The following is a 576,716-nucleotide window of genomic DNA, read 5'->3' as shown; positions in this document are numbered from 1 at the left end:
TTCCAGGTGAGGGGCATGATTTAACAGGACAAGTTCTAAGTGCCGTAGGGGGCGAGATAGAACATAGAACATAGAACGATACAGCGCAGTACAGGCCCTTCGGCCCTCGATGTTGCACCGACATCGAAAAAAAACTAAAGGCCATCTAACCTACACTATGCCCTTATCATCCATATGCTTATCCAATAAATTTTTAAATGCCCTCAATGTTGGCGAGTTCACTACTGTTGCAGGTAGGGCATTCCACGGCCTCACCACTCTTTGCGTAAAAAACCCACCTCTGACCTCTGTCCTATATCTATTACCCCTCAATTTAAGGCTATGTCCCCTCGTGCTAGCCACCTCCATCCGCGGGAGAAGGCTCTCGCTGTCCACCCTATCTAACCCTCTGATCATTTTGTATGCCTCTATTAAGTCACCTCTTAACCTTCTTCTCTCTAACGAAAACAACCTCAAGTCCATCAGCCTTTCCTCATAAGATTTTCCCTCCATACCAGGCAACATCCTGGTAAATCTCCTCTGCACCCGTTCCAAAGCTTCCACGTCCTTCCTATAATGAGGCGACCAGAACTGTACGCAATACTCCAAATGCGGCCGTACTAGAGTTTTGTACAACTGCAACATGACCTCATGGCTCCGGAACACAATCCCTCTACCAATAAAGGCCAACACACCATAGGCCTTCTTCACAACCCTATCAACCTGGGTGGCAACTTTCAGGGATCTATGTACATGGACACCGAGATCCCTCTGCTCATCCACACTACCAAGAATTTTACCATTAGCCAAATATTCCGCATTCCTGTTATTCTTTCCAAAGTGAATCACCTCACACTTCTCCACATTAAACTCCATTTGCCACCTCTCAGCCCAGCTCTGCAGCTTATCTATGTCCCTCTGTAACCTGCAACATCCTTCCGCACTGTCTACAACTCCACCGACTTTAGTGTCGTCTGCAAATTTACTCACCCATCCTTCTGCGCCCTCCTCTAGGTCATTTATAAAAATGACAAACAGCAACGGCCCCAGAACAGATCCTTGTGGTACGCCACTCGTAACTGAACTCCATTCTGAACATTTCCCATCAACTACCACTCTCTGTCTTCTTTCAACTAGCCAATTTCTGATCCACATCTCTAAATCACCCTCAATCCCCAGCCTCCATATTTTCTGCAATAGCCGACCGTGGGGAACCTTATCAAACGCTTTACTGAAATCCATATACACCACATCAACTGCTCTACCCTCGTCTACCTGTTCAGTCACCTTCTCAAAGAACTCGATAAGGTTTGTGAGGCATGACCTACCCTTCACAAAACCATGCTGACTGTCCCTAATCATATTATTCCTATCTAGATGATTATAAATCGTATCTTTTATAATCCTCTCCAAGACTTTACCCACCACAGACGTTAGGCTCACCGGCCTATAGTTACCGGGGTTATCTCTACTCCCCTTCTTGAACAAAGGGACCACATTTGCTATCCTCCAGTCCTCTGGCACTATTCCTGTAGCCAATGATGACCTAAAAATCAAAGCCAAAGGCTCAGCAATCTCTTCCCTGGCTTCCCAGAGAATCCTAGGATAAATCCCATCCGGCCCCGGGGACTTATCTATTTTCACCTTGTCCAGAATTGCCAACACTTCTTCCCTACGCACCTCAATGCCATCTATTCTAATAACCTGGGTCTCAGCATTCTCCTCCACAATATTATCTTTTTCTTGAGTGAATACTGACGAAAAGTATTCATTTAGTATCTCGCTTATCTCCTCAGCCTCCACACACAACTTCCCACCACTGCCCTTGACTGGCCCTACTCTTACCCTAGTCATTCTTTTATTCCTGACATACCTATAGAAAGCTTTTGGGTTTTCCTTGATCCTACCTGCCAAAGACTTCTCATGTCCCCTCCTTGCTCGTCTCAGCTCTCTCTTTAGATCCTTCCTCGCTTCCTTGTAAATATCAAGCGCCCCAACTGAAACTTCACGCCTCATCTTCACATAGGCCTCCTTCTTCCTCTTAACAAGAGATTCCACTTCTTTGGTAAACCACGGTTCCCTCGCTCGACCCCTTCCTCCCTGCCTGACTGGTACGTACTTATCAAGAACATGCAATAGCTGTTCCTTGAACAAGCTCCACATATCCAGTGTGCCCAACCCTTGCAGCCTACTTCTCCAACCAACACATCCTAAGTCATGTCTAATGGCGTCATAATTGCCCTTCCCCCAGCTATAACTCTTGCCCTGCGGGGTATACTTATCCCTTTCCATCACTAACGTAAAGGTCACCGAATTGTGGTCACTGTTTCCAAAGTGCTCACCTACCTCCAGATCTAACACCTGGCCTGGTTCATTACCCAAAACCAAATCCAATGTGGCCTCGCCTCTTGTTGGCCTGTCAATATATTGTGTCAGGAAACCCTCCTGCACACATTGTACAAAGAACGACCCATCTAATGTACTCGAACTATATCTTTTCCAGTCAATATTTGGAAAGTTAAAGTCTCCCATAACAACTACCCTGTTACTTTCGCTCTTTTCCAGAATCATCTTCGCCATCCTTTCCTCTACATCCCTAGAACTATTAGGTGGCCAATAGAAAACTCCCAAAAGGGTGACCTCTCCTTTCCTGTTTCTAACCTCAGCCCATATTACCTCAGAAGAAGAGTCCCCATCTAGCATCCTTTCCGCCACCGTAATACTGTCCTTGACTAGCAGCGCCACACCTCCCCCTCTTTTGCCCCCTTCTCTGAGCTTACTAAAACACCTAAACCCCGGAACCTGCAACAACCATTCCTGTCCCTGCTCTATCCATGACTCTGAAATGGCCACAACGTCGAAGTCCCAGGTACCAACCCATGCTGCCAGTTCCCCTACCTTATTTCGTATACTCCTGGCATTGAAGTAGACACACTTCAAACCACCTACCTGAACACTGGCACCCTCCTGCGAAGTCAAATCTGTGCTCCTGACCTCTATACTCTCAATCTCCCGTACCCCAAAACTACAATCCAGGTTCCCATGCCCCTGCTGAATTAGTTTAAACCCCCCCAAAGAGCACTAACAAATCTCCCCCCCAGGATATTGGTGCCCCTCAGGTTCAGATGTAGACCATCCTGTCTATAGAGGTCCCACCTTCCCCAGAAAGAGCCCCAGTTATCCAGAAATCTGAATCCCTCCCGCCTGCACCATCCCTGTAGCCACGTGTTTAATTGCTCTCTCTCCCTATTCCTCATCTCACTATCACGTGGCACGGGCAACAACCCAGAGATAACAACTCTGTTTGTTCTCGCTCTGAGCTTCCATCCTAGCTCCCTAAAGGCCTGCCTGACATCCTTGTCCCCTTTCCTACCTATGTCGTTAGTGCCAATGTGGACTACGACTTGGGGCTGCTCCCCCTCCCCCTTAAGGACCCGGAAAACACGATCCGAGACATCACTTACCCTTGCACCTGGGAGGCAACATACCAAACGTGAGTCTCTCTCGCTCCCACAAAATCTCCTATCTGTGCCCCTGACTATTGAGTCCCCAATTACTAATGTTCTACTCCTTTGCCCCCTTCCCTTCTGAGCAACAGGGACAGACTCCGTGCCAGAGGCCCGTACCCCATGGCTTACCCCTGGTAAGTCGTCCCCCCCACAAGTATCCAAAACGGTATACTTGTTACTCAGGGGAACGGCCGCAGGGGGTCCCTGCACTGACTGCTTCTTCCCAGTCCCTCTTACAGTTACCCATCTATTTCCCGCAAGCTTTTCGACGGCCACGTTGGCAAGCTCTTGACCGCTATCAAACGACACTTAGTCATGTTTTGGGCCCTTGCGAGTTCCTCTCCGGGCGAACCCACACTTAGAATTATTTTCATCACTGGGGAGCAGAGCTTGCTGGCCAGACCGGCTCTACAGAGATTGGGCCGCCATTTTGAAGGGGTGCTCTAAGTGAGCACCGATCTCTAAGTGAGCTTGTGGGTCCCTCACACCCCCCACACACATGGGCAGTACCTCATACCCCCAAGTGAGGACACCCTGCTATGGGGTCGCTGAGGCCCCCCCCCCCTCACCTTTTCAGGCGATCCCACACCCCCTTTCGGGCCCCCCATTCTGGCAACCCCCCTTCACCCACCAACATTCTGGAAGCCTCTTCAGACCCCCCTCTTGCCCTTACCTTCCCTCTATCCTCCTATTATGGGCATCACTCCCCTGAGAACCTGACCCATGGCAGTGTCACACTGACGCCCAAGCCCCTGTGCACTGCCACTCTGGCAGTACTCCTACCAGTCTGGCAGTGCCAAGGTGTACAGGTGCCAGGAGAACCAGAGTACCACCTTGCCCTGTCCTTGACCATCCAGGGGCCTCCAATGTGTGGGACACCCATGAGGTGCTGTTCCACCTGGTCCTCTTTTGTGTATTAATCGTCGCTCGCAGGACCTCTCGCCAAAGAGCCTGTTAAATCCCAGGAGGTCGTTAGGGCGATCATCTCGTTAAAGAGATGGCGTTTGGCCTTGATTGGTGATTATTGGTTTCTCGCGAATTTAGCAGAATTCCTTAATCTGCCAAAGGGAGCAAGCCGGTTACAATGCAAACCACTTGGCACCTGGCGAGGTTCCCAATTTAGGCCACTCCCCGATTTAACCAGCATGCGTGGATTCTCGGCAGGCACGAAGAGGCTGTTAAATCGTGTCCGAGAAGTAAACTTGTGACTCCATCTTGCTGTTAATGATGGATCTAAAGAGTTATGTCACTGTTCAAAGAACAAGGGGGACTTTTGCCAATATTTACCTCTCAGCCAACATGATCAAAATAGACCAGTTAGTCATTTATCACTTTGTTGCTTGTGATATGCTGCTGAGTGCAAATGGGCCACCACATACACTTCAAAAGTAATCCATTGCCTGTGAAACATTGTGGGACAGCCTGAGAATATAAAAGATGCTATATAAATTCAAGCTCTTTTTACGGATTATTCCTAATACATGGGTATCATAGAATCGAACCGTCCAGAAGGCCATTCAGTCCATCGTACCTATGACAATTCTTTTAAGCAGCTATCCAATTTTTCCCACTATTTTCTTCCTTTTTAAGTAAATATCCTTTTGAAAGGTACTATTGTATCTGCCTTCAACCCCCCTGTCGCTCCAAGAGATGAGATTTATGAATATATCATCTTCTGTGGGAGTTTAAAAAGTGTCATAGTTCTATTGTCAATTACTTTAAATCTGTGACCTGTGGTTACCCACCTTCCTGCATGGATGCTGTTTGTTCTTATTTTTCTATTGTTCCCTTATTTTTTAACACTTCCATTAAATTTCCACTACTTTCACTGCTCTAGGGAAACCAATCGCAGCTTCTCTAGTCTGTCCACTTAGCTGAAGTCTCTCATCCCTGATACCATTTTAAGAAATCTTCTCTACCCTCTCACAAAGATCTTGAAGTCCTTCTGAAATGTGGTGTCCAGAATTGGATCCTTCTCCACCTGAGGCCTGATCAAAGATTTTTTTAAAGGTTTAACATAAATTTTTGATTATGTCCTCTAGGACTCGACTTATAAAGTCATATTTACTTAACATGAAGAAATTTAGGATGTTCTAAGGATATAAATGATGTATAAATGCATGTTATTTCTTTCCTTGTTAATGACTGCAGCTGACTTACATGGAACATAAAGGAAGACAACGCCATTTTATATGATGAGATTATTTAAGTGCTTGTATAGCTAATATTGAGTCAATTCAAGTAACGTTATCTGATGAAGGGCAAAATGGAAATTGTGGTGACAGAATCTGAATAAGTAGAAATTACATTTAAAAGCAGATTTAAAACAAAATCATATTCCAAGAATGATTATTTACTAATTAATCATCGGTGATGATTAATTATTAGTTATGAATCTCTCTGCAGTGAATCAACAAATCTATGGGGAGTTCAAGATGCTTTTGCATGCCAGGCTGAGTTGAAATATTGAAGGGAAGATCTTAATGGGTTAAATCACCTTTACTCACCCTTGACTTTTTTCCTTATAATTGCAAGGAATCAACCTATTATTAATCTTTGATCCTCTCAAAGTCTCCCCATGGTAACTCAATTCCACTCCAGGCATTCATTATTTTAGGCACAATGTGTTGGCAAAGCTCTGAATGGCATCTGTGGCATTGGACTTGAAGGGGTGGAACAGATTTCTGGCTGTGCCTCTGCGGAAAGTTAAATGGAAGGGAATGAAATGTGTCTAGGGCATAGTCACAGGGGATGGATTTTTCTACATTTTAATTTGAAAAGTGCTGGAGACAATGATTAGTAGCCTTATATAACATGTCACACTAATCTTGAGAAGGCAAACTCCAGGTTGGATACATTTACTTATATCCTCTACCTATACCCATCAAATCTTGGCACATAAAGTTCACTTTCCTCTAATTCAAACTGTTTACATGCTGGTTCCTATTAAGTGACTGAAATCTCAAACAATAGGATGGGGTTTGAGACAGTTTTTCAATAAGTGTCTTAAAAATCCTATTAAATTTCCATTTCCAAAATAAGTATTTCTATCATGAATATCAATGTTTGAATGTTTTGGCAATGACAGTGCAATAGGAACAATTCTGTTGATTCTCAACTATATTTTCTCTTTCCCTACACCCTTCCAAATTAAAATGGAGGTTATGCTGCAAAGCACATGATAACATTTCTTAAACATGACTTGACTAATTGCAGTAGCAATACAGTCCAGTGAATGGACTTCACTTATGGGCCATGAGATATTAAATGTGAGATAAATATCATTATTGTTCTAAGGAACTTGTTTCCTTGTTATTTAATTTTGGATTAATTCTAATGAGAACTGTTAAGAGAGTGGAATGCTTTTCTATGTTCATTTGATCACCTAGCTACTTCTCTGCAAAAGGCCAAACTGGTATCTTAAAACTCTCTTTTTCCATATATTCAACAAACACCATATGTTGTATTCTCTATTGTGCTTTAACTGGATGGCTTGGATGCAGGATGTTGAATAAAGAACACAAAGCTTTGTTAACAAACACAACTATAAATTTATTACACTACTAAGATTCGTTCACATTTCTAAAGTAGGTTGTTGTATATAACTATGCTATCTCTACCTTACAGAACTCTCAAGTGTACAACTGCTCTCTGTGCCTGACACTCTTCCAGTTGTGTCCTAACTCTAACTCATAATCTTCTAATCCCAGAATCCCCTCATCACATGATATATATGACCGTTCTGTGGCTCCCTCTAGTGGTAAGAAGCATTATCATCAACTTATTGTGAAAGAAATGCTGGGTAATCTCAGCAAGTCTGGCAATGTCAGGAGAAACAACAACTTTATACTGTATGAGAAAAGATTGGTTGGCAAGTGGACTCTGATTGGTAGAGGCATTGCTATGGAGGATGCACCAATTGTGACTGATAGTTAACTGGCAAGCATTCTTTAAAGTTTAAATCAGGCAGCGTAATTCTGATTGGTCAAATCATTGCCCTTGGGAATGCTATCACTTTTTTGTTTTGTTGTAGCAGGCACAATGTATGTACATTCTTTCTGTCTTCAAAGAACAGGGTCCTGTGTATTAATATGTAGCTTCCAGTACATGCTAATGCACCACACTGCAAGCCTGACCAACAATCTCGAATTGGTTGTCAGCGCAATTGTTAGCACACAAGATTATTTAGTAAATGTCCAATCGCAGAATCATCCCTAATGTTGGACACGGTTTTGAGATTTGCAAGCATGGGTTAGTTGGATATGGTGTGCATCTTACCCATTGGAAGGAACATGCTGATTGATACAAGCAGTCTTTGGGACACACCTAGCATCACAGTCGTACTGAAATTTAGATACCACATTACTCATTTGTGTGATAGGCAGAACGTCCTTCTGGCTTGATAGCAGCATCCTGGCAGTGGTGAATACCATTCACGTTGCTACTGCATAGTAGCAGTGTGAAACAGCTAGCTTCACCTATTGCTCAAATTTCTAAAATACCTTAGGAGGTAGACTGGGCACTTTTCGGAACGAAAAACGATGGTCTTAGGCCCATTCATGAGTTTGTGTGACATACAAGCAAAATAATCTGATCAGGGTAACCATGATCCTGCAGATACTGTAAGCTAACAGATGTCTAACTGGATGGTGGATGCAGTGATCAGGTTGTGGTGTAGTTACTGGGAAGTATGCATGATCTTTCCTTAACCACGTATGCCAAATCATTAAATATTTTAAGGCACTGAAGTCATGCCCTGGACAATAGTGTTCCTGGCTCTGAATTCATCCCACATCTCTCATCCACTGTATATTCTCCATCAGGACTACCATTGAGAACCTGTAAGCCTCTTCCCACTACGTGCTGTTGCCTGTCAGCCAGTGCACTCTTTAAGAAGTCTTACAACACCAGGTTAAACTCCAACAAGGTTTGTTTCAAACACGAGCTTTCGGAGTGCAGCTCCTTCCCGAGGAAGGAGCTGCGCTCCGAAAGCTTGTGTTTGAAACAAACCTGTTGGACTTTAACCTGGTGTTGTAAGACTTCTTACTGTGCTCACCCCAGTCCAACGCCGGCATCTCCACATCAGTGCACTCTTTAGCAGAGGTTCTTGAATGGAGATTAACCACAAACATTGCTCCTGAACAGCACTTGCAGGCTAAATCAGACTTCTAAAGATATGTAACAAAAACAGAAAATGCTGGAAAATCTCAGGTCTGACAGCATTTGTGGAGAGAGAACTCTCGCCAAGTGCTGGCAGACCTGCTGAGATTTCCCAGCACTTTCTGTTTTTGTTTTAGGTTCCAACATCTGCAGCAATTTGCTTTTAGTCTAAACATCTGTGCATTTTTAGCAGGGCACCCATTCAGCGCCTGTTTTCACCCTTGACCCGAAAGAGCGGCCTTAAACACCAGCACCAGCCCGAAAAACAGTTTGGTGCCCCCAAACCGTGGCTATTTACACACTGTCCTAATGCTTTCTGCTTTAGGAAAATTAAGTGTGTTACGTGGGGAAAAAAGTATGCATACTGCATCCATCAACTGGAAAATCTATTCATGTGATTCCAGTGCTGTCCTGGTTTGGAGTCTTGTTGGGTATCCATAGCTTTAAAAAGACAAGGGGCTGGATTCTCCATCGGCTGACACTGGAATTGGGAAACACGATTGGGTGGAGAATTGGTTTTGACGCCAAAATCATGGCAGGAGCCTGTTTCACGTCAAATCACAATTCTTTTTGCCTTGACAGCAGCGTCAATGCGTTCCAGAATGCACGTACAGTAAACACCGTTGGCATATCATTAGTGGGCCTGACCCGTTATTTTCCAGGGCTTCCGCAGTGCTCCGTCTCCACTGGGACGAATTCTTGACGGCGAGGTTCACTTGTACTTTTAAAAATCGTGAAACAGGTGCTGTGGCTGCTAAGGGAGAGGGAGGAGGTATGGAAAGTGTCCAATGTCGCCCTATTTTGCTGACAGTGGTACCGCTGGCTGGGGAGGTTTCTGCCGGGGGTGGGCTGTTGGATCAGGGTGGACGGACATGGAGCACCATTGCCGCGGCCTGCAAGGCAGATATGCAGCTGCACACGCCACTGTGAACTTAGGGCCACAGGAATATGGATGTCCACCTCTGGCCCCAGGCTACCCATCAGCAGGATGGGCACAATCCAGTGCCATCCTGTTGGCTGGGATGAGTGTGTGTGGGGAGTGTAACGTTCATTTGCGGCTGCAGCTTGTCAGCCTCATGTGTGTCAATCACGGACCGGGTGAATCCTGCACTGTTTTTCATTAGAATCGATTGTTGCTACCACGTTGCTACCCCCTCTACTGTCGCTGAATTGTCCTGGCGCGGCATCAGTTTTGCTGTCGTGGAAGTCCACAAATCCTGCCCCGGCATCAAGACTTTGTTCCTACAGAGAGCCCACCAAAGAAGAAATTGAATACGAGTAAAAAAGTGTTTGAACCTTACAGGCAAACTGAGAGAAATACAGAAGAGACAAGAAGCAACAGAAAAAAGGGAGAATGAAATAGAGACAACAGTGAGAAAAATATCAGAGCCATAATCCAGGAGTGCAAGAAAGAACAAAAGGCAAACAAAGATAGAAAACAACAGAAAGAATGGAAGAGTTGAAAAGAATAAATAGATTACAGTGATCAAAAGTTAATTCTGCTTTGTTTTCCTTCAGAAGCATCAGCCTAGGAAATCAAGTTTAGAAACAATATATTGTACCTTAAATGGTATAACACCTTTTGTTCTAAACAGTATATTTTCCAACTTCACATGAGCAACACCACCAAATACTGTCCACTAACTTTCAGTGTGTAACACCAAGAACTATTTATCAAAGTCATAGAAAAATTGGGCTCGGAAATAAATAACTCAGAAGTAGAAAACAAATATTTTTTTAATACATAATTCAATGTATACAGGCGAGTAATCAACAATGATATTTCTAATTACAACCAAATCATTATCATCAGTTTCAAGAGCTATAGTAACTACACAACTTTTCATCAGTTGGTTTTAAGATTTTCTTTTCAGACAGGTTCACTATCCAACCAGGAGCAAGACCAAAGAAGATTTGTCGAGGATCCTTACGCATTGTTAACATGCTGTACACCTCATCTTTGGTAATGTCCGGTAGAATGTAGCCATATTTCCTGGCAAGTCCCATCCGTGCTCCTTGAATTTTTGTTGGGTCTGCTAAATAACCACGATTTTGAGCATCTGTATAATAAGGAACTAGTTCTTCCGGTGGAAGCATGCGCTTTGGGATAGGTTGTCCTCTTAGAAAAAAAGGCACCGGTTTACACAAAATATCTGTTTGAATGTAGAAACATTGTTAAATGATTAATCATGCTGATGTAGTAAGATTGTTAAAATTATTCTACACTGGTTTGTTGCATACTAGTTTATATATTTAAATCCACGTTAAGTTTATTGATCAAGTCCATTAATGCCTGAATAATTCACACATGTTACAACCCTTTCATTCTATGTGAGGGCTAACTAGCATTTTCTGTTCATCGGGAATGACAAAAACTACTGTCGCGCACTTACCTGTTTTGTTCATCACTCAAGTCAATTTAATGACAATTGGTGAACAGTTTTGTGCTGTAGACATATACCCACTATTAACAGGATTGCAGCTAGCCGTAATCTTACACAGGACACTTGCACAATATTAGACTTTTGCTAATTATTTGTACTGGCTGTATTCAGGGTAACCCAAGTTTGCACAGGGAACCTCAAACAAGCATTAGGCATTGTTTACCTATGCAAGAAATCTAGTAATTTCTCTAAGCATGCTTCTGGGCTGCATTTTGGAGGCTTAGAAATGTGCGTATATCCTGAAAATTAAACACAGGATCATAGAATTTAGTGCAGGAGGCCATTTGGCCCATCGAGTCTGCACCGGCCTTAGAAAGAGCACCCCACTTAAGCCCACCTCCACCCTACGCCCGTAATCCCACCCAACCTCATTTGGGCACGAAGGGCAATTTAGCATGGCCAATCCACCTAACGTGCACATCTTTGGACTGTGGGAGGAAAGCAGAGCACCCAAAGGAAACCCACGCAGACATGGGGAGAACATGCAGACTCTGACAAACAGTGACCCAAGTAGGGAATCGAAGCAGAAACCCTGGAGCTGTGAAGCAACAGTTCTAGCCACTGTGCTGCCGTGCCACATGAAGCTAGCAAATTATTAATCTACAGAATCACCATAAAAAAGTTAATGAGGATTTAATTTTGGATAGTTCTCAAGGGACTCAATAAAAGGTACTGCCTTGTTTTCACAAAATCTATGCACAAATCATTAGAACAGAACTGTACTTACCCAGAGTCCGTGGATCATAGAATCCAGTTGTTATAATTCCGCCATTCCTTTCAATCGCAGCTATAGCAAGCTCTGATGCTAACTGAACTTCAATGTTTACTTTTGCTGCAAAGCTGTCAGCACCCTAAAAAAATGAAGCGAGAACTGTAGTGGGTTGCAATTAATTATTAGCTCATATCTGTGGTTATATTTAACAGTAATCTATATGAAAATTAATGCTAATTGTTATGGTGGCCACAAAGGACATGTGGATCATTAACAGATCTCTCTGTCGGCTTTGTTGAATATAAATTCTCCCTATTAAGTGGACAGGAGCTCGCCCAATGGGGAATGAGCAGCGGGAACTTAAAACCCGCTGCTTCAACCCAGGCCATCATTCTGTAGGACCCCAGGCTAGGATTCATGTTCTGTAAGCTGCAGCAGCGGCCTTTTTGTTGCTTTAATAAAAGGGTATGTTGCTGGAAGACTTGCCTTGGTGAGGTTATTACATTAACAAATGCCTTAGTACATACATGAACATGATTTCTCAGTTTCTAATGTCCTTGATAAATACAAAACTGCATAACAGGATTGTCTACACATTCAGCAACTGTGTGCCTTTGCTTCCATCTAATGGCAGCAAGAAAAACAACCGCCTAAATTAACTGCAACTGGCTCGCTTTGTATCAGTTTGTTCATTGGATTAGGTACACAAGTTACTTGGGGTAAAACAACAAAGAAGCTGATAAAGAAGTCAGCTGATTTTTTAAAAATCTAAAAAGAGAATTGCAGCAACTCCTACTACAACGTTCACTTTGAATACATAACCCATCTCTGCCAGAAAAACAATCCATCTGCTGCTGAAACTCTCATCCATATTTTTTTCATTTGCAGACACAATTGTTTTAATGTTCTCCTGGATAGCTTCCCATCTTCCACTCTCACTAAACTTACAGATCATCTAAAGCTCTGTTGCCCCTATCCTATCTGGCACCACGTCCCACTCACTTATCATTCTTGTTCTTCCTGATATGTATTAACTCTTGGTCCCCCAATTAGTTCAAATTTAAAATATTATATTAATATTCATGTATCACACCTCCATATATTCACCAAAACGTCCCCAAGCATACAACCCCAGAACTCTCCATTCCTCTGGTGCATCCCATTCTCCTTTTGCCCACCATTGGTGCCCTTGCCTTCAGCCATTTAGGTCCAATGTTCTGAAATTTCATCTCTAAACTCTCCGCCTTTCTCACCTCTCAATCCAGCTCTTTGACCAAGCTTTTGGTACACCAATATTCTTTTGGCTGAGTGTCCATTTTGGCTGATTATATCTCAGAGAAATGTTCCATGGTACTTCAAAGTTAGTAAATGTTAGTTGCTGATGTAACTTTTAAGTCATGAGCAAGGAAGTAAAAAACAAGAAGAAAAGGTTCAGTTGACTGATTGCTGGAATGAAGGGCTTATCTTATGAGGAAAGGTTGGCCTGTATCCAGCGGAGTTTAGGAGAACGAGAGGTGATCGTAAAATCATAGAATTTACAGTGCAGGAGGCCATTCGACTCATCGAGTTTGCACTGGCCCTTGGAAAGATCACCCAAGCCCTCGCCTCCACCCTATCCCCTTAACCCAGTAACTCCATGTAACCATTTTGGACACTAAGGGCAATTTATCATGTCCAATCCAATCCTAGGGGTGCACATCACCAAAATTCTGTCCTGGTCCACTCACGTCGACACTATCACCAAGAAAGCACAACAGCGCCTATACTAAGGAAATTCGGCATGTCCACATTAACCCTTACCAACTTTTACAGATGCACTATAGAAAGCATCCTATCGGCTGCATCACAGCCTGGTATGGCAACTGCTCGGCCCAGGACCGCAAGGAACATCAGAGAGTCGTGAATACCGCCCAGGCCATCACACGAACCTGCCTCCCATCCGTGGACTCCATCTACACCCGCTGCTGGGGGAAAGCGGGCAGCATAATCAAGGATCCCTCCCACCCGGCTTACTCACTTTTCCAACTTCTTCCATCGGGCAGGAGATTCAGAAGTCTGAGAACACGCACGAACAGACTCAAAAACAGCTTCTTCCCCACTGTCACCAGACTCCTAAATGACCCTCTTATTGACTGACCTCATTAACACTACACCCTGTATGCTTCAACCGATGCCAATGCTTATGTAGTTACATTGTATATCTTGTGTTGCCCTATTATGTATTCTCACGTATTTTCTTGAATTTTGTTTAATTCCCTTTTCTTCCATGTACTGAATGATCCTTTGAGCTGCTTGCAGAAAAATACTTTTCACTGTACCTCGGTACACGTGACAATAAACAAATCCAATCCAATCCAATCCACCTAACCTGCACATCTTTGGACGGTGGGAGGAAACCAGAGCACCCGGAGGAAACCCACGCAGACGCGGGGAGAACGTGCAGACTCCGCACAGACAGTGACCCAAGCTGGGAATCGAACCTGGGACCCTGAAGCTGTGAAGCAACTGTTCTAACCACTCTATCGTGCTGCCCTAATCTTAGTGAAACATGTAAGATCTGGAGGGGACTCGACTGGGTGGGATGCTGAAAGAGTGTTTTCCCTTGTGAGACAGACTAGAACTAGGGTACACAGTTAAAAATAAGGTGTCTTCCATTTAAGACAGATAGGAGCAAAAATGATTTTCTTTCAAAGTCGTTAAGAGTGCAGAATTTCCTCCCCCACAGAGCAGTGGAGACAGGGTCATTGAATATTTTTAAGGTCGAGTTAGATTCTGAAGTTTGCTACATCTTTGTTGCAATCTCTTCCAATTAAGTTTGGTAGCTAAGATTTTCTCCATCTCTCTATTCTGAAGAAGAGCCAAATGGACTTGAAACGTTAACTCTGTTCTCTCTCTGTACAAATGCTGCCATACTTGCTGAGTGTATCTGTTTGTTTCAGATTCCAGCATCTGCAGTATTTTTCTTATTATTGATTGATTCCCTTGTCAATCAAGAATCGAAGTGTATAGAAGCTAGAGTTGAAGCTACAATCAGATCAGCCATTATCTTATTAAATGGCAGAGAAGGCTCAAAGGGCCAAATGGCCCACTCTTGCTCTTAATTCATATTTTTGTATCTAAGTGAGGGAAGTGGGAGAGAAGAGAAAGGGACTGGGAGATTAGAGTGGAAGTGCAAAGGTTAGCAGCACATCAAGGGAAAGAAGGGGAAGGAGGGGACAGTTAACAGAAGAAAGTAGAAGAGGAGACAGAACAGGAGCAGAGGAAAGAAGGGGTGAGGCTAGAAGAGAGATCAGACACAAAAAATAACAGGGACAGAAAGTGTGAGAAGAGGAGGAAGAGTGGAGGACAAAGAGAAAGTGGAGAACTGGAACATTGGTCTCCTATTGCTGGGACCATTTGAAGCAGGGTTTGCACCTTCCAACTCAGGGGAGGGAATGCCACTACTGAGCCAAAGGTTTACCACTAGTGGTTAATGACCTTGTTCATTAAACAATATGGAGAAATTTATAGCCATTTGTATTTGAGGCGGAATTTCTGGAACCCTTGAGACAAACAGTAAATATCTCAATGAAATGCTTCTGAATAGCTGTTATACTTTTGCCACTCAGAATTCAAAAACACAGGCAGATTTATTTCCCATTATCTGCACATAAAGATAGTTAGATAGATTTCTGGAAATAACAAAGAGAAGACTGGAAAATTGGTGACCCTACTTGATAAATAGAGCTGTGACTTTGCGCCATTAACACAGAATAATGCCTGGTTTGTATTACCTCCTCTACTAGCTGGATTCCATAGTCTCGTTTGAGTGGTTGGACTGTAACTCCTCTTGCATTCACTAATTGGGTCAGATCAACAGGTTGATTGGGATCCACTCTGCCCAGATCAATCAAATACTGAAGCCGGTTCAGACTTAGTGGTTGGTATTGCCGCCTATAACTGAGAGAAGAAATTTAAAAGAATATTTGTTTTTCTTAACCATAAGAATATCACATTTTTAAATTCCGCCGAAGAAATGACCATCCCACCGCAGATCATCTGTTCTTCAGTTCAGTACTTGTATGTCGATACACTGCCATACATGTAATACATGTAGTAAAATACATGGAAATTGCCATACACACAGATATAGAAAGACTTGCATTACTGTCAAGCAATTGACAATCTCAGAACATCTATAAGTGCTTTGCAGCCAATTAAGTACTTCTGAAGTGCAGGCACTATTGTAATGCAGAAAATACGACAATTTGTATACAAGATCCAAAAACAGCAGCACAATAACGGCACTTCCGTTCATATTCACGTACACACACACAATCATTCATGCATGTCTGCACACATACATGCAGGCATACAAGCGCCTGCATGCAGCCAGATATGCATTCCGATGAAAACAGGAAGGCATATAGACAAATGTACATATATATGAGATACATGTGCATGCAGACTTGCATGCAGAATCACACTATACACCCAAGTATACATACGTGCATGCATAAAGATACGAGCAACAATTGAGTGCATCCAGGCACCACACACATTCTTGCATACGCACACAACATATGGTCCACATGCACATGTGTGAATGTAAGGCATAGGAGCAGAAATCGAGTCTGCTCCGTTATTTAATGAGATCATGGTTGATCTATGATAATTCTTATGTATTTCTAAATGCTCTACTATATTCTTTATAATGGACTCGAACATTTTCCCAATGACAGGTGTTACTCTAACTGGTCTATAGTTACCCGATTTTTGTCTCCCTCCTTTTTTGAATAATGGTGTTACTTGCCAGTTTTCCAATCCAGAATTTAAAGATTTTTGGAAGATTGCTACCAGTGCATCCACTATCTCTGTAGCTCCTTCCTTTAATATCCTGGATATAAAACATCAGGCCCAGGAGACTTATCGGCCTTTAGCCCCCTCAGTTTCCCTAACACTTTTTCTCTAGTGATAGTTATTGTAATTATTTCTCCCCTATTTTCCCCAGGATTATTCAGTATTTTTGAAATGTTATTGCTGTTCTCTACCATGAAGACTGACATAAAGTAGGAGTCTTGACGTTCAGGAGAAAGAAGCTACTCTTTCTTGCCCTTGTGTTTTCTCCAGAAAAAGCTGTATAGCTGTACACAGAATCTGCAGCGAAAACCTGGAACTGAAAGCCTAGATTGAAGGAAGGTGTGCTACAAGACAACCATCTGAAACAAAGTTTTATCCATTTTACTTATTATTTTACCCCCCTATGTTTCTCTGTCTTGTGTGTGTATATACATATAGGGTGGGCTGTGTTTTAGTGGGGTTTAGGAATTGGATAATGATTAACCAGTTGCATTTGCTGCAGATTTGATTATAGTTATTGTTATTAATAAACTTAATTGTATGTATATTTACAAACCCGATGACTGCATTCAGACAAGGACCAAAGACTTTTTCTAAGAATTCTGAATTAATTTCAATTGTGTTGTGACTCCGGGTCAAGTGGGGTTAGAATTGACCATGCACCAGCCCAGGGGTCATGACAATGTGCAAAACGAAGGAATATAGAAATAGGAGTAGGTCATTTGATCCCTTGAGCCTGCACCCCCAGTCAATAAGATCATGCTACTGTACCCCTTAATTCTAGATTTCAAGAGGGGAAACATCCCCTCAGCATCTACCCTGTCGAGCTCTCCCTCATTTTTCCATGAAAGGCTAGATATGCAGTTTATAAAGTGGCTGACTATGACATAGTCAATGGAGTCATTCATTCACCAACCTGTGCCCCTCATTGTATCCATATTTTGGAATAACAATATAAAATGGAGTCTGTCCACCTTCGAATCCTAATCGTGGCCGGTTTCCACGTTGCGTCTGACCTTTGTGACCTCTACCACTTTTTTTCCCTCCATGGATGCCCCTGCCACGTCTTTTTTCCTAGAAATTAAGCATTATTTATTTGTTAACTGTCTACAACAGATTTTTATTCATTGTCGTGCCAGTTGAACCCAAAACAGAATGACAAAGATGTTTGTTGTGGAACATTAGCCTTTATACATCCTTACTGAAAAAATCTAAACAGAATAATAGCTATTTCAGAAATCACAAAAATGCTGTATTTTGGGCTTGCTCACATTTGAAAATATAGCTGAGAAATACTCCTAATTTGGCCAAGGCATTCTTGATACGACCTTGAGTAACATTTTAAAACTATTTGCAAAAGACACACGGTGTCAGCATTAGTTTGAGTTAACCACCTTAAGCATGACAGAATTATTTCCCTCCTACATCAAAGCTTCCAGACCCCATCCTTTGCCCCTTCATTGGTAGCTACATTTTGAGCTGCCTAGGCCCCAAGCGCTGGAAATCCTTTATAGTCTTTAGTTCACACACACCCTTTCCCTTAAAACTTAACTCTTGAACCAAGCGTTTAATCACTTCCCTCAATATTTCCCCCTTTGTCTGAGCATCTCTCTCCATTCCATTCTCCGGACAGGTGCTGGAATGTGGCGACTAGGGGCTTTTCACAGTAACTTCATTGAAGCCTACTCGTGACAATAAGCGATTTTCATTTTCATTTCATTTTTCATTCCTGTCTCTGAAACGTTGTGAAATTTTTCACTATGTGACAGCAGCTTTATAACTGCAGGTTGTTGCCTTCGAGACTGGTGAAACCTAATGGGTGACGATGAGCAAATTAAGACCATAAGATGTGGGAGCATGATGGACCATCAATTCACACGAGTCGAGTTGTAGGAGAGAATAGTGGTTTTAATAAGCTAAGCAGTATGCCAGCCTGCTGCTGCTCCCGCACTGAGAGCTGGCCACAGGTCTGCCAATTATATACCTCCTCCAAGGGCCAGAGCCAACAGAAACATCAACACAACAAAAGTAACAGTGAATAAGAACAGTGAACATATATACAGTAGTGGATAACAGTAGGACAAATAACGAACAGTAAATATATATATAGTAGCAATACGTGGTTCACCATAGAGCAGAAGTAGCCATGCAGCCCCACCGAGTCTGCTCCACCATTCATGAGATTATCTGATATGATAATTCTCAACTCTACTTTCCAATTTATCCCCCTAACCCGATTCTCTTACTGATGAAAAATCTGTCCAGCTCAGCCTCGAACATTTAACGACCCAGACTGCAGCCCACTGCAGAAAGAATTCCACCGATTCACTGCCCATAGGTTCTGAGAATTGGATGATTGCATGAATAAAAATAATTCACAGGGCTACTGGGAAAGGGTTAGGACCAGATGAGAACCAGCACCCACAGGACGGCCGAATAGCTGCCTCCGTGTGTCCGTATTCATTCTGCAAAAGCCCCCATCTCCAGGCTGACATCCAATACTGAGGGAGTACCACACAGATATCAATCTCTGATTGAGGCTTCAGAGCACCTCTATTTTGGGGGAGGGGAGGGGAGTGTTTCCAGTCACCCTCAGCGTCAACTGACATTCAAGTTCCCTCAAAGAAACAAGTGCTCTATAGAACAATTAACAAATCAGTACAGAAACAGGCCTTTCGGCCCTCCAAGCCTGTACCAGCCATGATACTAACCTTGGCCAAAACCCCAGAACATCCTTGTGCGGTATCCCTCTATACCCATCCTCTCTATGTATTTGTCAGGATGCCTTTTGAACGCCGTTAATGTATCTGGGATCTTACTATACAGTGACAAGTGTATTAGTCCTCAAGATACCAGGCCCTCTTGTCACTCAGGAACACAATGCACGGATGGCCATGACTGGCCCCGGCCTTCGTGATAAGAGCGGAACCGGTGAACTGACCTTGCTCTTGGCGCCGGGGTTCGGCCTCAGGTTGGCGAGTGAGACCCGCGGCAGGCGCCGCAGCAGCTCGATTCCAGACGAGCCACCCCCGCGCGCCGCCATCTTCCCCGACCGCCAGCAGCCACAACTTACGGCTGACGTAAGGCCCAGACCTACGCTGCTTTACGACAGGCGCGGGGAACGGCGAATCCCAGCCAGGGAGTGACCGGTTTGTCCTCTGATTTGATTTTTTATGCGTATGAATCTCAGCCTCCTTCTCAGGGGCCTTTCATAGCTTCGAAATACAAAGTGTGGAAGTGGCAGCTCACTGAAGTTTGACCAACAAAGACAACGGCAGTCCCGTGTTACATCAATATTTATTCACACTTATGACAAAGTCGCAACTACAAAACGCTCTGGAGATGCGCCTGCGCAGTCTGCCACCAATTGTTTCCTCTGATTGACATCCCGCAGAGCCAATCGTGCCGCTCGGTTTGCGCTTCCGATTGTGGAGGCGTCAAATTCGGGCGAGGAGGGGGGTGGGACATCCGGTGGCGCGTTGTGCGGCTGCGCGGGGAGGGTGGATGTAACGGTCCAGGAGCGGGTAGGAGGAGCGCGGAGAGTGGCGGCGGTGGGCCGTGTGTTGTGGAGGTGACTCGGGGGTTAGCTGGACACTTTCCTTTTTGTTGTGTATGTGCGGTAACAACATGTCAGCGCCAGTTCCTGTCATTATCCCTGCTGCAAAGAAAGCCACGGCCGCGGTGAGTCTCACCTGGAAGGCGATGGGCAAAGGGGAGGGGGGTGGTGCAGTTTCTAGTGTCTCCAACCAGGGTCATGCACTGGAACCACCCCGGTGGGTGGGAGGGGGCGATACGGACGTGTCTCGGTAGTTGCTATCTAAATTATCTACTGAAGCGAATTTCTAATCTGTAATTGGCGCAAAAAACAACATGCATCGTATTCCATTGGGGGAAACAAAAAGCTATCAGCGAAGTTTAATAGGTTGCTGGAGAGCAGGATAATTAGGAATGTAAGAGCGTTCTTAACTATGTCAAAGGATCATTCAAAACTAAAGAAATTGAAAGGCTTCCAGGGACAGGCTAAAATGGGCTTTTGGGATGGTAAAACATTCAATGAAAACTTCACATTGGTCATCAAATTTGAAAGCTATGTTCAGCTACCAACAGGAAGTTGCACTGTTTTGCAGGAAAAACATAGCTCTTTTGTAATCCTGCTCCCATCTGCGCAATTTACTGTGCCTGCTAATGTATTGTTATGTGCCCAGCCTTCATCCAAGAAATTGATATATATGCTGAAAAGCAGAGTGCCTAGTTTTGCTGGGAAACATGATTTGTCACATCCTTCCATTCATTCACTTAGTCTCCAATTTTTGGTTCTTGCTTTTAGTTTTGTTATGAAGTTGATATGGGACCTTATTAAATCCCTTCTCTAAGTCCATATAGATAATATGTAGATGCATTCATTATCCACCCAGAGAATCAAAGAATAGCTAAAGCACAAAAGGAGGCTATTTGGCCCATCATGTTTGTACTGACTCCAAAGGAGCAATTCACCCAGTGCCACTCCTTTTTATCTGTTGCCCTGTGTGTTCCTTTCCAGATCTGTGTCAGTGACTTCCTCAGAATCAAAAGCTTCTCACAAATCTTTGCTCATTTATTCATAATTGTTCAAGTGCTCAAACGTCTTGCCCATAATGACATTGCAGTAACGTTCCCATAATAGGTGTTGGATTGATACATCTGTCATTACCATACCTGGTTTGTGTCTCTTCCCCAATCTCCTCAAATAATGGAATGTTTTGCATATTCCAGTCCTGTGACAAAATTCCTGATGGGTGACTACATCTGCAATTTCCTCAGCTCTTTCATTTTCCACTGATAATTTATTCTTGTCCTCTTAGGCACAAAGTGCTAATTTAAAGTTTGCCAATGCCTCCTTTTTGTGTCTTTTTGGTGATCTCATCCTGTTTACCACTTTTCCCTTGCTATTCTTATAATAGGCTTGGTTTTGATATTTCATGAATTTTTTTTTTGCCTTCAGATTTATTCTTTGCACCTCTTGTTTGAATCCCTTTGTTGCTGTTTACAGCTCTCCGAGTCTGCTGATTTTCACTTTTTTTATGTAAACCTTTTCTTCTACCTTGAACTTAAAACTTAGCTTGTGACTTACTGTCCTCCATCAAATTCAATCCTATTAATAATAATCACTTATTGTCACAAGTAGGCTTCAATGAATTTACTGTGAAAAGCCCCTAGTTGCCACATTCCGACGCCTGTTCGGGGAGGCCGGTACAAGAATTGAACCCGAGCTGCTGGCCTTGTTCTGCATTACAAGCCAGCTGTTTAGCCCACTGTACTAAACCAGTCCCATGTTCCCAGACAGATGTTGCCTATCATAGTTTGCTACACAAGATAATATCTGTGAAATTATGGGAAATGTTACCATGGGCAAAGCATTGGCCTTTTCGCAGAATGTTTTTGTCAATCAATGTGGGTTTGCTTGAAGGTTAGTTACCAGTGCTGTCATGCTGTGATCGGTGTGGGGTCCTTGGTTCAGTGAGCTCAGTGAAGATGTTGAAAGGAATGACATGAATATTTGTGCTGGTGTTCAGCATGTGGAGGAGCTGAAACAACAGAGAACTCATCGGTGTGCTGGGGGAATGGGGCCGTATTTGTCAAATGGAGAAGGCAATATTACGTAGGTGATGAGGTCAACGCTAAACATATTTACATTTTGAGGAACAAAATTGTTGCATGTGTTACAATCCCAATTGGTGATACAACTGGACGGGACGATCCCAGAATGGAGCCTTGGCTTAAAAGACCGTAACTTCTACCTTTTTTATAAAACGTGGAGGAACAGAGTCACAGGGCTGCTGATTAGTTTTAATAACAAGAAAAAAACATTTGTTAAACAGCAAAAGTTGGATTATTATATGGTACTCCTTTACTTTTCCCCGTAGTTTAACAAATATACAGAGGTTTTAGGAATAACAAGGATTGCAAAGTACATCTTAAGGTACAATGGTTTCATTAGCACGCAGAGTTCCTTTTAAGCACAGCTGATGACTGGTCAAATACACACTCCACTCTGAACCCAAGTTAGTGTCTGAGGATTTCTCCTGCAAATCCTGAATCTCTCCCAGATGATTGTCACATGAGACTTTCCAAACTCCTCCCAAAAACACACTTTTTAAAATCTTCTCGCAGCATTACTCATCAGTTTACATTCCGAAATCCAGACCAGATTTTTCAAATGGCACTTTAAAACAAAGCTTTTTAACAGTGAATCCAGTCCACGATTTTACACCAATCCCTTTAGGATTTATTTGTCTTGACTGCTGTGCAAACTGTTCACAATTGCTTTAATTCCCGATTCCCAGGCTGTACTAAAATGGCATCAAACGTTTCATTTACCTCTGAAGGCCGCTGTCCCACTATAAATCTGGTTAATAAAATTGTTACTTTAACCCAGAAAACTCTGTTCGTTCTTCCTTGAATTGTTCTGAACAATACCTCCGTCTCTGTTCACTTAACTATAGTTGCCATAAACATTCTTCGTGTCCAAATTCCCTGGTTACCTGGACTGTAACTTGTACCTTAGGAAGCCTGCCTCTTCATCCTGTCCAATATCTTGAAGCAGAGTTGAGAGATGTTCACTCCCTGAAGTTCTGTCTCCAACTGCTTTGGCTTCTGGTTAAAACTTAGACAGATGAAAGCCCTTCCCTCTGGAAAGTGACCTCTTGCTAAGCAATGTCTATTTACTCTTCATGCCATAAACCCTCTCTAAGCACCATAGAATCACAGCGGGAATTGAAACCAACCCCCCGCACATACAGATACCTTTGTCCAGCATTCTTTTTTTTTTAATTTTTAAGAGTACCCAGTAATTTTTTTCCAATTAAGGGGCAATATAGTGTGGCCAATTGACCTACCCTGCACATCTTTCTGTTGTGGGGGTGAAACCCATGCAGACAGGGGGAGAATGTGCAAATTCCACATGGACAGTGAGCCAGGGCTGAGATTGAACCCGGGTCCTCAGCACCGCAAGGTAGCAGTGCTAACCATTATGCCACCGTGCAGCCCTGTCCAGCATGAATCTAGCTGTAGGTTTTTACCCTTCTCGGCACAGAAACATTAACTTAAATCCACTTGAAGCTAAATTCCTTAAAACTACCCTTACTTTCTTCAGTGGTGAAAGAAAAGGATCATGATTCATAAATCTCTAGAAATGCATGAACAAGAAGCAAAAGAAAATAAAGAAAGACTTGCCTTTTTAAAGCTTTTTCATGACCGTCTAATATCTCAAGCATGTTGCAGCCAGTGAAGCACTTTGAAGTATAGTCGCAGGTATAGCATAGGAAATGTAACAACCAATTTGAACACTGCAAACCCCTACCAACAGCAATGACCAAATGATCTATTCTTGTGATACTGATGAAAGGATAAATATTGGCGAAGACACCAGGCAACTCTCCTCCTCTTCAAAATAATGCCAAAGGATCTTTTGCACCCAGGAGGACAGGCAGATGGCATCTCAGTTTAATGCCACATCTGAAAGATGTCACCTCCAACAGTGGCAATCCTGAAGTCTTGCACTGGAGTGCCAGCCTTAATTCCAGACTGTTGTCACCAGGCCATCCATTAAGAAAGCTTTTGATAAAGTCCAACATAAGTGTTTAATGTACAAAATTAAAACACAGGAGATTGGGGGTACTATATTGGCATGAATTGAGAATTGGTTAGCAGATATAAAACAGAAGGTATAAATGGATCATTTTTGAAATGGCAGGTGCGAGCTAGTGGGATCCCACAGGGTTCAGTGCTTGGGCCCCAGCTGTTCACAAAATAGATCAATGATTTGGATAAGTGAATCAAATGTAATATTTCCAGAATTGCTGACGACACAAAACTTGGTGGGAATGTGAGTGGAGAGGAGGATGTTCAGGAGTGATTTAGACAGGTTGAGTGAGTGGACAAATACATGGCACATGCAGAATAATGTTGATAAATGTGATGTCATCCACTTCAGAATGGCAGAATATTATTTAAATGGTGAATAGATTGGAAAATGTTGATGTACAAAGGGATTTCGATGTCCTTGTGCACCAGTCACTGAAAGCAAGCATGCAGCAGGTACAGCAAACAGCTGAGAGGACAAATGGTATGTTGTCCTTTGTTGCACAGAAATAAGGATATCATACTGCAGCTGCACAGGACCTTGGTGACACCACATATGGAGTATTGTGTGCAATGTTGGTCTCCTTATCTAACATAAGGATATACTTGCCATAGAGGGAGTACTTGCAAAGGTTCAACAGACTGTTACCTGGGTTGGCCGGATTGTCGTATGAGGAGAGATTGGGTGGACTAGGTCTGTATTAACAGGAGTTTAGAAGAAATGAGAGAGGATCTCATTGAAACATATAAAATTCTGACAGGGCGGAAAAATTGGATGCAGGGATGTTTATTCCTCCAGCTCGAAGGCCTAGAGAAAGGGATCACAGTCTCAGGATATGAGGTCGGTCATTTAGGACTGAGGACTGAGATGGGGAATAATAATAATCGGTCATTGTCACAAGTAGGCTTCAATGAAGTTACTGTGGAAAGCCCCTAGTCGCCACATTCCGGTGCCTGTTTGGGGAGGCCGGTACAGGGATTGAACCCGTACTGCTGGCATTGTTCTACATTACAAGCCAGCTGTTTAACCCACTGTGCTATACCAGCCCCTTCACTTCTTCACTCAGACAATGATGGAACTGTGGAATTCTCTACCACAGAAGGCTGTGGAGACCAAGCCAGTGAATATATTTAAGAAGGAAGTAGATTTACCATAAAGGTTTCAAAGGTATGGGGAGAGTATGGTGTTCGTATTGAATGGGCATGCAGGCTCAAAAGGGCTGAATGACCGTCTCCCGTTTACTGTGTTTCTACAAAATGAAACATCATTTTGTCCTTGTGCTTTCCCTTGACCAAGTTGGGCCTCATAAGAATATAGTGTTTAGATCTGCTGCACTCCAATGATGAGTGATAGTGAGACTATGGAAATAGTTCAGGAAAGGGGCATACGAATGATTTGTAGTTTAAAATACTTCATTTACCCAAAGAGGCTTAAAGTACTAGTCTATACACTTTAGAAAGGTAGCGATTGGGCAATTTGATTGAGGCCAATAACACAATTATTAACAAACACTGACAAATTATTTCAACTATTAAGACATGAGGTTATTATTTATGCAAGGGAAAAAATAGGTTTGATGTTAAAACAGGTTCCTTTATAGAATTGTAGGTCAATGAGACAAGTTGCTGACTTCCGGTGGCGGCGATGTTCCGAGTGAGCCGCACATTCGGAGGGCTCTCACTCCAGCAGGGCTTAGCAGCTGATTCCCCGCGTTAGCGGGACCACGGGGGCGGCAAAAAGGCTGCCGTGAAAGAAGAGGAGAGCGGGCTGCAGCGGATGGAATCGTGGGAGGCCAGCAGGTAGAGGAAGAAAGAAAGAGAGAGAGAGACGGAGGCAAGGAGGAAACTGACCTGAAGGGTAAGATGGCGGACCCACGGACCTTCCTTCCTCCAGGACAAGGAAAAAAAGTTTGGAGTTGCTGAGGAGGGACAGCTTGGACCCACTTCAGATGCCCAGGAGGTAAAATTTAAGGAGCTGGGCGAAGGAAGGCGGCAGTGAAGGTGCTGAGGAGCGGGCTGCGGCACATGGAACAGCGGGATTCCAGACGGCAGAAGAAGAAGGGGAAAAGGGGACAGAGACAAGGACCTGAAGAAAATTACCTGGGACCTAAGATGGCGGACACACGGACCCCGGACTCAGCAATCCAGCAGGCGCTGGATAACATGCTCCAGGTAATGAAGTCCAGTTTTGAAGCGCTGAAGCGGGACAGCTTGGACCCAATCCAGAAAGCGGTGGATCAGCTGAACCAGAGGCTGGACGCCCAGGATGTTAAAGTTAAGGAGCTGGGAGAGGCGGTGGAGGAGCAGGCGGATGCGCAAACGGTTGCAGCGCTAGAAGTTGACAGCCTGAAAGAGCGGCAGAGAAGACTGCTGGACAGAGTGGAGGAGCTGGAGAATAGAGTCCGCAGGAACAATCTGAGGATGGTCGGCCTCCCGGAGGGGGCTGAGGGAGCTGATGCTGCAGCGTTTGTAGCAGACCTGCTGAAGCAGCTGATGGGGGCCGAAGCCTTTCAGCGACCGCTGGAGCTGGAGGGGGCACACAGAGTGCAGGCAAGGCAGGGGCGGCAGGGCGGATCCCCCCCGCCCGATGGTGATTAGGTTCCACAGGTTCGTGGACAAGGAGCGGGTGCTGCAGTGGGCAAAGAGCACCAGGAGCAGCACGTGGAACAACAGTGTTCTCCGCATTTATCAGGACCTAAGCCAGGAGGTGGCTCGGCGGCGAGCAGCCTTTAAGAATGTCAAGGAGGTGCTGTTCAAGAAGCACGTGAAGTTTGGTCTGCTGTTCCCAGCTCGGCTATGGTCACGCACCACTACTCCGAGCCCGAAGAAGCGATGGATTTTGTGAGGGACCTGGGGCTGGTCCCGAAAGGAGGCCCCAAGGACACGAGTTAGGGCCCGAGGATTTCTGTGGGAAGGAACGCCGAATGTGCCTGGAATGCTGCTCAACGGTTTGCTGGGCCAAAGGGGCCAAGCGGAACATTTGAGACTCTTTGCTTTGTTCATGGACATTTATGTGCTTTTTCTCTTTTTTCTGTGTTTTTTTTTCCTGTTTGGGCTGGTTTGTGCTTTTTGTGCAGCTCGCGGAAGACACTGGAGCCGGCTTGTCCCAGTGGGCGGGGAGGAGGACGGGGAAACAATGGGAATGAGACAGGAAGGCGCCGGAGTGTTGAGTCACCGGGCTAGCAGATTGGCTAGTCAAGGGAGTCAGATGGGGGGGGAAGTTACAGCCAGTAGATGGCAGGGGTGGGGGTATCGGGGGATGGGGTTAGGGGAGGGGGGGTTGTTCTGCTGACGGGAGAGGGACTTGAAATAGGCACTGGAAAGGAGGTCGAGGGTGGAGGCAGCCAAAGGGCGGGCCAGGAAAGGCGCGACGCACGGGCCAGGGGCCGGCCCGAGAAAGGCTATGGCTGACCGGCGGGGGGGGGGGGGGGGGGATGGGTCGGATAGATGAAGAGCACGCGGAGTCCCCGGGGGAGGTTTTACTCAGGGAGAGGCAGAGACTACAGGCGGAACTGGGGGCACTATCCACAAGCAGGGCCGTGGAACAGCTTAGGAAGGCGAGGGGAGTTGTGTATGAGCATGGGGAAAAGGCTAGCAGACTGTTAGCGCAGCAACTCAGGAGGAGGGAGGCGGCCAGGGAAATAGGTAGAGTGAGGGACGAGGGGGGACCCGGCAGAATTGAATAGGGTATTCCGGGACTTCTATCGTAAGCTGTATACTTCGGAGCCACCGGAAGAACCGGAGGGGATGAAAAGGTTTCTGGATGAAAAGGTTTCTGGACGGGTTAACATTCCCAACAGTTGGTGGGGGGCGAGTGGAAGAGCTGGGGGCCCCGATTAGAGTAGAGGAGGTATTGGGGGGCCTTAAGGCTATGTAGTCGGGGAAGTCCCCGGGGCCGGATGGATACCCAGTAGAGTTTTATAGGAAGTTCTCTGAGCTGGTGGGCCCGGTCTTGGCGAGGGTTTTCAATGAGGCAAGGGACAGAGGGACCCTGCCGCCGACAATGTCACAAGCCACCATATCTCTGATATTGAAGCGGGGTAAAGACCCGGAGGCGTGCAGGTCCTACAGGCCAATCTCCCTGATTAATGTAGACGCCAAGCTCCTGGCAAAGGTACTGGCGTGTAGAATGGAGGACTGTGTACCGGAGGTGATTGGGGAGGATCAAACGGGGTTCGTGAAAGGTAGGCAGCTGGCGGCCAATCTGAGGAGATTGCTCAATGTGATAATGATGCCCCCGGCGGGTAGAGAAATGGAGGTAGTGGTGGCAATGGACGCCGAGAAGGCCTTTGACCGGGTGGAGTGGGACTATCTATGGGAGGTGCTTGGACGGTTTGGGTTCGGGGAGGGAATTGGTGGATTGGATCAAGTTATTATATCAGGCCCCGAGGGCCAGCGTCAGGACCAACAGAGAAGTGACGGAGTACTTTAGGTTGTACCGAGGGACCAGACAGGGCTGCCCGCTCTCCCCGCTGCTGTTTGCGCTGGCCATAGATCCGCTGGCGATTGCGCTGAGAGCCGCAGAGGGTTGGAAGGGGATGGTGAGGGGCGGGGTTGAACACAGGGTTTCTCTTTATGCAGATGACCTGCTCCTGTATTGTCGGACACAGGGGCCGGGATGGGAACTATACTGGGAATGCTGAGGAAGTTCGGCCAGTTCTCAGGATACAAATTAAATACGGTCAAGAGTGAAATGTTTGTGGTCCAGGCAGGGGGCCAGGAGAACAGATTGAGAGGGCTACCGTTTAGGCTAGTTGAGGAAAATTTCCGGTATTTGGGAATCCAGGTGGCACGAGACTGGGGCAGGCTGCATAAGTTAAATTTGGCCAGGGTGGTGGAGCAAATGAAGGGAGAGTTTCGGAGATGGGATGCACTCCCGCTGTCGCAGGCAGGGAGGGTGCAGACTGTAAAGATGACAATCCTCCCTCGATTTTTTTTTATTTTTCAGTGCCTCCCGATCTTTATCCCACAGTCCTCCTTCAAAAGAGTTAATGGGCTGATCATGAGCTTTGTCTGGGCGGGAAAATCCCCGCGGGTGAAGAAGGCGATGTTGGAGAGGAACCGCAGCGAGGGAGGGCTGGCTTTGCCGAGTCTGGTCAATTATTACTGGACGGCCAACATCGCTATGATAAGGAAGTGGATGGTGGTCTATTTGGGAGCGGGTGGAGGCGGCTTCGTGCAGGGGCTCCAGTTTGGAAGCCCTGGTCACGGCTCCTCTACCGCTGCCGCCGGCCAAATACACCACCAGCCCGGTAGTGGTGGCGACCCTGCGGATATGGGGCCAGTGGAGGAGGCATGTGGGGGAGATGGGGGCGTCTGTCTGGGCGCCAATCTGCGACAACCATCGGTTTGCCCCCGGCAGTATGGATGGGGGGTTCCGAGTATGGCGGCGAGCAGGGGCGGGAAGGGTGGGTGATATGTCCCTGGAAGGGAGCTTCGCGAGTTTGAGGAGCTTGGAGGAGAAATTTGGGTTGGTAAGGGGAAATTATTTTAGATACCTACAGTTGCGGGACTTTGTTCGTAGACAGGTCCCATCTTTCCCGCGCCTCCCGCCAATGGGGATCCTCGACAGAATAGTCTTAGGAGGGAAGAAGGGGAGGGCAGAGTCTCGGGTATATATAAGGTGCTCATGAGGGAGGAAGGGTCCCAGACAGAGGAACTGAAACTTAAATGGGAGGAGGAGCTAGGCGGGGAAATGGAGGACGGGCTGTGGGCAGAGGCCCTGAGTAGGGTAAACTCGACCGCGACATGTGCTAGGCTCGGGCTGATCCAATTTAAGGTCGTTCACCGGGCCCATATGACGGTGGCTCGGATGAGCAAATTTTTTGGGATAGAGGACAAATGCGCTAGGTGCGCGGGAGGACCAGCGAACCATGTTCACATGTTTTGGGCATGCCCTAAGCTGAGGGGGTACTGGGAGGGATTTGGGGGGTCATGTCCCAGGTGCTAAAAACAAGGGTGGTGATGAATCCAGGGGTGGCAATTTTTGGGGTTTCGGAAGACCCGGGCGTCCAGGGGGAGAAAGAGGCCGTGTGTTGGCCTTTGCTTCCCTGATAGCCCGGCGACGAATATTATTGGCGTGGAGGGACTCAAAGCCCCCGAAGACTGAGTGGTGGCTTGCGGACATGTCGAGTTTCCTGGGGATGGAAAAAATTAAGTTCGCCTTGAGGGGAATCTGTGCAGGGGTTCACCCGGAGGTGGCAACCATTTATTGACTTCTTTGCGGGAGAGTGAGCGCCAGCAGGGGGGAGGGGGGGTAGAGTAGAGTAGGAGGGAAAATATGGCGGGTAGTACCGGTGGGAGGGGAGCGGGCTTGTGCAATATGTTACGATGGAAGTATTGAAAGTACGTGGATGTTTGCACATTTTTGCCTTTTTTGCTTTCTTTCTGATGATGTCTGTAACTGTTTATAAAGCCAAAAACTACCTCAATAAAATTGTTTATTAAAAAAAAAATGAGACAAGTTGCTGGTTTGTCTATAATGGGTATATCTTTGAGAGAGCAGGTCTATGTTGTTCCTGGCTGGGGAAAGATCTCATTATAAAGGTAGGGATTAATTAATATCAATGATATTCAGTATAGTCTCGGAGCAGTTTTGTTGCCCAGGAGGTTCTAAGAAGAATTTTCTCCATGCATTTTCCCCTAATTGGCTGTGGAATTTTGATCTGTTTTTCCATCTCTCCCAGAAGACTGGCACCTAGGCGGTAAGGAGTCCCTTGACATGATTTTTCCTATTTGTTTTTATGTGATGCACTTCATCCAACTCCTCAAAAAATAAACACTTGAAAATGCCAGTAATCTGCAGACACATTGTGGCTTCTCCTTAGCACTCTGTCCTGAGTTTTATTTGCTTTTTATGTATCTTTACTTTTCAAATATTTATATATTTTCAGTTGTTCACTTGTTTCTCGCTTAACTTCTGAATAATTGTTTATCTTCTCACCTAGTTTGGAAAATGTTGGTTAATTATAATTTAACTTTGGATAATGTTAGTTAAATAGTTTAATATTGCTTAACCACTCACTTATGTCATTGGTGCAGGGCATCAATTGGACTGAAAACATTGACGATAAAATGTGGCATTTGAATGGTTAGGTGCAGCATTTTGATTGATTTTAGCTGGTGTACTTATTCCAAACTGCTCTATCAAATGGAAAGCCTTTCTGCTGGATATTTCAAGGCAAAGGTTGATTCACTCTGGAGTAAACATCCCCATTCAGTAACTATAAGGATATCAATTGATTTTCCTCCAATCCACAAAACAATATTGGCAAGCAACCTCAGCATCAGTAAAATTCTGCATGGGTGGCAATCCAAAATTCTCTTCTGGATTCACCTACCCTCTTGCCCCCACCTCCATTTGCACCTATCCCATTCTTTTAGAATATATGTCTGGATAAATTCATAATTGCCCTCCTTGGGAAAGCAATCCAGGCGTGCACTTAGTGAGGTGGTCTGTGACCTTAATGTTCATCTGCTTTTTTTCTTATATTGAAGCATGCTATTACTTGCCAATTTTTCATGCTTCTCTTTCCACTTCGCTCCCTGCAGCTCTCTTGGTTTCCCATTTCTTTGATTTATCTCATTTTGATTCCATCACCTTCCTTCACCTCCTGTTAATAGTATTGTGCCGTTTAATTACCTAATGTTCTCTACCAAAGTGCTTAACAGACCGTTCTATTTATTTTCCTGTGAGTCGTTTTGTTCTTCCCTATCTTGTTGCCCCATGTTCATGTATGTGGGGTATGTGTGGCTATAAATCATTTGTCGATTGTCACAACAACCCATCTGTTTTACCAATGTCTTTTTGGAAAGGAAATCTGCCGTGTTTACCTGGTCTGGCCTGCGTTTGACTCCAGGACCACAGCACTGTGGTTGACTTTCAAATGACCTGTGAAATGCTCCAGCAAGCTGCTCAGTTGTATCAAACTGCTACGCAGACTAAGGAAAGAAACCGGACCACTCGGTACCAGAACTGACTATGGCAAATTCAACGCTGTCAACCCTGGAAAGTCCTCTTCACTGACCTGGGGCTTGTGCTAAAATTTGGAGAGTTGTGTCTCAGACTATTCAAGCAACAGCCTGACACAGTCGCACTCACGGAATCATACCTTATAAATAATGTCCTAGACACTGCCATCACTCTCCACCTGCCCGCAGTTGATGAATCAGTACTCCATGTTGAACAACACTGGGAGGAAGCACTGAGGGTGGCAAGGACACAGAATGTATTCTGGGGGATTTCAATATCCCATTGCCAAGAGTGGATCAGTTGCACCACGACACTGTCTAAAGGACATACCTAGCTGCTAGACTGCATCTGGAGCAGTTGGTGAGGGAAGCAGCAAGAGAGGAAAACATGTTGAAAAACATTTTTATTCTCCATTTTCACATTTTCTTCAGAATTTACACCCCACCAACAAACAGTAAATGGTAACAAATACAATGTCAATCCCCCTACCAACAGCAACGATTCCATCCTCCCACTACCCCCAAATAACAGCCCACCTGACAATATAAGCATCAAATAAAACTAAACCTCACAAGGAGTAAAAAAGGAAGCAGGAATCGCCCCTGGTCACCGTTTACACATATAGTCCACCCACCCCCCTAATATTCAATGCCATCCAATCCCTGAAAGAGTACCGTGAATGGCACCCATGAACTGTAGGCACCCCCTCCCAGACTCCTCCCCTCCACCTCCTCTTGTAAACTCCTCCCCCCCAACCTCTGTTCCTTCCCCCAACTTTTCACCCCGGCTAGACTCATCGAAACCTGTTCTACCAAGCTCTGGTGGCCGCAGCCTCTCCCCCCACCTCACACCCGTTTACTGGCCTACTTAAACCGGCCAGTGTGGAAGCCCCCGCCCGGGTTTCCTTGCGCAGTCCCAGGAAAACCAAGAAATCCCCTTTAGCACACAACCCCAGCATACACACCCAAGTCCCAAGGAACCATCACTGCAAATGAAAGTCCCAACCCTTCCCTTGTCCAAATATACAGCGTCGACTCATTTAGTACATACACCAACACGCAGTGAAAAAATAAAGTTACATGAGGCTACATTGGTACATGACCTGCTCTCAGTCCCATTTCTCAATTCTGCCACAGTCCTTCTGCCTTCGCAAACTCCTCCGCCGCTTCCACCATCCCAAAATAAAAGTCCTTATATTTGTAGGTCACCCTCAACTTAGCTGGATATACTATGCCGCACTGCACCTTGCTGATATACAGTGCCTTCTTCACCTAGCTGAAGGCAGCCTGCCTCCTCACCAGCTCCACCATGAAGTGCTGGTATATGCGTATACCAGCTCCAACCCACTGCACCACCTGCTTCTGCTTTGCCCAGCACAGGACCTTCTCCTTCACGCTGTACCTACGGGAACACACAGTTACTACTCTTGGCAGCTCATTCTGTTAAATCGCTGGCTTTGAAAGCAGGCCAGCAGCACGGTTCGATTCCCGTAACAGCCTCCCCGAACAGGTGCCGGAATGTGGCGACTAGGGGCTTTTCACAGTAACTTTATTGAAGCCTACTCGGGACAGTAAGCGATTTTCATTTCATTTCATTTCATTCGCCTCTGGTATAGGCCTCCGCGACCAATGAGCCCGATCCAGTTCATATCGAGAGGGATCGTCACCCTCCCCCAATAGCTCCACCAACATCTTGGCAAAATACTCCGTCGGCCTCGGGCCTTCCACCCTTTCAGGCAGACCCACGATCCTCAGATTTTGCCGCCTGGATCTGTTTTCCAGGTCTTCCATTTTGGCTCGCAGACCCTTGTTGGTCTCTATCACCTTCCGCAACTCCTTCCCCATCGAGGTGAGTTGATCATTGTGCTGCGATAATACCTCTTCCACTTCCTTCAGTGTCTCACCTTGCTCCCGCACCTCCGCTGCTGCGCTTGATACCGCCGCCCTCACTGGGGCAATCGCCTTCTCCACCAGCACTTTCAATACCGCCCCATCTCCTCCTTCATCGCTTCCATGTAGTTTGTGAACTGTTTTTCAAGTTCCACAACCATCACTTTGGTTATTTCTTCTGCTGTGAGCGATGTGGCCTCCCCTGGTGCTCCAGCCTCCGCTTTTCTTGCTGTGCTTGCTTTTCCACTCACCGGCGGACTTTCATTAACCCCCTTTTTAATGGCCATTTTTTCCCCAAGTTTGGACATTTCATAGAAGTAATCATAAAATTTACAGTGCAGAAGGAGGCCATTCGGCCCATCGAGTCTGCACCGGCTCTTGGAAAGAGCACCCTACCCAAGGTCAACACCTCCACCCTATCCCCATAACCCAGTAACCCCACGCAACACTAAGGGAAATTTTGGACACTAAGGGAAATTTATCATGGCCAATCCATCTAACCTGCACATCTTTGGACTGTGGGAGGAAACCGGAGCACCCGGAGGAAACCTACGCACACACGGGGAAAATGTGAAGACTCCGCCTAGACAGTGACCCAAGCCGGAATCGAACCTAGGACCCTGGAGCTGTGAAGCAATTGTGCTGTCCACAATGCTACCGTGCTGTCCCCTTTTTAAACAAACAGGGGAGGGGACATTTCTCCTCCCTGTGCCTTATTACAGCTTTTTCAGCCTCCGTTGCTTCTGGGACCGAGCGTTAAAATCCCAAAATATCTATTCCTGAGCGGGAGCCCTCCAGTGGGCAAATGCCTCCCGCCCGCCGTCACCGGAAGTCACCTCGCAAGAGAAGAAAACATACTTTATCTCCTCCTCACCAATCTGGCTGCCACGGATGAATCTGTCCATGACAGTGTCATTAGTAGTGACCACTGCACAGCCCTTGCGGAGACCCTCCATCATGTGTGACACTATGACGGTGCTGCATGGGATAGATTTTGAACAGATCTAGCATCTAGTAGCTTGAACTGGGCAGCAGCAGAATTGTGTGCCATCTGCAACCTCATGGCTAGCACACCCACACTCTACCATTACCATCAAGCCAATGGATCAACCCTGGTTCAATGAAGAGTGCAAGAGGGCATCCCAGGAGCAGCACTTGGCATACTTTAAAATGAGGTATCAACCTGGTGAAGCTACATTAGGGTTACTTTCTTGCCGTGCAGCATGAGCAGCTTTATATTTTATTTAAGACAACAATTGTTCCTTATAAACAAAATTAAGCCAGATCCTTGCTGTTCTTAAGACCACCAAAATGCATTATATATCTATTTTGACTGTCTTAAAATCCACTGCAGTTTTTCATCGGATTTCTCAGTAAGAAACCACAATTGTACTTTTAAAACATTTTTTAAAATTTTATTCCAAATTTATTCAGTTACAAAAGATAAACAATCCGGGGAACATACTCCTCATCTCAGTTCTACAGTTTTTCCCCCATTTCTCTACCCCCCCCCCCCCCCCCCAATGCCAAACTGCTCCTCAAACATGGCCACGAACAGCCCCCACCTTGCCTCGAAGCTCTCCGCTGAACCCCTCCATTCATATTTAATCTTTTCCAAACTGTGGAAGTCATATAGGTCTCCCAACCAGGCTGCCACCACCCGGCGTTGCCAAACGCCATTCCAATAAGATCTTTTGCCGGGCAACCAGACAGGCAAAGGCTATGACATCTGCCTTTCTCCCCTCCCATCACCTCCGGCTTCTCCGATACCATGAATATCGCCACCATCAAATGCGGCCTGATCTTTTTTTTTCACCCCCCACCCCACAATCTTTGTTAATGTCGCGAACACTCCCGCACAATATCGCTAACTTCTAACAACCCCAGAACATATGTGCGTGGTTTGCTGGTTCTCGCCCACACTTCTCGCCCTCATCTGCTACTCCCTGGAAGAATCCACTCATTCTCACCCGAGTCATATGCACCCAATGTACCACCTTGAATTGTGTCAGGCTCATCCTCGCATGCAAGGAGGCGTTTACTCTGCATAGCGCCTCACTCCACACTGCCCAATTTATCTCCCTTTCCACCTTATATTTCACTGCCTGCTCACCCCCCTGTTCTCCCAGCCATCCATATATGTCTCTGATCCTGCCCTCTCCTTCCACATCTGGCAGCAACCGCTCCAGTAGGGCATACTTTGGCAGTTTCCACACCTTCGTACAAAGTTCCTTACCTGTAAATATCAGAACTTGCTTCCTCTTGGGACCTCTGCTCTCTCCTTCAGTTCCTCTATACTAGCAAACCTCTCTTCTGGGTATAAATCCCTCGCCCTCACCAGAACCGCTTCTCTCCACTTCCTGTATATGCCGTCCGTGCCCCCCGGCTCAAATCCATGGTGTTCTCACAGTGGCGTTTATACTGACATCCACTCTATCCTAAAATACCGTCTCAGCTGGTTCCACACCTTTACCATGGACTGCACAACTGGGCTATCTATATCTCCTTGGTGTCAGTGGTAATGGTGCTGTTACCGTAGCCCTCAGGTTGGACCCCCTGCACTCTTTCTCCGTCCAAACTCATTCTGCGCCTTTTCCACGTTCGCTGCCCAGTAATAACGTAACAAGTTTGGCAACGCCTACCCCCCCACCACCACCCCTTCTGCCTCTGTAACAGGTCCCTCTTTACCCTTGGCACCTTCCCTGCCCACACAAATTCCAAAATAATCATATCCAACTTCTGGAATACAAGGCTTTGGTGTAAAAATCGGAAGTGTCTGGAATATATTCACCTTCACCACTTTGGGCCCTCCCTGCCAGAGTGTAGCCCACCTCTTAAAGTCCTCCCTAACCTCCTCCACCAGCTTTAAGTTCCATTCATGCAATGTTGCCCAATCTCCCGATACCTGGATCCCCAAATATCTGATCCTGTCTCTGGCTACCTTGAATGGCAGCCTGCCCCTAAGCTAGCTCTCCGACCTAGTTCGTTCACTGGGAATATTTTATTAATTCCTATATTCAGCTTGTATCCTGAAAAAGCCTCAAAACCTTGTTAAAAGGCCCATAATCCTCCCTATGCTCTCCAGTGGGTCCGACACATACAGTAACAGGTTGTTCGCCTATAGCGACGCCCGATGCTCCCAGCTCCCCCTCCTAATCCCCTGCCACTCTGCCGACACCCTAAGGACCATTTACAGAGGCTGTATTGCTAGCGTGGACAATAGCGGCGATAGCAGGCACCACTGCCTTGTTCCCCTGTGTAACCCGAAACTTTGTGAGCTCATATCGTTAGTCCGTACGTTCGCCACTGGTGCCACATATAACAGGCGCACCCACGGCAGAAACTTCGGCCCAAACTTTCCCATCACCTCGAACAGGCACCGCCACTCCATCCGATCAAATGCCTTCTCTGCATCCAGGGACACCACTACCTCCAATACCCGTCCTCCCGACGGGGTCATAATCACATTTAACAATAGCCCTTTAGAAAATCTGCTTGGTCTTCCGCAACCACCCTCAATACACAGCCATCCATCCTTTCCACCCCCCCCCCCCCCCCCCCACCAACTTGGTCAGCACTTTACATCCGTTACTTTAACAGCGATATGAGCCTGTATGACCCACATTCTAATAGGTCCTTCCCTCCCCCACTCCCCCTTCGTCATTAATGTAATCATCACCTGCGCCATCGTCTCCGGCAGCTCCCCCGTTCTCCAGCGCTTCACTAAAAGCCCCCAGCAGATGCGGCGCAATTCCCTTGCGAACTCCTTATAAAATTCCGGCAGGTAACCATCCGGCCCCTGGGACCTTTCTCGACTTCCCCTTTCTATTTTCCAGTACCTCCCTAAACCTTAAGGGCTTCTCTAGCTGTGGGAACTCCAGCTCATCCAAAAAACGCCCTATGTCGCCTCCTTCCCCGCTCGGTCCACCCTGTACAACCCCTTTTATAGTATTGCCTAAACACCTCATTTATCTTCCCCGGCTCCAGCGCCACCTCTCCTGTCTCTGTCTGTACCCTCAATTCCCCTGGACGTGGCTTGCCTCTGTAACTACTGTGCCAACATTCGACTTGCCTTCTCCCCATGCTCCTAATGTATCCCTCTTGCCCTGCGCTGCTGCCCCACCGCCCTCCCTGTCGTCAACCATGCAAATTGCCCCTGTAGCATTTTCCTTCTTGCCAGTCCATCCGTGGTGGGTGCCCTCAAATACTCCAGATCCACCTCGACTATCTCGCCCGATATGCCCTCCTTTTCCTATCCTCGTGCCTTAAATGAGATAATCTCCCCCGGACCACCCCCTTGAGTGCCTCCTAGAATGTAGCCGCCGGCACCTCCCCGTTCTGGTTCAACTCCACGTAATCTTTAATCACCGACCGCACCTTACCACAAAACTCTGTCTGCTAGCAACCCTGAATCAAACTTCCATCCCTGCCTCTGCTCCCGTCCCAATCTAAGCCGAACCTCCAGCCAGTGGGGCACATTGCCCAAAATTACTATCCCCATGTACTCTGCCTCCTCCACCCTTACCAACACCTCTTGGCTCACCATGAAAAAATAAATTCTGTAAACATGCGAGAAGGAGTACTCCCTCCCCCCTGGGTTCTTAAAATGCCATGGGTCCACCATGCCATCCTTTCCCTCCCAGATCCTTTGCCATCCCATTGACCTAGGGGCTTGAACTGTCCACCCTCTGCTCTAGCACACAATTAAAGTTTCGTCCCATAATCTACTCTGTTCACCAGCATTACCTGCCAGCGTGGCAGCTCCTGCCCAAAGACTCCTGCTGACCTCCTCTTCTCTCCCCCCCCCCCCCCCCCCCCCCCCCCCCCCCCCCCTCTCCTCTTTGTTCTGTGCAGAAAGCTCCTCATGGACCTCCCCCACTCAAGCCAGGACCCATTCAAAAGCACAGGTTGCCTCCTCCGAAAACAAACCCCGTCACAGGCAGTGAGGGGGGGGGGGGGGGGGGGGGAGAGACGACGGACGGATGGAGGGTGTCCCCTTACAAACTTTTCACCCCTGCTGCACATTGTCAACCCTACATAAAAACCTCCACCTGGGAGAAAAAGAAACACTTCCCATTTCTTCTGTATTCCAAGTGCCAGCTCCTCAGTCTCCCAATAGAGTTTACTTCTCCCCCAGTTTGTGCTCTTTAATAAAGCAATTGGCGGCTTCTAGGTCTCAAAGTAATATTCCTGGTTTTCATAAGACCCACAGTTTTGCCGGGTAGTGCATTCTGAACCTGATCTGCCTTCAATAAAGCACCGCCTTGTCCCTGTTAAATCTGACATCCTGTCTTGCCAGTTCAGCTCCAGTGTCCTGGTATATTCGGACCTTATTCCCCTCCCATTCACAGTTCTGTTGTGGAGTCCCGTTGCGGCTCCCCACCTCTAGGCTTCTGCCTCGGAGACCTGTGCGCTCTATCCACCTCTGGGCCTTGTCCAGCACCTCCTCCACCACCAGCCCAGGCAACATCCACGAGACTTGCCTCGTGGCACTCGTGCCTTTTACTCCTTGAAGCAGGCCAACAATGTGCAGCTTTGTTCTGGTCACCTCACTATAGAAAGGATGTGGAAGCATTGGAAAGGGTGCAAAGGACATTTACCAGGATGCTGCCTGGTTTGGAGGATAGGTCTTGTGAAGAAAGGTTGAAGGAGCTAGGGCTTTTCTCTTTGGAGCGGAGGAGGATGAGGGGTGACTTAATAGAGGTTTATAAGATGGCTAGAGTGGACGTTCAGAGACTATTTCCTCGGGTGGATGAAGCTGTTACAAGGGGGCATAACTATAAGGTTCAGGGTGGGAGATATAGGAGGGATGTCCGAGGTAGGTTCTTTACTCAGAGAGTGGTTAGGGTGTGGGGTTCGAGGGAGATGGCGGTGACATTGGAATGGTATTGCTGAAAAAAGAGCGTTATTAATATTCAAGTCAGCCATCAACTTGTGGCAAAGAAGACATACCCATGCGCTACATCTTACCCTTTACCTCCCCATGTATTCCATGAAATGACTGCATTTGCACAATGATTTCCCATTAAACCTGCCACTAAGCTAAGTTTAGTCAATAATTTGTGACATAATTATACTTCTAATTCCAATGTCAGCCAAGGCTCATTTGGTAGCACATAGTTCTGGGTTCAAGCCCTACCCCAGGGCTTGAGCGCAAAAGTCAAGGCTAACACACCAGGGCAGTATGGAGGGAAGATTGCTCTGGCACATTGCACTTTTGGGTGGAGCGTTAAACCTTGGCCTAATCTGCCTGTTTGGGTAGATGCACAAGAGCTTTGAAGTGTTTGATTGTTGCAAAAAACACTATATAAATGCAATTAAAAAAAATTTTTTTTTACTGATGTGATAGTTATTGGTGACTGTAAATCAACTTTAGCCCAGAAAGTGAAATATTTAGCTGTCCAGTCCCAGTCCTTCATGCTATAAATCGTTGGAGAGTTTTAAAAAAAAAATCATATTTTTCTGAATGTCTCCATCAATCCGATCCTTCTTTCCCTCTCTATATACCTGCTATAAATTCATTCATTTAAATTACCCCGCTCTTCATTCTTTCTTTGTTTATTTCTCAATCCTGCAATTTCATTGATTAAGAAGACACACTGATTCCTGTAGGAATGTCACTAGATGAGGTGCAACCAAGGTTACTGATGGAAGTAAGGGTGGAAATTTGTGGAGGCCTTGGCTACCATCTTATCCTATTTGCATATGCAAATGAAGTGGAGATGCTGGTGTTGGACTGGGGTGAGCACAGTAAGAAGTCTTACAACAAGTCTTTAACCAGGTTAAAGTCCAACATGTTCGTTTCAAACACTAGCTTTCGGAGCACTGCTCTGAGAAAGACTTCTTACTATGCAAATGAAGTCAGAGGGCTGCAGGATAGCGGATATTATAATCTGCTCAAAAAAAAGGGTGAGGTAACCTGGCAATTGAATTAGAACCATAGAATTCCTCCAATGCAGAAGGAAGTCACTTGGCCCACTGAGTCTGCAGCAACCCTCTGAAAGAGCACCTTGCCTAGGCCCACGCCCCTGTCCTATCCCTGTAATCTAACCTATACATCCCTGGGCATTGAGAGGCAATTTAGCGTGGCCAATTCACCTAACCACATTTTTGGATTGTGGGAGGAAACCAGAGCACCTGGAGGAAATCCACGCAGACAGTGGGAGAACGCGTAAACGTCACAGTCACCCGATGCCGGAATTGAACCCCGGTCCCTGGCACTGTGAGGCAGCAGTGCTAACTCCTGTGCAACTGTTCTGCCCATGCCAGGGGTGAAGAGATTTTTTGAGACAACACAGGACAAAAATAACTGGCACCTGTACAATGTGGGTCCATTAATGAAAGGAAGAACAGATATGTTCAAGGCAAATCATGTTTGAATAACTTCCTTGAGTCTTATGATGACGTAACGAGAGGCTTGATGAGGATCTTTTATATAAAAAGTGTTAATGGGATGTGTGTGTGACCGACCAGCAGCGTTTACTGCCCATCCCTAGTTGTCTATGAGAAGGTGTCGATGAGTCATCACCTCATACTGGTGCAGTCCATGTGACGAAGGCATTCCCATAGCACTGTTAGATAGGAAGTTCTCGGATTTTGATCCTCCACGTTATATTTCCAAGTCAGGATAGTACGTGGCTTGGAGAATTTTCAGGTGCCAGTGTTCCTATACACCTCCTGGCCTTGCCATTCTAAGTGTTAGATGTTCTGATGAAGCTTTGGTGTGTTTTGGCTTTGGTGAGTTGTCGCAGTGTATCTTGTGGATAGTATATATTGTAGCTGCAGTGTGGTGGCAGTAAGTTGAGTGAATGGTTCAAGTGGTGAATTTGGTGCCAATTAATGCTGCGTTATCTTGGGTGCTGTCGAACTTTTCCCAAGTGTTTTTGCTGATGCATTTTTATATGAGCATTTGGGGAGTGTTCTGTCAAATTCCTGACTGCATTAAAGATGGGGGAAATGCTTTGGGGAGGCATTCCCCACAGAATAATACCCAGCCTCTGACATGCTCTGATAGCCATATTGTATTTGATTTTCTGATCAGTGGTGCTAACTATGATTCCAGCCAGCGGAGGGTTTTCCCTCAATTCCCATCAACCCCAGTTTTACTAAGGCTTCTTGATGTCACATTCAGCCAAATGCTGCTTTGATTTCAAAAGGCATTCACACTCACCTCACTTCTGGAATTCAGTTTGTCCAAACATGGAAATGTGAAGTCTAGGAGCTGAGTGGCCCTGGCACAATCCAAACTGAACATAAATGATTAAGTGTTTGCAGTCACATGCTGATGTTTTGAGAATGTTTAATTGATGCAGTGGGCAGCACGGTAGCATTGTGGAAAGCACAATTGCTTTACAGCTCCAGGGTCCCATGTTCGATTCCGGCTTGGGTCACTGTCTGTGCGGAGTCTGCACATCCTCCCCGTGTGCGCGTGGGTTTCTTCCGGGTGCTCCGGTTTCCTCCCACAGTCCAAAGATGTGCAGGTTAGGTGGATTGGCCATGATAAATTGCCCTTAGTGTTGGGTGGTGTTACTGGGTTATGGGGGTAGGGTGGAGGTGTTGACCTTGGGTAGGGTGCTCTTTCCAAGAGCCGGTGCAGACTCGATGGGCCGAATGGCCTCCATCTGCACTGTAAATTCTATGAATTCTATGCCACTGGCTGGATTAGATTTCTTTCTTGTGGACAGGATGTACATGGACAATTTTCTGAGATTGATGTATACGTGGACTTTCAAAAGATGGTTGAATAAACTACTGCATAATAAACTTGCTAACAGCATTGAAACCTATGGGATTAAAGGAGAAGTGTCTGGTGGATTCAGAGTTTGCTAAAGGAAAGGAAACCGTGGTGGGAAACAGTTATTTTCCGTTTGGAGGGAAGTGTGCACTGGGATCCCCCAGGAGTCGGCATTAGACTACTGGTATTTTTGAAATATGTTAATTTGGGCTATACAGGACTTAATTTCAAAATTTGCAGACAGTAGAAAAATCAGAAATATGATGAACTGTGCGGAGAGCAGGCACATAGATTATATTTAACAAAGAAGTGTGAAGCGATTCATTTCGGTAGGAAGACTGAAGAGAGGTGTTGTAAGCAACTGGTACAGTTTTAAAGGGGATTCAGGAACCTGGAGCTAAAAGATTGTTAATGCACAAATCTTTTAAAGATAGGAAACAAGTTGAGAATGCAGTTTAAAAAAAAAATGGGATATTTGGCTTTATAAATAGAGGCACAAAAACTATGAAGTTGTAATAAATCTTCAATAAAACACTGGCTAGGTCCTATTTGGAGTAGTATGCCAATTCTGGGCACCACACTTTGGGTGTCAAAAGACCCTGTTTGAGAGGGTACAGAGCACAGAATATTTACAAGCGGATAGCAGGAACATGGAATTTTAGATGTGTGGAGTGACCAGCGAAGCTGGCGTTGTCCTTTAAAGCAGAGAAGGTTTAGAATTTAGAACAGTACAGCACAGAACAGGCCCTTCGGCCCTCGATGTTGTGCCGAGCAATGATCACCCTACTTAAACCCACGTAACCTGTATACCCGTAACCCAACAATCCCCCCATTAACCTTACACTACGGGCAATTTAGCATGGCCAATCCACCTAACCCGCACATCTTTGGACTGTGGGAGGAAGCCGGAGCACCCGGAGGAAACCCACGCACACACGGGGAGGACGCGCAGACTCCACACAGACAGTGACCCAGCCGGGAATCGAACCTGGGACCCTGGAGCTGTGAAGCATTGATGCTAACCACCATGCTACCGTGAGGCCCAAGAGGTTGCAAGAAGATTGTTTCAAAATCATGAAAGATATTGAAAGTGAATGAGGAGAGATCGTTTCCTGTGTCCACAGATTTGAAGTAATTGCCAGAAGAAGCAGAGGTTGAGTGATGGTCTGAAATGCTTTCCCGATGATGGTGGAAGCAGATTTCACAGTAACTTTCAAAAGATAATTAAATAAAGACTTGAAGCGGAGAAATTTGCAGTGGTGTGCGACTAATTGAAAAGCTAACATCGGTATGATTAACCAAATGGCCTCTTGTACCGCAACATTTTATAAATCACGTCATTCAACAATGCCTCTCTTACCCTCCTCATGCCATGATCAACTTGTGCAGCCAGCTATTTGCGGGGCAAAAAAGTTTGAACTGAAAAGTTCTGAATAAGTCCAACTGGGCCTGAGCTACCCCCCCAGAAAATTCTGAACCATTATTATTATTGCAATATGGCTTTTGTCCATAGTCTTGACTCCCTCTGTGGTCACACCAGCCTTAGCCCTGTGTTTTTTTTTAAAGAAAACCTTTGATGCTACAGTCTAAACTTTCCATCTTATGGCAGTTAAGGCTGCCACTGTCCTCCTACTTTTCATCCTGACCTCTAATCTTGCTCTACTTTTCCACCTTAATTCTTGCCACTCACTAATCCTGCTCTTCATTTCCCCTTTCTGCTCCTAACAGTTTTTCCAACCGGTAACAATGTGCCGATATCACAGGAAATCAGGTAGCATCTTGAAATATCCGGTGTATACGCACTTCCTGTCCAACCTCCTGTTGTAATCTTTGGCAAATTGTGGAAATTTAACATAGAAACCGCCTATGTGAACAAAGGTGTAAAATGGTTCTTATAAGTTGCCAATTTTGAAGGTCTATAGTTACAATTGGAAGATGTTTATCTGGTGTTAGAACAAGATGTCTGTTATAGGCTGTAGTACAACTCTGAAACAAAATACATTTTATGGATATAATTTTAGGACATTTTAGGACATTTTGCCCCATAAATAGCTGCCAGCGCAGGTTGATCATGCAAACCCCAACTGTGTTAGGTGATTAATCAATGAAGAAATGTGACTGAATCTATACTTCTAAACAACAACAAAAACATAGTTTCCCCTAATTTGTTGTAGAAATGTTGTCTGACAGGGCAGCACGGTGGCACAGTGGTTAGCACAGCTGCCTCACAGCATTGAGGTCCCAGGTTCGATCCCAGCCCTGGGTCACTGACTCTGTGGAGTTTGCACATTCTCCCCACGTTTGCATGGATTTCGTCCCCACAACCCAAAGATGTGCAGGGTAGGTCGATTGGCCATGCTAAATTGTTCCTAAATTGGAAAATATTGATTGGGTAATCTAAATTTATTTAAAAAAAAGAAATGTTGTCTAACAATGTAAATTATTCAGTTACAGCTTAAACAAAATTGTTAGTGGACAATGACAAACATCAGGAAGTTAGAAACAGTTTGTTGGATTTTGTGAATTTTAATTTTGACCTTCATGGGCAAAAAAAGCCATGTCCTAATTTCACACAATTCTATCTCGTTGCTGAGTATTTTCCGTACAATTAATCCGGCCAAATTTAAGCAAACATTTATACAGGGTGTTTTCTTTGACATAATTTATTGATGCCAATTTTAAAGAATTCTTAACTGTTCTCCTTTATTTGCAGGTTATCTTTCTACATGGATTAGGAGACACTGGGTAAGAGGGCACTTTTTTAAAGTTCTTGTGTGCAACTTATCACTTCAAAGATAATACTGTGAACCTTGATGATATTCTGCCATGTCCCATTCCTCGTTGGCTCAATACATTTACTGTGCTGTGGTCGGAAAAACAAAATGATCCCATTCCTGAAATGATGGATTGGCTCGTCCAAATCAGTGTGAAAGGGAATCACCACAGATAGTGAATACAGAACTGAATACTGTATAATAATTATATGAACGGTGCTTTAAATAGTCTTCTAAAAAGTGAAAGATTTGGAAGATAAATGATGGGTAATGGGCAAAGATCACCAAGTAGGGTAAAGCATTGAAAGTGCTCGTGGAAACAGCACATTTAAACTTTGGAATGCATTTGAAAGCGGAGTGAACATTTCCAAAAGAGGTGCGAATGAATTGAAATTAAGTTCTTGTTCTTTTGCGAGAAGATTTCTATTGATATTGCTCAAGTGATCCCTGACGGTTGATTCTTTAAAAACAACGTTTTGTGTGTATAAAAGTATGATATTTTATATACATTGAATATGTGCTAAATGAATGACTTATTGCATAAATATTGTCAATGATTGCCAGTAGATTCGAGGATGGCGTCCACTCCGGGTTGCAGGTTTCTCCATGGGTCTTCATGTGACTGGTTAGATCGATTCTCAACTCAGATCTTTGGGCACATGGGATGGGATCTGGAGTGCAGGATTTGCTTGCTTTGCTTTCCTTTTCTGCTTCATGAAAATGTTGCGACTCAATTGTGATGCAGCTTGATGGACAAATTATTGCAGCCTGCTCCCAGTCACTAAAGTCAATGCTTCCAAGCTTCAAGTTCAGCTTCAGTGCCTTTTAAAGCATTTTCTTTGTCCTTTCCAGAGCCCCGGCCATTTGAGAGTTGAAAAAACATAACCTGGCTGAAAGGATACTTTTCAGGCACAGTGTCCAGTCCAGTGAAGTTGATCTTGCTGAAGTTTTCAAGGTGGCATGAGCGTTTGTTCAATCAGTAGGGTGTGATGAAGGCATTGCTGATGGAATTTCGCCAGTGTTTTTGTATGTCACTGATATATATAGTCTGGCCCTCACAATAGTACAGGTGTGTTTTGACGATAACGTCTCCTGTATAGTAGAACTTTGATTGGCTTGTGGAGGTTGTTGTCAAACACCTGCTGCCGTAGTTTGTAGAAGTCTGAGCTGTTTCCCCTGTCTGGTGTCAGATCTCCTCGTCAGTGGTGGCATTTTGAGAGAGATGCTGCCAAGTTATACGAAGTGCTCAACATGGAGAGATTCTATCAACATCTGTGGGGTTTCCTCAACCAGAGAACGTCGGCAATTCAAGAGAATGCAGGATTTTTTCCACAGTGGGCAAGAGGGAAATACCTTGACCGTTACCACTTTTTATATATGAAGATATCTATATTTCTGAATTAAATAGATTAATACAATCTGACATTATTTACACTGGTGTTGAGAAATAGATATGGTTTTAAGTAATTTATATTTGTATTTGTGTGTAAGGGAATAAAGTATAGCTTTATGAAAGAGAAATGCTGGAAAATCTCAGCAGATCATGCAGCATCTGTAGGGAGAGAAAACAGTTAACATTTCAAGTCCGATGATTCTTTGTCAAAGCTGTCAGCTTTTAAAAACGAAAATATGCAAGTTTGTGGGTTTGTTAGATGCCTGCATTTGAAATTGGTTTTTATAACTCAAAGAAAATATGGTAGAAATAATTGGGCTGTTGCCGAGAAACAAAAAGACCAGAGAGGGGACAGAAAGCAGTTTGAGTTCAGTTGAAAGAATATAACCCAGAATTAAAGTCCTTTTCATGGAATCTCCTGGAACAGGCAGGGAGACCGCAGAGAGCAGGCCCCAAACTAATGAACACAGGTCTCAAAGCCAGGTAGCAGGACAGAAGGGAGTTCCAAGAAGACCTTCTCGTCAAAGGAAAGGGGCAGGAGTCTGGAAAGATCTGGTTCAGTGATGTTAAGAGTGAGGAGCAGAGACAGACTGCAAAAAGACATGGCTGCAGAAAGTAGAGGTAAAGTAACATGGACTTGTAAAAAGCCAGAGATCCAAGGAGACCCAAAGGTTGGCAACTCCTTACTCTGAGGCAGTGATGTTCTGTTGGCACATCTGGTAAACTGAGGGATTGCTTGGAAGGCAAAGTTTGAATGCACGTTGCAATCCAGAGGAGAGGAACACCGGAAAGAGAGGCTGAAACCCTGGTGATGTATCCTTAATGAAGATGACTGAGAGAAAGGGTTGTTTGGGAGAAGATTCCAATGTTCTTTTGAGTGCAGAGATTGGAAAACCTCGTGTGAAAGTCGGGGTTCTGGTGAGACCAGTTGGTGCGCAGTGTGTGACAAATGTCTGGGGGAATTGATGAGAAATCTGTAGAAGTTGTTTGAATGGCATCTGTCACTTGGTTTTGGAGAGTGGTGTCTCTGTCCACAGTTCATCTATTGATTTACATGGACTGTGTGCTTACTGTGGTAATGTTATCCTTCAGAATCTGTATATATCTGTAAAGGTGAAGGATCTGGGTGAAACGCAGTGTATTATATATAGTTCCTTTTGTGCTTAAGAAAATAATAAAATAAATATTTTATGTTCATCAGTCCTGTGACTGTTCAGTAGCTGCCTCCACATTTCTTAAGAAAAAATGAACTTAGGGTCTGTTGAGCCGGGTTCTACCCTGGGATCTGACTTGTCTGTACTAAAGTCAACTGGGATCGTCAGACTAGGTTATTTAGTTATTGAAGATCTGATCTACCTTTTGATAGCTATCCTCCAATACTCCACCGAATGTGGTGCACCATGTGATACCATTAAACATAGCAGAAACTTGGTTTGTTTTGGAAAACTTTTAACATTTTAAAGTATTGCACGATAGACAGCATCACTCAAAATTATCTACCTTTCATTTCATAAAGGCATGTATTTTCTATCAGTCGGACTTCACCAGCATACTCATTTGGGCCTTTGCACTTCTCAATTAGAAAATAAAGGTGGTTTTCTGCTTCTGAACAGCCCTGTGACCTATACTGGAATTGTTTGTGTGCGCGCAGCATGGCACAGGCAAATCCTGTTTTTACAGAATGGGTTGGGCCAAGTTTCTTTCGTAAAAAAGGATTTTCCTTAAAACCGGTATCATTGACCCTGGATGGATCAGCAGCTACCAGCCCCTCATTCTGGTACATGGACAGGGACAAACTGACCAATTATAATCTAGCTGGGGAAACACGAAGATAATCTCCATCTCCCCTAAACAAAAAAGAAAGTTCCTGTAATTGAAAGGGAGGAGGTTGGTCTGTGATCCAAGACTGAAACCACTGATTGTAGGAGCTGCATCCCTGGCCCGGGAATAGCCATCTCCATGAGAGCTGCTGCATCCTAAATTTTTCTCAGCATGGTGCACCTGGATCTGCTGTCAGTCAAGGGATTTTCCGTTGTGCATTCCTGGCATCCTCCGTTTTGAAAGACATTAAGCCAGAACCGCAGGATGTCTCAGCTTTCTGGGAGACGGCTATTCCTGGGGTCATGGAGACAGCAGCTACAGCGGACGCAGCTTCTATACCAGTGACATTGAGTCTTGGTCTTGTTCTGAGATCCAACCTCCTCCCTTTCAGTTACAGGTACATTGTTCAGGGGACAGATGGAAATTTGTTAATTTTCCAGCCTCCTGTTTCCCCAGCTAGATTAGTGGCCAACCTAGACGAGTATGTCACCACAGTCACAAACTTCATCAGGAAGTGTGTCGAAGATTGCGTCCGAAGAAGGTTTCCCAAATGTGTGTTCCGCAACTGGAAACAATGGTTTAACCGGGAGATCCACTCCCTACTGAAGTCCAGGTCTGAGGTGTTCAAGGCAGGTGACACTGGCCTAGACAAGAGCGACATAGTGGTTAGCACTGCTGCCTCACAGCACTAGGTACCTGGGTTTGATTCAGACCTCTGGAGACTGTCGTGTGGATTCTCCCCGTGTCTGTGTTGTTTTCCTCCCACAGTTCAAAGGTGTGCGGATTAGATGGGTTGGCTGTGCTAAATTGGTCCTATGTGGAGTTACAGGGATAGTGTGGGGTTTGGGCCTAGGTAGGGTGCTTTTTCAGATGGTTGCTGTAAACCCGATGGGCCGAACTGCCCCTTTCTGTACTGTAGGGATTTTATGATTCTATGAAATCCAGGTATGATCTCCACAAAGCCATCAGGGATGCCAAGAGACAATACCAGACTGAGCTAGAGTCACAAACTAATGACACGGACTCTCATTGGTTGTGACAATGCTTAAATAATGTGACGGGCTACAAAGCAAAGCCGAGTAGAATCTCTGGCAACAGAGCATCCCTCCTGATGAACATTCTATGCTCGTTTCGAGCAGGGTGCCAACAAACTTTTGTCAACTGCCCCAACAGCCTCTGGTACATCCATACCTATCATCACAGCCTCAGAAGTCAGATCGGCCTTCTTGAAAGTGAACCCACGGAAAGCAACGGGTCCTGCCTGAGTCCCTGGTTGTGTACTCTGATCCTGCACGGACCAACCGGTGTATGTGTTCGCAGACATCTTCAACCTCTCCCTACTCAGTTCCGAGCTTCCCACCTGATTGTAGAAGACCACTATCATACTGGTGCCAAAGAAGAACCAGGCAACAGACTCAACAACTACTGTCCGGTGGCCTTAACATCTATCATTATGAAGTGTTTTGAGAGGTTGGTCATAAGACACATCAACTCCATGCTTCCAGAATGCCTTGATCCACTGCAATTCGCATACCGCCACCATGGTCCACAGCAGACACTATCTCCCTGGCCCTTCACTCATCCCTAGAATATCTCGACAACAGGGACTCCTACGTCTGACACTTATTCATTGACTATAGCTCCGCCTTGAACACCATAATCCCAGCCAAGCTCATATCAAAACTCCAAAACCTAGGACGTGGCTCCTCCCTCTGCAACTAGATTCTCAACTTTCTGACCCATAGACTACAGTCAGTAAGGATAAACAAAAACATCACCTCCACGATCGTCCTCGATGCCGGGCCCTACGCGTCTGCATACTTAGACCCCTGCTGTACTCCTTAAATACACACACGACTGTGTGGCAAAATTCGGCTCCAAATCCATCTACAAGTTTGCTGATGACATGACCATAGTGGGCTGGATCTCAAACAACGATTAGTCAGAGTACAGGAGGGAGATAGATAACATCGTGGCATCGTGTAATGGCAACAATCTCTCCCTCAATGTCAGCAAAACTAAAAAGCTGGTCATCAACTTCAGGAAGTGAAGTGTTGTACAAGTCCCTGTCTGCATCACTGGTGCCCTGGTGATCATAGAATCATAGAATTTACAGTGCAGAAGCAGGCCATTCGGTCCATTAAGTCTGCACCGGCTCTTTGAAAGAGCACCCTACCAAAGCCTACACCTCCACCCCATCCCTATAACCCAGTAACCCCACCCAACACTAAGGGCAATTTAGCATGGCCAATCCACCTAACCTGCACATCTTTGGACTGTGGGAGGAAACCGGAGCACCCGGAGGAAACCCACGTAGACACTGGGAGAACGTGCAAACTCCGCACAGGCAGTGACCCAAGCCGGGAATTGAACCTGGGACCTGGAGCTAAAACAATTGTGCTAACCACTATGCTGCCAATCAGATGGTTGACAGCTTCAAATTCCTAGGTATACTCATCACAAAATCTGTCCTGGTCCACCCACATCGACGCTAGACCAAGAAAGCACAACATCACCTACACTGCCTCAGGAAACTAAGGAAATTCGGCATGTCCACATTGCCTGCAGATGCACCATAGAAAGCATCCTATCTGGCTCCATCACAGCCTGGTATAGCAACTGCTCGGCCCAAGACTATGAGAAATTAGAGTTGTGAACACAGACCAGTCCACCACGCGAACCCGCCTCCCATCCATTGACTCTGTCTACACCTCCCACTGCCATGGTGAAGTGGGCAGCATAATGGAGGACCCCTCCCACCCAGGTTACTCTCTCTTCCAACCTCTTCCATCGGGCAGAAGATACAAAAGTCTAAGAACACGCACCAACATATTTAAAAGCAGCTTCTTCCCCACTGTTACCAGATTCCTGATGGCCCACTTAATAGACTGAACTGACCTCTCTACGCATTCGCCCTACTGTTGTAGCACTATTCTGTATGTTTCTCTCAATGTCTATGTATTTGCATTGTGCACTTATCGTATGTCCTGTGTTTTTCACATATGGATCGATCTGCCTGGACTAGACACACAACAATACTTTTCACTGTACCTCGGTACACATGACAAATCTAAATGTAATCTAGTTGGTCAGTTTGTCCTGTCTTTGTCTTGAATCATGCTCACTTCCGAGATCTGTCCATACTTAGAAGAAAATCTCTTCCAGGTTTGAGGAGCAGCCACTGCCACTGTCAGTTTGCAACCCAATGACTTTCTTTCGTAAAACTGGCATTTTTGGTAAAATGGTACTATGTAAAACCGGGATTTGCATGTAGCAGATTGAGCAAATGTGTTGATTGTTCATATCATTTGCATTTACTTGCTGCTTAGTCAATATTTGCACGCATTGGCCCCTTGGGTCAGCTAAAGAATGTGGCTGACATACATTTTCATTGGGAAGATTTAAATTTTTGCATATGTGCTGCATTTGTTAGTTACTGTCTTTATATGCTTTATATTTTGTAGACATGGCTGGGCAGAGGGCTTGGCAACTATCAAAACACCACATGTGAAATACATATGCCCACATGCGTAAGTACTTTATTAGAAAATTTTATAATGTCCATTTTTGATTTTGTGCCCAAATCAAAATAAATGTACATGTTTTCTAAAATTCCTTTTATCCTTTCATGGGATGTGGCATTGCCAGCAAAGCCAGCATTTGTTGCCCATCCCAAATTCCCTTAAATGAGTCAACACAATGCTGCAGGTCTGGAGTCCAATGTGGACCAGATCAGGTAAGAATGGCAGATTTCCTTCCCTAAGATTCATGAACCAGCTGGGTTTCTATTTTTTTTATAAATTTAGAATATCCAATTCATTTTTTCCAATTAAGGGGCAATTTAACGTGGCCAATCCACCTAACCTGTACATCTTTGGGTTGTGGGAGTGAAACCCATGCAGACACGGGGAGAATGTGCAAACTCCCCACAGACAGTGACCCAGGGCCGGGATTCGAACCCGGGTCCTCAGTGCCGTAGGCAGCAATGCTAACCACTGTGCCACCGTTCCTCTATGTCCCCTATAATACATTCCTCTATGTCCCCTATAATACATTCCTCTATTTGTGACTGTAAGGGACCTACATTTGTCTTCACCAATCTTTTTCCCTTCACGTACCTAGAGAAACTTTTACAGTCTGTTTTTATATTCCCTGCAAGCTTACTCTTGAATTCTACTTTCCCCTTCTTAATCAATCCCTTGGTCCTTCTTCGCTGAATTCTAAACAGCTCCCAATCCTCAGACCTGTTGTTTTTTTTGGCCAATTTATGATACTTCCTTGGATTGAATACTGTCCCTAATTTCCCTTGTGAGCCATTTTACTTTTGTGCCAGACAGGAATAAACAATTGTTGCAGTTCCTCCATGTGCTCTTTGAATGTTTGCCATTGCCTATCCACTGTCATCTCTTTGAGTAACATTCCCAATCGATCATAGCCAACTCACGCCTCATTTCATTGTAGTTTTCCTTTAATATTCAGGACCCTAGTCTCACAATCAACAACTTCACTCTCTATCTTATTATGGTGCTCATTCCCAAGGGGTCCCGCACAACTAGATTGCTAATGATTCCGTTCTCATTACACAATACCCAGTCTAGGATGGCCTGTTCTCTAGTTGGCTCCTCAACATGTTGATCCAGAAAACCATCCTGCATACACTCCAAGAATTCCTCTACGGTATTGTGGCTAATGTGATTTTTCCTAATCTATATGCAGATTAGAATCACCCATAATTACATTTGTTCCTTTATCACGTGCTCCAATTTCCTGTTTAATGCCATTCCCAACAATGTCGGTGCAGTTTGGGTCTCTGTAACTGACATCCACTAATGCTTTTTTTGCCCCTTGCTGTTTCTCAGCTCATTCCGCATTGTCAGAGCTAATATCCTCCCTCACTATTGTGTTAATTTCCTCCTTGACCAGCAATGTATCCCCAATGCCTTTTCCTTGTTTGTCTGTCTTTTCTAAATACTGAATACCCCTGAACAGTCAGTTCCCATTCCTGGTCACCCTGTAGCCATGTCTCCGTAATCCTGACTATATCATACCCATTCAAGTCTATTTGCGCGATTAGTTCATCCACTTTATTGCAAATGCTCCGCGTGTTAAGGCACAAAGACTTTAAGCTTGTCTTTTTAACATTACTAGTTTACTAGTCTTGCTCCCAATGTTTTTTCACTGGCTCTGTTTGAATCTGGCTCTTGATGTATCTGGCTCTTGATGTATCTGCCTGTCACTTTTCTTATTCCCCTTTCTGTCTTTTGTTTTTGTTCTTATTTCCTCCTCTGACTCCTTCCATAGGTTCCCATCCCCCTGTCATATTAGTTTAAACCCTCCCCAACCACTCTACCAAATGCTCCCCTTAGGACATCAGTCCTGGTCATGCCCAGGTGTAACCCATCACGTTTGTGCTAGTCGGTCTCTCTCGCTCTCTTTTCTCCCTCCCCTTTCTCCCTCCCCCACAGCACCTCTTCAGCCACATATTTATCTGATGTATCCTGCAATTTCTACTCTGACTAGTACGTAGCACTGGTAATAATCCTGAGATCACTACCTTAGAGGTCTGACTTCTCTACTTTCTTCCTAACTCCCTATATTTTGCTTTTAGGACTTCATCCCTTTTTTTGGTTACTGGTACCAATGTGTAGCACCACCACTGGCTGTTCACCCCCCCCCCCCCCCCCCCCCCCCTCCAAAATGTCCTGTAACCACTCTGAGACATCCTTGACCTGAGCACCAGGAGGCAACTGCCTGCCTAGCTCTCTTGTTCTGCCTGGTGGGCACCCATTCCCTTCCTGCCTGTGGAGTCTGAGCTTGTGGTGTGACCACCTCTCTAGGCATACTATCCACCACACTCTCTGCCTCACGAATGCTCCTCAGTGACCCAGCTCCGAAACCTGAGCTTCCAGGAGACACTTCCTGCACACATGTTGGTCCTGCGCACTGGAAATGTTCCTGGCCTCCCACATGGAGCAAACAAAGGTTTTGAGGTCTCCTTCCATGATGTAACCCTTTAAATTAAACCTTTAGAAGATGCTCACTATCAGATTATATCCAATTCTCTAGCACCCTTCTTTCTTTGTCCTTGTAACTACCAATTATAGCCCTTACAAATTCTGAACCACAAAATGGATTTTCAAACCATAAATGTGATAGAGGTTGTAAAGACTTACCGACTTAATCCACTACTTACCAATCCTCTCTCGCTCTTGTAGCCTCGTCTCCTAGTTCCACCTAACTCCCTTTTTCCACCCAACTCCAAAAGCACTCATCAAGTGCAGAGTGTGTGCACGCTCACCGTGCAGACCACCTTTTCCCTTTTCCACCTCCAAGTCTTCTCAGACTTTACAGTCGTGATAAAGCATCGGCAATCACGTTTTCTCCTGCTACAACATGTAGAATTATTAATTTAAACGGTTGTAACAATAAACTCGATTTGAACAGTCTTGCATTTTGATTCTGATACTTGTCCAAAGATTTTAATGGACTCTGGTCTGTATATAGAATTGTCCCTGATAAATTGTTTCCAACATGTCTAAATGTTGTAATGCCAATAACAAGCCCATTGTCTCCTTCTGCTCATGGTTGAATATTTAGTTTCAAGAAAAATAACTGATGGGTCTTTCGATTCATTCGTCATCTTCCTGCAGCTGTACAGCACCAACACCCACATCACTTGCTTTAATTGCCACTTTAAATGGTTTGGTAACGTTGGATGTCATCAACGCTGGTGCGGTGGTTAACACAGGGTCCAGATTATCGAATGCCTCCTGACATTCCGTCATCCACTGAAATTTCTTGTGCTTTTTCAGAAGTTCAGTCAGTGGAACAACCACACTGTTGAAATTTGGCACGAATTTCCGGCGGAAGCTACTCATGCCCAGAAATCTCATAACTTCTCTCCTCGTTGATGGCCGTGAGGCCATCTGACTATGTCCAATTGTATGGCCTAAGAATTTGACTTGAGCTTTCGCAAATTCACTTTTAGCCAAATTTACCTCCAATCCAGCCTCCTGTAGTAGCTTAAGTAATTATTTTATCTGTTCCAAATGCTCCTTCCACGTTTGACTGAACACCACCAAATCGTCACTCTGCACTGCACAATTGTTCAGTCCAAAAATTACCATGTTGGTTAATCTTTGGAATGTTGCTGCCACATTCTTCATTCCAAACGGCATGACTTTAAATTGGTACAGACCAATTTAAAATTTGCCCTTCTGATAAAGGTACTTGGCAATATCCTTTAACTCCAGTTTGGTAATAAAATTTGCTTGTCCAATCTTTTCAACACCATCTTTGAAACAAGGAATAGAATACGAATCTGACTTCATAACTGCGTTGACCGTTCAATAGTCGGCACACAATCGTTTTGTTCCATTTGGTTTTTGTACCATGATATTCGGTGAGCTCCAGTTGCTACAACTCGCTTTGATATCATCATTAAGAATGCTGTCAATCTCCTTTTGTACTTGTGCTGTGGATTGAGTCTGTATGGATGTTTTTTTTAACAGAAATAGCAATTCTTACATAACTCATATTTCCCAATTTATTCCCATATACAGCTCTGTGACTACCTCTGTTTTTTTAGATAATTTTGATTTTCCTCCAGAAGATAACTCAATAATTTATCCCAATTTGTCTCCTCTTCCCGAGTTGCAATGATTAGCACCTCCTAATTATTTCCTTCCCTATAAAATACCTTTTGAGTTTATTAACATAACACATTTTTCCTACTGTCTGGCGTTCTTATCAAATAATCTACCTCACTCAATTTCTTTTCAATTTGATACGACCCAATAAATCTTGCTTTTAATGGTTCGCCTACCATTGGTAACAATACTAGTACTTTCTCCCCACTAACAGAACTGCAAATTTATGATTCCTTATCCGCCTCTTTTCATCACGTGTGCCAATTTTAAATGTTTCCTATCCAACTCACCAGCTCTAGTTAATCTCTCACTAAAGTTTCGCACATAGTATCCGAATGCTGATTCACTAATTTCTCTTTGATCAAGTTAAATGGTCCTCTCACTTCATGACCAAACTGAATTTAGTTGATTTGTTGGGTGCATCCCTAGTTGTAAATAGTACAATTTCTTTATCCCAGTCCACTGGATAATCCTGACGATATGCCCTCAACATGGTCTTTAGAGTTTGATATCATCTTTTTAATTCCCCTTGTGATTCCAGATGATACACTGAGTTGAATTGCTTTATTCCGAAGATATCCATAACTTCCTTGAATAACTTTGGCATAAAATTGGATACCTGATCTGATTGAATTTATTTTAGTAGACCGTATCTGGTTAAAAACTTTGGTTAACTCTTCTACAATCCTCTTAGATGTAATATTTCTGAATGGAATTGCCTCTGGAAATCTAATGGACACCTATTATGGTTAACACATATTCATTCCCACTTTTGGTTTTAGGTAGGGGTCCCTGCATCAATTAGGACCCTAGTCAAAGGTTTCTCAAATGCTGGAATGGATAATAAAGGTGCTGGTTAGATTAAAGCTTCAACTTTCCCTATTACCCAATGCGTGTGACATATACAGTAAAATTCAACTACAGCCTTATGCAATCCAGGTCAATAAAAATGTTTTTGTACTATTTCTTGAGTTTTCCTTACTCCTAAATTACTCCCTCCTGGATCTACGCCCTACTGCAAAATCTCCTTTTTATAACCTACCAGTAATACAACTTTAAAAAAAGATTTTGTTGAGTATCCAGTTCATTTTTTTTCCAATTAAGGGGCAATTTAACATGACCAATCCACCTACCCTGCACATCTTTGGGTTGTGGTGGTGAGGCCCATGCAGACATGGAGAGAATGTGAAAACTCCACACGGACAGTGTCCTGGGGCCGTGAGGCATCAGTGCTAACCACTGTGCCACCGTGCCACTCCCAGTAATACAACTTGATGAACTTCTGCCCATTTCTCATTTGCTTGAATGTGTAACCATTTTCTCATTAATACATTATTTCTTATAACACTCTGGGATACACTGATTCCATTTCCAAATATGCTTTCTGATACAACTGCTTTATCTCTGAATTTTTGCTGTAATTCAACCAGCTTGCTTGAACTAAAGATACCTGCTTCATCCACCACTTGTTCTTTAACAGCCACCTGATCAAACATGGTTTCTGACAACTGAACCTCAGCCTCCCTATTGATACTCCTCAAGTTCTCTTCCTCCTGTCTTAACCTGTGACTTTGTGATCTTGCCATCACACAATCAGGCAATACTCCAGGATATACTTCTTGGAGCACCTCAGTTGTGTGACTTTCCACTGGCTTTTCAACCACAGTAGGCTGCACTCCCCATTGTGATCCAGCTTATTAATTACCGAGGCTAGATTGTACCCCTGAAAAGGGTAATTGTTCCATTACTTGTACCACCACTTCACTTTTTACCTGACTCTCTAACCTTACCTTACATAGTGGCACATGCCTCTCACCACTATTTCTGCATATTACCACCTTTTCTGGCAATACTCCTTCCAAAATACATATCTCCTTATCTCTCCCCATTATATCTCTCACCATTAAAGATTGACTTGCTCCTGTATCCCTTACGATCTTAATCTCCACCTTACACTCTAGTAAACCGTACCATCACAAATAAAATTCTTAAAAGGTCCTGGCACCTGCTTATCCACCAACGTGTGAGCTGGCTGTACACTCTGTTGCACCTGCGACAATGTTTTTCTTCCCCTTTAATAAACCCCACAGGCTTATCTTGTTTTACTGAGTCTGTCTTCCCATTATTTTTCTTGAGACCACAAAACTGCGACTTCACATGTCAACTTTGTTTTTAAAAGTAGCTAAAGGAAGCAGAAGGGTGAGGCTGGGGAATTAATGGGGAACGAGGAACTGGCAAATGCTTTGAATAAGTATTTTATATTTGTCTTCACAGTCGGAGACTCCAGAACATCCCAAGAATAGTAGAAAATCAAGAGGCAAAAGGAAGGGAGGAACTTAAAACAATCATGATCACTGGGGGAAAAGTAATTGGGGAAATGAATGGGAGTTAAGGTTGACAATTTCCCCCTCTTTTTTTTTTTTTTCCTTTACTTCCATTTCCAATTTCTTCTATTTTTAATTAAATTCTTGCTAATTCTAATGATTCAAACTGTCTCTCTTGCAAATTTTAATGTTGAGCTATGGCTTGTATTATCTCTACCTTCCTCACCCCTTTAGATAAGGTGAACTTCAGGTTATCTGCTAAACCCAAAAGTTTTGTTTTAGTGCCTCTTTTTAAACCATCCTGAGTCATTCTTCCACACCCAGAAACACTTTTGCAACTGATAATTTAAGCTTCAAAATACAAAACAATGTAATAATTCCATACACACTCACTGTCTTAAGTTCAATAAGCCAAACAAGGCATTATACTTGGGGCTGGTTTAGCACACTGGGCTAAATAGCTGGCTTTTAAAGCAGACCAAGGCAGGCCAGCAGCACGGTTCTATTCCCGTACCAGCCTCCCCGAACAGGCACCAGAATGTGGTGATAGATAGAACAGTACAGCACAGAACAGGCCCTTCGGCCCTCAATGTTGTGCCGAGCCATGATCACCCTACTCAAACCCACGTATCCCCCCTATACCCGTAACCCAACAACCCCCCCTTAACCTTACTTTTATTAGGACACTACGGGCAATTTAGCATGGCCAATCCACCTAACCCGCACATCTTTGGACTGTGGGAGGAAACCGGAGCACCCGGAGGAAACCCACGCACACAGGGGGAGGACGTGCAGACTCCACACAGACAGTGACCCAGCCAGGAATCGAACCTGGGACCCTGGAGCTGTGAAGCATTTATGCTAACCACCATGCTACCCTGCTGCCCCTAGGGGCTTTTCACAGTAACTTCATTTGAAACCTACTTGTGACATTTTTCATTTCATACTTAAGATCCTGGACGAGCCTGTAATTTTATTATGATGCCAGACCCCAACAGTGGCTAGGATACTGTACTGAAACCCCAATATTTTAGTTTATTTTGTAAGACTGTGTGGAAAGAATACTTTACTACAGGTGTGATTGCTCCTGAAACAATACTACTCAATACAATAAATGCAATACCCTTAATTACTATCTCTGTTCTCAATTAAACAGTAAGAAAGAAAAAAAAAACATGCAGTTCTCCACCCACCCTACATCCCAATGGCACAAAGTAATACTTGCTTTCCAGAACAGATTTGGCTCTTGTTAGAACCCCTGTAGGCTCTGGATGGATGTCTTCCAAAATCTGTTCCAACTGTTTGGTTTCAGCTTCCCCTTGTCCTCAGACGAAGCTGCATGGCTTTAAGTGCTATTAATCCTAATTGTTTACTATCCTTCTGCAAGAGCAAAAAATGTTACTTGTGGTCTAAAGGTTGTCAGATCAGAACTTACTCCAAAGTTTTCTCAAAATGTCTAAATGCCTTCGCTTCACCTAGCAATGGCATCATCTCCCCAGGCTGAAAGGAAATTAACTCCCCAGGCTGGAAACACATTAACTCTCCAGGGACTCCACCTAGTCCAGACTTTTTATTTTCTTCTGGCTCCTAAAAGCTTTCTGGTCTTGCAAAGCAAAGTTATTTTAAACACATAACGATTGCCGTCAAACACATTCTAACCCAGGCATTTAACCCTTAAATTGCCAAATGTTTAATACAGAGTATCTAAAATCCTGCATTGGTGTCATAGGAAATAGGAGCAGAAGTCACCCAGTTGACTCCCTGAGCTTGTTCTGCCATTCAAAAAGGCCATGGCTGATCTTTGACCTCCACTTCAATTTCCCTGCTTGACCTTCATATCCTTTGATTCCCTTGGCAACCAAAAATCTTATCAATTTCAGTTTTGAATGCACTGAGCTTCCACGCCACTCTGGGCTAAAGAATTCCAAAGATTCAAAACGATTGGAGTGAAGAGCATTCTCATAGAAGTCCTAATAGCTGACCCCTTATCCTAGGGCTATGCCCCCTGGTTGTAGATCATCTGGCCAGGGGAAAGAGTTACTTAACATTTATCCACTCGAACTCCATCAATCTTTCAATTGAGTTGTAGAAACCAGCAAGTGATGACTTAAGAAAAATAGAGGGAGAAATTAGAGTACGACAGAAAACTAGGAAGACATTTTAATACAGACAGTAAAAGCTTCTACAAGAATATTAAAAAAGGCAAAGCGTAGCTAATGTAAGCAGAGGGTGAGACTGAGGAACTAATGGGAAACAAGGGACTGGCAAATGCTTTGAAAAGTATGTCTTCACAGTCGAAGATAAATATCCCAAAAATAAATACCCCAAGAATAGTAGAAAATAGAGGCAAAAGGGAGAAATTTGAAACAATCATGATCACTGGAGAAAAAGTAATTGGGAAAACTAGTGGGAGTCGAAGTTGACCGTTTCCCTTGGACCTGATTACTTTCATCCTTGGCTGTTCGAAGAAGTGGCTGCAGAAATGGTAGATGCATTGGTTGTAATCTGCCAAAATTCCCTAGATTCTGGCAAGGCCCCAGCAGATTGTAAAGCCGCAAATGTAACACCTCTTGATCAAGGAAAGGGAGAACGAAAGCAGCAAACTAGAGACCACTTAGCCTAAAGTCTGTCATTGGGGAAAATGGAAGAATCAATTATTCAAGTGATAATAGCAGAAATTAAGAAAATCGTAATATTATCAGGCAAGGTTACTGTGTTTTTGTGAAAGGGAAAGCATGTTTGACAAATTATTTGGATTTTTTGAGGATGTAGCAAGCAGGATGGATAAAGCGAGATTGTATGCATTTATTTCTAATTTCTGAAAGGCATTTGATAAGGTGCCACCTGAAAGGTTACGTTCTGCACAATATAAGAACTAATGGTTCTGGGTTGATGTGTTAGCCCAGATAGAGGACTGGTTAACAGGAAACAGTTGGGATAAAGGGGTAATTTGAGGATGGCAAACTGTAACCAGTGCTGGGACCTCAACTATTCGCAATGTAGTTTAATGGTTTGGATGAAGGCTTTAGATGTTGGCTGTATTGTAGCCAAATGTTCTGATGATGCAAAGATAGGTAGAAAAAACAGTGGAGAATGCAATGGACTGGATTTTCATTTTATAGGCAGATAGCTAGAGTCAGGGAATTGCCAAACTCTGCTCACCCACCTTGATGAGAAAGTGTCCCACACTGCACTATTTTTGTCCCAGGGGAGTTGGGGTGGGATACATTAGGGTCTGTAGCCCTCCATATTGGAGTGGACCACAGAGGCTACAGGGTACCCAGGTGAGTTGGTTAATAGGCCCATCTCAGTTCATTTATCGTTGTTTTGTTCAATATTGGGTCCTCCACTCCCCATCCATTCCTCAAGCCTGATCCATGCCAATTCATGCCCATGTCCCCTCATACCCATGGCACCCTATGCTTCTACTTACCCCATGACCCCTTATAGCCCCTATGCTAAATTAGTGCAATACCAACATGCATATGAACATGCAAATTAAGAGCAGGAGTAGAAATGGGGGATTTTCACAGCATCTTCATTGCAAAGTTAATTTTAGCCAACTTGTGACACTAATAAAGATTATTAAATTAAGCTCCTCGAGCCTGCTCTACCATTCATTAAGATCATGACTGATCTGATTGTGGCCCCAGTGCCACTTTCCTGCCTACAGCCGATATGCTTTGACTTCTTTGTTAGTCCAGAATTTATCTATTTCTGCCTTAAATATATTCAACGACAATGCCTCCACTGCTCTCTGGGGAAGAGAATTCCAAAGACCCAGGACCCTCCGAGAATAAAATTCTCCTTCCTTCTGTCTTAAATGGGAGCCCCCTTTTTAATCTTTGTCTCCTAGTTTTGCGCTCTCCCAGAGGTGGAACACTATTTCAGCAACCACTCTGTTAAAGCCCCTCAGGATCTTGCATATGATCACCCATCATTCTTCTAAGCTCCTAATGGATGTAGCCCCAACCTGTCCAAGGTTTCCTCGGGGTAATCCCTTCATCCCAGGAATCTCAGATGAACTTTCTCTGAACAGCTTCTGAAGCAATATGTCCTTTCTTAAATAAGGAGACCAAAACTACCCAGCACTTTAGGTGTGCTCTCACCAAAGCCCTGTACAGCTATAGCAGAACGTCCCTCCTTTTATATTACACTCCCTTTGCAATAAATGACAACATTCCATTTGCCCTCCTAATAATTTGCTATACATGCTTTCTAACGTTTTGTCATTCAGGCACCAAGACACCCTGATTCCACGGCAACTCCGATTTTTGAACTGTCTCTCAATTTAGATAACATGCTCTTTTCTGTTCCTGCCAAATGAACAAGTTCACATTTTTCCATGTTATATTTCATCTGCCAAATTTTTGCCCACTTGTTTAACCTATCTATATCACTTTGCAGACTCCTTTTGTACTTACCTTTTGTGTCATCAAATTTAGCAACTATACATTCGGTCCCTTTATTCCAGTTGTAGATATAGTTGTAAACCCATGCCTCCCACCCACCACTCTTTTTGCCTTTACATCCTCCATACTAACTTGCCCAATATCCACCATGAGCAGACTTCGGGAGCAAATTTAAGTTCTAAGTGGCAATTGCAGACTTCATACTAGGAAAGGAAACACTTTCTTTTATGAAAGCCCGGTGACCGGTAAATTCCACTACGGTAAATTCCACTCGGAAAATTTCACTTTAGGTAGATTTCACTGCGGTATATTCCACTACGGTAAATTCCACTACAGTAAATGTCTTGCCAAGAGCAAATAATTCGGTAGAAGGGTTCCACAATGCTTTGTGCTCATCGATAACATCCACACATCCAAATTTGTGGAAACTTTGCAATGCCCTTAAGACTGAAGAAGGCTTAAGCCAGACGAAAATTGCGCACATTCGACATGGGGACTCGACAACAAAAAAAAAGTCCTATCAAATGATTGATGCACGATTAAAGAAGCTAGTTGAGAATTATCAATCTGAAAACGCTCTGCAATTTTTAAGAAATATTGCACGTAATTTGTCATAAAAGAATTTTCTTCAAATATATTAAACTTTTTTATCTTAATGTGTGAATAAAATGTGAGCTAAAATGTATTCATATTCTTTTATCTATTTTTATGTACTCGCCATCATTTTTATCTTAATGTGTGAATAAAATGTGAGCTATTTTAGTTTATTTTATTATTATTTTTTTAAGGTGCTATAGTGGAATTTACCGTAGTGGAATATACCGCAGTGAAATCTACCTAAAGTGAAATTTACCGTAGTGGAATTTACCTTAGTGGAATTTACCTAGAACCGAAAGCCCATTCGATACTTTAGATCCCCACAGCACTTAAAAACGCAAACATATGTTGTCATAAACCCCCCCCCCCCCAACTTCCAATCAGATTTTTTACATGTATTTTATTACAAACGTGTATCAAAACAAGTTAGAGTTACAGTACATAAACACCCTGGTAAACATACTTTCTAGCAATCAACTACACAGTCTGTACAAATTCTTTTTCTCTTTTTCACCCTCTTTCCTCCTCTTCTCCCCCAACCACCCCCCCGCGACGAACAGCTCCTCAGACACGGTCACAAATATCCCCCACCTTTTCTCAAAGCACCCTGCAGAGCCCCTTAACTCATACTTTATTTTCTCCAACCGCAGGAAGTTCCCCCCCCACCATCAAAGATAGCTAATACTTCAATAACTTGGAAGTCAATTAAACTGTGAACGTACAACCTCCCAAACAAAGATATTGACACATTGTAGAAGCAATCAGTCTATAATGCAACCAAATTATGTAAAAAAACATCTATTGAATTTGCTGGGATCAAATGTTTTTCAATCTGAGACTGAGGCGAACGGTTTATCAAAATTTAAAGGGCAGTGTATTTACATAATTTGTCTGTTTAACAGTTGTACGTACCTCATTCACCCTTCTTTATTCTTTAGGCAACAGGTTTAGATAAAGAATCTGGATCGGTGCAGGCTGTGAGGGCCGAAGGGCCTGTTCCTGTGCTGTAATTTTCTTTGTTCTCGCTCATTTACACCTCCATCTGAAATTGGGGAATGCACGCTGCAGGCCATTCCAGAAGTGAAAATTGGATCTGCTTGTCCTGATTTGTAATTCTTGCCTCTGTGCTTCAAGCCTTACCCTCTATGTCCTACCGACGAAAATGGCATCTGGTCAAAGAGTCTGCAAAGGGATTTCGATGCATACAAGCCTATGAATTAGGAGCAGAAATAGGCCATTTGACCCATCAGGCCTGCTCCAACATTCAATATAATCATGGCTGATCTAATTATAACCCCAGCTCCCATGTTTCCACCTAGCTTCCCACCACCACCCCCAAACCCACCATAACCTGATTCCCTGCTAGGTCACTGTCTGTGCGGAGTCTGCACGTTCTCCCCATGTCTGCGTGGGTTTCCTCCGGGTGCTCCGGTTTCCTCCCACAGTCCAAAGACGTGCAGGTTCGGTGGATTGGCCATGATAAATTCTCCTTAGCGAGCAAAAAAGGTTAGGAGGGGTTATTGGGTTCCGGGATAGGATGGAAGTAATAGTTTAAGTGGGCCGGTGCAGACTCGATGGGCCGAATGGCCTCCTTCTGCACTGTATGTTCTATAAGCTTTCACCCCTTGCTTATCAAGAATCTATCTCGCTCTGCATTAAAAATATTAGAAGTTTCTTCCACTACCTTGTGAGGAAGGATGTTCCAAAGACTCACTACCCTCTGAGAAAGTATTTCTCCTCATCTGTCTTCAATTGGTGACCCATTACTTTTAAACAATGATCCCTAGTTCTAGATTCTTTCCTGCTTATTATGTCTGGTCTATCCAAAAGGTTAAGGTTCTCCATGATTAATACTTTTCTGCTCCTATTTCTTGATTAATATTCTGTCCAACAGTATAGTTACTGTTGGGGAGTCCATAAATTATTCCCGCACGTCTTTTCTACTCTGTTATTTCTTATTTCCACTCCTGCTGATTCCACCACCTGGTATACGGAGCCAAAATTCTTCATCGGTATTATTCTTAATGTTGCCCTTATTATTCGAGCTGCCCCTTTTCCATTTTGCCTGACTTGGAATTGTCAAAATCTCGTGTTCTTTGCAACTACATCTCTTCAACGGCTAGTAGATCAAACCCCTTTATCTCTATTTGTGCCATTAATTTGTCTACCTTGTTACAAATGCTTCATTCACTCAGGTAAAGCATCTTTCGTTTTGATGTTTAATAATTTTTCTTGATTTGATCCGATGCACCATCACTATTACACTTTTATCCCTTCCTGTGAGACTCTGTTTATCCTTACCCAAAATGCTAAAGTGCTCCATGGCCTTGACTTTTCTTTCTGGGTTTATAAATTTCCCCCTCTCTCCACATTCTTTCCCCTCCACTTCTACTGCCAGTCTCCTTGGGTTAAAGTCCTACTTCTAACTCTAATTATATAATTACAAGGACACCTCCTGCTCCGCTTAAGTGCTGTGTGTCCCAAAGGGACAATTCAATCTTTGCACAGTACCAGTGTCAGTGGCCCATAAATTGAAATTCTTGTCTCCTACATTAATGTTAAAATCATAAAATGCCAATCCAGAGATGATTAACTTTTAAGGTTTTGGGTCAAAACCCTGAAACTTTCTAACAGTACTTAGAGTCTGCCTCCAAGGACTGCAGTGGCTCCAGAAGGCGGCTCACCACAAGCTTCTCGAGGGCGATTAGGGTTGGACAGTAAATGCTGTCTTTGCCAGTGATGCTAACATCCCATGAACTAATTTTTAATAAGTTAACGTATGGTTTATATTTGTTTTTAGGCCTATTGCTCCTGTCACAATGAACTTCAGAATGAATATGTCATCCTGGTAAGTATTTGATCAGAATGGATGCTATTCGTAATGCTATTCCAGTTGGTCGATATGAAATGTCATGCGGGTGCAAGAAATTTTAGGAGTGCATTAGTAATGTTCCTTCCTTATGGTTAGCACTGTTGCTTCACAGCACCAGGGACCCAGGTTCAATTCCCGGCTTGGGTCACTTTGTGCGGAATCTGCATGTTCTCCCTGTCTCTGTGTGGGTTTCCTCCGGGTGTTCCGGTTTCCTCCCACAAGTCCCGAAAGATGTGCTGTTAGATAATTTGGATATTCTGAATTCTTCCTCCAAGTACCCGACCAGGCACCGGAATGTGGCGACTAGGGGCTTTTTGAAGTAATTTCATTGCAGTGTTAATGTAAGCCTACTTGTGACAATAAAGGTTATTATTATTAATAAGAATGTCTTCTTTGTGTAGCATTGCAAGCCCTTAATCCCTTTGTGTGTCTTTCTGTCAAATAATGTTTTTGGAGCTTTAAGTGTCCTGTTCGATCTCGCTCCGAGCCTTGCAATCCCTGACCCTTCTAATAATAAAACAGCCCTAGCCAATCCAAAGCAGGACCTGAATGACATTCTGGCTTAGGCTTCCATGTGGGAAGTAATATTTTCAGCATACAAATGTTGTACAGTGACTGTTGGACAAAGACGACCACAGGAATATAGAACGTAGGAACACGAGTCGGCCATTTGGACTTTTGAGCCTGCTCCGTCATCACTAAGATCATTGCCTGATTTCATTTTGATCTCTGTTGCACCTTCCTGTCTGCCCCAGCACCCACTGCTTTTTGGAGAAGACATTTCCACAGTTAAACAATCCTCTAGAGAAGGGATTCCTCACATCTACTTAAATTGGAGACTTCTTAATCTTAAACTGTGTCCTCCTTTCAGTAGCTGCTCTATGAAGTCCCATCAGGACCTTGTGTTTAAATAAGATCACACCTTATTCTTCTAAACTCCAATGGGTATTGGCCTAACCTGTTCAACCTTTCCTCCTAAAATGAGCCCTGCATCCCAGAAATGGATGGAGTGAACCTTCTCTTAACTGTTTCCTTTTTCAAATAATGAGACCAAAATTATAGACCGTACTTCACAAATGGACTCGCCCCAGACCCTGCGCAAGTACAGTGAAACATGCTTACTTTTATATTCCCTTTCCCTTGCAATAGATACCAACATTTCATTTGCCTTCCTAACCACTTGCTGCACCTGCATACTAACTTTTTGTGATTCACGTACCAGGACACCCCGATCCCTCCCTGATGCAGAATTCAGTAATCCCTCTATTTAAATAGTATACTATTTTTCTATTCTTCCTGCTGAAGTAGATAAATTCACATTTTCGCACATTATGCTACATTAATACCCAATGACTTCTGATTTTCAGTGTCACCACCATTTCCTGAGTCCTTTCCATTAACATTTCAGAGGTCGCTATTGACTAATTATTATTAAAACTGCACTGGAGCAGCTATTACAATGCATTGCTCCCGTTGCCATAGCAGAGGAGGCCCTTTTACCCCCCTCAAACCTGCTGTGCCATTCAGTTAGGTCATAGTTAATTTATACCTTGACTCCATTTACCTGATTAACTCCATATCAATTGATGCCCTCATCTAATAAAAGTCCTTCTAAATGCCTTGAAAGCTCCAGTTGTCCCAAAAGCCACAGTACTTTGTGGTAGAAAATTCCAGATTGCTGCAAACCCTTGTGTGAAAAACTGTCTCCTGATTTTATTGCTAAATAGTCTGGCTCTAATTTAAGAACATGTCCTCGATTCTACCAGCATTTAAAAGCACTTCTACCCAAGAAATACTTTCAAATATTTTAATCCCTGCGATCAGATTACTCCTCAGTTTCCTTTGCTAAAAGGAATAAAAGCAAAGTTTATCTAACCTGGTCTTTTAATTTCATCCTCCTGGTATCATTCTGTGCTGCTTATCTTTGAAGCCAATTTGTCCTTCCTGAGGTGGGAAACCCAAAACTGAATTCTGTACTCCAGGAGGCTTCTGAGGGAGACACTATATAACTGAAATGTAACTTCTTCCCTTTCTTATTCCAGCCCCCTTTAAGATAAAGGCTAATATTCCGTTGTCTTTCTGATTGCTTTATGCACCTAATGCATTTTGTAGTTGGACTCCCAAATCAGTTTGCTCCTTTAATTTTAAAGTGGATGGCATCAAACATGCCCACGTTGAACTTCATCGGCCATAGTATTGTCCATACATATTAATGAGCCTGTCTCTTTGACACTTCCCAATCCCATCGGTGTCAGCCATGGCTCAGTTAGTAGCATACTCTCCTCTTGAGCGAGTGCAAAACTGTTGTTAGGCATTACAGGGCAGTAACGATGGAATGGTGTTCTGTTGGGAGGGCTTCTTTTCTTCAGATAAAATGTTAAGATGGCACCTCTCGTGTTCTCGGGTGCGGGTCGGCACGGTGGCACATTGGTTAGTACTGCTGCTTCACAGCGCCAGAGAACCCAAGTTTAATTCCAATCTCTGATGACTGGATTTCCTTTGGGTGCTCAGGTTTCCTCCCACAGTCAACGATGTGCAGGTTAGGTGGATTGGCTATGCTAAATTGCCCCCAGGTAGGGTTACGGGGATAGGGTGGGGAATTGGGCCTGGTAGAGTGCTTTTTCAGATGGTCGTTGTAGACTGCACTGTAGAGATTCTATTCTATGCTTCTATGAACGTGGAAAAATCTGATGGCACTATTTCTAAGAAGAGCAGGGTGTCTCTGGTGTCTAAACCAATGTTTATCCCTCAATCAACTTCCTTTTCAAAAAGAAAATAGATTATCTGGTCATCAATCCCATTGCTGTTTGTGGGAGCTCGCTGTGTACAAATTGGCTATACTATCCATCAACAAAGTGGTGTGAGGTATCCATGACAATGCTATTAAGCAGCACTCGCACAGCAATAATCTGCTCACCATTGCTTAGTTTGGATTTTAGCAGGGACATTTGGCCCCAAACCTCCCTACAGACTTGGCCCAAACATGGAAAAAAAGATCTTAATTCCAGAGGTGAGCTGCAAGTGACTGCTGTTACATAAAGAGATTCTCCACTGATTGGAGTCATATCTAGCACTAGAGGAAGACAGTTGTTGGGAGGCCAGTCGTCTCTGCCCCAGAGAATCTGATTGCATTTCTCAGGGTAACGTTATTGACCCAACAACCCAACCATCATCAGTTGTTTCTTAATTACCTTCCTTCCATCATAAAGTCAAAAGTGGGCATGTTAGCTGATGATAGCACTGTTAGAATCATCTGAAGACTCCTCGGATACCGAAGTCCTCTGTGCCTGCATGCATCAAGACCTGACAACGTTCTGGCTTAGACTGATAAGTGACGAGTGACATTCGTACTACACAAATGCCCAGGTTGTGACCATCTCCAAGAGAGAATTTAACCCCATCTCCCTTTGACATTCAAGAGCATTATAATCGCTGGATCCCCCACTTATCAACATACTGGGGGGTTACCATTGGCCAGAAACTGAACTGGACCAACCTTATAAATACTGTGTCTACAAGAGCAGGTCAGAGGCTGGGAATTCTGTGGCGAACAGCTTGCCACCTGACTTCCGTCAGCTATCTATAAGGCACAAGTTAATGTGATGTTATACTCTCCATTTGCCTGAATATGTGCAGCTCTGACAGCACACTAGAAGCTTGACACTCCAGAGCCCACTTGACTTGCACCCCATCCACACCTTAAAACCTTCACTCCCTCCACAACATGCGGGCAGCGACGTGCACCACATAAAAGATGCACTGCAGCAAGTTGTCAAGCTCCCCTTGACAACATCTTCGAAACCCACCACCTCTACCACCTAGAAAGAAAAGGGTACCACTGCCTGCAATTTTTCCTCTAAGCCACACACTATCCTAACTTGAAACTATATCCCTATTCCTTAACAGTCACTGGGCCAAAATCATGAACTTCTTTCCTAACACCACTGTGGGTGTATTTGCAGCACTTGGACTGCATTGCTTCAAGAAAATGACTCAATAACACTCTAGGGCAATTAGGTATGGATGACAAATGGATAGGTGCAGTGTTGTCAACACCACTTGCGTCCCATGAATAAAGAATAAAAGAAGATATGATCATTACTCACCTGGATGCGTGCCGTATTAACAACTGCATCCAGCATCACTTTGTTAAAAAAATTTAGATTTTTTAGCCTGGTTAGTTTAAAGTATTCCTCTTGTCTTATACTCTAAATAATAAAGATTATTATTATTGGCACCCCCGCCGGACTTGATATCTACTTCTTTCACTATTGGCGCTCTCTCAAATTATGGGGGTGCGTGATCATAACAAAGTAATTGTGGGGGATTGCTGCAGTACATTTGATATGTAGTATGTTTCTTTAGCCCCTTTCATGATCTGTGCCCCCAAGTGCATGAATAATGAAGTACCTCTGAAATGTCGCCATTTTGTAAAATAGGACATTGCTTTTCTGAAATATTTGTACATAATTTATGCTCACATTTGAGTAGTCAAAATCTCACAGCAAGGTACTACCAGTATTATTCTCTAAATATCTATTTGTGTACAAGACAGTGCTCATCTTCACCTGACATTTGTTGGTGAGCAAGATATTGGAAAGTATAGCAATCCAAGAGAAAACAACCACAATGATAACCTCCACATGAGGTTAGGGCTCTGATAGATAGCTTGTAACGGGCTAAATTTAAATGAATACATTTCTGGATGAGATAAGAGGAATACTTTGAAACTAACCAAGCTAAACAAGCTAAAATGCATGAACATAGTGAGTGCAAATTAACCCCTAAAAGTCTTGCAGGGGAAGAAAGTTGACAAAAAATGCAGGAACATGTAGAATGGACGAGCACTGAGAAATAAAACGCAAGAGCTAAGTCAAAAGCAAAGAAGAAACAGTACTTCAACGAGCAGCGTAAGATGAGATGAAAAACCTAGAAGCAGAAAATGGGCTTCACATATGAGGGAGAATACAAAGCAGTAACTAACTGAAATGAAGCGGTGCTCACAAAAAGTCAAGCAAACATGGGTTATTCAGTTTGGGACGACTAAGTTAATTCTTGTTAGATTTGTCAGTAATACCTTTCTTCCCATAGGTTTGATATCATTGGACTTTCTGTGGATTCTGTTGAAGATGAGGGAGGAATCAAAAATGCAGCAGAAAATGGTAAGGGAGAAAAACACTTCGCATAACTATTGCCTAATCAAGTCACGAACTGGTGATGATAAATAATTATAGTAACATCAGACTTTCTAAAGCTAGGCTGCTTTGAAACTTTTTGCCTCATCCATTAAGAATTTTTTGGTGGGTAATATTAAATATTTATATCACTTGGCTAACCATCTGCTTAAGTTACTAAAAATCTGAGATGTTATTACATGTTTTTCAGCATGCCCACAGAATTTTCGCTTCTCTCTGACCTACCTTTAACATTTCACCGTATAAAATATATGGCTGAGAGATTGAATAAGTTTCCATCCCCTGGGTCCTCACGGAATCGACTTCATGGTTTGAATCCAATCGATTCCATTTTTTGTTTTGCTTATCTTCCTTTCTATCCTGGGCTCTTGATGAACATTTCTTTGCACATCTCCAGTATTTAAGGTTGATTTTTGTTTTAATTGGCACTTTGCTGTGCCCTTTCAATTCTGTTTCAAAACCGCTTCATCTTTACTCCTCCCTGCCTTCAAGACCTAAAACCCTGTGCCTTTGATTTTTTTACTTTCCACCCACCGTTAAAATTCATATATTCCCTACTCTATGCAACTTTTATAACTTCTCCACTTTGTAGTGTTCTCCTCAGATATTTAAAAAAATTAATTGAGAAGCACAAAAATGTAAGCTTTTCTGGAATATACCTTCTAAATGCAGAAGGTAATGTTGTCAGTTACTGGGTTAACAATCACGGGGGAAAGTAAAAAAGATGCACATCTTGTCACTTTGTGAGTCAGTGTCAATGGTTATACCTGGAATCTGGCAAACTTTTAATAAAATGTACCCTTCATACCTATGTTGTAAATAATGTATTGATCTTTAAGGCAGGCTTTCACATCGTTTTGAATTTCCCACTTTCATTTGAACACTAAAGAAGTATAGGATAAAAAAGCCATTTGGCCCACTTAAAAGTTATTCCTCGACAAAGAACCTACTTGCTGTGGTGGTCTTTAGTTTTCTTGGCTATCATGTCTGGGTGAAGATCTTCATTAATGGCACAAGATGTCAGCATTGGCTCAGTGGTAGCACCTGAGTCAGAAGATTCCAATGTTGCTCTAGAGACTTGAGCACAAAATCCGGGCGTATTCTGTATTCTCTGAGGTGCCATCTTGTGGATGAGACGTTAAACCGAGGTTCCATCTTTCCTCTTGGATGTATGTGAAATATTCCATGGAATCCTTTCATAGTAGAGCAGGGAATAAATAGAACGGTGGCTGCAGAGGGCACCCAATGTCAGCTGTGAGTCTCGCGTGGATAAATACAGTGGTGCAACAGGAGGCCAAAGTCTAGTATTAGATATTAGAACAGTACAGCACAGAACAGGCCCTTCGGCCCTCGATGTTGTGCCGAGCAGTGATCACCCTACTCAAGCCCACGTATCCACCCTATACCAGTAACCCAACAACCCCCATTAACCTTATTTTTTTTAGGACACTAAGGGCAATTTAGCCTGGCCAATCCACCTAACCCACACATCTTTGGACTGTGGGAGGAAACCGGAGCACCCGGAGGAAACCCACGCACACACGGGGAGGACGTGCAGACTCCGCACAGACAGTGACCCAGCCGGGAATCGAACCTGGGACCCTGGAGCTGTGAAGCATTTATGCTAACCACCATGCTACCGTGCTGTAGTGAGAGCTGAGCAAGTGTGCCAGGGATGTGCCAGGAACTTGGGGCCAGATTTTCTCATCCAAGGCAGGAATTGGCGGATCCTGTTTTGCACTCCTGCCTCCAACTCCAGCTTGCCATGAAACACTATTGTCCTGGGGCCAGGGTCTTTAATGACCTTAGACACTGTTCTACCACCCAGTAAGTGGCGGGGGGTGTTAGGAATAGAGGGAGGACATCAGTGAAGTTGGCTACATTCTGGCCTGAAAGCTGCTGCTTGCGCATGGTCCTTCTCAAAACAATGGTGGTCTTCATAGAACCATAGAATTTAGAGTGCAGAAAGAAGCCATTTGACCCATTGAGTCTGCACCGGCTTTGGAAAGGGCACCTCGCGTAAGCCCATGCCTCCACCCTATCCCCATACCTCCACTCTATCCCAGTAACCCTACCTAACCTTTTTGGATAGCAAGGGCAATTTAGCATTGCCAATTCACCTAACCTGCACATCTTTGGACTGTGGGAGGAAACCAGAGCACCCGGAGGAAACCCACACAGACACTGGGAGAATGTGCAAACTTCGCAGACAGTGACCGAAGCCGGGAATTGAACCTGGGACACTGGAGCTGTGAAGCAACTGTGCTAACCATTATGCTACCGTGCTGCCCCAATATTCGGTGATCAGGAGAGCTGGGACATGGGATAGGGTAGAAAAACGTTAGTTATTAAAATGTCATTGCTCAGTAATTTTTCGCCCAAGCTTCGCATTTTGCATAAAATAAAACTCTCAACACAGTCATCCCTGTTCTAACCAAACTGTAGCTATTCAGCTTCTGAGAGCTTCTAACAGTTGTCATCCCCATGAAAATCCCTGGAGGTCAGTAGGGTGGCACGGTAGCACAGTGGTTAGCACTGTTGCTTGACAGCTCCAGGGTCCTAGGTTCGATTCCTGGCTTGGGTCACTGTCTGTGTGGAGTCTGTATATTCTCCCTGTGTCTGCGTGGATTTCCTCTGGGTGCTCCGGTTTCCTCCCACAAGTCCCGAAAGACGTGCTGTGAGGTAATTTGGGCATTCTGAATTCTCCCTCCATCTGCCCAAGCAGGTGCTGAAATGTGGCGACTTGTGACAACAAACATTATTATTAGGTGAGCTTTTAAAGGGTTCCCCAGTGACCTCAATATGCTCAATTAATGAGGCAGGTGACTTAACTTTGCTGTCCCCACTCTGCTCTCTTTCCCCCACCCACCCCAAGTCCACAGGAAACATCAGAGTAGGGGTCAAAGATTGCACACGGGCTACCATTGTTTTTTTTTTCCTTCCTCCCCAGTTGCATCCCAAATTGAGACACAATCTAGTATGAGAACAGAGAGACCGGTAAAGATATGTAGAACTGGGGTTGGGAACCAACAGACAACTCGGCAAACCTGGATGTAACACTTTAACAATAAGGCAGTGGAGGAATTGAGAGGGGTGATGTAGAGGTGGAGACGGCAGCTGTCTGTGTATGCACTCCAGTGGTTAATGTCACAATCGTAGAATGAAGAAGCGGAGGAGCGTGGTAGGTATAGTTCCTTCGAGAAGGAACTATACTTGCACTTGGGCATTGTGAGAAGAGATCTCATTACTGCAGGTATTGTGACTATTATTAGGAAAGGAAGTGGGGTGTATAACAAAGTCAGGGCAGTCCCTCACTTAGTATGCCATAAAAGAAGAGGCATTTATGGGAATGATGTGATTGACACTGTCAAAGGTTGAAGGCAATTTGAGGAGGGATGACGTACCATGGTCAGAGTCGCAGAGTTCCATTTGTGCCTTGGGGGAAAAAAAGAGTACAGCTCATTAGAGGTATTGAAGTGGGGAGTTGTGGGAAAGATGAACATGGGGCGCGATTCTCCCGACTTACGAAAAATCGGAGAATAGCGGGCGGCATAAATTTTTACGGACACACTGGTCCGACGCCCTCCCGCTATTCCCCCACGCCCGCCTCCCGACACGAATCGCTGCCCGCCGTTTCTTTGCAGCGATTCACACCTGGCCGATGGGCCGATTTCCAAGGCCTTTACGGCCGTTTTTACAAGCGTAAAACACACCTGCTCTGACCGTTCGTAAAAACGGCTGTAAAGTCCCGTTCTCGGGAACCATGGCACCGATTGGCACGGCCGTACCACGGGTGCCATGGGCCCGCGATCGGTGCCCACCGATCGCGGGCAGCGGGTACTTACCCCGCGCACTCTTTCTCCCTCCGCCGCCCCGCTGGATCCATTTGCGGGGCAGCTGAGGGGCATACCGGCCCGCGCATGCGTGGGTTTCACGCATATGTGTGATGACGTCATCCGCGCATGCGCGTGTTGGAGTCATCCAATCCGCGCATGCGCGGCTGACGTCATCTGATGCGTCAGCCGTCGCTAACTTTGGCTAGCGGGCTTAACGGAATTCGTTAAGCCCACGATGCCGGAGTTCACGGCCGCGCGATGCTAGCCCCGACCGGGGAGATGAATCGGTTCCCGGTCGGGGGGGGCGGAGGCTGGCGTCAAACGCGCCCGTTTTTGACGCCAGCTTCCCGATTTTTCGTAACTCGGGAGAATCGCGCCCATGGATTTGGAAGCTAACAGCAAATTAAATTACAATGGAGAGACTGAAGATAGACAGCAGTTTTCGAGGATTGGGAGATCAAGGGCACAGTAAATTGTAGCTTATAAGTCCACCTGGCGTCTAAGGCAACTTCATTTTCCAGACATACTGATCATGATTTGCATATACTCTGCATACAAGTCACCCCCCTTTTCAGCCACAACATGATATACTCTCATTAGTAGTAGACCTCCATTTTTACTCCACAAATGCACATTATATTTAGTGGTTTATAACTGGACACAAGGCATCAAGCAGGCAGTACCTGTGTTTTGAAGATGTGCCGTAGTTTACAACTTTTGCCTTGGATGCTGATGATATTTGGTGACCACCCACGTCCACACCAGCAGTTCACTTTCATACTTGGCATATAAGTTGACCCCTGTCTTTGAAAGGATTTTTCAAGACCTCAAAGGCAGAGTTCTACGGCAACCCTACGGTAATTTTTGGGGGAAGGGCGATGGCACTGTTTTCCTTAGTATGCAATTTATACAAAATAAAAATGTGTAATTTTTCTTTGGAGATTGCATAATTTTCTGAGTCAATATAATAGCTGTTAACTATACTAACATTTATTTTGCAGTGAAAGCAATGATAGATCTAGAAGTTAAGAATGGAATACCATCTCACCGAATTATTTTGGGAGGATTTTCTCAGGTGATGTATCATATGAGCAAGACATCATGCCTACTGCAATAAAAGCTGGAAATACCTAGCTGATCGGGTAGCATCTCTGGAGAGAAAGAGAATTAATGTTTCAGGTTAAGATTATCTTTATAAGAACATTCTGATTAAAGATCATTGAGACCTGAAAGTGTTCACTCTGTTTCTCTTCACAGATGCTGCCTGATCTGCATGTTTCCAGCATGTTTTTATTTCAGATTTCCACCATCCACCGTATTCTGTCTTTGTTTTCATGTCTAATTTGTTGGTCTATACAATATTGATGATTGATTATCACTAAAACATTAGATTTCTTTTCCTTCCATTACAGTGGTACTGTAGAAAAGACACTGCCAAAATTAAAGTATAATAAGTCCTAATTTTTGCTAACTTTGAAGTGAGACTGAAGCTGTTTTCCCATAATTTACAATGTTGCAAATTTTAATGTTTCTCTGGGTATTTATTGCTGGTATTTGTTTTATGTTTTAGAAATAACAACCAGGGATATTTACAGAACTGTCCCTCGTGTGACATCATGATCTATTTTAATTGCATTGGAGCATTGGCAATGTTCATGATTTTAATTTAATTTTGCAGTTTCTTTCTGAAGTGCCTGTCAATACATTCCGTATATATTAAGTGCTAGTGACACAGAAAATCAAGCAAAGCTGATAGATCTAAAGTGGGGGTACCAATTCTTCTGAGAATATGGGCTTTATGAGACTATTTTGAGGAATTAGGCAATGCACGAGATAAATGACCTTGTTCTAAAGTTACTGCTCTCCAAAAACATACTAAATGAATTGCCTGATTCCTTTTGGTGGGTGGAAAATCATAAATAACAAGTAACTTTGTTATTGCAAAAGCTAATTATTGCTCAAAGATAAAAGAAAGAACATCACTAGGCCTGGAACGGTCTAGAGGCTGATCTCATCTCTGTGTTGGGGAAATGTATGTTAAAATCCTGATTTTTGTTTACACTCACCCAACATCTTGAGGATAATGAGTTCTATCATTAACCCTGGAAACTAAAACATGCATAGAAAAGGCTTATTTTGAGGCTAAAGGGCAGGTAAGAAGCAACTCCATACTTCCAGAATGCCGAATTTGCATACCACCACAACTGGTCCACAGCAGATGCCATCTCCCTGGCCCTACACCCATCCCTGGAGGATCTGGACAACAAGGACTCCTACGTCAGACTCCTATTCATTGACTACAGTTCTGCCTTCAACACCATAATCCCAGCCAGGCTCATATCAAATCTCCAAAACCTAGGACTTGGCTCTTCACTCTGCAACTGGATTGTCACCTTTCTGACCCATAGGCTACAATCAGTAAGAATAAACAACAACACCACCTCTGCGATAGTCATCAATACCGCAGCCCCACAAGGCTACGTACTTGCCCCCCTACTATACTCCCTCTTCACACACCAATGTGTGGCAGGATTTGGCTCCAAATCCATCTACAAGTTTGACGACAATTCGACGCTGTGGATCAGATCTCGAACAACGATGAGTTAGAATACAAGACGGAAATAGAGAACCTAGTGGAGTGGTGTAACAACAACAATCTCTTCCTCAATGTCAGCAAATCTAAGCTGGTCATTGACTTCAGGAAGCAAAGCATTGCATACACCCCTGTCGACATCAAAGGGCCGAGGTGGTGGTGGTGGTGGTTGACAGCTTCAAATTCCTAGGTGTAGACATCACCAACAATCTTCTGGTCCACCCACATCAACGCTATGACCAAGAAAGCACAATAGGGTCTAAACCTTCTCAGGAAACCGGAAATTTGGCATGTCCACATTGACTCTTACCAACTTTTACAGATGCACCATAGAAAGCATCCTATCTGGCTGTATCACGGGTATGGCAACTCCTCGGCCCAAGACCATAAGAAACTACAGAGAGTCGTGGGCACAGCCCAGTTCATCTCACGCACCTGCCTCCCATCCATTGACTCTGTCTACACCGCCATCTGCCTTGGGGAAAACAGGCAGCATAATCAAAGACCTAGCTTATTCACTCTCTTTCAACTTCTTCCATCGGGCAAGAGATTCATAAGTCAGAACACTCGCTAACCGATTCAAAAACAGCTTCTTCCCCACTGTTACCAGACTACTAATCGACCGTCTTATAGGGCTGACTTGATCTCTTCACACATTATCTCTACTGAGTAGTACTACACTCCTGTATGCTTCACCCAAGCCTGTGTATGTATTTACATTGTGTATTTATGCTTGCCCTTTGTATTTTTTTTCATGAATGGAATGATTTGGGGCAGCAGGGTAGCATGGTGGTTAGCATAAATGCTTCACAGCTCCAGGGTCCCAGGTTCGATTCCCGGCTGGGTCACTGTCTGTGTGGAGTCTGCACGTCCTCCCCCTGTGTGCGTGGGTTTCCTCCGGGTGCTCCGGTTTCCTCCCACAGTCCAAAGATGTGCGGGTTAGGTGGATTGGCCATGCTAAATTGCCCGTAGTGTCCTAATAAAAGTAAGGTTAAGGTTATGGGTATAGGGTGGATACGTGGGTTTGAGTAGGGTGATCATGGCTCGGCACAACATTGAGGGCCGAAGGGCCTGTTCTGTGCTATACTGTTCTATGTTCTATGATCTGTCTGAACTGTACACAGAACAATAATTTTTACTGTACCTCGGTACCCGTGACAATAAACTAATCCAATCCAAGGCGTCTACCATGAACACTGATCTGCTATGTCTATGATTGCATAGATTTCTCAACTGTTCCAAACTTTTGGGTTGAATCCTATTGAACATCAGTCATTTTCAGTGTAGAAGGACACTAGATGGGTGTAGATCCTGTTATGATCCATAGACCGGACCCCCAGTTTTCAGTAAAATCCAGTTAGGAACCAATGTGTAGACACTTGCATAGTGAATAAGGCCACAGTGAATGAGGGGTGTTCTAACAAACAAAAATAGGCATCCCTACATAAGGTCAAAAAGATGAAACAATTTGCAATATCTATCTTGTATGCTAACATTCGGGGCTAATCTGAGGCACGTGTGAATAAACATGCAAACTGTGGTCGAATACACTAAATGCCAAACGTGATCAATATGGAATCCACTGATTACTCAAAGCACTCAGATTTCAATAACATTGAGTCAACCAATCTCCCTGAAATTCACTCGGTCTCTCACTCGCGGGTCTCTCACTCGCGGGTCTCTCACTCGCGGGTCTCTCACTCGCGGGTCTCTCACTCGCGGGTCTCTCACTCGCGGGTCTCTCACTCGCGGGTCTCTCACTCGCGAGTCTCTCACTCGCGAGTCTCTCACTCGCGAGTCTCTCCAAGCGTTTCTTCAACTCAGACAGCATCAACAGCAGCCCACCTTACAGGGTTTCAGTCTCATCCCAAGATTGCGTTCCCTGGGATTCATAGAATCATAGAATTTACAGTGCATAAGGAGGCCATTCGGCCCATTGAGTCTACACTGGCCCTTGGAAAGAGCACTCTAGTTAAGCCCACGCCTGCACCCTATCCCCGTAACCCCACCTAACCTTTTTTTTTTGGACACTAAGGGCAATTTATCATGGCCATTCCACCTAACCCGCACATATTTGGACTGTGGGAGGAAACCGGAGCACCCGGAGGAAACCCACGCAGACACGGGGAGAACGTGCCGACTCCGCACAGACAGTGGTTCAAGCTGGGAATCGAACATGGGACCCTGGAGCTGTGAAGCAACTATGCTAACCACTGTGCTACCGTGCTGCCCATGATTCCTGGGTATACACTGAAACACCAACTTGTGGGTGGCATAGTGGATAGCACTGTTGCCTACGGCGCCGAGGACGTTTCGATTCCAGCCCGGGTCACAGTCTGCGTGGAGTTTGCACGTTCTCCTAGTGTCTGCGTGGGCACACCTCTATCTATCTATATATATATATATATATATATATATATATATATATATATATATATATATACGCACACACTCACACACACACTCTCACACACACTCTCACACACACTCTCACACACACTCTCACACACACACTCACACACACACTCACACACACACTCACACACTCACTCACACACCCACACACTCACACACTCACACACTCTCTATACGATGCACTGCAGGAACTCCTAAGGCAGCACCTTCCAAACCCACAACCACTACCATCGAAGGACAAGGGCAGCAGATGTATACTAGCTTTGAGATCTCTCCAAGGCACTCCTCATCCTGACTTGGAAATAGATCGCCTTTCTTTCACTATCGCTGGTCAAAATCCTGGAACTCCCTCCCTATAGCACAGTGGGTATACCTACACCACATGAATGCAGCGGTTCAAGTAGGCAACTCGCCACCACCTTCTCGAGGGCATTTTAGGATGGCAACAAATGCTGGCCTAGCCAGCGAAGCCCACATCCCAGAAAGATTTACTTTAAAAAAACTTAGCTTGATGGTTGCGCCAAGCAGAATACCATTCTAAAGGGGTACCTTTGCCCCAGTGCCCTGCAGCACAGTCGCCAACCTTCAACTGCATTCTTGATCATTCAACCAGTCCTGGATTTTCTGTACGGTAAATTGGCTGGAATACGGCAATACAATTTCTCGTGTTGAACTACGAAATCCACTTCAGCCCTCGGTCAAATTCCACGCACCCCACTGAGGGGAGTGTCATTTATGCGAGAGGAGGTTTTTTTGGGGGGGGGTGGGGGAAGAAGAAAATACTAAGAGGAAGCTTCATGTGAAGTGCTGGCTGGCTTGTGGTGGGGTAAGAGGAGCTGATTGACATGGGAACACATTCCTCCCAGAACGTTTCGCTATTCGGTTCTCGCTGTAGCGGCTGGCTTCCTTGGCGACGGCTGCTACCGGGAGGCAGAGGGTCCTGCCTTGCACACTATACAGAGCATGTAATTGCGTCGAGTACAACCCTTTTATTGCGATTTAAAAAAAAAAAAAATCACATTGACGGTCAACTGCATAATCAGTATATCATCTACATCATCGAAGGTCTGTACAGCAAAGGAAATTGTATGGAGTGATGTGATGCAATTTGAAAAATCTTTGGCAGTTGTTAGGGAGGTAGCCTTTGGTTCTATTGTGCTCTCTGGGAATCAGGATTCCATCCCTAATCATTTTTTTAAAAAAACAGATGGGTAACATAAACCCATGGCTAAGTGCTGCCCAAAATTACTGATTTTGCATATCTGGAATACTGATTTCTTTTTCGAAAAGGTTGGCAGCTCTGTTCAAGGCTTCTTCTGGGGCCGCTACTATTACCAGGGCTTCCCAAGTCCCCTTCACTTCTACTCAGTGCTATTTTCCTACTTAGAGCCTGGTTCTCTGCCCCCTCGCAATTGAATTGGGACCTTTTCCTGTCCAAGTCTGTTTGGAACGTCTAGCTGTCCCTTCTCCCTATCTGCTGCATGGGACAATTCATCTGTGGTGCTCTGCTCTTGGTCACCTGGATTTTCAAGCTGTTTTCTTGTGCACAAATGCACTGCGCCAAAAGAAAAGTAAAAGTGCTAAGTTCTGCATGTGCAGTCTGCTCCCGGTCTGTGCATGCGCAACCGTTTCAAGTCACGTCGGGAATTGAAGTTCCGAACTTCCGAGCTCTTCATAGAGAAGTTTGACTTTCGCAAGAACAATTATTGGTCACATCTTCCAACTTGCACGATATTAATTAATCCTCAATTCTATGTTGTAGGCTGCTGCTTAAATACCATAATGTATTAAGAGTCTCACAAATGAGTAAATAAAATCATAGTTACCAATAGCTAGTCAACTTCAATTTATTGAACTTGTACTCCAAAGTAACTTGAAATTTATTAAAGTCTCATTCATGAGAAGCATGCTGCACAACAGACTTCTCCCAGTCCCCACTAATTTGTTGTGCAGTGCAAAACTGAATGAATGACAATTCTAGTACACAGAATTGGGGAATAAATGGCTACAGATTCATTTGTTCTTATTGTGAAGACCCCCAGACCAGACCACAGCATAAGTTAGGATACTGGAGAGGAACCTTAAAACATTTTTTTTAATTTATAAAACTGTGAACAGATACTTCACTCCAGGAGTGATTCCACTGACAAATGGGATATGTTATATCAAAACAATTTTATTCTTAACACAGGAATGAACACATTAACATCACAGAAAATGGTTTACAGTTAACAGACTGTACAGTGGTTATCACTGCTACATTACAGTGCTAAGAACCCAGATTCAATTCCAACCTTGGGTAACTATGTGGAATTTGCATACACTCCCGTGTCTGCATGGGTTTCCACCAGATTCCCCCATTTCCTCCCATAGTCCAAAGCAGGTTAGGTAGATTGGCAATGATCAGTTTCCCCTTTGAGTCCAAAGGTTAGGTGGAATTTTGGGTTTATGGGAGAGTGGGCCTATGTAGAGTACTCTTTCCAAGGGCTGGTGCAGACTCAATAGGCTGCATGGCTTACTGCACTGAAAATTCTAGGATTAACTGTATTATGACCATTTTACTGAGGCTAACCATGACCCTCAATTATCTGAACCCCAAAGAGTCTCCTTTCTTAAAAACTAAACTCCATTTGTCCGATATAGGTAAACAGTATACATGGTTGGAATGAATGATGATCTCGCTATTACAATATCTTAATTGCAACTTGTACTACCACAGAGTCTGGAAACCTGAACCTGGATTCTTTAATAATATACTGCAACAGATATATATATAATACCTGAACTTGGCTTTTTAAAAACATTACTGCGGCAGATATAAAGTACATGTACCAATTTCTTACATTCATCACATTATAAAAGCTTTCATATTTCAATAGAAGCTTTCATATTTCAATAGAAGCTATCATAAAGCTATCCTTATTTTGAAATTATGTATGTGGTTACGTGCAGTGAGGGACTGTTCACGTTTAAAGAAGAAATCCAAAGCACTCGACAATTATCTGACAGAACTACGACACAATTTCATATTTTTAAACAGCAAATTTTATTGCATAAAAAAGTTAAACAAAGCAAGCTTTATAACTTTATAGCTTGTAACTACTTAGCGATAAAGTCAGTGCTACCTTTTACTTCCCTCTAGTTCCCTTATCATATGAAATCTTCTCTTTTCCTCGGACCAACCCAAAGTTATGCCTAGTCCTCTTTAATTTACTTATATTATCCTCCATATTCCAGCTTTTTTTTTAAGGTAAAAACTTTGGCTAAGCAATCCTCCAAATTTCTTTAAAGACTTTGACTCTTCAGCTCCTTGTCCTGGCTTTGGATATACATAGTTTTTTTCCCAGTCTCCTTTTGCAGCTCTTGTAATGCTCTTTCCTCGGTAACCATTCAAGCTGACTACTTTCTGCCACAAGGCAGAAACCTAAGCCACTGTCCCCAGCCACATTCTATGCAATGAATGATAAAGTTAGTATTTTCTCTGCTTGAATGCAGGCCTGACTAGCATCCATATTCTTTGGCTGCCCCACTCAGTGAGTTACAGCCTACACAAGACCAAGTCTGCAACTGCCTCTTCCACATCCTAAACTGAACTGCTTGTTTCTGTCTAAATTAGACAAAGAACCTTCTAAGTAAGGCTCCACCCAAATCACTATGGCAATGTGATATGCTTTGGGATGGTTTAAACAGAAAAGCAAACCTAACTCTTTCTGAAACTAATATAAATAATTTATATTTCTAATGGAGTTTTACAATCCTTTTCTCCAGAATTGTTGGTCCTGTTAAAGAGTTCTATTGTTAACAACTTTGGTTTTACCTTCCCTTGTTCTGGGAATTACATACCTGATTAAAATCTTCTATTGAAGTAAGGGTAGACCTTCTGGCTCAATTACAGGTCCAGAGATGGGTCAATCAGTGTTCAAGGCTTACACTTCAAACTCTGACTTTGAAAGATAAACATAGGTTCGCTTTTAACTCTAATTGATTCCAAGCTTGTTTGAATTGCATTTACTTCAGGATTGCTCATCAATTTCTGAGTCAGTTCCACCCATTTATGTACAGTTAAAACATAAATTCTGAAAACTAAAAGTTACATATAAACTTGATTTTCTCCACAATATCAAAATCAACAGGAGTTTGGCCTTGTAGCAGGCTTGTAATCTTAAAATTGATCTGAGGATTTTTTTTCGTGCACATAATCTTTTTATTAGGATGGGTAAGATTTCCGCTCCTACAGAGCAAAATACTGCAAATGCTGAAAAACTGAAATATAGGAAATACTGTAAATACTCAGCAGATTTGGCATAACCTGTAGAGAGAGAAACGGTGTTAACATTTAAGGTCAGTTAATTTTATTGACCTGAAATGTTTATTCTGTTATCTCACTGCACAAATGATGCTGGCCCTGCTGAGTATTTCTTTGATTTTCAATTTGTTCTATTCTGTGATTCATGTCAAAATGTATGCCTGTGTTATTGGGCTCTGCTGCCTTTCTTTTAATGTCAAAATAGCATTCTGAAACTTGCTCCCTAGGATCATAGATGAAGAAAAGCACAGGCATATTGTAGCAGAGGATGAGGGGCACCCATGGAACTGTGCCTTGATCAAGAGTACACTGATCAACATGAGAAAAATTGAAACAAACATATGGAAATCTATTCCTCTTAACATTTGGTAATATGGAATATATATTCCCTTCCTGTAGGACCACATTTAATTTACCTAAGTGCATAGGTTGAACTAAGTTTGAGACCAGATTAATGTTCTAGTAGTACTGAACACTAGAATTGGCCACACCCCTTGCCAAGCTGTTCCATTACAGCTACAATATTGGCATCTATCCAACAATGTGGAATGGCCTGTTCATAAAACGCAGGACAAATTCAACCCAGCCAATTACTGTCCCATTAGTCTACTCTGGATCATCAGGCCAGATTCTGGCAGCTCCCTAAGGCAGGACTGTCCATCTCCAGTCTGTAAACAGTCAGTTGAGTATTCAATGACGACAGGAAAGGTCTTTCTTTGAGAGGTCTCCACCCTGACTTTTTTAAATGGGGGTGGACGCTGTGCCCGTCGCGCCCCCCCCCCCCCCCCCCCCGGTGTGAAATTCAGCACTTGGGTCTGCTTCCACGGATGATGCCCAATTCTGTGATCCCCTGCACTGTTCTACATTGTCAAACAGCAATGTGAGACCAAATTTTCCAGATATTAAAGGGGGAGGGAATGAGCAAATAGGACCATTATTCCAAGCCATCCTCTTTGGCCCTTGCCTTTCATTCTATTCCCCCTTCCTAGGTTGAGCTAGACTGTTCACAATGTCACCATTTTAATCCACGCTGAGCTGAGATTCTTGCCCCATATCCTGTCTATCACAGAGCTTGCTTCTTTCCCCTTGAGTAACTTTGCTTGAATTTGCTCATGCCTCAAACCATCTAATGAAACTCTCATTGTTGCTTTTGTCACTTCCAGACTCATTTACCTTGACAAAATCCTGATTGGCTTCCATCCTACATGGTCTATAAAACTCATCAAACCTCTGCTGTCTATGCAATATTTTACAAATTCTATTCTCCGAACACAGCAGTCTCCTGGTGACCCACATCTTCAATTTAAAATAAAAACAAATGCTGGATAAACTCAGCAGGTCTCGGAGCATCCGTGGAGCGACAAACTGTTGTTGAGAAGGCTGTAATGTGCCTCGTTGGAAGGTGAGGTCTCCTTCCAGTTTGTGTTGGTCTTCAATGGAGAATTGCAGCCAGCTGAGGGCAGACATGTGGACACGAGAGCAAGATGCTGAGCTCAAATGGCAAGTGGCTGGAAGGTTGAGGTCACGCTTTCAGACGGAGCAAAGGTATTCCGCAAAGCGGTCAGCCAGTCTACGTTTAGTCTCTCCAATGAAGGAGAGACCGAATTAGGAGCAGTGAATAGAGAGACCAAGTTGGAGGAAGTGCAAGAGAAATGCATCACCTGGAAGCAATGTTCTGGCCTGTGGACTGGGAGGAGGTAAAGTGATGGGTGCTGCACCTTCTGCGATTGCATGGGAAGGTGCTATGGGGAAAGTGATGAACAATTGGATCAGCGTGTGTCGGAACAGATACTGCAGATACTGAGAAACTGGGAGAAGGCGATGGAATCCTTTCAGGGAGCTGGGTATGAGGAGCTGATATCTGTCTATGTAGTGGTGGGAGTCAAAGGTTGTATTGGTAATCCAACTCACTAGTCTGGTCCTGCTTCTCTCCGCTGTCTTTACCACCGCCCCATATCCTTTGGTCCTCCGCTCCAAATACTATTTCTAACTGCTACTACGATGTTTTAGCATCAACTACTTCTTGTGGTAATGAATTCCACAGGCCAACCACTCTCTGGTGAAGACATTTCTCTGTCCCAAATGGTCAATCTGGTATCCTCAGACTGTGACCCCTGGTTCTGGACACCCCCACTATCAGGAACATCCTTCTTGCATCTACCCTGTCTAGCCCTGTTAGACGTCTATAGGTTTCTGAGATCCGACTCTCCGCATTCTTCTGAACATAGCGAAAATATGTTTTCAGGAGTATCTTGAAGCAAAGAAAGATAGGGAGGCTCTGAAATTTAGTAAGTGTTGCAATCCCTGTGGGGGAACCGTAAACCAAAATAACCAAATTTACTGCAGACTAGTTCTTGAATTCACCGCATTAAAAACTTGTGATGAGGTAGGTGAACAACGTTTGTGGGCACCTGAAGAAATAATAAATAAATGGAAACCGTTGTTAGATGAAAGCTGGTGATGGGGGAGCCAAATAATAGTTGCAGCCATTGAAGGAACCAAAAATCCGAAGGAAACAATTTGGAGAGAAGTTTGCCACCTACTCTGCCTGAAACAATCTCGGTAGCTCTGTATCCTGCATCAACAAATTTGGGTTTTGCAAAACACAGGCTGAGCTCGGGTTGTGCCTTGTTTTGGGAAGAAAGGGAGCAAGGGAGTGCTAAAAATTTATGGCACATTCTATACACGCAGGTCCTTCCAGAGAGAAAAATGGTGGAATTTTTTGACGCCATGGGACCGTTTGATGAGTACAGAGTGATGGGGCTTGTACATAACAATTTGAGGGTTGGCAGTATTTAACCTCCGAAGTCTGGTAGAGCCGAAAAACCAGGCACCAAAACATACAAAGAAATAGTGGAATTTTGCAGGGTCACTATCCACCAAAACCTTTAGTCATCGCAGGTTTCTTAAGCACATTCAAGAAGGTGAATTCATTGCATAGTTTGTAGCTACCCTGAAAAGATTGACTGAACACTGAATTTGGGGGTGTGTCAATGATCCCATCAGAGGTAGAAGTGGTTCCGTTGAGGGGCCATTCCGAGCAGTTAAATGGACAAGTGGCAGATTTGTACTTGTACATCGTCAAAGGAAATGATTCACCACTAATTGGAAGAGATCAAAATTAGTTTGGGCCTAGGTAAATCTGATGACAAACTTCAAATCGCTACTACCCAAAATCTGAGAAACATTCTATTGGCTTCAGCGGTGAGCTGCAAAGCAGGAAGGATATCTTGGTAAAGCTGAAGATTAAATAAAAAAGTCAGGTGAGATGCTCAAATAGTAGGTCAGTGTCATATACAATCAGACCTGAGGCAGAATTGGAACAGCTGGTCAAAACCTGTTGATGTGAGTGACTGGGCTATGCCAATTGTACCTGTGATGAGCGAAGATGCATCTGTATGCATTTGTGGTGATTTTAAAGTCACTATTAATCCTGTACAGTGTGCAGAGCATACTGTGTACCCCATGGGGATTGATCTATTTGCTGGGTTGGCTGGAGGCAGCATATCTTCAAATGAATGTTGTTATAGGAATAGCAACAGTTCTTGATGATTCTGTCCCACAGAGTTATTTTGATGCAAAAGATTACCATTTGGCATTACTTCAAGGCCAATGTTATTCCAACAAGCTATTGACCAAATCAAGTGGCATAGTCTAGTGCTACATAGATGACATTCTGGTTACTGGGAAGAATGAGGAAGAACATCTCTGCAACCTAGATGCCACATTCCAGAGATTAGAAAATTCTGGACTAAGTGTCCGAAAAGGCAAATGTGAAGTTATTGAATATCTGGGTCACGTCATCAATGCTTAAGTGCCGTTGAAAGTTAGAGCCATTACCAAAGCACCTGCACTTCAAAATGTCAACCAATTATGATCTATCTTCGGCTTATTAAATTATGATGGAAGGTCCCTAATTTGGCGACCATTCTAAAACCCTTGCGCAACCTGTGTCAAAATAAAAAGTGGAAATGGGGATCAATGTGAGAGAACATTAGGCCATAAGACATAGGAGCAGAATTAGGCCACTTGGCCCATCGAGTCTGCTCCGCCATTCAATCATGGCTGATATTTTCTCATCCCCATTCTCCTGCCTTCTCCCCATAACACGTGATCCTCTTACATTGTGCAAGCCAAAGAGGCACTCCAAGTCAGAAGTCCTGATCCTGATGCATATTGATCTAAATTTGCCCCTGCAACTGGCATGTGATGCATCACCTTATGGGGTTGGGGCGGTGGTTTCCTACAATGCCCACGGGAGAAGAGAAGCCACTAGCCTTCGCATCGAGAAAGAATCACAGAAAATGTAATGCAGCAGAGTCCCTTTGGCCCATCGAGTCTGCACCAACACATGAAAAGCACCTGACTTACCTACCCAATCCCCAAGTGTAGCACTTGGCCCATAGCCTTGAATGTTTGACGTGCCAAGTGCTCGTCCAGGTGCTTTTTAAAGGATGTGAGGCAACCTGCCTCTACCACCTCCCAGGCAGTGCATTCCAGACCGTCACCACCATATGGGTAAAAAGGTTTTTCCTCAAATCCCTCCTAAACCTCCTGCTCCTCACCTTGAACTTGTGTTTACTCTTGACTGAGCTTTCAATTAAAGGGAACAGCTACTTCCTATCCATCCTGTCCATGTCCCTCATAATCCTGTACACCTCGATTAGGTCGCTCCTCAGTTTTCTTTGCTCCAACCCTTTTCCTAACTTAAATGTTCCATCCCAAGCAACATCCTGGTGAATTGTCTCTGCACCCCCTCCAGTACAGTCATATCCTTCCCATAATGTGGCGACCAGAACTGCACACACTACTCCAGCTGTGGCCTCACCAAAGTTCAATACAACTCCAACATGACCTTCCTGCTTTTGGAAAGCCATTATGCGCAGATAGAGAAATCATTTTTGGAATATAGTGGTTCTACCAATTCCTGTATGGGACAAAATCCACCTTGTTGACGGACCATCATCCACTAACACCGATTTTTGTACCTCATACCAGGATTTCATCACTGAAAGCGCAGAGAATGCAGAGGTGGGCATTGCTCTTGTCAGTGATCAAGTACCATCAGTCAAACCTTCATGGGCACGCAGATGGACTCTCCAGATTGCCCTTACCAAATAGTTTGTTGATCAGTTTGTGTGGAAATACTTTCTACTTTGAGCAAGTAGGTAACGCCCCTGTAACTGCAGGACAGGTGAAGAAGCATACCAGAAGAGAGCCAGTTCTGTCAGAAGTTATGCACATGGTGCTTTGAGGCAAGACTTCATGAGCAAACCCTGAGTGAGAGCCATGTTCCACCCGATGAGCTATCTATACAGGTAGGCTATCTCCTCTGGGAGATGAATCGTCATTCTACCATTATTAAGAACACGTAAATTAAACAAATTGCCCACAGTGCAATTTTAAGGTTGAAGGAGACAGCCAGGAGTTATTTTTGGGGGGTTGAGGTTTGATGCTGAAATAGAGAAGGCAGGAATGTGTTTGTCTTGTGCAAAAGTGCGGCACGTGCCACCATTAGCCCCGTTGCACTCGTGGAAATGGCCAGAAGAGCCTGGCAATTGCTACAGGTTGATTACGCTGGACCATTGGGAAGGACATATGTTTCTCATTCTAGTTGATGCTCACTCAAAATGGTCTGAAGTTGTCATCATGAAGTCAACATCATCAGAGAAAAGAATTGAGAAATCGGGTGAAATCTTCAGATTTGGTCAGCCTGAACAACTGGTGAGCGATAATGCACCGCTGTTCATATCTCGAGTTCATAAACTACTTGAAAGAGAACAGAATTAAACACATCCAGGCTGGCAGAATGTTTTGTACAGATGATAAAACATTTGTAGAAGATAACCAGAGAAAAAAATTCATTGTCTAAACCTTTAAGCCAAGTCCTGCTCATGGACAGGAATGCTGCATATTGAACAACCCAACTTTCTCCGGTGTTGCTAATGGTTAAACGTCAACTACGCTCGCAATCTATTTTTCGAAAACCACCCAAGACAAACGAAATTGTCGAGTAAATGCAGCAGGATCAGGTCATATAGTGGAAGAACAAGATGAAACGTGTTTTTGGCTAGGGTCAAGACATTCTGGCAATAGTAAAAAGTGGATTCCTGTCACCATCTTAGCAAAGATAGGACCAAGTCTCCTACACCGTACAAACCCAAGACGATGAAATATGGAGAAGGCTGTCACATACTAAGTCAACCCCAGATCACTATGTCCACTCTGGTTAAGATAACCATTGATGGCACTCGCACCAAGCCAAAGACACCAGAGGTTGAAGCAAGTACTAAAAAGCAAACTCCTGACTTTCTCCGACAATCGCACACCGAACGACCAATTCTGGAACACCTGACTTGACTGTTGGTTGATTGTTTTTGTTGATTGATTGTTTATGTTCCTGATTGATAATGCTATACTGTTTATTGTGTCTGGAGGGGGATTTAGAGGGGGAGGAAATGTTTTGTATTCAGTGTTTTTTTTAATGTTTCGTCACAAACAGCCTTTTAACTGAACAGGGGCACTTTTAAAAGTATTATTGTGTGATGTAATCTCTGTTAGCATGGGCAGTCTAACATCGCAACCTGTGGTGTTAACATCTTCTAAATGAAGTCCTGCATTTTGGTTGAACCTCCCAAGGCCTGTAGGCTCTTATCTTGAATAAATATTTTCAAATATTCTTTTTTAAAAATTCAAATTCCATTGACATTTTAACGAAATTACAAATATTTCTTGCTGTAATGCTTTTGGGTCCAAGGTTGTCACCGGAGGTGATTCAAGAGCTTTATGGCCTTGGTAGCTGAAGGCATGGCCACTGATAGTGGAACAATTAAAATTGGGGATCTTCCAGAGATACCTTGACATGCTCTGGAGCTGATGGGGGTTACAGAAATTGTGGGTCTGGAGCAGAGGGGAGGGTGTGCAGCCATGGAGATATTTGAAAACGAGCATGAGAATTTTAAAATTGATGCACTGCTTAACCAGGAGCATGGGTGAAAAGTTATTTTTTGAGAGTTAGGACACAAGCAGCAAAGTTTTTTTTATAAATACTTTTTATTAAGATTTTCACAAAATATAAACAACAAAACAATATTAACAAAACAACCATGGTAAAAACCCAAGAACAACACCCACCCAACTACAAAAGCAACTGCAAACAAAGAAGAAAAAAAAGAGCAAACAAAAGGGAAAGAAATAACACCCGCCATATCCCACAAACCCATGTACACAGTTCCCCCTCCCACCGAACCAAACTCCTCCCCCCCCCCCCCCCCCCCCCCCCCCAGTTGCTGATGCTATCGGCCTATTTCCCTACCGTTCCGCCAGGAAGTCCAGGAAAGGCTGCCACCGCCTAAAGAACCCTTGTACTGATCCCCTCAGGGCAAATTTCACCTTCTCCAATTTGATGAACCCCGCCATATCATTGATCCAGGCCTCCACGCTTGGGGGGCCTCGCATCCTTCCACTGAAGAAGAATCCTCCGCCGGGCTACTAGGGACGCAAAGGCCAGGACGCCGGCCTCTTTCGCCTCCTGCACTCCCGGCTCCACTGCAACCCCACAAATTGCGAGTCACCAGCCTGGCTTGACCCTGGATCCCACCACCCTCGACACCGTCCTTGCTGCCCCCTTCCAAAACTCCCCCAGCGCTGGGCATGCCCAAAACATATGGGCGTGGTTCGCTGGGCTCCCCGAGCACCTAGCACACCTGTCTTCTCCCCGAAAAACTTACTCATCCTCGTCCCAGTCATGTGGGCCCTATGCAGCACCTTGAACTGTATGAGGCTAAGCCTCGCACAGGAAGAGGAGGAATTCACTCTCCAGGGCATCCGCCCACGTCCCCTCCTCAATCTCCTCGCCCAGCTCCTCTTCCCATTTACCCTTCAGTTCCTCCACCGAGGCCTCATCCACCTCCTGCATTACCCGGCATATGTCCGAAATCCTCCCTCCTCCAACCCACACCCCTGAGAGCACCCTGTCCCGTACCCCACGTGGGGGCAACAAGGGGAACCCCTCCACCTGCCGCCTGGCAAACGCCCTAACCTGCATGTACCGAAACCTGTTCCCCGGGGGGAGCCCAAACTTCCCCTCTAACTCCCCCAAGTGCGCGAACCGCCCCTCCACAAACAGGTCCCTCAACCTCCTAACCCCTACCCTGTGCCAGCCCAGAAATCCGCCATCAATGCTCCCTGGAACAAACCGATGGTTCCCCCGTATCGGGGCGTCAATAGAGCCCCCCACTTCTCCCCTATGCCGTCTCCATTGCCCCCAAATTTTGAGGGTAGCCGCCACCATCGGGCTCGTGGTATACCTCGTTGGAGGGAGCGGCAACGGCGCCGTTACCAGCGCCTCCAGGCTCGTGCCCACACAGGACGCTACCTCCATCCTCTTCCATGCTACCCCTTCCCCGTCCATTACCCACTTACGTACCATCGCTGCGTTGGCAGCCCAATAGTACCCACATAGGTTGCGCAGCGCCAGCCCCCCCTATCCCTGCCCCGTTCCAAGAAAACACTTCTCACCCTCGGAGTCCCATGCACCCACACAAATCCCGTAATACTCCTGTTGACCCTCCTAAAAAAGGCCTTCGGGATAACGATGGAGAGGCACTGGAACAGGAACAAAAACCTCGGGAGCACCGTCATCTTAACGGACTGCACCCTCCCCGCTAGTGACAGCGGTAACACATCCCACCTTTTGAACTCCTCCTCCATCTGCTCCACCAACCTTGTGAGGTTGAGCTTGTGCAGGGCCTCCCAGCCATCTGGACTCCTAGGTACCTGAAGCTCTTCCCTGCCTGCTTCAGTGGGAGCCTACCAATCCCCTCCTCCTGATCCCCCGGGTACACCACGAACAACTCGCTCTTGCCCAGGTTCAGCTTGCACCCAGAGAAGCCCCCAAATTCTCCAAGAATCCTCATCACCTCCGGCATCCTCCCCACCGGGTAGAAGGCCCAAAATTCCCCAAGAATCCTCATCACCTCCGGCATCCCCCCACAGGGTCGAAGGCCCAAAATTCCCCAAGAATCCTCATCACCTCCGGCATCACCCCCACCGGGTCCGCCACATACAGCAACAGGTCGTCCGCATAAAGCGACACTCGATGCTCCTCCCCACCCCGCACCAGGCCCCTCCAGTTCCCTGACTCCCTCAACGCCATGGCCAGGGGCTCAATTGCCAACGCAAAGAGCAAGGGGGACAGGGGACACCACTGTCTCATCCCCTGGTACAACCGAAAGTACTCCGACCTCCTCCTAGTCGTGACTACACTCGCCATCGGGGCCTCATAGAGCAACCTCACCCAACGGACAAACCCCTCCCCAAACCCAAACCTTTCCAACACCTCCCACAGATACCCCCACTCAACCCTATCAAAGGCCTTCTCCGCATCTAATGCCACCACTATCTCCGCCTCCCCTTCCACAGCCGGCATCATAATAACGTTGAGGAGCCTTCGTACGTTTGTATTCAACTGCCTTCCCTTCACAAACCCCGTCTGGTCCTCATGAATGACCCCCGGCACACAATCCTCTATTCTTGTGGCTGAGATCTTTGCCAGCAGCTTGGCGTCTACATTTAGCAGCGAGATCGGCCTATATGACCCACACTGCAGAGTCCTTGTCCCGCTTCAGGATCAAAGAAATCAGCGCCCGTGACATAGTTGGGGCAAAGCCCAGCCCTCCCTTGCCTCGTTAAAGGTCCCGACCAACAGGGGGCCCAACAGGTCCGCATACCTTTTATAAAATTCGGCCGGAAACCCATCCGGCCCTGACGCCTTCCCCGACTGCATGCTCCCTATCCCTTTAACCAGCTCCTCCAGCTCAATCGGCGCCCCCAGTCCCTCCACCTGCCCCTCCTCCACCCTCGGAAATCGCAGCTTGTCCAAGAAGCGCCCCATTCCACCCCCCTCCACCGGGGGTTCAGACCGGTACAGTTCCCCATAAAAGTCCCTGAAGACCCCATTAACATCTACCCCCCTCCGCACCACCTTCCCAGCTCTATCCGTCACTCCCCCAATCTCCGTGGCCGCGTCCCGCTTTCGGAGCTGGTGTGCCAGCACCCTGCTCGCCTTCTCCCCACATTCATACACTGCCCCCTGTGCTTTCCTCCACTGAGCTTCCGCCTTTCTGTTGTCAATAAGTCTAACCTGGCCTGCAGGCTACGCCGCTCCCCTAGCAATCCCTCCTCCGGAGCCTCCGCATATCTCCTATCCACCCTCACCATCTCCCCTATCAGTCTCTCCCTCTGCTCCCCCCTCGCCCTATGGGTTCGGATGGAAATCAACTCCCCTCTAATCACCGCCTTCAATGCCTCCCAGACCGTCCCCACTCTGACCTCCCCGTTTACGTTGGCCTCAAGGTACCCCTCAATACACCCCAAACCCTTCTGGCCACCTCCTCAACTGCCAGCAGCCCCACCTCCAAGCGCCAGAGCAGACATTGTTCCCTCTCCTCCCCCAGCCCGAGGTCCACCCAGTGCGGGGCATTATCCGAAATGGCAATGGCAGAGTGAGTATTCAACATCCTCCACCCTCGAAACCAGCCCCCCTGCTCAGTCCTCGAATAGGCCTTATGCACGTGGGAGAAAAACGAGTACTCCCTTGGCCTTGCAAACCTCCAGGGATCCACCCCTCCCATCTGATCCATAAATCCCCTCAACACCTTAGCCGCCGCTGGCCTCCTACCCGTCCGGGACTTGGATCGACCCAATGGGGGATCCAGCACCATGTTGAAGTCCCCCCCCCCCCCCCAATGATCAGGCCCCCCACCTCCAGGTCTGGAATGCGGCCCAACATACGACGCATAAACCCCGCATTGTCTCAATTTGGGGCGTAAACATTCACCAACACCACCCGCTCCCCCTGCAGCTTACCACTCACCATCACATACCTCCCGCTACTGTCAGCCACCACATTTAACGCCTCAAACAACACCCTCTTTCCCACCAGGATCGCCACCCTCCGATGTTTCTCATCCAGCCCTGGATGAAATACTTGGCCCACCCATCCCTTCCTCAGCCGAACCTGGTCCGCCACTTTCAGGTGTGTCTCTTGGAGCATGGCCACATCTGCCTTCAGCCCCTTCAAGTGCGCAAACACCCGGGCCCGTTTGACCGGCCCATTCAGCCCCCTCACATTCCAGGTTATCAGCCGGATCAGAGGGCTCCCTGCCGATTAGCCATAACCCATCCCCTGCCCACCACTGGCCAGCGTCCCCTGCTTGGCCAGTTCCCCACGGAAGCAACTCTTTCCCCCCCCCCCTCAGCACCCCCTGCATCCTCTAGCTCCTTCCTGACCATTTCGGCAGCAACCCGGTACCCCCCCTCCCAGGCTATGACCCCCTCCTAGCCGCGCCCCTCCCTTCCTAGCACTCCCATGAGCCAGCTAACTTCTGCTGACCCCGTTGACTCCTGCCATACCTCCGACTCCTCCCCACATGGGACTACTCCACCTCCTTCGTGCCCATCAGCAGGCCCCCCCCCCCCCCCCCCCCCCCCCCCCGCTCTTGCGCGGGAAAATAACAGCCAGCAACGGCCCGCGCTTCTCCCCCTGACTCCGCCCCCATCATCCCACAGCACTCCCCGTTTAATCTCCCTGCCCGAACCGGTCCACCAGACCCATACAAAAAGACATAACGACATCGGCCCACCCCCCTAAAGCCAACCCACATCTTGCATTAAACAGAGCAAACACAATTACATTATCATACAAAATCCCCCATCTTAGACCCTCATTTTGAGTCCAATTTCTCGGCTTGCACAAAGGCCCACGCCTCCTCCGGGGACTCAAAATAATGGTGCCGGTCCTTGTACAGACGCGCCGGCTGCAACATGCCAAACTTCACGCTCCATCTGTGAAGCACCGCCTTCGTCCGGTTGAAGCCGGCCCTCCGCTTAGCCACCTCCGCACTCCAGTCCTAGAAGATCCGCACCTCCGTGTTCTCCCCCTTGGTGCTCCGCTCCTTCTTGGCCCTCCGGAGCATGCACTCACGATCCACGAACCGGTGAAACCGCACCTACACCGCCCCGCGGTGGCTCGTTCTGCTTGGGCCTCCTAGCCAGAATTCTGTGGGCCCCCTCCAACTCCAGGGGCCCCTGGAAGGACCCAGCTCCCATCAGCGAGTTCAGCACAACAACCACATAGGCCGCCAGGTCCAACCCCACCAGCCCCTCCGTGAGGCCCAGGATCCGCAAATTCTTTCGCCTCGACCGGTTGTCCAGCTCCTCGAACCGCTCCTACCACGTTTTATGGAGCGCCTTGTGCATCTCCACCTTCCCCGCGACGGCCACGGCCTCATCCTCCCTTTCGAAGGCCTGCTGCTGCAGCTCCCGGATCGCGGCCCCCTGGGCTGTCAGTCTCCATCAGCTCTCTGGTGGTAGCCTTCAGCGACTCCAGCAGCTCCACCTTAAGCTCCTGGAAGCAGCGCAGCAGAGTCTCCTGCTGCTCCTGCGCCCACTGCCTCAGCTCCTCAAGGGCTCCGCCGGCCGCCATTTTGTTTCTCTTCCCCCGCTTTTCCAGGGGTGCTTCCACCGTTTTTCTTTATCCCACTCCTGGTCCGGACCATAGGACCTTAGGGATCTACTCCCGACCCCTTCCCACGTCGGGATTCGTCGACGAAGTTCCGTTGGGGGCCCTGAAAAGAGCCCCAAAGTCCGTTATTAGCGGGAGCTGCCGATCGTGTGGCTTAGCTCCGCATTGCCGCCACCGGAAGTCCCACAGGCAGCAAAGTTAATAATAATCTTTATTCATGTCACAAGTAGGCTTACACTGCAATGAAGTAAGTGTGAAAATCCCCGAGTTGCCACACTCTGGCGCCTGTTCGGGTACACAGAGGGAGAATTTAGAATGTCCAAATCACCTAACAGCACATCTTTGGACTGTGGGCGGAAACTGGAGCACCCGGAGGAAACCCACGCAGACACGTGCACAGATAGTGACCCAAGCTGGGAATCTAACCTGGGTCCCTGCCACTGTTAAGCAACGGTGCTAACCACTGCTACCGTGCAGCCCAGATAACCTCAGGTTTACAGAGGTATAATGTGGAAGGCCAGCCAGGAGTGCGTTAGAATAATTAAATCTAGAGAGAGTGCTGAAATGGATCAGAATGAGCTGACTCAGGGAGGCAGTTAAGTAATTTTATGGCGTGAGAAAGAGATGGTTAGTCGTGGCTGGATGTGGCGTCAGAAGCTCATCTTGTAGTCAAATGTGACTCAAATTGCACAAACAGTTTCTGCCTCAGGCAGTTCCCAGGGAAAGGGATGGAGTCACTGGTTTGTAATGGGAACTGAAGTTGGTTTTCAGTCTTCCGAATATTTAGTTGGAGGGAATTACTGCTCATCTGTAATGGATGTCAAACAAACAGCCTGACAGCTTGCAAACAGTGTAGGGATCGAAAAAAGTGGCAAAGTAGAGCCTGGTGTTGTCAATGTAGATGTGGAAACTGACGCTATGGAACATAGAACCGTACAGCACAGAACAGGCCCTTCAGCCCTCGATGTTGTGCCGAGCAGATCACCCTACTCAAACCCACGTATCCACCCTATACCCGTAACCCAACAACCCCCCCCTTAACCTTACTTTTTAGGACACTACGGGCAATTTGGCATGGCCAATCCGCCTAACCCGCACATCTTTGGACTGTGGGAGGAAACCGGAGCACCCGGAGGAAACCCACGCACACAGGGGGAGGACGTGCAGACTCCGCACAGACAGTGACCCAGCCGGGAATCGAACCTGGGACCCTGGAGCTGTGAAGCATTTATGCTAACCACCATGCTACCGTGCTGCCCCAATGTTTTTGAATGATGTCACTGAGGGGCAGTATGTAGGAGGGAGCAAGGATAGATCCTTGGGGGACAACAGATGAAACTGCAAGAGCGGAAAGAGAAGCCAGGTTATTCTCTGGCTGATATTAAATAAGATGAGAATGGAGCCAGACACATTCCGATTCCCGCCCAGCTGGATAACTATGGAAAGACATTGGATGAGGCTGGCATAGGCAACTGTGTTAAAGGCTGCAGACAGGTTGGGAAGGAAGTCACAGGATGCCATTTGTGACTTGAACAAACTATTTCAGTACTGTGGCAGGGATGTTATCCTGTTGGCTTTTTTTAGAGGATTTCAAGCATAGAGTTCTGGGAATGATGGACATGGATTTAGGAGACTACAACATTCAAAAAATATCACAACCTCCAAAGGCGTTCCTTCAACCCTGGTAGCGGGGGCATCATTGGTAGCTGTGGTTCCAGCTCCCAAGATCCAGAGAGAATTTGCTCTCTCAAGTCCTCCATGTCCTTTCCATTTGTAAGGCACCCTTAAAAAATAACCTTTTTGACCTGATATCTTTGTGGCTTTGATGCCAGTTTTTGTTTGTGAAGCCTTTTGGACATTGCACTACATTAATGGAGCAATCAAAATGCAATTTGTTATTATTAGTTAAATTACCTGTGAAGTGTATTGGAGTGTTTTTTTCTGAATATTAGTGTGTAAATGCCACTTGTCCATTGTAAGGTTGGCTCCCTGTATAGGCTTGCACACAGGAGCAAGCCTACACATTCTTGCACACTGGAGCTTTTCCTTTTGCAGAAGCTTCCTCTGACCATACTGCTGTTCCTGTAGATTTTTGAAGCAAGCGTATTTGCACGTAAATGTCTCTGGGTAGAAAATGTCATAAGTGGGGTTGTATTTGGGGTTGTCAACCTGCAATTTTTATCAACTGGTAATTTTTACCCTTGCTGCGTGTTATGTAAAACACATGAGAAGCCACAAATGTTGTGAAAGAAACTGTGGATATGATCAACAGGCTATCAAATAATGCCCCTGAACCTTCAGGAGCACTAAACCTGATGGGGAAAAATATGTAAAATGTAGCTGCAAGTTACACTAAGCACATTTAACCACAGGCTTGGTGATACTGCTTGTAATCACTGCAATGGAAAGGAAATCTATCATTATCAATTATTTGTTTTAAGATTAGACAATATTTTTAAGAAGATCGTTAAGTGAGTGTGAATTTGTAGTGATATTTTCTATTACATATTTATTGACCGTTGCAGCCGTAGATCAACAAAGTAAATGGCAGCACTCATTTTAATGAAAGGTGAAGGTATTTTAACTAAACAGGGCTTTAGCTGCAAAATGTTAATAATTTATTTCTGAAAAAGTTTAACTGATTTAATTCTTCTTATTATTTATTTGTAGGGAGGAGCTCTGTCATTGTACACCGCTCTAACAACACAACAGAAACTTGCAGGAGTGATTGGCCTTAGCTGTTGGCTTCCACTTCGGAACTCTTTTCCAGAGGTACAAATAAAATAATCCACACGATTGCTTAATGTCATTACTCAGCAAGCAACAAAGTTCAACAGCAGTCTCCCATCATAAACTGTTTCTGGACTGGCCAAAGCCTCTGTGCAGCCACCCAAAATCTTTGAGGCCATCTAGGTTGCAGGTGTGGTGCAGCCAAGAAATAACCTTCTGGTCACGTTTGATCCCGAGATAAGCTTCTGACTTTCATATGTGTGATGTCTCAAAGACAATTTTACTTCCATAATATCACTTGGCTTCGTCCCTGGCTCAGCTCATCTGTTGCTGAAGTCCTCGTCCATTTCTTCGTTACCTCAATACTCAACAATTCCAATGCACACCACGCTGGTCTCCCACATTCTACCCTCCATAATCCTGAGGCTATCCAAAACTCTGCTGTCTTTGTTTTAACCCGATACCAGTCCCATTCCCCTAACATTCCTGTGCTCACTGATCTGCATTGGCTCTCAGTCAAACATTTTGATTTTGAAATTCTCATTCTTGTTTTCAAGTTTCTCCAAAGCCTTGCCTTTTCCAATCCCTGTAATCTCCAGCCCCACAAATCTGAGATATATGCCCTCTTCTAATTCTTGCTTTTTGGGCATTCCCAATCAGCTGTGCCTTCACTTGCCAAGATCCCAAGCTTCAGAATTCCCTCCATACACCTCTGTCTTACTTGCCTCCTTAAAACCTACATCTATGGCCAAACCTTTGGTTATCTTCCCTAATATATTTTTATGAGGCCCATTGTTTTATAATGCTCCTATGAAACGCCTTGGGACATTTCATTATATGTTAATGGCACTATATTTATATAAGTTGTATGTGCCAAAATATGAAATGTATTGGCAACTGTAATTTTAATAATTGCAAGCCTTTTGTGATTCAAAATGTACACCATCTCATCGCAAACATATGGATGTCTCATTAGCTCGTAATAACAGAAATGATACCAATTTGTAATTCAAAAACTCCGTTTTGTAAAGGAGCAAATAGTGTTACTTTGCCGTTCTAAAAATAATTGAAAACTGAGCATTTCTAAATATGTCCTAAAATTACAACTAATACTTTGCTTTCCGTTTCCACCCCTTCAAGTTAATGCCATAGAATCACCACAGTGCAGGAGGAGGCCATTTGGCCCATCAATCTCCGAATGAGCATTCTACCTAAGCTCATTCCCTCTACCCAGGCTCGCTCCCTTGCCCCATAACCCCACCTAACCTGCACGTCTTTGGACGGTGGGAGGAAACCGGAGCACCCAGAGGAAACCCACGTAGACATGCGGGAACATGCAAACTCCACAGACAGTTACTACGGCTGGAATTGAACATGGGTCCCTAGTGCTGTGAGGTAGCAGTGCTAACCACTGTGCCACCATAATTACAACACAGCCAGTGTTATTGGTTATCTTACTAATGCGTGAGAGGCATGAAGTGAAAACCACACAACAGTGCTTTTACTACGGAATATATCGCACTATAGAATGAAAAACCAATCCATTATGCAAAGGTGCTAGCAATGTAGTTCAGCTGTACGAAACTAAACAATATTTGTTATCTATTGTCATATTTTCTTTTGTATTTTGATGCAACCCAACTTTTCCTTCTGCAAATTCTATTTTTGAAAGAAAATCTCCTTGAATACTTAGTACCAGCTCACCATTAGCTGCAATGTGAGAAACTTGACTAGCTGTTTGGAGCAAAACAAAAGAGTAAATGATAGTGGCATTATATCCATTTGAAGAAGCAAATGTAACCTATTACTCTTTTTTTCGAGAGCACAATAATACATTCCAGTCTACTGTACAGTAAATTGAGATTTCTGGTTAGGCGACTAACCAGTGCTAAATGTGAAACCCAGCTGTAAACAGCGTGATATTATTAGCATTGCGGTAAGAAAGAAATAACTTTTTTTCCTTCAAGTTTGATAACTAGCATTTTCTTGTTTCTTTGAAAACAGGCCATTTCTTCAATCTTGCAATTTGTTCAATTTATGCGTTTGAAATTTGTAAATACTATTTTCAGTGTACAATTGACTCAATGCATTGAGTTACTGATGAGCCTGTTTTGGAGAATGTAACTTTAGAAAAAGCCTCGTTTAACTTCAATGCTGGTAATGTTTGCAAATTTTGTAAAAGCTTTTTCTAATTTATTATTCTTGATGCCTGCTTGAGCCTATAAAATATGTTGTTTGACATACAGATTTGGACTTCCACAATAATTTTTCCTTCACTGAGATTTTTCAACCTCTGTTTGAATTCACTCATTTTGAGTATCATTTATCATTTCTGGTTTTCCTAACTTTTCTAGTGAATTCCTGTCACGACAGCTCCCTGTTCTACGTTCATTCATAATAGTAAACTCTGTGCTCCTCTTGACAATTTATGAAAAGTCAATTCTGTTGATTTTTAATTTAAAACAAGTTTTTTTTTAATACCTGCAGTCCATTTAAATGTTTTGACACTGTTATGGCACTGCAACATGTGTGGTATTGCTCCCTCTACTATGCTTGTAATTGTGACTTTATTGCTTTTAAAAATTCTATGTACCTATGTTGTCCTTGTTTTTAAAATGAGTTTTCAGTCTATTTTGTCCTTTTCTATTTCGATAATTCTAATCTATCCAACCCCCCCCCCCCCCCCCCCAAAAAAAAAACGGGAATCTGATTCATCTAATATATCTTAACTTGTTTTTCATCTTTTTCATGATCTTTATTGAATCTGTTCTTCAAAATAAATGCTCCTATTTTAACATCAGGAGTCAGGTATGACTGAATGGTGCAAATTATATTGAATATTTCTTAAACTTTGCTACTGTGTTTTAATTTCAAAGATAAAGCTTTCTATGGTACAAGGATGAGGAGAAAATAGATTTAAGGCTTTGGATAAGAAGTGCAGGAGGGTTGTGAGGAAGAACTTTTTTACACAGCAATTGATAACTTGGAAGGGACTATCTTTGAGGATGGTGAAAGTGGAGACGGTGAATGATTTCAAAAGGAAATTGGATGGGCACGTGAAATAAATAAACATTTTTGGTGATGGGGTTGGAATGGGAAATTGGAACTGATTGAATCGCTCTACAGAGAAATGGCATAGGACTCTGTAGGCCAAGTGGCCTCTTGCTGTGCCATTATGACTCGGGTGGAAGTTAAAGTAAGACAGCAGTTTGGCCTCAGCTGAATTAATATGTCCAGTTCTGGGTGCTGCAGTTTAGGAAGGAAGTGAAGGCATTGGAGATAGTGCAGAAAGGATTCACAAGAATTGGCCCTGGGATGTGAAACTTCAGTTGTGAAGATATATTGGAGAAGGTGGCACTCTTTTTTTCCTTGGAGGAAAGAAGAGAAAGAGATTTGCGAGAGGTCTTCAATCATGATGGGCAGGATCATGTGATGTGAGTGCAGGAGCAGTTGCATTTTCTCAAGCTCTGGCTCTACTCGTCTTTTAACCTGATGCACATTTCATACTTGGTTTTTCCTTGGGATACATGGCTTGTGCCATGTCCCTGTAAGTTCCTGATTGGGCTTTTTTGTGAGAAAGAGCAGAGAAAAAATGCTAAAATCCTTGTTTTCTTCGTGCTGTAGGAGGAAGCTGTGGTAGGGTCTAGCTGGTAGTGATGCACTGAGGGGGCCATTGGCTTGGTGATGGTGCTGTGTGTATCAGATGAGGCCTCCTTTGAACATGTTGCATTGAATGAGCATTTTGGCTCTGCAGTGCAGTAGTTGGGCCCACTTTGACGGATTGGGAGGTGACTTTAGAGAAGCAGTGGAGGCGCATGAGAAGGTTCTTGCACTTGAAAGAGCACTGTCCCTGGTTAGGGGGTGCCTTTGTGCCATTGAAATCATGCTTCATAGTGTATCGGGTTATCCTGATAGGTTCGGAAGATGGGGGCCGGATGAGATGTCCCCCTGAGCCTGGTCACTGCACGAAATCGGACTCGATGCACAATATATCTTTTCTGTGAGTCCAGCGATCGTTAGGGCCCACCGATCACTGGTCCTATATTGTTCTATTCTCTATACTTGTCGTGAGTAGTTGGAGGTATTGGGTAGGCCAAGTCATTCCTCACCCGGCCGGGGCCCAAACTGTGGATTGTCTACACGTCGGAGAGATGCATGGTAGAACTAATGGTGTCCCATGCTTTGATCAATGGAATCCTGGAGAATGGCTCTTTGATCCTGCTTTACCCTTTGCCCTCTCTTGCAACATGGAAGACTTCTTTATCCTGCAATCCACCCTGCGGTTCTTCTTGAATCCAAATCGTTATTCCTTGTTGATCATGTGGTTTACTTTTTTATTGTTGCCTTTTGGGAGTGCAAAATGTGAGCGTGATTATCATGTTCAAGTAAAATAATTTTGAGTCAATTAAGGGAAGTGAGATTCGTGCACAGTTTTACTCTTTCTGGTTATTGTGATTTATCCTTGTGGTTGGGGGGAGGGGGAAATGAATTTTGTCATCCCCTGCCTCATTTATAAAGAAGATGAGTGGAGCTGGCAGGGGTGGTCGGGGCGAAGAGTGGGTCGATATGGTTGCTCGGCTTAATTCAGTTCTCACTGAGATTGAGGATAGCCCCGCAGTAGGAGTTGAATTTTTAAATTTTTCTTTCGGATTTGTATATTCTTTGACTTAAGAATCCATGTTTCGTCCTTCTTTGGCCTAGGCAGAATTTGCATCCTGGAGAGCACTGGGTTCCTTCTGTTGAGGTTGAGTTTCCTTCCCTTTGTTTGCGTCTCGCTTGTGTTCCTCCCCTGAGCTATTGTGGTTGTTGAGGAGGAAGGTTGCTCTGGCTGGATACCCTTTCTGCGGTCACTTTAAGTTAGGCTGGGTGTCCCCTGTCTTGGGGATTCTTTTATTCATTAGGGTGAACATTGTGTTGTTTTTTTATCTGGATCTGACCCGGTGGTTCAGGGAGTGTTTCTGTGCTTGTGTCAGGGAGGAGGGAGTCGGCCCTCCCTCCCAGGGTGCCTAATTATTGGGTGTTTTGACGGTTTCTCCTCTTCTCAGACAGGAAAACCCTGGCTGGGCCTGGAATAATCATGCTCTTGTAGTGCGTTGCTCAGGTTGAGGTTTGACTGGGGTACAGGTTTTTTATTGGGGTGTGTTGGAGGTCCTGGGGGTCTAGTTTTTTGTGTGTTAGTTGGTGCTGGGCTCAGCCAAGCTGTTATCCCTAAAGGCTTGGGTTGTTCACCTGAGGGGATGTGGATGGGCTTCCTGGGAGGCTGGGTTTTGTTTCTTTGTCTCTCCAGTACACAGACTGGGAATGGGTCAAATGTTGTGCTTTGGTGGATATCCTGTGGTTCCCCGATGGTAGGTCACCTTCTTGTTGATTAACTGTCCTTTTCCCCTCTTCACTGGAGCCCTCAACAGAGCCAGATGGTGTGGAAAGAGCGATTTGTTCCAGGAGTGATAATATAAGAAATAGGGCTTGGTTATTTTATACACAAACTATATTAAAATGAAAGAAAAGAAAAATCTTTAAACTTTTACTTCAGCTTTAACGCTAACAGATTACATACAGTTTCTTAACATAAGCACACTAGTATGGGCGGCATGGTGGCACACTGGTTAACACTGCTGCCTCACAGTGCCATGGACATTGGTTCAATTCTCGCTTGGATTACTGTCTGTGTGGAGTTTGTTGCATGGAGTTCGTATGTTCTGCCCGTGTCTGTGTGTGTTTCCTCCAGCTGTTCCGGTTTACTCCCACATTCCAAACATGTGCAGGTTAGGTGGATTGGTCATGCTAAATTGTCTATAGTGTTCAAAGGTTAGGTGGGGTTGCTGGATACGGGGATGGGGTGGGGGTGTGGCTTAGGTAGGGTGCTGTTTCAGGGTTCGGTGTAGACTCGATGGCGAGTGGCCTCCTGTACTGTAAGTTTGTGTAATAGTTTTAGAATATCCTATGATTTACTTTTATATAATGCCTTTCATGATCTAAGGGTGCCCCATTGCACTTCACAGCCAATGAAATACTTTTGAAGAGCACTGCTGTAAAGTAGGGATGTAGGACATCTAATTTGTGCATTAACAGCAATGACCATGTACCTGCAATCTGTTATCGTGATGTTTGATTGAGGAATAAATTTTGGTCAGGACACTGCTGATGCACTCCTGCTTTTCAAAACAATACTGTGGAATCGTTAACATCTTCCAGGGAGGAGAAACTTGCTTGAACATTCCATTTGAAAGATGGCTCCTTTAGCAGCACCCTCTCAGAACTTTGCTAGAGTGTCAGATTAAGTTTTATGCTGTAGTCTCTAGTGGGACTTGAACCTGCAATGTTTAGATTCTGAGGAAGAGTGCTACCAACTGAGCCACATCTTAAACTGAATATTTCTTTGTAGTAAGTTTTTTTTTTTGTCCTGAAAATGAGTGAATTGTGCATAAAGCAAAAAATTCTGTGTTTAACTTGCATCAGGCAACGCTGATTTCTAAATGATTTTTCTGAGTCATATAAATATAGTTAATAAGCTGGGAGCATTGAAAAACATAGAACAAAAGACATGCTTTAGTGTTATTGTAGCTTTGGTTAGCTTTAGGTTTCACCTATATTTTGCATGTATTTGGACCATTCTGTAGCATAGTTTTTTTTATCTTTTGTTCCCCAGTTTCTGATTTAATAATTTGCAAGAGTTTTAACTGTATATGTGTCAGCAATACTCAATTAATTAATTATGCTATCAGAAGTTTCCATTAGCGCATGATACATGGTTTATAACTTGGCTATGTATCCATTCTTAATTATATTATGAAGTCTTACAACACCAGGTCAAAGTCCAACAGGTTTGTTTCAAATCACTAGCTTTCGGAGCATTGCAAGCCAGGCCAGATGGTGGGGGTGAATGTAATGCGACATGAATCCAAGGTCCCGATTGAGGCCGTACTCATGTGTGCGGAACTTGGCTGTGAGTTTCTGCTCGGCGATTCTGCATTGTCGCGTGTCCTGAAGGCTGCCTTGGAGAACGCTTACCCAAAGATCAGAGGCTGAATGCCCTTGACTGCTGAAGTGTTCCTCGACTGGAAGGGAATGTTGGCCGAATCGCACGAATATGTACCGCGTACCTGATGGGTGGTGTTCTCACGTGTAATGGTGGTACCCATGTCGATGATCTGGCACATCTTGCTGTCATGGTTGCTGTTCTGAAGGCTAGGTAGTTTGCTGCAAACAGTTTGAGGTTGCGCGGTTGTTTGAAGGCGAGTAGTGGAGGTGTGGGGGATGACCTTGGCAAGATGTTCGTTTTCATCGATGACGTGTTGAAGGCTGCGAAGGAGATGTCGTAGTTTTTCCGCTCCAGGGAAGTACTGGACGCCGGAAGGTACTCTGTCGGTTGTGTCCCGTGTTTGTCTTCTGAGGAGGTCAGTGCAGTTATTTTGCTGTGACGTGTTGGAACTGTCGATCGGTGTGTCAAGCGCCATATCCCGTTCGTATGAGGGCATCTTTCAGCATCTGTAGATTTCTGTTACGCTCTTCCTCGTCTGAGCAGATCCTGTATATACGGAGGGCTTGTCCATAGGAGATGGCTTCTTTAATGTGTTTAGGGTGGAAGCTGGAGAAGTGGAGCATTGTGAGGTTATCCGTGGGCTTGTGATAAAGCGGAGTGCTGAGGTGACCGTCCGTGATGGAGATGAGTGTGTCCAAGAATGCAACCGATTTTGGAGAGTAGTCCATGGTGAGTCTGATGGTGGGATGGAACTTATTGATGTCATCATGTAGTCGTTTCAGTGATTCATCATCGTGGGTCCAAAGAGAAACTACAACATCATCTTCGCAGGCTTCAACACATCATCGATGAAGACGAACATCTTGCCTTCAAATAACTCCGCAACCTCAAATACACCATTGTTTGCAGCAAACTACCCAGCCTTCAGAACAGCGACCACGACACCACACAACTCTGCCATGGCAATCTCTGCAAGACGTGCCAGATCATCGACATGGGTACCACCATTACACATGAGAACACCACCCACCAGGTACATACTCGTGCGGCCCGGCCAACGTTGTTTACCTCATACACTGCAGGAAAAAATATCCCGAAGCGTGGTACATTGGTGAGACCATGCAGACGCTGCGACAACGGTTGAACGGACATCGCGCGACAATCGCCAGGCAGGAATGTTCCAGTCGAGGAACACTTCAGCAGTCAAGGGCATTCAACCTCCGATCCTCGGGTAAGCCTTCAGGACGCGCGACGACGTAGAATCGCTGAGGAGAAACTTACAGCCAAGTTCCGCAGACATGAGTACAGCCTCAACCAGGACCTTGGATTCATGTTGCATTACATTCACCCTCCACCATCTGGCTTGGGCTTGCAAAATCCTACCAACTGTCCTGGCTTGAGACAATTCACACCTCTTTAACCTGGGATTACCCCTCTCTCTGGATCTGTAAAGACTTAATTACCTGCAAATGCTCGCATTCAAAGTATCGTCTTGCATCTTTGACTTTGTCCATATATATGTTTCTGGAACCTACCTCTTCATGCACCTGAGGAAGGAGCAGTGCTCCGAAAGCTAGGTGATTTGAAACAAACATGTTGGACTTTAACCGGTGCTGCAAGACTTCTTAAAGTGCTCACCCCAGTCCAACGCAGGCATCTCCACATCATAATTATATTATGAATATTTATAGTGGAAAGAAACTAAAGTCACTGGTGACAATGATTATTCATTTATTTTGTACCCACTAGCTTTTAGTTATAAAACATTGATTGTGCCTCTTTTTATACACTTGGCAGGCTTGGTGAGGCTGTTTTTCAAAACAAGATTCTTTGCTAGCATTTTTTATTTCACTAATTTGGCTAAACATGTGCCAAAGCTTATCCATCTGTGATTGTGTGAGCAATCCAGTGGGATTTTTTTTTTTGTTGCATGTGCATACTGGAAATGTGAGTATTAAGAAAACAGTTTTGCACTGTAGCAAATAAAATAATTCTGTAGCAGAGGGAAGAGACTGTTACTAATTATTTCTTTCCTGTAAAATTGCAAAGTTGTGTCACAAGATTATAGTCCTTGAGCTGCTTCTACTTGTAGAAAGAATACATGAGATTTAGCTATTTTAATCTATATGTGAACTGAAAATAGATTTCTGCTGAGTAAAAGGAGTGCCGTAATTTAGAGCTGATAACAGTACTGTAACATTTTTTTCCAGAGAAAACTGCAATAAACTGCAAAGTCTATTGTACAATTTCAAAGAACCTTTCTTATTACTATGTATTTCTGTTAAGCTGTGGATCAACATGGGTTATACAAGTTGTCTTTTTTTTTCAAGGCAGCTGCTAACTGTCCAAACAAAGATATTTATACTCTTCAATGTCATGGAGAGGCTGACCCTCTTGTGCCTCTTATGTTTGGTCGCCTCACTGCTGATAAAGTAAAAACCATCATCAATCCAGACAACGTCATTTTCAAGTCCTATGCAGGCATGGCGCACAGTTCTTCTCCGCAGGTCAGCAATTATATAATTTGAAATATCAGAAGCTGAATGTATTCCTAAAAAATCAAGGTTACTGTTTTGATAAGTTGTGTTGAATTTGAGAGTTATAATCATGACTACAGTATTTAAATTATACAACTTTATAGAAATAACCCAATGCACGGAAAAACCATCATGAGGTATTAAAAGAATAGTCTTGTAGTTTCTGTTAACTTCAACTTGAAGCCATGTTAAAGACATTTTGTGAAATATGTAATTCTTTTGTGCTTATTTGATTGCTGTTCCATTGACCCTCATGTTACAAAGAAATTAAATGAGCTCCTCCAATGGTTCAGTGATTAAATGTGTCATCTGACATGGTACAGAGTTAGGCTAGAAATGTTCCAAGTTTGATCCTTGTTCTGTGCCAAGTCAGTTGTTCTTGGCCAATGGTCATGGAGGCTTTAGTCTAGTTGGTCTCTTCACTTGTTGGATTTTGGAGCGAAAGGGTACCAGGATTCTGCTGCTCTCAGTTAAGGAGCAAAATGGAAAATGTGTATGCATAAACATCTCTTGAAACCAGAATCAACTGTTGTCCATGTCTTCTCATAGCCAAACAATGTACTGAAACTCTCACTACAAAGCTAATGTGAGGAATAGCCACTTGCATGTTGTACCAGAGGCTGACACAATTATGGAATGATACCCTATCATGAATTTGTATCCTCAATTCCACTAGCCCTACCCTTCATCAACAGTTAGTAATTTAACAGTAATTTAACAGTGAATTGACTGTTAAAACATAACTTTCCAAATCTGATATAAAGAGCAGATTTACTCATACAAATAATTTGAACTGGAAATATAGCTCCTTGGGAGTGTGTTTGTGTTTTGATAGTTACGCAATAGACTATCTGTAGGCAATTGGGCAATTGTACTCCTAGTTATGAACCTAATGACGTTTTCAAGAAATTACATTTGGATATTATAAGTGCACATTCATATTTTGTGAAGCTACTGTGTGATTAAGTATTCACTTGCATACTTGTATTTTGTCACATGCATGGTGATGGATATCCCCATATTATATAAGTTGAAAGTCATGATGGCAGGGTTTCTGTGAAATTAATGCATCTTCATACGAGGTTGCTTGAACTAGGAATGATGCAGGTCAAGGATATTTTGTCTCGAGGCTACATGAGTAGGGTGTTGTGCAGAGAGAGTAGTTTGTGTTGAACGACTCTCCATGACTGTTTGTATTGATCATGCTCCAGATGGAGGCGAAATACCATTACTCTAATCGAAAACATTCCATGTGTTAAAGCTATCCACTATTTGCAATACAGCAATTTTAATAACCTTTTGTTTTCAAACTAGGAAATGATGGACGTCAAACAATTCATTGAAAAGCAGCTACCTCCAATCAACTAATAAGCCACCAGAAACATTTTTCTAAGAGGCTGCACCAGCATCTGATCATGATCGACTCTAATCCTTCCTTTCATTTACTCTTTACGATGTCAGTCATCCATCATTTTAATACTTGCACATTTTTTCCCACTTCACATTCTGTAATTTTCACAAAGGAACTTTCAATGTTACAGTGAGTTGGATTCTACCTGCTACAGTTATAAATGCTTAACACTGCAGTAATTGTTGGGAACCTTTAAGCTGCTCGTACCCAAATGTTTGAGCACCTTAATCTTTACTCTGCCCAAGTTCAGTTTGCTTTGAATTTGTTCACATGTGATTCATTCTGCCTTGATTGTGATGATGGTGTCTGTATGATTATCTGGGGGGGAAAAAGAAAAGAAGCAAATTTCTATTAACTCACAAAAAGAATGTGACTTGCTGGTATTTCAATACAGCATATATTGAAATATAAAATCAAATAAAGGTGAAAGTTGATAACCGAAGGTTGTGTTTCAAAACTAGGAGTACATATAATTGCATTTCCTATAAATACTAATCAGAGGAGTACACTTAAAATTTACTTCTCAAAGCTGGTTTTAAAGTCAAACAGCGCAGAATGAAAATCAATAGGAATAAAGTCCAAAGATGTGCGGGTTAGGTGGATTGGCCATGCTAAATTGCCCGTAGTGTCCTAAAAAGTAAGGTTGGGGGGGGGGGGGGGGGGGGGGGTTGTTGGGTTACGGGTATAGGGTGGATACGTGGGTTTGAGTAGGGTGATCATTGCTCGGCACAACATCGAGGGCCAAAGGGCCTGTTCTGTGCTGTACTGTTCTATGTTCTAAATGATATGTAGAAGAACAATTGCTGTCAAAATTGAGCATGAAGCCAAGTGCAGCACTAAAGTGCAGTACTTTATCACTTAAATAAATACAACTTGTTCAGGACAACATTACTTGGTGTAATATGATACACCAATTTGAGAAACAACTATGGGTTGAATTACAGTTATCATTGCTGTGTCCATTTCCCAAAGTTTAAAGAACTAAACTGTGCAGGGATAACTTTACGTATTCCAGTTAAATGTGCAAATGTTGTTATGGTGGAAATGGCCAGTGTATTTTTATTTACTTTTTGTATGATGTGAAATTTACCTAATGTTTAAGTGTTACATTTTTAAACTGAATACGATCTTAAGAATATTGATCCATCTTGGTCTGACATGTGGTTTGTGTGACACTCAATCCTAGAATGCAAACAGGTTTCAATGACCAACATGCTTCATGATTCTCAAACTAACAATGAGATTTAACAGAAGCATCTAAATTTAAATTTGTGGTTATCACTGGTACAATGTTTAATTTATTTTTGGAAAAAAATGGCTTTTGTACAGGAAATGCACGTTTTTAAAAAAACAAACTAATTTGCCACGAAAACCAGACACATCTGCTCTTCAAAAAAAAGTGATTAGCATCAAGATTGAAATATTTCAGAAATAAAATGATATTCAATTGACTACACATCAAAATTTAATGACATGTTTAAATGGTTTCAGAATTAAAAGAAATTTCGATTGTGCAGTGAGTATACAGTTATTTGGTAATGCATTCACAATTCTATGAAATGTACCTAACTACCTATGTTAAAACGGACATAACTTTTTGTTAACTAAATTCATGGATGTGATAAATCCTGTCACTGTACAGTATACGGTGAAGCAGTGCTGAAAACACTTGATTCACATACATTTGTCACGATTTATGGTAAATGTGCACTATTTTTAGCACATAAAAATTTCAGAGAATAAACCAACAACATGATTCAAAAATAAAACCACCTATTGATACTAGACCATATTGAAGTCCTGGGTTTTGTGCTCTGTTCAACTCTGCATTTTCTTCTACTGCTGAGCTATTTGATTTCTGTTGGGCTGAAATTGCTAAGAATTTATGCAAATCAAAATCTAACATGGATGAGGTAGATTAGAACTTTGTTCGACGTTTCAAACTATGATTAGGGGTTGCCGGTTGAGTTCCATTTGTCTTATTTGTTAGTTCATATTTGAATTTTGTGGACCAGAAACTTTGGCCTTAATGCTGCTGTCTCATGGATGGGAATATCCTAAATCAGAAGACTAAGTGGGTATGATAGCATCGTGAGTATGTAACTGGGCTCGTGATGTGGAAGCCTGGATCTCAAGATCCTAATACTAATAATCCAAAGATGTGAGTTCAAATAATAAATCTGGAATTAATCAGTAATGATCATGAAACTACCTCATCATTGAAAATCTATCTGGATCACTAATGTCCATTTGGAAAGGAATTTACTGCCTTTATCTGGTCTTGACTTTGTGAATCCAGATCCAGAATCCAGGAATATAGCTGACTGAAGTAGCCGAGCAAGCCACTCATTGTTTTCAAATGGTGGCTTATCAAAAAACAAAAAATCTGGAATTAAAAACCTAATGATGACCATGAAACTATTGCTTTGACAAAGAGTCATCGGACTCTAAACATTAGCTCTTTTCTCTCCCTACAGATGCTGCCAGACCTGCTGAGATTTTCCAGCATTTTCTCTTTCTTTTCATGAAACCATTGCCGATTGACGTAAAAACCCATCTGGTTCACTAATGTTCTTTCGGGAAGGAAATCTGCCACCCTTACCTGATCTGGCCTACACGTGGCTCTAGATCCATAGCAATGTGGTTGATTCTTAAAATGCCACTCAGAGGGCAATTAGAGACAGGCAACACCTGGTGGTCTTACCTGCGACGCCCACATGCCATATAAAAAATAAAGAAAGAAAAAAATTCATGAGGACAGTTAGAATTGGGCAATAAATGATGGCCTTACCTGTGATGCCCAAATCCTGTGAGTAAAAAAATTGTTAGCATCAATAATTTGAGGTTAATGCATACAAATGAAACTGAAACTTGTGGGGTTCCATAAATCCATGCTGCAGGCACCAAACTCCATAAGGAAAGCTGGAAACTCCCCATTGTCTGATTCTAGGTTATCTAATTGCCTATGATGTACTTCACATCAAGCCTAGTTTTATGAAAGGAAAGTGAAAGGGGCAGGTATAAGTTAATGTTTGGATGCAATTTGAGATGGCCAGAGTAGTCAGGTGTAATGGAAAATATTTGTACTCCAGTGATAGGAAATTCAAGATGCTTAAGCAATGGATAAAATTTGAGGGTGGAGGAAGCTGAAGGTAATTATGCAAACATATTCGGATATTTCCATTTTAATTATGCTTCATGGGTTATCTTTGTATGACCAGAAATGTACTATGCTATTTCCATATAGAGCCATTTCACTGATGTGGATAACAGGACTAGGTCGGCCAACTTTCAAGTTAGCTCCATTGCTTTATTGGGAGGCAAGGCTTTAGAATAGCATTCGTCAAGAACAATGAACTCTAGAAAATCTGGTTGAGTGTGAAACTTTATTGTGCCGATATAACTCCCATTAAACTTAATGGAGTTACTTTAGAACCCGTGTGAACTAACGTTAACATTCCAGCAGTTCAAAAAAGATGAACTATCTGCTGCCATAAGGGCTAAAATTTGTAGAACAAGATATTAAAACTTTTAGGAAGATCCTTTTTATATCGCACTATCCATTGAATTGAAAATTGTTACAACACCCTGGGCTAGTGCATGGTCAATTCCAGTCCCACTTCCCCAGTGTTGCAACACACTTGAAATTAACAATTCATTCTTTAAAAATATCCAACAGCTCTGTTCTTTGGCTGCCGATAATTAGTCACTAGGTTTGTAAATTTAAACATTTTTATTGGCAACAATAACTATAATTAAATATGCAGCAAATGAAACTGGTTAACTATTATCTAATTCCTAACCCACCCCTATACACACACCAGACAGACAAACACAAAGGGCTGTAGAATATTGATGAAAGTAAAAGGATAAGAGTCTTTGTTTCGGATGAACATCTCCAGTACACCTTTCTTCAATCTAGGCTTTCAGTTTGAGGTTTTTGCTTTCAGTCTGTAACGGTTTTCACTGTAGATTCATCCAGGTCTCAAGACACTCACGGCTACTTCTCTCAGCGTCCAGGATCGGATTGCCACTTCCTGAACCCTCTGAAAACCATCTCGCCCCCGGGTAGGAGTAAATCACCGCCTGATGCCAGGCAGAGTACGGCTTTTGCCAATTTGTTGGCCACCAGCCAACCAAAAAGCCTCCACAGCACAGTGTAACATTTCTGAGTTTGTCATTTCCTCTGCTCAAAGTAAAGGTTCATTAAATATGCATGGATTAAGATAATAATCATAAAGTAAAATAAATGGGAAATAAGGGAATCAACAGGGTTCACCCTTGTATATATCTCCCTCCCTAAAAGGAATGAAGTGTCAGTGCACAGTTGTTTCATTGAGGTATGCAAGACATAAATCACAAAGACATCCATTCATCCATCCTCATTATATAAGTTCCCTTCCTAGTTCCTACATTTGTAATTTGTCAACCCTTAAACCCGCAACAAAGCATCCGCTATCACATTATCGCTTTGGGGATGTGTAGAATTTTAACATTCAACTGTTGTAATAATAAACTCCAACAGAATAATCTTGCGTCCTGGTTTCAAACTTTTCTATAAACACAAGCCGATTATGGTCTGTATAAATTAAGCTTTGTTTATTGTCATGTCGGACATATACTTTAAAGTGCTGAAGGACTAGTAGCAATGCTAAGGCTTCCTTTTTAATGGTGGAATACTTGGGCATGTTTTGAAAAATATCCCACTGGCCTCTATTCCTGTCTCTTAGTCACCCCCACCCCATGTCGCTGGCATCCGTGGCCAATTTAATGGTTTGGAAAATCCGGGGTGGTCAGTACTGGTTCGCCCACTAACATGGCCTCAATCTCCTAAACTCTACTTGGCAGTCTGTGGACCACAATGTTTTTGCTTGTTTCCGCAACATATGCAATATGCACCGGATTTCAGTGTCCAACTGAGCCAGTCCCCATGGGTTTAGTTCAGACTGATGTTGCATTATCGGTTCAGAGTTTCCATTGTCTACATCCTGGTGTGTCCCACAAAATTTACTATATTTTTTTAGTGCCTTTATTAGATCTTTCTGCTGTTATTCTAAAAAGGCAAACTGGGTTTCTAATTGCTCTAAGATGTCCATATTTGTTGTTCATACCAACCAAGAGTCATTCTGTGAACTGTCAACCGCCCCACTACTGGTAACACCTTGACACACTTGTCCCCACTTGTGACATAATTGGTTCTTCCTACGGTCTGGAGTATCGATCAAGTAAAACACCTTACTCTCCTAACGACCTGTTAGCGGCCGCTGAATTTTGTTTTCAGAAGTTCACCCTACAATGGCTACACTATAATTGTTCTGTCTCCTTACCTTCCTTTGGACTCTGCAATTATGGGTGAAGCTACAGCCTTCACGCATGCCAAATCATTCCCCAAATGCAAGTCTACTCCTTCCACTGTGGATTTCTTTTTTTTAGAAAACATTTTATTGAGGCATTTATAATTTTAACATTCTAAACAACAGAGCAATGCAACACATACAAAAATCCCACAATAACATACCCAACTTCCCCCTGTCCTGACTTATAGCTACCCGTATATTAGATTCCCTGCCTTTATTTTTCACTTCCATGCCTACCACCACCACTCCCCCACCCCTTTCCTGCTGACGGTCAATTTTCCTTGAAGTCTATGAATGGCTGCCACCTCAGAGTGAATCCCTGTAATGAACCCTTAAAGGCGAACTTAATCTTCTCTAGCCTAAGAAACCCTGCCACATCAATGACCCACACCCCTGACTTTGGAGGCTCCGAGTACCTCCATCCCAGCAAAGTCCGTCTCCGGCCACCAGGGAGGCAAAGGCTAAAGCGTCGGCCTATCTTCCCCCGGACTCCCAGATTTTCCGACACTCCAAATATTGCCATCTCTGGACTCTGAGTCACACCCTTCGAGAACCTCTGACATGACATCTGAGAATACCTGCCAGAATCCCCTCCGCCACAGACAACCCAAAACATATGTACGTGGTTCGCAGGACTTACCCCACACCTCCCACATCTGTCCTCCGCCTCCTCAAAAAACCTACTCATCCGGGCCACATTCATATGATCCCTGTGGACCACCTTAAACTGGATCAGGCTAAGCCTGGCACATGATGAGGATGTATTAACTCTCCTCAGAGCCTTCTGCAATAATCTAGCTTTCAGCTCCCCTCCCACTTCCTCTTCACCTCCGTGATTAGGACCCCTTCCCACTCCATCAGTTCCTTATATATTTCTGAGACCTTCCCCTCCCCAAACCCTGTTTTAGATACCCATTATCCTGTAGTCCTAGAGGGAGGGGAGGAAAGCTTGGAACCTGCCTCTGTACAAAATCGCATACCTGCAGGTACAGAAATCCGTACCCACACGGCAACTCAAACTCCTCCTCTAACTCCTCCAGGCTCAGGAAACCCTCTTCAATGAAGTGATTCCCAAATCTCTCAATCCCTGCCCGCTGCCGCCTCCTAAAGCCCCTGTCTAGCCCAGCCCCGGAGCGAACCTGCGATTATCACAAATTGGTGCCCACACCGACGCCCCTCCCAGCCTCATGAGCTGCCTCCATTGCCCCCACACTCTCAGGGCTGCCACTACCACTGGGCTTGTGGAGTACTGGTCCGCCGGGAATGGCAGGGGCGCCGTTAACAAAGCCTTCATACTCGTGCCCTTGCAAGATGCTGCCTCCACTCGCTCCCACACCGACCCCTCCCCCACTACCCATTTCCTAACTAGAAATATTGGCCGCCCAGTAGTAATTAATAAAGCTCGGAAGGACCAATCCCCGCGCCCCCGCTCAGGAAGGACATTTTTCACCCTCTGGACTTTCCCAGCCCATATAAAATCTGAAATCTCCGCATTCATCTTCTTAAAAAAAATGCCTGGGGCATGAAGGTTGGAAGACACTGAAACACAAACAGCAATCTCAGGAGGACTGTCATTTTCACAGTCTGTACCCACCCCGCTAATGACAGCGGTAGCACGTCCCACCTATGGAAGTTCCCTTTCATTTGTTCAATCACCCTGCCCAAATTTAGTTTATGAAGTTGGCCCCAGTCCCTTGCCACTGGAATCCCCGGGTACCTAAAACTCCTTTCCACCAGTTTGAATGGCATCTTCCTCAGTCTCCCCTCCTAACCTCTTGCCTGAATCACAAAGACCTCACTCTTGCCCATATTTAGCTTGTAACTTGAGAACCGACCAAATTCCTCCAATATCCCCATTATTACTGCAATTTCCCCCCCCCCCCCCCCGCAATGGGTCTGTTATATAAAGGAGCAGATCATCCGCGTAGGGCAAAACCCTATGTTAAACCCCCCTCACTCTCCCCGCCAAATGCTCAATGCTCTCACTGCCATTGTCAAAGGCTCTATGGCCAGGGCAAACAGTAGTGGGGAGAGTGGACACCCCTGCCTCATCCCCTGGCACAGACTAAAATACTCTGATCGAACCCGGTTGGTCCTTGCATTCGCCACCGGTGCCTGATATAGCAACCGGACCCAATCCACAAATCCCTGCCCGAAGCCAAACCTTCCCAGGACATCCCACAAGTACTTTCACTCCACTTGATCAAAGGCCTTTTCTGCTTCCGTGGCAACCACCACCTCAACCTCACGCCCCTCCACAGGCATCATTATTACATTTAGGAGCCGTCTAATGTTGGATGTCCGGTATCGTCCCTTAACAAATCCCGTCTGGTCCTCCCCAATTATGACTGTAACACAATCCTCTATGCGTGTGGCCAAGATCTTTGCCAGCAGCTTTGCATCCAGATTTAGTAGGGAGATTGGCCTTTATGAGCCACAGGTCTCTGGATCCTTATCGCGCTTCAAAATAAGGGAAATCGATGTTTGCGATAATGTCGGGGAGGGTCCACTGGGGATTTCTTAACACCTCCGACAACTACCAAACCTGACAACTACCATTCTTTATACAATGGAACTGGGATATAATTTCCACTTATCCCATTGACTAATACCTTTGCTTTCATTAAACTCTCTTGAGGGAAATCCAAATCCCTCTTTAGTAAGAGAGTTTGAAAAGCACCTGTGTCCATTAAAACAGTTATGGGTTTGACAACATCAGTTGATGAAAATGGGCTGATCTTCTGCTTAACAAAGATTCTGCACACCTCTCATCCACCTCATTTATCACACCAGCTTCCACAGCAGTGTTTAGCTCCGGTCTTCTAAATCCAGTTAAAGCTACAATCTGCCCTGTAACATTATCCACTTTTTTGTTCCCTTTTCAGAATCCTCCTTATGAACTCCAACAAGTCCCATGGGCTTTCCTTGCAACTTCCAATATGCTGAACGCAGGTGTCCCACTTTAGTACAATAGTAATACCTAGGTCTTCGAGTCTCCCCTTCCTTATCTGAGGAGGGAATCTCTGAGCATTCCCAGCTATCTATTCCTTACCTTGGCTACCTGTCTTCCTTTCACTCTCCCACTTCCTATCATTTTCAAAATTATGAGGGTGGTGGAACAAATGTTTATGGATCAGCTCATAATTGTCAGCCATTATTGCTGCTAGTCCAGCGGTCAGGGGCTGTTTAGCACTGGGCTAAATCGCTGGCTTTGAAAGCAAGCCAGCAGCACGGTTCGATTCCCGTAACAGCCTCCCCGAACAGGCGCCGGAATGTGGCGACTAGGGGCTTTTCACAGTAACTTCATTTGAAGCCTACTCGTGACAATGAGCGATTTTCATTTCATTTCATTCATCATCTTTTGGTGTTCAACATAGGTTCTTATCATCGAAATTCTCTGAGTCTCATGGGTAGTTTCAACTCTCAATGCTCGTACCCTCCTATTAAAATTGTTCTGCTTAATCCTTTTGAATTCAGTATAAGTCTGTCCTGGCTGTTTTGTTAAATTCTGGAACATTTGCCTATATGCCTTGAGAACTAATTTATGTGCAACCAGAAAAACTAGGGAAGCATAAGGTTCCTCTGGCCACCCCATCAACTTACTTTGCATGGGTAATGCCCACTTCTCTGTCAGGTTACTATTTTCTCAAATGCACTAAAAACTGTTTCTGCATCTTTTTCTTCAAAGTTTGTGAGGGCCTGTATAAACAGAAACATAGGTTAGGCTCCCCTCTAGCTCCTGGCAGCTCCTTTTTAATTCCCAATACATTAAGCTGGAATTCTCTCGTGCTTTCTCCTCTCTCTAATTCCAACTTCCTCATTTCAATTTACACTTGAAACGCTCTTTCTTTTTGCTGCATCTCCATTTTGTTTTTGTTTTTTTGCTGCATTTGCATTTCCTTTTCCATTCGCTCTCGTGCTCAATTTCCCCACCCAAAAATGTTTTTACTATACTACTTTGTGGGCTCTCTTGTGTTTCTACCAGGACGCAAGCATTCAACCAATATATAATGTGTCTCTGCCTTCCTAGCTTTATCTGGAACCTCTCTTTTTTTAATTTACCCGCCAGTTCGATTAGCTTGTCTTTTAGAAGCACTGGTAAATAAACCAAAGACAAGTCGTCCACCTGAAGCAAAACCTTAGCAGCCTCTAGACCTATCCTGTTATTCTACTACAAACGTGGTGCCTCTTTTTAAAATTTAAACTGTAACCCAAATGCTGTTGTCGACTGTTTCAAACAGCCAAACCCCTATGTTATGTTATGATACCCTGGGCTAGTGCGCAATTAATTCCAGCCCCACTTGACCAGGAATCGCAACACAATTGAAATTAACAAATAATTCTTAGAAAATACCCAAAGTCTCTGGTCTTTGGCTGCCGAATAATTACAGTCGCAGGTTTGTAAATTTAAACAATTTTTATTAACCATAATTAAATATGCAGAAAATACAACTGGTTAACTATAATCCCTGTAACTATATTCCTTAACTTGTATATACATATAATACACACAAACACGGGGGTTGTTGCTGATTTATCTTTACTATGCTCTTTACTCTGGCTCTGTTCCAATTAGGGCAATCAGTGAATTTGCCTTCTTTCTATATTGTCTATGTCCGAATGCTTAGAGTCGGCAGGTATCAAATGATACCACCACAAGTTTCAACCGGCTATCGATCAAAGAGCCAAACACCAGTTAGTTAGTTCAAGGTCAAGGGTATTTTATTTACAGACAACCAATCATGCAACATAAACACTCCTAGTTAACTACACCTAGTACTAAGAAAACCTGTACTTCGGGCATCCGGTTTAGGTCAGGAACAGTGGCCGCTGTTCAATTCTGGATCTCTTGGGTTTGAAGGGGAAACTGCTGCTCAGCTGGGCTCATCCGTCTGGTAGTGGGCGTTGAACTCAAACTTGCTTCTGGTGTTGCTGCAATTGGCGATGACCACGACTGGGGTACCAAGGCCAAAAGAAAGCGAACATATGGCAAACTCTTCCTTTATACTTGGGGGCTTTTGGGCGGTCCTTCGATTTGGGCCTTACTAATTGGGTGATCCCTGATCACTCAGTTCGATTCCTCAGCTAATAAGTGGGCGGGGATCTGGATGACTGGGCGTGTCTCAAGTGGTCATTGACCCTGTTGTTTGCGTTTCCCTTGGACAGGGAGTGGCGCTAAAATATCTGGGACTGTCCCAGTTGCTGGAGTACTAGTCCTTTGTGTTGAGGGAGATGGGCCATCACCTGCTAATCGGCCTGATTAACATGCTAATGGGACGGGGTTTCGATACCATCTGGACTTTGCTGACTGATATGCATTTCAGACTCAGAACCTGCCTGACTCTTGGCTTGTCCATTTTACCCATCCGTCTTTGCGAGTTGCTCTGTGCTTAGTTGGAAGTGGCCATGTCAGATGGCTACAGGGTGTAGAATAATGGTAGCACAGTGGTTAGCACTGTTGCTACACAGCGCCAGGGTCCCAGGTTCGATTCCTGGTTTGGGTCACTGTCTATGCAGTCTGCACATTCTCCCCATGGCTGGGTGAGTTTTCTCCGGGTGCTCCGGTTTCCTTCCACATGTCCCGAAAGACATGCTGTTAGGTCATTTGGACATTCTGAATTCTCCCTCAGTGTACCCGAACAGATGTCAAAATGTGGCGACTTTCACAGTAACTTCATTGCAGTGTTAATGTAAGCCAACTTGTGACAATAATAAAGATTATAAAGTAAAAGGACAAGAGTCTTTGTTTCAGATGGACATCTTCCAGCATACCTTTCTTAAATATAGGCTTTCAGTTTGAAGTTTTTGTTTTTAGTCTGTTATGGTTTTCATTATAGATTCATCCAGGTCTCAAGAATGTCTCTGCAGGTTCAGAAATCAGCAGATCGGCAGTATTTCTGGAGAGAGAGAGACAGACACTCAAAGCTTCTTCCTGCGTCCTCTGAAACCCATCCCTCCCGGGTAGGACTTAATCACTGCATGTTGCCAGGCAGAATACGGCCTTTTGCCAATTCATTGGCGACCAGTCAATCAGTCGATCTGAATCACAAAAATGTCTGAGTTTTTCTGTTCAGAAGCGAAACCTCCGTAGCACAATGTACCATTTTGCAGCTTTTTTGTTCCTCACTTCCTCTGTTCGACTTAAAGGTATATGTTCATTAAATATCCATGGATCACAATGGTGACCACAAAGTAAAAGGAATGGAAAATAAGGGAATCAACAGAAGGGCCCTGAAAAAAATGTTCTGATTTATTGAGCAAAATTAAAATTGTTTGCAGCAAGATCCCACAAAGAGAAATGACTAGGTTCAGCTGAAGAATTTTCTGCATTGATCAGAGGAAAGGTTGGCCAAGACTCTTGGAGAAGTTCCATCTTCACTTACACTCATGTCATAAACTCTTTAATGTACTGCAGCAGTACATTAGCAAAAATTCTCATTTGAAGGATGACTCCTCTGACAATGCATATTTTTCTATTCATTTATGAGATGTGGTTGCCACTGGCATGGTCAAGATTTATTGCCCATTCCTAATTGCATGTGAATAGGCAGTGCTGAGTTGCCTTATTGAACTGCTGTAGACCATGTGGTGAAGGTACACCCACGTGCTGTTAGGGAGGAAGTTCCTTGACTATTGAGAAACAGCAATATATTTCCATGTAATTGCAATGTGTAACTTGGAAGTGCTGGTGTTCCCATTTGCCTGCTTCTCTTGTCTTTGTTTTGGAGGTGCAGTTGAAGAAGCCACATTTGAGTTGTTTTATTACTGGAATATATTGCAGACACTGTGCAGATGTTTATGGTGGTAGACTGGGTGTCTCTTAAGTGGGTTAATTTGTCTCCAATGGTGTCAAGCTTCTGAAGTGTTTTTAGAACTGCACTCATTCAGGCAATTTGTGACCATTCCAACACCCTCCATTTGTATCTTGTGGATGGTAGAAATACCCTGGGGAGTTTGAAGGGGACCCACTGTAGAATTTTCAGCCTTTAACCTATTATGGTCACAATATTTGTATGCTTGGTCTAGTTATGTTTCTAGTCATGCATGACCCCCAAGATGTTGGGGACTTCAACGATAATGCTATTAAATATTATGGGGAGGTGTCACTTGGTTGGCAAATAATATTTGTGCCACTGTTTATAGCATGCTGCTCCCTTCACCAGATATTGATCAAAGCAATTCCGTAGGGCAGGGACTCACTTTAGGTACCTGTGGGTGCAAGGTGCCCAGGAGTTGGGGGGGGGGGGGGGGGGGGGGGGGGGGCGCAGGTACAACATTTCTAGTTTGGTGGGGAGAGTGAAAGCTGATCTGACAAGGTGGGATGGTCTCCCTCTGTCACTGGCGGGTCGGGTACAGGCGGTTAAAATGAACGTGTTTCTGTTTATTTTTTAATGCCTGCCAATTTTCCTGCCAAAGGCTTTTTTCAGAGAGAATGAAGGAAGGATTACTTCATTGATATGGGGAGGGGAGGTGGCCAGAGTTAGAAAGGTGTTGCTACAGGGGGGAAGGCAGGCAGGAAGTTTGGGTCTTCCGAACCTGATATATTACTACTGGGCGGCGAATGTGGAGAAAGTGCGGAGCTGGGTCAGAGGGGTTGATTCCCAGAGGGTCAGAATGGAGGAGAGTTTGTGCAGGGGGTCGGGATTGAAAGCACTAGCAACAGCACCGCTCCTGATAGCTCCGGGGAAATACTCAGAGAGTCCGGTAATAATAGCTTCATTGAGAATTTGGAGGCAGTTTTGCCAACACTTCGGGTTGGAGGCAGGGTCAAGGGAAATGCCGATTCGGGGGAACCACAGATTTGAGCCAGGGAGATGGGATGGAAATTTTCGGAAATGTGAGGAGAAGGGGATTAAGACACTAAAAGATTTGTTTCTTGGGGGTCGGTTTGCAGGATTGAAGGAGCTGAAAGCAAAGTATGGGCTGGAGCAGGGGGAAATGTTTAGATTCATGCAGGTTCGAGATTTTGCCAGAAAGGAGATACAGAGCTTCCTGGTGGAGCCGGCTTTCACATTGCTGGAGGAGGTGCTGACGACTCGGGGACTGGAGAAGGGGGTATTGTCAGTGGTTTACGGAGCTATTTTGGAAGAGGAGAAAACACCACTGGAAGGGATCAAAGCAGAGTGGGAGGAAGAGTTGGGAGAGGATATGGAGGGGGAATCTGGTGTGAGGTGCTTCGGGGAGTGAATGCCGCCACCTCGTGTGCGAGGTTGGGGCTGATACAGCTGAAGGTGGTATACAGAGCACACCTCACGAGGGCGAGGATGAGTCGATTCTTTAAAGGAGTAGAAGATGTGTGTGAATGTTGCGGGGGGGGGCTGCTAATCACGTTCATATGTTTTGGTCCTGTCCAAAGCTAGAGGATTACTGGGAGGAGGTTTTTAGGGTAATTTCTAAAGTGGTGCACGTGAAACTGGACCCAGGCCCCCGGGAGGCCTTATTCGGGGTGTCGGACCAGCCAGGGTTGGAAACGGGTGCAGACACAGATGTTGTAGCCTTCACTTCGTTGATCGCCCGAAGGCGGATCCTGATGGGTTGAAGAGCAACCTCTTCACCCTGTGCCCTGGCGTGGCGGGGGGACCTGTTGGAATTCTTGACTCTTGAGAAGGTTAAGTTTGAACTAAAGGGAAGGATGGAGGGTTCTACAATTCATGGGCATTATTCATTATGCACATTCAAGAACTGGATAACATCCAACATTGGCTGGGGCGGGAGAGTTGGGGGAGGGGGGCTGTGTGTGTTAATGGTGACTATGGGTGATCCCTAATTCCTTTTTGTCATTTGTTTGTGTGAACATGCGGGCTTATGTTTGGTGGGAGGATGGGATCGTTGTTATTGATATGGGGATTGACATAGCTGTTACTGATTATTGTTTATTGTTGGTGGGTGTAAATTTGGGAGAAAATGTGAAAAAGGAGAATAAAAATATTAGAAAAAACACTATGTTAATAATACAGTCAAATGACTTCCGGTGTGGAACATGGAATAAGTGGTCACACACAAGGCTGCTCCTGAACAAGGTTAAAGAAAAGAGCTCATTTTTAATCAATACAGGGTGGAATTTTGATGAAAAGATGTAGGTGAATGTTGGAGGAGTACTTTCCCCAGGAATGGTATGTCTCTTGCTTACCAGACTGTGGTAGTCACCACTGATGCATTTTTGTATATAGAGAATGTTGTTATAGGTGCTTTACGGGAAGCCCCCTGTACTACAGGTATGGGGGTAGATCCCTGCCTGCTGGCTCCGCCCAGTAGGCGCAGTATAAATATGTGTGCTCCCCGTACAGCAGCCATTTCATCAGCTGCTGTAGGAGAACACACATCTCAGTGTAATAAAGCCTCGATTACATCCCACTCTCGTCTTTGCGTAATTGATAGTGCATCAATTTATTACACTGAGTTTTCAGAGATGGACCTCCACAGTGGATCGCCCCATCGTGGACCCCATCAGCGACCGCCCTTAGCAAGCCCCACGTCTGTGCCGTGCAGCAGCTAACCAATCCCGGGGGGCCCAAATGCTACTTTTGTGGGCAGTCAAAACATCCCCGACAGCGCTGGCCAGCGCCCTGCGCCCTCTGCAAGGCCTGTGGTAAGAAGGGACATTTTGCTGGAGTGTGCCAGGCCCGCTCAATCGCTGCTATTGTCCCGGCACCCCTCATGTGCGACCAGTGGGCACCGCCATATTCCCCTCCTCAGACCACGTGCGGCCAGTGGACAGCGCCATCTTTTTCGACTCACAACACGTGCGGCCCGTGGGCGCTGTCATCTTGTTCCTCCCAAAACCAATGGGCACCGCCATCTTGCCTTCCTTACGACATGTGCAGCCCCAGGGAACCGCCATCTTGCCTCCCCCACGACACGTGAGGCTCATGGGCGCTGCCATCTTGCCCGATTCTGGACCCCTGCCCGTCAGTCACCTCATCAGGGCGCTCATCACCTGCAACCACCGACGACCAGCCGCGTCTCGCCACGGTCACGATTGACCAGTCTCAACCACGCAACCTTGTGACTGCTTCAACTAAAGTGAAGGTCAATGGAGATCTCCTGCCTGCTGGACTCCGGGAGTGCTGAAAACTTCATTCACCCCGATACAGTAAGGCGCTGCTCCCTCGCGGTACACCCTGCCAACCAGAGAATCTCCCTGGCCTCCGGATCCCACTCCGTGGCGATCCGGGGGTACTGTATCACCACTCTCATTGTCCAGGGCGTGGAGTTCAATGGCTTCCGCCTCTACGTCCTCCCCAACATCTACGCTGCCTTGCTACTCGGCCTGGACTTCCAGTGCAACCTCCAGAGCCTAACCCTGAAATTCGGCGGGCCCCTACCACCCCTTACTGAGTGCGGCCTCACGAGCATCAAAGTCGACCCACCTTACCTTTTTGCAAACCTAACCCCGGATTGCAAACCCGTCACCACCAGGAGCAGACGGTACAGCGCCCAGGACAGGACCTTCATCAGGTCTGAAGTCCAGCAGCTGCTTCGTGAAGGCATCATCAAAGCCAGCAACAGCCCCTCGAGAGCCCAAGTGGTAGTGGTCAGAACTGGGAAGAAAAATAGGATGGTCGTTGACCATCAATCAGTACACGCAGCTCGACGCGTACCCCTCCCACGCATATCTGATATGGTCAATCAGATTGCACAGTACCGGGTCTTCTCGACAGTGGACCTGAAATCTGCCTACCACCAGCTCCCGATTCGCAAGGCGGACCGCCCGTACACCACGTTTGAAGCAGACAGCCGCCTTTCCCACTTTCCTTAGGGTTCCCTTCGGCGTCACTAAGGGGGTCTCGGTCTTCCAACGGGAGATGGACCGAATGGTTGACCGGTATGGACTGCGGGCCACCTTCCCGTACCTGGACACGGCCACGATCAGCAGGACCATGACGCCAACCTTGCCACATTTCTCCACAGCGCCACTCTCCTCAACCTCACATATAACAATGTGGCTATGTGGTCCAGAACGGAGTTCTGGGGCCCGACCCTGATTGCATGCACCCCCTCATGGAAATCCCCCTCCCCCACTGCCCCAAGGCCCTCAAACGGTGCCTGGGGTTCTTTTCGTACTACGCCCAGTGGGTCCCAAACTATGCGGACAAGGCCAGCCCACTCATCCAATCCTCTGTTTTCCCACTAACGGCCAAGGCTCACCGGGCCTTCAACCGTATCAAGGCCGACATTGCCAAGGCCTACATTGCCAAGGCCGCGATGCATGCAGTCGACGAGACGTTACCATTCCAAGTGGAGAGCGATGCATCAGACGTCGCTCTGGCTGCCACCCTCAACCAGAGAGGCTGGCTCGTGGCATTCTTCTCCCGCACCCTCCATGTCACCGAAATTCAGCAATCCTCCGTCGAAAAGGAGGCCCAAGCCATCATTGAAGCTGTGCGGAATTGGAGGCATTACCTGGCCGGCAGGAGATTCACTCTCCTCACTGACCAACGGTCGGTTGCCTTCATGTTTAACAACACACAGCGGGGCAAGATCAAAAATGATAAAACCTTGAGGTGGAGGATCGAGCTCTCCACCTACAACTACGAGATTTTGTATCGCCCCGGTAAGCTCAACGAGCCCCCCGATATCCTATCCCGAGGTACATGTGCCAGCGCACAAGTGGACTGACTCCGGACCCTGCACGACAACCTCTGTTACCCAGGAGCCACCTGTTTTTACCATTTCATCAAGGCCTGCAACCTGCCCTACTCCATCGAGAAAGTCAGGGCGAGCACCAGAGACTGCTAGGTCTGCTAGGTCTACCGGCCAAACCGTGCGTGCCTGGTGAAGGCCTCCCGCCCCTTTGAATGCCTTGGATTTCAAAGGGCCCCTCTCCTCCACCGACCGCAACACGTACTTTCTCAGTGTGGTCGATGAATATTCCCGATTCCCCTTTGCCATCACATGCCCCGACATGACGTCTGCCACCGTCATCAAAGCCCTCAACACCATCTTCGCTCTGTTCAGTTTCCCTGCCTACACCCACAGCTACCGGGGATCCTCATTCATGAGCGATGAGCTGCGCCAGTACCTGCTCATCAGGGGCATTGCCTCGAGCAGGACGACCAGCTACAACCCCAGGGGAAACGGGCAGGTAGAGAGGGAGAATGGAAAGGTCTGGAGGGCCGTCCAACTGGCCCTACGGTCCAGAAATCTCCCGGCCTTCCGCTGGCAGGAGGTCCTCCCCGATGCACTTCATTCCATTCGGTCGCTCCTGTGCAACACGACTAATGAAACCCCCCTTGGACGTCTCTTTGCCTTCCCCAGGAAGTCCACCTCCGGGGTACCACTCCCAACGTGGCTGGCAGCTCCAGGACCCGTTCTCCTCCGCAGACACGTTTGACCCCACAAGGCGGACCCGTTGGTTGAAAGGGTACAGCTACTTCACGCCAACCCACAGTACGCTTACGTAGCGTACCCCGACGGCCGCCAAGACACAGTCTCCCTCAGGGACCTGGCACTAGCTGGTTCCCCACACCCCCCAACCCGATGCTACCCTCCCTTCCTCCGGCGCAACCCACCACAGCCCCCGCTCCGGGACAATCCGTCCTCCCCTTGCCCACACTCAGGGATGAAGAGGATTTCAACATGCTCCCCGAGTCTCCGAAGACCGATCCGCTGCTGGAGTCACCACCAGCACTACGGCGCTCTCTATGACAGATTAAGGCACCGGACCACCTGAATTTATAATTTTAACTGTACTTTTAAAACATAATTTCCTGTATATAGTTCTCCACCACCCCCGCCGGACTCATTTTTTTACAGGGGGTGAATGTGGTAGTCACCACTGATGTATATATTGTATATAGAGGATGTTGTTACGGTAGAGAGGTGCTTTACGGTAAGGCCCCTGTACTATAGGTAAGGGGGTAGATCCCTGCCTGCTGGCTCCGCCCAGTAGGCGGAGTATAAATATGTGTGCTCCCCATACAGCAGCCATTTCATCAGCTGCTGTAGGAGGCCACGCATCTCAGTGTAATAAAGCCTCTTACATCCTACTCTCGTCTTTGCGTAATTGATAGTGCATCACAGAACGGGCAGAAACAGTGAAAGATTTGGCTGGAGCTGCAGCAAAGACAAAAGCCTCTTCCAGCATGCAGGCAGGGGAAGGGCAAACTTAAAGGCTTCAAGCTGACTTGAGGGCCTTTATTAAAGCTGAATTCCAGCAGCAGAGGGAACAACTGTGAAAAGATGAGACTTCCGGTAGCAGCCATGTCCGGATAGGTCGCTCATACGGCAGCTCCCGCCCGGATCGGACATTTAGGCCCTTTAACGGAGCTGTAGCGGCACTTCGGCGGTGATTCCCAGCGTAGCAAGGGGTGCTGGAGAAGTTCCCCTCATCACTGCATGGAGGGGACCAGAAGTGGGGCCGCGAAGAGAGCAATTGCGGTGAAGCAGGTGGAACGGGCGCGAGAGGACAAAATGGTGGTCAGTGCGGACCAGGCAGCGTGGGCCCAGTGGTCGCGGAAGTATCAGAAGTTCCTGAGAAGCTGCTTCGCAGAGCTGAAGATGGAGATGCTGGCCCCGATGAAGGCCTCTATGGAAAAGATGGTGGAGACTCAGAAGATGCAGGAGAAGGCTATTAAAGAGGTGGAGAAGAGGGTCTCTGACAATGAGGATGAGATCCTGGGCCTGGCAGTCAGGGTGAAGGCACATGAGGCCCTGCACAAGAAATGGCAGGAGAGACTGGATGACCTCGAAAACCGGTCACGGAGATAAAACCTGCAAATTCTGGGCCTCCCTGAAGGTGCGGAGGGGTCGGACGTGAGCGTGTATGTGACCATGATGCTGGGGACGCTGATGGGTGGGGGGGGGGCCTTCCCGCGGCCCTTGGAACTGGATGGGGTGCACAGAGTCCTCACAAGGACGCCTACGGCCAGCCAACCGCCGAGGGCGATGGTGATATGATTCCACCGTTTCACAGATAAGGAGTGTGTCTTGCGATGGGCAAAGAAGGAGCGGAGCAGTAAGTGGGAGAACTCTGAGATTCGCATATACCAGGACCTGGGTGCTGAACTGGCTGAGAGGCGTGCAGGATTCAACCGGGCTAAGGCGGTCCTCCACAACAAAGGCGTGAAGTTCGGTCTGCTATATCCGGCGAGGCTTTGGGTCATGTACCAGGACCGGCACCACTATTTCGATACGCCAGATGAGGTGTGGACATTTATTAAGCGTGAAAAGCTGGACTCGAACTAAAGGACAGCTACACGATGGCGAAATGGCCTGGTGGGGATGTGTAACCGGGTGTTGTCCTAATGTAAGAGTGGAAGCAGAATTTAGGCTGTGAGGAGACTGGGGGTGGGGTGGGGTGGGGGTTGCTGGAGGGTGCTACGTGATCGTGAGTCGTTCTTTTCATTTGTTGTTTCGCCCTCTGGGCCCTTTGCCATATTCTCTGATCTGGCGGAGCTCAGCCACAGAGGGGGGAGTGTAGCCTGATGGTTAGGGCCGCTCTCCAGGTGGGGGGAGTCGTTCTTTTTCCTAGGAGTGAGTTAACTCCCGGGGAGATGTTTCTTGTTTCTCGGGAATAATCTGGTTGTCTCTCTCTCTCTTACCTTTTGGGGGAGGGGAGGTTGGGGACCCGAACAAGGAGATAACGGTGAGATTGGGGATAGAGGCAGGAGCGGCCGGGGTCAGCATGGGTCAGCTGACTTACGGAAGCTTAATGGGGGGGAAATCAGTGCTAAGCGGGTGATTGGCATGGGGTATTGGGATTGGGGGGTTGGGGGGGGGGGGGGGATGGGGCGCTGCTTTGCTGACTGAAGGGTAGCCAACTTTTGGGTACGGATGGAGAGTCGGGTTGAGGGGCCTCCAGCGGGAGGGCTGGAGCGAGCGAGGGGCGCGGCCACGTGGCTGGCCGAAAAAGGGAGATGGCTAGTCAGCAGGGACGGGGGGCCCAACCCCCCGTCCAGACTGATCACATGGAATGTGAGAGGCCTAAACGGACCGGTCAAGAGGGCCCAAATGTTCTCGCACTTAAAGGGATTAAAGGCAGATGTAGCCATGCTACAGGAGACGCATTTAAAACTCGTTGACCAAACGAGACTGAGGAGGGGATGGGTGAGCCCGGTGTTCCATTTGGGGCTGGACTCGAAGACCAGGGGGGTGGCAATCCTGGTTATTAAACGGGTGGCATTTGAGGCAGTGAGTATTGTGGCGGACAAGGGGGGCAGGTACATTATGGTGAGTGGCAAGCTGCAGGGTGTCCGGGTGGTGCTGGTGAACGTCTATGCCCTGAACTGGGATGACGTGGAATTCATGAGGCGTATGCTCGGTAAAATCCCAGACTTGGAGTCAAATTATTTGATAATGGGGGGGACTTCAACACAATCCTGGATCCGGCATTGGACTGTCTAAGTCCAGGTCGGGAAAGAGACCGACAGCGGCCAAGGTCCTGAGGGGGTTCATGGATCAGATGGCGGCACGTGGACCCATGGAGATTCGCTTGGCCAAGAGCGAAGATGTTTTCTTTTTTCTCCCACGTTCACAAAGTGTACTCTCGGATTGATTTTTTTGTGCTGAGCAGGGCATTAATCCTGAGGGTGGAGGGGGTCGAGTATTCGGCCATTGCAGTCTCAGACCGTGCCCCGCACTGGGTGGACTTGCGACTAGGGGCGGAGGGAGAGCAGCGCCCTCTCTGGAGGCTGGATGTGGGATAACTATGTGACAACAAACGATATCGGGGAGGTAACAGCGACTACGGTCTGGGAGGCTATGAAGGCAGTTATTAAAGGGGAGTAAATTTCTATTGGGTCCCATAGAGAGAAGAGGGAGAGGGCAGAGAGGGAGAGGCTAGTGAGAGAGATACTCAGAGTAGACAGAAAGTATGCGGAGAGTGTAGCCACCTGGGTTGGCCACTTCCTCACACAAAATGGAAGAACGCAAAGGTTACAGGGAAAAATGGACATTCGCAAAGAAACAAGCAGTTTGCAGAATCCCCTGTATTCTAGCTGCTACAGAAACCAGACAGAATTGTAACTAACGAGCTGCGCATATTAAGTGAGCGATTCACGGTGATTCCCAGGCACAATGGAAACAACAGTTAACTGCAATCGCTACATTCTATGGAAGGTCAGACATCCCGGCACCAGTGGAGTCTAAGACAAAGGACACCAATAAGGTGGAAGGAACCGCCCGGTGATCGAGGAACAGCCCCGTTATTGGGGAAATTCAAATCAATCGATTGGGAAGAGACCCAATCGATTGCAGGTTTAGAGAGGGTCGGCCCAGAAGGACGCGAAGCCCCTGGGACCTATAAAAGTCAGGTCCCAGGACTGATTCTTTCTTCTTGACCAGCCGGCCCTCCCAGCAGAACACCTTTGCAGCAGAAGACCTTGAGAAGGAGAGGCCTAGTCAGCAGCCGCCATCAAGTAAGTGTCATACAAAGCACGCTACAAGAGTAGACACTCCTGACCCCTTTAGTCCACAACAACTGGAAGCCTGCGGATCCAGGACAAAGCAAGAGGCCATTGTTCCCTGATCCGGCAGTTCCCTTATCCCAGATAAGTATTGGCCTGCTAGTGGTAGGAATAGCCTAGTCTTTTAGTTTTATATGCATAAGTAGTAGATAACTGTATTATAATAAACGTGTCTTGTTTGAACTTACTAACTGGTGTATTGAGTTATTGGCCTGAATTTGAACTTGAATCTTGTGGTGGTATGTTAATGATACCTGGCGACTCTAGAGCTAAGGAATAAAACACAGATAAATTGAGTGTAAAGCACACTCACCCAGAACGAGCTACAAGACCCCCGAGGAGGGGCTGCTAAAGGAGCGCCAGAGGCTGCAGGCGGAGTTTGATCTGTTGACCACAGGGAAGGCGGAGACGCAGCTGAGGAAGGTGAAAGGGACAGTCTACAAGTATGGGGAAAAAGCAAGTAGGATGCTGGCACAACAACTTCGCCGGAGAGAGGCGGCCAGAGAAATTGGGGGAGTTAGTGATAATGCAGGTAACACGTTCTGGGCCCAGAGAAGATCAACAAAGTCTTCAAGGAGTTTTATTGTAAACTGTACGAGTCAGAATCCCCGGTGGGAGGGGAAGGGATGAAGCAATTTATGGACCAATTGAGGTTCCTAAGGGTGGACGAGGATCTGGTAGAGGGACTGAGGGCCCCGATTGAGTTGGAGGAGATAGTATGCAGTCGGGCAAGGCCCCGGGACCGGACGGCTGCCCTGTAGAATTCTACAAGAAATTCTTGGAGCTGCTGAGCCCACGCCTACTAAGAATCTTTAACGAGGCTAAGGAGAGAGGAGCCTGTTTTGTTATGCTCTTGACGTAGCATAAGCTGCTTCTTTGATGTGCACTGTGACAAAGGAAGGTTCAGTCTTGGAGATAGCTTTAACATATTTATTAAACTGTTAACAATTCTCCTACTTGGATTCGACTCTCCTCTTAATCCTGCTAAAGCTACTCAGACTGACAAACCAGTCTACTACAATCCACGTGGTGGGTGTGATGTGTTTCAATCAACCCTGTGTACTTATTAAGTGTCTCCACTGGAAAGAGGAAGATCATGTGTGCTGTGTCCTTCTATATGGGTTGGTGTAATGCCCTCCTGTGGTAGTGTCACCTCTGTGTGTGTGTCTTGAATGCCTATTGGTTGTGTCCTATCTTACTGACCTATTGGTTGACTGTCTTTGTGTCATTATGTCTCTGGTGCTCCCTCTAGTGTCTAGCTTAGTGTAGTGTGTTCACATTAACACCTTGTGCATTTACAGTGATGCATATCATCACAGAGCCCTCCCCCCGACGATGTCGCGAGCCTCAATCTCGCTCATCCTCAAGGGGGAAAGGATCCTCTACATTGTGGGTCCTACAGACCGATATCTCTCCTAAACGTAGATGCCAAACTGCTGGTCAAGATTTTGGCTACTAGAATAGAGGACTGTGTCCCGGGAGTGATTGATGAGAATCACGCAGGCTTCGTCAAGGGCAGGCAACTAAACACAAATGTGAGGAGGCTCCTAAATATTATCATGATGCCCTCAGAAGGAGGGGACGCAGAAGTAGTGGCTGCAATGAATGCAGAGAAAGCGTTTGACTGGGTGGAATGGGAGTACCTGTGGGAAGTGTGAAGTAGGTTTGGATTTGGTGAGGGATTCATTGGGTGGGTCAAGCTACTGTATCAGCCCCCCGTAGCAAGTGTGTCTACGAACCGGCTGAGGTTGGAGTATTTTAGGCTACACCAAGGGACGAGGCAGGGGTGCCCCCTATCCCCGCTACTATTTACCCTTGCAATTGAACCGTTGGCCATAGCGCTGAGGACTTCTAGGAACTGGAAGGGGCTGGTTCGGGGGATGGGGGGAGGAGCACCGGGTTGCACTCTATGCAGACGACCTGCTCCTGTATATTTCGGACCTGCTAGAGGGGATGGGGGGAGGTCATGCAGATCTAAAGGGACTTCGGGAGTTTCTCGGGGTACAAGTTGAACATGGGAAAAATTGAGGTTTTCGTGATTCACGCTAGCGGTCAGGAGAAGAGACTGGGAGAACTCCCGCTCAAGATGGTGGAGAGGAGTTTTCAGTACCTGGGCATACAGGTGGCTAGGAATTGGGATGCCCCACTCAGGCTCAATCTATCTCGGCTTGTAGAGCAGATAGAGGGAGACTTTAAAAGGTCGGAAATGCTCCCGCTTTCCCTGCCGGGAAGGGTGCAGGACGTGAAAATGACGGTCCTGCCCAGATTCCTGTACATCTTCCAGTGCCTTCCCATCTTCATCCCCAAATCCTTTTTCAAGAGAGTGAACAGGATTATCACAGGATTCCTGTGAACAGGATCACAAGGTAAAAAACAGTTTTTGGAGCGCAGTCGGGGAGGGGGAGGGTTGGCGCTACCAAACTTCTGTAGCTTCTACTGGGCGGCTAATGTAGCAATGATTAGGAAATAGGTAATGGAGGAGGGGTTGGCGTGGGGGCAGCTGGAGGCGGTGTCATGCAAAGGCACCAGCCTAGGGGCACTGGTAATGGCACCACTGCCATTCTCGCCGGTACGAGACACCACTAGCCCGGTGATGACGGCGGCACTGAGGGTCTGGGGTCAGTGGAGAAGGCACAGGAAGGAGGAGGGGGCCTCTGTTTGGACCTGATATGGAATAATCATAGATTTGTCCCGGGCAAGATGAACGGAGGGTTTCAAAGTTGGTACAGGGCAGGCATCAAAAGGATGGGTGAACCTATTCATAGATGGGACTTTCCCTAGCTTGAAGGCGCTGGAGGAGAAATACAGTCTGCCCCCTGGTAATGCTTTCAGATACCTCCAAGTCTGTGCCTTTCTCAAAAAACAGGTGGGTACATTTCCGTTGCTACCCCCTCGCAGGATACAGGACAGGGTGGTTTCTGGCATCAGGGTAGGAGAGGGGAAGGTGTCGGACATCTACCAAGAACTGCAGGAGGCGGAGGAGGCCCCAGTGGAGGAACTGAAGGGCAAGTGGGAGGAGGGCCTGTGGGCTGATGCCCTAGGCAGGATGAATTCCTCCTCATCGTGTGCCAGGCTCAGCTTAATTCAGTTTAAGGTGGTACATCGGGCACACATGATGACGACGAGAATGAGCAACCTCTTTGGGATTGAGAACAGATGTGCGAGATGTTCAGGAAGCCCAGCAAACTATGTCCATATGTTCTGGGCATGCCCAGCGCTTAAAGAATTCTGGCAGATCTTTGCAAAGGCTATGTCAAAGGTCTTGAACGCTCGGGTAAAGCCGAATCTGGAGATAGCGATATTTGGGGTGTCGGATGATCCTGGAGTGCAGGAAGCGAAGGAGGCCGCTTCCTGGCCTTTGCTTCCCTGGTAGCCCGGAGATGGATCTTGTTAATGTGGAGAGACGCGAAACCCCCGAGTGTGGAGACCTGGGTTAGTGACATGGCTGGGTTTCTTAGTCTTGAGAGAATAAAGTTTGCCTTGGGAGGGTCCTTGCAGGGGTTCGCCTGGCGGTGGCAACAGTTCCTTGACTTTTTAGATAAGCGTTAAGATGTCAGCAGCAGCAGCAATCCGTTGGGGGGGCTTCTCATTTAATTTCATAGAATTTACAGTGCAGAAGAAGGCCTTTCGGCCCATCGAGTCTGCATCGGCTCTTGGAAAGAGCACCCTACCCAAGGTCAACACCTCCACCCTATCCCCAAACCCAGTAACCCCACCCAACACTAAGGGCAATTTTGGACACTAAGGGACACTAATCTGCTTTCCGCAAATCAATAGTTCCTGACAGAGACCTTGGTCTGCCTGTGATGATTTCAAATGGACTCAGGCCTGTTGTTCTGTTTGGTGTAGCTCTAATACCGCATAATACTATTGGCAAAACTTGGACCCAGTTCATGCCTTCCTGGTTGTATTTAGACAGTCTTTCTTTCAAAGTTTCATTCATACGTTCCACTTGTCCTGATGATTGTGAATGATAAGGACAGTGTAAATTCCAGTCAATGTTTTGTAGTCTACAGACTTCCTTACAAACAGTACTTGTGAAGTGGGATCCATTGTCTGAGTCAATGCTAGCTGGTACTCTCCATCTGGGGATAAAGTCTTTGCATAGCACTATGGCTGTATGGGCAGCTGTCCCTCTTCTAGCTGGAGCAGCTTCCACCCTTCTGGAGAATTTATCAACTATTACAAGGACGTCATTGTATTGTTGACATTTAGGAAGAATGATGTAATCTATCTGTCTATCCTGGCATGGGCCTGCGGGAGCAGGAGCTCTTAATTGAGGCATTGATGTTATAGGACCCAAGTTATTCTTTTGACAGGTTACATAACGGTTTGATACTAATTGTGAATATTTTTTGAATCCTTTACCACACCAACTTCTATGGAATCGATCCATCATTTGTTGAAGTGATAGATGTCCCTATGAATGAATTTGTTGAGCTAAGAAGGGCATTAGTGATTGTGATGCGACTGGTTTATAAGTTTGAACTTCTCTCCAAATTCCGTCATCATATGGCTGAATACCTGATTCTAACCTTGTCCATTTTTCTTCCATTGTGCAATCATTCTGCATTTCACGTAAATCATGTAATAAGGTGGTTACTCCCAGTTTGTAAATGTGACTGAATTCCTGATGCCATTGGGAGGCACAAAGGGAGGCAGCTTCCCTTGCTGCTTGGTCCTTAAAAGATTCTTATTTGCACCCGAGACGTTTTAACAACTGGGTGTGCCTTTTGTCAAATCCAATGTCTAGGTCCATGTTAGGCGGTCTGTCCAGTTTTATTATACTTTGTCCTAATGATTTGGTACAATTGAGTGTTTGTTAGGTCATTTCAGAGGGCAGTTCAGAGTCAATCACATTGCTGTCACTGTAAATTATGGTCTTATGTTCAGGAACAAGGATTGAGCCTAAAATGGGCTGACTCAATGAGATCTCAAGCAACAGTTTGTTTCCACTAAAGCAAGGGGTGGGGATAGCACTTTAATCATGTTGACATTCCTTTACTTTAATGAGTATATTCCATGGCAATAGAATATCAGAAATTAAACATTTTAGTTATGAAAATATTGGAGGGGTTTTCATTGAAAAGGGAACATAAAATATTTGTGATAGGCTTTGAGCGGGTAAATAGTGTGAGATTGTTTCCAATGTTTATTAAATCTTTTTTTTAATGAACATAAACTAAGTATTATCACTCAATTTTAAATTATGCACAAGGATAAGAGTTTGGAACAGCAAGATAATCCCTGACTTCTTTTCTCCACTGTTAACTTCTTCTAAATGCCACCCCCCCCCCCCCCCCCCCCCCCCCCCCCCCGCCCAATCTCACCCATTCCATCCTCAGCTCTTAACAAGTTGTTGGTGCTCATGGACTTTTTTCCATGACAGAGACAATCTATTTACATGCCTCAGCTACTGCCACCCCCTGCCATATTATCTCTATCTCATTCCCCCCATTGTCCCCTTGTCACCACTCTCTTCCCTGCTCCCCCCCCCACCCCCGCCAGTCATTCCTGCTCCCACACATCTGCTTCATTCTCACTAAATTGGGCACCATCAACTTTCTTTCTTGACCCTCATACTAGTTGAAATCGTAAATGTTCCATCTCATAAAATATACTCCTTCCTTTCAATAATCATACCCTCAAAAACAAACACCTTCCACCCGATTCTGCAAATGATTGTTACCCTATCTCCACCTTTTCTTTCTTCTCCAGTAACTGCATATATATTGTTGCCACCCAAGTCTGTGCTCATTCCTCCTGCTACTCCCCAGCTTGAATCCGCTCCAATCAGGTTTTCACTCATCCCATAGCACTGAAATAGCCCTAGTCAAAGCAAGAGGCAACATACTAATTATGAAAGTGCATTATTGTTTCTCAGGCTCTTTGCACTCTTTGACATGGGCCACAATGTTTCCTCCAACAACTCTCCTCTGTTGACCAGGTTTGTGGGACTGCCCTCGCTTGGTTCTGCTCTATCTATCCAATCATTTGCTGTCCGAGCATTTCCAGCAGTCTGTGTCTGTATTTGCACAGTTACCTCAGATGTATTGCCTTGTTGCACTGTGTATATGTAAACAGGACATTAGAGCATCAAGTAAAACAGGGAATAAGCTGAAAACCTAACCTGAGAACCTGCGCTGCCACTATTTGTGGCTGCAAAGACATTACAGTGATATTTTATTGGGTTGTTGCCAGGGTTGTAGAGCCTGTAGGTAATGGTGAATCTGCTCACCCTCCAGCAGCTGAATGATTAGCTCCATCTGGAGAGCAAAGGTACAAAATTCAAACTAGAAAATCAGGTAAAACTGACATTGTAATGAAATTTGACCATAGCCTGACCTCCCATCAGTTCCACCAGGCAAAACTGCAAGAATAGCCAACTTGAATTAACTGGAGCCCCAATACTTCTACTTTTTCTGGTATTTGATTGGATTGGCAATTGAAAAATGACACCGCCGGGAAGGTAGGAATTATAGAACCATAGAAAATTTCAGCACAGCAAGGTCCATCGCAACAGTCAGTGTCAGGTCTACTGTCCTGCTCTTGCATCTTCCTCTGCTTGAAATATTTATTCATTCTTCCTTATGCAAATGCTGTCCCAAACGTCTGTACAAAGCATGCCATGTTCTCAGAATATTCTGTGCAATTACTCTTAACGTTTTTCCTTACTCTCAGTTATAATTAAGGAAGATCAGGATACAATAAATAACACAATAACAGCCCAACAATCTTGAACCTGATGTCTATATGATGATGAAATACTGAATGAAAAGAATTCAGAAACAAAAGTAAACTGCTGATTCCAACTTTTAATAAATTATGAAATTAAAATATTTTAATCCAAGCTTAATTGTTTCTTTAATTTCCTTGACATGCGTTTACATACATATACACGCTGGGAAATCAAGGACACAAGATGAAGAATAAGCAATATGTTGGGACCAGATTATAAACTGGCACCATGGTTTTTTCCTTTCCATCTACAAAAATCTCTTCCTGACCAGGTTGTGTGATCAGTCACCCATCTGAGCCTCTCCCCTCTAATATCAGCAGTGTTTCGCTAATGTTTATTTGTGAAACACATTGGAATATTTATTTACAGTAAAGGTATGACAGTATTAAATGTAATTTGTTTTTCCAGTTTGTGATAAGAGAATGTTGAATGAAAACATTTCCAATATCCACTTCTCAGGTGCATTACACAGGCTAGCTAAATGCTTCAAGCTGCCAGGGGAAAACTGCTTCTGATAAAGAGTTCTTGCTATCAGCTCTGAAGAAGATGGGTCATTCATTTTATGGGTATAATGAACAGAACTCCATCAAGGTACAGTAAAACAAAATGCTGGGAAAACCAGCAGGTGTGGCAGCACCAACTGAATTCTAACTGAAGTTCCATCCCTTATGTTTCAAATCCTGCCAGGATTACAGGTATCTCTGGGATATACAACATTCCTCGGACTGATGGTCTCGCCAAATCTCAAGAACCAAACTTGATGCCATGCACTGCCATATGTACGTACTTGACCTCTCTCTCCAGCAGCACCAACTCACCTTCTCTCATAGCTGTTCTTGTCCAGTTCCGTTTCATTGTTCATCTCTTCCAATGCCTTAACAAGAAGCTTTTTATCTTCCTTTCAGGGGAGAAGGAATGCAAGCTTCTGACAAATTAGAGACCATCTCAGACCTGGGCGCTGCACACTGTTGCTTCACAACGCCAGGGTCCCGAGTTCAATTCCCGCTTGGGTCACTGCCTGTGCGGATCCTGCACGTTCTGCCCATGTCTGTCTGGGTTTCCTCCGGGCGCTCCGGATTCCTCCCACAAGTCTCGAAAAACGTGCTTGTTAGGTAAATTGGACATTCTATATTCTCCCTCAGTGTACATGAACAGGCGCCATGGAGTGGCGACAAGGGGATTTCCACAGTAATTGTAGAATACGCAATTCATTTTTTTTCCAATTAAGGGGCAATTTAGCATGGCCAATCCACCTAACCAGCACATCTTTGGGCTGTGTGGCTGAAACCCACGCAAACATGGGGAGAATGTGCAAACTCCACACGGACAGTGACGCAGAGCCAGGATTGAACCTGGGACTTTGGTGCCGTGAGGCAGCAGGGCTAACCCACTGCGCCGCCATGTTGACTTTTCCACAGTAACTTCATTGCAGTGTTAATGTAAGCCTACTTGTGACAATAACAAAGATTATTATTATTACTTCCCCATCCCTTCTTCTAAGCCCAACACTTCCTGAATAATCACTATACCCTCTGACCTTCCCCTCTCTGATGCTGAATGTTCTGTAATGTTAGGAAATCAAAGTAGTTTTAAGGGATTTAGATTTGTATTGGTAAACTTTAGAAATAGGGCATAGTTTTAAGTGGGTTTACTTTAATGTTTCTGTGCCAGGAAGGGTAAAACCTATAATTAGATAAATGCTGGACAAAGGCATTTGTATTTGTATGTGTGGGAGGTAGTTTCAATTCCAACTGTGTTCTATTGTGCTTAGAAAGGGCTACAGTATGAAGAGTCAATAAACCAGCAGTGGTTGCTTTGTAACTGGGGCCTTGTAAGGTAGAGAAGCTTTTACATTTTAGTTTAGTTAATTTGTGGGCAATTAGAGATAGGTAGCGAGAGAGAAAACAGCTCTCACAACTGTGCTAGAAGCAGTTGGTTTTAGAAGGCTAATGAAGAAACATCTCTCTCAGCCTTGCTGGAAGAAAAGTCATACGATGGAGTGATGGTTAAGAAAAACATTTGCTGGAAACCTAAAGTCCAGCTAGTTGAGGAAACCAGAGAAATTAAGAGAAGTTACCAAGAAGTCTGACGTTAACAGAACAGGAAAATGGGAACCAGAACAAATGACTGTTCAGTAAAGTCACAGAATTGAAAAAGCATTGGATTCGGGGCCGGGTCGAATTCCTGCTCAAGTGGAAAGGCTTTTCTGAGTCTGTCGAGTTCTTGGTCAAGTGGAAAGGCTTTTCCGAGTCCGACAACACGTGGGAGCCAGAGAAGAACCTGGACTGTCCGGACCTGATCGGCGAGTTCCTGAAGACCTACAACAAGGACAAGGAGAACAGAGCCAGCTCCAAGGACAAGCCTGAGACCATCAAGTGGAGGCCATCTATCGTCAATGGCAACGAGAAGTCAAAGGCCAAGAGGAGGAAAGAGGTTGGTCCCTGTTCCTTGCCGCCTGTTCAATCTTTCCCCATACAGTAGCACAGCAGGTAGCACTGTTGCTTCACAGCAGTAGGGTCCCAGGTTCGATTCCCAGCTTGAGTCACTGTCTGTGTGTAGTCTGCATGTTCTCCCTGCGTCAACGTGGGTTGTCTCCAAGTGCTCTGGTTTCCTCCCACAAGTCTCACGTGCTTGTTAGGTGAATTGGACATTCTGAATTTTCCCACTGTGTACCCGGAGTGTGGCGACTAGGGGCTTTTCACAGTAACTTCATTGCAGTGTTAATGTAAGCCTACTTGTGGCAATAAAGATTATTATTATTATTTTGAGAGGCTAGAAAGATAGCTGCAGTCATGCTAAGATTTGTAATAACTTATTACAGTTTGGGCGACATTATTTGAAATAATTCCGGAAATTGGAAGCTGGAGTTTCTGTTAAAAACCTTTAAGATAAAAGAAACCTGAAAGGAAAAGGTATAAAACCCAAAAGCAAAATCTTGATGGAAACAGTGGAGGGAAGCATAATTTCAAAAAGATTTGAAAGTCTGATTTTCAAAAGCAGAATTTGAAATCATGGTGTGGAAGCCGGATTCAGTGAGACAAGTTGACTCCCCGTGTAAGAAAAATTGGGGGTGGGGGAGATTTTGAGCCAAAATCCGGCATTCTGGTGTGCCTAAAAGGGACTTTTTAATGTTAATGAGACCATTGTAATTTAAGATGTACTTTGTAATCCATGGCAATCTTTAAATCTTTGTGTATTTGTTAAACCAAAGAGGAAGTAAAGGAGTATTGTCTTATAATCCAATTTTTCCATTTTTAATAATTTCATTCTTGTTCTTAAAACGAATTAGTGGCCCTGTGGCTCTGTTACTCCACAGTTTTTACATAAAAAAGTAACAGTTAAGCGCTGGAGAAGGGGGAGCTGCGGGAGGCGATGACTGTGATGGTATGATTTGCGTAGCTGTCTGCCATTGGTGCAGAACACTGGCTTACCATTGGCCCTGGTCGGTCATGTGCCTCTCGACCGATTGATTGAGACCAGTCATGTGACGGCTCCCCGATTGGTTGAGAGGCTGAGTTAACCCCGCCTCAGAGCGAGGTATAAATACCCAGAACGCCCGGCGGTCGGCCATTTACTGTAGTCGACCGCAGGGCTAACTTCTAGCTTATTAAAGCCTAACTTTTGTACAGCAACTCATCTCACATTCGATTGATGGTTCATCAATGACGCAGGCGGTAATCACGCTAATCCCGAAAAAGAGGAAGTACCCGGTGCAATGTGGGTCGTATAGGACCATCTCACTATTGAACACGGATGTGAAAGTATTGGCTAAGTTGCTGACAGAGAGGCTGGTGCTATGAAGCAACAGTGATAACAATTGTGCTACCAAGAGTGCGATGAAATACTCTTTGAGTTCTTTCTTTGAACTCCTACTTGTAGTGATAGCTTGTCATTTACGTCAATCGAACATTTGCAGCTGGTTCGGGGGGGGGGGCAATGGCTGCAGTGGAGGTTGGATGTGGGGCTGTTGGCGGATGAGGCTGTGTGTGAATGGGTGAGGGCTGCCATTCAGGGCTACGTGGAGGTGAACTACATGGGGGAGGTTACAGCTGCCACGCTGTGGGAGGCACTCAAGGCTCTAGGGAGTTTAGTTCGATCCAGGTGCACACAGAGAGGGTGGAGCTGTAGGAAAGGGCAAAGCTGGTAGATGAGACTCTGAGGGTGGACCGGAGATACTCGGTGGTGCCGGAGGAAGGGTTGTTGAAGGAGAGCCAGAGGCTTCAGAAGAGTTTGCATTAGGTGGTGGGCCAGAGAGCCAATGTATTAGTATGTGGAGAAAGTGAGTAGGATGCTGGCCCATCAGTTGAGGAATCAATAAATAATAATAATAACAATAATAAAAGCAGCAGCGAGGGAGATTGGTATGGTGAAGGTTGAGAGGGAGATTGGTAGGGTGAAGGTTGAGAGGGGTAATGTGGTGATGGACTTGGAGGGGGTGAATAGAGCATTTGAGGCCTTTTATAGGAGACCCATTACATGGAGTGAAAGTGCTGCTTTTTTTGACTGAACAACATTGTCGGGAACGACAGGCAGTGACACCCCTAACGGTCTGCAGCGCTGAGACCTACAGCATCATCAAAAGTTTGAATTTTCCAGACTCACCCAATACCTGGCAATTTGTGGATTTAATTACCCTGGTAAGCAATCATCTAGAACCGTAGCCACTGTTAATTATCTGTCATTTTCGTTTCCACAAGGCTTCCCCAAACCAGGGAGAGTCTATAACTGAATTTCTGGCCCATTTACGGAAACCCGCCGAGTTTAGCCCGACATTATCTGAGGCAATCCCGGCTTGTCTGCGGCACCCAGGATGTGGCAACTCAAGAACGCTTCTTGGGAGAGACACAGCTTGACCTGAAAAAAAGCATCCGAAATAGCTTTCGGGAGTGTACTGAACAGGAGCTTCGAGGAATGACCATCCTAAATCTAGGACACCCAGTAGGGAATGAGTGCCCCTCTCCCGTGCTGTAGTTCAAGACTCCCGCCATTGGAGATGCACTCCAGGAGACCAGGACCAAAGGCAAAACTTTCCCAGAATGATATGCCATACCTTCCCCAAACTAGAGACCCCCGACATACGGAACAAATACACTGGCACCAGGAGAAGCCGACGAAACGGACACCAGCGAGGAAGCCGCCCACCTGCAGCCACTAGTCTGATGACCGTCCCAGAGGGTGTACACATTTCATAGACAACCAGCTGGAGGGCACCCACCAGCATTACTGCATCTCGGGGCCAAAGGGGGTGCCTATTCAAGTGAGGTCTGATCAATGGTTTCCCAATACAAATGGAGCTCGACACCGGAGCCGCAGTTGCTGTGATCAGCCGCCGCACTTACGACCAAATCCAAATGTTTTGGCATTGAGACACTGACACCTGGCTGGTGGCGTGCAGGGGGAACCATTGTAGATTTTGTGCCCCTCAGGAGTCCTCGTGGAATACAGGCGGCAAACCTGCCATTGGTGGTAGCGAAAGGCTCGGGTCCTTATTTGTTGGGGCATGATTGGTTGAAATGTCTCCGGCTGGACTGGCAGCAAGTGTGACGTATGTACCCCGATGGGCCAGATAGGGTATTGGCATGCTTCCTGCGGGTTTTCCAAGAAGGACTCGGTACAATCTGGGGAACCTTTGCCAAGATCTCAGTGACCCAGAGGCCCAGGCACGGTATTTTCAGGTCCTCACAATCCCCCATGCACTGAAACCAAAGGTTGATGTCGAATTGGACCATCTGAAGCAGTTAGAAATCATCCACCCGGTGCAATTTGTGAATTGGGCTGTTCTGGCCGTGCCGGTAATGAAGCCTGATGGTTCCCTCCGCCTTTTCGGAGATTATAAAATGACAATCAATCGAACATCCCATTTGGATTGTCATTGGTATCCTAGATTGAGGATCTATACATGAGGCTCAGCGGATGGCATACCTTCACCAGCTTGATATGAGCCATGCTTATCTTCAATTAGTTCTGAACCCCGCCTTGCAGAAATATGTAACCATCAACACATGCAGGGGTTTGTATGAGTAAATTAGGCTGCCATTCTGAGTGTCTTCAGTACGTGCTATATTCCAAGCAGTGATGGAGAATATCCTCCAAGGATTACCACTAGGTAGCAGTTTACCTTGATTACATGTTGATCGCCGGTTCCTCCGTACTACGACAATTCAAGGCAGTTGGGATCCGCCTATGGCATGAAATGTGTGTATTCCATGTGACAGAGGTAGTCTACATAGGCTCCAGGGTGGAGAAAAAACGGTTACACCCAGTGGACGATAAGGTAAGGGCAATCCGGCAGACACCCATGCTAAAGGATCAACATAACTCTGCTTTTCCTTGGGCTTATAAATTATTACTGCAAATTCATCCCAAAGTTGGCAATGATGTTGGCCCCGCTGCACCAGTTGTTAAAGAAGGGCCAAGGCTGGTTTTGGGACCCCCTCATAGCAGATAGCCTTCGACGAAGTAAAACAACGACTATCATCTTCGCATCTGCTGATTGACTTTGATCTGTCAAAAACTTTAATTGTAATGTGTAATGCCTCGCGCCTTTTGGCATCAGTACCATCCTCGCACACCGAATGGATGACGATACACAGCGGCCCATTGCGTTCACCTCACGCACTTTGGTGACATCAGAGCAAAATTACACTCAAATAGAGAAAGAAGGTTTGTGCTGGTCTTCGGAGTAAAACTGTCCATCATATGTACATTCACAGTTCATATGGACCATAATTCCCTATTAGTTTTGTTCAAAGAGGATACGTCAATCCCCCCCGGTGGTGTCCACCAATATTCAGCGATTGTCTCTGCTCTTGGTGGTGTCTGAATATGTCTTGGAACATCGCCCAGGGGTGATGATTCCGCAAATGGACGCCCTCAGCCACCTCCCTCTGCCCACCAGTACAGCAACACCGACAGCATCAGATGAAGTAATAGCGGCCCTAGGCTTTATGGATTCTTTCCCTGTGACAGCGGCTTAAGTAAAGCTATGAACACAGACAGACTCACTAGGAGCCAGAATCAGCCTCATGGTGCTGTATGGCGCCCAGCGTCACACCCTCCCAGAGGATCTTTGTGCTTTTACCACAGAAGTGGCCGAACACAAAGCGGTGGATGGCATCCTACTGTTGGGTTCCCGAGTGGTTGTTCCCAAGCGCGTCCAGGGGGCAATTTTGCAAGATCTCCACAGCGGAAGGCCAGGAGTCTCTAAAAGGAAAATGTTGGCCCAAAGCTATGTGTGGTTGCCTGGAATGGCTATCAAGAAGTTAGCAAAGCAATGAAGACGGTTCCAGGAACAACAAAAGCTCGCCCCCCAGTAGCTCCACTTCACCCATGGGAATGGCCAGGCCAGCCATGGTCTTGCCTCCATTTTGCGGGTCCTTTTCAAGGGGCGATGTACCTAATTATCACGGATGAACATTCAAAATGGATGGATTTTCACCGAATGACCTCAACGACATCACGAGCCACTACCGAGCTGCTCCGGCAAACCTTTGGTGTTTACGGATTTCCCGAGGTACTGGTATAGGACAATGGCACTATTTTTACAAGTTCAAATTTGCTGATTTTCTAAAACCATTGGGGTCCGTCAGGTACGAACTGCACCTGTCATCCAATGGGTTAGCCAAACGGGTAGTGCAGACGTTTAAACTCAGGATGTAGAAACAGACCTCAGGTCCCTCAGTAATCCACCTCGCCTGTTTCCTTTTTTTACTATAGTACCACATCGCACGCAACCACCGGGGTAGCGTCCGCAGAACTTTTGATGGGACGTCAGCTGTGCACGCAGTTGAGTCTCGTTTCACTGTATATCGGAGGATATCCATCAGGAACAAGTCGGAATGAAATGAACCAGGCTCATGAGGGAATTTTTAGCAGGCAATGCCATTTCCGTCTGAAATTTTGCAGATGGAGCATTGTGGATCCCAGCAACGGTAATAAAATGGTCCAGTCCAGTCTCATATTCTGTATGGGTACAGGCAAAGGACTCTAACTGACACGTGGACCATCTCTGAAGCCGGGCTGTCCAGGTCCCAGAGGACCAGCCAAGGCTTCCCAAGGCTGTTAGTGCCCCCTACTCCAGAACAACCGTCGTTGATACCTAGCGAGGTGGCTAAGCCCCTCAATTTGGAGATGCGGGAGGTCGACTCATCCGACCTGGAGGCAGACATGGAGACTTTACCCACAGAAGTCGAAACACGTCCAGTGTTGACTGCCAGGCAAAGCACAGCAGAACCACCCAGACGTTCGTCCCCAGAACGACACACCCAGGTCTGTTACAGCCCTTCGGACCCAGAACAGCAGACGCTGGATAGACAGCCCTGGCCAAAGAACTAAGGATTTCACCCCTCCTGCCAAAATGGCCTTATTGGACTTGGGGGTGGTGGTGGGGGTGGTGTGGTAAGGGATGTTATAATCCTACAGGAGGCCCAGGAATCTGCAACCTCAGGTTCCCTGTGGCCTCAGCTGAGTATGATCTACCCAGATAAAGGGGGCAGAGCCACCAACTTAAACCAGAGTCTCTTGGGACATAAATACCCCAACCCAAGTGTGGGAGACCCTTTGGAGAGTAGATGATGTAAATATAAAAGAAAATAGATCTAACTTTTTCAACAGTCGTCACTTCCAAGTCGTCGCTTGCCTCAAACTTTACAACATCATTCTCAACTTTTATGTTGGACTGTTGACAGTAAGATAATGACATAATATATTTAACTCCATGTCTTGAGAAATACTGCCGATACTGCATACAAACTGTGGATCATTATTACTGGGATGGCTGGTACCTCAAATTTTGCAAATAACTCTTGGTGTTCTCTCAGAACAGAGTGCTTGATAATGTCAATGAGGCTGGCTACATTGACAAAATGTTGCTCTGATAATCATACACAATGAACAGGGTACTACAGCCTATAATAGCTCCTTGCTACGATGAGCCAAACAGACTTGCATGATGCATCAGGAAGGCATAGAATGTCTTGTTATGTCACAAGGGAGTTTGGCAAGATTGGATGGTATTTATTTATTCTCATGACACCTTCCCCCCAAGAAAAAAAATAATAAACCATCAACCTCAAGATGGTTTCATTTTTCACCTTCACCCTTAAGAAATATACACAGTAAATATACTTTTTCATTTCAAAAAACAACACTTGCAAACAGATATAATAATATAGCCCATTTTTTTTGTTCTTCTTCCTCCAACTGAACCTGCTTCTGTTCATCACATTCGTGACAAAGCATCGGTTATCAAGTTTTCTCGTCCTGCCACATGTACTATTTTTAAATGAAATGGCTGTAACAATAAACTCCAATGAAACAGCCTTGCATTGTTATTCTGGAATCGCTCCAAAAACATCACTGGATTATGATCAGTATATAATAATGGTGTCAGAGGGATTACTGGTCACATAAATGTGAAAATGTTGCAAAGCCAGCACCAAACTCAAAGTCTCCTTCTCAATCGTGGAATACTTTTTCTGGTGAGAATTCAATTTATTTGAAAAATAACCAATAGGCCGCTCGAGCCCTTCGTCGTCGTCTTGTAGAAGCACTGCACCTACACCCACATCACTCGCATCAACCGCCACTTTGAATGATTTGGTATAATTTGGGATGGCTAACACAGGAGCAGGGGTTAATACAGCATTCAGGCCGTCAAATGCCTGTTGACACTAGGCTGTCCACTGGAATTTGTTACGCTACTTGAGCAAGTCTGTCAGTGGAGCGACCACACTGCTAAAATTCGGTACAAATTTCCGGTAAAATCCACTCATACCAAGAAATCGCATTATTTCCTGTCGTGTCGAGGGTATTGGAAACTCCCCAATAACTTTTGTTTTTACATCCCATGGGACCATTCGATCCTGATCAATTGTATGGCCAAGGAAAGTGACTTGGGCTTTTCCAAATTCACTTTTGGTTAGGTTTATCACCAAACCCACCTCCTGAAGTCGATCAAATAACTCCATCAGATGTTTTAAATGTTCTTTCCATGTCTGGCTGAAAATTACCAGATCGTCGATGTATACCGCACAATTGGGTAATCCTGAAATGACTTTGTTAGTTAACTGTTGAAATGTGGCTGGGGTGTTTTTCATGCCAAATGGCATAACTTTGAATATTGGTATATACCATCTGGAGTCACAAAAGCTGAAATCTCCTTCGCCCTTTCGGATAAAGGTACCTGCCAGTAACCTTTTTGGAAATAAAAGCTGATGGTCCCAATTTCTCAATACAATCCTGCAAACGTGTGATAGGATAAGAGTCCGTTCTTGTAACTGCATTAACCTTTCTGTAGTCCACACACAACCGTTGGGTACCGTCCAGTTTAGGTACCATCACTATGGGTGAGCTCCATTGGCTGAAACCTACTTCAATCATGCCATTTTTAAGCATATTCTCAATCTCTTTGTTAACCTCTGCCAATTTTAACGGGTTAAGTCTGTATGGATGTTGTTTGACAACATTTCCCACATCTACATCATGTATAGCCATTTTAGTACTTCCCAATTTATCTCTACACACTTGCCCATGTGATATCAATAACTCTTTCAGGTCAGTTTGTTTTTCGTCTTGAAGGTAACTCAACAATTTATCCCAATTATTAAGAAGATCCTAGTTTTCCAATTTAATTTGAGGTATGTCAAATTCAGTTATCTGGATTTGGTTCGTCACTTTGAGTTAGAATCATTAAAACCTCCTCCTTTTTCTCTCCTTCCCTTTCAAAGTACCTTTTAAGCATATTCACATGACACACTCGATGAGATTTCCTTCTGTCTGGTGTTTTTACCACATCATTCACCTCACTTAATTTCCTTTCAATCTGATAAGGTCCACAAAACCGAGCTTTTAAAGGTTCACCTACCACTGGTAACAATACTAAAACTTTATCTCCACAGGCAAAACTACGAACTTTGGATTTCTTGCCCGCTACCCATTTTGTGCAACTTTTAAATGTTGTCAAGCCAATTCACCTGCTCTATTTAATCGTTCCCTAAAATTTGACACGTAATCCAATAATGTAAGTTCTGATTTCTCACTCACCAATTTTTCCTTAATCAATTTAAGTGGTCCTCTTACCTCACAACGAAAAATTAATTCAAAAGGATTGAATTTGGTTGACTCATTAGGTGCATCCTTAATTGCAAACAGTACGGCTGGAATTCCTTTATCCCAATCCTCTGGATAATCTTGACAATAAGCCCTCAACATTGTCTTTAATGTCTGATGCCACCTTTCTAATGCTCCGTGCGATTCTGGATGGTACACAGTTGATTTAAATTATTTTATTCGTGAGCTATCCATAACTTCTTTGAATAACCTTGAGGTAAAATTCGATCCTTAATCCGATTGTATTTCTGTGGGTAGTCCATATCTAGTAAAGAATTTAAGTAACTCCTCCATAATCTTTTTAGCTGTAATATTACGCACTGGAATGGCCTCTAGAAACCTAGTAGACACATCCATTATAGTCAAAAGATATTGATTCGCACTTTTCGTTTTAGGAAGCGGTTCAACGTAATCAATTAGGACGCTTGTAAAATGTTCCTCAAATGCGCGCTGGTTTTATCACTGCTTAAGGTTTCCCTATCACTTGACATGTGTGACATGATCGACAAAATTTAACTACATCTTTATGTAGTCCAGGCCAATGAAAATGTTTTTGTATTATAGCTTGAGTTTTCCTTATTCCCAAATGACCTCCCACTGGTACCTCATGCGCAACTCGCAACACCTTCTTTCTATAGCCTACCGGCAATACAACTTGATGAACTTCTGCCCACTTTTCATCCGCCTGCATATGTAAAGGTCTCCATTTTCTCATCAAGACATCACTTTTACGGTAATAACACTCTGGTATACACTCAGATTCCTCTTCCGTGTATGCATTCTGATACATCCGTTTTATTTTTATACCTTTTTGTTGTAACTGCCAATTTTCCTGAACTCAAAATATCCGCCTCATCCTCCACCTGTTCTTGTTGTTTTTCAACCATCTGATCAAAAATCGTTTCTGATAATTGTACTTCAACTTCACTCTTTGATTTCTCCTCTTGTCTTAACCTGTGACTTTGCGACGTTGTTACTACAAAATCCAGAAAAATCCCAGGATATTCGTCCTTTAACACTTCAGTTGTCTGATTTTCCACTGGCTTATCAACCACAGTACGCATCACTCCCACCTGCGATCCAGCTATATCATTACCCAAGATAAACTGTATTCCTGGACAAGATAGTTTCTCTATTACTCCTACTACCACTTCACCACTCTTACTGGACTTTCCAACCTTACCTTATATAATGGAATTCCACCCTGAATTCCACATATTACCACCTTTTCTGGCAACATTCTTCCCAAACTACATAACTCCTCATCTCTTCCCATTAAAGATTGACTAGCTCCCGTATCTCTCAAAATTGTGACTTCTTTACTTGCTCCTCCTGATACACATGAGTAAACTTTACCCACACAAGTAAATTCTTTAAAGAGATCTGGCACCTTATCAATCACCTCTTGATCACGCTGTACAGTCTTTTGCTCCTCCTTTGCTTCACTTGGGCTTTCCTTGACCTCTTTAACAAACCCCACTGACTAATCCTGTTTTACCACATCAGCCTTTCCAATGCCTTTCTTCAAACACCAAAACTGTGACTTTACATGGCCTAGTTTATTACAGTGAAAACATTTGAAACTTTTCATTTCTTTTCCACCCTCCTGGATTTCTTTTTTAATCTGAGGTACACTCTCCTTATTATCTCCCATCAGATCACCTTTACGTTTACCACTTGAGTATTTCTCATGTCCCCAGTTTCTATCCCTCACAGGCTGAAACAGATGTCAGAAACCAAGCTTTGATTTATGAACTAATTTATAATCATCTGCCATTTCTGCTGCTAATCTCGCAGTTTTAACCCTCTGCTCTTCCACATGAGTTCTCACTACATCAGGAATTGAATTTTTAATCTCCTCCAAAAGTATAATTTCTCTGAGAGCTTCATACGTTTGGTCTATTTTCAAATCACCTATCCACCTTTCAAACTCCATGTATGTTTGACCAAATTCTTTCCTTAAACTTCAAAACCTTTGTCTGTAGGCTTCAGGCACCAGTTCATATGCACCTAAGATGGATTTTTTCACGTCCTCATACGTCCCAGATACCTCCTATTGCCCTGCCTACAACAGTAGTGGACTTGCCAACACTAAACGCTTTCAAATGGTTATTGGATAGGCATATGGACGGTAAGGGAATAGTGTAGATGGGCTTTAGAGGGGTTTCACAGATCGGCGCAACATCGAGGGCCGAAGGTCCTGTACTGCGCTGTAATGTACTATGTTCTATGTTCCTCCGGTAGTGATGCAAACACTTCACTAGCCCTACCTATCAGTTTTGTTTGAATCAGTAATACCCACATGTCCTGTGGCCATTTCATTTGTTTAGCTACCTTCTCAAATGAAATGAAAAAGGCTTCAACCTCCTTCTCATCAAACCTTGGCAATGCTTGGACATATTTAAATAGATCCCAACCACACCTTCAACTTTGATGCTCTCTCTCACTATCCTCATCACTATCAACCAACTGTACGTTTCCCTTTATGTCTGCCAATTTTAACTGACTGTCATGTTTCATGGCCATTTTCTGAAGTTCAAACTCTCTGTCTTTATCTCTTTCCCTGATCTGCATCTCCCTTTCTCTTTCTTTTTGTTCTGCTCGGGCTATTCTTTCCTTTCTTCTCTCTCCTTTTCCTCTCTCTCTCTTTCTCTTTCTTTTTCCTCTCTCCCTCTTTTTCGTATTCAAGCTGCTTTAATTCTTTCTCATGTTCCATTTGTTTAATTTGTAACTGCATTTTTGCCATTTCCAATGAGTCAAACTGTATCTCAGGCAACTTTAAATGCCTAGCCACCGCCATAATTACCTCACCTTTTCGCATTTTGTCAGGTAATGTTAACTACAATATTTTTGCCAAATCTAACAGTCTGCTTTTAGTCTCTGTCCGTAAGACACTCCGTGTGACCGTCTCCACCCCCAAAACTTCAGAGCCTCTGAAAGAGCCATTGTCCACAACACACTCCCTACTTAAACTAGAATACCACACCTGAAAGGCACCCACAATATGCTTACCCCTCACTGTCCTTAAGTTCACAAAGCCAATCCAATAGATAGACTTTTATCTCGGATGAGCCCCCAATTTATTATGGGCCAGGGTTTAGAGAACCCCAAAGTGTATCATGGAGTTCACCTGACCCACAACTTTTAATAGATTGTGGTATGGGGAGCACACGGCCCACTCTCCAGGTGTGGTATAGCACAAATGGAAAAGTATTTTTTAAAGCAAAACAATGTTTATTCTATGAACTCAAGTTAACCTTCTTAAAACATATAGTGAACATCTTAGCAACCATCAATTCAAATGCAACCCCCAAAGAATACACCACTAAGTAATCCTTAATAACTTCCCAAACAACATCCAGAAGACCAAAGAAACACCTTTTAACAGAAGCACATCAGGTTTACATTCACGACTGAAAACATTTATAATTCTGAATTCACCAAATGATCAAGAAATAGTCTTTTCATGGCAGAGAGAACAGCAGTACACCCGCTTGGTCTGGCTTCAGCTCCAACACTGAAAACAAAACCAAAAAGACACAGACACACCCAAGCTTTTCTCAAAGTGAAACTAAAAAGCAGAGCCAGAGCTCAGCTCCACCCACACTCTGACATCACTGCAGTAACATGATGAGCCAAACATTTCTTAAAGCGACATTCTCGTGACACTAGGGAAAGAGTAGAGCCCATTAAGGACCACAATAATTTGTGTGTGGAGCCAGAGGATGTAGGGAGGGTTCTAAATTATTACTTTGAGTCAGTGTTCACTTGTGAGAGGGACAGTGAGAGTATAGAAGTTAAGCAGGACTGTGATAAAATTAAAGAAATTAACATAGCCAGAGAGGAGATTCTGAGGGGTCTGGCAGGCTTAAAAGTAGATAAATTGCAGGGCCAGATGAAATGTATCCCACACCACTGAGTGAGACAAGGGAGAAACTAGCAGGGGCGCTGGCAATAATTTTGGAGTGGTGCTGGAGGACTGGAGGATAGCCAATGTGGTACCATTATTCAAGAAGGGAGGAAGGGATAAACAAGGAAACCACAGGCCAGTCAGTCTAACCTCAGTGGTGGGGAAACTATTGGAAGCTATTCTGAGAAACAGAATTAATCTGCATTTGGAGAAGCAGGGATTAATCAAGAACAGTCAGCGTGGTTTTGTTAAGGGGAGTTCATAATAGCCATCTGGGATGGCCACTTCCAGAATATAAAATGGATGTTCGCAATGACTGTAGGGAAATACGGACAATGTTAGGAAAGCAAGCAGGCACAGAGTCTGTATGCGTATTGAGAAGGCAACTCCCAGACGAGACTGAAACTGTAGGTCAATTAACATATTGATGGCCCATCTCTGGGAACAAAGGAATGACACTCAAGTAACCAACACTATTGCAGACATCCCGCACCAGAAAGACACAAACAAAGCAAGGCCAACAGCCACCAAAGACACGCCCAGCCATCAGGGTACCCACCCCTTTATTGGTCAAGATCAATACGGGTGATCAAGATACGGCCCAATTAATTGGGGCCAAGTTCAAGGCCCGCCCAAAAGCACGCGAAGCCCCTTCGGGTATAAGAAGAAGCCCCCGAGAGAGAATCGCCCTCTTGGACTCGCCTCTCGAAGCGGAGAGACCCGTCCATCAGCTACACCAGAAGCAAGTAAGTCCAAGGTCAACGCTCGCTACCAGATGGACGACCTTAGCTGTTCTCCTGTCACCTCTTCAAACTCAACAGCCTCAGATCCGAACAACGGCCATTGTTCCTCTGACTGAGTGGGCACCCGAAGTTAAGTATAGGCGTTAGCGTTAGTGATAGTTTAGTTTGTGGTATTTTGTGCATGAGTAGATATTACTGTGTGTATAAATAAATAGTATTGACTTTGAACCTTGTGGCAGTATCGAAAGATACCTGGCGACTCTAGAGCAAATATAATTAGGATTAAGGAAGGCGACTATATTGACCGCTGTATTTATACCAGATATATATAGCAACATTTACTAGCGACTCCTGACAGGACGCGACCTAGAAGTGGCCTAGTCACTCCGAGAGAACCCAAAATTTGAATTAGAATCCAATTGGACACAGAAAAACCACAAGCGTAAGACCAATACTGATCAAACCATCAAGATTCGGAAGTGTGTTATTTGCTTGCGTACTAACAGAGATATAAGGTAAACCTGAGAGATTTTGTTGCGTAAAACTGTCGGGAGTTATGTAGGCTGGAAAATAGCATAAGCCGTACCCGTGTTTACATCACCACTTTATCACCCCCTGTTCCAAATTCAGTAGAGACCCCAGAGATAGCAAGAAAAATGGCAATGAAGGCAATGGATCGCCTTATGAACCCCCAGGAATTTGAGGTCGCAGCGACCAGTAGAGTAGGACTGTGTCCCATATGGGAAGAGGAAATCAGAAAGTACTCAAAGGGAAAGGATGGCCCCTTTGGAGCGAATTCTGTGCGAATTATGAAACAGGTCCCGGAAGTATAGGGCATACTTAGTGGGAGAACCTGTCAGAAAATCATAAGAAGACCTTAGCGAAAGCTCGCAAGCCGATGGCAATCGTGTCCTGCTTGGCACAATTGCGAGGCACAGAGGAGGTCGTGAGGACACTCCGCAGAGAGATTGAAGAGAGAGATAAGAATAGTGAAGGAGACGTGAGGGAATATGAGAGAGAGAACAGGGAACTGAGAGAGCAGTTAGTGCTGAGGGACAAAGAGGTGGCTGATGCCAAGCGGGCACACCAATCTTGTCTCGCCCATTTGAGTAGTTTTCAGTCCCAATACGACAAAGCCGAGAAAGACACGCAAAGCGCAGTCTTGCTAAGACAGGAAACAGAACAGCAAGTTGAGCAGTTACAAAAACAGTGTAACAATTTAAAAGGAGCCCTCCGAGCACTCCACACTTCCACGAAGGAACAAAGGCAGAGCTCAGTAGATCATGAAAGTGCCGGAAGCAAATTGCAGAACTGCAATCTCTGCTTTCTGTCCAAAATGGTTTCCAGAGCATATTTGGACCCCAATTAGACCAAGAAAATGGCCCCGACTAGCAGGAGTTAAACAAGACTGCCCACAGATATGTACATGGCACATATACACAGGACAAACCCCAGAAACGAAAAGCACCCCAACCCCCAACTGCAGAGGCAGAACACACCCCTCTGAACCCTGTAACCACACAGCGCAGGGCCACAACAGACGGAGACCCAGATTTCCTGTACACGACCCCATTAACCTTCACTCATTTAAGGGACGCGCGTGAGAAGATTACACCGTTCCTACCCACATCAGACCCCCACCAGTTCTTTGCAAGATTAATACAGCAGGCGACCATGTATGGCCTGGATGAAAAGGAGCAAGTGAAGCTCACAGTTTTAAGCCTCGACCCTTCAGTCGTGGCAGCCTTTCCTGACCCACAAATTGTAGGAGGAGGCACACTCCAAGAAATGCACACAGCGATCCTGGACGCGATCGGCTATAACAAAGAAGACAGAGCACCCCACAGCATTTGCTGGACCCTTGTGGATACATTTTACTGCGGTGTTCGGATAGTTAGCATGAGCCCATTTGTCCCCAGATAATATGGCCAAATGGACTTAAATCCTTGTCTTTCATGCAACAGAGGCAGGACAGAGAGCTTGAGCAAATTACGACTCCTCAGATGAGGCCCACAACGAGAAATGGGTTTTGAAAAAATTGTCCCATGCCTGGGGGCAGTCCATCCAAGGTAAATCAGTGTATGGTAGAGCAGAGGAAGAGCAGGCAGACATGCATCCAGTTAGGACGCACCAGAACCCCGCATGGGTAAATGAGGGCAGGAACAACCCACAGCAGACCAAATCCCAGGAGTGTTATAATTGCGGCCAATTTGGACACTTCGCACAAGAGTGCAATGTGCCCCAGAAGCAACAGAGAAACCAGCAGACAGACACCCTAAATAGGAATAGGGCAAAGCCAATTCACAGTGTTAGCGCCCGTTCTTATACCACAGATATAAACGGCACCGATTGACGGTATTCAGAGTCCCCAACTTGGGTCTGCGACACCCTTTGGGACAAGTCCGGGAGACCGGTAGTGGCAGGCACAGTCCGGGGACACCCCGTGGAATTTCTTTGGGACACAGGAGGGTCCCGTACCACGATAAATTCCCCCACAATGTTTCAGTGAGACACATGGCCCACCATGGACACCATTACTCTCAGTGATTGTACAAGGCACTTGCAGCAGAGACACATCACAGCCCCTGTAGCCATTCAGATAGGGAACATCAACACTAAACACCCCATAGTTCTGGTGAACCTACCCCACACAGCTGAACACATTTTAGAAATTGATTTTATGAGCTCCCACAATCTACCATTCGATCCACTAAATAAATGTGTACGGAGAATGGCAAAGGCAGCACAAGTCCCCGCCAGGCTCACAGTTGGAGACTATGAAAATAGGATCAGCGCAGTAGGAGACTTCAGGTTTGACCCTCGAGCCATTAGTCAGGACAAGCAAGTTAGGGAAGTCCTGCAGTGACACAAAGCAGCATTTGCACAGCACAAGCATGACTGTGGCAAGATCACTGGTTTAGTGAATATTACAGGTCCCGACCCCAGACCCCAAAAGCAGTACGGTTTTCCACGAGAAGCAGAGGGAGAAATCTCAAAAGTGCTACAGAATCTGCTTGATCAAGGCGTACTCCGATCAGTAGCCTCCACAAATAATGCCCCAATTTGGCCCGTCAGGGTCCACCAGATGGATCATGGTGACTAACCATTGATTATCGGGCACTAAACAAAGTAACCCCAGTAGCAGCCCCCACCGTAGCCATGAGTTCTGAGACCATGCTCAAACAGGGACTACAGTCAAAATGTTTTTTGGTTTTGGACATTAGCAACGGCTTTTGGTCCATTCCATTGGATAAAGCGTGCCAATACAAATTTGCATTCACATTCCAGGGACAGAAATATACGTGGACATGCCTTCCACAAGGCTTCCACAACTCCCCCTCCATTTTCCACCGACAGCTGGCAAATAGTTTAGCAAAATCTTCCCAACCCGATTGTCTGGTCCAATATGTAGATGACTTGCTTCTGCAGACAGACACTAAGAGCGCATTTTGCTTCTCAACAAACTATTAGGAATCCTACAACAAATTGGCTGTAAAGTGAACCCCAAGAAGGCCCAGATTTTACAGGAAAAAGTGATTTACTTAGGTACAGCAATCACACATGGTAAACGCGAGATCAAGCAGAAAAGAATTGACTCAATCGTCTAATTACCCCTGCCCCATAACGTCACAGCCCTCCGGTCATTTCTAGGACTGGTTGGCTACTGTAGAAACCACATCGACGGTTTTGCCACAAAGGCAGCGCCCCTATCCGACCTTCTCAAGAAGCAAGCACCTTGGGAATGGCTTCCACAGCACACGGATGCCGTGGGTGCATTAAAAAGAGCCCTCAGCACAGCCCCCGCGTTACAGGTCCCAGATCCACTCGCCCTGTACGCAATTGAAGTTGCAAGCACCGACCGAACCCTTTCGGCCGTGCTCCTCCAAGAAATACATGATCGTTTAGGCACCGTTGCATATGCCTAATGAGTACTAGATCCAGTCGAGCAAGGATTTTCTGCCTGCAAAAGGCACCTGCTCGCAGGTTTTTGGGCAGTACAATATTTTGCCTACATTACAGGACACAACCCCATCACCATGCTGACTGAACACACCCCAACACAACTCCTACTTGATGGTAGACTTAAGGATGGAACAGTCAGCCAGATCCGCGCAGCCCGTTGGACCATTCTCTTACAGGGATGGGACATAACAGTTAAGAGGACAAAGACCCACACTTTCCTCGCTTATAATTTACAATATGTAGGCACCCCACAGGAGTGTGAAATAATAACCACTAGGCACAATACAGGACCCATTATACCTAAGTCAGCTCCCCTGAAAGCAGGTACTTCACCCCAGAGACCCCAGCCCACAGACATATGCGCACCCCTTAGAATCTATGTGGATGGCTCCTCCACAATTTTAAACGGCAAAAGGATTACTGGTTGCAGTATCTATGTAGAGGATGCACAGGGATGTGCCCTAGAAGAGATTTTGTTAAAATTGCCAGGACGCTTAGGCTCGCAGGCAGAAGAACTGGCAGCCACAGAGTACATTGTAGACCACCCCGACTCGTTCCCAACCCGAGCCAACATATCTTCTGACAGTTTATATGTCTGTAATAGTTTAACAGAATTCCTACCCCTGTGGTAATCTAGAGGATTCGTTTCCGTAGACGGAAAGCCCCTACCCTCAGCCCCATTACTCAGGCATATTCTGAAAACGGCCAAAGATAGGAAATATGGCATTATCAAAGTCCGTAGCCATCATCGTTCCCCCCCCCCCCCCCGCCCCCCCCCCCCCGGTAACGTTAAGGCAGACGCCCTAGCAAAAGCAGCTTCCAGATACGGTCACTTTTGGACCACCGCCACCCCCCCCCCCCCCCGTGTGCCCCAGTACACACGGTTCAGGCCTCACAGATTAACATTCAAGATCTAGCGAAGGCCCAAAAAGAGATGAGAAACTCTGGGAAGTTTTAAAGTACAACTTCCCAGCCCCTTATGATCAGTATAAAAATGCGTTAACCACACATGACGATGTGATTTTAAAAGAGGAATTTATGTAGTCCCCAGCCAGGACAGGAATCAGATTATTTGTCAGTTCCATGACAACCATGGACACCAGGGCATTGAACCCACCCGAGCCCACCTCAGACCTCTCTGCTGGTGGCCTGATTTAAAAGACAATGTTACACATTACATCGAGAACTGCTTAGTCTGTGCCCAGAACAATCCGGACAGATACGCAAGAAAAGGTCAGTTTAGTCACACCCGCCCCGTTAATGGCCCCTGGACAAATTTACAGATTGATTATATAGGACCCCCCTGCACAAATGCTTTCAAGTATGTGTTGGTGGTCATCGACACCTTCACAAAATGGGTGGAAGCTTTTCCATCCAGAACAAACGCAGCCAAAATGACAGCTAAAATCCTCACTCAGCACATCTTTACAAGATGGGGACTTCCCCGCACTATAGAGTCTGATCAAGGCTCCCATTTTACTGGACGAGTGATGAAAAACGTCCTTACAATTTTCGGCATAAAACAAAAGCTCCATATTGCATACCACCCCCAATCAAGCGGCATTGTAGAAAGAATGAGCAGAACTTTAAAAGTGACCCTCAGAAAAATGGTGCAACAGCACAATAGCACCTGGGACACAGTTCTCCCATTTGCGTTAATGTTCATACGAAACACGGTATCCATGTCCACAGGATACACCCCCACATCCTCATGACCGGACACCCATGAAAGGGACAGAATATTTATTAGGACTGGATTTGACCAGACCCGCGGTCACCGCCCTCACCCATGAGAAAGCAGTTCAACAAATTATAGAAAATGTAAAGGCAGCCCAGCTTGCAGCAGCTGTTAGACTTGGGACACGCAAGAAGCAAAACAATTTGCTTTGATAAGACAGTACACGCCACAGGATTTGTAGTAGGGCAGCAGGTCATGCTAGCCCTATACAACCCCAGTTCATTGCTCTCCGCCAAATTTGCAGGACCGTACTCCATTTCTGATAAAGTCAGCCCCTCCGTATATAAGATCGCCTATCCCAATGGCAAGTCTGCGTGGTTCCACATAAACCTGCTTAAGGCTTATGGCTCGCAGAACAACCATTCACACCACATCTCACTTGCAGCAGCAGATGAGCACGCCCCGCCCACAAATGATCTTTTCCTACCCTCCCCCAACCTGTCCAGCCCATCCTCAGACACGACTTCGACTCCACCCCCTGAGGCACGACTCCGCCTCTCCCCTCCCCCAACCGACAGCGATAGCGACAGCCCCAGAACACCACGCTACGATTACACCCCTGGACCAGGCCCCACTCCCAGCGACTCCGAACATGATTCCAGGGACCCTTTTGAGATAATGTATATTAAAGCCCCTGATCCAGACCCATCGCCCGACGATTATGGATTAACCCCTAGCACCTCCAACCTCGATACAAAATACTGGCACTGAGACAATTCGTTCAGGCTAATCCGGAATGATGAGATGGACCCCAATTCACCCCACGCAGCATTAGCACGACTACTCCAGTCAAGAATATGGCAACCGGGAGAAGATGATGACTTAGGGTCTGACTCCCACCAAACGAATCCCTTTGCGACTCTGTTCGCTATAGAGCACTGAGGTGTCCAGATGATGGTATAAAGGAACCGATTGAGATTTACTGTGTCCTTTCTGATGGAACCTGCACGATTTTGTTATGTTAGTTGGTTGTTTCTAAATGTTTGTTACTGTCAATGTTGTTTGTTCACTTAATGTTTTCATGGCCCCACGCCACCACTCCTTTAATGCCTACTGGCACTTAAAGGAACAATTTTGTCCGTAGTCAACCATTCAGAACTGCCCTTCTGCTTCAAAGGCAGGAGAGAGCATAATTGCAACCACCACCACGACCACAATCTTACCCTTTCTTGTCCGGTCACTCAGGCAGTGGAGTAATGGCACTGGTCTCCGCCCTGCCTGTGGACCCCCTGGTCAGCTATTCTCGGGTAGAGCACATACAGCACTGGTCACCATCCTACCTGGGGATTCCACCCATTCTTACCCGCCGCGGCCCATACGCACCCCATTTTGGCATTTTTAGTTCAAAATTCTTCTGTTTGTTTTGGCGACCCTTAGGTTGCTTCCAACTGCTGTTTACATCCTCGAACACTGGGATGGTAGATCACACAGGCTGCGAGATGGCCCGCACTGTGTCAGTTTTTTTCTCGGATGTCTTGACCCAAAGATTTGGTTTTTTTAAAAATGAGGGAGTCACAGATGGTGACCAATTATAACGGATAATTGGCAATAAAAGGACAGACAGACAGACATACAAGATCTTAAACAAGATAATAACAGAAATTATGCTGGTGTCCATAGAACTCCGGAACCACAGAAGCCTCAAGAGGAAGAAAGAAGAAAAGATGAAGACGACCGTCATGCTCTACAGTTGGATCTTAACGGGATCCCTCCAGTTGCGCACGGACGCTACCCCCCTGACCCCTACCCCACAGGCCGTGAATATTTCACACCCCTGCCATACACTAGATAGTAACCAATACACTGACCTGGTGTGACAAGTTCATAATGTGGTATTCCCTATCCTACGTTGTGGAATCACTATTAGTATCTGTGATACTCTGCAGTGTTGTTCAGACCCTATGACTCAGGAAATGGCGGGGGAAAGCCTCCCACACTCTGATATACACATTCAGATCCCCTATTTTCAGACTTCAACAAACCCCCCAACCCCTTTAAGTGAATTAAAGTGCATCCGTTTTTTTTCTGTGTGTTTTGTTGTTCCCATAAAAGAAATGTAAAACTCTGTACTTGACTGCCAAGCCAGAGAGACCTGTGTTGCTGCTATTGTACAATTTAGAAAGTTGTAGATTCTTTTGATTGATTGAGGATAGTTTAGTTAAGGATAGTTAGAGATTCCAGTTTTTTATTTTGTAATGCATGCCTGAATGTCATAGCGCCCCGTAGAATTTTATAATGATGTATGTACATAAAATAATTCAGGTAAAAGTTTCCATTCATAGGACAGAGTAGTGTAGGGCCTGTCCTTACTTATGGGTGCCCGACTTAGGAGGATAACGAAGAAGATGCAGTAATTTGATCCTTCATACTTCGCGTTGAGGATCACAAGGAGGGAGTGTAGCCATCTGGGATGGCCACTTCCAGAATACAAAATGGATGATTGCAATGACTGTAGGGAAATATGGACAATGTTAGGAAAGCAAGCAGGCACAGAGCCTGTATGCGTATTGAGAAGGCAACTCCCAGAAGAGACTGAAACTGTAGGTCAATTAACATATTGATGGCCCATCTCCGGGAACAAAGGAATGACTCTCAAGTAACCAATACTATTGCAGACATCCCGCGCCAGAAAGACACAAACAAAGCAAGGCCAACGGCCACCAAAGACACACCCAGCCAGCAGACACCCACCCCTTTATTGGTCAAGATCAATACGAGTGATCAAGATATGGCCCAATTAATTGGGGCCAAGTTCAAGACCCGCCCAAAAGCGCGCGAAGCCCCTTCGGGTATAAGAAGAAGCCCCCGAGAGAGAATCGCTCTCTTGGACTCGCCTCTCGAAGCGGAGAGACCCGTCCATCAGCTGCACCAGAAGCAAGTAAGTCTAAGGTCAATGCTCGCTACCAGACGAACGACCTTAGCTGTTCTCCTGTCACCTCTTCGAACCCAACAGCCTCAGATCCGAACAACGGCCATTGTTGCTCTGACTGAGTGGGCACCCGAAGTTAAGTATAGGCGTTAGCATTAGAGATAGTTTAGTTTGTGGTATTTTGTGCATGAGTAGATATTACTGTGTGTATAAATAAATAGTATTGACTTCGAACTGACTAACTGGTGCATTGCTTCTTTGATCAGTATTCAGGTTTGAACCTTGTGGCGGTATCGAAAGATACCTGGCGACTCTAGAGCAAACATAATTAGGATTAAGGAAGGCGACCATATTGACCGCTGTATTTATAACCAGATAAATATAGCAATATCATGTCTGACCAATTTGATTGATTTTTTTGAAGAGGTAATCAGGTGTGCAGATGAGGGAAATGCATTTGACGTAGGGCACGATCTATCGGAAAGTTTTGTGTGTTATTTGTAGGGGGTTTTCCACTGCTATCTAATCTCACTTAGTCACTTTTATGGGCCCTGGAGAGTTTTTCATTGGTTTAGCCCAGACTTAGAATTATTTTCAGCACTGGGAAGCTGAACTCAATGGCCAGACTGGCTCTCAGAGATCGGGCCACCATATTCAAAGGGTACCCCAATCTTCAAGTGGGCTTGAGGGTTCCCCACACACATGGGCAATGTCACCCCCCACACATGGGCATCACACACCCCGCCCCCAAGTGAGGACACCCCACTATGGGGTCCCTGAGGGCCCCACCTCTTCAGGCCCCCCACATTCCCTTACAAAAGACATTTTCCAAGTGGGGGTTGCTTCCGCAGGTGGGTGTCAGGAGGGTTGCTGAGCCAGCCATCGCAGCGTTCACGATTGCGGGAATTCACGTGCAACAGCCGCAGCAACCGGCTTTTAACAATGCCGGCTGCGAGCGGCTTTAAAAATTGCGGCCGCGACCATCTAAAAAAATGCGGGTGCACTGTGCATGCGTGCCCGGAAGTGTTGGGACGTGCGGCGGTTGATTGCATTTAGATGTGCACTTGCGATCCCAAAGCACACAAGGCTATGGGCCAAATGGGAATAGAATGATTAGGTGGTTGTTTTTGACTGGCACAGATGTGATGGGCAAAGAGCATTTTCTGTGCTGTCAGATTCTATGACTCTAAACATTCAACACATTCAGAATGTTTGGAATTGGATTTCTTTATTGTCACATGTACCGAGGTACAGTGAAAAGTATTGTTCTGCACACAGTTCAGACAAATCATTCCACACATGAAAAAAAACATGGGGCAAACATCAATACACAATGTAAATACATAGACACATGCATTGAGTGAAGCATACAGGAGTGTAGTACTACTCAGTAGAGAGGATGTGTGAAGAGATCAGATCAGTCCATAAGAGGGTGGTTTAGGAGTCTGGTGACAGCGGGGAAGAAGCTGCTTTTGAATCTGTTGATATGTGTCCTCAGACTTTTGTATCTCCTGCCCAATGGAAGGAGTTGGAAGAGAGAATAGCCCGGGTGGGAAGGGTCTTTGATTATGTTGCCCGCTTTCCCAAGGCAGCGGGTTCGAATCCCGGCCCTGGGTCACTGTCTGTGTAGAGTTTGCACATTCTCCCAGTGTCTGCATGGGTTTCAACCCAAAGGTGTGCATGATAGGTGGATTGGCCATGCTAAATTGCTCCATAATTGAAAAAAATAATTGGGTACTCTAAATTTTAAAAAATAATTTATAAAAAATAGTAACCCAGGAAGGCAAGAATATTCACAGCACCAGCCTCTACATCAACCCCATATGGTTATACACTGTATTGAAAGAATTTATGGGAAAAAAGATCAGGTAATCTTTGGGGACCATTTTTGGCGATCCATTTTATATCATCCTTTGACGTAATCCCCACTTTGAAAAACACTACTTTTGAGGACCAACACTCATTTTATTTACTCTTTTCCTTTTTAAACACCTGTAGAAACTTTTGCTATTTGTTTTTATATATCTAGCTTGCTTCCTTTCATACTCTTAATTTATTTCTTTTAACCTTTTAGTCATTGTCTGCTGTTCTTTAAATTCTGACCAATCATCTGACCTGTCACCCAGATTTGTACAGTTGTATGCTTCCCCCCACCCCTCCCTCCTCCCCCAAGTTTGAAGCTTTCCTTAACTTTAGTTAACCACAGATGGTGGATCCTTCTTTATATTCAGATATACTTATTCTGTGTATTCTGAAATTCCCCTTGGGCAACTGGCTCATTTTCAAAGTCAAAGAAGGGTTCGATATATTCAGGTACCTCAGACCAGCCTTATCACATGAAACCTGCAGTTGCCTCTGAACCAAATCACTTGCTGCAGCATGATTAAGTTGTTCTGATTGCAAGTCTTCAACCAAAAGTGATTTTCGATGATCAATTCATTCCAGCTGTGCAAAATAGGAATAGGAGTAGGCCATTTGAGCCAGCAATGATATTGTGGTTGATCCGTGGCCTAACTTCATATACTAGAACATGTTTGCTTAACGAATATCTATCTATCTCAGATTTAAAATTAACATCTCGCATCAATTGCCATTTATGGAACTCTACCACCCTTTTTGTATGGAAGTGGTTCCTTTTTTCACAACAATGGATTCATTAGACTTCGAATTCCAGATGTTTATTGAATTCAAATTCCACCACCTGCCATGGTGGGATTTGCGCCAGGTTCCTGGATGCATTGTACTAGGTCTCTGGATTAGAAGTCTGGTGACAACACTACCAGACCACCACCTCCCTCAGGTAGAAATGCTTCCTAACATTTCCCCTGAATGGTCTAGCCCTAATTTTTCCATTATGCCCCCTAGAATCTTCAACCAATTTATCTTTATCTATCGACCCTGTCTTTTTCTATTGATATCTTGAAGTCTTTGATCAGATAATGCCTTAACCTTCTAAATTCTGGAGAAAACAGGCCTAATTTACATAACCTCTCCCCATAACTTAATCCCTGCAGGTCAGGTAACATTTTTGTATACCTAAGTTGCCCTCCCTCAAGGCTAAAATATCCATCCTAAGGTCTAGTGACCATATCTGCTCACAGTACTCCAAGTCGGCTCTAACCAGAATGCTGTAAAGCTGCGTCCTTATAGTCAAGTCCTCTAGATATAAAAGCCAACTTTCCTTTAGCCTTCTTGATTACTTTATGTACTTATTTGTGGCATTTTAAGTATCTATGCTCCTGAACTCCCAGGTTTCTTTGAACATCCACTCAATTTAGCTTCATACCATGGGTGGCACGGTAGCACAGTGGTTAGCATTGTTGCTTCGCAGCGCCAGGGACCCGGGTTTGATTCCTGGCTTGGGTCGCTGTCTGTGTGGAGTCTCTATGTTCTCCCCACGTCTGCGGTTTCCTCTGGTGCTCCAATTTCCTCCCACAAGTCCTGAAAGGCATGCTTGTTAGGTGAATTGGACATTCTGAATTCTCCCTCAGTGTACCCAAACAGGTGCCATAGTGAGGTGACTGGGGGCCTTTCACAGTAACTTAATTTTCAATGTTGACATAAGCCTAGTTGTGACACTAATAAAGATTATTATCTAGAAAGTATCGTGATCTATCCTTTTTTGGTCCAAAATGGATAACCTCACACTTGCTTACATTGAAATCTATCTGCCACAGTTTTGCCTATTCACCTAGTCTATCAATATCCCTTTGTAATTTTATGCTGTTATCTCCATTGTCTACAATGCCACCCAAATTTGTGTCATCAGCAATTCTGTATATATGACTTTCTATACCATTAACAACATTGTTAAAGTATTCTGTGAACAACTGAAGCCCCAACTCAGATGTGGTACACCACTAGTCACATCCTGCCAATTTGAGTGCCTACCCATTATCCCTACTTTCTGTCACCGGCCACTGAACCAATTTCCCAGTCATATCAGTAATTTGCCCTCAATTCTGTGATCTTCAATCATAAAGTTTCTTATGTGGGACTGTGTCAAATACCTTCTGGAAATCCATATATACATCCAAGGCATTCCCTTGTCCACTACCTTCGTCACCTCTTCAAAATATTCAATGAGGTTCATCAGGCATGACTACCTGCCATGAATCCATGCTGGCTCTCCCTGATTAACTGAAAATTTTCAAGTTGTTCAGTTACCCTATCCTTGGTTATAGATTCCAAAAATTTCACCACCACAGAGGTTAGGATAACCTGTCTGAATAACCTGTTTCACCCTTCTTAAAAACTTGTAGAGTTACATGAGCAATTTTCCAATCCAGTGGGATGACTCCTGAATTTAGGGAACTCTGAAAGATTATAGTTAGGGCATCTACAATGTGTTCCCCTACTTCCTTTAACACTCTTGGGTGGAAACCGCCAGCTCCTGGGGATTTGTCACTCTTTAGTTACATTAACTTCCTCACCAACTATGTTTTCCTTACGTTTATTTTACTTAGTCCCTGCCTCCGATCCACTATTAATGTCTTCGGGACTTCTGGCAAGCTATTCTACTTTACTACTGTAAATATTGAAGCAAAGTAATTATTCTACACGTCTGCCATTTCCCCATAATCATTGACAATATCCCCACTTTCAGTCATTAGCAGGCCAATATTGCTCCTGACCACCCACTTTCCCTTTCTGTAATAATAAAACCTCTTCTTATTGATTTTGATGTCCCTTGCAAGTTTCCTTTTATAATCCCTTTTAGTAGCTCTTAAGTTGTTTTGTGGCCCTTTGCATCTTTCTCATTCATTGGATCTGTGCTGTTTTTTGCATGTTTGTAAGCCCTTTCTTTTAGTTGTCCAAGGCTGTTTTTCTGTCTAGTTCAGCTGTTCCCTCAGGGGTATAAGCTGCATCAAATGTTCCTTTAAAATCTTCTACTGTTCTTCAGTTGTTTTACCCATTGGCAGATTTTCCCAGTTTACTGTGGACCGTCTCAGTCTCATTTTCTTAAAGTCAACCTTACCTAAATCTAAAATTCTAGTTTTTGATTTGTGCTTTTCACTTTCAAACATTACATTGAATTCGATCATGTTATGATCAGTATTTGATAAAGTTTCGTGCACAATTAGGTTACTAATTAAATCCAGCCAATTACTCATTACTAAATCCAATATTGCTTGTCCCCTTGTTGTATCCAGGACATATTGTTGTAGGAAATTATCCCTGACACACTCCAGACATTCACTACCTTTCTGACAGGTGCTTGACTGCCTCGCCAATCTATGTTAAAGTCTCCCATGAATATTACTTTGCCTATGTGACACACTTGCTTAATTTCTGCATTTATACAATCTAGCACTTCCGTGTTGCTACCAGGGGGTTATATGCAACACCTATTACAATTTTAGATCCTTTACTGTTCCTCAATTCTACTCACAAGGTTTCCACTGGATGCTTTCCCCTCATTATATCTTTGCTGACCAACGAATTGACTGTTTCTAATCAGTAAGGCTACTCTCTCCTCTCCTTTTCCCGATCTGCCCTGTAAACCTTATAACCTGGTAGATGAAGTTCCCAGTCCTGACCATCCTGCAGCCATGTCTCAGTAATCTCCAATTTTCATAATCTCCAATTTAAATTTGTGCTTGCATTTTATATGGAACGCTTTTTGTGGGCCACTCTAACATGTCCTTCAGCACTGATGCTTTATTCACCTGTTTATTATTTCTCTCTTCTAGTTTAATCAATATACTTCTTATGGTTTTGCCATTATCTGCCATATCTGAAGGAGGATTCCTGACTGTTTCTTCACTCTCTGTCCTGTGACTTGTTTTTGAAACTGTATTGACGTCCCTCGCAGCCTCTCTCCCCCCCCCCCCCCCCCCCCCCCCACCCCGGAGTTATCATTTGGCAGATATATGCTGCTCAATTCATAAGGACCATCTTCTCCTCATTAGAGACATAGTTTTACTGCACAGAAAGAGGCCCATTGGGTCTGCCCTGGCCATCAAACACCTACCTATTCTAATCTAATTTTCAAGCACTTGGTCCATAGCCTTGTCTGCTATGGTACTTCAAGGGTTCATCTAAATGCCTTAAATGTTGTGAAGTTCCTGCCTCTACCACCCTTTCAGGGAATTAGTTCCAGATTCCCACCACCCTCTGGGTGATAAAGCTTTTCCTCAAAGCCCCTTTAAATCCTTAACTTAAATCTATGCCCCCTGGTATTGACCCCTATACTAAAGGGAAACATTTCTTCCTTTCTACCCTATCTATATGTCCCTCATAATTTTGTACACATCCTCCGGAATGTGGCGACTAGTGGCTTTTCACAGTAACTTCATTTGAAGCCTACTTGTGACAATAAGCGATTTTCATTTCATTTTCTCTGCTCTAAGGAACACAACCTCAGCCTAACCAGCTTCTCTTGACAGCTAAAACGCTCAAGATCAGGAAACATCCTGATGAACACCCTTTCTAGATCAATCATATCCTTCCTATAATGTGGCAACCAGAACTGCACACAGTACTCTCGCTGTGGCCTAACCATCGTTTAATACAGCTCCATCATAACCTCACTTATGTTATATTCTATGCCACTGCTATAAAGGCAAGTATCCCACGTCTTCTTAACCACATTATCTACCTGTCCTACTGCGTTCAGGGATCTTTGGAAATGCATCCCAAGGCCTCTCTGGTCCTCTGTACTTCTTAGCTTCATATCAATCATTGTGTATTCCCTCGCCTTATTAGTCTTCCAAAAACCTTACACTTCTCAGAGTTCAAGATACTTTCAAATAATATTTTTGGCGTATTTGGAGTCACTCAGATGTAATATTTAGTGGCTTGAGAACTATTGATATCTAATAGACAGTGACAAAGTGTATATCTGAACAAAGTGTATATTTTATTTCTGCTGTTAGCAATGTCCTTGGTGAAGATGCGACAGGTTGAACATTCTGCGTCAATGTCACTCCAAGTGCAGTTTGAGATATGCTACATTGTATAATTTCTTCCTTGAGATGGCTATGCTGGCAATTCTAAGTAAGATGTTGCAGTGCCAATTCCAGCAAATCTCCTTTGAACCGTCCTGTATTTTTCTATTAAATCTAAGTGCTTTTGTAATGCCCAACAGATGTGAAAGAAACTTACTCCAATATTGAACGGGTCCAAGCAGTCGCTTCATCCTGCTACATCAGCGTTAGTATCTCAAAAACTGTTTTAACTTTGGATGAATGAAAAAAGTATTTTTGATTTAGCAATGTGTCTAATAAAAGTATCTTCTGGTCTATGAGGTTTCATTTTATCCATGTTTAACACCACCCCATCATCATTATGTTAATGTAAGAAAGCCTCTAGGTTTGTATGGTGATCTCAAATTGTTACTTCAAGCTTTCTCACAAATATACGAATTAGGAGAAGAATTAAACCGCTCAGCCCCACTCTGCCTCAACCACTGTTCTTCCAAAGCTATCCATTATAAATTCATCTGCAATCACCTCTATCCCTTGCAGTCCTTTCACCAGCGCATGTACTTTTAATTTGAAAACTTCTATTGCAGAGCTGATGCAAAATTCGATTTATTTTCAGCAGTATAATCTAAAAAGGTCTGTGAAATGTTGCATATGTCAGCTGTTCATTGAGAATCACCTGTCAAAATCCATTGTGAACATCAAGATTCGTAAAGACTTTAGCATCATGTAGCTATATCTTCAAGTTTGTAGAGAATAATGCACTCCGTTGAGAGGCTTGTTCAGGTTTTAAAAATCTAAGCAGGTGCATAGCGAGCGATTATTTTCAATTATCACCACAGAACTGATCTATGAGGTCAACATTGATGCAGAAGCGATAATGCTCAGTCTGACTAAACCATTCAGCGTTTCCTTCAGCTTATCCCTTTAAGGTATTGGTACACTGCTGTTGGGGAGTTGGTGGTGTAGTGGTAATGTCATGAACCTAATAATCCAGAGATTTAAGTTAATCCTCTGGGGGCATTGGTTCAAATCCCACCATGGCAACTGGTGGAATTTGATTCAGTTTCTAGAATATAAAGTTAGTCTCAGTAATCATGACCATGAAACTATCTTTGATTATTACTAAAACCCATCTCATTCAGTAATGTTCTTTAGGGAAAGAAATCTGCCATTCTTACCTGGTCTGGCCTACGTGTGATTGACTTGTAACTGCCCAGTACAATTGACAAGCAAGACACTCAGGTTAAGGCCAATTAGGCTTTATCAGCAATGCCCACAAAAAAGTAACATGGGATGTGCTGGGCTGAATCTACTGCCTTATTGAACCTAATTGGCACTCTCCCTCACCTTGAGTCCTTGGTTCGTAGTTTATAGTTGTGCATGCATGTGGGCCAATTGTGGCTGTTCTAAGTTGTACCCAATAATGTTCATGCCCAGATATGCATTTCTTTCTCCAGTAGGGGTCATATGTAATGCTATGAATGGACTTCTAGCCCAATTTATAATTATAGTCACCATGTTGGACCAAAATTCCTACTTGTCCCTGCATAATTGTGAACATAAGTGGTTCCACCTTTTCTAGTTTAAAATCTAATTGTTTTTTGGTATTGGAGAAGCATGTCTATTTTAAATCATAGGCAGTGAGACTGCAGCTTAAGGGTATCACACAATCACCCAAACCTCATTGATGACAGACTTCTTCAGTCCTTTGTTCTTCATCTATGGCTATAACGTCCTGTCTGTAAGGCAATAAGACCTTGAAGCTATACTGAATTGAGGAAAGTGGAATTATATAGAATCCCCTTGGGATGTATGTCTTACATTGAATGTATACAATGAATATTGCCTGTATCATAATTGTATTGAAGCATCACAAAGTGCAACATGATGTAGAAAACTTTGTGTGATGTTCACTTTGAAATGTTTGTAATGTTCTTTCAGATATTTTATACTTGAAGTATATGTTCATAAAAAGGTCCATACAGCAATTATTTTCCAGTGTTTTCCTATTTGCTATTTCTGCATCCGTTGCAAATTTCCCAAAAGCAGGGCACAGCCCCTCTGGGGACTCCTGTTTCTTCCGCAGTCCCAGCACTCAACACACGTTTGAAGATTCTTCCAAGTGTTCTCTTGCAGATTGCCTTGCTCATACCTTGGCATTTCCCTGCCTTTAAGTAGAGCGATGATGTGTAGATGCTGGCATTGGATAGGGTGGGCACAGCAAAAAGTCTAACAACACCAGGTTAAAGTCCAACAGGTTTGTTTGGAATCACTAGCTTTCGGAGCACAGCTCCTTCATCAGGTGAGTGGAGCAAAGTAGAGCAATTAAACTCTGCCATCTCAAATCACTAATTGTTGCTTGCACGCCCATATTTTCAGCTGTGTGCCAAATCTACCTTCAACAAGGCAAGATTAACCTCTCAAAGCATTCTTCACTGTATCCTCGAATCAATCTGCACTTCCAAACACAAGTTTGTCAGGTACTGGTCATAAGTTTCATCAATGTCTACTCTCTCCTCGCAAACACATATCTCTCAAAAAGGACCGACTTGTTTGATTGGCAATAATGAACTTCCTCAGCGCCGGCTTTACCGTGCTCCTGTCACCAATCACAGCCCAGCTTGCCCACGTGGAGCAGACATTAACTGCTTCTTCCCAATTAGTGAGAAATGTTACCACACACGTCCCAACTGCTGGCCAAGGCCAGTCGCGAAGAGCAGATTTATCAGGCTTTGCTCCAGCTTCTTCCACTCTTCCCGCAGTGGTGACACGGCGCTTCCTGATGCCATCAGGTACACACTTTAAAAAAAACGTTTTTTAAAAAACCAAGACGCCCACCGAGCTGTCTGCCGAAGAAAGAAAAGACACTTGTTTAACAATCATTATCATCGCTGCCATTCTGTGGCAATACCTCTTTAAAAACAGTCGGCAAAGCCGTGCGTTGTCAGAATAATAACGATTTATTAAGCATTTAAAAAAAACACACGAAGTCCGCGTGGGTTTGAGCAGCTCAGACCGCACACAGAGGAGGCAGAGCGATGGTCTGATCACCAGCTGCCAGATCACATGACGGCCATTCAGCCTCACACGTCAGCGGGGGCGGGGGGTGTTTGCTGCGAGTCGGGGGGGCGACTGCTGCTCAGCGCCTGGTGTCGATTAGTCGGGTCTGCCCAGCGCCTTTCCTCTATTTACATGATGGATTTTCTATTACTTTGGGCTCTCTCTATGTGAGTATTTCGCGCTTGCAGCTGAGCAGAGCTGGAGGGATTGTGTTAACGTCTCGGACTAAGTAAAACCAAAACGCTACATCTGGTCTGTGGCAAACGCACTAGCGGGATGAGTAAGAAGGAGGAGGAAGATATTGTCCGAATTGCGAAGAAGATGGATAAGATGGTGTCGAAGAAAAGCACGGTGAGCTGTTTGAAGCCATTTACCTCATAACTGTCAGAGAAAGCCGGGCCCCACGCGCGCGCCTCCCTCACAACCATTGATTGGAACGTTCCTCAGACCGCGCGCGCGCATCCGCTACAAATGGAACGTTTCCGGACCCCGTGCGCGCATCTCTCATCAATTGGAACGTTCCCGCGCGCGCCTCCCTCGCTCCCACAACCACTGGAACGAACTGTCCTCCCACCCGCCGCGCGCTTCCCTTCTCACTAGTGATTGGAACGCCCCCACCCACCCCGCGCCTCTGCTCTAACAATCCGCCGAAGGTTCAGGGCGGCATGCGCCTCGCGAGTAACAATGAACAGAACGTTAGCGGCCCGACCAGTGTGCATGGTTCATTCGCTGACAGGAGTGCTCTCCGACCTGACTGCTACCTGCTTTACTGGACTGTTGAACTCAACATGGTGGAGGTTTTACAGTAGTCGCTGAATATGATGGGAGTTTCACGTGTTCCGAATATATATGTACACGAATAACTGGGTCCCGAGCATTTGCCGTCAAACATAACCACAAGAGACATGAAATAAGGCTTCTGAGATTCACTGGTCTGCGATTGTATCTGACGTGCACGAGCGTTTCTATTACCATCGTAACATGGCCAGAATAGATATTAAATCAGTCACATTATTTTTCTCATTCATCCGATGCTGAATTGTGGGTTACTGTTTGTGTTCATTTCAACTCTTTTTTTTTATATAGTATTGAGCCAAACAGTTGGGTAATGGCCAACTACATCAAACAACATATATTTTTAAAAGACTGCCTATGAAATGGTAGCCGCTCATCCTATTAATAGCTTGGGGGTTCAAGAATCGGTGGAAATGACACTTTGGGAGGTGTAAAGTTAGGATATTAAAAACCAGAGTAATTGGGAATCTGAGCAGTTTACGCATTAGACAAATCAGTCCATAGAAAAGATATAGTAGAACATTTAGAAATGCATATAATCAAGTAGAGTCAGCATGGTTTCATAAAAGAAAAATGCCTGGCAAATTTCTGATAATTCTTTGAGGTGGTGATGAGCAGGGCAGATAAAAGGAGGACCAGTAGATCTATTATACTTGGATTTCCAAAAAGTGTTTGATTATATATAATATAATCTTTATTGTCACAAGTAGGCTTAAATTAACACTGCAGTGAAGTTGCTGTGAAAAGCCCCTAGTCGCCACATGCTGGCGCTTGTTCGGGTACATGGAGGGAGAATTCAGAATGTCCAAATTTACCTAACAGCACATCTTTCAAGACTCGTGGGAGGAAACCAGAGCACCCGGAGGAAACACACGCAGGTGATGAAAGTACTATGGCATAGTTGTACTCCTGAATGTGTTCGAAAGAATTGGAGAGATCCTCCCTGACTGTTAGAAATGCAGGTCCCTTTAAGAGAAAACCAGGACTAGCTTCACAGTGAATTGAGAACCTGTGATGCTCATTGAAGCTGGGGTTTTTCCCAGTGGAGGAGGCTCTTGGACAGTGAGAAAATCAGAAGAGAAGAGTAGAAACCAATGTGTGTACGCTGAACTATTGTATCACAATAAAACTAGTGTAAATCGTCAGAACGTCTCCTACTGCCTAATTTGGCAAATAGACATTCACGTATTTAATAATCTTAATCTATATTATTGTCACAAGTAGGCTTACATTAACACTGCAATGAAGTTATTGTGAAAAAAAACCCTAGTCGCCACATTCCGGCACCTGTTCGGGTATACACAGGGAGAATTCAGGATGTCCAAATTACCTAACAGCATGTCTTTCGGGACTTGTGGGAGGAAAGCGGAGCACCCGAAGAATACCCAAGCAGACACACTGAGAACGTGCAGACTCCGCACAGGCAATGACCCAAGCTGGGAATCGAACTGGGACCCTGGTGCTGTGAAGCCATGGTGCTAACCAGTATGCTACAGTGCTGCGTATTTAGCATGGTAGCAGAGGATGGACCTCAATCTCTTCAGATGGGAAGATAAAGAAAACAGGAAGCAATCCCTGTTTCTGACAAAAGGAAACCTCCCAGCGGCTTTTAAGGTAAAATGGCTGAGTCACACTGCAGGATCACACTATGGTTATCCACCCGTCAGTTTGGAATTGGAACCATATGAGCGATGGCAGATCATGGTGGAGATGTGGACTCGGGTCACCTCTCTAGCCAAAAGGAAACCAGCTATGCCTGTCTTTATCAGAAAGAAGTCACTTTAGAAATACATTATCTAAAGAAATGAATGTAAGTGACTTAGATACTGAAGAGGGATTTCTAATTCTACCTCAATTTATGGACAAACATTTAAAAAAATGACTTGTTAGAAACCAAGGAGGCATGATCAATATTTGATTGATTTAAAGATGGACAATCAGTCAACCGAGGAAGAATATGTCATGGATTTTGAGAGGTTGTGCAAAGAAATTCAGTATAGAAATTCCAAAGTCTGTATTTGCATTCAATTATTAGATAGACTTTTGGTTTTGACAGCTGTTCAATTTTGTGGTTAAGATCCTCTTTTCGAACAAATGACTGCTGCTGTAATAAAAAATTTGGGAAACCATCGTTTCCAGCTACCTTCCCGAGACACGTTGAAAGTTCTACAGTGACACAGAGAATGGAGGACTCCATGATTGCTGACTCTCAAAATCGACGGGGGCCTATTAGCGGATGCTTGCACAGCAAAAGAATCGCACAAAGACGTCCTGAGGGGGGTCGTACTTTTAATAGATTTATGGATCAAGGTAAAATGAAAGATCGTGGTGATAATCAACAGCAAACTAACCCCCAAAATACATTTCGAATAATTGCTAGGTGTTTCTGGAGTGACTGTAAATATCATTATGTAAGGAATTGCCCAAAAGTCAGGAATCTTGTTTTTGAAGCAACTTATGAAACAGACGGTACTGATGATTAAGATGATCAGAACGAATGGCAAGAAAATATTGTAGAAGAGACAGAAAATTTATAGTCGGCCCATGCGTATCTAGGTTGCCGATTCATTCAATGGTGCTGTACCAGATAGCGGCTGTATCTCAACAGTGTGGGGTTATTGGCTTAATTGGAAACACTTGACAATGCAGGTTTTCGATTCTGGATAGTAATATATTAACAACTTTAAAAAGAATTATCCTCCTATTGTGAAATTAGCACTGATAATTTTCAAACTCTTAAGACATGGACGAAGGTGGTGATAATAAGGCGCTTTTAACTTTGCATACCCAGAGGGGCAGGATTTGAGAGTTGAAGAAGTACATAATGATACAGTTACTGACCAGGAAAACATGAAAAAGTATAATTTCATGCATGTGTTAAGTTGCTTAAAGTAGGTTTCTGGGTTGCGTACCAGCCAGAAGGATCGGACAACTGAAGGGAGGCCATTGTAGTGGGATGAGCAGGGAAGGCTAAAGGCAAATATAAAAATTTGGCTGAATGTCCAAGATGAGGGATCAGAGTCGAGGGCCATGGACTGGTAGCAGGAAGCACAAGAATGGAGAGTAAGAAATCTTAGCTTGAATACTGATTCGGAGTTAAGTTTAGGAGGAGGAAAAGATGACGCACAGTGGAAAGGAAAGATGCGCACAGTGGAAAGGATCTCTAGCAGACATTCTGACAGCAGTGGTCCAGAGAGGTCTCAACAAGTGAAAAGAGGCCTCCGTTTGACAAGGTGACGGTGTAGCATGGGAAATGGAGAGCCTTTCGGACAAAGGATAGAAGTGGAAGCCCCTGTAATTAGGAGGGTGTTTGTAGCTACTAATAGATTAGAAGATGGGATGGTGAAAGAAGTTAAACTAAGAGTTACAAAGCTGAAAATAATTTTTGGTATGTTCAAAGGTTGACGATAAGAGGTCGACCTGTTCATCAGACAGATGGGTCTATACGGAAAAGGTCCTAATAGATGGGATCTACAAGGCCCAGGAGGAATGCTTTGGGAATAAAGATCAGGGTAGACTCTCCCACTGATTTTAACCATTTATTCTTGGAAGTGTAACTCCGTAATGATCAAAATGGCTTTTTTTTCAGGGTAACCCAAGAGGTAAGTATTGTTATAACCTCCAAAGGAAGCACCAGGAATAGAGGGGAAGCTCTGGAAATTGAAGTAATGTCTTTATGGGTTTAATGATGTTTCCTGGGTATGGTATTTTTTGGTAAGTTTAAAGTAAGGGTGCTCACAGCTGTCCTATTACCACTGTGTAAGGGAAAACCTTTGGGTATCTTTATAATGCATGTGGATAATCTTATGTGGGGGACACTAATGGCATTGAAAAATGTTAATCAAATTTGGGAAGAATTTTAAAATGATGGTCAAGCGTGTGGGGTTTTCAAGTATGTGCGTTTGAAGATTAAGTAGGATGAGTCAGATGTAGTTTTACATCAACAGCCTTTCTTGGACACTGTCAGTCCTGTCACATGTAATTGTACGAGGTCCGGACAGAATGATACGGCTGCTACCAAGGATGAAAATGAAAAGCTGAGTCCTGTCAGACAGTTCAATTGATGAGGCACACATACAAGACCAGATGAAAGTTGGAACTTGATTTGTCATGAAAAATCCGAAGCTGGTGGACATCTTGAGAGTGAATAAAACTTTGAAAAATATTAAAAATAGAGATGTGTATGCTGGAGTTCCCAGCTTTGGGTGACCCCAATAGCATGAAATTAATCATTTTTGTGACGCCTCACATGGAAACCTTGTTGATGGTTTTTCCAGTGCATGAGAAAAGTTGCTCCTTGGCATGGGAGATAAAGAAGACAAAGCGAATGGTGAAGAGCACACTAGCTGCTGAAACTCTTACTCTCATTAATGCTGATGACATGGTGTTCTATTTGTTTAAGAACTTGGAGGAAATGCTGCATAAAAGCAGAGATTGAAAGACCAATACCAAAAGGGGCTGGTTTAGCTCACTCGGCTAAATCGCTGGCTTTTAAAGCAGGCCAGCAGCACGGTTCGATTCCCGTACCAGCCTCCCCGGACAGGCTGTGTCACCCTAGTCACCAGAATGTGGTGACTAGGGGCTTTTCACAGTAACTTCATTGAAGCCTACTCGTGACAATAAGCGATTTTCATTTCATTAATTTCAAAAGAATGTTGCATAGATAACTGATCTTTGTGGGATAAGGCAAGTTCTACAGAAAGTGTAAATAAATAAGGCTTCGGATAGACATAATCAGTTTAAAGCAATGCTGGAGAGGAAAGAAATCAAGGTGCGCAGATGTTAATCATCAACTATTGGATTGCTTCACTGAGAGGAATGGCTCTGCAGAAAAATTGTTAAAGGTTCTAGAAAAAGGATGTCTTGCCTCACTATGTAACAATGGCAAATCTGAAATGAATTATTTTTATTTCTGTATTTTTATCTGTGTGCACTTGTCGAAATGTAATTTTTTTTCCTAATAGAAAGTGAATCTGTCAATTTTTGAAATTTGTGAATAAACCAGGACTAGCTTGATAGTGAATTGCGAGCAGGTGATGCTCATTGAAGCTTGTTTATCAGGGTTGGAATTTTCCCCAGTGGGAAGGAGGGACTTCTGGACAGGGAGGGAGTCCAGAACCAGACAGTAGAAATCGGCGTGTGTATGCGCTGAGCCACTGTATCACAATATCTCCTGCTGCCTAATTTGATAAATAGATATTCACCTATTTAACACACAGCATTTATTTATTTAATTTTTTTTTCTTTTTTATAAATTTAGAGTACCCAATTCATTTTTTTCCAATTAAGGGGCAATTTAGTGTGGCCAATTCACCTAGCCTGCACATCTTTGGGTTGTGGGGGCGAAACCCACACAAACACGGGGAGAATGTGCAAACTCCACACGGACAGTGACCCAGAGCCGGGATTGAACCTGGGACCTCGGCGCCGTGAGGCAGCAGGGCTAACCCACTGCGCCACCATGCTGCCCTCAAAGCATTTATTTATGAAGTATTTTGCCAAGATTCCCTCCAACATGCTTTCCCTATGACCACAGCTAAATATTGTGAAGAAAAGCAGCTAAAAATTAAGCAGGTTTTAGATAGTAAAAAGAAACTGCTGTCTCTGGCACTACAGGTAAATATGGGAGGGACGGCACAGTGGTTAGCACTGCTGCCTTGCAGCACCAGGGACTCTGGTTCAATTCCGGCCTCTGGTGACTGTGTGGAGTTTGTACATTCTCCCTGTGTCTAGATTTCCTCCCGCGTGCTCCGGTTTCCTCCAACAGTCCAAAGATGTGCAGGTTAGGTGGATTGGCCATGCTAAATTGTCCTTTAGTGTGAAAAGATGTGCAGGTCAGATGGGATTACGAGCATGGGGTGGGGGAGTGGGTCTAGGTAGGGTGCCGAGGGTAGGTGCAGACTTGATGCGTTAATTGACCTTCAGCACTGTAGTAATTCTATTGTTGGCTCATTATTGCTACAAAAAGAACATATGGCCAAAATATCTATAAAATGGTGCAAATACATCATGTTCTGTAGCTCTCTGCATCCAAAGTTCTCAGTTATAATCGGAATGTTCAGAAGTTGGGTCAGGGTCTATACAATTAGATTTTCTACTTGAGCCTGCAAAAGCTGAGTCTGTTATGTCCAAGCTTAGTAAGAAAGTGTGGGATAACAGCAATCTGACTGAGGATACCAAAGTGCAAGTCTACTATAGTAATAGATGTTGGGTACTGTAAAGGTTAATGTGGGACTGGGGAAACTATACCGTCCACATGAAGTCTGTGCTCATACAGTGGCGAGACTTGGATAACATTTGTTCGGCAGGAGAAAAGACTTGGGCTTGTATTACCAAGAAATGTTGAGAATAAGGTCACGAACCTGGAGGTCCTGGAGCATCTTAATCTCATCAGCATATACTCATTTCTAAGCTAACGACGTCTGTCCTGTGTGAGCCATGTTCATTAGATAGATGACGGCCATATATCCAGAGACTGTCCAATGAATTGACCATTAGGTCAGATCTGCTCGACGTCCATATCTTCACTACAAGAACGGCTGCAAGCGAGGCATGAAGATGGCAGACATCGATTCAAATCACTGAATCTATGGCTGTGACCTCTGGAGGCTGACTGAAGAAAGGAGCATTGGAAGAGATAAGATGAAATGGAAAGCTCTGCTGTCAAAAGCCCAGAGAACATGCCAGCAAATCCAGAAGCTTTCCAGCTCACTGTCTTCATATGCAGCAGAGTCCACCATGCCAGAGTGAGCCACACCAGACGATGTCTAACGCAGAATTGATCACTATGGCACAAACCATCGTCATATGAGACCGAGAAGACTGCCAGAGGAGGATTTCAAAATCAGGCAATGGCCAATTACCAGAAATAAATTGGACAGAAGGTGAAATATTTTCATTGTCTTGTGTACCAAGTAAATAACTTTATTAAGAAATATTGATTCCTGGGCTGAGAGGTGGCAAATGGAGTTTAATGCAGAAAAGTGTGAGGTGATTCATTTTGGAAGGGGTAACAGGAATACAGAGTACTGGGCTAATGGTACGATTCTTGGTAGTGGGGATGAGCAGAGAGATTTCGGTGCCCATGTACATAGATCCCTGAAAGTTGCCACCCAGGTTGATAGGGTTGTTAAGAAGGCGTACGGTGTGTTAGCTTTTATTCGTAGAGGGATTGAGTTTCGGAGCCATGAGGTCATGTTGCAGTTGTACAAAACTCTGGTGCGGACGCATTTGGAGTATTGCGTGCAGTCCTGGTCGCCGCATTATCGGAAGGATGTAGAAAGGGTGCAGAGGAGATTTACCGGGATGTTGCCTGGTATGGAGGGAAGATCTTATGAGGAAAGGCTGAGGGACCTGTGGCTGTTTTCGTTAGAGAGAAGAAAGTTGAGAGTTGACTTAATTGAGGCATACAAGATGATCAGAGGATTAGATAGGGTGGACAGTGAGAGCCTTTTTCCTTGGATGGTGATGGCTAGCACGAGGGAACATAGCTTTAAATTAAGGGGAGATAGATATAGGACAGATGTCAGAGGTAGGTTCTTTACTCAGAAAGTAGTAAGGGCGTGGAATGCCCTGCCTGCAACAGTAGTGGACTCGCCAACATTAAGGGCATTTAAATGGTCATTGGATAAACATATGGATGATAAGGGAATAGTGTAGATGGGCTTCAGTGGTTTCACAGGTCGGCGCAACATCGAGGGCCGAAGGGCCTGTACTGCGCTGTAATGTTCTATGATTGATTGTGTAAATACCCACTAATTCTATCCGGTAGACAAAGCTACCCTTTCCATATCAAACTCATGGCTGAACAGAAAACATGGTGAAATTTGAAAATAGCAGCATATTGGAGCACAGATTAAAAGACGTAAAGAGCAGGGAGGTAATATCTGGGTACATCTTTAACAGTGACGCATCAAAGGAACTCCGTTATTAGCACTCAAATTTTTGAATCAGAAACTTGTGGGTTCACACCCGAATCCAGGAAGGGAATGTACAATCTAGACTAACAAGGTGAGCTGTATGCTGCACAATCAGTGGAGACATCTTTTGGTTGTGGTTTTAAATCAGTGCTCCATTTACTTACTGTCTTGGCGGGATGTTTAAGATCCAATAACCCCAATTGGAAAAACTGCACTGGGCCAACATTCCTCTCCACCAGCACCATCAACAATGGATTTGAAACTAGTTACTTTTCTCATTTTGTTGTGTGAGAATTGCCATATTTTCCCTGGGTTAACAGCTTTGACTGCTTCAAAATGATTTAATTTGGACTATCCAGAAAGTGCGATGAGATACTCTTTGAGCTCTTTCTTTGAAACTGCTACTTGTAGTGATAGCTTGTCCTTTAACGTCAATAGAACAGAAAATAGAGTTGATTTTGTTTCCATTCATAGTGATTTGTTAATAAAGGATAGCTGCATGTACAATCACACCATTAATTTTTATAAAGGGCGCACCCCAACATACCAAGGAGAAGGAAATGGTACATAGTAAAAAAAAAATACAATAAAATATGAAATAGACTAACTGGTAGGGTATTGTGCACCAGCTCGGCAGCTCTGTACACCTGGCAAAAATTATTTACACCACGTAAGTAGGCGACTGTTTGCTTGGGGGGGGGGGGGGGGGGGTTTGGGGAGGCAAATATACATTTGGGTGCCGGAGAGATAATTACAGTGTGCGATACTTGGCTGTGTTTCGTGTTTTTGTCGCCTGCTTCTCCCAGACGGATCTCGCTGCTGTCCCGCGCTCGCCTCCGCTTCTGCTGCTCCTCCCGTCCTCCATCTTTATTTTCCTCGTTCCCCGCTCCTGGAGATGTCATGCACATTTTGGTATCCCATGCCTTCCTTCCGTCTCCCCCCCCCCACCTCGCTGGTTCTCCTCTCTTGATTTCCCCCGCCCCTCCCCGGTTCGCCTTTCTTTCCTCCGGTTTAGCTGTCTCCAATCACACCATTAATCACATCGGTTTCCACTTGAATCTAGAACCACAGAAATGTGAGGGTTTCCCCATGCAGATGTAACCCTGGAAATTACGTAGCAGCTATGAACTTGAACTTGGATCACTTACCAACATTAGATTCTGGGTCCAGGCTCACTGTATTTGCTGTTACAGCCAAATTATGCCCAAAGATGTGCCGGTTAGGTGGATTGGTCATGCTAAAATTACCCCTTGGTGTCCAGGGACGTGCAGGTTAGGTGTGGTTACGGTGATGGGGTGGGGGAATGGGCCTGGGTAGGGTGCTAATTGAGTGTTGGTGCAGACTCAATGGGCCAAATGGCGGCCTCCTGCACTGTGGGGATTCTATGACTTCTAAATGTGGTGTATGAACCTAAAACATTGACTTTAAGAAGCGGGGATGCTGTCAATGGAGGTGATTGGATTCATTGACTTTTTAATGGAAAAACAAAATCTTCCAGGGGTAAATTTGGATCTATTTGTTGCTCAGAACTTTAGTGGTTCAGCAACAATTTGAAGAAAACTATGCAACCCTTTAACAAAAGAAAACTTTGGAGTTAATTGGTAGCGTAACAAGTTCAGTGCCAATTGCAATTAATCTTGAGCTGTAAGTTAGAAAGAGTCTTCTGATAAAATATGTAAAGCCTTTTCACTAAACCCAAAATAGAGTAGAAATGATCCAGATTTTTTAATTGTTGAGGGTAATGGATAATATAGATTTGACTAAATGATGGCTTTAAATGTGCATGCAGCACCAGAGAGCATGTGGAATTTAATGAGGCTCAAGCAGGGCTCGAAATGAGAGAATTTCTACTGTTCCCCTCTTCCTGTACCAAGGACTGAGAAAACTGCTATTCGTTTCCACAGATGAGTGACAAATAATACTTTTATTATATGCCCTAGTTTAATTGTAAAATTACATAATTCTATAGTTTGCTTTCGTTACTTTTGGAAGGAAAGGAGAAACGGTGCTGAAAAGTGTGGGAGATTAAATGGTGGATCTGGAGCATAAAGGGCCTAACTACTGTTTCTAGTTCCATGTTTTGATTTGTGTCCCCAGATGTATTGTCCAATTTGCTTTCAAATAGGTTTCTCAGGTTAGCGACTAATGAAGGTAGCACTGTTCCCGGCTTGGGTCACTGCTTGTGCGGATTCTGCACGTTCTCCCGGTGTCTGCGTTTGTTTCCTCCGGGTGCTCTGGTTTCCTCCCACAAGTCCCGAAAGACGTGCTGTTAGGTGAATTGAACATTCTGAATTCCCCCTCAGTGTACCCGAACAAGCGCCAGAACGTGACGACTAGGGGCTTTCACAGTAACTTCATTGCAGTGTTAATGTAAGCCTACTTGTGACAATAAAAGATTATTAAGTTAAGAGTACGTGTGAGTAATGCTACAGATTCTGGAGTGCATTGTAGTTTAGATTCTCTAACTGTATTGCTAATGGCAACCTGCATTGCAATCAGAAGATCTCATTTATTGTTTTCAGTGCGTGTTGAGATAACCGATTCATCCAAACAGTTATTGTAGAATATTTTTTCACCCCGGCCAAAAAGGTAATGTTCCCCTACTTTTTCACATTTCCAGCTAACCTTTAATTAACTACAGCTTTAAATGCATATCAAATAAAATTAACTTGCCAATTCTCACACATTTATGTAAAATGCACAACTGGAACGCTGCAAAACTCACCCCAGCTTTACTGTACTAGTTAAGCCCCTGCTTTACTGTACTAGGTACACATCTGGGGAAGTGGTCTGAATAGGTCCTATGGTCAATTGTTAACCAGTATTGTTCAAAACTTCTACTTTGACAACTTTTCTTTTAAGAGGCCAATTTATATTAGGGTCAGGCAAATCCACATGCAATGACTGGCTTTGTTACCAATACAAAAGATTATTCAATTACAGTCTGCTATTTATATAGATTTTGAGGTCAGGAGGCTGTTGGACACTTGTGTCAAATGTAAATTCCACAAATCAAAATACTCAAGGTGATGGCTTGGGTGTGCATCTGTCCAGGTAAGAACACAATCAAAAATAACACTGCTTCAGACTTTTAATTAACCAATGGACAGCACCATGTACTGTCAATCCCGTGGGTGCTGAATGCGTATTTGCACTATAAATTTGTATTCGGTGTTTCTTACGAGCCAGAAATTACAGTCAACATTTAATCTCCTCCCTATGCAATCCTAGCATGCTTGGTGTCTCATTATTTTATTTTACACTTAAATTGCTTGTACATCAATTCAGTTCAAATTATTCGAAACTTCTAAAATGAAAGCTACGTGTCTATACCATTTTTCTTCACGGATTGGTTCAATGAAATTTTAAACCTGTCCTTAAAATTCCGCCTATATTTGACTGAATAATTTTAATGATACTGTAGCTGGTTGTACAGATTATTATATACTTTATTGATCATTGAGACATCAGCAACTTCTCACTCTATAATCTCAATTCACTCTGTTAATTTAGCCAATCTCAACATTTTTCCTTACTTTGGACCGTACCCCGCACTTTGTTGATTTGGCACTGGAGTCTGGCCCCACCAACGTCCACCATGGAGCTTACACACAACATTATTTGCAGATAAGAAATTTGTGAGCGCATATCCACTGACATAGAGGAATATGTATCATTTAACAAAATCTAGTCAATCTCACATTCCACGTTGTGGGAGACCCTTAAGGTGGTCCTAGGGAGGGGGAGTGGGGTTGGCGAGGACAGCGAGGGTGGAGCAGCAGAGGCTGCTGGACTCCATCCTTGAGGTAGACTGCCAGTACTCACTTGCCCCTACCCCGGAGTTGTTCACAAGTAGGAAAAAGCTGCAAACACCGTTCGAACTATTGTCGAGAGAAAGGGAGGTGAGACAGTTATGACGCTCAAGGGCATGTTTTACGAACGTGGGGAGAAGGCCAGTTGTCTTTTGACTCAGCAATTCAAATGGCAGGCGATTTTCTGGGAAATTTGACGGATACACAATTAGAGTGGTAACGTTGTTTCTGCCCCATCTCAGGTTAATGGGCATTTGAGTCATTGTATTGTGACCTTTATAGATCGGAACCTCGAGCGGATAAGTCAGTCATGTCTGACTTTTTGGACAGCCTACCCATCCCAACTGTGGAGGTGAGAGGAGCAGGGAGTTCAAATCCCTGTTAGGCTCTGATGAAATTTTAAAATGCATCGGTTTGAGGCAGACTGGCAAAGTTTCTGGTCCGGATGGCTTGCCGATTGAATTCTACAAGACGTTCACAGAGCAGCTGGTGCCTTTAATTCTGGGAATGTATAATAATTCCTTATCCTGGGGTTCATTGCCCTCTAGCCTCACACAGACCTCTATCTCCTTGATTCTTAAGGACAAAGACCCGACAGAGTGTGGGCCATAGCGACTTGTAAGAACATAAGAACTAGGAGCAGGAGTAAGCCAATTGGCCCTTCGAGCCTGCTCTGCCATTCAATGAGATCATGGCTGATCTTTTGTGGGCTCAGCTCCACTTTCCCGCCTGAACACCATAACCCTTTATTCCTTTATTCTTCAAAAAACTATCTATCTTGATCTTGAAAACATTTAACGAAGGAGCCGCAACTGCTTCACTGGGCAAGGAATTCCATAGATTCACAACCCTTTGGGTGAAGAAGTTCCTCCCAAGCTCAGTCCTAAATCGACTTCGCCTTATTTTGAGGCTATGCCCCCTAGTTCTGCTTTCACCCGCCAGTGGAAACAACCTGCCCGCATCTATCCTATCTATTCCCTTCATAATTTTATATGTTTCTATAAGATACCCCTGCATCCTTCTAAATTCCAACGAGTACAGATCCAGTCTACTCAACCTCTCCTCGTAATTCAACCCCCTCAGCTCTGGGATTAACCTAGTGACTCTCCTCTGCACACCCTCCAGTGCCAGTACGTCCTTTTTCAGGTAAGGAGACCAAAACTGAACACAATACTCCAGGTGTGGCCTCACTGTTGAACGCAAAATTTAAGTTTCTTGCCAAGGTGTTAACACTTCGTTGGAGCCCTGCCTCCCAAATGCAATCTCCAGAGGATCAGACGGGCTTCGTGAAGGGTCAACAATTATCAGCCAATATACGTCGCCTGTTAAATGTTGACCTTTTCCCCTCCTTGCTGCCCGAATCGGAGGTGATTGTTTCCCTGGACGTCGAGAAGGCATTTGTTAGAGTGGAGTTGGAGTATCCATGTGAGATTTTTGGGAAGCTCGGTTTGGCCACAAATTTATTTATTGGATTCAACCACTATATAAGGCCCCCATTGCAAGTGTTTCTATGAATGTCTTGAACTCTAGTTATGTTTAGTTGAATAGGGGCATGAGGCAAGGGTGTCCATTGTCCCCGCCCCGTCACTTCACTGCCCCTGTTTGCTTTTGCAATAGAGTTGCTCACTCTCGCACTGAGGTCTGTTGAGTGGAGGGGGATAAATTGGGGAGGGGTGAAGCACTGGGTGTCCCTTTATGTGAATGACCTACTTTTCGATATTCCGGTCCAATCCTCTCCATAGATGAAATAATGAAGCTGCTTCTTATTTTTGGCTCCTTTTGGGGGTATAGGTTGAAGTTGGACAAGAGTGAATGTTTCCCAGTCAACCCTCCTGCTAGGAGAGCGCAACTGGAACATAGAACTTAGAGCACACAGTGCAGAAGGATGCCATTCGGCCCATCGAGTCTACACCGACACACTTAAGCCCTCACATCCACCCTATCCCCGTAACCCAATAACCCTTCCTAACTTTTTTGGTCATTAACGGCAATTTAGCATGGCCAATCCACCTAACCTGCACGTCTTTGCACTGTGGGAGGAAACCGGAGGAAACCCACGCAGACACTGGGAGAACGTGCAAACTGTGCTATCCACTTGTGCTACTGTGCTGCCCCTGGGGACATTACCTTTTCGACGAGCCGAGATTAATGTTTGTTGTCTGGGTGACCCACAGGGGCTGTTTAGCTCACAGGGCTAATCGCTGGCTTTGAAAGCAGACCAAGGCAAGCCAGCAGCACGGTTCGATTCCCGTAACAGCCTCCCCGAACAGGCGCCGGAATGTGGCGACTAGGGGCTTTTCACAGTAACTTCATTTGAAGCCTACTCGTGACAATAAGCGATTTTCATTTTCAACTGAGCCTCATTGCATAAATTAAGTTACACTAATTTGGTGCCCAGTATCAAAACAGACTTGCAGAGGTGGTATAATCTCCCCCTATCCTTGGCAGGTCGGGTTAAGACTATTAAAATGAACATGCTTTTGAGTTTTCTATTTCCCTTTCAGTGTCTCCCCATTTTTCTCCCCAAGTCCTTTTTGTTAAAGTCAACAAATTCATGCTCACTTTTATTTGGACGGGAAAGGCTCCCAGAATCCATGGGGTTTTACTTCAAAGAGACAGACTGTTGTGGGGGACCTGGATCGACCCAATGTATTGTTTTACTATTGGGCAGACAATATTCAGAAGATATTGTTGTGGTTTAGTGATCATGGTTCCATATGGGGACAAATGGAAGCGAGCTCCTGCTCTGCTTCTAGTCTTCGTACAATAGTTACTGCATGTTGCCTTTTTTCCCCCGGTGAGGTTTTCCTCTTACCCAGTGGTGGGCTCCATCCTGAGGGTTTGGGAAGCAGTCCAGGCAACATTTCAAGCTCCTTTCCTTGTCTTTGCTAGCCCCCATCTACAATAACCACCTTTTCCTACCAGCTGTTTTGGACACGATGTTTTAGCCTTGGGAGGGGAAGGGTCTGTAGAGGTTTGGGGACCTGTTCGTGGAGGGGAGGTTTGCTAGGTTTAAGGAGTTGGCTGAGAAACTCCAACTGCCTGGTTCCAGTCCTTTCAGTTATTTTCAGATTTGTGATTTTTCGCGCAAGGTTTTCCCCTCCTTTCCTTTGGCGAACCCTCTTCCCTGTTGAGGAATTTATTTGTCTCTGGCTAGGCTGGACGGGGGGACTATTTCAGACATGTATGGTCAAATCCTTTGAACGGATTCTGCTTCATTGTGTGAAGTGAGGAGAAAATGGGAGAGCGAATTGGTCCCATTCTTAATGGTGAGGTGTGGAGCGAGGCCCTTCACAGGGTCAACTCCACGTCTTCCTGTGCACGGCTGAGTCTGATTAAATTCCAGATTTTACACAGGAAGCCCCTGACCAGAGCTAGGATGAGTGGGATTTTCTCTGTGGTTGAGGATGCGCAGATTTTCCTCCGGGGTTGCAGATCAGCGGCATCTCCTCTGGGGTTGCGGATGAGCGGAATCTCCTCCGGGGTTGAACGTGAGCGGTATCTTCTCCGAGGATGAGCGGAATCTAATCCGGGGTTGAGGATGAGCGGAATCTTATCCAGGGTTGAGGATGAGCGGATTCTTCTACAGGCTTGAGGATGAGCGGATTCTTCTCCAGGGTCTTGCGGAGCAGATTAGATGGGCTGTGTGGTCTAATTCTGTTCCTATGTCTTTTGGTCTTATGGTTGAAGATGAGCAGATTCTTCTCCATGGTTGAGCATGAGCAGAATCTTCTCCTGAATTGAGGGTGAGCAGAATCTTCTCCTGGGTTGAGGGTGAGCAGAATCTTCTCCTGGGTTGAGGGTGAGCGGAATCGTCTCCGGGGTTGAGGATGAGCGGAATCGTCTCCGGGGTTGAGGATGAGCGGAATCGTCACCGGGGTTGAGGATGAGCGGAATCGTCACCGGGGTTGAGGATGAGCGGAATCGTCACCGGGGTTGAGGATGAGCGGAATCTTCTCTGGGGTTGAGGATGAGCGGAATCTTCTCTGGGGTTGAGGATGAGCGGAATCGTCACTGGGGTTGAGGATGAGTGGAATCTTCTCTGGGGTTGAGGATGAGCGGAATCTTCTCTGGGGTTGAGGATGAGCGGAATCTTCTCTGGGGTTGAGGATGAGCGGAATCTTCTCTGGGGTTGAGGATGAGTGGAATCTTCTCTGGGGTTGAGGATGAGCGGAATCTTCTCTGGGGTTGAGGATGAGCGGAATCTTCTCTGGGGTTGAGGATGAGCGGAATCTTCTCTGGGGTTGAGGATGAGCGGAATTGCACCGGGGTTGAGGATGAGCGGAATCGTCTCTGGGGTTGAGGATGAGCAGAATTGCACCGGGGTTGAGGATGAGCGGAATCGTCTCTGGGGTTGAGGATGAACGGAATCGTCTCCGGGGTTGAGGATGAGCGGAATCTTCTCTGGGGTTGAGGATGAGCGGAATCTTCTCTGGGATTGAGGATGAGTGGAATCTTCTCCTGGGTTGAGGATGAGTGGAATCTTCTCCTGGGTTGAGGATGAGTGGAATCTTTCTCCTGGGTTGAGGATGAGTGGATTTGTCTCCGGGAATGAGGATGAGCAGATCATTCTCTGGGATTGTGGATATTTTTGGGCCTCGTTCTTTAACAACCTGTTGGAGATATTCCGTGTAGGTTTGGATCCATGTCCGCTGTTGACGATCTTTGGGATGTCAGATTCACCAGTGCTTCTGTCTGGTGTGAAGGTGAATGTCCTCATATTTGCCTCGTTTGTAGCCTGGAGGCGAATTCTGCTTGGGTGAAGGTCTCCTACTCTACCTCGTGTCTTGGCTTGGTTGGGAGACCTCGTGTCGTTTCTACATTCGGGAAAAAGTCAAGTACACCATCAGGGGGTCAGTGAAAGGGTTCAAATTGATGGCAGCTATTTATTTCTTTTTCAAAGGAGTTAGTCACAGTCAGCTGTCGGGGGGGGGGGGTTAGTTTAGTTTTTTGTGACAAAATAAATTAGGTAGTATATGTATTTTTGCTTTTATGTTTCTTCTGTAGCTTATTTATGTATGATTGTTTAAGTAGGTTTTATTTAATATTAACTTTTTTTAATAAATATATTTTCAAAAGAAATTATCTTCAAACATTTGTTTGCGTTTTCATGATACTTTTTAACCTGACTTTGGCAAATGGGTGGCTATTCAGTCTGTTTGTGTTTTTTTTTAAAGTACTCTGTTGTTTTACAGGTTGGAGCCATGGACTTGCTGAAAGAGTTAAAGAGCATTCCTATGACTTTGGAGCTATTGCAGGTATGCTCTCTTGGGATCAAAGTTTCAACAAAATCTAAGATCTGGTGGGAATTCAATAATTTATTCCCATATCTGGATAACTGCCAGTGCGTGCTGTGCCCAATAATGCACCTAACGTTTCATTTCATTCTGCTTAATCTTTATTAGTGTGACAAGTAGACTTACATTAACACTGCAATGAAGTTACTGTGGAAAAACCCCTAGTCGCCACATTCCGACGCCTGTTCGGGTACACTGAGGGAGAATTCAGAATGTCCAATTCACCTAACAGCACGTCTTTCGGGACTTGTGGGAGGAAACCGGAGCACCCGGAGGAAACCCACACTGACACAGGGAGAATATGCAGACTCCGCACACAGTGACAGAAGTGGGAATCAAACCCACATCCCTGGTGCTGTGAAGCAACAGTGCTGACCACTGTGCTACCGTGCCGCCCCATCTGTGGTGCTGTCATTTAGCTGCTTTGGTTTCATGTTGTGGAACTTTCTCTTAAACTCCTCCATCTTGTTAGCGCACCCCCAAACCCTTCCACCTTGTTATCCCACCACCTAAACACCTCCACGTTATTAACGGACCCCAGAAACCCCTCCACCTTGTTATCGCACCTCCCAAACCCCTCCACCTTGTTACCGCATCTTCCAAACCCCTCCACCTTGTTACCGCATCTTCCAAACAACCCCATCTTGTTATTGCAACCCCCAAACCACCCCATCTTGTTATCGCAACCCCCAAACCACCCCATCTTATTATCGCACCACCGAAACACCACCTCATTATTCAAGCACCCCCCAAACCTCTTCAACTTGTTAACACACCACCCAAACCCTGCACCTTGTTATCGCACCCCACAAGCCCCTCAACCTTGTTATCGCACTCCCCAAACCTCTCCACCTTGTTAACACCCCCACCTCTCTACCTTTTTCTCGTGCCACCCAAATCTCCCCACCTGGTTGCCACACCCGGGAAACCCCTCCACCTTCTTATCGCAACTCCCAATGTAAAATCGTTTGCTGAACCTTTTTAATTCTTTAATGGGATGTGGGCATTGTTGACTAGCCTGGCACTTTTATTTCCCATTCCTAATGGCCCTTGAGAAGGTGGTAGTGAGTGGCTTTCTTCAACCGCTGCTGCCCATGTGGTGTAGGTGCACTCAGAGTGCAGGATTGTTTGACCTAGTGACAGAAATTCGGCATGTCTGCATCGACTCTCTCAAACTTCTACAGATGTGCCATAGAGAGCATCCTATCCGGCTGCATCACAGTTTGGTATGGCAACTGCTCGGTCCAAGATTGCAAGAAACTGCAGAATTTGGTGAACTCAGCCCAATGCATCACACAAGCTTGTCATCCTCATATTGATTCTGTATACATCTCTCGCTGCCTCAAGAAGGCAGACTGCATTATCAGCCACCCCTCCCACTCAGGCACTGCCTTCTTCCAGACCATTCCATCAGGCAGAAGGTACAGAAGTCTGATGACCCACACATCCAGACATAGGAACAACTTCCCCACAGCTACAAGACTCCTCAACGACTCCCCATCGCACTGATCTGTTCCCTGTAAGAACACTATTCACGACGCCCTATGCTGCTCTTGCTCATGTATTTGCTTTGCTTGACCCATTGTTCCGCACTGTAACCAATCACTGTTGATGTACAATTTGTCATTGTATCCTGTTGATTTATTTTTTTTGTCTACTGTGGGGTGGGTGGGGGGCACGGGCATCGCACCCCCGCCTGCAACCCCCTCCATGAGACATAACTGTCGCATTACAGGGTGCGGATGTAGATTGGCAGTAACACCAGGTCTCGTCCATGGGATGGAAGATGATGACAAACGTGCTGTACAATGAGCTCTGGTGCTCCTTGCAACAGTAGCACTTTCCACCGTCCATTTGTATGCGAGCTGGCCATTCCATCACACCGTCCCAATGAATCTCTGGGGTGATGATGGTGTGGACGGTTGGGGGAGGGTGGGGAGCCCAAGCCACCCACAACGTACGTCCGTTCACCCCCTCCCCTTGCCGGCGGCCCCTCTCCGGCCAGACCAACCCTCCCCTCACGCCCATCTCAAAGAGCACCAAGGCAGGTTATAACTGTGTTTAATGTGCACAACTGTTTACAGATATGTGCCTCTAGCCCATATAAGTAAACTGTGCCCTGCCCCTGTGCCAAATAACCTTTTGACCCTAATACTACATCTGGTTGGATAACCAAACAGTACCTCAGGAGTGGAGGTGGCCTGCTGTGATGCCTGCCCTGCGACATGGGTCCCCGTTGGTGGGCGTCTTCTGGGGCAGCCAGGCCTGCGCCAGATTGGCCAGTGCCTGGGCAAAGCCGCCAACATACTCAGCTATAGCCTGCTGTGACTGGCCTACGCTCAGGAGTGTCGCTGCAGTTTCCAGGTGGCTCTCGCACATGCCTGCCTGTGAGGCAGCAACCTATCCTGGTCCTTGAGCGCACCCCAATGCCTCCACCGCGGACGTCACCCGTGCGGTGTTGGCCTGGGTGGCACCTCCTTCTGCTCCTGCATGTGGTTGGACTCCTCCACTTGCACCTGCAGGTTCTGGATGATCGCCGCCAACCCCTCATGTCATCCATGATTTACCATCTGGGGATCCACCTCGCTCTGACACTGCATCTCCACAATCGATGGTACTGCCCCGAAACCCTTCTGGACAGCAGCTAGTTCCTGGGGTTGGCTCGCCGTCCGACCATCCGCCTCCTCGGGTGTTCCTACCTCCACCTGATGTACTGAAGCATTTGTGTGGCGCACACCAGACAGTAAGACCACAGGCCTGGAGTTTGTGGGGAGGGGGGGGGGGGGGTCGCGGGGACTGGTGCCAGGGGCCTACTCACTCACTCCTGGACTCCTGGTGGTTGTGCAGTTTTATGAGGCAAGGCTGGCTGGTCCAGATGGAGTTGTTCACGGCGCTGACCGCCTGTGCCCAGTAAGAAGTCTTACAACACCAGGTTAAAGTCCAACAGGTTTGTTTCAAACACGAGCTTTCGGAGCGCAGCTCCTTCCTTCACCTGAGGAAGGAGCTGCACTCCGAAAGCTCATGTTTGAAACAAACCTGTTGGACTTTAACCTGGTGTTGTAAGACTTCTTACTGTGCTCACCCCAGTCCAACGGCAGCATCTCCACACCTGTGCCCAGGCACAGCGAATAGCAGCCTTCTTCCCGGGCGGGGTACAGGGTCTCCCGCCTCTCATCCACCGTGTCCTGGAGGGTCTCCAGCGCAGCGTCTCTAAATCGTGGAGTTGCTCTCCTTGCTGTCATCTTGTTGGCTGCGATGGTGTGTGTGGGAATTGTAATGTGTATATGCTTAGGGAAGCACGGTAGCACAAGTGGATAGCATTGTGGCTTCACAGCGCCAGGGTTCCAGGTTTGATTCCCTGCTGGGTCACTGTCTGTGTGGAGTCTGCACGTTCTCCCCATGTCACCGTGGGTTTCCACCTGGTGCTCCGGTTTCCTCCCACAGTCCAAATACATGCAGGTTAGGTGGATTGGCCGTGATAAATTGCCCTTCATGACCAAAAAGGTTTGATGGGGTTATTGGGTTATGGGGATAGAGTGGACGTGAGTGCTTAAGTGGTCGGTGCAGACTCGATGGGGTGAATGGCCTCCTTCTGCACTATATGTTCTATGCATGTGGCTGCAGCTGTCAGCCTCCTGAGTGTCAATCGCGAATCCCGCACCGTTTCTCATTGGAATCGATTATGTTCCACCTGGCGCTAGTGCTAGCCCCTCAACGGTCGCTGAATCAGTCCTGGCTCGGTGCCAATACTTAGTCTCAGTAATGGCGAATCCAGCCCATAGTCTCAGTAATGGAGAGTCCAGCCCGGAGTCTCAGTAATGGAGAGTCCAGCCCGGAGTCTCAGTAATGGAGAGTCCAGCCCGGAGTCTCAGTAATGGAGAGTCCAGCCCGGAGTCTCAGTAATGGAGAGTCCAGCCCGGAGTCTCAGTAATGGAGAGTCCAGCCCGGAGTCTCAGTAATGGAGAGTCCAGCCCGGAGTCTCAGTAATGGAGAGTCCAGCCCGGAGTCTCAGTAATGGAGAGTCCAGCCCGGAGTCTCAGTAATGGAGAGTCCAGCCCGGAGTCTCAGTAATGGAGAGTCCAGCCCGGAGTCTCAGTAATGGAGAATCCAGCCCGGAATCTCAGTAATGGCGAATCCAGCCCGGAGTCTCAGTAATGGAGAGTCCAGCCCGGAGTCTCAGTAATGGAGAATCCAGCCCGGAGTCTCAGTAATGGCGAATCCAGCCCATAGTCTCAGTAATGGAGAGTCCAGCCCGGAGTCTCAGTAATGGAGAGTCCAGCCCGGAGTCTCAGTAATGGAGAGTCCAGCCCGGAGTCTCAGTAATGGAGAGTCCAGCCCGGAGTCTCAGTAATGGAGAGTCCAGCCCGGAGTCTCAGTAATGGAGAGTCCAGCCAGGAGTCTCAGTAATGGAGAATCCAGCCCGGAGTCTCAGTAATGGCGAATCCAGCCCATAGTCTCAGTAATGGAGAGTCCAGCCCGGAGTCTCAGTAATGGAGAGTCCAGCCCGGAGTCTCAGTAATGGAGAGTCCAGCCCGGAGTCTCAGTAACGGAGAGTCCGGCCCGGAGTCTCAGTTACGGAGAGTCCAGCCCGGAGTCTCAGTAACGGAGAGTCCAGCCCGGAGTCTCAGTAACGGAGAGTCCAGCCCGCAGTCTCAGTAACGGAGAATCCAGCCCGGAGTCTCAGTAACGGAGAATCCAGCCCGCAGTCTCAGTAACGGAGAATCCAGCCCGGAGTCTCAGTAACGGAGAATCCAGCCCGGAGTGTATTTGAATGTGAAAAAGGCATTTGATAAGATGCCACATTGAAGATTACTGTACAAAATAAGAGGTCACGTTTTGGAGTAATATATTAGCAGGGATATGGGATTGGTGAACAAACAGAAAACAGATTTGGAATAAACGGGTAATTTTCAGGTTGGCAAACTATGTAATGGAGTGTCACGGGGATCATTGCTGGGGTCATGACTATTTACAACCTATATTAATGACTTGAATGAAGGGGCCAATTGTTTTGTAGCCAGAGTGGAAAGGGATATCGGTAGGTTAATTAAGTGGGGGTGGGGGGAGGGGGGAATTCGCAGATTGAGTATAATGTGGGAAAATTAGGTTGTCTGCTGCATCTTGCTGCTACGCAAATTAGCATTGCTTCACAACTCCAGGGTCCCAGGGTCGATTCCCGGCTTGGGTCACTGTCTGTGCAGAGTCTGCATGTTCTCCCCGTGTCTGCGTGGGTTTTCTCCGGGTGCACCGGTTTCCTCCCACAGTCCAAAGATGTACAGGTTAGGTGGAATGGCCATGATAAATTGCCCTTAGTGTTCACAAAGGTTGGGTGGGGTTACTGGGTTACGGTGATAGGTTAGAAGTGTGGGCTTAAATGGGGTGCTCTTTCCAAGAGCCGATGCAGACTCGATGGGCCGAATGGCCTCCTTCTGCACTGATAATTCTATGATCTACACTTATTAAACCATTAAGACCAGACTTCTTATTTGTGCCTGTGGTTTTAATTTTTAAGTGTTACAACTTTCATTCCCTCAACTATGCTCAGGGCTTTTGTCGTGCAGGACCATGTTAAAGATCATAACTGCTTTAGTCCCCAGTTAAACCCGTGAGCAATGCCCGAGGTGATCACTTAGTGCATCAAGCCTGATTTTGCTTCAGTAATGCAAGATACAGGAACTCGACCTCCTATCCTAAATTCCAGAAGGACCAGAAAGCCAGCTACATTCAAAGCTGGTGCACTGTGTAGCCATTTAAATAAAACTCCTTAATGTTTAATTTTTCATAAATTTATTTATTATAAGTACATGCTAGGCCTCAGACCCAAAATCCTTAAAATGCCAAATCCGGCACACAGCAGTCCCAAGCTTCCCAGATACACGGTCCAGTACCTGTACTGATAATTTTGATCATTCGCAATGCTAACTACATGCTAGAAGTGACTTTGTCTTTTTAACAACTCTGGCAATTGTCTTGGTTCACTGGAATGGGTGAAAACCCGTAGGTGGAAAATAATAGCATATCTGAAAAAAACTATCTTTTGCCATCTAGATTAATGTCACAATGGAGAATTGCTCTGTTGGTATTTTGTGTTGGTGTGAATTTGATGCATGGTTATCACTTGTAAAAGGAACTGTGATGTTAGGTTGTGGCTCATTCTGTTTTGCACAACATCTTCTGCAGTTGCATTACTGTAATTTGTGATTCGATTCAATTATCTGTGTCTCGAAACACAATGCATCAGCGGTAGTGTTACTGTCGAGCAAGTTTTGGCATGTCGTGCTGTGCCCAGAGACAGATCCTGTGGCTCATTATCTGCTGGTGCTTCATCCTGAGCCATTTCCTTGGCATTTTGTTTTGTTGGTAGTGGTTTGTCATTGCCTTCCACTAGAGCAAGTTTTACTGAATTGATCATGCTTTCCACACAATTTTACACTTGATTCAAGAAATGTTAAAATGTAGGAAACATTTTTATTTTCATTAAATCATTGTGAAATGTTTTCAGAAAACACTTCTATTTAAGGTTGCAGTTCCTAACTTATGCATATTATTATTTAGGAATAGGGCCTTTTATTGAACAATTTATTTTTGTCAATTCCTTTTAAACCATTTGAAGCTTTTTTTAATACCCCAAGGGCAATGTACAATAAATACACACATCTAAAAATCAAATTTGTTATTTTTGCAATGAGAAATTTAATTTGTAAAAATACAGTTCCATAAAGTGTGTAAGTAAATGGAATCATAGAATCCATACATGCAGAAGGAGGCCATTTGACCCATCGCGTCTGCACCGACCTTCTGAAAGAGCACCCTATCTAGACAAACACCTACCCTATCCCTGAAATCCAGTAACCGCACCTATCCTTTTTTGGACACTTAAGGGGCAATTTATCATAGCCAATCCAACTAACCTGTACATCTTTGGACTGTGGGAGGAAATCTGAGCACCAGGAGGAAACCCACACAGACACGGGAGAAGGTTTTGGGTCGAAGGTGTAGCAGGTTTTAGGTGAGACAGACAGCATGGTCGGCGCGGGCTTGGAGGGCTGAAGGGTCTGTTCCTGTGCTGTACACTTCTTTGTTGTTGAACGCGCAAACTCCACACAGACAATCACCCAAGGCTGAAATTGAACCCGGGTCCTTGACGCTGTGAGGCATCAGTGCTAACTTTCTTGCAATAAATCACTGTAAAAACAAATGTAATTATTGGAAAGGTCATCTTAATGATAATATTTTAATTTAATTCAACTTCATGGGTTTTGACCTGTATTTAAATACCACTTTATAGCTACAGTTAATTTTAATTGTGGTACACTGTTGTAAATAGAGATTTGTACCAATAACACTCGAGAGCAGGTAGTGCTGAGCCAGCATTGATCTGGGAGGCAGACACTTGGATGACTTATTTTTTAAGAAGTGATCAATGTGAATTCTTAGTTTTGGATATGTGCAATCACTGTCTCCCTGCTGAATAGTCTTTAATTTGTAGCTTTAGTTTAATTCTAAATTTGAACAGAAGATGGCACAATGCTGATTCTGTTCAAACTGATGCAGAATTTCTGTTTGAGAGGCTGAGCAAGAAGATGTGAAACACACTCTTGCCTTTCTAAGACTCAATCACTCAATATAATTCTGTCACTTTGTTTTTCCATTCCTTATTACAATAAACGTCTAGCAAGAAGGGAAATACTTGTATCTGGTGGTCACTTTAGGAGAAAAAGGTTGCAAATTTCAATGGGACTTAAACGAATGTGGGGATTGTGATGCACAACGACACAAACCTGGTGCGCCTGATTTAGGGAGCACACAAACTTCAATTATCGTAGCATGTAGCCAACGCTAAGCAGGCTGTTGAGTGCCTGTATGCTCCAGCAGGGCATGCAAAATTTGAAGCTGGCCTACACTCGGGGAGGTGATTTCTGGCTGGAGCAACAACTTTAACTCGTTGAAGAAGAGCGTGAGCAAGAAGAATACCAAATTATGGTACAACATGGCAAAGAATGTGCTTGAAATTTTCTAACATGGCACTAGCAACTTTTGTCAAGCAGGTGCAGTGGAAGAGAAATAAAGGGCGAGATTCTCCGTCAGCCTATGTTGAAATCGGGAAAGACAATTGGGCGGAGAATCAGTTGTGAGATCAAAATCGTCACTGGCGGCAGGCACCCACCAGAATGCCATGCTCCGGTGCCTCGACAACGGCGTCAATACGTTCTACTCCGCATGTACCGTAAACTCCGTTCGCATAGCATTTGTGGGCCTGACCCGGTGTTCACTGGGGCTTCTGCGACGCTCTGCCTCTGCCGGGAGAAAATACCGATGGCGAGTTTCACTCGTGGTTTCAATATCAAATATCGGGAAACAGGTGTCGTGACTGCTGAGGGGGAGAGAGGGGGTACAAAAAGTGTCCAACATCGCCATAGTGTGCTGACTGTTGTGCCGCTGGCCGGGGGCTTCTACCAAGGCCAGGGGAGTGGCGGAGAGTGGCCAGTAGGTGGGGTCGGGGTGGACGGGCATGGAGCATCGTTGCCGTAGCCTGCAAGGCAGCCATGCTGCTGCGCACGCCACTAACTTCCCACTGTGAACTTAGTATCACGAATCGTATGGGTCCCCCCCCCCCCGTGCACCCCCCAAGGTACCTTTTCGCCCCAGCCGACCCATCAATGGATGGGTGCGCTCAGCGCAACCAGTGCCATCTTGTTGGCTGGGATGATTGTGTGTGGGGAGTGGAGTGCTAAAATGCTGTTGCAGCTTGTCAGCCTTTCTGGTACCATTCTTGACCCTCCCGAATCCCACACCGTTCTTCATTGGAATCGCTTGTGTTCTACCATGCGCCAGCGCTAGCCCATGAACGGATCTTGAATTGCTCTGGAACCGCCACCAATTTTGCAGTTGCACATTATGTACACTGCACATAAAAAGAGGATAGCTTATATGCGGGATCTGCACCTGGTGAGACACCATGTGTGAATGGGCTGCAGCCAGGACATTGGTAGTGCAGATGTCAGCTCAAGAGATCAGGATTGCATATGGGTTTTGCAGAGGGTAGAGAAGTCTTCAGGGCAGCCTACAAAGGTGGATGATGTGTATACGGAAATGCTTGGCAGTACTGTTGGAAAGTGTGTGAGGCCACTGTCGAGGAGTGTGGAGAAGACTAGAACTAACTGGCACAAGAAGGGCCTTGTGGAGCCTATGCTTTCCAGGATCACATCATAGAAGGAGGCCATTTGGCTCATCATACGTGCACCAGTGTGGAAGTGATGGCCAACACTTAAAACGCCAAGCCAAGTTGCAGCAGTGTTTGGCTCCCATTGCAGCACAAACAGGGAAACCTCCCAACATTTGGATCCTGCAGTGGCATCTCAGATTCTCTCACACAGCCTCTGCTTGCCGCCATGCAAACTCAGGGTGTTGCAACCAGAGTTGCACATTTATAGGGGCTTGCAAGGTCTTGCTGAATTCCAGCAATTTGCACTTCACATTTCTAGGATTGTTGAGATGCTGTCCTATGGGAGTGGTAGCGGCATTGTGGAATATGAACCTTCTGTCCCACCTCAGGACAATAACTTTTTTGTTATAAATTTTTACTAGTGTTTTATACTTTTTTAAACAAATAATGCAACAATAAAAAATTCAGAACTGTTACAGTACAGAACAATTATTACAGCAAATGTAAGAACACGCAAGACAGGATAACGTCAGAACACTGGACTTTAAGAACTAGTGCCTCCAGTTTGAGTACCAGATCATTCCGAGAAAGCGGATAAGGCAATATTGTTCAATTCACACCTCTTTAAAGACTTAATTACCTGCAAAGACTCTCATTCAAATTATCATCTTGCATCACTGACTTTGTCTGTATATGTGTTTCTGGAACCTACCACTTCATTCACATGAATAAGGAGATGCACTCCGAAAGCTAGTGATTCGAAACAAACCTGTTGGACTTTAACCTGGTGTTGTAAGACTTCTTACTATAAATTTGAAATAAGGGTCCCACACATTACAAAATATATCAGACTTGGAATGGATCTCAAACATCAGGAATCCCATTGGAATCTACTCATGATTAATTTACGCCAGTTTTGAATTGATAGGTACTTGTTGCAGATCCAGGAACAGAGGATATTTTTACAGGCTGCAAAAGGATGGTCTCCAGCCTTTTTTCATTAACATCAATAATCCTCCGATCTGGAAGACCCAGAATTGGGAATAAGATTTTGCCAAATATCCTCTCAAGCTCCTTAACCACACCAGACCAATAGGATTGAATCTTGACACGGGTCCATATGCAGTGTATATAATCAGCCGTGAATACCAGGTACTTTAGGAAAAATGGGGAAATTGCAGGATCAGACCTGTGTCTCAAATTCGGCGTGATTTGCACATGGTGCGGTATCTTGAACCATGTTACTTACCAAAATTTTACTGGCATAATTCTGTATACTATCCTAGTCTCCTAATCAGTATTAGTTGCCAAATCTTTTTCCCATGACTGCAAAGTACCCAATGTACTAACATGGAATCTAGAACTCAAGTGATCATAAAGCCTGCTAATTAAATGTTTAGGCTCCGCAGAAATTTTTTCCCAGTGGTGAAAATAGAGGAGTTAAAATGCTAAATTCAGGATAAAGTGTTGAGTTGCAGGTACTTAAAAAATAGCGCCTCTAGATATCAAATTGTTGGGGTAGCTGCTTAAAGGATGACGAGCATCACTGATCATATCATCCCCCAGCCTGCAAATGCCCCTACCTCTCCAAGTATCAAATTAATTGTCTATAAGACCTGATGGGAAGTCGGGGTTGCCCTGGATGGGAGAAAGAACCAACGTCCGTTTAGACCTCCCTTCTGGCTCACGGACCATTCTCCATGCTCTCCACGCTATAAGAGTATTCATGATAATAGGATTTTCACACCTAGCGGAACCTAATCTAAAGTCCCCACAAAATAATAAGACCTGCGGAGGGTAAACCAAGTGATCTGCTTTAATATTGAGGCAAATGGAAGTAGGGTCTTTTCTAACTTAATCCCTTATAAACTTTCAAATAAATAAACTAATCATTCCATTAATCTCCTTTGCAGTTCTAGCAGACAGCAAGATTAACAGCATATGCAAGGGAGACAGCAATCTAGGCAACTCATTCATCTTAATCAAAGCAATCCTACCCAACCATGAAACCGGTAGGGAAGACCAAGGAGTCCAATCCCACCTTATAGATGCAATCAACCATGCGAAATTGGCTCCATATAATTGTTTGGAAGAGTGGGTAATTGCAACACCCATGTAACTAAACCCCAACGGGACTACCTAAAGGGAAATTTAGCGAGGGGGGGGGGGGGGGGGGGGGGGGGGTCGACCCCTCACTCCCACCGGCATTGCTTCCAATTAATCTTATAACCAGAGAAGGTGTTAAATCTATCCACCATGTCAATAATGGGGACTGAAACATCCGGCCTCGACACGAACAGCAGTACACCATCAACATGAAGTGTAATCTTATGCCGCTTCTCGCCACAGTTCAGATCTGATATCATGGGGTCCTGCCTAAGAGCCTCCCCCAGTGGTTTTATAGCCGATGCAGACAACAAGGGGGACAGAAGACAGCCCTCCCTATTCCCTCTCTGAAGACCAAAGCTCTCCGATCTAAAGCTATTCATGAGCACTGCCACCAAGAGCTTATGGTACAGTGCCTGAATCCATCTAATGTATTCCTCACTCAACCCATATTGTTTCAGTGTGTAAATTAGATAATTCCAATCTACCCAGTCAAAGACTTTGTCTGTGTCTGAGGAGATCATCAACCAACCCAACGCCCGTTTCTGAAAGGCTTGGATCACATTCAACAGCCTGCTGATATTATTATTGGAAAACTAACCCTTTATAAACCCAGTCTGATCCTCCCGAATGATCATCAGGAAAATTCCCTCGAACTGTTCCTTAGGCAACAATTTGAAATTCACATTCAAAAGTGAGATTGGCCTGTAGGAGTCACACTTTGCCTCCTTGCCTGTCTTCAAAATCAAGGAAATGTTTACCTCCTGAAGCGTCAGTGGTAAAGGACCTGCTTTGAAGGAATGACAATACCAACCAATGGCTTTATCAGCAGATCCTTAAATTCCCTGTAAAAATGAGAATTGGAGTGATCATTGATACTGCTGCCATGTCCTTCACCCCAGTACAGAATCATCAGGTTAATCTTTCCATTACCATGGTCCACAAGCAACCAAAACTATCTGGCCAAGGGGCTTTGCCTGACCTAAGCTCCTTCACTTCGAGAGATAGGAGCATGAAGGACCAGATGTTGATCCTCCGAAGCCACAGGAAGCCCAAGGGAAAAGAAGAAGTGCTCAATACTTGTAAGCACATCACCAGACTGATCAACTTATACAATTCAGCATGAAAATCCCTAAACAACCTATTAATATCCTCTGTTTTCATCAACCTATTACCCCCAGAATTTCGCACAGCGGGGATGGTCCTGGAGTCAGTCCTCCTCAGTCAAAAAGTGCTTGCCCGACTTATTCCCAAACTCATACAGTTCCGCTTCGCAAATTTAGGCTTTTCTCAGCCAGCTGTGTCAGTAATGTATCAAGAACCACCTTAACTACATTAACCTCCTTCAACAACTGCCTGCTGGGGGACCCTCCTCTGCTTCTCCTCCACTTGGACCAAACTAACCTCCAACCAGCGCTGGTTTTCCAGCATTCTTTGTGTAAGAAATAACCAACTCTAGCCTAGGCCTTTCAGGTCTCCCACAGAATAGCAGGTGTGAAATCAGGAAGGGATATGACCAAGCAAAAAATCTCAAACTCCTTCTTTGTGTTGAAAGATTTGCCGTTAAACAGGGAGGTGTCAAAATGCCTGGCCTGAACCGGGGAGGGTTGGAGGGGGGAGCCCTCAAGCAAAAACTCCAGTAAGACAGGAGCATGGTCAGAGATCGCAATGCTGCCTATGAAGCAGGAGTATACCAAATGTAGGATAGCCCTAGAAACAAAAAAAGTCAAAAAGTATGACATTGTGCAGCTGAGAAAAATGTAAAATCTTTACCTCTTAAGGTGTAAGGGCCTCCACACGCTGAAGCCTGGCCTGCTAGAGGTGGGGAATTTCTAGTGCCCGGGAACTTGTCCATCAGGGGATTCAGATCACAATTAAAGTCTCTGCCCACAAATGAATTGGTCGAGGCACCTCCGCAAAACCCATAAAAGACTTTAGTGACAAACTCTGGGAGTAACTTGGCGGGCCATACGTATTCATTATCGAAACCGTTTCTCCATTTATCAGTTCCTTAACAGTCACATATCTTTACACAATTCTCGAATAGGTGGTCATAGTGAAAAGGTGGCTCCGTCCCTGTTGCATCCGACCGCAAACTTTTATCACAGGATTTTAAAAAAAATGTCATCTGCATTTTGTCACCAATACTTACCCAAAAATCTTCCAGGTGAGTGTGTGCCGCATGAACAGGATAAAAGGTGGGCGACACGGTAGCACAGTTGTTAGCACTGTTGTTTTACAGCGCCAGGGACCTGGATTCGATTCCCAGCTTGGGCCACTGCCTGTGCGAAGTCTGCGTGTTATCCCCGTGTCTGCATGGGTTTCCTCCGGGTGCTCCAGTTTCCTCCCACAAATCCCGAAAGACGTGCTGTTCGGTGAATTGGACATTCTGAATTCTACCTCCGTGTACCCGAACAGGTGCCGGAATGTGGTAACTAGGGGATTTTCACAGTAACCTCATTGCAGTGTTAATGCAAGCCTACTTGTGACAACAAAGATTATCATTATTAATATAAGACGGATTAGAAACTGACTGTCGCCAGATCTGACGGAAAAGTTGTTAACATTTGCACTTCCCATCCAGCTCCACCAGTGCCTATTGCTATTGCCTTCAACCAGCCGACCCTGACCGTTGCTGCCCATGCTGAGGTGAAGCAATGTAAAGTTTATGGAGGATAAACCTAATATTGGGATTGGGAAGGTCCATGAAATATACATATGTTAATGTATAGCCAAGTAAGTCGATAGGAGCAGACAGCCAAAACTACAGAAGGTGTATCAATGAAGAACAGCGGTATAATTGCCCAGTTCCTTAGAAGCCAGAGGAGGCGGTTACCATCTAGCAGCCTCGGAAAGCGGACAGGTCAGTTTCCAGCAACCAAGCATGAAGGCCAAGTTTACAGAAAACAAGCTTCTAAGTCTTAGAGCCAAGACAATGCAGAAAACCTTCATAACAGCAATTTAAAAATCTTTTTCGCTGGACCAGGAAAAAGACTGTTCCCTCGTTTGAGTATCATCCCTGTACTGTGTGGTAAATATTAGCTGGTTATTCAATTTAGACGTTGTTTGGGAAATGGGGAAAGTCAAAGAGTTCAGTTATCGTAGATAGATATATTTTGTAACAAGGGGTACGTTCTACAGAAATTGTGTTTAGTAATTCATATATTTAATTACGTGATAGAGTAGTCCTGTTTTGTGTGTATTTGTATTTGTCTTTTCTTACTTTAATAAATAGTCTTTAATAATTGTTACATGACAATTGAACTGTTTATTCTCACTGGGGTTTCACTTGTCTCCTCGCACCGAAACAAACAAATCAAAACCATACACCCCCATGAACCGGTGTTTCAAGTTTGGACATCCTCGCAGATAACATTTGGTGACAAGCCATTCGCAGTTTCCCCCAATTGAAAGTCGGCAACGGTCATGCTGAAACCACTAAGGTGATAGAACTTCATAGAAACACACAAGATAGGCAAAAGGGTGGTGATTAGTTTACTTTTGTGTAGAATATTGAATGTTTTGATTTGTGTTGTGCTTTATTTTTGCATTGTGACCAAGTGAAGACTGCAGTGGTCAGCGACAGACAGGAGGTCAGGTATGGGACAGTTGATGAATAAAGAATTGAGTTTGCTGCTGCCACAGTCAGATAAGCCAATCAAAAATAGCCACCGAGAAAGGGCATGTTTATTTCCTGCTCCTCCTTGACCCCGAATTGAGTTTAACCCCACATGCGGCTGGATTCTCCGGAGCCCGACACCGAAATAGTGTTCGGCGATCGAGCGGAGAATGGATTTTTGTGCCGAAATCGGGGCCGGCGCCAGTTTGACACCAATCCGCCATGCTCCGCCCCTCCAAACTGGCAACATCGTGACGCGCGCCATTTCAACGGCATTGGTGCATCGGCCAGCCCACCCCCGGTACTCTGCTGCCATTGGGCCGGGTTCCTGGCGGCGCGGGACACGTGTGGTCACAGCCGTGTGGGAACCCATATGACCGCTGTGGACTGTCTAGCGCCGCCACACTCGGCCGGGATCCATGTTGCTGGCCGGGAGGGAGCTTCTGCAAGGGCTTGTGGGGTGGCCAGAGGTTGCAGTTTGCGGGTTAGGTTACGATCACAGTCGACGCCATGTTGTACTGCAGGTCATCAGATGTGCGCATGTGCGGCCCGGCAGCTGACCGTTTTCTGTGCGATACACCAGCGTTTCTCGCGGCGCCGGTGCTAGTGCCTCACCGGTACCGGAATCATGGAGGGGTTCATGCCGATTTGCCAGTCGTGAAACACCACGGGTCCCATGCCGCCATCGGCACTTAGCTGCAGGAACGGAGAATCCAGCCCAGGTTTTTGTCGCAATCAGTGCCTACTTCCACCTGCGATTAATCACCCAAATTCGCCCCTGTTTTCCAATGGTGGTCTTGCTGGTCTCCAGTTCTTCAGCTTCAATTTAAAATTCTCTCCTTCATGTCGAATTACTTCATGGCCTCTCCTTATCTCTGTAACCTCTTACCACCTTTCGAGATATGCTGCATTCCTCCAATTCCAATCTCTATCCCTTACTCAATCCTTTCAACCACCATTGACAACCAGGCCTTCAGATTCCTATGCTCTGTAATTCCACCCTGCACCTCTCCATTTGTTTATTTGGAAGCTCCGTCTTAAAACCTTCCTCTTTGACCCGGCTTTTAGTCCCTTCTCCTAATAGCTCCTTCTTTAACTTGGTGCCAATTTCCATCCAAGTATGCTGATGTGGGATGCTTTTCCAAGTTAACTGCCCTAAATAAATAGAAGTTTTTGTTGGCCGGCTGTAAGTGAGGTCATCATAGTCCCAGATGACCATAGGTCATAGGCTGACTGGTTGTGATTAACCTGAGGATCACCACCACACCTCGGGCGAGGGACAAGGTTGAGGTTCATGAATAACCTCAGTAAGTACAGGAAGTGAACCCTGTTGGCCTCACTGCATCACAAGTCACTTGTCCAGTAAACTGAGCTAAACCAGCCCCCACCGGCTGTAAGTGGAAATGAGCTTGATTGTTCCATTTAAGTGGCAAATTGACGGATGTAAATAGCAAATAAGCATATTTAATTCTTGTAGTCTGTTGCGTCCAAAAGGCAGGAGGATAATGCGTACTGTGAGCCTTACTTAGTTGGGAATATGTTCATAATGGTTGGGAATCTGTTCGTAATGGTTGGGTATCTGTTTGTAATGGTCCATGCTGAAGATAATATAGTGAGAAACGGAAATATCTGACTTCTGTTCCAAAAAATAAGAGAATGCAGATGCTTTGATGATTTTCTGACTTGTTGTGCTGAGTTAAGATAGCGTGAAATTTGCCCTGAAAGACCTGGACAAAGTGGTGCAACTGATCAAAGCAGGGACCGAGAGAGTGGAGCAGAGGGGTTGGAGGCCTTGGGCGGGGACCACCATGCTAGCTGGGTGGGCTAGTTAACGGGAGTACAGTGGGGGGTTTTCAGGAGGTAGAGGAGGGGATGGGGTTTATGTTTTATTTGGGAGAGGAGGGCAGGCGATGAGGGTTGCTGACAAGGGTGTGGGTGATATGGCACAGTTGAAAAAGGATCGCTGATGGTGGACATCAGAGGGTGGGTCTAGAGTTGCGAGACACAGGCCGGGGGCTGGCCCAAAAAGGGATATGGTTGATTGGCGGGAGGGGAGGGGGGGTTGCGAGGAGCCCTCTGACCAGGCTGGTCACGTGGAATGTGAGGGGGCTCAATGGGCTGGCCAAACGGTCATGTGTTCGCGCACCTGAGGAGTCTGAAGGCGGACGTGACCTTTTTGCAGGAGATGCACTTGAAGGTAAGGGACCAGACGAGGCTGAGGAAAGGATGGGTGGGGCAGGGACTCGGGGCTGGCTTGAAGATGAGTGGGGGGGGGGGGATCATTGTGGAAGATTTGAGGGGGCGGGGGGGTTCATAATGGTGAGTGGGAAGTTGGAGGGGATGCCGGAGGTTCTGGTAAACGTTTATTCCCTACACTGGGATGATGTAGCTTTCATGAGGCGGGTGCTGGGGAAGATCCGTGACCTGGACTCGCACCGGTTGACCATGGGGAAAGGGGATTTTAACATGGTTATTGAGCTGAGTTTGGACCAATGGAGCCCGAGGCCGTTGATGGTGCCAGCAGTGACGAAGGAGCTGAAGGGTTTCATGGAGCGCATGGTGGGGTGGACAGTGGAGGTTTGGGAGGCCAAAGGTGAAGGAATTCTCATACTTCTCCCAATCGCATCAGGTGTACTCCCAGATTGACTTTTTTTGTGCTGGATAAGGTGTTGCTGGCGGGGATGGTTGGCTCGGGGTATTTGGCGACCGCACGCCGCACTGGGTGCATCTGCAAGTGCATTGGGAGGGGGGGGGCAGCGCCCGCAGTGGAGGCTGGACGTGGGGTTGTTGGCGGATGAGGAGGTTTGTGAGCGGGTGAGGGTAGCCATCCGTGAGTATGTGGAGCCAAATTATACGGTGAAGGTCACGTCCGCCACGCTTTGGCAGGCACTCAAGGCAGTGGTCGGAGGGAGTTTATCTCAATTACAGCACATGGGGAGAAGACAGAACGGGTGGAGATAGCAGGGCTGTTAGATGAGATCCTGAGGGTGGACAGAAGGTGTCCGGAGGCCTGGAGGCAGGGCTGAAGGCGAGGCAGAGGCTCAGATGGAGTTGATGGATTGGGAGGTGGCCTTGGGGAGATAAAGCGTAAATGGAAGGAAGGGAGGGGGGTGGAGGCCGGGACGTGGCTGAGGCCCTGAGGAGGGTGAATGTGCCCTCGTCGTATGGAGGCTAAGCCTCATTCAGTTGATCGTAATTCATCGGGCACACATGACGGTAGCAATAACGGTAGCACGGATGAGTCGGTTCCTTGACAGGGTGGAGGAAAGGTGTGGACGGTACGCAGGGAGGCCCGTGAATCACATCCACATATTTTGGACATGATTGAAGCTGATGGGGTTCTGCCAGCGGTTTGCGTACATAATGTCCGAGGTGCTGGGGTGAAGGTGGCCCCGAGTCCAGAGGTAGCGATATTATTTTTTTTGTTGTTGTTTTTATTTTTGTTTTCAATGAAGTGGCAATTTAGCATGGCCAATTCACCTATCCTGCACATCGGTGTTGGAAGACCAGAAGGCCCTGGGGTGAGGGAGGCCAATGTTTTGGCCTTTGCCTCCCTGATAGCCCGGAGACAGATCTTGCTTGGATGGAGGGACTCGGAGCTGCCGAAAACAGGAATGTGGGTAGCGAACTGGTGGAATTCCTGAGGCTGGAAAAGGTTACGTTTGTCATGAGGGGGCTGGTTCATGGGTTCACCCTGAGGTGGAAGCCGTTCATTGATTTCTTTAAGGAGGATTGAGTGATCAACAAGGGGGGAGGGGTAAGATGGTTCAAATTATGATAGAAGAGGGTGATGGTCGGGAGCAGCGGGGGTGGGGGGAGTGGGTGTTTGCTATTTATAATGTTTAACAATTTTTCTTCTGCTTTAGTTTGTTTTTGTGAAAATGCCTGAATAAAACATTTAAAAAAAATAATATCTCTTTATTTGTTCCATAGTCTACCAGAATTGGGATGTCTGTAAATGCCATCAGGAAACAGAGTAAAGAAGAAGATGTCATATCATTGGCAAAATCCCTCATTAAATCCTGGAAGAAACTCTTGGGTACGGAACTACAACTCTAAATAAGTTATAATAATAAAAACAAAATACTGCGAATGCTGGAAGCCTGAAATAAAAACAGAAAATGTTGGAAAAACTCAAACTGGTCTGGTAGCATCTGTGGAGAGAGAAAGGAGAGTTAACATTTTGATCCCGTGATGACTCTATTTCAGAGAAAAATGAGAATTTTGTTGTTGCCCCATTTAATTTCTTAGGTAAAGTGCACTCATTATAGTCCACATTCTGCACTCTACACAAAATAGGTATTCTTACGATTCGGGTTTGATCCCGGCCCCGGGTCACTGTTCGTGTGAAGTTTGCACATTCTCCCCATGTCAGTGTGGGTCAGACCCCACAACCCAAAGATGTGCCTGGTAGGTGGTTTGGCCACGCTAAATTGTCCCTTAATTGGAAACATTTTTTTCAAAAATTAGATAATTCTATAGAAATCTTTGCTAAACAATATGACAGAAACAAAGACAAGGAATCACTTTTTTCTCCTCTCCACACATTGCAGAGCTGTTGGAGGCTTTTTAGAAATGTTTTTTAAGTGGAAAATGTCTGACCGGAGTAGTGAAATAGGCATTGCCTATTTTGTGCTTGCCTGTTCTCTTTATGCTTTGTGGATGTACCAAATGTAGATGTATTTGTGTTTTTGAAATCTCCTGCATTCTTGTATTATTTCTCTTGTTGAAGTTGGATTTTTATCCAAATGTCTGTGTCATTTGATCAACACTATTACTGTTCTGCTGCTTTAAATCACAGATTTTTAGGTTTAGTGGTTCAAAGCAAAAACGTAAAATGCATGAAGTCATGGGCAAATTTGATGGTTTTTTAAAAATTCATTTACAGGATGTGGGTGTTGCTGGTTAGTCCAGCATTTATTGCCCATCCCTAGTTGTCCTTCAGAAGGTGGTGGTGAGTTGCCTTCTTGAGCCGTTGCAATCCTTGAGATGTAGGAACACCCACTGTGCTTTTAGGGAGGGAGTTCCAGGATGTTGCCCCAGCGACAAGTGAAGGAGCGGCGATATGTTTCCAAGCCAAGGTGGTGAGTCAGTGACTTGAAGGGGAACCTCCAGATGGTGAGGTTCCCAAGTATCTGCTGCTCTTGTCCTTCAAGATGGTAGTGGACATGGGTTTGGCTTTGGAAGGTGCAGTCTAAGGAACCTTGGTGCGTTACTGCAGTGCATCTTGTAGATAGTGCACATGGCAGCCACTATTCGGCGGTGGTGGAGGGTTTGAATGCTTGTGGAAGGTGGAGCAAGCAAGCTGGCTGCTTTGTCCTGGGTGGTGTAAAGCTTCTTGGGTGCTGTTGAAGCTGCACTCATCCAGGCAAGTGGAGAGTATTCCATTACACTCCTGACTTGTGCCTTGTAGATGGTGGTCAGGCTTTTCGGGGGGGGGGGGTCAGGAGGTTAGTTGCTCGCCGTAGGATTCCTAGCCTTTGACCTGCTCTGGTAGCCACAGTATTAATATGGCTAGTCCAGTTCAGTTTCTGATCAATGATAACCCCCAGGATTGTGGGGGATTCAGCAGTGGTAATGCCATTGAATGTCATGGGGCAATGGTTAGATCTTATCTTGTAGTAAATGGTTGTTGCCTGGCACCTGTGTGGCGCGAACGTAACTTGCCAGCCCAAGCTTGGATATTGTACGTGTCCTGCAGCATTTGGAGATAGACTGCTTCGTTATCTGAGGAGTTGCAAATGGCGCTGAATATTGTGCAGTCATCTGCATATATCCCCACTTCTGACCATACGATGGAAGGGAGGCCATTGATGAAGCAACCCATGCAGATGTGGGGAGAAAGTGCAAGGCTGGAATTGAACCCGGGTCCCTGGAGCTGTGATGCAGCAGTGTTGTAATTAAGGAGGCGTAAAACTGTGGTGATTAAGAGCTTATGCTCAGAACACATTCAGCAGGAGGAGGCCATTGCTGTTGAAACTGCCAACCCCATTTTTTCCAATGACACCTACCCATGCCCAGTGATCTGCACAAACTCTTACACTGAAGTTACTAAAAATGCTAAACTGGTTTGACTTAGGCACAGTAACAATCCAGGATTGGAGGTCATCATAGAATTTATATTTGACTTCATCATGCTTGCTCAAAATAGGGGCATATGCAGTAATGAGAGCTGCTTGCCTGTTGCTTTACAGGTAAAGTTTAAGTACCACCAGATGATCTTGGGGGGGGAAAAATGGTCGACTCAGTCCGGAGAGGAGATGAGAACGAAGCTCACACGAGTATCATGCCGTTTTTCTTTTCAGGGCTACTCAAAACAATGTGTACCCTCCACTGATTTCCTTGAACAGACCCTCCTCAGGGAGACGAGTCTCATTGAGGGACATAATCTGAATATTGTATCTAGCCAGTACTTGATTAGCCAGGGCAACGTTTTCCTCCAGTCAGTCAGCTATGGTATTTTCCATGGGGATATGTACGTTCCATGTGCTAATGGTGACCAGTGTCACCTTTAATTTTTTGAGGGTGGCTGAAGACCATGTTGGTGGAATCTGCAGGCCAGAGTTAGTGAAGCAGTATTTAGGGCACCTTTTCTAGCCCCTCACTGAGCAGTGTGTTCTGAAAATGGCATTACGGGATTAAATTGGAGCGATTTAATGGGGGGAAAACAAGAGTCTCGTTTTGGACGCAATTAGCAAGGTGTCCCAGCACTTGCAGCGCCAACAATGAGCCCACTAATAAATGGGACTCTGCTTGTTTTTTCCGAGGCCACACTTAGACTCATTTCCTACACCAACAAGCACAGCTCGCCAGCGCAGTAAAATAGGGCCGATCTCTCGACCCCACCTCTCCATCGCTGTCTCCAGATAACTCCATCTGGAGACGGCATCTCCATCAAAGCCCCAAATTACCTATCGGGGGGGGGGGGGGGGATCCTCGTGCCCCTCCGCACCCCACCTCGTAAGGGCAGGGCACCCCCGGGCACGATTTCTGATGCGGGCAACCCAGCACACAGGCACCTTGGTGCTGCCTGGGCACTTTGACAGGGCCAGTGTGGCATTTACAGGTTGCCAGACTGAGTGCCAGGGTACCAGTTTCCTCCGAGCCCGACCCCGCCGCGGCCCTCCAATCACCTGGGAGACACCCCCCAAGGTACTGGTAAACCTGTTGCATTTTTGTGGAAACCAGTGCTAAACGCGGCGCCACAGCGGAGTCTCCGAGGCGAGGCTGTTCCATCCCATGCCTCGGATAACTCCAGTGTAGACGTTTTCAAGTGAGACTAACTGCACACTTGAATATCCAAATCTGGATCCCGCCCATTGAAAAGTGATCCTGCCCACAATGGGTGGCTTCACATTGCGGCATCTTGTGAGATCGCGATAGATCTCTGGAACGGCGTCTTCCGGCAACTACCAGTCGCGTTGTGCCGCGGCATGCTGCTTTTCGGGTGCACCATGGCCGGTAGATCGCACCCTGTCCTTGCTGACTGCTATGACAATTGAAGTCAACAAGGTCATTGTGGATAAGTTTCCAACAATTTGTTAACTGCCTCCTGCCTGGTTTCCGCCAGATATGGGGAGTTAAAATTGGAGCCTGATTTGTATTTTGATCGGCTTTCTTGTCTTTCTGGCTGTTGGTGGATAAAAGCACAAACTTATAGAATTCAACAAAAAGTTCCAGGTGTATCCAGGGAGCAAGGATGACATTGCCAGAGCACAATTTTCTGTTCAGGACCAGTTCAGCTGAATTATGAGTTGGACCTCGTATATGGTTGGCATGTAACCCACATGCTCTGAACTGCATTTCTGAGGTAGCAGGTGGGGTGAAGTAGCACCACCTGTGGTTTGCCCTGTATTTTAACATGTTTTCTATCTGACTGGGATTTTTAAAGCTGACATAGGTAAAATTAGCAGAATAAAACCCTGCTGGACCTCATATTAACAAAGTGGTTTTCCAAACGGTCCATCTTTTAAATAGTAGCTGAGATCATCAGGAATTTTCTCTCTTGTTTGCTGTCAGTACATTTTTTTTTTTAAAACACTGTAGAACTGCAACATGGCTGTTGCTGAACTCTATTTTCAAGCAGTTTTTACTTAAAGCTTTTCAATAGGAATGCACATCAAATCCTTTGCTTCTTTAATGGTCAGATGTGAACAATGTAGAACTGGTTTTATTTTGCAAACCCATAATCCCCACCGAACCTGCACAACTTTGGACACTAAGGGGCAATTTAGCATGACCAACCCACCTAACCTGAACATCTTTGGACTGTGGGAGGAAACAGGAGCATCCGGAGGAAACCCATGCAGACATGGGGAGAATGTGCAAACTCCACACAGAGTCACCCAAGACTGGAATTGAACCCTGGTCCCTGGCGCTGTGAGGCAGCAGTGCTAACCACTGTGTCCCCACCGTGTGTCACTGATGTCTTATAAATAACCTTTACTTTTTGAAGGTTTTGAAATGGTGTTTGATTCAAATGCTGTTTTGCAGATGGACCATCAGCTGAGAAATCCTCAGAAGAGAAGAAAAGGGATTCTGTATCCTTGGCACAAAACAGTCCAGAAGCAAAAGAAGAAAGGTGATAGCTTTGTGCAATGAAATTCAGGGGAAAAAACTGCATTAGAGCTTCTATTAGCTTCTAACAGCCGCCTTCGCCTGGGTGGGATAACGCTGTTGGGATTGCCAACGAAGAGCACAAGATTCCTCATATTAACCGTTGCGGGTGGGAGACCTGAACTTCACCCCCTCCCCAACCACCTCAATGGTTTCTTGATTTACTGCCTTTCTTGGAGTTTGCACTGAATTAATGCCGTTAATTTGTCAACTGACAAAACTCCCTACAACCAATCCATACCGGGCAGGATTGGTGAAGAATGATGAAGCTCTCCCAGGCTTTTCCCCTGATGACTGTCTTCACACTGTTAGCTGAAAGTGTATCTTTACTAAAGATTGGGGCAAAATTAGATATTGGAGGAATGCAGTGTCGCCAACAATCAGTGACAGATCTTAACTTGCCTAAGGTTAATATTGGTCAAAGGTTCACTGGAATTTGCCATCACTGTAACTAGGGCACTCACAAAGACAAATCAAATTTAATGCTCCTAAAACCTTTGCTTGCGGTTATTTTGCTTTGTTTTAAACATGTTTATACATTAGCAATGCTTGAGAGAATACCGTTCTTGTGGAAGTCATTGTAAAATGTAAGGAAATGTATTCAATGCCCAACAAACGTGCCATGTTTTTGTTTTTTTATAGTTCAGGAAGTAATTCTAGTAACCCTCATGAAGCATTCTATACTCCGTCCCCTTTTCAACTAAAAAGTTATCCTCAGGCACCTTTCACCACGGACTCCGTGCGGATCAAGTGTCGAGAATTGTTAGCCGCTGCAATGAAAACGGATGGTAAGCCATACACCAACTAATTTTCAAAAAGAGCAATTTTTGAAATAATTAATAACTGAAATAGTTTAAAAATGGAATGGGCCTTGGCTCAATGGTCGCACTCCCACCTTTGGGTTTTATTCCCACGCCAGATATCCCTGGCCAGCAGAAGGTGGCATTTTTGTCTCGACATGACAGCTTGACCCCCCCCCCCCCCCCCCAACCCCCGTGGGACACTCTAATCCAATGTGGGTGTGAGCGCTTCTCTTCCCCTAATCCCACTCCACCCCCTTTGATCCTGGTCCCAACGAACGGGTAAGAGCTTTTGCCTCTGAATACTTTGTTGACATCAGTGAGGTATTCGGCATATAATGAGAGTGGATGGTGACACCCTCATCGTATCCAACTGGTTCTCCTGATAATTGGGGGTTGAGTCAATCTTATGACTTGTCCACAAAATAAGTTATTTGTTTCGGGGACAATCCAAAGCATGATCCGTGGGATTTAGAAGCAGTCGAAGGAAGTTTCACGTGCTTCTAGGTGTTGAAGAGAAATAATTTGGAAAATATTTTTATAATAATAATCGCTTAATTGTCACAAGTGGGCTCCAATGAAGTTGCTGTGAAAAGCCCCTAGTTGCCATATTCCGGCGCCTGTTCGGGGAGGCCGGTACGGGAATTGGACTCGGGCTGCTGGCCTTGTTCTGCATTACAAGCCAGCGGATTAGCCCACTGTGCTAAATCAGCCCCTGCAATACCAATAAAAATAATTTTATCGATCCTCTTCCAATTTTTTTTGTTTGTTTTCTTTGGTATGTGATTTTTGGAGATTGTTTAATGCCCCCAAAAAATCCAAGTACGCCTTATATTTTCATAAGATTGTATACATGAGTTTTGCAAATATAAACAATAGACCATTTATTTTAAATATGGTATGCTGTAAATCATGTTTATGTATTGTATTTTCAGCCTTAAATTAGCATTTTTTGGGGTGTCTGTTCACCAACTAACTTAATTCTATTTTTATTAAAATAAATGGAAAGTCAAACTGAAATTAGCATGAGATCTCAGTCACTGGGCCCTGCACTGCAGATGCCTTTGGAATAATCATGGGCACCATGACAACAGCAGTTCCAAAATGGTATCCTGCAGCACTGCACAGATGTGGGCTGTAGACTCTTCAGACAGCTACAGCCCAGCCTCAATGTTTTTGGACACTTCATGCGATGATAGGACTTGGGTGGTAATGCTTTTTTATGAGCTTGCCTGTGAATTTTGAATCAGAGGGCTCTACAGCTGAGGAAGGATGTGAGCTGAGTTCCGAGAGTTGTAGGATCATGCAGCACAGAATGGAGGCCATTGTGATCACCGTGTTTGCTCCTTACTGCTCGCTTCACTTATTCCTCCTCAATCATTTTCAGCACTTTACCCTGTCTCGCTGCCGAATTTAGAAATTTACTATGTGTTGATCCTTGTACTTATTGTCGAAATAAGAATAACAAACATTTGAATGTCAGTCTGTGAGAAACGGCATGTTAGGGCGGACGTTACTTTACGGCAGTTTGCAGAGTGTGCAGATTGTAACATCAGTGAGTGCTTATCACCAATTTGATACACCACCAGCTATCTTTGACCTCCACTTACCTGAACCTCTCTAAAACAGAGTTAAGCATACACTCAGTAGTATGACGGACCCTCCACTGCTATATAAAGGCATCATCATCCAACTTTCGTTTAGTTGCTTTTCACTATCTCCTACTCTTGCAGAGATGGTGGAAGTACTAGGTTGTGGGAGGAATTGTGAAAGTTGGTTTAATCTGAAGAGAGTGGTGTTGGATATTGTGAAGATGTTGCGTGTTTCTTAAAAGACTTCTGAGTACACCACTTTCTCCCAGTCACAGGGGGACCATATTGCAATTTCCCTTGTGCGGCATCATCAAAGGGAAATGGTGCAGGGGCAACAAAGAAGACCAGCTTCTTGCAGAGGAAGGACGAGGAGTAAGGACCTCAGTAGGAGGCCTTGCCCCCCTAGAATCTTCAGGGAGCTCCACCTGCACCTAAGCCAGGCGTGATGCATTTGGCAGCAACACCGTACCGAAATGGTGGCTACAGAACTGTGCCACCTTTTGGAACCAGGCCTGCAGCCTCCGAGCAGTGTGAGAAATACATTGCCATTGGACATCAAAGTGACTGTGGCTTGAAATGCTTTGTGAGTGAATCTGTTCAGGCTGAAACAGCATTGCAAATCTTTTGCAGTTTGTTGGTGATCCCTGCATCCTGGCGGTCACTAAGCATGCCAGGTTAAGGGTCCTCTCTCTCAGTGAAGCAGGAGGATTAGATGCATGGTTTTACCAGGATAGCAGGCTTTTCCCAAAGTCCATCAACTACATGCATCTGGCTTTGTAGGTGCCACATTGCAGTGGGGAGGGTGGGATTTACCAAAACCGTAAAAGTTACCACTCTTTCAGCGTGCAGTTGGTGTGTGACCAAGTGCAGAACATCATACAGGTGGATGTCTGCTATCCTGGCAGCAGGCATGATGCTTTCATCCTGCGCTAGTCCACTGTACCAGCAATCTTCCAGCCACCACATCCAATTGGAGGTGGCTGTTGGCGACAACTGCTAATGGCTCAACCCCAAACAAATGCCTGCAAATCCCCACACGCTATCAGCATTCATACAGCAAGGACTATGCTTCAGTGAGGAAGGTCATTGAGCAGATTATTGGCAGGACAAAACAGTGGTTCTACTGCCTGGACCACTTTGGGAAAGGAGTCCTTTAGTAGTTACTGGCCCCTGTTTGACCTTCCATGACAGCACCTGGGCGTTGCATCGATTCTTCCTGGGCTGTAATGGAAGCAGAGACACGGAAATCGGACACTGCATTGTGGATGGGCTTGAAAGTGTTCCCATGGAGAGGGCTGTCACATGCACACTGGTGAAGATGGGCTCCAAGCTCTGTGCAATATTCTGCCAGGTTGGAGACTGTCTCTGTATTGACAGCACTTTGTCAATTGATAGTGCATGCCCACCTGGCCCACTGGGTGAAGGTTTTGTTTGAAGATTTACCTGCTGTGCAGCCTGAGCCTCGAGAAGCACTGGTCTTCAGACATGTTGATAGAGCTGATTGTCTTCCTACGGATCTTGTGCGAGGGGTCTCACCTCCTAACTGAATCTCTATGCCCGAACCATCTGCCCAATGGAGGGTTATGTGGCTGAGGAGAAAGCAACTGGTGCTGCTGCTACTCCTGGTATTGCTCCTGCTGCCGGAGGTCTTAGCAGTGGGTGGCCTCTGATCTTGCCCCTGAACAGAGGTGGAATGTGAAGAAGCATAAGCTGCTCCCATGTCATATTGAAGACTGGTAGCTGAAGGTGTAAACTGCTGGTTAGGAGAGGTTACGGGGTTAGGGTGGAAGTATGGGTTTAAGTAGGGTGCTCTTTCCAAGTTCCGTTGCAAACTCGATGGGCTGAATGGCCTCCTTCTGCACTGTAAATTCTTTGATTCTATGGACAAGTGTAATGCCTTCCCAGCAGTTAGCCTGTCAAGCAGTGAAAGCATTCAAAATGCTTTGAACAGTAATCTCTAAATGGCCATGGCTGGAACTCTTCATCGTAACTGATCAAAGGTTTCTCAGCTTCTCGGTTTCATGGCAGAAGCTGTTCCAGTGTACACTTGGTGAGTGTGGGAGCTGTGTGCTGTTGGGAAAAAATTGACTTTTGAATCATCTCGATTGTTTTCCATGCCCACAGATTTGCGCAGCCTGTCCCAGGAAAGCCTTGAAAGAGAATGATCACATTGGAATCCAGACCCAGCATCAATTTCTGGGACGTTCACTCCACCCATATTCTGGAACCTACCTCCACTGGGCTAGGAAAATTCTGCCATGTTTCTTTTTCCTTAATCTGTTCTCTCTGTGGCTTGTCAACCTTCAGCTCCATTAGCTGGCCAGACGGCAGTTCTTCGGTATCTGAAAAGGGGGATGTTTGGCTATGGCGAGGCTGGGGGAGAACAAAGGCAGGAGATACATGTTTACACCATCTGCAGCTTGTATATCATAGTTTGCGGAATGAGGGTGCAGTGGGGTTTAGCAAGCTGCATTAGGCAGGAATATACCTTCATCCTCAATGGCTCCAGCGACACTGCTGGCAATAGCTTCAATAACAGTTTCTCCAGTTATTTCCAGCACCATTGCACCATGAAGATCGTCAGCAAAAGCGGTTGTCCCAGCTGCTCCTGGTTTGCAACTCAGCAGCATGTTCGATGTTGGGCTCCAGTCCACAATCGTGGACATGGACAGGCAACATGGAATTTGCAAACTGCCTACATCACTTCAATAGGCATTCTTGTTGCGATTCTCTCTGCCCAATTTCAGGGACTATCCACTTAAACCCTTGCTCTTTCCAGGCTATATTTACCGTCTAAATAATAATAATAATGTCACTTATTGTCACAAGTAGGCTTCAATGAAGTCACTGTGAAAAGCCCCTAGTCGTCAGATTCCGGCGCCTATTCAGGGAGGCCAGTACAGGAATTGAACCCACGCTGCTGGCCATGTTCTGCATTACATGAAGGAAGAAGGAAATTTCCCTTGTGTGCTAGTTATGGGGCTGGTTTAGGTCAGTTGGCTAGACAGCTGGTTCGTGATGCAGGGCGAGGCTAGCAGTGCGGGTTCAATTCTTGTACTGGCTGGGGTTATTCATGAATGCCCACCTTCTCAACCTTGCCCTTCATCTGAGGTGTGGTGAGTCTTGGATTGAATTACCATCAGTCAGCCCTCCCCAGTCAAAGTGGAAAGCAGCTTTTGGTCATCTGGGACAATGGTGACTTTACTGGTTATGGGTAAATTGTAAATATGTTACAGATATAGTCATGATTCTGCCTTACTGAGGACTGAAAAAAATCTTCCTCGATGAAGTGCATGAGCTGGTTTTATTCTGGGCTAGTTATTTTGGGGCCTTAATTGATGTGGTGGTCAGGCTTCTGTGCTCTAATTATGCAGTTTAAACTGGTGGTGTTGTATATTATGGTTGGTATTTGAAGAGCTTTCTGTGTGTGTTATGGAAAAAAATCATATGTGATAGTGATTACAAGAAGTGAGGGGAACGGATTCCGATGATCTCATATGCTGAGAGATTAGAGCCAGAGTCATTTCAAATAGTCACTGGAAATTGTATTATGCTACATGTTCCTGTCAGTGTATCTGCAATGATGGTCAACTCTTATTAATGTGGAATTCTGAACCAAAGTGTTAACTACTATTAGCTCTCACTTTTATTTGGGAAATGCATTAGCTCCAAGGGGTGGTGTGTATGTGTGTTTCTTTGAGGAGGAAGTTAACATTGGTGATGTCTCTCATCTCTTCTGTTTAGGTGATTACATCGCTATTGGCTCAGACTGTGACGAGCTTGGAGCTCAAATTGAGGAAAATATCCTTCCAAGAAGTAATTGAAGCCTTGACTATTTCAGCTGATCAGAATTTGAACTTTGTAATTAATGCTGTATTAAACTCCGAGCAACCAACCTCTAAACCAGTGAATCAGCAGTGGTACCTAGTAATGGAAGAGGAGGGGTTAAAGACCTAAACTAATGGGCTAATTGTCACTGCTGAGATGTTGTTCTTTGTTATATTTGTTAATCTACTGTATGTTTGGTTCTTCAATTCCCTTTACCCAGTACTGCTCCCAAACGTTTGAACTCCCATCCTAAGAATACTTGTAATTGTTGAGTAAAATTTATTTTTAATGGCAGTGGGAATTAGTTGACTGAAAAGAGCTGATTGTTTTTTTAGAAAAGGCAGATTACTGCATTAAGAGACTTGAACAGTCTCATTGTACAACTCATTTCCCACCCAGTGTCCTCAGCCAAATGAATGAGTCCTTGCTGATCACTGGTGTAGATCTCACTGCACGTGCTTAATCTGCTGTATTCCAAAGGTCACAAAATCTTGGGGCTTGGCACTGACATATGATGGGTGACTGCCAGTGAAGGCACCCAACTCCTGGCCATTGAAGCGACATGTTATACATTGTGCTCCAGTAATACTGAAATCTCATTATTATTGTCCATAATAATAGCACCCTTTTTCTGTGACTCCTGACCAGGATTGAATCTATAAAATTATTAGACTGGCCCCACTCCAGACAGGACACAGGTGTGGTTAAATATCTTTTGCTCGCTCTACTTTTGATATGTTCAGAGAAAAATCAATTTTGTATTGGTGGGGAGAGGGGTTGGTGCAGCATGTAGGTTAGGACAATGCTCACATCTGCAAAACGTTACACCCTTTCCATTTTGGGGAAGTACCTAGCCATAGACGAATGATTAGATCTGGAGGCTGCTTGGACACAAATGATCCTACGACTCCCAAGCACTCAAACCGTCTCCCAGGAAAAAAGGTTCCCAAAACAGTAATTGTCCCATAAACAAATAGGACAACAAACCCACCTTTGAACACCGTTCATCGTCACCCCAGCTGAACCAATGAAGAAGCAAATTGCTTTAACTCTTAAAGCATATAATATTGCTAGCAGTGTAACATGTATAAAATGCATATATAAGAACAGAATTCACTTAAATGGTGCCACAAAATAGTTTCCATAAATTTTTAATATTTTTATAAACTTAAATGTAATTGGAATAGCAGTAATATTAGGACAGTTGTAACATGAAAGTAGCTAAATGACATCTTGTATTACAAAAACTTATTAATATTCAATTTGTAGTAACCTTGGTCAAAAGAGACTGTGCCAAATGTTGTTTTTCAATAAAAACAAAGATACTTGAGCTTCCTTAGCCGTTTTTGACGTGTGTACCAGGAATTTAAGAACACAGATATGAAATATAAAAACAGAGTGAGGAGCAGAATTGCTAATCTGAAAGATTCGAAGAACCCTAATTTGAGGAGGAATGTCCTGTGTGGAAACATTGCACCAGACAGATTGGCAAAAATGAGTGCAGAGGTAAGTGCATCTCATTTGTTTGCTGTTTGTTTGTTTAGCTTATCATGAAAACAAGAATAAGTTTTCAAAATCGGTGTGTAATTCAAGAGTAGAGTTCCCAACCTTTATTGGGCAGGAGTCTACTGGAATGCTGGCCTTTAGTGTCAGTGTCAGTCGTGGCTCAGCTGGTAACACATTCACCTATTGGTCTAATTCGGGACTTGAAGCCATTCCAAAAACCAAGGCTGATGCTCCACTGTAGTACTGAGGTAGCATAACACTGTTGGAGGTGCTGTCTTTCGGATGAGATGTTAAGCTGAGCCCCTGTTTGCCCCCTCAGGTAGACGTATTTTGAAGAGTGTGTGGGTTGGGGGGGGTATATCTTACCTCTGATTTCCCGGCAAAGATTTATCCCCCAGTCAACAGTTATGTGTCCATTATCTTACTGCTATGTAGGAGCTTGTGTGCCCGTTGGCTACTGAGATTCCTACATTACAACAATGACTATACTTCATTTGCTGTATTGCTCTTTGGAATGATGGAAAATGTTCTATATAAATGCAAGTATTTTTTTTTCCAGAGGGCTAGAATACAAGGGAGTCAAAGTCATGCTTCAGCTGTGCAAATGCTCGATTTGACCAGTGTACTGTGAGCAGTTCTGGGCACCAGACCTTATTTAAAAAAAAATATATGTTTCTGTTGGAGGGACTATAACATAGCTTTACTAGAATGCACCAAGGGTTAAAAAAGGAGAAATTAAACAAATTAGAGTTGTATCCCCTGGAATTTAGAAGGTTATGGGTGTACAGCTTTTCATGATTTTAAGGGGAACAGGTAAGGTAGACTGGGCAAAGCCATTTCTGCCTGTTGAGATGTCTAGGACCAAAGAGCAGAGTCTAACAATTTGAGCCAGGCCTTTCAGGAGTAAAATTAAGAAATGCTTCTCCACACACAGGGAGGTAGAAATTAGTGACCTTCTGCAAACAGTCTTTGATGCAAGATCAGTTGTTAACTTTAAAACTGAGATTAATCGATTTTTGTTTCGCCTAGTCTAAGGTATGGAGCAAAGCTAGATATACTGAATTATTATAGATTCATAGAATTTACAGTGCAGAAGGATGCCATTCGGCCCATCGAGTCTGGACCGGCTCTTGGAAAGAGCACCCTACCCAAGCCCATACCTCCACCCTATCCCCATAACCCAGTAACCCCACCCAACACCAAGGGCAATTTATCATGGCCAATCCATCTAACCTGCACATCTTTGGACTGTGGGAGGAAACCAGAGCACCCGGAGGAAACCCATGCACACACGGGGAGAACGTGCAGACTCCACACAGTGACCCAAGCCGGGAATCGAACCTGGGACCCTGGAGCTGTGAGGCAATTGTGCTAACCACTATGCCACCGTGCTGCCCATTATGTCACAGATCAACCATGATCTAATTGAATGGGACAACAGGGTGTTATTGTTTTAACTCTTTGAAACATAGAATCAACTGTAGCCAATAGGGTGGATGCTGAGCTTATTTGGAGTATAAGACGGGATATAACATGCTACTTATACAGTAAAAACATATCACCATGACGAGGAGTGAGGACCGATCGGGATTGAGGCAACATGAGTGGCTTGTGCCAACAGTTCCTCTTCACTTTCTTTCACTTCTTCTCCAAGATTGCTCAAATTACTCGAGTATTAGGCTGAAGACGGCACGGATCTACTTTTGAGAGTTATCTTCCACTGTTGACTGCATTGGAGTCCGTCAAAATCTTATCCTCATACCCTTTATCAAGGGCGAACCTGTGGTCATTATTGACAAGAGCTCATTGTCCCATAGATGTTCCCTTTAATAAAAAATACCCAGTAGTAAATCAAGTTATTTGTTTCAAACCATGGAGAAAATCCGATCCTTATTGTGTCCTTAGAGCATGTTCAAGATTGTTTTCCCGGATAATTCTGTGCTGCCTCTCTGATCAGCTATACAGTTCTGGAGGGACACACTAGCCTTCAAATTTAATCAGTAAGATAATTTAATCTTATTTGTGTATTTCTTTCTATTGTCAGTCATTTCTACTTGAGCTTCCTTATCAAATCTGTTTCGGCACAGAATGATTCTCTATACAATACCATCTCCATATTCTACTTTGACATACTGGTTAACTTACACATTTCAGCAAACAGTTTTTTTTAAACAAAGTTCACAAAAGAATCCTAACACAACTTCATAATATGGTTGCTTATTTAGACTTCTGCCCTGATCCTTTCCAACTATTATAGAGGCATCATCTGGCTATGCCTTGTCTCCTGGTTTCTTAGTTTCCATACCAGAGCAATTGTCAAATATCAAAATACTCATTGCACTTGTTCCGAATTAAACTTGCATCATCAATCTAATCCTATCTCTTATTCCAAGCTAACCATCTATTTGTCATCTATATATCTTATAGTCTACACACCTTTCCAATTTCTAAGTGACTAATGCTCTACTCCAATTTTGGTGTTCCTAATGAACGATGGGCTCCCAAGTGCTTTTGCTGGAAATTCGGGAGGAATTCAGCTCACATGTGCGCAGTATCCTAGGTGGGGTGCAACATAACTATGATGCCTGGGTCCTGCTGGCCCCCTAGCTTTTCTGAAAAATTGCTTCCTTTGTTACTTATGTGGATGATGGATTCTGGGCCTGAACATTCCAGAACAACAGATGGAGGGAGAGAGTAACCAAACTGTTAGGGAGGGAGGAATGCCTTCTGGGCAAGGAAGGAGAGAGGAAGTTGGGCAGGGAGGGAGAGGAAAATGAAGTGGGAAGGGAAGGAGAGAGACAAATACACTGGGGAGGGAGGAAATGGTCATAATCTTTTAGTCCTAATTGGATACACTACTGGAAGACTGAAGTTTTGCTTATGTTCTACCACCACTTAGAAGTCAAGATGGATAAACCACAGAACTACAGGCTGGTCAACCTAATATCAGCAGTGGGAAAGTTATTGGAAAACATTCATCGGGGTATAATATACTTTCTTTCGAAAGGCATGGGTTAATCAAGAACAGCAAATGTGGATTTGTTAAAGAACAACTGTCTGACTAACTAGATCGAATTATTTGAGGGGAAAAGAGGTGATACAGATACGTAATTGACTTTGTGAGAGGGAGCAAGAACTGATGGTAAATGGATGATTTTCAGACTGGGAGGTTGTTTACAGTGTTGTTCTCCGGGGTCAGGCTTGGCTTCATTAGTCTTCACCGTTTTTATAACAACTAAGACTCTGGTATAGATTATGTGAAGCTTGGCGAAACAGCAGTCGATAAGGACAGTTATAAGTTTCAGGATGGCAGAAATAGAATCAAGAATATGTGAAGTGACGTACTTTGTAAGGACTAATTTGGAATTTCAGCATACTATAAATGGCATACTTTTGACAAATGTAGCCATGCAGAGTATTTTGTGTCCATTTATACATTCTTAAAAGTGTTAGGGCAAGTTGTTAAAAATGTTTTTTTTTTAAAAAGCAACTGGGTAACTTTGGGGCTTCTAAATAGAGGAATGGAGCATAAAACTAAAGTGATCATGTTAGAACTTTAGATCATTGGTTAGACCCCAGCTGGAGAATTGTATACGGTCTGGGCTCCACACTTCACAAAAGACTTCAAGCCTTAGAAAGGTTACAAAGGAGGTTTATCAGAATAATGACTTCGTTATGAAGAGCGGGTGGAAAAGTTAGTACTGTTCTCCTTGGAACAAGGTTAAGAGGTGACCTAACAAGAGCTTTTCAAGATAATGAGAGATTTTGACAGAGTAGATGTGTAAAATTATTCCCATTGGCAGATGGATCAATAGCTAAAGATCAGAGATTCAAATCATTGTCAAACAATATACGTAGGTGATGAGAATTTCTTTTTTACTCTTTTAAGTTTCAGAACCTAGAACGCTCTACCTGAAAGTGTGGTGGAAGCTGATTCCATAAATAATTTTAAAAGGGTGTTGACAAATACTCGAGAATGAGGAACTTAAAACCCTTAAAGTGGGGATGTGACACTGAGCCATTGCTCTTTTGAAGAGCCTGTATAGGCACAGTGGGCTGAATGGCCTCCTTCCATGCTGTAAGTTTCTATGGCTATAATACAAATACGTTAGTTTGTTTTACACTAATTAATGTCATCATGTCTGCGAGCCACTCAGAAAACAAGTCAAGACTGGAGTAATTGTATCTTATTCGTTAAATTGTTGCTTGGTAATCTTCAAAATGATCCACAGCTATTGCTGAAAACAAATCACATTTCTACATTGACCTTTGCTGGTGGGGAATAGAGTCAGATGTTTTATCAAGTTTTGGATGACAACCTTCCCTGTCCCCATGATTTGAATGTATGCGAGTTGAAAGTGGCTGCAATGAATTCATAAGATATAGGAGCTGAATTAGGCCATTTGGCCCATCAGGTCTGCTCCGCCATTCGTTCATGGCTGATCTCATCCAAGCCTTAACTCCACCGTCCTGCCCATTCTCCATAACCTTTCAACCCATTACCAATTAAAAATCAGTCTAACTCCTTAAATTTACTCACTGTCCCAGTATCCACTGCACTCTGGGATAGCGAATTCCACAGATTCACAACCCTTTGGGAGAAGTAGTTTTTCCTCAACTCTTTTTGCTACCTCTTATCCTCAGACTATTACCTCTTGTTTTAGAATGCCCCACAAGAGGAAGCATCTGCTCCACATCTACTTTGTCCAAACCTTTTATCATCTTGTATACCTCAATTTGATCTCCCCTCAATGAAGTGACAACTCGAGAATGAAGGACAGCTTTAAATTGCAAATTATGACAACTTGATGGTTTTTCAAAAGCTGATTATTACATTTTTGACAAACACAAAGTACTTGTATAGCATCTTATGTTTCAGAAATATCACCAGACACTTAACATACATTGAATTGCTTTGAAGCACAATTACCTTTGTGAGTGACTGGTAACACATTCTCTATAAAGTAATATCCCAGAAATAGTGATAAATATCTGTAGTACTAGACCTCGTTGAAGAACGAATGTTGGTCAGGACACTACAATGGCGCCAGAACATATTAATTACTTACCTGAATCCCAGAACAAGCTAAAAGATCTTGCTTTAACATTTCAACTGAAGGACAGCACCTCTGACGATGAAATACTGAAAATGCCAGCCTACATTAGATGATTAGGATCGGACTGAACGCACAGCTTTCTGATTTAGAGGCAAGTGTGCCACCAACTCAGCCAAGCTGACAATTACTTGCTCATAAATAAAGTGGCATGCACTTGCTCTTGACCCCTGTCCCACACTCAAACCCCCCCTCATTTATCAGGACATTGTCCGAGTACTTTGGTGAGTTTAATTAATATTTGATTTGCGGATTTTTTATCTAACACTATATAGCTCAACCCTTTAAACGTTTCATCTGGCTTTCCATTTCTCGTGGAAGTGTTTGCCTAATCGGAGTGCTTTGCTGTAAACTATCTCAGGAAATGGCTAGTGATGAGCTTAAAGAAATGCGAAAAGCCTTGACCAAAGAAGCTATTCGAGAACATCAAATGGCTAAGACTGGCGGTTCTGAAACTGACCTATTCACATGTGGGAAATGCAAGAAGAAGAATTGTACCTACACACAGGTAAGAGTTTGGATCTAAACTGCAAGGTGGTGAAGTGTTTGGAGAAGGGGTGGTGCAGGTTGGGGTGGGGGTGTTGTAGAGAAGCCTATTAATTTATTCTATGATTCATTACCACAGTGGGCAACGTATTGTCTTCTGGTTAAACACTATTCACAACTTTGTGAGCATGCTATAAGAACATATGGCTAATTGACGGGTCTGGGTGGATTGTATCCACATTTTAAAAGGATCTAGGGACGAAATACAGGCATCACTGTTAATATTTAATTGCTCATTATTAAAAGTCTCAGCAGACTGGTGGAAAGCTAACGTTATTTCTATATCCAAGAAGGGGCAAAGCATGTCCAGGGAATATATCAATATAGTTACTCACTGAGAAATCCAGTACAAAATACAGAAGAAACCAAACTTCACCCAAAGAGTAGCAAGAATGTGGAACTTGCTACCACAGGGAGATTGGAGTGAATAGTTCAGGTGCATTTAAGGAGAAACTGACCAGGCATATGATGGTTACGATGGTAGGCTTAGTTGAGAAAAGATAAGATGGGGCCCGAGTAGTGTATATACATCAGTATGGGCTGATTGCACCAAATGTTTCTGTGCATATAGCCGATGTAATCTTATGGTTTACATTACCCTGTGGAACTACGCCTATAATCTAACTAAAGGTTGCCCTTTTAGGATCTTCATCAAATCACAATTTACAATCTCCTACAAGTAGAAATGTTATTTTCCAGAAGAACAACAATCATTACAGACATTCAATTCAGTGATGAGGCGGTGTATCACATCATATTACGGTCAATTGTATTTTACACTCTTAGATCTAGGATTGAATTCAGCCCTTGGCTGATGGAGTGAAAGAATTTTCTCCATGTTATAAGTTTGAGGTGAATTTTTGGGCTTAGTTGAGAAAACAATCGTCTCTTCAAGAATTTTTTTTCCATAATGACCGCTTCATAATGAATGTCGTCCGATTTATTCAATCATGAAGGGAAAGTTCTTAATATTTTCCCCGATTGCCAAAGAAAAGGTCCATAGTATTAGTAGATTCTTGAAAAGGTCCATAGTATTCGTAGATTCTTGCCTTTATTCTTGCCTGACCACAGTTGTCAGCAGTGGCTCAGTTAATAGGATTCTTTCCTCAGAGTTCGAAGGTCTCTGGTCTAAATCCCACGCCAGGAATTGAACACAAAATCTAGGCTGACATTCAGCACTGTTGGAGGTGTCGTCTTTTGGACGAGGTGTTAAACCAAAGCCCCATCTGCCATCTTGGATAGATATGAAAGAATCCGTAGCACTAATCGACATTACAAAAGAACATTTGGGCATTATCTCATGGCTGTTGGTGGGAGCTTGCCGTATGCAAACTGGCTGCCACATTTACTACATTACAACAGTGGCAACCCTTCAATAAGCACTTAATTGGCTGTAAAGTGCTTTGTAACATCCAATAGTTGTATAAAGTGCTACTTAAGTCTTTTGTTTCATTTTCCTCATCCGCCTATCCTCTGCCCATCCTGCTCTGTCCCTCTTTTCCTTTGATGTAATTACCAACAAAATTTCAGTTACGGTTTCTGCTGGTCTGTTTCACATATTGACTTGCTTTTGGGGTGAAGTAGGAGAGATTTTTCTCAGTGTCCGGTTAATCTGTTTCAATTTATATTATCCTCCCCTCAATCTTCAAAAGCTGGACAATATCCCTCCCAAATTCAATTCTGTAAGCTTCATAACTTGAAAACAAAAGTGAAGAAATTTCCCGACTTGTTTATTGTAACTCAGTGGTCACCATTATATCAATTTAAATCTTCAATTAGTTCCAAAGAAGGAATGGTTAACGGTTTTCTTTCCTTTCATCAACTCTTAGGTTCAGATTCGTAGTGCTGATGAACCCATGACCACGTTTGTCGTATGCAACAGCTGCGGAAACAGATGGAAGGTGAGTTTTTTTTCTATTTAAGTTTAAAATTGACAGCTTAGGAAAATGGCACATTGCATTATTGTATAGGCTAGTAGATGCATTTTAAATAAAGAAGTGCTGTACAGTTTGTAAAAAGGCATCAATAGTATGATTTTAAGTGTTGAGGACATACTTTCAACCTTTCAAATGTGTTCAAGGGGAAATTTATTCCTTCAGAGGGTGATGGGGTTCTGGACATATTGGGCGGAATTCTCCTATTTTTGAGACTTAACTGCGTTGGTGGGTATCTCCGGCGGCTCCCGCTGGCCAAGATGGTGGGATCCTCCACCAGATTCAGCATTTGGAAGCTCATGAATTATGAACAGGCAAATTCCCCTCCTGATGCATCTGCCTGCCATCAGCTGGCAGACCGGAAGATCCCTGCACTACATTTAAATACCAGATCAGCACGTTGATATCTCTCTCTCCAGCCCACCTGTCTTCGCCAGACTGTGCCCGGCCTCATCTCGCACTGCACCTCCGGTCAAACTTTGGACCTTTTGAGGGGCAGCACGGTGGCACAGTGAGTGGCACCGCTGCCGAGGTCCCAGGTTCGATCCTGGCTCTGGGTCACTGTCCGTGTGGAGTTTTCACATTCTCCCCGTGTCTGCATGGGTTTCACCCCCACAACCCAAAGATGTGCAGGCTGGGTGGATTAACCATGCTAAATTGGCCCTTAATTGGAAAAAATGAATTGGGCACTCTAAATTTATAAAGAAAAACTTTGGACCTTTGTTGGGTTCCCTGTACTAGTCCTGCAGCATAATCCTATCCAGATAGACACTGGAGCGTAGCACACCCCAACCTCGGGCACAGTACTGAACCGGGACAGTAACATAGGAGAGCCCAGTAGCAGGGTGCTGTCCATTGCGATCACCTCAGCATGGAGATGGAGGGCAGAAACTGGTCGGTCCCAGCAGAATGCTGAACAGCGCATCAAGACCAGCGTAGCATTATGACAGGAAGGTTATTGCACTGATCTTTAAATCTCTTGCGAATTAAGGACTGTCTTGTGCATGCCACTCTTCACAATTGGGTTTTGAGGTTGGTAGAGGCAGAAACCCTCATAACATTATTTTTAGAGACAGGTGCTTAGAAAAAGGTACTTGGATATGTGCTTGAAGTGCCATTAGTAAGAACTGGAAAGTGGGGTTAGGCTGGGTACTTGTCAAACGGCATAGACTCGTGTGTCAAACGGTCTCCTTCCATGCCAATTCTTTTCATCACTCAGTGGTTACACTTGGTTTGAAATGAAGGTGTCTTTTGGCATGTGTAGTTTCATAATGGCACAGTTTTTTTCTTTAATTTTTACAATTAGGGACAATTTAGCATGGCCAATCCACCTACCCTGCACACCTTCAGGTTGTGGGGGTGAGACCCACGCAGATACGGAGAATATGCAAACTCCACATGGACAGTGACCCGGTCAGGGATCGAACCTGGGTCCTTGGCACCATGAGGCAGCAGTGCTAACCACTGTGCCATCGTGCCGCCCACGGTGGCACAGTAGTTAGCATGGCTGCCTCACAGCACCAGAGATCCGGGTTCAATTCCGATCTCGGGTGACTGTCGGTGTGGAATTTGCACGCTCTCTCCATGTCAGCGTGGGTTTCCTCCGGGTGCTCCAGTTTCCTCCCACAGTCCAAAGATGTGCAGGTTAGGTGGATTGGATATGAAAATGAAATGAAAAATGAAATTAAAATTGCTTATTGTCACGAGTAGGCTTCAAATGAAGTTACTGTGAAAAGCCCCTAGTCGCCTATTCCGGCGCCTGTTCAGGGAGGCTGTTACGGGAATCGAACCGTGCTGCTGGCTTGCCTTGGTCTGCTTTCAAAACCAGCGATTTAGCCCTGTGAGCTAAACAGCCCCTAATTACCCCTCGGTGGGCTTACGTGTATAGGCTTGGGCATTGGGCCTAGGTAGGGAGCTCTTTCAGAGGGCGGGTGCAGACCCAATGGGTTAATTTGCTTCATGTTTTTGTCATGTTCTAACAGTTCCTCATGTTGACTTTCACAGTTCTGTTGAGACTCTGAAGAAACTCCAGAAGAGAATCCATTGGACCAGAAGTTGATGAACTTCAATTTCTAATTAGTTGTGTAAATGAAAAGTAAAACTTCAAGGATATTTGTAGAACAATGCATCCATGTGACAGATTTTTTTGTATAGTTTCCTTAAAAACATTCTACTGTGTTTTCCTTGCAGAATAGTTCTGGAAACAAAAAACGCATGTATAAGCAGACAGCAACTAAGTGTATGAAAAATTTCTTTTTATATGTAGTTTGACATTAAAGTTTTAAAACTCACTCAATGCTTTATCTGTTTCTTGGATTTGTTTTGAAAGTTGAAACATTTATTCTTTTTGGGAATTGCAAATAAGCTGACTGAATTGCGTGTTATCTATTTTTGCAATAGCACGATTGAGAGGAATCTTAAATCAGTACAATTTTTATATGTGATGAACTCCTCAAAATAAGCAACGGTTAGAGATCCCAATTAAGCTTTCAAGATGAACAGTATTCTTCATTGTTTAGGGTCACTGGTAAAGTTTGCAAAGAGTTTTCTACTGTGGTAATAAAAGTAAAATGCTGCTGGAGATTTAAAATAAGACTTAAGTACTGGAAAATCTCAGCAGAGACAGAGTTAACATTTTCAGTCCAATATGATTCTTTGGAACTTCTAACAAAGAGTCATATTTGACTCAAAACATAATTCTGTTTTCCTCTCCGCAAACATGTTTTCTATTGTTGCATTTGTTTGTGACCCTTGCTTTCTAAACTATCCTGAAGCAATTATGGAATTGTCTTTTTGAAAAAATGCTAGGATAAATTAATAATAAATATTGACAGTTCAATCTCTTCTTTTTCTACCTGCCTCCTTCTTTACTCCATTAAAGGTGAGTGAAACTAATAGTTAATGAAAGGAAGAAATTAAATGCTTGCAGTTATATAATGCCTTCCACAATCTCAAGACGTCCCAAACGCCTTTACAGGTAATAAATACTGTTTGAAGTGTAGTTACCGCGGGAAACATGAATGGAAGGTTTGTCCACAAAAGACAGTGGTGATATTATAAACAATTGGGCCGTGTAATAGAATGGAGAGTATAGAAAAACTGCAGGAATCTAACTTCAGACAGAGCAAAAAAAGGACACAACTATGAGAAGGGGGGTAGGACTGAGGGTGTTATACCTAAATGCACACAGTGTGCGGAACAAGGTAAATTAACTTGTTGCGCCCATTTAAATTTGCGGATATGATGTGCGCATCACAGAGAGGTGGTTGCAAAGAGGTGAGGGCTGGGATCTAAATATCCAAGGATACGAGTCCTATTGAAAGGATAGGCAAAGGGTGCAGGGTTGCAGTTAGTAAGGAATGAAATTAAATTGATAAGAAGAAGCGATATAGAATTGGAAGGCGTAGAATCTGTGGGTATAGTTGAGGAATCGCAAAAAAGAAAAGACCCTGATGGGAGTTATGTACAAGCCCTTTAGTAGTAGTCAAGATGTGGGGCAGAAAAGAAATCCAGAGATAAAGGCAATATTACAATAATCATGGTGGACTTCAATATGCAGGTGGACTGGGGAAATCAGGTTGATAACAAATCACAAGAAAGGAATTTGTGGAATGTCTATGTGATGGTTTTTTGGAGCAGCTTGTGGCAGAGCCCACGAGGAAACAGGAAATTCTGGATTTGGTGATGTGTAATGAGGCAGACTTGATTAGGGAACTTAAGGGGAAGGTGACCACATTATGGTAGAATTCACCCTGTAGTTTGAGAGGGACAAGATGGAATTAGATGCAATGGTTTTACAAAGTAAAGGTAATTACAGAAACATGAGGGAGGAGCTGGCCTTAGTTGATTGAAAGGGGAGCCTAGCAGGGAAGACAGTGGAACTGTAATGGCAGGTGTTTTTGTGGGTTATTCGGGAGGCACAACAGAAATTCATGCCAAGGAGGAGGAAACCTGCTAAGAGAAGAACAAGGCAACCATGGCTGACAAGGGACATCAAGGACAGCATAAAAACAAAGGAAGAAACATACAAAGTGGTGAGGATTAGTGAGAATCCAGAGGATTGGGAAGCTTTAAAAGCAAGCAGAGAACAACTAAAAAAGTAATAAGGGGCGAGAAGATGGAAGTACGAGTGTCAGCTAGTTAATAAGATAAAAGAAGATTGCAAGTGATTTTTTTTCTTTAAAATTTAGTGTACCCAATTCATTTCTTTCAAATTAAGGGGCAATTTAGCGTGTTCAAAACACCTACCTTGCACATCTTTGGGTTGTGTAGGCAAAACCCATGCAAACACGGGGAGAATGTGCAAACTCCACATGGACAGAGACCTAGAGCCGGGATTGAACCTGGGACCTCGGTGCTATGAGGCAGCAGGGCTAACCCACTGCGCCACCGTGCTGCTCGCAAGATTTTTTTTTGACATATAAAAAGATGAGAGGCAAGAATGGACATTGGACCGCTGGAGAAGTAGTGACAGGGAACCAAGAAATGGCAGAGGAACTGAATAGGTTCTTTGCATCAGACTTCACAGTGGAAGACACCAGTGGCATACAAGGGCTTCCAGAGAGTCGGGGGGTAGAGGTAAGTGCAGTGGCTGTCACTCAGGAGAAGATGCTGGGGAAACTGAAAGGTCTGAAGATGGATAAATCACACGGACCGGAAGATAGCTGAAGAGATTGTGGAGGCATTGGTGATCTTTCAGGAATCGCTGGAGGCAGGGAGGGTCCCAGAGGACTGGAATATGGCTAATGTAACACCCCTGTGAAGAAGGAAGGGAGACAGGAGATGGGAAATTATAGGCCGGTTAGCCTGACTTCGGTTGTTAGTAAGGTTATTAAGGATGAGATTGCAGAGTATGTGGAAGTGCATGGTAAAATAGGACTGAGTCAGCACAGATTTGTCAAAGGGAAGGGTCATGCCTGACAAATCAGTTACAATTATTTGAGGAGAGGGAGGCAGGAGGTAGGTTGGTGACGAAGCTGGAAAAAAATCAATGAGGCATATCGGGATTGTATAGGTCTGAGCTCCCTATCCAAATCCCACTGAAGCATCTTTGCATCCTCCTCAGAGTTTACCCTCCCACCCAACTTTGTGGCATCTGCAAATTTGAAGATACTACATTTAGTTCCCTCATCCAAATCATTTAATGTATAATGTGAACAATTGGCATCCTAGCACAGATCCCCGCGATACCCACTACTCACTGCCTGCCATTCGGACATCCATTCCAACTTTTTGCTTTGCGACCAACTTTTTATCCATCCCAAGGCACTATCCCCATCCCATGCGCTTTAACTTTACATAGTAATCTGCTATGTGAGACCTTGTTGAAAGCCTTCTGAAAGTCTAAATAAAGCACATCCAACAGGTTTCTCTGGTCAACTCTACTAGTTACATTTTCAAAGAATTTCAGTAGATTTGTCAAGCATGATTTCCCTTTCGTAAATCAGTGCTGACTTTGACTGATTATACCGCTGCATTCCAAATGCTGTGATATTAAACCTTTGATAACGGACTTCCCTACCACCGAAGTTAGGCTTACTAGTCTATAGTTCCCTGTTTTCTCACTACCTCTATTTTTTGAATAGTGGTTTTGAATAAAACCATTTCTTTACTCGTATTAATGTCCTTCAGCTCCTCACTAAAACTTGTGTTTCTCACAATTTCTGGTACAGTATTCTTGTCTTCCTTTGTGAAAACAGAAGCAAAGTATTCAGTTGCTCAGCCATTTCTTTGTTCCGTTATGCATTCCCCACTTCTGACTGTAAGGGGCCTACATTTTGTTTTTATCAATCTTTTTCTCTTTACATACCTATAGAAACTTTTACATTCAGTTATGTTTCCTGCTAGCTTACTTTCATATTGCATTTTCCCCTTCTTAATCAATCCCTTGGTCCGCCTTTGCTGAATTTTAAACTGTTCCCAATCCTCCGATCCACTGCTTTTTCTTACTAAATTGTATGCCTCTTCTTTGAATCTAATACTAACTCTAATTTCCATTGTAAGCCATGATTTGGCCATGGTTCCCTTTCTACTCTTGTGCCAAATAGGAATAAACAACTTTTGGAGTTCACCTGTTCGGTCCTTGAATGCCTGCATTGCCTTCCCATCCCCATGCCATATTAGTTTAAACCCTCCCCAACCACTCGAACAAGTACCCCTCCCCCCCGCCCAAAGGACATCAGTCCCAGTCCTGCCCAGGTTGTACAGGTCCCACCTCTCCCAGGACCGGTCCCAGTGCCCCAGGAATCTGAAACACCACCCTCACACCATCTCTTCAGCCATGTATTCATCCGATATCTCCTGCTATTTCTACTCTGACTAGAACTTGGCACTGGTAGTAACCCTGAGATCACTACCTTTTGAGGTCCAACTTTTTAACTTGCTTCCTAGCTCCTTATATTTTAGGACCTCATCCTTTTGTTCACCCTCCACCTCCAAATGTCCTGTAACCGCTCTGAGACATCCTTGACCCTAGCACCAGGGAGGTAATATGCCATTCTGGAGTCTGGTTTGTAGCACAGAAACACCTATTTATTCCCTTTACAATTAAATCCCTTATAACTATTACCTTCCCACACTTCTTGCTCCTCGCCTCAGTTACTCACCAATCAACCAGCTCACCACTTTCCTGTGATTTCACTTTTTTTTTCTCTTCAAACCCAACGCGCTGCTTGAACAGCAAAAAGGCTGCCCCTCGCAGGCCTGGTGACATCTGCTGCCTGAAGATGAGTGAGGGCCCTAAGCCTCGTGTTCCCATTATCCTCCACTCCCAGTGCAGCGACCCACACGGGCCTGGTGACCTCTGCTGCCTGTAGATGAGTGAGGGCCCCAAGCCTCATGTTCCCTTTATCCTCCGTTCCCAGTGCAGTGTCCCTCACAGGTCCAATTCCTGTGGGATGACTACTACCTAGAACATACAATCTAGAAACCCTCAACCCTCCCTAATGCTCTGCAGTTACTCCAGCTCTCTCTCAAGCTCAAGTCCTGAGCTAAAGCTTAAGCAGCTGGAGACGCTTCCACACACACGGGTCTCCCAAGACGCAAGAAGTATCCTGAAATTAGCATGGCAGAGAAATTTTAAACAACGGGTCTCGGTTGCCCATCCATGATAAAACAAATCTCCATTACCTCCTTAAAATCTAGTTAGTGCCCTTGTTTAAACTTATTCATTTTAATTCATGCCTCTAGGTTGCTCTGTGTCCTGAATATTGAGGTGTATTCTTCATTGGCAGACGTGGGTTTGCCGACCTGGCGGAGAATGAATCATTGGCTGAAAAGTGAGATCAGCATCTGGGGCCAATCCTGTTCCAAAGCTCCAGTCCTCCACTAGCAGCAAGCGACACACCACACGCTGGCAGTAAGATGCAAATTGGTGCCTTTCAAGCATTTGCATCTGATTAATAGGCTGGAAGCCCAAGCATCCACCCCCCCCCCCCCCCCCCTGTAATGCACCAACCATACAGCTGAAAATCCTCCCAGCAGTGCTAGTTTCCCCTAATGCGGCCCTGACTCAGTGGACCCTGTGGTGAGCCAAGGGGGTCAGTTCATGACTGAAGTGCTCCCCAAGTCCATTGGAAGGCTGCCTTCCTCCACACAATGCAAAACCTGCCCCCTCCCCTCCACGACCCGGATAAGACCCCCCCCCCCCTCAAGTGAAGAGCATTCCAGGCAGTAGAGTGAAAAATAACTACTTTTTCACTTACCCTTCCCTAACACTTGATACTTCAGACAAAAGTGTTTAAAGCAGCAGCTATTACAGTGATAAAGGCTTCCTTGAAAGCTGCATCCACTTCAAAGGGCTTAAAATCCCATGACAGCTTTTGAAATGCAAATCTTCCATTCAATGTCGCACAGCAATATATTGCGTCAGCCTGTGATTGCCAGGTCTTTTACTCCAGAAACAGGTGCTTGGTGGATCGTTGATCTATCTTTCCCTTCACACATGAATGCATCTATTTGGTGTGAACAACAATGTTTGAAAACACTCTCGCCATGATTGACAGCTCTTCACCACAAGAAAGCAGCTAAGTGATTTCTGGCATGAAAAAGAGGAAGCCTCTGACACTTGTAACAGCTGCTGCTTTAAACATTTTTGTCCGAGGTAGCAGATATTAGGGAAAGGTAGGTGAAAATGCAGTGATTTTTCATTTTAATACCTGGAATGCACTGGGGGTGGGGGCCGTGGGTAGTGGGGGATGTGGTTGGGTCACCCTCATGCGTGATGGGGGAGTGATCCATTAATTTCATGGTAGAGGTGGGGTGGATGCCCCTACTTGTCAGCGGAGAGGGGCAGAATTTGCATTGGGGGTGGGTGGGGGTGCCCACTGCTGGACCTTGGTATTGGGCCACCATTTTGAATGGGTGGCCCGAAACTGGGATTCCAACAGAATCTGACCAGCTCTCCTCCATGCATAAATTAGCATGGTAAAGGAGAGATAATCGCACCTGGGCGCTGCTCCTACCATCAGCGGAGATCAATAAAGCGAGTCTCCACTGGCGGGAGCACTTCGTCTCCTGAATGGAGAATCCAGCCCCTTGTTATTAATTAATTTAGTTCACGCAGTTTGATTTATAGTTTTTTGATTTTCCAGATTGGGTTTGAATGAATTCCATGGTTTATAGAGATGTTCTGAGCCCATGCCAACTAGAAGAGAGCTCACATTGCTTGGTTAAAATACTTGCAGCCAGCAGAAGAGGAGAGTTGATTTGTACAATCTGGACTGAAATGGGAACTCATTGAGCCATCTTCTCCCCCCCCCCCCCCCCTCCCCCCCCCCCCTCCTTAAAGCACACATCTCATAAATATCCTGACCAATTTTAAACTAAAACTCTGCTAAATATGTAATTGCTGAATTGATTGCATTTTGAGCTTTCCTGCCTACGGAATGTCACAAATAAGCAATATTTAACTGTACTATAGAGTTTTATGTCACACTATTCACAATGAGTCAGAAGGTACACCGTGATGGCGGTGAATCATGTTGTACATGATGTTTTATTATAATTGATTCAGTAATTCATAATTGATTCACTAATCCAGGTTCCCGTCACTTTGATCTGCCTGTGGAACACTTCCATTGAAGACACTTAACTTCAATAGATCCGCCCTTACCACCAATGCATGATTCTCATCTGTTCAGCCGTTTCACTATTCTTCTTCAAAGACCAATGCTCCCTTTCACCGCTTCATCTACTTTTCTAGTTTTTCCATCAGAAAATGGAAGCTCAGTAATCAACTATTTCCTGATAGGTAAAAAGGCTATTTTAATGTAAATATTAAAGTCAAGTTTTAATACCCATTTTTAAAATAAATATTTCAGCATTCATAACCCCAGGTCATGACAAAACACATAGCTTCAGCAGAGACACAAAAAATCTGACACATACATAAACTAATTGGAGATAAAAACAATATTTTCACTAAACAAGATGAAAAAGCTATTGTTCTGATGAGCATATTTTCAAAGTCAGTTTGACATTAAGCAGATCAAGGCCAAGTAAGCACAATAGCAATATGAAGACACCATTGTCCAGAATGTGGATAAAGCAAAGTCAGCAGAAAACCAGTAGAAACCAGTCTTGATAAAAGTACAGAATCGCATTCCATACCATACCCAAATATTCAAACATGAAACATTCAGAACTTATGTTGCACATGAAAGATTGACAGTTAACCATCGAATCAAATGTATTTTATTCTCACCCAAACCATTTAGGACAACATAGAGGTAAAGACAGATGGTTTCAGACTGATAAAATTCTCTTTAAACATGATGGTCTCTACGGCCATCTTTATCCTGGATCATTCTATACTTTGATCTAACTACTCGCTATCTTTATTTTCATATTTTCACTTTTCCACTCTAACTCTTGAAGTAAATGCAAGCTGTTTTGCCATAAGCAAGAAACCATTTCTGTATTATTTTGAAAGTTAAATTGTTTATAGTTACTTCTCTTTGAGTCCTTTGCTAGCCAGACTTTATTGAGAATAGATTTAAGTTTCTCTTAATTGTAATCAAATAGAGGCAATAAAAGATTCTTGTTTGCATCCGAGAGGTTTAGTTGTCATTATTTTGAATGTTGCTTTATTAATTTTAAGAAATTAACAAATCTTGTTAGCTGTGCTTTCTTTAATAGAGCCAACAAATTAATCTACAGAAAACCAAGTTCATTCAGCGCAAGATTGGTTCAGTCATATATTCAATAAGTTATTGTTTGATATTTTAAAATAAATGTTTAAAATTAGCCTGGAAATTAAAACTTCGGACTATGTGGAAGCTTTTTAAGAAAAATAACTGATTAAAAGCAAACCCATGGAGAGTACACACCGTTCTAAGACAATTGATAACGAGAATTTGGCAGCAATCCAACTTTTACTCCCAGTCCATTTGAGTGACAGAAATTTAAAAAACGTTTGAGAAAGATGCGAATGGCATCATTCCAAGCTATACACTCCTTTTTGTCTCTGCAGGAAAATTAACCCTTTCAACAGGCTTTTATGTATAATCCAGAAAATGTCAAAGACTTGGCAATTCACATCCAATACAAAGTTAAAAATGAACTTGACCAATCCTTTGATTATAATCTTTGGGGTTGGCTTTCCAATTGGTTCGGTGGCACAGGAATTAACATCATTCCTTTTCCTATTTTGCATATTTGGACTTATCATTTACGTACTAATGTTGCTAATCAGATACTTTGGCTAACGCATGCCTACCCATAGTGCCCCACCAATCCACGTGGTTCATTAATTCATGTGCACCACTAGCCAATGATATCAAAATGGAAAGTTTCTGTTGAACTATTATTTACTGCATTATTATTGTGAATTATTATGAATTATTTTATTACTGAACTATATAATCAATTTTGATAATCATTTTACCAATTATTACTAAATCATATACTCAACTTTAGTTATTTTACTGTATAATCATTTTATTTGAATACATGAAATTATTGTTATTAATTATTAATTACTGAATTATGCAATCATGAATCAGTATATCAATGTTTTAAGCAATACTAAGGAAAGAAAAGTTGGATCCACGCATCACATGTGAAACGCGCATATAAGTTTTAAGATCTGTAAAAATGTTTACCATAATATTCATTTTTAGTTATCTGATTAGCTTTGTAAATGTTGTACCAGAACTGAATGAGAACACATTCATTTACACATCTAAGATATATGCTAAAACTTTCAACATTTCCAATTGTTGGGTGTACATTGCAACCCCTACTAACTCAGGAGAAGGTATTCCCTTCTTAACGATCCCTTTTAATGGTTCAGAAACAGCAGAATGGTACGTCTATCAGAGTGTCCCTCGCTCTGTAGTGGTCCGTTCTGGAGCATATTCATGTGAAAAAGGAAGGTACAAGATTTATTAAAATAAATTTATTAACTTATGGAAATCTGCAGGCTATCCACTAAACACCTTTTCAGGATGGCAACAACTTAAATATAACCCTAACAATAATCCTCAATATATTAGCCTCCCAATTAATATTAAACAAAAAGGATCAATATGCCTCATTAGTATTCACTCTAAAGGGATGAAAATGGGCAATAGTGTTTGTACTAATTATTTAGATGTTAACACATCTTATGAATGTATGCGAAATCCATTACAAAAAACTGAACGGTCCTCAACAATAACAGGCATACACGACATCACAAATAATAGAACATTCTCAGATCTATGGTACTTAGAAGATATTTACTTACATTCTGCTTATAATGGAACTTATTTTATTTGTAATGACAAAGCATATGCCTGGCTCCCAAGATACTGGTCAGGATCTCGCTATTTAGGATACATAGTACCTGCCATCCGTCATCTTCCTAATTTCCCTTATGTTTCAGAACCAATCACTCAAAGAAATAAACGTGCCATCACCTTACAATGCCAAAATTATTCCTTTCTATTAGGATGACATAGAGGTGTGGACAGCTGGTTTCAGCTAGTTGGCCTTTATTGAGAATAGATTTAAGTTTCTCTTAATTGTAATCAAATAGAGGCAATAAAAGATTCTTGTTTGCATCAGAGAGGTTTAGTTGCAAGACTTCACTAAATCAGCATGGTAGATCTCTTCACTCAGGCATCTGAGCTCATATCAGAATTTACAGTGTTTGCAAAATGTACACAAAGGCTGCCAATAGATCGGAAAGGATGAGGAGTGATGGTTTAGCTTTGTCACAATCACTTGGGATGCCACTTGTGACTTATATAGGAATTTTTTGGATATAGGAGCAGGGGCCAAAACCTGATTGGAAAGACTCAATCATGGGGTTCTGGGATTGTGGAGATGACAAATTCTGATGCAAGGACAGTGGGTCAAGGGTTTATTTTGACGCGAGGGATGGTGTTGACTAATTTATAGGAGAGAGGCAGTAACTGCAAAGAAAGAACTATTAACCAATATCAGCTAATATGGGGACCAGGAGATGAATTTGGATAGTCAGTAGGTTAGTGGAAATAAGGTTGAGGCAACAGGCGGTAGATCTTATGGACAAAATGAGCTGGGAAAAGACATGCTAGGAAATAGTAGAAAAACTGAAGATATCTGCAAGTTCAGGACTAGGGAGGAAGGTTTTTTTTGAGGATATTTGGCTCAGTGGCTAGTGGAAGAGAGAAAGGTAGCAGAAGTAGCTGATCAGGTGGTCTCCATCTGTGTGACATAACCATGAGCTCCTTATCGTGCTGTTGGAAGTGAGTGTTGAGGAGCCACGGTTGGGTTTTAGAAGATGTTTTTCAGTAAAGCCAGAGTTTATCTTCATATTCCAGGGTGATCCCAGAACAGTGAGCAATTTTAACAGATGAGAGCAAGATCTGACAGTGCTTAATGTAGTTCAGATATGAATAATCATAATCATTCAAGTCTGCATCCCCTAGGTTTAAGGTTGTTGAGATGAGGGCCATACAGGATAATGACAAGGATAACTAATATTTTATTGGAAACAATGGTGTTGAAGATGGAGGACCAGTAATACCAATGTATGTTGTGTCTCATCGAACAATAAGCTCTTATTAGATCTATCTATATTGCCCAAGTGGACCTTTCTGGTCTTATGTGGATCCAATTTAATGGCCGTTCGTCGCTTTCCATCTCATTTTCGTCAGTGGTATCTTAATATCAATATAAGAGATGCTAGCTCAATGGATTTGTACGGCTTGCCTGCCCCACTGCTGGGGAACCCGACACAGAGGACCACTTTCTGTGGGACAGGAAGAACCCGCTAAAGGGAAGAGAGGCTGGAAAACAAGTCTATTCCAGGGAGAATGATCACCAACAGCCGAAAATTCCCACTTGCTATCTGCTGCCTTATATTTAGAGAAAGAGGAGTAAACATGAGCTTTGTACTGAAAGCGGAAAGGTTCTTTATTCAGACCACAAATCATCCTCTTAGCCCATCGTTTAGGAGTGGGCAATGTGACAGATCGTGTCAGTGGCATTCATTATTATGACCAACTCCACTCTTTCTAGAATTTATATATGCAAGAACCTATTTGTAATTTTCTGCAAACAAAGGCTATGGACATTCAGTTTAGGCCTCTAACCATTGAGTATTGCCATTCTGTACATCCTGGAAAAGGAGACTCATGTCCATATTGCTGCATACTAGGATTCCACTAACAAAATGGATGGAGGACAGCTTCCTGGGCATGAACATTATGATTCTTGAATCTACTCCTGTAACAGTTTACTCAATTATTATTTCTTAGTTTGTTATCCTTGCCCCAATAGCATCACTCTTCCTTCTGAGACTTAAAGCCATAGATTCAAGGCACACTCCAGAGACCTGAATACATAATCCAGGATGAGACTTCAGTGCAGTATTGAGAGCTACTGTACTGTTGGAATTGCAGTTTTTTGAATGAAACATTATTCTGATGCTCCATTGGTCTTCAGATAGAGGTGAAATATCCCATGCCTCTGTTCAAAGAGCAAGTGCGTACCTCTGGACATTTAACATTACAGAAACACAGATTATCTGGTCATTATTGTATTGCTGTTTACAAATTCTTTTTGCCATATTCTCCTACATTACAAGAGTGGCCATACTTCAAAAATGCTTCATTGGTTATAAAGTGGTTTGGGATGTCCTGAGGTTCCAAAATGCATTCGATACGCAGAGAAATGTGGCTATCCTTTTGCCTACTGATTTGCTCAACCAAGCCAGACCATCATTATTGCAGCTCAACTTCACCCCAACTGGAGCAATGCCAGAAACCTGCTGTTGCAGGAATAAATCACCATGATGAATTCATGACCAGAAACTTCCAACCTCTATTTTTTTCATAAACCAAAAGGAATTCATTAGGCTTGTAACTTTTCCGGCCTCCATCTTGAAAAACAAGAGCAACAGTGATTTTTATGAACTCTTCAAGCATTTAAACATACTACCTCATTTACAATTGTCATAATATCCACTCATGTATATAATGAGATGCAGTGATTGATACACAGGATGACCAATGGACACACAACACAGAACAACCAATCACCAGACAAGACACCACCACTATAAAGCTCACAGGGAATTAAGACTCCCGCTCTTTTTGGGACCCAGACACTGAGACAGTCAGAGTGCGCAAGTCAGTGGACATTATTGCCATGAAGTAGCTAGTAAGTCTGGTCGAAACAGTAAGTGGTCATCAGTAGGATTAGTAGTGTCAACCCACAGCTGAACATGTATAGCCGTTCATAGTTTAAATAAAACCGTGTTGGATCATCTCTGATGTTAGACGTTTGTTTCTAGCTTCCCTGCATTCAGTTACAGTCAACGTCAAACCAACCCGCCTAACACATCATGGTACCAGAGTGCTATTAATCCTGCTGAACCTACCTCGTGTAAATCTGGAACGACCAGAAAGCGGCCATCCAACGACATGGAAAACATCCAGCCTCCTCCGCAGCTCCGCATCTCCGGAAACTTCACCGCCAATTGGAAGATCTTCAAGCAAAAGTTCCTCCTGTATATCGAAGCCTCCGACCTCGAGGCAGCATCAGATGCAAGGAAGATCGCGCTATTTCTCTCGACCGTGGGGGATCACGCCATCCGTATCTACAACTCGCTTACGTTTGCCAATGGCGAAGACAAGACGAAGTTTAAAATGGTCCTGCTGAAATTCGACAGCCACTGCGACATTGAAGTGAATGAGAGCTTTGAACGGTACATCTTCCAACAGACTTCAGGGTAAGGATGAACCTTTTCAGTCGTTCCTAACCCAGTTCCGCATCCTGGCACAGTCATGCAATTACGGCTCAGCAGCTGATTCCATGATCTGGGATCAGATCATTTTCGGGGTCCACTCCGATTCCCTTCAGCAGCAGCTCTTTAAAATAAAACAGCTAACTCTCTCCGTTGCTATTGAGACGTACGTGGTCCATGAGCATGCCAAGAATCGTTACTCCCACATCAGGGCAGCGGAAAATGCAAAACTGGCCTCCCACGAGGCAGAACAGGTGCAGGCCATTGAAAGAATGCAAGGCCTGAGCATCGAGGAGAGTGGCCATTTTGTGCGCTTTTCCCGGGTCTCGACGCATGCGCGCCACAGCCGGGTGGACGACGAGGCCGATAACCCTAATGCGCAGGTGTGTACGTCGGCTGACCGCACTGCGCATGCGTGTTGACGCACGGAATGTCAGTGTTATGACGTGTCCGAATTATGGCTCCGCCCATTTAAAGCGCCAATGTCCAGCCAAAGGACGGCGATGCCTATAGTGTGGGAAGCCTGGGCATACGCGGCATGCTGCAGGCCCACTATACCGATTATCAGCCAGCGGTCCCAGATACGGCGCAGACGTATCCGTGTGGTACAACAAGACATGCAGGATGCTAATCCTGACAGCCCAACGGATCCCGATGCTGATTGCCTTGAATCTCCATATCGGGTGGGCATCATAACCACATGCAAGCTGGTCCCCACTGCACCGGCAACCCGCCTTTCGATCCTCAGTGTGGATCCCGACGATGAGTGGTGTGCTATCCTCACAGTCAACCAGGCTCGCATCCGATTTAAACTGGGCACCGGCGCGTCTGCAAACCTCATATCGCAGTCAGATCTCGACAGCATCCGTGACCGACCAAGCATTCTTCCACCAGCACCCAACTCCTCGACTGCAATGGCAATGCCATAGCTGCCAGTGGATCGTGTTGGCTAGGTATATCTCACAAGGAATTCAAGGCGACCTTACGATTCAAGATCGTTCGGCCTGACAGGGCGTCCCTGCTCTGTGCTCGCGCTTGCAAGCTCCTGAATCTGGTCCAGCGAGTCCACACCATGTCCTCGACACCGGTGACTGCCTCGCCCGATGTGAATCTCCAGGCCGAGATAGACGACATCCTCACGCAATACCACAACGTGTTTGATGGAATGGGCACACTCCCATATCGCTACAAAATTCTGCTAAAGCCGAACGCCACCCCAGTGATCCATGCACCACGTCGGGTGCCGGCTCCTCTCAAGGATCGCCTAAAAAAGCAGCTGCAAGACCTCCAAGACCAGGGCATCATCTCAAGGGTCATGGAACCAACAGACTGGGTTAGCTCCATGGTATGCATCAAAAAACCCTCTGGTGAACTCCGCATTTGCATTGATCCCAAAGACCTGAACCGCAATATCATGTGGGAGCACTACCCGTTCCCGAAGCGTGAAGAGTTAAGCAGTGAGATAGCTCATGCCAAATTCTTCACCAAGCTGGATGCCTCCCGTGGCTTCTGGCAAATATAGCTGGACGCGTCCAGTCAGAAGCTGTGCACGTTCAACACCCTGTTTGGCTGCTATTGCTACAACCGCATGCCCTTCGGTATCATCAGCTTCCGAAGTATTTCATTGCATCATGGAGCAAATGATGGAGGACATTGAGGGGGTGCGAGTATATGTGGACGATGTGATCGTCTGGTCCACAATGCCCGAGGATCACATTGCCCATCTCCGACAGATCCTTCAGCGGATTCACAAAAATGGCCTCCAGCTCAACAGGGCCAAATGCTCGTTTGGTCAATCCACTACCAAGTTCCTGGGTGACCACGTTTCACAGCAGGCTGTGCAACCTGACGCCGACAAGGTGTTGGCGATCAACGCCATGAAGACCCCGGAGGACAAGAAGGCGGCCCTCCGCTTCCTCGGGATGTTGAATTTTCTCGGGAAATTCATTCCCAATTTGTCAGCCCACACCATGGCCTTCCGGCATCTCGGAAAGAAGTCAACAGTGTTCCAGAGGCTGCCCGCACATGAAAAGGAGTGGCTCAAGCTAAAGACGAGCTCACCACCGCCCCAGTACTGGCGTTCTTTGACCCAACCAAGGATACTAAGATATCTACTGATGCAAGCCAGGACGGTATTAGGGTGGTGCTCCTCCAGCGAGACAACTCCTCGTCCTGGGCTCCAATGGCATATGCCTCCAGGGCCATGACGCCGACCGAGCAACTGTATGCCCAGATCGAGAAGGAGTGCTTGGGTCTCCTGACAGGAATAGTCAAGTTTCATGACTACATATATGGCCTGCCGAAGTTCACGGTGGAAACAGTTCCTATAAGTCCACATAATCCAGAAGGATCTAAATGACATGACGCCTCGGCTACAGCGCATTCTTCTTCATCTCCGCCGTTATGACTTCGAACTCGTCTACACACCGGGTAAGGAGCTGATCATCGCAGATGCCCTATCCAGGTCCATCACCATGCCATGTGAACAGGGCGACTTCATCTGCCACATAGAGGCACAGGTGCAGATGTGTGCCAGCAACGTACCAGCCACTGATGAGCGTGTGGTCCAAATACGTGAAGAAACTGCCAAGGACCCTCTACTGCAGCGCGTGATGCAACACCTCGCCCATGACTGGCAAAAGGGGCAGTGTCCCCAGTTCTGTAACGTAAAGGACGAGTTAACGGTCATTGAGGGAGTCCTTCTTAAATTGGACAGGATCGTCATTCCTCAAAGCATGCAAGCTATGGTGCTCGGACAGATCCATGAGGGTCACCTTGGGTTCGAAAAATGTCGACGCAGAGCTCAGGAGGCGGTTTATTGGCCGGGTATCAACCAGGACATTGCTGACATGGTCCTCAGCTGCCCGACCTGCCAGAAGTTTCAACCGGCTCAGCCCAAAGAAACACTGCAACAGCACGAGCTTGTGACCTTTCCGTGGTCTAAAGTGGGGGTAGACTTCTTTCACTTCAATGGGCGTGATTAAGTGCTCCTGGTCGACTACTTCCCCAGCTACCCAAAGGTGGTGAAATTGTCAGACCTCATGTCTAGGTCCGTCATCAAAGCCTGCAAAGAGACGTTTGCCAGACACGGGATACCACTCACAGTAATGAGTGACAACGGTCCGTGTTTTTACAGCTAGGAATAGTCCGATTTTGCACGATTCTACAACTTCAGACACATCACCTCCAGCTTCCATTACCCGCAATCAAACGGGAAGGCCGAGAAAGGGGTCCATATCGTCAAGCGATTGTTGTGCAAGGCTGCAGACTCAGCCTCCGATTTCAACTTGGTGCTGCTGGCCTCCAGGGCAGCCCCTCTGTCGAGTGATTTGTCTCCGGCGCAGATACTCATGAGCCGCAACTTGAGGAAGACTGTTCCAGCCATTCACATTCCAGAACTTGACCACCTCACAGTGCTGCAAAAGGTGCATCGGTCCAGGGACCAGCAGAAGATCGCGTATGATGCTCATGCCATGGATCTGCCTGCGCTGGCTCCCGCAGATATTGTTCGGGTCCAGTTGCCTGAGGGAGGTTGGTCAGCCCAGCTATTGTTATCAGAAAGGCCGCCCCAAGGTCTTTGTTCAAATGGCTGATGGCTCCATTCTCCGGCGCAACAGGAGGGTGCTGCAGAGAGTTCCCTGCCCACCGCCTAACCGCATTGCTCCGCCAGCTATCGTGCCTCATAGAACATAGAACATAGAACGATACAGCGCAGTACAGGCCCTTCGGCCCTCGATGTTGCACCGACATGGAAAAAACTAAAGGCCATCTAACCTACACTATGCCCTTATCATCTATATGCTTATCCAATAAACTTTTAAATGCCCTCAATGTTGGCTAGTTCACTACTGTTGCAGGTAGGGCATTCCACGGCCTCACCACTCTTTGCGTAAAAAACCCACCTCTGACCTCTGTCCTATATCTATTACCCCTCAATTTAAGGCTATGTCCCCTCGTGCTAGCCACCTCCATCCGCGGGAGAAGGCTCTCGCTGTCCACCCTATCTAACCCTCTGATCATTTTGTATGCCTCTATTAAGTCACCTCTTAACCTTCTTCTCTCTAACGAAAACAACCTCAAGTCCATCGGCCTTTCCTCACAAGATTTTCCCTCCATACCAGGCAACATCCTGGTAAATCTCCTCTGCACCCGTTCCAAAGCTTCCACGTCCTTCCTATAATGAGGCGACCAGAACTGCACGCAATACTCCAAATGCGGCCGTACTAGAGTTTTGTACAACTGCAACATGACCTCATGGCTCCGGAACTCAATCCCTCTACCAATAAAGGCCAACACACCATAGGCCTTCTTCACAACCCTATCAACCTGGGTGGCAACTTTCAGGGATCTATGTACATGGACACCGAGATCCCTCTGCTCATCCACACTGCCAAGAATTTTACCATTAGCCAAATATTCCGCATAACTGTTATTCTTTCCAAAGTGAATCACCTCACACTTCTCCACATTAAACTCCATTTTCCACCTCTCAGCCCAGCTCTGCAGCTTATCTATGTCCCTCTGTAACCTGCAACATCCTTCCGCACTGTCTACAACTCCACCGACTTTAGTGTCGTCTGCAAATTTACTCACCCATCCTTCTGCGCCCTCCTCTAGGTCATTTATAAAAATGACAAACAGCAACGGCCCCAGAACAGATCCTTGTGGTACGCCACTCGTAACTGAACTCCATTCTGAACATTTCCCATCAACCACCACTCTCTGTCTTCTTTCAACTAGCCAATTTCTGATCCACATCTCTAAATCACCCTCAATCCCCAGCCTCCGTATTGCCTGCAATAGCCGACCGTGGGGAACCTTATCAAACGCTTTACTGAAATCCATATACACCACATCAACTGCTCTACCCTCGTCTACCTGTTCAGTCACCTTCTCAAAGAACTCGATAAGGTTTGTGAGGCATGACCTACCCTTCACAAAACCATGCTGACTATCCCTAATCATATTATTCCTATCTAGATGATTATAAATCGTATCTTTTATAATCCGCTCCAAGACTTTACCCACCACAGACGTTAGGCTCACCAGCCTATAGTTACCGGGGTTATCTCTACTCCCCTTCTTGAACAAAGGGACCACATTTGCTATCCTCCAGTCCTCTGGCACTATTCCTGTAGCCAATGATGACCTAAAAATCAAAGCCAAAGGCTCAGCAATCTCTTCCCTGGCTTCCCAGAGAATCCTAGGATAAATCCCATCAGGCCCCGGGGACTTATCTATTTTCACCTTGTCCAGAATTGCCAACACTTCTTCCCTACGCACCTCAATGCCATCTATTCTAATAGCCTGGGTCTCAGCATTCTCCTCCACAATATTATCTTTTTCCTGAGTGAATACTGACGAAAAGTATTCATTTAGTATCTCGCTTATCTCCTCAGCCTCCACACACAACTTCCCACCACTGTCCTTGACTGGCCCTACTCTTACCCTAGTCATTCTTTTATTCCTGACATACCTATAGAAAGCTTTTGGGTTTTCCTTGATCCTACCTGCCAAAGACTTCTCATGTCCCCTACTTGCTCGTCTTAGCTCTCTCTTTAGATCCTTCCTCGCTTCCCTGTAACTATCAAGCGCCCCAACTGAATCTTCATGCCTCATCTTCACATAGGCCTCCTTTTTCCTCTTAACAAGAGATTCCACTTCTTTGGTAAACCACGGTTCCCTCGCTCTACCCTTTCCTCCCTGTCTGACTGGTACTTACTGATCAAGAACACGCAATAGCTGTTCCTTGAACAAGCTCAACATATCCAGTGTGCCCAACCCTTGCAGCCTACTTCTCCAACCTACACATCCTAAGTCTTGTCTAATGGCATCATAATTGCCCTTCCCCCAGCTATAACTCTTGCCCTGCGGGGTATACTTATCCCTTTCCATCACTAATGTAAAGGTCACCGAATTGTGGTCACTGTCTCCAAAGCGTTCACCTACCTCCAGATCTAACACCTGGCCTGGTTCATTACCCAAAACCAAATCCAATGTGGCCTCGCCTCTTGTTGGCCTGTCAACATATTGTGTCAGAAAACCCTCCTGCACACATTGTACAAAGAACGACCCATCCAATGTACTCGAACTATATCTTTTCCAGTCAATATTAGGAAAGTTAAAGTCTCCCATAACAACTACCCTGTTACTTTCGCTCTTTTCCAGAATCATCTTCGCCATCCTTTCCTCTACATCTCTAGAACTATTAGGTGGCCTATAGAAAACTCCCAGCAGTGTGACCTCTCCTTTCCTGTTTCTAACCTCAGCCCATACTACCTCGGAAGAAGAGTCCCCATCTTGCATCCTTTCTGCCACCGTAATACTGTCCTTGATTAGCAGTGCCACACCTCCCCCTCTTTTGCCCCCTTCTCTGACCTTACTAAAACACCTAAACCCTGGAACCTGCAACAACCATTCCTGTCCCTGCTCTATCTATGTCTCTGAAATGGCCACAACATTGAAGTCCCAGGTACCAACCCATGCTGCCAGTTCCCCTACCTTATTTCGTATACTCCTGGCATTGAAATAGACACACTTCAAACCACCGACCTGAACACTGGCGCCCTCCTGCGAAGTCAAATCTGTGCTCCTGACCTCTCTACTCTCAATCTCCCGTACCCCAAAACTACAATCCAGGTTCCCATGCCCCTGCTGAATTAGTTTAAACCCCCCCAAAGAGTACTAACAAATCTCCCCCCCAGGATATTGGTGCCCCTTAGGTTCAGATGTAGACCATCCTGTCTATAGAGGTCCCACCTTCCCCAGAAAGAGCCCCAGTTATCCAGAAATCTGAATCCCTCCCGCCTGCACCATCCCTGTAGCCACGTGTTTAATTGCTCTCTCTCCCTATTCCTCATCTCACTATCACGTGGCACGGGCAACAACCCAGAGATAACAACTCTGTTTGTTCTCACTCTGAGCTTCCATCCTAGCTCCCTAAAGGCCTGCCTGACATCCTTGTCCCCTTTCCTACCTATGTCGTTAGTGCCAATGTGGACTACGACTTGGGGCTGCTCCCCCTCCCCCTTAAGGACCCGAAAAACACGATCCGAGACATCACTTACCCTTGCACCTGGGAGGCAACATACCAAACGTGAGTCTCTCTCGCTCCCACAAAATCTCCTATCTGTGCCCCTGACTATTGAGTCCCCAATTACTAATGCTCTGCTCCTCTCCCCCCTTCCCTTCTGAGCAACAGGGACAGACTCCGTGCTAGAGTCCCGTACCTCCTTCGAACGTTTCCTGCCTCGAGGACACCGATCTGCCATCGATCCCACCTGTCCACGACACCGCCGCAATGCCAGCAATCCCGCCTGTCCAAGTGCTGGCATCTCCTGCTCCACCTCTGCAGCAATCGACCAGGATTTGGCGCCCGCCTCAAAGACTGAATCTATAGACTTAACTCTTGTAAATTTCATTCAGTTTGCTCTGTATCTGCACGATAGACACCTTCCCATGTATATATGTTAGTTAACTCACCGTTTGTACATAGTCAGGCATGTATATACCTTCACGTTTCATAACTTATTTAAAACAAAGGGGGGAGATGTCATAATATCCACTCATGTATATAATGGATGCAGACAGGCAGTGATTGACACACAGGATGACCAATGAATACACAACACAGAACAACCAATCACCAGACAAGCCCACAGGGCATTAAGACTCCCGCTCTTTTTGGGACCCAGACACTGAGACAGTCAGAGTGCACAAGTCAGTGGACATTATTGCCATGAAGTAGCTAGTAAGTCTGGTCGAACCAGTAAGAGGTCATCAGTAGGATTAGTAGAGTGTCAACCCACAGCTGAACATGTACAGCCGTTCATAGTTTAAATAAAACCGTATTGGATCATCTCCGGTATTAGACGTTTGTTTCTAGCTTCCCTGCATCCAGTTACAGTCAACGTCAACCCAACCCGCCTAACACATCAATAATCACCTTTCCTTGTATGTGTGTGTCTTGTATGAATGTGTGAGAAACATTTATTCTGCTTTTAAACTTCTTTGTCTTGCGCCTTTCCTTGAGACTCTCAACTCTCAGGGCATTAAAATATTTCTTCTTTAAAGCATATCAAGAGGTGGGAAAAGGGGGTGTCAACCTACCATCCCTTCCCTGTCGGTAACAATATTTATTCAGGGAGATCTTATCAACCTTACATTTTGCCTGCGGTGATATGTCGATTAAGATGATCATTTGTAGCATTAATCTGGAACACTGAAGTGCCTGTTGAATGAATACGTGACCTTTAATTTATTTTCTTTTTTTTTAGAGTACCCAATTCTTTTTTTTCCCAATTAAGGGGCACTTTAGCATGGCTAATCCACATCTTTGGGTTGTGGGGGTGAGACCCACACAGACACGGGGAGAATATGCAAACTCCATATGGACAGTGACCCAGGGCCGGGATCGAGCCCGGATCCTCAACTCCGTGAGGTAACCGTACTAGTCACTACGCCACCGTGCTGCCCACCTGGCCTATAATTTTATATGGGACAGCACGGTGGGACAGTGATTAGCATTACTGCGTCACAGCATCAGGGTCCAGGGTCCAATTCCTGCCTTGGGTGATTGTGCGGTCTTTGCACTTTCTCCTTGTGTCTGCATGGGTTTCCTCTGAGTGCTCCAGTTTCTCCCACATGCCCAAAGATGTGCATGTTAGGTGGGGTTATGGGCATAGGGCAGGGGAGTGGGCTTAGGTAGGGCGCTGTTTCAGAGGATTGGTGCAGACTTAATGGGCCAAATGGCCTCCTTCTTCACTGTATAATTTCAATGGTTCTATGTATGAGTGTGGTAGCTGTTCCATTGTTTTAAAAGTCCATTAAGAAAATATCACAAGCTTTATGAAAGAAGCTTTTATTTATCCTTTAATTCCCTGCTTAGAATCTTAATTTTAGCAATATTCTGCAGTTTGTCATTCACTGTTGCATAAGCGAGGTCATTGAGTTTCTCCATTCAAACAGAGCTTACTATATTTCATTCTCTTTTGTCCTAATCAAGCAGATGGAGTGAGCACAAGTGCTTGTTGGGATGACAGGCTTACCCATAGTGTTGGGTGCCATTGACTGTCTACACGTTGCTTTGCCCATGCCACATGTCAATTTTACCATGTAGTGAAATTGAAATGAATTCCATTGCCTCACTGTGTAGATGATGTGTGGCCATAGGTAGCACATCTTGCTGGTCGATGTCTGATACCCTGGCTGCAGTCTTGGTGCCATCATTTTGTGGCAGCCCACTATACCAGCTGTACTTCAGCGACAAAGGGTAGCAATTGGGTGACAGGGGTATCTGCCGCTGTCATGGTTTGACTCCAGTTCTCAACTCAGAGACACATACAACATGCATGCTATGAGAGCAATGTTGTCTCAAGAAATGTGATCCCGCCGGCCATTGGATTTTACTGAACATCCTTGAGTGGGAAAGCCGGTGAGTGGACCCCTAAAATAGGGTACTGTGTCATCGGCGGCAAACCCATCCCACACCATGTTTATGGGTGGCAGGAAAAGTGGCAGGTGGACCATCCACATTTGGATCAATTGAATCCATTAAGTGGACAATTAATGTCCATTTGAGGGCCTCATCCTGCCACGGCTCATATTTAATGGGTGGCGGGAGAGGCCTGCGCCGAAAGTGTAGTCTGGTAGGTTTGTCCCTACGGTCCGCAGGTTAGTGACAAGGGAGCAGTGGTGTGCCTCTTTCCAGGTTCTCAGTGCTAATCCAAGGCCCTCTTCATATAGTTTATCCTCCCTGCATCCACCATCCCCTAGCCCTGCCTAACATGACCCCCACCCCCACTACCTACCTGGCAAGGCTTTGCCAGCCAGAGACCTGGACTTACCTGGAGGTTCAGGTCCATAGTTGAATGCCTCCTCCTTAGCCTTGCTGCAGTAGCCACTACTCCTAGTGCTGTAAAACTGCCATCCACCAATTTGCCAGCAGCTCTCCGAGGCAGGATGTCCTCCAGAAGACAGGGGTTGTGCCTAACAGCAATCATCCAAAAAATTAAAGCTTGACGAGTCGGCCAACAGAGGGGTGTTCACCCTGACATTTGTGCTGGGGTGGGGAGGCCAGTCCTCAGCATTTAATCCAGATCCATGATTCTGTTACCTGAATGGAACTGGAAGAGCTCTGCAGTACTCAGCTGAGCAGAATTCAAGATTCATCATCACCTACAGAACCTCGCCATCATGAGAGTTACAACCCTTTTCACCAGCTAACAGGTAAGAAGCTGAGGAACAATAGCATGCGGAGGAGGAAGAGAAAATAGAAGAGGTGGAAGAGGATGGAAGGCAGTGACTTAGATAATGCCTTTCTACCCAGGCTGTGCATGAAGGACACAGTTGTGTGTGATACCAGTAACTTACCATTCACCAACAATCCCACACTCCACCATAAGTAAATATTCCATACCAAATTTATTAAGTAAATCATGCCATTTTGCATTAAAAAAGTCAATTCATTACGCTTGTAAATTCCGTCAGTACCTGCCTTCTGTGTTCTTTCCCTGGCCTAATGCGACTATGAAGGCTCCAGTGGCTACAGTATGGTCTGTGGAAGGCTGCCGACTTTCATTGGAGGAGACTACAAATGCCTTGGAGATGCAGACGTGCTGGCTGCGTCTGCATCAGCTTGGCGTGGGCAGCAGCAATCTGTTGGCAAACAACAGTAAGGTATTGTCAGAGTGGCAGGGATGGGAGGATGAATGCTGTCTTCCCGAGAAAGGACAATGTGATTGTCCCAGGGTGGTGAATGAACAACCTAGTAGTATGTTGGAGGAGAAATTGTTGGTCTACTGTGAAATCCTGAAAACAGAACTCGACTGGCAACTGGACTATTCTTGTTTCTGCCTGATTTCAGTGTACTTGTTTGCGGTCTCTCATCTATGGCAGCTCACTACTACCTTGAAGGCCATTATGGATGGTGATGAAGTTTTGGCCTTGTCAGTGACTCCCACATTTCATGAAAGAATAAAAAGAAAAATATATATATGTATTCCACCTCTAATCTATCCTCACAGCGTCAATATTTGATCTGGTTACTGCATGTTAAAATCAAGTGATGGTTTGTCTCCATAATCACTGTCTTCTTGGTGTTTCCCCCCTGCCTGACCAAGTTGCACTTCTTTGGTGTCTGAGATGACAGCGGAAAGAACAGGTGCATGCTTACATCATCTGTACCCTATAAGTCAGAAGAGGTTGTGGGATCGGGGAAGTGGGATGTGTGAGGAGGATTAGGTTAGTGAACCAGTGCAGATCATGGTTTCAGCAATTGCTGTTTCCCCTCGTGAATCCCTCACAAACCTCACTGTGAAGCTCTTTGATTTCTTGCTGAGGATGGCTTCGAAGTGTAGTGTCTCACAAAGAACATCAAACTATGTATTAAACAAAGCTAATTTTTTAACACTACAGAATAAATAGATTCGACTGGCTTGCTAAGATATGGAAGACTACAGATCGGCAAAAACTATGGGCTGGATTCTCCCAAAATGGGACGATATCCTCACGCCGGCATAAAAACGGTGGAGTTTTACTCCAGAGGTTCCTGTAAAAAAGTTGAGGGGTGGAATTCTCCGCTGGTGGCCAAAATCGTGGAGGCCGTCGTGAACTTGGCCGAGGTTCACGACGGCCTCGGAGCCCGCTCCCCGCACCTAATTCACCCCTACCCGGGGGGCTAGGAGAGGGCCCCCGTCGTTCCCGGCCGCGACCTTGCCCGCCGGAAATTACTCCCGAACGGCGCTTCGCGGATGTCATCCGCGCATGCTGTAGCCACCTGGGGTGGCCACTGCCCAACACAAAATGGAGGATTACAAAGAATGCAGGGAAAATGGACATGTTGCAAAAGCAAGCAGCTTGCAAAAGCGCTTGTGTATTCTGACTGCTGCAGAAACCAGACAGCACTGTGAAAGAAAACAAGTTAGCATACTAATGAGGCAATACCGGGTGATTCCCAGGTACAATGGAAACAAGTTAACTCAAATCGCTACAGTGAATAGAAGGCCAGACTTCTCGGCGCCAAGAGAAGTCCAAAACAATAAGCCCCAAGAACCGCCCAGTGATCGAGGGACTGCCCCGTTATTGGGGAATTCAAATCAATCGATTGGGAAGAGTCCCAATCGATTGCGAGTGTATAGAGGATCCGCCCAGGTGGGCGCGAGACCCTGGGAGAGGTATAAGACAGAGACCCCGACCCCAGCTCGCTCTCTCTGCCAGCCTATCCTTGACCAGCTCTCGCTGCCAGCCTCTCCTTGACCAGCTCTCTCAGCCGGCCCTCCCAACAAGAACACCTTTGTAGCAGCTCTCGAACTTGACCACGGAGAGGAGAGGCCTGGACAGCAGCTGCCATCATGTAAGTGTTTTACAACGCACGCTACAAGAGTAGACACTCCTGACCCCCTTTAGTCCATAACTACTGGAAACCTGCGGACCCAGTGCAGAGCAAGAGACCGTTGTTCCCTGATCCGGCAGTTCCCTTATTCCAGATAAGTATTGGCCTGTTAGTGGTAGGATTAGCCTAGTCTTGTAGTTGTATATGCATAATTAGTAGATAACTGTATTATAATAAACGTGTCTTGTTTGAACTTACTAACTGGTGTATGGAGTTATTGGTCTGAACTTGAACTTGAAATTTGTGGCGGTATCTTAATGATACCTGGCAACTCTAGAGCTAAGGAACGAAACAGAGCCAAATTGAGTGTAAAGCACACTCACCCAGAACGAGCAACATTTAGTGGTGACATCCGACGGGACTCGACTAGAAGTGGCCCCCCCACTCCGAGAAAACCCAGAAATTTGAATCTGAAATCCAATTGGGAAAAGGAAAAACCACAAGTGTTCAAGTAGTTCAAATCAATCCTCATAATTCGGAAGTGTGTTTTTGCATGTGTAACTAACAGGGTTGTAAGGTTAAACCGAGAGATTTTTGTTGCAACAAACTGTCGGGAGTTTATAATTCGGAACATAGTGAAAGCCGTACCCGTATTTTATAGCATTGCCTTATTAACCCTCGTTCCAAATTTAAAAGAGAGCATAAGAGAGAAAGAAATGGCCAGGCAGGCAATGGAACGCCTCATGAACCCAGAGCAGTTCGTGGTCGCAGCGACCAGCAGCAGCAGAGTAGGTCAGTGTCCCGTTTGGGAGCTGGAACTCAGGAAGTACCTCAAAGGGAAAGGATGGCCCCTTTGGAGGGAGTTTTGTTTGAATGAGGAGACAGGTCCCGGGAGTATAGGGCATACTTGGTGGGAGAACCTGTCTGAAATTCACAGAAAGGTTTGAGTAAAGCACGTAAGCCGATGGCAATTGTGTCCTGCTTGGCACAATTGCGAGGCACAGAGGAGGTCGTCAGGACGCTCCGAGCAGATTTAGAGGAGAAAAACAGAATGAGCAAAGTGGATGTCAGGGACATCGAAAAGGAGAATTTAGGATTAAGGCAATGACCGGCAGATAAGGATAGAGAGGTGGATGATGCCAAGAGGGCACATCAGTCTTGTCTAGCCCATCTGAGCAGCTCTCAAGTTCAGTACGAAAAAGCCTATCAAGATGTGCAGCGTGCAGTCTTGATAAGAGAAGAATCAGAAAAACAGGTAGAGACACTGAAAAAGCAGTGTAGCGACCTAAAGGCAGCTTTAAGGGCACTCCATGCTGCCACCATTGAACAAAGGCAAAGCACAGTGGACCATGCAAAATGTAGGAAGCAGATTGCGGAGCTGCAATCTCTGCTTTCTGTGCAGAATGGCTTCCAAGAAACCTTTGGAACACAATTAGAAGAAGAGAATGCCCCAGATTGGCAGGAGTTAAGTGAGACAGCGCAGCGATATGTTCAGGGAACATATGCGCTAGCAACGCAGCAGAAAAGGAAAGCGCCCCAACCCCCCACAGATCAGATAGCACCCGCACCAATGAACCCACTCACCACCCAACGAAAAGCAACCGCAGAAGGTGCACCCAAGATCACTTACACCACCCCCTTAACTGTGACACAACTGGGCGGCACGGTGGCGCAGTGGGTTAGCCCTGTTGCCTCACGGCGCCGAGGTCCCAGGTTCGATCCCGGCCCTGGGTCACTGTCCGTGTGGAGTTTGCACATTCTCCCTGTGTTCTCCCTGTGGGTTTCGCCCCCACAACCCAAAGATGTGCAGGGTAGGTGGATTGGCTATGCCAAATTGCCCCTTAATTGGGAAAATTAATTGGGTACACTAAATTTATAAACAAAAAAAAACTGTGACACAACTAAGGGACATGTGTGAGAAAATCACCCTATTTCTCCCCACTTCAGACCCCCACCAATTCTTCGCAAGAGTGAAGCAGCAGGCTACCATGTACGGCCTGGATGAGCGAGAGCAGGTTAAGCTCACAGTTTTGAGTTTAGACTCATCAGTTGTAGCAGCCCTCCCCAACCCACAGAACGTTGGAGGAGGCACCCTCGAAGTGATGCATACAGCTATTTTAGACACGATAGGGTACAACAGAGGAGACCCAGTCGAAGGCCTAAATAAGTGTAGGCAGAAAAGGACCGAGCACCCCACAACATTCGCAGGAAGGCTGTGGATTCACTTCACTGCAGTTTTCGGTGAATTAGACCGCGCACATTTGACCCAAGATAACATGGTTAAATGGACCCACACTATCATCTCCCACGCCACAGATGCAGGACAGAATGTCTGCTCCAATTACGACCCCTCAGAAGAGGCCCATAATGAAAAATGGGTATTGAAAAGATTGTCCCGCGCTTGGGAGCAATCTGTCCACGGCAAGGCAACATTTAAGAACCCCGAAGAAGCTCAGGCTGCAGCAGATATTCAGGCAGTGAGAGCACACCAAAACCCCGCATGGGTAAATGAGGGAAAGAACAGCCCCCCACAGAAGTCACAGGAATGTTTTAACTGCGGACAGTTAGGGCATTTTGCTAGGGAATGCAACGCCCAGCAGAAATCTCAGAGAGGCCAGCAGACAGGCACTCTGAACCGGAACAGAGCGAAGCCTATCCACAGTATAGGGACGCAGTCAGGACAGACCAATGTGGACGGGACGGACTGACGGTGTTCGGGCTCCCCCACTTGGGTCTGTGACACCCTCTGGGACCGATCCGGATGACCGGTAGTCACGGCAAAAATTCGGGGAAAGCCCACAGAATTACTCTGGGACACAGGAGGGTCCCGCAGGACCATTAATTCCTCCACTACACCACAGGCAGACACGTGGCCCACTACAGCCACAATAACACTCAGCGGCTTTACAGGCCACTTGCAGCAGGGACACATTACAGCCCCTGTACCCATCCAACTAGGGAATATCTCCACCAGACACCCCGTTGTTTTAGTTAATCTGCCCCGCACAGCAGAACACATACTGGGCATTGATTTTATGAATGCCCACAGCCTGTCGTTCGACCCAGTCAATCAGTGTGTCTGGAGAATGGCAAAATCAGACAGAGCACCCGCAACACTCACAGTAGATGAGTACACAAACAGGATTAGCGCAGTAGGCGACTATTGTTTTGACGTGATCATGCTTAGCATGGACAAACAGGTTAGGGCAGTTTTGAACAAGCACAGGACAGCATTTTTACCGGCACGACTGCGGCAGAATGACTGGACAAGTTCAGATTACAGGACCTGACCCGAGACCACAAAGACAGTATAGATTTCCCTAGAAGCGGAGGGAGAAATTGGAAAGGTAATAGAGAGCTTATTAGAGCAGGGTGTACTTAGGACAGTAGCCTCGACTAATAAAGCACCTATCTGGCCAGTGAGGAAGCCCGACGGATCATGGCGTCTGACCATTGATTATCGGGAACTCAACAAAGTTACCCCAGCAGTAGCCCCCACAGTAGCAACAAGTCCCGAGGCCATGCTCAAGCAGGGACTCAACTCCAAGTATTTCACGGTATTGGACATTAGCAACGGCTTTTGGTCAATCCCATTGGCAAAGGCGTGCCAGTACAAAATTGCCTTCACTTTCAAAGGACAGCAGTACACGTGGACATGCCTCCCACAAGGATTCCACAATTCCCCCTCCATTTTCCACCGGCAGCTGGCAAATGGACTAGCAAAACTTTCCCGACCCGAATGTCTGGTACAGTATGTGGACGACCTATTACTGCACTCAGACACCAAGGCAGAGCACATCACACTTCTGTCTGAACTCCTGGAACTTCTGAACTCAATCGGATGTAAAGGTAACCCCAGAAAGGCCCAAATATTGGAGAATAAAGTGATGTATTTGGGTACAGTCATCACACACGGCAAACGCGAGATCGAGTTCAAAAGAATTGACTCGATCGTCAAATTGCCCCTTCCCCAAAATGTTTCAGCCCTCCGGTCATTTTTAGGACTGGTTGGGTATTGTCGGAACCATATCGATGGTTTTGCGACCAAGGCCGCCCCACTTTCTGACCTCCTTAAGAAGGGAGCCCCTTGGGAATGGCTTCCGCAGCATACAGAGGCTGTGGACGAATTAAAGAAAGCCCTTAGCACAGCACCTGCACTACAAGTTCCAGACCCGCTCTCCCCCTATGCAATTGAGGCAACAAGCACAGGTCTGACCCTCTCGGCCGTGCTCCTTCAAGAACGGCACGAGTAGCTACGACCAGTGGCTTATGCCTCCAGACTATTAGACCCAGTAGAGCAAGGATTTTCAGCCTGCGAAAGGCACCTACTCGCGGTATTCTGGGCAGTACAATACTTTTCTTACATTACTGGACTCAACCCCATCACCATTTTGACCGAACACACCCCCACACAGTTACTTTTAGACGGATGACTGAAGGACGGTTCAGTGAGCCAGATAAGAGCAGCTAGGTGGACACTTCTGTTACAGGGACGGGACATAACAGTTAAACGGACCAGGACACACACATTTTTAGCGGACAACCTACAGTATCCAGGACACCCCCATGAATGCGAGATAGTCGCACCCCTCCACAACACAGGACCCTTCATTGCTAAGACGCCCCCCAGGAAGATAGGGAATTCAAGCCAGAGCCCCCAGCACACGGACACGTGTACACCCCTGCGGATCTATGTGGACGGTTCATCCACAGTTTTAGATGGCGAACGCATCACTGGATGCGGAATTTATGTGGAAGATGCGCAGGGACGCGCACTAGAGGAGATAGCATTAAAGTTACCCGGTCACTTAGGCGCGCATGCAGCAGAGCTCGCGGCCATTGCATACATAGTGGACCACCCAGATTTGTTCCCCAGCCCAGCAGACATATATTCGGATAGTCTATATGTCTGTAACAGCCTAACATTTTCTACCCCTGTGGAGGACAAGAGGTTTTGTCTCTGCGGACGGGAAGCCCCTTCCATCAGCCCCATTGCTCCGCCATATCCTAGAGAAGGCAAAGGATAGGACGTATGGCATTATTAAGGTTAGAAGCCACCATCGGTCATCCCCCCCTGGAAATGTGAAAGCCGACGCACTGGTTAAAGCAGGTTCCAGGCACAGACATTTTTGGACACCCCCAGCTAGCGCACCAGCTAGCGCCCCTGTGAGTTCAGTTCAGGTCTCACAGACAGACATTGAGGACCTAGTACAGGCACAAAAACAGGACAGCAATCTCCGTGAGATTTTAAAAGGAAACTTTGTGGCCCAGTACGACAAGTTTAAACTCGCTTTGACCACACACGAGAGTGTGGTTATCAAAGACAAGTTGGATGTGGTTCCTGAGAAGGATAGGAATCAAAGGATTGCCTTATTCCATGATTGTCATGGACATCAAGGGATCGACCCTACCACAGCCCACCTCAGGCAGCTGTTGGTGGCCCAATTTAAGAGACGATGTAACGCACTACATAGAGAACTGTTTCCTATGTGCACAGAATAACCTGGAGAGGTATTCTAAGAAGGCACAACTCAGCCACACTCGGCCCGTTAATGGCCCCTGGACTAACCTCCAGATCGATTTTATAGGTCCATTGCCCCCTTGCAGGAATGTTTTGGTGGTCATAGACAAGTTTACGAAATGGGTAGAGGCGTTCCCATCTCGTACAAACACAGCAAAGACAGCCGCAAAGATCCTAATGCACCACATCTTTACTAGATGGGGACTCCCCAGAAGTATTGAATCAGACCAGGGATCTCATCTTACAGGACGGGTCATGAAGAACCTCCTGACGTACCCGCAACCGCCACGACAGACACTACTGGAAGACCTACTTGACGCAAGTATCCTAGAGAAAGGGAACTGTAGCGACATGTATGACCGACTGGTAGAAAGGGACGACACCGTACTGGACGCAACAAGAATGAAATGGGAGGATGACCTGGGGATTGAGATAGGGTGGGGACTCTGGAGCGAAGCACTGCATAGGGTCAACTCCACCTCCACGTGTGCAAGGCTCAGCCTGACGCAACTAAAAGTGGTACATAGAGCCCACTTAACAAGAAACCGTATGAGCAGGTTCTTCCCGGAGGTGGAGGACAGATGTGAACGGTGCCAAAGAGGCCCGGCCAACCACGCCCACATGTTCTGGTCTTGCCCCAGACTTGTGGAGTACTGGACAGCCTTCTTCGAGGCTATGTCCAAAGTGGCGGGGGTGAGGGTGGAGCCATGTCCGATAGTGGCGGTCTTCGGGGTTTCAGACCAGCCAGATCTATTCCTGGGGAGGAGGGCGGACGCCCTTGCCTTTGCCTCCCTGATCGCCCGCCGTAGAATCCTGTTTGGTTGGCGGTCAGCAGCACCGCCCAGAGCTGCAGACTGGCTGTCCAACCTCTCGGAATCTCTCCAAATGGAGAAAATCAAATTCGCCATCCGAGGGTCAGACGACGGCTTCCACAGAACGTGGGAGCCATTCATGCAATTGTTCTGGGACCTGTTTGTGGCCAACGAACAAGAGGAAGAATAGTCGGGTGGCCTTGAATCAGGGGAAAATGGACGGGAATCGGGGGAAGGTAGCCGGGGGGGGGGGGGGGGGGGGGGGGGCTACGGGTTCATTATGGGGGTCTGATGGCAAGCTAAGGCCCAAAACCAAACTGTAAATAAATGCCTATAAACATGTGCCTCGGCCATATTGGGGAATGTAAAATATGTATGCCGGCTAAAGGGGTTATTATTAGGTTGATGCTGAAACATCTAACACATCTGTGTTAATAATAACACAGTTGTTATTAGGAAGATGCTTACCTGTAAATATACATGTTAATTTTTGCGTGTTTTTTTTTCTAATAATTTGTTATTTGTTGGATATAAAATATGAAAACTCACTAAAAAACATTTTTTAAAAAAAGTTAAGAAGTACTCTGACACAGACAGGAATCTGCAGGCTGTTTTCTGACAGGATCTCTCTCTCCATGCAGTCTTTTAAAGGAATTCTTTATCCAGAGGCTGGAAAGTAACCTCGTGTTTGCTCATTTTATTTAAAAGTGAGTTTTGTCCTGTGATGTGTTTTGCTTGATTGGAGATAAAGAAAGTAGCAGTTAAAGTGTTTCATTTTAGTGTTAAAGTCTGTATGACTGGTTATTGTAAGCTATATTTCTATGCTGTTAAATATAATTTAATACTGTATTGATAATAAAGTTTATTATAATGGACCGTAAAAAAAAAATGAAGAACGTCCTGACCATATTTGGCATTAAACAAAATTTCCACATTGCATATCACCCCCAGTCAAGTGGAATAGTGGAACGCATGAATCGGCCTCTAAAATCGACCCTTAGAAAGATGGTCCAGGAAAACAATTCAACTTGGGATTCAGTGCTCCCATTCGCACTTATGTTTTTAAGAAATACTGTTTCAGCATCAACACGTTTCACCCCACACACACTCATGACCGGACGCCCTATGAAAGGATCTGAATTCCTTTTAGGACTCGACATGACCAGCCCAGAAGTAACGGCCCTCACACATGAGACAGCAGTAAAACAATTAGTTGAAATTGTAAGGTCGGCTCAGTTAGCAGCCGCAGTTAAATTGGGAAAGAAAAGGAAACAGAGCAAGGCTTGTTTCGACAGGACAGTCCATTACACAGAATTTCAGGTTGGACAACAGGTAATGTTATCTGTTTATAACCCCAGCACGTTTTTGGCCCCAAAATTTTCCGGCCCGTACTCAATTGCGTACAAAATCAGCCCTTCAGTATACAAGATAAAGTACCCCAACGGGAAGACTGCCTGGTTCCATATTAACCAGTTAAAGGCATATGGAACACAGTCCAACCACTCACACCATGTCCTGCTAGACGCAGCAGAACACCACGCCCCGCCCACAAGAGACACATTTCCACCCTCTCCCTCACAGACCAGCTCCTCATCGGACTCAACCTCAATTCCGTCCATTGACTTCAGACCACGTCCCGAAACGCCCAAAAGCTGCCACAGCAGAGACAGCGACTGTGACTTTGACGACAGCCACAGCACGCCTCTCTACTGCCCTGATACAACAGACCCCACACACACCAACTACGACCCCGACTACAGTGATTTGGAGATCACTTATATTAAAACACCAGACTCACACCCAGCCCCACCGCCCAACTATGATGACCCCGACAACGTTCATACAAATTTAGACCCCACGATTTGGCACAGGGACAATTCTTGGAGACTTGTCCGAAATAACGAGAGTGACCCCCGGTCACATAACGCTATGATTGCATGCCTGATCCATACAAGGGAATGGGATCCAGGAGAAGAGGATGACTCTGAGTCTGACTCCCGATACGGCAACCCCTTTGTGACCCTATTCGCAGAGAATGAAGAGAATTGAGGTGTCCAGATGATGTAAAAAGAGGAACCGCCTTGAGAGATAAACGGTGTCCTTTCTGATGGAACCTGCACGAATGTTGGTGATGTTTGTTTGTTAAATGTTTGTTTTGGTGATTGGCACATGATTTTCAGCTGAAAAGCTTGTGACCACCTCACATGCACGTTAAGTTTGTCCGCAGATATCTCTAAGAACTTGACTCAGCTGCAATGTCTGGAGCCCAAATTAAGGCTTCACCCCTTACCCCACTAGGAGCATCTTGGCTCCCCCTTTTTTAGGTGCCCCTCTATTCTGGGAATAGAGGCTGCAAATCCACAATGAACACATTCATGCCGGTTCGTTCCAGGTCGCTCAGGCAGTGGAGAAACGGCATTGAGGACCCGCCCTGTCTGAGGACCCCCCCTCTGGTCAGCTAAGCTCGGGTACAGCACAGCACGCCCTACCCGGGGATTCCATTCAAATCTTACCCGTCGCGGCCCATACGCAACTCATTCGGATATCTCATTTCTAAAGTTTGGTTTCATTTGTTTTGTTTGAGGTAGCCCTTCGGCTGCCACTCCTTATGCTATTCACATCCAGGAACATTGGGATGGTAAATCGCAAAACCTGCGAGACGGCTCGCAGTGGCACAGTTGTTAAGTGTATGTCTGGTCCTCAATTCGCTTTTGAAAAAAAAATGAGGGGAGTCACAGGGAGTGACTTGGCCATTCATTTAAGGGACAATTGGAATAAGAGGACAGATACACTAGCATTAAAGGTATTAAACGGATCATTGACAGATACTATGCTTGATCCCATAGCTTTCGGACGTTCGAAGGAGGGATCAGAGCAAGATCAGCAATGCAAAAGGACAGAAGGAAGAGAAGAAAGAAGACCGCGATGAAGACCTATATGTTTTTAGTTATTGTTTTTGTATTTTTCTGCGCAAACGCGAACCCTGTTTCACCTATGACCCCCGCCGTTAATGTTTCCCAGACACCGACTTCTCAAAGCCCAGTAATGAACAGCGTTGACCTGACCTTGTGCACAAAATTTATGAATTGGTACTCCCTATCATATGTTGTTGAATCACTTTTGGCGATAGCAGTTCTTTGCATCGTAGTACAGACACTTAGGTTAAGGAAATGGAGAAGGAGAGCCTCCCGCTCTCGCGCCTCGACCATATACAGAGTACAATCCCCTATTTTCGCCTTCCACCAGTCCCCCCAACCCCTTGATGTGTAATGAATGATTTAATTTTTGAGTTGCTGTTGTAAATAAAGACCTTTTCTGACGTATTCTAATGTTCTGAGCTTGTCTGCCGAGCCAGAAATGGAATGTAATGATAATAATGTTTTAAGGATAGGAAGTTAGAATGTTTAAATGTGTAAGGGAGTGTAGTTTACAAAGGATAATTAGAGGTTCCCTAGTAATGCATGTTCCCTTTGACATAGCGCCAACCAGAGACTGTTAGGAAAATATTTGTGCCATAATTGAGGAAAGTGTAGAGACCATGGGACTCGCTGAGATCAGGGAACACAAAGACACTGAACTTGGGTGATCCTTCATAATTTCTCATGAAGATCACAAGGAGGGAGTGTAGCCACCTGGGGTGGCCACTGCCCAACACAAAATGGAGGATTACAAAGAATGCAGGGAAAATGGACATGTTGCAAAAGCAAGCAGCTTGCAAAAGCGCTTGTGTATTCTGACTGCTGCAGAAACCAGACAGCACTGTGAAAGAAAACAAGTCAGCATACTAATGAGGCGATACCGGGTGATTCCCAGGTACAATGGAAACAAGTTAACTCAAATCGCTACAGTGAATGGAAGGCCAGACTTCTCGGCGCCAAGAGAAGTCCAAAACAATAAGCCCCAAGAACCGCCCAGTGATCGAGGGACTGCCCCGTTATTGGGGAATTCAAATCAATCGATTGGGAAGAGACCCAATCGATTGTGAGTGTATAGAGGATCCGCCCAGGTGGGCGCAAGACCCTGGGAGAGGTATAAGACAGAGACCCCGACCCCAGCTCACTCTCTCTGCCAGCCTCTCCTTGACCAGCTCTCTCTGCCAGCCTCTCCTTGACCAGCTCTCTCAGGTGGCCATCCCAACAAGAACACCTTTGTTGCAGCTCTCGAACTTGACCACGGAGAGGAGAGGCCTGGACAGCAGCCGCCATCACATAAGTGTCATACAATGCACACTACGAGAGTAGACACTCATGACCCCCTTTAGTCCATAACTACTGGAAACCTGCAGACCCAGTGCAGAGCAAAAGACTGTTGTTCCCTGATCCGGCAGTTCCCTTATTCCAGATAAGTATTGGCCTGTTAGTGGTAGGATTAGCCTAGTCTTGTAGTTTTATATGCATAATTAGTAGATAACTGTATTACAATAAACGTGTCTTGTTTGAACTTACTAACTGGCGTATTGAGCTATTGGTCTGAACTTGAACTTGAAACTTGTGGCGGTATCTTAACAATACCTGAGACTCTAGAGCTAAGGAACGAAACAGAGCCAAATTGAGTGTAAAGCACACTCACCCAGAACGAGCAACAATGCGCAGGAACCCGCGCATGCGCGGATGACATCAGCGCGCAGACGACGCGAACCCACGGTGCCGTCTTTCTCCACCACCGCCCGGCAAGATGTGGCGGCTTGATCTTGCCGGGCGGCGGAGGGGAAAGAGTGCGACCATTTTGGACGCAGGCCTGACAATCGCTGGGCACCGATCGCGGGCCTGTCCCCTCCCGAGCACAGTCGTGGTGCTCCCGTGCCAATCGGCCCCCTAGATGCCCCAAACGGACACCCGACGCCCATTTCACGAATGCAGCGACCAGGTGTGGTTGCTGCCGTGGTGAAACGGGCGTGAAGGGCCGGCCGCTTGGCCCATCGGGCTCGGAGAATCGCCGTTCGCCGTGAAAAACGGCAAGCGGCGATTTTTCCGAGGGGGGGGGGAGAAGCACGGTGGCGCCAGGGGGGGACGTAAAAAATGTCGGGAGGCCCTCCGCCCGAGTTAATTCAGTGCCCTGCAGAGGGCTAGCGGAGACCCGGAGTATATCTCACAGCTTTAGCTGCGGATACGGGCCCCCACACTTCAGGTTTGGAGTCCGCTCATGTGGAGAGGGCGGCCTCCAGTGGCGGCTCCGAGCTCCATGGTGGACTTGGACCGCGAGCCAGATGGAAAAATGAGACCCCCCCACAATTGGCAGCGTGCCTGAGCATCTAACCGCGCGGATCTAATCCTCAGCCACCTATAAGGCCCACCCAGTGCACGATCCCCCCACCCCCACCAGGGCAGCTGCGGACTGAGTCTGCAACCGCCACAGCAGCATTCCGACCGGCAATGGGCTGGATTCTCCACCGCTGCACGCCAAAACCGCTGCCTGTGCGGGGGCGGAGAATCCACTTTCACGCCATAATCGGGCCCGGCGCCGATTCGGCAATTCTCCGGTACCCAAAAATCGGCGTGACCGCGGAGGGGGCCCAGGAATCTTCCGCTCCCGACCGGCCGAGTTTCCGACGGCGTGGAACTAACCACCTATTGCCGGTCGGGATGCTGGCATGGTGGATGCGGACACAGTCCGCGGCCGCCCTGGTCAGGGGCAGGGGAATCGGACACGGGGGGGGGGGGGGGGGGGGGCGGACTTATATGGGCTGGGGATTAGATCCGCATGGTTAGATGCTTGGTTGCGCGGCTGATCGGGGGTTCTCATTTTTCCGACTGGCTCCGCGGTCCGAGTCCACCATGGAGCTCGGCACAGCAGCTGGAGGCCGACGCCATGAGCATTCGCGGACTCCAAACCGGAACTGCGGGGGCCCATATCCGCAGCTAAAGCTGCTAAATGTACTTAGGGACCCTGCTACCCCCCAGTAGGGCATTGAATTAGCGCAACATTTTTAAGGACTCTCTGGAGTAAAACTCCACCGTTTTTACGCCAGCGTGGGGACATAGTACCATTTTGGGAGAATCCAGCCCAATAGGTTATTTGATCCTCGCCGTTGTGAACTTGGCCGGTTGGGATCAGAGAGTCGCTGGGCTGGCCTCTGTCAATGGGCACCCAGCTGCACGGCGTACTCTGTGGTCATACCGATTTTTGGATCCCGGAGAATCGCTGAACTGGCACCGGGCCCGATTTTGGCATGAAAGTGGATTTTCTGCCCCCTCCTTGATTTTGGCGCGGGGCCGCAGGGAATCCAGCCCTATAATTCTAATTACAGAGATTCTGATAACACAACTGTTCTCTATCTCTCATAATGATCTACTTCCCGAATCAAGAGTATCACGTGATCCATTTGTATGCGCTTGATCGCCATCCAGTGGTTGGAATAAGTCACAGTAAATTGTTAGCCCTTAACTATCCTTACAATACACAGATTGTCACACTTACCATGCAAACATTTGGATTGGAATTGGAAACATAAGGATTGGGAATCGCTTCCTGATTTGCGCTCCCAACATGAGTGCAACTCAGGTGTAATTCAAATCTGGTGGGAGATCGCCCAAATTCTACCTTAAATCTGTATTTCATTTCTTATGCATTGAAAGGATAAAATAAGATGCTCAAGCAGAAATATGATGGAAAATAATTGTATTATAGCCTGATGGCTCTGATCAGCAAAGAGCAAGTCAATTTTGAAATTTATGTCATGTCAGTGCAACAAACTTTCTTAAATCTGCAATAATAAACTTGCATTGTGATTCTGTTTTACGATTTCAAATACCAACACAAATGAATAGTCGATAATGTGGTGGCATTTCGATATCCAGTTCCTGCTTTTTAGCCATAACATTTAAAAATGCAATCAAATCAGGATTTATCTTGATTCAAGAGGTAAGATCATAGAATCATAGAATCCCTACAGTGCAGAAGGAGTCTGCACCAACTTTTTGAAAGAGCACCCTACCTAGGCCCAATCTCCCGCCCAATTCCTGCAACCCCACCCAAAAGGGCAATTTAGCTTGGCCATTCCACCTAACCTGCACATCTTTGGACTCGAGATGAAACAAGATGATCACATATTGAGTTAATCTTCCAACCATTCCAGCAGCACTCGTATTTGAGAGTGAAAAATGTAGCCATATGGCATTCTGAAATATTTTATTCGGAGAGTACTGCGAATTAATAGGTGCCATGATTCAAATTGTTCCTTTTTACCTAGTCAGCATTATAAATTTGCATTTTTCTAGATGTTATTGAAAGCTCATTCTTACCTTGAAAACTGCAAAAGAAAATTTAACATGGAAACTATTTCAATGGTCGATGATGAATTTGTGTTCAGGTTTTTTAATGTTTATTAATAAGATTTGTGAGAATAATTGAATAAAACCTAAAAATGGGCACAGAAATCGCAATGTGTGATTGAACCTCGCCAGTTCCTTCTACTCTTTGCTAATCAAGCCATTTAAATATTTAAATATTTTCTCAATCCTTTTTTTGTTTAGCATCTCACTTTATACTTCAGTGCATAACAAGATTAAAATACAGATGTAAAACGATTGAATTGAAGTCAGTTATGAGCACCAATAGGGTTAGGGTTAGGTTAGGGTTGATGGCTTGAGTGCACTCTTCAGGAGTTGAACACCTGACAAATAGGGCCTTGCTATAATCAAATCAGTGTTACAAACCCAACTACTCTGCATATTTCTGGTGCATGCTCCTAATGGCCTCACTAATTCCTCCATCAAAATGGCATCCAGCATGACCTATTCTAGAAGTAAGGGCAAGTGGTCATTTTGCACAAGAAATGGCACCTACAGCGCTGTAAAACAGGCACTATAGAGGTTTATTTTGTAGCTGCAAACTGTTAACAAGGACATTCAGTGAAGAAACGTGTGCTGGCATTTGCCAGATTACTGTCACAGGAAACCTCATTGCTGAATACATGGTAATATTTTTAGAAGTGAAGCACATTAATTAGGCAACACCTTGCTGTGATAGAAATTTTAACTTGTTAACAACAGCAGCTAATTATAAACTGTGGGGGCGATTCTCTGGTCGCATCGCACCCGGCGCACATCCTGCTCTGCGGGAGAATAATGGAAGACCCCTAAATGGAGTTTGCCCCAGGCATCAAACAGCATGCAATGATCCTGGCTTGCTGCAGATGATGTAATTTAGTTCACACCCTCCCTGAACGTGAACCAGATTAGCATGCTTAGATAGCTATATAAATATGCTGAGATGGTTTGAAGTCGGATTCTCTTGGCTCTTGTTATTACCGCCCCCTCCTCTCTCTTGCTGGCACAGCATAAAGTTTGTGGGAATCTTTACTGGCCTCTACCACCAGAGACCAAACGTGATGGCCGTGCCCGGGGGGGGGGGGGGGGGGGGGTGCTAATAAAATATTGGAGCCCGCGGATGGTTGGGGACATTACACGACAGTACCATGGCACTGCCTACTGGCACCCACTGCTTGAGTGTCGGGGGCAGTGCCAAGTTACCACTGCCAAAGGGTGAGGCCAGGAAGGGGCAGGGCTTGAAAGGGATCAAGGCATGAAAGGGGGGGGGGGGGGCTGAAAGGGGTGGCATGGGGGCGGGGGGCATGAAGAGGGCCATCAAAGAGGGAGGCATTTGACGACCCCCATATCGGGGTGTCACTAAGCTGGGGGGGAGGATGCTGGTACGGATGATCATGAGGAGGGGCGGGTGTGCCTGATGTTGGCAATAAATGGGGAGGGGTGGTGTCTGAAGGGTCTCCCATTAGGAGGGCCCCTATGCCCCTGCTGCTAGTGGTTGATGCCAGCGAGGATGGTGGGAGGGTAGCACTGAAGTCTCAGTGCTGATGTTGGATTGAGGGGCTTTGCTGTCGCTTTGATATCAGAGTGCCCTTCGAAATGGTGTCCCAATCTGTGAAGCCAGGCTTGCTGCAAGTTTAGGCCTTGCCCCTCTCAGTGCCTTTGCAAAAATTGCCCTGACCTCCTGTAAAAACATTTCTGAGTGTGGGCGGATTTTGATCTGGATCATGCCCAACCACCTGGCAGGAACTGCACCCCATTTTCTGCTGGAACCAACACTTAAAAATATTTTGGGAGAATTCTGCCCTGTATCTCATTATGCATTGCAATTTTATGCTGACTAATTTCTTCTGTGCCTTATAACCTCAAGGGGTTCTTTTCACTACACAATGCTTAATTTGATCAATCTTTTAGTTGCAATTTATCTTTTTAATTGGGTTTTCTCCCTGATGTCAATATACAAACTGTGTATGTGTGAAATGAAACTTGTCACTTATTTTACCTTGAAGAGTAATATATTTTATTTTTGACCTTTAATATGCCAGAATGACAGTATGTCACATGATTTTAAGAAATCATATTCAAAACTGCAAATCACAAGAAGCTCATTGTTCAAAGGGTAAAAGCAATTGATTTAAAAATAAGTGGGTGTTATGAAAGCATTAACTGCATTTTTCCTTATTGCGTCCTCACATTTGGCACCTCACAGCTTACTGAAACTGAAAGGGAATGCGGAGGTGATGCGTGTCCTTAAGATTTTTTTCAATACGCATTGAGATCGCTTTTTGTATTCTAGCAGAGCAAGAAGACTAATATCAAATTTTCTCCCAAGCAGTCCCAAGGTGTAGAATATCTGTACCATGTACAGTACTTAATTTTTGAACAATATTGTGTACAAAAGACAAATCACTTACAACTATCAATTAAAATGATTGTGCTTTATTTTTTTTTTAAAAGAGTTGAAATGCCCACACTTTGTCCGTTTTCCATTTGCAAAATAAACCAGTGATAAATTCTTTAAAATTAACTTTTATAAACATTCACAAATTGTAACTAAAAAAATTGCATTTTAAGCAAAACTCTGATATTAAAATAATAGAAGTTTTACAACAGAATATGTTTTATAGGCAGTATTTTTCCAAACCATTGGCTTAGATACTTGAAGTTGATCCATTTTGTTTCCATCAGCACTATGTTTACATATATCAAGTATATATACTCCAAGACAAGTGGAAGTACCGCCCAAAATAATGCTGATTGTGGTGATGGCATCATTATCATTGTACGGAATGGTAGAAGAATTTTAAACTTTATCGTAGCATATGTAGCTCATGTGAGGATGTCACTAGAGGAATATCAAGGCACTTCCGCTATCAAACTCTTGTCTTCGAGTACATCTTATTACTATTTTATGTAAAAAATACAACTACAGGCTTTAAAACGATTAACATTTCATCAGTCATCCTTTGGAGAAATCTTGCTGTGTTGATCTGAAGCTGTGTTTTGGCCTGTGTTCAGAACCCTCTGCAGATAGACATTAAAATCCTTAGTAAAATATGCCTGAGTATTACTTTCTTGTGAGGATTGTGTAGCTCCAATGTCCCTGTGAACAGCCCACAGACATTTCCAATTTTTAGTTTCAGAAACATAGCCGAAAAGTCTTAAGGTTCTGATGATGTATCAGTTAAGGATTGAAGCAGCATTTTGTAGACTGCAGAGTTCATGAATCTCGGGTAAGAGTCTCTGTGCATTAATGTGTAAATCTGAAGCTGTGCATCATCAAATGTGTGAGGGGTAGGTTCAAGCATGTTTCTGTTGATGACCTCACGCACTCTGGAATCAAGGCTAACCTATGTTGAGAACAATACAAAATAAGAATTAGCTATTTCAGAGAATAATGTGGTATCCATATTAACTGTTGAAATATTACAGAATATACTTCCTTTTCCGCAAAAACATTTTCCTGAAGATTTCTGAGGAGTGTGACATAATGGACTTACAAAACTCTGCCTTTGTTTGGATCTGTATACTGACTATTGACTATGTGATAGAAATCATAGATAGGCCTGATTAAAAGTTTGTTTCAGGGCAGATCCATGTGATCAGTTTTGTGTAGACTGTGGAAAACATTTACTTTAGGTTCCTACCTCTTGATCAACCTCTGGCACCTTCCACAGGATGAAATAAATATCTCAAATGCCTGGACCTTTGCTCTTATTGGAGCAAAGATATTTGTTCAACAAATTAGACCTATTAAAGCTTGGGAATCTTCCTTCTAGCAATAAAGGCGTGCATATGTGACCCCAACGATTGGCATTTATTTTTTTCATAATATATAAAAAAAATTGTGCTCCAATTAGTTGCTAAACCAGGAAAAAGATTTGATGCGTGACAGAGATGAAGACAAAGAACTGAAGTGAAGAGATTTACAGAGGGATTTCCAACAAGACTGGGATGGGTGAAAACTCACCAGTGGCGGGGCGATGGAGCAAAGGTTGGGGGTTGGGTGGGTGCGCAGGTGGTTCTGTCATGATTATACTAAGTTTGGGGGGGCTTAGATGACTGTAGGAGATTATACAGATAGTATGGAAGGATTTATAAACAGTGCACTGAGGACTGTGATCCAATATATGTAATTGAGGAAAATGGGGAAGAGTATACAATAAGCCTTTTGATGGCAGTCAAAACTCAGGAACAGTAGGATTTTGTAAACATCTGAGGATCAGTTCTACCCCCCCGCCCATTTACCATTATGTTTTGCAGCAGTATCTGAACAATAATAAAATGTTGGCTCTCGGATTCTTTTGTGTTCTATTTCTGATTTCTTGTTGCTTCAAGATGTAAATGATTAAGGCCTCTACAAAATGCACAAGTGGTTTGTCCATATCTTTGCTGCTCTATGATTCCATTTCAAATTCCTGGGCATACACATATATGTTTTAACGGAGCTAGGTGTAGAGCCACAAACCATTAAATATAGCTTTAAAATAATTCTTTAAAAATATTTTATTCCAATTAAGGGGCAACTTAGCATGGCCAATCCATGCACATCTTTGGGTTGTGGTGGTGAGACCCATGCAGACACGGGGCGAATGTGTACACTCTACACAGACATTGACCCGGGATTGAACGTGGGTCCTTGGCGCTGTGAGTCAGCAGTGCTTACCACTGCGCCATGGTGCCACCCAGCTTTAAAATAACTTTTACAGTATCTGCGGTATGAACATTTAAAAACATTAAATTTATAAGATGAATTGTCCAGGCATTGTCATTGAAGAATTCTGACTTATTTGTAACTGCATTAGAAAGGCTGAGACAGTTAGAATTTTTTCTCACTGCTTGGAATAGAACCCTTATCCATTCCAACTAAATTACTTGTTCTTGGGTGTTCATTTGGAAACTCCTCTCCCACAAAATAAACAAGGAAACAACACTAGTCCAGGAACTAAATGTTTTATTTTCTGTTTTGATAGATGCAATACAAAAATCAATCCACAGAATTTCTTCTGGGAAAGTTCAGAACTTTGCACTTACCAAATAAATGTATTCAGTTTTTCTGATGCCATCCACAAGCGAGCTCACTTTCTCTCTGAGCTGCCCATGATAGTTTGTTTGAGCAGAGCAGCTATACTTAAACTTTGTGTAATTACCAGTAAGACACTTGCAAATCCGAGAAAATATCAACATCCCATGGAGTTTAGGTTGCAACCTACTTTGAATATTTATATTACCCAATAATAGGTGCACAGTATATACAAGATAGGGAAACTGAGACCAGTACAGAGAATGCCGAAACCTGCCCACAATTGTAGACTAACTCTAACAATGCAGAAAATTGATGTACCCTCAGTGACATCACATTCCTGGACTTAACTATAAACTTCACAAATCTCAAGGACTTGGATGAAATTGGTCTTTTATGGCATCATGTGGGGTAACGTTTAGGAAGAATAGACAAGCTATGAAGACATACCTGGTTCAGAAAAGAACATGAAGTGAACACCTTACCAGCATAGCCTGAAGTAGTACATGCAGTGTGGATTGCTGTCCTCCATTTCCCATTTGTAGGATGTGAAGATTTTAGAGCTATACTGGCACCAGTCCCTTGCACAATCAAAAATAATTCTTCCTGCATCCTGAGATATTGCTATCATTAACTATGTGACACAAAATATAAGAAATGTAGATTTCTCATCTTCGACATGCCAAAATTCTTCAACTGACTTTTTATCATTCTCCCTTTATGGCTTGGATATATGTTTATTATTTCGTATGTTTTTGATCTGGTCTTCATTTTTGAATATATCTATCTATAAAAGTTATTTCTTCAATTTTAGAGGTATTAATTTCCTTGTTGCTTTTCTTAATGACCATGCGCAGCTTCATTAAGAATAATTCCCCTTCAGTGTTCTTAGGTGAGTGGTCGTCCCTATGATTTCCTTTTTTATCCGATTAGATGGGTGATCAGTCAAAGTACGAATTATGTATACTTTAATTGAACTGAATTTTGGGAATATATGAAAAAGGTGCATTGCTTACAATCAGAGATTCTTAAAACTCAACTCTTAATCCTGACCTCAAGAACACTTTTCTACTAATTATGCACAAAAGGAACCAATCATCCAGCTTTTGTACTGATTCTTTTATTTTTAATCTTGCAACAGTTTTCACTTTAATGCAAGAAGACTGTGTCGGTTTCAGGTAACACCATGGATATGACAAATCTCGAAACAACCTAAATGTTGGCACGATTCAGCGGAAAGTGCAGCCTCTGGCATGTTTGACAGGGTGTTTCTCAGTGGCTGTAGTGTCAAGATTCACCTTGTTATTCACCGGCATTTTCCGTTTTTTTTGGGGTATTGGGGAATTTCTCCACACCGAGGCCACATTTTTCTGATTTCCTGCTAGCAAGCTCTCAGCTGGTCAGCAGGAATGGCTCCTTGCGGATTGATGCACCATTTTGACCAGCAGCCCCGATCTCTGAACCATCCCCCCTTCAGGTCTCTCCTCTTTATGAACCCCCTCTTTATCCTCTCAACCTTCTTGAGTATCCTGGAATGCCTTCTCACGCACCTCCGAAGCGGCAAGGCCCCCCCGGTCACACAGGCACCTTGGCACTGCCAGTCTTGTTTGCAGGCACTGCCAGGTTGGCACTGCCAGGGTGCCAGACTGGCAGTGCTAAGGTACTCAGGTGCCAGGGGAAGTGCCAGGGTACTGCCCTGTTCTATTGGCCTGCCAAGGTGCCATCACGACTGGTCCACGTATGTGGAAACCAGTGCTAAACGGCGCCCTGTTGAGGTCTTGCAGCTGTGGCTGTTGACTCCCAGATGCTGGGTGAAAGCGGCGCCTGGATATTTAAATGTGCCATTACAATACACAGATCTGGATTTTGCCCAGCAAGGGCGAGATCCAAATTATACCGGGCGGCATGGAGCGAGTCAGGTGACTCGCAATTGGCCAGGCGCCCAGTGCCCATTTGGAGTTCTTGCAGGATTCACCCGTTGTGCCCAGATCCACCCTGAGAGCAACGTGTTCGTTGAATCTTGTCCACTGCATCTTACTTATTAGAATGTAGCTAGTTTTGTTATGGGCTGTGATTTAGAATGGAACAAAGTTATATTCAACTACCTGAAACCCAGTAAATAATACCCGTATATGGGGTGAAATTCTCCGACCCCACGCAGGGTCGGAGAATCGGCCGGCAGCGGCGTTAATCCCGCTCTCGCAGGGTTTTTAATTCTCTGACCGGCGAAAAACCGGCGCTGTGCAAATCCCGCCGGAAGCCTCTGAAAACAGCTGGCGCCGGCGGGATGTCATTATATTTTTGTTTCCACAAATCTCCGGCCCGGATGGGCCGAAGTCCCGCCGACGTGGCCACGGGTCACGTCGGCGAAACTCACAGTTGCTTTAAAACGGCGTCAACCATTGATGATGGTTGACGCCGTTCAGTGTCGGGGGGGGTGGGTGGGTTGCGGCATCGGGGGGGGGGGTTGCGGCATCGGGGGGGGTTGCGGCATCGGGGGGGGTTGCGGCATCGGGGGGGGTTGCGGCATCGGGGGGGGTTGCGGCATCGGGGGGGGGGTTGTGGCATCGGGGGGGGTTGCGGCATCGGGGGGGTTGCGGCATCGGGGGGGTTGCGGCATCGGGGGGGTTGCGGCATCTGGGGGGGTTGCGGCATCGGGGGGGTTGCGGCATCGGGGGGGGTGTGCGGCATCGGGGGGGGGGTTGCGGCATCGGGGGGGGTTGCGGCACAGGGGGTTGCGGCATCGGGGGGGGGTTGCGGCATACTTCGGGGGGGGGGTTCTGCGGCAGTCGGGGGGGGGTTGCGGCCCCATGGCGGGGGGGTTGCGGGCATCGGGGGGGTTGCGTGCATCGTTTTGTGCTTGCGGGCATGGGGGGGGTGTTTGGGGCAGCGGCGTGCAGCGAGGGGGGCGACACGGATGCCCGGGGCCAACGCACCGTCGCCCCCCCCCCCCTCTGTACGCCGCTGCCCCATACCTCCAACCACCCCCCCTCACCACCCCTACCTCCTCACCCCAAACGCCCTACCCCCCCTCCCCCACCAACCGTACCCCCCTCCCCACACCCCTCTACACCCCCCTCCAACGGCCGCCCCCCCCTGTACCCATCTCTGCAACGCCGCAACCCCACACCCCTCAACGCCCGCGAACCCCCCCTCATCGCCGCAACCCCCCCCCCCCCCTCTGAACACCGGGTCCCCCCCCTCTCAACGCCGGGTCCCCCCCTCTCAACGCCGGGTCCCCCCCCCTCAACGCCTGTACCCACACCCCGTCCCCCTCCCTCTGAAGGCCGGTACCCACACACCCCCCCCCTCTCCTCCTCCCCCCCTTCCTTCCTCCTCCCCCCCTTCCTTCCTCCTCCCCCCCTTCCTTCCTCCTCCCCCTTCCTTCCTCCCCCCCCCTCCTTCCTCCTCCCCCTTCCTTCCTCCTCCCCCCCTTCCTTCCTCCGTTAGTGGGGGGGGGGCGCGGCGTTAGTGGGGGGGGGGTGCGGCATTGGAGTGGGGTAGGGGTGGTGAAGGGGGTAGGGGTGGTGAGGGGAGGGGGTTGGGGTAGGGGCAGCGGCGTGCAGAGGGGGGCGACAGTGCATTGGCCCCGGGCATCCGTCGCCCCCCTCCTCTGCACGCCGCTGCCCCTACCCTCTCCCCTCACCACCCCTACCCCCTTCACCACCCCTACCCCCCTCCAACGCCGCCCCCCCCCCTCCAACGCCGCCCCCCCTCTCTCAACTCAACGCCGCAAACCCCCCCCCCCTCAACTCAACGCCGCAAACCCCCCCCCCCCTCCTCTCAACTCAACGCCGCAAACCCCCCAACGCCGGGTTTGTCTCTCTCCTCCTCCCCCCCCCCCAAACGCCGGTCTGTCTCTCTCCTCCTCCCCTCCTCCCCCCTCCCCCCCCCCAAACGCCGGGCTGTCTCTCTCCTCCTCCTCCCCCCCCCCCCCAAAATGCCGGTCTGTCTCTCTCCTCCTCCTCCCCCCCCCTCAAACGCTGGGCTGTCTCTCTCCTCCTCCTCCCCCCCCCCCCCCAAAACGCCGGGTCTCACCACTTCCGCAGCTGGTGAAACTGACGCATATCGCGTCAGTCCGCTGCTGGCCCCTCCGGGAACTGAGAATAGCCGCCTAAAAGAAGGCCCCCACGCCGGAGTCATCTACACCAATTTTGCTCGCCGGAAATCGGCGTTACGACGGTCTGCAGAGAATTTCGCCCATGGTCTGGATTTTACAGTCAGCAATGAACAAATGCTAGCAGCACCACAGACATTTTCTGGATTTTTAAGCAGGAATTTATGGCCAATGGGAGACTAATGTAGTGCAGCGCTCTCTACAGGCAATCTCAGACCAGCGTGGAAGAAATAAGCAACTCTTCAGGCGGCACGATACACTTTATGGGCACGCTCATCCCAAAAGGGAACAAAGTCCCCTAGCGAGCACGTTTAGCCACCTGTTTCCTGGCACTCGCAGTGCCGAGAAACATGTGGCTATTCAATGCTACTCGTGTTGAATAAGGGGCTAAAGGGGAACGTGTGGCCGAGGCTGCACATAGCCCCGTTTTTTACAACGGGGAACTCTGCTCGCTGGAACTCCTTGTTGTAGCGAGAGATTGGAACACCATTTTGAAATGGCGAGGCTGACAAAAAAATCCCCGACCTCCCCACAGCCTGAAGGCAAAATGGGAGAGTTCCCGCACTACCACCTCCCCCCCAGCCCAATCGTTCATGCACAAAAAATGCTAGCTTGTCACCTTGACAGTGCTAACCTGGCACCCTGGCAGTGCCCCTGCTAGCTGGCAATTCCACCTGGGCACTTTGGCAGTGCCAGGTTGGCACCCAGGTGGCACAGCCAAGGTGCCAGGCTGGGACTGTCAGAGTACCCAAAGGGCATGCAGTTGGGGGCTTCCAGTCCCCTTGGAAGCCTCACAAGTGCCGTTCTATCTGGCCCCCGTTTGTGGGGACCAATACCAAATGGCACCCGTCCCAGGTCCCAGAGGCGAAGGGATTGAATCCCAAAGCCTCAGGTAGCTTGGGAATCTGCTTATAAGAGTATGGCTTACTGCCTTGCTCTAACATGCAGATTTGCCAAAAAATTGCATTGAATCTCGCAAGGCGTTGCGAGCTGAGTAGATCCCAGGAGCGTGGTCTCCCAGTTTTTACCGGCTGTGCTGCGCCGTAGTGAGCTTCTTTTCTGGCGCAGAGCAGCCAAAAGATCGCGCCCTTTATGAATTCCCTGTGAGGTAGACAGTGGTGTAGGTGAGTGACTGTGCGAACTGAGCAGGTTTGCTCATTGATGAATGCCGTATGGGCAATGTAGATAATGAGCCACAATACTGTTGCTCCTTTGGAAAGCAGTATATTGTGTGTAGTGTTGCTTAAAGTGGTGCTTTCCCCACTTCTTCAACCAAATAGATTGAAGAATTATTACCAAGGCATGCAGATCCTAAATCAGGGAATATAAGTTAAAATAGTTCATTCAATGTGAAATCATAGATGGAAAGCGATAGAAAGAGAAAAACAAAGACGGAAGTGAGAAGAGACAGTAAGGAAAATTGCAAATAAAATATTATTTTTTAAAATATCAATCAATAATTAAAATCTTCAGGAATGAGACTCCATGCCTGTAAAAGTAACTTTTCAGCAACAGAGAAGTTGTTTAGTAGAAATTAAGACACAGCAAACCATTGGGTGGCATGGTAGCACAGTGGTTAGCACTGTTGTTTCACAGTGCCAGGGTCCCGGGTTCGATTCCCGGCTTGGGTCACTGTGCGGAGTCTGCACGTTCTCCCTGGGTCTGCGTGGGATTTCTCCACGTGCTCTGGATTCCTTCCACAAGTCCCGAAAGACATGGGGCGCGATTCTCCGCAACCACGATAGGTGGGAGAATAGCGGGAGGTCCGCTCCCGCACCTCCCACTATTCTCCCACCCACCCCCAAACGCTGGTCTGTCTCTCTCCTCCTCCCCTCCTCCCCCCCTCCCCCCCCCAAACGCCGGGCTGTCTCTCTCCTCCTCCTCCCCCCCCCCCCCCAAAATGCCGGTCTGTCTCTCTCCTCCTCCTCCCCCCCCCCCTCAAACGCTGGGCTGTCTCTCTCCTCCTCCTCCCCCCCCCCCCCCAAAACACCGGGTCTCACCACTTCCGCAGCTGGTGACACGCCGCTCGGAGAAACGGGGCCGCCGTGAACGATTCTCCGGCCCGAATGGGCTGAGCGGCCTCCCGTCCCTGACCTGTTCACGACGGCGGCAACCACATCTGGTCGCTGCCATCGTGAACATGGCGCGCCAGATAAGTGTGGGGCCTGTGGGGGGAAGATCGGGGATCGAGCACCACGACCGTGCTCGGGAGGGGATGGGCCCGCGATCGGTGCCCACCGATCGTCAGGCCGGCGTCTCAAGGGGACGCACTCTTTCCCCTCCGCCGCCCCGCAAGATCAAGCCGCCACGTGTTGCGGGGCGGCTGAAGGGAAAGACGGCAACCGCGCATGCGCGGGTTTGAGCTGCCCAACCCGCACATGCGCGGCTGACGTCATTAGGCGCCGCCGCGGCGTCATTCTTGGCGCGTCGGGCCTTGAAGCCAGGGACAGGGCCTGGTGGCCAAGTTTCCCAGTACGGCCCTCCTATCCCCCCGGGGAGGGGAGAATAGGGGGCCGGGAGAGGCTTCCGACGCCGTTGTGAACCTCTCCGGGTTTCACGACGGCGTCAGGCCTTGCGGAGAATTCCGCCCAAGCTGTTAGGTGAATTGGACATTCTGAATTCTCCCTCAGTGTACCGGAATGTGGCGTCTCGGGGCTTTTCACAGTAACTTCACTGCAGTGCTAATGTAAGCCTACTTGTGACACTAATAGATTATTATTATTATTAATAATTCACTTACATCTGAATGGGCAATAACTTTTTCTGGGATGTTTAGTGGATAACTAGTGAGTAACTAAAATTGACCATGAGAAAAAAATATGTTTACATTGGCATGCAACAAGGGTGGAAAGCAAAAGTTGGTAACAATTTCCTGGCTCAGCCTACCTGCCTCGGGAGAAAGTGCCAGCAAAGACAATGGGTGCAATTCAGCGGGCAAAGGTTAAAGTCAGCTTTTGGCAGTGTTTCTCGGCATCTGCCGCTCTGAGAAACATCCTGCTATTCAATGGCACTTTGCTGTTTTTTTTGGCCTCAGGGAGTTTCTTCCCACTGAGCCCACACTTTAGTATATTTAGCTGAGCGAGCCAGCAGGAACCAGCTGCTCGCAGATCAGGGCGACATTTTGACCGGCCGCCCAGATCTTCGCAATCCCCCCTTTCAGGCCCCCTCGCCCCTGCTTTATCGACCCCGCCCCCTTCATGACCACAACCTTGTCGAGGCTCCTAGAAGCCTCCCTCCAATGGGCAATGCCCCTTGGAACTGACCCCTGACAGTGCCTACCTGGCACCCAGGCACTGCCAGCCAGTCACCCTGTGCAAGGGTGGGGCTACCGGGGTGCCTGGGCACCAGTGTCAAAGCACTCAGGTGACAGCGGGAGTACCAGGGTACTACCCTGCCCTATCATTGGATAAACATATGGATGATAAGGGAATAGTGTAGATGGGCTTTAGAGTGGGTTCACAGGTCAGCGCAACATCGAGGGCCGAAGGGCCTGTACTGCACTGTAATGTTCTATGTTCTATGTTCTAATGTTCTATGTTCTATCCCGATTTGCGATACCAGGAATAGGGTTGGGAATCCTGGAATTGGGCCCGGCCACCATTTTCAGATGGCCTGTGAGACCCCTCGAGGTGTCGTCATGCCTGGTTCATGGCGAAGTCTTGCAGACGTAGCCGTTGACTCCCTGGCGCCGGGTGAATTCTGCCTTCCAGTATTTAAATAATCCATTCGCCTAATTTAAATATGCAGATCAGGATCTCTCCCAGTGAGGGCGGGATTCAGATCATGCTGGGTGGAGCGAGTTGAATGGCAGAGCCAGATTTGGTGCTCTCACGCGATTCACCCATTGCACCCGGATCCACGCCGGGCGCAACGGGATAGTTGAACCTCATCAAACATTTTTATTCAGGAGTTTTGGGGTGGCAGGAGCAGGTGCTATCTGGAGTCAGGCTCACTCCCCCCAGAAAGACTTTGGAGGCAACAACAGAGGCTGCTGAGCAGTCCTTTAACTTCATTCTTTGAGACTTGATCCAATTTAAAATAATGGCATAAAAACAAATAACAGCCCTCTCACATTCACCCCTCATTCCCCGTACACTGAATTGTCAATCAAGAATTGGCTGAAAGTTCACACAACATCTGCGTCTATGGGAAAACAATTGGTTTGACAGCACTTGGTTTGTGATCTATTTTGTCAATTGCACAATGTTTAATTACTCAAAATAAAGAGATATAAAGTGCTTGCTGATTCTGTTATTGATGCTTTGAAGGGTCTGGATGATTGATGCTTTTATAGGACAGTACGGAAAGATGTCTTTTTAAAGAAAGTAGAAAGTTCTGAATGAATGTATTTTTAAAAAGATTTGACACATTCTGTTGTTATTAGAAGTGTTTGAGTGGTCTTGGAGGTGGGTAGAGGGCCATAGGCTGTTATGGGAGGCATGGGTAAGGCCATTTTGAACTTACCTTTCAAAACGTTCCCTCATCTAGAATAGTACATGTGATGAACGGTATTAATAACGGCTGTAAATGGTACCTGACCTTTAATACCTTGCCACTTTAAGATGCTTGGAACCCTGGGGAACTCCGCCTCTGGCTACGCCCCCAGGAAACGGTATATAGGATAAGGCTCCATGTGGTGAGCACACTTCTCTCGGATGCTGTTCAGTTCTCTGTAGATTAAAGCCGTTTGATTACCGACCTCGCTCTCGCGTCGTAATTGAGGGTGCCTCAGTACACAAAACAAATTTGGTGCGCCGCGAACCATGAGTCGTTGAAAAGCTGGCCTGACTCGCCTAAGAGATGCTTATTCCTACTTAGGAGCCAGCCAGCTTGGGAGTGCAACGTGCGGGCTTGCACCCGCACTAACCACACCTTTAATGCACACTGGTAGAAAAATGGAGTTGGGATTCCTGGAATTGGGCCCAGCCACCATTTTTTCAGCTCCACAGAGTCTCCCAGTTGCGTGAAAATGCAACTCTTGAATTTGAACTGAATACCTAAACTGAGATTATTCCTTTTCGCCTGATATTTTAAACATTATTTTATGGGTGGCCAGATTATTTGCATATTAGCAAAAGAAGAAAAAGCAAAAAAATGGAAATGCTAGAAATCTGAATCAAAACAGAAAAAAGCAATTCACCCAGTTTTATGTGGAGGAAACAGATAAGTTAATATTTTATCTCTCTTATCGAACCTGGAAAAAAAAGTGAAGATGTACAGCATATAAAAAGGAACAGAACAAAGTGATGGTTGAAAGAAAATGACACCCACATTCACACCCACAAGACAGTAAGTGTAGAAAGACCTGGGAGGTGCTTATAAGTAAACAGGAGATGATTAAATGGTTGAAATGATATTAATATGAGATGTTAAGGAGTTAGTGAGCAAAATTAAAAACATTTAAGGGACTTTGATGATGTGTGAGTCACTGAGGGATAAAGCAGATTTGAAATGGAGATAGGGGAAGCTGTCAGAAAGGATTGGTATTCATAAACCTTAACGAAAGGGAAAAAACAGGTTGATGCCAATGCTGCAGACTGTCTCACCAGCTCTGTTCGCCAATGCAAGGTCTCCATCCTAATCATCAAACCACCACCTCCTGGAAATGTTGATGCACCAACTCGACAACATCGGCATGTTGAGGACTAAAATGCTTAAAGTCATCAGATTCTTGGATAGCTCGCTTCTTGCTCCAATACCTGATTAGCCTCTATTCCTAAGCCACAGTTTCACTTAATCTGTAGCACAGTATCCAACAAAAAGATAAAATACCATTCCTTAAACTTTTATTGAGCTTCATTAGAACAGTATAGAAGGTCAACGACAGAGGGATCTGAGTGAGATTGGAATATGATTTTCAAATGACAAATTACTGGATGCTCCAGGTTGTATTTACAAATGCAGTGGAAGTGTTCAGCAAAGCAGCCACCTAATTTGCAATTGGTCTCCAACATGTTCCAATCAAGAAAAAGGGTAGGTTCAATAAGTCCAGGGATCCTTAGATATCAAGGGTTACACAGCATTGGATAAGGAGAAAAAGAGAGGCTTATGGCAGATATCGACGACTCAAAGGAAATTAGGAGACCACGGTGGTACAGTGGTTAGCACTGCTGCCTCACAGTTTCAGGGATCTGGGTTCAATTCAGACCTCGGGTGACTGCGCGGAGTTTGCACTTTCTCCCCGTGTCTGCATTGGTTTCCTCTGGGTGCTCCGGTTTCCTCCCACAGTCCAAAGATGTGCAGGTTAGGTGGTTTAGCCATGCTAAATGTCCACTTAATGTCCAAAAGGTTAGGTGGGGTTACTGGGGATAGGGTTGGGATGTGGGACTATGAAGGGTACTCTTTCCAAGGATTGATGCAGACTCAGGGCCAAATGGCCTCCTTCTGCACTGCAGAGAATCTATGAAAAAGGGGACATGAAAGGATACTGGCAGGTAAAATAAAGGAAAATCCTAATTTGTTTTACAAGTACATTAACGGTAAAAGGATAACTAGGGAAAGAGTAGGGTTGATTAAGGACCACAGTGGTAATTTGTCTGTGGAGCAGGAGGATGTAGACAGGGTTCTAAAGGAATACTTTGTGTCAGTGTTCACTTGGGAGAGGGACAGTGTGGGTATAGAAATCAGGGAGAAGGACTGTGAAAAAATTAAAGAGATTAACATGGACAGAGAGGAGGTTCTGAGTGGTCTGGGCATGCTAAAAAGTAGACAAATTTCCAGGGCCAGAGGAAATATATCCCAGGCTGTTGAGTGAGGCAAGGGAGGAAATAGCAGGAGAGGTGCCAGAGGACCGGAGGATAGCCATAGTGGTACCATTATTCAAGAAGGGAGGAAGGGATGAACCAGGAAACTACAGACCAGTCTGTCTAACCTCAGTGGCAGGGAAACTATAGGAAGCAATTCTGAGAGACAGAATTGGAGAGGCAGGGATTAATCAAGAACAGTCAGCATGGTTTTGTTAAGGGGAGGTCATGTCTGACAAACGTGATTGAATTTTTGAAGAGGTGACCAGTTGTGTCGATCAGGGAAATGCATTTGACGGAGTCTACTAGGATTTCAGCAAGGCTTTTGATAAGGTCCTACATGAGAGACTGGCAGGGAAGGTAAAAGCCCATGGGATCTGATGAGACCATCAATTCACGCGACACGTGGTTAGAAGTGAACAGTGGTTTTAATCGTCTTACAACAGAGCCTGCCTGTGACGGGATGAACTCGACATGAACTGGCAGCAGGCTCACAGCACTGATCTTTATACTTCCGGCTGGGGGAGGAGCCATGGGCGGAGCCATGGGTGGAGCCCAGTACAAACTCCTCATCTCCCCCTATGGGCAGGGCCGCGCGATTACACACAATCCGGTACAGAGTACAGGCTCAATACATGTGGTACAATACAGTGTGAATTACTGAGGTTTATAATTCACCACAGGATCCAAGGAAATTTGGCAAATTGGATCCAGAATTGGCTGAGTGGCAGGAAGCAGCGAGTGATGGCTGAGGGGTGTTTTTCTGACTTGAAGCCTGTGTACAGTGGTGTCCTGCAGGGATCAGTGTTGGGGCTCTTGCTGTTTGCGGTTTATATAAATGATTTAGACATGAATGTAGGAGGGTTGATCAGTAAGTACGCAGATTATCTGAAAATTGGTGGTGTGATAAATAGGAGGATAGCCTTACGTTAAAGGGGATATAGACGGACTGGTCAGATGGGCTGATCAGTGGCAAATGGAATTCAATCCAGATAAGTGTGAGGTGATACACTTGGGCAGGACAAACAAGGCAAGGGAATAAACGGCATCATCCTCGGGAGCACCAAGGATCAGAGGGTGTGCATGTACACTGGTCCCTTAAGGTAGCAGAGCAGATGGATACAGTGGTTAAGAAGGCATATAATATACTTGGATTTATTAGCCGGGGTATAGAGTTTAAGAGCAGGGAGAATTTGCTGGAACTGTAGAAAATGTTGGTGAGGTCACTAGAGTATTGTGTAAAATTCTGCTGTCCACATTATAAGAGGGACGTGATAGCAATGGAAAGGGTGCAGAGGAGATTTACCAGGATGTTTTTGTTGTGAAGAAAGATTGGATAGATTGGGGTTATTTTCCTTGAAGCAGAGGAGACTGAGGGGGACATAATTGTGATGTACAAAATTATGAGGGGCATAGATAGAGTAGGCAGGAAGAAACTTTTCCCCTTGGTAAAGGGAGCAATGACCAGGAGGAATAGATATAAAGTAAGGGTCAGAATGTTTTGAGGGGATGTGAGGAAATACCTTTTCACGCAGAGGGTGGTAGGAGTCTGGAACTCACAGCCTGAAAGGATTGTGGAGACAGAGATCCTCATAACATTTAAGAAGTATTTAGATGTGCACTTGTGATGTCAAGCATTGAAGGCTAAGGGTCAAGTGCTGGAAAATGGGATTAGAAGTGTTAGATGGTTGTTTTTGACCAACGCAGACAAGGTGGGAAGAAGGAACTTGGGCAAAATTCTCCGGTGACCGTCGCGATGCCCGGGACCCGGCTCCAAAAACGGCGCTGATGACTCCGGCGTCGAGCCCCGCGAAACATCGCGTATTCTCCGGGCCCGAATGGGCCAGCAGCGGCGTTACGCCATTCACGTCGGCGTCACCCGCTGACGTCGGGCGACGTAATCAACGCCTCCCGGAGTGACTACACAAAAGAGGCCCCCCCAACCCACCGGCACTCGCACTCTGTGATCTCTCTCTCCCCCCCCCCCCCGGCCTGTCACCCACCTCCACGATGAACGGCGTCAACCATCAGCACTGGTTGACGCCGTTAAATACCTGTTGTGATTAACGCCAACGCGACCCGTGGCCACGTCGGAGGGACTTTGGCCTATACCGGCCGGAGAATAACGACAGCACAGAAACCCGAAGCCTCCCGCCGGCCCCCGCCATTCTCCGAGGCGGGCGGCGGAATTGGCGGCACGGCGACATTTTGCGGGTGGGAGAATTCTGGACATGGCGAGGGCAGGATTTTCGGCGGCCCCGAGCGATTCTCCGACCCTGATGGGGGTCGGAGAATTTTGCCCCTTTTCTGTGCTGTAGACCTCTATGACTCTATGGGCAAACCAGTCCCCGACCACCCTCTGGCTGAACTTGGTCTCGCTTTGAACAACTTATCTATTGACTGCACACATTTCCTCCAGATACAAAGTGTTGCTATTGTGAAGAAAAGGGTATTATTTTTAATATTTCTGTGGTTTACTGTTGTAATCTGTGAAGCAGGATTGGGCAGGTTGTGTGTTACGTATCTAACTAATTTAAGCTGGGAACTGAGCACCTACAAATTTGAGGACATGAAAGGGACTAGGTGTGAAAGGCAGGCACTTGGGGTGGATGCGCTCGGGGAAGGTGTCATGGCCGGATGGCTTCCCTGCTGAGTTTTATAAACAGTTTTTGGGGGAATTGGCCCAAGTGTATCACCTCACACTTATGCGCATTGAATTCCATGTCCATACCCCTGGGTATGTTTAATTGAGGCATTGGAGAAGGGGGAGTTGCCGGACACGTTGGCGCATTGATCCCAAAGAAAAGCAGACACTTGAAAAAAAATGGCTAAATTGAATTTTCTACAAGCAGATACAACATAGGTAGAAATTTGGATTTGGAGATAAGTGAGAATTTAGATTTTTAGCTGTTGAATTTCAAACGGAGATAAGAGGATTGTACAACTTAGAAAAGGTCACAAATAAATAAGGCACAATTATTTTAATTTATTTTAACCGAAAGTGGTGGCCATAAGGAGAACATAAAGATTTTTATGTCCTGGGAAAGATATATTTCAAAGAAAGGTAAGGACAATGGGAAAATATGAAAGAGAAAAAACAAGATGTTGGGAGCTGTGTTGGGTGTGACTATGTAAGACCTCCTGGGAGAGAACTGTGAAAAGAAGCAAAGTGGAGCAGTTTCCAGCAACCCAGAAAAGACTCTGTTTTTCTGAAAGCAGGGTTTTGTATAATGTCTGGAATTTCCAAAGACAAGTGTGAGGGAGAGAGAGGGAGACTCCCTGTGACATCCATTTCCTACAGCAACAGTGTTAAAATTACTGGAATTTGTACAGCCTAAATATCATAGACATAGACATAGAACATTACAGCACAGAACAGGCCCTTCGGCCCTCGATGTTATGCCAAGCAATGATCACCCTACTTAAACCCACGTAACCCGTATACCCGTAACTCAACAATCCCCCATTAACCTTACACTACGGGCAATTTAGCATGGCCAATCCACCTAACCCGCACATCTTTGGACTGTGGGAGGAAACCGGAGCACCCGGAGGAAACCCACGCACACACGGGGAGGACGTGCAGACTCCACACAGACAGTGACCCAGCCGGGAATCGAACCTGGGACCCTGGAGCTGTGAAGCATTGATGCTAACCACCATGCTACCGTGAGGCGCATAACCAAGAAGCAATGTTTTGGAGGAATGTTTTGTAAAACTAATTTTAACTGAGTAAATGTAGTCTTGTGTGTGTATGTTTTCTTTTCTCCTGTCAATAAATGTCTTAATTTAATATTTAAAATCTCCAAAAATGTTATTGGAATTTATGGCTCCTGACTTCAGTCCATATATCTTCTTGTAGTAAAGTACAAATAGAAAACAGATTGAGATAGATTGCCAATTTCCCTTTGGGATAGAACATAGAACAGTACAGCACAGTACAGGCCCTTCGGCCCTCAATGTTGTGCCGAGCCATGATCACCCTACTCAAACCCACGTATCCACCCTATACCCGTAACCCAACAACCCTCCCCTTAACCTTACTTTTATTAGGACACTACGGGCAATTTAGCATGGCCAATCCACCTAACCCGCACATCTTTGGACTGTGGGAGGAAACCGGAGCACCCGGAGGAAACCCACGCACACAGGGGGAGGACGTGCAGACTCCACACAGACAGTGACCCAGCCGGGAATCGAACCTGGGACCCTGGAGCTGTGAAGCATTTATGCTAACCACCATGCTACCCTGCTGCCCCTTGCTACCCTGCTGCCCTTATCACCGGTTGGATCATAACACTATGGGAACCAGAATGTGTCCCAGTTCCAGCTCTCTGTTGAGAACTCTTCATTTCAGCTTGCAAAAAGGAACAGAAAACAAATCCTAATTCATCCCATGGCAGCACCTGCTCTATTACAAGCATACAACAATATTTATAATAAAGGACACCTTTGAAATAGAATAAAACAAAAAAATTGTATTTAATTTTAAGAATTTTAAGAATGTGGCAGATATGAGAACATAGAAGGTGACCAAACAGGTGGATGAGGGTCAAGCGGTTGATGTGGTGTATATGGATTTCAGTAAGGCGTTTGATAAGGTTCCCCACGGTAGGCTATTGCAGAAAATAAGGAAGTATGGGATTGAAGGTGATTTAGCGGTTTGGATCAGTAATTGGCTAGCTGAAAGAAGACAGAGGGTGGTGGTTGATGGCAAATGTTCATCCTGGAGTTCAGTTACTAGTGGTGTACCGCAAGGATCTGTTTTGGGGCCACTGCTGTTTGTCATTTTTATAAATGACCTGGAAGAGGGTGTAGAAGGATGGGTTAGTAAATTTGCAGATGACACAAAGGTCGGTGGAGTTGTGGATAGTGCTGAAGGATGTTATAGGATACAGAGGGACATAGATAAGCTGCAGAGCTGGGCTGAGAGGTGGCAGATGGAGTTTAATGCGGAAAAGTGTGAGGTGGCTCACTTTGGAAGGAGTAACAGGAATGCAGAGTACTGGGCTAATGGCAAGATTCTTGGTAGTGTAGATGAACAGAGAGATCTCGGCATCCAGGTACATAAATCCCTGAAAGTTGCCACCCAGGTTAATAGGGCTGTTAAGAAGGCATATGGTGTGCTAGCCTTTATCAGCAGGGGGATTGAGTTTCAGAGCCACAAGGTCATGCTGCAGCTGTACATAACTCTGGTACGGCCGCTCCTGGAGTACTGCGTGCAGTTCTGGTCACCACATTATAGGAAGGATGTGGAAGCTTTGGAAAGGGTTCAGAGGAGATTTACTAGGATGTTGCCTGGTATGGAGGGAAGGTCTTACGAGGAAAGGTTCAGGGACTTGAGGTTGTTTTCGTTAGAGAGGAGAAGGCTGAGAGGTGACTTAATAGAGACATATAAGATAGTCAGAGGGTTGTATAGGGTGAACAGTGAGAGTCTCTTTCCTCGGATGTAGATATAGGACAGATGTCAGAGGCAGTTTCTTTACTCAGAGAGTAGTAGGGGTGTGGAACGCCCTGCCTGCAACAGTAGTAGACTCGCCAATTTTAAGGGCATTTAAGTGGTCACTGGATAGACATATGGATGAAAATGGAATAGTGTAGGTCAGATAGGCTTCAGATGGTTTCACAGGTCGGCGCAACATTGAGGGCCGAAGGGCCCGTACTGCGCTGTAATGTTCTATGTTCTATGGGAAGATATAATAATACTATTCTGACTTTTCGGCATGGAGTGGTAAAATCTTTGCATAATTTATAAGTACGATACAGGTATTTTTCTATTATGTTACGAAGAAGTAAGAATAAATATTTATTTCTTAAATAGTTACAGTTTGAGTAATTGTGTCTACAAATTCCAGTTTTACCACATGTCCAGTCACAACTGCTTTGCAGTAAGAAAGAACAGGAGCGGAATTCTCTGACCCCCCGGGGGGGTCGGAGAATTGCCCGGGGCCGGCGTCAATCCCGCCCTGCCGTGTCCCGAATTCTCCGCCCCCCCCCCAGATTCGGCAGGGGCGGGAATCGCGCCGCCTGGTCGGCGGGCCCCCCGCGCCGGTCGACGGGCCCCCCGGTGCGATTCTCCAGCCCGCAATGGGCCGAAGTCCCGCCGCTGACAGGCCTCTCCTGCCGGCGTGGTTTAAACCACCTACCTGACCGGCAGGATTGGCGGCGCGGGCGGGCTCCGAGGTCCGGGGGGGGGGGGGGGCGATCTGACCCCGGGGGGTGCCCCCATGGTGGCCTGGCCCGCGATCGGGGCCCACCGATTGGCAGGCGGGCCTGTGCCGTAGGGGCACTCTTTTTCGTCGCCTCCGCCATGGCCTTCACCATGGCAGAGGCGGAAGAGACCCCCTCCCTTGCGCATGCGCCGGTATGACGTCAGCAGCCGCTGACGCTCCGGCGCATGCACGGACTTACGCTGGCCGGCGAAGTCCTTTTGGCCCCGGCTGGCCTGGCGCCAAAGGCCGTTCACGCCAGACGGCGGAATGGGAACCACTCCGGCGCGGGCCTAGCCCCTCAATGTGAGGACTTGGCCCCTAAAGGTGCGGAGAATTCCGCACCTTTGGGGCGGCCCGACGCCGGAGTGTTTCACGCCACTCCGACACGCCGGGACCCCCCGCATCGCCGGAGCTTCAGCGGCTGCTGATGTCATACCGGCGCATGCGCAGGGGAGGGGGTCTCTTTCGCCTCCGACATGGTGAAGGCCATGCGGAAGAAAAAGAGTGCCCCCACGGCACAGGCCCACCCGCCGATCGGTGGGCCCCGATCGTGGGCCAGGCCACCGTGGGGGCACCCCCCCCCGGGGTCAGATCGCCACCAATCCCGCCGGTCAGGTCGGTGGTTTAAACCACGCTGGCGGGAGAGGCCTGTCAGCGGCGGGACTTCGGCCCAACGTGGGCCGGAGAATCGCTGCGGGGGGCCCGCCGACCAGCGCAGGGGACCCACCGACCGGCACGATTCCCGCCCCTGCTGATTCTCGGGGGAGCGGAGAATTCAGGACACGACGGGGTCGGGATTGACGCTGGCCCTGGGTGATTCTCCGCCCTCCCGGGGGTCGGAGAATTCCGCCCCAGTTCTTTTTCTGGGTTTAACATATTTTTGGATCCCTTCATTTTAAAAATGAGCATTTTTTATCTTAAATATTTTTTTTAAACAATTGTGGTAGCATACTGGCAACTCAGCCTGTGAGCTTCCCTCCATTTTGTCACTGGGTAAAGAGCAGCAATGGAGGCATCAATGCTTTCTGGCATGATATAATTACATCCATGGTCTATCTGAGAAACAAGTGTGCAGCAGCAAGCAACTAATTGTACTCAGACTGAAAGGGCAGAAAAGTAATTCTTTTCTAAAAGCCAATTCATAGAATTTACAGTGCAGAAGGAGGCCATTCGGCCCCATCGAGTCTGCACCGGCTCTTAGAAAGAGCACCCTAATCAAGCCCACGTATCTATCCTATGCCCGTAACCCAGTAACCCTCACTTAACCTTTTTTGGACACTAAAGGCAATTTAGCATGGCCAATCCACCTAACCCGCACATCTTTGGACTGTGGGAGGAAACTGGAGCTCCCGGAGGAAACCCACGCAGACACGGGGAGAACGTGCAGACTACACACAGATAGTAACCCAGCCGGGAATCGAACCTGCGACCCTGGAGCTGTGAAGCAACTGTGCTAACCACTATGCTACCGTGCTAACCACTATGCTACCGTGCTGCCCACTGAACAAATAATTTGATAGGGCATTAAAAATATTAGCACATCATTCACTCACTACCAATTCCACATAAAGGATTTCTGATCCTTTAATGGCATGACTTTAGTGTTTGCAATAGTATTTTGTGAAGTAAGAATCATTCAGTAAGATTTGTATTATTTTTTTGTTGCTAAATTTGGGTACCGGGGTATTTGAATTAAAGAGGTTTCTGTAATATCTTTTTGGATAGGCTTGATGTCTGGAACAGAGTGGTTTTAAAGTATTGTCAGATCATTACCCTGTTGATCTTCTATTGAAAGATTCTGCATCAGTAGAAAGAGTTTTAAGGGATTAGCGGTCCAGAGATTACAAAACACTCTTTCCTTCCTCCCTCACACACACATTTAAAAACAACCCGATGATTATCTATCGGTGAAATGATTCTAGGTTTTAAGATTGTAGGCAGACATAAGTGATCTATACTTTCCAAAATATACGTAACAGCCCCAAAATCTCTGCTTCCATCTTCTGATCCTGTCTTCTTTACTCAGTACTTGCTTCAGAAATCAGATGTGTAGATCTTACAAAAACCTCGCCTGAGGTGTGGTGATCCTCAGGTTAAATCACCACCAGTTAGCTCTCCCCCTCAAAGGGGAAAAGCAGTCTATGTTCATCTGGGACTATGGCGACTTTACCTTTTAGCTTTGCAAAAATCTGAAGTTTCAGAAAATAAAAGGGACTCGCAGCATTTAATTTGCAAATCCAGACACAGTACAACCTTGCACCCCAGCCTTCTGAGCATGAGGCTGACTGCTGTCTAATTGATCAGCTGAGCAAAGACTGAGTCATCGTATACAGGCCGGTCGACACCGTACATTTCAGTCAATTAGCACCTCAGTGCCAAAGTTAAAACCAGCAGCTTATTATCAACACTATGAATAGATGCACCACTTAACCTACAGTTGCCTCTGTTAGATTTTCTTTCACAGTCTATGATCATCCACGTTATTTTGATTTTGGCCCAGTTACAGTTCTTTCTATCGCTAAATCATATACTATTGATGATTTAAACTAGCACAATTCCCCAAAACCAGCTGTGACCTTGGGTCCCCATTCTTATTCTGTCCTTTCCAGCTGTGATGCACTTTTCTGGAAGAATTGTGAAAATTATGCTTCCTTTGTATTACTAGATCGTTGTCACTATGTTGCCTCGTCATCAAGTCACATTTTAACATTGTAAAGGTAATATATAAGGTTTACTGATGGAATGGGGTGTTCTGAATAGATCTGGAATCCATTGTTGCCATATTTTGTTTCTGACCCGCAAAATATTTATCATACTGTAAACTCACCTCTTTAGGTGAAAGGATGGATATGTAATCCTCATATATTAATCTTGCTTTCTCCTCAACAAGATTTTTGTTGACTTCATTCTTTAGTTCCTCACAGGCTAGCCAGAAAAGCATATTCTCCTCACTGTATTCCGTCCGTAAAAATTCTCTGAACGCATTTCTTCCAGCAGGACTTTTCATTAACTTGTCGAAAGACTGACTCCAGGACTGTACTTCTTCCAGCGTTGGCTTTGGACTGCATAAGCAAAACCACAAGTGAAGGAAGTTACCGTAAAAACATTCTGAAAAACTGGATGAAAGTCAAAGACAATGCTTTAAATTAAAAAAGCACAAATTAGAATGAGATTCTTATTTTTGCAAACAAGGATGATAAAATTTATTAGATGCAAATTTTATTGAATTAACGTCACCTTGAATCAAAGGAACACGTGGATCTTAGTCTATCTCTGTAACCTCTACAACTCCCTGTTGTATATGTGCTCTTTGAATTCTGGCCTCTTGTGCATCCCTAATTTTAATTGCTTCAGCATTGGTGACTCTATTTCTTTAGCTGCCTAGGGCCCAAGATCTGGGATTCCCTCCCTTCACTTCACTGCCTCCTTAAAGATGCTTCTTAAAACTGACTTCATTGGCTATGCCTTTGATCATTTGCCCTAATAGCTTCTTATGTGCAACAGTGTCAAATTTTGTTTGGCTATGCTGTAAAGTACCTTGGGATGTTTTACTCTTTTAAAGGTGCCAAATCAGTGCAAATCATTGTCAATATAAAATACATGGAATAAGAAAATGTACATAGATTAAATACCTTTATTGGAAAAAGTAAAATTAGCGTTCCCAGTCATATAACGTAAAATGTTTATGGCTGGCACTTCCAGGGTGCTGTGTGGCACTGTCAAGTTTCCCAGGTGGCAGTGAGAGCACCAGGGTGTCACCCTTCCCAGAAACTGACCACCTGGGGGCCTCCGATGGCCTGGGAGACAACCCCAGGTGCCGTTATGTGATGCACATTTGTGTGAACCAGTGCTAAACGTCCCATGGTCAGGTCTCTCAGGCTCATTCCCGGGCTTCGGGAGAATCGGGCGCCGACATATTTAAATGAGCCTAATGGTTCACTTAAATATATAAATCTGGATTTCGCCCAGTGAAGGCGAGATCCAGATTGTGATGTCTCGCAAGATCTCGTATGTCATTCCTACCATCGCAGATCTCGCGAGAGGCCTCTTGTGAGATTGAACGGTCTTGTCGCGTCACCGCACTTAAGAGTATTTTGATTAATTCTGCTCCATTTGGAGAAGACACAAAATAAATTACAAGAATAATACCAGAATTGAGGGGAAAGATTTAACAGACTAGGGCTCCTTTCTGTAGAAAAGAGGAAATCTGAGCAATGAGCCAATATGAATCTCTAAGTTAATGAAAGGATTTGAAAGAGGTGTTTCCATTTGCAAAAGAGACCCAAACTAGGGCCATAAATATAAGCTAGTCACGGATATGTCCAAAAGGGAACTCAAGGGAAACTTCTTTATCCGGAGAGTGTTTAAAATGTGGACCTTAGGCACACAAGCAGTAGTTGAGGCATGGAAGTATTTAAAAGGAGGCTGGATAAAGGCATAAGGGAGAAAAGGAGAGCAGGATATGCTGACGGCAGTTTGATGGAGAAGGGTGTGAGGAGACTTGTGTGGTAATAAACACCAGTGTAAACCGTGGAGTTGAATATCCACTTTCTATGCAGTTACGATTCTATACTTTGGATTGAACATTCCAGCCCTTCCCGACAGCGGGATCTTCCGGTCCCGCCGAAGGCAATTCCCCCTGTGAGGAGTTCCCCCGGTGGTGGGAGGGGCAAATTTCAAATTGTTCCAATTGTTTTCCAACAATAGTTACCCAGAAAAGAATTAATACTACTTCTAGCTTCTGGGTACATATCGTACCCACACCAAAATCCCACGGGACCTCCCGCCCAAAATCCCTGGGCCTTTGCCACACCTGTCACTAGCCCTGCCCTCCATGGGGTTCTCCCTACTCCGACATTCACCCCAACCCCTAACAATCCAGCGACAGGTCTGATCCTGCCCTCAGACCACTGCCGGCTTTCCGTCCCGACTGACTGCTATGCGGAAAGGACCCGGAGGCAGTCGGTGATACCTGGAAGAGGGTGTGAAAACAAGGAGGGGGCAGCACATGGCACAATGGTTAGCATTGCTGCTTACGGCGCTGAGGATCTGGGTTTGAATCCCGGCCCTGGGTCACTGTCCGTGTGGAGTTTGCACATTCTTCCCGTGTCTGCGTGGGTTTCACCCCCACAGCCCAAAAGATGTGCAGGTTAGGTGGATTGGCCACACTAAATTGCCCTTAATTGGAGAAAAAATAATTGGGTACTCTAAATTTATAAACAAAAGACGATCCGGAGGCAGTCAGTAATACCTGGAAGAGGGTGGGAAAAGAGGACCTGGAGACAGTCAGCAACACCCAGAAGAGCGGGTGAAAAGGGGACCCGAAGGCAGTCAGTAATGACTGGAAGAGCGACTGAAAAGGGGACCCGGAGTCAGTCACTAATACCTGGACGAGCAGATGAGGAGGACCCGAGCATTCAGTAATACCTGGAAGAGGGTAGGGACAGAGGACCCGGAGACAGCCAATAATACCTGGAAGAGGGGATGGAAAGGAGACCTGGAGGCAGTCAGTGGAAGAGGTATCCAATTTATTCCACCTCATTCTGTGGGCCAGAGTGGAGCAGCTGCGTTCTGAGAGAAATCAAAGTGTGACATTACAGGTATACAGATAAGTGATTGGTTGGTAAATATTATGCTTGTTTATCCTCAAAACTTGTGTAATTTATTAGTATTTGTATGATATTATTAGTTGCTGTAAGGTTTACTAGCAACCGTGGTGTTTTATAATTATAAATTAATTATGAAATATAAGTTAACTAACGCATAATAAAGATGGCAGGGCAGGTGATGTGTTGTGACTGCAAAATGTGGCAGCTTTTGAATGCCAATGTGAGTCTGCCGTAAGTATCCAGTTTGTGGAGCTTCAGTTCTGAGTCCCTGAGTTGGACGCTGTGCTGCAGACAATGTGATACATCAGGGAAAAATTACCTGGATACTTGGTTCAAGGAGACAGTGACACTCCTTAGGGTAGGGTTTTTTGATTTGCTAAGTGGTTAGAGGCAGGAGGCTGTGACTATGTGTGAGGCTGATATGGGGATGCAGAATGTAGATGTGGAGGAGCCTCAGACTTTGCAATTGTCCAACAGGTTTGAGGTGCTTGCAATGTGTATGGAAGAAAGTGGGACCTGCAGGGAAGATGAGCAAACTGATCAAAGCATATCTGGATTATTACCTGAGCCATAAGCAAATTTCTGTAGGGTAAATAAGATGAGGGAGTCAAATGAATGGCTCAAAGATTGGGAGAAATACAGTTTGATTCATGGGGAACTAGCACCAGTACTGGGGAAAGTGGGAACTGTACTGTTGGGACAGTATTCACCTGAACTGTGCTGGGACCAGTGTTCTGGGGAGTTGTATAATTAAAGTGGTACAGAGAGCTTTAAACTAAAGAGCTGGGACAAGAGAACAAAGATGAGATTCTCGTTTCCACCAGAAATGTTTTCTGGCCCCCCCACCCCACCGATAGCGAGAACCTCCAGCCTGGCACTGCCCAATGGGGTTTCCCATTGTGGCAGCCCCCACCCTGTTGGGAAATCTGCGTGAGTGCGCTGCCGGTTAAGCAGGGGATCCCGCCTGCAGAGAATCCCGTCCCATGTGTGGGAAGGTGTAATCAATTAAATAGAGAAGAGTAGGCAAGAGAGCAACACCCTGGAGCAACTGCCACCCCTCTGGGGTGGTGCCTCATTTTAGTGTAATTCTTACACAGAAAATGAGCATTGTCGATTTGGCCAACATTCATTACCCATCACTAAGTGCCCTTGAGAAGGTGTGGTGAGTCACCTTGGTGAATTGCTAGAATCCAGGTGGTGTAGATACACACACCATGCTATTAGGAAGGGAATTCCAAAGTTTTGACCCAGCAACAGTGAAGGAATGGTGATGGAGTTGCAAGGCAGGACAGTGTGTGGCTTGGAGGGGAAGTTACAGGTGCTGGTGTTACCATGCTTTTGTTCCCCTTGTCTCAGCTGGAAGAGGTAGTGGGTTTAAAGATGCTGTTGAAGGAGCTGATGCATTGCATCTTAGATGGTACACACTGCTGTCATTGTACAATGGTGCTGGAGGGAGCAAATGTTTAAGGTGGTGAATTGGGTGCCAGTCAAGTGCGCTGGTTTGTCCTGGATGGTGTCAAGCTTCTTGAGTGTTGGAAATGCATTCATCTGGGCAAGTGGAGAGTATTCCATTGCTGTCCTGAATTGTGTCTTGCAGATGATGGGCAGAGGTCAGGGGGTGAGTTACTCGCTGAAGAATTTCAAACCTCTGACTTGCTCTTGTAGCAACTTTATTTATATGGCTGGAACAGTTCAGTTTCTGGTCAATGGTAACTCCCACGATATTGATACAGGGTGACTCAGGGATAGTAATGCATTCAATGTCAAGGGGAGATGGTGATGGTCATTTCCTGGCATTTGTGTGGCATGAATGTTACTTGTCACTTTTCAGCCAAATCCTGAAAATGTCCAGGTATAGCTGCAGAAGGGAACAGACTTCTTCAGTAGCTGAAGAGCCCAAAATGGTACTGAACATAATGTATTCATCAGCGAACATCTCCACCTTTTGATGGAAGGATGATGAGCTTCCATACTCATCAGGTTTCTTCTGCAGGCCGTTTCATCAAAGTCTTCATCTAAGCCTTCTGCAGTGGAGCATATTTGTGTCCTAACCCTCCAGTTAGCAAGGCTACCCTTGTCTCTTGAGTGGCTGCAGCCCACTCATCTTCAGTGCTTCACCATGTACAGATCCTGCCTCTAAGCAACCCCGTAAAGTATATGCTGTATCAGTATCTGAACTAGTGGCTTTGAATGTCAGAGCGAGTGAGAATGCTTCTTCTTCATCACTTCTTTCGGCACTTCCACCATTGCCTGGTCAGTTGGTGGCAGTTCTTCTGTGTCTAAAATGGAGAAAGGCAAAGGGTAGGGTTGCAGTGAGGGAAGAGGGGGAACAAGAAGTGCGTTACATCATCTGCAGCTTATGTACAGAAGAATCTATGGGACCAGGAATTGCTGAGATATATTGAGGATCAGGTATGAGGAAAGCAACAACTTCAGTGGTCTTAGTCCCATTGTTGGGAATGGTCTCAACCATTGCAGCTCCAGTGATAACAATCACCATCTCCTTCACGTACAGCTAGGCCCATCAACCACCAGTTCCTTGTTGATGCTTCCGGTTGTTTATCTGGAAGTCCACCTGCTGAAATATACCATTTTCCATCTCTGCATCGCCTTGGTCAAGACCTCCTTTGCACAATCAGAAAATCCTGCTGTCCATTCTTTGCCATATAATGTAATTCTTGTGCTTTTCCCAGATGAAACTCACTTTTACAATGACTTCCTGCATCTTCGCCAGCTGAAATCCTTCTCCCTTTCAGAGGTGCAGGCGAGCTTAAATCATACTAGCCTCTCCCAATTTTATGCCTGAAGACATCCAACCACTCAACAAGATGGATGGAGAGAGAAACATTACCAAACTCTTATAGTGACAATGTCCTTCGTTAAAGATGTGTGGATGGACTTGCTATCAATGCTTTGCAGTGGCTGCATGCTCCAATCACAGTTAAAATGAACAGGCAACATGAAATTTGTGTGCTTGCTGCTTTGTAAGTAATGTTATGATTACACCACGATTCCCACACCCACTTTTGGGACTTATTGAATCTTGCAGCTACAATCTTCAAATTGAGAGATGATAGTGCTACCAGCAAAAGCAATCTGAATCTATAGCCTTAGTTTGCTCTTGGATTCTGGTTTTAGGGAATTTGCCTCGTGAACAGGAAGGAAGGAGGTCTTAGGAATACTTGTGAAACTAAAGAAGTCCATACAATGGAGGATAGGAAGTTATACAATGAACTATTCTCACACAACAACTTTAATACAAAACAGGAAAGTTCTAATACCAGGGTTTGTTACACACTGTCTGATGAAATGAAAAAGGCAACTTAGTCTTTGAATAAAAGTTTGTGTTTCTTTCTCGCTCTCTCCCTCCCCCACTTCATCGAGCTTGAAGCTCATCCGACTCTGTTGTAATATAGGCAACCATGTCAGTAGATTATATGCAGCAAAGCCTCACAAACAGAAATAAGGCAAAGGACCAGATGCTCGATTATAGCTGATTGTAGAGGGATACGTGTCAGCAAGACAACACCCCCCCAGGTCACTGTCCGTGTGGAGTTTGCACATTCTCCCTCGGTCTGTGTGGGTTTCACCCCCTCAAGCCAAAAAGATGTGCAGGGTAGGTGAATTGGCCACGCTAAATTGCCCCTTAATTGGAAAAAGATAATTGGGTACTCTAAATCTATTTTTAAAAAGCAAGACAACAACATGGCTCATCAAAACGTGCTATGAGATCTTGGCATTTATTTGAGCAAGCAACTTTAACACAAGGAAGTCAGTTTTGTATCTCATCGGAAAGACAGCGGCCCGATCCAACGCGAGGCAATGAGGCCTCTCGTGAGATTTGTGACGCTTGGGACGCCTCTCATGAGAAGTGCGATCTGGGATCATTTAAATTCTCATGCCTGGGAGATCTTGCTGTGGTGCAGTTTGGCAATGGTCTACACAAACGTGGACTAGCATAAGGCATTTGAGGGTGTCTCCCAGGCCATTGGAGGCCCCCGAGTGATTGGGTTCTGGCACTCCCTCTGGTCCCGGGCACTCTGGCAGTGTCAGTGCCACCCGGGCACTCTGCAGTACCACCTGGGCACCCTGGCCATGCTACACAGACACTCCTGTTGTACCAGCCAGATACCCAAGGTGCCCAGGTGGCACTGCCAGGGTGCTAGGCTGGCGGTACAAAGGTGCCTGTGTGCCCGTGCTGGGGACCCATCCGGGGAGCGCAGCCCTTATGAGGTGGAGTGAGGGGGGCTGGTGAACCCCCTAAGAATTACGTTGGGGCATTAGGGGGTACAGAAACCGCCATGGGAGTCAATAAATCCATTTTGAATGTCACCCCGATCTCTGAGCACGTCAGTGCAGGAAATGAAGGTACGTTCGGCCTCTGCAGTGCGTTCCATGCTGAGGCCAAGGAAAAGAACAGAGTCGTGTTTGATAGCCGGGTCAGTCTCGGCGCTGCCAGACTCTTTTTACTCGTTAAATCGTGCCCTGAATTTTGCCACCACATCAGTCTCTTGGTAATATCTTAGCATCTCAGACTTTGCCTAAATAGGTTTGCCAAGTCTGGTTTGAGATAATCTTGGGGATTTGATCAAATGCTATTTGATTGAATGGCATTTAATCAGATGAAACCATTGGTGATGTTTATTCAGATTTGATCACTGTTTGCAAATGTTATTCCCTTTACCTTCACTGGGTGTTTTATTATCACCAAGTACTGAATACATTGTTTGAAATTTAGTTTTATAGTGAGATGAATAACATAACCTGAAAAATTACAAAATAATAGAAAGATTTAAGGATAATAATGTTTATATGAAACCTACACCTGTGCTGATTTTAAGTTTGCAACAATGAGAAATACCTGATTGACAAAAGTTCATCAATATAAGTAACCTCTAAGACATTTTCTTACAATTTTGTTACTTTTTAAAATACAGAGCAAATATTAAAATTAATATTATAAATGAATATATTAAAATTAATAAATAAAATCATAAAGAAACCTAATTGACATGATCTTATTGAATGGCAGTGCAGGTTCAAAGGGCCGAGTGGCCCACTCTTCCTCCTAATTCATATGTTTGTATGTTCTTTGCATGTAACCTCACTCCTGAAATGCCTGGATGTAATTTTGTGGCTAAGCCCCAAGTCTTGGACTCTCCGACCAGTGAAAATCATTTTGCTTTATCTACCCTTCCAGGGAAGTAGACTGTGGTGAAAACTGAAAATGCTGGATAGACTCAGCAGGTCTGTCAGCATCTATGGAGAGTTTGAAGTCTAAATAACCCTTCTACAAACTATCTTTCCTCAGTTCTGTACATAGTCATTTAGACCCAAAAGTGAACTTCTTTTCTCTCCAGGGTTGCTGGGGCAGCACGATGGCACAGTGGTTAGCATTGTTGTCTCACAGCGGCACAGCTTCGGGTTCAATTCTGACCTTGGATGACTGTATGGAATTTACACATTCTCCCCGTGTATATGTGAGTTTCCTCGGGTGCTCCAGTTTCCTCCCACAGTCCAAAGATATGCTGATTAGACGGACTGGCCATGCTAAATTGCCCTTTAGAGTCCAAAGGTTAGATGGGCCTAGGTAGAGTGGTCTTTCAGAGGGTTGGTGCGAACTTGATGGACCAAATGGCCTTGTTCTGCACTGTAGAGATTTTATGATTGTATGCTGTGAGGTCTGCTGAGTTTATCCAGTATTTTCTGTTTTTATTTCAGATTTCTAGCATCTGCGGGATCTTGTTTTCAGTTGATGTAGACTGGGAGGTCTGCCCCCTCACCCTACCCACAGAAAACAAAATCACGGCACCTTGCCATGGGGGTTCAGTAAATAATCACCAAGGACCTGTCTTCAGACAGAAAACAGAAGAGTCCAGGTATGATTCTGTGATATCTAAACTCCATTTCATTCAAGGTCAATATATCCTTCCTCAGTTACAGTGTTAAAACAGAACACATAACACCACCTTAGATGTTAAACAGAATAAGGCATTGTACAGCTACAAGTTTTAGGAGATACCAGATCTACCAATTGTGATACCTCATAATCCTTTAAACACAAGATAGGAGATTTTCTAATCCCCTAGGAATTAAAATTAATTTATGGCAAATGATTCCTTAAGTGCTTACTTTCTGCAAATATCCAGTCGGGGCCACAAAAGCAACATGTACTCCACAATCACTAATAATCGCAAGAGAATTAATCCCTTCAATGTCAATGAAATTGAAGTCCTAGACAGGCTAACAAGGATTTTCGCAGTAACTTCATTGCAATGTTAATGTGACAATAAAGATTATTATTATTTAAATAACTACCTTCCCAGTGTTTATCTCACGCAACTATGTGTGAGAGTTCATTGGTCTGAGATTTTAATTTCTCTGCTTGCCAGCCTGCATTAAAATGTCCTTTTGGTGGGAAAATCCTGTGTGTTGAGTACAGGAGAAGGACATTCCAATCACCAGGCCATAATGCTAATTACAAACGTTGTGACTGCCATGCACTGCGGCAAACTGCATTAGTGAAAAACATTTTCAAAAATAATAAATCAAAAAGATCTAAAAATTAAACAACCCACCAACCTTCATATCAGCATCCAGGAAAATAACAGAATTGATTATAAAAATAAATTGCACTGTTCCCTATATATGAATAAACTGGCAAATAGCAGGCAAAAAATGAAATAACCTTGCTTATTTTTTTGATGGATCGATATCTCCAGTATAACATGTCCTACCTAGACTTTCTTCTTTCATTACCCTTCTGTAGTATGTTTTGATATACTACTGAATGTAATAAATGTTACTCATTTCTTTGCTGATGAGGTTTTCTGTATCTTGATGAAAAAGATTTGAAGTCGTCCAGTAGTAACAAAAGGTTTACTGAGTAACTATAACAATAATTGCGTGAGTTCTTTACTTTAATATCAATACTAGTAGAAAGGTTAACTGGATCTAAATACAGTAACTATGTTTAACTACACTAACCATCTCAGCTAATCTATACTTCTGCCCTGGTCACAGTTCACCCAAAAGAGAGGGAGAGAGGCACAATGCGGTTGCTTTTATACCCCTGTTGGTACTGCCCTCTAGTGATCATCTGGTGCTACTGATTACACATTAACCCCTTATGTACATGCACATACAGAGATCACTACATTTCTGAACGCCTTTGATCAAAATACCGCACAAAAAGCTACTGCTAAAGCTTGAGGTAATGAGAATTTAAAGTAAAACCTAGCACTGTATTGGAAATTGGTTTTGGTGAGACTACACCTGGAGTACTTTATACAGCTTTAGTCTCGAGACCTAAGGAAAGGTATACTTGCCTGAGGGAGGGTGTGTTGAAGTTTCACTGGATCGATTCCTGGAAAGAGAAAGTTGCCCGATACAAGAAATTGGGCAGGATTTTCTGGTTGCGCGCACCCGGAGACCAAAAATTCCCGCCTGAGGTCAAAGGGCCTTGAAATGGTCTGCCAAATTTTCCACCCCGCCCGCTATGATTCCAGAGGTGGACGAGGCTGCAAAATTCACCCCATTGAGTAGAATGGTCTATATAATCTCGGGAGTTTAGAGGAATGAGAGGTGATCTCAATGAAACCTAGAAGATTCTGAAAGGGCTTCAAAGGGTAGATGCTGAGAGGTTGTTTCCCTTGGCTGAAGCCTCGAGATAAGGGGATGGCCATTTTGGAATGAGATGAGGAGAAATTTCTTCACTCAAAAGGCTTGTAAACCTTTGGAATTCTTTAGACCAAAGACCTGTGGCTGCTAAGTTGAATAGATTCAAGGCTGAGATAGACAGATATTTGGACTCTGAGAGTGGGATTTTCATGGGTACTGCCAGGGGGCAGTGCCAGGGGCCAGTGCTCAGGCAGTGCCAGGGGTAGTTTGTCTTTGCTTGTATTTCTAGGACTAAGTGTAAGATATTAAGGACCTATTTTTCAAAGTGGTTCTAAATTATTTTTGAGCCTGATTTTAATAAACGGAATCAAATCAGCAAGATTGTAATAATGATGATTATCCTGGCAATGCTGCACTTTTAGCTGTAGCTTCAAAACTGGACGAACATCAGCTTAAATACTTATTGAAAGCACTGCCCCCACCAACATAGAATATAAACATAGAATCCCTACAGTACAGAGTTAGAAGAAGAGGGATTTTCGTTCAGCTGGTGTGATGAGTGCTGATCTTGTTTTAATTTCTGAGCCGATGCATATCTAGATAATGTGAGTGAGCTTCAGACATTGAAAATGCCTTAGATTGAGAGTTGTTGGAGGTAGGGTATAGCGTGCAGCTAACACAATTTAATGTTGTTGGCATTATCAAGGGGATTCTTGCTAATAACCTTTGCTATTATGTTTCATACGATATCTGAAATATTTGATGCAGACACTAAGGCCCTCAGGTTTCTGGTGAACATGTGCAAGTACTCCCACATGGAGACTGCCAGAAGATAAAGGCCTCTGTGTACTGGAGAAACAGAGGGCAAGAATGAAGACAGGAAGAGACCAACAGAAGTCAATGACTAATGACACATATCCTCCCATTGCAGGCCACGAAATGTAAGCGAATTCATCAACCTTCTGATAATATTCATTTCTATGCATGTAGAACTAGCAACTCAAAGGTTTTGAGTCCTAAATCCCATGATGGCAAGATGTGAAATAGCAAGATGGTGGTGGTGGTGGGGGAGGGGGGGTCTGTAAAATTTGGCATAATGACAGTGGCGCCATTTCTGGCACTTACCCGTTCGCTTTGAAATTTTACCAGCTTTTCCCTTCTTCCCAAGATCTATAAGCAGGACTGCCCTTGTAGACCTATTGCTTCATTCTGTTCATGCCCCAATGAATTGATTTATTCCTATCTTGACTTTGTTTTTTCTTCCCTTGTCCAATCTCTTCTCACCCATGTCCCTGAGAGTTAAAAGAGTTAAGTGCTGTTAATTTCCAACTGAGCACTTCAAAATCACTCAAGTGTGAAGGGGATGATTGGAATGCACTTATCTTTCTTTGAAGTGATTGATGTTTGTTAACATGGTGGTTCGAGCACTTCAGAGTTACTCAAGCATGAAGGAAGATGAATGAAGCAAGGCTAACATCTGTGGGTTTGTGGAAGCTGTCAATCATAGCCCAGTGAGGGAAATGAATGACTGTCTTGAAGCTCAAGGATCTAAGGGCTTTAAACACAGGTGACATCTTTCTCTTTCCAGCAACTGACACCATAAGACATGGGAGCAGAATTTGGCCACTCAGCCCATCGAGTCTCCTCCATCATTAAATCATGGCTGAAATGTTTCTGATCCCCATTCTCCTGCCTTCTCCCCATAACCCCTTATTAATCAACAACTTATCTATCTCTTTCTTAAACACACTCAGTTATAGGCTTCCACAGCCTTCTGCTGCAAAGAGTTCTACACATTCAGCACCCTCAGGCTGAAGAAATTCCTCCTCATCTCAGTTTTAAAGGATTATCCCTTCAGTCTGAGGCTGTGGCCTCGGGTTATAGTTTCCCCGAGTAGTGGAAATATCCTCTAATATGCAGATAATTAACTATGTGGTGTGTCCAGGAGATTCTTTTTACAAAAACTCAATTATTCACTTTTAGGTGTAATAGTTACCTGTTTTTTCAGTTATAATAGAACCAACCTCTCTCTTTTCCTTAAATCCTTCCTTGGGATGGCCAGAAATCAGAACAGAGTGCTAACTGACTTGCGCAACATGAAATCAAACTCTACCTAATATGGGCTAACTGAAATTGAATCAAACAACCCATTTGTTTTTGGTCCCTGGTAGCAGATAATAGAATTTTGAGTTTAAATCCTTACAACCCAATTAATTTCTATCACTTATGGCATATTCTCTTTTCTTATCCCATTCTTCTAAATTTCTACAAACCAATACTGAAATGCTTCATATCAAAAATGTTTTATTTACACCAATTATGAATCACTGTGACGGAAATTAAATATTTCCCAAAGACACTTAAAGCGACCTTTTGCAAACTGGGCTATTCTAAGTCGCAAATACACTGCAAAAATTCAAAACTACATTATTGAAGAAACTCACCTGCGTGATTTACGTTTAGTACAGTGGAAGCACTAAAATTCACTTTATAATTTAAAAAAAATTTAGATTACCCAATTATTTTTTTTCAAATAAGGGGCAATTTAGCATGGCCAATCGACCTAACCTGCACATCTTTGGGTTGTGGGGGTGAAACCCACGCAGAAACAGGGAGAATGTGCAAACTCCATACAGACAATAACCCAGGGCCAGGATTCGAACCCGGGTCCTCAATGCCGTACGCAGCAGTGCTAACCACTGCGCCACTGTGCTGCCCTCACTTAGTACTTTTTAAATGTGTAATGAACAATGTCTAATTTTTCATGCTTCCAGAAGCTGCTGTCGTATTAAATACAAACCAAATAAAACTTATGTGTGATTTTATAAATTTGCAAAAAGCATAGTTAAATTCCATGTTCTTCCTTCAGCATAGCTGATTTAGGACAATCCATGTCAGGGTATCAATTGCCATAGATTTCTTGCTAATCCCACAGAATATTTTTAGAATTGGAAAGAGAAAAGGAAAAAAATGATCTCTACATTTACCATTCCACACTACTACATGTTTACTTTCCCACAAGCCTATTTATCAGCATTGGTTAAGGAAGAAGTTAGTTAACTTGGGTTAAAGTAAAACTAATGATACCATTAGGGGTGGAATCCTATTGTATATGTAGCTTGAATATACTTGCGGAGTAGAATGTAAAAGGATAATTGAATAATTCTCCTTATCTCTCTTAGAAATAGGTCAATAATATCCAGGAATGTACCTCACTAAAATGTTTCAAAACTTCAATATCCTGAACACAATATCCCATTAATCTAATGCCTTATTGGTTGTTCAGTGATGTCCTGGAAACAACGGTTTCCCCTAGAACATCAATTAAATAAACTTGTGTATCTGAATACAAGTTTTATTGAGGAAGTTAGTAAAAAGTAAATACATTTTCTCAGAGCAAATAACTGAGTCCACAGGAAATAAATCAGTAGTTTTGACTGAGTTAAAAAGTTCTATCAACAAGTGTTTTACACAAGACTTTGCCATGGTAACATTTTAGTAATAATTTAAAATAATATTTCGTATGATGTGTTATTAGGAACTTTCACCCATTAGACTGTCATTTTTCAAACCCAATTAGCACAGTCGTGCATTGATTTTACCTTTCAGTAGCAACAGGAAATGAATGGTCATGTATCTACCATTCAGTATGCACTCTGGCTGATTTTTCACATTGGAAAGGAAAACAAGGCAAAATGTATACTGGGGAAAATTTTTGCTACCACCCATGATTCACCTCTGCCAAAAGTTAAAATCAATCCTTTAATCTTTACCTCGCTATTGAAATACATGCACATAAAATGTGACATAAAATGCTCAATACTTGGTCACTCATGCCACTAATTACAGTTCAGCCACATTTGGGAGCTCCAAAGACTGATTCTAACTTTTAGCAGGCTTAGAAAATGGTCGATTGGGGATTATCTGCACATTCTAAATCTACCCCATGTTTCTTTTCATTTAAATCAATGGGATCAATTTTCATTTTTAATGATGACATAAACAGATGGCAAAGAAAAATCAGGAGTGGGTTATGGGAAGCAGCCCAATTCTCCCATCACTGAAAGTAAAAATGTATCTGTAACGTTGTTCTTATCGCAGATTCTTTCAGTGCAGGCGTATTCAGTTTGACACAGCCATTAAAATCTCATGTAGCTTGACGGCTACCAATTTAAACTTGCTGAGGGTAGTTGAGGAGGAGAGCTCTTTTTTCTAATTTTTCCAATTGAGGGGCAATTTAGCGTGGCCAGTCCACCTACCCTGCACATTTTTGGATTGTGGGGGTGAGACCATCCAGATAAGGGGAGAATGTGCAAACTCCCCACGAACAGTGACCCGGGACTGGGATCGAACCCGAGTCCTCGGGACCAGGATCGAACCCCGGTCCTTGGTGACGTGACACAGCAGTGCTAACCATTGCACCACCGTACCACCTCTTGTTGAGGATAGTTAGCAAAATAATAAATAGCGCAATCATTGCTATGCTGCTGGTATTAAAACAAATGGGAAGTTAATTGAGGAAGGTATGCATGTTCCTCTGAATTGTTATCTGTTTGATAAATGAATGACTGTAAAATATTCAAGTTTCTTTGATGCTGTTAAATGGGAAGGATTGTGGTAGCATAGAGAAGCCACAATGACATGCAAAGAAACATAATGGCTGAAAACTAAATTCTGATGAGAGATCATACTGAAAACATTACCTACATTTTTTCTTTCAGACGCTGTATATTTTTGACATTATCTGTTCTCATTATAGCAAAGCTGGGTACATTTTAAAAAAATTTTCTTGAAACCAACGGAGAAGAATATCTGGTGGGTAGCTAACAGGCCATTGATCTTCTACCATCCATTTTCTGTCGGCACCAAAAGTTAAATTCTATCCACCATGTTTGGCTGAAGCTCCAATATCAGGGCTACAACATAGACTTTGGGTATCAGAGTCACAATCATAAAATATTTGCAGTGTGGTGTAAAAATACCCCTATGTTTGTTTCATAATGTTTCAATAGTACTGAGCATAGCATAAAGACTACTTTCCGTGTACAAAGAAATTGGTGAAAGAATAGTGTACCTTTCTTCACAATTTGGCAGGCTTTCTCCTCTAGCTTCCTGAGACATTCTTCTTGCTCGCTCCTCATCTTCATTCCTAACAGTAAGACTGCAAGGTAGTAAATAAAATCATTTTATCTAGGTACAGGAGCAGATGCCAATGGCTTGTTATTCAAAAACGAAATTCAGGCTCATCAACCACAATCTTCTAGATTACTGAAAATGAGGATAGAGAGGAATCTCCAAAGCATTTTCCCCAGTTAATGCAGTAGTTTTCAAAATCAATAACAGTCACTGGCAATATTATCTGGTCTTGCTGTTAGTTCAAGAAAAATTAAATTGCAAGTTGGAAACACTCATGACCTGTTGTGATAATAGAAAGCTAGCCAATCTGAAGCATTTTTGTCACTGATAATATACACTAATTGATTTCCCATGGCATGCTCACAGACAATTAGAAATAAATATTTGTCTATCTCACATTTCCTCATTAAATAACGATCCTTCTTCATGTCTTCCACTCTATAAAGTTATTGTGATTCATTAATTTTCTATTTTTGTATCTGTCTTCCTCTTTCTACCCCCTCTTTATGTAGGTTTATTCATTTTCCTTCGTCTTTCCTCTCTTCTGTCTGTCTCCCACTCTATGAATTCCTGTTTTTTTTTCTATCTCACTTTCTTTGTCTCCACATATTTAATGTCATGGAAGCTTAAAATTGAACAATACCGAAGACTATTCAAAGATTTTGTGCTCGCTCTCTGACAGAGCTATCCACTCAGTCCCATTCCTCTGACCTTTTAAATTTTTCTTTATCTAATCGTTATTCAAGTCTCCTATAAAATTGAGCCCAGCTTTTCCTTCCCCCATTGTTTCTGATGGGAGCATTTTATGTTCCAACAGTCTTTTGGGAAATTCCCTCGTCCTTTTGGTGAGGATCTGAAATCATTCATCTCCTGTAGTTATAATCTCATCAACAGGTAGAAATAGTTACCCTTTATTTATCTGAGCTTGCTCTGCTCAGAATTCTTAAGCAGCCATCGGGAAACTGCCACCAAAAGCTAGGTGTTTTTAAAACGATAAACAAAGTAATTCTCATGGAGCCAGGAGTGAAAGGGTGAACATGTCTAAAACTGAACATAAAAGCCTAACTGTAGCCTAAACATTGCTTATTTCAGACAGGGTACCTCAAATAAAATATATGAAACTGGCAGTGTCCGAAAACTAGACATTTTTATCATGTTCCATGCATCAATTTTAATTGAGTAAATTTTTTTTTAAATTACTGCTTGGACAATTCAACTAGGTGCTGCGTTGGCTCAATCTAGCTCCAGACTAGGTACTGGTTTCACCGCTTCTTGCACCACTCTTTCCTGCTATTCAATTGACCCTTGACTGTACCTGACCTGGCCTTACCCAAAATGCCTGTGTCCCAAACTGCCCAACCCCAAATCCGGCAATACCTGAAATACTGCATTACCTCAGTTCTAAGGGTGTTGTAATGATTTGAGGTACTGTACATGATTTGGTGGTAATGACCTGATGCCACAATTAATATAGAGTAATAATAAGGCTGGAGTAATAAACCTGCTCTTAATGAGAAATCGATGAGGTGCATAGGAAAAAGACTGGATGATCTGACCTGTGAGCTTCTGTTTTGCTATTGTGGGGCAACAGACTGACCCATTCAGGCCTCGCTGTTTTCCAATCCAATCAGTATACTTGTGTAAGGGTTTTATTTGATGAAAAATACATGATAGTTAATGTATTGGTTGGATGGAAGTTAATCTAGAGAAGGATTCACTTTCAATTTCTTTTTAATTTTTACCTTATATTGATTTGTTTCATTCTGCAAACTTCAAGAAACCTGTATTGGAATTTCTAATTCCATTCCACAGCAGTATAATTTTCCATTTAATCGAATTAAAGTGGACTACACAGATGGCTCACAGTGCACATATGTATTCAATGTAGACTTTTTTGTCAGTTTGACACAAGTTCTCATTTGTTTCTTGGACAGCTTGTTGTCAAAGCCCAGACCGGACTTACCATGTGGCAATGATTAAACTCCCTGTGAGCTTTGCTCCCCTGTGAAAGGGGGCGGGGAACTCTAAAACCGTATAGCTAAAAGACTGTATAAAGTCAGCCAGTTTGGGTACCGATAGGGAGGAGAGAACTGGCTGGGATTTTTTATGCCGTGTAAATAATAGTTATTGTAAATAGCACTTTATTTTCTTCTACAACTCGGTGTGAACTTCCTTCATGCTTGACTAAACTTGGTCTGTTTCATTTCGGTGAACTGGCCACTTGACTGTAAAATTTTAGTTCTAAAGTTAATGATTTCGTTTGCAATTGTCTCTATTCTTTATATCTTCCATACTCCAAACTGAATGCCACAAAAGAGGAAAGTCTACCTGCTTCCAGGCCTTTGCCAAAGTCATTGTCATCAGTGACTGAAGAGATAAATAAGCAAGTAATGATGACTTACCCTGTGACTATTTTTCCTTTGTTTGGTGCCTCAGTGTTTACCAGAGTAAACCAGGGGCTTACTCTGGTTTACCAGTGTAAACCAGGGGCTGGTTTAGCTCACTGAGCTAAATCGCTGGCTTTTAAAGCAGACCAAGCAGGCCAGCAGCACGGTTCGATTCCCGTACCAGCCTCCCCGGACAGGCGCCGGAATGTGGCGACTAGGGGCTTTTCACAGTAACTTCATTGAAGCCTACTCGTGACAATAAGCGATTTTCATTTTTTCATTTCAGATAGGCTAGTTACTTGATTGTGTATGAATAAATCACATATTTATAGTGCTGCTCACGGACAGAAAGCAACAACAGAATGCTCTCAAGGCTGATGAACAAATTTAAAAAAAATAATTCAAGAGATGTGAGCTTCACCGGTTAAGGCCAGCATTGATTGCCCATTCCTAATTTCCCTTGGGTTTGGAAAGTGCTGTTGAAGAAGTCTTAGTGAGCTGATGCAGTGCATCTTCTAGATGGTATACACTGCTCCACTGCCTGATGAAGGGAGGGAGTGAATGTTTAAGGTGGCGGATTGGGTACTGATCAGGCGTGCTGCTTAGTCCTGGATGGTGTTGAGCTTCTTGAGTACTGTTGGAGCTGCGCTCTATCACACTCCTAACTTGTACCTTGAAGGCGGTGTACAGACTTGAGGGAGTCAGGAGTTGAATTGCTAGCCACAGGATTCATAGTCTCTGACCTGCTTTTGTAGCCACAGTATTTATATGGCCAGTCCTGTTGAGTTTCTGGTCAATGATAACTCCAAGGATGGTGATTTTAGGAGATTAAGTGACAATAGTAATGCCATTGAATGTGAAAGGGTGTTGGTTAGATTTTCTCTTGTTGGAGATGGTCATTGCCGAGCACTTATTTGGCACAAATGTTATTTGCCACTTGTCAGCCCAAACCTGGATATTGTTCAAGTCTTGCCGCATATGGACACACACTGCTTTACTGTCTGAGGAGCTGCGAATGATGCTGAACATTGTGCAGTCATCTGCGAACATTCCCACTTCTAACCTTATAATGGAAGGGAGGTCACTGATAAATAAGCTGAAGATAGTTTGGCCTAGGATACTACTCTGAGGAACTCCTGCAGCGATGGCCTGGTGCTAAGATGAATGACCTCCAACAACCGTATTCCTTTGTACTCGGTATAACTCCAACTAATGGAGTGTTTTAGCCCTGATTCCCATTGACTCTAGTTTTGCTAGAGCTCTTGAATCCTTCGATATCGAGCAGTCACTCCCACCTAACTGCTGAAGTTCAGCTCTTTTGTTCATGTTTGACCCAAGGCTGTAATGAGATCAGGAGTTGAGTGGCCCTGGCAGAACCCAAACTCAGGGTCACTGAGTACATTATTGCGAAGAAAGTGCCCTTGATAGCACTGTTAATGAACCTTTCCATCACTTTACTGATGGGCAAGAATAGACTGATGGGATGATAAGTAGCCAGGCTGGATTTGTCCTGCTTTTTGTGTACAGGGCATACTTGGGACAGTTTTCCACATTGCTGGGCAGAGGCCAGTGTTGTAGCTGTACAGGAACAGCTTGGCTAGGGGCACGGCAAGTTCTGAAGCACATGTCTCAGGACTATTGCTGGAACTTTGTCAGGGCCCATAGCCTTTGCAATATCCGGTGCCTTCAGCCATTTCTTGATATCTGTGATGCTGGAGACTTCCAGCAGAGGCCAAAATGGATCAACCACTTGGCACTTCTGGCTGAAGATTGTTGCGAATGCCTCTAGCTTATCTTTTGCACACATGTTCTGGGCTCCTTCTTCACTGAGGATGGAGATATTTGTGGAGTCTCCTCCTCCAGTGAGTTGTTCAATTGTTCACCATTCATGGCTGGATGTGGCAGGACTTCCGAGCTTATATCTGATCCATTGATTGTGGGATCGCTTAGCTTTGTTTATCACTTGCTGCTGAAGATGTTTGGCATGCAAGTAATCCTGTGTTTTAGCTTCACCAGGTTGGCACCTCATTTTTATGTATATCTGGTGCTGCTCCTGGCATATTTTCCTACACTCTACATTGATCCAGGGTTGATCCCTGGATTGGTGGTAGTGGTAGAGTGGGGTTACAGATTGTGGTTGAATACAATTCTGCTGCTGCTGATGACCCACAATGCCTCATGGTTCAAAATCTATCCCATTTAGCAAGGTGGCAGTGCCACATAAGACAATAAAGTATATTCTCAATGTGAAGACAGGAATTTGTCTCTAAGGGACTGAGCAGTGGCCACTTCTAACAATACTTTTGTGGACAGATGCAGCTGTGGCAGGCAGATTTGTGAGGATGAGGTTGAGTATGTTTTTACCTCTTGTTGATTCTCTAAACACCTGCTGCAGACCCAGTCTAGCAGCTATATCATTTAGGACCCAGCCAGCTTGGTCAGTAGTGGTGCTATAAAGACACTCTTGGTGATGGATATTGAAGCCCTTCACCCAGAGTACATTCCTTGCCCTTGCCACCCTCAGTCCTTTTCCAAGTGGTGTTCAACATGAAGGAATACTGATTCATCAGCTTGAGAGGGGGGGCAGTATGTGCTAATCAGCAGGGCCGGGAGGGGGTGGGGGGCAGTATGTGCTAATTAGCAGGAGGTTTCCTTGCCTGTATTTGAGCTGATGCCATGAGACTTCATGGGGTCCGGAGTACATTGAAGACTTCCAGGGCAACTCCCTCCCAAATGTATACTATTGTGCAGCCACCTCTGCTGGGTCTGTCCTGTAGGTGGGATGAAATATACCCAGGGCTGGTAATGGTGGAGTCTGGGACATTTTCTGTAATGTGTGATTCCAGAATGAACACTGAATAGGACGGAGAAAAGAAGGAAGGGGAAAAATTGGATGAAGGAAAAGGCTTGAAGAAGTTTTGGAAAGCAGGCAGCAGTAACAAGGAACATTTGTTAAGAGAAGGCATTCCAGAAGGTGTAATAGCTACATGAATGGTAGCTGGTAAGGTGAAGATAGTGGGAACAAGGAGTAAAACAATACCGGAGAAGGAAACATATGATGGGAAGGATCTAGAAAGGGAGGGAAAGATTCTTAAAGTAAAGTCCTTCAAATCAAATATTAAAACTGATTTTTTTAACAAAATATTACAATATTATATGGAATTAAATTGATGGATGTCATGTTTGCAGATTATAAATGAATCATGACTTGAAAATATTACCAAGTTAAAGGGTGAATATTATGCTAGGAAATTGGGACTGTTGCCTACCAATGTCTCACACGCTTACTTACAGTCTGGCGTGCTGACTTCTGCAGCTGGATTCTCCCCTACCCGGCGGGGCGGAGGGGCCCGGCGGGATGGAGTGGCGTGAACCACTCCAGCGTCGGGCCGCCCCCAAGGGTGCGGATTTCTCCGCACCTTTAGGGGCCAAGCCCTTACCTTGAGGGGCTAGGCCCGCACCGGAGTGGTTCCCGTCCCGCCAGCTGGTGTGGAAGGCCTTTGGCGCCACACCAGCTGGGGCCGAAGGGACTTCACGGCCGGCGGAAGTCCGCGCATGCGCGGAAGCATCAGCGGCTGCTGACGTCATCCCCACGCATGCGCAGGGGAGCAGGTCACTTCCATGTCGGCCATCGCGTAGTCTATGGCCGACGCGGAAGGAAAAGAGTGCCCCCACGGCACAGGCCTGCCCGCGGATCGGTGGGCCCCGATCGCGGGCCAGGCCACCGTGGGGGACCCCAGAGCCCGCCCGCGCCGCCAGTCCCGCCGATAAGGGAGGTGGTTTGATTCACGCCGGTGGGACCGGCATTACAGCAGTGGGACTTCGGCCCATCGCGGGCCGGAGAATCGCCGGGGGGGGGGGGGGGGGGGGGGGGCGACCGGCGCGATTCCCACCCCCGCCGAATCTCTGGTGCCGGAGACTTCGGGAGACAGCGGGGGCGGGATTCACGCCGGGCCCCGGCGATTCTCCGACCCGGTGGAGGGTCGGAGAATCCAGCCCCAGTTGCTATCCCAAGATCGTTAGTCCGGCCTTCAGTAATATAGAAGTCGAATGAGCGGTGAAATTGGCAGCCCACCCACCTTTTTAAAACACTGAATAACCAGCTATTAACCTTGCTAACAGGCCAATAAACTAAGATTTTATGTTCTCCATGCCATTTTCCAGAAGGTCCACAGGTAAACGTTTGGAGGGAATTATGTTAGATGTAAGGATGTGTTGTAAATGTAGATAAAAGTTCTGCCAGTGGTCAATGGGTTACTTTAACAGATGAGTCGTCTAGAGAAGTTGGGAGAGTTTGCTAGTGTTGCTGGTTGCTTTAATAATCATTTTGAGCCTTCACTGGAAGATCAAGGAAGGGCACCTGGAGATAGTCAATTTTCTGCACCCCAGTATTGGACCCTGAGATAAGTGTCCCAGTGGGCATTATCCATTCTGGAGTAGGCTCCCCCCCATAGTAAGGAGGAGAGGATAAGAATAGGTGGGCCCTGTGGTTCAGGATGTTTTGGAGCCTGTTACTGAGCAAGAGCCCGTGGAGGGGAGAGAACAGCAGCAGGTATGCAGACGCATTGTACTGTGAATGGATTATAAAGGCAAAGGATGCCATAGCTCCAATGCCAGATCTTTGGACTGGTTAGGTCATGCTCTTAAATACTCTCCTGTCCAAGTCTCACTTATGGATGTGGTTTGCCTCCCCTTGCTCAACCTAGCGCTCAACAGATGGGAAGCCCTGGCAAAGGAGTATCTAATGGAGTGAGCTCCATCCTCTGACAAGGAGTCTGATGAGGAGGAGGATGAGCCACACTAGCCAGCTGCACAAGCTGATGCATAGGATACTTTAGATGCCACGGAGACGAGGGATTTATTAATAATGTGCAGATTTAACTAGCAATCTTTTTGATTCACTAGACCATTTTAGCTGCACTCACCTTCTCTTGGTATCTCTCGCTCCTCAACATCAGGATCTTCTGTGCATGTGTTAATGTAGATGTACAAAATGAGGTTGATCAGAGGGGTCCACAAGAGCATGAAATCCCTTCCCAGTCCATCCAAATCAAAACCAGCACATCACAAATATAACACAGTGGACAGAGCCTCAAGTGCAAAGAACAGTTATTTATTGACAAAAGAACTCAGGAAATCTCAGACCTAACAAAACTAAGCAAACACCCTTGTGAACATGTGTGACTAATGAGATTTTTTCTTCAATCTTTTCCGGGTTCTGGGTGTAGTGCTTTCCCTCTGATCATCAACTACGCTGGAGTCAGGCTGCTGACCCTTATACCCTTTTGCCTGGGATGACTTTCGAGGACGTCCTCTGTTCGCCTGAGGCCATGAGAACCCTGGCGTGGTGGGAGCCTCCTGCACAGTGGCAGGAAGATCATCTGCTGCCATGACACTCTGAAGCAGTTGTGGTAATGGCAGAGGGGCAGCGGAGTAACTGTCTCCATCAGAAGTGCCCTGCGAGGAGTCCCATAATGCTAACAGCAAATGCCCATCTGCCACCATTTGGCCCTTCCTGACTTTCTGAGGAGAACCAAGGCCTGGCTGTGATCCTAGGTGCCGGCCTCTCTATTTCCTTGGTTCTGGGTACTGGAGCTCAGGTACAAGGTAATGAAGTGTAAGTCACAATGCATCAGCCAGTGCCTGATCAGCTTTTTAAAAACATTTACAGGATGTGGACGTCACTGGTTAGGCCAGCATTTTTGCCTATCACTAGTTGCCCTTCAGAAGTGGTGGTAAATTGACTTCCTGAACCTCTGCTGTCCTTGAGGTGCAGGTTCATTCACAGTGCTGTTAGGGAGGGAGTTTGGCCCTCCACGACAGTCACCAGTCTCTCAATAGAGGAAGCCACACATTCTGAGGACAGGCTAATCTCAGCGCTCACGGTCTGGGTGGGCTTCTCCATTGTCCATGCCCGAGCACACAACCCCTCTGGAAACTTTCCATGTCTCCACTTATATTATGCCGTATGTCCAGCACTTGAAGGATGATTCCAGCGTTTCGTCATTAGCCTGGGGCTCAGCAGATAGATCATCTCCAACACTCCTCCAAGTGCCAGAGTGCTCTATCTCAGTCTCCGATGCCTGGTTTGGTGACTGGCTCTCACCAGTGTGGATTCCTTAGATCCACCTCCTACAATCCCATCAAGTTTTGTGTATTTGTGCTTGGAGCGAGGTGAGGAAGAAGGATGTGATGCTGCACCCTCTGAGACGTCCTCCTTCTCCTGAGAGGTTAGCATTGATTCCTTGGGGTTAGTGGCTGCAGCTGCTGATATTTTACCTGTGGGGAAAACAAACAAAAGATTATGAAGGGCATCATCATCATGTGTGATGATTTCACCGAAAAACATTCACCAATAACACACACTGACACCATTGAGAGCTGCTAACCAGGGTTTAGAACTCAGCATCTTCAACATTGAGAACATTTTCCTGTACTAATTCTGCAAATCTCCAAAGTCGAAACCCATCAAAATTGAGGTTTTTCATTTTGTTCTTGACATCTCCATTACCGGCAGCCAACAATTCTCAATGATCCTTGTTAACCTAAACCTATAAACCACCTCTCTCCACCACCCCCTCACCCCGGAATCCCCCATGTTGTCATGAAGAGTGGCATGTCTACTTCTTGCCATCTTGTGCACTTGGCCAGGGCACGATGATCACATACTTGACATACATCACACCTTTCCATTGAAGTTCATCTGCAAAATAGTTACACACTCAAGTCTGGCAGATCGAAAGAGATCATTCAGCTTTTCACCATATTGCTGCCCTATTCTGTGGATGACCCCAAGGCTGCTCAACAACTCTGTGACCTCCATCCAGGCTGCTTTGGTGTGGCTGGGAGACCTCCTCTTCCTGTCAACAGGCAGAAAGACCTGCCGCTGATCTCTCACAGCCTGGAGGAGGACTTAAAAGGAGTCATCATCCATCTGTGCGGTGGTCCTTAGTCCAACAGCTAATCCTACTGTTCTCTGTACCAGATGGTGGCCTTACAGCCATGAAGAGACAGAGAGAGTTAAAGGTATTTTATGAAAAACCTATCATTCATAAGGGGGATGAGACAGAGGTATTTAAAATGAATCCTCTCTGGCAAGCGTCCTGAATAGTACACTGCTGCCACAATACTCATTAAATTTAATAACAAGCTCTTACCTGCTGCTACTCCAATAGCCCAATGGATTTACAAGTCTTCTTGGTCTGAACAGGAATTCGGCCATTAATTCTTGTGTAGCTGCCACCGACCGGTGCCAGGATGCCTTTAAACAGGTGACCATTCCCGACTTTCAGTTCCCAACCTGACCCCTCTGTACACCTGCGCCCTGCCCTGGAGACCTGATTGGGTGCTTTGTCTACCCGTCTCGTAGGTTGTTGCCTGGCATCCCACTGGACAGCCGCTAATTGGGCGGGAGACTCTTCATTCTGTGTCTTTGAAAGGTGTGGAAGGGAGTCAGTGATCTGTGTACTTCAGGCTCACACTCCATCCTCTGCCAAAAGACTAGGATTCACGCCACAGTTTTACATTTGATTGTTTTCTACTGAACAAATAAAACAAAATTTGTGAGTAACAATGAAGCTCCTATTAATCAATATCAGAGATCAGCTCCCTGGCAGTTAGGCCTCAATTCTAAAAATCCTAAACTTTATAGAAGCAATTATTCAAGAACATAAATTTTCTTTTTAAATTCTTTGGGGTCAAAACACAGATGACCCAGCTCTGTTGGCAGATATATAGTGAATGAAGACATGTATTTGAGCCTGTCTCTCACCAGTTAGCTGCTGTGCATGCGGTCGTGTACAACGTCTCATTTCAAAGGAGATATGTGTGTTAGTCAGTGTGGTGCAATGTATTTAAACAATGTGGTTGTCATTGTTCAATAGCTGGGAGAGATAGAAGTGTGAGGTTAGTAGCAGTGTTATATTTGTGAGGATGAAGAGAAGATATGAATTTGAAGTATGATGATGATTGATCGAGAATATTGGCAGGAGAGTGAAGCGGAGATGGCGAATAGAGCAGGTGTGTGAGGTTAGTGGTTCTTTGTAAGGATTGGGCACTTGAAGATGCAGGGCGGAATTCTCCGACCCCCCGCAGGGTCGGGGAATCGCCCGGGGTCGGCGTAAATCCCGCCCCCGCCGTGGCAGGAATTCTCCGCCACTCGGGAATTGGCGGGAGCGGGAATCGCGCCCCGCCGGTCGGCGGCCCCCCCCGCGGCGCTTCTCCGGCCCGCAATGGGCAGAAGTCCCGCCGCTGTCAGGCCTCTCCCGCCAACGTGGTTTAAACCACCTCTGTGCCAGCGGGAACAGGCGGCGCGAGCAGGCCCCCGGGGTCCTGGGGGCGCGGGGCGATCGGACCCCAGGGGGTGCCCCCACGGTGGCCTGGCCTGCGATCGGGGCCCACCGATCAGCGGGCGAGCCTGTGCCGTGGGGGCACTCTTTCTCTTCCGTCGCCGCCACGACCTCCACCATGGCGGAGGCGGAAGAGACCCCCTCCACCACGCATGCGCCGGTGGTGACGTCAGCGGCCGCAGACGCTCCGGCGCATGCACGGACTCACGCCGACCGGCGAAGGCCTTTCGGCCAGCCCCGACGCCGGGCGGTGTGGCGCCAAAGGCAGTCAGCGGAGTGTGAGCCACTCCGGCGCGGGCCTAGCCCCTAAAGGTGCTAGGGGAGATTTTCGCCTGCAGTCGCTGACCTTGATCACAATGTTTTTCTGCTCCCACTGTATTCTCAGGGCGGGATTTACCAGCAGTTCACACCAGCTGGAAATTCCGGTCCCACCATGGCGCACGGGTTTTCCTGCAACGAGGGGTCCAGTCAATGGGAAATCTCACTGACAACTGCGGGACCAGAAGATCCCACTGAATGACCACCTCCACCGCCAAAAAACACGCGGCAGCGTGGTTGGTAAATCCCACCCAATGTCTGCCTGGCAGACCTCCCTACCCAGAATGGCCTCGCTTCTCCTATCCACCACTTGCAACAAGGCCTCTAATGTTGCTTGAGAGAACCATGGAGCTCACTCTTTGCCCAGTTGTACCATTTTTACTCTTCTTCTTGCTCAGACTCTCTTCGACAAACAGTTCCAGCACCTGCTGTAGCCAGAGCTGGTTTGAAGTAGTGTAGGGTAACTTTAGGCATGCGAGTCTCATATGAGCTTGGGCCCCCTGCTGAGACGTGCTGCCTCCACTGATTGGTGCTGGGTTGTACATTACCACAGGTATAATTTAAATTAGTGGACAGTGCAAAGTTTGTGTGTTACTTGCATCATAACAAACAGGCATAGGTTCATCGCAATCCCTACACCCGTCTTTGAGCCTTATCCAACTTTCCCTCCAGTGTATTGGTTTTTGCAGGCGCTTATCCTGTATTCACATACACCTAAATTTAAATGATAGTTGTTATAACTTTGATGTTCTCAAATTACTTCCAAGTGAGTACTGAGATTTCTAATACAGCAATGGACACAGATATGAGAGCAATATGTGATACAAAAAAAACACAGTTTTAATTTGATTCAAATATATACCGTTTATCTTAACGTCCTGATCATAGAATTATAGAAAATCATAGAATTTACAGTGCAGAAGAAGGCCATTCGGCCCATTGAGTCTGCACCGGCTCTTGGAAAGAGCACCCTACCCAAGGTCAACACCTCCACCCCATCCCCATAACCCAGTAACCCCACCCAACACTAAGGGCAATTTTGGACACTAAGGGCAATTTATCATGGCCAATCCACCTAACCTGCACATCTTTGGACTGTGGGAGGAAACCGGAGCACCCGGAGGAAACCCACGCAGACACGGGGAGGATGTAAAGACTCCGCACAGACAGTGACCCAAGCCGGAATCGAACCTGGGACCCTGGAGCTGTGAAGCAATTGTGCTCTCCACAATGCTACCGTGCTGCCCTGATGCTGGGTTCATTTGCGTGTTCTGCAGCCACATAGGTTGGAATCCTGTTGCCATCTTCCACTATCTGGCTAAACAGCATCTGGTTGGCGGGGAAGTGACCAATACTGGATGACGTGTGAGATCTAGTCCTGGCAGGTAGCACCCTTTTTAAAGGTCAGTACGTAGCCTTCATACAAACTGAACACAGAGAAGGCGGGGGAAGGGGTGTAGCAGAAAGGAACTTGTGGAGAATTCCTGCAGCCAGAGAAATGCTGGCTCCACCTTTCAGTGATGTCTCCCTGGAGAAGCTCCAGCATGCAGTGAGGGTATTAAGTGAGCTTTATACACAATGGACGGGTGGAAGAGGCCAGTCAGCCTCACATAAAATGGTTGGCTGGAGGAGAGCAGCCGCAGTGTGCTCAATTGAACATGGGTTTAGTGCCATAAGTGCTTCAATGACCTAGTGAGGCCTGGCAAGGTGTGTGACATGCAAGTTTATCCACAAAGGTGTTCAGGGAGAATAAGTAGTTGAGACACCTGGGACTGCCTCAGGATAAATGAGTCATGGCAGCTTATTGGCAGCCGTGCGCACACCGACAGGATGGTGACAGACAAATTGAGCATTGAGGGAATTAAACCCCTTTATGCTCACAAACACTGCTGTCTCCTCTGAAAGAGATTTGATAGCCGCATGTGTGCAGTCTATAATCCCTTGGATCTGGGGGAACCTTGCCTTAGCAAGAAATTCAATCAACCAGGTCAGCAAAATCTGATGTATTCTCCAGCCCTCTTGAACAAAATATTTATCTGGTGAGTCGCTGACTGAGAGATCCCACAGATGTCTGCAGACGAACCCACGAACAATCCTGATGCAAAATTGCTGAGCGATACAGTCATCTTAATATGAACACAGAATGCCGACTACCCAAATGACCTGAATTTCTCCTCCAGCATTCTGCATGAATCAGTGACCATCTGTCTTAACAAACGGAGTCTTCAGAAACACCGATGCTCTGTATCTCCATGAAGTTAAGCCTGTCTGCACACTCTTTGCACTGGGTTTTGCCTTCTTTGAACATTCAACCACCATTCTGTTGGTGCTCCACTGCCCACTTCTCCTCATGTGGCTGATGCACTTCTCTCTTCCACTCTCCTCCTGACTGGAGTGCAAACCATGCATCTCCTTCTGGAGCCTTCACAGCACAATGACTCTCAGCCCCTTTGTATTGCCTCTACCTGATCGAGAGCACTATGTGATTCCTTCCAGTTTCAGCCCTCCTCACTGGCCTTTCACACAGTAATCCCTCCAATTCATCCAATCACTGCCCTGAACCTTGCCTTATAAATACAGCAGAACTGATTGGCTGTTAGTTACAGCCAATGCTCAGCTGGGACTCAGCTCTCGACTTCTATGAACTGGTGAGGCTTGGAAGTTCCGTTGGATTTGTGTGCTCCAAGAAAAATTATAAACACAGAGGAATATCGTTTCAAATGATTTCACTCAACTGATGAAGGAGCTATGCTCTGAAAGCTCAAGATTACAAATACATAGATACATAGAAGATAGGAGCAGGAGGAGGCCTTTTGCCCCTTCGAGCCTGTTCTGCCATTTATCACGATCATGGCTGATCATCCAACTCAATAGCCTAATCCTGCTTTATCCCCATAACCTTTGATCCCATTCGCCCCAAGTACAATATCTAGCCGCCTCTTGAGTATATTCAATGTTTTAGCATCAATCACTTCCTGTGGTAATGAATTCCACAGGCTCACCACTCTTTGGGTGAAGAAATGTCTCCTCATCCCTGTGCGAAATGAATTCTCAGACTGCGGCCCCTGGTTCTGGACATACCCATCATTGGGAACATCGTCACTGCATCTACCCTGTTTATAACCTGTTAGAATTTTATAAGTCTCTATGAGATCCCCCCCTCATTCTTCTGAACACTCCAGTGAGAACAATCCTAACCTCGTCAATCTTTTCTCATATGACAGTCCCACCATGCCTGGAATCAGTCTGGTAAATCTTCACTGCACTCCCTCGAGAGGAAGATCATCCTTCCTCAGAAAAGGAGACCAAAACTGCACACATTGGTCTGGGTGTGGACTCACCAAGGTCCTGCATAATTGCAACCACACGTCCCTCTTCCTGTACTCAAACCCTCTCGCAGTGAAGGCCAACCTACCATTAGCCTTCTTTACCACCTGCTGCACCTGCATGCTTACCTTCAGCGACTGGTGCACAAGGACACCCAGGTCCGCTGCACACTTCCCTCTTCCAATTTACAACCGTTCAGGTAGTAATCTGGCTTCCTGTTTTTGCTTCCAAAGTGAATAACTCACACTTATCCAAATTATACTGCACCTGCCTTGATTTGCCCACTCACCCAACCTGTCCAGATCATGCTTAGGATCTCTGGATCCTCGTCACAGTTCACCCTCCCACCCAACTTGGTATCATCTGCAAACTTTGAGATGTTACATTTTGTTCCCTCATCCAAATCATTAATATATATTGTGAATAGCTGGGGTCCCAGCATCGATCCATGTGGCACCCCACTAGTTACAGCCTGCCAATTTGAAAAGGACCCATTAATTCCTACTCTTTATTTACTTTATGCCAACAAGTCTTCTATCCACCTCAAGTAAATCTGTTGGACTTTAACCTGGTGTTGTACGACGTCTTACTGTGCCCACCCCAGTCCAACGCCAGAATCTCCACAACATCAAAAGATAATCTAAGAGGGTCAATTGAATGCCTGCTTGGCCCCGTAACTGAGGTCCTTACATGGGTAACTACTGCCCATGCAAGTGTCTCATCCAGCTGCTTAACCCAGCAGCATGGGTGGGGGCTTGCCATGTGGGGAGCACGACAAGAAAACCTTTGTGTGTTTGTTTGTGGGCTCCTGGGTGGGTGGAGGGGTCCCTTGTTCAAAGGCATCCTGCCTGATTGAGGGATATGGCATCATGACGGGGGAGCCCTCTGAAAGTAACAACCCCCCACCCTTTCTACCAGCTCCCCTCCTTCTTCATCCCCATGCCCCAAATCATGCCATCACTCACCTGTGCCTATGCCCCTCCTCAATCGAAGGACTCTGGTTGGTGTTATCCTGGTAATAACCACTGTTTCCTTGGTAGTGCTGCTGAGCTGCCAGCCTTTGGTCGGCTGGTAGCTCTTGACTGGCGGGACATATGTCGCTGAGACCCCTTAGACCCCCGGAAATGCCTGCCGCTGGCCTGTCAAGTACCAAAATGGCACAAGATGTGATAGACATTCCAGGACACCGGCAATGCAGTGGTTTTGCTGGCTCTCGAGCCAACAGCCATTGTCACAAGATTCCACCCCTGTGGGTGGGAAATGTTTCTCCTCATTCTGACCCAAAATTGCCATTTTATGCTACTCCAGGGCATCAAACCCTGCAGCAATGCATACCTTCATGTACCCTACTTCCAGCGGGTGCCAAATTTACAGTAGTAGTCTGAGCTAGAGCTCGTCCAGACATTTAGATTAGCTGAACCCAGTAAAACAAAATGATCCAACGGAGGTCAGTGGGGGGGTGGGGGGGGTGGGTTAGCAAAAGGCACCATGCCTTACTTACACTGAGGCAAGCAGAGGAGGGAAGAATGTTAGCTTCATTACAATCTTCAGCATTGTCAGTTAATAAGATCATTGTATAGCAATGGAGGATAGCAAATGTTGTCCCCTTGTTCAAGAAGGGGAGTAGAGACAACCCTGGTAATTATAGACCTGTGAGCCTTACTTCGGTTGTGGGTAAAATGTTGGAAAAGGTTATAAGAGATAGGGTTTATAATCATCTTGAAAAGAACAAGTTGATTAGCGATACTCAACACGGTTTTGTGAAGGGTAGGTCATGTCTCACAAACCTTATTGAGTTTTTTGAGAAGGTGACCAAACAGGTGGATCAGGGTAAAGCTGTTGATGTGGTGTATATGGATTTCAGTAAGGCGTTTGATAAGGTTCCCCACGGTAGGCTATTGCAGAAAATAAGGAAGTATGGAATTGAAGGTGATTTAGCGGTTTGGATCAGTAATTGGCTAGCTGAAAGAAGACAGAGGGTGGTGGTTGATGGCAAATGTTCATCCTGGAGTTCAGTTACTAGTGGTGTACCGCAAGGATCTGTTTTGGGGCCACTGCTGTTTGTCATTTTTATAAATGACCTGGAAGAGGGTGTAGAAGGATGGGTTAGTAAATTTGCAGATGACACGAAGGTCGGTGGAGTTGTGGATAGTGCTGAAGGATGTTATAGGATACAGAGGGACATAGATAAGCTGCAGAGCTGGGCTGAGAGGTGGCAGATGGAGTTTAATGCGGAAAAGTGTGAGGTGGTTCACTTTGGAAGGAGTAACAGGAATGCAGAGTACTGGGCTAATGGCAAGATTCTTGGTAGTGTAGATGAACAGAGAGATCTCGGCATCCAGGTACATAAATCCCTGAAAGTTGCCACCCAGGTTAATAGGGCTGTTAAGAAGGCATATGGTGTGCTAGCCTTTATAAGCAGGGGGATTGAGTTTCGGAACCACAGGGTCATGCTGCAGCTGTACATAACTCTGGTGCGGCCACACCTGGAGTACTGCGTGCAGTTCTGGTCACCACATTATAGGAAGGATGTGGAAGCTTTGGAAAGGGTTCAGAGGAGATTTACTAGGATGTTGCCTGGTATGGAGGGAAGGTCTTACGAGGAAAGGCTCAGGGAATTGAGGTTGTTTTCGTTAGAGAGGAGAAGGCTGAGAGGTGACTTAATAGAGACATATAAGATAGTCAGAGGGTTAGATAGGGTGGACAGTGAGAGTCTTCTTCCTCGGATGGTGATGACCAACACGAGGGGACATAGCTTTAAATTGAGGGGTGAGAGATATAGGACAGATGTCAGAGGCAGTTTCTTTACTCAGAGAGTAGTAGGGGTGTGGAACGCCCTGCCTGCAACAGTAGTAGACTCGCCAACTTTAAGGGCATTTAAGTGGTCACTGGATAGACATATGGATGAAAATGGAATAGTGTAGGTCAGATAGGCTTCAGATGGTTTCACAGGTCGGCGCAACATCGAGGGCCGAAGGGCCCGTACTGCGCTGTAGTGTTCTATGTTCTATGTTCTATTAAAATTAATATTAGGGAAAAAAACATTTTTCTGATTATCTGCCATTTTCTCCTGTTAACGTAAATGGAATAGTTATATATTGACTTTTTACTTTTACCTACAAGCCCCCACCACACGACATACTAGAATTACTTTACATTATCAATATATATTTAGAAAAATAAATCGAGTGAATAGAAGAAACAACACTCATATTGTAATTTGTTAAATCCATATTTTATGTATGTGTTATTCCTTTAAAGGCAACATGGTATACAAAATCAGATTAAAGGTTTATTATGAACACTTTCTTTTTTGTACCACTCAGTATTAGAATTTACAGCTTCTGCTTTTGGATAGATTTCTCCAGTGTAATACTAACCTGAGACATACTATGGTGATTTGATTTCAATATATAGGGATCAGGCAGGGTAGAAAAAACTGGAGAAAAAAGCAGAAAATTCTTTCTGAAATGACCCTTATATATCTGCTTGTGACTTGAATTGTTGCTAAACTGTGGTATTAGGAAGATAAAATGGCATCCAATCATTGGAGTACAGTGCAACAAGTTGGAGTTGTCAGTATTTGTTTTTGTATCTTTCTTTATTTAGAGGTTATTCATGATCCTTTCAAAAATACAAGCCTCAAATATTAATAATCCCTGTGACCTGATATCCACATGGGACTAAATTAACTTCCCGACTGATTTATTTTAAGGCAATTACAAGGTTGTAGTTTTATAACACTCCTTCAGTTACAATTTTGTGCTGTACCTATACTGATGATTCCTTTTATCCTCCCTTTTGCATCTTTTAAATCAAAAACAAAAAAATTCCGATCAAATAGATGTGTGCTAATTGCTTTGTTTGCAGCCATTACTCTTAAAGTCAGTTATCAAATTGTAAGCAATAGAATATAATTTGATATTTTAACAAGGGAATGTCCAATTAAATATAGGTAAATAGTGTGTGGCAACATTAGAATACAAGATAAATGAACTGTGTTAAGTTACATTTCTGTACAATATTTATCATTTGGCTGTATACATATATAAACCTCAATGCTTGCAAAACTCACCTGGGGAGGATAAAGTGCAAGTTTATAAAGTTTGCTTTTCCATCAGAAATGAATGTGTAGTATATATGTTTATATACTACACCGTGGGAAATAAATTAAACAAAGAAATATTTTTCCCCTATCATCTACAAATGGGGGCAGCACGGTAGCATAGTGGCTTCACAGCACCAGGGTCTCAGGTTCGATTCCCGGCTTGGGTCACTGCTTGTGCGGAGTCTGCAGGTTCTCCCGTGTCTGTGTGGGTTTCCTCCGGGTGCTCCAGTTTCCTCCTACAAGTTCCGAAAGACGTGCTATTAGGTAATTTGGACATTCTGAATTCACCCTCCGTGTACCCGAACAGGCGCCGGAATGTGGCAACTGGGGGCTTTCACAGTAACTTAATTGCAGTGTTCATGTAAACCTACTTGTGACAATAATGATTATTATTTTAAAAAACAGCATGAGTCGTATTTATGCATGATTTATGCATAATACTTAACTTCTTTTAAAATTGCCTACTTTGCTGCCATTCCACAAGTATAAAACAGAATATCACAAGCAAACTCTGACTTCCCATTATTCTTAATATCGCAAGTTTTCAAAACAGGAAACAGAGTTTTGTTTAAAGTCATGTAACACTTGTAAAATGGTACAGGAGGTCCTCTGCCACTTCTGGGATTTCGCACTTGAAATGACAGGGGTAGAAATAACACTGCCCAAATCTAAGTCTGCAAGGAGCCATCAACAATGCTATCAAGCAGCATTTACTCAGCAATAACCTGCTCACGGGCTTTCAGTTTGGGTTCCGCCAGGATCACTCAGCTCCTGACCTCATTGCATCCTTGGTTCAAACATGGCCAAAAGAGCTGAATGCGAGAAGAGAAGTGAGAGTGACTGTCCTTGACATCAAGGCATAATTTGACCGAGAATGGCATCAAGCAGTTCTAGCAAACTGGAGTCAGTGGGAATCAGAGGGGAAACTCTCTGCTGGTTGGAATTGTATCTAGCACAAAGGAAGATGGTTGTGGTGGTTAGCGGTCAATCATCTCAGCTCCTGGGCATCACTGCAGGATGTTCCTCAGGGTAGTTTCCTAGGTCCAACCATCTTCAGCTGTTTCATCAATGACCTTCCTTCCATCATAAGATCAGAAGTGGGGATGTTCGCAGATGACTGCACAATGTTCAGCAACATTCGTGACTCCTCAGATAATGAAGCAGTACATGTCCAAATGCAGCAAGATTTGGACAATATCCAGGCTTGGGCTGACAAGTGGCAACTTACATTCGCACCACACAAGTGCCAGGCAATGACCATCTCCTACCAGAGAGGATCTAACCATCGCCCCGTGACATTCAACGGCACGAGTATTACTAAATCCCCCACAAACAACATCCTGGAGGCTACCATTAATTATAAACTGAACTGAACTAGCCATATTAATACTGTAGCTATCAGAGCAGGTCAAAGGCTAGGAATCCAATGGCGAGTAACTCATCTCCTCTTTCCCCCAAAGCCTGTCCACCATCTACAAGGCACAAGTAGTGTAATGGAATACTTTCCACTTGCCTGGATGAGTGCAGCTCCAACAACACTCAAGAAGCTCGACACCATCCAGGAAAAAGCAGCCCACTTGATTGCTCCTCCTTCCACAAACATTCAAACCCTCCACCACTAATGAACAGTGGCAGCCTTGTGCACCATCTACAAGATGCACTGCAGAAACTGGCCAAGGTTCCTGAAGCAGCACCTTCGAAACCCACGACCACTACCATCTAGAAGGACAAATGCAGCAGATACCTGGGAATCCCACCACCTGGAGGTTCCTCTCCAAGTTACTCACCACCCCACTTGGAAACATATCGCCGTTCCTTCACTGTCGCTGGGTCAAATTCCTGGAACTCCCTCCCTAACAGCTCTTGGGTGTACCTACACCTCCGAGATTGCAGCGGTTCAAGAAGGCAACTCATCACCAGTTTCTGAAGGGCAACTAGATATAGGCAATAAATGCTGGCCTAACCAGAGACGTCCACATCCTGTAAGTGAATTAAAACAAAATGTCTGGTCAGTTAAAAATGTGAATACTCTTCCTATGCACAATTAATGCATGGAGGTAGGGTAACATCCAATGCCCTCAAATACTGTGGAGAAAATTACTTTGAAGTAGCTGCAAAAGTTCTTCAGACCTGAGGTTTTAAAATATTTTTTATTCTACCCAGAATATGGGAGAAATAAGTGGCAGACCATAAGCAATGAAAGGGAAACTCGAAGGTAGAAAGAAAAAATAGCAAGTTGCACAGTGCCTAACTTCCTGTTTCATATCTGGTGAAGCGGAGTTATGGAAAGGTGAGGGAAGTCTGGACAAAGAAAGCAGGGAGTTCTCCAGAAATGGTATCTGCATGAGTTTAGCAATTTAACATGGAGGTCTGGATTCTCCGATTCTGAGACTAAGTGCTGATGCTTGCTTGTGAATGGTGGTCTCTTACGACTGAGAAAATGGTGCCAACAGCCACTGGCTCTCCTTCTGGTGGGGGCTAGCAGGCACGCAACGTAGAGCACCCGGCTGTAGCTGTGGATGCGGCCGGAGAATTGCCAGGTCCGTGGCCGTGCATGTGGCCAGGCTCACTACCCCTGGCCCACCCCCCACCAGTGCCCCCAGCCCCCTCTGCCAAAGCCCCCCCTGCCCGCGGATCGGCTCCTCCACCCTGACTGTGGCAGTGCTGGTTTTAGTCCGTAGCCGCCACGCCGAGTTCCCGAAAATAAATACCATGAGTGACCAACGCCGTTGGGATCTCAGCCCATCGGGGGCAGAGCATCTGGGGAGGTGAGGGGGGGAGGGCCTCAGGTAACATCCTGAGGCTGTCCATACCCCGTTCGGCTTTTCTGTGAGTACGTCATTTTGGATGGGGTGGATCATCGCAAAAGCGGCGCCACCCCTAATTTCGGCGCCAATGTGGATTCTCCGGCCTATTGTCGAACGCGATTTTGGCGTCGGAGACCAAAGAATCCCGCCCCAGAAGTCCACAAAACTAAACCACAAGATGTGACAAGACTGACACACTCGCCACTCTAGGCTTAAAAGATCAAAACTGCTGTGGTGAATAGAAACCGACAGATGATCGTGGTGGTACATTGGAGTATCTTTTCAATTTACCAGAAAGATTAATTATGCTCAATGAAATGAAGAACAGAGAAGTGTAATTTTGTATCCTTTAAGTACATCGAAATTACAATATGGAAATGGCACATTGAATCCATGCTGATATTTATCTTCCATATGATCTGTTGTCTAAATTTCAGTTTCCGCCTTGTTCCCACTTGCTATTTTTTAATTCGCTCAGGGTGATGTGAGAATTGATGGCAGGTCAACACCCATTGCCAATCCCTAATTACCCTTCAGAAGGTGATGGTGAGCTATCATCATGGACAGCTGTAATATGTGTGGTGTAGGCACAGCCACACCATAGTTAGGGAGGGAGTTCTAGGATTTTAACGATAGTGAAGGAATGTTTATATATTTCCAGGTCTGAATGCTGTGACTTGGAGGAAAGCATTCAGGTGGTAGTGTTCCCATTTTTCTGCTGTCCTTGTCATTCAAGGTGGTAGAGGTCATGGGTTTGGTAGGTGTTGTTTCATGGAATTTACAGTGCAGAAGGAGGCCATTCGGCCCATCGAGTCTGCACCGGCCCTTCGAAAGAGCACCCTACTCAAGCACACACCTCCTCCACCCCATCCCCTTAACCCAGTAACTCCAATTAACCTTTTTGGACCTTAAGGGCAATTTAGCATGGTCAATCCACCTAACCCACACATCTTTGGAGGAAACCGGAGCACCCAGAGGAAACCCACGCACACACGGGGAGAACATGCAGACTACGCACAGACAGTGACTCAAGCCGGGAATCAAACCTGGGACCCCGGAGCTGTGAAGCAACTGTGCTAACCACCAAGCTACCGTGCTGCAGTGGAAGGAGCATTGGTGAGCTGCTGCAGTGCATCTTGTAGCTGGTACAGATTGCTGCCATTGTTTAAGGATACTGGAGGAAATGAATGTTTTTAAAAAAAAATTTGAGTACCCAATTATTTTTTCTCCAATTAAGGAACAATTATCCACCTAAGCCGTACATCTTTGGGTTGTGGGGGTGAAACCCACGCAGACATAGGGAAAATGTGGAAACTCCACACGGACAGTGACCCAAGGCCGGGATTCGAACCCGGATCGTCAGCGCCACAGTCCTAGTGCTAACCACTGCACCACGTGCCGCCCTGGAAGTGAATGTTTAAGGTGATGGATAGGGTGCTGATCAAGCGGCTGCATTGTCCCGCATGGTGTCGAGTTTTTTGAATGTTGCTGGAGCTGTACTCATCCAGGCAAGTGAAGAGTGTTCAATTACATCCCTGAAGTCCTTATAGATGGTGGACATGCTTTGGGGAGTCAGGAGGTGAGTTGCATGCGCCATAATTCCCAGCATCTGACTTGCTCTTGTAGCTACAGCATTTATATAGCCATTATAATGGCACTTCATAGCATGGGACATCCAGAAATAAGTTCACCACATCTGTTGGTGGCATTTTCCTGAAGCCCATTCATTTACATTCGGGTTTCCTGATAAATTAGCATTAGTGGGCATGGTGACGACCTTCATGGCATGCTCCCAACTCTACTGTTTAAAGGAATAATCCTGGCATGTTGGCTGAATGAAGCAAAATCAGGGAGAAGCAATGACAACCTTCAGAAACATTCAAAGATTGCACTTCACTGCCTATCTGGATGTGCTGTTGGGGGTCTGTGCGGTCCCAGAGTGAAATATTCTTCGCTATCAACAGGAGATAAATCAAGAAGGCAAGTTTAGGGGTGGAGGAAGAGATCAGCAGCAGATGTATAGCGACATGCTCCTTAATGCAGTACAGGGAGTGGTTTAACTAGTTAACCAGCAGGAAGGCGAGTACATTGACGCCTTCACCTGCATCCTACTGTGTATCACCCTAATCCTTTCCGAAGCCCACTCCAGCACTTTATTCCACAGACAAATTAACCAGCAGGTACAACCATTCCTCCTGTCAACACACTTCCTCACATCCCCATCTACCCATCTACCACTGACACTCACCCTCATCTTTATGCAACATCATTTATCTCCCTCATTGTCATCCTGAACAAATGATCTAATTCAATGTGGGAAGACATTTCATTCCTCTCATACATAGATCTTTTCTTTCCCTCCTTGTAGGGAAAGCGAGCAGAGAGCATCAGGGAACTGGCAACTAGGCAGAGAATTGGAAGTGGCCTGCCAGTCATAAGACCATAAGACCATAAGACATAGGAGTGGAAGTAAGGCCATTCGGCCCATCGAGTCCACTCCGCCATTCAATCATGGCTGATGGGCATTTCAACTCCACCTACCAGCATTCTCCCCGTAGCCCTTAATTCCTCGCGACATCAAGAATTTATCTATCTCTGCCTTGAAGCCATTTAGCGTCCCGGCCTCCACTGCACTCCGCGGCAATGAATTCCACAGGCCCACCACTCTCTGGCTGAAGAAATGTCTCCGCATTTCTGTTCTGAATTTACCCCCTCTAATTCTAAGGCTGTGCCCACGGGTCCTCGTCTCCTCGCCTAACGGAAACAGTTTCTTTGCGTCCACCCTTTCTAAGCCATGCATTATCTTGTAAGTTTCTATTAGATCTCCCCTTAACCTTCTAAACTCCAATGAATACAATCCCAGGATCCTCAGCCGTTCATCATATGTTAGACCCGCCATTCCAGGGATCATCCGTGTGAATCTCCGCTGGACACGCTCCAGTGCCAGTATGTCCTTCCTGAGATGTGGGGCCCAAAACTGGACACAGTACTCCAAATGGGGCCTAACCAGAGCCTTATAAAGGCTCAGTAGCACATCGCTGCTTTTATATTCCAACCCTCTTGAGATAAATGACAACATTGCATTCGCTTTCTTAATCACAGATTCAACCTGCATGTTTATCTTTAGGGAATCCTCGACTAGCACTCCCAGATCCCTTTGTACTTTGGCATTATGAGTTTTCTCACCGTTTAGAAAGTAGTCTATGCTTGGATTCTTTTTTCCAAAGTGCAAGACCTCACATTTTCTCACGTTGAATTGCATCAACCATTTCCTGCACCACTCTCCCAAACTGTCTAGATCCTTCTGCAGCCTCCCCACTTCCTCAGCACTACCTGCCTGACCACCTAACTTTGTATCATCAGCAAACTTCGCTAGAATGCCCCCAGTCCCTTCATCCAGATCATTAATATATATGGTGAACAGCTGCGGCCCCAACACTGAACCCTGTGGGACACCGCTGGTCACCGGCTGCCATTCCGAAAAAGAACCTTTTATCCCAACTCTCTGCCTTCTGTCAGACAGCCAATCCTCAACCCATGCCAGTAGCTCACCTCAAACACCATGGGCCCTCACCTTACTCAGCAGCCTCCTGTGTGGCACCTTATCAAAGGCCTTTTGGAAATCCAGATAGACCACATCCACTGGGTTTCCCTGGTCTAACCTACTTGTCACCTCCTCAAAGAATTCTAACAGGTTCGTCAGGCACGATCCTCCCCTTACTAAATCCATGTTGACTTGTTCTAATCCGACCCTGCTCTTCCAAGAATTTAGAAATCTCATCCTTAACGATCGATTCTAGAATTTTACCAACAACCGAGGTTAGGCTAATTGGCCTATAATTTTCCATCTTTTGTCTTGATCCTTTCTTGAACAAGGGGGTTACAACAGCGATCTTCCAATCGTTCGGGACTTTCCCTGACTCCAGTGATTTTTGAAAGATCTCAACCAACGCTTCCGCTATTTCTTCAGCCACCTCCCTCAGAACTCTAGGATGTAGCCCATCGGGGCCAGGAGATTTGTCAATTTTAAGACCTTTTAGCTTTTTTAGCACCATCTCTTTTGTAATGGCAACCATACTCAACTCAGCCCCCTGACCCTCTATAATTTTTGGGATATTACTCATGTCTTCCACTGTGAAGACAGACGCAAAGTACTTATTAAGTTCTCCAGCCATTTCCTCATCTCCCATCACTAGCCTTCCGGAATCAGTTTGAATTGGCTTAATGTCTACTTTGGCTTGTCGTTTGTTTCTTATGTATTGAAAGAAACTTTTACTATCATTTCTTATATTACTGGCTAGCCTGCCTTCATATTTGATCCTCTCCTTCCTTATTTGTCTCTTTGTTAACCTCTGTTTGTTTTTGTAGCCTTCCCAATCTTCTGATTTCCCAGTGCTTTTGGCCACTTTATAGGATCTCTCTTTTTCTTTGATACATTTCCTGACCTCCTTTGTCAGCCATGGCTGTCTAATCCCTCCCCGGATAATCTTTCTTTTCTTGGGGATGAACCTCTGTACAGTGTCCTCAATTATGCATACAAACTCCTGCCATTTTTGCTCTGCTGTCTTCCCCACTAGGGTCTGCTTCCAGTCGATTTTCGCCAGTTCCTCTCTCATGCCCTCGTAATTACCTTTATTTAACTGTAACACCATTACATCCGATTTTGCCTTCTCTCTTTCAAACTGCAGACTGAACTCAACCATATTATGATCACTGCTTCCTAAGTGTTCCCTTACTTTAAGATCTTTTATAAAGTCTGGTTCATTACATAGCACTAGGTCCAGAATAGCCTGCTCCCTTGTGGGCTCCATGACAAGCTGTTCCAAAAAGCCATCTTGTAAGCATTCCATGAATTCCTTTTCTTTGGATCCACTGGCTACGTTATTTACCCAATCCACCTGCATATTGAAGTCCCCCATGATCACCGTGACCTTGCCTTTCTGACATGCCTTTTCTATTTCCCGGTACATGTTGCGCCCCTGGTCCTGACCACTGTTAGGAGGTCTGTACATAACTCCCATTATGGTTTTTTTGCCTTTGTGGTTCCTCAATTCTACCCACACAGACTCCACATCATCCGACCCTGTGTCGTTTAGTGCCATAGATTTAATTTTGTTCTTAACTAACAAGGCAACCCCACCCCCTCGGCCCACCTCCAATCTTCCAATTAACAGCTGCAGAATAGGGGACACTGGAAATAGCAGAATCTTACCTGGCCTCACAGATACTTGGTGACAGATGCAAATATCAGAAGACCACATGACATACAATGCAAGCGAAAGACGATCATGTTCATAATGATAAATTCCAACATTTTTACTTTGACAGTACTCATTCACATATTTTGTCTCCCACATCCAACAGAAAGTGGTTGGGGTCACTGATGAGGAATCCTCAGTGGAGCTCAATTGCAGCGAGAGTGCACTGACATCTAACTCATACAGACCATGCATCAGCTCAAATATTTGCACTTTGGTGCGACCAGTTAGAGAAATAGTTAGGCTTTCATCAGGGTTTGAATTTATCCTCTGCCTGGAGACCCTGTGTTCCGAGTATGGCCTTCTCGTGCTGCACCTCTCTGATACTCCCCTCTCTCCTGCAGAACTACAGGTGTTACTCGAGCAGGCTGCTGCTACACATGTTGTTGCTGTTGTTAATAATCTGAGATGCATTCAAAAGTAGCATAAATGGCACCATCCTGATCTGATCAATCAAACCTCCAAAGTGCAGTTCAGAATTCCAAACCTCCAAAGTGTACATGATGGCTTCAATGTAACCTCTTGTAAGATTTTGATAATTCTACTAATTTTTAGGGTTTGTTGCCAGTCAGTAACATCTATGGATGTTAATCTTCAGCCACAGTTTAAATTCAATTGTTCAATTTGAATTCATGTTAGTGAAACAATGGGCAGGCAAGACAGTTGATATACTTTGCAGGAAGCCTGTCATTTGTGAGAAGCTACAATTAATTATATTACAACTTAAAGCTTCCTGAGAAAATGAATTTGGAGTTCTATGTTGTAATTAAGAGATTTTTTTATCAGCTTTGAAGGACTGGCTAAAAGTAGTTTGAATTTTAGCTAACTAAAACCAATGTCCTGATTTAATTGACTGATTATATTTGTGGGGTAAATTATTCTGTTTTGACATTATGATAAGAAGTGTTTGTAACTTTTGCTCTTAACGGTTTTAGTATTTGTCGAAATGAGTTGGAGTATCTTTATGTTTACGACATGTGCATTATTGACAAGAGAATGTGACTTTGCTCTGTATCTAAAGGAAATGTGTTATTTGTTCACCATGAAACGTAAACTGTGGAGGCCCAGTGGATGGACATAAGTCTTTAGTCTAGAGATGGGGTGACTTAAGATGACTCACAGACTAAGACGACTCACAGACTAAGACAATGGAAGAGATGAATTTGGATTATTTCCAAATGAGGGTTTCTGGCATAATGAGAAGTGGGGATAAAAGTTAAAGAACTGGAGTCTTTGTTGGCACAGTGTCACCATGGTTTCTGGGTTATGACTCTTGCAAATACAGTTCAACATCTGGTTCAACATCTTTCTCATCTAGAGACGAAAAAGACATTGCTTGTGCTGACATTCCTCAAGGAATTTTTGGAGCTTGAGGGGTAAGGAACTTAATTGTTGCCGTCATTGTTTTTGTTAAGTATATGTAAAATCTTGCTAATAAATTCTACTTGATTCATAAATACTTGTTATTCATATGTTGTTCGGTCAAGCAGAACTGATCACCTTAGTCTTAGGAATTGAGAATTTGGAATGTAGAAATTTAATTGGAAGGGTTTTACACATTGAAACTTTGAAATCTTACACTCTCAGCATAAGTACTGTGAACACACATTTTTCTAAAAGCAGGTAAAAGCAGCTGTGAGTATTGAGTATTAGCATATTTTCCTGAAATTGTTTATTGTCTTGAATTGTCATTGTGTTGTCGTCTTGTCTCCAATGGTATGTTCCAGCAAGCCTGGGAAACCCATGAACACAAAGTTAAACTGAAAAATCAATGTCAATATTAGGCAAATTGAACGATTAACATATGTCAAGTGGGAACCCACTTCCCTCAAGGAGATTGCTCACATGCAGTGAAACCAGAAGTTCATGGGTTACAGCTGCTTCCAGAGCTATTGTCAATTTGGCTGGTTTTAACCCCTTACCCATTGCCAACTTCACATGATTCTGAACATTACAATCCAGCCCAATTTGAGTATTCATTTCAGAATATTTCACTGATCTCAAGCAATTTTACATAGTCTCCATCCCATCATATTAAAATAAATAGCTGAGGAAATTGCAGAGATGTTAATCTTCCTAATTTCCCAAAGATCTCTAGATTCAGGAGTTTTCCAGTTTGTTTAACAATAGCAAATGCCACTCCATTACTTAAGAAAGATGAAACGGAGAACCATACCTCACAGTTTAACATAAATTATATGGAAGCCACTGGAATCTATTCTCAAAGACAGAGTTGTCAAACACTCGGACAAGTATGGGCAGTTCAAAGTGAGTCAGATTGGATTTGTGAAGAGTTTGCCATGTTGACTGATCTCGTTGAATTTTTGAGCATGTTGCAAGAATGTTACTATCTATGAATGTTGTCTACATGCATGACCAGAAGGCATCTGTTAAAGCTTCATTCAGGAGATTAATAGAAAAAGTGAGAGCCATGAAATGAAAAGTAACATTATGATATGGGTCAGTAATTGATCAGGTGTTAAAAGATAAAGAATAAAATAAATGTAACATACTCCACTTGGCACAATGTGACGATTGGGTGGAGCTGCGGGTTTAGAGACTGTTCAGGCATAAAGCAATTCACCTATGTGAATCTTCCTCAGTGTTCCCTCACGTGCCCAAGAGGAGAAAAACCTGTTTGAATCTTCAGAAATGTACATATCTCATTCCAGGCTGAGAGGTTTGCAGTTACTATGGGGTGCTTCTGGCTGTCTTCTGAACTGGTGAGGCGAACTGGGACTCATTGCCAGCCATTGGTTCTACTGAGAGACTAGAGATCACAATTACTGGGCTCTGAGCTGGTCTCTATCTTTGGGTCACTCCCTTGCTTTGAAACCAACGAAGCATGAGACATAAATGCTCTTTCTGTCCCGTAGGAATTTGGAGATGCTTTTTGGACTGGCATGTTTAACACAGCATCAAGTTTGAATAAATGAAGTTGTGAGCATATTCACTTTTGCTGTGGTCACCATACCTGAGAGTAAAATGGGCAGATCATTCATCTACTTAGATTATGAGGGTGAGAAAGTTCTCCTTGTTCAGGGTTGCAAGTTTTAGTGAACGTGCAGACCAAATCTCTAATGCCAGACCCTGCCTTGGATGTGTGTGAAGATGTTTTGTATAAGGTATAGACTTTTTGCTTAAAATGTTTGGTTTGTGTTTACAGCTGGAAAGTTACCCAGTTCTCTTGGTTATTTGTAAGACGCCAGGGGTGAGGGGATTGATTTAGTTGCATATAACAGTGCGTCATCAGCATTTAGGGACATTTCATATTCTCTCGTTCACTTGGCTGCAGAAAAGTATTTTCCACTGTACTTCGGTACATGTGACAATAAATCAAATCAAATCAAATATTCTGCTCATCCTGTCTGTACTCCATTGATTGTTGGGTTAACCCAGTCACATCACTCGGAATTCTATGACGAGGACAGCAAGGAGAAGAGTTAGATGCATCCTGGTCTGGTCTTTGGTGGACGGGGAAAATTTAAAATAAATTACAGACAAACATCGTGTTCCTCAGCAGCGAATTATTAGAAACAGATGAATAGAAAAACTATTGGCCCTTTGTTTCTTAACTAACTACTGCAATTTGACAAGTGAGTTCCCACAGGACTACTGACTGTGTTGTAATCTATTCTATTTCCTTTCAGATTAATGAAACGCAAAATGGTTTTTGATTAAATGAATCATTAAGCTTATTTTGTTTTAAGGACTAGTTTCTGGGGGGCATCTGACAGCTGATGCCTGCAGTCATGTGAGTATAGATCTGTGCGCTGGTATTTACCTTCCAGCCACTCTCCAGAGTTGGGGAAAACAGACAGAAAGACGTACCATGAGCAGCTGCAGCAGCAGCACCAGCAAAAGCAGCAGGCATTCGAGGCACGGTTCCCAGCACCCTGCTGTGGCTGTGCAGAGCCTGGCAGCTCCTGCTGTACCGATGTCTGCCGCTTACGCATCTCCATCCGCTCCGATCCCATGGGCTGTGGGGAAAGCATGAAAAAGCATTAAAGAGAGAAAGCAGCGCAGCTGAAGATGAGTAACACATTCATATAATCTTGAATAACTAATTACCCGCAACAAAATAGAAACAAAAAAAGTGGAAATTGAGGCTTCAGGTGTAAAAGAACATGTTCTCCTTCTGTAAATCTCTAGCTGTTAATCGTTAGGAGTGGCACCATTTTAAATTTCAAGCTGTGATCCACGTGGTGACAAATCATTTTGATGAAGATATTTCTCCTTGTTTCAATGAGTTTGAAGTATTTGGCACTTTATAACCATAAATCTCTTCCCAATGTTTCCTCGATGTTGGCTACTCTGTTAAGCTGAGCAAACATTTGTATTCAACACGGATGTACCTGAAAGCAATGCTGAGAAAATGACTGCGTAAAAATCACAACTAAAGACCGAGGTGTATGTTGATGGTTCTTTTGATTTCGGACAGCAGGCTTCTATCATACATGAGTCAAATCTGGCCTACAATTCACTTCTAACAATAGGTCATTGATCTAAAATGTTAACTATGGTTTTTCTCTCCATAGATACCGTCTGACCTCCAATTATTTATCGCATATTTTGCTGCATATTAGAATTAGTTAATAACCTAGTGGCGTAATTAGGTTGTATTTTAGCGCTACAGGAATTTTATCACTTGTTTGGCATAATAAAAAAGTGCATTGCTTTTTTTGAAACTGTTATTTTATATCTGATTTCGCTGCAACATTCATAGCTTGAACATTCACATCAAAATACTTTGTGATAAAACATTTATGTTGGTCCATTTGAATTGGCTCTTCAGTGAAGATTAATGCTGCTTTTATACTGCAATCAGTTATCTTCTCAGATCTACAGGTAGCCTCGAAGTAGCTTGTCTGGCTACTTCAATTCTTCTGACCAGAAGAGAATATTGTATATATGCACTTAAATGCACTTCTCACTTCAGTTTGAATGTATATATTATGGAAGTTTGGATGGTAGTGTACCACATTTTCATTAAGCCAAACATTTAAAAAAAAGTTTTGGGTATTTAACTGAAGCAGTGTGAGGCACCTAACCCAGCCACCTAATCTTGTTCACTGCTAATGGCCTACTAATCTAGGATCGTCTAGTGTTCCTATAGAGGATCCTCTGAAAATTAGTTTCCATTTTCTTTAAAGTAGCAGATATTGCTGATTTGGGATGAACGTGTTTGCAAGAGTGAGGGAGTAATGGGTCTTGGAGTGGCGCACTCCATTGGAACACTGTGCATCTTTGGTGTCAGCCTGCTTCTTCTTCTGAAGCTGCTAGTTTCAGTTCTACTTTACCACCTTTCCCTGTTTCCATTTCAGACCCGCTTACATGCCGTACCACCTTAGTTATTCATACTTGCCCCATCTCTAAAGGTTTTAAAAAAAATATGCTTCATCCTAGCATCTCTTGTTAATGTCACTTCAGTTATTTAACTGTTGCTTAGTTTCCTTTCAAACACTTCCCAAAGTTGTTTCCTCTCTCACAGGCACAGATTTTTCTCCCCCAGCTTGCTTTGGTTCTGCTCCTTTAAATATTGTTCCCCTATATTGTTCCTCGGTTCTGATAAAGATGGTTATATCTAAAATGTTTAATGCTCCTGTTCTCTCTACATATGCTCACTGACCTAGAGTGTTTTCAGCATTTTCTGTTTTGCTTCAAATGTCCCACTTTGCTGTTTTCCCCCTTATATTCATATTGTTATTGTTTGGACACACAGGGATGAGTGAAGTACTGATCTCATTCTGACTGGAAGAAAGAGGTTGCAGACAAATACCAAAGCTTCCTTTGAGGACTGCAACAATGATGGAAGAACAATTCTTCTGTTTAAATTTAATTTCCTAAAATTGAACCATGGCTCCCCCACTGTGCAAGCGTGTTCGCAAACAGCATCTATTGTTTTGACACAAAGCATTTTTGTATTATGATTCCTATCTAAGTGCAGCACCAACAAGAAAATGTGATAGAAGGAACAACGGGTGGCATATATTTGTTAATAACACTGTCCTTTCCTATCCTTGGGCTCTGGGCTTAAATCCAGCCAAAGCAAAGGGGAGCTGAAGGACACCTCTGTTCACTTTAAAAGGTTTTAACTGAACAGTGAAAGTACTTGGGAATGAAAATAATTTTCTATGTGCATCTCATTGTCGCACTATCACTCAGTGACCAGTTATGGCAAGGAACACGTAATGCATGATATTCAAACTTATTTATTTGAACTCAGTTCAGTAGTGTCTACAGTCCAAAAGAGCTCTGAGTTAATATTGCATGAGAAAACTAATTACATCACTTGAGCCATGGAAAACATTAAATGTACTAAGGAACTTATTTTCCATTTCTTTAACCCACAACCTAGGTCGGAATCAGAATGCGGGAAGCAAGAGCAGTCAACATCTAGGAAAAGTTAAAAGTGAGTTACAATGAAAATGAGTGACACAGATTGCAACTCATTTAAATATGTGGATTGTTATGAAAACTAAACTTACCTTGATGGGAGTAGAGCTCGGGGACTTTAACTCCTGACATGCCTTGCAGCTTTTGCTGCATGCACAGACCAGATGTGGGTTGCACATGCACAGTTCAGCTTCTTGACCTTTTAGCTAAGATCAAGCGCAGGGTCAAGTCTGAGATCAGGAGTAATGCCTGCTCTTGTCAGCTTGGATCTGGTATGTTTATTTTGTGGGTAGCATGAATTGAATTCATTTTGAATTTGAATTGTTTTTGGAGCAAGCAAGGAGATTGATTAAGGGTTTGCCCTGTCCACTCTGCGCATTGGCTGCTTTACTCTGAGAAAGAAATAAGATTTTTGTTAAAGTTCTGCAATTTTATATCCTGTGGACCCAGTACACCAGTGCAGGATGAAATAAACCAGCGTGAAAACCCAGGTCAGGAGTTCCATGGACGACCAGTGCCCCAGGCAGGGGACAGGGACAGGAAAAGATCCAAAAAGAAGAGTACCAGAGGGGGGACAGAAAAAGGTCCCAGCTCAGTTAAAAAATGATAGAAGCCGCTAATCAGGCTCCAAATAGAAAAGAAAGTGGACTTTAGGTGAAGAAGGCAGCGGTGGGTCAATGACCCTATGTTGTGGGTTGTTGGACAAACATGCTCCTCTGGAGCAGTAGTGCTCTGCTCGGCACAGTTAAAGATCTGGGCCAGGATTCTCCCCTACCTGGCGGGGTGGGGGGTCACTGCGGGACGGAGTGGCGTGAACCATTCCGACGTCGGGCCGCCCCAAAGGTGCGGACGTCTCCGCACCTTTAGGGGCCAAGCCCTCACATTGAGGGGCTAGGCCCGCACCGGAGTGGTTGGCGCTCTGCCGGCTGGCGTGGACGGCCTTTGGCGCCACGCCAGCCGGGGCTGAAGGGACTTTGTCGGTCGGCGGAAGTCTGCGCATGCGCCGGAGCGTCAGCGGCTGCTGATGTCATCCCCGCGCATGCACAGGGGAGGGGGTCACTTCCACCTCCGCCATGGTGAAGACCATGGCGAATGCAGAAGGAAAAGAGTGCCCCCACGGCACAGGCCTGCCCACCAATCGGTGGGCCCCGATCGGTGGGCCAGGCCACCGTGGGGGCACCCCCCCCCCCCCCCCCCCCCCCCGGGGCCAGATCGCCCTGCGCCCCCCCCCCCCCCCCCAAGGACCCCGGAGCCCGCCCGCGACGCCTGCTCCCGCTGGTAAGGTCGGTGGTTTGATCCACGCTGGTGAGAGAAGGTTGACAGCGGCGGGTCTTCGGCCCATTGCGGGCCGGAGAATCGCCGGGGGGGGTGGGCCTGCCGACCGGCGAGGCGCAATTCCCGGCCCGCCGAATCTCTGGTGGTGGAGAATTTGGGACACGGCGGGGGCGGGATTGACGCCGGCCCCCGCCGATTCTCCGACCCGGCAGGGGGTCAGAGAATCCCCCCCCTGAAGTTGTGCTTGTGAGCTGGTGCTTGAGTGCCTACTTGGGAGTACAGGAGAATGGGATCACAGAGGGCAAGATTAAAACCCTGCGAGATGGGCTGTCATTGATTCCAAAACAAAAGTGAAATACTGCCGATGATGGTGGAATATGAAACAAAAAGAGAAAATACTGGAAAAGGTCATCAGGTCCGGTAGTATCTGTGGATGGAGCTCTGAAGAAGAGTAATACCGACTCAAAACGTTAACTCTATTTCTCCCCACAGATGCTTTTTAATTTTTTTTTAACAGACAATTTTATTGAGGTATTTTTGGCATTGTAAACAGTAACAATATACATTAGTGTGCAGATACCAATTACAAAAAACAGAACCACTCTTGCAAATAACAGAACCACTCTCGCAAATAGACCCGCCTATTCTTCCCCCCTGCTCTACACTATTCTACCCCCTCCCCCCCGCGATTAGTTCCCCGCAAAGAAGTCGATGAATGGTCGCCACCTCCGGGCGGACCCCGATATTGATCCTCGGCGAACTTGATTTTTTCCAAGCCGAGAAAGCTTGCCATGTCCGACAGCCATACTTCGGTCTTTGGGGGCTTTGAGTCCCTCCAGGCCAACAGTATTCGTCGCCGGGCTATCAGGGAAGCAAAGGCCACAACGTCGGCCTCTGTCCCCTCCTGGACTCCCGGGTCTTCTGACACCCCAAAAATCGCCACCTCTGGACTCATCGCCACCCTTGTTTTCAGTACCCGGGATATGACGTCCGCAAATCCCTGCCAGTATCCCCTGAGTTTTGGACGCGCCCAGAACATGTGGACATGGTTCGCTGGTCCTCCCCCACATCTAGCACACTTGTCCTCTAGCCCAAAGAATTTGCTCATCCGGATCACCGTCATGTGGGCCCGGTGAACTACCTTGAACTGAATCAGGCCGAGCCTGGCACATGTTGCGGTTGCATTTACCTTCCTCAGAGCGTCTGCCCATATGCCTCCCTCCAACTCCCCACCAAGCTCCTCTTCCCACTTGAGTTTCAGTTCCTCGGTCCCTGTATCCTCCGCTGCCATAAGCTCCTTATAAATATTCGAGACTCTCCCCTCTCCTACCTCACCCCTGGAAACTACCCTGTCCTGGATCCCCCTTGGTGGAAGACGTGGAAAGGACGGGACCTGTCTATGTACGAAATCCCGCACCTGCAAGTACCAAATGTTATTCCCCCTCGCCAGCCCGAACTTATCCTCAGCACCCTCATGTTCGCGAAGCTCCCTTCCAGGAACAAGTCACCCATCCTTCCCACTCCTGTCCTCCACCACGCTTGAAACCTGCCGTCCATCTTCCCCGGGACAAATCGGTGGTTGTCACATATTGGGGACCAGACCGACGCTCCCACTTCCCCTGCATGCTTCCTCCATTGGCCCCAAATCCACCACCACTATAGGGCTGGTGGAGTACCTGGCCGGCGGGAGCGGCAGGGGAGCCGCGACCAGGGCTGCCAGGCTGGTGCCCCTGCACGATGCAGCCTCCACCCGCTCCCAAACCGACCCCGTACCCACCATCCGTTTCCTTATCATGGCTATGTTAGCCGCCCAGTAGTAGTTGCTGAGGTTCGGCAATGCCAGTCCCCCCTCGCTACGGTTCCGTTCCAGCATCCCCCTCTTTACCCGCGGGGACTTCCCCGCCCAAACAAATCCCAGGATGATTTTATTGATTCTTTTAAAGAAGGACAGCGGAATGAAAATAGGGAGACACTGAAAAATAAACAGGAATCTCGAGAGGATCGTCATCTTCACCGTCTGTACTCTCCCCGCTAGTGACAGCGGGAGTGCATCCCACCCCCGAAACTCGCTCCTCATTTGCTCCACCAGCCTGGACAAGTTCAACTTATGCATCTTACTCCAGTCACGTGCCATTGTATCCCTAGATACCTAAAACTTTCCCCAACCAGCCTAAATGGTAGCTCCCTCAGCCTATTCTCCTGACCCCTCGCCTACACCACAAACATCGCGCTTTTTGCCATGTTCAACTTGCAGCCCGAAAACCGGCCAAATTCCCCCAGGATTTCCATAATCCCGTCCATCCCTGCCGCTGGATCTGACACATACAAAAGCAGGTCACCGCGTAGAGCGAGACCTCCCCCTGACCATTCTCTTCCATCTCCTTGCCGCTCTCAGAGCAATTGCCAGTGGTTCTATGGCCAACGCAAACAGCAGTGGAGAGAGGGGGCATCACTGTCTTGTCCCGCGGTGTAGTCTAAAATACTCAGATGTCATCCTGTTCATCCTTACACTAGCCTCCAGGGCCTGATATAGCAGTCTAACCAGTCCACAAAGCCTTCTCCAAACCCAAACCGTCCCAGCACCTCCCATAAATAATCCCACTCCACCCGGTCAAAAGCCTTTTCGGCATCCATTGCCACCACTACCTCCACCTCTCTGCCCTCCGGGGGCATCATAATCACATTGAGTAGCCTTCTTAGATTGGGTACCAACTGCCTGCCCTTAACAAACCCCGTTTGGCCCTCCACAATCACGTCCAGAACGCAGTCTTCGATTTTGGATGCCAGGATCTTGGCCAGCAGTTTAGCGTCTACATCAATGGTTCTCAACTGGGGTCCACATGGACCCTGGGGGTCCATGTAACATTACTGGGAGTCCACACAAATACAATACCGAATTGGGGGTCCATGGTGATATTTTAGTGGTCCATAGAGCAATTCTACTTCAGAACAAATTAGACTCTCTCTCTCTCTCTCGCACTGACAAAGGTCAAAGAGAGATTATAATCTATCTAATTTACCTTGAGGGCTGAAGCTCCCTTGGATTAGTTTACCACGCTAATGAAGGAAGGATTAACGGCATTAACTTCTTTAGTAGCAGAAACGATTTCGGTTGAAACTATCAACTCTCAGGAGCTATAAATATCAACATGACCCAAGCAGGTCACTTCATAAACTTAATAAACAGCTCCAAGGAAAACATTCTGATCTCATATCCAGTAAAGGTGCTATTACTGCTTTTCTGAGAAAACTGCCGCTGTACAAAATTAATATCAGACGTCGTGCATTTGAACAGTTTCCTTGTTTGATCTCGATTAGCAGCGATTTGCACGATGATGACTTTGCATTGTATGCTGAATATTTGGAAAATTTGCATGAAAATATGCAAGCTCGGTTTAGTGACCTACTCATGATGGATATACCAACTTGGGTGGCAATTCCTTTTGAAGTTAATGCTGCCGATGTAGACATTTCTTTACAGGAGACCCTCATTGAATTACAGTGATGAAATATTGCACGCAAAATTCAAAGATGGGAAGCATAATATATGGAAAACAAATGACACTGCTAAAAAGTACCCACTACTCTGGGATAAAGCACAGCTCTACGTTATAGCTTTTCCATCATCTTACCTTGTTGAATCAGGATTTAGTCATGTTCTTCACTTATTATCAAAAGCTCGTAATAGACTCGACATTGTGAAAAAGGGTGACCTTCGACTATCATTGACCGCGATGGAGCCGAATATAAAAAAACTCGCTGAGCAGCATCAACCACAGGGATCTCATTGAATAAATCTGCATTTTTTTCTTAATTACTCACTTAGGCCTATCTTAAAATGGTTTATTATGAATTATTTACTAGTGTACATAATGCTCTATAGAATTTAATTGTTAAATATGTTTATTTGCAATAAATTAGTTTTCCTTCAAAATAAAGCATAATCATTTACTATTTCTTTAGTATTTGATACAATTCCTTTACTTTTTTGTTAGTGAAAAATATAAGAAGCTTTTTTTTCTGTGGAATGGCTATGGGGGTCCACAAAAAAAAATTAAGAGGATAAGGGGTCCATGGGTTAAAAAAGGTTGAGAACCACTGGTCTACATTAATCAGGGAGATTGGCCTATAGGACCCACAAACCTCCGGATCCTTATCCCGTTTTAATATCAGCAAGATGGTGGCTTGCAACATCGTCGGGGGTTGCACCCCATTGTCCCTTGCCTCGTTAAACACCCTAACCAGCACCGGCCCCAGTATACCCGCAAACGTTTTGTAGAACTCCACTGGATACCCATCCGGCCCCGGGGCTTTACCCGACTGCATGGCCTTCAGGCCCCCCATTACTTCTTCAGCTCCAATTGGGGCCCCCAGCCCCTCTACCATCCCCTTGCCCATCTTTGGGAAGGTCAGCCCATCTAAGAAGCGCCTCATCCCCTCCGGCCCCGTGGAGGGTTCTGAGGTATGCAGCTTACTGTAAAAGTCCCTGAATACCCTGTTCAATCCTGCCGGGTCTCCCACCCGGATCCCAGTCCTGTCCACTACCGTCCCTATCTCCCTGGCCGCCTCCCTTTTCCTAAGTTGCTATGCAATAATTCTGCTGGCTTTCTCCCCATACTCATACACCGCGCCCCTGGACTTTCTGAGCTGCTCTACGGCCTTCCCAGTGGATAATGCTCCCAGCTCCGCCTGCAGTCTCTGTCGTTCCCTCAGTAGCTCTGCCCTCGGGGAGTCCGCATTTTCCCTATCCATCCGTGTCATCTCCTGCACCAGTCTGTCCATCTCCGCCCTATCCGTTCTGTCCCTATGGGCTCGGATTGAGATCAGTTCCCCTCTCACCACCGCCTTCAGCGCCTCCCAGAGCACCGCTGCTGAGACTTCCCCTGTATCGTTGACCTGCAGGTAGTCCTGCATGTCTAACTGTAATACCCTGCAAGGGGCTTATGGGTGGGAACGATTATCTTCCCCATGGCCCTCGCGGAGTAGGAGCTCCCTCGCTGAGGGAAGGGATAACTCTACTAACCATTGTATAAAAGGTCTGCCAGTAAGGACCGAGAGTGAGAGGAACCCGGTAGGGTTCTAGAGGGTAGTGTACATATCGTTATTGTAAATAAACCTTTATGTTAGTTGGTGTGGACTTCCCTTGGCCTTATTAAACTAACATTCTTTGGTAACTATTCAAGTAAGTAAATTGTTACTGTCCAAAGTCTCCGACTCTAACTCTGAGTCAGAAAACTTTGCAGAGGTGTCCTCGGGAGCAGGGGAATTGGCCGTTGGAAATTCAAACTTCCCAGGCAATTCCCAGGGAGTCAGTGCATTGAGACATCTGACGACTGGCAGACCTGCGCTCTCCAAGCTAACTGTGGTGGCTGGCCGGGGTGCTCATTCAATGTACAGAATATATTACTGCAGTAGTATTACAGGAGACACTATTTTATGGAATAACAAATCTGTAAAGTTAAGGGTGAAATATCATTTAACACACACATTTGAGAGGCGGGATTTTCTGTCTCGCCACACCTGGGGGGCAGGATTCTCCGACCCCCCGCAGGGTCAGAGAATCACTGGGGTTGGGCTGCGTGAATCCCGCCCCGCCGCTCCAACGACAGCTGCCGAATTCTCTGGCGCCAGTTTTCGGGCGGGGATCACTTGCGCCGGTCGGGGAAGCTGGCAGTGCCCCCTTGGCAATTCTCTGGGCCCCGATGGGCCGAGCGGCCACACGTTCCTGGCCAGTCCCACCACCGTGAAATGGACATGGCTTGGGGAGCATAGGGGGATCCGGCTCCGGGTGGGGGGGGGAGGTGCCTACGGTGGCCTGGCCCGCGATCGGGGCCCACCGATCTGCGGGCGGGCCTGTGCCGTGACCCGCCGTACCAACCTCTGTAAGGCTCTGCGATGGCCAGCGCGGAGAAGAAACCCCCTGTGCATGCACAGGAAACATGCTGGAGGTTCTGCGCATGCAGCAGAGCACACTGGCAGTCCTGCGCATGTGCCAACTCGTGCATGCCAGCGGCAGCCCTTCGGCACCGGTTTTCACGGCGCCAACCCCTCCAGCACACCCGCCGGCAACAGGATCCTCTGTCCTGGCAGCCGGTAAATGGGGTTTTCCATTTTGGGCACCCCCTTGCCATCGGGAAATCCGCGGGCGTGAATAGGCTGGCGGCAAAGCGGAGGATCCTGTCGACGGAGAATCCCCCCAATATTTGCATATAAGGAGATATTCATAGTCATTTGGGGAGAATGATTTTAATGTCAAACGTAATCAATATGTACCTTAAATAAAGGGAACAAAGATTCAAATACTAATAGGCTAGTTTATAAATGGTAAGAGCTCTGACAGAATAACAGTTAATTCAAATTTTGTTTCTATTTATTTTCCCTAATGTATGAGCAGACGTAAACCCGGTCCGCTCTTCAGAGATCTCTCCTCACAAGGCGTAATTATTGTTCATTACTCCAATTATGAAAGGTAAATGGTTCAGAAACAATATCCAAGGGTTAGTTCACTGATGTTTTGGGTCAAGCATTTTCTAAAAATATTAACCACATCCACATCTCCTAATGAGGATATCCTATGCCTGAGGTGCCAATGTATTAAAGCAAGTTTGGCTAATGCAATTCACTTTTTCAGATACATTTCAATACAGAAAACAGTTTTGCAGTAAACAGGATTATTAAAATATTACTCAAAATAGAACTATTTGAGAATCTGACTCGAGAAACATGGAGGATTAGTTTTGACATATAGATAAGAAAATAATCTACTGACAGAGTGGTTCCTTCTGCTGCTGAAACAATGGGATTGCCATCTGTCTATTGCAATGGGTCAGAATGGAATAATACAGATTGTTAGATTTGTGTCTTCGATAGTTAATTGATTACTTGCAGAATTTGACGAGATATTTAATAGGAACTATCTTGTTGGACATTTTACCAGTGATTAGTGACCTCCATTGAGGTGACTTGATAAAATAAATTTGGAAGAGTAAATAATGGTACAAACTGTGCATGGTCGGTCGGAAGGTAGAGAATTAATCGGCCGAACAATATGTTCTTTTTCCATATTCTCATATGCTTTTGCCATGTCTTTTTGTTCAACCAGCACTAAGCATCTAAGGGACCGAGGTTTCAGATTAGATGACCAACATTAGATAATGAGCTCAATCAATTTCTGAGCCAAGTACAGATCAATTTCTCTTTTTAGAATTTGATTCTTCAGCAGTCAGTTATGGAATACTGGAATGTGGGAGAATTGCTGATTGGGTCTAAATTTACACACAAGATAACAGTGAAACTATTTATCATTATTTATGTACAAGTCAGATAGCAACTTTCCGTGTGTGCAAATCCAGACAGTGGGATTCTCCGTTAGCAGACGCCTAAATTGGGAAAGGCGATTGGTCGGAGAATCGTTCCGACGCCAAAATTGCGGCAGGCACCGATTTGACACCATATCGCAATGCTCCAGCACCTCAACAGCAGCGTCAATGCGTTGTACAGTAGACACCATTTGCATGTCATCAGCGGTATTCTCCGGGACCTCCGAGTATCTCTGCCTCGGATGGGCCGAGTTCTCGATGGCGCAGTTTAATTGTGCTTTCAAAAATCGTGAAACCGGCATGGCGGCTGCTGAGGGAGGTAGAGGGGGTATGGAAGGTGTCCGACACTGCCATAGTTTGCTGACCGTTGTGCCGCTGGCCGGGGGCTTCTGCACGGGCCGGGGGGAGTAGTGGGGATGACAAGGAGGTGGGCTGTGGGGTCGGGGTGAACGGGCAGGGAACACCATTGCCGTAGCCTGCAAGGCAGCCATGCAGCTGCGTATATCGTTAACAGCCCACTTTAAACTTTGTGCCACAGATCGTATATGTGTCCCCGCAGGGCACCCCCCCCGGGTACCCTTTGACCCCAGCCGACCCATCAGCTGTATGGGCATGCTCCAGCGCAACAGTGCTATCTTGTTGGCTGGGACAAGTGTGTGGAGAGTGTAATATGTATGTGCAGCTGCAGCTTGTCAGCCTCCCGAGTGTCGATCACGGACCCAGCGAATCCCGCACTGTTTTTCATTGGAATCGATTGTGTTCCAGGGAGGGCTACGGATTCGTTATGGGGGTTTGTTCGCATGGTTTTACGCTTATTTCTTTTTCTTGTTAATTTATTGTTTTTGTATTGGAGGGGAGGGGTTACTGTTTTTCTCTGTTGTGATAAAATTTGTTGAAAACTTGAATAAAAATTATTCCAAAAAAAAGGAAGGACAAAGCCGCAAGCGACAGTCTGATGGCAAGCTAAGGCCCAAAACCAGATTGTAAATAAATGCCTATAAACATGTGCCTCGGCCATATTGGGGAATGTAAAATATGTATGCCGGTTAAAGGGGGCGGCCACAGTTGTTATTATGAAGATGCTTACCTGTAAATATACATTTTAATTTTTGCGTTTTTTTTCTAATAATTTGTAATTTGTTGGATATAAAATATGAAAACTCAATAAAAAACATTTCAAAAACAAAAAAAGAGATGGCTATGGCATGAAAAATAAATAAGGGCGTAAGCATATAGTTTTTGCTTAGCAATTGGGGCCTTGTAAGTTAGAAAAGCTTTTAAGATTTAGCTTAGTTAATTTGTGGGCAGTTAGAGATGGGTCATGAGAGAGAAGGCAGCTCTCACGGCTCTGCTCGAAGCAGTTGATTTAAAAGACTAGAGCGGAACTTCTCTCTCATTTTGCTAGAAGAAAAGCCATATCATGGAATAATGGTTAAGAATACAAGTGCAGAGATCTGAAGAGCAACTAGTTAAGGAAACTAGAGGACTTCCAGTGGTGACATGTAGAATAGACAATCGCACACGAGGTGGTTCCCACCAGAGAACTTTTATTTAAGGCCAGTGCGCCCAATTTTAGGAGGAAATTTGGTTGGGTGTTTTGTTCAATCAATGGGTTAAGATTCTCGCAGCAAACGGATGCCCAATAAATACAAGATTATGCAGCAGAAAAATAAGGAAACATCGTTGGACTTGGAAGCCGGGAGAGTTCTGTCTGTGAGGAAAATGACGGAGGCTCCTGCAGCATTGGTGGTCACTCCACTAACCGCTGAGATACGTACAGGCATCCTGGCGGGGAAATTTTAGAAACAATGGCAGGTAAGACCCATGAGATTGGCAGCGTGTTTTTGCAGAGGGAAAGGCAATCGGGGGACCAAGTTGCCCAAATCTGTTATTTTATTACTGGGCAGCAAATATTGAGAAGGTGTAGGGGTGGTTTATGGGTACGGAGTCCATGTGAGGGCAGATGGAGAGCAGTGCCTGTACAGGCACTAGTTTGAGGGCCTTGGTTATGGCTCCTCTTTTGTTTTCCCCTGCAAAGTAGATTTCAAATCCAGTGGTTGTGGCCACTCTGACAATATGGAGACAGTTTTGGCAACATTTCAAGCTGGGTGCCATGACGTTAGCCTCATTGTGCAGTAACCATAGTTTTGTTCCAGCGGCCTTGGACATGTTGTTCGGGACATGGGGGGTGAAGGAGTTGGAGTGGTTCGGGGATATGTTTATTAAGGGGAGGTCCGTGGGTTTTAAAGAGTGGTTGGGAAGGTTCCAGCTTCCAAAAACGTTACGCATCTGATAATACCTAAGCTAATTTGCTTGGGTATTATCAGGTTTGTAACTTTTTGTGTAAGGAGATTCCTTCCTTTCCCTTGGCACCCTGATCCTCATTGGTGGATGGGGTTCCTTTGATGGTTGAGCTGGGGGAAGGGAAGATATCAAACACTTATAGTCGACTTGGGTCAGAGGAACAAGCTCCATTGCATGAGGTTAAAAGGAAGAGGGAGAGGGAGCTGGGTCAGGCTTTTGAGGGGAGGGTGTGGACTGAAGCGCTGCACAGTCACTTTTACCTATTTATGTCCTAGGCTCAGCTTCGTTCAGTTCAAATTGGTGCACAAGACACATCTGACCAGGGCAAAGATGAGTGGTTTTTCTCCAGAGGTAGAGGATAGGTGCTAGCATTGTTCGCGAATCACATACATATGGGCCAGGATTCAATAATCCCACGGCCAAGTTCTGATGCCGACGTGAAAAGCGGCGCAACCACTCCGGCATCAACGGTCCTCGATAATCAGGAATTCTCCCCTTCCTCGGGGCTAGGTCGGAGCCGGAGTAGTCCCTGCAGCTCCAGCCGGTGCGGCACAGCTGCCGCGAGTTCGTGCATGGGTGCTACGGCCAGCTTGATTCCGCGCATGCGCACCACGGCTGGCGTGATTCCGCACATGCGCGTGGGTTCCCATCTCCGTGCTGGCCCCCGGCAATATGGCAGAGCCTTACAGGGGCCCGGCGCGGAGGAACATAGGTCCCCACAGAACCAGCCCGCCTGCCGATCGGTAGGCCCCGATCGCGGGCTAGGCCACCTGGAGGCCCCCCCAGGGCCGGATCCCCCCCCCCCCTTCCAGGTCGGCCCCCGCAAACACACCTTCCAGGACCCGCTGTGTGGGACCTGAGTAACCCACACCGGCGGGACTCGGCCGAACTCAGCAGCCTCTCGGCCCGTCGGGGCCCGGAGAATCATCAGGGGGGCCACTGTCAATGCCCCCAATCGGCGCCATGGGCGCCCGAGAATCGGCACCGGAGAATCAGCGCCGGAGAATCGGTAAGCCGGCGTCGAGGTGGCGTGGCGTGATTTTCGTGCCCCCTAGGGGATTCTCCAACCTGGCACGGAGAATCCTGGTCCTGGACTTGTCCTGAACTGGTGAGCCTTTGGGTCTCCTTCAGCATCATGTCAGGAATTGTTCGGATTGAGATGGACCCTCTGGTGGCTATCTTTAGAGTCTTGGACTCAGCAGAGTTGCAGACGGGGGGGGGGGGGGGGGGGGGGGGGGGGTGGCGAAGCTGAATGCTCTGGCATTCACCTCGCTGATAGTCCAAAGGTGAGTTCTGCTTGGGTGGAGGACTCCGCTTCCGCCCAGTGCCTCATTGCGATTAGTCACCAAATGAAGTTCTTGAACATAGAAAAAGTCAAATATATAATGAGGGGTTCGGCAGAAGGGTTCTATTTGAGATGACAGCCTTTCATTTCATGTTTCAGCGAGTTGGTCACTGACATATGTTAGGGGATGGGGAGGGAGGTTGTGGTTTGTCTTCATTGTTTTTCTTTGTGGGGTGTTGTTGAGTCGATAATTATATTTGTACTAATTGTGTAATATGGGTTGTTCCAGTGTTATATTGAAAAACATTTCATAATCATTTTTATAAAATTAAGGAACTAGACAAAGGAAGAGTAGTTTCCAAGAAGTCTGAAGTTAAATGAACTAGAACAGAGAACTGTTCAGAAAACACACAAGAGTTGATAGGGGTTTTGATCATGAGAGGCCAGTAAGATGTTTGAAGTGATTTTCAGGTTTGTGAAATTTTACTCCAGACTGTGGCATTGGAAATCGGTGGCTGGATCTCAGAGTTTTTGTGAAAGTAGTTGAGACAAAGTCAGACCTGAAAGGAGAGGTGTAAAATCCTAGACTGGATTTGCTCTTAAAAGTGGAGAGGAAGCTTTGTTTATAAGTGTAATTTTGAAAACCTGGTCTGGGTTTTGCAATGCATACTGCTAAGGAAAAGCATAATTATGAGAGTAGATTTTGCCGGGACCCACTTTTGCCAACGGGCTGACCTTCGGGACCCATGCCCATCGACCTTCATGATACATGGCATGTTCATTTACTTTTAATGTGAAAAGTGAGCCTGTTTGGTCCTCACAATCTCACACCAATCAGGTTCAGAGGAGGAGTGGGCAATGCGCAAATCAGACACATACTTTAACCAGTTCCTTTGTGCATCTTATTCTTTTGGTGTCTCTGTAATGTGCAGTCACTGGTCAGGAACAGCAGTTCTCATTTGCAATCAGCTGTAGGTTAATAACTGACTCTGGGGTCTCAACCTCAAAAGGCATTTTTCACTTGTCACTTCTCTTTCAAAATCTGTGACTTCTCTCATTTTCAGTACTTCCCTGCATATAACACACATGGGCTTTGCATTCTTATTTGCATTGGGACAATTGACAAAACCATACCTGAAGAAATCATGTTCACACTGCTTTGTTCCAGAGTTTGTTGTTCTTTGTAGGCTGTACACCAGAGGCCCCAGAACTCTGTACAGAGCTAACTCTAGAACTGTAACAAAAACATAATAATCCGGGCAATCTCAGCAGGTCTGACAGCATCTGCAGAGAGAGAAGGGAGCTAACGTTTCGAGTCTGGATGATACTTTGTCACTTTGTTTTTGTTTCAGTAATCTGCAGTAATTTGCTTTTAACACTAGAACTGCTCTGTCCTGCTGTGGAATTTCTGGCCAGCTCTCTCCAGCAGATTCAGATGTGAAATCCTGGTCAGTAGGTACACCGCCTATTCTTGTCTCTGGCCGTCTCTTCCTTGTAACAAAATGATCCATCTTCACAGTCCCCTTGCCTTGCTTTTTAGCAGCTTGAAAATGGAAGAAGCTCTCGTCATGATTTGGCGCCAAAAGCACGTATGTACAGAGAGCTTGACGTCAAGAATGGGTGCAGGGCGCATGATTTACTCACTACTGCCACTAATGGTCGGAAGACTGCACACAGCCTCATTTTGTTCTCTTTTTAAAGCTGGTAGCGATCAAAATTCTCAATTTTACTGCCAGTAGAAGCCATTGGGGGTCCTTCTCCTGCGATTGGGACCACTGTCAGAACGTTGAACTTTTTAGGCTGTTCACCAGAGACCCACATTTTGAAAAAGCCTGTTTTAAAGTATGTTTTTGGGAGTGGAGTTTGGAAACTCTCACATGACAATCATCTGGGGGGGATTCTGAGGACACATTCAGTTTGAAACTGTCTGTTTGCCTGCTTGTGCACAAAGCTCACTGTGAGTGCGCTCTACTTAAATACAGCTGAGATTGCCTGAGATGACTTGGATGACTCACACACCAAGTAATGAACACCTCTTGACTCCTAATCAGGCTTCAGGTGATGGACAATTAACTGTCACTCAGCTGTTGTAAAGTTATTTCTTTGATGTTAACGTGGTTAATTCTGTGTTAAAATTATAGCTTGTTTTAACATTAAAAATTATCTATTGGCCAGAGTCATCACACCTGGTTTGCAGTATCCTTTCCACAGCCTAAGGCCTGCTCCCAAACACAAAGTTAAATGGTCACCATTTTGATACTAGCTTTTTATTCTACATTTAATCACCTGAATTAAAATTTCATACCTACTGTACTGGTATTCAAATTTGTGCCTCCGGGACATCATGCCGTGCCTCTGATTTATTTGTTCTGGAATATAACCACTATGCTGGCATTCCTGGTCCTTTATTGAATTCTGCGGGTGGGATTCTCTGAAACCCCGCCGGGTCGGAGAATCGCCGGAGGGCGGCGTGAATGCCGCCCCCGCCGGCTGTTGAATTCTCCGGGTCTTCCCGCGATGGGCCGAGTGGCCGCCCGTTTTCGGTGGGTCCCGCCAGCGTAAATCACAACAGGTCCTTACTGGCGGGATCTAGCTCCATGGGCAGCCTGCAGAGTCCTCGGGGGACGTGGGGGGATCTGGCCCCGGGGGGGCTTCCACGGTGGCCTGGCCCGCGATTGGGGCCCACCGGTCCGCGGGCGGGCCTGTGCCGTGTGGCACTCTTTCCCTCCACACTGGCCGCTGTCAATCTCCGCTATGGCCGGTGCGGAGAAGAAGCCCCTGCACATGCGCTGGGATGATGCCAGCCCAAGTTGGCGCTCCCGCGCATGCACCAACTCGCGTCAGCCGGCGGAGGTCCTTCGGCGCTGATTGGCGTGGCGCTAAGCCCTTCCGTGCCAGCTGTCGCGGCGCCAAACACTCCAGCGCCGGCTTAGCCCCTGAAGGTGTGGAAGATTCCGCACCTTCGGGGCGGCCCGACACCGGAGTGGTTCACGCCACTCCTTGGCGCCGGAGTGGCCCACCCCGCCGGTTTGCGGAGAATCCCGCCCGCACATATCTACAAACTTTCAATTTTGTATCTTCAGCAATTTCAAGATTTGTCAGCTGTAGAAAGTTCAAATTATCGAGTGAAGCAAGTAAAGTCGCCATAGCCCCAGATGACTATTGTCATATGAGAGTACCTTTAAGAAATGGGTGTTTACTACTGCAGTGATGTCGTAGAGTGGGTGGAGCTGGGCTGTCTGTCAGCTTTTTACTTTCGTTTTGGGCTGTTTGCTGCAGGGTGAGTTTTAGTTTTGTTTTCAGTGTTGGAGCTGAAGCCAGACCAATCAGGTGTACTGCTGTTCTCTCTGCCATCAAAAGACTATCACTTGATCATTTGGTGAATTCAGAATTATAAATGTTTTCAGTAGTGACTTTAACCTGATGTACTTCTGTTACAGGATTTGTTTTTTAAGTCGTATGGATGTTAAAAGGAAAGCTTAAAGGATTACTTAGTGTTGTAGTCTTTGGCGGTTGTATTTGAATTAATGGTTGCTAAGATGTTCACTGTATGTTTTAAAAATGTTAACTTGAGTTCATAGAATAAACATCGTTTTGCTTTTAAAAAATACTTTTCCATTTCTGCTGTCCCACACCTGTAGAGTGGGCCGTGCGCCCCCCATACCACCATCTATTAAATGTTGTGAGTCAGGTGAACTCCATGATATTCTTTGGGGTTCTCTAAACCCTGGCCCATAACACTGTATATGGCTTTGCCCTTTGAGGGTGATTTAACATAAGGAACACCACACCTCAGGTGAGGGGCAAGGTTGAGATGATGGGGCCTTCATGGATAACCTCAGCTTGTATGGGAAATCATCTACATAATATCTGGAACACAATTGGACCACAATTTACTCCTAGGATATACCACTTTTTCAACCTTTCTCCAATCCAACCAGTGCCTATTTATCCCAACTCTTATTTTCCTCTCTGTCACTGATTTATATCCCTTAATTTTTTCCACAATCATCCTATAAATGCCTTCTGAAAATCCATATGAACTATCCATCATGCTCTCCAATCTGCTATTACTTCAAAAACATGTGTTGAGTATTGATATTTCCTTATAAGCGGCTTTGTAGCTGAACAGGGAGACATCAGGAGAACGAGTGTGTGACGTAATCGAAGGTGACTTCATTGGCTGTGCAGGAAAATGGGCAGTCTAACATCACAGCCTGTAGTGTTCACATGTTCTAAATAAAGCTCTGCATTTTGGTTGAACTTCCAAGGCCTGCAGACTCAATCGTGAATTCACCACAGAAAAACTGCCGATAGGGTAGGCAAACAATGTTTGCAGACAGCCAAAGAAATACATAATTCAAATTGTTGCTTTGTGAACGTTTGCGACGGGGGAGTTAAATAATGGTTGCAGCCAGAGGAGGAACAGAAAAATCTGATGGAATCAACCTTGGAGAGAAGTCTGCCCTGTGCTCTGCCAGAAATGAACTTGGTAGCCGTCAGAAGCAAGTACCAATCAGCAACAAATTTAGAGCTGGGAGTATTGCAAAACACAGGGCTCGATCTACCGGCCGCATTGCGCTTGAGCAAGAGCGCAATACGGCCAATAGATGCCGGGAGAGCCTCTTGCAGGCTTCCTAGCAGCTTTCACGCCTCATGGATCTACCCATGTGACGCAAGGCGTCGGAATCAGAATCCCGCCCAAAGTGGGTGTGACCAAATGGCACCCGCCTAAGTAGGGTTTAAACCAACTTAGGCAGGCCAACCCAGGATCTACTGGCCTCCTCAGGGAGGCTGCAGCCGAGAACCGTTCACACAGATGTAGACCAGGCGGAACGACAGCCTGGAGGTCTCCTGGGAATTTTGCAGGGCTTCTATTCACTAAAACCTGTCATCATCACAGAAACGTTTAGGTTTCATAAGCGCAACAAGAAGAAGGTGAATCGATTGCACAGTTTGTAGCTACCCTGAAAAGACCGACTGAACTCTGCGAATTTGGGGGACGTGTTAAACGATGCCATCAGAGATGGATTACTCTGTGATTTAAGGCGCAAAGCTTTTCAAAAGAAGTTGTTAACCAAAAGCAACCTGACCTTAGAGAAAGCTTTGGAAATTGTTGTATCCATGGAACTAGCAACCAAGGAAGTTCAACTGGTGATTCAAGTGTAATAATTCACAAGAAGTCAATTGAAACTCCAATGCAAACACAGACTCGTGCTATAGGTGTGAAAAAGCTGGGCACTCAGCAGCAGATTATTGGTGCAAAGACATCATGTGCAGAGATTGTGGCGCTTGTTGGGAAAAGAAACAAACTTCAGGCAACAGTTGCAGGAAGCAAGCGCCATATAAAACAAATGGCATGGTGAATCAAGGAATATGTGCCTATGTGGGACAAAAAGGACGTGAGAGGGAACTCTAGTCACAGTCTGAAGATGAACTGTCATTAAATGTGGTAGCTATTGCTGGTACAACAAAGCAATATTGGCTCACTGCTTTGCTGGATGGTCAGCCGATGAAGATGGAGGTGGACATTGGGGCTGCTGGCTCAGCGGTACCAGAGGTTGTTTATTAAGAAAATCTCTGACATATTACTCTGCAATCCTCGAAGATACTACTAAAAATGTACACTGGGCAAGTGGTTCCATGAGAGGCCGTATTGATGTTACAGTGCACATTAAAAAAAATATATATTTATTGAAAAATTTTCATTATAAACAAAATAATATAGAACAGGTAATTCAAGATACTATGTAAAAAAGGACACAAGAAACAATCAAGAACCCAATTAACTTAACCCCCCAACATTAAACTAAACCCCTTAACAACTGACGGTGACTAACTCTTTAAAAAAAGAAATGAATGGCTGCCATCTTAGGTAGAACCCTGCTACCAACTTCCTAATAGTGTACTTGACCTTTTCCAAATGTAAGAATGCCATGAGGTCTCCCTACCAAGCCGAGGCAATAGGTGGGTAGGAGACCTCCACCCAAGCAGAAGTAGTCTCTCCGCTATTAATGAGGCAAAGGTGAGGACATTTGCCTTCATCCCTATCTGCCGCACCGACGAGTCAGATACCCCGAAAATGGACATGGCTCCAGATCGACATTAAGTATCACTGACATGGTGCTGAAGAAGGAGACTCTGAAGTTCACTAACCTGGAACAAGGACAGAACATACGAATGTGGTTAGCTGGCACCCGAGAACAATTTGTCCTCCACCTCTAAGAAAAAAACGCTCATCCTCGCCTTTGTCAAATAAGCACTATGCACCACCTTGAACTCGATCAGGCTAAGCCGAATGTATAGGACGTGGAGTAGATTCTGCGAAGAGCCTCACTCCACACCTCCTCATCCAGAATAGAATCCAAGTCACCCTCCCATTTCACCTTCACCTCATCCAATGGAGCCGGCTCCGCTGATAGAATCTGGCTATAAATGCACAAAATGCTCCCCTCACCAGACCCGGCCAAAAACAAAATCCTCTTCAACAGGGAGGAGGGGGGTACCAAGGGGAAAGGGGGAAAAGCCTTCTATAAAAATTGCAAATATGAAAGTATCTAAACAGACTAGAACAAGGTGTCTTGTTATGCTCTATGTGTAGCATAAGCGGCTTCCTTGTGGTGCACTTGACAAAGGAAGGTTCAGATGTGGAGATAACGTCAACACGTTTATTGAACTATTTACACTTCTATCACTCGGGTTCGACACTACTGTTCATCCTTCTATAGCTACCCAGACTGACTAACCAGTCTGCTACAATCCATGTGGTGGGAGTGATACTGAATCAACCCTATGTCTGTACTCACTGACTGTCTCCACTGGAAAGAGACAGATCATGTGTGCTGTGTCCTTTATATATGGGTTGGTGTAATGCCCTCCTGTGGTCGTGTCACCTCTGTGTGTATCGTGAATGCCCATTGGCCCTGTCTTATCTAACTGGTCTATTGGTTGAGTGTCTGTGTGTCATGTCTCTGGTGCTCCCTCTAGTGTCTAGCTAGTCTACATGTATTTACATTAACCCCATGTGTACTTACAGTGATGCACATCACCACATCCCCCTTTTTTACATGTTAGACATTTTCTGTGCACTTAAAGAAAATTGAACAAAAGACAGGCAGATAAGTTATGGTTTGTACAAGTCAGGAAAACAGTGATTAAACAATAAGTCAAAATCATTTGTGTGAGTCCAAAAACCATCAATCATCATGGTCAAATGTCTCTCTTGGTGGGTTGGTGAATATGATGGTGGCATGTCCTTATGAACACCATCAACGTCCCTGTCCAACAGAAACCAAGAAGTGGTCAAATCACTTCGCTGTCTGATTTGGAGTCCCTTTTTTTTCCCGATGTTTGTGATAGTGATGTTGGATGGCATCTTGTAGCTGATAAGGTGTTGACGTTGAAGAGGTACCATTAACAGTATCATTCGATGTCATATATGTGCCATATGTTGAAGTTGGATAATACTGTGCATATTGGTTCTGGCCAAATGCTTGCATCTGATAGGAATACGCCGTCTGGCCAGGCTGGGGTGCAGCAAATCCTGGGCTGTAACTAAGGCATCCAGTCTGTAGTGCAAATTGCGCTTGCGGTAGTCCTCCTTCTGTCTTGATTCCATTAGTGGGCAAACCGTAGTGCTGGCCTGTTTGAGAATATGCTGCATAGACTGCTGGCTGCTGCATGCCTGAATACTGGGTTTGTCCAGCATAAACTGTCATTGGCTGCACTGCTGGTGTGGAAAAAATGTGTGGGTGTGGCTTGGAAGGATATGGCTGTGGTGAATATTGGTGTATTCCTCTTGGACTGTGGCCACTGCTTGTTATTACTGACCCAGTGTAATTGTCAAGTGATCCATCTCCTGTCGTTGTGGCATCTGCTGTCACCCTGAACGTGCCGTCACTGAGGTTGCGGCGCTCCCTGTCTGGAGTAAAGTCCGGCTTACGTGAATCAGAGTCGGCGTTTGGTTGCTCTCCATTTGGAGTCTGGTCTGTTTCACCTGAGTCAGTGTTGGTCTGTTGATGGTCCCGGTCTGGAGTCTGGTTTGTGTCACCTGCGTCAGATGTGGTTTGTCGATGCTCCCTATCCGGAGACTTAGCAGGTTCACTGGAGTCAGCTGAGATTTCTTGAAGCTGCTCGTCTGGAGTCGGAACATGCAGGAATGCATTGACTTGTGGAGAGGTTCGAGCGAATGAGGTTGGAAGTAACATGGTGTCACCGGAGTCACCAGTGGTGTCACAGTGATTGTCGAGTGCCTTTGCGCACACCAGCTGAGGTCTGTCATTTTGCACATCTTTTATGGGAAGTGGGATGCTGTCATCATTTGTCTCACATACCGTGGATAGAGCCTCAGTAGCTGCTTGCTGTTCACTTGGGTTGGGTAAATTGTCAGAGTCTTCATCTGGTGGCGCAAACAATGTGGGTGGACTGTCATTGTCTTGCTCTTGTTCTTCATTTGGGCTTGGACTGTGATCGTTGCTTTGTTCTTCACTGGAGCATGATAGACCGTCATGGTCGTTCTGCTGTGCACTGGAGCATGGTAGACTGTCATAGTCTTCTTGCTGTTTACTTGAGCATGGCAGACTTGCATCGTCTGCTGCTAGTTGGTCAGAGGAGGTTGCTGGACCCTCATGGACTAGCTCCTGCAAGGACTGCGCGTTGGAGTCTTGCGTTGCTTCTATCATGGAGGCTGTCCACGAGCTCGCCGCGGAGGTTTGTGACACTGGAGTCACTTCTTGTGTGTGCAAGGACTGTGCTCTGGAGTCTTGCGTTTCTGCAATCGTGGAGTCAGTCCACGAGCTCGCTGTGGAGGCTTGTGACACTGGAGTCACTTCTTGTTCATGCAAGGACTGCGGTGTGGAGTCTTGCGTGTCTGCTATCGTGGAGTCGGGAACCCTTAGCGGTGTGTGGACCACTCTCTGTGTGGCAGCAGGCCGCTCTCTGTGGGCTTGTACCACTCTCTATCTCTTGGTTTCAGGCCGCAGAATAATCCTGCACTCACGAGTCGGGATGTAGTATATGCTGGGTTGAAGATCCTCAAGTGATAAGAATGAATCCGCGTCTGCATCGGATTCAGTACTTGAGCTCGATAAGAGGTTTGCGGGTCAGTTGACTCCATTAATATTTGACATGTTCAATGGCTCTTTGTCCCTGGATTCATTACCCGCTACACTTGCATAGATTTCTATTTCTCTTATCCCCGAAGAAGGACAAACTCGCCACGGAATGTGGATCACATCGGCCCCATATCGCTTTTGAACACGGATGCCAAACTGCTAGCCAGGTGTTGGTGATGTAATTAGAGTTCTATCTCTCAGAGGTGATTGTGCAAGACCAGACAGGCTTTGTCAAGGGTCGGCAATTGTTGGTCAACATACAACGGTAGTTGAAAATTGTTCTTTCAGAGGTGATTATATCGATGGATGCCGAGAAAGCATTTGATAGGGTGGAGCGGGGATATATTTTTGAGATCCTAGGGAGGTTTGATTTGGGGCAAAAGTTAATTTTGTGGGATTGGCTATTGTATTAAGCCCCCATGGCTAGTGTCTGCACTAACGCCCTGAGCTCAGGGTATTTCTTGTTGAACAGGGGCACAAGACATTTCTGTTTGCCTTAGCGATTGAACCATTGGCAATAGCCTTGAGATCTTCTGATAAGTTTTATTATCAGGGTATCCAGGTGGCCCATGATTGGACCTCGCTTCATAAATTGAACTATGCTAGTCTGGTGGGTGGCATTAAATCGGACTTGCAAAAGTGGGATAACCTCCCCCTGTCCTTGGAAGACAGGGTCAAGGTTATTAAAATGTATGTACTCCTGAGGTTTTTATTTTTTTTTCAATGTCTTCCCACTTTTCTCCCCAAGTCCTTTTTTGTTAGGGTTAACAAATTGGTGGCCTCCTTTATTTGGGCTGGCAAGACTCCAAGGATCTGTAGGATATTCAGAGGGATAGACAGTGAGGGTTTAACGTTTCCCAATTTGCTATTTTATTATTTGGCAGCCAACAATCAGAAGGTGTTGGAATGGGTTAGCGATCCAAGTTCCATATGGGGACAGATGGAGGCGAGTTCTTGTAGGGGCTCTAGTTTCAGTGTCTCAGCAACTGCCTCGCTTCCGTTCTTCCCTGCAAACTTTTCTTCAAACCTGGTGGTGGTGTCCACCCTGAGGATATGGAAGAAATTTAAACAACATTTTAAGCTTAGCTCCATGTTGTTGTTGGCCCCTGACTGTAGTAACGATATTTTTGAGCCATCAAGTTTAGGCTAGAAGTTTAGGTAATGGAAGGGGAAAAGCCCTGAGAGGTTTGCCATCTTGTTCATGGAGGGGAGGTTTGATGGTTTTAAGGCACTGTTGGTAATATTGCAACCCTCTGGGACAAACTTGTTCCGATATTTCCAGAGTTGTAACTATTTGCGAAAGATTTTTCCCTCCTTTCCCTGGTCACCACTGTCCTCTCTGTTGAGGGTGATTCTGACTTTAGCCGGGTTTGGTGGGGCAAGTTTTTTTGGTATCTATGATTTGATCTTGTCAGTGGAGTCAGCCCCAGAAATGAGGTGAAGGCAAAGTGGGATAGGAATTAGGACCTATTTTGGACGAGGAGGTGTGGAGTGAGGCCCTTCGTAGGGTAACCTTCACATCGTTCTGTGTGCAGCTCAGCCAAATCCAGTTTAAGGTGGTGTATAGGGCTCATCTGACCAAGGCTAGGATGAGTGGTTTCTTTTTGGAAGTAAAGACAAGAGTGAGCAGTGTTCTTAGGGGCCGGCTAACCGCACTCGTATGTTCTGGTCGTGTCCTAAGTTGCTACGCTTTTGGGTCTCCTTCTTTAACACCATGTTGGGAATTCTTAACGTTGAAACTGGAGCTTTGTCCTTTGGTGGCCATTTTGGGGGTATTGGACTCACTGCAGACGGGAGTGAAGGTGGATCTTCTCGCCTTTGCCTCGTTAATAGCCCGGATACGAGTTCTACTTGGGTGGAGGCCTTCTACACCGTCCAGTGCCTCGGCCTCGTTGGGTGACCTTGTGGAATTTTTGCATTTGGAGAAGATCAAATACATCGTCAGTGGGTTGGTTGAGGTGTTTTACCTGAAATGGCAGTCATTCATTTCCTTTTTTAATTACCGTCAATTGTTTGGAAAGGGGGCAAGGGTGGGGGAGGTGGGTTAGTTTACGGTTAGGAGGGTAAGTTTTTGGATGTAATCTATACTGTTGCTTGTGTTTCTTTTATAGTGTAACTCGTACCATCTGTTTTTATATGGTTGCATTGTTAAAAATGAAAAATCTTAAATAACAATATTTTCTTTTATAAAAGGATGCTATCCGGTACTAATGGGAAGAACTTGGCTGGAAAAGATCAGATTAAATTGAGCCCAGGTAAATCTCATGACATGTTCCAAATCAGGGCTACCCAAAATCTTGAAGCAACATGCCATTGGCTTCAACAGTGAGCTGGGAAGCATGAAGGATACCTCAGTAATGCTGAAAATCAAGGAAGAAAGTCAGGCCAGATGCATTAAAGGATAGGTCAGTGCCACACACAATCAGACCTGAGGTAGAGGCAGAGTGGGAACGACTGGTCAGAACAAGACTCCTTGAACCTGTCGATCTGAGTGATTGGGCTGTGCTCATCATACACGGGATGAAAAGACTGATCTGTATGCATTTGCTGTAATTTTAAAGTCACCATTAATCCTGTACTGTGTGCAGAGCAGTACTCATCTTTTGTCACCCACCCCCCATGCTGGTTGTATGCCCCTCCACTGGGCCATGTTGGACAGTATGTAGCACATGGCTATTATTAACAAGACCTTTGCAGGAGAATACTGGAGAGCACCTCCAGAATGGTCAAGCACATTTTGGGAAAGTCAGTAGCTTGCTTTATTGTACTGGAGGTCACCACATGGCTGTTACAGTGCCATTTGGGATCGGTTTTCAGCTGCTTAAAAGAGATCAGCAGCTATCATCGAAAGGGGGACACCTTGTCCCACAAAGGTCAACACAGGACCTGTGCCAGTCTTTGAAAAGGCTGAGGCAGTAGCAAATTTCTCAGAATAAGTAAGTCGTGGCAGCTTCCAGGGTACCATGCAAAGTGACGCAGGAACATCTTGGTGTGGTCGCATATCACCTGCACAGTGAGAGGAATGATTTCCTGTTCACCAAGGTGTCAAGTTGATGCGTTGTTGCTTTAATGGCGAGGTGGGTGTCATGATATGCACTCATGCACATAATGAGATACAGACAGGCAGTGACAGACACCCAGTACAGCCAATCAACACACAGGACAGAACACAACCAATCACCAGGCAGAACACGAGAGGGGGGTTTCCCACTATAAAATACAAGAGGCATCAGCACTCTGCCTCTTTCCACTGATGCCAACTGTAGTGACAGTCAGGGTGTACATATAAGTTAGCTCCTTCTACACGTGGCTCAGAGCTAGTCTGGTCTAGTTAGTTATAGTTAGCACACTTAGATTAATAGAGTGTCAAATCACAGCGAACTGTGTGCACTGCTCAGCAAGCTTAATAAAGTGTATTGAACTTACATCAAAGTTGGTGTCTACTTTCAAGTACAACTGCATCCAATTGCAGTCCGTGTTACCCCAAGGTGAATAACACGACAGTGGGTGTATTTGATAATTCCTGCACTTAAGGGAAGCCGAATCATTCTGCAAACCCTCTGGACCTTTGCGCTTGCAATGCCATATCCTTCAGGAAGTTATCCGCTTACCAACCAATGCAAAGAACTCACAGATGACTGACTTGATGTGGCTAACTGAGATTTTGCATGGATTTCCTGCTCAGTCCTGGAAAGAGCCAGCTGCATAAAAATTCAGAGTTATGATGACCTTGAGAGCAGGACATGAGGATTGGCTGACTGTGATTTGAGATCTTGATGGACCATGACACATATGTCGTGACCATTTCCTGGATTAACCTGAGCCGCCTTATGCATTGGGTCTCAGTCATATCGACTTATGACCTCTAACCTCTATAGAACCTTAACTCAGGGTACAACCTGGTTGTCCTCATCCTTTTCTCTGGTTCACACTACTGCCTGTAACTCCTGTTCTGGTCCCCTACTTCTGGTCACACTCACATGCCTCTATGGTGTGAATATCCAAAGGTGCCATACCCATTTTGCAGCATCTTTACCACGATGCACACTCTTCCCTTTACTGGCTCTTTATACCCTGGAAGCCAAGTGGTAAGATGAATGCAGATTTTTTTACAGTCACAAAAAGATCTGCCCACGGCAGCGAATATATTTACAGAGTACAGCCCTGTTGGAATGGTCTACATGCCGATCCTTGTCTGGCCTGGCCTTTATACTAAGTTGTCATGAGCCCCAGCAGGGCAGGCCTCGCCCCACTAGCGAGGAAGCTCATATTCAACGCGTCCTATGGAGAAATCAATCAGGATATCCCCAACGGCTTTGTGGGGGCCCTAGATTTAGGTGTACAGGGCACAAGTTGAAACTTCAAAAGCACATAGTCTATGGAATGGGCAGTCAACTGGCAGATTGAATTTAACGCAGAGAGGTGTGAAATGATTCATTCTGCTGGAAAGAATGAGGTGAGGCAATATAAAATGAAAAGTTAAGTTCTAAAAGAAATACAGGAATTGAAAGGCCTGGGTATGTATGTGCACAAATTATTGAAGCTGGCAAGGCACCGTGATTAATAAAGCAATCCTGACATTATAAATAGGTGTTTAGAGTACAAAAGCTAGTCAGTTATGATAAGCCTGTATAAAACACTGGTACAGGAGTATTGCATCCAGTTCATGGCACCACGCTTTAGAAAGGACATAAAGGGCATTAGGGAGGATGCAGAGCAGATTAAAAGAATGGTTTTAGGCATGAGGAACTTCAGTTATGTCATAGACTGGAGAGGCTGGGGCTGCTCGCTTTGGAAAAAAATATTAAGAAAGGATTTGACAGAGGGTTCTGCTCAGTAGATAGGGAGAAAATGTTCTTTTTGGCAAAAGGAGTCAAAACTAAATGACATTGATTTAAGATGATTGGCAAAGAAGCAACAGTGACATAAGGAAAAACATTTTTATGCAGACAATGTGGTGGAGGCAGATTCAATCATGGCTTTCAAAAGAGAATTGGATATATTCTGAAGAGAGAAAAAATTGAAGGCCATCAAAGGAGTCTTGGTGATTTACTGCAGTACAAGGTGGGGATGGCACACACTGCTGCCATTGTGCCTTGGTGGTGGAGAGAGCAGATGTAGAAGGTGGAAAATGGAGTGACAATCAAGCAGCCGGTTTTGTCCTGGATGGTGTCAAGATTCTTGTGTTGTTGTAGCTGCGTTTAATCAGGTGAGTTAAGAGTATTCCATCACACTCCTGACATGTGTTTTGTAGATGGTGGACAGGCTCTGGGGAGTCAGGAGGTGAGTTCCTCGTCACAGGATTCCTAGCCTCTGACCTGATCTTGTAGCCATAGTATTTATATGGCTGGTGCAGTTTCTGGTCAATGGTAACCCTCAGGTTGTTCATAGTGGGGGATTCAGCAATGGTAATGCTATTGAATGTCAAGAGGAAATAGTCCATTCTCTTTTGTTGGGAGATGGCCATTGTGTGGTATTTTTGTAAAGTAAATGTTCCTTACTACTTATCAGCCCAAGACTGAATGATTATTTCTTTGGTGACCATGGACCTCTATGTTAATTTTGTCAAAGAACAAAGAGAACAAAGAACAATACAGCACAGGAACAGGCCCTTCGGCCCTCCAAGCCTGCTCTGATCACACGTTCTATCTAGAACAACTGCCAGTATCCTTCTATACCCCATCTGTCCATGTGCCTATCTAGATAAGTCTTAAAAGTCACTAATGTATCTGCCTCAACCACCTCACTTGGCAGTGCATTCCAGGCCACCACCACCCTCTGTGCAAAAAAAACTTCCCCCGCACATCTGCACTGAACCTATCATCCCTCACCTTGAACTTGCGCCCTCTTATAATTTTCAATTCCGCCGAGGAAAAAGCCACCAATTGTTCACCCTATCAATTTACCGCTAAAAATGTTTAAAACTTCTATCAGGTCACCCCTCAGCCTCCGTCTCTCCAGGGAGAACAATCCCAGTTTATTCAATCTCTCCTCATAGCTAATACTCTCCATACCAGGCAACCTGGTAAACCTTTTCTGTACTCTCTCCAAAGCTTCCATGTCCTTATGGTAGTGTGGTGACCAGAATTGGACACAGTATTCCAAATGTGGCCTAACCAACGTTCTATATATCTGTAACATAATTTGCGAGCTTTTATACTCGATACCCCGTCCTATGAAGACAAGCATACCATATGCTTTCTTTACCACCATTTCCATCTGTGCTGCCACTTTTAAGGATGTGTGGATCTGCATGGCCAGATCTGTCTGTGTGTCTGTGCTCCTGATGGTTCTGTCATTTAATTTATAGCTCCCACCTGAATTGGATCTACCAAAATGCATCACCTCGCATTTGTCCGGGTTAAATTCCATCTGCGATTTTGTTGCCCAATTTTGCAGCCTATCCAGATCCTGCTGTATTCTCTGACAATCTTCATCACTATCCGCAATTCCTACAATCTTAGTATCATCCACAAACTTGCTAATCAGACCTACTACGTTTTCTTCCAAGTCATTTATATATATTAAAAACAGGCGAGGTTCCAGTACTGATCCCTGCGGAACACCATGCGGAAAAACACCCTTCCACTGATACCCTCTGTCTTCTATGGTAAAGCCAGTTCTGATCCATCTAGCTAGTTAACCCCTGACCTCATGTGATTTAATCTTTTGCACCAGCCTCCCATGAGGGACCTTATCAAATGCTTTATTAAAGTCCATGTGGACAACATCCACAGCCCTTCACCCGTCAATCATTTTTGTCACCTCCTCAAAAAACTCAATTAAATTAGTGGTACATGACCTCCCTCGTACAAAACCATGCTGCCTTTCGCTAATAAGACCATTCACTTCCAAATGTGCATAGATCCTGGAGTTACGGATCATCTTTGTTTGTGGTACATTCATCCAGTTTTTGGGACTCTTTAGAAAGATTTTGTGTGCTCATCCAGCATCCATTTTTGTTTCTTTCTTTTTTCTTTATTTAGCATGGTGCTTTTTGATTATTCTAACACTGATTCTTTGAACATTTCCCATACTGGATGGTTTCCTTGGTTTTCACGCTGTTCAATAAACTTCCACTTGTAATTTTTTTTTAAATGAGCTTTCTATAGTGTGTAGTTCATAATCCAGTCTCTTTAATGTTGCTATTTTTTTCAACTTCCTCAGCTTTATCTTGGTCCAAACAACAGGTACAAGGCCGCTTCCCCAGTCAGCATCTGGGTATGTCTTTGCTTTTCAGAACTGCTGTTTATTGTCATGTAGTCAATTTGATTTCTTGTCATGTCACCAGGGCTTTTTTCTTCTTGGATGTTCGTGGTATGAGGTGTTTAGAATAACCTGATCATTTGCTGCACACCACTCGATCCATATTTCATCTCTTTCATTGGGATCACCCAAGCCATGAGGCCCAACTATGATGCCTTTCCTGATGGAACTTATATTTTACATTTAGATCACCTTCACAAAATTCACCTCATTTGTTTTACATTGATGTTTTCCTTTAATCACAGCTTTATAGAAATGATCAATATCGTCTTCTTCACTGATAGATGTTGGTGTAGACTTGAATAATGGCAAGATTAAACAGTTGCACTCTGATTTTAACTAGGATCACGCCAAGAAAGCCCAGTACACATTTGAAACTTCTCCATCGAGAGGGATTCCTACATTTCTTTCGTGCTTTTGACCTCCTGAGAAGATGAGTGTGATGCTGTCTGATGTAGAATTACCAGCATCGTTCCAGCACTTTTCCCTCAAACCAAGAATGTTAACTTTCAAATGCCTCATTTCATGCTTGATGCTTATCTGTTTTCTAAGTTGTAGCATTGATCTCACATTCCATGTTCCAATGCTTTTGTTTAAAATTCTCAAAGTAGATTCCTGATGAAGTGTCACCTGCAGCACAAGCCTGAGGTTGGAGGGGATTCCCTTGACGCTGTTGTTGTTTCAATGCACCTCTGGGTAGTCTCCCACATTTTACCCTCTGTAAGCTTGAGGCCCTAACTTGCACCAAGTCCTGTTCATCCATCATCCTCGCAGACCTAAACTGGATCTCAGTTAAGCAGCTCCTCGATTTTTTTCCATTTTTGTCATTGTTTTAAAAGCCATCTATAACCTTGCCCCCTTTAATCTCCTTGAGCCCTACAATTCTCCAAAATATGCTCATCTAATTCCAGATTCTTGAGCATCTCCAAATGAATCACTTCTACACTGATCATAAGGTTTGATATTCCTCCTAAATATCTTCCCTTCCCAACCTTTCTTTCCCCCTTTAAAACACAACTTCAAACTGACATCTTGGACCTCTTTGGCTATATGCCCTCATATCGCCTTACGAGGCTTGGTGATAAATTTTGTTTGCTATTGCTTCTGCAAGGCAGGTTTGGGCCTTTTTATTGTATTAAAGCACTACATAAATGCAGATTGCCGTTGTTGTTGTTAAGTAATGAGTTACTGACTTGACCTCCGGCAGTGAACCAGGGCAATTTCTGAGTAGCTCGTGTTCAAACTTCCAATGTGCAAATTTTCAATAGGCAAATTTTCGCACTGGGAATACCAAGTGCACTCCACAAAATTGCAGTCTGAGTGCACAGCCTTTCCCATCAGGAGCACATGTTGGTAATGAAAGTGAATATAAAGAAAATTATTTAGGGTCTGCTGACTACACATCCAAATTACTGATAAGTGTCATTGATGGCTGAAGCTCTGCCGTGGGAAATGAAGATTGATGAAATATTGTATACTTATGCCTTCTGAAAATTCCCATTCAGGGAATTATTACAAAACATGGAAGATATGAAAGATTACAAATAAACAATTTAATTCCTCATACGCTCTATATTTCACAAATCATCAACTCTAGATACTCCTTCATTCATAATGTTCCTGAAACATCTGTCCGTCATCACTTTAAAAGAATATCAGCAAGTCATGAATCTACTTCTACAATGAAAATATTCAGATTACAGCAAAAACAGATTTATGCTTGTTATTCAAATTCTAATGCAATGTCACTGTGAGTAAATATAGATATGAATCAGTTTTCATGATTTATGTACAATCAGTAAGTAGGTCAATACTATAATCAATACAGAATATATCAGTATGAATCTAATGTCTTATGATCTAATATTTTATGACACTTTTAGGTAGTACTCCTGCAAATATTGATCAAATTAATAATTACATAAACAAATACAATATGTAATTTATTTTAAACCAACTTTCACTCAGTTTTTCACTCTTTCCCCAATAAATCATATACACTGTAAAACTTTCTAACATATCACCAGTGGTTGTGACTCAGTGTTTGTTCAAAAGTGTGACAGGCAGATAATTGTGTCAGCTATTGAAAGTTTCTTCCAAAGATTGGTGAGATATGGAACGTAATAAATACTTGGAAGCACAATTCTTATTTTTATTTCAGAAGTGCAAAAGCTATAATAAATAATTTTTAGAACTGAAAATAGTGCAAATAAAAATTAGACACAAAATAAAACTAAGTCTGTTATGCTCTTGAAAGTGTTTTAAACATAGCAAATGCTGCAATGTAGGAAATGTTATTTCCTTCACTAGAGTGAAAACCCTTTGCGACAATTTCACACAATATTGCTGTCATCCTGTGGTGTATAATTTGGTATTAGTGATTGTGCATACTGACACATCCCTAAGACATGAAAGAAACCATAAACTATTTACATCAAACTTTATTCTTTCCTGCTTATTAAAATATTAACTTTTATTAACCAAACGATGGCCACCACAAGTCACCTGGTGCAGAGCTCCGATCCCCTAGCCGTGTGTTTGTCAGCAGAATGCCGTTTGCTGGCATGGGATTCTCTACTCTTGCCGCTTGTCAATGGGATTTCCCATTGAAGCTAACCCATCCCACCAGGAAACCCAGAGGTGGGGGTGTGCTGCCGGCGAGAACAGAGATTTCCGCAGCTGGAAAATTCCAGGCCTGATGTCTGGAATCGTAAGGTGACCACTAATGCATTATATGGATTGCAGTGGAGAAATGCTGACATTTTGCTCATGGAATATCACACTTAGGACTATTTATGAGCAAAAGATACTTCACCCCACGAGTGATGACTCTGACCAATAGGTATCTTTTATGTTAAAATAAATGTTAATTTAAACACAGAATTAACCACATTAACATCAAAGAAATTGATTTACACTGATCAGTTAAACAGTTTTTAAAATTGTAGGAAAAACTTTAACTTATTATCTATATCTGCCACTAATTCTAATTAAGCAACCTATTACAGTTCAGAAGCCTCTTATTAATAGATATAACAAAATGTGTTGTTTGCTTATCTATGCAGGCCTTTGGAGAGAGTTCCTTTCAAGAGCAGATCCATCCACTTCTGCTCAACCTAACAGCATTTGGCAAAACTGCTATTCAAATTAAAATTTCATAACAGACTGCAAAATAACAGACACACCAGGCTCCCCCATTAATTAAAGTAAAGTTGCCATAGTCCCAGATGACCAGAGGCTGCTTTCCCTTCCGACGGAGAGAGCTGACTGGTGGTGATTTAACCTGAGGACCACCACACCTCAAGCATGGGGCAGAGTTGAGAAGGTGGGTCTTCATTAATAACCTCAGCTGGTACAGGAATTGAACACAAGCTGTTGGCCTCAATCTGCATCATGAACCAGCTGTCCAGCCAACTGAGCTAAAACAGGCCCCATTAGTTACATCATCTGTATCCACAAAGTTCCATGACCTGCTTAACTAAGACAATATACAACCCCGCATAAATTATCTATATTTCAGGGAACCTCCAGCAATTAAAACTCTATTCCATTAGTTCTTTATCTGTAACCAAGTGGTTGTAATGAATAATTTCCTCACCTTTTACGACACCATAATTACAGGTTTAGCAGACATATTCCCTGTATGTACTTTAAAAAAAAAATTTAGAGTACCCAATTCATTTTTTCCAATTAAGGGGCAATTTAGCATGGCCAATCCTCCGAGCCAGCACAGCGTTGGACTGTGGGAGGAAGCCGGAGCACCTGGAGGAAACCCACGCAGTCATGGGGAGAACGTGCAGACGCCACACAGACAGTGACCCAAGCCGGGAATCGAACCTGGGACCCTAGAGCTGAGAAGAAACAGTGCTATCCACTGTGCTACCGTGCTGCCCACACACTTTTCAAGCTTACCCTCTAGTGGAGTCCAAGGGTAAGACAATAGCTTCCTGGATCAGAGCAATCACAATAGATAATTATGCTTTCAGAGGCTAATGACTGAGACATTATAAGCCACGATAAACAAAAGCCAGATACAGACAGCAGATACACATCCGTTTATGAAATCATTGCGGAGGAAGGAGGTCACATGACTTGAGTAACTGTTTTGAAAGATCTAACAACAGTGGAGACCTCAGAAGCAGGGCAGTATTACGGAGAGAAGGGGGTTAATTTAAACAGTCCTGATTTCTCCTCTCACTTTCTATCTGTAAACAGGAAGGTGTTTTTGATTGCCCCTTTTAGGTCATGGCATATCTTCCACAAACCTTAAATTTAGAGTGTTCCAAACCTCTTAGAGTGCACACAGCAAACGCGAGAAAAGATAAAATAAAAATGTTGGTTTATTTCAGACACACACACAAAACACGGGAAAAGAAGACACATCTAGTTGAATTAATCTTGAGGGCATCAGTTCTAATCAACCATTAGTTCACAGTGTAGTTGAGGGCCAAGCACCTGTTCCTGGACAGAGCTCCTACTGCTATTTGTTAGATGGTAAGATGGGAGACAAACACAGGCTGCCACCTGGAATCCTGTTCTCTTCCGAGGTCATACAGTGATTGAAGATAAGATCCAATGACTTATTGATCAAAGAAATTCAGACAGCTGAAGTCTCAGTCATGTGACTGTGTGGCTTTTGGTTGACTAACAAGGGGCGAAATTCTTCGACCCCCAGCAGGGTCGGAGAATCGCCTGGGGCTGCCGAAAATCCCGCCCCCGCCGTGGCAGAGATTCTCCGCCACCCGGGAAGTGGCAGTGGCGGGAATTGCGCCACTCCGATCGGCGAGGCCCCTGCAGCGATTCTGCGGCCCGGATGGGCCGAAGTCCCGCCGCTGGGAGGCCTCTCCCGCCGCCGAGGTTTGAACCACCTCTGGTGGTGGCGGGATCGGCAGCGCGACCGGGCCCCCGGGGGGGGCGCGGGCCGATCGGACCCTGGAGGGGTGCCCCCACGGTGGCCAGGCCCGCGATCGGGGCCCCTCGCTCAGAGTCCGGGCCAGTGCCCTGGGTGCACTCTTTCTCCACCGCGGCCGCCACGGCCTCCGCCATGGCGGAAGCGGAAGAGAAACCCACATCGCGCATGCGCCGGTAGTGACGTCAGCGGCAGCTGGCCACTGACGTCACCGCCGGCGCATGCGCCGACCGGCGAAAGCCTTTCGGCCAGCCCCGCTGCCGCTGGTGCCGGTTTCTTGCGCCAGTCTTCTGGTGCCAACCGCTCCGGCGCGGTGGTAGCCCCCAAAGGTGGGGAGAATTCCCCACCTTTGTGGAGGCCCGACCCCTGAGTGGTTGGCGCCACTCCCCTACGCCGGGACCCCCCGTCACGCCGGGTAGGGGAGAATCCCGCCCAAGGTCCCTGGTTGAAACCCATTGGGCTTGATTCTCCGGTTCACCAGCTGCAATTTCCAGGGCAGCCCACCTTCGCCAGCAGTGCGATTCTCCATTCCTACCACCTGCCAATGGGATTTCCCATTGTGGCCACCCACGCCACTGGTAAACACATGGATGGCTGTGTTTACCGGGTGTGCTGCCAGCACAATGGAGAATCCCACCAGTGCAGAAGCCAGCCCGTTGTGTTTTGGAGCAGGTAGCAGTCAGGCCATTAACACCACATTGGATATTAAGACTCACAAACAGCTGCCTTTGTCCTTAGGCTTAGAGATCTCTGGCAGCCTGAATTATTCTCTAGAAATGTAAAGACGTTTTGTGCAGCTCACAGAAGGTGCCTTTTTTTTTTAGAGATAACGAGATTCTGCTGGTTTGTCTGAAGATTAGAAGTTTCTCTGTTATGAGTCATGGCTAGTCAGAGTAAAGTCTTGTCCATTTTTAAAAATAAAAAATGATAATTTTACTGAGTAGCCTACTTGACATAGATACATATTTATATTTTCCTTCCCATCTCAACTGGGACAGCAATCTGCTGATTTCTCTCCAACCTGCAAACATTTAACAGTAGGGCAACAAGCTGCAATTCATGCCAGTTTTTCTGAAAGCTGCCTGCCAATCAGGTAGGTTATGGGATTTACCACACAAGCTGCCGCGAAACGAGGAGGCCTACCATTGGCCAGCGGCAGGATCTTCCGGTTCCTGCATGGTCAACAGAGTTTCCCATTGAATGCATCCCTCACCTTTGATAAACCTGTGGCGGGGTGCACTATCAGACAGACAGCAAGAGAACAAAGGAGTTTTCTTCTGTCCATACCAATACGAAAACTATTTAATGAATTTGAAAATAATTTATAAGTGCTATGAGCACAGTAAGCATGATCTGATTCTATTCCCATTCTTCCAAATATCATTAGCTTTCAAATTCATTTTCAAAGTTAATTCAATAGAAACCTTTTCCATGTTTCTCAGTCCTCGAGAGCTTCATCCTTCACTTTATCAATTCATAATTTTTTGACAAATATTCTAGAATGCTCAACTGTTGTTGTGACTGGACCAGATTTAATAATGTGGAAGTTCAATGAAGCTTTAACTTGTCAATATTCCCACAAACGTATGTAGGAGTCCCATTTCCGTTACTGCAGTTACAACTCTGACACACATTATTCTCATCGTATTGCACAATGAAGTCATTTGAAATAAGGGGCGAAATTCTCCCCGGCCACCCGGTTTCAACCAACTCTGGCGGCGGCGGGATTGGGGTCCTGGGGGGGGCACGGGGCGATCGGACCCCGGGGGGGGTGCCCCCACGGTGGCCAGGCCCGCGATCGGGGCCCACCCAGGACCCCGGCGGCCCGCTCGCGCCGCCGATAACGCCGCCACCAGAGGTGGTTCAAACCACGGCGGCGGGAGAGGCCTTTCAGCGGCGGGACTTCGGCCCATCGCGGGCCGGAGAATCGCAGCAGGGGGCTCGCCGATCGGCGCGGAGGGCACGCCGATCGGCGGGGCGTGATTCTTGCCCTCGCCAATTCCCGGGTCGCGGAGAATTACGGCCACAGCGGGGGCGGGGTTTTCGCAGGTCCTGGGCGATTCTCAGACCCTGCGGGGGTCGGAGAATTTCGCCCAAGGTGTGACTATTAGCTTGAATTAAATGACTTACATTCAGGTGCAGTAAACAGCCTATTTCGTTGTTCCCAACACCTCCCAAATCATTTCTTGTAGTTAACTTATGGATTCTCCAGACTTTCATTCTCATTCAAACTAGCACAATGAATAGACTCTTGCTGCCATGTGGTCTTTTCCCCGATACAATGCCAGAAAGGTCGCTAAATACCATGCAGAGTATTACACCTTTTGTTTTTCCCTGGTCATTAAGTGTCAGTACATTGATGAATATTTGATAAAGCAAGAATCTGGAAAGTATATTTTCCCTCGTCTCATCAAAGGATTTTGTTACTTGAATTGCTTTCCTTCTCTAATCAATCTGACATTGGCAGTAGCAAAATCCAGTGTACATTCCTTTGTAGTGCAGAAATCTCAGCCCAATCTAAAATTGAGTCAATCTCCATGAGCAGTTTTCATGTTTGTATAATGATAAGATAAAATCAAATTACTGTGGATCCTGGAATCTGAAACAAAAACAGAAAATATCAGCAGGTCTGAGCATCTGTGGAGAGAGAAGGGAGCTAATGTTTTGAGTCTGGATGACTGGAGAAAACTGGAAAGAGAGCCAAATTTATACTGTTGAGGAGCGGGGAAGGGTGGTGGAGCAGTAAGGGGCTAGAAAGGGGGCCAGCGATAGGTGGAGATTGACAAAGATGTTGTGCCCTTTGACACACTGCCCACCTTTGTTCTGCCATTCACACATTCTAATCTCTTTATGTGCCACGATCAGCACCCTTCTTAACCTTAACCAGGGAGAACTGGTTGATGTGGTTTATTTAGACTTTCAGAAAGCTTTCAACAAAGTCTCACATAGCAGATTAATATATAAAGTTAAAGCACATGGGATTACTGGTAGTGCCTTGAGATGGATAAAAAACCGATTAGCAGACAGGAAGCAAAACATTGGAATAAATGGGTCTTTTTCAGATTGGCAGGCAATCACTAGTGGGGTACCACAGGGATCTGTGCCCAACTGTTCACATTATATATGAATGATTTGGACGAGGAAACTAAATGTATTCTCTCCAATCTAGTAATTCACACTGTGTTAGATTGTATGTGTTGTGTTATTGTAAACTCGGTATACGAGCAGTTGCGCGGCTCTGCCCATAGGGGGAGATGAGGAGTTTGTACTGGGTTCCACCCTTAGCTCCGCCCATGGTTCCGTCCATGGCTCCTCCCACTAACCGGAAGTATAAAGCTTTGCAGTCGTGAGCCTGCCTGCCAGTTCATCTCGTCACAGGCAGGCTCTGTTGTAAGACTATTAAAACCACTGTTCACTTCCAATCACGTGTCTTGTGATAGTCACATCAATTTCTTCACCCAGAGAGTGGTGAATCTGTGAAGTTTCCTACCACAGGACGTAGTTGAGGCCAAAACGTTGTGTAATTTCAAGAAGGAATTAAATTTAGCTCTTGGGGCTAAAAGAATCAAGGAATACAGGGAGAAGGCGGGATCAGGGTATTGAACTTGATGATCAGCCATGATCATAAGGGAAGCATGGTAGCACAGTAGGTAGCACTGTTGCTTCACAGCTCCAGGGTCCCAGGTTCGATTCGCTGTCTCTGTGGAATCTGCACATTCTCCCTGTGTCTGCGTGGGTTTCCTCCCGGTGATCCGGTTTCCTCCCACAAGTCCCGAAAGACGAGCTGTTAGATAATTTGGTAATTCTGAATTCTCCCTCCATGTACCTGAACAAGTGCCGGAATGTGGCGACTCGAGGCTTTTCACAGTAACTTCATTGCAGTGTTAATGTAAGCCTAACTGTGACAATAAAGATTGTAATTTTAAAAAAGTTATAATGAATGACGGAGCAGGCTCGAAGGCCAAATGGCTTCCTCCTGCTTCTATTTTCTATGTTTAATCACCACCATTTACATTTCCTTTGACATTCAGTCCACAACATTTTTGTCAACCTCCACCTATCGCTGGCCCCCTATCCAGCCCCCCTTCCCTCCAAAACAGTATAAATCTGATCCTATTTCCAGTCCTCCCCAGCTTTAACAAAGAGTCATTCATACTCAAAATGTCAGCTCCATACTTCTATCACTGCCACATTTGGTTTCTCCTGCCTTGACACCATATAAAATAACTTTGTAGAACCCCCTCCAACACTGCCATAAAAAAATAAAAACAAAGGGATAAATAGTGTAAATTAATGTTGAAACAATATGGAAGATAAGTGGTAAGTATCTAAATGCTTTCCTTCCATTCATGGCCTTACCATAATATTCTTTATATTTAGTAATAGGGAAATAATAATGAGTCACGATCACTTCTCTGGGGAAGCAATTTGGTTTTACTGAATAGTTCCTTCCTTGTGATGGCCAATGAAGGATACTAATAAAGAACTATTACCTCCATATAAATTAAGATTTGGTCAATGCAAAAAGATACAAAAATCGGCATCATATTTCAGATCTCATTTTCAGAAACCTCATCCTTTCCCAATTGAACCATTTTCCCATTCTCATTTTTTAGAATGATAGAAACGAGTAGTTTGCACAAATTAGGTACATAGGATCAGGAGTAGGCCATTCACCCCTTCGAGCCTGCTTTGTCATTCATTGGCTCATCATCTACCTCAATGCCAATTTCCTGCACTATCTCCATATAGAACATAGAACATACAGTGCAGAAGGAGGCCATTCGGCCCATCGAGTTTGCACCGACCCACTTAAGCCCTCACTTTCAACCTATCCCTGTAACCCAATAACCCCTCCTAACCTTTTTGGACACTAAAGGCAATTTAGCATGGCCAATCCATCTAACCTGCAAGTCTTTGGACTGTGGGAGGAAACCGGAGCACCCGGAGAAAACCCACGCAGACACAGGGAGAACGTGCAGACTCCGCACAGACAATAACCCAGCGGGGAATCGAACCAGGGACCCTTGCGCTGTGAAGCCACACAATGATATCCCTTGATATCATTAGTTTCCAGAAGTCTATTTATTTCTGAACATGCTGAATGATTGAGCTTCCACAGCCCTCTGGGGTAGAGAATTTCAAAGATTCACAACCTTCTGAGTGAAGAATTTACTCCTCATCTCAATCTTAAATGGCCTCCCCCTTATTCTGAGACTGTGTCCCCTCGTTTTAGACTCACCAGCCAGATGGAACATCTTATCTACATCTACTCTGTCATATTCTAAGAATGTTGTAAGTTTCAATCAGGTCACCCCTCATTCTTTGAAACTTCAGGGAATACAGAACCAGTTTCCTCAATCTCTCTTCATGTGACAATCCTGCCATCCCTGAGATTAATCTGGTGAGTAATCTGTTGCACATCCTCTGTGGGAAGTACATCCCTCCACAGATAAGGGGACCCAAACTATGCACAATACTCCAGGTGAGATCTCACCAAGGTCTATACAATTGCAGCAAGACTTTTTTATTCCTGTACTCAACTCCCATTGCGATGAAGGCCAACATACCATATGCCTTCCTAATTGCTGGTTGATGGGGGTGCCATCATCTTCCCACCTCCATCCCAATTAAGCCATCAATCACCTGTGGCCTAGGATCCAGTGACAAAGCTAGGCCTTGAAGGGGGTGTCTTTCTGGCAGCAGTCACAGGCTGTGCTGCCGTTCAATAGTTGGGCGAGATTTCCAGCCTGAGGATCCTTGATCCTGGGGAAGGCCCACCATTCTCCAGTTAAGTGTCTGAGGCAGGAGGCAAGACTCTTGTTGCCTCCATTATTTTATTTTTTTAATAATCTTTGTTGTCACAAGTGGACACTGTAATGATGTTACTGTGAAAAGCCCCTAGTCGCCACATTCGGCGCCTGCTTAGTACACAGGGAAAATTCAGAATGTCTAAGTTACCTAACAGCACGTCTTTTGGAACTTGTGGAAGGAAACCAGAGCACCCGGAGGAAACCCACGCAGACACAGAGTGAACGTTTAGACTCCGCACAGATAGTGACCCAAGCCGGGAATCGAACCTGGGATCCTGGAGCTGTGAAGCAACTGTGCTAACCACTGCACTACTGTGTTGATCTTATGTGTTTCTAACTTCTCAAATAATGCCTTGACCTTTTTACCCCTCATTTTAATTTATAGCCATTCCATTTTTGTTGTTATTCTATTGTAATAGCAATTATTTTCCTTTGGGTTATTTTTCACCACCCATTTTCTTATTTTTTAAATTCCTGGCATGCAGTGACAGTAGCAGATTTCTTTTAGCCAGCAGTCAGCAAATTCCCTGCTGTAACCTCTTTCTCACAGCACAACTGCTGGTTGCTTGGAAATGCAAATTTTGCATGAGCTGTCAATAGGAATTTTAGTTTCCTTCGAGTTTTCCTTTTCATTCCTTTTGCCTATCTGTAATTCTTTTTGTTTCTCTCTAATTAATAATTATAATTTTTGCTCTACTGCTACCCACTGTTACTACCTTGAAGGGAAACAAGGTATTTCATCTGATCTTTTTGTTTCTATTTTATATATTCATTCATGGAATGTAAGTATCGCTGACAAGGCAAGAATTAATTGCCCATCCCTAATTGTTCTTGTGTTGGTGAACTGCCTTCTTGAGCCGCTGCAGCCCTTGTCATGTAGATGGACTCACTGTCCTGTTAAGATGTGGGCTCCTGGATTTTGACCCAGTGACAGTGAAGGAACAGCAATTTAGTTCCAAGTCAGGATGGTGTGTGAATCAGAAGGGAACCATGGGTGGGCTGCCCTTGTTCTTCTTGGTGATATAGGTCACAAGTTTGGAAGATGTAGTCGAACTAGCAGATGAGTTCTTTGCTGCGATATTCCCAGCCTTTGGCCTGCTCTTTTAGCCACAGTGCTTATATGGCTGACCCAGTTAAGATTCTGGTCAACGGTAATGCCCAGGATGTTGATGGTGGGGGATGCAGTGATGGTAATGCCCAGGATGTTGATGGTGGGGGATGCAGTGATGGTAATGCCCAGGATGTTGATGGTGGGGGATGCAGTGATGGTAATGCAGTTGAGAGTCTAGGTGCTTTAATTCTTTCTTCTTGGAGATTATCCTTGCCTGGCATTTGCATGACACAGATTTACTTGACATCTATCAGCCCAAGCCTGAATATTGTCCAGATCTTTCTGCATGTACCATGGACTGCTTCAGCATCTGAGGATTCACTAATTGTATTGAACAATATGCATCAGCAGTGAGCATCCCCATTTCCGACCTTAAGTTGGGGGGGGGGGGGGGACGGCAGTGATGAAGTAGTTGAAGATGATTGAGCTGAAGATACTGCCCTGAGGAACTTCTACCGAGATGACATGAAACTTGCATGAATGGCCTCCATAACTTTCTTCCTTTGTTTTAGGTATGAATCCAACTATGAGGAGATTTCCTCTGATTTCTGTGACTTAATTGTTTCTAGGGCTTTTTAATGTCGCACTGGTCAAATGCTGACTTGATGTCAAGGACAGTCACTTTCACTTCACCTCTGGAATTCAGTTTGGACCAAGGCTGCAATAAGTGGCCCTGGTGGAAACCAAACGGAACGTTGATAGCAGCTTATTGCTAAGTAATTGGTGCTTGATAGCACTTGATAGCACTTGATACTAAGTATCAGTACTTAGCTGATGCTTAATAGTAGACTGATGGTGTGGCAATTGGCCGGATTGGAATTGTCCTGCTTTTTATGAATAAATTCATAAATCACTTCTTCCAACCTCTTAAAGCAGCACTGTCTTCAGGAACATAACTGAGTGAATACCTTTTTCATTTGGGGAGATGAAGAGCTGTGCCTTAATTTATCACAATGTTATCGCTTGCTAGGAAATGAGTTACAATGTGATTTATCTCATTGCATTGCCTAATTATGAAACAGCAAAATAATTCCCAATTTTTCTTGCTGAATTATTACCAGAGGATATTTTCTCTTTTATCAATGTCACAGAGATGGAAAATGGTCATAAATTACTTTAGAGTCAATGCTGGAACTATCCATTGTGCTGAAATATGAAAGAGTGCCAGCAACATATCAATACTTGGTACCATGTTTTATTTGCTGTCTAATTATTGTTGCAGCACATACAATAGGCTTGATTTGATGGCCCCAGGGGAAAGTTGGCATGCGGAGGGCGCCATGAAATTGGATGCCATGCCATGATGTCTGTTCCTGCCGACCGCCCATCCACCCCTCAGCCACAGTTTTACCAGAGAAAGGAGAAGTGTCAGGAGGCCCGCCCACCTTAAGTGACTAATTAATGACCACTTAAAGACCTCCACGCATTACCGGCGGCATTTCATGATGGTGGGATGCCAGTGCCTGGTGGCTGATCAAAGCTGGGTGGTTTGTCACTTTTCTGGACCCTGCGCCGATTGGAGCCCCCCCCCCCCCCCCCCAAGGTTTTCCAATCCCTGTGTTTTCCTCCCGCCCTCTCAACCCTGCACTGCCCAACTTCCCCGCCTGGTCCCTCTGGGGTCTACCAGCTTGGTCCCGGTGAAACCCTGGATGTTTAAAGTCTGGCTTCATCGCAGCAAGCTTCACTTTGGGTCAGCTGCAGTCCTAGAAATGACCACTACTCAAAGATGCTACTAAAACCAGAGATCTGTTGATCATTTGATAGGCTGACAGCTTTCAGAGGCAGAAGACCCGCCTCAAACCAATTAACAACTTAACAGCCATTGAATGATTATGGGACGAGCAAGGAAACTAGAGTGGGTTTGCTCCTTACATTTAGGTTGGGGACCCTGAGTATAACCCAACCCCAATCACTCAAAAGTGTGCCATTTCTGATTTGATTAAAATTATACAGCCCATTAACTGAACAAACATTTTGCAAGCTCTGTGGAGCTTCAAAAGGTGTCTCAACCTACCAGAAGCTTATGCCACTGTTGAAGAGGCAGAAGCCTACACCAACGAGAATTATGAGAAAAGGAAGCCCTAGACATGGGTATGTGTCTGTTGTGATGTAATGGAGCTATCCAGTAATCAACACCTTGCTTGATAGCCAATACAGCTGAGTGATGCAGCAACATTGTCCTCTTTATCTCTCAATGGTACCATCCACATAGGTTGGCATTACATACTTATAAAAAGATGCAGCCAAATTTCAGGCTGCAGCTGACCATTGTTGCCTCGCTGCATGGACTTGAAGATGGCTGGATAGCATGTAGCACAGCTGAACACCTTCTGTGCCACCTCACATCTTAAGAAAAAAAGCTCCCACCATCACTGCCAAATAATTGTGTCAGTGTCTGGAGAAATGGTTGATTACATCTTGACAGATGTGGCTAATCAGATAATGCTGGAACTTGATCACCCTAGCATGTCATTACCATTACCCACAGCACAATATGCTGTATTCAGGTGTTTCTGAAGAATCATTTCGCAAAAGATTGTCAGGTTTTCACTTAGCTCAGAAAGCCATTAGGAAATTGTTAAAGGCACCTTTGGAAATAAGGGTCTCCACTACAACTATATCTACCAAAGTGAGAAACCATCACTGCTGCCTGCAAATGTGGCCTTGTGGATACCAGTGAGAAGGCCTCTGGCATCTGTTACAAGATGTGGAGATGCCGGTGTTGGACTGGGGTGAGCACAGTAAGAAGTCTTACAACACCAGGTGAAAGTCCAACAGGTTTGTTTCAAACACGAGCTTTCGGAGCGCAGCTCCTTCCTCAGGTGAATGGCGAGGTATCTGTTACAAGGCCTAACCTTCTTAGCATCTTCCATCGGCCTCTTCTTCCAACCAGTGCAGAAATGTCCGAAAAATACTTTTCCATTTTGGACTCGACATCAACTCCTGCCTGAACTGCCAACTCCAAGAATAACTAAACACTAGTTTGCCAATGCAGGGGTTTAACTTGATGTCCTGTATACTGCACATCAAGAAATGAGGAGCACGAGATACCACTACTTTTGTTTATCCTAATAGTGACGCATAACCAAGAATGTATTCCCAGATATATAACAATGGAACTTTGGATAACTGACAGGAAAATCCAATAGGCCATAAATAGACAGAGATCAAGCAGAATTGATGCATGCCAAATTTATCACTCCATTGTTTCCCATTTCCTCCATGGGGCTATAATGGAGGCAAATATTGATCCCAGCAGGTCATTAAATGCAAAAACCCTTGATATGAAGGACATATTACAACTGACTTATAAGTGAAACCAACAGGAACTGTGACATTCTGTTTGCTCTATGGTCATTCACCTTCAAGTAAAATTTTAATGCAACAATCCCTAGAGACAAAACCTCTCTTAACGCACCATTTTGGACACTATATATGTTTGGTTCCCAAATTTAAAGTATATTTTCCACTACTTTCACTTTTTTGATTGTTTCAAAGTTGAGGGTGCTCCTGGCACCTTCATATCGTCAGCAGACGGCAGGTGGATAAATCAGGGGCGAGATTCTCCGCACTCCCGACGGTGCGGAGAATAGCGTGGCTCGTAAAATTTTACGGCCACGCTGTTCCGACGCCCTCCCACTATTCTCCCCCCCCCCCCCCACGCCCAACTCCCGACACGAATCGCTGCCGCCGGTTTTTTACGGCCGGCAGCGATTCACAGCTGATAGATGGGCCGAGTTCCCAGCCCTTTACGGCTGTTTTTACGAACGGCAAACACACCTGGTCTGGCCGTTCGTTAAAACGGCCGTAAACACTCGCATTTTATAACCATGGCACCGATTGGCATGGCAGTACCACGGCCGTGCCAAGGGTGCCATGGGCCCGCGATCAGTGGGCACCGATCGCGGGCAGCGGGCCCGATGCCCGCGCACTATTTCTCCTTCCGCCGCCCCGCAGTATCCATTCGCGGGGCGGCTGAGGGGCAACTCGGCCCGCGCATGCGCGGGTTTCGCGCAAATGCGCGATGACGTCATCCGCGCATGCGTGGGTTGGAGTCTTCCAATCCGCGCATGCGCGGCTGACGTCATATGACGCGTCAGCCGGCGCTAACTCCGGCAAGCGGGCTTAACGAAATTCGTTAAGCCCGTGATGCCGGAGCTTACGGCCTCGGGCTGCTAGCCCCGACCGGGGACCAGAATCGGTTCCCGGTCGGGAAGGGGGGGGGGGGCTGGCGTCAAACCCGCTCGGGTTTGACGCCAGCCTTACGATTTCTCCCGTTTTGGGAGAATCGCGCCCAGAGGAACTCACCTGTGCATAATTAGTTAAGTTACCAGCACAGAATCTAGTGTGGGATCCCACCATTCTGGCCAGCGGGAAAAGCACCAGCAGAGCACCCTGCCATAGCACTTGATCTCACAATGGGAGAAATTTTAGGTTGGAATTCACCCAACCCAACCGCTGCAGATTTGGTGGCAGGTAGGCGTAGAGAATCTGGCAAGAACCAAAATGTCGGAAACCCGCGGATGAAAAGTTACATTGTAATTCTCCTAACGGCAGATTAACGGTGGGTCACTCATCCTGTTGGCGCAAATGGCATTTGGATTCATTTGCATCTTGTGAATGATCATTAAATTAACTGCCTGCCAGTGTCCCATCTGGCCTTCCATTCTTGCATCACGCCAGTGGGAAATAAGATTAGTGACAAACCCAATTGTTAAAAGTGGCAAGGCGGTCCTCAGTTCACCAGAGACTTTGAGGTGAGTGCAAAAGGACCTTTCTGCCATAGTGCTGCAATGCTTCTGATGCACTGTTAATAACTCTGCCGGGGCAGACCAGTTCCTGACCTCAATCTCCTTGTTCAGCTGATCTTCATGGACAGCACCATGCTGCTGAACCTATGGACTCTCCTGTGTCAGCAGCTCTGATCAGTACTGCACCTGGTGTCGGGAGCACAGGGAGCTCCCTCCCCCTGGTGCCACACACTGTACTGTGGGGCTCATGCAGCCACTGGAACAAAGGTTCGAAGTCCGACCGGGGGGTAGAGTGCAAGGTGAGGGTCAAAGTGATACCACATTGTTTACTGTACGGGGATGGATGAAGACTCCAGAGAAAATGGGTAGATGTCCAAGTGGCCTATGGGTGCCTTGCAGATGATGGGCTCGGGGAGGGGTGGTGGGGGAGGGGTGGTGCGGTAGGTGGTTGTGCCGAGGAACAAACCTTTTCTTCGTCTTTTTCATTTAGATTGCTGACATTTTGCATTGGCCTGGTGAGAGAGTGATTAGAGTGTGCTGGTCTGGTATCTAAATATGGTGCTAGCATCTTCAAACTCGCCAGCAGTAAGTGGCTGGTTTAGCATAGGGCTAAATGACTGGCTTTGAAAGCAGACCAAGGCAGGCCAGCAGCATGGTTCAATTCCCGTACCAGCCTCCCCGAACAGGTGATGGAATGTAGCGACTAGGGGCTTTTCACAGTAACTTCATTTGAAGCCTACTTGTGACAATAAATGATTTTCATTTCATTTCATTTTTTAAAGGGCGGGTGGATAAACCAGATGCCGGCCCACCAGGTGTGTCAAAGGAGAACTCGCCTGTGCATAATTAATTTGGTTACGAGCACAGACTCTGGTGTGGGATCCCACTATTCTGGTCCGCAGGAAAGGTGCCAGCGGAGCCCCCCACCCCACTTAATCTCAAATTGGGAGAATTACGCTTTTAGTTTAGGAGCAGAGGGACTTGAATCTATACGTGCAGAAGTCATTGAAGGTGGTAGGGCAGGCTGACGGTGGAGTTAATAAAGCATACAGGCTTTATTAATAGGGGCATAGAGTACAAGATCAAGGAGGTTGTGTTGGACTTGTTTGAGACACTGGTTAAATCTCAGCTTCAGTACAGCATGTAGTTTTGGGCACTGTATTTTAGGAAGGATGTGAAGGTGTTGGAGAGAATGCAGAAGAGGTTTACGAAAATGATTCCAGGGATGTGGAACTTCATTTATGAAGTAAGATTGATGAAGTTGGGACACTTTTCCTTGGAGAAAAGAAGGCTAAGAGGAGATTTGATAGAGGGCCTGGACAGATAAGATAGGGAAAACTGTTCCTACTTGTGACTGTGAAGGAGAGGAAACAGATTTAGAGTAATTGGCAAAATAAGCAAAAGTCCTTTCAGGGAAAAACTTTTTCACACAGTGGTTAAGGCCTGGAAGACACTGCCTGAGACTGTGGTGGAGGTAGATTCAATCAACGCATTCAACAGGGAATTAGATGATTAATTAAAAAGAAACAACCTGCAGAGTTACAGGGGGATTGCAGGTGAATAGCACAAGGTGAATTGTTCGTTCTGAGAGCCAGTGCAGACACGATGGGCCAAATGGCCTCCTACACTGTAACAATTCTGTGATTATTCAGTTTACCATTTTAACAAATTTTTAAAAAAACTTTTAGAATTGAAGTACTTTATTCTGTCTGTACTTGATCAACCACCAGGCCCAACCATCTTCAGCTGCCTCATCAATGACCTCCCTTCCATCATAAGGTCAGAAGTGGGGATATTCGCAGGTGACTGCACAATGTTCAGCACCATTCGCAACTCCTCAGATAATGAATCAGGCCATTGCCAAATGCAGCAAGACCTGGACAATATCCAGGCTTGGGCAGACAACTGGCAAGTTACATTCACGCCACACAAGTGCCAGGCACTGACGATCTCCTACAAGAGAGGATCTAACCATCGCCCCTTGGCATTCCATGGCATTGCCATCGCTAAATCCCCCACAATCAACACCCTGGGGGTTATCATTGATCAGAAACTGAACTGGACTAGCCATATTAATACTGTGGCTACCAGGGTAGGCCAAAAACTAGGAGTCCTATTCAAGTAACTCACCCCCTGATCCTCCTTCCCTCAAAGCCTGACCACCATCTACAAGGCACAAGTCAGGAGTGTTATGAAATACTCTCCACTTGCCAGGATGAGTGCAGCTCCAACAACACTCAGGACGCTTGACACCATCCAGGACAAAGAAGCCCACTTGACTGCTCCTCCTTCCACAAGCATTCAAACCTTCCACCACCGACGAACAGTGGCAGCTATGTATAACATCTACAAAATGCACTGCAGTCACTCATCAAGGTTCCTGAGACAGCACCTTCCAAATCCATGACCACCACCATCTAGAAGGACAATAGTAGCAGATACCTGGGAACCACCTACCTGGAGGTTCCCCTCCAAATCACTTATCATCCTGACTTGGAAATATATCGCCGTTCCTTTGCTGCCGCTGGGGCAAAATCCTGGAACTCCCTCCATAACAGCATTGTGGGTGTACCTATACCTGAAGGACTGTACCGGTTCAAGTAGGCAACTCACCACCACTTTCTGAAGGGCAACTAGGGATGGGCAATAAATGCTGGCCTAACCATCAAATTAATTTTTAAAACTTCAGTTAACAAATAATTAATAGAGACTTCCGGTGGCGGCGATGCTTGAGTGAGCCGCACATTCGGCGGGCTCTCACTCCGGCGGGGCTTGAGGGCTGATTCCCCGCGATAGCGGGACCAAGGAGCGGTAAAAAGGCGGCCGCGAAAAGGCTGGAGAGCGGGCTGCAATCAATGGAACCGTGGGAGTCCAGGAAGTAGAGGAGGAGAGAGAGAAAGAGACAGAGGCAAGGAGCAGAGGAAACTGACCTGAAACTTAAGATGGCGGACACACGGACCTTTCTTGCTCCAGGTGAAGGAAAACAGTTTTGGAGTTGCTGAAGCAGGACAACTTGGACCCACTTCAGATGCTCAAGAGGTAAAAGTTAAGGAGCTGGGAGAAGGAAGGCAGCAGCGAAAGTGCTGAGGAGCGGGCTGCGGCACATGGAACAGCGGGAGTCCAGAAGGCAGAAGAAAAAGGAGAAAAAGGGACAGAGGCAAGGACCTGAAGAAAATTACCTGGGACCGAAGATGGCGGACACACGGACCCCGGACTCAGCAATCCAGCAGGCGCTGGATAACATGCTCCAGGTAATGAAATCCAGTTTTGAAGCGCTGAAGCGGGACAGCTTGGACCCAATCCAGAAAGCGGTGGATCAGCTGAACCAGAGGCTGGATGCGCAAGATGTTAAAGCTAAGGAGCTGGGAGAGGCGGTGGAGGAGCAGGTGGATGCGCAGACAGTTGCGGCGCTAGAAGTTGATGGGCTGAAAGAGCGGCAGAGAAGACTGCTGGACAGAGTGGAGGAGCTGGAGAATAGAGTCCGCAGGAACAACCTGAGGATGGTCGGCCTCCCGGAGGGGGCTGAGGGAGCTGATGCCGCAGCGTTTGTAGCAGACCTATTGATGCAGCTGATGGGGGCCGAAGCCTTTCAGCAACCGCCGGAGCTGGAGGGGGCGGCCGGGCGGACCCCCCCCCCCCCCCCCCGCCCGATGGTGATTAGGTTCCACAGGTTCGTGGACAAGGAGTGGGTGCTGCGGTGGGCAAAGAGCGCCAGGAGCAGCACGTGGAACAACAGTGTTCTCCGCATTTACCAGGACCTAAGCCAGGAGGTGGCTCGGCGGTGAGCAGCCTTTAAGAATGTCAAGGAGGTGCTGTTCAAGAAGCACGTGAAGTTTGGTCTGCTGTTCCCGGCTCGCCTATGGGTCACGCACCAGGGTCAACACCATTACTTCTCTGAGCCCGAAGAAGCGATGGATTTTGCGAGGGATCAGGGGCTGGTCCCGAAAGAGGCCCCACGGACGCGAATTAGGGCCCGAGGATTACCGTGGGAAGGAACGCCGAATGGGCCTGGACCGCTGTTCAACGGTTTGCTGGGCCAAAGGTGCCAAGCGGAACATTTGGGACTCTTTCCTTTGTTCATGGACATTGGTTTGGGGGGTTTACTTTTTTTCTCTTTTTTCTCATGGGGGGTTTTTTTTTTTGTTTTTTTTCCTCTTTTTTCTGTTTTTTCCTTTTTGGGCGGATTTGTACTTTTTGTGCAGCTCGCGGAGGACACTGGAGCCGGCTTCCTCCAGTGGGTTGGAGAGGGGGATGGGGCGCCGGGGAGTGGGGAGGAGGACGGGGAAACAATGGGAATGAGACAAGAAGGCGCCGGAGTGTTGAGTCACCGGGCTAGCAGATTGGCTAGTCAAGGGAGTCAGGTGGGGGGGGGGGAGATCACAGCCAGTGGATGGCAGGGGTGGGGGTATCGGGGGATGTGGGTGGGGGGGGGGGGGGGTTGTTCTGCTGACGTGGGAGGAACTTGAAATAGGCACTGGAAAGGAGGTCGAGGGTGGAGGCAGCCAAAGGGCGGGCCAGGAATGGCGCGACGCACGGGCCAGGGGCCGGCCCGAGAAAGGCTATGGCTGACCGGCGTGGTGGGGGGGGGGGTGGGTTGTGCCCCCCGTCCAGGCTGATCACCTGGAACGTCAAGGGACTGAATGGGCCGGTTAAGAGGGCTCGGGTGTTCGCGCACTTGCAGGCTCTGAAGGCGGACGTAATTATGTTGCAGGAGACACATCTGAAAGTGTCGGACCAGACCAGGCTAAGGAAGGGCTGGATTAGCCAGGTCTTCCACTCTGACTTGGACTCGAAGTCCAGGGGGGTGGCAATCATGATCAACAAGCGCGTGCAATTTGAGGCGGAGGGCATATCCGCAGACAGGGGAGGCAGATACCTGATGGTACGGGGCAGATTGGAGAGGAGAAGAGTGATGCTGGTGAATATATATGCCCCGAACTGGGATGACGTGGACTTCATTAAAAGAGTGCTGGGGAAGATCCCGGACCTGGATTCTCGCAGGCTAATAATGGGGGGGGACTTTAACATGGTCCTTGACCCGACTTTGGACCGGTCGGGTCCCAGAACGGGTAGACTCCCAGCAATGGCAAGGGAGCTGAAAGGGTTTATGGAGCAAATGGGGGCAGTGGACCCCTGGAGAGATAGACAGCCGACAGGAAGGGGCTACTCGTTTTACTCGCACGTCCATAAAGTATATTCTAGGCTAGATTTCTTCGTACTAAGCAGGGACTGTATGGGGGAGGTAAAGAACACGGAATACTCGGCAATTACTATCTCAGACCATGCCCCGCATTGGGTAGACCTGCAGATCGGGGGAGCGAGCTACCAACGCCCGCAATGGAGGCTAGACGTGGGACTGCTGTCGGAGGAGGGGATCTACGAGACGCTTCGGAGGTGTATGCAAAATTACTTGCAGGTGAATGACACGGGGGTGGTCTCAGCGGCGACCCTGTGGGAGGCGCTAAAGGCAATAGTGCGGGGGGGAGCTGATTTCAATTGGGGCCCACAGAGCCAAGGCAGACAGGGCAGAGATAGATAGATTGGTCAGGGAAATGGGTCGGATAGATGAAGAGCACGCGGAGTCCCCGGGGGGGGGGGTTTACTCAGGGAGAGGCAGAGACTACAGGCGGAACTGTGGGCACTATCCACGAGCAGGGCCGTGGAACAGCTTAGGAAGGCGAGGGGAGTGGTGTACGAGTATGGGGAAAAGGCTAGCAGACTGTTAGCGCAGCAACTCAGGAGGAGGGAGGCGGCCAGGGAAATAGGTAGAGTGATGGATGGGGAGGGGCGCAAAGTGGAGGATCCGGCAGGATTGAATAAGGTATTCCGAGACTTCTATCGCAAGCTGTATACTTCGGAGCGGCCGGAAGAACCGGAGGGGATGAAAAGGTTTCTGGACGGGTTAACCTTCCCAACAGTAGGTGGGGGGCGAGTGGAAGAGCTGGGGGCCCCGATTAGAGTAGAGGAGGTATTGGGGGGCCTTGAGGCTATGTAGTCGGGGAAGTCCCCGGGGCCGGATGGATACCCAGTAGAGTTTTATAGGAAGTTCTCTGAGCTGGTGGGCCCGGTCTTGGCGAGGGTTTTAAATGAGTCAAGGGACAGAGGGACCATGCCGCCAACAATGTCGCAAGCCACCATATCTCTGAAATTGAAGCGGGGTAAAGACCCGGAGGCGTGCGGGTCCTACAGGCCAATCTCCCTGATTAATGTTGACGCCAAGCTCCTGGCAAAGGTACTGGCGGTTAGAATGGAGGACTGTGTACCGGAGGTGATTGGGGAGGACCAAACTGGGTTCGTGAAAGGTAGGCAGCTGGCGGCCAACCTGAGAAGATTACTTAATGTAATAATGATGCCCCCAGTGGGTAGGGAGGTGGAGGTAGTGGTGGCAATGGACGCCGAGAAGGCCTTTGACCGGGTGGAGCGGCACTATCTATGGGAGGTGCTCGGACGGTTTGGGTTCGGGGAGGGATTGGTGGATTGGATCAAATTATTATACCAGGCCCCGAGGGCCAGCGTCAGGACCAACAGAGAAGTGTCGGAGTACTTTAGGTTGTACCAAGGGACCAGACAGGGCTGCCCGCTCTCCCCGCTGCTGTTTGCGCTGGCCATAGAGCCGCTGGCGATTGCGCTGAGAGCCGCAGAGGGATGCAAGGGGATGGTGAGGGGCGGGGTAGAACATAGGGTCTCTCTTTATGCAGACGACCTGCTCCTGTACGTGTCGGACCCAGTGGCCGGGGTGGGAAGTATACTGGGAACGCTGTGGAAGTTCGGCCAGTTCTCAGGATACAAATTAAATACGGCCAAGAGTGAAATGTTTGTGGTCCAGGCAAGGGGCCAGGAGAACAGATTGAGAGGGCTACCGTTTAGGCTGGTTGAGGAAAATGTACGGTATTTGGGAATCCAGGTGGCACGAGACTGGGGCAGGCTGCACAAGTTAAATTTGGCCAGGGTGGTGGAGCAAATGAAGGGAGAGTTTCGGAGATGGGATGCACTCCCGCTGTCAAGGCAGGGAGGGTGCAGACTGTAAAGATGACAATCCTCCCTAGATTTCTGTTTATTTTTCAGTGCCTCCCGATCTTTATCCCACAGTCATTCTTCAAAAGAGTTAACGGGATGATCATGAGCTTTGTCTGGGCGGGAAAATCCCCGCGGGTGAAGAAGGCGATGTTGGAGAGGAACCGCAGCGAGGGAGGGCTGGCTTTGCCGAGTCTGATTAATTATTACTGGGCGGCCAACATCGCTATGATAAGGAAGTGGATGGTGGGTATGGGTTCTATTTGGGAGCGGGTGGAGGCGACTTCATGCAGGGGCTCCAGCTTGGCAGCCCTGGTCACGGCTCCTTTACCGCTGCCGCCGGCCAAGTACACCACCAGCCCGGTAGTGGTGGCGTCCCTGCGGATATGGGACCAGTGGAGGAGGCATGTAGGGGAGATGGGGGCGTCTGTCTGGGCGCCAATCTGCGACAACCATCGGTTTGCCCCCGGGAGTATGGATGGGGGGTTCCGAGTATGGCGGCGGGCGGGGGTGGGAAGGGTGGGTGATATGTTCCTGGAAGGGAGCTTTGCGAGTTTGAGGAGCTTGGAGGAGAAATTTGGGTTGGTAAGGGGAAATTATTTTAGGTACCTACAGTTGCGGGAGTCCCGTCTTTCCCACGCCTCCCGCCAATGGGGATCCTGGACAGAATAGTCTCTAGGGGGGAAGAAGGGGAGGGTAGAGTCTCGGGTATTTATAAGGTGCTCATGAGGGAGGAAGGGTCCCAGACAGAGGAACTGAAACTTAAATGGGAGGAGGAGCTAGGTGGGGAAATGGAGGATGGGCTGTGGGCAGAGGCCCTGAGTAGGGTAAACTCGACCGCGACATGTGCAAGGCTCGGGCTGATCCAATTTAAGGTCATTCACCGGGCCCATATGATGGTGGCTTGGATGAGCAAATTCTTTGGGATAGAGGACAAATGCACTAGGTGCGCGGGAGGACCAGCGAGCCACGTGCACATGTTTTGGGCATGCCCTAAGCTGAGGGGGTACTGGGAGGGATTTGCGGGGATTATGTCCCAGGTGCTAAAAACAAGGATGGTGATGAGTCCAGGGGTGGCAATTTTTGGGGTTTCGGAAGACCCGGGAGTCCAGGGGGAGAAAGAGGCCGATGTTTTGGCCTTTGCTTCCCTGATAGCCCGGCGACGAATACTATTGGCATGGAGGGACTCAAAGCCCCCGAAGACTGAGTTGTGGCTTGCGGACATGTCGAGTTTCCTGGGTATGGAAAAAATTAAGTTCGCCTCGAGGGGATCTGTACAGGGGTTCGCCCGGAGGTGGCAACCATTTATTGACTTCTTTGCGGGAGAGTGAGCGTCAGCAGGGGGTGGGGGTAGAGTAGAGTAGGAGGGAAAATATGGCGGGTAGCACCGGTGGGAGAGGAGCGGGCTTGTGCAATATGTTACGATTGAAGTATTGAAAGTACATGGATGTTTGCACATTTTTGCCTTTTTTGTTTTCTTTCTGTTGATGTCTGTAACTGTTTACAAAGCCAAAACTACCTCAATAAAATTGTTTATTTTTTTAAAAAAATAATTAATAATTATTTAACTTTGTTAGATTAAACTGAATATCTTGCATTTGAAAATATTCCCACCCATGATATGAAAAGGAACTTTTTCACACGGCGAGTGGTTGAGATCTGGAATACACTGCCTGAGAGTGTGGTGGAGGCAGGTTCAATTGATGCATTCGAAAAGGAATTAGAATTATCTGAAAAGTAAGAATGTGTAGGGTTACAGACAAAAGGTGGGGAAATGGGGCGTAATTCCCCGACCCCCTGCAGGGTCGGGGAATCGCGCAGGGCCTTCATAAACCCCGCCCCCGCTGTGGCCAGAATTCTCCGCCACCCGGGAATCGGCGGGGGCGGAAATCACGCCGTGCCGGTCGGCGGGCCCCCCTGCGGCGATTCTCTGGCCCGCGATGGGCCGAAGTCCCGCCGCTGTCAGGCCTCTCCCCCCGACGTGGTTTAAACCACTTCTGGTGCCGGCGGGAGCAGGCGGCGCGAGCGGGCCCTGGGGGGGGGGGGCACAGGGCGATCTGACCCCGGGGGGTGCCCCCACGGTGGCCTGGCCCGCGATCGGGGCCCACCGATTGGTGGGCAGGCCTGTGCCGTGGGGGCACTCTTTTTCTTCCGCCGCCGCCACGGCCTCCACCATGGCGGAGGCGGAAGAGACCCCCTCCACCGCGCATGCGCCGGGGTGACGTCAGCAGCCGCCGATGCTCCGGCGCATGCGCGGACTCACGCCAACCGGTGAAGGCCTTTCGGCCAGCCCTGACGCAGGTCGGCGGGGCGCCAAAGGCCATTGCAGCCGGTCGACGGAGCGGGAGCCACTCCAACGCGGGTCTAGCCCCTAAAGGTGCGGAGAATTCCGCACCTTTGGGGAGGCCCAATGCCAGAGTGGTTCTTGCCACTCCGGTACGCCGGGACCCTCCGCCCTGCCGGGTAGGAGAGAATCCGGGCCATGGTACTTGAGTTACTCATTTGAGTGCCAGTACAGACATTATGGGCCAAATGGCCTCTTCTGTGCTGTAAAGAAAACTCTGAAGAAGAAATTCTGTGAAATCTTTAATCTGCCCCTTTGTGGAGTTCTGCTATTGATCTGGAATTTTATGTTTCAATAAATTAACCAGTGAGGGCATTTCTGAAGAACACAGTTGATTTTGACACACAGAAATGCTGTGCTGCACTGTTTTTTAAATGCATTTCAGATAGCATGATTCCTTCATTACAAAATATATATTTTTTTGGTTCAAAGAATAACTTCATAATCAGAGGACAGCCGTATACCCTGCTGAAGGTTATTTTACTTGGGGATATGGAATTCCCCCTTTCTTCACACCAGCGAGATTCTCACGTCCTGCTGCAGTGAATGGAGATGTGGCTGAGTGACAAATTTTCCGCTCTCGCAGGGCAGTCGTAGTGAGGCGGACTCGAAATGGAGAATCCCGCTCATGTTCTCATTATTGATTTTCTTTGTACCAGCACAAATATAGACTGCAGCATTCCCGTAGGTAGGACAGAATTAAAAGCGGTACCTTTTCCATGAAGTTTGGCACAATCACTACTATTTAGAAATGATGTATTAAGAGTCTCTAGTGTGCTCAGAGTGTGATACACACAGTTTTGAGTTACAACTTTATTATGCTAATATATAATTTATTGCTTGTTCCTTCCTATATTTGTATTTTCTTTTCATATTCTTGGCTTCATGGCATTGGCTTTGACAGAACGTTCCAGAAGATGAATAAAAATTACATTCATTCTGCGATTTACAATTGATTTAATAATTGTTAATGTATGACAGTATGATAATACTGATTAGCATTACTATAAAGAAATGAACATAATAATTCTAAGATAATAATATGTCATGTATTTTGTAAAAAGGCATTCATAAAAATGTACTGTATTTCCTAATGTCACAGGGAAATTCAATTGACAGTTCATTATTTCAAACGTACAGTCCCCATACTTACAGGTGAGGAGGGAGCAGGGTACTGCAATAGTAAGGGGGAAATCCTGACAATACAGAAATCCTAGCGAATTTAAGGGCAATACCTCATGATTATCCTTTTGTCGCACTTCCCACCTAGAGGTCTATCAGATTGGCAGAATGGCTGGCTGCTGGGCAGGAAAGCCAACAGTGTGAGCCCACAGCCTGGACTGTCGGGGATGGTCCCCAGAAATATTAAATCACTTTTACTCATAAGAGAAGAATACTGACAGAAGACATGATCTGTTAAAGGGCATATATCTTATTAAAAACATTACTGTCCCAAGTTTAAAAAAAAGATTAATGCTTCCTAACATAATTCCTGGAAGGTCTGGCTCTACGTTTTAGGGGATGTTTCCAGTCCAAGGTTCCCCAACCAAAGGCAATAGTTTGTGTCTAACTGTCTGATCAGTTCCTCTTAGTTATCTTGAAAACTTCAATCAAATCATTCTCGATTTCTAAATTTCAGGGAACTCAGCCCTAGTTTTTTATATTTACTCTTCGTAATTTATTTTTACAGGCTGTGAGCTAATTGCCCTTGAGAAGGTGGTTCTTGAACCGCTGCAGTCCATGAGGTGTAGGTACAAACACTGCTATAAGGAGGGGGTTTGAGGATTTTGACCCAGCGTCAGTGAATGAACGGCAAGTCAGGATGGTGAGTGACTTGGAGGGGACCTTCCAGGTGGTGATGTTCCCTGTGAATGCTGCCATTGTCCTTCTAGATGCTAGTGGTCGTGGATTTGGAAGGTGCAGCCTGAGAAGCCTTGGTGAGTTCCTGCAGTGTATCTTGTTGATGGTACACACTGTTGCTACTGTGCATCAATGGTGGAGGGAGTGAATGTTTGTGGAAGGAGTATCAATCAAGTGGGCTGCTTTGTCTTGGATGGTGTCGAGCTTCTTAAGTGTTGTTGTAGCTGCACTCATCCAGGGAAGTGGAGAGTATTCTATCACACCCCTGACCTGTGTTTGTAGATGGTGGACAGGAGTCAAAAAGTGAGCTACTTGCTGCAGGATTCCCAGCCTCTGACCTACACTTGTACCCATTGTATATATACGGCTAGTACAGTTCAGAATCTGATCAATGATAACCCCCAGAATGTTGATAGTGAGGTATACAACAGTAATGTCATTGAATATCAATGGCCTTAGAATCAAAGACGGTATTTTACATGGTGGTGACCTTGCTGAGTGGTTGGAAAGTCAGGGCTAACCCTGCCTCCAACTGTCCTGGGGCCATGATATTGGAGCCACAGATTGCCCAATCAGGAGGGACAGAGGCACGCACCCTCCTCGAGCCTACATGGAGGGCACCAGTTTGTGCAGCGTGGCCTCACAATATGGCAATGTGCTCACCCACACACCAATAAAATTTGACCTGTGGTGGAAAGAGACCATTAATTGGCCAAAGGGAGGGTGGGCTGCCTACCACCTTCGCTGCTCATAGTAAAGTACCAGTGGAGGCAGGAAAGTGATGGGCATGGCACCCCTCTATCCCACACAATTCTTCACGATCTCTAGTTCCCAGCCCAATACAGGGGTGAGCGGCGGCCAATATAAAATTCTGGCCTGGGTTTCATTCTACTAAATCTGTGCTGCAGTCCTTCCAATATCATTTTATATTCTTACCAATGTAGGGTATCTAGAACTACTCATGATAATGTTGTCTAATCAAGGATTTGTACAACTGTAGCATGCCTTCTAACCCCTTGTATTTAATCCACTGTATTAAAAGATCAAAATTCTATTGGCTTTTTTGATTATTTCTTGTATTGTCTATGACATTTTGACAATCTATTGCACAAACTCTCAAGTTTTGGTGGATGTCTACTGCTTATGGCTTTTTACCATATAGGAAGTACACTCTTCTATCCTTTCAGCTCCAAAATGGATGACCTCACACTTGCTTACATTTAGTTCCATTTGCCATTGACATGAGCCTTCACTTAGTATGTATTAATCTCATCGTACCTACACTGTTTCCAATGCTACCTATCTTCTGTCTCCAATTGACTGCTGAACCAATATCCTAATAGAGTAAAAATTTGCTCTTAGGGCTGGTTTAGCTCAGAGGACTAGACAGCTGGTTTGTGATGCAAAACAAGGCCAGCAGCGTGGGTTCAATTCCCACACCAGCTTACCCGAACAGGTGCCTGAATGTGGCAACCAGGGGCTTTTCACAGTAACTTCATACTTGTGACGATAAAAGCTTATTATTTAACCAGCCATCTCTTATGAGGAACTTTACCAAATGCCTTCTGGAAGTCCATATAAATAACATCCATAGACCCTTCCTTGTTAATTGTTTCAGCCAACAATTCGAAAAATTCAATCAAAACCATCAGACATGACCAACTATTTAAAGATCCATGCTAGATCAGCTGATATTTTTCAAGGTGTTCACTCATTCTGTCCTTAGTTATATATGCTAATGATTTCCCAACAACAAATGTCAGACAACCTGGTCTATAATTCTGTTGTTTTCCCAGGAACTATAAAATATATGTGCTTCCTATTTTACTTCCAATATCAGCACTGCTCTGGAGTTAGAATGATAGATCATGTAAAATGTAATTTGCTAGTAGTCAGACTAAGTGTAGAACTTGGTTGCCTCCTCTAAGCCCAGAGTTCATCTTAGCAGGGTATTGACACAGATATAACTACCTTGCACATCTGGAACATTCATGTGTGTTAAGAACAACATTCATGTGTGTCAGGAGCAAAATTACTTCCATCACGGGAAGTTGGAGCACTGCACTCAATAGTTCCTCACAGTGCATTCCAGATCTTCTAATAACGTAATCCTGTCTTCTTTCCTTTTGCTATTTACTAATCCATGTATTTGTGTTGTTTTGGATAGCCACTGACCTTATTCTTTAATTTGCTACTTCATCAAAAGCCATTTGGAATGTTTACATATATAATAATCTTTATTGTCACAGGTAGGCTTACATTAACACTGCAGTGAAGTTACTGTGAAAAGCCCCTAGTCCCCACATTCTGGCGGCTGTTCGGGCACATAGAGGGAGAACTCAGAATGTCCAATTCACCTAACAGCATATCTTTCAGGAATTGTGGGAGGAAATGGAGCACTCGGAGGAAACCCATGCAGGCACAGGGAGAACGTACAGACTCCACACAGACAGTGACCCAAGCCGGGAATCAAACCTGGGTACCTGGTGCTAACCACTGTGCTTATATGCTAAACCATATGTCTTCTGGTGATCAGTTTGAAATGCTATTTCTTCAAACGTGTATGTTATATGAGTCAAAATCTTCCATAGGCAACTAAGTTGTCAGTTATTATGTTTTCATATATTTCTCTTCCATTGTGTTCTTGATTATTGTTTCCATTAGTTTTCCAGTCATTGTGTTCAGTCTAATGAATCTGTAGTTAGAACATAGAACAAATGTGCAGAAGGAGGCCATTCGGCCCATCGAGTCTGCACTGACCCACTTAAGCCCTCACTTCAACCCTATCCCCGTAACCCAGTAACCCCTCCTAACCTTTTTGGTCACTGAGAGCAATTTATCATGGCCAATCCATCTAACCTGCACATCTTTGGACTGTGGGAGGAAACCGCAGCACCCAGAGGAAACCCACGCATACACGGGGAGAACGTGCAGACTCCGCACAGACAGTGACCCAGCAGGGAATCGAACCTGGGACCCTGGAGCTGTGAAGCCACAGTGCTATCCACTTGTGCTACCGTGCTGCCCATAGTAGTTGTGAGGGATGTTTCTGTTGCCCTATTTGAATGCTATATTTGTTCTATTTCCAATCTGTCAGAACTGATCTCAAGTGATGGTCAATGCTTCACAAACATTTCCCTTCTTTCAGCCCCTTTTGCTTATTTACAACATCAGTTTCACTAATGAGTGTGTGATATTACAAATTATTCATTTCTATAAATCTTCAGGATGTAATTATTTAGCATAGTTACTATATCATGGTCATCCTGTAAACATGTAAGCCATAGGTTCCACTAGGTTTGCCACCTAAAGGGATAGGTACAATGTAACTTAGTTATGGTTATGCACTGAACAGTGGGAGTCCGAAGCTGTTCTAAACTACAGAAAAGTGAAATTACACAGGATCAAAGGACAAGGATGTACTGGATCAGGAAAGAAGACCTAACTGAATTAGGGAAGGTTGCAATAAAGTAATCGAGTGAGAAACTGCAGCTGTATGTTTTCTTTTTGTATTCAGTGAAATGGTGTAAGAAAGCAAGTCATGCAGCCAAAATGGTGCAGCATTATTGAGTGAGAGAGGTTCCAGTTTTACAAATGCTGTGTGGAACACAATGCTTTTCTGAGTTACTGCAAACATATATGCTTACATTAAGGAATAAACTTATCAAGTATATAAGCCATAGGATATATATGTGTTTAGATATTGATCCACATTTGGGTTAGAAACTTTGTAAAACTCCTAAGAAGCAGAAATGGTTGAAAATACTCAGCAGATGAAGCAGATTCTGTGGAGAGAAACAGAGCTGACCTCGAAGATCCTCCATCAGAAATTGTTTTTCTCCACGGATGCTGCCTAACCTGCTGAGTGTTTCCAGCATTTTCCATTTTTAGTACAGATTTCCAGCATCTGCAGTATTTTACTTCTGTATTTATGAAACTCTTTGTGGGAGCTGAAATTCTTTGGTTCGAAAAGTGTAAAAAATCTTGAAAAATCCAATACCCTTTCTTCATCCCAAAAGTCCTTCTTTATCTGTTATCAATTGTCTTGATTGAATATAGTTCCATGAAAGAAATGGATTCAACAGAGCAAGATCTATTGAACAGCAGAACTAGGAGACATAGCCTCAAAATAAGGGGAAGTAGATTTAGGACTGAGTTTAGGAGGAACTTCTTCACCCAAAGGGTTGTGAATCTATGGAATTCCTTGCCCAGTGAAGCAGTTGAGGCTCCTTCATTACATGTTTTTAAGGTAAAGATAGATAGTTTTTTGAAGAATAAAGGTATTAAGGGTTATGGTGTTCGGGCCGGAAAGTGGAGCTGAGTCCACAAAAGATCAGCCATGATCTAATTGAATGGCGGAGCAGGCTCGAAGGGCCAGATGGCCTACTCCTGCTCCTAGTTCTTATGTTCTTATGTTCTTATATTCCATAAGGTGAGTAGTGACTCAATCCAGTTCGACTGCGAGCAACTGGCTTTGATAACTTTGGAAGGAAAAAGCGATGTATTCTGTCTACATTTATTCCAGGAGAATGCAAGCTTCAGGATTATTCTAGAATCCATAGAATCTCTACAGTGCAGAAGGAGGTTATTTGGCCTATCAAATCTGCACTGACCCTCTGAAAGAGCACTCTAACTAGGCCTACTCCCCCACATATTTATCATGGGTAATCCACCTAATCTGCACATCTTTGGACTGTGGGAGGCAACCGAGCACCCAAATGAAACCCACGCAGACATTGAGAGAACGTGCAAACTCCACACTGTCACTCAAGGCCATAATTTGTCCCTTATGCTGTGAGACAGCTATGCTAACCACTGTGCTACCTTGCTGTTCCAACATGAATAACACACAACGACCCAAGAGGCTACATCACCCAAATGATGGGCAAGCTAGTGGGAAAGGAGGTATTTCCAAACCCCCCCAGAAATAGACAGGGCGCACAGGTCGCTCCGACCCAAGCCCAAAGCCGGGGAGCAGCCCAGAGCGATTATTGCAAGGCTGCACCAGTTCCAAGACCGGGAGAAAATCCTAAAGTGGGCCTGGCAAACGAGGCAGAGCACGTGGGAAGGGAAGAACATAAGGGTGTATCAGGACATTGGGGCGGACCTGGCCAAAAGAAGGGCTGAAATCAGCACTAGACAAAAGCAAGGTAAAATTTGGGTGTTATTCCCGGCCAAACTCTGGGTAACATGTCAGGGGAATGAGCTGTATTTTAACATCCCAGTGGAGGCTGTTGAGTTCTTTCGAGCATACAAACTGGAGAAGGAGCTGCTGCAACCGCGATAAAGACATGGGGATGGAAAAGAAAAGGAATACCGGAACAAAGAGTGGAGAACAGACCGCAAACGAAGACAATGGGATCATAAACTGTGTACATGTGTTTTATGTCTTGCGCGGGACTGTGCTGTCTTGTCTCAGAACTTGTCTCCTCTCTCAATGCAATGGGGGGAACTCGAGTGAGGGAAATGAGGGTGAGGAAAGCAGACAGTAGGACGAGATAAGAGCCAGTAGGAGGAAGGTTAAACAGGGCCAGAACTGGGTGAAGGGCCACCGTACTAGCGAGGACGGCCAGCACGGGAGGGCAGGAAGGAAGGAGGGCCATGGCGCCCCTCTCAGGGGAGGGGGAGCGCCTGACACAAGGAGGGGAGGGGGCAGAAGGGGGGGAGAACATAGAGGGGGAGAGAGGGACGGGGCTGGAGGGGGGAGAGGAAACGGGGGGAGAGCGCAGAACAAGAGAGGCAAAGAGAAGGGTGAGATAGTGAAGCCAGTACAGCCATAGGCCTTGGCGGGCATCGAGGAGGGTGAGGAACCAAGAGGGCGCCGCAAACAGCCACTCGGGAGGACATCAGGGCGAAGAGAGACCCCGAAGTGCAGGGGCGCACCCACGTGGCGTACACACAGCTGTTGGCCACATTGGGTGCCCCCGGGCAAAGGGAAACCACTGAGCGCTGGGGCCCAACCACATGGTGAGAGCGGCGACCCTGGCCATTTTGGACGGCCCCCGAGCAAAGGGAAACCCCGAACTGCAGGGCTGCGTCCACCAGGTAAGTATGGGTGATCCCGCAGGACCGGGGGGGTCAGAAACCCCCCAACAGGATTGTTACCTGGAAAGTAAGGGGACTCAACGGCCCAGTGAAAACATCCAGAGTCTTTGCCCACCTATGAAACCTAAGAGCAGACATAATCTACCTAGAGACGCATCTGAGGGAGAAAGGCTGACTGCGGGTAAGGAAGGGCTGGGTGGTACAGACGTACCGTTCATGCTGCGGGACGAGGGCTAGGTGGGGTAGCAATATTAATTAGCAAAAGGACGAGGTTTATGGAAACCAATACAGTTACGGACCCAGGGGGAAGGTACGTAATGGTCAGCGGTGTCCTGGAAGGTGCACCGATTGTACTGGTAAATGTGTACGCTCCCAACTGGGACGACACAGAATTAATAAAGAAGACCATGCCGGAAATCCCCGACCTGGACTCACACTGACTGATTATGGGGGGACGGGTTTAACTACGTGCTGGACCCGCTGACTGACCGATCAAACCCCAGAACAGGGAAAAAGTCTGGCATGGCTTGGGAGCGAGGAGCCTTCATGGAACAGATGGGGGCAGCGGACCCATGGAGGTTCCTGCACCCGGGAGAAAAGGAGTTCTTATTCTTTTCGCAGGTGCACAAGGTATACACCCATATCGACTTCTTTGCAGTGGGGAAATCGGTGCTTCCAGGGATCATGAAACCGGCTATTCCGTGATCGTTATCTCCGACCACGCTCCACACTAAATGGATGTGAGGTTGGAGACAATCCCGGCCCAGCGCCCACGTGGAGGCTGGACATGGACCTCCTGGCCGACAAGGCCTTCTGCCAAAAAATATCGTGGGCCATAGGTGATTATGTTAGTAACAACCAAAATGGAGAGGTCTCACCCTCCACATTTTGGGAGGCACTGTAGGCCGTGATCAGAGGAGAGATCATAGCCTATAAGGCAAGCAGAGATAGGGAAGAGAGGCAGGCCAGGCAACAGCTAGTGGACTCCATTCTGGAAGTCGACAGAAAATACTCCGAGGCCTTTACCGTAGGGCTGCTGGCGGAGAGGAAATAGCTGCAAATGGACTTTAACCTGCTATTCACTAGGAAAGCAGCATACCAACTCCGCCAGAAACGGGGGACCTTCTACGAACACGGAGACAAGGCTGGCTGTCTGTTGGCTCACCAGCTGAGAAAGCATGCAGCCATGAGGGAAATAGCGCAGGTTAAGGATAGCAGGGGCAGACTGGTACAGACCAAAAGGAGGTCAATCAGCCATATGAGAGCTCCTACTGGGGACTTCCGAGCCCCCCCAACGGGGATGTCCGAATGAAAGAGTTCCTAGACAGACTGGAACTACCAGTGGTGGGGGAAGACAGACGACGGGAGCTGGAAGCACCAATAGACCTGGGAGAAATCATGGAGAGCATCAGTTCCATGCAGGCGGGGAAGGCACCGGGACCCGACGGGTTTCCAGCGGACTTCTACAAAACATTCGCACCAGTCCTGGCCCCACATCTAAGGGACATGTTCGAGGATGCACTGGCAAGGGGCACCCTGCCCCCCACGCTAGTGCAGCCCACAATCTCAATAATACCCAAAAAAGATAATGACCTGACGGAATGTGGATCATACAGACCCATTTCACTGCTGAACGTGGATGCGAAAATACTCACAAAGGTCCTGGCCAAAAGGCTGGAGGGCTGCGTACCAGAGGTGGTCGCAGAGGACCAAACGGGCCTTGTCAAGGGTAGGTAGCTCACTGCGAACATCAGGCAGCTGCTGAATGTAATATGACCCCCCCCCCCCCCCCCCGCAAGAGAACACCAGAGGCGATCGTCTCCCTGGACGCAGAAAAGGTCTTCGACAGAGTCGAATGGAGCTACCTCCTCAAGGTACTGGAACGGTTTGGGCTAGGAGTGGGATTCACCGCCTGGGTGAGGCTCCTGTACAACGCTCCCAAAGAGAGTGTCCGAACTAACACCAGATCTGAATACTTCCAGCTACAGAGAGGAACAAGACAGGGTAACTGTCCCCTGTCCCCACTCTTGTTCGCGCTAGCGATCGAACCCCTGGCGATAGCCCTGCGGGACACGAAAAGCTGGAATGGAATCCAGAGAGGAGACAGAGAGCACAGAGTCTCACTCTATGCAGATGACCTGCTCCTCTATGTCTCAAAGCCACAGGAGGGACTGAAGGCAATAAAACAAATACTGAAAGAGTTTGGAACCTTCTCGGGCTACAAACTTAATCTGGGCAAAAACAAGACATTCCCAGTGAACCCAAAAGGGGGAGGGACAGAGCTGGAGGGGCTCCCATTTAAAACAGCCCAGAACAGATTCCGTTTCCTGGGGATCCAAATAGCCAAAGACTGGACACAGATCCACAAGTGGAACCTGACCAGTCTGGTGGAGGAAGTCAGAAAAGACCTTCAATGGTGGGTCTCACTCCCACTCTCCCTGCTAGGGAGAGTGCAGACGATCAAGATGAACGTACTGCCAAGGTTCCTCTTCCTGTTTAGATCCATCCCGATCTTCATCCCCAAGGCCTTTTTCCAAAACATAGACAGGCTAATCATGGCGTTTGTGTGGTGGGGGGGGGGGGGGGGGGGGGGGGGGGGGGGGGAAGAACCCGAGAATTCCCAAACAGACACTGCAAAGAGGGAAAGTCAAAGGGAGCTTGGCCTTACCGAGCCTACAATATTACCACTGGGCCGCAACGGCAGAAAGAGTGAGGGGATGGGTACAAGAACCCGACACAGGTTGGGTACAAATGGAGGAGGCATCATGTAAAGGAACGACCCTCCGTGCCCTGTCCACAGCAGCACCTCCAGCCTCCTCAACAAGATACACAATTAGCCCAGTGGTGGCAGCCATGCTGAGAACGTGGACCCAGCTGAGACAGCACTTCGGGATAACCAAAATGTCCCCCTTGGCCTCCATATGCGGCAATCACAGATTCCCCCAGCCGTGCTGGATACCACCTTCAAAAGGTGGAGGCGGGACGGGGGCACACTGACGGTCGGGGACTTCTAAGTAGGGCACAGACTGGCGACTCTGGACAGATTGACGAGGAAGTGGAAACTCGCAAAAGGACAGGAATTGACACAGCTCCAAATAAAACACTTCCTCCGCAAAGAGACAGTATGGTACCCCAGGGCCCCAGAAAACACACTGCTAGAGTACCTGATAGGCACAAGCAGCGAGAATGGAACGCTATGTGGGAAGATATACAGACAGCTACTGGACAGAGCCCGAACACCACTGGACAGGACCAGACAGAAATGGGAGGATGAACTGGGGACAGAGGTAGGATGGAGTCTCTGGAGCGAAGCACTAAGCAGGGGAAACTCCACCACCTCCTGCACAAGGCTAAGCCTAATGCAGCTCAAAGTGGTGCACAGAGCGCACCTGACCAGAGCCCGATTGAGCAAGTCCTTCCCGGAGGTGGAGGACAAATGTGAGCGGTGCCAGAGAGGCCTGGCCAACCACACCCACATGTTTTGGGCTTGGCCCAAGCTTGCTGGGTTCTGAGCAGCCTTCTCCGAGGCAATGTCCAAGGTTGTGGGGGTGAGGGTGAAGCCATGCCCAATAGTGGCAATCTTCGGGGTATCGGAGCAGCCAGAGCTACACATGGGGAAGGGGGCCAACGCCCTTGCTTTCGCTTCCCTAATCGCATGCCGGAGAATCCTGCTCGGCTGGCGATCGGCAGCACCGCCCACAGCTGCAGAGTTGCTCGCTGACCTCACGGAATTTCTCCACCTGAAGAAGATTAAGTACGCCACCCGAGGGTCAGAGGAAGGCTTCCTGGACACTTGGGGGCAGTTTGGGGGGGGGGGGGGGGGGGGGGGGGGGGCGGAAGGAAGGTAGGGAAACCACAAGAGAAGAGGAAGGGTGTTGAAGCCAATGGAGGGGGGGGGCTTGGAGGAAGGGGGGTGCGGGGAATTATAGACCAATCCAGAGGGCAACGAAATTTATAGAGTTAGTTAAATGAAGGACAAAATAAACCTCTCTGTAAAAAAGTAAATTAGTGCGGGCAAGATAAACGTAATGTATATACACAACAACTGTTTATAAATATGAGAAAAGCCAATAAAAAGATTTTCCAAAAAAAATGAATAACACGTGACTAGAAAACAAATTGAATAATTTTCTAACCAGGAATTTTCAATTTTCCTGATAATTAAATACATTTTAATAGTCACATGATTCGGACAGAAAGAAAATCCTCATTATGTCAGAATGCTATGGTTTTCCATTTCCATTTTCCCCTCACTTTCACAAGCTGTTTATATTTCACATATACAAGGGAGAAAGTGAAATTCTACTTAAATTATGCAGTAGTCGTTGTTATGCAATAGTAATTTTTCATTTAATAAAGCCCTGGAAATTACCAGTTGTTCTCTGGATAAACTTAATCATTTCTAAATATTAGAGGGCAGAATAAGGTTTCTTAATTCCATCCATCCAATATGAACAGAAATTACTCGTTGAAATTGATTTTGTGTTAAAATGCTTTGGAATCTTTCTTTCTTTTCCATTTATCAAAGGCCCTCGTCCAGACATGAAAATCACATTGCTTACATTTGCCTCGTCTCAAAGATCTTTGTCTAACCTGCTCCATGTCTTTAAAATCTCATTATTTTTTTTGCATGTCTCCAAGATCTTCCTACTCTCCGAACAAAACATTTTTTATAATCCTCCTGTCCTCTGCCTTCTAGTTCTGGATTCTGCCACCTGCAGAAATCAACACCTATTTTCCCAGAATTCTATGCACTTTATTTGTGTTAATTTCCATCCACTCTCTTCTCCATTATCATCCTCTAAACAAGCGGAATTGTGTACCTTTCTATGGCAACTTTGGTGGTTGGAGACATTTAATTGGGTGGGAAGATGGTGGGTGGGGACCCTGTCACCTACTCAGTTCCATCCAAGCATGTCTCGAAACAAAGACACATGGACAGCCTTCCTTCCCCACTTCCAATTGAGACCCTTAAGTGGACAATTAATGCCAATTTAAAAGCCTCATTCCTCTGCTACTACTATTAATATGGTTTGTGCAGACCCCAGCAAAGTTTCTTGATCAAATGCACTCAGTTCTTGATCAAGGGATCCAACAATCGGAAGAGGCGGGAGGGGTGGGATGTTGAAAGCCCCCCTGCCCTTGCTGCTGAAACCCCTCCCTCTCCCATAGACTCTCTCTTGCCATTGCTCACCTGTACCTGGGTCCCTCTTTGATCCTAGGCCTCAGGTGGGTGTCATCCTTGCAGCAACCACTGCCTGTCCAGTGGCATGGTTGAGTATAAAGAGCTGTTGACGTCTGAATGTCTATTGCCTCTCAGCAAGTGGAATCTCCCCCTGGGATCAAGGGCTTGAATGACACATGATGCAGTGACCCTTCCTGTCAGGAAGTGATGTGGGCCTCTCGCCAGCTCTCTATATCCGCTGTCACCTCCACAAGATCCTGTCCAACATCTCTGAATTGTACCTGCTCTTGAATCTTCAAACCTCTAAGGTCTGTTTCATAGTTTAGGATTTTAGCTTCACCCTTTTCAAGTTTTCTCAATTCCATCCACCTTTTCAAAATCTCCTGTATCTAAGAACTTATTCTGTTTTTCATTAGATCTGATTGAGGGTGGGGGGGGTGTTGGCGACACCAGTTCAAATATGGGTGGAGTATTTTAATTAGCTGCTCACGACTGAGTAACACAAATGTTACTGTCTTGGTAACATTGAATGTTAGAAAGATCTGTACCCAATGGGTATTCAGAAGGGAAATGCCGCAAAGCATTTAAAGATGACAAATGAGGACATCATCTCAGGATTAGGACTACTAATGTGCTAGTTAATTATTAGATCTGATTTGAAGCAAAAAAAAACACGGTGGCTGCTAGGTTCTTTAAACTACTGTGCATGGATCTGAATGCTGCAGCTACTTCCCCTCTCTCTATATAAAGGCAATCTCCCAGGTGCAGGCAGCTATACTCCTGGCAGCCTGCCAAAAACAGTTATGGAACTGACCCTGGAAACTTCATCTGTCAGCTGGGTCGAAGTCTTACCCCACTATAATTCTGCTGGTGACTGCAGAGGATTTGAAACTCTGTTTTCATGTCTACAGCTAATCCTCCACCCACTCCTCGTCTGAATTCTTTCTTTCTCTATGCTGCATCTCTAAAATCCCATTGTGGGAACAAAATTACCCTACTTCAAATTTAGCTATCCACTTCAGCTTCCCTAAAATGTCTTCACCCACCCAATGTGTTCTTGCTATCTTGCATGCCCACCCTTATTTGCCAAAAGCTTTCCACGAGCATGTCCCTATAAACCACGTCCCTATTCCTTTATAAAAAGAGAGAATAATGTAAGAACCCAACAGGTCCAGCAGCAACTGTGGAGAGTGAAACAGAATGAATGCTTTGAGTCTGTGTGACTCTTCTTCAGAGCTAAAGAGAGGGAGAAATGTGATGGATTTTTATTCTGCTTAAGGGAGGGAATGAAGCAGGTGAAGTAGGTCAGGGATAGGTGGTAGATCAAGTGATTTTTGACAAAAATATTTGGGCACAAGACAAAGTGAGTGTTAATTGTAGTGTTAGACTAATGAATGTACTATTAGTGGCATAAAGGTAAGATAGGAGAATGTGTTAATAGCAGAACAAGGATCAGTGCTCTGCGAAAGCAAAACATAACAAGTGTCAGTTTTCCCCCATTTCTCCTTCGTTTTAGCTCCGAAGGAGAGTCATATGGACTTGAAACATTAGCTCTCTTTCGCTCTCTACAGATGCTGCCGGACCTGCTGAGTTTTTCCAGCGTTTTCTGCTTTTAATTCAGATTTCCAGCATTTGCAGTATTTTCCTTTCATTTTCATTTAACTCTGCTGCCAGTAACAGCAGGTCGGTCCTCACACCCTCTGCACAGCTGAAAGCTGTGAGGAATGCCTATTGCTGAGTATCTTTGGCATGTACCAACCAAAAAATAAAGGAAAATACTGTAATGATTAAGATGACTGAATATCAATAATTTATGTCTTGGGGTATCCTTAACGTACAATAATTTCCCTGAGTCAGTATGTGCATAGAGATGGCACCATCAGAAATCTTAAACTTAAAATTGAATATAAAATCAACAAATTACGGGCAGCACGGTGGCGTAATGGTAGCACTGCTGCTTCACAGTGCCGAGGACCCAGATTCAATCCCAGCCCCAGGTCACTGTTTGTGTGGTGTTTGTACATTCTCCCCGTGTCTGCGTGGGTCTCACCCCCATGACCCAAAAGATATGCAGGTTGGTGGATTGGCCATGCTAAACTGCCCCTTAATTGGGTCCTCTAAATTTATTTTTAAAATGTTTTGAAAAACAAATTAACGTTACATGCAAACTTTATATTAGCTCACAGGAGATGGAAACATAATGTGAATAATGTGTAGCCACCAATCTGCTTATTAGTGCATATATTGCTTTATCTATCAATCTATTTGCCTTTCTTCTTGCCTCTATCTGGAACCGTCTACCTGCTTATCTGTCCAGTTTTCCCTATCTATCTACAAATCAAAACGAGAAATTGGTTTGCTAAAGATCGACACCTTTAGATTTTGTTTTCTGTTAACAGAGGACAATGAATAACATTTTATTTAATGAGATCAATAAGCAATACGGGATGGTGAATTACCTATTAATGTGGAGATGGTTGTTCATCTTAGTAAGTCAGATCTTTAAAATGAAAATTACTAAATCCAAATTTATAATTTGTAAATTTAAACCTAGAACTTGTTACCTATACGTCATTATTTATTAGTTTTCATTTGTATGAATGCTCTTATAGCCTTCATGGCAGGAGTTTATGGCAAATTGCACAACGTATGAACTACATTACCCCCATCCCCTTGATATATTAGCTATGAGCTATGCTTGATAGCTGTAGGAATTAAATACCAAGTCAGACGGTTTGAATGAAAGTTTCTCGTTGTAATAGTCACCCAATCATAATTGGAAAATTACAGTCCATGCGAATGTTATTTGATTCTTGGCTGAAGTTAATTGAAAATGATTTTTTTTCTCAGTTTAATATGGGCTCTGCACTCCATCATCTTACAGAAATCTGCAATTATCGCAGCTCCGATGTCCGGCGGCATTCCTGGATGACCAAAGCAGAATCACCATATAGCACATCAAGAATTTTCAACCGAGCTATCTGTATTATGTATGATTCGCTGATGAATAAAGTGGATCATATTTTAGAAATACGATTGACGTGCCAGCACTGACCAAGAACGAAAGTCTCGATTTTGGAAAAGAAAAGTATATTTATATAGAAGCCCAAAGTGAAAGGAGGGCGGTGACAATTTCTTTTGGAATGTATTCCCTTGATGCATTACTTAGGTTCAGTATCGTTAAGTGTCTGCTCTGCTAAATGACCATGAGTTAATTATGTTACATAGAAATAATTAATGGGATGGCTCCCTCATTTTCCAATATCCGTGAGCGGAGATACATTCGCAGTTTCCCCATCCCAAGGACACAACCTCACTCCCTCCCTGTCTTTTCCCGCAGAGGGTATCAGTTACAATTCTAGCTGACATCAGCCTCCCACAGCACGGAAAGCCGTGTCCCAGCCATCTTTCCTGGCACTGGGGAAGTCGACTTTTGCTCAGCAAAGTGCACACTAGCCCCAACCTGCACCCCGTCCAGGGACTGAAAACTGAAGACACCGCCACCGCCATACACCGCAGCTCTCTCTGAAAACTCAAAACCAAATCGCCCAGATGCACACACTGGCTGGATCCACAATGCATATAAACGATATGAAGAGAGGGGGTGTTTAGAAAGGGCTTTCATTTTACGCGGGCAAGTAGAAGCAATGGAAAGCAACCAATTTCCAATACCCCCCTCCTTGGCTTTTCACAGTAATTACATTGCAGTGTTAATGTAAGCCTACTTGTGACAATAAAGATGATGCTTTTTATTATTAGAACACCTCCGATCATTGACACAACAGAAATGCACTTTCCGGGCTGCAGATTTTCCTCGCTAATAACAACAGCAATTGCGGGAATGTTCTGCGCTCGATTCTAAAATAGAGATTTTGCACCATTCTGCCATGTCTTGGACAGGAGTGCTCCGATGGGAAGATTTCTCCGTCTTCTTTAGCACGCGGTTTGCGAAATGTGTAAAAAGACATGGGGGGGGGGGGGGGGGGGGGGGGGTCCAACCTGTAAGTGGCCGGCTTTAAATATGTATAATCTTGCAGCAGGGAGTGTGTATATGTGTGTGTGTGTGTGTGGGGGGGGGGGGGGGGGGGGGGGGGGGGGTCCCTCCTGCAATGTCTGGGTTGATGGGGGGGGGGGGGTCCCTCCTGCAATGTCTGGGTTGATGTAACCACATGGATCAGCAGATGGGAGGAAGATTCCCCTCCGGGTTGTTGTTGGGGGGGGGGGGGGGTCACACCAGGCTGAATAGCCGCTGATGGTAAGTGGGAGCAGAGCAAAGAAAATCCCCATTATTGACTCGCTGCATCATTCTGGCCGAGATCCCACTCGGTAAGAGACATTAGTACTGTAGTAGCTTTACACACACACACACATACAGCGGGAATCCCATTGAATTGAGCTCCACATACACGTGTGTAGGTGCATGTTGCAATCTGCACACCCATTGACAGCTTGAGCTGTGGACACTGACCCAGGGGCAGCACGCACATACACACAGAGTAACACAGTCAGAATGATAACAGCCAAATCACCGTCCACAACAATCATTTCCACCCCATTCTTCTTGCTGTTGGTTGGCGAAGGGCGGAGCGGGACTGACAGTGAGGCGCCCACCTTCCCGGCTGACAGGAGCTGCAGCCTCCCCGGTCACACCGGCGGGAACCTCGCGCAGGGCCCTCGGCTGGCAGCGGCTGGCGCATGCGCGCGGCTCCTTCTCACATCAGACTGGTGGAGAGGCGAAGTCAAATAAAATGTCGCTTTTCTCTCCCAAAACAAAAAGAAAAAAGATCTCCTTCTGGGGTTTCGAAGAAAGCATGCGTGTGGTGCCGCTGTTCCCTGGTGCCGTTTGTTTCACATCTTAATAAAGCCCTTTGCCTGGTGTGTGAAGAAATCAGAGATCCCAGTTTGGGGAATAGCGAGTCGTAACCGGCTCTCAGCAGCCGGGAATAAAGTGGAGAGGGAACCCTGACTGCCATAGGGAGCGAGGGAAACTGCCCCAACTACACTGTCCAGCCCCACACCCTGCAGACTACAATCCCCCCAATTCTCCCCCCCTCCCCCCCGCACATCTGTGCTACTCGCCCTCTCCCAAGTTCTGGGAAATGCTCATTCGGTCGCTTCTAAGGATGCTGAGATGTCAGAGCAGATATATATATATGTGTATGTTAGGGCTACATGGAAACCTGAAACTGCAATCGTGCATCTCAGCAACATCCCCATCAAAACAATCCATCAAACCCCAAGCACCAGCCTACATTCAGAAATGAAGAGTCTTGTTTTTTATTGAGCGATTTGGCCTTATTTAAAACAGCTGTCCAAAGGGTGGTTATTAAATATGGGCAGAACCGAATTCATTCTGATGTTTTAAAATACTGCACGACAACCTAGCAACGGCCAACATCTATGGCACGGATTTGTGTGGCTATCTGGACCGAGGTCCCACTCCAATGTCACGTTCGTTTCTTATATCAGCCCTCTCAATAACTGAGAGGCACTGATCCATCGCAGCCTCCCCTGCCATTTTCTACAAATAGCTCCGCACCATAACACAAAACAGGGCAGGCGGCAGGGCGCTCTGCCCTTTACTGCAGGCTTGTTAATGTGATGACATATTTTCAATACGTTGTCGAATCGAAACTGAAAAATCACACCACCACCACAACAACGACAGCAAACAACCCCTGGAATTAAAACTGTAACTGAATATATAGCCAAGTGGTCCACGCGAACCGAGAAAAGGTGGACAGATGCAACCATAAAATGGACGGTGCGGGACTCAGCGGCGCCTGTTCCTGGGTATTGCTGTGGCAAATAGCAACGTATAGAAGAATGATAGAATATTTCCTTAGGCAAAAAAAAATGACCTGATACATAAATAACTCACGTCACTTCCTTGAGTTCGCCCGATCGAATCGGGGCTCCCTGGTTACAGAGATAATGCAAAGTGCCCAGCCCGGAGCCCAAACAGCCTGTTCACTAAGCTGCTGTCTATTGTGTCAGCCTGGATATGCTGATCATTTCAATATATATATATATATCAAAAAAAAGGAGGGGGGGGGGGCCTTGAAGGAATAATACACAATCATTAGCAGCGCAAAGATCAGACCTTGACACATACAGCCCCAAATAAAGGAACCAATCAATTGTCAAATCAAATAGTGTCAATTACAATTATAAACTCGTGTAACATCATTGACAGATTTATATTATTTGAGCAATACTTTGAATGTCAACAACAATGGAAGTTCAAAACGAAAAATGAGGTGAGAATAGCCATAAGATGATTAAGATGTCTAATTTATACTAACCTTTGGTATGATTTATATTCCTGGGCGAAAGCGCTCAGCACATGAGCTTTCTTTAAGTTTACGGATTTTCCCCTGCGTACACTCGCTGTTGTCAATGAAGACGGTGCACCTCGCCCGAAAGGTCTCTCTTTCTCTCGCCCCCTCCCCCTCGTTGATTATATATATATAGAGAGCGCGGAGATCGCACAAGCGATAAGTCAGATCAACCGGCAATAATGTATCGTCGGAGGAATCGGGCGAGAGAGGTGGTTAGCACCTGGGAGTTAGCCATAGCTAGAGAAAGGGGGTGTGGTGTGGCTGCTCGTTCCACCTCCCCTTTTCTTCAGCAGCAGCAGCAGGATCGGCCGCACATTAAAATCAAATCTTCAGTACATACCCAAGGAGCCTTTCCGTATCTGCCCAGTGAACACATTACTAGTTCGAGCTCAGGATATGTGTCAATATTGCAACAGCTGGGCGATCAGTCAATAATAATGTATCAACATATTTCTAAACACACACTTTCTTGTAAAATCACATCACCACGAACCCGTGTGGAAAAAGGAAACATGCACCAGGCAGGTGGCCATAGAAGGTGCATTTCCCAGACGTTAGCAACTTGGGGCAGGCTGGGTTGAGGCGCCCATCAGCCGAATGGCCAGCGCCTCCAAAAGTAGAATGGCTATTTGTTTGGACTTGAAATCTCACATCCAGGAATCAGGGGACGAGGCGCTATCATGCGGTTGCCAGGCAGCGCCTTTTGATCCTTGCTCGTTATTAGTGCCGAGTGGAACATGTCGTGTTTTTTACGGCAGGGCAGAAAAATAGCTTTCTCACTCACAACACAAGGCGTCTTCAGCAAAACACCTCAACCATTCAAATCATCAAACCATTCATTGCAAACTCTTCGGATTTAAAAAAAAAATGGTCAGTACATAGAATTTTACAGCACAGAAGGAGGCTAGTCGGCCCATCGTGTCTGCACCAGCTCCTGAAAGAGCTCCCTAGCTGGTCCCATTTCCCAGCATTGTCTGGGGAATATGCGCTGTACTTACATTTCCTGCACCCAATACTGAAATGTACACACATGTGCGATAAAGTCCCCCAGGTTCACATTCTCTTCTCCTTTTTCCTCGTTTATTATCCCCAGCTACATCTCTTATGCAAATGTGGTGTAAATCAACATTTACCAAATCACAATGATCGAGTTTATACCGTTGCAGCCCTTCCTCTTCATCTGCCAAGCTAATGAGCAATGTTTATCCGTCTCTAATTGCTAACTTTTACTGGAGAATTAAGATTAACTTTAACATACAGTTTTTTAACTCCTTCTGCCTGTTTTGTGTTTTTCTCCTTTCCTTTAGAATTTATCATTGCACCTCGTCGTGTTTGGTGCTGTGGACTTTAGACGGTAAAAGCGCCAAGATTGTGAAATGGCGCTTAACACAAAAGCAAAACACTGCCCATGCTGGAAATTTGAAAGGAAACCCAAAATGCTGGAAATGCACAGAGAATGGGGCAGCATCTCTGGAGAGAGGGAGAAACAGGGTTAGGTTTCAACTCCACGACGACCTTTCATCGGGTGTTCTGAATGACCTAAACTAATCCAAATGATCTAATCTAAACAGGTTCCTCCAAGATAGGTGGTTTCCAAAAGCACACCTCACAATTTACCGGAGTAAATTTGACCCGTGAACTTGATTAACCAAAGGATAATTGTGGGGTGTTACTGGGCATGTTTATATGACAATTCTTGGGCGCGATTTAAGGGAAACATTTTTAAGTGTCATTTTGTGCACATTGGCGAGATTGCAGCTTGTATTTAACGGCACTTAGTGCCAAAAATGAGGCCCCATGAGCATATCATCATTACTGGCTGTCTCGCCGTCTGACTCACCAGATCCATGCCTCAGCTTCTCACCGCTAACAAGGGAGAACCGTTTTTAAACGCACTCTCACCACTCATTCCCAGTCAAGTCACAAGCATGGCAGCATACAGACCTGCTTCTCGCTTTGGGGATGTTGACCTGGGCAGCCTTCTGGATACCATTGATGCAAGATGGGGCATCTTGCTCCCCTGAGGGGGTTGGAGGACCAGTAGAAGGGTCATCAAGACTGCCTGGGAGGCAGTCGCAGCATGGCCAAGAGGGCCAGCATCCAATGTCTGAAGAAGACCAATGACCTCCCCCGAACTGCAAAGATAAATTATCACCTTGCTCCTGGTATAAGTTCCACCTGCCACCCCACAAATTCCCACCCCCCCCCCCCCCCCCCCCACATCATGCTTGTTCCTCAGAACCCCTGGCATCCGCCCAGCACAACCCCTTCATGGCCAGGTGCATTGCCCTCACATGCCACCTGCTATAGACACTCTCCCCTCCATCCATCAAGCATGCGATTCACAAAGCCCTCTCTTTGTCCCCGCAGGAGAAGACAGTCCATAATAAGCAGGAAAGGGTTAAAACAAGGGGGTTGGGGGCAGAGTACCGGAGCTCCGAGCCCGCCCACACCCAAGAGGGCAGCACGGTAGCATTGTGGATAGCACAATCGCTTCACAGCTCCAGGGTCCCAGGTTCGATTCCGGCTTGGGTCGCTGTCTGTGCGGAGTCTGCACATCCTCCCCGTGTGTGCGTGGGTTTCCTCCGGGTGCTCCGGTTTCCTCCCACAGTCCAAAAGATGTGCAGGTTAGGTGGATTGGCCATGATAAATTGCCCTTAGTGTTGGGTGGGGTTACTGGGTTATGGGGATAGGGTGGAGGTGTTAACCTTGGGTAGGGTGCTCTTTCCAGGAGCCGGTGCAGACTCGATGGGCCGAATGGCCTCCTTCTGTACTGTAAATTCTATGAAAAAAGAGGAATAAGCCCCGGAAATCGCGGGATTGACTGAGGAGAGAGCAGTCACCAACAGTGAGGTTGGCCTGCACTGCAGAGGTGAGGATCCACTGTCCCGTCACCCAGATGACCTGTCTCAAGTGAGTTGATCATGTCAGGCAAAATGATCCCTCTCCCTCACTGACCGCATGTCCATTCTCTTGCAGGATCTCCATCTGATGAGGCCAAGTCATCCGGAGTCATCCCCTGCCACCCAAGAGAACACCTCGGAGAAGAGCTCCGAGGAGACCACCATCAAGGTGTCACAGCTGTCATTCCCACCTTCCATCAACTCAGAGACACAGACCTCAGTGGGTGGCATTAGTGGACAGGCTTCTGTGGTACAATCTGGTGAGTACCACACAGTTGCTGACGCACATCAGGTGGAGGCAGAACATCTAAGGGAGTCTGATTCAGACTGACATGGGTAAGACGGCCGGGGCTTCCGGCTCCAGGTCCTCCAGAGGACGTTCGCCAAGGGCATCAAAGGCCACACGGCACGGAAAGTAGCAGGCTGCCTCCACCTCAGATGTGCAAACTGGGGATAAATCTAAATTTGCAGCAGACCACGTAAGACCAAGAAGATTGAGGATCACTGAGCAGGGACTGCGGGGGTGGGGGGGGGGGGGGGGGGGCATTATCTGTAGCTAGGGGGGGAATGAAAATGTCCAATGTTTACTATTAAAATAAGTTACACCGTATACATGTGAAGCCTTTGGTGCATTAATCTTCCTAGCAGACCTGCCTGCACCCGCACCTCCTGTTGCCCTCCGCTTCTCCCAACCCTTGCCCCCAAACGACCCCGTGCAGACCCCGTTCAGAAAATGGGTGTGAGCACGCTATCAGCAGAAAGACAAGAGTCAGACTTTGGCAATAACTGAGAAGCACCAGAGCTTACCTCACAGTGAGTGATCATCACTTTCTTACCTTGTATATTGATCGGCTGACAGTGCTGTCACAGGCCCCTCACCCTGGGTGAGGTTATACAGACCTTGGGAGGATGGAACAGGGTAGTCGAGGTGGGAAGATTGGGGAATGGGGTGGAGGAAGGAGGGGATTTAGGGAGAAGGAGGAGAATGGGGTGAAGGACGAGACTGGGGAAGGAGGGGAATGGGGAAGGAGGGGAATTGGGGGAAGGAAGGGAATGGAGGAATGAGGGGAATGGGGGCATGGGAGGGGGTGAGCTGACTGACAAAGCCTCGTCCAAATGAGAAGCAAGTGGTCCTCCGGGCATGCCGGGCATTTTCTGCCACCTGTCCTCCATCCTCCAGCTCCTCCTGGGGCTCCACCCCCCCCCCCCCCCCCCCCCCCCCCCCCCCCCGGGCTCTTCCATCATCCCCTCCTGGTTCGGCTCCTCCTCCTCAGACAAGGCTGCATGTCCTTCCTCCTCCAGCATGTTGCCCCGCTGCTGTGCCAGGTTATGAAGGGAAGGGCAGACCACCACAAAGTAAGCGACACTCTGGTGGGTGTACTACAGTGCACCGCCAGAGCGGTCCAAGCATTGCAACCGCATTTAGAGAAGTCCGATGCACCACTCAATGACAGCACGTGTGGCAACACGGGCCTTGTTATATTGGGTCTCTATCTCAGTCCCTGCACTGGTGTCATCAGCCAGGACCTCAGTGGGTACCCCTTATCCCCAAAGAGCCAACTCGTCATTGTGGGGTGGTCCTTGAAGATGCCGGAGATCTCCTTGTGTCCCAGGATGTAGCTGTCATGCGTGCACCCTGGGAAACATGCATACATGTGCTTAATGAGGAGGTGATGGGCGCACACAAGTTAAACACTCATGGCGTGGAACCCCTTCCTGTTAATGAAGGGGACTCTCTGATGCCCCAGTGTGCGCAAGCCAACATATGTATCATCAATTCCACCCTAGACCTGGGGATCCCAACAATGGCAGAGAATCCTGTAGCCCGGGTGACTGGTGGGCTTGGTCCAACTCAAAGTTGATATAGTCTGCTGCCCAGGCAAAAAGGGCATCCATGGATCCATTTATGGGCTATAGCTTGGAAATGCCACACAGGTCCCTGCTCGAGATCTGGAAAGAACCGGTTACATAAAAGTTCAGGACTGTGATGACCTTCATGGCCACTGGGAGCTGGAGACCTCCTCATCCACGCGGCACAGGCGACAGAATCTCCTGCGGCACATTCTGTCCATCACCTCCTCGAAAGATCCCAACGACGCCTGAACATCCTTGGGCTGTCACTGGAATCCCGCTCTGGGTTCCTCCTTGGCCCATGGCCGACCGGGTCTTCAGGGTGTGCAGTGGCCCACTACACATGGGATGCCACCTCTAGCCTGCATTGGCGCTGCTGCCACCTTCTCCGGTGTCTGGCCGGCTGGTCTGCCACAAGCACAGTGAGGGCATCCTCTGATATGCCCGCCATATTCGGCCGACATCTGGAACTCGCAATCGGGAAAGGGCTAGTTAGATAGTAAACTTACTCGCTCCTGGTACAAATCTCAATTATGGCTTTTCCCGCTATTTAACTGATTGCACGAGATTTGCATCAGGCGCTACATGGTGATTAAGTTGTGCCTGTAGTTTCACTGGCAAGCATCGACAGTAAGGGTGCAACCGAAACCCTGATCCGTGAAAACAAGAGTTAGGTACCGAAGATTTACTGGCACTTGAATTAGACAATATGGTGATTATAACTCCAAGATGTGTCAACCCAAAGAGGGAGAAAAAAAAGACCTTGGAAATCCTAGACACTTTTTGATTCCACCAAGTTAATTAAAATGGTTAGAAAATGTGGGCACTGTGCTAGGAAAACATTTAAATTTTAGTTTTTGAGAGAAAAGCTCGGTGTTTTTCTGCAGCAAGTTCCTCTGGGTGGAAGGATTAGAGCTTCATGTAGGCAGTTTAACAAGTTATGGCTGCAGCAACAGAATGCAACAATGTGCAACAACCGAACTAACACATAAATCATTCTGAACCATCTTTGATGGCAAATTATTTTATTTTCAATCAGCTTATGGCAATAGGGTTGAACAGCTAGCTTGTGAATAGATAGATTTGACTCCTGGTGGTCATGGCAGTAAAAAAAAAGATAGTTTTAGGCACCAATGAGCAAGATACAGATTTACCAGCACCCTTTGTTTAAACTTGTTATTGGGGTGTGACTGACACAGGCAATGGTATAATTTTCATTGCTTTTCCAAGTTTATCTGGAAAAGAGGTGAAGGGATCTCTCCTTGAATTGCTGCAGCTCTTTTATTGATTATAAATCCACACTATTGTTTGGTGGAATTTTAAGGATTTTGATTCCTACAAGATGAATAAATTATAATATTGATATGAGAGGATGCTATGTGACATGGAGGGGAACCTGCAAGTGCTATTGTCCCTCTTGATTGTAAGTTCATTGATTGGGTGATGCTGAAGAAGTAAACTTGCAAAGTTGCTGTTGTTCAGTTTGCAGCCGTATCTGGAACTCCAGTATGCTTATTTTGGAGGGAGTGGACCGTGAGTCCATTAACCAGATTATCAATCAAATGGATTGCACTGTACTGGATGGTGTTAAGCTTTTTAAGCCTTCTTGCATTGTGATGAGTATAGGAATTTCAGATGCATTGTATTATAGGTATTTGATGCAATAAGGGTTAGTGTGTGTGTGACTGCTGCAGTCATGTTTTCAAAGAATCTTGGTTTGAAAGGTTGGGAACCAGGGGTGCAATTAGACTATCGTAAGAAGCTTAGGCTAATGAAATTTTGTTTTGATTAAGGTGTTTCCCTATCGAGTTTAATAGATTTCAGCTTGGTAAGGTGATATTATTGCTGGGTGGAGCTAAGGCACAGGCATTTTGAGAAAGCAGTTCAGTTCTGATCTGAAGAACCTGTGTCCAGAGGTTGAACAGTTTTCTCTCTCTGAGCTCAGTTAAAAGAGGCTAACAGTCTTTGAAACAGTGCACACCTGTCTGAGAATAAAGGAGAGCTGAAACAAGCTGAGAAACAGCTCTGAAGACATGCAGCCAGAGTTTCTGCATGGGTTTGACAGGAGTCAGATCTTTTCTTTCAAGCAGTGTCAAGAGATCTCTCTTTTCAAAGAACATTTCTGTAAAGCAAGCATTCCGATGTACCATTGGTAGTTAAAGTGGATTGAGAGCTGAGATGTTTCTTGTTGTTTAAGTGAGAATAAAGATAGCTGTTAAGGGTATTCTATTCACATTATTGAGTATTAATATTTAAGGGATACTTGTAAGCCATTTCTGGTATGATGTTAAAGATACTGTGTTAGGAATAAAGTTTGTTTTAATATACAATATCCCTATTTCTTCAGCTAATCATTCCTGGAGTGAAGTATCCTTTCCTCACAGTCTTACAAAATTAAAATTAAATATTAGGATTTCGGTTCAGTATCCTAGCCATTGTTGAGGTCTGGTCTGCAATCGTAATAGCTACAGGCAAGTGGTGAATATTCCAAGACATTTCAGATAATAGTCTTGTAAATAACGGAGAAGCATTGAGAGGTCACAAGGCAAGGCACTTACTGCAGAATATTCAGCCTCTATACTGCTCTTGTCAACATGATTGATTGAGTTAAGCCTGTGGTCAGCAGCAATCTTCAAAATGGAAATGGTATGGGGCTCAACAATTATGTTGCCATTGAAGGATATAGGGAGGAGGTTAGGCCTTTTTGTTGGATATTGAAATTGCAGGGCACACACATGGCTTGAACGTTACTTGCCACTTGTCAGCCTAAGGTCCTGGTGTGAGTTGATGTGGGCTGTTTCATTATCAGACGAGTTGTGAATGGATGTGATCAATGTGGGACCATTAGCAATCAGATCTGCTCCAGTTTATGGCAAAGGGAAGGTCAGTGATAAAGCAGTTCAAAATGATCACACTGGGTGCACTTCGTCAAAGCACTGATGTTCTGCTGTAATGATAGACCTCTGACATCCATAATCATCTTCCTTTTATCAGCACTTCCTCCAGCCACTGGGGAATTTTCCCCATTTAAAATTTTTTTTAAATTTATTACAAACATGTATCAGAATAGGTGACAGCAAATAAACACCCCGGGAAATAGGCTTCCCTACTGCTTATGAGCTAATGAACTATACAGTCTGTACAGATTATTCCTCTTTTTCACCCTTCCCCGCGACGGATAGCCCCTCAACACGATCACAAACATATCCCATCTTACCTCAAAGCCCCCCTGAAGAGCCCCTTAACTCATACTTTATCTTCTCTAATCGCAGGAAGTCGTACAGGTCACCCAACCAAGCCGCTACCCCCGTTGGCGATGCCAACCGCCACTCCAGCAAAATTCGCCACCGTGCAGTGAGAGAGGCGAAGGCCAAGATATCGGCCTTCCTCCTCTCCATGAGCTCCGGCTTCTCTGAAACCACAAATATTGCCACCAAAGAGTCCGGGTCCACCTCCTCCTCCACTATCCTGGCTAAGACCCGCGAAACACTCCCGCCCAGAATCTTCCCAATTTTTCCCAACCCTAAACATATGCGCGTGGTTCACTGACCCCCCCGCCCACACCTCTCACACTCATCTGCTACCCTCTGAAAGCACCCACTCATTCTCACCCAAGTCAATGCACCCTGTGCACCACCTTATACTGTTCAGGTCCTCCTTGCACATGAGGAGGTCCCGTTTATCCTAAGCAGTGCCTCACTCTATGCTCCCCAATTGATCTCCCCTCCCAACTCCGCTTCCCATTTCTCTTTGATCCTCACCACCCGCTCACCTCCCTGCTCCCCCAGTCACTTGTATATATCCCCAATTATTTCCTCCCCTTCCACATCTGGAAGCAGCAGTCACTCCAGCAGGGTGTATCCTAGCAACCCAGGGAACCCCCTCCAGACCTTTCGCACAAAGTCCCTAATCTGCAGATACCTGGGGCGCGATTCTCCCAAAACGGGAGAAATCGTAAGGCTGGCGTCAAACCCGGGCGGGTTTGACGCCAGCGCGCCCCTTCCCGACCGGGAACCGATTCTGGTCCCCGGTCGGGGCTATTTCGTTAAGCCCGCTTGCCGGAGTTAGCGCCGGCTGACGCGTCATTTGACGTCAGCCGCGCATGCGCGGATTGGAAGACTCCAACCCGCGCATGCGCGGATGACGTCATCGCCAGACCAGGTGTGTTTGCCGTTCGTAAAATAGCGTAAAGGGCTGGGACTTCGGCCCATCTATCAGCTGTGAATCGCTGCTGGCCGTAAAACAACGGCGGCAGCGATTCGTGTCGGGAGTTGGGGGGGGGGGGGGAATAGCGGGAGGGCGGGAAAATGTCGGGAAGCTATTCTCCGACCCGTCGTGGGGGGCGGAGAATCGCGCCCCTGATCTCACGCCCCCTCGACAGCTCTACCCACTCCCTTAGCTCCTCCAGTCTGGCAAATCCTTCGTCCAAATATAGATCCCTTACCTTGACCAGCCCTACTTCCCGCCACCTCCTGTATACACTATCCATCCCCCCATCCATCTCAAACTCATGATTCTGGCACAGCTGCATTAGCACCGACATCCCTTCCTCCCTAAAATGCCTCCTCAACTGATTCCATAGCTTCACTGTGGACTGCATCTCCGGGCTTCTTGAATACCTACTTGGAGCCATTGGCAACGCTGCTGTCACCATAGCCCTCAAACTAGACCCCTTACAAGATTCCTCCTCCATCCTAACTCTACCCCTTCTCCTTCCCACCACCGCCGCACCTTGTCCACATTCGCCGCCCAATAATAATGAAGCAAGTTCTGTAACGCCAACCCCCCATGCTGCCTCTGCCTCTGTAGCAGGGTCCTCCCCACTCTCGGCACCTTGCCTGTCCATACAAAGTCAGAAATGATCGTGTCCACTTTCCGAAAAAAGCCCTTTGGTATAAAGATCGGGAGAGCTTGAAAGATAAGCAGGAACCTCAGAATATACATTTCACCACTTGGGCCCTCCCCGCCAACATTAAGTGCAGTGTATCCCAACTCTTAAGATCCTCCCTAGCCTCCTCCAGTGGCTTGTTAAGTTCCACTTGTGGAGTCCTGTCCATTCCCTCGCTACCTGAATCCCCAAATACCTAAACCCATCCCTCGTTACCGTAAATGGCATCCCCCCTAAATTAGCCCGCTGTGCCAGCTCATTCACCGGGAATACCTCACTTTTCCCTACATTCAACTTGTACCCTGCAAACCCTCCAAACCTCTCCAACAGGTGCATAATCCTTCCCATACTCTTCAAGGATCCAAAACATATAGCAAGAGGTTATCGGCATAGAGCGACACCTGATGCTCCCTCTGACCCCTCATAATCCCCCGCCACTCTGCCGACCCCCTGAGAGCCATCACCAATGGCTCTACGGCCAGCGCAAACAGCAGCAGTGACAGCGGGCACCCCTGCCTCGTACCCCTGTGTAAGTCAAAGCTTTGTGAGCTCATATCATTCGTCCTCACCCTCGCCCTCGGTGCCACATACAGCAACCGTACATTTGCCACAAATCTCGGGCCAAACCCAAACCTTCCCAAAACCTCAAACAAGTACCGCCACTCCACTCGATCAAATGCCTTCACCGCGTCCATGGACACCACCACCTCCGGTACCAGAGCCCCCGATGGATTGATCACCACATTCAACAGCCCGTCTTATATTACTCACGAGCTGCCTGCCCTTCCCGAAGCCTGTTCGATCTTCTGCCACCATCCCGGGGACATGCTCCTCCATCCTCCCTGCCAACAACTTAGCCAATATTTTCATATCTGTGTTCAATAGTGATATGGGCCGATACGACCCACATTCCACGGGTCCTTCCCCTTTTCGGAATTAGTGTGATTACTGCCTGCGTCATCGTCTCCGGCAACTCCCTCTTCTCCAGTGCTTCATTAAATGCCCCCAACAGATGTGGTGCCAGTTCCGTCGCAAATTCCTTATAGAATTCCGCCGGGTCCCATCTGTCCAAGGGGCCTTCCCTGACTTCATACCCCTGATACTATCCAGCACCTCACTCAGCCCCAGAGGCTCCTCTTTGCTTCCTCCACCTGGGAAAATTCCACCTTGTCCAGAAACCACCCCTTGTCCCCCTCCTCTCCTCCTTGGTCCGCCTCATAAAGTCCCTGGTAGTAATCCCTAAATGCCTCATTTATCTTCCCTGGCTCTGACACCACATCCCCAGCCCCAGTCCATATCTTCAATATTTCCCTGGACACAGCCTGCCTCCGCAGCTGGTGCGGCAGCATGCAGCTCGCCTTCTCCCCATACTCATATTGCCCTACGCATTTGCCTTACCGCCCTTCCCGTTGTCAATCTGTCAAACTGCCTCTGCAACCTTTTCCTCCTCGCCAATCCCTCCACGGTGGGCACCCTCGAATATTCCCTGTCCACCTCCATTACCTTGCTCATGAGACAGTCATGTTCCTCCATCCTTTCCCTATCCACAAGGGCCTTAAACAAAATAATTTCCCCCGGACCGGGAATTTTCCCCAATGTCTCATTTCTGTTTTTTTAATAGCGCACTCAGTCATATTTAGAGTAGCAAGTTAATTTGGAAGCTCAGATCATCCCTGCTCTTTTGCGAGTCAACCCTAGGCCCAATAAGGGTCCCGTGCTCTGGGTTATGAACCATGGCAGATGGTGGAACCAATTAATTTTCAGTAGTTAAGGTGGAAGAGCTTGAACCTCAAAGGGACAATGGCTGCTAACAGGAAAATTATCCTTCTGGATTAGGACAAGTGTTTTGTTTAAGCACACATGAGGAAAGCAATAGAAACCATGTCATGTATTCTTTTCCCTCATCATTTTACTGGTTGTTCAGGGAAATTGAAAATTGGAGGCTCTTACAAGCGACTGAAGAGTAAAGCACAGAACATGATGCATGGAGAAATGAGCAGAAGACCAGATCAACTACCACACTGTTATCCATTTTTTAACTACCACACTGTTATCCATTTGTCAAATCCTGACTGACTGTGACTGTCATAGTGAAGGAGGAGTTATTTGAGGACACTGGTGGGCTAGCAGTGATAACAAGAAGGCATTAGAAAGGCTGCCTGCACTGAAAGTGATAAATTACAAAGATTGGATCAGATGCATCCAAGGATACTGAGGGAAGTGAGCTGTGGAAATTTTATTTTAATTTTAAATGTGCTTTATCTCATTATCATTATCCAATACCATGTCTACCTCTTCTTTCTTTCATGTAAATACAGAAGTAGTTGTGGCACGGTGGTGTAGTGGGTTAGCACTGCTGCCTCACGACGCTGAGGACCTGGGTCCGATCCCGGCCCTGGATCACTGTCCGTCTGGAGTTTTGCACATTCTCCCCTGTCTGCATGGGTCTCACCCCTGCAACCCAAAGATGTGCAGGATAGGTGGATTGGCCACACTAAATTGCCCCTTAATTGGAAAAAAAAAGAATTGGATACTCTAATTTAAAAAAAAGTAAATACAGAAGTGAAATAATATTTACTATTTCTGCCATTTCTCTATCCTTACCTGTGGGATTATCCTGTACATCTCTTAATGTTCCCACTGCCATTACAGGTTTCTTTTTTATTGGTGTGCCTGTAAAATGTTTTTCTTTTTTATTTACATTCCATGACTACTTGAATGAATGAAAATCACTTATTGGTCACAAAGTCCGGCTTCAAATGAAGATACTGTGAAAAGCCTAATTTCATAGTTTTACTTTTCCATCCAAATTTATTTGATTTCTCTCCTAATATTTTCATGTTCTCTTTTACCCTGCACTCTTTTCTGTCTGCGTACTTAATGTATACCTGGTTCTAACTTCAGCTTGCTCTCTTTCCTCTCTTATTCATCATTGGAGTCTCACAAGTGTTTATTTGTTCTTTCCTTTTGGAGGAATATGTTTTACCTGCACTCTGATGAACATAGTATTAAATATTTCCCCTTGTTGTTCTATATTGTTCTTTGGCAATGTTGTTACCCAATGTTAGTCTCCCAAGTTTGATTCTCAGCTCCTGATAATAAGCTTTTTTTCCAAATATTAGTCTGCCTTTCTTCATTCTATTTCCCTCTCGATCATCATGTTATACTATGGTTACTATTGCCGAAACGTTCCCCTACTTTCACTTTCTTATCTGTTCAGGTTCATTCTTCATTATTAGATCCAATAGTGAATCTTTTCTTATTGGGATTTTTACATTTTGGGTGAGAGAGGTGTCTTGTACATATTGTCCTAACTGTTGGATGGCTTGCTGAGAGATATTGGAAAGAAAATGGTGTGGTCACCCTGCAAATGGCTGCAGATAGATATGGAGAAGGGAATGTTTAATTTCTCACAATCACATAGGGATGTAATTTATGACGTTGATTAAGAGCTATATTCTTACTATGCAAGGGGCACAAATCCAAATTGAATGGATTCAAAGATGAATTCCAGGAATGAGATGAAGAAATATAAAATAAACAGAATTACAGGTCACAGGCAAAAGCTGGAGAAAGGACAGATGAAGTAGCTTCTTTTCAACATAAATCGTCCCTTACAGAGGATTAAATAACTAGTGGGCAGGCATTTACGCAAAAACTTCCCCAGCAGCCGAATCAGAGTTATCTCATGGCCCAGAGGTGTGACATAACCTCCATTCTTTGAGGGCCTCTATTGGCAACACAATCATGACATCACCATTATTCATAGTACTCAACAACTAACTGGAGAAGATGGTTTCAAATGAGAAGCATATCTCATATAGCCACAAGAGAACCACAATTGTAGGCAGTGGTAACATATCATGTAAATATCATCTAATAAATTGGAGCATTTTACTTCTCCTTCGTGCAGATGTATCCTGTTAAGGCTTCAAGAGATAGAGTGATGATTTGATGTGAACAGTTAAGCAATAGTGAATAGAAATATATAGGATCCCAAATCACCCAGTCTCCAGATAGTCAAGGTCAGATGTACCCTGGAATATGCTAAGGGACCCTTGAAATGCCCAATGCACTGACTTCTGTGGGAATTGTCTGGGAAGCTTGAACTTTCAATATGCAATTCCCCTGCTCCCTGCAGCCCTCTGAAAACGTGTCCAATTCTAAGACAGAATGGGAGTTATTGGACAGTTCTGATTTACTTACCTGAACAGAAAAATTCCATTCTAACGCCTGGCTAACTACAGAACTGACACACAAATCATTCACACTGACCTGCTTCACTGACCCGCTCCCCATCGTCCCCCATTCCCCTTCCTTGCTAAGAATTCCACTGACAACCAATTTCAGATTATCAATTGGGTTTGCAGTGTGACTCATTTATACATGTTAAAGCTGCATATATTCACAACAGGGCCCTGTCTTTTGCAGACAGAAGGAGCATATTCATGCATTGCATCTTTTTCAACAAAACAAAAGCTTTGGGACAGCCATTCCCTGATTAATTTCTCATGACAATACCTTGACCAATCAGTCTACCTGCCTGGTTTGAATTGAAAGAAAAGCTTGGAAGTGAACTTGTACATTCTCCATGGCATTTTTTGTGCAGCGGTGATTGGGCCAGGGAGGGGGGGGGGGGGGGGGTGAGTAGTGAGTTGGGGCTAGGGGGGAGAGCCTGGGGGTCATGTCAGGAGCTCGAGAGATTGGGACGCCTTTTAAAAAGGGTGTCCAGATCTCTCGCTGCACTAAGCAGAGCTCCTCGGTGCAGAAACCTGGGCTAAGTGCAGCCTTATTGGGGCGTTACTTGCCGAGGCCCCCGATCTACCTGGATGGGCTTTGGATAACAGGGTATTTCTTGGCACTTTGAGCGCCTGTAAACACCCGGCTAATCTCACGCTATGGGACTCTGTTCCCATTCGGGTAGATCATGCCCATTATTAACATCCTGGGTGTTTTACAAAAATATGACTTTGATGTTAATGCTAGTGAAGAAAATCACCGGGTGATGGGACTCACAACACTGATCTCGATGCCAAACTGAAAAAACAAGAGTGGAGTAGAAAAGACCTCAGAATTTAACCATTGCATCCATTCAGAGTTTTCAATATGGAAAGTGCTCAAGTTCACCAAATATGAACCAGGATACCTGTTCTCTTTATTAAGATTAAGTTTCCTGAAAAGGTTCTTCAGGGGTCAGAATTCATCCAGGCAGACAGGTGTTAATCCTGCAATGCCGACCTTACGCTAAGTGCATGCATCGACCCAAGAATTGGGGCACACCTAAGATCTAAGTGTAGGTTAGATGGACTTTAGATATTGGGGGCACTTTTAAGGAATTTGAATCTAGTGCTCACAGTGGCTCATCGGATTCTCCATCCATTAATATAGAATTCTGCAGGGTCTTTTCAGCACTATCTCTATCACTAAGTTCCCATTTTCACTGTTTAAGTTCAAAGTTCCGATCTGGGGAACAGAAATGTGCAATCTATCCCATAGCCACAATGAGATCACAGAAGATGCATTTCACTGTGGAACAGTGTGGCCCATAACATTACGTTGGTAATTGAACTTTAGCTTGGTTCTTAATCACTCCATAAAGAATCAGTCCACCGATGAACACTAGTGTGGGATGGTGAGTCAATTCTAGTTCCTGAAATTGCACCAGAATATAATTGATTGTAATTTCTTTTTTGTGAAGTTTCCATTTAATGAAAAAATACTCCTTCATAATAACTTGTCCACTTAAAAAAATGTATTCTCAGAAATCACAAGTTTTAAAGCCATCTATTCCATAGTTACTTCGTGTCCTCGATAATTATGAAGAAATATAGTCACCCTGTCATTTAAATAGGAATTTTACTTTGTGAATGGACACACTTTGCCAGGATTTAGTTGATGATGAGCATACAGCGTTAGTTTGGGAACTCAATACAATGGTATTTGACTTCCAAATAACAAAGCAATATCAAGTACAAGTGACACCTTGAGGCTAAGGCTTTCAACAGTGGTGATCAAAATCTATATATGTAGCTCATCTGCAATCAAATATTTCAGGGATTGGATACTCACAAACATTCCTATTATACAGTAGCACACATATGCACAATTTTCAGCCATCAAATTACTTTTGACAAATATCAAGCAGATAACCTTATAGATTGAGATCAATAATTTGCTGGGCTTTCAAAAATCCAGACCAATGCGAATGCTTATTCTAAATGCAATCATAAATGGAAAGGTTTGTATTTCTCTGTTAAAGAAATGGTGGGGTGAAATTTCTATTCATCACGTGGTCCTGTTACCCATTCCATACCTGAAGCTAATTTAGTATTCAGGGTGGTGTTTGAGGGGAAGCCCATTCCTGACTGATTTTCTGCTTTTGAAAGTTGTGTCTAGCTGCAACAGTTCAAAGGCCAAGAGCTACAGCTCAAGTACCAATTCCGTTATAGAAGGAAAGCAACAATAAAAGGAGCTACAAATGTCAAAAGCGCAAGATTTTTCCAAAGCTTTGGTAGAGGTCAAGTTGGCACAGGTAATAGCAAGAAGAGAATCTTTATTAATCTAGAAAGGAAACCTGAGCAACAGAAGTTTTAGGTGGCAAGAAAGGATGTAACTCAAGCAGTAAGTGCCATGTCACTCACTCCATGAATGACAATTCAGTGCCAGAAACATTTGTATGGATACAGCTTTTTGACCTAACCAGTCCATGTTGGTCTTTATCCTCCACATAAACTGTAGTACTAATCCCATACGCTCACTCAGTTCCCATATTAAATTTATTCCCCTTTCCTTTAATCACTTTATTAACCTGTTCTTAAATGTTTATACCATCTCTACTTTAATCACTAACTCTGGCGATGCATTCCATAGCATCACAATCCATTGTATAAACAGGTTTCTCCTCGTCCCCAACTTAGAAATAATATTAAATGTAAAAGGCTCTATCTACTTTTGTTCTACAATCCTTAATCATTGCAAATAGCCTGTTCCTACCTAAAATGGGGTCAAAATTGGGTGCGAGGATTGTGATGCATGACCATAATAGTGCAGGCAGAATGCAGAGTTCAAGCATGCTAACCTTGATGACTGTGTTGTGCAGCCCAGTGCTAAATGTGCTGCTGATTGGTTGCATGTCTCAAGCAGGGGACTCAGGTTCTTGTTAGGCTTGCAGCACTTCAATCTAGCCTCCACCTCTTTAAAATTAGGTGTATTCTAGCCATAATAGGAAAGAAAGTTGGAGAACACAAGGAGATTTGAAAGAAGGGACAAAAATAGTGCAACAGGCCAAAGGGCATGTCCTGAGGTTCGCGGATGAAATGTTGGAGCCCTTTGGAACCGGAGGTCAAAAGGAGGGGAGGCCATAGATTTTTGTACCAATGGAGGGATTGACACTCAAACTAAAGTCAATGGCTCACTACATTTTCTGGCCCCTGCCCCGCCACCGTGGCATTGTAAAATTCTACCCACTGTGTTGATCGGTAACAGAGGAATGGTAATCTGTGCATAGTGTGGGCATTTGGAGTTGTGTTCATTGGAATCTTAGTCAAATTAAGTGTTTATGGGCATCCCAGCTAGAAAAGAGGCGAGTTAGTTGACTCTCCCTGTTGCTCTCGCTTATCCTGTCCTCTTCGGCCTTTCCCTTCTTCTCCTCCTGTTCCTTAGTCACTCCTTGTATCATGGTGTCACAGGCTGTACACTCATGACATCCAGGTTTTGAGGATACTGCGACCACCATGAATCAAGAGAGTCATTTCTGGCAAGTACTAGAGGCTTTCTCCAAAGTGGCCCAGGAATTGGAAGCAAAAGGCGGCATTTGGCACAGTGGTTAGCACTGGGACTGCGGCGCCCTGGGTCACTGTCCATGTGGAGTTTGCACATTCTTCCCATGTCTGCATGGGTTTCACGCCCACAACCCAAGATGTGCAGGTTAGGTGGACTTGGCCACGCTAAATTGCCCTTAATTGGAAAAAACAATAATTGGGTAACCTGAATTTTATAAAAAAAGAGGAAATGGAACCATTGCTTGAGCAGTCTGGTGTCTATATTATATTCCTTGCGGCGGCAATGCTCTGATAATGTGTGTGTTGTCCATGAGTAACTGAGTACGCAGGGGAATCTCTACAACAGGGGTGGGCAAACTACGGCCCGCGGGCGCATGCGGCCTGCCAAAGGTCTTTATAGCGGCCCACCAAGTCATTTAAAAAAAAAAATTTTTTTTTAAGGTCAATGGAGGGGGCTGTTGGGTTACTTACTGGTATAGGGTGGATCGTTGACTTGAGTAGGGTGATCATGCTCGGCACAACATCGAGGGCCGAAGGGCCTGTTCTGCGCTGTACTGTTCTATGTTCTATATGAGGCGCCCAGAATCATAACCGGGGTGAGGTAATTATTTTACTTAATATACTATGCGGCCCGTTTAAAATTGTGAATTTCTGAATGTGGCCCTTGCACGGAAAAGTTTGCACACCCCTGCCTCTACAAGGTGCAGAGTGAATAGCCATGATAGCTGAGCAATTACCCTCCTGTTCATTGTAAGGGCAGAATTATTGCTGGAACAACAGACTCGTGCATGATGAAGGGGACATGATGACTGCCAAGATGGTTGGTATTCACCAGCATGATGTACTGGACATGGTTGCACACTAACTGCACATTTGGTGATTGGATTGGATTGGATTGGATTTGTTTATTGTCATGTGTACCGAGGTACAGTGAAAAGTATTTTTCTGCAAGCAGCTCAACAGATCATTCAGTACATGGAAGAAAAGGGAATTAAACAAAATTCAAGAAAATACATGAGAATACATAATAGGGCAACACAAGATATACAATGTAACTACATAAGCAGTGGCATCGGTTTGAAGCATACAGGGTGTAGTGTCAATGAAGTCAGTCAATAGAGGGTCATTTAGGAGTCTGTGTGACAGTGGGGAAGAAGCTGTTTTGAGTCTGTTCGTGCGTGTTCTCAGACTTCTGAATCTCCTGCCCGATGGAAGAAATTGGAAAAGTGAGTAAGCCGGGTGGGAGGGATCCTTGATTATGCTGCCCGCTTTCCCCCAGCAGCACGAGGTGTAGATGGAGTCCATGGATGGGAGGCAGGTTCGTGTGGTGGACTGGGCGGTATTCACGACTCTCTGAAGTTCCTTGCGGTCCTGGGCCGAGCAGTTGCCATACTGATGCAGCCCGATAGGATGCTTTCTATAGTGCATCTGTAAAAGTTGGTAAGGGTTAATGTGGACATGCCGAATTTCCTTAGTTTCCTGAGGAAGTATAGGCGCTGTTGTGCTTTCTTGGTGATAGCGTCGACGTGAGTGGACCAGGACAGATCTTTGGTGATGTGCACCCGTAGGAATTTGAAACTGCTAACCATCTCCACCTCGGCCCCGTTGATGCTGACAGGGGTGTGTACAGTACTTTGCTTCCTAAAGTCAATGACCAGCTCTTTAGTTTTGCTGGCATTGAGGGAGAGATTGTTGTCGTTACACCACTCCCTTTGATACCCTTTGCGATTTTAAGACATTTGACCATTGAGATGCAGTGTCTGCAAAGCACCATGTGTGAAGTCAACAACACAGTCACCCTATGAATGGCCCCTGTCCCCGCAAAGCCATGTGCGTCATATTCCTGCTTCTCTCTGTTTAAACATAGAACAAGGAAGTTTCCCCTCCCTGCCAACAAACCCTCTGTGACTATCAGGTTGCAATGGACTGAGAACTGTGAAATGTTTGCTGTGTTACCTGCTGCAGCCTGGAAGGATGTGTAGGTGAAAACATTCAGTGCCATGGCCACTGTGGTAATCACCACTGTTGTATATATTGCGTATGAGGTGTATTACGGTAAGTACTACAGGTACGGGCGTAGAACCCTGCCTGCTGGCTCCGAGCTGTAGCCATTTCGGCAGCAGCTGCGGGAAGCTACACATCTCTGCGTAATAAAGCCCTGATTATTATCTACTCTCGTCTCGTGGTAATTGATAGTGCATCAATTTATTACGGAGAGATTTTACAACGATGGATCTCCGCATCAAGCCTGATCGCCTGCAGCTGCACCCTCAAGCAGACAATGCCAAGTCAGCCTTCGCACATTGGCTAGTTTGCTTTGAAGCATACATCGGATCTGCGACAGAACAACTCTCAGAGGCACAGAAGCTCCAGATCCGGTATACGCGGCTGAGCTCCGATATCTTTCCCCTCATCCGGGACGTGCCGACCTACACTGAGGCCAGGGCGCTACTGAAGGAGAACTACACTAAGCAGACCAACAACATCTACGCCAGGCACCTCCTGTCCACGCGGCATCAACTCCCCGGTGAGTCTGTGGAAGATTTCTGGCATACCCTGCATGCCTGGCGAGGGACTGCGATTGCCAGGCCGTTTCGGCCAGTGAACATTCTGAACTCCTGATTAGAGAAGCTTTCATTACAGGGATAGGGTCAGCGTACATCTACCAGCGCCTCTGAGAAGGGGCTACCCTCGACCTCGCGGCGACCAAGAAACTCGCGATCTCACTCACAGTCGCCTCCCGCAATGTCCAGGTGTACGACCCCGACAGCATGCCCCCCCCCCGGACATCATGGACCCCCCCAGGGAACACGCCATCGTGGACCCCACCAGCGAACACCCCAACCCAACACCAAGCCTGCGCTGCATGGCAGCAACCAACCCTGGAGGACTTCTGCGGACAGACAAAACACCCCCGACAGCGCTGCCTGGCGCAGAGCGCGCTCTGCAAGGCCTGCGGGAAGGAAGGACATTCCGCTGCTGTGTTCGCCGCTATTGTCCCTGCACCCCCCACTTGCAACCCGTGGGCACTGCCATCTTCCTCGCCTCAGACCACGTGCGGCCCGTGGGTGCCACCATCTTGCTTGCCTCAGGACAGGTACGGCCCGTGGACGTCGCCATCTTTAATGCCGCCCGCCACGTGCGCCCCATGGGCGCTGCCATCTTCCCCACCCCAGGACCCCTGCTCGTCGTGCACCTCATCGGGCCGCTCATCACCTGCAACCGCCGCCGACCAGCCAGGGGCCTTCCAACACTAGCCGCGTCTCGCCTCTATCATGATCGGCCAGTCCTGACCGCACAACCACGCGACCGCGTCAACGACAGTGAATCATAGAACATAGAACATTACAGCGCAGTGCAGGCCCTTTGGCCCTCGATGTTGCACCGACCTGTGAAACTACTCTAAAGCCCATCTACACTATTCCCTTATCACAAGATATCATGCCTTCTGGACTCTGGGAGCATTGAGAGCTTCATCCACCCCGATACGGTAAGGCGCTGCTCCCTTCGCGGTACACCACATTAACCAGAAAATCTCCCTGGCCTCTGGATCCCACTCTGTCACCCTCACCATCCAGGGTGTAGAGTTCAGCGGCTTCCGGCTCTACGTCCTCCCCAACCTCTGCGCTGCCTGGCTACTCGGCCTGGATCTCCAGTGCAACATCCACAGTCTAACCCTGAAATTTGGCGGGCCCCTACCACCCCTTACTGTGCAGTCTCACAACCCTTAAGGTCGACCCGCCTTCTCTGTTTGCAAACCTCACCCCAGATTGCAAACCCGTCGCCACCAGGAGCAGACGGTATAGTGCGCAGGACAGGACCTTCATCAGGTCTGAGGTCCAGCGGCTGCTGCGGGAAGGTATTATCAAGGCCAGCAACAGCCCCTGGAGAGCCCAAGTGATAGTTGTGAAAACTGGGGAGAAAAACAGGATGGTCGTTGACTACAGTCAGACCATCAATCGGTACACGCAGCTCGACGTGTACCCCCTCCCACGCATATCTGATATGGTTAATCAGGTTGCACAGTACCGGGTCTTCTCGACAGTGGATCTGAAATCTGTCTACCACCAGCTCTCCATTCACAAGGCGGACCACCCGTACACCGCGTTTGAAGCGGACGGCCACCTTTACCACTTCCTTCGGGTTCCCTTTGGCATCACTAACGGGGTCTTGGTCTTCCATGGGGAGATGGACCGAATGGTTAACCGGTACGGACTGCGGGCCACCTTCCCGTACCTGGAAAACGTCACCATCTGTGGCCACGACCAGCAGGACCACGATGCTAACCTTTCCAAATTCCTCCACACCGTCAAACTCCTCAATCTAACCTACAACAAGGAGAAGTACGTATTCAGCACTAACCGATTAGCCATCCTCGGCTCAGCGGTTCAAAATGGAATTCTAGGGCCCGACCCCAATCGCATGCACCCCCTCATGGAACTCCCCCTTCCCCACTGCCCCAAAGCCCTCAAACGATGCCTGGGGTTCTTCTCGTACTACGCCCAGTGGGTACCTAACTATGTGGATAAGGCCCGCCCACTCATTCAATCCATCGCTTTCCCACTGACGGCCAAGGCTCACCAGGCCTTCAACCGTATCAAGGCGAACATTGCCAAGGCCACGATGCACGTGGTCGACGAGACGCTCCCCTTCCAAGTCGAGAGTGATGCATCGGACGTCGCTCTGGCCGCCACCCTCAACCAGGCAGGCAGGCCCGTGGCATTCTTTTCACGCACCCTCCATGCCTCCAAAATCCGGCACTCCTCTGTCAAGAAGGAGACCCAAGCCATCATAGAAGCTGTGTGACAATGGAGGCATTATCTGGCTGGCAGGAGATTCACTCTCCTCACTGACCAACGGCCGGTTGCCTTCATGTTCAAAAACACACAGCGGGGCAAGATCAAAAATGATAAAATCTTGAGGTGGAGGATCGAGCTCTCTACCTACGAGATTTTGTATCGCTCCAGTAAGCTCAACGAGCCCCCCGATGCCCTATCTCGAGGTACATTTGCCAGTGCACAAGTGGACCGACTCCGGACCCTGCACGATCTCTGTCACCGAGGGGGTCACCCGGTTTTTTCACTTCATAAAGGCCTTCAAATGCCCTACTCCATTGAGGAGGTCAGGACTATCACCAGAGACTGCCAGGTCTGCGCGGAGTGTGAACCGCACTTCTACCGGCCAGACCGAGCGCGCCTGGTGAAGGTCTCCCGCCCCTTTGAACGCCTCAGCAAGGACTTCAAAGGGCCCCTCCCCTCCACCGACTGCAACACGTACTTTCTTAACGTGGTCGATGAATACTCCAGGTTCCCCTTCGCCGTCCCATGCCCCATTATGACGTTTGCCACCATCATCAAAGCCCTCAACACCACCTTTGCTCTGTTCGGTTTCCCCGCCTACGTCCACAGCGACCGGGGATCCTCATTTATGAGCGATGAGCTGCGCCAGTACCTGCTCAGCAAGGGCATCGCCTCGAGCTGGACGACCAGCTACAACCCCCGGGGAAACGGGCAGGTGGAGCGGGAGAATGGGACGGTCTGAAAGGCCGTCCAGCTGGCCCTACGGTCCAGGAATCTCCTGGCCTCCCGCTGGCAGGAGGTCCTCCCTGACGCCCTTCACTCCTTTGCACGGTGACTAATGAAACCCCCCCATGAACGTCTCTTTGCCTTCCCGTGGAAGTCCACCTCCGGGGTTTCGCTCCCAACGTGGCTGGCAGCTCCAGGACCCATTCTCCACCACAAATATGTGCGGCTCCTGGTCGAGAGGGTACAGCTATTCCATGCAAACCCACAGTATGTCTACGTGGTGTACCCTGAAAGTCGCCAAGACACAGTCTCCCTCAGGAACCTGGCGCCAGCTGGGTCCCCCACCCCCCCCACCCCGGCCCCGGTGCCACCCTTACTCCCCCCAGCGCACCTCAACACGGTCCCCACTCCATGACGATCCGTCCTCCCCTTGGTCCCACCTGGGGATGAAGATGAGGTCGACACGCTCCCGGAGCGACCGAACAGATGCCTGCATCGCCACCGGGACTGCGGCACTCGCAACGGAGGATCAAGGCACCTGATCATCTGAATTTGTGAACTTCTCCTAAACTGTTAACATATGCATATAAATAGCCTTCCACTACCCCCGCTGGACTCTTTTTTAACAGGGGGTGAATGTGGTAGTCACCACTGTTGTATATATCGCGTATGAGGTCTATTACCGTAAGGCTCCTGTACTACAGGTATGGGGGTAGATCCCTGCCTGCTGGCTCCGCCCAGTAGGCGGAGTATAAATGTGTGGGCTCTCCGAGCTGCAGCCATTTCGGCAGCAGCTGCGGGAGGCTACACATCTCTGCGTAATAAACCCTGGATTATACTCTACTCTCGTCTCGTCGTAATTGATAATGCATCAACCACCTTGATAGTCACTGATATTGATATCCCTCCCTTGTTATCAGGCTGCAGCTCTGATTTCAAGAGGTGGGGCAATTGTGTAACCATCCCTCTGGTGAAGTGCTGCTGACAAACCACTTCACCTGACTTGGATGCAGGTTGAAGAAGTGTTCCCTGAAAATCCCGAGGGAGGCAACATCTTCTGTTGAGAGCCCTCCTCCTCCTTCTCTGAAAAACTTGCCTTCTCTGCTGTCTTTGCTCCATTTCCTTCTGATCCTCTGATGTACAAGAGGAACTGCAGCAAGTTTTGATTGTGAGCAAGTGGTGTACTCAGCAATCTTGTACTGGCAATTGATGCCTGTGGTGAATCACAATCCTAGTAATTCACACTGTGTTATATTGTATGTGTTGTGTCTTTGTAAGCTCGGTATACGAGTAGTTGCGCGGCTCTGCCCATAGGGGGAGATGAGGAGTTTGTACTGGGCTCCACCCTTGGCTCCGCCCATGGTTCCGCCCATGGCACCTCCCACTAACTGGAAGTATAAAGATCTGCAGTTGTGAGCCTGCTGCCAGTTCATCTCGTCGCAGGCAGGCTCAGTTGTAAGACTATTAAAACCACTGTTCACTTCGAACCACATGTCTTGTGAATTGATGATCACATCAATTTAATAGTCTTAGGAAACTTGAAGAAAACGACTGTGGAATCAGCCCTCAAATCTGATCGACTAGAACTCGACCCGCAGGCTGCAGAGGCAAAATAAATCTTTCAACACTGGCTCAGATGTTTCAAGGCTTCCCTGGCTGGATCAAGAAACTACAGAGGAGCAAAAACTCAGCCTACTGCACGCAAGGGTGTGTCACCGTATCTCTACTCAACTTAACAGTATTACCTCGTATACGGAGGCTCTAGCCATGCTAGATCGAATGAGGCCCATCAACGAGGTCTACGCGCGCCACATTTTTACAACCCGCCGCCAGCGCCCCGCGGAGTCGTTGGATGAATTCCTGCGGGATTTAAAAGCTTTAGCTCGGAACTGTAATTATCAAGCTGTATCAGCTGAACAGCATATGGAGCTCACTGTCAGAGATATGTACGTGGCAGGGCTCAGGTCAAACTATGTGCCCCAGCGGTTGCTTGAAAAAGGGGCCCAGAACTAGGAGGACACTGTAGAATGGGCGACTACCATGGAGGTCTCGTTCTGCAGCCTCACCTCATTCCCCAAGCGACCCCATCCTGGGCACCCGACCAGCGACTGCCCGAGGCCTGCGCCGCGAGGCCACCCACCCACTACGCAGCCCCGGTGTGCCATTTCTGCAGACAGCCCCAACACCCACGGTAGTACTGCCCGGCCCGCAACACGACCTGCAGCAGCTGCTGTCGCAAAGGACACTATGCCCAGGTCTGCCTGGCGAAGAAATCCCCCTCTCCAAACTCTCCCGCAGCCCAGAGTACTCGTTTCCAAAACTCACAAGCCCGCAGGCCCCGAAATGCTGAGGCCTGTACTCCGACTCCTCCCCCACCCGACACGTGCGACTCATGGGGGCCGCCATCTTGGACGCCATCTTCCTCACCGCCCGCCACGTGCGATCCACGGGGGCGGCCATCTTGGGATCCATCCTCTTCAAACTCTGAAACTCACCTCAAAGACTACAAACTCAGAGGGCAGTCATCACGGGGCTTCTCCAGCACAGCTGATCGAGCCGCCGACTACCCACAACTCAGCACGGTCACTTTGGACCAGTCGCGTCCGAAACACCTCCGTAACTCAATGATGACCATTAAAATCAACGGGTACAGGACACCGTGCCTCTTTGACTCCGGGAGCACTGAGAGCTTCGTACACCCAGATCTGGTAAGACGCTGTTCGCTCTCTATCTTCCCTGCACGGCAAACTATCTCCCTCGCTTCGGGCTCTCACTCTGTTCACTTCCAAGGGCGCACCATCGTGACCCTAACGATCCAGGACACTAGCTACTCTAATTTCCAGCTATACGTACTCCCCGAACTCTGTGCCCCACTCTTACTAGGACTCGACTTCCAGTGCAACCTCAAAAGCCTCACACTCAGCTTCGGCGGGCCCTTGCCCGCATTCACTATCTGCAGCCTCGCTACGCTAAAAATCGACCCCCCTCCACTCTTTGCCAATCTCACGCCGGACTGCAAACCCGTAGCCACTCACAGCAGGCGGTATAGCCTGCAGGACAGGGTGTTTATCAGAACCGAGGTCCATAGGCTTCTACGTGAGGGGATCATAGAGGCCAGTAATAGCCCCTGGAGAGTTCAGGTGGTGGTCGTCAAGACCGGGGAAAAATTCCGAATGGTAGTGGACTATAGCCAAACCATTAATCGGTTCAGGCTCCTCGATGCGTACCCCCTCCCCAGGATTGCAGACATGGTGAATCAGATCGCCCATTATCGCGTCTTCTCCACGGTGGATCTGAAGTCTGCATACCACCAGCTCCCAATCCGCCCGGAGGACCGCCACTACACTGCGTTCGAGGCCGACGGCCGCCTCTTCCACGTCCTCCAGGTTCCCTTTGGCGTCACGAATGGGGTCTCGGTGTTCCAACGAGCAATGGACCGAATGGTGGACCAGTACGGGCTGCGGGCCACGTTTCCGTACTTGGACGTCACCATCTGCGGCCATGATCAGCAGGACCACGACGCTAACCTCCATCGATTTCTCCAGACTGCCCAGAAACTCAACCTCATGTATAACACGGAGAAATGCGTTTTCAGCATGACCAGGCTAGCCATCCTCGGCTATGTCGTGGAAAACGGAGTCCTGGGCCCTGATCCGGACCGTATGCGCCCCCTCTTACAACTCCCTCTCCCTCATTGTCCCAGGGCCCTCAAAAGGTGCCTGGGGTTTTCTCGTATTATGCCCAGTGGGTCCCTCAGTATGTGGACAAAGCCCGCCCACTTTTTAAGGCCACACTATTTCCTCTATCAGATAAGGCTCGCCAGGCCTTCACCTGCATCAAGGAGGACATCGCCAAAGCGGCCATGCGGGCGGTGGATGAATCCGTCCCTTTCCAGGTAGAGAGCGATACCTCAGAGGTCGCTCTCGCAGCCACACTAAATCAGGCAGGGAGACCAGTCGCATTTTTCTCCCGAACCCTCTCCGCTTCGGAACTTCGACACTCCTCGGTCGAAAAGGAAGCACAAGCCATCGTGGAAGCTATATATCACTGGAGGCACTACCTCGCAGGTAGGAGGTTCACCCTCATCACCGACCAAAGATCAGTTGCATTTATGTTTGACAACTCACAAAGGGGCAAAATTAAAAACGATAAGGTCCTACGGTGGAGGATCGAACTCTCCACCTACAAGTACGATATCATGTAACGACAGGAGAAGCTCAACGAGTCTCCGGATGCCCTATCCCGCGGCACGTGCGCCAGCGCGTAGGACGACCACCTGAAAGCTATCCACAATGACCTCTGCCACCCGGGGGTCACCCGGCTCGCCCACTACGTCAAAGCCCGAAATCTGCCTTTCTCCACCGAGGAGGTAAAAGCCATCACCAGGGATTGCCCGATCTGCGTGGAGTGCAAACCACACTTCTATAGACTAGACAAGGCCCACCTGGTAAAGGCTTCCCGGCTCTTTGAACGCCTAAGCATCGATTTCAAAGAGCCACTCCCCTCGACCAATCGGAATGTGTACTTCTTAAACATCATAGATGTGTTCTCCCGCTTCCCCTTTGCTATCCCGTGCCCCGATATGACCTCCCACACAGTCATTACGGCCCTGCACAGCATCTTCACCCTGTTTGGTTTCCCCAGCTATGTGCACAGCGACAGGGGTTCATCGTTTATGAGCGACGAGCTGCGTCAGTACCTGCTCGACAAGGGCATTGCCTCGAGCAGGACTACCAGCTATAACCCCAGGGGGAACGGGCTGGTGGAGAGGGAGAACGCGACGGTCTGGAAGACCATCCTACTGAACCTCCGGTCCAGGAAGCTCCCGACCTCCCATTGGCAGGAGGTTCTCCCCAACGCGCTCCATGCTATTAGGTCCCTCCTATGTACTGCCACCAATCAGATCCCTCACGAGCAGCTATTTGTTTTTTCCAGGGGCACTACCACGAGGGTTTCGCTCCCAGCATGGTTGAAGACACCGGGCCCGGTTCCCCTCCGGAAGCACGTCCGGACCCACAAAACTGACCCACTCATGAAGAGAGTGCTCCTACTCCACTCGAACCCCCAATACGCGTTCATCGAATACCCTGACGGCCGTCAGGACACTGTTTCCCTCCGGGACCTGGCGCCTGCAGGATCCAACTCCGACACTACTACCGCCGAGGTGCCCCTCACACTACACCCCACCCAACCCCCGCGTCCGGCGCCTCCATGCCTGCAGGTTCACTGCCCGTGCTCCGCGCCCCCGCGCCTATGGGTTTCTGGCGCTCCCCGTCACCAGTCGAACCAGTCGGGTACGAAGCTTGGACCGAATCACCCCCGGAGTCCGCCATGGTACCCTCGCCGACCGCCACCACCCAGCCACCAGAAGAGGCTGCTACCCCGGTGCTTCGTAGATCTCAGAGGACGACTCGACCGCTGGACCGACTCAATTTGTAGACCCATCATCCCCGCTGGACTTGATTTATTTTGCAGGCGGTGAATGTGGTGAATCATAATCCTAGTAATTCACACTGTGTTATATTGTATGTGCTGTGTCTTTGTAAGCTCGGTATACGAGTAGTTGCGCGGCTCTGCCCATAGGGGGAGATGAGGAGTTTGTACTGGGCTCCACCCTTGGCTCCGCCCTTGGTTCCGCCCATGGCTCCTCCCACTAACTGGAAGTATAAAGATCTGCAGTTGTGAGCCTGCTGCCAGTTCATCTCGTCGCAGGCAGGCTCAGTTGTAAGACTATTAAAACCACTGTTCACTTCCAACCATGTGTCTTGTGGATTGATGGTCACATCAATGCCTTTCCATAATTCAGCACCACTCCCTGACGACTAAAGCAACTTTTCACAACTCTTCCATTGCCCAGTACTTCCTCAAACTTAGTAAAAGCTAAGAGAAAATAGAAAATAATGAACATGAAAGTTGGATGGTGATGTCTTTAAGTAGCACTGGTGGTGGGGTCACTAATGCTTTTGATCATACGCTCAGCTGTGCATGTTTAAGAAAGGACTGACAAGGTCTAAAATCTAAATGCAGAGTTTTAAAAAGAGCGGGTGCTGAGAGGAACACTTCTGGACAGCGAGCTAAGTTCGAAAAACAATCTAAGAGCGACGGCATAGAAAAACGGTAAGTTCATTAGCTGGTAAGTAACTGCCCATTTACCATACCTATTCTAAATTGCTTCATTCAAGGTAAAAAGAGAAATATTTTACAGATTAGAAAGTCTTTAAACCAACTGGAATTTTTGAAAAAATTAGAAACTAATTAAATAAAATAGATGTGGAGATGCCGGCGTTGGACTGGAGTGAATGGAGAGGTATGTTCCAGAAGCATTTATATAGACAAAGTCAAAGATGCCAGACAATGCTTGGAATGTAAGCATTTGCGGGTAATCAAATCTTTACAGATCCAGAGATAGGGGTAATCCCCAGTTAAAGGAGGTGTGAATTGTCTCAAGCCAGGACAGTTGGTAGGGTTTTGCAAGTCCAGGCCAGATGGACATCCTTTCCTGCGGCGTATGAGGTAGACTACATTGGTCGAGTCACACGAGTATGTGCTGTCGTGTGACTCTACCAATGTAGTCTACCTCATACGCTGCAGGAAAGGATGCCCTGAAGCGTGGTACATTGGCGAGACCATGCAGACACTGCGACAACGAATGAACGGGCATCGTGCGACAATCACCAGGCAGGAATGTTCCCTTCCAGTCGGGGAACACTTCAGCAGTCAAGAGCATTCAGCCTCTGATCTCCGGGTAAGCGTTCTCCAAGGCGGTCTTCAGAACACGCAACAACGCAGAATTGCAGAGCAAAATCTTATAGCTAAGTTCCGCACGCATGAGTGCAGCCTCAACTGGGATCTTGGATTCATGTCGTATTATATTCACCCCCCACCATCTGGCCTGGACTTGCAAAATCTTACCAACTGTCCTGGCTTGAGACAACTCACACCTCTTTAACTGGGGTTACCCCTATCTCTGGATCTGTAAAGATTTGATTACCCGCAAATGCTCGCATTCCAAGCATTGTCTGGCATCTTTGACTTTCTCTATATAAATGTTTCTGGAACATACCTCTCCATTCATCCGAGGAAGGAGCTGCGCTCCGAAAGCTCGTGTTTGAAACAAACCTGTTGGACTTTAACCTGGTGTTGTAAAACGTCTTACTGAAATAAAGTAGAGATGCAGGGTCAGGCGATGTGTTGTTCCTGCATGATGTGGGAGCTGGTGGACCCCATTATGGTTCCTAGTGAACACATCTGTAGCAAGTGTTTGTTGCTTGAGGAGCTTCAGCTCAGAGTTGATGAGTTGGAGTCTGAGCTTCAGATGTTGCAACACACCAGAGGGCAAGAGTTACCTGGATGCTGTGTTTCAAGAGGCAGTCACACCCCTTAGATTAACTACCTTGAATTCAGCCAGTGGTAAGGGACAGGAGGGTGTGACTGTGAGTGAGGCAGGTAGAGGAATCCAGAAGGTCGGGTTTCAGGAGCCTCAGCCCTTGCCTTTGCCTGACAGTTTTGAGATCCTTTCCCCCTGTGTGGATGAGAACAGATAAGGGATGGGGGGGATGAGCAAACTGACCACACAACCGTGGTAAAGGGAGTCATTCAAATGGGGGGAGGGAAAAGAAACATTGTTGTTTTCATGGATATTATAGTTAGGGGCATGGGCACTGTTCTCTGTGACCAGGATCGAGACTCCTGAAGGTTGTGTACCTACCTGGTGCTCAGATTCGGGATTATCATACCTGGGTTGCAGAGGAATTTGCAGTGGGAGGGTAGAGATCCAGTTGTTGTGGTCCACATAGGTTCCAATGACATATGTAGAACAAGGATAAAGGTTATACTGAAAGAATATGAGCTGCTTGGGACTAAATTAAAAAACAGAACCAAAAAGGTAATAATCTCTGGATTACTACCTGAGCCATGAGCTAATTGGTGCAGGATCAGTAAGATTGAAGAGGTAAATGCGTGGCTCAAAGCACGATGTGGGAGAAATCGATTCAAATTCATGGGTCACTGGCACCAGTATTGGGGAAGGATGGAACTATTCCGATGGGACGGTCTTCACCTGAATCATGCTGGGACCAGAGCCATAACCAATCGCATAACTAGGGCTGTAAATAAAGCTCTAAACCAAATTGTTTTGGGTTGGGTGGGTGGGGCGGGGGGGGGGGGGGGGGGGGGGGGGGGGGGGGGTCAGTTGAATGAAAACTTAGAAAACCAAAGTTAAAGGAAAACGTGGGAGTGCAGTTTAATGATGAGGACTTTAAACCAGTTAAAGTGGGGTAGGACAAGAGAGGTTAGGAGAGTTTCCAGAATAAGTAATAGAGCAGAGAATATGGAAAGTGGCAGGAATCAGGCAACAGCAGATAAGGGGACAACTATTGGAAGAGAACAGTCAACACATGTGAGGCTGTTGTACCTAAATGTGCTCAGCATACAAAAGAAGGCAAATGAGCTTGTAGTGCACATTGGAATTGGCAGGTATGATGTTGTGGGCATCACAGAGACTTGGCTGCAAGGGGAACAGGGCTGGGATCTAAATATCCAAGGATATGTGTCCTATTGAAAGGACATGCAGATGCTCAATGGGGGCGGGGTTTCCTTGTTGGTAAGAAATTAAATTAAATCAATAGCAAGAAGCGACATAGGATAGGAAGGTATAGAATCTGTGTGGGTAGAGTTGAGGAATCGCAGGACTGGGAAAATCAGGTTGGGAGTTGTTCCCAAGAAAAGGAATTTGTGGAATGTCTACCTGATGGTTTTTTGGAGCAGCTTGTGGTAGAGCCCATTAGGGAACAGGAAAGTTTGGATTTGGTGATGTGTAATGAGGCAGATTTGATTAGGGATCTTAAGGTGAAGGAACCCTTCGGGGGCAGTGGCCACAATATGATAGAACTTACCCTGCAGTTTGAGAGGGAGAAGCTGGAATCAGATGTAATAGTTTTACAATTAAGTAAAGGTAACTACAAAGACATGAGGGAGGAGTTAATTGGAAGGGGTGCCCAGCAGGGAAGACAATGGAACAGTAATGGCAGCGATCGGCAGCACGGTGGTGCAGTGGTTAGCACTGCTGCCTCACGGCACCGAGGTCCCAGGTTTGATCCGGCTCTGGGTCACTGTCCGTGTGGAGTTTGCACATTCTCCCCGTGTTTGTGTGGGTTTCACCCCCACAATCCAAAGATGTGCAGGGTAGGTCGATTGACTATGCTAAAATTGCCCCTTAAATGGAAAAAATAAATTGGGTACTCGGAATTTATAAAAAAGAATGTCTTGCGATCATTGTTGTAGTACAAATAATAACGTGTTTTTTCATCTCAGAAACTTTTGGCACATTTCTAGATAGCAAAAATCAACAGGAGATGGGGTTATTTTGTCCACGATATCGGGTTTTGAGTGTCCATTAGGTGCACCTGGCTGCTTAGCAATTCCTATTGTCTTGACAGAATTGCAGTTGATTAAAGATCAGGGCTGGATTCTCCGCCTCGCTGCGCCACATTTCTGTTTAACCCCGACGGCGGTTTGCTCCATTACGCCAGCTGGTCAATGGGGTTTTCCATTATGGAGCAGCCCCACGCGGTTGGGAAACTGAGCATCCCGACGGCGGAGAATCCAGCCCCAGCTCTTTGCATTTGGAATGCCTTTCTTTAAAGAGTTCCATTTTAAGTAGATCTTGACACCACTTAGGTGTGAAATTTCATGCAACATTTCAGGGCAAGTCTGAAGTCCAATCCATATAGAAACTTTCCAGAAAAGTAATCAATTTACAATAACATACATCAGGTGACTGGTGGTAGCCATCTTTGTTCAGTGTACGTTCTTATTTTATTTTTAAAAGATTCACTTGAAACAGTTCAATATGCTTTTAGTTAGTTGGTAAAGTTCTAGGTAGTTTTCAGTCAGTCACAGTTCCCATAATTGAAACAATTTCTATCCTTAACAGAATTCATCAGTAACATTACAGTTAAAGATTTAGCAAATTAGCTGATTCTGGTACAGATTTGATTGTATAATATCCTTTGCATCTCAGTGACTTCTGTTAGACCTACACCTTACAGTGAAAGACTTTGTAAGCTGAGGAAAGGTGAGTGAGTCACTGACAGAATATGTTTCTGCTGAGAGAATTTCAAGAAATAAGTGCTGCTCGGATAGGTTGAGTCTGAATATGCTACACCAGGCCCTAACATATTATTTATATGCCCATCTCTTAGAAGGATAAAACTGACTTTATGCGCCCCTGCCAAGAGGTTTGAAGGTGGGGCGGGAAGACGCATGTAAAATCCAAAGGGAGGTCTTCCCACTGCCTATCCATCCAAACCCCAACCTATTTGAAATCTTACAGGGGACGGGAAAGGTGTCAGGCTGCCCATCCATTTTTGGGTCTGTTGAAGCCATTGAGTGTCTTATCCCTCCCCTGCCTGTATTATACCCTCAGGGGTGGTCGGCCCACACCAAGTAGAAAGCTGCCGGGGAAGTGGGTGGAATGTCCTTTACGGGTCCCCTGAACCCATTGGAGGCAGCCTCCCCTAGGTTTTTGCAGCTTTAACCCACTCCCCTGCCTCTTGAACCCAGTCCCCCACAACCTTACCTACCTCACCCCGTGACCTCCAAATACAGACTTAACACGATTCCTTGGCATGACGGCACTCTCTGTGGTCCCAGAAATGGCTATCACTCCTGACCGACAATGATGGGACAACAGAGCTGCAGGCATCCAACTGGCCACCGGTGCTCTTATGCAGGAAGTATCACCCTAAAGCAATAAACACTGCTCCCAGTCATCACAGTGGGGAACACCGTACTTCATAAAGTTCAGCACATAGTCGTTATTATAAATTAGGGAAATACGACTGCCAATTTCATATAGTAAGGTCTAAGAAGGGTAGTGAGAACAGCGAGCAGATAATATTTTTCAATAATGTTGGTTAAGTGATGATATTAGCATGGATACCTGGGACAAATCCCCTGTACTTTTTCCAATAGAGTCATGGGATCGTATTTGTCCATTTGAGCAGGTAAACATACCTCTCTTTAACATCTCATGCTTTCTAATTGTGAAGAATGGAATGTTTAAGTTTCTGATATATGTTCCCAGTGTGTAAGGCTCCAAGCCAAATTTTAAAAATGACTGTATGGGAGTGAAATTGGTTTTGAGTTAATAGCATCAAACTTCTGATAGCAAATTGGCAGTTCATTTTAGACTGTCCAATTTTATTTTCCATTTAAGTCCCCAAACTATTTGTTAGAACTGTCCTCAATTTTGTGCTAACTTCCTTGAAGGTTGTAAGGGTATTTCTTTGCAAATTCATTTTATCAATATCCACAGATTTGTGAGATAACTAAATCTCAAATTCTCCCATGATAATCAATTATGATGAATACAAAGAGTTCATTAAGTACATTTATTATTAACTGCCCCATCATATTTTCCACCCAAGCTTTCACTTTGTTTAGTTCCTACATAATGAGCAAAACACTTCTTTTGATTCCCTCTTTGAGTTAATTACAAATTTTCTCTTGCCTTCTTTAATTGAAAGGGTGGAAAATTGTGAAGAATGGCATGTTTAAGTTTCTGATATATGTTCCCAGTGTGTAAGGCTCCAGGCCAAATTAAAAAAATGACTGTATGGGAGTGAAATTGGTTTTGAGTTAATAGCATCAAACTTTTGATAGCAAATTGGCAGTTCATTTTAGACTGTCCAATTTTATTTTCCATTTAAGTCGGCTTGCTCTTGTTCATTTTATACTGCCCCTTATATCTATATTGATCTAATTGTCAATAAATCTGAGTATCTACAAGGTGTCCATAATACTTTGTTCCAGATTAAATCAATCTGCTGAATACAAGTGGGTTGGAGCAGCTCTGAAAGGTTTCCTGGTCTAGGTTTTCTGACCTTGGGGATGAGCTGAGAATTATTTGCAGCCAGCTGTATAGAGACACAATTGATTTCAGGATCTAATTACAGCAATTAGGGCTGGTGGGGTTAAAAGGACCCAGCAGAATAGCACATTGTGCAGAATACAGCTTCTCCATCCTTAAAAAAAATACATATCCTCTGTCTTACTATGGGAGATCCACAAGTAGACATTAATATAAACCAACAAAAAATTAATCCTTTGGACAATTGGAAATAAACATAGTTATGGAAAAAGTCTAAACTTATCTCTTCATTGACATGCTCAATGTAAGCCTAGAATTTAAACCCAGCAAGTCGTATTAATTCTGGCCCAGGTAAAAGTAATTTGTTTATAAATGTCAACACAATTGCATTTGTCTGTTGCAGCCACCCACAGGACCTACCAAATTCTTTGGAATTCACTGCTGGCTGCTTTGTCAAGAATGCTGGAGCCCACTAATTTCAGATAGTGGGCCGGATTCTCCGGTTCCCCAGCTGCGTGTTTTTTGGTGATAAAATCTCACTGGTGGTGATACATTACCATCACTGAATCCCCCCTGTCAACATCTTGGGGGTTGCTATTGATCAGAAACTGAACTGGACTAGCCACATTAATACTGTGGCTACAAGAGCAGGTCAGAGGTTAGGAATCCTGTGGTGAGTAACTCATCTCCTGACTTCCCAAAGCCTGTCCACCATCTACAAGGCACAAGGCAAGAGTGTGATGGTATGTCCCCCACTTGCTGGATGAGTGCAGCTCCAACAACGCTCAAGAAGCTCGACACCATCCAAGACAAAGTAGCCTGCTTAATTGGCACTCCCTCCACAAATATTCACTTTCTCCACCACCGACGCACAGCTTGTACAATCCATAAGATGTACTGCAGGAACTCACCAAGGCTCCTCAGGCAGCACCTTCCAAACCCTTGACCACTACCATCTAGAAGAACAAGCACAGCAGATACCTGTGAACCCCACCACCTGGAGGTTCCCCTCCGCGACATTCATCATCTTGACTTGGAAATATATCGCCGTTCCTTCACTGTTGCTGGATCAAAATCCTGGAAATCCCTATCTAATAGCACAGTGGGTGTACCTACACCACAAGGACAGCAGAAGTTCAAGAAAGCAGCTAACCATCACCATTAAGGATGGGCACCAAATACTGGCCGAGCCAGCAAGGCACACATCCTGTAAAAATGAATAAAAATATATTCTGAATTTACAAAAAACATTTCATAGGGCGTAGGCATTGCTAGCAAGCTCTGGAGGTGGCGATATTTGGAGTGTCAGAGGATTTGGAGTACAGGTGGGGAGAGAGGGCGACATGTTGGTCTTTACCAAACTCCAGAATTTATGGCTTACTAAGCCATTTCAGAGTCACCCACATTGCTGTAGGTCTGGAGTCACATGTTTTTTTTTGAAAAACATTTTATTGAAAGCATTTTAAATGTATACATGATCATTGAAATACAAATGCCAACTGCGGCAACAGGCAACAAACTCCATCCTCCTTTCACCCCCACCCAACAAACACCCCCGTCACTCAACCCACTGCCACCACTGTACCCACCTCCCTTTCCCAACTTTTCACCCCCCCCCACCCAAACAAAAAAATAAAGCAACAACCCCCCTGCTGATGACTCAATACTCCATAAAGAAGTTAATAAACAGCTTCCACCTCAAAGGGAACCCCTCCTCCCCACCTCAAATGGCGAACTTGATCTTTTCCAAATGCAGGAACTCTGTGAATTTACTCACCCATACCCCTGCCTTTGGTGGCTCTGAGTCCCACCAGCACAACAGAATCCATCTCTGGGTTATCAGGGTGGCAAATGCCAACAAGTCGACCTCTCTCCCCACCTCTACACTCAGATTCTAAATATCGACACCTCCAGACTGGGAGATACCTCTATCCCCAAAGTCTTTGACATTACATCCGAAAATCCTTCCAAAACCCCCTCAACCTCAGACATGCCCAAAATATATGTGCATGGTTCGCTGCACCATGCCCCACGCACCGTCGGCACCTATCATCCTCCACCCTCGGAAAGAACCATCCTGGACACCATCATGTAGGTCTCTGCACCACTTTAAATTGAATAAGACTTAGTCATACACATGATGAGGACGCATTCGACCTCCGCAGTGCTTCCCCCCATACTCTGGTCCCAACACCCCTCCCAACTCCTCCTCCACTTGAGCCTGACCTCCTCCACGAAAGCACACTCCCTCTTCATCAGCTCCCTAGCACCATGGGCGGCAGTTTCGGAAACGACAGCACCTCCTTCCTAATAAAGCCCCTAATCTGCAGATACCTGAATCTATTCCCCTTTGGTAAATGTTACATCCCTTCCAGCTCCTCCAGGTATACAAACTTCTCTCCCACAAACAAATCTCTAAATCTCGAATCATCTGCCACCGCCACCGGAATCTCACATCCAACCCCGCTGGTGCAAACCTATGACTGTCGCAGCGACATGCGTTCCAATCCAAAGTGCTGCCGACACTGGTTCCAAACACTCAGTGCTGATACCAGCATCGAACTCATGGAGTGCCTAACTAGCAAGAACGGAAGCGGCGCCAACAACTGTGCCATCAAGCTGCTCTGCTTACACAAGGTTGCCTCAATCTGCCCCCAAACTGACCGCTCCTCCACCGCCCATTCCCTAGCCAAACACACCAAAGACAATGGCAACATATCCCACCTCTTAGTCTGTCTTCATCACCTCTGCCAGCCGCGCCAAGTTCAGCTTGTGCAGCTGGAACCAACTCTGCGCCACATGTTTCCCAAGGTAGCGAAAAGTCGCCCCCGGTAATTGAAGCGGCAATTCCCCCAGCCTCCTCTCGTGTCCCCAAGCATTAATTGGGAACACCTCGCTCTTTCCCATATTTAGCTTGTACCCCAAAAAATGGCCAAACTGTCCTAGAGACCCCATGATCCTAACAAAGCACCCAACTGGGTCTGAAATATACAACAGGAGGTCATCTGCATACAGAGAAATCCAGTGCATGACCCCCAACATGCTCAATTCCCTCCCTCCCCCTCAACCCCTTAAACGCCATTGCCAGTGCCTCAATCACCAGGTCAAAGAGCAGTGGAGAGAGCGGACACCCCTGCCTCACCTGGTGTAACCCACAATAATCTGAGTTGACCTTGTTTGCCTGAACACTCGCCTGAAGTGCCTTATACAGCAGCTGAACTCAATCCACAAATCCATACCCAAACGCAAACCGACCCAACACCTCGGACAGATGCACCTATTCGACATGATCGAATGTCTTCTCCGGGTCCAGTGCCACCACCATTTCCACTTCTCGGCCCTCCAAGGGCATCATAATAACATTAAGCAGCCTCCGTATATTCGCCGACAACTGCCACCCCTTCACGTCTACATTCAACAGAAAGATCAGGCGGTACAATCCACACTGCTCCAGGTCTTTGGCCTTCTTTAAAGTGAGTGATATCAAGGCCTGAGATTGCGCAGGGTTGGGGGTTGGGGGGGGGGGGGGGGGTTGGGGGGGAAGCTCCCCCCTCACCATCACTCAGTGTACATCTCAACTAGCAGGTGCCCCAACTCCAGCTCAAACTTCTTATAAAACTCAATTGGGAACCTATCTGGCCCTGGTGCCTTCCCCACCTGCATCGACCCCATACAATCTATCACCTCCCTTAGCCCAAATGGGGCCCCCAGTCCCTGTACCTTCGCTTCCTCAATCCTCGGGAACTCAAACCCATCCAAGAACCGTCTCATCACTTCATCCACCTCCACCCCCGTGCCCTTCTTGTCCCTCACCCTTCCTATCTCTCTCACCACTGCCTGTTTTCTCAACTGGTGAGCAAGCATTTTGCTCACTTTCTACCCGTACTCACATACCGCTCCTCTACGCAATTGTCCCATCGCCTTTCCTGTGGGCACCAGGCCAAACTCCATCTGGAGCCTCTGCCTCTCCTTGAGTAATGCCTTCACGGGCACCACTGAATATCTCCGCACCACCCTCCGGTAGTCCTCCATCAACCTCAACCTCTCAGCACGCTGCACTCCCTCCCGCTGCACCCGAATCGATATATATTCTGCCCTTACCACTACCTTTCGCCTTTCAACGCCTCCCACAGCGTGGAGGCTGAAAATTCCCCCGTTTTGTTCAGCTCCACATAATGTCGGATGGCCGCCTCACCCTTTCGCAAAGCACTGTCCGCCAATAACCCCATATCCAACCTCCACTGCGGCTGCTAAGCCTCCCCTGCACCACATGCAAATCCACCCAATGCAGCATGCGGTCAGAGACTACAATCGCCGAATACTCCGATCCCCACCACCGCCAACCCCCCACCCTATTGTTGATCAGCACTGCCAACCCCCTCGTCTTCATATCCAACCCCAAGTGGAACACCTGCCCCACTCAGTCCTTCCTCAACCTCGTCTGGTACCCCAGCTTCAGGTGCACCTCTTGAAGAAACACCACACACGCCTTCAAACTCATTAAATGTGTGAAAATGCAAGCAGCGAAATTTTCCATCAGCGGGACCGTCCGCTCCACCAGCAGCACACCCATGCCTGTGGGTTTCCTGACAATGTGGGGTGGCCACAATGGCAGCTCCCATTAGCCGGCTGCCAGAACAGAGGATTCCACTGCCGGCGAGTGTGTGCCACACAGGAAAATACAGCTGGCGGCCGAAGAATCATGCCCATGACCTTCTAACTGGGCCATTCAAACCCAGAATGTTACATGTAATCGACTGGGTCAGAAGGTTCCCCGCCGCCCCCTCCCCTCGCCAATCAGCCATAACCACCCTTTAACCAGCTTGCCCAAGTCCATGCCTCGCTCACCTTTGGGCCCTCCCCAAGGTGTCCACCGCCAATTCCCCTTAATCAACTGCGCCACACCAACTCTACCCATGTCAGCACCCCCCCCCCCACCCGCCCCCACCCTCCCCCCCTGTATACCTACATCAGCATAGAATCCCTACAATGCAGTAGAGACCATTCAGCCCATTGAGTCTGCACTGACCCTCTGAAGAGCACCCCACCTAGGGTCAGGTCCCCACCATGTCCCTGTAACCGAACCCAAACCTTTGGACACTAAGGCGCAATTTATCATCGCCAATCCACCTAAACTGCACATCTTCGGACTGTCATGGAATTGGACCGATTCTGTCCTGGCTTTAACTCTTGATTCCCAGACCATATTACAATAGCATCAGACATTAGATCTACCTTTGAAGTTTGCTGTCCCACTTTAGCTCTAGTTACTGCAATTGTCTCTTTAAATCAGAACACTTTGTTTGTTCTTCCTTGAATTCATCTGAACAATACCTTGGTCTCTGTTCACTTGAAAATGAAATGAAAATCGCTTATTGTCACGAGTAGGCTTCAAATGAAGTTACTGTGAAAAGCCCCTAGTCGCCACATTCCGGCGCCTGTTCGGGGAGGCTGTTACGGGAATCGAACCGTGCTGCTGGCCTGCTTGGTCTGCTTTCAAAGCCAGCGATTTAGCCCTGTGCTAAACAGCCCCTACACTCACTTAACCACAGTTGTCTGAAATTTTCTTTCTGCCTCAATTCCCTGGTTATCTGGACTGTAACTTGTACTTTAGGAAGCCTGCCTCTTTTCAGTTCTGTCCTGTACAGTCTTTCCTCTGGCAGGGTTGAGAGATGTTGACTCCCCGAGGTCTCATCTCCAACTGCAATCAAATTTATCTGCACTAAATTTAAAAGCTTCTCAACCTTACAGCCCCAACTGCTAAACTACCACCGCTAGCATATTTATTCTTCATGTTGTAGACTTCCCTAAGCACAATAGAAACACAGTTAGAACTTAACCAACCTCCACACATACAAACACCTTTTTTCAGAATGAATCTAACTATAAGTTAGATTCCAGGCAAAGAAACATTTAATTAAACACATTTAAAACTATAAGTTATTTCTAATCTTTCCCAATACAAATCTAATTCCCTTAAAACTATCTTTATTTTCCTAACACCATCCCCTTTGAACAAAATAAATTTTCTGAATCATAAAAAATTATTTACACTGTTGTAACATCCATTTTACATAAACTTAACATGATAAATATCTAACTACATAACTTATTATGTTATACAAGTAATGTTTCTTAGTACACAATTACACATGTTGTATTGTATAATTGCAATGATTTGACCAAAACAAAGACAATGGACTGGATTCTTCGTTACTGAGACTAAGTGTTGACGGCGGGGCAGGATTTGTGACTTTCATGACAGCAGAACTGGCGCTGAAACTGGACTCATTCAACTTCTGTGGAGGGGCTAGCAACAGTGGCATGTGGAACACAATCGATTCCAATGAAAAACAGTGTGGGATTCGCCGGGTTCATGATTCACACCCGGGAGGCTGCGAAACTGCAGCCGCAAATACACGTTACAATCCCCACATACATTTGTCCCAGTCAACAAGTTGGTACTGGTTGCACTGGAGTATGCCTATCCTACTGATGGGTCAGCTGGGGCCAGGTGGTATCAAGGGGAGTGCCCTGGGGGAGTGCCCTAAGTTCATTGTGGGCAGGCAGCACCCTGCGCATCTGCCTGGCAGCCCACAGCAATGGTGCTTCATGCCCATTCACCCTGACCCCACATCCCACTTCCTGGCCATCTCCCCCCCCCCCCCCCAGCCCAGGCAGAACCCACCACACCCCCCCCGCCCAGCCATCGGCGCAGCTGTCAGCAATTTGTGGTGATGCTGGACACTTTCCGAACCTCTATATCTCTCTCAGCAGCCATAACACCGGTTTTCCCATTTTTAAAAGCACAAGTGAAACTCGCCGTCGGGAATTCGGCCCATCGGAGGCTAAGAATCGTGGAAATCCCGGAGAATACCAGGTCGGGCCCACTAATGTTATGCCAAAGGTGTTTAATGCATGTACGTTCTGGAATCATTTGATGCTGCTATCGAAGCGACGGATAATTGCGATTTGGCGTGAAATCGGCGCCCACTGCGATTTTGGCGTCGGAACCAATTTTCCACCCAATCGCATTTAGCTATTCCAGTATCGGCCAATGGAGAAACCCACCCAATAAGCATCATCAGAATCTATACATAGTATCATTGTCATATTCAAGTCTTGAGTTTCTTTTTCTTATGATTTCCAATTTTGAAGTCAGAAAAGAATCCTTCATTAAGTCAACAGTGCAATTGCCCTTTTTGTTACTTGTAGGCAGTGTTCCATTCTCAAGCCCACTTTCCAAATTCACATGTGGTAAATTTGCATTACGATTTGGCACATCAAATGTAATTTTTGTGCATTTACATTTTGTTTCTTGTCTTGACAAAATCTCGTTTAGCTGTTTCAAGAATGTTGTTAAAATGCTTCTTATGTTCACTCATAATAGTATTCTTGTTTTGTTTGCCCTTTAAACTTTTTGTGATCTTGTTGTTTCTCCCAGTACCATTTCAAACAAGTTGGGTGGAATTCTCTGTCCCGCCGCACCCGTTTTCTGGTGCAGCGTGCACCCGGCGGCAGCGGGATTCTCCATCCCAGTTGCCGGCCAATGGGATTTCCCATTGTGGGCACCCTCACGCCGTCGGGAAATTCCTGGACGTGAGTGCGCTGTGGGTGAAACGTAGGATCACCCTAACAGAGAATCCGGCCCGTTATTTTCAATTTTGTTTGAGCCACGTTAATCACTTCCTCTCTCTGAGGTTTCATAGTTCATTCTATCCTTCAACATTTTTGCACTATTACTAAGCCATTTCAGTCTCGTTCTCTGTAGAGTTTGAGTGATTTTTGGCAAATTGTGCAGTCACCTTTCTTCCAACTATTACATCTTGAGTCATACCAATGACAAGCATTTTTAAATCAGAATCTCTAGTCATTAACTCAGGAGGATGACTTTACAATTTCAGTCCTTCTGATTGACGATTCGTAATTTCCAATTCTGCAAGTCATTCAATTGTTTTCTTATTGTCTATTACTGATTTTGATACATCAGTAATATTATTTGGATCAGTTCTTTGCTCAACTCAATCACTATTCAACAATTTGTTTTTATTCACAAGAACAACTTTCAAATTGCGACACTCCATACCATCCATCTTCTTCTTCATTTCCTCCATTTTGATTTGAAGTTCAATAATCTCGTCGTTCTGTTCACGACAAAGTTCGAACAGTTCATTAGTTTTGTTTTTTTATTCAACCAATTATTCTGATTTACCTTCTTTTCTCTTGTTCAAGGCATTTTCCACAATGCTTCATACGTACTTCTGATGCTTGAAGTTTTAACTGAAGATCAACCTTTGCCAAGTTTGCTTTTTCAGCTTTATCCTTTAGACACGTCAGTGAAATGGTCGACTTTTCCTGACTGATTCTCAATTGTCCTCATCAGTTCTTTCTTTCCATTCATAAACACCTCTTTTAATAGGCGAAGGTTGATTTTCTGTGTTAAACAGGTTTTTCCCTTCAATTTGCTTGATATCTGAAATAAGTGTCTTCATTTTTCTCCATGGTAGTTTTCAAAAGTTTATTAAGATTATCATGATCACCTGCCAGTTGCAATAAAGTTGTCATCCCATTAATGTCTCCACAAGCCAAATTATTACCTAAGATAAAATCTATTCCGCCAATAGGTAATTTAGGAATAATTCCCATTGCAGTGTTTCATTTACAAAATTACTTCTTAAATTAACTTCACACAAAGAAACAGGTTCATCCCTTCCATTAATACCTCTTACTAATGGGACTTCCGGTGGTGACTATGAAGTGAGCAGGCGCACATTTGGTGGCTCCCACTCAAGGACTTTTTTGGTCTCCTCCCTGCCCGAAGGGCGAAGTATTTGACAGCAAGATGTGCAGGTGTGCCTGGGGAAGGTTTTACTCCTCTGGTGAGGCTGGTGGATGGATCCACAGACTAGGAGTGAAACAAGAAGGAAATAGCTGCTGGAGAAGGAGAGTTTTTCTGGTGCGCCACTGGATAAGATGGTGGAGGACAAGCGGGCTGCTCTGCCTGTCCAATGGTCAATGGAGCAGTTAATAGAGTTCCTCAATGAAAAGTTTTGCCAGCAGAGGAAAGAGGCCCTAGAAGACCTGGCCAAGGTAGTGGAACTGATTAGGTCGGGGATCGAGAGAGTGGAGAGAGGCTGGAGTCCCAGGGCCAGACGATCCAGAAAGTGGCGGAAGCGGTGGGGGAGCACGAGGAGCAGTTGGCCTCATTGGTAACCGAGATAGGAGTGATGCGGAAGACCCAAAAGAGGCTGCGGGAGAAATGTGAGGATCTGGAGAATCACTCCAGAAGGCAAAACCTCAGGATCGTTGGGATGCCCAAAGGCATCGAAAATTCGGAGGTCGGCGTGTACATCATAGAATTTACAGTGCAGAAGGAGGCCATTCGGCCCATCGAGTCTGCACCGGCTCTTGGAAAGAGCACCCTACCCAAGGTCAACACCTCCCCCATCCCAATAACCCAGTAACCCCACCCAACACTAAGGGCAATTTTGGACACTAAGGGCAATTTATCATGGCCAATCCACCTAACCTGCACGTCTTTGGACTGTGGGGGGAAACCGGAGCACCCGGAGGAAACCCACGCACACACGGGGAGGATGTGCAGACTCCGCACAGACAGTGACCCAAGCCGGAATCAAACCTGGGACCCTGGAGCTGTGAAGCCATTGTGCTATCCACAATGCTACCGTGCTGCTAAGATGTTGCAGAAGTTGATGGGTTGGGGGGGTGTGGAAGGGAAATTGATGAATTGCCCACTTCGAAGCATGCTGGGAAATGCTTGACTATAGTTTGGCATTGTTTTTGAACAAAAATTAGTAGGTCAGGTAACATAAACAAAATACTGCTTATTATTTTGGACTCGGCCTCATTATGATAATAAGTTGTTCTTCCGAAGGAGAACAAAATGCCCACTCGATCTGTTTTTAAACCAAGGGCAAAACATTTGTATTTCTTCTTGCTTATGTTCTAAGCTTTTATATCTTTAAAGTTGTTTATTTCACACTATAAATATAATGGTTTTTAACTGTATAATTCAGAGTGCTGTGGAATGGCTATGCAGTCAGACCACTTCCCTCTCCGCAAATATTTGTGTAAATAAATTTCCTTAAATCGAACCTCGAAGAATTTGTCTTTATTATGTTTCCATGACAGGAGGCCTTTCACCAGCGCCTGGAGGTCGACTGAGCGCACAGGGAAATGATGAGGAGGCAGCAGGCAGGCGAGCCGCCACGATCGATGGTGGTGCGGTTGCATCATTTTCTGGACAAGGAGAAGATTCTTCAATGGGTGAGGAAGACCAGGAAATATAGCTGGAAAACGAACGAGTTGTGGGTGTACCAAGACCTGAGAGCAGAACTGGCTATGAAGAGGGCCAAGTTCACCCGGGTCAAGGCTGGCTCTTTAAAAAGGGAGTGAAGTTTGGAAAGGATACTCTTGTGTGTGGGGTCAGAGGAGGGAAGCATATCTGGGATATATGGGTGGATGATGGGGGAAGAAGCACGGTTTTGGTGGATGAGGTGAAGGCCAGGTGGGAGGAGGAACTAGGACTCATTATGGAGGAGGAGGTGTGGAGTGATTCCCCCTCTAGGATGCTGCATCATCCTGTGCGAGGTTGAACTTGATACAACTTAAAATGGTGTTTAGGGCACACCTCACCAGGGCCACGATGAGTCAATTATTGAGAGGTTGAGGATAAGTATGAGCGGTGCTTGAGAGGGCTGCTCACCAAACGCACATGTTCTGGTCCTTTCCCAAGCTGGTGTGTTTTTTGGAGGTCCTTTGCTGCATTATATTGACAATCCTGAATATTACCTTAGAGCCCTGTCCATTAGTTGCTGTATTTGGGGTGTCAGACCAACAGAGTTGAGGACAGGACCGAAGGTACATGCTTTAGCATTCATATTGCTGTTGGCCATGACGGATACTGCTGAGCTGAAGGCAGGCCTTGCCACGCCAGTGTCGAAAGGTGATTTGGATGGAATTCTTGTACCTTAAGACGGTCATGTTCACAGTGAGGGGGTCAATCGATGGGATACTTTTGTAGATGGTGGCCGTTTATTTTTGCATTTAAGATCGGGTCACTGTTAGTTTCTGGTTGGGGGAAGGGGGGAATGAGTGAAGGGGGATAGTCTCTGGGGGGGCATTTCATTTATTGGGGTTCCTGTTACTGTTGTTGCTTGTTTTCTTTCTAATTATCGATGGTACTGTTGTGTTTTGTAAACATTTTTATATAAAATGTAAAAATTTCAATAAAAATATTGTTAAAAAAGAAGGAAAGATTCTAAGAGAGCAATAAACCAATCATGGCTAACCAAGGAAGTTGAGGAGAGTATTAACTTGGAAGATAAAGCATTTAAGGAGGGAAAAGTCAGTAAGAGCCCCAAAGAGTGGGATAAATTCAGAATCCAGCAAAGGAGAACTAAAAAGATAATAAAGAGAGAGAAATAATGGATCTTGGCAAACTAGCGAGGAATATAAAAACTGCCCATAAGAGCTTCTTTAAATGCATAAAAAGGAGAGAGAGGTAAAGTGAACCATAGGCCGCTGAGAAAATGAATCCGGAGAAATCGTTATGGGGAACACAGAATTGGCAGAGGAGGTTAAATAGATATTTGCATCAGCCTTTACGGTGGAAGACACATCCCATTAATACTGAAGAATATGGGGAGGAATTCAATACCCATCACCCTCACTACAGAAGTGGTATTAGTCAAACTCATGGGCTGAAGGCAAATATGTCCCCTGTCCCTGATAGCTTGCATCCTCGGATCCTAAAAGAAGTACGACAGAGAATCGTAGATGTATTGGTTGTAATTTTCCAAAAATCCTTGGATTCGGGGAAGTAAACTGGGGATTGGAAAACTGCCAATGTGACATCCCTATTCAAAAAGGAGGCAATAAGCGGTAACTATAGGCGAATTAGCGTAACATCTATTGTTGAAAAAATGTTGGAACCAATTATTAAAGAAACAATAGCAGCACATTTGGAATCGCATAATCTAGTCAAGCAGAGTCAGCATGGTGTCCGGAAAGGGAAATCACGTCTGACTTATTACTTCAAAGTTTTTGAGGAAACCGGAATGGATAGAAGTGAACCAGTGGATGTGTTGTATTTGGAGTTCCAGAAGGCCTTCGACAAGTTACCTCACAGAAGGTTAAGTCATAAAATAAGAGTCCATGGGTATTCAAGGTAGTATATTGGCATGGATAGAAAACTGGTTAATGGGCAGGAAACAGGGAGTGGGGATGAGGGGTTCTTTTCAGGTTGGTGACCTGGAACCAATGGGGTTTGACAGGGATCAGTGCTGCGACTGAAACTGGTTACAATATATATTAATGACTTGGACGAAGGAAGTGAATGTACTGAGGCCAAATTTGCAGACGACACAAAATAGGTGAAAATGCACGAAGCGAGCGGGATAGAACATTTTGCAAAGAGATATTGATAGGTTGCTTAAGTGGGCAAAATGTTGGCATGGAGTATAATGTGGGAAAATGTGAATTTTAGGAGGGAGAACAAAAGAACAGAGTATCACTTCAATGGGGAAAAACTGCAGAAAGTTACAACACAGAGGGACTTGAGTGTACTTGTGCACAAAACACAAAGCTAGCACACAGGTGCAGCCGGTAATCAGGACAGCTAATGGAATGTTGGCTCTTATTTCAAGGGGGTAGGGAAGTCTTGCTGCAACTGTAAAGGGTACTGTTAAGACCACACCTGGAGTACTGTGGGCAGTTTTGGTCCCCTTATTTAAGGAAATATATTATTTAATTAGAGGTAGTTCAGAGAAGGGATTGTCTTATGAACAAGGGCTAAACATGTTGGGACTCATTGGAATTTAGAAGAATGAGAGGTGATCTCATTGAAACATACATTATTCTTAAAGGGCTTGACAGGGTAAATGCTGAGAGGATGTTTCCCTTCATGGGAGAGCCGAGGACCAGAGGGCATAGTCTCAGAATAAAGGAATGCCAATTTAAGACTTAGTAAGAAGTCTTACAACACCAGATTAAAGTCCAACGGATTTGTTTCGAATCACTAGCTTTCGGAACACTGCTCCTTCCTCAGGTGAATGAAGAGGTGGGTTCCAGAAACAAATATATAGACAAAGTCAAAGATGATACTTTGGATGTGAGTCTTTGCAGGTAATTAAGTCTACAGGTCCAGACGGAGCAACTGGAGAGAGGGATAATCACAGGTCACCCACCCTGTGAACTTACTCTCTCTTAGTTCAACAATTACACACAGGTTTTAGAATTAACGTGGATTACAAAGTACATCTAAGCATGCAAGATTACTGTGGACAAATATATTCTCCAGTCTGAACCCCAAGTGAATGTTTGTGGATCTCTCCTCAGAATCCTTTCAAAAGATTGCCATGGTGAGAGTTTCCAAACATGTTTTAAAATCTTCTCTCGTTATTAGGCTTTCCCTTAGCAGTTTGCGATCCGAAATCCAGATCATGTTTTCTAAATGACACTTTTAAATACACCTTACACTTCACATTTAACAGTGAATCTAGTCCAGGATTTTACAATTAACCCTTTAGGATTTCTTTGGCTTGACTGCTATACAAACTGCTTATAACTGCTTTAACTCTCGATTCCCAGACTGTGTTAAAATAGCATCAAACGTTTGATCTACTTCTGAAGTCTGTTGTCCCACTTTCAATCTAGTCACTGCAATTTTCTCTTTAATTCAGAACCCTTTGCTTAATCTTCCTTGAATGTTTCTGACCAATATCGTGCTCTCTGTTCTCTTAACTTCAATCGTCTCATGTCCAGGATAACCCTGGAATGCAAATATATCCTCCAGCTTCTTATCTCTACCTCAAACTTAAACCCCTCCCCCTTCCTTCCTCATATCCAACAATACATATGAGGAGCTCATGGACTTTGTCACTTAAACCATCTTACCAGCTGCCTCAACCACACCCTTCCGTTCTTCTATCTGCCTGGCCAAACTTTCTCTCAAACTTTTGCCCGAACACCAAACACACATCTTTCTCCAGTTTCTCTCATATCTCCCCTTACGTGTTCTCTAAGCTTATCTTGTCCATCAGACCCACCTTCTGCTCCCTCAAACAAAAAAACACCAAATTGCTGATCACCCAACTTGTCCTTCTGATCCACATGTTATCTGATATTGTAAACAGTTCTCTCTCTTTAGGTTCTTCCCTCTGCTGTCATCACCCTTCTCAAAATACCAATCCTTGACCCTACTGTCCTTGGAAACCACCGATCCAACATCCCTTTCCTCTCCAAAGTCTTTGAATGTCTTGTTGCCACCCAATTCCATTCCTATCTTTCCCAGAGTTCCATGTTTGAGTCCCTCCAATATTGTTTACACCTCTGCCACAGCACTGAAAGTGCTCTTATCAAAGTCATGAATAACATCCTAAGTGGCTGGAATAAAGACAAAGATTCCCTCCTCCTTCTTCTAGACCTGTCTGCAGTTTTTGACATGGTTGACCACAGCAGCCTCCTCCAATGCCTGTCCAGTGTCATCCAAGTGATGAGACTGCTCTCACCTAGTTTCATTCTTATATATTCAATTGCAACCAGAGAATCTCTTTGCAATGCTTTCTCTTTCCGTTCCCACTCTGTTATCTCTGCTTCAAGGATCTCTCCTCGGCCTCTCATCTCAGCTACATGTCACCCCTTGGCAACATCACTCAGTTACATTATCTGAAAGCATCTCTTTAGTTTTCACTTGTGTGCGGACCACACCCAGCTCCACCTCAATACCATCTCTCTTGCCTCCTCCATTTTTGCTAAATTATCAGATTGCTCATCCGATAGTCAAAGCTGAATGAGCAGAAATTTCCTCCAATTAAATATTGGTAAGATTGAACCCATTATGTTCAGTCCCTATTCCAAACTTCTTTTCCATCCCTTTCCCTGGCACCAGTCATTGAGCCCCAGATAGGGAATGCCGACGCACTGAGCCGATTGCCTTTATCGACTGGCCCCATGTCGACCCCCACGACCAGTGAGGTGGTTGCAACCCTAAATTTTATGGACTCCTTGCCTGTCACGCCATCGCAGATCTGTGCGTGGACCCAGACGGAGCGAGTCCTGTCAAAGGTTCGGCACATAGCCCTGTATGGTGGGCAACATAGACAGCTCCCAGGCGAGTTGCGGGCATTTTCTTCCAAGCTGGTAGAATTCAGCGTGGAAGACGGCATCCTTTTGTGGGGGACGTGTGTGATTATCCCGGAAAAAGGACAGGAGCTGATACTGAGAGACTTGCACAATGGGCATCCAGGTGTGACCAAAATGAAAATGTTGGCCCGGAGTTATGTCTGGTGGCCAGGCCTCAACAATGACATTGAGAAGGTGACCCAATTCTGCTCCATTTGCCAGGAGCATCAGAAGCTTCCGCCGGCCGCGCCCCTACATCACTGGGAATGGCCAGGGCGGCCTTGGGCGCGCTTGCATGTGGATTTTGCCGGCCCTTTTCAAGGATCCATGTTCCTGCTATTAATCGACGCCCAGTCTAAATGGCTAGAGGTGAATAAGATGGTAGGCACAATGTCCTGCGCAACAATGGAGAAGATACGTTTGTCTTTCAGTACGCATGGCCTCCCTGAGGTGCTGGTCACGGACAACGGCACTCGGTTCACAAGTCAGGAGTTTGCGAGGTTCATGAAGATGAACGGCATATGCCATACCGGCACCGCTCCATACCACCCGGCTTCCAATGGGTTGGCGGAGCGCACAGTGCATTCAAACGGGGCCTAAAGAAGTAGTCTTCTGGGTCTATGGACACGAGACTGGCTCGTTTTTTGTTTTCATATAGGACCACCCCCATGCGGTGACTGGGGTAGCTCCCGCAGAACTCCTAATGGGCCGGAGACTTCACACCAGCCTTAGCATGGTTTTCCTGGACACTGGCGCAAAATTAAGCCGCACTCAAGAACAGCAGGGACATGGCCTTCCTCGGCATCGACCGATGTGGTAGTTTGCGCCCGGTGACCCAGTGTTCGTTCGAAATTGTGCTGGTGGTGCCCAGAGGATCACTGGCATTATCTTTCGCCAAATGGGCCCTATCTCTTACCAGGTGCAAGCTCAGAGTCGTCTCCAGCACAAGCATGTAGACCACGTTCGGCCCAGAAGACCATTTCTTCCAAAGATTCTCCTCCCCCGGAGCTCAATTCTACAGCCACAGAGACCAGACACAGTGGAGAGTATTCCTTACAATATTCCTCTGGTGCCGCACTCAAAGCCTGCGCAGGTCATGGCAGAACCGCGTGGAGATAGGGACGCCGAGATGACGGAGGCAGTGGACTCCGACTCCGAGATGGAGACACAGGACGCCTCAGAAGGGGAGTCCTCGGTCCAATGGGCCGTGGATGTACAACCGTTACGCCGTTCGTCACAGAAGCGCCTTTCTCCGTCTCTTTACACGCCGCCTGATCCAGCGCCTCGTGCAAATGGTGTCCGGCCTGCGGCAAAACGAGTCCGACGCCCTCCTTCACCAGGGTCTTCGGTGGATTCCTTGAACTTTGGTGGGGAGGGATGTTACAACTCGTGCTGGATTCTTCGTGGCCCTCACAAAACTGTATTTTCCATTTTCCTTGTAATTTTCTTCATGCCTGAGGTTGGGTCGTGAGTTTGCGGTTAATCACCTGGGGAGGAGGAATTTAGCTAAACTTGGTCTTGTTCACCCACCAGGACACCTGATAACTTGAGCATATATGGCCTTGTTACCAAAAAGTTCAGATGTCATCTCCCATTCCTTCTTCATGGTCAATGCTTGGACAACTCCGGGATCATCCAAAAGTTCGAGGCAACTCAAACTTCTCTTTTCTACTTTAAATCTCCTTCTTTAGCCACCCTCCAGGTTTCTAATATGTGTTTGCCCAGCTGTGTTCTGCTGAATTTATTTGATCATGTATCCTCCATTCCCCTCATCTGTTTCTAAGCCTACTCATCACCTTTTCTTATAAATGCCAATAGCCTGTCCAATAACACCATCAACTCGCTGAATTTTAAGGGATCAATATTGTTCAGTTGCTCTCCAATTTAACGTGCTGTGGACTTTGTTCGGACAACATTATACATACATTTGCATGAAATCTGCTGTTTTGTTAGGTGAGATTGGAATTGTGAGATGTTCCATCATTCCAATTGATTCAGAAATGCCATTATTTAATTAATTGACACCATGATTCTGATTTTTTGAGTGTAACAATTTACTATCCTGACCTGCTGTGCAATTAATTTTCTAGCATTGTCCTTACTGACTACTACTACTATTGTATGCACTGACCCACAGCTAGATGTCAAATCTGAACTTCTTCAGCCAGTTGGCAGCCTCCTCATCAGCCTGGTGTAGGGCAGTGAGACCGACACTAAAGCACAGATTGCGGCACTTGTTGATTATCTTCGCCATGGTTTGCACTTCGCCACAGTTGCACAGGGGTCAGTCACAGCGTCCCAAGGGAAGAGGTTGTTGAGGCAGGGTCCGACTCCAGTGCGAAACCTATTCAGTTTGACCCATTTGCTAAGCGGGAGGTCGAAGCCTGGGACTTCCAACATGGGATCATCAACCAAGTACTGATTCTGGGCTGTGTTGTTTGTTTTGTGCCATACGTCCTTCCACCACAGAACTGCCTAGCTCAGGAAGGTTGGTCCAGATTGGGTCGGTGGGTGATGGCAGGTCGGAGTTTTGTGCACTCTTTCCAGCAATCGTATTGTGCTAACTTCACAACTGATTTGTGTTGATGCAATGTTGCAGAGCACATGCAGCTGATTTGTGTTTGTTGACTTGATTACTCCTGAGATTTTTCTTATGGTCTCATTCAACTGGACATCTCGCAGTTTTCAGTGCAAAGAGGTCTTCTAGTCAGAAGCACAGTACTCGGCAGAGAGACAAAGAGGAGGTTCTTAAAGTTCTGGGGCGCGATTCTCCCAGACAGGGAGAAATCGTAAGGCTGGCATCAAATCCGGGCGGGTTTGACGCCAGCCTCCCCCTCCCCGACCGGGAACCGATTCTGGTCCCCGGTCGGGGCTAGCAGCCCGCGGCCGTGAACTCCGGCATCGCGGGCTTAATGAATTTCGTGAAGCCCGCTTGCCAGAGTTTGCGCCGGCTGATGCGTCACATGACGTCAGCCGCGCATGCGCAGATTGGAAGACTCCAACCCGCGCATGCGCGGATGACGTCATCGCGAACCCGCACATGCGCGGGCCGGGATGCCCCTCAGCCGCCCCGCGAAGTGATACAGCGGGGCGGCGGAAGGACAAAGAGTGCGCGGGTATCAGACCCGCTGCCTGCGGTCGGTGCCCACCGATCGCGGGCCCATGGCACCCTTGGCACGGCTGTGGTACTGCCGTGCCAATCGGTGCCATGGTTTTAAAAATCGGGACTTTACGGCCGTTTTTACGAACGGCCAGACCAGGTGTGTTTGCCGTTCGTAAAAACAGCCGTAAAGGGCTTGGAACTCGGCCCATCGGCCAGCTGAGAATCGCTGCTGGCCGTAAAAAAACGGCAGCAGCGATTCGTATCGGGAGTCGGGTGGGGGGGGGGGGGGGGGGGGGGGGGGGGAATAGCGGGAGGGCGTCAGACTAGCGTGGCCATAAAATTTTACGAACCCCGCTATTCTCCGCACCGTCGTGAGTGCGGAGAATTGCGCCCCTGGTTTTGGCTCCCCAAAAGGTTCCTGCTAGTTTGCTGATGAGATTGTTGCGAGACTTCAGTTCAGCTGAGATTTTATGCAGGCTTGAAGGTCAGTCTGCAGTCCAAAACGACACCAAGGTAGGTAGGTGTAGACCTCAGGTGGAGGTCAAGTTCTTGGTGGCTTCTTGCATTGTCAAGGTGGTAGACATATGATACGGTTTTGGAAGCACTTGCTTTGAGGCACCAGTTTTGACAGTAGTCAATAGAGCTTAGTAAGGTCATAATTAAGAGCCCTGTTAAACTGTTAATGTCCTTGCTTGGTAAGCACAGCAGATGTCATCAGCGTTGATCAATTTGTGGCTGCATATGGCTGGCAGGCCATTTATATACAGGTTGAACAAGGTGGGGCCAGCACGGAGCCTTGAGGAAGGCCATTTTTCTGCCTCCTCCATGTGCTGACTTTGGGCCCCATGTGGACTCAAGAATCTGTTTTGAAGAAGAGAAGCTGTTCACTGTTAACAATGTGCTGCAGTATTATGAAGATACAAGGGGCTGGATTCACCATAAATGGGGCATTTTACACTGGCGTTTCACTCTTGGCTTTCCTGAGCGATTCTCCTACATGCAGGGGGCTGGCAGGGCCCCGGAGTGTTCCTCGCAGCTCTGGCTGTGGATACAGGACCATGCACTTCCGGTCGGGAGTCTGCGCATGCGCACGCCGGCGGCCTGCAGCGGCCACGCCGTGTGCGATGGCGGACTTGGACCGCGGACATCATCCAAAATGTAGGCATACTCTCCCAATACATTATCATGTATTTTCTTGAATTTTGTTTAATTCCCTTTTCTTCCATGTACTGAATGATCTGTTGTGCTGCTTGCAGAAAAATACTTTTCACTGTACCTCGGTACACGTGACAATAAACAAATCCAATCCAATCCAATCCAATCCAAGATCGCACGCACCCGTGGATCTGTGCCTCCCGATTGCTCCCCTGGCCGTCCATGAGGCCTCCCCCGGTGATCGATCCCCCTGCCCCCACCAGAGTGGCCGCGGACTGATTCCGCAGCCACCAGCGAGGTTCCCGACGGCCGATACTTGGTTAGAACCACGCCATCGGGAACCTGGCCAGTTTTGCGCAGAGAATCGCGGTTCCCGAGCAATTCTTCGGGGACCGGAGAATCGCTTCAGCGGTGCAGGTCCTGATTTCCTCGTAAACGGTCATTAATGCATTATGGAATTCTCTGCCCAAATCCTCCAACCTTGCTTAAATTCACACTACCTTTCAAATTTTCCTTAATTCCCATGGCCTGGATCCTCCCTGGCCTTCATGACTTGATCCAATGATCATTGATGTATTTTGTTTGTGAATTATTGAGGAAATGGTGTTTTTATTTCCCTAATGTCTTTCTCTCAAAGCATATTGAGTGCATTTCTTTGGCTTGTGGCATCACTGCATTTTGCTGGATGAACAAAGGGCGCTGCGGAAGCTTGAGCCTTCCAGCAACAAACATCAGTTTTCAAACTGAGCCTATAGGTGGTATATCAGACTGATGTGCAATTTACCCTTCCTCCTTACCCTGAGGAGGAAGCTTGAAAGTCCAAACGTCTGGCCTGACAGCATTTAGTCTCCTTTAGTTAAGCAAACAGTAGCTGGAAGTCACACAGGTGTTCAGAGCTGATTTATCCAGATGCGCAACAAAAAGTGCCACTTCAAACTGAGACTGAGTTCATACAAGGCATGAGGCAAGATAAAGTAATGAGTGGTGAGCACGACGTTCTGTAAAATACAAACAGTTGGCACTCCTGAATATGACATGTTGGATAAGCCCCAAAGCAGCTTTTAATATTACTGTTACAAGTGACATTCATGATTTGAAATAATGTATTTTGAGTATGTTATTTGTATAGATAGAGGCATAGAGAACAATTCAGACATAGAGTGGAATTCTCCAGACTCTTGCTAGCAGCAGAGGTGTCTGGCCCCACCGGCAGCACACCTCTTCCCATCGGTTTCCCGGTGGCATGAGGTGTTTTCAATGGGAATTCCCATTGACAGCAGCGGGAGCAGACAGTCCCGCCTCCAGCAAACAGCACGCCGCCTCCCGCTACTGAGGAACACACAGCCGGGAGGCTGGAGAATCCCGCCTATAAACAGGGACAACAAGTTGAACTGAGATCGAGACAGTGACTGAAACAGATATGGAAATAGAGAGAGACAGGCAAAATTAGACAAAAGTGGTTAGCACTGCTGCCTCACAGTGCCAGGGACCCGGGTTCAATTCCAGCCTTGGGACACTGTCTGTGTGGAGTTTGCACTTTCTTCCTTTGTCTGCGTGGATTTTCTCCAGGTGCTCCAGTTTCCTCCCACAGTCCAAAGGTGTGCTGGTTAGGTGGATTGGCTGTGATCAATGCACAGGGTAATGAGGATGTGGTGACGAGTGGGCCTAGGTAGAGTGCTCTTTCGGAGATTCGGTGCAAACCCGATTGGCCAAATGGCCTCTTTCTGCACTGTCGGGGTACTATGGGGCGGAATTCTCCGCTCCCGCATGGCATCGGGAAGGCCGTCGTGAACTCGGCCGAGTTTCACGACGGCCTCGAAGGCTGCTCCTCACACCCTATTCACCTCCCCCCCCCCCCCCCCCCCCCCAAAGGGGGCTAGGAGCGACGTTCCGTAAATCTCGGCCACCGGGCCCTGACGCTTGCATCAAGGCGGCACGCCGAGAATGACACGACGGCGGCGCCTAAGTGACGTCAGCCGCGCATGCGCAGGTTGGCCGGCTCCAACCTGCGCATGCGCGGTTGCCATCTTCCCCTCCGCTGCCCCGCACGACGTGGCGGCTTGATCTTGCGAGGCGGCGGAGGGGAAAGCGTCCGGTGGAGATGCCGGCCCGACGATCGGTGGGCACCGATCGTGGGCCAGTCCCCTCCCGAGCACGGTCGTGGTGCTCACTCCCCTCACCGCCCCCCACAAGCCACAAACGAAGCTTTGGCACCATGTTCACGATGCAGCGACGAGGTGTGGTTGCCGCCGGCGTGAACAGGTCGGGAACGTCAGGCCGCTTGGCCCATCCGGGCCGGAGAATCGGCCATCGCCGTGAAAAACGGCGAGCGGCGATTCTCCGAGCGGGGGGGTGGGTGGGAGAATCGCGGGGGGTGCCAGGGCGGCATGTCGTGAGCGCCCGGCCCTCCTGCGATTCTCACACCCGGCGTGGGGAGCGGAGAATCGCGCCCATGGATTCTAGAAAGCATGCCAAATATTATGTCACATTTAGTAGAGACATTAACATTGACACTTCATTGCATAAGCCCAGTATCGTTTGTGCTGTTAGAACATAGAACAAACAGTGCAGAAAGAGGCCATTCGGCCCATCGAGTCTGCACCCATCCACTTAAGCCCTCTCTTCCACCCAATCCCCGTAATCCAATAACTCCATCTAACCTTTTTGGGCACTGAGGGCAATTTATCATGGCCAATCCACCTAACCTTCACGTCTTTGTGAAGGAGCCCAGCAAACCATGTCCACATGTTCTGGACAAGCCCAGCTCTGGGGGAATTTTGGAAGGGTGTAGCAAGGACGGTATCGAGGGTGGTAGGATCCAGGGTCAATCCAGGCTTGGGACTCGCAATATTGCACACGTCACTCAAGTTTGATCTCTGGAATCTTTTGCTGAAATAATGAAAAAATGATTAAAAAGTAAAAAGTGATTAGCACTGTGGCTTCACAGCGTCAGGGTCCCAGGTTCGATTCCGGCTTGGGTCACTGTCTGTGCGGAGTCTGCACATCCTCCCCGTGTCTGCGTGGGTTTCCTCCGGGTGCTCCGGTTTCCTCCCACAGTCCAAAGATGTGTAGGTTAGGTGGATTGGCCACGATAAAGTGCCCTTAGTGTCCAAAATTGTCCTTAGTGTTGGGTGGGGTTACTGGGTTATAGGGATAGGGTGGAAGTGTTAACGTTGGGTAGGGTGCTCTTTCCAGGAGCCGGTGCAGACTCGATGGGCCGAATGGCCTCCTTCTGCACTGTAAATTCTATGTAATGACTGTGTGGGAGGTCATATCGGGGCACGGAATAGCAAAAGGGAAGCGGGAGAACTCGTCGATGACATTCAGGAAGTACACATTCCGATTAGTCGAGAGGAGTGGCCCTTTGAAATCGATAGCGAGGCGTTTAAAGGGCCGAGAAGCCTTGACCAGGTGGGCCCTGTCTGGTCTATAGAAGTGCGGTTTGCACTCCGCACAGATCGGGCAATCCCTGGTGATGGCTTTTACCTCCTCAGTGGAGAAAGGTAGATTTCGGGCCTTGACGTAGCGGGCGAGCCGGGTGACCCCCGGGTGGCAGAGGTCATTGTGGATGGCTTTCAGGCGGTCGCTCTGTGTGCCGGCGCATGTGCTATGAGACAGGGCATCTGGGGGCTCGTTGAGCTTCCCCGGTCAACACATGATATCGTATTTGTAGGTGGAGAGTTCGATCCTCCACCTCAGCATTTTATCATTTTTAATTTTGCCCCTTTGCGAGTTGCCAAACATGAAGGCAACCGATCTTTAGTCGGTGATGAGGGTGAACCTTCTACCTGCAAGGTAGTGCCTCCAGTGACGTACAGCCTCCACAATGGCTTGTGCTTCCTTTTCGACCGAGGAGTGTCGAAGTTCTGAAGCGGAGATGGTTCGGGAGAAAAATGCGACTGGTCTCCCTGCCTGATTCAATGTGGCTGCAAGAGCGACCTCTGAGGCTTCGCTCTCAACCGGAAAGGGAGTGGTTTCATCCACCGCCCGCATGGCCGCTTTGGCGATGTCCTCCTTGAGGCAGTTGAAGGCTTGGCGAGCCTCAGCTGACAGGGGGTAAAGTGTGGCCTTAAAGAGTGGGCGGGCTTTGTCCGCATATTGAGGGACCTACTGGGCGTAGTATGAAAAGAACCCCAGGCACCGTTTGAGGGCCCTGGGACAATGAGGGAGAGGGAGTTCTAAGAGGGGGCGCATACGGTCCGGGTCGGGGCCCAGGACTCCGTTTTCCATGACATAGCCGAGGATGGCTAGCTGGTCGTGCGGAAAACGCATTTCTCCGTGTTGTAAGTGAGGTTGAGTTTCTGGGCCGTCTGGAGAAATCGATGGAGGTTGGCATCGTGGTCCTGCTGGTCATAGCTGCAGATGGTGACGTTATCCAAGTACGGAAACGTGGCCCGCAGCCCGTACTGGTCCACCATTCAGTCCATTGCTCGTTGGGACACCGAGACCCCATTCGTGACGCCAAAGGGGACCCGGAGGAAATGGAAGAGGCGGCCATCGGCCTCGAACGCCGTGTAGTGGCGGTCCTCCGGGCGGATTGGGAGCTGGTGGTATGCAGACTTCAGATCCACCGTGGAGAAGACTTTATAATGGGCGATCTGATTCACCATGTCTGCAATACTGGGGAGGGGGTACGCATCGTGGAGCGTAAACCGATTAATGGTCTGACTATAGTCCACGACAATGTAGAATTTCTCCCCGGTCTTGACGACCACCACCTGAGCTCTCCAGCGGCTGTTACTGGCCTCTATGATCCCTCACGTAGGAGCCTCTGGACCTCGGTTCTGATAAACACCCTGTCCTGCAGGCTATACCGCCTGCTGCGAGTGGCTACGGGTTTGCAGTCGGGAGTGAGATTGGCAAAGAGAAGAGGGGGGGAGATTCGCAGCATGACTAGGCTGCAGATGGTGAGTGGGGGTAGAGGTACGCCGAAGCTGAGGGTGACACTTTTGACGTTACACTGGAAGTCGAGTCCCAGTAAGTGTGGGGTGCAGAGTTCGGGCAGGACGTATAGTTGGAAATTAGAGTAGCTAGCGCCTTGGATCATTAGGGTCGCGACGGTGCGCCCTTGGAGGTGAACAGAGTGGGAGCCCAAAGCGAGGGAGATAGTTTGTCGTACAGGAAAAACAGGGAGCGAACAGCGTCTTACCAGATCTGGGTGTACGAAGCTCTCGGTGCTCCCGGAGTCGAAGAGGCACGGCGTACTGTACCCGTTGATTCCAACGGTCATCATGGAGTTGTGGAGGTGCTTCGGACGCGACTAGTCCAACGTGACCGCGCTGAGTTGTGGGTAGTCGGCGGCTCGATCAGCTGTGCTGGAGTGGCCCCGTGATGAATGCCCGCTGAGGTCGCAGTCTTCGATCTGAGTTGCCGAGTTTGGAGAGGATGGAGCCCAAGATGGCCGCCCCCGTGGATCGCACATGGTGGGCGGCGAGGAAGATGGGGTCCCAGATGGTGGCCCGCATGAGTCGCACGTGGCCGGCCGCGTGGTGGGGGTTTGCCAAGATGGCGGCCCCCATGGGTCGCACGTGATGGGTGGGGGCGGTGTCGGAGTTACGGGGTCTGCGAGCCTGCGAATTCAGGGAGCGAGTGCTCTGGGCTGAGGGGAGGGTTTGAGGCTGGAGTTTTCTTCGTCAGACATACTCTGGCATAGTGTCCTTTGCGACCGCAGCTGCTGCAGGTCGCGTTGCGGGCCGGGCAGTGCTGCCGCGGGTTCTGGGGCTGGCCACAAAAGTGGCAGGCTGGAGTAGCATAGTGGCTCGGTGGCCACGCGACGCAGGCCTGGGGTAGTCGCTGGTCGGGGGCCCATGTCGGGGTCGCGGAGTCCGCGGGGAACGAGGTGAGGCTGCGGAACGAGACCTCCATAGTAGTGGCGAGTTCTACAGTGTCTTTAAAGTTTTGGGCCCCCTTCTCAAGCAACCGCTGGCGCACGTAATTGGATCTGAGGCCTGCAACAAATACTTCGCGGACAGCGAGTTCCCTATGTTCTGCAGCATTTACAGCTTGTGATTACAGTCCCGGGATAAGGTGCCATGGGCGGAGCCAAGGGAGGAGCCCAGTACAAGCTCCTCATCTCCCCCTATGGGTAGAGCCGCGCAACTACACATGATCTGATACAAGGTACAGGCTCAACACATGTTGTACAATACAGTGTGGATTATTAGTGTTTATAATTCACCACAACAGTTACTGTAATGGTGATTTAATACCGGCAATGTCCTTTTCAAGTTCTGTGCTCTTGCTAACACCGTCTCTTAATCAGGCATGGCTGAACAAGCATTCAACAGCAGGAAGGAACCTCCACCTGTGCTCTTTAAAGGGATCACCAACTACTACAGGGTAGTGGCTGATTGATTACTACTGCCTGTTGCTACAATTGTACAAGTCTTTGATGCTTCCAAGAGTTCTTTAAAATTATTGAAGTCTACAGGGAGTGGTGTGGAATGAGCTGTAGGACTTAGTTCTGACGTCAACTCAGCATGACTGGGAGAATGAGTAGAAGGGCTGCACAGCAAGGCAATCCACTCGGAGAGGAGGAGGCAGAGGAGGAGAGAGGGGCTCGCAGCAAGAGAGCATATCCACCCAGGTGTACAGGGAGCAATTCACTGGCTGAACCCCAGTGAGGAATAAGCTGAAGATATCTGCAACATCTTGTAGTTTGTCATACTTGTGTGATGCACTATCAATTACACAAAGACGAGAGTAGGATGTAATCGAGGCTTTATTACACTGAGATGTGTGGCCTCCTACAGCAGCTGACGAAATGGCTGCTGTACGAGGAGCACGCAGGCAGGGATCTACTCCATACCTGTAGTACAAGGGCCTTACCGTAAAGCACCTATATCAACATCCTCTATGTACAATATATACATCAGTGGTGACTACCACATTGTGCAAAGGAGAAATTGCCAATCTTTAGAAAGCTAACTATACTTGATTCTTACTTGCCACAGAGCAGTAAGTAGAGCAAACGCGATGCTTTGCAAATCCTGCACTCGACCATACAATGCACCATTCCTTTGACTCAGGCAGGTTGCTTTCCCACTTCTGAGATCAACCCCAAACAAAAGGGATTTCACTCTCAACAGTGTTCAATATGGGGCAGCATGGTGGCACAGTGGTTAGCATTGCTGCCTACGGCGCTGAGGACCCGGGTTCGAATCCCGGCCTTGGTCTGTGTGGAGTTTGCACGTTCTCCCCGTGTCTGCATGGGTTTCACCCCCACAACCTAAAAGATGTGCAGGTTAGGTGGATTGGCCATGCTAAATTGCCCCTTAATTGGAAAAAATAACTGGGTACTCTAAATTTTAAAAAAAAACAATGTTCAATATAACCATACACATTGAACAATGCAGGTGTCAGGAAAATTAGTGATGATATGAAAATATCAGGGAATTTCAATTAATTGGAATGTTCTACTCGCTGTATATTTGATAAACTATTGGAAAACATAAGCTGTTTAAAGGCAGTGACAGTTTGGTTGTGCTAACAGAATTGGTGCTTCTGATGTGTAGCTGAGCTTAGCAACACTGCAAACAGGTGTTTACCTCAGGTAAGCAGGCAACAATGGGGAATTGAATATAATGGGTTTGAATAAGGGATTAGGGAATCAAAGAAAGGGACACGGAGCGCAATTCAGTGGCCTCATCTCGCACAAATTGGTGTTGGGGTGAGGCCATTAAATCTCACAAGAGGTCTCCATCGAGAATTACGCAGCCGAAAACATCTTGCGTGATTCAACAAAAGAGTCACAATCTGGATCCCGCTTTCCTGGACAAGATCCAGGTTCATTTAAATATCTGCTCGCCCAATTCACCCAGGGCCTGGGATCCACTGGCCTTGCCAGCGAGGCCTCAGCTGGGTGCCGCTTGGTGGGAACGCCAGGGTACCACCCTGCCGTGTTCCCAACCACCCAGAGCCTCAAAGGCACGCTAGGCTAAATCACTGGCTTTGAAAGCAGACCAAGGCAGGCCAGCAGCACGGTTCAATTCCCGTACCAGCCTCCCCGAACAGGCGCCGGAATAATGGGACTAGGGGCTTTTCACAGTAACTTCATTGAAGCCTACTTGTGACAATAAGCGATTTTCATTTCATTTCATTTAATTTGCAACACCATGGCAAACAACAGGGTGACAACTGAGTGACAAGGGCAATCTTTCGATGATTTGTCTTACAATTCGGTGTAGAACCCATGCACAGATAGGCAGAGTGCATGCATTGAAAATCATAGTGTGACTTTAATTGTGACAAAGCAGACCATTAACATGCTGAGAAAATCCTTCCTTTTGCTTGGCCCGTTGTAGGGGAATCCTACAGTACCCAACAAAATGGGTGTCAACATTTCTGCACCAGCCCTAATCACCAGCTATATGATGAGCATCTGAAGAGGAGGAGGAAGAGGAAGGCAAGAGGCATTCTAGACAGTTCTTTTTTGACCAAGTTGTCCGTGAACAACATTTCCAGTAAATGCAACCTCAATTCCACATTCATCAACAGTCTCACCGTACTTTAACTTTCCTCCTTTATTGATAATTGCAGCTTCTGTTTGGTCACATTACAACTTCCAACAGAAAATAAATTCATTTTATAAATCAAAGGATGTCATATTGTAGACACACACCAATTAATCATCATTGGGGCTTCCTTTAGTGCTTATCTACCATGTGCCTTTACCTGTCCTAATACTCTGATGCAGTGCTACCCCAGTGGCTGTAGCATGGCTGGTGAAAAAGGCTGCCGACATATAATGCAGGAGATTGCAGATAGCTTTGGAGGAGGAGCTGCAGGCTGAGTAAGCCTGACAGAAAACTGATATGGCTGAAGCAGTCTGGGATGGCTGGCTGACAGGCAACACCAAAGTCACTGACAGAGAGCCAGTAATCCAAGGATAAATGTTGCTGTCCTGAGAGAGGATTGCAAATTCAAGCTGGATGGCGCAGCTGAACGTCCCCATGGCAATGTCTCAACATCTGCAATAAGATATTTTATTATTCTTTCTCAGGATGTGGGCATCACTGCCCAGGCCAGCATTTGTTGTCCATTCCTAATTGCCCTTGAGAAGGTAGTGGTGAGCTGGGTTCTTCAACCATTGTAGTCCATGCGGTGTAGGTGAACCCACTATGCTATTAAGGAACCCCAGGATTTTGACCCAGCGACAGTGAAGGAACGGCAAATAATTTCAAGTCTGAATGGTGTGTGGTTTTGAGGGAAACATGCGGGTGGTGGCGTTCTAATGCATCTGCTGCCATTGTCATTCTAGGTGGTAGAGATTGGAGGTTTGTAAGGAGCTGTTGAAGGAGTCTTGGTGAGTTGCTGCAGTGCATCCCAAATGTATATGGTACACACTGCTCTCACTGTGCATTTGTGCTGGAGGGGGTGAATGTTTATGGTGATGGATGTGGTGCCAATTAAGTAGGCTGCTTGTCCTGGATGTTGTTAAATTTCTTGAGTGTTGTTGGAGCTGCACTCATCCAGGCAAGTGGAGAGTATTCCATTTCACTCCTGGCTTGTGCCTTGCAGATGGTAGAAAGGCTTTGGGGAGTCAGGAGGGCTTTGAAAGCAAACCAAGGCAGGCCAGCAGCACGGTTCAATTCCCGTACCAGCCTCCCCAAACAGGCGCCGTACCAGCCTCCCCAAACAGGCGACTAGGGGCTTTTCACAGTAACTTCATTTGAAACCTACTTGTGACAATAAGCGATTTTCATTTTCATTTCATTTAAATTCCCAGCGTCTGACCTGCCCTTATAGCCAAGGTATTTATATGGCTGGTCCAGTTCAACTACTATATTGCATGTTAAGCATTACTTTCTGTGAAGATGTATATCAAACTATTTACATATTCTGCAATATGTTAATCAGTATGTAAAACTACATGCACTTCAAAGCAACATCACAGCATGTACTACACACACCCATGGCCTCAGATCCAGGACGGGCCCAAGCTCAGGCAAGTGATGACGGGAGAGGGGTGTTGTGAGGTGAGAGTCTCTGCGAAGTGGGGATGAGGGGTTCAGCAATAAGGGCTGTAAGTAGTTAACAGTGGCCACTGCCTTTCCTGATACTGGATCCCTCAATCAGGCAGAGTGCCTTTGAATGAGGGACCCTTGCAAGAGCCGACAAACAAACATGCCAGGGTTTCCTGTGATGCTCCCTGCATGGTGAGTGAGCTAACTCTTGCTTGTTGAATCCCAGTTGCGGTGGGTGCAGCCATTTATTGCCCACTTCAGGGTCTCAATTGCAGACAGGGTGGGAAGTCCATCCAAGGGTCTTCCCACCATGGGCTTAATTGGGGTGGAGGTAGGAGGTGACAGGGTCCCCAATGCTCCCAATTTCAGCGTGAGTTCTACCCACAAGGTTCCACCCTACATCATACCAATCTGGGTAGTAATGGCCACCCATTAAAGAATCTGGGCGAGATTCTCCGTCGGTGACGCTGCAGTCAGGAAATGCAATTGGGCGGAGAATCGGTTTTGATGCCGAAATCGTGGCGGGCGCCGGTTTCATGCCAAATCGCAATTCTCCTGGTGCTTCGACAGCAGCGTCAATGTGTTCCATTCCACATGTACAGTAAATGCCATTGGCATATCAATAGTGGGCCTGACCCACTATTCTCCAGGGCAGCCGTGATCCTCTGCCTCCACTGGGGCAAATTCCCGACGGTGCGGTTCACTTGTGCTTTTAAAAATCGTGAAACTGGCGCCGTGGTTGATTAAAGACGTGACCATGGGTGCTGGCCCTGACATTCGGGCTCACTGGGGTGGGAGTAGGGCCCTGCCAGGGCCGGGGTGGTGGGTGGGGGTTGGTGGAGGTCATGGGGGGAAGGACCGTGGAACCAGGTTGACCCCGTACGGGACTGGGGCAGTATCCAGGCAAGGACCGCCATTGCAACAGCTTACACGACAGCCATCTTACAGACAACCCACTTTGGCACCTGGTTCTGCAGTGTCACCGGCTACATGAGTGCCCCCAGCTATCACCCCTACACCGCAGCCCCCACCCTCCACTCCACCACACCTGTAACCCATACTCCACCATACCACCTCCTGCCCCCCAACTGCCCGCCACCGAGGGGCAGGCATCACGGTGCCCGCCCTGGACAATGCCCACAGTGGCCACTATGGGGGGGGTGCCAGACAGGGGACGTGAAGCATTCCCGCTAGCAAAGGAAGTGCCAGCTGACGGTACCCCTGGCAGCAGGCACGGGCGCAAAGACCAGTGGCCCCTATGGTGCCGGGCACTCACGGGGCCAGGGGTGCAGAAAAGACGGGTAGAGGGTGACATGCTGGGGAAGAGTCTGCCGTGCCAATCAAGGCCACTGTGTAGCCCAGTGTGCCTGGTTGGGAATGGGGGTAGACACCATGCCAACATGTCGGCCTTTCACACCCTGCAGGCAATGGATATTGGAATAGAACCAGCAATGGTGGCCTTCCTCCTGGTCGCCACAGTCCTGAAGGATGCCCTGCGGCTGTATGAGTTGGAACTGCTCGAGGAAGAGGAGGAAGCTGCAGCAGCGGAGTGTGCCCCAGAGAAACAGGAGGCAGCCGCCCAACAGGCCAAGAAGATAAAGGTGCAAAAGAAGTGCTGAATGAAGTGTCGTGTGTACTGCCACGCTTGTCATTCGAGGACCTGCCGGACTGAGGGCAGCCTGTTGAAAACTCCAGCTGAGCAGGGGGGCAGTGCAACATATCTGCCAGGTCATCGTGCACCTGGCACCGCGGTGGACTGGGGAGGACACCCATTGCCGGTGACCGTCAAGGTTTTGGTTGCCCTGAACGTCTACACCATGGGGTCCTTCCAGGCACCGAATGGGGACCTGTCTGGGATCTCACAGATCTCGGACCACAGGTGCATCAGCATCATCACGGAGGCCCTATATGCCCAGTCGGCACAATGCATTCATTTCAATGTTGACCGAGCCCATCAGGATGCCCGGGCAGCAGGATTCGCCGCCATTGCCAACATGCCCCGGGTCCAGGGGGTGTTCGACGGGATACATGGCACCCTACGAGCACCTGCAGATGACAGGCTGGTCTTCACAACCGAAAGGGGTTCCACTCGATGAACATGCAGCTGGTGTGTGATCCTCAGATGCGCATCATACACCTCTGTACCCGATTCGCAGTGTGCACAACGCCTTCATCCTGGCACACCCTCGGCTGGGGGGGGGGGGGGGGGGGGGGGGGTGGTACTGTTGGCTCCTGGATGACAGGGGTTATCCACTGCAATCATGGCTGATGACACCTATCGGAAGGCCACAGACCGACGTGGAGACCCGCTAAAACGACGCCAATGCAATGACAGGGGGCATGATCTAGCGGTGTTTCGGCATCCTGAAGATGCAGCTCAGCATCATGGCAGCCTGCTGTATCCTCCACAACATCGCACTGTAGAGGGGAGACGTGCTGGAGGAGAAGGAGGGCAAGGATGGGCAGGAAATGAGGGGCAGGCAGGCATGGGAGGCCACACGATGTGTGCGCCAGGGTCAATGGGAACGGGACGCTCTGATCAGCTCCAGGTTCACTGACTAGGCGGTGGGGAAGACTGGTCAGGTGCATGGACCCTGCATCCCACCACCATCCCACCCTGGACCCTGCATCCAACCACCGGAGCGATGAGCACTGACTGAACTGTGGCCCCTGAGCCAAGTCCATCCCCAACATCCGCCAATTCCCAACCCCCCGTGCCCCATCTGCGTGGGCCCAGACTAGCCCACCCCTCACAGCCATCTGTCAGAGCACTGAGGCAGGTTGTGTGAACAGGTGTTTAATGTGACAATATATATAGACTCACCCTTGGCCCCTATCGCTACACTGTGCCCAGCACCGGTGCCAACTTCACTGGTGTCTAACTTTCTGGCCTTACGGACCCTAACGGTACGTCTAGGTGGAGCCCTAGACGGTACATCAGGAGTGGAGGCGGCTTGCTGTGATTCCCGTCATGCGACCTGGGTTCCAGTTGGCAGACATCTTCTGGGGCGACCAGGCCTGGTTGGGCCCGGCTGCTTCTCGGATGTCCCAGGTGGCGTGGTATCACCCTGTTCTTCCCGCTGCCCACAGGATGTGCCAGGAACAGGAGAGGGGGGTGGGGAGTCCTCAGTATTGTGGTGTTCCGGAACTTCAGGAGGCACCGGCATGGCCCCATCATCTCCTCCTCCCTTGGGGTGCCCGGTGGCCCCCGGACTACTCCATGGGATGGGGACTGATATACCATCAATTCGACTCAAGACACAATTAGGATCCGAACTGTGGCTTTAATCAGCTAATTGTTAGCCCGGTGGTCGACTACAGAGGAAGGCCGACCGCCGGGAACTCTGGGTACTTATATCCCGCCTCGGAGGCGGGGCCTACTTGCCTCTTGACCAATTGGAGAGCAGTCACATGACTAGTCACAACCAATCGGACGAGAGGCACATGACCAGCCAGAGCCAATGGGAAGCCAGTGCTCTGCACCAATGGCAGTGCTCATATCCATACCACCACAGGGACGCGAGCGGAGCTATCGCCTGAGGCTCCCCTGCCACCTGGCGCTGCAAGTTCTGTGAGGCACACTGCCATCTCAGCCAGGGTCTGCATGCTTGAGGCCATGGAGCAGAGGGAGTGGACATTCTCCATCTGGACTGTGGCACATCATCCATTGACTGTGTCACCACGTTCTGGGTCGTGCCACATCAGTCATCTCTCTCTGGGACTGGACCACCTCCCTCTGTGTCTGTGCCACGTTAGCCAGTGCCTGGGCAATGCCGCTGATGCTCTCAGACATGGCCCGCTGTGACTGGGCCACACTCAGGGGCATCCCTGCACTGTCCAGGTGGCTCTGGCACATGGCTGCCTGACCTGGGTCTCGGGCATCGCCTGCACAGAATTCCCCAGGCCTTGGTCATGCTGATCCATAGTCGCAACCCTCACCCCCAAGGCTTCCATTACGGACGCCACCCATGTGGTGTTGGCACTGGTGACATGCATAGCGAGCACCACCTCCTGCTCCTGCACGCAGTTTGACTTTCCACCTTGTCTGCAGGTGTTGGATGCTCACCGACATTCCCTGGCTCCGCGCGTGCATTTCCATGATTGATGGGACTGTATGTTCCAGAAGCCTGAAACCCATTTGCATGGCAGCTAGTTGCTGGGGTTGACCAGTCCCATGACGTCCGGACCCTCGGGTGCTCCTATCTCCACCTGCTGAACCGGACAAGCTGTGTGGTGCGCACCAGAGAGTGTCCCCGGAACTTCTTCAGTAAAGTGCCTGACCGAGGTGAGTGTCTCTGAGATGTGGAGGGTGTTGGAGACAGCTGTGATGGGAAATCGGTGTCAACATCAGACTCGAGCTCCAGGATATCAGCATATGTGTCACCTCCGTGTCGGTGTCGACGACGTTGGTTGACCCCTGAGGTCCTGGCTGTGGCTGAGGATGGGGGACACTGGATGGACCCGCCCCTTCACCAGCAGCTCCTGCAAGACACAAGATAAGATGCATGATTAGACTGCAGGTCGGGGGGTAGTGAGGTTGGTGGAGTTGTGGGGCTGGTGTGGTGGTGAGGGTGGTGTGAGCATGGTGTGAGGGTGGTGTGGGGATTAGGGTGGTGTGGGAGTGAGGGTGGTGTGGGGGTGAGGGTGGTGTTGGGTGGCTGAGACACGTGGCACAGTGAACCGCAACTCAGCGGGGTCTCACTTCCTCGCCTGAGGCCAACTTCCATCCCGGTGATTGCCCTTTCCTCGGGCTCGCCGACCATGTTCAGGGCCCTCTGCTCTGCCACGGTGAGGGGCTGCAGGTCTGGCAGTGCCCCTCCAGTCTTCTCCCGTGCCCTGCAATTATGAGGGGCCTTCTCCTGGGAGGGGGGTCGACACAGAAAACGCACAGTGTTAGACAGTCTGATGCATGGGGATGGGTAGCTGGTAGCTTCAAAGGCCAAGGCACCCGGCCATGGCAGCCAGTATGAGTGTCGGCTTGTAGTACATGGTGGGGGGGGGGGGGGGGGGGGGGGGTCGGTCACCCTCCAGGTGGGGTGGGGTTGTGGGTGTGTGGAATGGGGGTAGGTGTCAGGGGTGCAGTGCTGCCTACTTACCCTGGTCACCCTGAGGAGATCATGAAGCTTTTCCTGGCGCTGTAGAGCTGTTTGGATAGTGTTGCTGATGGCACTTACTGCCTCTGTCACCTGCACCCAGCACAGCAAATGGCAGTGGCTGACAGCCTCCTTCCTGCGCTGAGATACAGGGTGGCCTGCCTCTCTTCCACGGCATCCAGGAGGGTCTCATGCTTGACATTGGTGAATCATGGGGCTACTGTCCTTGCTGCCATCTTGTTGGCTGGGTTGTGTGTGTGGGGAGTACAGTGCGTATATGAGGCTGCAGATTGTCAGCCTTCTGAGTGTCAAACGCAAACCCTGCGAATCCGACGGCGTTTCTCATTGGAATCGATTGTCGGGGTTCCGAAAGGGGGGGGCCAAAAGGCAGGGGGAGGGCCTGAACAGGTGGAGGGCCCTCAGTGACCCAATGGCTGCATATCCTCATTTGTGTGTGTGGGGGGTGAGCAATGCACCTGTATGTGGGGGCTGGAATTGCCCGTGGGTGGGTTCTGTGGCTGTGGTTCTGGCCCTTTAACAGTCACTGAATTGGTTCAGGTGGGGCACCAGTTTTGCTGTCGTGGGAGCCACCGAATCCTGCCTTGGCATCAACGCTTAGTCTCAGGAATGGAGAATTCCACTGCCTGTCTTGTCATTCAATTAATTTCAATGGGTGAGTGATCCACTCCATTCCAATTACTGCCCAGGCAGTGAAGGCAAAAATCTAGGGCGTGATTCTATCACTGCGACACATGCTCTGCGCCGGGTACAATGGGTGAATCACTGGGGAGGCCCAAACCGGGCCTTGAGCCGGGCGTGAAACCTCATGGTAATCACCCAATTTGCCATGCCAGGCACAATCTGGATATCACACTGGCGTAATCCAGTTAATGATATTTAAATGAGCGATTAAGCCAATTTAAATATCTGTGGCCATTTTGATGCACCGGCGTGGCCTCAGCCGGGCACCAATTAGTAATACTAATAATAATCTTTATTATTGTCACAAGTAGGCTTACAAAATCACTCCAATCACTTTACTGTGAAAATACCCTAGTCGCCACACTACGGCACCTGTTTGGGTACACTGAGGGAGAATTCAGAATGTCCAATTCAACTAACAATCATGTCTTTCAGGACTTGTGGGAGGAAACCGGAGCACCCGGAGGAAACCCACGCAGATACTGGGAGAACATGCAGACTCCGCACAGACAGTGACCCACGCCGGGAATCGAACCTGGGTCTCTAGCACTGTGAAGTAACAGTGCTAACCACTGTGGTACAGAGACCAGTCATGATAGCCATGCGGGAGTCTTGGAAGCCATTAGTCCCCCCTGGAGGTTGGAGACAGGGAAGGGCAGTACCTTGGCACTACCATGGAAGGCACCTGGGTACTGCCAGTATGCTGGGGACACTGCCTGGGTGCCAGGCTGGCAGTGCCAGGGTTCCCATGTGCCAGATGGCGCCTGGATCACTGAGGAACTGACCTCTGCGAGTCCAGCTCCCCACTGCTGAAAGCATTTCTAAGTGTGAGCTAGTCCAGGGAAAAACTCTCCAATCCCCAATAAAATGACTAAGTGTGGGTGAATACTAGTCTGGATCTGACCCAATAAGTCAAGGGGAAAACCACCGCCAAACCCGCCCAAAATGACTCTGAGAAATGTTTTGGTTGAATTAAAAAAAAAAAAATTTAGAGTACCAAATTAGTATTTTCCAATTAACATTTGTGGGCCGGGATCGAACCTGGGACCTCGGCGCCGTGAGGCAGCAGTGGTAACCACTGCACCACCGTGCTGCCCATGTTTTGGTTGAATCACGCCATTCTTCTTTTCTTTCGGGGAGCTCGCTTATAGAGTACCCAATTATTTATTTATTTATTTCCCAATTAAGGACCAATTTAGTATGGCCACTCCACCTAACCTGCACATCTTTGGATTATGGGGGTGAAACCCACACAGACACGGAGAGAATGTGCAAACTCCACATGGACAGTGACCCAGGGCCGGGATTCCAGGTCCCCTCAGCGCTGCAGTCCCAGTGCTAACCACTGCGCTACTTGCCGCGCCGACTACAAAGATATAAGCAATGATTTACTGAGATATTTCTGTGTTCTGAATTTGGCTATTAAATTAAATTGAAATAGATTTCCTGGAAGGTAAGAAGCAGGCTGATCCACTGTCTTAACCAAACCATCATTCCAACAATGCCTCACAGAAATAATACAGTAATGTGTACATTTGCCTTCTGTGAACATAAACCTTTGTCTTCAATGAGCTTTCAGAGATTAATTTGTTAACAATAAGTGGTCACTTATTTCAAAAGATTATGCCCATTTGGGCATTTTGCGGATAATCTGAACACATTGGATGACATCTCTTCACTTTGTATTTTTGTTATTTTGAAAGACTGCATTGAATTAATTAGCAGCCGAAACAATAATACAAGAGGTTGGGCACAAGTTTTAAGAAATCCGGAAATACACATTCACAGAACAAATTGAAAAATAGTTAATATTTATATCTTATCATGCAGTACATGCATTTCCACTTACGCTTCACAATCTCATTGGAGATTGTTATGATGATCTCTTCAGAAAAAATAGAAGATGTAACTGAATCAATTTCTCACAGATGCAGTCACCCCAGTTTACCAGAAGGTGGTAATGCAACACAATGCTTTACATTGAAATTCACTGGAATCTTGTGGGCTTCATCCCTGCCAGAGTGGCTGGACCATTTTTAGGTCAGGAACCTGATTTCCTAATGGGTGAGATTTGGCAATAGTCTTCCCCCAGATAAAAAGCATTAGCTTGCAGACTCCGCAGCCAAGCAGGGAGGGTGGGAGGAATTGTATGTCCATTCTAGATTTCTATTTTAAGAGATTGTGGCATGGGTTGGAAGAGGTCACCAGCACTTGGATCTTTGAGGCTCAAACAACCTAAGGAATGGAAAGGATACCTAGGGAAGTCTCTCACTCCTTAATTGGTGGTCCTGCTGAGAGATTCGAGGAACAGCAATGAGGTGCTCTTTCGCAGTGATGAAAGGAGGAGGTTGACCTCTCTAACCAAGCAGGCATGGCTGGAAGTGCCTGAGGAAGTCAGTATCTGGAATGTGGTTCCTCTGACGGGAGATAGTGCACCAATTGGATCCAAGACCTCAGGAAGGCAGGGCGTAATGCTTACAGCTGCCAAGACTCACATTCTGACTTTTCCAGTATTTACTTGCACAACAATGCTCAGGACAATGCAGCTTGGAAAGTGCTGTTGAAGGAGCTTGGTGAGCTGCAGATATTTATGGATGGCACACTCCTATCACTGGTGGTGGAGGGATTTTGAGGTGGTGGATGGGGTGCCATTCAAGGGGGCTGCATTCTCCTGGATGGTGTCGAGCGTCATAAGTATTGTAGTATATTTAGGCAAACGGAGAGTGTCCTATCACACAGTTCTGAATGGAGTCATGCGGGTTCGACATGCTAACTCCGAGCAGAATTTTCCAACCCCCACAACGCCAGATTTCCTGGCAGCATTGACGGCCCGTCATTGGCTGGTGGCTGGATTTTCCGGTACCACAGATGTCTAGGGACTTTACGCACCCTGCACCCTTTTGCCGCCGCTAAACCCACTGCAAGAGAGGGAGGGGCATGCGGTCGCCATCGGCGATACTGGAAAGCCCTGCTGACGGGAAGGGCCACAAAGTTTTTGTCTCTGCTTCTCTCTCCATAGATGCTTCCAGATGTGCTGAATTTATCCATCATTTTCTGTTTTTATTTCAGATTTCTAATATCCGCAGGATTTTCATATTTATGTTAGCATCCCATCACACTCCTGACTTGTGTTTTTAGATGGTGGACAGGCTTCAGGGTGTCAGGAAGTCAGTTACTCACTTCAAAATTCCCAGCCTCTTGTACTCACGGTATTTATGTGGCTGAAATTCTTCTAGAAAAAAGAATTCTGGACAAAATTCCTAATCGCAAGGACAAATGTGAGTTAATTAAGGAAGCCAGCACAGATTTCTTAAGGAAGAATAGAGTTTGATTAATTTGCTGGAGTTTTCAGACGAGGTAACTGAGAAGGTTGATGAGGGCAATGCCGTTGAAGCGGACTTCCAAAAGACATTTGAAACTGTACCACACAACGGACTTGTGAGCAAAGTTAAACCTCATGAAATAAAAGAGACAGGAAAGGCAAAGTCACCAGAGTCCCAGATGACCCTTTGAGGGGAAGAGCTGACTGGTGGTGATTTAACCTGAGGATCACCATACTTCATGTGAGGGGCAAGGTTGAGAAGGTGGGGCCTTCATAAATAACCTCAGCTGGCACAGGAATATGAACCTCTGCTGGCTGTTCTGCATCACAAACCAGCTGTCTAGCCCACTGAGCTAAACCAGTCCCCACTGGAGACAGTAACAACATGTTTAATGATTTGGCTGAGTGACAGAAAACAAAGACTAGTGTCTAATGGATGTGTTTTGTGCTGGAGGAAAGCTTACAATCAAGTTCCCAGGGTCAGTGTTGCTCTTTCTGATCTATATTAATGACCAAGACCTTGGTGCACAGAGCAGAATCTCAAATGACACAAAACGTGGAAGTATTGTGAACTGTGAAAGGATAGTGTTGGACTTCAAAAGGACATAGACAAGTTTGTGGAATGGACAGACTGATGGCAGATGAAGTTCAGTGCTGAGAAATGTGAAGTGATTAATTTTGGTATGAAGAACATGGAGGACAGTATGAAACAGATCATAGAATTTGAAGTGCAGAAGGAGGTCATTTGGCCCATCGAGTCTGCACTGGCCCTTGGAAAAAGCACCCTACTTAAGCCCACGCCTCCACCCTATCCCTGTAATCCAGTAACTCCACAAAATGTTTCTGGACACTAAGGGAAATTTATCATGGCCAATCCACCTAACCTGCACATCGTTGGGCTGTGGGAGGAAACCTGAGCACTCTGAGGAAACCCATGCAGACACGGGGAGAACGTGCAGACATAGACAGTGACCCAAGCCGGGAGTCGTACCTGGAATCTTGGAGATACGAGGCAACTGTGCTAACCACTGTGCTACCGTGCTGCCCACGGTACAATTCCTTTTTAAAATAAATTTAGAGTACCCAATTATATTTGTTTTCCAATTAAGTGGCAATTTAGTGTGGCTAATCCACCTAACCTGCACATCTTTGAGTTGTGGGGGTGAAACCCACACAGACACAGGAAGAATGTGCAAACTCCACACAGACAGTGACCAGGGGCTGGGATCGAACCTGGGTCCACAGCACCATAGGCAGCAGTGCTAAACACTGCGTCCCTTAAAGGGTACAATTCTGAAGAGGGTGTGGAGCAAAGGGGCCTGGGGTATATATGCATAAATCATTAAAGGTGGTAGGATAGGTGAAGAAAGCAGTCATTAATAAGGGCATAGAATACAACTGAATAGGGTGCTCGTTCCAAGGGCCAATGCAGACTCAATGGGCTGAATGGCCTCCTTCTGCACTGTAAATTCTATGATCTATTTTATATTGTCCTCCATGTTCTTCATACCAAAATGAATCACTTCACATTTCTCAGCACTGAAGAGCAAGGAAGTTACTTTGCACTTGTAGAAGACACTAAATGGCCTCAGCTGCAATACTGTGTCCAGTTCTGGGTGCTGCACTTTAGGAAAGATGTGAAGGCATTGGGGAAAGTGCAGAAAAGATTCACGAAAATGGTTCCATGGAGGAGGAACTTTGGTTATGATGATGGATTGGAGAAGTTAGGACTATTTTCTTTGGAGAAAATAAGACTAAGAGGAGACTTAATAGAGGTTTTAAAAATCATGGGGGATCTTGACAGTGTAGGCTGGAAAAGCTCACGGAAGCATCGAAAACGAGAGGGCACAATCTTAAAAGTCATTGACAAAAAAAGCAAAAGCTATGTGAGAAAAACCATTTTGAGGAAGTGAGTGGTTAAGGTCTGGAAAGCGCTGCCTGAGCGTGTGATGGAGGTAGGTTTAATGGAAGCATTAAAAAGATAATTAGGCTGTCATCTGAAAAGGAAGAATTTGCAGCACTATGGGAAGAAGGCAGGATAATGGCACTAGGTGAGTTGCTCATTTGGAGAGCCAGTGCAGATATGATGGGCCAAATGGCCTCTTTCTGTGCTGTAATAATTCTGCAATTTTGTAGTCCCGCTAACTTTGTGGTCAATGGTAATCCCAGGATGTTGATAATTGGGGATTCAGTGACGGTAGTGTCATTGGATGTCAAGGGGAGATGGTTAGATTTTCTCTTGTTGGAGATGGTCATTGCCTGGCACATGTGTGGCAGGAAGATTACTTGTCACTTATCAGTTCAAACCTGAATGTTGTTCATGTCTTGCTGCCTGCAGACACAGACCCACGGGGGTGAGCAGCTGGAGTTCCTTCTGAATTTAACAGCAGGAACTTGTTGATATTTTATTTGGCATCACCTGCCCAGCTGCTGGCCAAACTGATTACCCTACTGACTGCCAGGTGGGAAAACCACTGGCCAAACTGATTACCCTACTGGCTGCCAGGTGGGAAAACCGCTGGCCAAACTGATTACCCTACTGACTGCCAGGTGGGAAAACCACTGGCCAAACTGATTACCCTACTGGCTGCCAGGTGGGAAAACCGCTGGCCAAACTGATTACCCTACTGGTGCCAGGTGGGAAAACCGCTGGCCAAACTGATTACCCTACTGGTGCCAGGTGGGAAAACCGCTGGCCAAACTGATTACCCTACTGGCTGCCAGGTGGGAAAACCGCTGGCCAAACTGATTACCCTACTGGCTGCCAGGTGGGAAAACCGCTGGCCAAACTGATTACCCTACTGGCTGCCAGGTGGGAAAACCGCTGGCCAAACTGATTACCCTACTGGCTGCCAGGTGGGAAAACCGCTGGCCAAACTGATTACCCTACTGGCTGCCAGGTGGGAAAACCGCTGGCCAAACTGATTACTCTACTGGCTGCCAGGTGGGAAAACCGCTGGCCAAACTGATTACCCTACTGGTGCCAGGTGGGAAAACCGCTGGCCAAACTGATGACCCTACTGGTGCCAGGTGGGAAAACCGCTGGCCAAACTGATTACCCTACTGACTGCCAGGTGGGAAAACCGCTGGCCAAACTGATTACTCTACTGCTGCCAGGTGGGAAAACCGCTGGCCAAACTGATTACTCTACTGGCTGCCAGGTGGGAAAACCGCTGGCCAAACTGATTACCCTACTGGTGCCAGGTGGGAAAACCGCTGGCCAAACTGATGACCCTACTGGTGCCAGGTGGGAAAACCGCTGGCCAAACTGATTACCCTACTGACTGCCAGGTGGGAAAACCGCTGGCCAAACTGATTACTCTACTGCTGCCAGGTGGGAAAACCGCTGGCCAAACTTATTACCCTACTGGTGCCAGGTGGGAAAACCGCTGGCCAAACTGATTACCCTACTGGTGCCAGGTGGGAAAACCGCTGGCCAAACTGATTACCCTACTGGCTGCCAGGCGGGAAAACCGCTGGCCAAACTGATTACCCTACTGGCTGCCAGGTGGGAAAACCGCTGGCCAAACTGATTACCCTACTGGTGCCAGGTGGGAAAACCGCTGGCCAAACTGATTACTCTACTGGCTGCCAGGTGGAAAAACCGCTGGCCAAACTGATTACCCTACTGGTGCCAGGTGGGAAAACCGCTGGCCAAACTGATTACCCTACTGACTGCCAGGTGGGAAAACCGCTGGCCAAACTGATTACTCTACTGGCTGCCAGGTGGGAAAACCGCTGGCCAAACTGATTACCCTACTGGTGCCAGGTGGGAAAACCGCTGGCCAAACTGATTACCCTACTGACTGCCAGGTGGGAAAACCGCTGGCCAAACTGATTACTCTACTGCTGCCAGGTGGGAAAACCGCTGGCCAAACTGATTACCCTACTGGCTGCCAGGTGGGAAAACCGCTGGCCAAACTGATTACCCTACTGGCTGCCAGGTGGGAAAACCGCTGGCCAAACTGATTACCCTACTGGTGCCATGTGGGAAAACCGCTGGCCAAACTGATTACCCTACTGGCTGCCAGGTGGGAAAACCAGCATAAAGAGACTTCAGCCTGTTACTGCTGAGGAAGGTCCTTGACAATGCACCCCCCAATTGTCAGCAACTGGAACTGCAAATTAAAGCATCAGTGGCAATGATCTGAATAAATGGTTCTATTAGTCAATCATGAATGTATGTGTTATCATGGAAATAATTATATGTCTTAAAATTATTGTATGAGTTACGTCTTTTGCCTTTCTATACAAAATGCTATTTAAATTGACAATACACCTGAAATGTATTTTATGGTTATGTATGTATCTCTAGTGTAAATCATGTGACATTGATCATGGATATATTTTTTAATTGAATAAAGAAATAGTGATTCCCTGTCCATTGCAGGCGGATAGATAAAAAAATTCCATTTATTAATTTCATACACTGAAGCAATCTACATAATCTGTGTATATAGTATGCTTGAAAATAGCTACATTAATTTTCTTGTCAAAATTGTCGCAAGTAAAATATGTTTTGATCCAAAAATAAATTCAAGTTGACTTTCATAATACTCATAATGGCTGGTTTCAGCGCTGTTCATCCTTTCCTGGCACTGGGGAAAGCAAATCTGATTATGAGGTAGATTCAATTCAGACGTTTAATTTCTGGGATCTGCATTCAGATGCAGCCCAGATTAACAGGATCAACGTTTTTCCTTTCTGCTAGCTGTCACGCGTCTGTGAGAAATATATATCGGAAACCTCAATTGATTTCTGAGTGGAGGCCTACAGCACTAAAGTGCACCTTAATCAGCAGTCTCACTCAGAGGCTGCTAGCGTGGGTTAAAAAAACATTTTGCATAGCCATTCTCCTGAAGTTATAACTGAAACATGTTAGGGTAGCAGAGCATTGGGAGCGTTACTCTGCAGGTAGCTGTGATAAACCTGAACTGGGAGTGTCTGAAGCCGATGTCGGCTTCCTGAAGTGGGCTGAGTTCTGGTTTCCAGCGCTAACACCCTTCACCTTGATACTCCCAAAATAAACTAAACCTTGGTGGACCACACAGCAACCCCAAACCCCACCTCTCAGTTCAAATGTGACGTTATTCATTAATCTCAAGTCATCACTGCATTCTCCATATGTAGCTTCCAGATGGCTGGGTAGAGAATGACATTGACATGTTCACGAAATTGTGTCCACAGCATGTCCACAGCATGTTCACAGTGATATTGGCACATTCTGTGAGTTGGAGTCTGATACCTGACTGAGCATCCAGCTGACAGAATGAGAAGTACCATGAACTCAAACCAAGACTTTGCACATCTAAAATGGAAAATTAAGTTGGAAATATCTTAAGCACCTTAAAAGTGAATGCAGAAATAAGTTAAATTCTTCACTTCTTATGTTGTCTTGTTCATGTTCGTATTATGTTGAAAATCCAATTTCCAGTATGAAGAGGCCACAATTCTTGGCGTCCTGTTCCTCTGGCAGAGGAGGGTCATTTCTTTAAATAAGAAGGGCTGTTCCCAGTTATGGAAAGTTATTAACCTTTGATCTCGCTGCTTTTTTTTTTACATTTTTCAATAATTTATCGAATACCTTTTACTTGGTTGTCCCGTTAGGTTCCCATTGCTGCTATCGGGCTCCGTCAGACACTATTTCGGATGAAAGGTCATTGACTTGAAACTTTGATGAGATGGGGTGTATTTTATGGAGCCAACAAGAGTGGGAAACATGGAATGCGGAGTTGCTTAATTAGGCGAGATGTGGGCAGCACAGTGGCGCAGTGGTTGGCACTGCTGCCTCACGGCGCCGAGGTCCCAGATTCGATCCGGCTCTGGGTCACTGACCATGGGGAGTTTGCACATTCTCCCCATGTTTGTGTGGGTTTTGCCCCCACAACCCATAGATGTGCAGGGTAGGTGGATTAGCCATACTAAATTGCCCTTTAATTGGAAAAAATAAACTGGTACACTATAAGTTTTTTTAAATAGGCGAGATGTAAAATTTTGAATTTCTGACACCAGGATGAGATGCTGAAATAAGACAAACCCGGTATCTATTGACCTCAAAGTGGTGGATGGAGTGACGCTCACCAGGTGCATGCCACTCGTATGGTCAAAAAACTGTACATTCTGAATTCTCACTGGCAGGGAACTGAATTTGGAGGGCAAGGAATTTTGGTGAGGTGTACTTTTAATGAGTATGCATGAGATGCTAATGTATGCAAAGTTCCTTCTCAACATTAAACATTGGGAAACTCAACCTGCCTGTAACCTGCCTTTAAAGACAAGCAATTGTAATACAGTTCTATCCTCAGAATAAAGTCAATGGCAATGAGAATCTTGTGGCACCCAGTTTCAGTACCAGTCAGCTTTGCGCAGCTCTGTGTCAGAACACAGTTTTCCTTGTTTAACGCTACGGAAGGGTGCATTAGAATGGACTCTTGCATGGAGGCTGAGGACTGGCAACGGTGAGTCAGTGGGGAGAGGGCTTGTCAGAAGAGGTTGGGGCCATGGGGGATTCAGAGATACAGGGGAGGATTAAAGTAGAGTCGGGGGCATGAATGAATAAAGTGAGAAGGGCCTGGTACCCTGGACATTTGGGGGGAACGGGGTGGTGGAGGGAAGAGTCAGTCAAAGTAAGATCATGACAGGCCTAAATGATGGGATTAATACTGTCCACATTTGTGTCCATCTCAGGATGTTGGTTGGCAGAGTCCTTGCAGGGCTTTGAGTCCACCTGCAATGTTTCAATGATCCCATTTGAGAGTGATCTGAGACAACGTCCTTTACAATACACAGCCTGCAAATTCAGCCATGTATCACAGAGTGGCAATTATAATCTGGACACTAACATTAACATTTGATAAAGAATGCAAAAAAAACCACAACATTGTTTCCTCCACAATAAGAAAATGGGGCTCGATTCTCCAATTTTGAAGCTATGTCGCCATGGCGACGTGGGAATGGTGACATTTTACACCAGAAAAAATGGCGTCAATCGGCCACTGATCCTCCGTTTGGCTGGGGGCTAGCATGCCAGCAGTGTAGAGAACCCGGTTCTAGCTGCCGATATGGCCCGGAGAGTTGCCGGGTCCATGGCATGCATGCACAAGGCGGCGGCTCGTGGACCCGGCCAGCGAAATAGTGCCTCCCCTTTACCAGTTCACACGCCCTGGACCAACACCCCCACAGTGCCCCCAGCCCCTGATAAAGTCTAAAGTACCCCCCCGCCTGCCCTCCCCCAACTGTGTCAGCACTGGACTGAGTCTGCAACCGCCATGCCAAGTTCCCGATGGATGAGACCACACACGACCGTTGCTGTCGGGAACTCGGCCGGTCGGGGGTGGAGCATTGAGGGGCGGGTCTCAGGCAATGTCCTAAAGTACTCCGCTTTGGAGGGGTGGTGCATAGCGAAAGCGGCGCCGTCCCGATTCGGTTGGGAACTTTGATTTTCCGGCCAATCGCAAGGCGATTTCGACATCAGTGAACAGAGAATCCAGCCCATTGTTTCTTCCCCTGTAAAGAAATGTCTCACCCTCTTGCAACATCACTGCATGTCAACCACAAGGCTTGGCAATACATTTAGCTCTCTGATTCAGCTAGTTTCAACAAATAATGATGTTGCACCCATGAATAAAGTGAGACCAATGTTCTGTGAAATATTTCTAAGTAATATTTCTAAGTAGTTAGGGCAGCACAGTAGCATTGTGGATAGCACAATTGCTTCACAGCTCCAGGGTCCCAGGTTCAATTCCGGCTTGGGTCACTGTCTGTGCGGGGTCTGCACATCCTCCCCGTGTGTTCATGGGTTTCCTCCCGTTTCCTCCCACAGTCCAAAGATGTGCAGGTTAGGTGGATTGGCCATGCTAAATTGCCCTTAGTGTCCAAAATTGCCCTTAGTGTTGGATGGGTTACTGGGTTATGGGGATAGGGTGGAGGTGTTGACCTTGGGTAGGGTGCTCTTTCCAAGAGCCAGTGCAGACTCGATGGGCCAAATGGCCTCCTTCTGCACTGTAAATTCTATGATAATCTATGATAATAAAGGTAAGGTAAAGTCACCATAATCCAAGATGACCACAGGCTGCTTTCTCCTTTGAGGAGTAGAGCTGACTGGTGGTGATTTAATCTGAGGATCACAACACCTCAAGTAAGGGGCAAGGTTGAGAAGGCGGGGCCTTCATGAATAACCTCAGCTGGTACGGGAATTGAACCCGCGCTGCTGGACTCGCTCTGCATTATGAACCAGCTGTCTAGCCAACTGGGCTAAAAGAAAACACCCTTTGTGCTCTCAAATCTTATGCTGATGCCAATGTAATTCAGTAGGAAAGTTGTGACCATAATGAAGAGCCTTTCTGTTTGACCAAGAGGTTCTTTAATAGCCACCCATACCTGCTGTATTGTTAGTTTTCATCAATGTAAAGCTTCCACCCCACTGAGTTGCAATGTTGCATGCACGCTGTTGGTACTTAGAATTTTAATTGCAACTGCATGGGGAATGGGAAATATTGGAGGGTAGGCGGCGCACAGTTCTGGTTATGACATCAGGAAAGACATGCTGTTGACAAAAGTCCGGCTGTTAACATCTCCCTCCACAGATGCTGCCTAACCTGCTTAGTATTTTCAGCCATTAGTGTTTTAATATCAAGCACCATGCTCCCTTTTTCAACTGTGAGATCAATTGAGAGCCAAGATATGGAATACTCTGTTGCTGAGTGTTCTGTGATCAGTCAACAGGCAGCCTATTTATGCAAGGTTGGTTGATCCTCTATATATGTCTAATGAAGCAAGGAAGAATTGTTAAATGGCCTAACCTTAATTTTAAAATTAGGGCCTAATGTTCTTGATATTACCACCACAGGACACAGTTTATCTGTATCAATCCTATCAGATCCCTTTACATTTAAATACTACAATAAGATCATCTTTCAACTGTCCAAACTCAAGAGTATACAGGGCAGGTTTCTACAATAGGTCTTCATAATTTAACCCTTTACTAACAGAAACTTATATTTACATAGTGCATTTAACATAATGAAATATTGCATGGTATTTTACAGGAGCAATACAGTAGGGCATTGAGCCATACAATAAGATGTTTAAGGAGTATTTTAAAGCACAAAGGTGTGGTATAGAGGTGGAGAGGTATAGGCAGCACTATTCTAGAGCTTAGGGCCTTTACAACTGAAGGCACAGTCACAAATGGCAAAGCGATTATGAATGGGAATGTTTAAGAGGACAAAATTAGAGGAGCGCGGATACTTTGAAGGGTTGTGGGGCTGGAGGAAATTAGAGTTAGAGAGGGGCAAGACCATGGAGAGATCTGAAAACAAAGATGAGAATTTTAAAATTGAGGCATTGCATGAATGAGAGTCAATGTAGGTCAGTGAGCAAGGAAGTGAAATGGGACTTGTTGTGACTTAAGGCATGCGCAGCAGCAGCATGTTGGATGACCTCAAATTCATAGAGGGTAGAATGAGAGAAACCAACCAGGAACATGTGAAAGAGTCAAGTCTAAGGGTAAATAAAGCATGGATGAATGTTTCAGCAACATATGAGCTGAGACAGGGCCGATTGCTTGTTATGTTGCAGAGATGGAAATGGAAGGTCTTAGTGACAGTACAAGTATGAGGTCGGAAACCCATCTAGGGATCAAATGTGATGCCAAAATTGCAAACAGGTTTAATCTCAGACTGTTGGCACAGAGAGGGATGGAGTCGGTAGTTAGGGAAGGGAATTTGGAGGGGGACTGAAAACAATCGCTTCAGTCTTCCTTTAACTTAATTGCCGGAAATTTCTGATAATTGAAAGAATGGAGGATCTGGGAAAGGTGGTGGCTGTATGCTGTCAGCATATGTGAAAATTAATGCTGGACCTTGGGATTATGTCATTGAGGAGCAGCATGTAAGTGAGAAATAGGAGGAGGTCAAGGCTAAATTTTGGGGGGGACACCAGAGGTATCACTAGTATCATTCTGGTAAATCTGCACTGTACCATTCCTCAGCCTGGTGCCCAAATCTAAATGCAATCCTCTATGATGGAAGAGCCTACCAGATAGATTCTGATCAAGATTATATACAACTGAAGTATCATTTCCTCACTTTCGTACCTGTCTCCTTGAGATTTTGTTAGGTTTTAGGATTATATTTTGTACCTGTGCACTGGCAAAGTGAAGGTTGCAGATAGGCATCTGAATCCCTTCGTGGCTTCTCAGCCCAGCATTAAGAAATTATACTGATTTGCCTTTCTCAGATCTAAAACAGATTACCTCACACTTCCCCACATTGAATTTCATCTGCCATTGTTCTTCCCCCTCCCATAATATGCCTATTTCACTTTGAAACCTCCTGTGGAAACAGCAACACTGGAAATTAAATCCGACAAATTAGTCATTTTCAGAAATAGTTTGGCTGTTCCCAGCTTCATTCAATTTCTACATAATGAATTCTGGCATCTCCTTTGCACACTCCGATACGTGAACTGACTTTTTGTTTCGGCCTTACAGCTGTTCTGGAGCGATGCAGAATACATGAATGACAACTAACAGGAGGAGGAGGCTCCACAAATATCCTCATCCTCTATGATGGGGGAGCCCAGCACATCAGTGCAAAAGTGAAAGTTGAAGCATTTGCAACTATCTTCAGCCAGAGGTGTTGAGTGGATGATCCGCCTCGCCCTCCTCCGGAGTTCCCCAGCATCAGAGATGGCAGCCTTCATCTACTTTGATTCACTCTTTGACGTTATATCCAAAAATGGCTGAAGGCACTGGATATTGCAAAGGTTAAGGACCCTGACAGCATTCTGTCAATAACACTGAAGACTTGTGCTCCACAACCAGCCATTCGCTGGCCAAGCGGTTCCATTACAGCTACAACACTGGCATCTACCCAGCAATTAAATTTTCCCACTTATGCCCTGTCGACAAAAAAGAACAAATCTGACTCAGCCAATTACTGCCGCATCATACTCTCAATCATCAGCAATGTGATGGATGATATAATTAACAGTGCCATCAAGCAGCATTTACTCAGAACCAGCTCACAGATGCTCAGTTTGGGTTCTGTCAGGGTCACTCAGCTCCTGACCTCATTACAGCCTTGATCCAAACATACAAAGAACAAAGAAAATTACAGCACAGGAACAGGCCCTTCGGGCCTCCCAGCCTGCGCCGATCCAGATCCTTTATCTAAACCTGTCTCCTATTTTCCAAGGTCTACTTCCCTCAAAAGAACTGAAGTCAAAAGGTGAGGTGAGAGTGACAGCCCCTGACAACAAGACTAGAATTTGACCGAGTGTGGCATCAAGGAGCCCTAGCAAAATTGAAATCAATGGGAATCAGGGGGGAAACTTTCTGGTGGTTGGAGTCATACTTGCATAAAGTTGTGAATGTTGAAGGTCAATAATCTCAATCCTGGGATACCACTGCAAAGGTTCCTCAAGGTTGTGTCCTGAGGCTAACTATCTACAGCTGCTACCCACTATCATACAAGTAGAATTTAGTGGGAGGAGATAACATCACCATCCTGCTTCATTTTCCTGACTCATTGGTGAGTGCTCATTAAGATTCGCATCCAGAAGAAGTAAGCCTTAGACCTTGTTTCCAGTGGGCTGTAAAACATTACATGTATGTATGTGGGGCAGGCTGTAGTGGAGCAGATGTTCTGAACTTTTCTGAGGACTAAGCTTGTGAGTAAACTCTTTGTGGTGATTGTGTATCAGTGTAGATGCAATACAACTGACAAGCACTAGAGGGAGCACGGGAGAGCTATAAATACACAGGGACAGGAAGTGAGGACACACTTCACAGAAGGGAGAACTGGGAGCAGGACAATCAGGCAGCACTTGAGGTAGCTGTAAGTTAAGCTCTGAAGACAGAACAAATTCACAATAAAGCATCTTCTCCACCTTTGAGACTACGAGCTTTATTAAGACACGAGGAACAACACACTCTTCACGTTATTCTGATTCGAATAAATGTTTGGATTGTCATTTTTTTGTGCTATGTATGGGGGTCTGAACCCTCCTCAGGATTACATGGATGATTATAAGAGTATGTATTCTATGGCACTCATGCCTACATCCCTGAGTGATTGTTCGTAAGTTCATGAGTTCATAAGATTTAGGAACAGAATTAGGCCATTGGGCCCATCGAGTCTGCTCTGCCATTCTATCAGGGCTGTTATGTTCCTCATCTGCTACTCACAATGTTACAGACTAAGAGCTGGATTGCGAAATGAGCCAGAGCATCTCCTCCCTAGAACACATGACTTAGAAGCAGGAGTAGGTAATCTAACCTCCCGAACCTAAACACCTTCAATGTGATCATGGCCTCAACTTCACCATCCTGCCCGTTCTCCATAATCCTTCAACCCATTACCAATTAAAAATATGTCTATCTCCTCCTTAAATTTACTCACTGTCCCTGCATCCACTGCACTCTGGGGTAGCAAATTTCACAGATTCACAACCCTTTGGGAGAAGTAGTTTTCCCTCAAATCTTTTTAAGTTTGATACCACTTATTCTAAGATTATGACCTCTTGTTTCAGAATGCCCCACAAGAGGAAACATCTGGCCCACGGCTACTTTATCCATACCTTTTAGCGTTTTGTGTATCTCAATTTGATCTCCCCTCATTCTTCTAAAATCTAGAGAGTATAAACCTAAACTGTGTAATCTCTCCTCATACGACAAACCCCTCATCTCTGGAATCAATCTAGTGAACCTCCTTTGAATTGCCTCCAATGCCACTACATCTTTCCTCAAATACGGGGACCAAAACTGTGCACAATACTGCAGACGCGGTCTTACCAATGCCTTGTATAGTTGCAACAACACTTACTTACCTTTATACTCAATTCCTTTTGCTATAAATGGCAACATTCCATTTGCTTTGCTTATTATCTGCTGCATCTGCATGCTCGTTTTCTGTGACTCATGCACTAGGACACCCAGATTCCTCTGCATCGGAGCACCCCAAAGTCTCTCCCCATTTAGATAATAAATTGCCTTTCCATTTCTTCGACCAAAATGCATGACCTCACACTTATCTAAACTCCATCAGCCACATTTTTGCCCACTCTCCTAACCTATCTATATCCATTTGTAAGGTCCTTATTTCCTCATTGCAACTCACTGTCCCACTTATTTTTGTAATATTTGTAAATTTGGCTATTGAAGCTTCTATCCCTGTATCCAAGTCGTTAATTGTAAATAGTTGGGGCCCAAGGACCAAACCCTGTGGCACCCCACTAGTTACATCTTATGGGCTAAAACAGCTGGCTTGTAATGCAGAACAAAACCAGCAGCACGGGTTCAATTCCCGTACCGACCTCCCCGAACAGGCGCCGGAATGTGGCGACTAGGGGCTTTTCACAGTAACTTCATTGAAGCCTACTTGTGACAATAAGCGATTATTATTATTAAAAAGACCCATTTATCCTGACTCTCTGTCTCCTGTCCTTCGGCCAGTCTTCTATGCAAGTTAATTAGTTACCCCTGATCCCATGTGATCTCACCTTGTGAATTAACCTTATGGCGGCACCTTATCAAGCGCAGCACGTCACGTCTTCTCAGAATAATGCATTCTATCGTTACATATTAATATAATTGATGGGGTCAATTATACATAGAAGAAAAAAATGAGCTAAATTTCAAAGCATCAGGAAAGTTGTAATCTCTATTGAATTTCTTGATTTGTAGAATTTAATGTGTTGCCATTAGCTTTCTGTGCAATAATTTTAGTGGAGAATCTCACGCTGTTAAGCTCTGGTTTTTACTTAAAGTTGACCTTTTCAGTTATATATCTGTTGTCATCCTGTTCTTTTACTCTGTGCTCTTTTGATGGATTCTCCATATATTCATGCCGAGTAAAAGTTGATCTTGTCAATTCTGGATGTAAGTGTGACCAAAAATTGTCAATACAGGCCACTAATTGGTATGTGAGTATGAAGCATGCAAAAGAGGAAACTTATTCTTTTACTCTGTGCTCTTTTGATGGATTCTCCATATATTCATGCCGAGTAAAAGTTGATCTTGTCAATTCTGGATGTAAGTGTGACCAAAAATTGTCAATACAGGCCACTAATTGGTATGTGAGTATGAAGCATGCAAAAGAGGAAACTTATCTCCATTAAAATCATTCTGAAAGGTCACTTCCCAGATTCTTAATCAGCTGTAGAATAAGATTTAAATTGCAAGTTATCAGTTATTTACCCATTAAGAAGTCTTACAACACCAGGTTACAGTCCAACAGGTTTGATTCAAACACGAGCTTTTGGAGCGCAGCTCCTTCCTCAGGTGAATCACCTGAGGAAGGAGCTGCGCTCCGAAAGCTCGTGTTTGAATCAAACCTGTTGGACTTTAACCTGGTGTTGTAAGACTTCTTACTGTGCTCACCCCAGTCCAACGCCGGCATCTCCACATCATTATTTACCCATGTAATGGGACTGTAATGCAAGTACTTCCAATATTGAGAACCAATCAAAACATTATAAATAGGTGAAGAGGACACTCAGTCGAGCACATACCTACACTATGCTGTGTTAACAATGGACTGGATAGGGCGGCACATGGCGCAATGGTTAGCACTGGGACTACGGCGCTGAGGACCCGGGTTTGAATCCTGGCCCTGGGTCACTGTCCGTGTGGAGTTTGCACATTCTTCCCATGTCTGCGTTGGTTTCACCCCCACAACCCAAATATGTGCAGGTTAAGTGGATTGGCCACACTAAATTGCCCTAAATTGAAAAAAACAATAGTTGGGTACTCTAAATTTATTTTAAAAAACAATGGGCTGGATTCTCTAGTTCCCCAGCCACATATTTCTCAGTGGCGCACTATGCACTGGTGGCAGGATTGTATCTTGATGCTGCCTGTCAACAGGATTTCCCATTGTAACCACCCCAGGCCACTGGGAAGCCGTCGTTGGGGGTGCGTGCCGGTGGAAAATTCCAGTCATTGTTACAATTATGCAATTCTTCTTTGCGGATTTTCCCTCCTTGGTTGATAATCTGAAACTACAAAGCTGCAAAAATAAATCTTTTTATTAAGAGCTTCCATCTCACTGAGAAGGCTTCAGGGCAATCCACATCGAACAACCGGCTCTGAAAACTCTGCTCGTATTTTAACAGCTGTGAAAAATTCCACCGCACAGCTGAGACAATCCAAAACATTCTAAAACAATCATAGAATCCCTAAAGTGCAGAAGGAGGCTATTTGGACCATTGAGTCTGCACCCACCCTCTGAAAGAGCATTCCACCCAAGTTCAGTCCCCCGCCCTGTCCCAATAACCTCTTAACCTAACCTACATATCTTTGTTTTGGGCACTAAGGGTCAATTTATCATGGCCAATTCACGTAACCTGCACATCTTTGGACTGTGGGAGGAAACTGGAGCACCCGAGGAAAGCCACGCAGCCACAGGGAGAACGTGGAGACTCTGCACAGACAGTGACCCAAGGCCGGAATTGAACCTGGGTCCCTGGCGCTGTGAGGCAGCAGCACTAACCCATCAACAAAATTCTAAATCAAACAACGCACAACATTCTAGAAAAAAGTCTACTTTTTCTATCTCCCAATGTTAACAGGTCTTTTAAAAGTTTCAGGATCCGCATCAATGCCTGAGTCTGAATCTTTGCCAAGAAGTAATTAATTTTTCCTTGGACCATGTCTGTACCATGTTTCACTGAAATCCGTCTATTAGTATTTCAGACACATTGCTTACAGGCAAACAGAGTAGCAAATATTGTGTGGAAGTTTTGCCAAAAAAATGACAACGCGTCATTTCCGGTGTGAAAATTGGTACGATTCTCACTGGACCGGCACAATCCGGATCCCAATCTTTAGGCACTTAAAAACAAAATTTCCCCATGTGAAAAATGTTGCGCCTGATGCATAAGTGCCTGGGGGTCATCTGAGTACTTCAATCAAGGGGGGCATTGCTCCACAGCACTCACTCTCATTCAAGCCAAGATCTGCAAGAGTAATTGTCCCCTGTCTCCCCTTGGCATTCCACCCTTCTGTCACCCCTGAAATTTCAACTTGAACCCACATGGTGCCACCTCGCAGGTTCCCAGGAATCGGCCTGCCAGTATCATCCTCAAACCCTGCGGCTCCTCATCCGAACCCAGTGCCCACGTCCTCAATATCTGACCCAGCAGGCACCTGGCTCAAATATTCTTTTTGTATCCCTGCAGGAGATGATTGCCCATAACCGCCAAGAGAGAGAGAAAACGGTCGGCGGGATGGCTGATTTATGGATCCTGACACTATTCGAGGAGAGGGCCATGGAACTTGCAGGAGAGAAACAGGAGAGGGCCTGTACAGGGAGTGAGGTTGGCCTGTGACGGAGAAGTGAGGAGATACAGCACCTTCATCAAGATGACCAGTCTCAAATTAGATATTTATTGTTGAAACCCTAGACTAGGCCAAGTACTAAAACTATGCCCCTTGGCTTGCAGGAGCATCAGCTGATGAGCCTCATCCGTCCACAAGCAGAGCATCCCGCCTTCCACCCTTGACAGCATTACAGAGATGCTCTCGAAGGAGGACACGGATCATAGCTATTAACAGCACCATCCACCATCATAAAGACAAACACTTCGATGGCCAATCTTAGCAAGCTTCTGGGTAACTATCTGGTGAGCACCACCCTGCTTCTGATGCACTTCAAGTGGAGACAGGGATTGGACAGTTGGAGATCTGCTTGATGCCAGAGACAGCTGTGCCCCAGCCAGGTGCTGTGCAACTGGACACATTCATCCCTCAGCTGGTGGAGATGCAAAGAAATACCATGAGGGGATGTAAGCTACATTTCTGAGACTCAGGCCAAGCTGAGGCGTCCCAAAGGCTTTAATCACAGATGTTACCAGTCTTACATGGCAACCAGACCAACACTGCAAGGGTGGTGTTGCATTGGACATTTTGGGACAAGCCATCAGAGCCATGACTAGCGAACTCTAAAGTATGATTCAGTACCTGAAGACCATGGCTGAGGGCTGAGAGACCATGGTGCAGACACAGGGGCCCATTGTTGAGAGATCCAACACCATGGTGCAGACAATGGCAGGCCTTCAGGACTGTCAATGTCATTGAGGCTTCTGGAGCTCATTCCAACTCCACCTCCATCCCATGAAGTAACCCAGGGGCCCATAAGCACACTTTGGCAGAAGAAAGTGTTGGAGAACTCCCGGGGCCTTCCACCCAGGAGACTCTGGAAGTGACCCGGCCGTCTCAATCCCCCCTTGCTGATAGTGGCGACTTCTCAGGGACAGTGGGCAGAACAGAGTGACGAGACAACATAATTGCACCCCAAAACTCCTCCAGGTCCAGGCCCTCCATAGGATGGCCACCAAGGGGATCCCACAGAAAATAGGGCATTGAAAGCAGTAAGATGCCTCCACTTATGATGTGCATCCTGGGAATACAGCTAGACGTAACGGGAGGGCTTGTAAAATGACGGAACAGAGTGCGCACAGTTGAAGCTAGACACTGATCGTTGTGGGCAAAAGCATTTGTCACAATCGCACCTCATCTTATTAAAACCTCTTAAGGTTCACGAACATAAGGCCTCACTCTCTTTGATCCTCCTCCGACTGGGATAGGCCCTCATCGCATCTGGACACTTTTCCCGCAGACAATGAAGATATGGGTGACCTTCTGGGGATTATACTGCAGCCCCTCGCTCCCACACCCCCCTCCACCCCCAATCGGGCCAGTCGAGGCAGCACATCTTCAGCAGCCCGATGTATCACTCTATCACTGACCGGATGGCACTGTGAACCTTGTTGTAAAGGGAATAGCCTCAGACTCAGGCCTCTGCTTCAGCCAAGATCTCAGCAGGCCATCCCTGCAGCCCAGGGTGACCCTCTGATGAAACTATCATACATGCTCCTTGGAAAACATGCACACGTGTTCGATCTTCATCTGGTGTCACACAGCAGCTGCACATCAAGGGAGTGGAACCCCTTTCTGTTCATATACTGGATTGCCACAAACTGGAGAGCTACATGAGTGCCATCGATGTCCCCCTGCACCTGTGATAGACCAGCGATAGAATCAAATCCCCCAGCCCTCTCATTCTGATGGGCCTGGTCTAGGTCGAAACTAATATGGTCGAAAGTCCTGGCATAGAGTGCGTCTGTGAGCTCATGGATGCATTTGTGTGCAGATGACTGCGAGATGCCACAGAGGTCACCCTTTGAGCCCTGGAGTGATCTCGTAGTGCGATGATTGAGGGTTGCCATGACCTTCACAGCCACAGAGAGCGGGTGCTGTCCTCCTCCTGAGGTGCCATGTTTGAAAATATATCACATAGGTGCCTCACTGTCTCTCTTGTGAGGCGAAGCCTCTGAGGGTATAATGTTGTCTGACATCTTCATGAAGGACACCCGGGTCCTGTAAATCCTCGGTCCCCTTTGTCTTTGCTTTTGAACCCACTGTATGGCCTGAATCATGGCCAATCCTTGAGCCTACCCTGCACCCTCATGGCCGTCTGGTGCTGGATTCTCCCTGGTTACAGCCTCTCGTTGCTGGTGTATGTGCTCCTCCAGCGCAGTTATTAGAATCGGCAGCTCTACTGGCTCCATTCTGAGATCTCTCGGAGCTCTGTGAGGGATGAGGGAGAGGCACGGTCAGGTAAATGTTCCAGCCAGTTGCCTTCAGACACTCCCAACACCTGTTGTCCTTGTAGTCCTGGAAGATGCCATTTCTTCACCTTCTCAGATGGCCAGTGCTCACTCACATATTTGTTGTCATTCCAACTTCATTGCTTGACTGGCTCTGACCAATGCCGTCACCCCTTCAGAGTCACCTGTGGCCTCCCATCTGGTTGTCCTCTCCCTTAATATGTACATCACAGGGGGTTCTGAAAGTCTGTTTCAATGGTTGTCCATCCCTCGTGGGCAGAGTCAATCTGAAACCTATGTATACATTGAAGGCTTTTGTTTCCTCTATGACAGGCGCTGGGTTCTGGCTATTATGCACACACATTCCCTCACAATCCTCTACACCGACCCTTTATCTAATCGTTGATGAGTTTACCCCCTCCCTTCAGCACCATTCCCCCCACCTCATGAGCCCCACACCCACAGACGCCCCATACCCCATGCCATTAATAGGTATAAACGTGGCGCATATTTTCACTTCCTGACCACACAGACAGGGCTGTGCACAGTTAAACACAGTAAGAAGTCTTACAACACCAGGTTAAAGTCCAACAGGTTTGTTTCAAACACGAGCTTTCGGAGCACGGCTCCTTCTTCAGGTGATTCACCTGAAGAAGGAGCCGTGCTCCGAAAGCTCGTGTTTGAAACAAACCTGTTGGACTTTAACCTGGTGTTGTAAGACTTCTTACTGTGCTCACCCCAGTCCAACGCCGGCATCTCCACATCACAGTTAAACAGGAAGGCTCCAGAATCATTCAGGGCTGTGAACACTTTCTAGAACAGTCTGTTATATTACCACGATTGGTAATATGTTGTATTCTTTGTCTTTTCCTCCAGAATGCCCCGATGTAGTGTTGACAAAGAATATACCAATCAAAAGATTGAAACAAACTAATTTATTATTAAACTACTAATTAAATGAAGTTGACACACTCTACTGAGTTATAGATGATAAACAAATGATATTGAATCTGTACTACAGTATTCAAATTCTACCTAACTACTAGCTATACTATGGCTTGACCTTGTGCTGTATATCTCTAATCAACTTTCACTCTGCTCTCCATGTTCCCTTCAGCTTCTCCATCAGCTTCTCCCAGAATTCCTAGAGAGGTTGTCTTATATACAATTAATTATTAACGCCCTCTAGTGCTTGATTTACACACAGATGCAATTAGGAACCCTTCACTAACCTGACTATATACATCCCATTACACAGTCAGGCTGAAAGCTTCAGGAAAACACACACCAGCAGTGGAGTACCCCGATCCGCCCCCATCTCACCCCCAACACATTTGAACCAGCCCACCTCTGCAGCTGGCCAGCAGATAATGTCCACTTGCACACCGGGGTACAAGGAGATTCTCACTTCCTTCCTCCCTCTCAGAGGTCATAGCACCTTGTTTCCATTTTTAAAAAGCAGCAGTGATTCCTGCCGTAGTGACATCACGCTGGTGGGAGGGAAAATTCAAAGAGGTCTGACGATTCAACTATAACCTCGCTGATGATACTGAAATGTATTCAAATTTATTCAAATCAGGTTCTCGCCCTTCCTGGGTGTGAACCTGATCGCGTAATCAGGGAGGTCCCGGGAACATAGGGCGCAATTCTCCGCACTCACGACGGTGCGGAGAATAGTGGGGTTCATAAATTTTTACGGCCACGCTGGTCCGACGCCCTCCCGCTATTCTCCCCCCCCCCCATGCCCAACTCCCGATACGAATCGCTGCCGCCGTTTTTTTACGGCGAGCAGAGATTCTCAGCTGGCCGATGGGCCGAGTTCCAAGCCCTTTACGGCCGTTTTTACGAACGGCAAACACACCTGGTCTGGCCGTTCGTAAAAACGGCCGTAAAGTCCCGATCTTGCCAACCATGGCACCGATTGGCACGGCAGTACCACGGCCGTGCCAAGGGTGCCATGGGCCCACGATCGGTGGGCACCGATCGCGGGCAGCGGGTCCGATTCCCGCGCACTCTTTGTCCTTCCGCCGCCCCGCTGTATCACTTCGCGGGGCGGCTGAGGGGCATCCCGGCCCGCGCATGCGCGGGTTTCGCGCAAATGCGCGCTGACGTCATCCGCGCATGCGCGGGTTGGAGTCTTCCAATCCGCGCATGCGCGGCTGACGTCATGTGACGCGTCAGCCGGCGCAAACTCTGGCAAGCGGGCTTAACGAATTTCGTTAAGCCCACGATGCCGGAGTTCACGGCCGCGGCATACTAGCCCCGACCGGGGACCAGAATCGGTTCCCGGTCGGGGAGGGGGAGGCTAGCGTCAAACCCGCCCGGATTTGACGCCAGCCTTACGATTTCTCCCTGTCTGGGAGAATCGCGCCCATAGCGTTCCAAAATCCCGCCGGCTCAAACTCCATTATTGGCCTCTCGTGATATTTAGTGACAATTACGGGATTTACACCCGCAGCTAACAGACCGGCAGAATCACGCCCTATGCCTCTGTCCACCTTCAGTACAACTGACAATACCTCTAAAGGACATTTAGGTATCAAGAAGTACTCGTAATTGTCTGTGTTCATGCAGAGAGCAAGAGATGCTAGTTGTAGAAATGGCCAAATTGAATATTTTATTCCACTATATTGTGATCAACACCAGTGGTATTGAGGGAATTAGGTGTTCTTACAATCTCTAATGGGTACAATATCAACAACCATTTACTCTTTCATACAGACTTTCACGAAATGAAACCTACAACAGTTTTTTACAAAGGGATGAGTGCCCCAAGGAAGAAGTGGGAGAAAGTCGCTGGAATAAACAAAGTCAAAGAGATTGAATTTGATGAAGGTTTTAAAGATCATGAAAAGGCAGCAAGGAAGTATTTAGGAACAGAACCCCAATCATGAGGGTATAATGTTTATTAATGATGAAGGAAGTCGAAGAGCATAGAGCAAGAGCCAAAATGGACAGTGGTAGCAGATTGCATAGGCAAGGATGTTGAACAATTTGAAAATAAAGATGGGTATTTTAAAAAGTAATGTACGAGGGAACAGAAAACCGATGAAAGTCCTTATGGACAGTGATGACAGTGATGGCAGCATTAGTGTGGAATAGAATACAAGTGAGAGTTCTGAGTGACGTGAAGCACTTATAGAACATAGAACATAGAACAGTACAGCACAGAACAGGCCCTTCGGCCCTCGATGTTGTGCCGAGCAATGATCACCCTACTCAAACCCACGTATCCACCCTATACCCGTAACCCAACAACCCCCCCTTTAACCTTACTTTTTAGGACACTACGGGCAATTTAGCATGGCCAATCCACCTAACCCGCACATCTTTGGACTGTGGGAGGAAACCGGAGCACCCAGAGGAAACCCACGCACACACGGGGAGGACGTGCAGACTCCACACAGACAGTGACCCAGCCGGGAATCAAACCTGGGACCCTGGAGCTGTGAAGCATTTATGTTAACCACCATGCTACCGTGCTGCCCCTTGTAGGAGGAATCAAGCTGAGAGCTAATAAGTGTATAAATTAAGTTTTCTGTTGATGCATGACTTGCCTATTCATTTCCTTGTAATTGATTATAATCATTCCTACATTTTTTTAAAGAAATATTTTCTCTTAATGAATTGCAATACATCCATATTACATGCTGATGAATGATTCCTCACAGACCTATCTTGAACTGTTCATTAGTATTCATTATACTTGATACATATTCGACCATATTAACAAGCCAGAAAATGCATAGGCAAGTGACAAATATATATTACTTAGCCATTTACATTGACAACGTTCATCTAGCTATGATTCTCTGAGGCTCCACTGGATGTGCAGCTCAGAAAATTGGGCCTCACAAGCATAAATTGTGTTTTCTTGATGACATAATGAAGATGTTACACCCGAGTGGGCAATAGCTAAGAAAGAATAGAATTAGACATTGACGTGCCAAATGCTTTCCCCAGGACATGAAGCTAATTTCACTAATATTGGATAACTTGTCATGTTTATTTCATAAAACAATCGGTAGAAGTTGTAAACAAACCAATTTTATCAGCACTGGGCAAATTATATCAGCCCGAACATCAAACAGAATAACTTTTCTGTAACAAACAATTGTAAAATATCATGTAAATAAGGGAGACTTATGACAGAAATAAACTAAGCATTGCATTTTTTTAAATTGAAAACTTTATAATTAAATAAAATTGAGCCTATTTTGTAGAAGTGAGTGAATTCACAATTCAGTCAAACAATATAGAAGTGCAAACTTATAATTCTAGTCCAGAATATGCTGCGTAGAATCCTCCCTTGTTTCTATGAACAATTTTGCAAGAATTTTAATACATGCACATTCCACATTCCTATCATTTAACATCTGCCTTCAGGATTTAACTACATTGGAAGAAATTAAAATTGACATTGACAGATGCTGGTTTCCTTGCCTGTATAAGTATGGATTTTATGAGAAAAGTTGTCAGAAATATAAACGCAGCTGTGCTGTATTAATTGGGTCATTATATCAGTGAAATGGATCGCAACACTGGACGAACTGACAGAGAAATTTCAGCTAGCTGGGGGGAACGAGCTACGGTACCTGCAGCTCAAAAACTTCCTACGAAAGGAGACAAGGACGTACCCACAACCGCCACGACAGACACTACTGGAAGACCTACTGGACGCAAGTATCCTAGAGAAAGGGAACTGTAGTGACATGTATGACCGACTGGTAGATAGGGACGACACCGTACTGGACGCAACAAGGAGGAAATGGGAGGACGACCTGGGGATGGAGATAGGGTGGGGACTCTGGAGCGAAGCACTGCATAGGGTCAACTCCACCTCCACGTGCGCAAGGCTCAGCCTGACGCAACTAAAAGTGGTACATAGAGCCCACTTAACAAGAACCCGTATGAGTAGGTTCTTCCCGGAGGTGGAAGACAGATGTGAGCGGTGCCAAAGAGGCCCGGCCAACCACGCCCACATGTTCTGGTCTTGCCCCAGACTTGTGGAGTACTGGACAGCCTTCTTCGAGGCTATGTCCAAAGTGGTGGGGGTGAGGGTGGAGCCATGCCCGATAGTGGCGGTCTTCGGGGTTTCAGACCAGCCAGATCTATTCCTGGGGAGGAGGGCGGACGCCCTTGCCTTTGCCTCCCTGATCGCCCGCCGTAGAATCCTGTTTGGCTGGCGGTCAGCAGCACCGCCCAGAGCTGCGGACTGGCTGTCCGACCTCTCGGAATCTCTCCAAATGGAGAAAATCAAATTTGCCATCCGAGGGTCGGACGACGGCTTCCACAGAACGTGGGAGCCATTCATGCAACTGTTCCGGGACCTATTTGTGGCCAATGTACAAGAGGAAGAATAGTCGGGGGAAGGTAGCGGGAGGGGGGGGGGCTACAGGTTCGTTACGGGGGTCCGATGGCTAGCTAAGGCCCAAAACCAAGCTAAATAAACATGTTGGGGGGGGGGGGGGGGGGGGGGGGCGCAGTTACTACTACGAAGATGCTTACCTGTAAATATGTATGTTAATTTTTGCGTGTTTGTTTTTTTTTGTTTCTCTCTCCTAACAATTTGTAATTTGTTCAATATAAAATACGAAAACTGAATAAAAACATTTATAAAAAAAAATTATATCAGTGAAATATCCTCCTGTAAATTGACAGAGAAACATAACTAACAAATTACATTTTGTGACAGGTAAGGAAGCTACAGTACGTTGTAGATCAAGATTAAAATCATAACCAGCTCCTGTGGAAGTACAACTCCCCTGAATTCTCCATTCTTTGACTCCAGCCTCTTATAAATCCCTCCAACTACCTCGCACCCCCACCCCACACACACAGGCACCTCTCCCTTCACCCACCAGTAACGGTAGTGTCATTAGGAGCCTCGGTACTACATTCTGTAATTTCCTCTGTAAAACACAGGCTCCTCTTGAACTCGTCCTTTCAGAAAACTCCAATTAATCCATCTTTTACAGCGCTTAGTTACACCATACACTATGGGCGTGATTTAATAGAAAGTGTGGAGCGAGCGGGAACTGCCACGAGCTACTTGGCACTCGACCCAGCGAGGCTATCATCAGTATTAGAGGCCCGTAGCGGCATCCCCAAACAGGCGCCAGAATGTGGTGACTAGGGGTTTGTCACAGTAACTTCATTGAAGCCTACTTGTGACAACAAGCGATTATTATTATTAGTAATTGGTCCATTTAACAGGCCCCACGGGCTTCACACAGTAAATGATGGTCCCTCCGCATGAGGCGTTAGTGTGCCAGCAGCACCTGTCATTCAAGGACCTGCCAGACCTGGCATGCCGTCGAAGACTCCAGCTGAGCAGAGAGAGACAGAGCGACATATCTGCCAGATGATTGCACACCTGGCACCGTGCAGGAATGGTGGAGTTCACCCATTCTCGGAGGCCGTCAAGGTGATGGTTGCCCTGAACATTTACACCACGGACTCCTTCCAGGCCCCAAATGGGCAATTGTCTGGGATCTCACAGAGATATTTGCCCAGTCGACGCAATACATCCATTTCAACGTGGGCCAAGCCCACCAGGGTGTCCGGGCAGTTGGTTCACCACCATCACCAAGATGCCCTGGGTCCAAGGGGTGATTGATGGGATGAATGGCGCCCTATGAGCACCTGCAAATGACAGGCCGCTCTACACAAACCGAAAGGGGTTCCACTCGATATTTGTACAGCCGGTGTGTGACCATCAGCTGCACATCATGCACGTCTGCGTCCGATATCTGGGCAGTGTGCACGCTGCCTTCATTTTAGCACACTCAATGTTCTTGGTCTCTTCCAGGCGCACTGCTAGCTGGAGGGTTGGCTCCTGGGCGTCAGGGGTTATCCACTGCTGTTGTGGCTCTGGCACCTATCCAGAGTCCGCAGACCAACTCGGAGGCCTGCTATAATGACCCTCATGCCACAATCAGGGGATCAGGGGCATTGGCATCCTGAAGATGTGGTACCAGTGCCTGCATTGCTCTGGAGGAGCATTCCAGTATTACGTTGGGAGGGTCACCCATAGCGCGGTGGCCTGCTGCATCCTCCACAACATCGCATGGCAGAGGGGTGTCATACTGGAGGAGGATGAACACCAGTCCTCGTCTGCCGAGGAAGATGCAGGGGAGCCAAGGATGGGCAAGGCATGGGGCTCGGGCAGGCATGGGAGACCATCATGTGCGTCAGGACCAACGGGCATGGGACACTCCAGATTCACTGACAGGGGAGAACTAGCCAGGGGCATGGACACCGCAACCACCCCCACACCCACTGCCCCCTCCTTCCACAGCCAACCCTCCACCCCTCCAACACCCTTCGTGATACATATCTGCCTCACTACAGGGTGCAGGCCCTGAGATGGCAGTAACAGCGGATGTGGTCCATGGGATGGAGGATGAAGACAGGGATGAGCTCTAGTGCTCCACATCGTTTGACAACGTACGGCTCCTGCCCACAGTAGCACTTTCCACCATCCATCTGGGTGATCCCTGCATGCAGGCTGGCTAGCCCATCACATGGTCCCATCGAATCTCTGAGGTGCGGAGATGGCGATGGTGGTGTGAGGGGGTGGCGGGGGGCTGTATACAAGTGTATACAGGTTTGTGTTCTAGTTTCTAATGCTATACCATGCCCTGCACCCATGCCAACTTAACTGGTGTCTACTTTTCTGACCTTACAGGCCCTAACGTTATGCATAGGTGGATCCCCATACTGTATATCAAGTGTGGTGGCGGCCTGCTGTGATTCCTGGCTTGTGACCTGTGTCCCCTTTGGTGGCCATCTTCTGGGGAGACCAGGTCTGGATTGGGCCAGCTGCTGCTTCGGTTTCCCAGGTGAAGTGGTGCTGCCCTATTCTGCCCGCTTCCCATGTGATGTCCCAGGGATAGGAGGGGAGGGAGTCCCAGGTGCTGCGGCGTTCTGGCACCCACCCTGCAAGTGTCACCGGCCCTGGTCCCATCAACTCCTCATCACTCCATGGTGGCCCACGGGCTAGTCCATGGGACGGGGGTGCGAGAGGAGCTAACCCCCCGAGGCTCCGTCAACACCTGATGCAGCCATTTCTGGAGGCCTGCTCTCATCTCAAACAGGGTCTGTGTTCTTACGGCCATGGAGTACAGGGAGTGGACCACCACCTTTTGGGTTGTGCCACATCACCAGTGATTGCACCATCTTCCTCTGGGACTGGTCCACCTGCCTCTTGGTCTGTTCCACGTCAGCCAGAGGCTGGGCAATGCCGCCGATGCTCTCAACCATGGTCCACAGTGACTGGGACATGCTCAAGAGCTCCACTGCAATGTCCAGGTGGCTCTGGCACATGGCTGCCTGTGAGGCAGCAACCCTGTCCTGGGCCTCGGCCACCACCTGCACAGAATTCCCCAGACCTTGAACATCCTGACCCAAGGCTGCCACTGCGGACCACCACATGTGTGGTGTAGGCATGGACGGCGCCACCTCCTGCTCCTGCACATGGTTGGACTCCTCCAACTGCACCTGCAGGTATTGGATGCTCACTGACAACCCCTCATGTAGTCCCTGGCTCTCCAACTGCATCTCCACAATAAATGGGACTGTCCATTCCAGAAGCCCGAAACCCATCTGGACGACAGCTAGTGCCTGGGGTGGTCACGCCCTCAGACCACCCACCACTTCGGGGTTCCTATCTCCACCTGCTGCACCAGAGCCTGTGCGTGGTGCGCACCAGATGGTGCCCCAGGTGCCTCTTCGCTAAAGTGTCCTACCGAGGTGAGTGTCTCTGGGATGGTGGAGGGTGTTGGAGACAGCAGTGATGGGAAGTCAGTGTCATCCCTGGACTCGGGCACCAGGGTGTCTCAGGCTGCGGGTCAATGGCTCCTGTCTGTGTCGGTCTCATCCTCATTGCTGGTCAATACGGGTTCTGGCTGTGAATGGGTCAGGAGTGGGGGGCACCTGAAGTGCCTGCCCCATCACCAGTAGCTCCTGCAAGACATAAGACAAGAAGCATGATTGCATCGCGGACTGGGGGTGGGGGGGTGCGCGGAGTGTGGTGGGAGGGGGTGTGTTGGGGAGGGAGGAGGGGGTGTAGGGGTGATGGTCGGTGTGTGAGTGGTGCAGGTGGAGGGGTGACACATGTGCCATAGGGAACTGCAATTCAGCGGAGTCTCACTTTCTCGCCCGCTGCCGACCTCCATCCCTGCGACTGCCTTTTCTTCGGGCCCACCGACCACATCCAGGGCCCTTTGCTCTGCTGCAATGAGGGGCCACAGGTCCAGCGGTCCCCCTCCAGTCTTCTCCTGCTCCCGGCAGTTGTGCATGGCCTTTGCCTGGGTTGGGAGGAGGGTGGAAACAGAAAACGATAGTGTTAGACAGTCTGACGCATGCAGCCCATGGGGTGTATAGCTGGTGGCTTCAGTGGCCAGGGCACCCGGCCCTGGGTGGGGTTATGGGTGTTTGGGATGGGGATTGGTGCCAGTGCTCTCCTGAGGAGGTTGTGCAGTTTTTATCGGCACTGCTGACCGACCCGGACGGCATTGCCCACGGCGCTGACCACCTCTGCCACCTGCACCCAGGCCCAGCGAATGGTGGTTGCTGGCAGCCTCCTTCCCACCCCAGGTATAGGGTTGCCTGCCTCTCCTCCACGGTGTCCAGCAGGGTCTCCAGTTCTGCGTCGGTGAATCTTGGGGCCGTGCAGCCTGCTGCCATCTTGTTGGCTGGGATGGTGTGTGTGGGGAGTGAAGTGTGTGTATGTGGCTCCAGCTTGTCAGCCTCCTGAGTGTCAATCCTGAACCCAGTGAATCCGGCACTGTTTCTCATCGGAATCGATTATGTTTCATGGGGTGCTAGTGCGAGCCCCTTAACGGTCGCTGAATCAGTCCAGGTGCGGCACCAGTTTTGCTGTCGTAGAACTTTACTAATCCTACTCCATTGTCTCAGGAACCGAGAACCTGACTGAAAATTTTTACAAAAGAACATAAGGCAGAATGTTCGTAATGTTTTAATGAGTCTTGTCTCAGTGGTAGTACTATTGTTGCTTCGTCAGAGTTTCAAAACCCACTCTAGAAACTTGAGTGCACTATAAAAATAGTTAGCACTCTATCAAATAACTACTCCACCATTTTTGTAGAAAGCTAACAGGTGGGATTCTCCATTGCCCGACGCCAGAATCACGAAATGCGATTGGGTGAAGAATCGGTTCCGATGCTGAAATCTCAATTCTTTCTCGCCTTGATAACGGCGTCAATGTGTTCCAGATGCATGTACATTAAACACCGTCTGCATATCATTAGTGGGCCCAACCTGATATTCTCCGGGACCTCTGCAATTCTCCGCCTCCGCTGGGGCAAATTCCCAACGGCGAGGTTCACTTGTGCTTTTAAAAATCGTGGAATTGGCATCATGGCCGATCATGGAGAGAGAGGGGCTACGGAAAGTTTCCAACATCGCCATAGTTTTTTGACAGTTGTGCCGCTTGCCAAGGGGGGGGGGTGCTTCTGCCAGGGCTGGGGGGGGTTGGGGTGGGCGTGCACAGAGCACCATTTCCATGGCCTGCAAGGAAGCCATGCAGCTGGGCACGCCACTGACTGCCCACTGTGAACATAGGGCCACAGATTGTGTGGGTGTCCCACCTCAGGCCACCCCCTAGGTGCCCTCTGGCCCCAGCCGACCTATCAGTGGGATTGGAACGCTCCAGGGCAACCAGTGCCATTTTATTGACTGGGATGAGTGTGTTTGGGGATTGTAAAGTGTATATGCAGCTGCAGCTTATCAGCCAGCCGAGCGTCAATCGTGCACCCACACCGTTTCTCATTGGAATCGATTGTGTTCCACGTGGCACCAGTGCTACCCCCTCCACAGTCCAGGTCCAGCACCAGCTTTGCTGTCGTGGAAGTCCACAAAACCTGTCCCAGCGTCAACACTTAGTCTCAGGAACGGAGAATCCCGCCCAACATTTTTTAATACCTAATAACTGCATTTTATCTTTGCGCTTTCTGTTTCCATTTCCAGCTATTGATGCTGCACGAAAACTGAACAGCTCTTACTAAACACTAAATCTCCATGACAATTCGGTGCAGTACTGATGGAACACTGCACTGTCAGACGTGCCACTTTTAGGATCGTTTTGGTTGGGATTTTATGGAGTGGCGCTGGTCTGCCCAATGTCTGAAAGTTTAGAGGAGACGTGAGTCCACTGGCCCTGGAAGTTACATCTTAGGGATTACACCTGCCCTCATGCAGTTTAAGTTTACGGAGAAAAGGAAATACTGCGTCTCTGCCACCGTAACCTCCTATCGCTATAACTTTTGTACCTATTAGGCCCACCACTATAGGCCTAGCAAGGATCATTTGAGTTAGGATTATAAAGAGCCAGAGATGGTCCCACATCTTGCAGAAACTCTGAGGGAACGAAGATTCAAGATCGGTCAATCAGTTAAGCTTTACCACCAGTTAACGAAAACTCCATGCTTGGAAAAAAAAGCACACAGACACACACAGAGGAACTACTTCAGAGTGCTAGTTAGTGGCAGAGAGTGTGGGACTGTTAGATGAGCTTACTTGAAAACTGCTATGAATAACATCATTTAATGATAGACAGCAGAGTTAGTCAGGGAGGCAAAAATGATTGATATCAAGACATTAAATGTGACATACATGGATTCGTTTGAGGGGTGATCTTTGAATCACATGCACGGTGTACGTAAGGAACATCTGGGAGGTTACATGCCTCTAAGGTCGTATTAAACACACCCTGCTGCCCTCATATCAAATCATTGTGGTCATCTGAGATTCAGTAAACTTCTTCCAGGACCAAAAGAAGGGACTGTTGGGGGACATTTTCTGATACTGGACTATGAAATAAATTATAGGTGGCTCTGTAACTGGGGCTGGTTTAGCACTGGGGCTGGTTTAGCACAGGGCTAAATCGCTGGCTTTGAAAGCAGACCAAGGCAGGCCAGCAGCACGGTTCAATTCCCATACGAGCCTCCCTGAATAGGCACCGGAATGTGGCGACTAGGGGCTTTTCACAGTAACTTCATTTGAAGCCTACTTGTGACAATAAGCGATTTTCATTTCATTTTCATTTCATTTGTCAACTACATTTTTGCTCCTATATTACTTTTGAATAGTTCTGCTGAGCCAAAAGGTACTCATTGGCTTAGATGCCTGTTGAGAAGAGGCAATTTGTAGAAATAGATAGTGTATACACAATGCTTGTTAATTTCAGAAGGGACACAAAATGGCTTTTAGCTATTAAAGCAATACTATAGACACAAAATGGCTGAACTAGCCACATTACTGAACAATAAGTTACAAACTGTGTAAACTACCTCATGAGAACATAGGGAGTATCTCAACAGCTGCTGTTAACAGCTTCACCGAACAAGGAATGCAATGTATAAGCTCAAGTCCCCCGCTGTAGACAGGAAATATCCTTGTGTTAGTTTTGAATGACTTCTGTATCAAGTTAGGGGCAGGTAAGACAACACCCACTTTAACCATATGTGTGATAACTGGGATGCTAAGAAAATTGATTGACTGCATGTAATGGATTGTGACGTGAACATAGTTGACTGATTGTCTGTAAATGAGAATACAATTAATTCCGTCCTTTGAATCTGTATATTAACCCAATGCGAACCTTAGGTCAAGTGAGAAAGAGGATTGCGAGACTGCGTAGTCTCTGAATCTTTCTCCCAGATCTGAAATAATAAACTGCTTCTTTACTACTCAAACAGGCCTATGTGTGAATATTTTAACCTCTAACACTTCCCAAACTGAAGGTTAGTGTCATCCTCTTCCTTCTTCTCTCATTATTCACCCTCTCATACTCTCAAGCACAACACTATGAAACCCAGTATATTGATATCGAAGCATTGTTAACTTGCAGCCAGGAGTTTAGCATATATTGATTTCTATAGTCATCCTTGCTCTTTTCATTCTCAGGGAATTGGAAGAAGGTTGCACCTCACACACCCTTCATTACTCACTTAACCTGTCACAAAATATATCACCTCATCACTTCTGGGGTGAAAGAAAAGTTATGTTCTAATATTACTGGATGAATTGCCGACCCTATATAAAGGAGAAAATGATGGTGGTGGCAGTGCAGGAGCAGGACACTGTTGATTTTGGCAAGCTTCTCTCCATTCTTCAGCTGCAGCGCCCATTGCCATCAGCACTGTGATGTGACTACACTACATAGATTGCAGCGGTTTAAGAAGGTAGCTGACCACCACATTCACCACGGCAATTAGCAACATACACATCCATTGAAATAATTTTTAAAAATTGATTCAGACCTCATTTAACACATGGTTTTCAACTGAGCCTTATCATTCACTGGAATCATTTGATACAGTTAAAAGAAATTACAGGATCAGGGCCGGGATTCTCCGAGCCCGCGCCAGGTCGAAGAATCGGTGGAGGTCCCGCGCAAATTGTGTGACGTCGCTCCGACGCTGGGCCGTTGATTCTCCGGTTGCCGCGGCTCTGGTCGGGGGTTGTTGACAGCGGCCCATGCGGCATTTCTGCACGCTTGACGGGACAAGTGCCCGCCGAGCTCCGCCAGATCCCACCGGCGTCGTTTGCTTATGTCCTACCCGGCAGAACCTCGACGTTCTGGCTGCGGGGGCTGTCCTGGTGGGGGGGGCGGCGGGCGCTGACTCCGGGGGGGGGGCTTCACGGTGGCCAGGCTCACGATCGGGGGCAACCGATCGGCGGGCGCACTAATTTGGGGTGGGGCCTATGTTCCGGGCCCCTGGTTCACGCCACTCCATCCCGCCGGGAACCCCGCCCCACCGGGGAGGGGGGAATCCCGGCCGAGATGTGCATCCCAGCAGCCAGAGACTGGAACAATGATAGAACTTATTTTTAAAAATAAATTTAGAGTACCCAATTCATTTTTTCCAATTAATGGGCAATTTAGCGTGGCCAATCCACCTACCCTACAGTAGCGTGAAACCCACGCAGACACGGGGAGAATGTGCAAACTCCACACGGACAGTGACTCAGAGCCGTGGTCGAACCTGGGACCTCAGCACCTTGAGACAGCAGGGCTAACCCACTGTGCCACCGTACTGCCCTATGATAGAACTTATTTTAATGAGTGGCTGCAGGTACATTCAGGGAAAGATGCGTATACAAATTGTGTCTATACGTCTCGCGGGTTCAAGTATTTTTTATAATATGAAATAAATTTGTATAGTGTTTTAAGTAAGGTTGTTATGAAGCAGGCTGCCAATGGCACGAGTGCCACTAGACTTTGAGAGCATGACAACCTACACAGGGTTAGAGGCATAATCAATTATGCAGCTTTGTTAAATGCAAAGGTGGAACAACTTACAGGAATAAGGAAGAGAATATTAGAGAAACCAGAGAAAGGTCTAGCCAACTTTGGAAAAGAGGGCCTGGATATATAATTGAATAGGACAACAGGGTTAGGTACACACACTAAGACATTCATCAATAATTAACAAAATAATTAACAAACGCTGGCAGCACGGTAGCATAGTGGCAGCACGGAGCAAGTGGCAGCACGGTAGCATTGTGGATAGCACAACCGCTTCACAGCTCCAGGGTCCCAGGTTCTATTCCGGCTTGGTTCACTGTCTGTGTGGAGTCTGCACATCCTCCCCGTGTTTACGTGGGTTTCCTCCGGGTGCTCCGGTTTCCTCCCACGGTCCAAAGATGTGCAGGTTAGGTGGATTGGCCATGATAAATTGCCCTTAGTGTCCAAAATTGCCCTTAGTGTTGGGTGGGGTTACTGGGTTATGGGGATAGGGTGGAGTTGGTGACCTTGGGTAGGGTGCTCTTTCCAAGAGCCAGTGCAGACTCGATGGGCTGAATGGCCTCCTTCTGCACTGTAAATTCTATGATCTATGATCGACCAAGAAAGGGAGACAGGCAGAAGGCTCTGACAGGGGCAGCTAAGCCACAACCTTGATCTGATGTGAAGGGGGAAGGTGCCTGATTGAATAGACAGCCCACAACTGGCTAAACTAGCCAAATGACAAGGGTCACTGGACAACTGTATTCTGAAGGGTGTAACCAGAGTATGCTCAGCGACCCCCGACTGCAAAATGGACAAGACAATGGGGGTAGAGATCGTCCTGATGATCCCTATCATCACACTGGACTCAGGGCCATACCCTCACAACCACCTGGAGGACATTGGAATTGTACGGGCTAACACCTCCCTCAGGTACTATCTCATCGAGACCTCTGCTATACGCAGGGATAATATATGGGATCTCCCTCACATTGCCCCCACCCGGTGGGACAGGGAGAGTTGGATGAATGTGGGTGAATCAGAACTCATGATTGTATCTTAGGGATTACACCTGCCCTCATGCAGTTTAAGTTTACGGAGAAAAGGAAATACTGCGTCTCTGCCACCGTAACCTCCTATCGCTATAACTTTTGTACCTATTAGGCCCACCACTATAGGCCTAGCAAGGATCATTTGAGTTAGGATTATAAAGAGCCAGAGATGGTCCCACATCTTGCAGAAACTCTGAGGGAACGAAGATTCAAGATCGGTCAATCAGTTAAGCTTTACCACCAGTTAACGAAAACTCCATGCTTGGAAAAAAAAGCACACAGACACACACAGAGGAACTACTTCAGAGTGCTAGTTAGTGGCAGAGAGTGTGGGACTGTTAGATGAGCTTACTTGAAAACTGCTATGAATAACATCATTTAATGATAGACAGCAGAGTTAGCCAGGGAGGCAAAAATGATTGATATCAAGACATTAAATGTGACATACATGGATTCGTTTGAGGGGTGATCTTTGAATCACATGCACGGTGGACGTAAGGAACATCTGGGAGGTTACATGCCTCAAAAGTCGTATTAAACACACCCTGCTGCCCTCATATCAAATCATTGTGGTCATCTGAGATTCAGTAAACTTCTTCCAGGACCAAAAGAAGGGACTGTGGGGGGACATTTTCTGATACTGGACTATGATATAAATTATAGGTGGCTCTGTAACTGGGGCTGGTTTAGCACTGGGGCTGGTTTAGCACAGGGCTAAATCGCTGGCTTTGAAAGCAGACCCAGGCAGGCCAGCAGCACGATTCAATTCCCGTATCAGCCTCCCTGAATAGGTGCCGGAATGTGGCGACTAGGGGCTTTTCACAGTAACTTCAGTTGAAGCCTACTTGTGACAATAAGCGATTTTCATTTCATTTCTCAACTACATTTTTGCTCCTATATTACTTTTGAATAGTTCTGCTGAGACAAAAGGTACTCATTGGCTTAGATGCCTGTTGAGAAGAGGCAATTTGTAGAAATAGATAGTGTATACACAATGCTTGTTAATATCAGAAGGGACACAAAATGGCTTTTAGCTATTAAAGCACTATTGACACAAAATGGCTGAACTAGCCACATTCCTGAACAGTAAGTTACAAACTGTGTAAACTACCTCATGAGAACCTAGGGAGTATCTCAACAGCTGCTGATAACAGCTTCACCGAACAAGGAATACAATGTATAAGCTCAAATCCCCCGCTGTAGACAGGAAATATCCTTGTGTTAGTTTTGAATGACTTCTGTATCAAGTTAGGGGCAGGTAAGACAACTTTAACCATATATGTGATAACTGGGATGCTAAGAAAATTGATTGACTGCATGTAATGGATTATGACGCGAATATAGTTGACTGATTGTCTGTAAATGAGAATACAACTAATTCCGCCCTTTGAATCTGTATGTTAACCAAATGCGAACCTTAGCTCAAGCGAGAAAGAGGCGTAGTCTCCAAATCTTTCTCCCAGATCTGAAATAATTAACTGCTTCTTTACTTACTCAAACAGGCCTTTGTGTGAATATTTTCACCTCTAACACTTCCCAAACTGAAGGTTAGTGTCATCCTCTTCCTTCTTCTCTCATTATTCACTCTCTCATACTCTCAAGCACAACACTATGAGACCCTGTATATTGATATCGAAGCATTGTTAACTTGCAGCCAGGAGTTTAGCATATATTGATTTCTAAAGTCATCCTTGCTCTTGTCATTCATAAGAACATAAGAACATAAGAACTAGGAGCAGGAGTAGGCCATCTGGCCCCTCGAGCCTGCTCCGCCATTCAATGAGATCATGGCTGATCTTTTGTGGACTCAGCTCCACTTTCCGGCCCGAACACCATAACCCTTAATCCTTTTATTCTTCAAAAAACTATCTATCTTTACCTTAAAAACATGTAATGAAGGAGCCTCAACTGCTTCACTGGGCAAGGAATTCCATAGATTCACAACCCTTTGGATGAAGAAGTTCCTCCTAAACTCAGTCCTAAATCTACTTCCCCTTATTTTGAGGCTATGTCCCCTAGTTCTGCTTTCACCCGTCAGTGGAAACAACCTGCCCGCATCTACCCTGTCTATTTCCTTCATAATTTCAAATGTTTCTATAAGATCCCCCCTCATCCTTCTAAATTCCAACGAGTACAGTCCCTGTCTACTCAACCTCTCCTCATAATCCAACCCCTTCAGCTCTGGGATTAACCTAGTGAATCTCCTCTGCACACCCTCCAGTGCCAGTACGCCCTTTCTCAAGTAAGGAGACCAAAACTGAACACAATACTCCAGGTGTGGCCTCACTAACACCTTGTACAATTGCAACATAACCTCCCTAGTCTTAAACTCCATCCCTCTAGCAATGAAGGACAATATTCCATTTACCTTCTTAATCACCTGTTGCACCTGTAAACCAACCTTTTGTGACTCATGCACTAGCCAAGTCTCTTTGCACAGCAGCATGCTTTAATATTTTATTGTTTAAATAATAATCCCGTTTGCTGTTATTCCTACCAAAATGGATAACCTCACATTTGTCAACATTGTATTCCATCTGCCAGACCCTAGCCCATTCACTTAGCCTATCCAAATCCCTCTGCAGACTTCCAGTATCCTCTGCACTTTTCACTTTACCACTCATCTTAGTGTCATCTGCAAACTTGGACACATTGCCCTTGGTCCCCAACTCCAAATCATTTATGTAAATTGTGAACAATTGTGGATCCCAACACGGATCCCTGAGAGACATTCTCAGGGAATTGGAAGAAGGTTGCACCTCACACACCCTTCATTACTCACTTAACCTGTCACAGGATATATCACCTCATCACTTCTGGGGTGAAAGAAAAGTTATGTTCTAATATTACTGGATGAATTGCTGACCCTATATAAAGGAGAAAATGATGGTGGTGGCAGTGCAGGAGCAGGACACTGTTGATTTTGGCAAGCTTCTCTCCATTCTTCAGCTGCAGCGCCCATTGCCATCAGCACTGTGATGTGACTACACTACATAGATTGCAGCGGTTTAAGAAGGCAGCTGACCATCACATTCACAAGGGCAATTAGCAACGTACACATCCATTGAAATAGTTTTTAAAAATTGATTCAGACCTCATTTATCAGAGCCTTATCATTGACTGGAATCATTTGATACAGTTAAAAGAAATTACAGGATCAGGGCCGGTAATCTCCGACCCGTGCCAGGTCGGAGAATCGCCGGAGGTCCCACGCAAATTGTGCCACGCCACTCCGACGCTGGGCCGTTGATTCTCCAGTTGCTGCGGCGCCGGTCGGGGGTCATTGACAGCGCCCCCGCGGCATTTCTGCACGCTTGACGGGACAAGTGCCCGCTGAGTTCCGCCACGTCCCGCCGGCGTCGTTTGTGTATGGTCCTACCTGGCAGAATCTCGGCGTTCTGGCTACGGCGGCCGTCCTGGTGAGGGGGCAGGGGGAGCTGACTCCAGGGTGGGAGGGGGCCTTCACGGTGGCCAGGATCACGTACGGGGGCAACCGATTGGCGGGCGCATTAATTCGGGGTGGGGCCTATGTTCCTCTGCGCCGGGCCACTGTAGGGCTCCACAATGTTGCACGCTGGCCGGCATGGAGACGGCCGTGGCGTGCATGCGCGGACCCAGGCCGGCCATGGCGGGCCGGCTTTCGGCGCCGGAGCAGCGCACAGCACTTGGCCAAGATTTCAGAGAATCCCGGCCCAAATCAAGAAGTTCGCTTTTGGCTAGTCATGAACAAAGATGTAGCCAGAGGCTGCTTCATGACAGGCACAACAGGGGTTACCCAGTCACTTGTAATGATGGGTCCTAAGACTCCTATTTCCACAAGTCTTGGTAGTTCCACTTCTAGGGGCAGCACGGTGGTACAGTGGTTAGCACTGCTGCCTCTCAGCGCTGAGGACCCAGGTTCAATCCCAGCCCCGGGTCACTGTTCATGTGGAGTTTTCACATTCTCCCTGTGCCTGTGTGCGTCTCACCCCCACAACCCAATGATGTGCAGGGTAGGCAGATTGGCCACGTTAAATTGTCGCTTAATTGGAAAAAAGAATTGGGTACTTTCAGTTTATATTTCAAAAAAGTAGTTCCACTCATATTTTGGATGTATTGTAGCTCTAGCCTTGACACATTGCAGCTGACTATTTTCATATTTTTCAGGGATACTTGTACACCTTTCATGGACCCCTGTGTGTCTTCAAAAACACTGCTGTATTTTTCCATTATGGTCTGTAAAGCCGACTTTGAACCAACTTAGCTATTGACAACGCTCCAATTCAGTCTACACCTTTCCAGCCAAGAGCAACCAAAAAGAGCTAGATAGCTTCCTCGGGCCACATGAAGTGGTAACTCTATGGTTTGTCCATTTTGCTCAACCTTGACTGTGATGTAATCGCTCAGTGGTACTATATCTTCAGTATACATCTTCAAGATCACATCTGCTGGTTTTAACGGCACGTAGTTATGTTTCTGTTCATGGATGGTCTCAGGAATTAGGGAAATGGCAGCCCCCATATCAACCTCCATTTTAATAGGTTGCCCATTCAACTCTGGCACTACCCAAAAATGATGTGACTCATCCTGGACTGATGCCACATTCAACTTTAATTCTGTTATTATGTTATTTTCATTGTGCTTGTTATTCTTTTCTTCCACATTATGAATTTTCTTAACAGAATTTGTTTTTTTTCTTCCTTTGAATGCGTTCTATATCTTCCTTTGAGCATTCTTCTCTTGAGAAGTTATTTTACTCCTACAAGCTCTTGCTATGTGGCTAGGTCTGCCACAATTTTTACATTGGCTATCCTTGCCACTGCAATCAGCCTTTGAATGGCCCATTTGTGCACAGCGATGACATTCCTGTTGCTGGATAAACGTCGTCTGGGCAGTAGCCAGTTCATGGATCCTTGTGCTCGCTTTGAACTAAGAAGCCTCCTTGGCTGTGAGAGCCATTGAAAAATCAATATCTAATGCAGTCTTCAGACTTAGATTACGTTCCATTAATAAGGTTTTTTCAATGGCCTATTTTTCAAACCACACACTAAACGATCTCTAAGTGTGTCATTTAACGAATGTCAAATTCATAAAGCTCTGCAAGTCGCTTGAGGGTTACAACGAACTGAGCAATATTTTCCCTTTCTAACCGATTCCTTTGATGAAAACTTACCCTCTCTGCAATAATGAAGGGCTTTGGGAATAATGTTGAATTTGTGGTAAGCAGGACGCATATACGATAGGTAGAAATTAACAAACAAGTTTAATTAATAATAATCTTTTAATAATAATCTTTATTGTCACAAGTAAGCTTACATTAACACAGCAATGAAGTTACTGTGAAAAGCCCCTAGTCGCCACATTCACACGCCTGTTTGGGGACACAGAGGGAGAATTCAGAATGTCCAAAATACCTAACAGCACCTCTATTGGGACCTGTGGGAGGAAACCGGAGCACCCGGAGGAAACCCACGCAGAAACCTCCGCACAGACAGTGACCCAAGCTGGGAATTGAACCTGCAACCCTGGCGCTGTAAGCAACAGTGCTAACCACCGTGCTACCATGCCGCCCCATTACGATACAAATCCAAACTTCTCCTTCCTCGACCTGCATCCAGGTGGGGGTTTACATGGGTTGGAGGTCTCCTTGTTGAAGGGAAGCCCCGTCCTCCTAAAGGGGCAATTCATATTCCGGGGAGGTCATGGGAAGCTTATAGGTCGTGATCCTGGGACCTCCATTGGGGTTATAGAACGATACAGCGCAGTACAGGCCCTTCGGCCCTCAATGTTGCACCGACATGGAAAAAAACTAAAGACCATCTAACCTACACTATGCCCTTATCATCCATATGCTTATCCAATAAACTTTTAAATGCCCTCAATGTTGGCGAGTTCACTACTGTTGCAGGTAGGGCATTCCACGGCCTCACCACTCTTTGCGTAACAAATCCACCTCTGACCTCTGTCCTATATCTATTACCCCTCAATTTAAGGCTATGTCCCCTCGTGCTAGCCACCTCCATCCGCGGGAGAAGGCTCTCTCTGTCCACCCTATCTAACCCTCTCATCATTTTGTATGCCTCTATTAAGTCACCTCTTAACCTTCTTCTCTCTAACGAAAACAACCTCAAGTCCATCAGCCTTTCCTCATAAGATTTTCCCTCCATACCAGGCAACATCCTGGTAAATCTCCTCTGCACCCGTTCCAAAGCTTCCACGTCCTTCCTACAATGAGGCGACCAGAACTGTACGCAATACCCCAAATGCGGCCGTACTAGAGTTTTGTACAACTGCAACATGACCTCATGGCTCCGGAACTCAATCCCTCTACCAATAAAGGCCAACACACCATAGGCCTTCTTCACAACCCTATCAACCTGGGTGGCAACTTTCAGGGATCTATGTACGTAGACACCGAGATCCCTCTGCTCATCCACACTACCAAGAATTTTACCATTAGCCAAATATTCCGCATTCCTGTTATTCTTTCCAAAGTGAATCACCTCGCACTTCTCCACATTAAACTCCATTTGCCACCTCTCAGCCCAGCTCCGCAGCTTATCTATGTCCCTCTGTAACCTGCAACATCGTTCCGCACTGTCTACAACTCCACTGACTTTAGTGTCGTCTGCAAATTTACTCACCCATCCTTCTGCGCCCTCCTCTAGGTCATTTATAAAAATGACAAACAGCAACGGCCCCAGAACAGATCCTTGTGGTACGCCACTCGTAACTGAACTCCATTCTGAACATTTCCCATCAACTACCACTCTCTGTCTTCTTTCAACTAGCCAATTTCTGATCCACATCTCTAAATCACCCTCAATCCCCAGCCTCCGTATTTTCTGCAATAGCCGACCGTGGGGAACCTTATCAAACGCTTTACTGAAATCCATATAGACAACATCAACTGCTCTACCCTCGTCTACCTGTTCAGTCACCTTCTCAAAGAACTCGATAAGGTTTGTGAGGCATGACCTACCCTTCACAAAACCATGCTGACTATCCCTAATCATATTATTCCTATCTAGATGATTATAAATCGTATCTTTTATAATCCTCTCCAAGACTTTACCCACCACAGACGTTAGGCTCACCAGCCTATAGTTACCGGGGTTATCTCTACTCCCCTTCTTGAACAAAGGGACCACATTTGCTATCCTCCAGTCCTCTGGCACTATTCCTGTAGCCAATGATGACCTAAACATCAAAGCCAAAGGCTCAGCAATCTCTTCCCTGGCTTCCCAGAGAATCCTAGGATAAATCCCATCCGGCCCCGGGGACTTATCTATTTTCACCTTGTCCAGAATTGCCAACACGTCTTCCCTACGCACCTCAATGCCATCTATTCTAATGATGTGGAGATGCCGGCGTTGGACTGGGGTGAGCACAGTAAGAAGTCTTACAACACCAGGTTAAAGTCCAACAGGTTTGTTTCAAACACGAGCTTTCGGAGCACGGCTCCTTCTTCAGGTGAATAATCTATTCTAATAGCCTGGGTCTCAGCATTCTCCTCCACAATATTATCTTTTTCCTGAGTGAATACTGACAAAAAGTATTCATTTAGTATCTCGCTTATCTCCTCAGCCTCCACACACAACTTCCCACCACTGTCCTTGACTGACCCTACTCTTACCCTAGTCATTCTTTTATTCCTGACATACCTATAGAAAGCTTTTGGGTTTTCCTTGATCCTACCTGCCAAAGACTTCTCATGTCCCCTCCTTGCTCGTCTTAGCTCTCTCTTTAGATCCTTCCTCGCTTCCTCGTAACTATCAAGCGCCCCAACTGGAACTTCACGCCTCATCTTCACATAGGCCTCCTTCTTCCTCTTAACAAGAGATTCCACTTCTTTGGTAAACCACGGTTCCCTCGCTCGACCCCTTCCTCCCTGCCTGACTGGTACGTACTTATCAAGAACATGCAATAGCTGTTCCTTGAACAAGCTCCACATATCCAGTGTGCCCAACACTTGCAGCCTACTTCTCCAACCTACACATCCTAAGTCATGTCTAATGGCATCATAATTGCCCTTCCCCCAGCTATAACTCTTGCCCTGCGGGGTATACTTATCCCTTTCCATCACTAACGTAAAGGTCACCGAATTGTGGTCACTGTTTCCAAAGTGCTCACCTACCTCCAGATCTAACACCTGGCCTGGTTCATTACCCAAAACTAAATCCAATGTGGCCTCGCCTCTTGTTGGCCTGTCAACATATTGTGTCAGGAAACCCTCCTGCACACATTGTACAAAGAACGACCCATCTAATGTACTCGAACTATATCTTTTCCAGTCAATATTTGGAAAGTTAAAGTCTCCCATAACAACTACCCTGTTACTTTCGCTCTTTTCCAGAATCATCTTCGCCATCCTTTCCTCTACATCCCTAGAACTATTAGGTGGCCTATAGAAAACTCCCAACAGGGTGACCTCTCCTTTCCTGTTTCTAACCTCAGCCCATACTACCTCGGAAGAAGAGTCCCCATCTAGCATCCTTTCCGCCACCGTAATACTGTCCTTGACTAGCAGCGCCACTCCTCCCCCTCTTTTGCTCCCTTTTCTGAGCTTACTAAAACACCTAAACCCCGGAACCTGCAATGACCATTCCTGTCCCTGCTCTATCCATGTCTCTGAAATGGCCACAACATCGAAGTCCCAGGTACCAACCCATGCTGCCAGTTCCCCTACCTTATAACACCCTTAAATCCGCAACAATGTCCACATTGATGGGTAAGTACGCCAGGTCTTTTGACAGTTTTGCCTGTGGACGGCGTGCAGTTGCAGACCATGCAGCTTCAGGAGGTGGATATCGGACTAAGGAGCAGGGTTCGCATGATGAGCGTTTGGGCGGTGGTGCTGTGGTGGGTGCAGCCACAAGATCTGGCACAGGTACCTCGGGCGATGAAGAAACGTCCATCTTGGTTTCAGAGTCGGAGCTAAGCGGTTCCTCATTTGTAATCTCGCTATCCTCAAAAAAGATCCCTGGATCCTCGACAGCTGGTGGAGCTGGGGACGGCGGCGGCAACAGTGGTGGCAGGAGCAGCGGCAAAGACAACGGTGCTAGAAGGTCTGAATCAATTGCCGGTACGGCTGGAGTATCTGGCACGCCGCTTCAGAGGTGGTCCACATGGTGATTATAACGGTGGCCCTATGCCCGTATTCGTAAACACGACACCCGGGATCCAAGCGGCTCTGTTACCAAAATTCTGGAATTTTACCGCGTATCCTGTGGTGAACAAGTGCAGCAACTTATGGCGGCTTGCGACTGCCTCGGTTTGGTCCTGGGCTCGATGGACTTTCCCGCCAATATCTAGAAAGACGACCCCTAACCGGGTGCAGAGGTGACGACCCACAACATCTCGGATGGCGCAATGCCTATCGTGGCATGCCGGGTCGTCCAATAGCAGAATAAGAACCTGGCAAAGCAGGTCTACCAGGAAACCGCTGTCTGCTTCTTCATTTCAAGTCTGAAAGTTTACACCACCCTATCACCCAACCCATTTGAAGCTGGGTAGTAGGGGACAGTCCTCATGTGATGGATCCCGTTGGCAGACATCGACGGCGTAAATCCTGCACTCGTGAAAACCGTACCATTGTCGGATACCAGCACCTCAGGTATGCTGTGCGTGCGAATAAAGTGCCGGAGTTTCTCTACAGTGGCCCGGGTCATCATCTCTTGTATTTTGTGGACCTCCATCCACTTAGCGTGGCATTGATGAGGATGAGGAACATTGCGCCCTGAAAGGGACCCGCAAAGTCTAAATGGAGGCAAGACCATGCACGACTCGACCATTCCCACAGGTGGAGCAGGGCTGCAAGAGGCAACTTCTGGTGTGCCTGACTGTGGGCGCAGTGCTGGGCCCCCGTCTGATGTCCTCGTCGATGCCGGGTCACCAAATGTAGCCGCAAGCTTATTTTTTCAGGGGTGTCCATTGTGAAGGTCCATCAGGAGTGAGCCATGGCCATGTTCTGGGACTACCATGTGGATTCCCCAAAGGAGTACTCTGTCCTCTATGCTGAATTGCTGCAACTTGGTTTTGTAGGCCTTCAGGTCCTGTGGTAAAGCCCGGTGTTGATCCCCATACTGTATCCTGTGGCGGACGCACGATAGCTGAGGGTCAGTCTGGGTGGACCCGCAGATGCGAGATGGGATGAACGGTAACGAGTCCATAAAATGGAAGGTGGCAATGACCTCGCCGGCTACCACTGGTGTAGCTGGTCTTGTTGGCAGGGTCAGATGGCTTAACCTGTCTGCTTGGGGAATCTTTGCCCAGGAGCGGTGTTCCAGAACATAATCCTATGCTGCCAGCCATTGCTGGATGTGGGGGGAAGCAATGGGGGGAATTGGCCAATCTTCCTTGAAGATTCTGAGGAGGGGCTTGTGGTCTGTGAGAATGATGAATCGATGGCCGTAGACATATTGATGAAATTTCTGGACCCCGAACACGATAGCCAAACTCTCCTTCTCGATCTGTACTTATCATTTCTCTGCGTTTGCCACCGTTTGTGAGGCGAAAGCGATGGGACATTCAGATCTATCTTCCATGATGTGGACCAACAAGGCCTCGATGTCGTGCGGAGAAGCATCACAAGTCAACAGAAGTGGCAGGTCAACGTGGGTGAGCAAAGCTGTTGCTTCACCCTGGAGAAAGCCGTCTGCTGTTCCTGGGCCCACTCCAACGTTGCCCCTTCTTTAACAGATGGTGGATGGGGTCTAAAGTGGTAGCTTGGTTTGAGAGGAACTTGCCAGAGTAATTGAGCAGGCATTGGAATGATCAGATTTCCATCGGGCCACCTGGCACGGGGACCTGCTGAATTGCCTGTACCTTTTCTTCCACCAGGTGAAAACCATACTGGTTAACCCAGAACCCAAGGTACGTTACCTCGTCGGTGTTGAAGATGCTCTTCTCTCACCAGAGGTGACCACCCGCTTCCTCATAACATCTCAACACCTCGGCCCAGTTTTTCAGATGCTCCTGCTTGATGAGCCCACGCTCAGGATGTCGTCCAGATAGACCGCCACATGAGGTAGGCCTCGCAGAATATTCTCCAATATGCACTGGAATATTGCACACGCGGAGGAAACCCCAAAGTGCAGACAGGTGTATTCATAAAGTCCCCAATGCATGTTCACGGTTGCAAAGCTCAGGGGTCAGGGGTCAGGACCAACTGGAGGCAAACGTGACTCATGTCGAGTTTCGGAAATGAGCAACCCTCCAGCTCAGCTTTGTGTAAAGATCCTCGATCTGAGGGACAGGATAGTGGTCCAGTAGAGAAGCAGAGTTGACAGTCATCTTATAGTCTCTGCATAAACACACTGATCCAGCAGGTTTCATGACCGGACTCCGGCCACCACCCAGTCGGAGAACTGCACTGTGTGTATAATGCACAAACTCTCCATCTGGTCCAATTCTGCGTCTACCTTGAGTCGTATGGCTTTTGGAACAGGTTGGATGAGGAAGTAGCGCGGTTGAGCCATCTGCTCCACTTATTTGGGCCACTATCCCTTTGATGATGCCTATGCCATCCTGGAACACCAACAGAAATCTGGTCAGAACATCTTCAGTGCCACATGGGTGCATGCAGCACACCCACTGCCAATCTAAACATTGGTGACGTAACCAGTCACACCCCAGCAAGCTTGGACCACTCCTGTGGACCAGCACCAGTGGAAGACTTGTGGATTGTTGATCATACTTGACCGGAGCAGTTGAAGTGCCCACTATTGCCAGCGGTTCCTCCGTATAAGTGGCCAACTATGCATTGATGTCCAACAGGGTCAGTGATTGAAGGCCAGACCAAATGTGGTCAAATGTATGGCGACTGATTACAGACACTGCCGCCCCAGTGTCGAGCTCCATGCAGATGGGGTATCCATTAATTTTCAGGAAGATCCGGATGGGTGCCACTCTTGGTGCAGCCACGCAGTGTAAAGTGCTGGTAGGTGCTGCCGTAACCTTTCACATAGTAAGCCCTGTTACGTGGGGGGCTGTCACATCTGGGGTGGGCAATTCCTCTCGGGGCCTCCTGTTCCTCTGGTCCCAGCGGCCTGTTACCTCACTGGTTGGCAGTTGTATTCCTGTTCTTCAAGATCGGGAGAGAATGCCCAGTGGCACTCCCAACCACTGCTACAGCAGCCCATGTTCCTCCTCTAGGTGTCCCACCGCCGGGGACAGGCCTCTTCAGTTCTAGCAGGGTGTGATTGCTGCTCGCCTTGACGTTCCAGACTGAGCACTGCCAATCCCTGGTGTTCCTGGACCCCTTGTTCAATGCTTTCTCTGGCGATGGCTATTCCTACATGCATTGCAGGCCACATAGGCCTTAGTCAGCACCCTCCAAACCTTCGACCTCTACCATCTAGAAGGACAAGAGCAGCAGATAGCTGGAAACCCCACCACCTGGAGGCTCCCTCCAAGTCACCCACCACCCTGACTTGAAATATATTGCCATTCCTTCACTGTCGCTGAGGCAACATCCTGGAACACCCTCCCTAACAGCACATTGGGTGTACCTAGACCTCAGGGACTACAGCGGTTCAAGAGGACAGCTCACCACCATCTTTTGCAGGGCAAGTAGGGATGAGCAATAAACGCTGGCCTAACCAGCGACGCCCACATCCCAAAAATGAATATTTAAAAAGTAGGCATCGACTAGTAATTTCTTCCGCGTAGCCGTGTCACGGAGCCCACACACGAAACGGTCCCGGAGTGTCTCATTTAATGTTGCTCCGAATTCACAAGCCTCTGCCAGTTTTCGGAGGTGGGCCAGGAGGTCACTCACCGACTTGCCCAGCGCCTGAGTTGCCGCGTGGAACCGGGAGCGGCAGTTTCAGATCGAAATGCTCCCCAACTAAAACCACCTGAGTGATGAACGACCGGGTACCTAGGGGTTCCGGGTGAGTCAGGTTTTTTTTATCACAAAACCGCTACCGATACCATAGTTTGTCTCTCTTCACTGATAATTGCATACATCTTAAAAAATATATTGCATATGTTTGACATATTGTCCCCAAACATCTGTACTTGCACTTAATGCTCCAGCATCACTATATGTGGCATTTCGGCAGTCAGTAGAGGGGCCTCCAGAGGCCTAGACGAGGCTGCGCCGAACAGTCGGCGGACCTGGACGAGGAAAGAAGGTCCCAATGATCGGCTCCGTGCCGTTGTATATAACACGCCCAATCGCCGTCCCGACCGCGCATGAGGCCTCTCCCGGTACTTGATCCAACTTCGCCCCACCAGGGCGGCTGCAGACTCAGCCACCTGAGGTTCTTGACCAGAGAGACGTGGTTGGAACTACGCTGTCGGGACTTCGGCCAGTTTTGCCCGGGGACCAGAGAATCGCGGAGCAGTGCTGGGCACGATTCCCGCATGAACATTGATTCTCCGCCCCCGAACCAAATGCGATTTTGGCGTGGGGCTGCGGAGAATCCCGCCACTTATCTCTGGGTCTCTGACTGAACTAAGCTGCTTAGCAAATGAAAAGATTTATTTTTAAGGAATACAGGATTGTCCGCACCCTCATGCTGAAATCGCGCTGGCGCGGGGGTGGAGAATCAATGTTCCCGCAAGAAACCGGGACCGGCGCCGGTTCACCGATTCTACGGGCCCCTGGGGCCTACCTGGGGCAATTGCCAGAGGCCCGCTCAGCCATTCTCCACCCCGACCGGCCGAAGTCCCGATGGCGTGGAACTAATGTGCTCCAGTCGGTCGGGATACTCGCGTGGCGGCTGCAGACTCAGTCCGCGGTCGCCCTGTTCGGGGCAGGGCTGATCGGTTGCCAGGGGGGCCTTATAGACGGCCAGGGAATACTTGTGTGGGGATTTAGAGTCAGGCACACAGCTGTTCGGGGGGATCTCTTTTGTGGGTTTAGCTCTGCGGTCTGTGTCCGCCATGGAGCACGGTGCGGCCACTGGAGGCCGCCGCCTTGCATGTGCACGGCCTCCGACCCGCAAGTGTGGGTGCCCGTATCTGCAGCAAAAGCAGCGAGATCTACTCCGGCACCCTGCTAACCCCCTGCAGGGCTTGGAACTCGTGACCCTTAGATCCAAGTTTTTCTAGCATAAAATTCTACCATTTTGAAACCGGTGTGGGGACATAGTTCCAATAATAGAGAATCCAGCCCAAGGACCTTAATCTCTCCTGAAATTGTACAGGCTAAAATGATTTATCCTAGCAGGGTTGGACTCAATGAACAGGGCATGGGGGCAGGAGGGGATAGAGAGGTTCAGAGACATGTTCCTGGAGGGCAAGTCTTCAGAGTTGGGAGAGTTGGTGGAGAAGTTTGAGTTGCCGAGGGCTATGGGTTTCGGTATTTGCAAATCAGGGACTTTGTAAAGAAGGAGCTGGCCATGTTTCCGAGGTTGCCACCCCTGACATTGCTTAAAAAGATTGTATCTGAGGATGGGAAAGCGGAAGCTATGGTCTCCGGTATCTATGGGGACCTAATGGAGAGGGAGATGGCTGAGATAGGAATTTGAATGCGTCAAAGTTTGTGCAATAACATTGGCAAGAATGGTTTCTACCCCTGATGTTTCAAAAAAGAGTAGGAGGTTTGCAGTAGCAGTCTGCAATAAACTGCGATTTTTCCTTTTGGTTTCTGCAGCAGTAAATAATTCTTATTGTGTGCTAAACCAAGACTGCACAATCCACAGTATTTTTGCGTGTTGATGTTTTACATTACATTTTTGAGAAGCGAATAAAACTAGATCAAGTCAAATTGGAACTGTCAGTGAATGACACTTAAACTGACTCATGACGATATTGGTATGACTGACAGTCAAAACTGGAATACCAAAGTATTTTGATGACAGTTTGAAGCTGGCATTTTAGGCATTATTATATACCCTAAGGAAATTGTTTTATCAGCTATAAAATGTGTCCTTGGAGGGTTCAGTGACTGACAAAATTATAAAGGAGAACATTAAATGTTTTGCTGAAAAAGGAGGCATGCTGTTGAAGATTGTTGTCTTGTGCTCACCAGGACATTTTGCAAGAATACCAATCGTAAATGGAACAATTTTTACTGCGTGAGAAGAGAGTGTTGACTGGCTAGAAAATGGACTCTGATTGGCAGAGGCATCACCATGGGGAATGCACCTGGGGACAGTTAACTGCCAAACTGTTGTTCAAAGTCAAACCAGGCAGGGCAATAGTAATTGGTCAAGGCATTGCCATGGCGAATGTACCAGGGAATTACTGTCCACCAAATATTTGTTTAGTTGGAAAATGTGCAATGTGTGGGCATGCTCCTGCTATCTGCAAAGGAGAGGGTCCTTGTACTAATTTATGGAGCTCCTAACATGAGTAGGCCACAGTATGAGCATACTAGAATTTACATACATTCACACACAGGACCCTGACTGATTAGATCAGCCTTCCTGGTCTGAATTTAAACCAAAGTTGGGCAGTTAACTGTCGCTTAGTGCATTCTCCATGGCAACACCTCCCACTAGTCCACTTACCAACCAATCAGCACTCCTTTCACATCATTGTTCCCTTTACGATCGGTGTTTTTGCAAAGGATGCTGATGTGTGCAAGACAAAAAACCTCAACATGTCTCTTTTTCAACAACACTCATCTGTACTGCCAAATAGCTATAAAACTAAATGTGTTTCTGTTCAGACCGAAGGCACGGATTCCACATGAGGCCAGGTAGGCAGGATACAACTTGGTTTATTTACTACTTACAATACAATAATTACTCTACTCCTCTTCCTGCATGGTCACCCTGTGTGATCTGCTCCGAGGTCGGGGTTTATATCCTGTGGGGTTCCTCCAATTAGGGGGAGGCTCTGCCCCCTCAGATCACCTGGGGAACTTGTACTCCAAGGTGTAGGAGGGAACCGTATGCCGTGTAGGGTTTGACTACTTAGAGGGTCATAACAGTTTCCTTATTTTGTTAATTTATTCATTGAATATTTATAAAAAGGCAAGATTGTCATTAAAATGAAGGAGAATAAAATTTTTGAAGTAAATGCCGATTAAAAGATTCTATACATTCTATTTTACGATATTTCATAGTTTTTAATTCACAGCTAGGCACTTTGTTAAATGCTTGAGATTTATATTTTTGAAAGCTGCAAATGAAAGAAAGGGATAAAAGAATAAATATCCGACTATAATGATGAGAATTTCCTTCACTAGTCCTCAGGTGTATTGAAACAAAAGCAGAAAATGCTCAGCACATCTGGCAGCAACTGTGGAATGTGCCAGGTGCATTGGGCCTATCACCAGCCGCATTAGGCACCAATGCATTGGGATAGCATCCGATTCGATTATGGTTCCATTTCTAATCGCATATTTCATTTCTACGGGATATTTCAGTTACTCAGCACTTATAGAACAACAAACAAAGAACAAAGAAAAGTACAGCACAGGAACAGACCCTTCAGCCCTCCAAGCCTGCGGCGAACAAGCTGCCCATCTAAACTAAAATACTTCCGGGGTCCGTATCCCTCTATTCCCATCCTATTCATGTATTTGTCAAGACGCCCTTTAAACGTCACTATATTCCCTGCTTCCACCACCTCCTCTGGCAGTGAGTTCCAGGCACCCACTACCCTCTGTGTAAAATACTTGCCTCGTACATCTCCTCTAAATCTTGCCCCTCGCACCTTAAACTTATGCCCCCTAGTAATTGACCCCTCTACCTTGGGAAAAAGCCTCTGACTATCCACTCTGTCTATGCCCCTCATAATTTTGTAGATCTCTATCAGGTCACCCCTCAACCTCCGTCATTCCAGTGAGAACAAACCAAGTTTATTCAACCTCTCCTCATAGCTAATGCCCTTTATACCAGGCAACATCCTGGTAAATCTCTTCTGCACCCTCTCTAAAACCTCCACATCCTTCTGGTAGTGTGGCGACCAGAATTGAACACTGTACTCCAAGTGTGGCCTAACTAAGGTTCTATACAGCTACAACATGACTTGCCAATTTGTATACTCAATGCCCCAGTCAATGAAGGCAAGCATACCATATGCCTTCTTGACTACCTTCTTCACCTGTGTTGCCCCTTTCAGTGACCTGTGGATCTCTACACCTAGGTCTCTCTGACTGTCAATACTCTTGAGGGTTCGACCATTCACTGTATATTCCCTACCTGTATTAGACCTTCCAAAATGCATTACCTCACATTAGTCTGGATTAAACTCCATCTGCCATCTCGCCACCCAAGTCTCCAAATGATCTAAATCTAGCTGTATCCCCTGACAGTCCTGATCGCTATCCCCATTCCACCAACCTTTGTGTCATTCGCAAACTTACTAATCAGCCTCTGATTGGCTGCCAACTCTTGGGGGTCAGGATATCTACCTCAAACTTACTACAATTACTTATAATTGTTGGCTTAGCCTGTATCAGAAGAAAAATCTACAGCATTGATATGCTGTATATACGAAAAACGACATAAATAAATTGTATTAATCCAGCAACTGTCAAAACTATACAGTAACATTACTTTCTGATTAATTTCATCCCAGTCTGTGAACAAAGATGCCGAACAAAGACGGCCACATCCAACCCCATCCACAGCACATTATATATACTTCCAGTGTGGCTGCTGATTCATTTGTTGCCATGGAAAACAGTATTCTCAACCACAAGGGAAGTCGACAATGTAAAACCTTGTAAAAATTTGAATTTCCACAAAATTGGGTTCTGCATAATTCAGGTTATAATTACAATTTTAACTGTATAAACAAATAATGGTGTTGCTGAAGGTGAAAACAATGGGCAGAATTCTATGCCGCCCCCCCCCCTTTTTTTCAATAACCCCTCTTTTTCTCCTCTCGCCCCTCCCTCCCACACAAGGTCATCACTTTTGTACTTAAGGTTGCTACATCTTGTTGCAATCTCTCACAGCTACAGTTTAATATACAACGCATTTCTCCCTCCCTTTAGTTTTGATGAAGAGCCAAATGGACTTGCTAACAGTGTTTTCCCTCCCACCAGGTGCTGACAGATCTGCTGAATTTTTGTTTCAGATTCCAGTATCCACAGTATTTTGCTTACTTTAGCTCACTGAGATTAAAGGCATTGGGTCAGAGCCCACTAAGTTGTCGCCTCCCAGCAACCTTGCCGGATGTATGTGGACACAGGCAGCAACTACCTAGATACATAGGCGCAATCTATCGGCTGCATTACGCCTGCAAGGCAGCACGGCGCAGCGCAATGCAGCTAGGAAATGCCAGGAGATCCCTCGTCCGGGATCTACCCAGCTCACCTCGCAATCTCGTGAGACGTTGCGATGTGAATCCTGCCCATTGTAGGCAGATAACTTTTTGGCAAATCTGCATATTAGAGTGAGATAGCTAGTCTCACTCTAATATGAACTCCCACGATCTACCCAAAGCGATGGGATCTAACCCCATCGCCTTGGAGATCGTGGGTGACTGCCGTTCAGTTTGGTCTCCACAAACAGGGACATGATGGAACAGCACTCGTGGGGGTCTCCCAAGAGATCGGTGCTTCCCCTCTGAGCAGGGTGGCACCCTGGCACTGCTAGTGCCACCCAGGCACCCGAGCAATGCCAGCTTGACACCCTGGCAGAGCTACCTGGGTGCCAGGCTGGCACGGCCAAGATGTCAAGCTGTCATTTCCTAAATGTCAAGCCTAAATGAAATCAGAACAGGGTAGGAGAGCACAAAAAATGGAAATATCGATGACAGGGGAATAAGTAGATAAATGGAACAGGAGCCTAAAAACATGGGCCTCGATTCGCCGATTGTGAGGCTGTCCTCACACCGGCATGGGAACGGTGGCATTTTGCCCCGGCGGCGCAAAAAGGCCACCGATCCTCCTTTTGGCTGGGGGCTAGCAGCTGAGCAGCATCGAGCAGCCGGCTCTAGCTGCCGATATGGGCCGGAGAATTACCAGGTCCCTGGCCATGCATGCGCACGGCGGCGGCCTGCAACATCCATGCCGAGCATCATGGCACCGGCCGCATGCTGACCCGGCCTGCGAAATAGTGCCCCCCCTTTGGCCGGCTCGTGAGGCCCGGACCACCCTGCAACAGTGCCCCTAGCCCCTAACAAAGTCCCCCTTGCCCGCGGATCGGCCCTCTCCCGTTTGTGGCAGCGCTGGACTGAGTGCGCAGCCGCCATGTTGAGTTGCCGACAGGTGAGACCATGAGAGACCCCCGCCATCAGGATTTTGGCCGGTCGAGGGTGGAGCATCGGGGATGGGCTCTCAGGCAACGTCCCGAGGCCATCGATTCGGCACGTGACGTATTCTGCATCGTGAAAGCGGCGTCGCCCTCGATTTGATCGGAAACGGGTATTCTCTGGCCGATCGTCGAACGCGATTTCGGCGTCAGCGACCAGAGAACCCCACCCATGGTTAAAATAAAGTGAGAAAATCCTCTTAAAAATCAGTTGAAATGTTTACACAATGCATACATTGTCCATAATAAAACTGGAGGTAATCGCACATAGGGAGGAAAAAGACTAATAGTAAGAAGTATTGAGACATGGAGGAAAATCAGGATTAGGAATTAAACAATGTCGGGCATAACACATTTAGAAAAGATAGGGAGGGAAAAATTGGAGATGGTATAGTTGTAACTATTCAGGACAACATAGTGACAACAGAAAAAAGGGATGTAATTATCAGAAATAAAACAGGATCCACATGGAGAGAGATAAAGAGGATGCCGGATCAATCACACTGATATGTGTGGTCCACAGACCAACAAATCGGTGGTAGGTGGAGAAAGAAATATAACGACAAATTAGGGAATTGAGTGAAAAAGACAGAATAATAATCATTGAAGATTTCAACTACCTTGATATTAATTGGATAGAAGAGTCAGGCACAGGGGACAAGGGAATGGAATTATTACAAATGTGTCCAGGCCTCCTTTACAATCCATATGTGGATAGCTGAACAAGGGAAGATTCCCTACGGGAGAACAACAATGGAAACATTTAAAATGGGCTTTCACAGAGTTCAGGGAAAATACGTTCTACTAGTGAGACTTCATTGACTAATAAAGACATAAGGAACAATTGAGGATTAGGATAGGATTAGGATAGAGGTTTACATAAAGTACACAGAGACAAGTGAAAACAAAGAGAAAACAAAGACGTTAAGGGTTAAGTCAAAAAGGTTTAGATGGCAAGAGGAACTATGAAATGAAATGAAATGATCAAGAAACATAAAGCAAAATGGAGAAATATTTTACAGGCAATTCAATTAAAAAGGGAAAACGGTGGTAATGGGACAGGTGAGGGTAGCGAGATGGTAGAAATGTTAAATAATTATTTTCCTTTAATATTTACGTGGAAGGTAAAATGGGTAGACATGGTACTGAATCTTTTTTTTTATTTTAGAATACCCAATTCATTTTTTTCCAATTAAGGGACAATTTAGCGTGTTCAGTCCACCTATCCTGCACATCTTTGGGTTGTGGGGGCGAAACCCACGCAGACACGGGGAGAATGTGCAAACTCCACACGGACAGTGACCCAGAGCCGGGATCGAACCTGGGACCTCGGCGCCGTGAGGCCGCAGTGATGGCATTGAATCATGAAATGAGCCAGAGGATAAGTTCATATAAAATAAAAAAGAATGTGTTAAATAAACTAAACAAACTCAAAAAGGATAAAAAATATCCTGGGCTGGATGGATTGAATCCAGGGATTTTAAAATAATCTAGGGAATACATAGTTGAAGCATTACTACTCATATTTAATGATTCATTAGAAAAAAGGTGGAGTGCCAGAGGACAGGCAGACAGCTAATGTAATTCCTATATTTAAGAAAGGGGACAAAAAATGTCCAGCAAATTATAGACCAGCCAGATTACCATTAATGGTATGAAGTATAATGGAATCCTTAATAAAGGAGAGAAGAGAAGAAATCTAGAAATGAAACATATCATAATGAATAGTCTGCATGGATTTCAAAAGGGAAATCCTTACTTGACCAATCGCGTTGAACTTTTGAGGAAATAACACAGAACAGCCAATGAAAATGTAGTAGATGTAATTTATCTGGATTTTCAAATGGCCTTCGATATGGTGCCCCACAAAAGATTAATAAATAATGTCACAGATTGTGGTGTCAGGCAGAAAGGACTGTATACTGCTTTCAAGACAGAAAACAGAGTGCGTATAAAGGATAGCTATTCAGAGGAGCAGATGTTCCACAAGGATCAGTTTTGGGATTGCTGCTGTTCATAATGCATATTAAAGCTTTGGACTTTGGAATCAAAAACATATGGGCAGGATTTTATCAACAGGGTGCCATCCTGATGTTGTAACTGGAACTGTGCACCACTTTCTCTCTTTTTCCCATTATCCACATAATTATAAAGAAAATTCTAAGTGCCAGAAGCTTGCATGCAAAACGCGTGCAATTTAGCAGCAAGGAACCCTATTGTCAGCTATCAATGCTGCAGTTACTGCTAGTCTATAAAAGAGGTATAAAAAGTTGCCAAATGCCCTTTGAAAATCCAGATAAATGACATCTACTACATTACCATTGGCTATTCTCTGTTATTTCCTCAAAAATTCAACGAGATTGGTCAAGCAAGGTTTTCTCTTTTGAAATCCATCTTTCCTGGATGGCTCCATCCTGGACAACCTTTCCCTCCGGTGCTGCCTGCTGCTGGTGTTGCAGCCACTGTTGTTGACTGACAAGAGTTCTCTTTTGTCGATTATAAGACCCATTGGTATTCCAGCAATTGAACTGTGTGAAGAAGGCAGACGGTGATGGGAGAACATGTGTGTCCATGGATGCCACCTGTAGAACTGATCAGCAGTGAAAATTTAAACTTTTTCCATTGTTTTCCCACCACGCACTGGGCCCCTCCCACTTTGATCTCCAATCCTGGCACTGCATGTATTTCTGGAGACATTGCAAAATTTGCCATTGTAAATGTTTATGTTCAAAGCTACACTCTCCTGCCTGTCACCTTCATGTTTGATCCTCCCAATATCGTATTGCACCTTCCCTCGATAACCCTTCAACCTCTCACATTATCCTGGACCTTGTCACCCTGCAACTATACATATCAGCTCCCCCCATGTGCCTACACCCACACCATTGTCATTCCCCCTTTGATCCTAGACCCTGTCAGCAGCATCTTTCGAGTTTTGTTAAACCCATGTGACCCACCCTCCGTGGCCTCTGATTATCCTAGCCTACCTGCCTGTCAAATCAACCTCCCCCTGACTTTGACTGACTTTTCCAGCCAACACCCTGAGATGGACCTACATGTGGAAAATACTGACCCTCCCTTAATGTCCCTCAGATTCTTATCTCGACAGACTGTCCCCACCACACCTAGGATATCAGGCCCTTTGCACTTTGCCCCTCCATGCACCTGACCAAAACATTCCCATCCCTTGGATCCATCCTCCATTCGTCCATGCTGCCAATGCCACACCAACTCCCACCTCACCACTGACTCATCCCTGCTGGTTCTGAGCCCCCTGTCATTTTTCTGCACCCCTCCCTTATGCTGCAGAATTTAATAAGGAAAATCGTATGCAAGGCTGATTGGTGCAGTAAGTAAAGTCGACATAGTCCCAGATGACAATTTCCCCTTTAAGGGTGAGAGCTGACTGGTAGTCGTTTAACCTGAGGATCACCAAATCTCAGGCGAGGGGCAAGGTTGAGAAGGCGGAGTCTTCATGAATAATCTCAGCCGATACAGGAATTGAATCCACACTGCTGGCCTCATTCTGCATCATGAACTAGCTGTCTCAGGGAACTGAGCTAAACTGGTGCATGCCACCTTTAAATAATCATGAACCGGGGCCATAAGATTCTCATGTGCCAATGACTTTATTCCATTGGTAGAATTGTATTAAAACCTATTTCATGATAATGAGTATCATGCCATGTAAATATATTGTGAGTATGAACCCACCACAGGCTGGCGTAATGTTCAACTCACCACAGGTATGCTACTGACTTTATCTCTTCACCTCAAACCATTGTCAGGAAATCAGTATTTTGCATCCGGCCGAATGAATTCACACCTCCTAATGCCTGGTCTTGCAAGCTCCATAAAAACCCGCTCACAATTTCTAAATTTTTGGAAGATAAATTGGGCGAATGGTCTGTGTGGAGGAGGACAGCAACAAAAAATAGGATGACCTTGAAAACCTTGCAGAACAGACAAATAATTGGCAAAAATTTCAGCACAGATAAATGTGAGGCAGTGCATTTTGGCAGGAGGAAGAGGGAGATTATTTATTATTTGCAAACTGAAAGTCTAGGTAGGTCAAAGGAACAAAGGGATTTCAAAGTACATCAATCGCTAAAAGATGCACCACAGGTTAGCAAGGCCGTAAAAAAATCAAAGCATTACTTTATTCGATAGGAGTAGAATTAAAAAATAGTGAAGTTATGTTAAAACTCTATGGAACCATAGGTAAGCTATACTTAAAGTACTAGTTGCAAGTCCGATCCCCATATTATAAAAAGGATATGGAAAGGTTACTGTGAAAATTTGCAAAGACCAGGGGCGGGAGCGGGATTCTCCCCTACCCGGGGGCGGAGGGGATCCCCCCCAGCGTGTTGGAGTGGCGCCACGCCAGCCGGCCTTTGGCGCCATGCCAGCCGGGGCCGAAAGGACTTCGCCAGCCGGCGTAAGTCCGTGCATGCGGTGGAGCGTGAGCGGCTGCTGACGTCATACCGACGCATGCGCAGGTGAGGGGGTCTCTTCCGCCTCCATCATGGTGGAGGCCATGGCGGAGGCGGAAGAAAAAGAGTACCCCACGGTAAAGACCGCCTGCTGATCGGTGGGCCCCGATCGCGAGCTAGGCCACCGTGGGGGCACCCCCCGGGGTCAGATCGCCCCATGCCCCCACCCCCCAGGACCCTGGAGCCTGCCCGCGCCGCCAATCCTGCCGGTCAGGTAGATGGTTTAATCCACGCCGGCGGGAGAGGCCTGTCAGCGGCAGGACTTCGGCCGATCGCGGGCCGGAGAATCGCCACGTGGGCCCGTCGACCGCCGCGGGGGACCCGCCAACCGCGTGGTGTGATTCCCGCCCCTGCCGAATATCGGGGGGCAGAGAATTCGGGACACAGCGGGGGCGGGATTGACGCCGGCCCCAGGCCATTCTCCGACATCCCAGGGGGTCGGAGAATCCCGCCCCAGATATGCATGGGTTTATGTATCAGGAAAGCATTGAGCGGTTGGGTCTCTTCTCTCTTGGAGAAAGAAGGTTAAGGGGTGACCGAATGGAGATTCAGCAATGTTTTGATAGAGAGGATACAAAGAGAATGGCCTGAATTTTCAAGGTGGATTCCAGATTCAGCAGTTGGGCTACTTCCTGACATCTTGGCCAGGATTCTCCGACCCTGCGCCGGGGGGGATGCGCGAATCCCGCCCCGACTTAGGCTGTTTTTCGGGGGCTGGTGAGATTCCTGCCACGCCGGTCGGGGGCCATTGACAGGAGCCCCACCGGCGATTCTCTGTGCCCCGATGGGCCTAGTGGCCGTCTAGTTTTGCCCAGTCCCACTGACGTGAATAACTTACCTCATGCACGGTGGGACCTGGCAGGTAAGTGTGCGGGGGCGGTCCTGGGGGGGTCGCAGGGGGATCCGACCCCAGGGGGGCCCCCAAGGTGGCCTGGCCCATGATTGGGGCCTACTGATCCTGCGGGAAGGCTTGTTCCGTGGGAGCCTTCTTTCCTCCGCGCCGGGCCCCTGTAGGGCTCCATCATATTGCCCGGGGGCCAGTGCGGAGAAGAGAACCCCCGCGCATGCGCAAAAATACGCCGGCCGGTCTGCGCATGCGCGGCGCTGGAGCAGCGCCAACCACTCCAGTGTCAACCTAGCCCCCGAGAAATTGGAGAATTTCTCACTTTCGGGGGCTTTTGACGCCGGAGTGGTTGGTGGCGGTTTTCCCACCGGCGTTTACAGAGAATCCCGCCCCTTGTTCTTGATTGCTATTAACACCTACTCCGGATCAATGTTTTGTGGATTTAACAATATCTTGTGTTCCATGACATGACACCTTCGTTGAGAGTGTCATAAGGCTCATTTAAATATTCAGATCTGGATCTCACCCAGCAAGGGCGGGATCCTGATCCTGCCGGGTGGAGCAAGTTGAGTGACTCTCACGAGGGTTCACACCCGGCGCAGAGCCAGATTGAGGGATCGTGGGCAATTCACCCATTGTGTCCGGATCTATGCCTGGCACAATCAAGTCACTGAATCTGGCCCGTTGATTTATCTTCCCCACCCTGTAACCTGTTGTGGTACCATCAATTCACTGCAAGACGATGAGAATGAGTGAACAGAGGCTTTATTAACCGAGAACTTGTCTGCCTGTGATTTCAGTAACAATGAGTGCCGCCTACAGGTGGCCAGGTCTATATACGGCCCGGGGGGGGGGGGGGGGAGGGGGCGGCGTGAAGCCAGAGGCGGAGCCCACTGGGGCTCCTGTACAATACATGGTGGTAGATCGTATTACTATTTCCTGGTCATCGGCCACAGTACTATGCAGACAGGGTAGATCATATTACCATTTCCTGGCCATAGGCCACAGTACTAAACAGACAGTTTATACTATGGTGAATACATTCACCACACCTATCCATGACCTTCTCTTTTGCTCTCTCCCCAACCCCTGACTGTTCAACAGCAGAAAACCCTTCACGTCACCGCCTCTCTTCAATTCTGCAGAAGAGTTACATTGGACTCAAAATGTTAACCTTTTTTTTCTCTTCCCAGATGCTGCCAGACCTGCTGCATTTTTCCAGCATTTTCTGTCCTTATTACAGTGGCTGGAATTCTCCTTGCCGTTCACACCAGCGGGATTCTCTGGTCCCGCCAACAGAGCACCCACTGCCGCGGGTTCCCAGCAACGTGGGGTGATGTCAATGGGAATTACCATTGACAGTGGCAGGAGCAGAAAATCCCACCGCCAGTGACTAGTGTGTGGTAGTATGACTAGGGGTATTACAGTACCTGGGAGTGTGAGCTGCCATTGGTGCAGAGGACTCGCTGCCCATTGGCCCAGGTATCGTGTGCCTCTTATCCCTATTGGCTAAGAGGAAGGTAGCTCCGCCTACGAGGCGGGTATAAGAACCCGTGTTCCCGGCAGCCAGCCATTTTCCTGTACATCTACTGCCGGGCTCACTTCTTGCTAATTAAAGCCTTTTGTTCGGACTTCACCTACGTTTGTGTCCATTGATTGTGCATCATGGTGCAGCTCCTCCTACTGCTGAGAAACATGGCTGGGAAGCTGAAGAATCCTGCTCAGAAGAACAAGATTACTTAAATATTATAATTTTAAAAACCTCAGGCAAAAAGGTATATTGTCATCTGTTTGTGTCAGACTTTAAAATTTAATCAGTTGCCAATAGAGATCTTTGCATTGATTTCACAAATAGAATAAAATTGCAGTTGAAAAGAGTTTGGCCAAAAATGTTCCATTGTTATCATTCAAATAGAAAAGCAGTGATTAATGGAAATCAGCTGCCAGTAAGTAAGCTACAATTCCTAATCAAAATCTCACTGCTATTATTAAAATCTACTGCCCCAATCACCTATTGCATTTAAAAACAGAAAAAGCCACATATACTCAGCCGCTGCCAAATCTGCTGAATATATTCAGCATTTTCTGTTTTTATTTTCAGATTTCCAGCATCCGCAGTATTTTGCATTTTAGTAAGAAATACATATGAACTGCGCTGGTGAAAATGTAACACAGTTGAGTCCAGTCAAAGACACAATGACCCTCTTTACCAGCCTTAACTTTTCATCCTTCTGACCAATGTTCAAATGATGAAGAGCCATATTTATCTGTTAGCAGAAGGAATAGAAATACATGGACAATGAAAAGAACTAAATGTTCAACTTCGATGAACTGCCTCAGATTCTCAGAACAAATTGTTTGCCTGAAGTAACTTGTAAAAACAGAGCTGAGAGTCGTGTTTAAAGAGCTAAAGAATACTGCCAATATTATATACTACCGAAGAAGAATTGAACTTGGCCAAAGAATTAGAATGCAAAAGCTTCAGGTTGAACTTTTATCTTGGAGCTTCAGCTGCTAAGATTATGGGGTAGCATTTCTTTACGTGCAATTTTCTGAAACAGCAAAATACCTCGAGTTAGAAAGGCACAGTGATTAAATGTAATGTGTAGAATGGTAAGAACAGGTCTATATTTTGCTGTCATTTTAGGATGAGTGTACTTCCCATTCAATAGTAACTTTCAAAATGACATTAGATATATACTTAAAAAGGGATAAAACTTTGCAGGACTGTGGGAAAAGAGGCAGACATTTGCAGTTTCAACTAGTAAATGGTGCATGATGTACTCAGGTAGAAAAGGTAGCATAAATAATAAATCTAAAACAAACAGGAAGAGAGTGATGTAATAGTTAGGAATTGTGTGTTAGGCTCAACAGATAAAGGGAAAACTAAGAGATGCGAAGTAATTAAATCAGAGGTGAGAAACAAGGAAGGCTTGAGAAAACTATTGGAACTGAAGGACAGGTTAGGGTGCGTGGGCCAAATAAGAATACTTTTTTTTTACAAATATACAGTGTATAAAGAAAATATTGAATGCATATCAGATTAAATTTCACAACAATTGTGAGAGGTCACAACAATTCAGCCATTATGAGGCATGGCTAAAAATCAGAACTGGTTATTGCAAATACCCAAGTTATCTTTCTTCTTTTTTTTCTTCTTTGGGATCACTCGCAAACAAGTATGATTGTGCACCTAAGAAACTCCACGTCATTGGTCATAGGTCGTGTGGGTGGCTGATGAGCCTGATCCTAGAGCAGCGACTCCGGCCGTACACTTGGAAGGTGTTCCGGGAGTTGGGATTGGTTCTTGGCCTTGCGATCACTGGTATTCTTTTCTCAGGGCCCCTTTCTGGGTTTTCTCTTGGCATCGAGTGTTCTCAAAAAATTGTGTCCCTTCAATCAGGAAGTTCCTTCAAGTAGGTCTCTTCTGAGCAAGGGTCTCCCAGGCTTTGACGATTATGTTGAATTTCTTGAGGTGTGCCTCAAAGCACCCTTTGAAGCGCTTCCTTTGTTCTTATTTGTCCCCCAGCTAGTTCAAAAACGGTGTAAGACCTGAACACATTCTTTTTGTTTGCAGAGAATGGAGACCTGTATATCACTTATAGCAAAGGTAAATAATCCACGGTATGAGCTTGACTGATTATCTTAAATTGATTCTTATTGTATACAGTAATGCAATCAGGGTTGTTCATCAAGTGCTGTCCAAATGTGGATTCATATCTAACAGTAGATGTTTTGTTTTGGGTTTTGCAAGCATGGGCTGGTTGAGTATGGTCAGTACTCTGCCTTTTTTGACAAAATTAAAGGAACACGTTGATTCATTCGATCAGTAAACAGGATAATATATTGGTATGGATTAAGAATTGATAATAGTTGGGCAGCACGGTGGTGCAGTAGTTAGCACTGCTGCCTCATGGCGCCGAGGTCCCAGGTTCGATCCCGGCTCTGGTTCATTGTCCATGCGGAGTTTGCACATTCTCCCCATGTTTGCATGGGTTTCGCCCCCACAACCCAAAGATGTGCAGGGTAGGTGGATTGGTCACGCTAAATTGCCCCTTAACTGGAAAAAATTAATTGGGTATTCTAAAGTTAAAAAAAAGAATTGGTTAGTAGTCAAAAAACAGAGGAATAATCGGATCATTCTCAGGTTGTCAGGTTGTTACTCATAGGTTCCACAAGGATCTGTGCTGGGGCCACAGCCGCTTCCAATTTATATAAAGGATGTGGATGTGGGGGCCATATGTAATTTTTCCAAATTTGCTGATGACACAAAACTGGGTGGGAATGAAAGCTGTGAGAAGAATGCAAGGAGGCTTCAAGAGGATTTGGACAGGCTAAGTAAGTGGCAAGAACATGGCAGATGAAGTATAATGTGAATAACTGTGAAGTTATTCATTTGCTGGAAAAGACAGACAGACAGAGTATTTCTTAAATGTTGAGAGGTAGCAAAGAATTAATGTTGAAAGGGATCTGGGCATCCTTGATTATGAGTCACTAAACGTTAGCATGCCGTTTCAGCAAGCAATTAGAAAGGCAAATGGTATGTTACCCTTCATCGCAAGGGAATTTTTGCACAGTGGTAAAGATGTCTTGCTGCAGTTGTATAGACCCTTGCCGAGACCTCACCTGGAGTATTATTTATAGTTTGGTCTCCTTATCTAAGGAAGAATATACTTGCCATTGAGTGAGTGCAATCAGATTAATCTCTGGGATGGCAGGATTGTTTTATGTGGAGAGATTGAGGGAACTGAGCCTGTATTCCCTAATGTTTTGAAGAATGAGAGGTGATCTCATTGAAACTTATGAACTTTTTACAGGGCTTGACAGAGTAGATATGGATAGGATGTGTCCCCATGCTGGTGAGTCGCGAACTAGAGGACAAGGTCTCAGAATAAGGGGCATGTTGTTGAAGACTGAGATGGGAGGGATTTCTTCACTCAGAAGGTGGTGAATCTTTGGAAGTTTCCATCCCAGAAAACTGAGACAGATCAATCACTGAACATGTTCAAGACATGTGATCGAGAGATATGAGGATAGTGGAAAAATGGCATAGAGATAGATGATTGGCCATAATCTGTTTGAATGACTGAGCAGTTCAATTGGCTGAATGGCCTCCTCCTCGCCTATATCCCAGTGGTCCCCTTTGTTTCAAACATTGGGACGTATAGCCTACATACAGATTGAGCAAGCCATTTCATGCTGCTACAAGGAAGTAGCTACGCAATGGTATTTCCCACTTACTGGATGCTGCCATCAGTCCAAAAAGATGTTCTGCCTGCCGTAAAATTGAGTAAACTTGTGCACGTGTTTCACTGGCAGTGCAATACCAGATACATGGGCCGTAAATTCAAACAATCAGCTGATCAAATCAAACAGTGTTTGCAAAACCCAAAATAAAATGCCTATATTAGGTGTGGTTCTGTGATTCAACAGCACTCTCCGGACAATCTAAAGTGCGCTAATAGTTACACTAACAACCAATTTAAGATAATTAGTCAAGCTTGTATCATAACTCACTTATGCTTGCTGGAAATTACATGCATTCATACACAAGAACCCATTCTCTGAAAACAAAAGAAATATGCTCAAGATTTGCACCTTTTTTGAATTACCTGGGAAATTGGGGAGCCGAGAGTTCTGCATTGTTTTCTCTATGGCAACACCTTGACCTAGCAGTACACATTATTAGGAACGCATTTCGATGCTGGATTCCAAAAGGTACCCCATGTAACCTGTTAATCTCTTGACTGGATATGAGCAAACAGTTTGCAAATATAGGGCTGGATTCTCCGCCCCGAGACATCGGCAACACGGATCACGATTGAGCAGAGAATCGGGCATCTGGTCGAAATCGAGGTTTGCGCCAGGCACCAAACCGACCGTTATTCCCAGGCCCCCCCGCTGACGACGGGATGGGGGTTAATGCCTGTGCATCAGCGAGAAGTTGCTAAAGAAGGTAAATGGGTCATTGCATTAATTTAGCGGGCCCAGCACCAGATTCTCCAGGTCTCCATGATTCTCCAGTCATCTGGACCGGGAATAACGTGGGTGGGGATTATTACAGATATCATCAAACATGAACCTGACATGGTGGCCCTCGCGGTGGGCTCCCTGAAGGAGTTAAGTCCAAAGCCCATCAGACGGTCACCCTCTCCCCCCAACAATGCACAACCTGCTCAGCCCTCCCCTAACAGACCACCCCCACTGCCCCCCAAGACCCCCCCCACAGAGACCCCCTAAAATGGGTGGCCCCACCACCCCCTAATTAAAGCAACCCCCCCCCCCCCCCCAGGCCTCTAAATATGGAGACCCCCCCCCCAGGGACCCCAAACTAAAGGAACTCCCCACAGAGACCCATAAATAGGGAAACCCCCCCACAGGGATCCCTAAATAGAGGGACCCCCAAGAGAACCCTGAACTAAAGGGACCCCCACAGGGACCCCCTAACTAAAGGGACACCCCAGAGACTGCCTGGCTAATGGGACTCCCTACAGGATCCACCAACTAAAGGGACCCCTCCAGAAAAGAGACCCTTGTCTGGAAGCTAGAGAGAAGTCTGGGCAGGGCAATGAAAAAAAGTACAGTTGTAACACTCATCTGGAAGTACCATGTGTCCATTCTTGCAATGACCTGTGTTTAAACCTCTCAGATCCTTTAGCTGCAAACCATTCATTCATTACTCATAGTTATCTGTGATTGACAGCTTCCATAAAACAGCTGTGAGCCTTGCTTCATTCATCTTCCTTCATGGATGAGTAACTCAAAGTGCTGTAACCACAATGTTTACAAACATCAATCACATTAAAGAAAGTTAAGTGCATTCCAATCGTGCCCCTTCACATTTGATGCTTGAGTGATTTTGTAACGCTGAGCTAGAAATTGATAGCACTTAACTCCCTTTAATGTAGTTGAGGTTTATAAACATTGTAGTTACAGAACTTTGAGTTACTCATCATTTTGAGTGGGCTGTCCAATAGTGGGCTTCCCTCGGGAATCCCTCATATTCCTCGCCAAGCATAAATTTGCATGTCGAGGAATACTGAATTGCTCCGTGAATTGTGTTTCCAGCAGGAACGCAAATCGTTGTAATTCTCCTCCGGCAGGAGAACATAATCTCCCAAACAGAAAATCCCGGCCATGATCTATTATTCTGAGGTATCTTGGGGCCATTGTTGCTTCTCTCTCGGGAAAGTTGGCTGAATGCATTTCCTTCATCATAGTTCAGATAATGAACACATTAGTTTGGGGGGTGAATTTGGGATTTTGTTAGTGATAGTCAAAAGCTGGGAGAGAATAATGACTGCTGAAATAACGATTGCTCAGTGATTTCAATCAACTAAGGTGCCACTTAGCTGGCATCAATTTTGAAAAGTTTACTAATGCAGCTGTGGAGTGACCCAGTTATTTCAAGAATGGCTGAATATTCACAGACATAAGTCAATGTTAGTGGCCCAGCCAGCAAGTGCTTGGGTGATAGAGGAACACGACTGGGCTAAATTTTATTCCCTGAGCAGTATTGCGGAGGAGTGCATCCTGAGTAGAACAATTAAAATATGTGGAATAAAAGTCAGGCAGAATCCATAACAAGTAGGTGCACTGCATGCTTCCCCCTCTTCCACTGGATTAATGCGATCACACGCTAAATTACTGCAAAGGTGAAAATTATACCCAAGTGCGATTTTTATTGCATGAGGACAGCCCTCAAATATAATTTGGAAATACGAAGTATTGTGGTTTTATGATTTGGAACAGAGGAGAGAAGTAAATCAACAATATTACTGTACAGCAGTGTCACATGACATATGAAGAAAAGGTATCATTGAATACATGTGCCAAAATGTTTTTGTCATATGGAGGAATGTTATCAATAATGTAGCAATTAAGTTAGTACACACAAACATAGCAGACTTACATAAATTATGTGGTACAATAAAACAGTATCTAAGAGAGTGTACTGGAGGAAGGAACTCCCAAGGGCCAAATCATCCTGTCTCAATCTACAATGCCAATAGACCAAAACAAAACTAGTGCATACCTGCACAACACAGCACAAAACAAATAATGGACTCTATCAGCAGAAACGTTTTACTGCACGTAAGCAATAAAAATAAATTTGTTCAACAGGATGCTCCAAAAGGTTTATGTGTTCAATTTACTATGTGGTCCACTGGTAAATATTAGCTTATGCTCAGGGACGTACTGAACTTGCTGATGAATTCCTGGTGAACCCAATAAATGGCAACATAAATTAAATGTTGTTCAGTTATCAAATCGAGAAATACAGAAATTGAATGAAGGATAGAAAGCAAAATGGTTTTATATACCTCCTTGAGTCCTTGCAGAACCACCCTGACTTGCTGCCCAATTTTTCAGGTCTCTAATTGCCAAATCCTGAAAAGAAACTGAAGTGTCTACAGCTTTCAACATAACAAAAACGTGAGTGCTGTTAAGAGCAGTAGCAGCCCTCTGCTGACACTCGATTTCCATTGATTCCAATAACATATTGTTGCATTATCATGCAAAGTCAACTGATTTGGATGCAGACCTGGCCAGTAGACAATTTACGATGCTGGAATCACATTAGCACATTATTCCCTCTGACTGTTCTACAGAGCAAAAGCATGGTTCTGTTCCTGCAATATAATCACTGGCTCCATGGTGTGAAGCAAAAAGTCTCGGGCTGGATTCTCTGCGGCCCCGTGCCGAAATCAGGCCGGTGCCGCTCCGGCCATTCTTCGGGACCCAAGAATCGGCGTTTTTGTGACTTACTCTGTACGGCTGGGGGGCCATTGCCAGAGGCCCACCCAGCGATCCTTTGTTCCCAACCGGCCGAGTTCCCGACAGCGTGTTCTAACCACCTATTACCGTTCAGGAACCTCGCATGGTGACTACGGACTCAGTGGGGGGATCGGGCACCGGGTTGGGGTGGGGAGGGGGGGCTTATGGGTGGCCGGGGGAACAGATTGGGCCGGTCTGATGGAAGGGTGCGTGGCCAATCGGGGGGGGGGGGCTACATTTCAGACCCGCCACTGTGATCTGAGTCCGCCATGCTGCTTGGTGTGGCCGCTGGAGGCCGCTGCCGTGCGCATGCGCGGACTCGAAACCGGAAGTGCGGGGTCCCGTAACCACAGCTAAAGCTGCGAGAATGACTCCAGGTTCTGGCTAGCCCCCTGAAGGTGAACGAATTGGTCTTTTTTTTTTAAGGAACTCGGGAGTGCAACACCAGTGATTTTTCACCGGCGTGGGGACATAGTCCCATTTTGGGAGAATCCAGCCCCTCATCTATACTATCCAACTATTTCACTGCTGCGCTAACAGTTCACAATCTTCACATTCATTCAGTTCATTAATGTCAAGTTTGGCCTAGGGTTAACGAAGTTATCTTCCACAACTGTCTAAATATGCACAAGGTTATCATGATCAGCAATAACAAGTCCTGAATAAGTGGAAACATTTGTTGGATAAAAATCATGAAGGTGCTTGGAATCAGGAGAAATCCTCAGAGTACAGCGAACCCCAGGCAAACATTAACTTTGCACTTTCATCAGCATTACACTGCTTAGTTGGGATTTTTGATATCAAAGTAAGAAAAATATGACATTGAGTAGCAACCAAACCAATTTAATCTCTTCTGCTAAGCCAGTTTATTAAGGTCCAGTTAGTGTGGCTTACTTTTTCAGGTACACAAAGGGATACATTTCAATTTATTCATCACAAAGAGCTCTGAAAGTGTAAATGTAAGATATCATGCGGATTTTCCATTTTATTGGCTTCAAATAAAAAGACACAGCCACATCAAAAATAATACTTCATCATATACTCACCATTTAGATGTTTCTGACAGATAGCACCTATATTGCTGAATTACTAAAGCGGTCTTACACAACATTTACCTTAAGTAGCTGTAGCCCTTCATTTTTTTGCTCGGTTTCGATTTGAATGAGTTCTGTTGCTTGGCAACCTTCAGCATATTGCCGAGCTCTGACCTGAGTGAAGAATCTTCCCCACATTGAGGAAAGTTGGAAATATTCCTGGACTCCAGATAATCTTCTTTTGATTGACAAGGGGACACTTATTTATGGTACACTTAGGCTTAATTTTCATTTGTAGATAGCCGTTTATATTTTCTCTATTCTCGGGAAAAGTTCATAAATGTTAAAGCTGAGTCTACATAACCTAATGGCTGAAGTGGCAAAACAGGATTATCTACTGTCAGTGAAAATGTGCCTTATCCAATGAGCGTTAGAACAGCATTCAGGTTTACAGATTAACCACAATTTTGTACAGCTGTTTAATAAAGGAACAAGTAAAAGAATACACCAGATTCCTTTATCTGAATTGCTACACTTGAGTTTTGTCGACTATCTTCGTGCCTCGTCATCCCCAACACTGTTTAAACAGTAAAACGACAAAGCTCTAATCTCCTTATCAGTAGCTGTATTCCATTTCTGCACTGTAATGCCTTGCGTTAGAATTAAGAGTTATTACATTCCGGAGAACAGATGGTCTTGTCTCAGTGATAATCCTTTGAGTAGTATTGAAGGTATTCAGCTTAACTAAATTAGTGTGAGATGTGTTTGCACGTGGCATGCTTCTTCTAAGTTTAGCATGCCAACTAAAATCATCTTCTATTAATACTCAATTTGATATAATGATGAGGCAAAAATCTTTTTCAGACAGGTAAAAAAAGGACTGTAATTCTTTTGATTTTAGAAAGTGACACATTTTGAAAATATATTCATTGATCAAAGCTTCCAACGAATGCACTGAAATCTATGTCTTCTAAAGTAATGTGCATCTATTCAATTAAGATTGGATTGTGTAGTACATACTCAATGGGATGGGATTACTGCATCAATTGCCCCAATTTTAGCAGGGAGATGCACTGGGAGCCGGAGATGGGGGTTTGATATTGCATGGGAAATATAGATAAATGTTCAATGCATCAGTTAATAGCCTCATAACTAAGCCATCACATTAACATTTTGCATGGAGGTTTGTCATCCAATCCACCACAGTGTGTGTTATGAGGCCTGCATGATGTAATCTCAACTTCAGTATTTAAAGGGACAATCCAAAGATGAAATTTGGGGGCACTGAAGTTATAAAGAACAAAAGAGGAAGTTAAAGAGTGGAGCCAAAACATTCCAAAGCTGTCCTGGTTCATTGATGCCTCCCAAATGTGTTGCTGGGGGCTGGCTGTGAATAGCTGAAGGGGCCGTATTTGCCCGCAGAAATGAGAAGAAGAGAGCTATGGCAGGAACAAAGAATGCATGGTTAGAGTTTACCCAGGAAATGAGTAGCTGGAAGGTAGAACCAAGCTTCTGGATGTAGAGGAAACACTTCAATGACCTGACCAGACAGGAAAGGTGACTACATCTGCATATTCACCCATATTCTTTTGTGTGCATTATTCCATTCTCAACCTCATTATTCTATCTTCTCTAGCATACTCCCAGTTTACTACTGACACGTGCTTACCTTGAAGATGCACCCATCCCCCTCTGCTTATGCCCTTCCTCCCATCGCCAGCTAGCTATCAATCTCACGCTCACCCTCATTGTTATGCAATTTCATGCCTCTCCCTGATATTCACCCTCACCAAATGGAGCTCATTCATCAGCTGAACAAATGCCATTAGTCACTCATATGTCTGTTCTTTCCCCCATTGCAAAAAGAAAAAACCAAAGAGGGGGCAAGTCTCCTTCCAGGAGGTGCAGATGTCTGCCAGCACCTGAAATGAGAGTGTGACCCTCCAGAAACACCAGTTTCTGACATCTCGAGGAAAGTGAGCTCTCTATGTTCTGGGTGGTATCTCCTCCGAGCTGTACCACTCTGCTCATGCCAGCTCCCTTCTCCCCTTTGCAGCTCTAGGTCTATGACCAGCAGGCTGCTGCAGCTATTTTTGGTGCTATTAGTTATATTGCTCCTTATCTGAGGTCCAAAGTGCCAGCCATCCTCGTGATAAAACAAACCTCCAAAGTGTCAAACTCTCAACAATAGTACAGCGACATACTTTTCCACAAGCTGGTAAGAGAGCAGCTGGGAGTATCGCATATTTATTGGCATTTTTTCATGAATTGCTTTGACCTCCTGAATTGCTGTGGTGTCTTGGGTAGAATTTTTCCATGCTTTGACAGCGTGTCAGGCTTTGACTGAAAACGGGCATATATCTCCCCAGATGCACTGCCGAGTTTTCAGAGTAGATTTTGAGCCACTAAGAAACCAAAATCAAGGGGCATGGCTTATGCCGCCAGTCCGTGGGGGCTGGGCCTGATAGAGTCGGCAAGGCCGACTCCGCAGACATTGCAGCAGTATTTGTGGTGCTCCCCCCCCTCTCTGCCAGGTATTCCCTCTCAATGCCAGGCCCCCCTTCAATGCAGGTCGCACCCTCAATGCCCACTCCCCCGTCACTGCCATGTCCACCCTTTCAAAGGCCTCTGCGCTCTCCCCCTCCCAACCACACTAAACGGGAAACCCCGCCCTTCCCAATTGGTCTCCCAAAGGATCGACCCCTGGCACTGCCACCTGACACAGGCTTGAATTACCCAGGAATGTCTCTCTCCCACCGGGGGCTATACCTAGCTTGGTACCCTGGTAGGATCTCCTCAGCTGTTTTCCATCTTCATAATACTATTGTCAACATAGCTGATGTGATAGCACATAGCCGAGGTTTGAATATTCAGTTAGGGAGGATCATGTGATGGGTTGGCCCTTTAATGAAATGAAAATTCGTCAAAATGCATTTAAATGAGGTTCCCGTCTTTTCTGCTCAGGAACCTCATTCCATCACTGGTGAGGGACGGGGAAAATCAGGAAACGGGATCTTATCAGCAAGAATCACATTTCCCAACTCTCATGGTATTTTGTGCCTGCATTGCCGAAACGTGGCCCAAAATCTTGTCTTGCTTTTACTGATGAGTTTCAGAAAACCTGGCCGAACAATAGGCCAGACGTTAATCTCAAACATCTGTGCAAATGTCACTCTAAATGAGTGATTAATACAAGCTAATTGCCAAGCCATCTCTCCTGGGGTGTTGGACACATACACACTGGACCTGAGTGTCATACAAGTGTCATCTGGACACTGAAGTTCAATGACTGAGGTTGGAGTGGTTCCAGTTTTGCCTTGAAGGTAATAATAATAATAATAATCACCTTCTATTGTCACAAGTATGAAGTTACTGTGAAAAGCCCCTAGTCGCCACATTCAGGTGCCTGTTAGGGTAAGCTGGTACAGGAATTGAACCTGCGTTGCTGGGCTTGTGCTGCATCACAAACCAGCAGTCTAGCCCACTGAGATAAACCAGCTCTTAAGGTTGATTTGATTTATTGTCACATGTATCAAAGTGCAGTGAAAAGTATTTTTCTGCGGCTGAGGAACGTACACAGTATGTAGATAGTAGACACAAGAATAATCAACAGGGAACATTGACAAATGGTACATCGACAAAACAGTGGTTGGTTGCAGTGTCGAATAAGGGGCCAAACAAAGCAAATACATGAGCAGCAGAGGGCGTTGTGAATAGTGTTCTTACAGGAAACAGATCAGTCCAAGGGGGAGTCATTGAGGAGTCTAGTAGCTGTGGGGAAGAAGCTGTTCCTATGTCTGGATGTGTGAGTCTTCAGACTTCTGTACCTTCTGCCTGATTGAAGGATCTGAAAGAAGGCAAAGCCTGGGTGGGAGGGGTCTCTGATAAGGCTGTCTGCTTTCCTGAGGCAGCGAGAGGTGTATACAGAATCAATGTGGGGGTGGCAAGTTTGTGTGATACATTGGGCTGAGTTCACCACAGTCTGCAGTTTCTTGTGATCTTGGACTGAGCAGTTGTGATGCAGCCGGATTGGATGCTCTCTATCACACATCTGGAGAAGTTTGAGAGAGTTGATGCGGACATGCCAAATTTCTTTAGCTTCCGCAGGAAGTAGAGACATTGCTGGGCTTTCTTGACTGTTGCATCAACATGAGTTGACCAGGACAGACTGTTGGTGATGGTGACCCCCAGGAACTTAAAGCTATCAACCATCTCCTGGTAATTCCCATGGGTGCAGCGGGGCTGCTAGTGGCACCTTCTGCCCTTGTTGGCATTTTTGGCACCAACCTACCAATGCTGCTATGTCTGTGTCCAGTCCCGGCCACCAGACATAGCTTCTGGCCAGCATCTTCATTTTTGAGACTCCAGGGTTCCTATAATGTAGTTCAGCCAGTATGGCTCAACGGCCTTGACTTGGCATTATTACTCGAGCCCCCGATTGCAGGATCCCATCTTCCACGGTGATCCGCTCTCTTCTGCTCCAGTAAGGGTGGAATTCCACCTGGACTGGTCTTTCCATCAGCCCAGTTAGCACCATGTGTTCTATTTTTGATAAAACCGGGTCCTTTGGGTCCATAAACAAATGTAACATCATTACATTTTCCTCTGTTTTGGGTACTAATGGCGGGGCATCCGATAATGTCAGCCTGCTTAGTTCATCAGCGTTTGCCACCCAGGTTCCTGGCCGATGCTTCAGTTGATACTGGTACGCCGCCAGTAGTAGGGTCCAGCGTTGGATCTGGGTTGAAGCTATTGGTGGTATTGCTTTGTCTTCTTTCAACAAACTCAGGAATGGCTTGTGGTCTGTAATTATAGTGAATTTCCGCCCATACAAGTACTGGTGAAATTTCTTCACTGCTAAGATCACAGCCAGTCCTTCCTTTTCGATTTGGGCGTTCTGCTGCTGCCAGCGTCCTGGAAGCAATCGCTATAGGTCGTTCCTGTCCGTTTTGCCCTTTGTGTGCCAAAACTGCACCAACGCCATATGGAGATGTGTCGTACGTGAGCATAAACTCTTTCCTGGGGTCATAGTGTGCCAAGACGGTCTCTGAGGAAAGCTGTTCTTTTATCTTCTTGAAAGCCCTGTCTTGGCGGGCGGGCAACTCCCAGGCTTGCCTCTTTTTTCGTAATTGGTGTAGGGGGACCAAGATGGAAGCTCTTCTCTGTATGCATTTTTCAGTATGTCACCAGTCCTAAAAAAGGATCTTTGTGGGGGCCGGGGCAATCTTTAATCACCATCACCCGATCCTCCAAAGGGTGTAGCCCTGATCTGTCAACCTTGTACCCCAGGTAGGTTACTTGAGGTGCTAGGAAAACACATTTCTCTCTCTATAGGCGCACGCCTGCTGCTGAAAACCTTCTAAGGACTGCCTCCAGGCTTTACAGGTGTTCTGTCTTTGTTTTTCCGTCGTCCAGGAGGCCCCGGGGTCTGCAATCTCTGGGTCCCTGTGGTCTCACCTGAGTTCTATCTACCCAGATGAGGGGGGCAGAGCCATCCCCTTAAAACAGGGACTTCTGGGACATAAATACCCCGGTCCAAGTGTGAGCTAGACACAGGAGACCCTTCGGGTGTTGGAGGTTTAAATATATATGGTGCGTGCCACAGTGTTTAGCACTGCTCCGTCACAGTGCCAGTGTCCCAGGTTCGTTTCCCAGCTTGGGTGGCTGTGTGGAGTTTGTACTTTCTCCCCGTGTCTGCATGGGTTTCCTCCGGGTGCTCCGGTTTGCTCCCACAGTCCAAAGTTATGCAGGCTAGGTGAATTGACCATGCTAAATTGCCCCTTAGTGTCCAAAAAAATTAGATTGGGTTATGGGGATGGGGTCAGAGTGTGGGCTTAGGTAGGGTACTCTTTCCAAAGGTCAGTGCAGACTCGATGGGCCGAATGGCCTCCTTCTGCACTGTAGTAATTCTATGAAATAAGTATCACTTTTTTGTACAGTTCTCACTTCCGAGTGGTTGCTTGCCTGAGACTTTACACTGGCGACGCGGTTGGGATGGCTGGGCTGGCCATGGTCCCTCCTTCATGTAGATTTTGCAGGGCCTTTTCAAGGGGCAATTTATTTAATTATCATGGATGCACATTCAAAGTGGGTGAATGTTCACAGAATGACCGCAACGCCATCACAAGAGATCTCCGAGCATCTCTGTCAAACCTTTAGTGTCCACGAACTTCCCGAGGTATTGGTAACGGCAATGGCACCGTTTTACAAGTTCAGAGTTTGCTGGCTTTCTCGAACTAAAACGGGGTCTGTCATTTACGAACCTCACCTTATCATCCATTATCCAATGGGCTGGCCAAACAAGCGGTGAAGACGTTTAAACGCGGGATGCGGAAACAGGCCTCAGGTTCTCCAGAAACCCGCCTCTTCCGTTTCCTTTTTTTAAACATAGGACCACATGCCACCTCCATGGTGGAACCTTTAATGGGACGTTGGCTGTACACGCGGTTGAGCCTTGTTTTGCCAGACATCGGAAGAAGGGTCCGCGACCAACAGGAGCAATTCAAAATGGAACGAATCAGACCAATTATGGGGAGGTGGTAGCGTAGAGGTATTGTCACTGGACTAGAGTAATGAGACCCAGAGTAATGAATCCCCAGAGTAATGCTCTAGGGACCCATGTTCAAATCCCACTGCTGCAAATGGTGAAATTTGAATTCAATAAAAATCTGGAATTAAAAGTCTAATGATGACCATGAAATTATTGCCGATTGTTGTAAAAACCCATCTGGTTCTCAAATGTCCTTTAGAGAAGGACAACTGCCATCCTTACCTGATCTGGCCGAAATGTGACTCCAGTTTCTGGCTGAAATGTGACTCCAGACCCATAGCAATGTGGTTGATTCTTGAATGCCCCCTCAAGGGCAATTAGGGATGGGAAATAAATGCTGGCCCAGCCTGCAATGCCCAGTTCCAATGAATGAATAAAAATTTTTTAAAAATAATAATAATTGTTAATGGGCTATGTCGGTTACATCTGGAATTTTGCAGACAGAGCATTGTGGATCCCGGGAACGGTAATAAAGTGGTCTAGTCCAGTCTCATATTCTATACGGGTGCAGGGCAATGACTCTAACCAACACGTAGATAATCTCCGCAGCTGGGCTGTACAGGTGCTCGAAGCCCAGCCAAGGCCCTCCAGGCTGGTGGTGCCCCTTCCTCCAGAACAACCACCAATGATATCCAGCAAGGGGTTAATCTATGCAGAGATGCGGAAAGTCGACTTGTCTGACCCGGAGTCAGACATGGAGATTTTATCCACAGAAGTTAAAGCAGGTCTGGTTGTGACTTGCGGGCAGAGCACAGCAGAACCACCCAGACATTCGGCCTGAAAACGATGCTCCTCGGTCCGTTATACACCTCCGGACCCATAACAGCAGACGCTGGATAGACAGCTCCGGGCAAAGAGAGCAAAGGACCTCCTCATCCTGCCATCGAAATGGAAGGCAAATTGGCCTTGTGGGGAGGGGAAGGGATGTTAGAACCCGACGGGGGCTCAGGGATCTGCAAACTCAGAGTCCTTTGACCTCACCTGAGTATGATCTATCTAGATAAGGTGGGGGGGGGGGGTTACCCCCTTAAACCAGGGACTGCTGGGGCATAAATAACCTGGCCCAAGTGTGGGCCAGCTGAGGAAGACCCTTCAGGTAGTAGGAGATGTAAATATATAAGGAAATAAATATAATGGGCGGGATTCTCCGCTGGTTGAAACCAGAATCGGGAAATGCGATTGGGCAGAGAATTGGTTTTCAAGCCAAAATCATGGCAGTTTCACGCCAAATTCTCTGGTGCCTCGCCAGTGGCGTCAATGCTTTCCGCTCCGCACCGGAAGTAAACACCCTTGGCATATCCTTAGCGGGGCTGACCCGATATTCTCCGGGGCCTACACGATTCTCTGCCTCCCGATGACGAGGTTTACTTGTTCTTTTAAAAATCGTGAAACAGATGTCGTGGCTGCTGCTGAGGGATAGAGAGGGGGTAGGGAACTGTCCAACATCACCATAGTTTTATGACTGTAGTGCCGCTGGCTAGGGGGCTTCTGCCAGGACCAGGGGAGTAGCAGGGGTGATCAGGAGGTGGACTGTGGGGTTGGGGTGGACGGGCACGAAACACCATTGCTTCACCCTGCAAGGCAGCTGCACACGTCGCTGACTGCCCACTGTGAACTTAGGATGACAGGTCCTATGGGTGTACCCCCCCTCCCCCGGCTATCCCCCTAGGTGCCCTCTGGCTCCAGCCGACCCATTAGCAGGATGGCATGCTCCAGCACAACCTGTGACATCTTGTTGGCTGGGATGGTGTGTGTGGGGAGTGAAGTGTGTATATGCGGCTGTAGCTTGTCAGCCTCCTGAGTGTCAATCACGGACCCAGTGAACCCCGCACCATTTCCCATTGGAATCGATTGTGTTCCCCGTGGCATTGGTACCAGCCCCTTAACAATTACTGAATGGGTCCAGGTGCGGTGCTGAGTTTGCTGTCGTGGAAGTCAGCGAATCCTGCCCCGGCATCAACACTTAGTCTCAGGAACCGAGAATCCCGACAAACGTTTTCTACAGTTGTCGCTTCCGAGTAGTCGCTTGCCTGAGACTTTACAGTATGTTTGCATCCAGATCCAGGTTTCAGCACTTACCGACAAAAAACAGCTCCATATGGACCACTCTTCCTTCAGTGACACTTATACCTGCAATAAATGCAAAATATGAAAATGTGAAATAAAAACAGAACATTCTGGAGATCTGTGGAGTGAGAAACAGAGTTAACGTTTCAGGTGTGTGACCTTTCAGAGGCCCAATCAGTCCCCATCACCCTCACATTAAACAACTTCTCCTTTAACTCCACTCTCTTCCTCCAAATAAAAGGTGTTACTATGGATACCAGCATGGGGCCTAGTTCTGCTTGCCTTTTTGTGGATATGTGGAACAATTTCTCTCATGGTCCCCCTCCGACCCCTCTGTTTCCAGTATATTATGAATGCATTTGTGCCACATCCTGCTCTCACCCTGAACTGGAAATTTTCATCAACTTTGCTTCCAATTTTTAACCTTCTATTTCCTTCCACATATTTTATCTCTGACTCTTCCCTTCTCCTTCTTGACTTCTCAGTCTCTATTTCTGGGGATATGTTATCAACCAATATTTACTCCCACAGACTCCCCCAGCCACCTTGATTACTGCACTGTAAATTGTGCGTCTTCTTCTGCACTGTAAATTCTATTACACTTCCTGCAGCCAGTTTCCTTCAGGACCCAATTCCATTCTCTTAGTACCCCTGTCTACCTCATAACCGTTTGGACGATGCAACTTTTCAAATACATGCTTCTGATATTTCTTCTATTCTCCTCAACCGAGAATTGCCTCCCCACAGTGGTTGACAGATTTTTCAATCTGTTTGTTCTATTTTACGGACTTTTGCTTTCCTTCCTTCCAGGTTTCCCTTGTCTTCATCACCGACCCCACCAGCCTCTGTATTCACCAGGTCATCATCTTCTGTCAGACAAATTCCCTTCCCCTTTCAGCAATCTGGAGGGGCCTTCCCTCTGTGACAGTCTGATCCACTCCTCAGCCACTTTCAACACTCACTCCCTTTCAAAAGACACCTTTCCATGCTGTGGTAGTCACCACTGTTGTATATATATCGTATATGAGGTGTATTATGGTAAGGCCCCTGTACTACAGGTACGGGGGTAGATCCCTGCCTGCTGGCTCCGCCCAGTAGGCGGAGTATAAACATGTGGGCTCGCCGAGCTGCAGCCATTTCGGCAGCAGCTGTAGGAGGCCACACATCTCTGTGTAATAAAGCCTCGATTACATTCTACTCTCGTCTTGTCGTAATTGATAGTGCATCAATTTATTACGCAGAGATTTTACAATGATGGATCTCCGCATCAAACCTGATCGCCTGCAGCTGCACCCTCAAGCAGACAACGCCAAGTTGGCCTTCACACATTGGCTAGCTTGCTTTGAAGCCTACATCGGATCTGCAACAAAACCACCCTCAAAGGCACAGAAGCTCCAGATCCTGTATATGGAGCTGAGCTCCGATATCTTCCCCCTCATCCGGGACGCGCCTACCTACGTTGAGGCCATGGCGCTACTGAAGGAGAACTGCACTTAGCAGACCAACAAAATCTATGCCAGGCAACTCCTGTCCACGCGGCATCAACTTCCCGGTGAGTGTGGAAGGTTTCTGGCATGCCCTGCACATCCTGGCGAGGGACTGCAATTGTCAGGCCGTTTCGACCATCGAACATTCTGAACTCCTAATTAGGGACACTTTCGTTATGTGCATAGGGTCGGCGTACATCCGCCAGCGCCTCTTAGAAGGGACTATCCTCGATCTCGCGGCGACCAAGAAACTCGCAATTTCACTCACAGTCGCCTCCCGTAATGTCCAGGCGTACGCCCCCGACCGCACGCCCCCCCCCCCCCCCCCCCCCCCCCCCCCCTCCTGGACATCATGGACCCCGCCAGTGAATATCCCATCGTGGACCCCACCAGCAACTGCCCCCAGCCAACCCCAAGCCTGCGCCACGCGGCAGCCAACCAACCCCATGAGACCTAAGTGCTACTTCTGCGGACAGCCAAAGCACCTCCGGTGCGGAGCACGGTCTGCATGGCCTGCGGGGAAAAAAGGACATTTCGCTGCTGTGTGCCAGGCCCGCTCGATCGCCTCTGTAACCAGAACCATTGTCCCTGCACCCCCCCATATGCGAACTGTGGGCGCCACCATTTTCCTTGCCTCAGACCACGTGCGGCCCGTGGGCACCGCCATCTTGCTTGCCTCAGAACACGTGCGGCCTGTGGGCGCCGCCATCTAGCTTGCCTCAGGACACGTGCGGCCAGTGGGCGCCACCATCTTTAACGCCACCCGTCACATGCGCCCCGTGGGTGCCGCCATCTTCCCCGCCTCAGGACCCCGGCTCGTCGGGCAACTCATTGGGCTGCTCATCGCCTGCAACTGCTGCCGACCAGCCAGGAGCCTTCCAACACTAGCCGCGTCTCGCCTCCATCATGAAAAATGAAAATCGCTTATTGTCACGAGTAGACTTCAATGAATTTACTGTGAAAAGCCCCTAGTCGCCACATTCCGGTGCCTGTTCGAAGAGGCTGTTACGGGAATCGAACCATGCTGCTGGCCTGCTTGGTCTGCTATCAAAGCCAGCAATTTAGCCTAGTGTGCTAAACAGCCTCATGATTGACCAGTCCCGACCACACAACCTCGCGACCTCGTCAACAACAGTGAAGGCCGATGGGCAAATAAATCCTGTCTTCTGGACTTTGGGAGCACTGAGAGCTTCATCCACCCCGATACGGTAAGGTGCTGCTCCCTCACTACACCCCATTAACCAGAAAATCTCCCTGGCCTCTGGATCCCACTCCGTGGCAATCTGGGGGTACTGCACCGCCAGCCTCACCGTCCAGGGTGTAGAGTTCAGCGGCTTCCGGCTCTACGTCCTCCCCAACCTCTGCGCTGCCTTGCTACTTGGCCTGGACTTCCAGTGCAACCTCCAGAGCCTAACCCTGAAATTCGGCGGGCCCCTACCACCCCTTACTGTGCAGTCACGCGATCCTTAAGGTTGACCCGCCTTCTCTGTTTGCAAACCTCACCCCGGATTGCAAACCCGTCGCCACCAGGAGCAGATGGTACAGCGCCCAGGACAGGACCATCATCAGGTCTGAGGTCCAGTGGCTGCTGCGGGATGGTATTATCGAGGCCAGCAACAGCCCCTGGAGAGCCCAAGTGGTAGTTGCGAAAACTGGGGAGAAAAACAGGATGGTCATTGACTACAGTCAGACCATCAATCAGTACACGCAGCTCGACGCATTCTCCCTCCCTCGCATATCTGATATGGTCAATCAGATTGCACAGTTGACGCGACCGTCAATTCACACAAAACCAGGAGTGGAAGTAAACTGTGACTTTAATCAGCTAGAACAGTGCCTGCCTGCGACTGATCTGTTAGTGGGAGCCGCCTACAGGGTTACTTCTCTTTATACCTCCCCTCAAGGGGTGGAGCCAGGGAAGGAGCCCACACAGGCACCAACATGCTACATTATAGGTAATACCTTACAATGGTCCATAGGTGGAGCCCATATGGGCAACAACATAATAGAGATAAGCACATGGTGAATTGTTACAGCAATACATTCACCACAACAGTACCGGGTCTTTTCGACAGTGGACTTGAAATCTGCCTACCACCAGCTCCCCATTCACAAGGCGGACCACACGTACACTGCGTTTGAAGCGGACGGCCGCCTTTACCACTTCCTTCGGGTTCCCTTCGACGTCACTAACGGGGTCTCGGTCTTCCAACAGGAGATGGACCGAATGGTTGGCCGTATGGACTGCGGGCCACCTTCCCGTACCTGGACAACGTCGCCATCTGCGGCCACAACCAGCAGGACTATGCCACTAACCTTTGTAAATTCCTCCACGCTGCCAAACTCCTCAACCTAACGTACAACAAAGAGAAGTGCATGTTCAGCACTAACCGATTAGCCATCCTCGGCTATGTGGTTCAAAATGGAGTTCTAGGGCCCGACCGCAATCGCATGCGCCCCCTCATGGAACTCCCCCTTCCCCACTGCCCCAAGGCCCTCAAATGATGCCTGGGGTTCTTCCCGTACTACGCCCAGTGGGTCCCTAACTACGCGGACAAGGCCGGTCCACTCATTCACTCCACCATTTTCCCACTGAAGGTGGAGGCTCACCAGGCCTTCAACCATATCAAGGCCGACATCGCCAAGGCCACGATGCACGTGGTCGACGAGACGCTCCCCTTCCAAGTCGAGAGCGATGCATCTGACGTCGCTCTGGCCGCCACCCTCAACCAGGCAGGCAGGCCCGTGGCATTCTTTTCCCGCACTCACCATACCTCCGAAATTCGGCACTCCTCCGTCAAGAAGGAGGCCCACGCCATCGTAGAAGCTGTGAGACACTGGGGGCATTACCTGGCCAGCAGGAGATTCACTCTCCTCATTGACCAATGGTCGGTTGCCTTCATGTTCAACAACACACAACGGGGCAAGATCTAGAATGATAAGATCTTGAGGTGGAGGATCGAGATCTCCACCTACAATTACGAGATTTTGTATCGGCGCGGTAAGCTCAACGAGTACCCCGATGCCATATCCCAAGGTACATGTGCCAGCGCACAAGTGGACCGACTCCGGACCCTACATGACGATCTCTGTCACCCAGGGGTCACCCGTTTTTTTCACTTCATTAAGGCCCGCAATCTGCCCTACTCCATCGAGGAGGTCAGGGCTATCACTAGAGATTGCCAGGTCTGCGCGGAGTGTAAACCACACTTCTACCGGCCAGACCGAGAGCACCTCGTGAACGCCCGCTCCTTTGAACGCCTCAGCGTGGATTTCAAAGGGCCTCTCCCCTCCACCGACTGAAACACGTACTTTCTTAACGTGGTCGATGAATACTCCAGATTCCCCTTCGTTGTCCCATGCCCCGATATGACGTCTGCCACCATCATCAAAGCCCTCAATATCATCTTCGCTCTGTTCGGTTTCCCCGCCTACGTCCACAGCGACCGGGGATCCTCATTTATGAGCGATGAGCTGCGCCAGTACTTGCTCAGCAAGGGCATCGCCTCGAGCAGGATGACCAGTTACAACACCCGGGGAAATGGGCAAGTGGAGAGGGAGAATGGGATGGTCTGGAAGGCCGTCTAACTGGCCCTACGGTTGAAGAATCTCCCGGCCTCCCGCAGGCAAGATGTCCTCCCCGACGCCCTTCACTCCATTTGGTCGCTCCTTTGCACCGCGACTAATGAAACCCCCATGAATGTCTCTTTGCCTTCCCCAGGAAGTCCATCTCCGGGGTTTTGCTCCTAATGTGGCTGGCATCTCCAGGTCCCGTTCTCCTCCGCAAGCACATGCGGCTCCACAAGGCGGACCCATTGGTTGAGAGGGTACAGCTTCTCCATGCGAACCCGCAGTACGCCTATGTGACGTACCACGACAGCCGCCAAGACACAGTCTCCCTAAGGGACCTGGCACCAGTTGGGTCTCCACACCCCCTACCTCTGCCCCGGCGCCACCCATCCACCCCCCAGCGCACCTCACCACAGCCCCCGCTCCAGGACGATCCGTCCTCCCCTTGGTCCCACCTGGGGATGAAGATGAGGTCTACATGCTCCCGGAGTCACCGGCGACCGAACCGATGCCTGCATCGCCACTGGGACTGCGGCGCTCACAATGGAGATCAAGGCACCCGATCGTCTGAATTTGTAAACTTTTCCTAAAATGTTAACCTATACCTGTAACTAGTCTTCCACCACCCCTGCTGGACACTTTTTTAACAGAGGGTGAATGTGGTAGTCACCACTGTTGTATATATATCGCACATGAGGTGTATTACGGTAAGGCTCCTGTACTACAGGTACGGGGGTAGATCCCTGTCTTCTGGCTCTGCCCAGTAGGCGGAGTATAAATGTGTGTGCTCACCAAGCTGCAGCCATTTCGGCAGCAGCTGCCAACACGAGAGGGCAGGAAGAAAGGAGGGCCACAGCGCGTGATGCACTATCAATTACGACGACATGAGAGTAGAGTGTAATCGAGGCTTTATTACGCAGAGATGTAGAGCCTCCCGCAGCTGCTGCCGAAATGGCTGCAGCTTGGAGAGCCCACACATTTATACTCCGCCTACTGGGCAGAGCCAGCAGGCAGGGATCTACCCCCATACCTGTAGTACAGGGGCCTTACCAGTGATTTACTTATACTCCTTTCAGTTTAGTATATTGTATTCACTGATCACAATGTGGTCTCATCTACATTGGAGACACTTGAAAGCAGATTGGCCCGCTGCTGTTGGTAGACAGGACCTCTGTTGCCTGGGTCATGATCTGTGGAAAGCTTTGTCATTCGCCTCTTCAGTGCCTGGCTTACGGTTCAACAGGCCTTCCCCAAAGGAGGAAACGTGACTCTCTCATCAAACTCTCCAGCCGGCAGCAGAAACCCTAATGGCCCCATTCACGATTCCACCCTAGGATTCCCCCCTTCCCCATCTGACCTTAACCAAATTAACATTTACTTAGCAAGTACTATTGTAATTTTAACGGGGAACATTCAAATCTATTTCTTGTAGCTCTGATGAGATTACAGAAGCAATGCAGTCGACCACAAAGGAAACAGTAAAGCAGAGAATCAGTGAAATATTGGAAACGTGGTTAATCTAATTTTTGCTTCCGTGTGGAGTTTGCACATTCTCCCCGTGTCTGCGTGGGTTTCACCCCCACAACCCAAAGATGTGCAGGATAGGTAGATTGGCCACACTTAATTGGAAAAAAAATAATTGGGTACTCTAAATTTTTTTAATAATCTAACTCTTGCAACGAGCATCTGGACACTGCTCTCATTTTTCAGCTTAGTGAGCCTCGAATATATTTCACCTCAAACTAGTTATTAATTCAAATATTTCAGCCGCAGCTCCATGTATCATAGTGTACATCAGTATTCGTAAAATAGTGGATCTCACATTTATAAATTATACATCGGTCCAATTTTATAAATGCACACTGCAGGAAAGGAGTTCTGACTGCCAGAAGCTTGTATTATGAAATTATAGGGATGCTTCTCCACTACTTTCCATCCAATTTGTAAGGTCAGCCAATCTTGTGATTTTGAGATTGTGCTGCCAATATCTGGCCATGTGTAAACTCATTTTGGACTAAGTGCCAGAATCATAGCAGGGAAATAAAGTGTTTTTTAAAGGAAGGCAGCGTCCTTGTGAAGATAAAAGGCATGATTTACCAGCTGTGTCCTGCCCGAATAAGGTTGCAAATGGCTGGTATATGACAGGAGAGGCCTTCCCTGGGCTTCCCAATGGCCAGTATGTCTTGTGGGATCTGTTTCGATCTCGCATGGGCAGGACCCAATCTCGCATGCTCCAAATTTAACCGTGCTGATGCAGGATCTAGGAGACCCCAACTAGGCGCCGTTTAGTACTGGTCAACACAAACATGGACCAAGCAGAACAACACCTGGG

General features: G+C 46.2%; 4 protein-coding genes and 1 long non-coding RNA gene across 17 annotated transcripts; 2 read left to right on the top strand and 3 right to left on the bottom strand.

Moving 5' to 3' along the window:
• Positions 1–10,367: 10,367 nt before the first annotated feature.
• mrpl15 (mitochondrial ribosomal protein L15) lies at positions 10,368–19,826 on the bottom strand. Its single transcript, XM_038809369.1, has 5 exons — positions 19,585–19,826; positions 17,560–17,717; positions 15,578–15,743; positions 11,820–11,943; positions 10,368–10,801 (listed from the first exon to the last, which is right to left on the bottom strand). Exons 1-5 carry the CDS (start codon positions 19,684–19,686, stop codon positions 10,464–10,466), a joined length of 888 nt encoding a protein of 295 aa, XP_038665297.1. The 5' UTR covers positions 19,687–19,826; the 3' UTR covers positions 10,368–10,463.
• On the top strand, positions 19,756–111,571 carry LOC119972522 (acyl-protein thioesterase 1-like). Of its 3 annotated transcripts, none has more exons than XM_038809371.1 (9): positions 19,756–19,792; positions 45,572–45,603; positions 52,311–52,376; positions 66,629–66,677; positions 71,794–71,862; positions 76,733–76,806; positions 100,242–100,343; positions 109,614–109,790; positions 111,135–111,571. In XM_038809371.1, the coding sequence occupies exons 3-9, from the start codon at positions 52,365–52,367 to the stop codon at positions 111,186–111,188; spliced, it is 537 nt and encodes a 178-aa protein (XP_038665299.1). In that variant the 5' UTR covers positions 19,756–19,792; positions 45,572–45,603; positions 52,311–52,364; the 3' UTR covers positions 111,189–111,571. The 3 variants fall into 3 exon arrangements, 2 of the variants coding, with proteins under 2 accessions (XP_038665299.1, XP_038665298.1); XR_005462067.1 differs by lacking the exon at positions 19,756–19,792 and adding an exon at positions 20,124–20,324 and having other exon boundaries at positions 66,629–66,676; positions 71,792–71,862; positions 109,618–109,790; XM_038809370.1 differs by lacking the exon at positions 19,756–19,792 and adding an exon at positions 20,126–20,324 and having other exon boundaries at positions 66,629–66,676; positions 71,792–71,862.
• Positions 111,572–170,904: 59,333 nt separating this feature from the next.
• LOC119972520 lies at positions 170,905–174,527 on the bottom strand. Its single transcript, XR_005462066.1, has 2 exons — positions 174,429–174,527; positions 170,905–173,840 (listed from the first exon to the last, which is right to left on the bottom strand). It is a non-coding gene; the product is annotated as an uncharacterized LOC119972520 (long non-coding RNA).
• tcea1 (transcription elongation factor A (SII), 1) lies at positions 173,633–232,998 on the top strand. 6 transcript variants are annotated; one of them, XM_038809363.1, is made up of 11 exons: positions 173,635–173,786; positions 191,776–191,838; positions 206,716–206,747; positions 210,702–210,807; positions 215,262–215,349; positions 216,027–216,172; positions 221,521–221,577; positions 222,956–223,110; positions 228,586–228,732; positions 230,600–230,671; positions 232,709–232,998. In XM_038809363.1, the coding sequence occupies exons 1-11, from the start codon at positions 173,777–173,779 to the stop codon at positions 232,715–232,717; spliced, it is 885 nt and encodes a 294-aa protein (XP_038665291.1). In that variant the 5' UTR covers positions 173,635–173,776; the 3' UTR covers positions 232,718–232,998. The 6 variants fall into 6 exon arrangements, with proteins under 6 accessions (XP_038665292.1, XP_038665291.1, XP_038665296.1 ...); XM_038809367.1 differs by lacking the exon at positions 173,635–173,786 and adding an exon at positions 174,110–174,405; XM_038809365.1 differs by lacking the exon at positions 173,635–173,786 and adding an exon at positions 174,110–174,405 and having other exon boundaries at positions 206,711–206,747.
• A 41,275-nt stretch (positions 232,999–274,273) lies between these two features.
• rgs20 (regulator of G protein signaling 20) lies at positions 274,274–561,331 on the bottom strand. 6 transcript variants are annotated; one of them, XM_038809356.1, is made up of 5 exons: positions 560,792–561,329; positions 342,695–342,843; positions 312,249–312,335; positions 296,773–297,007; positions 274,274–275,200 (listed from the first exon to the last, which is right to left on the bottom strand). In XM_038809356.1, exons 1-5 carry the CDS (start codon positions 560,906–560,908, stop codon positions 275,012–275,014), a joined length of 777 nt encoding a protein of 258 aa, XP_038665284.1. In that variant the 5' UTR covers positions 560,909–561,329; the 3' UTR covers positions 274,274–275,011. The 6 variants fall into 6 exon arrangements, with proteins under 6 accessions (XP_038665284.1, XP_038665285.1, XP_038665288.1 ...); XM_038809357.1 differs by having other exon boundaries at positions 312,249–312,323; XM_038809360.1 differs by lacking the exon at positions 560,792–561,329 and adding an exon at positions 419,159–419,803.
• Positions 561,332–576,716: the final 15,385 nt, after the last annotated feature.

The sequence above is a fragment of the Scyliorhinus canicula genome, chromosome 10, assembly GCF_902713615.1.
Source record: "Scyliorhinus canicula chromosome 10, sScyCan1.1, whole genome shotgun sequence".
NCBI lineage: Eukaryota > Metazoa > Chordata > Chondrichthyes > Carcharhiniformes > Scyliorhinidae > Scyliorhinus > Scyliorhinus canicula.
Note: the sequence above shows the minus strand (reverse complement) of the source record. Positions and strands in the feature narration are given on the sequence as shown.

Excerpts from the sequence above, each read along its gene's own strand:
- rgs20 (XM_038809356.1), bottom strand. The coding sequence starts at position 560,908 with ATGTGGGGAAGATTCTTCACTCAGGTCAGAGCTCGGCAATATGCTGAA. Across the intron at positions 312,336-342,694 it reads TGCTGCTGCAGCTGCTCATG|TCTTACTGTTAGGAATGAAG; the intron begins GTACGTCTTTCT and ends ACTACCTTGCAG. Across the intron at positions 275,201-296,772 it reads CCATCCTTTCACCTAAAGAG|GTTAGCCTTGATTCCAGAGT; the intron begins GTGAGTTTACAG and ends TTCTCAACATAG.
- mrpl15 (XM_038809369.1), bottom strand. The coding sequence starts at position 19,686 with ATGGCGGCGCGCGGGGGTGGCTCGTCTGGAATCGAGCTGCTGCGGCGC. Across the intron at positions 17,718-19,584 it reads ACCCCGGCGCCAAGAGCAAG|GAAAAAAGACGTGGCAGGGG; the intron begins GTCAGTTCACCG and ends CTTAATTTCTAG. Across the intron at positions 15,744-17,559 it reads GGATACAATGAGGGGCACAG|TTATAGGCGGCAATACCAAC; the intron begins GTTGGTGAATGA and ends TTCTTCTCTCAG.
- LOC119972522 (XM_038809370.1), top strand. The coding sequence starts at position 20,256 with ATGTGCGGTAACAACATGTCAGCGCCAGTTCCTGTCATTATCCCTGCT. Across the intron at positions 20,325-45,571 it reads CAAAGAAAGCCACGGCCGCG|GTTATCTTTCTACATGGATT; the intron begins GTGAGTCTCACC and ends CTTTATTTGCAG. Across the intron at positions 71,863-76,732 it reads CAAAAATGCAGCAGAAAATG|TGAAAGCAATGATAGATCTA; the intron begins GTAAGGGAGAAA and ends TTTATTTTGCAG.
- tcea1 (XM_038809362.1), top strand. The coding sequence starts at position 174,331 with ATGAGTAAGAAGGAGGAGGAAGATATTGTCCGAATTGCGAAGAAGATG. Across the intron at positions 191,839-210,701 it reads TGACTTTGGAGCTATTGCAG|TCTACCAGAATTGGGATGTC; the intron begins GTATGCTCTCTT and ends TTTGTTCCATAG. Across the intron at positions 215,350-216,026 it reads CCAGAAGCAAAAGAAGAAAG|TTCAGGAAGTAATTCTAGTA; the intron begins GTGATAGCTTTG and ends GTTTTTTTATAG.